Source organism: Phocoena phocoena, chromosome 17 (genome assembly GCF_963924675.1).
Source record: "Phocoena phocoena chromosome 17, mPhoPho1.1, whole genome shotgun sequence".
In the NCBI taxonomy this organism is placed as follows: Eukaryota; Metazoa; Chordata; class Mammalia; order Artiodactyla; family Phocoenidae; genus Phocoena; species Phocoena phocoena.
This window is the reverse complement of record NC_089235.1, coordinates 52,927,877-53,463,210: the sequence shown is the minus strand read 5'-3', so window position 1 is coordinate 53,463,210 and position 535,334 is coordinate 52,927,877. Positions and strand designations below refer to the sequence as shown.

The following is a 535,334-nucleotide window of genomic DNA, read 5'->3' as shown; positions in this document are numbered from 1 at the left end:
AGAGGCAAAGGCCCTGAGGCTGAAAAGGGCTTGACATGTTAGAGAGGCATCAAGGAGACCAGCGTAGCTAGAGCAGAGTGAGGGGCACGGGGGTGGTTGGAGAAGTGGAAGAGAAGCTAGTTCATATGGGGCCATGTAAACCATGGTAGGGTTGGTTTGAATTTATTCCCACTGCAATGAGAAATATTAACAGACTTTACACAGGACAATGATACAATCCGGGTTTTTTCTTTTTTTTTTTTTTTTTTTTGACTCTGTGGCTGCTATGTGCAGGATGTATTGTACGGAGGCAGGAGTGGCAGCAGGAAGACCACTGTAATAGTCCAGATGAGTGACGACAATTTGGAGGTAGAAGTGGATATAGAGATTAAGTTGAATAATTAAAGACAGATCTTGAAAATAGTACTGATGCAATTTGCTGATAGATGGGATGTGGGGAGGAGACGAGGTAGGGTTTAAGGAAGAGAGAAATTTAGGATCACTCAGGTTTTTGACTTGAGCATCTGGGTCAATAGTTTTTACTGAGAATGGAAAAGTTCAAGAGAAGCTAGTTTGGGACAATAAATTTGAGAAGTCTGTTAAATATGTGGAAATGTCAAGTGGGTAATTGCATGTATGAATGTGAAAAATCACAGGAGTCATCAGGGCTAGGGTTATAAAACAGGGGTTCTTCAGCATTTACATACTGTTTAAAACCATGGGACGGATGAAATCATCCAGGGAGAGTGTAAAGAGGAAAAGAAGGCCAGGGACTGAGTCCAAGGGCACTTCTACATCTAGATAGAGGTAGAGGATGTAGAACCAACAAAACAGCCTGAGAGAGGCAGCCCAAAGGCAGGAGGAAAACTAGATAACTGCAATATCCTGAAAACCAAGAGCGGAGAATGGTCAACTGTGTTGAAATCCTATTAGGAAGTTGAGTAACATGAGAACAGATAGATGTCCACTGGCTTTGACAACAAAGTCTTAGTGACTGTCAAGATCATTTTCTTTGCAAAAATGGGGATGGAAGCCAGACTGGAGTGGGTTGGAGAGTGAATGGAAGAGAGAAAGCGGAAATCAATGTGTGCAGCTAATGTTTTTTGAAGTTTTACCGGGAATGGGGAGTAGGGCAGTGGGTAGCAGTTACAAGGGGATATGCGTTGCAAGGATCTGTTTTATTTTTCAATATTGAGAGGAGAGAATGTTTGTAGGCTTTTGTGATTGAGCCAATGAAGAGAAAGAAACTGATGATCTAGGAGAGAAAGAATTAATTGAAGGAGGGAAGTCCTTGAGAAGACACAAAGGGACAGGATGGAGTTGTGGAGCGAGGTGGGCTGTCTCAGATAGGCTGTTTCTTCCGTGGGATACACACGTGCCTCAGGCACACATATGGGCTCTTACACAGCACACACTCAGCAGCAGAGGGACTTGGCTGAAATGGAAGGGAAGCTGTTTCTGGAAGTGAATAAGCGGAAGCTTCCCAAACTAATGAGCCATGCTGACATAGGTCCCTTCCTGTAGTCTAGCCCAGACCAACACCTAGATACTGCTATCTTCCTTACACTCCCTCCTTGTGTTTATTTTTCATCATTGCTAAATTAAGCATTTTTAAGAAAAATTACAGGCGTGTTTTTGGTATCCGTTTGTTGCTACAGAAACAAATAGAACCGCATAAACTCAGAACTCTTCATCAGTTCAAGATGGATGGCAAGATAGGCGCTGGTGAAGAAGAATTCTCTGTGAGCTGCAAATGATTTCGTTGATTACCACACTGGAGGCAGCTGATCCCAAACAGAAACTTGCTTTGTTGTCTTAATGACCTGTATCTTTTCTTTTACTCAAACCAGAAGATTCAAAGAAAGTTAACTCATTTGCAACAGTGGACACAGTGTAGTGTAACTTGTTATACACATGGAAACAAATCTGTGCGAAGGTAAAACAGGAGACCCTGGCAGTGGCTATTCTGTTTTTCTTTTTCTCCCTGCCTCCTTCCCCCACCTTTTCCTCCTCCTTCTTTCCCAGGGTTTCGATATGTATTGTGGAAAATTACTGCTTTTACTCAGAACAAAGTCTGTCACAAATGAGTCCCTCAGAGTAAACAAAAGATGGGTCATAGCTTGCATTTCGGAAGCCCAAGGCGTTGGCTGGTTTTGTGGACAGGATGATCTGATCCCATAGAAAGAACTGCCTCAAAGTTGCTTTCCGTAATTTGGGTGCCTATGATGTACAAACAGGCAGGAAGATGGAAAAAGAAGAACAATTCTACTCTATTGAATAAATTGCTGTCCCATCAAAGCAAATGTTAAACACTTCCTACAGTTATGTGTGCAAACATTCCAATTTACGAGAAAAGATTTTTCCCAAAGGGATATGCTGACCTTTCCAAGTTGAGCTGTTCAGAAAGGGGAAAAAATGCAATATACTCAGATGCCAAGTGTTTCTGACATTTGTGGCAGGAGAAAAAGGAAGTCTGTGATTTGCATTTGTCATAGGCCCTGCCTAAGTAGTGGTTGGGTCCAATATGTTTTTCTCTTGAGGATTTTGAAAGTTTGGGGGGTAGGTTCCGACTTCCATTTTGGCTCAGTGAGCACTTTTACAAAATTCACTTATTCCCAGTCTTACCAGGCAAAATGTGTACAATGAAGCAGTAACCTAGGCAATTAAAAATAGCAGTTTACAGAAATCAAATCTTGAAAGAATGTCAACAAACTCCCAATGGTCCTGGGAGAAAAAAAACAATTGGAAGGTCCAAATAGAATATAAACAACATGTTTATAACAGGTAATTCTTTTCAAACCACTGGAAGACATTCTCTGCTGTGACTGATTCTCCCTCAATCACAATGATTGTGGTAACTAATGGTTATAACAATGATTCCAAAGAATTTTAAAATTAAAAAAGGTTTAAATGCTACTCAAAAGTTTGTGTTAGAAGACTGGAATATTTCAGCAGCATTTAAGTTTTGTAAAAGGTGTGTCTCTCTCAAAAATAAATTTTCAACATAAAAAAACCCAATACACAAAACACATAAAAGTACAGTGTTTGGAACAGGGCACCAGGCCTGGAGACCTCCCATTTGCCTCCCTCTCATCTCCTGCAGTGGTTCCAGTGTCACCTCTGCGAACAGTTTAAAAACCAGTTCACTATATACCAGGTTCTTTGAAAACTGCCACTTCAAGTAAGATCTCCTATGTGGTAACTCTCAGTTCATCAGAAGAGTAAGTACTCTGGATAATGCTGAAGGACTCGATCTTCTACTGTCCTAAACAAATTAATGCTTAATAGAGGTGTTTTCTAACCTTTTCTCACAAAACTTTGCTTGCCACTGCTCTGTTGATTTGAGTGGGAAGAGAGTCACTCCATCTCCAGAGGCAATGGAAGCATCTGGGATTATGGATGTGAAATGATGATGTAAAACCCACAGTCCAGGCTTTCTAGTGAATGCTGTTAAAGGCAGGCGTCAGAGCTTTCCTCCTCGTGGCCCTAGAGTTCCTCCCATGGTAATCTTATCTGGCCCACCTTCAGAGATATTTTCACCCTTGTTCCTTGAAAGTAGCATTTCTGATCAAAGCTATTTGAATAACTGAAAAATTAAATTTTTGCTACACTGTAGCTTTAATGGACTGGAATTTGAAAACGATTAACAACTGCAATATTTCTCTAATTTGATGGTGCAGTAAGAAAGATCCTTTCTCTCCTTCCTTGCAATCAAATAGCTCACAATCAAAAAGCTCACTTTCTACAGTAAACAATAGGTGCTGGCATTTTAAACTGACCTTTAATTCTTTTGAACCAGCGCATTATCTCTGGCTTGTATGGAGAAAATGAAAAACTTGAAAGCAGTCTTAATAATTTTCACACTGAAAGCAGTACATGGAAAAAAGTTTTAAAGATGATCACCCAGGTACCACGTTACTCCACAAGGGCTCCTTCGAATCAAGACAGATAGGCAATTAAAGAGGCCTGGATGCACTGCAGAGCTTCAAAAAGGAATCAAAATCACTTGTGTGCTTTAAACTTAAATAGGGCACACTTCATATCTCTGTTCTTATGCACAGCCTACTTTATTGACCACTACAATAAAATACCGAGTAAAAATTTTTTTTTCATTTATTTCAAGGGCCAGTATATCTAATGATGATGTCACTTTTCTCCATAAAATAGGTAACCACTCATTTTACCCAGGAATAGTCAACAGGTTTGGAAACTGCATTGCTGTATAAATTAAGGATTCAAATTAAGGTCTGAATATTTTAACAAATGAAACCAATTACCAGAAGATATTAATATCTTATAATGAGCCAAAATTGACCCCAGAATAAGAAACTATAGCAATTTCTCTCAACACACCACCAACTCAGACTATGTCCTTTGAATTTCCCGTTCACGGGGATGATTTTTTTTGTGCCAATCACTCTCTGAACCAGATCCTGAAGACACGTGTCAGGAAGATACCCGGACAAGGTCAGGGACACAATTTGTAGCAGGAAAGTCTCTGGGTGTAGTACTGGTCTGCACATGTATGAAACCTGTGACCTTGGCCTCATTTGAAATGTGACCCAATCAAGTGAGCTAATTGGCCTATGTAAATGTGTGAATATAAACCACACTTCATTTTGCCTTGATTATAACATCTGACCCAAGTAACCTGGGAATACATAATTCTATGGCATTGACATTCAACCACAGTTGTTATTTATATGAAAATAAAAGCCAAGCTAATTTCTTTCATGTTTATTAAATAAATTCTTAGAAACACATTATCTACTATCATTTGTAACATCACTGAGCTCTTTAAGAACCAGAGAAGAATGACTAAAAGCTCACTCTCTGGCAGCTCGTAGTTTCATCAAGTGAAGGTAGGCCTTGGAAACCATAGTCCATTTAGAATGCTGATTAAACACTAATACAGCTGCTCTCAAAGCCTGCTATTTTCCTTTCCATTAAGCTGGCACACAATTGTCTTTCTAAGCTTTGGTTTCCTTACATGTCAAGTGGGGATAATGTCCACCTCAGTGGATGTGAGGAGTCACTGATAGTTAAAATTCTCAGATGGTGCCGAGCCACAAAGTCAATGTTGATTCTCCTTCTCATTAGACTTGCAGTTCAACTTAAAGGCATGTAAAAATTAATTTTGTAAGATCAGTCAACTTCTCCCACTCTCCTCAGGGAAGGGGCTGCAACGTCAGTGTGTGGTGAGAGGTGGGAGGTGTGCACAGGATCCCATGAGAAAGTGCGTGCAGGGGCTCATAAGGAAGTGTGTGCAGGGGCTCACAACTACCGTTGTTGAGCACTTTTATATGTTGCCAGGCACTATAATGAACACTCAGTCTCAGTGAACCCTTAAAACCACCACCACCATTCAAAAGATTTGCAATCACAGGCGATTTGTTTAATACTGCCCCATCTCTGCAGCAGCTGGAGAACTCTGAGAAGCTCTCAAAACTGATGTGATCAGAGCAGTATATAGGCAAGGTCCCTGCAAAAATAGCCATGGAAGTTCCCTGAAGGGAAAGGCTGAGATTGTCTTGGGTGGTCAAAGACTTCTAGTGAGTTTCTCTGTAACACTCCTGATTGTGGATTAGCAGTTGCAACAGCAGTTATGCAAGGGTAGAAATCTGTCGTATGGGGTGGAGGATGAGGGGTCTTCTAGAACGGTGTCTCTTTCCAGCTTAGGAGATTGAGGCTTCTGGTGAAAAAGCAAATTAACTACTCTCAAAACTTACTCTAGTTACTGAGCAGTCCAATGGCCACGACTAAGGGACACTGAAAATAAAAGATAGCAAGCAAAGTAGGGACTTCCCTCGTGGCGCAGTGGTTAAGAATCTGCCTGCCAGTGCAGGGGACACGGGTTTGAGCCCTGGTCCGGGAAGATCCCACATGCCGTGGAGCAGCTAAGCCTGTGTGCCACAACTACTGAGCCTGCGCTCTAGAGCCCACGAGCCACAACTACTGAAGCCCATGCGCCTAGAGCCCGTGCTCCGCAACAAGAGAAGCCACGGCAATGAGAAGCCTACGCACAGCAACGAAGACCCAACACAGCCAAAAATAAAATAAATGAATACACAAATTTAAGGGAAAAAAAAAGAAAGCAAAGTAAAAGAGGGACTTCCCTGGAGGTCCAGTGGGTAAGACTCCATGCTCCCAATGCAGGGGGCCCGGGTTCGATCCCTGGTCACAGAACTAGATCTCTCATGCATGCTGCAACTGAAGTCCATATGCCGCAACTAAGAAGTCCGCATGCCGAAACTTAAGATCCCACAGGCTGCAAGGAAGATTCCGCATGCCGCGACTAAGACCTGGAACAGCCAAAATAAAACATAAATAAATAATAATTTTTAAAAAAGAAAGCAAAGTGAAAGAAAGTACTAGCTGTTGATGTAACCTTGAAACAGCCTTGGTTGTATTAAAGAAAATGGAAGTAAATTACACAAAGAAAAAAAAAGCTGTCTTTGATATTAGGAGAGAACAACTTAAATTTTAAAAATCTGCATAATGGGAAAAACAAGTTAAGTTATTAGCTACTAAAATGAGCTCTTAATGGATCCACCATCTTCTTCAGCCCTCCATTCACCTGTAAGAGAGGGGAGAAGCTCCTTCGCCTGCAGCCATCTGCAGGCCCTAGAGCACCCCAACCTCCCAATTTGACTTCAGCCAGAAGCACCCACCTTGGTAACTGCTGTATTCGCCGACACACTTATGAAAGGTTTCCTCTGAACAAGGGGCTAAGGAGTGTGAAAATCGTTTCAGTAGGTTATCTCAAAGCTGAACTACAAAGGATTGAAGAAAATGTAAATGTTAGCTCTATGTGGCCCAGAGCATGCCTTTAGTAAATACATCCTCCAGATGAGCACAATAGAGCAAATATTGCAACAAACCAAGTCACAGGAATGTTTCGGTTTCCCAGTGCATAGAAAAGTTACGTTTATCCTATACTGTAGTCTATTAAGTGTGCGATAGCATTATGTCAAAAAAGTGTACATACCTCAACTTAAAAATACTTTATTGCTAACTATGCTAACCATCATCTGGGCCTTCAGTGAGCCATAATCTTTTTCTGGTGGAGCGTCTTGCCTCGATGTTGATGGCTGTTGACTGATTAGGTTGGTGGTTGCTGAAGGCTGGGGTGGCTGTGAAAATTTCTTAAAGGTAACAATGAAGTTTGATGCATTGACTCTTCCTTTCTAGGAATTATTTCTCTGTAGCATGCAGTGCTGTTTGATAGCATTTCACCCACAGTAGAACTTTTTTCAAAATTGGAGTCCCTCCTCCCAAACCCTGGTGCTGCTCTATCAATTAATATCCTACATCCTTTGCTGCCACTTCAACTATCTTCACAGCATCTTCACCAGGAGCAGATTCCATCTCAAGAAACCACTTTCTTTGGCTCTTCTGTAAAAAGCAACTCCAGATCCAATTAGCTTTATCATGAGATTGCAGCAATTCAGTCACATCTTCAGGCTCCACTTCTAATTCTAGTTCTCTTGCTATTTCCACATCTGCAGTGACTTCCTCCACTGAAGTCTTGAACCCTTTAAACTCATCCATGAGGGTTTTAAGCAACTTCTCCCAAATGCTTTTATGTTGATATTTTGACCTTTCCCCATCAATCATGAATGCTCCTAATGGCATCTAGAATGGTGAATCCTTTCCATACGGTTTTTAATTGACTTTGCCCAGATCCATCTGAGGAATCACTACCAATGGCAGCTATGGCCTTACAGAATGTATTTCTTAAATAATAAGACTTGAAAATGGAAATTACTCCTTGATGCATGAGCTGCAGAATGGATGCTGTGTTAGCAGGCTAGGAAACAATATGAATCTCATTGTACATCTCCATCAGAGCTGGAGCATTGTCCATAAGCAGTAATATTTTGAAAGGAATCTTTTTTTTTTTTTTTGAGCAGTAGGTCTCAACAGTTGGCTTAAAATATTCAGTAAACCATATTGTAAACCGACGTGCTGTTATCAATGCTTTGCTGTTCCATTTGTAGAGCACAGGCAGAGTAGATTTAGCATAATTCTTGAAGATCCTAGGATTCGGGGAATGGTAAATAAGCATTGGCTTCAACTTAAAGTCACCAGCTGCATTAGCCCCTAGCGAGAGAGTCAGCCTGTCTCTTGAAGATTTGAAGCCAGGCATTGATCTCTCTCTAAATATGAAAGTCCTAGATGGCAACTTCTTCCCATGTAAACCTGTTTCACCTACATTGAAAATCTGTTGTTTACTGCAGTCATCTTCATTAATCATCTCAGCTAGATCTTCTGGATGATATTCTGCAACTTCTACATCAGCACTTGCTGCTTAACCTTGCACATTTGTTATAGAAATAACTTCTTCCTTAAACCTCATGGACAAATCTCTGCTAGCTTCAAACTTTTCTTCTACCACTGCCTCACCTCTCAGCCCTCACAGAATTTAAGAGAGTTAGGGCCTTGCTCTGGATAAGGCTTCTGGATTAAAGGAATGTTGTGGGTAGTGTGATCTTCTTTCCAGACCACTAAAACTCTCCATGTTAGCAATAAAGCTTTCTTATCTGTATGTTCCCTGGAGTAGCGCTTTAAATTTCCTTCAAGAACTTTTCCTTTACATTCACAACTTGGCTGTTAGGCACAAGAGGCCTAGTTTGGGCCTATCTCAACTTTCAACATGCGGTCCTCATGACTTAATCATTTCTAGCTTTTCGACTTAAAGTAAGAGATGTATGACTCTTCCTTTCTTTTGAACACTTAGAGGCCATCGTAGGGTTTTAAATTTGCCTAGTTTCAATATTGCTGTGTCTCAGGGAATAGGGAGGTGGGAGGAGAGGGACAAAGATGGGGGAAGGGCTAGTTGGTGAAGCAGGCAGAACGCATACAACATTTATCAATTAAGTTCACTGTCGTATTATATGGGTATGGTTCACACCCCAAAAACAACAGTAAATTAAAAATCACTGATCACCATAACAAATACAATAATGAAAAAGTTTGAAATACTGTGAAAATACCAAAATGTAAAGAAGTGAGCAAAGGCTGTTGGAAAATTGGTGCTGATAAACTTGCTCAACACAGGGTTGCCACAAACCTTCAATTTGTTAAAAATACAGTATCTGCAAAGCACAACAAAGCAAAGTGCAATAAAACAAGGTATACCTGTATTGACAAAGTTTAGGCTTTTTGGAACATTGGCCGTGGTTAAATTTATACTCTAGTGGTAAGCTTGTAGAGTGGTGTTGAAGATCAATCCAGATGCCAGTTTCTAGAGCTACCACCTTCTTCCCGACCACCAATCTTCATCCAGGAACAGTCACTGCCCTGGCCAGAGGCGAGTACATGTTGAAACTGAGGAATTCAGATGCTGAATATTGACTCAATTAAAGATGTTACTAAAAAAGAGCCAGGATTCAATTAGAGGATATCCCTAGCTAAAGCTTAATAAAAGGAGATGGCTAGAAACCATGAAATATATATATAAAAAACACAGAATAAGTTTCACATGTTTTTGATTATTTGTTATCTCAGTACATGAAATGCACAATTCAGATGATGGGTAGCACTTCACTAATTCTGTCTATGCCTATCCATATTTCTTTTTCACTTCTACTAATAAGCTTCGAAAACTGATAATCCTTTGCTAAAATTAAGAAACCATAAATTTAGAAGCTAAAGGAGCCAGTTTGCTACTAAAGGATTTATCATATGTATTTAACTCCATGACTTCTTTTGGAACAATATACCCAATTTAATATAGGAGTTTAGTTTACATACCAACAGAGGTCAAAAAATTCAAGAATTCCTATCTATTCTTTCCATGAGAAAAATCTCTTTCATCCTAATTAATCTATACAGACTATAATCTCTATCCAGTCTTTATTTCTAAATAAACAAAAATAAAAAACCAAACAAAAAACAAAATCTCACACATGAAAATCATGACCAAAGCAGACTTCAATAACTATGGGGGAAAAAAAAGAAAAAAAAACTATGGGGGAAAAACAGTAAGACTGATTGTACTAAAGGAGAAATTATCCTTTCGAACCCCCAATTTAGAGAAAGCATGTAGCATTCCTATAATAACTAAAATAAATACAAATGACATAAGATAATTCATTTATTATTAAAAATTTGAGTCTAATTCTATTTAATTGGGAGTTTACTGGCAAAAACTCTCTAATAAACATAACTGAAAATATAGCTTGGGGCTATAACAGGAAGTTTTTTTTTTTTTTTTTGTTTTTTTTGTTTTTTTTTTTGTTTTTGTTTTTGTTTTTGTTTTCCGGTACGCGGGCCTCTCACTGTTGCGGCCTCTCCCGTTGCGGAGCACAGGCTCCGGACGCGCAGGCTCAGCGGCCATGGCTCACGGGCCCAGCCGCTCCGCGGCATGTGGGATCTTCCCGGACCGGGGCACGAACCCGTGTCCCCTGCATTGGCAGGCGGACTCTCAACCACTGCGCCACCAGGGAAGCCCAGGAAGTTTTTTTATCAAAGTTAAATTTCAACCGATTCCACTTTGCTGTACACCTGAAACTAACACACTGTAAATCAACTGTACTCCAATAAAAATTTTTTAAAAATAAAAAATAAATTGAATTTAGTCTGGAAGCTTAGGGTAAGAACTTAGCTCATTGTATAGTTTGTGATTTTACCATGAAATATCACTTTAATTCAAATAAATTAGCAGTATTTGGCCTGTAGAGTATTTACGACATTTTCAAAATCTACAAAATGTTCATTTGGGCAACAGCTTTTAAGAAAGTAAAAATATTAAATTCTAAAGCCATAGAAGGTCAGGCTGGATGTATTTTAATTGTGGAGACAAAATTAATGAGATTTTAAACTATCAAATCTACATTTTTCCCTATGAACACAGTCTATATCTATTTCCTGAAAACTATTCTGGAGCTAGTCAACATCTGAGAATAGAAGTATTATTATTCCTATCTTGTTTTAATAAATCAATAATGTTACCTTAGTCAACAACATAGGTAACCTGTATTATGTCAGATATATAAAACTGATACAGAAATTATCTAAAAGCTTTGAAATAGTAAAACTGAAGGCTATATGCATTTGTAAATTAATACCTTTTGGTGGGGAGGAACTAAGGTACTTAAAGATACCATAACATCTTAAAATCTACAATGACAGGGAAAAACTACTAATACTAGCTTTTAAAACTCACAAGTTATAATAATGTAAAACAAATTTGCCATTTTAACTGATTTTCAATATGTTTATACATGTAATATAAATGACAAATATGTGTAACACCGTCTAAAAGAAAACAATGATGTACAAAATATTTGTACTAAATAAAATTATTGCATTTGATGTCATTTTCTTGAAAACTGAAATTACCAGATCCCTACTGATTACCAGTTCAAGTTAAAGGAAATGTGTGCCAATACCAGCTTCTGACAACAAAAATAAGAAGTTAAAGCTCTGCAAGTCTGTCTGATTTAGGTCAGGTAATCATGGAAACAAAAGAATATTTAAAATTATTTATTTTATCATTATGCACATTGAAGGAAAGCATTATAGACCAGCAGAGTTCTTTCCCACCATAAAATTTACACCCATTTAATTAGCTAGAAACACTAGCTTGAAGAGGTACTGATATATTCCATTTGTAATAATTTATCTACAGCAAACAATTGTCTTACAGTTGGAACATGTTGAAGAAAATATTGTCTCACAAGTCTTTTGTGTTCTTTGAGTCTCAATCACCAAGAGTTCAAGGGACTTTGAGAGAATCCTGGTGTCCTGTATGGTCTGATGAATGCATCAAAATCAAGCAGAGTATTTGTATTCTGAAAATACTCTTAGCTCCATACAAATGTTGCTTGGGTTGTGGAGCTCATATTTCTCCCACTGGCACTATGCATCTGAAGGACATTTTGTTATGAAAGTTTCACACCAATTTTGTTTTGTTCCTTCTTCATTAGCCGCTGTGCCTCCTTTTCCATTTTCTTCCTTTGTTGTTCTGCTGCTCTCTTTTCTCTGTCTGCTATCTTCTGCTGCCTGAAAAGAAACATATTCGTATTTTTACTTTTAGAAAACACTACACAGGTAAAATGGCGAATAAATTCCAGAAAGAAACAGCACTGCCCTTTTATTATCAACAAATTTAAGTTTAAAAAGTCTTCATTCTTCTCACTGTTTTGAAATATCAAAGATTTTCAAAAACAGTATATATATTTTTAATCTTTAGAACATGACTTGCAAAATAAAAAAGGTATTATCTCTGTTTTAAAAATAAGTAAAATGGGGGCTTCCCTGGTGGTGCAGTGGTTGAGAGTCCGCCTGCCGATGCAGGGGACACGGGTTCGTGCCCCGGTCCAGGAAGATCCCACATGCCGTGGAGCGGCTGGGCCCGTGAGCCGTGGCCACTGAGCCTGCGCGTCCGGAGCCTGTGCTCCGCAATGGGAGAGGCCACAACATGAGAGGACCGCGTACCGCAAAAAAAAAAAAAAAAAGTAAAATGGGGCATTCAGGTTAAGTGAAATGTCCAAAATCATAAGATTAAGGTTAAGAATCCACATCTCCTGATCCCTCTTCTTCAGATTATTTTCACTAAAACACTACTACCATTGGACCACACCTTCTTTTTGGTACCATTCAGAAAAGCCTGATATTTAGGATTAAATATTGTTATTATAATAGTTAAAAATAGTCAGCTAAAGGATGTCAAGAACACAGATGTACAGAGCACAAAGCAAAGAGAAAATGGAAACCTAAGACATGACTTCCAACTAGAAGCTAGAAATCTATTTAAAGATTTGACTAGTTCTACTAATGAAGGGGCAGAATGGTGGGTATTTACTAATTACACATTATGAAATACCTTCCCCCCAGTACCTCCCTAACTCCACTGATCTAGAATCACTAAACCCCTCTATATTTATTGATTTTTTTAAATTGAAGTAGAGTTGATTTACAATGTTCTGTTAATTTCCACTGTATGGTAAAGTGATTCAGTTATGCATATATATACATTTTTTAAAATATTATTTTCAATTATGGTTTATCACAGGATATTGAATATAGTCTGTATACTATACAGTCGGACCTTGTCATTTATCCGTTCTATATATGGTAGTTTGCATCTGCTAACCTCCAAGTCTCAATCCACCCCCACCCCCGCCCGGCAACCACAAGTCTGTTCTCTATGTCTGTGAGTCTGTTTCTGTTTCGTAGATAGGTTCATTTGTGTCATATTTTAGATTCCACATCTAAGTGCTCTATCTTATTGATTTGTATGGGAAGTGGGAGTAGGAGTGTGGTGATGAAATAGGAGAAAGAAGCACAGAAGTTGGTCCTGGGTCTGAAGGTTTAGGATATGAGAAAGTAAGTCAAGAAGCACACAAAACTGAGGAAGGAAGCTGTAGGGCACAGCTGGGCAGCAGATAGGCAGCACTGGATTATATAGAGAAAAATCTAGTGTGGATTACCCATATGTGGGACAGCTCAAAGCTGGCTATAGTGAGTGAAATGTATATACACTTCTCAATCATACTTACAAATGGGAGTAAGCAGAGGTATGGATGACCAAAATTCAAGAAAGCAGAGAGACTTAGTTTACGCAACATTTTGACCGTCACCATCAATTAACTAAAATTTCAAAAGAATAGTTTTTATAAATCTACTTTTCTCACTCTGCTCTGCTCACTTTCAAGCAAAACTGATATCTGCACTAAAAACATCAAAATGTCTGTGGCAAAAAAAGAAAGAGAAAAAGAATTAAAAAGGGCTGGCTAGGTTACAAACAAATAAGATAATCGAGCTTTGACCTAGCTACTAGCTGATATATAAACATCAACAATTAATATTTCTGGTACAAGAGGCAACTTAGACATTAATGCAGACAAAATATATTTTTCCCGTCCAGATACATGTCTGGAATCACTAAGGTACCAGAATCTTTTTCCTTAATGATACTGATCATAGTACTGGTAGTATTTAAAGTGGCAATGGGGAACAGGCTAGGTTAGAGGCTATGGATTACAGATACACTTTTAAAATTCTCAGTGTTATCCTGAGGGCGGTAACAACATATGGAAGTGTTCTTGGCTCTGCTTATGCAACCTGAAGCAAGAAACATGTCTATTACTGACTAATAGGCTCCCTCTCCCAAGCCGTCATATCAAAAGCACTAAGTTTGAGTTTTTTTGGTTTTGTTTTGCTCAGGGTGCAAGAAGATAGGGTGAAAAAGAAAAGGTTTTTGTACAGTGAATGTTCAGCTACTTGTGAACTCATAAACTCTACAGTGTTGGCATTAAGATTACTGGATTCAAAATGAATAGCTCCTTCCTTTATCATCCTTGTGGTTGATGACACCAATCATCACTAGAATCCCCAAAATGTTCTAAAATACCCAGACTTCTGTATCTATGACTTATCCAAAAGAAACAGAGTAAAAAATAAAAAATGAAAAAATAAGTGACACCTTTTTTGAAATCCATGCAACATAAATGTTTACAATTTTAAAACTATTTCCTTTATACTGAATAATTATCAAGCAGGAACTAAATATTTAAAACTCTCACAAATTTACTAATGTGACCCCTTCCTGTTTAAAAAAAAATGCTGAAAACAGTAAGGATAAGATCAAAAAAAGGTCAGCCTTAACTCCCAGTTATTTAACTACACCCCTTGCTGGTTGTTCAAGGTAATTATAATTTACCGGTAAAGACAGGAAAGGACAACACAAAAATGAAATCAGTTGTTTCGTTAAGATAGTCAAATAAAGAGTAATTCATTTTCTATCCAATTATAAAAGCCATATTTGAAAAAAACACATTGCTATATTTTACTTTATCATCTTGAAAAATGCAAAAGTAATTTAGATACATTTACATATCTGAGTTTTCATCAGTGATGACAGTCACAGACTCTCTCAAGGTAAATTTTCTTTTTGACCTAATGTGGTAGTAGCAAGAATTAAGTTTACTGCTCACAAAAACAAAAAAATAAGAACATAACCAACAAAAATAAACTTGAAAACCTCCAGAATAATATTTTCTGTAGAGCAGGCAGTAAGTATATGACTTATGTTATCTACCTCAGGGCTTTCAAGTACATAAATTGAAGTACACATACAAATGTAGAGTACAATACAAGTTATTTTCAAATAGCAGTGCTATTCACTGCTCTATTCAAATGAGCAGTGCTGGCACTATGCCAGACCACGAGGAAACAAAACTAAAGGTGTAACTTCTGACCTAGAGAACATACATTGTTGTGACTCACATTTCACGGTAGGACAATTTCAAGAGATAAATATATGTTATAGGGAATGAAGTATAAAGCATATAGTTCAATATGGTGTATATATGTAAAAGGTCTCATTCTCCATTAATAAATTATTCTTTTGTATCTATATTGCTTTAAATTGTTGGTTTCTGTGAGGTTTTAATCATATAGAATAGCATATGTAGTCTGAAATACAAAAAAACTATCCCATATTATCAAGGTTCAAATGAGAATGACGAAAAATACATTTGGCAGAATAAGCTTTCTTGACCTTAAATGTGACATGAACAAAACCAGTTCTTCTACTCAGGCTGCAGTGTAAATATTACTCAAATACCTCAGAACTTCTTCGGCTTGCCAGGCCGCATCTTCTTCTTCTTCCCATGCATTGGTATTTTCCTGCCAGGTATCCAAGTCACCTAATTCAGGCTACAATAAAACAAAACAAAGCAAAATTACAATGGTCAAGAGCCATCCTTTTTCCACTCAGTGGTCAAGACAGTATTTTTGTTTAAAAGAATTTATTATTTATTTATTTGTTTATTCATTTTTTTTGGCTGTGTTGGGTCTTCATTGCTGCGCGCACGGCTTTCTTAGTTGCAGTGAGCGGGGTCCACTCTTTGTTGCGATGCGTGGGCTTCTCATTGTGGTGACTTCTCCTGTTGCGAAGCACGGGCTCTAGGTGCACGGGCTTCAGTAGTTGTTGCTCGCGGGCTCTACAGCACAGGCTCAGCAGTTGTGGTGCACGGGCTTAGCTGCTCTGTGGCATGTGAGATCTTCCCGGACCAGGGCTCGAACCCATGTGCCCTGCATTGGGAGGCGGATTCTTAACCACTGCGCAACTAGGGAAGCCCAAGAAGAGTATCTTTTAAAGCATAACTCAGACCTTGTCATTGCCCTGTATCTTCTCCACTTTCTTAACACATCCTATATAGGCTCAAATGATTGCCCCTGGTTTGCCTGGAACTGAGGGATTTCCTGAGACGCATGACCTTCCATACTCAACAGTCCTGGCAAGTCCAGCTTTCTTCCTATTTTATGTTTTAAACGATACTCCTTTTATATTAACTTTTCTTTTTTTGCCTACTTTAGTTTGGAATAGACAAGAATAGAACATTTGTTCTCTCTGTTATCTCTCTTTTCAATAAGAAGAAGGAGTGGCGGGTGAAGGAAAGAGAAGAGACAGACTGATCCCAGGCTGGATTAGAGATGCCTGACTGGACTACTCTGTGCTGGGGAGATGAACTGGAAGAACCAACGTCTCCAAACTAGCATAGTCATCTCCATTTAAGCACAAGTAATTTTCTAGATTTTTCAGAGGCAGTTACTGTCTGGGTCCCAGGCAAAAATGACAGGTCAGGCAAAATTTACTCTTTATTGGAGTACTTCTTCTATATTGTGCTTCCCTTTGCCTGTCTTACTTACTTGATACCACCGGGCTGGCCACACTACCTTCTACTATTCCCCAGGCCAGACCTCTAAAAGTTTACTTTTTCTTTCCACAAACAATGAAAATGCTCATTCTAGAATGTTTAGTTGGGGGGGAAATAATTACATGCATAAAATAACTGGCACCAAGCTGTGAACAGATTTATTATATTCTCTTTTGAGTACTTAGACCTAAAACCGAAATAAAATGTGTTGAATTTTCTGCTCTTAACCATAAATGAGATACAATCCTCTGTTAAAAAAAATTTTTTTTTAATTCTGATTGTATGTTTAATGTAAATTTCTAAAAGTAAACTGGCTAAATCAAAGAAAAGGATTTTCTAAGTCACTAAATGACTCTCTTGAAAAGTTATACCAACTTATTCTCCTGACAGCAGTAGGTGGAAGTCTTGTTTCCTTGTATTTTTGTCAATACGAGTAGGTAATTGCCGTCTTTTCTATCTTTGCTAATATGTTAAGATTTAAAATGGTGTCTTGTTAATTTACTTTGAATTTCTTTGAGAACTAGTAAGACCAAACTTTTCTTCATGTTATCATGTTATGTCTATTTCTTATTTGTAAATTTATCCATTTTTCCACTGAGGTGTTTGACTTTTAGTGTATAAAACATTTAGACACAAAAAAGGTGAAATGACTAAGACCATAAAAAAAAGAGTAACTGATCCTTTAGTAGAGATGGTCTTCTAAGTAAAAAATAAAAGGTTTTAATTAACAGATTTGCTACATTAAAAACTAAATACATCTGCCCATCAAAAACATCCAAACCAAATTATAAAGCCGATAATAAAATTGTAAAAGATGACAGAAAAGAGTTAATACCCTTAGTATAAAAAGAGCTATCACAGAATTAGGAATTCTGTGGATTCCTAATCCACAGAAACTATGAGATAAAAAAAATATTTATTGTTGTTCAAGCCACTAAGTGTGGGGTTGTTATACAACAATGGATAACTAATGTAACCAAGCAGTCAATAATTACTAATCAATAATTAACTAATCAAAACATACTTAAAAGCTAGGGTCTGGGGAGGGGTCTGGACAGTGATGTGTTTTAAAAAGTTCAAAGGGACAATCATCGACAAGAAGACACTGGAACTCACCAAAAAAGATACCCCACATCCAAAGACAAAGGAGAAGTCACAATGAGACGGTAGGAGGGGCGCAATCACAGTAAAATCAAATCCCATAACTGCTGGGTGGGTGACTCACAGACTGGAGAACACTTATACCACAGAAGTCCACCCACTGGAGTGAAGGTTCTGAGGCCCACGTCAGGCTTCCCAACCTGGGGGTTTGGTAACAGGAGAAGGAACTCCTAGAGAATCAGACTTTGAAGACTAGTGGGATCTGATTGCAGGACTTCGACAGGACTGGGGGAAACAGAGACTGCACTCTTGGAGGGCACACACAAAGTAGTGTGTGCATCGGGACACAGGGGAAGGAGCAGTGAACCCAGGGGAGACTGAACCAGACTTACCTGCTAGTGTTGGAGGGTCTCCTGCAGAGGTGGCGGGAGGCGGTGGGTCACCGTGGGGACAAGGACACTGGCAGCAGAAGTTCTGGGAAGTACTCCTTGGCGTGAGCCCTCCAAGAGTCTGTCATTAGCCCCACCAAAGAGCCCAGGTAGGCTCCAGTGTTGGGTTGCCTCAGGCCAAAAAACCAACAGGGAGGGAACCCAGCCACACCCTTCAACAGTCAAGCGGATTAAAGTTTTACTGAGCTCTGCCCACCAGAGCAACAGTCAGCTCTACCCACCACCAGTCCCTCCCATCAAAAAACTTACACAAGCCTCTTAGATAGCCTCATCCACCAGAGGGCAGACAGCAAAAGCAAGAAGAACTACAATCCTGCAGCCTGTGGAACAAAAACACATTCACAGAAAGATAGACAAGATGAAAAGGCAGAGGGTTATGTACCAGATGAAGGAACAAGATAACCCTCCAGAAAAATGACTAAATGAAGTGGAGATAGGCAATCTTCCAGAAAAAGGATTCAGAATAATGATAGTGAAGATGATCCACGACCTCGGAAAAAGAATGGAGGCAAAGATCGAGAAGGTGCAAGAAATGTCTAACAAAGACCTAGAAGAATTAAAGAACAAACAAACAGAGATGAACAATACAATAACTGAAATGAAAACTACACTAGAAGGAATCAATAGCAGAATAACCGATAAGTGACCTGGAAGACAGAATGGTGGAATTCACTGCTGTGGAACAGAATAAAGAAAAGAGAATGAAAAGAAATGATGACAGCCTAAGAGACCACTGGGACAACATTAAACACAACAACATTCGCATTATAGGGTTCCCAGGGGGAGAAGAGAGAGAGAAAGGACCCGAGAAAATATCTGAAGAGATTATAGTTGAAAACTTCCCTAACATGGGAAAGGAAATAGACACCCAAGTCCAGGAAGCACAGAGAGTCCCATACAGGATAAACCAAAGGAGAAACACACCAAGACACATAGTAAGCAAACTGGCAAAAATTAAAGACAAAGAAAAATTATTGCAAGCAGCAAGGGAAAAATGACAAAATAACCTACAAGGGAACTCCCATAAGGTTAACAGCTGATTTCTCAGCAGAAACTCTACAAGCCAGAAGACAGTGGCATGATATACTTAAAGTGATGAAAGGGAAGAACCTACAACCAAGATTACTCTACCTGGCAAGGATCTCATTCAGATTCGATGGAGAAATCAAAAGCTTTACAGACAAGCAAAAGCTAAGAGAATTCAGCACCACCAAACCAGCTCTACAACAAATGCTAAAGGAACTTCTCTAAGTGGGAAACACAAGAGAAGAAAAGGACCTACAAAAACAAACCCAAAACAATTAAGAAAATCGTCATAGGAACATACATATCGATAATTACCTTAAATGTGAATGGATTAAATGCTCCAACCAAAAGACACAGGCTTGCTGAATGGATACAAAAACAAGACCCATATATATGCTGTCTACAAGAGACCCACTTCAGACCTACGGACACATAGACTGAAAGTGAGGGGATGGAAAAAGATATTCCATGCAAATGGAAATCAAAAGAAAGCTGGAGTAACAATACTCATATCAAATAAAATAGACTTTAAAATAAAGAATGTTGCAAGAGACGAGGAAAAACACTACATAATGATCGAAGGATCAATCCAAGAAGAAGATATAACAATTATAAATATATATGCACCCAACATAGGAGCACCTCAATACATAAGGCAACGGCTAACAGCTATTAAAGAGGAAATCGACAGTAACACAATAATAGTGGGGATCTTAAACACTTCACTTACACCAATGGACAGATCATCCAAAATGAAAATAAATAAGGAAACAGAAGCTTTAAATGACACAATAGACCACATAGATTTAATTGATATTTATAGGACATTCCATCCAAAAACAGCAGATTACACTTTCTTCTCAAGTGCGCACGGAACATTCTCCAGGATAGATCACATCTTGGGTCACAAATCAAGCCTCAGAAAATTTAAGAAAATTGAAATCATATCAAGCATCTTTTCTGACCACAACGCTATGAGATCAGAAATGAATTACAGGGAAAAAAACATAAAAAAACACAAACACATGGAGACCAAACAATATGTTACTAAATAACCAAGAGGTCACTGAAGAAATCAAAGAGAAAATCAAACACACACCTAGAGACATATGACAATGAAAACACGACAATCCAAAACCTATGGGATGCAGCAAAAGCAGTTCTAAGAGGGAAGTTTATACCTACACAAGTCTACCTCAAGAAACAAGAAAAATCTCAAATAAACAATCTAACCTTACACCTAAAGGAACTAGAGAAAGAACAAACAAAACCCAAAGTTAGGAGAAGGAAAGAAATCATAAAGATCAGAGCAGAAATAAATGAAATAGAAACAAAGAAAACAATAGCAAAGATCAATAAAACTAAAAGCTGATTCTTTGAGAAGATAAGCAAAATTGATAAACCATTAGCCAGATTCATCAAGAAAAAGGACTCAAATCAATAAAATTAGAAATGAAAAAGGAGAAGTTACAACAGACACCACCAAAATACAAAGCATCCTAAGAGACTACTACAAGCAACCGTATGCCAATAAAATGGACAACCTGGAAGAAATGGACAAATTCTTAGAAAGGTATAACCTTCCAAGACTGAACCAGGAAGAAATAGAAAATATGAACAGACCAATCACAAGTAATGAAATGGAAACTGTGATTAAAAATCTTCCAACAGGGCTTCCCTGGTGGCGCAGTGGTTGAGAGTCTGCCTGCCGATGCAAGGGACACAGGTTCGTGCCCCGGCACGGGAGGATCCCACAAGCCGCGGAGTGGCTGGGCCCACGAGCCATGGCTGCTGAGCCTGCACCTCCAGAGCCTGTGCTCCGCAATGGGAGAGGCCACAACAGTGAGAGGCCTACGTACCGCAAAAAAAAAAAAAAAAAGGTCTTCCAACAAACAAAAGTCCAGGACCAGATGGCTTCACAAGTGAATTCTATCAAACATTTAGAGAAAAGCTAACACCCATCTTTCTCAAACTCTTCCAAAAAGTTGCAGAGGAAGGAACATTCCCAAACTCATTTTATGAGGCCACCATCACCCTGATACCAAAACCAGACAAAGATACTACAAAAAAAGAAAATTACAGACCAATATCACAGATGAATACAGATGCAAAAATCCTCAACAAAATACCAGCAAACAGAATCCAAGAACACATTAAAAGGATCATACACCATGATCAAGTGTGATTTATCCAAGGGATGCAAGGATTCTTCAATATACGCAAAGCAATCAATGTGATACACCATATTAACAAATTGAAGAATAAAAGCCATATGATCAACTCAATAGACACAGAAAAAGCTTTTGACAAAATTCAATACCCATTTTTGATTAAAACTCTCCAGAAAGTGGGTGTAGAGGGAACCTACCTCAACATAATAAAGGCCATATACGACAAACCCACAGCAAACATCATTCTCAATGGTGAAAAACTGAAAGCACTTCCTCTAGGATCAGGAACAGGACAAGGATGTCCACTCTCACCACTATTATTCAACGTAGTTTTGGAAGTCCTACCACGGCAATCAGAGAAGAAAAAGAAATAAAAGGAATACAAATTTGAAAAGAAGTAAAACTGTCACTGTTTGCAGATGACATGATAGTCTACATGGAGAACCCTAAAAATGCCACCAGAAAACTACTAGAGCTAATCAATGAATCTGATAAAGTTGCAGGATACAAAATTAATGCACAGAAATCTCTTGCATTCCTATACACTAATGATGAAAAATCTGAAAGAGAAATTAAAGAAACACTCCCATATACCATTTCAACAAAAAGAATAAAATACCTAGGAATAAACCTGTATGCAGGTTTAGGGAGACAAAAGACCTGTATGCAGAAAACTATAAAACACTGATGAAAGAAATTAAAGATGATACCAACAGATGGAGAGATATACCATGTTCTTGGATTGGAAGAATCAATACTGTGAAAATGACTATACTACCCAAAGCAATCTACAGATTCAATGCAAACCCGATCAAATTACCAATGGCATTTTTTACAGAACTAGAACAAAACATCTTAAAATTTGTATGGAGACACAAAAGACGCTGAATAGCTAAAGCAGTCTTGAGGGAAAAAAACGGAGCTGAAGGAATCAGACTCCCTGACTTCTGACTATACTACAAAGCTACAGTAATCAAGACAATATGGTACTGGCACAAAAACAGAAACGTAGATCAATGGAACAAGATAGAAAGCCTAGAGATAAACCCAGGCGCATATGGTCAACTAATCTTTTACACAGGAGGCAAGGATATACAATGCAGAAAAGACAGTCTCTTCAATAAGTGGTGCTGGGAAAACTGGACAGCTATATGTAAAAGAATGAGATTAGAACACTCCCTAACACCATACACAAAAATAAACTGAAAATGGATTTGAGACCTAAATGTAAGACCAGACACTATGAAACTCTTAGAGGAAAACATAGGAAGACACAACTCTTTGAAATAAATCACAGCAAGACCTTTTTTGATCCACCTCCTAGAGTAATGGAAATAAAAACAAAAATAAACAAATGGGACCTAATGAAACTTCAAAGCTTTTGCACAGAAAAGGAAACCATAAACAACACGAAAGGACAACCTTCAGAATGGGAGAAAATATTTGCAAACGAATCAACGGACAAAGGATTAATCTCCAAGATATATAAACAGCTCATGTAGCTCAATATTAAAGAAACAAACAACTCAATCCAAAAACGGGCAGAAGACCTAAACAGACATTTCTCCAAAGAAGACATAGAGATGTCCAAGAGGCACATGAAAAGCTGCTCAACCTCACTAATTATTAGAGAAATGCAAATCAAAACTACAATGAGGTATCACCTCACACTAGTTAGAATGGGCATCATCAGAAAATCTACAAACAACAAATGCTGGAGAGGATGTGGAGAAAAGGGAACCCTCTTGCACTGTTGGCAGGAATGTAAATTGATACAGCCACTATGGAGAACATTATGGAGGTTCCTTAAAAAACTAAAAATAGAATACCATATGATCCAGCAATCCCACTACTGGGCATATACCCAGAGAAAACCATAATTCAAAAAGACACATGCACCCCCCAATGTTCATTGCAGTACTATTTACAATAGCCAGGTCATGGAAGCAACCTAAATGTCCATCGAGAGACGAATGGATAAAGAAGTAATGATACATATATACAATGGAATATTACTCAGCCATAAAAAGGAACAAAATTGAGTCATTTGTTGAGACGTGGATGGAACTAGAGACTGTCACACAGAGTGAAGTAAGTCAGAAAGAGAAAAACAAATATCGTATATTAATGCATGCATGTGGAACCTAGAAAAATGGTACAGATGAACCGGTTTGCAGGGCAGAAGTTGAGACACAGATGTAGAGAACAAACATATGGACACCAAGCGGGGAAAGCCGTGGGGGGGTGGGGATGGTGGTGTGCTGAATTGGGTGATTGTGATTGACATGTACACACTGATGTGTATAAAACTGGTGACTAATAAGAACCTGCTGCATAAAAAAATAAATAAAATTAAATTTAAAAATTAAAAAAAAAAAAAGGGCTTCCATGGTGGCACAGTGGTTAAGAATCTGCCTGCCAATGCAGGGGACACAGGTTCATGCCCTGGTCCAGGAAGATCCCACATGCCGCGGAGCAACTAAGTCCGTGCACCACAACTACTGAGCCTGAGCTCTAGAGCCCACAAGCCACAACTACTGAGTCCACTTGTCACAACTACTGAAGCGTGCGCGCTTAGAGCCTGTGCTCCGTAACAAGAGAAGCCACCGCAATGAGAAGCCTGCGCACCGCAACGAAGAGTAGCCCCCACTCGCCATAACCAGAGAAAGCCTGCGCACAGCAACGAAGACCCAACACAGCCAAAAATAAATAAATAAATAAATTTATTAAAAACAAAAACTAAGCTTTCTTTGGGTTATTTGTATGGAAATATATTAATATAAATGTTTCAGACATTACATGAAATTCCTAAAAATCTTATATGTACTGGTAGAATGTTATAAGTTATAATCCTAGTTATTACTTTAAAATGTATATCTCAGAAATAACTAAATTTCCTTGTCAATTGTATCATCATGAACTTTCATCAAATCTTTAACCGTGGTCATTTTTAAGTCTTCTGTCATTTACAGACAGTTCTGGGTGTACTCTGATGTTTTTGCAAAAATGTTCCTATAAACGGGTTTCATCTTCAAGGAATTCATGGAAGAGACTAACAAGTACAGGTTTCTGGCAACTGACTATACTGCTGAACTGAATGAATAAGCATTTTCAGAACTCTAATGGAAAACTGATGAATTCATAAAAGTGCTAACAAAAGATCAAGATAAAAAAAATTAATTACATGGGACTGAGTGAACTGATGAAGATGATTTTAATTTTTGTGACTTTCTATTTGAATAAAACAAAAACCCCCAAAAAACCAACATCTACTTACATAAGCAGATTGAACATTAAGCAAGATGCAAGAATTTAATATTTTTCTTCCCTAAGTGCAAAGTAATGGTTTGCGTTTGAGACGTACACTTATTGGTAATCTGGCTATCATTTTATATATTTAGTCACTGCTTTTTATATTGCAGTTCTAAGGAAAGCTTTTAGTCTAGAAAGTACTTTATATATACTTTTGAGTACCTTCGACTTCCATTTCAGACTCCTCATATTCCAAATGTGAACTTGTCTTAATCAGTTGGAAAGGATGTAGAGATTTATGGAGCTAACTTAAGAAATAGAGCACTTCTACTGAGAAAAGAGTTTTCTCATACCAACACTAGATAAAAAAAAGACTTAGTTTGATATAAGAATTTCAGTCATTTATAGGAGAGTTTCCACAATGATTTTTCCCTTTAATTTGTTTCAAATAAATTAAATGTGACATCTCTATATCAATAAAAAAAAAGAAAAAAAAAGTTCAAAGCTGATTCTGATAGCCTCCAAGGTTGAAAATCACAGCTATATACTTTCCTCACTACTTTTGTCCATAGAAGTGTTGTATTTAAGTCAAATCTATTTTAAGTTAAACCACACTTTAAATGTAAATATACTCTACTAGGGAAACAATTCATAACTTACTTAAAAATAACCTGCTATTAAGGTTAAATTTTAGTGGTAATCTCTTTAAAGGTCATATTTTTTTTTTCACACACACACACTGTATTTTATTTTTACAAGAGATAAATAAACTGACACCAAGCATTGTAAATGGATGACCACAACAAAAGCAACGACTGCAATTACCAAACACTAAACACACTCACACTATGTCATAATATTGACATTCAGTCCAGTAATCCTCCACCGTAACAGGTCCTTTACTTTGCAGTGAAAATTGATTTGTATATTTTTTGCCTCTGAGTCCTTGTGGGATTTTTTTATTTTTATTCAAACAGAAAGTCACAAAAATTATAATCATCCTCATCAGTTCACTCAGTCCCATGTAATTTTTTTTTCATCTTGATCTTTTGTTAGCACTTTTATGAATGCATCAGTTTTCCATTAGAGTTCTGAAAATGCTTATTCATTCAGTTCAGCAGTATAGGCAGTTACCAGAAACCTGTACTTGTCACAGTCTTTTCCATGAATTCCTTGACGATGATACCCTTTTATAGGAACATTTTTGCGAAAGCATCAGAGTACACCCAGAACTGTCTGTAAATGACAAAAGACTTAAAAATGTAAAGGTCATATTTTTCAACATTTTTGTCTCTATCTTTTATGTGTACAATGGACCCTGATCTTCATATCTGATATAATTTATAATCTCATAAAAGGACAGGATTGGTAACGTCTCTTGATCTGCTACACCTGTTTCAAAGTCATACAAATACTATGTTCAATTCATTTTAATTTTTTTCTTCTTCTTTTAAGAAAATAGAAATGAAAAAAAAGCTCTTGCCTAGATACCATTAGCATACTTACAGATTGATGAATAAAAGGCATATCTTGTGTAGCTGCTAGTCTACTAGAGAAACCTGTGCTACCATCTGGGATGCCAAAATTTAATGGTTCTCTCTTCTTAATAATGATCTGAAAGATTAATCGAAAGAGAATTATAGGAACATTTTACACATCACTATATAAACACAGACAAATTAACTGACCAAAGCATTTTATAATTATTTAAAATATGTTCTACCTTTCTCCTTTTAAAATTTAAAATGTAAAAAATTTTTTTTTTAAGTCTATATAGAGTACCAAAATTCTTAGGCAATTGTCACACAAATCAGTTGCATACTAAGAAAAATTATATTTCACTTTTTTCTAAAACAATAAATTTTCCTCTTCCTCTTTCCTCTTTCCCTACTTTTCCTGGACCCCCCCAAAATATAATTAGGCATTTTTAGTCACTGTATTAAACAAGAACATGTATCATATCCTACCAGAAGTATAACCAGTTCTCTAAGCATGTGGGTATCTATGAATACATTAACTCTTTCAGGCCAGTAGTATTAGTTTTGTAGCTTAAAAGTATTTTCATTCTAACTAATTTATTAAGGTACTATTGCAATATACTGAGTTCCTATTAAGAGCAGCAAAATAGACTTTCAAAATAAAAGGTACTCATCTACTAAGAAATTCATTTAAAACTCCTTGAAAAATATACCACTTAATGTATTTGGACAACTCAACAAAAACAACTATGATTACAGCATGTAAATGTTATCAGCCTTGAAAATCTAAAAATAAATATACAGATGAAACTGGCTGGAAGCTAGAAGAGGGTGAAAAACCCTATTAGAGAATTGTGGAATAAATAATGTCCTCATTTTATAAGTATATTTATAAAAAATATTTTCTATGCTTGATTGAACAATGGAACTTTAAGTATTTTTTTCTTTTGAAAACAGCAGGATGACTGATGAGGTAGACTGGAATAAAAACATTACAGTATTTGAAAAGGGGGTAAGAGGGTATGAAATAAACCCCCGTTTACCATAGTATGCAGTCAGTGGACAATATCTGTGATTGGTAAATCAAGACATAGCAATATAAGAATACTATATGCAGATATGATGAATAATGCTAGAAGCCCAAACAGAAAAAGTTATGGGTGGCTGCTTTTAGAAAGGAGAACTGGTATGAAGAATAATGGGGCAGAAGTCTATTGCTTTTCTTTTTTTGTTTGTTTGTTTGTTTGCGGTACGCGGGCCTCTCACCGTTGTGGCCTCTCCTGTTGCGGAGCACAGGCTCCGGACGCGCAGGCTCAGCAGCCATGGCTCATGGGCCCAGCCGCTCCGCGGCATATGGGATCTTCCCGGACCGGGGCCAGCAGGCGGACTCTCAACCACTGCGCCACCAGGGAAGCCCTATTGCTTTTCAATATAAGCTCTTGTATATTCTTTGATTTAAAAACAATTTTCAGGGACTTTCCTGGTGGCACAGTGCTTAGGAATCCGCCTGCCAATGCAGGAGACATGGGTTCGAGCCCTGGTCCAAGAAGATCCCACGTGCCACAGAGCAACTAAGCCCGTGTGCCACAACTACTGAAGCCCGTGCGCCCAGAGCCAATGCTACACAACAAGAGAAGCCACCGCAATGAGAAGCCCGCGCACCGCAATGAAGAGGAGTTCCGGCTCGCCGCAACTAAGAAAGCCGGCACACAGCAACAAAGACCCAACGCAGCCAAAAATAAATAAATAAATAAATTTAAAAACAACTTTCAAATGTACATGTACTATTTTGATAAAAAGAAAGGAAAATACTCAGCCGTTGTTCTTTTTCTAATAATTCCCTGCATCTTTAAGTGATTGTCCATATATAACTATATAACTCAAAAGGGATAAAATAAAGTGTGGATGACTACACAAACCCACAACGATTACACTAAGTTCTCAGAGCCTTGCATCAGTTTGATAATGGTTATAAACAATGGAAACTACTTATCAGTTTGTAGACAGCACTAACCTGTGAACTAATCTTTTAAGGTTAGAACTGTATCTTATTCAGCTTAGTCTCCATAGCAGAGACTGGAGTCTAGAACATGACATACAGTACGATTTCTATAAATGCTTAGACACAATTTTAAAAGACTTGGGGGTACAATTTACTAGATCTGTGTCCAGGTCACTTGAATATATAAGCTTCTTTAACATGACAGAAAACACAATTGCTAATTAGAAATAGGCTTTCTAACAAATACCAATTATACTAATTTTAATTATAGGAATCTGAAGAGTGGTTTAATAGCTTTATCTCCAAAAGCACAAATCTTTAACATACTTTCTGGGTTTTCCTTATAGTTGGTGTCATGTCCTTAAAATAGTCAGGTTCCAGTTGTTCTAAAGCATTTTGCTGTGTTGCCACATTCCCATTCCCTCCTTCAATCTTTACACTTGTGGGTGCATCTTCATCCCAGGAAGTCCACTCTTCAACATCTGTCTAAATTTAATTCACCATTTATTAGCAAAATGAGCTTTCTAAAACATTGGTTATTCAAACTTCTTTGACCAATGGGAAAATACAAATTTTATACCACATACCAAAACTAGATGAAAAGTTTAAAAAAAATATTCTATGAGTTGGACTTCTGTTCTACCCATTAAAAAAATACAAACAACAAAAGAAAAGAAAATTTTTTTGCTTTAAAAATTGAACTGACATTAAAACTACAGCCCACAGAAGGAGACTTGGAACTTGCAATCTAACCTTAACCAGGTTTATTGCCTGATAAAATAATAAATAACAACATTCTTTATAGTATTTAAATAAGATAGAGTCCCAAACATAATATTCAACATATCCATGAAGGAACCTGCAAATGAACAATGAAGAAATCTCAACTTGAATGGAAAAAGACAATCAACAGACACAAAACCCAAGATGATATAAATGTTGGAATTATCTAAGACTTTAAAATAGTTATTATAAAAATTCTTCAATAAGCAATAGCAAACACTCTTAAAACCAATAAAAAAAAAGAAATCCTCAGCAAAGAAACAGAAAATAAAGAACAAAATAAAAATTTTAGAATAAAAAAATTTAGTAACAACAATAAAAATCCTGACCCTGACTACCAAATTAATTTCATGACATACTAATAGTCGGCAATCCAGTTTGAAAAATATGGTTCTGGAATGCTTATTCAACATTGAAAAAAAAAATTACCTGCTTAGGAACGGATGAATAATCAACTGTAGTTGGCAAAGTTATTTGGTCTCCACTTAATTTCCGTCCTCTGCCAGATCTAAAACAAAAATGAAATAATTTATTTCAAGAAACTACCAAAACAAGCATGGGTAAAAGCACTACGGACAGTAACTTAAGGCTTATAAGAGAAGGTCTTTTTCAATTTGTGAATTATTTATTTTAATAATTAACAATTGTTAAGATATGAAAAGAAAAATCTGTTAAGATATGAAAAGAAAAGGCATGTATCAAATATCTTTTAAATATTTTAAAAATACTGGACAGGATAACCCAACAGCTTTTTGGCTTAGGATTCAGAATTATAGTCAAATTCAGGAAGAATATAAAGCCAAAAACAAAAACACAAACTGATTTCAAACCATGCTCCTAAGAGTACTGTGAATTCTGTAAGTGAAGCTCTCGGATACCTATCCTGTTTTAACCAGGGTGGCCTGGCTTTTGCTTTACATAGTTGGTTTCTCATTAAGATTACTATTAAGAAGTTTGAAAATCACTGGGTTCAACTATAAACTGTACTCAAGTTTTAAGGATTAATGGGAAAAGTACTATATTAAAGAAGATAAGTATTGTCACAGAGTTGTTAAGAGCATGGGCTATGGAATCTGTGTAAACCATGGTTTTCAATGTTACTTCTATTAATTATGAATCTAGATAGAATTACCTATCTCTCGGCCTGAGTATCCTCATCTGTAAAAGGCAGGTATTCAAACCTACCTTTGCAAGGTTGTTGTGAGGATTTAACTGACATTTAAAATAGCTAGACACTAGACTGTGCCTGCTTTTTAATAACACATTAAAAACTGGTAGCTATTATAAATGATCAGTCACTTGCTTCATTTCAAATAATCTATGAAGCATCTGCTTAGAACTAGTTGGTAAAGTCAGCTAAGTTTAGAAATCATACTTTGTTTAAAGGATGAATAAAAAAAGTAATACAGTCTACTACTAAATTTATGATGTAAACCTGGTATTTTAGAACACATGATCTAGGTTCTTTCTGACAAGAAAAGCTTATTCTAACAAAGGGTCAGTTTTCTTTCAAACTGAACATACAATCAATCCTAAACATATTTACGTTGACAAGAGAAGTTCATAGTGACAACAAAAATGTCCTTAATATTTTTAAATCAAAGGCAGTATCTTATACTAAAAGTAATCTATATTCAACAAAAGTTTTAGAAAATAACAGATGCAAAGAGAAAAGCACCTATAATTTACCACCACTGTTAACACAACTACTTCTTTTTAACCTCCAGCCTCCTGGCATTAATACCCACACTCATCCTGCTTTAACCTAGTTTTTTTCTGGCTATGCTACTTCTAACAATAAATTCAATGCCACTTAATCTTCAGAGTTTTAGTAGCTATAAAATGGCCATTTAGCTTGAGATTACATTTCCTAGCCTCCCTTGCAGCTAGGTGGCTAAGTTCTGGATAATAGGCTATGAACAGAATTGTGTGTAACTTCTAAATCATATCCACTAAAAATAAGAGCTGATTGCCCTCCATTTCCTCTTTTATTTTATCCTACTCTTACTGTGTCGGTACTTTTTTCACAGTACTCCTAGGCCAAAAGAAATACCTAACAATTCCACTGATTAAGTAGCTAGGCCCAAACAATTTAATACTTATGTATGTCCTATCTGCTTAGTAGCCATTAGAAAAAAATACATATGAATTTAAAGGAAAAATAATATGTTGATTTCACTCTTTAATAACCACAATTACTTATTAATGGAATGTGTGTGCCTGTTGGATATTGCACAGCTCCTCAAGCCTTGGATTCACCCTTATTTTCTGTTCCATATTAATTTTGGTTTAGTACTTGCTTTTAATTACAACCTAGCTTTGCAAAGATAGGTCACCCAAAATACAAGTAAACAAAAACTTATCTCAAATATTCAAGAACATCATCAAAACATACTGCAGGATCTAATGTTGCAAATGTGAACTACCTTGAGCCAACAGTTTGTTTAGTGTTTAATAGACACTATCACATTCATTGTGTTTTGTTGGAAAATTTGAAGTATCCTACAGTACCCCATGAGTGTAATGCAAGCCCTGAAGTACCTTGGCATACGGTTTAGGAACTATAGCTCTAGGGTCTGGTAGTATGACAAAATAGAAGGAATCTGAGTCTCTGAATGACTTACTGAAGCAGAAGGACTTATCTACCCTGGACTACCTGTACATTCTGGAATATTATTTAAGAGACAAAAAAAAAAATCTATTCTGTTTGGGGTTTCTCTGTTAAAGTGGTTTTTTTGTTGTTGTTTTTTTTTAACAGAAAAATAACACTCATAATGTAATATGTAAAGAAATACCTATGGGGGCTTCCCTGGTGGCGCAGTGGTTAAGAATCTGCCTGCCAATGCAGGGGACAGGGGCTTGAGACCTGGTTCCGGAGGATCCCACATGCCACAGAGCAATTAAGCCCGTGTGCCACAACTACTGAGCCTGCACTCTAGAGCCTGCAAGCCACAACTACTGAAGCCCGTGTGCCTAGAGCCTGTGCTCTGCAATGGGAGAGGCCACTGCAATGAGTGGTCCGTGCACCACAAAGAAGAGCAGTCCCCGCTCGTTGCAACTGGAGAAAGCCTGCACACAGCAACAAAGACCCAATGCAGCCAAAAATAAATTAAAAAAAAAAAAAAAAAAAGAAATACCTATGCCTAATTCCACCTAACCATCTTAAAATATCCTGATAATAAAACAATTATGTACATAAAAACTTTCTGATGATTACAACAATGAAAGTTAGTTTATCTCTGAAATTCTATAGTACTAAGAATGTTATTTTAATGGAAGATGTAAGAATTTGAAAGAAAAGAACTGAACCTCTACTTTCTAGATTTGAAAAAATATATAAAAATCTGAAAAAAATACTAGAGATTAATAAATGAATATTGCAATCAAGATATTTAGCTTAAATATAGTATGTCCTGCCTTTTTGTAGTTACAAAGGTATCTAAAATCAGCAAGAAGATAACCAGGTCAATTTGAACATAAAATTTCTTTACCTGCATATTAATCTCTTTAGGAATGAGAATACTGTTGCTAGGCAGGTACAAACTTTAAATAACCGAAACTGTGTGATAGCCATGGTGGGAATCAAAACCTGTGGAAAAAAACACAAAAATAAATGCATTAAGGTGATTTCATAAGCTATACTCATGTTCTGAAGTCAACCTGAAAAGTCCTACTATGAACTGTAAAAATCAGACATATTTTTTACTTTCCTTTAGAAAGTACAAATATAACACAGTAAATTTAAAAATTAAAATGTAAATCATATTGACAAGAAAGTTTTGAAGAGTTTTGAATAGTTGGGAGGAAAAAAAACCTTTTCAAACTACTCTTAGAATGTTTTTTTAAATTGTACTTAAATCATCTATTTACAATGTATTTATAATTTTTCTATTAAAAAATGAAAAATCAAAAAAGTATAAAACAGTATATACTGAGTCTTCTGCACCTTTTGAAATCTGAATCATATGAACATATTAATACTATTCAAAATATATAAAACTTTTAACTTCTAGATAGATACATTTTATCATACCCATTTTGTAGATGAGGAAATTAAGACAGGTCAAATAACTTATGGGCACATAGCTAATAAACTGGAAGTGAACTGTAGAGATCATCTAGTCCAGTAGTTCACACATATTTAAAGAAATAATGATAACTGGGCCCACCCCTAGTAAATCAATTAAATCATATTCTCTGAGGGGTAAAGTCCAGTTATAGCTAATAAGCCAACAGAGAAGATAGAAAATACTCAATAGAAAAGGTAGCAGAAAACAAGGTAAAGGGGAACAAATATTAGATGGAACAGCAAATAGCAAGAGGATAGAATTAAATCTAACTGGAGCAATAATCTCATTAAATGCAAATTTAAAGCCAGAGATTGTTAGATAGGATAAAAAAAGGAATTATATCATTACACGCTGCCTGCAAAAAATGTACTTTAAGTATAAAAACACAAATAGGTTAAAAGCAAAAGGATGACAGAAAAATATACCATGCTAACACTAACTGAAAGAAAGTTAAATTGACTATTTCAATGTCACAGAGTAGATTTTTAGGGAAAATAATATTAGCAGACATAAAAATGTTCATTTCATAGTGATAAAGGGGTCAGTTAATCAAAAGTACATAAGAACCCAAAACACATGTCCCTAATAACAAATTATGCCAATATCAAAAAAGAGAGGTGACATTACTAGAGAGCCTGCAAATAGAAGAGTATATTGAGAAAGTATTATAACTTTATGCCTATATTTGACAAGATGAAATGGACAAATTCCTTGAAAGAAACAAGTTATGAAAGCACAGCAAGAAAAAACAGATAACCTGAAAATCTCTGTATTTATTAAAGAAATTGAATTTGTAGTTAAAAATCCCCCAAGCCCAGATGGCTTCATGAGTGAATTCTATCAAATACTTAAGAAGTAATACCAATTCTACACACACTGCCAGAAAACTGAAGGAGAGGGATTTTTTATCAACTCACTCTTTGAGGCTACCATTACACTGACACTAATCTAGACCAAAGACATGATCAGAAAAGAAAACTAGAGACCTGTATCTTATGAACAGACACAAAACTCCTTAAAAACAACCAACGAGAAATAGAAGGGAACTTTCTCAACCTGACCAAGGACATCTATGAAAAACCCATAGTAACATGAGACTTAATGGTGAAAAACTGGACACTTCCCACCTAAGATTATGAACAACATAAGCACATCTGCTTTTGTCACTTCTGCTTAACACTGTAGCAGAGGTTCTGGCCAGTGCAATCAAGCAAGAAAAGGAAATAAAAGGCATTCAGACTGGAAAGGAAGAAGTAAAACTGTATCTATAGTCTATGTAGAAAATTCAATGGAATCTATAATCAACTGTATTTTTATGTTAGCAACAAATGATCACAAACTAAAATTTTTAAAAATTATAAGAGTACAGAAAATATAAAGTACTTAGGGACAAATCTAATGAAAGACTTATGTATTAGAAACTACAAAATATTGATGAGAGAAATTAAAAGACCCTTATTAACTTAAAGATCTTTCATGGCTCAAAGACTTGATACTTTTAAGATATCAAATCTCCCTAAATTGAACTACAGATTCAGTGAAATCCCAATCAAAATCTCAGCAAGCTTTTTTCTCTAAAATTTGATAAGCTAATTCTAAAATTCATATAGAAACGTAAAGGACCTATAATGGTCAAAACAATGTTGAAAAAAATCAAAGCAGAAGGGCTAATACTACCTGATTTCAAGATTCATTATAAAGCTACAGTAATCAAAATGATGTAGTACTGGAGTCAAGACTGATAAATAGATCAATGGAACAGAACGGAAGGTATAGAAATAGACCCACAAAATATGAACAACTGAAATTTATGAACATGTGAAGGCCATTCAGTGGAGAAGGGACAGTCTTTCTGACTAATAGTGCTGGAAAAACTGGATACCCATATGCCAAAAAAAGCCACCAAAACCCCAAAACCTTCAATCCATATTTCACACCATTTACAAAAAGTACTCAAAATGGACCACAGATGTAAATATAAAACCTAAAACTAGGACTTCCCTGGTGGTGCAGTGGTTAAGAATCTGCCTGCCAATGAAGGGGACATGGGTTCGAGCCCTGGTCCGGGAAGCTCCCACATGCCACAGAGCAACTTAAGCCCATGCGCCACAACTACTGAGACTGTGCTCTAGAGCCCGCAAGCCACAACTACGGAGCCTGTATGCCACAACTACTGAAGCCCATGCACCTAGAGCCTGTGCTCTGCAACAAGAGAAGCCACCACAATGAGAAGCTTGAGCACCACAAAGAAGAGTAGCCCTCGCTTGCTGCACTTAGAGAAAGCTACGAGCAGCAATGAAGACCCAACGCAGACAAAAAAAACAAAAACTAAAACTACAAAACTTCTAGAAAAATAAAATTGGACAAAATCTTTGTGACCTGGGTTAGGCAAATATTTTTTTAGATACGATACCAAAAGCACAATCCATAAAAAAAAAAGGATAAACAGGGCTTCATCAAAATTTAAAACTTCTACAATTCAAAAACACTGTTAAGGGAATAAAAAGACAAGCCACACAGACTGGAAGAAAATCTTTGCAAAGCACATATCTGATAAAGAACTTGTATCTGGAATACATAAGAACCTCTCAAAACTCAGTAAGAAAACAACTTAATTTTTTGAAAATGGGCAAAAGGTGTGAATAGACACTTCACCAAAGAAGATATACAATGGTAAATAAGTACATTGAAATAATGGTCAACATCATTAATCATCAGAGAAATGCAAATTAAAACAACACTTATTGCTCGCTTTGGCAGCACATACACTAAAACTGGAACGATACAGAGATTAGCATGATCCCTGTGCAAAGGTGACACACAAATTCGTGAAGCGTTCCATTTTTTTTTTCACTTTGTTATACAGCAGAAACTAACACAACATTGTAAAACAATTATACTCCAATAAAGATGTTAAAAAGAAAAACACTTAAAAACCATTACACACATGTTAAAATGGCTCAAATTAAAAATACCAAGTACTGTCAAGGATGTGAAGCAACCATAACTCTCATACACTGGTAGTGGGAAGGTAAAATGATACAGCCATTTTGGAAAACAGTTCGCAGTTTCTTACAAAGTTAAACCAACATGCAGCATATGACCCAACCATTCTACTCTTAGGAATTTACCCAAGATAAATGAAACCATACACCCATTCAAAAACGTGTTGTTTTTGAATAGCAGCTTTATTTTATTTTAAAATTTTTTTTTATTTTTGCGGTACGTGGGCCTCTCACTGTCGTGGCCCCTCCTGCTGCGGAGCACAGGCTCCGGACGTGCAGGCTCAGCGGCCATGGCTCACGGGCCTAGCCGCTCCGCGGCATGTGGGATCTTCCTGGACAGGGGCACGAACCCGTATCCCCTGCATTGGCAGGCGGACTCTCAACCACTGCGCCAGCAGGGAAGCCCAGCAGCTTTATTTTTAATAGCTCCAAACTGGAAACAACCCAAATGTACATCAACAGGTGAATGGATAAACAAATTGTGGTATATACATATAAAAGAACACTACTCAACAATAAAAAAGAATGAACTACTACTGCAAGCAATAGCATGGATATATCTCAAAACAATTAAGCTGAATGAAAAGAAGCCAGACAAAAAAAGAATATATACTATATGATCCCATTTATTAAAAAAAAAAAGCTCTAGAAAATACAAACAAATCTCTAGTGACAGAAAATAGATCAGTGGTGACTTGAGATGGGGCAGGAAGGGGTGGGAAGGATGAAGTACAAAGGAGCATGAGTACTGGAGGTACTGGATATACTTACTATTTTGACTGTGGTGACGGTTTCACAGGAGTGTATATATTAATCAAAACTGATAAAATTTCACATTTAAAAAATGTGCAGTTCATTTTGTGTCAACTGTAGCTCAAAAATCTAGTAAAAACAATCTAATAAGACATTAAAAAAACAGTATTATGTCATGAGTTTTCAGATTCTGATTAGAATCTTAAAAGAAGTCATTAATACCATTATTTTATATTGATTAGTTGCAACTATGGAGAGCCAATTTTCAGTAGGAAACTAAGTCAATTAGTGACAAGAAACATATTACAGAATTTCTCTAGGAATGAACTCTGATTTCACAGCAGCATTTCAACATACCATAATAGCTAACTCTTACTCTAATACAAGCTTTCTTAGTGCTTTACATGTCATAACTCGTTTAATGCTCAGAACAACCCTATGAAGGACTGGAGGTAAGTACTATTTTATTCCTATTTTAGATAGGGAAACCAAGGCACAGAGTGGTTAAGTAAGCTGCCCGAAGACACAGAGCTGTTAAGTTACAAAAGTGGAATCTGAACCCAGGTAGTCTAATGATTGAGTCCTAAAAGATCACACTCATACTGCCTCCCTATGATTAAATCAAAAGATATGATTTATATAAAAGAAATGCTAAGGAACTGGGAACTAGTTAAAGCCGTGGCAACCACAGGATAAAAAAAATTCTCAAAAATGGCAAAACAGGTATCATTTTGCTAGCCTTTTAAACATGGTCATTATTTCCAAATATTTCTTTACACATTTTAGTCACCTATACCATATATGTACTACATATATTATCCTAACAATCACTAATTTAAATATTTCTTAAAATGAGTTTTGGCATAAGTTAGAGTTAAATATATTAAGTAACCATAAGTTTTTTCATTCAGAGACTCAAAATAAATACACAAGAGGTAAAAGGAAACTAAAATTTGTTAATTCATGAGAGATGGTTATTTTTCCAGTGTAGAGGTAGAGTAGATCACATGTTAAATCAAGTCACAAGAAATTACAGGTATGTACACACACACACACACACACACACACACACACACACACACAGAGGAATGATGTTTCTGACAATGGAATTTTATGTTTTAGCTTTTCCTTGCCTTTCATCTGTCAAAGGAGGAAAATTACTGAGTAAGCATTTAGAATCATGACTCTTATGTTGGGGTAATTTGAATATATCAATGTATCATCCAACTTCTTAGCTTTCTCAACTAGCAGACTTAAGATACACTGAAGTTAACTTTTCTGTTCAAGGTGAGGCAAAAACCAATAACAAAGTCACAACTAAAACTTATCCTACTCCTAGGCCATCAGTAGAAAGTTTCCAAGCAATCATTATAGTCGGTTAACACCAATATTTGGAGTAGAGTGATTCCATAAAACAAAAAAAGAAAACATAATTTAATATTTTTTTCCAAAATAAGAAAACATCAACAGTATATTTGGACTTCAGTTCTATACATATTTACTTAAAAGGGAATAAAATGTAACTTAAGTAATAATGATCATGGAGCCAAATTAAAAAGATAGCTGTATGTTCCATCTACGCAAAACTGAGATGCTGACTTTTATTTTAAAATTATCTTATATGGATATAAGATAAGCAATGAAATTTAAAATATAACATAAATATTTAAATCTCCCTGGATAAATACACCATCACTGTACTAATATGCTATTTTAAAAAGTATTTCAAGTGGATTAAAGGAGAGAGCACTGCTTTGCTTTCAATTACTAGATATGAGCAATAACCTCCTAAAGTCTTGAAAAGAGCATGTAATAATTTTCTCAACTAGTAAGATATTACACTGACTGGTTAAAAATTACATAATAAAAGATGGTGTTCACCTCTGATTGGGGGGGTGGTATAGAAGCATGAGGGAACTAAGGTCTGTATCTCAATTTGAGTGGTGGCAACACCAGTTTATTTTACTGTATACACTGCTTGTGTACTATACCTTGATATGAAAGTTCAAAACAAAACAAAAATAATAAAAGCGAAACAAAACCAGAAAGCAAGGAAAATGCAGTTAACTCTTGCAGTACCTGATCCTAAACTGCTCTGTAGAGCCACTATTGCCAATCCCTTCTAAAGAAAGGCAAAACACTTTCTACTCCTAGGGTTAGAAGGGTGTAAAGGGCGAGTAGACTCTTTTCAGTAAGAAGAGTTCCAAAAGGCTCCCTTAGCAATGCTCATGCATTTTGTACACGTGCAGGTTGTATTGCCATACGCGTTGAATGATTTTCTGAACGCCTATGCCTGGAGTTGGCCTACTAACTGAGAGGATGAAAAGAACGTGACTCTAAAATAAACTGAACGAAGAAAATATTAACAATTTCACTGTTCAAGTAACTAAAATATTTCTGTCAAAAACATCCCCAAACAGCAATTTAAAAGGATTCAAAAAATGCAACGTTTTTGACTCCTCCTTTCTATTATCCCCTTACATGCAAACTGCCAAAAAGACCTAATTCCATTTCCTAAATACTATCCACATTCTTCCCTATTTCCACTGCAATCTCCCTAGCATAAGCCTTTATTACTTCTTGCTGAACTATTGCAAAGTCTTTTTAATTGCAGTATTTTTCTCTTACTGCACCTATATTTTCTATTTTGTACCATAGTTATTTCTATATATTGTATTCATCCTGTACAATCCTTCCCATGAGGATCTTATTCATCTGTTACCTCCAGTTACTACTTGCAAAATAAGACGTGAAAGAAAGGTTTGATTGCTTCAGTACGAGCAGAATGATGTGAACAATTAAGGTGATGAACAAAAGCTTCATTTTAAAGCTAATTTGTCAAAATTAAACTCTCAACCAAAAGAAAGCACACTTCCCTAAATGAAGATTTAGCCTAAATTTTCAGAAAAATTATAAACAAAAAAAGAGCTAGAAAAGAGACCGTAGAGCATGTGGCATTAGGGAGAAAAGGGGAAAGAGTTGAGGAGATACTCTATCAGGATGTTTTGAAGGGAGAAGACATTTAATATTTAAGGACTGGGGAAAAGAGTCGGTCTCAGGATTTACATGAATGAAGAGTTGAGAATAAGTTTCATATAAAGGCTTGGTAACAACGGTCATCGCTCTGCCACAAATATTGCTATGTGTCATTGTTCAATAAGTATTTCTCAACTTGAATGACTTTAATGGTAACTAAAAATAAAATTTAAAGTTTTGTTCCAACAGTAAATCAGAAAGTGGGACTATTATTGACACCAGAATAGAATTCTCTCCCTAGCAATTAAGAATATCCTCATTCTGTGGAAAAGTTGCTTTTGTGATTAATAAAAGAGAAAAACTAATATTCACTGACTAGCTACTATGTGCCAAGCACTACTTAAGTATTATCTCACCAGAAAACCATCTTATGAGATAGATATTATTGCTCTCTTTTCATAGAATTGAAGCAGAGCATAAGCTCATGTTTCCATGTTCCCACACCCAATGATCTAGATTCATATCTAGGTCTATCTAATTCAAAAGCCAAGAATACCTCACTAATAATAAACATTTTTAGTAATTCAGTGATGGTATTATAATTTCCAAGATAAATTTTCCTACCAACTGCAACTGAAATGGGGGAAAATGCAATCATGTTAACCATCAAGCAACACTTTTGATTTTATCAATTACACTGACTTGAAGGCAGGAATCAGTTCTTTGGGACCCATATTTACTTAATGTTCCAATTCATTTCTGTGTGTGTGTGTGTGTGTGTGTGTGTGTGTGTGTATCACACACACATATATTTAGCACCTACTATGTAACAGATACTACCCCGGGTGATGGGAAACACTACTGACCCAGTACACAGAAACCCTGTGTATGCTGCTCAACTGTCACAAACCAGTGACGATGCAAGGAACTAGGGAGGCAGGGCCCCATCAGTCTTGCTCAGTTGGTATTTCTAGGTCTTAGCCAATGCTAAGCACATTGTAGGTACTCAAATATTTGTTGAACGAAGGGAAATTATCATTCCTTGAGCACTCAATATAGTTCTAGACAATGTACCTTCTATGGCCTCACTGGAATTCTAAAGACAAACAAAGGAGGTGAGTTTCACTATTCCCATTTAACAGATGAGGCTCAACTGCCAGTGAAGTTCACATTCACTCACCCATAAGTTAAAGAGACTGACCCCAAAGCCCAGGCTCTTCCCACACCACATCCCATTTAAGAAACCTCTTAAATTTTACACTCATTGCCTCAGTTGATTTTTGAAACGCTCTCTAGGTCACCAATCTGAGAAGTACACATCTTAAGCTACTTGCATTTTTACTGTCGAAATACTTTCTAGAACTGAGAAATGCTAATATAATCTAATTTTAAAATTAAAGTTTCCTTAAAAATTACTACAAAAATACAAAAACTTGAGATATAGCCGAAATAAGGTTCAGAACCATAAAGCAACCTACCCTCAGCGCTTTTGGACAAATGACATCTCTAGGAAGTCAACAGGAATGACAGCTTGGCTGTGTCAAGTGAAAAAGATTCACCTACAATTTTTAAAAAAATGCATTAGAAACTGAAAGATTAAATGTATCCTTCCTCCCTGTAATTCCATGTAAACTGCTGGCGAGATCTTTTCAGTAGAGTCACTATCTCACAAATTGTTAAATAAGCCAAGCCAAAATCTATGTTGGTACACACTAAACAAGTCACTAATTGCTGTATTTCTAAAACTATATTTTTGAATGTTTTTAATACCAAAATTTGAAACACCATATAATCTAGTACAGTACAGAATATCCTCAAATTAAGTTTGTAAATCTCTGAAGTAGGTTAAGGTATATCACAAGGCTCCAAAAATAAAACCACCTGACCTCACTTAAATTTGAAAAACCAAAGTTCGGTAGCGGCAAGAGAAGGGGAACTAGAAGTAGAACGTGAGAGCGGGCGAACACTGGACCATCTAAGGCAACTCAAAGTCAGGCCCTCAAATACCACTGAGGCTCTTACAAAGGCAGAGTAAAGTCTCCTGAAAGGCTCAAAAGGAACGAGTTTCATAACTAAAATGTTTTAACTTCAGATTACCCACTTGAAATAGTCTGATAAAAAAAAATCATACCCACTGTACAGATGCGAAAAACAACAGGAGCGTTTCCAGGTTGCACAATCCGACGCCATATGTACGGCGTTTGGTGAAAACGCTCTCAATTGCTCCAAGTGGGTACCAAGTGGACTGGGACTTGGATTTTAGAAAAATCTGCTTGGGAAGGAGCAAGGCCTGTAGAGGAAGGGCAGGAAGAACGGGCAAATTTCCCAGTGGGGGACGAATCTGGGGACCTGGGAATTCCGGTTGGAGCCCCGCAGCACGGTCTCCCACGCGTGAGCCCGCATGGTGAGGGCTGCACGCCCGGGGCCCGCTCCGGGTCGCGGTTCCCTCACCCCAGAGGTCACCCTGACCCGGAAACAGTACCATAGAGTGGCAGTCGGCCTCGGTAGGGGGAAACCGGGTGGAGGGCCGAAAAGGAAGGTGGGAGGGCGGGAAGTGCGGGGCGGAGACGAGGGCTAACTGGGGAAGGGCAGAGGACACCACCCCGCCAAGACCCGTGTCCGGATCGGGATGGGGGTGGGGGAGGGAAGCCCCTCGAGGGCGCGCGAGCCGCACACACTCACCTGCCCCTCCCCCTCCCCGCCCGCCCGGCGGAGGCTCCGAGCTGCCGCGGGCTGCGCGCGCACACAGGGCGCGCGCACGCGCGCTGCCGGTCGCTTCCTCGAGCTTGCGCTCCGCCGGTTCAGTCCCAGCCCCGCTCATTCAAAGCCGGGCGCGCGCTCCGTCTCAGCCGCCGCTGCCGCCGCGCAGCTGCCATAGTCGCCCTCCCGTCGGGAAACCCTCCCCCAGTCCCACCTCCTGCCTCTCCTTAGCCCTCGAAGGCGGCTCTCAGTAGTCCCAAACTCTTGTTTCCGCACCCCGCCCCAGGTCCTGTCTGGCCCAATAGGCGAGAGGCTGCGGGTCCGGCGTCGGGGCTGAGAGCCAATGAGCGTTGGGGGGCGGGGTGAGTGGCGGAGGCCGGCGTGGCAGCTGCCTGGGCTTGGTCTAGAGTAGGATTTTTGTGACCGTTGCTGGCTATACAGACTGTTTTTTTGCTGCGTGTCTGGGTTCGTCCCGTGTTGCTCTAGTTTCTATACACAGTGCCTCCGCTCCAACCATGCCCCCTTTCCGTAAATCCACAGAATCCCCCTACCAGATGGGACCAAGAGAAATACGTGTTTAGATTGCAAAAAATGAGGGAGTCGTAGCTGTCTCAAAATGATGGATCTGGCCAGATCTCAATCATTCCACAACTTTAGGGGTGCGAAGCGCTGAGTTTAATTCAGAATTTAGGCTCCTGCTGGTAATTTTTGATTGAATTTCCTTTAACTGGAAGTTAAAAAGTGGCACTTCACTGTGTCCCTGCATTTGTTCCTGGCTTACCGAGCTAGCCACTCTTCCAAATTAAGGTGTTCTTTTTCTATGGTTCTGTCTTTGAAGCCTGATTGTTTTTTGTTTCTTTTCATCCTGTATGCTGTTAAAAGGCTAGGATCCTTTGCTATTGTGGGTAAGGGGCCCTCAGAAAAGTATCTGCTCCACTGTTGTAAAGTGACTGGTGAGGGAGGTTAGAAGTTTATATTGGTCAAAGACTGAAAGCTGTTCATGCAAATTGTTCCTCAACCAGCCTTTTTTTTTTTTTTTTAACCTCTTTTTTGGCTACAACTACCTTCGTTCTGTCACCCTGACCAGCACTTACCTACCCACTTAAATTTCCAGTACCTCCACCCCCTCCCCCCACCCCAGTCTATACCACATTTCTATTAACTTGTTTATCCTCAGGAGGGGAAGAAAAAGAATGTTTATTACTTTGCTCTGGAATTATTCTGTGTAACCTTGGATAAGTTATTATACCCCTAAACTTCAGTTTCCTCATCAGTAAAGTGGCCATAATAGTGCCTACTTCATGGCCAATGCTTACAAAGCTCTTAGGGCAGACCCTGGTGCATAGCAAGCATTCTTAAATAAGAGCTGTTACTGCCTGCTACTAGTACTACATTACTACTAAATCATTCCCAGTAACTACAGCTCCCTAAGTCCACTCGACCCTCCACAGTCCCTTAAACACCTGTTCTAGCCCTTAAACTCTTCAAATGCCTAAATTCCAATAATTCAAAATTTCTAGAATTTTTTTTTTGATTCCCAAAATCAAAAATCCAGGCTAGTTTACATCTTGATATGAGCATGTTTTCAAAATGCTTTTCCTTAGTGATGTGTATCTTTGTTTCAAGTTATTTATTATATCCCTATGGTCTTTTCTTCCTTTTCTTTTTTAATTATTCCTCAGTTTTCTTTATTAAATTTTCCATTTGCAAATGAAACAAAAGGTACATATTTTTCCAGAAACAAAGTGAATACTTGTTTTCCAGCACAACAACAAAACAAACAGAAAGCTTGCTAAAGACTGCAAACTTAAAATTTAAGAATACCTATAAAAGAATACTTAAAAATCATCTTTAGGGCTTCCCTGGTGGCGCAGTGGTTGAGAGTCCGCCTGCCCGATGCAGGGGACACGGGTTCGTGCCCCTGTCCGGGAAGATCCCACATGCCGCGGAGCGGCTAGGCCCGTGAGCCATGGCCGCTGAGCCTGTGCTCCGCAACGGGAGAGGCCACAACAGTGAGAGGCCCGCGTAACGCAAAAAAAAAATAATAATAAAATAAAAATAAAAATCATCTTTAGTTGTTGAGTAGTAATCCCACAGTTGGGGATCATAAGTGCCAATAATTTGGGGTCTTGCTTGGGGACCACTCTTGGCAGTGTGCAATTTGCAGTCCTGTTCTCTGCCCAAGGCTTGGGTGGAGTGGGGGGGAGGACCACCAAATGTCAAGTGGGAGGGGCATAAGGGATAGAACCTGATATATGAAATATTTCTTTTTGGATTGCCTCTTTTTCATGGGGTACAGTTAATTATACCTGCTCTGTGTCAGGACCATTTTGCCCACTTTAAGTCTTCTGATTTGCCTGCCCAATCCCCAATCACCAGCTTGATTATTTTCATTCTATCAGCTTCCAACACACCACTTAACTCTCACAGTTCAAAGCCTGGATAGGCTTCCTTGTTCTGAATTCTCTAGCTGGCTCTGGAGAATAGTGTCTTGTCAACTGACCTCCCATCCCTGCCTGGGAGGTAGGGCAGACCTTGCAAACACAGCCCAGGGCTTCCAGGTCTTTCCCAACTCAGTTCCCTGGCTTTTCACTGAAGGGATGGTTTTTTCCTTAAGCACAATCTTAGACCTGCTGTTCTGACTTGGACATTAGTGGCTTTTTATGATGAGCAGCTGTTCACGGTTGAATACGGATCGTAAAGTCACATTCATTTCTTGATCAAGCAAAACAAAGCCTTGTAGCTTATAGAGTGACAGTTTTGAACAGATACATTTGAAAGCAAAGGATTATCTGGTGATAATTTTAATGGATTGATTTATTGATCTTTCTTTTCTAGAGAATTTTGCTTGCTTTCAAAATAGTACATTTTAATGTTATGGAAAACCATAATTTATTTCTTAATATCCATAATCACCATTTAATAGTTAGGATCAATTGCTTAATAGAGAAACCAAAAACCCTGAAGCAGCTTTTTAATTTCTTTTCTATTAAAAGAAAATTAACATTCTGTGAAGGATTTAAATAAATATGTTTCATCATTATTTCTATAGCATATCTTCAATTAGTAGTAATTTTTATTGCTAAATACAGGAAGACTCAAGGTTTAAGAATAATTAAGAGTTAACCAAGTCCCTTCAGAAGATGCCTGGATAGGAATGGAGAAAAATAATCCATGTCTTATTTTCAGAAATGGATTCATATGAAAAAATGGGGTGAACTCGCCATTATTATGTTTCAGTAGTGAGGTTCAACAGTGTAATACCTCTTGGCACTGTCCATATTGTTATCAGAGCTATAATATAATTCAGCTATATTATGAGTTAAGTAGACTTGATCTGAGCGGACCTGGCATTAGCAATCTAATGCCATTTACTATTTCTAACAGTAAATATGATTCATTCAACCAATATAACATAACAGTTTATAACATGACTAACATGTGAATTGAAAACTTAAAGCAACACTGAATCAACAATGAAAGCTTACTCCATTCAGCTATAGCATGATGGACATCATGGCTTTGATCTTGAACAAGTTTGAGCCTTTTCTCACCTGCAAAATCAGGCTAATAATTCCTGCCTTATGGATTTATTTGGCAAAGTAAGTGGCATAATGTACCTGGAAATGTGTTGGAAACAAAGCAATAAAATCAATGAAAGCTCTTAGATGTACAGGTTTATCCTCTTCAAGTCCCTGAATGTTCTTTTAGCTCACAACAAGGAATAGTACTTCTAAGGAAAACAGAGGTGAATTTTGTGTCATCAGCAAGCAGAAATAGACGTATTTATTAGTAACACGTTAAAAAGGGGAAAAGAGGAAGGAACACTCAACTTTGAAGCTGTGCTCTGAGTTCACCCCCCACCTCCTTTGCCTCTTTGCTTTAAAGATATAGGGTGAGAGAGCAGCTATTAGAACAAAAGCACCTACAGCCCTACCCTTCCCTCTTCATGCTGTTTCTCACTACTCACTGGATATTTTTCTCAAAATACTATCTGTTGCCAAATTTCGTCCATTTTTTCTTCTCAGTGTCTATTATTTTAGCACACCAGGATTATCATAATGATCTTTGATCCTCTAGTTCAGCTCAGTACGTCACCGCGTGATTAACAGAAATATTTTTCAAGCACATACTTCTTCATGCTAACGCTCCTGTTCAAAATAGAGATTTGTTGTCGTCCATTAATGCAAATTCACTTAGGAGGATACTGTCTCGATTTTTGCTTTTGGTTTTTTTTTTTTTTTTCGGCTGCGCAGTTTGTGGGATCTTAGTTCCCCGACCAGGGATCGATCCCGTGGCCCCTGCAGTGAAAGCAAGGAGTCTTACCCACTGGACCGCCGGGGAAGTCCCTTGACTGTTGCTTTTTAATCTCTTAATTTCAAAGTGCTGCTCTTGGATCCTTCTCTGACCACCTCTTGCCCTTTAAAATATTAGACATATCAGCAATTCTTGTTAAAGGTATCTGTCTAAGATGTACATTTCATACAGTGAAAATTACCTTCTCACAGTGAAATATGTATTCCTTGCTCTAATTTTATTTGAAATTAAACCCTTTATAAGTGAGAATTAAATCCATATTATAATCATCCTAGAAGTTTTCGGTATAAAGAACTTATTTATTTTCTCTCTTCCTAGGGAGAATTTACATGTATAAAGGATCATCTGCTTAAATACATACATTACTCTAAAGAAAAACAAAAGGAAAATATCTTGCCACATAGCCAGACACACTCATAAGTATCCTGCCCAAAAGGAATTATTTTTTTCTGCTCATAGGCACAGAGCCCATTACCATGGCAATCGTAACTAGTGGTCTCTAACTGGGTGTGAATTTTATACACTGCTATTTGAAATGTTAAGGCAGTAAGTCAAGGTAAAGTGCAATTTCTGTTATATTTTGGTAGGGTTTCTTTATCTCAAAAATCTCATAGAGGAAAAGTTTCATCATGCTGTCTATTCACTTGCTTAATTAAACAGTTTACTCAACACTTACCATGGGCACAGTGTGTGCTAACCATGTTAGAGGAATCAGTAGAACACACAGCCCTTAACTGAAAGGAATTTCCCTAATAAAGTCAGCTTGTCAAGGGTAAACAGAATTCCTGGAAGAACAGTTTTTCCTAAAGAGCTTTCTAATTTTAGCATGATCTGATCATAATAACTAGAGTAGTGGATCAGAGCCTGCAACTAGTGTGGTAAGAGGTTTGTAACTGGGCAGACTGCCCACAAGTATTCGAGTATCAATACCTACTATAACGCTGACAGCAGGCCCCTTCTTTTTTGGTCTTACACATTGTGTCTGTAGCTACTCTCTGGGGAGGTAAAGTTGGCAGGGATAAATCTTTATGTTTCTTTCACTAGAGATTGAACACTTCTTGCCAGCTGGTGGCAACCTGAGGAAGCTGAAAATGTCCACTGATGAGAATGGAAGAAGGGTGTGACCCTCCAATGGTTTCTTTTTTTTTTTTTTTTAATGTTTTTAAATTTATTTATTTATGTTTGGTTGTGTTGGGTCTTTGTTTCTGCGCGCGGGCTTCCTCTAGTTGCGGCGAGCCGGGACTGCTCTTCGTTGCGGTGCGCGGGCTTCTCATTGCGGTGGCTTCTCTTGTTGCAGAGCACAGGCTCTAGGCATGCGGGCTTCAGTAGTTGCAGCAAGTGGGATCAGTAGTTGTGGCTGGTGGGCTCTAGAGCACAGGCTCAGTAGTTGTGGCACATGGGCTTAGGTGCTCCACGGCATGTGGGATCTTCCCGGACCAGGGACCAAACTCGTGTCCCCTGCATTGGCAGGCGGATTCTTAACCACTGGACCACCTGAGAAATTCCCCTCCAATGGTTTCTGATGGGTTTCCCAAACCAAATACACATGGATTCAGATCAAGGTTTAAGCATCTCTGTTTTGGAGGATACAGATAATAACTTCAAAAGTGTATGAGCTGGGACTTCCCTGGTGGTGCAGTGGTTAAGAATCTGCCTGCCAATGCAGGGGACACGGATTCGAGCCCTGGTCCGGGAAGATCCCACATGATACAGAGCAAATAAACCCGTGCACCATGACTACTGAGTCTACGCTGTAGAACCCGCGAGCTGCAAATACTGAAGCCCACACGCCTAGGGCCTGTGCTCCACAAGAGAAGCCACCGCAGTGAGAAGCCCACGCACCGCAACGAAGAGTAGCCCCCGCTCACCGCAACTAGAGAAAGCCCTTGTGCAGCAACCAAGACCCAACACAGCCAAAAAAAAAAAAAGTATGAGCTATTTGAAACAATTTCCTTGCCCTGGCATTGCCTCTGCCCACCTTCCCCTGTAGAAAGGATGAATTCCCTATTCTCTTGTTCCTTTCATGTTTTGCCACCTCAGGAATCTGATGAAACCAGGAGATGTATCAGTTAGGATTAGGACTCTGGCAGAGTAGCAATGAAACCCTGAAACAGCAAAGGCTGGTATGGTCAGGGGCCCAAACTCTTTTTACCTGAGTTCTCTATACCCTCCCCAAAGGGGCTGGCATTTGTTTTCCTGGTGCAAGGAGACGTCTTGCTCCATTAGGCGGGAAAAACAGGAAAGGATGCAGAAGGGCCAAGGGATGCATAATAGCCATCTTTTAAGGAAAGTTCCTAGAATATGCCACAAAATTGTTTATAAAAACTCACTGTACAGGGCTTCCCTGGTGGCGCAGTGGTCCACCTGCCGATGCAGGGGACACGGGTTCGTGCCCCGGTCCGGGAAGATCCCACATGTCGTGGAGCGGCTGGGCCCGTGAGCCATGGCCGCTGAGCCTGTGTGTCCAGAGCCTGTGCTCCGCAACGGGAGAGGCCACAACCATGAGAAGCCCGCGTACCACAAAAAAAAAAACAAAAAAAACCCCTCACTGTACACAAATTGGTCATTTCTCGCTGCACTCACTGCTGAGAAAGTCTTTGTTCTTCGTGGCCCTGTACCTGGCCAGTGTTTCTAATAATTAACACTCACATTGTGTTCATTACATGCTAGGTACTGTTCTGGTACAATAAGGAGCCTAATGGTTTATGGGCCAGAGAATGACATAATATAGGCAACATTATGGTTATAACAATAACAGGAGTGGCTACCTTTTACTGAGAGCTTACCACCTCTTGGGCACTGGGTTAGGTGCCTTATATATGATAATCGGTCCTCAAATACCACATTGCAAGGTAGATATTTCCCACATTTTATAGGTGAAGATACTGAAAATAAAGGAGACTAAGAACTTGCCTGAGGGCATAGAGGTGGTAAAATTTAAACTAGAATTTGAACATAAATTTGGACCTAAATATGTTTTTCTGAAAACTCTCTTCACAGTGAAACACTTTCTCCTGCTTGGGGAAAAGTGGGAGGCAATTAAATGTTGGAGCTGAGATCTGGAGTTAGATTTGAATCCCAGTTTTACCATTAAAAGCTCTGTGAACTGCGGCATTTAATTTAATCTTTTTATGTATTGTTTCCTCATCTGGAAAAGGGGATAATATCTTCATAGCATAAATGTAAGGAAAGAGTCCACGTAGAACACTCAGTGTAGTAAAGATGTGGTAAATCTTTAATTATGGTTATTGTTATTACTATTAGTAGTAGTACTAGTAGTATTTTAGCTAGCACTCTTCAGGATAAAATGGAGAAGAGGTAAAAGTAGGTAGACCGGGGCTTCCCTGGTGGCGCAGTGGTTGAGAGTCCGCCTGCCGATGCAGGGGACACAGGTTCGTGCCCCGGTCCGGGAAGATCCCACATGCCGCGGAGCGGCTGGGCCCGTGAGCCATGGCCACTGAGCCTGCGCGTCTGGGCTCCACAACGGGAGAGGCCACAACAGTGAGAGGCCCGCATACCGCAAAAAAAAAAAAAAGGTAGGTAGACCACCTAGAAATCATTGCAATGATCAGAAGGTGATGCAGCTGAGAAAAGAGTAGAGACAATAGTACAAGACATAAATGTTTTACTTATTATCAGAAATACAGGAAGATATTCTTACTACCTCTTTATTCTCTCTTCCTTATATTGACCAAAATGGGAACATCATATTAACTTTATGAATCTTTCAGATCCTGGAGAAACAGTACTAACACACAAAGTATTTTTAAATGACTTGCTCAATAGCTAAATACCCACTTGTTACGTTTAGAAGTATTTTTAAAAATTTAAACACAAATTTCTAAGGCAGGATTGTTCACAGAAACATTATTAAAAAAAAAAAAAAGTGGCCAGCTTGTGAATGAAGGCTATGTGAAGCCATATTGCCCACGGATTTTGAACAATTAAGGCATTTTAAAAACTAGTAGTTAATACCAAACGTAAAATAGATAGCTAGTGGGAAGCAGCCGCATAGCACAGGGAGATCAGCTCAGTGCTTTGTGACCGCCTGGAGGGGTGGGATAGGTCATGGTGGGAGGGAGGGAGACGCTAGAGGGAAGAGATATGGGAACATATGTATATGTATCGCGGATTCACTTTGTTATAAAGCAGAAACTAACACACCATTGTAAAGCAATTATACTCCAATAAAGCTGTAAAAAAAAAAAAAAACTAGTAGTTAAAATTGTAATTTATCTGGCATAAATAATTATGGGTATGTACTATAATAACTTTAGAAAAATTTTAAAAGCAGACAGCCAGAAACCTAAAGAAGTTAAATCAGGAACTTTTTAACAAAGTCTGTGGCTAAGAAGCAAAAATTTAGAAATTCCTTTTATTCTCAAGGGACTTGTATTAGTGAACCCCAGTCCCCTTAAAACCGAGCTCCCCTGCGAAGTTTATGGTTAATCTATCTAAAACCTTATTCCCTTTCTTGTCCCATCCCTGTTCCCCTCAGGATGGAGGAGTATCAAAGAAAAAGGGGGACTGAAACCAAGCAGGACCCTGTGGGGCCTTCCCAGGTACAAAAGTCCCTCCCTGTCCCCCATTTCTTATTTGCAGAAAAAAGGCTTTAGGCTTCTAGGCCTTTGCTAAGTTCCAAAGAGCAGACTGGAGCAGTTGATGATTAGAACAACAGAGTCACAAGACTCGACTCCTAGTTCCTGCTGAAGGAATATAAATAACAATCAGATGCATATCTATGAGTTGTTTAGTAAAAACTAAGACCCCCACCCCCCACCCAGTGGAGGATGGTGACTACGTGCTGACTACAAGCACATACACCCCAGACTGACTGGAGCCACCAACCAATGAGATTCCGGAAACATCACCTCCCCACCAACCAATGAGCCAGAATGTCCCGGAGCTGATCAGGCATCCTAAGACCCTCTCCCCTAACACTTGCTTAAAAGCCATCAGGGAGTTTGGGAGTCTTTTAAGCTGCCCTTTCTCTTTGCTTGGCACCCTGCAAATAAATCCTTACTTTGCAGCAAACATCCCCTGTCAAAGTTTGGCTTTTTGTGCTGCAGGCCCACAAGCCCTTGCTCTGTTACGTTTGAAAAGTTCTTTATTAAAAATCTATGGAAATTTTTTTTGGTACGCGGGACTCTCACTGTTGTGGCCTCTCCCGTGGCGGAGCACAGGCTCCGGACGCGCAGGCTCAGCGGCCATGGCTCACGGGCCCAGCCGCTCCGCGGCGTGTGGAATCTTCCTTCCCGGACCGGGGCACGAACCCGCGTCCCCTGCATCGGCAGGCGGACTCTCAACCACTGCGCCACCAGGGAAGCCCCAATGGAAAAATTTTGACAAAAAGTTTCCAGTGGACTGAATTAAAACTTGAGGTAAGGAAGGATTACAGATAGTGGCCAATTTTGTGGCTTTCACAGTGTTCAGATGTGAAGAATATTTTTGCATCTCCCAGAAACCGAATGTAGGAATTTGTTCCATAGATGCTACAATTGTAGTTCTTGGAATTCAGTTTTCTCAGTGAAAGGAAATGTCCTGAAATGGAGAGTAAACTGAATTTGCATTAGAAAACTTGATTGTTAAGTCTTTCTTGTTGGGTCTCTCTGTCCTCCCCATTTGAGTGGTAGAGTTTTCTCATACCTCTGAGTTTGGAACGGAGGGAAGTATGAGAGTCCTCAGTTAACCAGTGGTGTGGTCTAATTCGTGCTCTCTGGACATGAAAGCTGTTCCTACTGAAGGGAGTGTACTGGCGCTCCAGTAACATGAGACGGCTTCTTGATTTCCCCGTGCTCCATGCTTCATTCATCCACTAAACAGTGAGTCTGCATCTACTAGTGCCAGACATTTCGTAAGAGGGCAAGAGAAATGCTTACTAAGGAAGAGCCTTACTGCCTTCAAGGAACTACCTAATGGTATTTCAGCCTTTGTTCTTACCCCCACACCTTCTGTCAGGACACTCTTCCTTGGCTAATCTCATGCTTTGTTCCTTACCACTCATCTCAGGCATCATATTCTGCAATCTGTCCCTCATCCATCTCCATCCTCACAGGATGCTCCTACCCCCAGCCAAGTGCCCCTCCTCTGTGCCCCTACAGCACCCTATGTCTCTTTCTCTCACATGTGATACTGTATCTCTGTGTTTTGTGTATCACCTTTTCCACCACTATTTCCTCAACTACCTTGTAGATCCTTGGAAGGTGAAGACAGCATCTTATTCCTTGCAGTCTCACTAGAATGCCTTGGTATCTAGCAAATGTTAAATAGATGCTTGTTTGACTGAACAAAATGCCAAATATTCACAAAGATATTTGGATTTACTACATGGTAAATGTTAATAATTTTTTGTTAAGCAAGGTTAACAATGACCTGGGGCGCGCATTCTAGGAAATGGTACACAGTAGAAAAAGCTCTGGGTTTCGCTGAATTCTCTCAGCTGTTCCAAATGCTTCCTGAGTGTCACTTGCTGGAAGGTAACTTTTGTGAATACCAACTCTACTTGCTCAGGACATGGCCACAAAGCCTTGATTGGGGTTATTCCTCTAAATATAGCATTTCCTTTAGACTTTTCTATTTCAATTTTTCTTTTTCAACTTTTCAATTTTTATAGTATGAGAGCTTTTGGTTAGTTTAGCTACATTAATTTGTGGCTTTTTTTTTACATTCCCTAATTTTATCCTTTTGAAAATAAGTATCTCTTCTGGTGTAGCCTTGGGCTGCAGGAGGTCACACTCTTAGTAGTGACAGTTTTGAGTGGGAAGGAGGGGTAAGCAGAGGAGTCTGGACTTGTTCAAACAAGGGACACCAATGAAACTCTTCTTAGATGACTGGCCAGTGTTGGCAGGCCCAGAAATCTAGGATAATCTAGAATTCCTGTGGATCTGAAAAACAGCAATTTAGACAATCTGAAATGAGATTGTCTAAAACAATCTCATTTCTCCAAAATCCTTAGAAATGAAAATGGCTTAGATCTATGAAAATTAGAGTCTTATGAATGGATAGAGAAAAGCAGATCCCCCAGTACATACAGAAATTCAGAATGCTTCCAATCTGATCTAAAGAAGTTAAGTCAAAACTAGAAAGCTCTTTCAACTATTTAAAGTATTTCATGATTTGTTGGTACAGCAACTTGGAGGTGGTATATCTGCTTACAAATCAAAAATTTCTAAAAGGTTTTTTTTTGATGAAATAAGTACATACAAACATAAGGAATCAAAAGAAATTTGTATTTTGAAGAAATTTGATTTTTGTGATTAAAACTAAGTAATACATTTTATATATTACAAAAATATTTTTAGTATATTTTCTTGAAAATGCTACAGACTTTTTATTGTGCAACAAAATACCTCTTAAATAAGCAGTTCTTGTGTTTGTGTTTTCAACCTGTTCTTCAGAATAGCACTTCAGTTGCTTCCTGAAAAGCGAAAACAATACAAACATTTTTAAGAAAATATAGTGTGATTTTAAAATGTTTTATTAATTTTAACTTTTTCTAATATTTCATGGTATAGTTAATAAGGCAAAACTTAGTATTTCAGAGTTTACCAATTTAATGTGCTTTTGTGTGGAACCATGGAGAGAGAATAGTGGTGCTTATATATTGTATTTTTCACATTCAAGTTTTGTCATTTTATTTAGTATAATTTCATAACTCTCTTAAAAGTAAAATACTGTTAATTCAGAATGCAAAGTTATAAAAAACCCATAATTTCATTTCATCAATGGGCTATGATTTGAACATGCTCCACCCCCAAATTCATATGTTTTAAAGCCTAATGTCCAATGTGATGGTATTAGGAGGTAGAGCCTTTGACAAGTGCTTAGGTCTTGAGGGTGGAGCCCTCATGAATGGGATTAGTATTTTTATAAGCAACCCCACAGAACCCCCACCTTACACCATGTAAAGATGCAGTGACAAGTCTGCAACCCAGAAGAGGGGCCTCATTTGACCATGCTGGCACCCTGACCTCAGCCTCCAGAACTGTGAGAAATAAATTTCTGTTGTTTTTAAGCCACTCAGTCTTTGGTATTTTGTTATAGCAGCCTGAAAGGACTAAGACAATAGTGTTTAAGTCTTCTTATGTCTTAACTGAAGAATGATAGATTATTTAGTAGCAAAGGGGAAGCTGTTGATTAACTTTTTATCTGGAAAAAATGTCCTAAAAAACACCAAGAAGAATATCATTTACTAATGACTTGAAAATAGAATTTTCTGAATTTTGTAAAATCCCAACGTTGTCAAGTACGAGTAGGAAGAAAGTCAGTGAAGATAATTAGGAAAAAAATGCATTTAATGAGGAAACACAAAATGAACAAATATATAATAAGGAGTACTTATACCTTATATTTTAATGCTTCTGGGAAGAAACAAATGAACTTAAGCAATACCTATCATGCTATTATAAAATAGACAACAAGTTTTACTTTTATTAGAATTCTGGAGACAGGAAAACAGGCATTAAAATACAATAACTGTGTGTTGGTCTTTACCTTTTGTCCCTCAGCTCCAAACCCACCCTGCTGTATTAGCTTCAAGAGGCCAGGGCTGGGTCTCTTCAAACCGTCCTTCTCCCTTGACAGCTGGTTTCTAATTAGTTTCTACCATGAGGAGGGAAGGACGGATTATTTCTTCCTGAAGCCCCAGCCTCCAGTTGTTCTGCTACTCCCAGAACCAGCCTTATTGTTTCCTTTCATCCTGACCTTCTTTATTTTTAAATTTAAAATCTAGTCTTGGCTTCTACTACTGAAATACTTCAGTATTCTTCTAAATTATTACCCCATCTCAAATTCACGGCAACTCGTGGCCAAAGCGACTGGTTCAGGAATGGTTATGTGGCCCAAGCCAGGTCAATGACATAGCTTTGGGACTTTTGCTGGAAGTGCTGGGAAAGAGGTTTGCTCTTTCTGGATTAGCTGTTGGGCCAGTAGACTGTAAACATGAAGATGCTAGTGGTACCTGTACCATGAGGGTTGGGGCGCCTGATGAAGAGTCTGCCTGGGAGTGAATCTGCCACCAAGAAGAATGGAGCTGAGAGATGGAGAGACACAGGTTCTAGATGATGTCATTTGAGCCCTTGGTTCTCACCATGGCAGAAATCAGACTACTTCTGGACTTCCCAATTAAGTGAGTTCACTTTATTGCCTAAACCAATTGGAGCTGAGCTTCTGCCCTTTGCAACTGAAAGAGTCCGGATGTAACCTGCATTTCTCATTCCCCACACTCTTTTTTTTTTTTTTTTTTTTGTGGTACGCGGGCCTCTCACTGCTGTGGCCTCTCCCGTTGCGGAGCACAGGTTCTGGACGCACAGGCTCAGCGGCCATGGCTCACGGGCCCAGCCGCTCCGCGGCATGTGGGATCTTCCCGGACCGGGGCACGAACCCGTGTCCCCTGCATCATCAGGCAGACTCTCAACCACTGCGCCACCAGGGAAGCCCCCCCACACTCTTTTTTTTTTTTTTTCCCCACACTCTTAAAACGCCATCCTACAGTGTGAATAACATTTCCATAGGGTGGTCTTGTCTCTACCATTGAAGCTCTAACTTTCTCAATGGCTGAGATCGTGTCTTTCTGTCTGTGGTGCTATGCTGTACTCAGTCTTTATTTAGTAAACATTTTCTGGTACCTCAGTATGTGGAGACAAACATAGAAAAAGTGAACTGTGCTTACCGAGAATTCAGTTCAAAATCAAAACTGCAGTCGTAAATATTTCCAAGAGCAACACTCTTCCCACCAGACAGCTAACTACTGTAGTCACTATCTGGGTAGCTGTGCCCACAGTAGACACTTTGCTGTTGCTGCTGCTACTGCCGCTACTGCCACTGCCGCTGCCGCTACTGCCGCCGCCGCCGCCGCTACTGCCGCCGCCGCTGCCGCTACTGCCGCCGCCGCTGCCGCTACTGCCGCCGCCGCTGCCGCTACTGCCACTGCTAGAGACAGACTGCGCGGCTAGGCTGAAAGTCCTGGACTCCACCTGAACGATGTCATCCAGGATAAATTCAATCTTAAAATTTTTTCCTAGGGCAAAAAAAAAATCATCACAGTGTCTGACTTCCTTTTATTATTTGTTTGTTTTCGTACAATTCCAGTTGGGTTTTCATTGACTTACAAATACTGTGTAACCCTTAACGAAGTATTTTTGGAAATTGAGTCAAATAAATTAAAGTATGAACAAGTGTAGAGAGGGTCTCAGAGTCAGAAGAGTTCTATCTGCCCAACAACTAAGGGCAGGAGGACTCTGGGTAGATTTTGTTTCTGCAGCACCAGTACCTACTTCTTAGGGGTTCTTTCCTAGTGCCCAGAGGCTGTTTGAAATGAAGGACAGTAGGGAAGGAGGTGAGGGTGCTGAACCTCTGTCTGATCCCCATACACTTGACTGAGGAGTGAAGAAGCTGCAGCCTCAGTTGGGGTAGGTGGGGATGGACACTGAACTTTTTATTCTGAAAAACTTCAAACGTAAGAGTTGAAAGCATGGTACCACAAACACCCATATGCCCTCGACTTAGACTCAACAATTTTTAACCGTTTTCCACATTTGCTTTAAGTCAGATGCTATTTTCGTGTTGCAAGATAGTGATCCCTTTCCTTTTACCCAAGGTAGACAAGCTTGAGGAAACACATGCTAGATATATTTAGAGTGTGAAACACTCATCTAAATATTTCTTAATCCATATGTTAAATCTTCCCATAGTTTTGAGTATCAGTTAACCAATATATTTTTCCATGATGTAATTTCTTCTTGGACTACTGCTATCATTAATAGTGGTTACTGTAAAACAGATAGCTAGTGGGAAGCAGCCGCATAGCACAGGGAGGTCAGCTCCGTGCTTTGTGACCACCTAGAGGGGTGGGATAGGGAGGGAGGGAATATATATATACACGTAGCTGATTCAGTTTGTTATACAGCAGAAACTAACACGACATTGTAAAGCAATTATACTCCAATAAAGATGTAAAAAAAATAAAATAAAGTGAACTGCCAAACTAAAAAAAAAAAAAAAGTAGTTACCATACAGAGCAGAAGGTGCAATACTTGGCATAATTCCAAAGTTTTCATTCTTCTGTTTTTTTTCTATTATCTTAAAAAAAATAATTTCTGTTTTCATTCGTCTTTTCTTTTTCAGGAGAGAATGTATTGACCACATTGTGCTTTCTATAGGAATGCATTCTGTAACTTTCAAGGTGGATAGACATTGTTCCGTAGAATATTCTGCCACTGTTACAATTCATGACAATGGTGTTTTTAAGTCTTTCCTTTTTTTCAGTTTGAAAAAACTGAATTTTTGTGGCAGGTATATATTTTCTTAAAGATTTTGATGTGTGAAGAATTTAGATATTTTTGCTTTGTTTTTATGTTTTTTTTCTCCTGCAGTATTGTGAGGAATGCCAAGGTAGGCTAGTGGAGAGGCCACTGCATGGAGGAGAAGTGAAGAACTCAGCCAAAATCCAAGATCAAAACCTCAGTGACACGACTCCAATCAAGCCATCCCAGCTGAAGGCCCAGACATCATCAAACAGAGGTGAACTATCCCAAATTCCTGACCCTCGTTATTGTGAGCAAATGAAATCGTTGTTGTTTTGAGCCATCAGATTTAGGGCTGGTTTGTTAAGTAGCATTAGAAACTCAAACAAGTGCTGTGTATCACATAGGTTGCTAAATAAACGTGTCCCCAATGTTATTATCCTTTAGTAATATTATTTGAATCCAGATTGCTGAAAAGATGCAGTCTCAGCTGTTTATTTTCTTCTTGCACTTTTTTCTTACCTAATTCTCACATCTTTATTTTCTGTGTGAGACCCATGCCTTCTCTACCCAGTGGCCCCTGCCTTGCTCTGTACGGAGCTATAAGTAGAAGAGGGTGTGGTGCCACACAGTCAGGCTCGCCTAATCTGCAAGGGGATTTCCCACAGTGCAGTAATGAAGTGGGATACCTACTAGAAAGTGTTATAAGACGCTTTATTCATTTGCTTTGTTACTGCAGTTTTACAGTTAATCTAAAAACCAGCTAACTGATTTAAAAATAATAAAGAGATAACTATATTTGACCTTCCTTACTATACACAACCAGAGAACTGAAACCCTACACTTGATGGAAAAAAAGCAAGACAGAAAGCAAGAAATAAGGAAGGAAGGAAGGAAGGAAGGAAGGGAATTAGAAACAATGACTGTTCTCCATAGCAAATAAGATAGACACTCCAAGGGAAGCTTTGAACTCTTAAAGAAAATATACTGATAAAAGGAGAGCACTATTTTGTTATAAAAACATCAAAACCTACATTACTGCTTCAGCACTCCAGTGGCCCTCGTTACTTTGGAACATTGCCTTTGGAAGTGGTAGTTTGGAGACCTTGATCCTCAGGTTGGGTCTTTGTCACTGCGCACCTCTTGAGTCCACCTTCCTGGGGAGGTGGGTAACCTTCTCTCAGGCAGGGTTCTTGTCAAGTTCCTCATTTCCCATAAAAGGTTCCCAGTCCTACCGCCATTTAGGCTGACTGTTAACGAATTAGGCTGTGTCCTTAGTCACCAGGCTTACTGGACACTCCAGGTACTTGTCCCAGAGCACAATGTTGAACTCATTGCCACTGGATTCCCATCAAACTCTAGGTTGAGATATTGTTGCCCAGTAGGCAGATCAAACTTTTCTGGTGTAGGGCATCATCAAAGCACGAGGAAACAACAAATAAGGAAAAAATTCTTTTGGAATGATTTTAGCTTTTGATATTTAGTTCTTATGGAAAAAACCCCCCAGATTATTGTTAGATATTCTTTAACTTCTCTTACTCTTTACTTTGGCTTTTATTCTCACCTGTAGTGTGTGTGTATGTTTGAAATAACAGTGGTTAGAAGAGTGAGGACCACCATAAAACTTTTGCAGGAGTTAGGGCCTATAAAGGTTGAGGTAAACAGATTAACGGAGGTCTGTCTCCAGTACAAGGAGTCTATTTCATTCTTTTCTTTTTTTTTTCAGTTTGTAGCTATTTAATGATGAGGTCAAATCTGTTAATTCTGGGGACTGTTTGAACTTCAGAGGAGGTTGATCCAGTGGCTCTGTGTTGTCCTTGATGACCTGCTTTTTCTGCCTTCCATGGGTAAGCATCATCCATAAGGCCGTTTTCCCTCACAGTGTATTTCATTCTTTTCGATACTGAATAATCTATCATCAGTAGAGACCTGTTTTGTGGACATATTTTTGCCTTGGTAGAAAGGCTTTTACCAGTTGGAGTTATGCCATCAATCCACATGAAGATAATATAAGAAACCTCACTGTGGAAGTTATGACCGTATTTACTGTTGAAGATATCATGTATTTACGTGTTGGTGATATCATGAGTATACTTCATGAGAACTCATAGGAGACATCTGTTCTGACCTCAGAGCAAGTTGTGATTCTCCACAGCAACTGGTCTATCTGCAGAGGACTGTGAATCATGGTAATGCTCATGTTTTCTCCTTTGCATTGGCTTTCAGAAAGACTAGAACCCACCTTCCAGCCCAACTCTGAATTCCTGCATGGGCCATTAAAATTATATGACACTATATTATCCTTTCTTTTCTTGAATTTGAAAAATCTATATATTAAGTTTTCTTATTATAAATGTCATACATAGTGAGAAAATTTAGAAAAGTACACACATGGATAAAGAAGAAAATACGAATTTTGATGTACATCCTCAAGTTACCTGTTTATTTTATTTTATTTATTTATCTTTGGCCGTGGTGGGTCTTTGTTGCTGCGCACGGGCTTTCTCTAGTTGCAGCGAGCAGGGGCTACTCTTCGTTGTGATGTGCGGGCTTCTCATTGCGGTGGCTTCTCTTGTTACGGAGCATGGGCTCTAGGCACGTGAGCGTCAGTAGTTGTGGCTCGCGGGCTCTAGAGCGCAGGCTCAGTAGCTGTGGCACACAGGCTTAGCTGCTCTGCGGCACGTGGGATCTTCCCGGACCAGGGCTCGAACCCGCGTCCCCTGCATTGGCAGGCGGATTCTTAACCATTGCACCACCAGGGAAGCCCAAGTTACCTGTTTTAATTCCCTTAATTGCTTATTTTATTTTTCACTTTGTTTTGCATATTAAATGTATTTTTGTAAGCCAGACATTCTGATTTCTATAATTTATTGACCAGCGTAGTATAGACTGCTTTGTTCATTAAAAGCAAATTATAATTGTCCCAAAGTTGGGTATGTATGTGAGGATCCAAAATAGTACACTCACCTGTTCTAAGAAGAGTAAGATCTGTGTAGTTGGCCCAACAGCTGCTAAATGGAATTGTTGTGTTTCCACTAAGACCACTGATTTGGTTATTACTGGAGTCCTTTAGTACGGCCTTCAAAGTCAGTGAAGTAATCCCAACTGATACACAATTACCCTAAAGAAAAAATAGTAGAGAATTATAACAATTGTCCTGTTCCCATGCTTTTTTTAAGAAAGATATTTGGAACTTTATTTTTTTTAACGCCTCATTTCAAATTTTAAATCTATAGAAGCTCCTTTTCCTGCACAAAGAGTTTGGGCACTGGAGCAAATTCACTGAAAAGAAACATTTTTTTTTGTTTGTTTGTTTGTTTTTTTTTGTTTTTTTTTTTGCAGTACGCGGGCCTCTCACCGCTGCGGCCTCTCACACAGCGGAGCACAGGCTCCGGACGCACAGGCCCAGCGGCCACGGCCCACGGGCCCAGCCGCTCCGCAGCATGTGGGATCCTCCCGGACTGGGGCACGAACCCACGTCCCCTGCATCGGCAGGCGGACTCTCAACCACTGCGCCACCAGGGAAGCCCGAAAAGAAACATTTTTAAAACAGTAAAAGGTGACAGTCATAGATATTAGTCCAACTTTGAAGAGGCAGTGCAATCCTTAGGTTGCCAGTCTACCAGGATTAGTGAAGTCGGTTCACCCTCCGGAATTTATAGCTTAATTCTTCCACTTAAATAAATCTTTGAGTTATAACTTACATCAGAATCTACTGCCTTTACGGAAGGTTGCTGAGAAAGTGGCTGTCCCAGCTGTGTTGCCACCGGCTGAGTGATCACTGACAGCGAGGACAAAAAGGCCACATGATGAACAGGAAATGCAAACCTTTCAACCGGTTGGGCAGTCACCTGTAAATGGTCACGAGTGATGAAGTGGTTTTCACATGATAAACTACATTCAGTAGCAAACTCGTCTTAGCCAGGCTAAATGTTTTATCATTGTTTATTTAAAAGTATGTTTAATACATTAAGTCAATATTATTATAATATTTCCTCTAGAGCAAATTTATGAAGCATTGTTGTAAATAGTCAAAGCAAAGCACATTTTATACCAATACATAATTTTTAGAAGAGATGCTCCTTTTTCAACTACTTTATCATTTTAGTAATACTGTAAAAAAATAATCAACAATAAATTAGAAAGACATGCCCTCTAAATTATTGTATTGAAATAGAAAAATAGTTAAAATAAGAAATAAGCAACGTTTTAAATAGCTAAAATGCATTTTTCTAGTCACATTTTCTTACCTTAATCCAGCCAGAATCACTTGGGCTGGGGATAGGACTGGTAATAGACATGGAAGAGATATTAAATCCAAGGATACTACTGGTTTTTCCTAAAATTACAGCTTGTCCAAGAGAACCAGCAGTTTCTTGGAGTTCAGATAACTGCATCTGACCTATGAGGAAACAGTGTTATGACATGTGGATTATAAGAATATGGAATAGTGAGAACATGTGAGAATATCTCACTTTCGTTTTTGTTTGTGCTGCTTGCTCCATCCAAATTATAGAATTTTACAGCTCTCTAACTGTACATGAGCTAAACATGACTAAGTCATACTAAGGAGGTCAGGAAAATTAAAAACTCAGTAGAATATGTTTCTTAAGCTGGAATTAAAGAAAAAACAAAGGTAGATAAAATAAATTCAAGAAAAATGAGTGAGAGCATGCTGAGAAAACTACTTTCCTATGTCATCTTTTGTTTAGAAGTGAAGTACTATCATGTATGTCTATCATCGCATATCACTTTTTAACAATAGAATGTTAATTGTGGAATGGAAGGATAATTAACATCATCGAATTTATAGTATGAATTAATCAGTTGCTAACGTTAGCATTAAATTACTAACAAAAAATTGTTATTTGCTTGGGACATTGACAATTTTCAAGGTTAATTCTAACATGGTAGGTAGTTTCTGTTCCCTTTTTCTAGTTTGGCAGTTCCTCTTAAACCTACTGCCCCACTAACGCTCCTTATGTTATGAAGGGACACCTCTACACGCTGTACTCCTTTTGTCAGAAGCCTGGAACTCTTGCTTGAACCCTTCTTCTACTTCACCTCTCTTGCACACCATTTAATCAGTTCTCAATTTCTAAATCTGCCTCCACTGCGCAAATCCTAGTTAACCCATCAGCAGCAGAGATACTAAAACAGCTTTTAAACTGGCTTTCTTGTATCCATTCTCTCCCTCTTGCACTCCGTTCCATACACTATAGTCAGAGTGATCGTTTAAGAAACCGCAGCCAGGATGTTTTGGTGTACTGTTTCTACGATTCTAGCACCTTCCACATCCAGAGTCATGCCTTACGGACTTCAATCGTTGAGTTTCTTCCATGAAGGCTAAGCCCTGAAGCTTAGTGTGCTCGGGAAGAAGGAGGCAACACTCTTGGGCAGCAGGTCTCACACGACACTTTCAAAATCACACCCTTGGGGAATTTCAGTCCCTGTCCCTTGGAAAGGTCTCTTTGGTTGATTCAGACTCTTTGGGGTAAATGGCAGTCTAGCGGGCTCCCCCCGCCACTCCCTCCACACACTCTCCTGCAAGATGGCTTCCCAGGTAGGAGGGCTCACGTAGCAGCAGTACAAAGGAGCTTCACGTCCATACACTACTACTACCACCTCTCCTCACTGGTTTTCTGTGCAGGGTGGCCAGTCTGACCAGGCTGCACTAACAGGTTCTCTCTGACCATTTGATGTGTGAAGGCATCCATTTCTGCCGACTGCCTTCTAGAAACCAAAGACCTTAACTTGAAGAGCTCTTATTCCTGACATGACTCTTTATCCAGAGGTCCCCTCAGTACTTAAGTAACTGCTTTCTAGGACATCTGGGAACTTCTGGATCTCCTGACACTATGTGAAGGCTATGGGGAGTTAGGAGTATTACTATGAATACATGCACATCTTTCTTGCCACTTCCCAATATTTTGCTGTGATGTCACTCCTTGCCAGGTTGTAGGGCTTTCCTCAAGACCTCAAACCCTACTTCAGTCTAAGTCTGGGAAATAGGTCATTGATCTGTCCTTCCTCCTGCCCCTATTTCCATGTTCTTAGACTGTATTATGCCTATATCTGGACAAATCTAACAAGATAAAACTGCTTTAAGGGAGTAGAGAGTGGGAGAAGTTGTGTGTGAAGCAGTTTAGATCACATAGAGGAAATAAATCACAGTTTCTTTGGACATCTGAGTGGCTAGTGTAGTAAATACTGGACTCCAATACATGTAAGGGCTTACCAGGGATTTCTTTTTTTTTTTTTTTAACATCTTCATTGGAGTATAATTGCTTTACAATGGTGTATTAGTTTCTGCTTTATAACAAAGTGAATCAGTGATACATATACATATATTCCTATATCTCTTCCCTCTTGCGTCTCCCTCCCTCCCACCCTTCCTATCCCAGCGTCTAAGTGGTCACAAACCACCTAGCTGATCTCCCTGTGCTATGTGGCTACTTCCCACTAGCTATCTATTTTACCTTTGGTAGTGTATATATGTCCATGCCACTCTCTCACTTTGTCACAGCTTACCCTTCCCCCTCCCCATATCCTCAAGTCCATGCTCTAGTAGGTCTGTGTCTTTATTCCCGTCTTACCCCTAGGTTCTTCATGACCTTTTTTTTTTTCTTAGATTCCATATATATGTGTTAGCATACGGTATTTGTTTTTCTCTTTCTGACTTAACTTCACTCTGTATGACAGATTCTAGGTCCATCCACCTCACTACAAATAACTCAATTTCGCTTCTTTTTATGGTTGAGTAATATTCCATTGTATATATGTGCCACAACTTCTTTATCCATTCATCTGTTGATGGACGCTTAGGTTGCTTCCATGTTCTGGCTATTGTAAGTAGAGCTGCAATGAACATTTTGGTACATGACTCTTTGAATTATGGTTTTCTCAGGGTATATGCCCAGTAGTGGGATTGCTGGGTCATATGGTAGTTCTATTTGTAGGTTTTTAAGGAACCTCCATACTGTTCTCCATAGCGGCTGTATCAATTTACATTCCCACCAACAGTGCAAGAGTGTTCCCTTTTCTCCACACCCTCTCCAGCATTTATTGTTTCTAGATTTTTTGATGATGGCCATTCTGACTGGTGTGAGATGATATCTCATTGTAGTTTTGATTTGCATTTCTCTAATGATCAATGATGTTGAGCATTCTTTCATGTGTTTGTTGGCAATCTGCATATCTTCTTTGGACAAATGTCTATTTAGGTCTTCTGCCCATTTTTGGATTGGGTTGTTTTTTTGTTATTGAGCTGCTTGTAAATTTTGGAGATTAATCTTTTGTCAGTTCCTTCATTTGCAAATATTTTCTCTCATTCTGAGGGTTGTCTTTTGGTCTTGTTTATGGTTTCCTTTGCTGTGCAAAAGCTTTTAAGTTTCATTAGGTCCCATTTGTTTACTTTTGTTTTTATTTCCATTTCTCTAGGAGGTGGGTCAAAAAGGATCTTGCTGTGATTTATGTCATAGAGTGTTCTGCCTATGTTTTCCTCTAAGAGTTTGATAGTGTCTGGCCTTACATTCAGGTCTTTAATCCATTTTGAGCTTATTTTTGTGTATGGTGTTAGGGAGTGTTCTAATTTCATACTTTTACATGTACTTGTCCAGTTTTCCCAGCACCACTTATTGAAGAGGCTGTCCTTTCTCCACTGTACATTCCTGCCTCCTTTATCAAAGATAAGGTGACCATAGTGTGTGGGTTTATCTCTGGGCTTTCTATCTTGTTCCATTGATCCATATTTCTGTTTTTGTGCCAGTACCATACTGTCTTGATTACTGTAGCTTTGTAGTATAGTCTGAAGTCAGGGAGCCTGACTCCTCCAGCTCCATTTTTCATTCTCAAGATTGCTTTGGGGGCTTCCCTGGTGGCGCAGTGGTTGAGAGTCTGCCTGCCGATGCAGGGGACACGGGTTCGTGGCCCGGTCCAGGAAGATCCCACATGCCGTGGAGCGGCTGGGTCTGTGAGCTATGGTCGCTGAGCCTGCGCGTCCAGAGCCTGTGCTCCGCAACGGGAGAGGCCACAACAGTGAGAGGCCCACATACCGCAAAAAAAAAAAAAAAAAAAAAAGATTGCTTTGGCTATTCAGGGTCTTTTGTGTTTCCATACAAATTGTGAAATTTTTTGTTGTAGTTCTGTGAAAAATGCCAGTGGTAGTTTGATAGGGATTGCATTGAATCTGTAGATTGCTTTGGGTAGTAGAGTCATTTCACAATGTTGATTCTTCCAATCCAAGAACATGGTATATCTCTCCATCTGTTTGTATCATCTTTAATTTCTTTCATCAGTGTCTTATAATTTTCTGCATACAGTTCTTTTGTCTCCTTAGGTAGGTTTATTCCTAGATATTTTATTCTTTTTGTTGCAGTTGTAAATGGGAGTGTTTTCTTAATTTCACTTTCAGATTTTTCATCATTAGTATATAGGAATGCCAGAGATTTCTGTGCATTAATTTTGTATCCTGCTACTTCACCAAATTCATTGATTAGCTCTAGTAGTTTTTCTGGTAGCATCTTTAGGATTCTCTATGTATAGTATCATGTCATCTGCAAACAGTGACAGCTTTACTTCTTCTTTTCCGATTTGTATTCCTTTTATTTCTTTTTCTTCTCTGACTGCTGTGGCTATAACTTCCAAAACTATGTTGAATAAGAGTTTACCAGGGATTTCTAAGAGTCAGTGAGCAATCTATATATGTGGCATGGACCTGCTACAACTCCTAGACTACATTAACAGACTATGTTGAGCCCAAAGCCCTGATTCTGTAGCTACAAGGAAATACAAGTTTGATGAAGGAAAGTAACCTGTGACTGGGCAGAGAACATCACTGTAAGATCTGGTTGCAGCACAAGCCTATGCTTCCTGTTTCCTTCAACAAAGAGAGTTGATGAGCACCTCATTCCATTCACACAAGACTTTTCACAGGCTTATCCCCACAAGGGAAGAACCTGCTGCCTGCCTAACTGGTAGAATTCCAGAACAGCAATGTGGCAGATGCATGGGGTTAAAGCTCAGAAGCAAACCTCCTAGAGAAATAAGTGATGACCCCCAGTGGCAGAAGATGAGAACTTCACCCAGTACCTAAGTTTACACATAAGAGAGCCTGGGAGTTTAATGAAAAAGATGCTGGACAGGAATAGGGTAGATCAGGATTTTCTGAGTCTGAAATTTATACAGCGTGGAGGCTCTCTTTATGAACAAGTCTTATTTGTGCAACTTTTATAGTAACAGTCAATTATTTGACCACATTATTAAGTGGACCCTTCTCCCAGGGCCTTGAAAGTTAAAGCCCCTCCCAGGACTTGTACAAGTAAAGGGTCTTTTATCTTAAGCTTCATTAGCTGGATGGTAGTATTCCTCTGACAGAGACCCAGATCTCATCTTCTCAGAGAGGGGTATGCCTAGGTGAGAGTACTTGTGCTTGACCACTAGAAACAATGGTACAGTTGGGAATTAGCAGCTGGGGATGCGATTCCATGTCAAGAGGCCAGAAAAGTTCAGTTGCACCACAAGAGAGGCTGATACAGAGCAGAGAAGACCACCCATGCTGTCGCAAAGACTAAGAAAACAAGAGGGCAACAAGAGGGCCTGAGGTCAGGAAAGCCCCTTGGTATTCAGATACCAACTTGAACAGATGGAGAGGAAGAAAATCTGAAGGGTTGAACATTTACCCAAATGCCCAACCAAACTGAGCCACCTTAAGGAAATCATAATTTAAGCCAACAAAATTTCCTCTGATGGGATAGCTGAGTTTATTTTTATCTCTGATACCTAGAAAATAGGGTATGAGGGACTTCCAGGTGGCGCAGTGGTTAAGAATCTGCCTGCCAATGCAGGGGACACGGGTTCGATCCCTGATCCGGGAAGATCCCACATGCCGTGGAGGAACTAAGCCTGTGCACCACAAATACTGAGCCTGTGCTCTAGAGCCCGTGAGCCACAACTACTGAGCCCGCATGCCACAACTACTGAAGCCCATGCGCCTAAAGCCGGTGCTCTACAACAAGAAAAGCCACCTCAATGAAAAGCCCGCACACTGCAACAAAGAGTAGCCCCCGCTCGTCGCAACTAGAGAAAGCCCGTGCGCAGCAACGAAGACCCAATGCAGCCAAAAATAAATAAATAAATAAATTTTTTAAAAAAGGAAATAGGGTATGAGGAGTGAGGGACAGAGAAAGGGGTGATGGCTGGTAAGGCTGATTAGGTCAATCATAGAAATTAAAGACAACGTATTCTGGTACATTTGCACTTGTTAGTATAAATATGTGACTTTACTCTGGAAATCTAACCCACCACCCGACCTCTCAGAATCATCTATTATGTCCCTTAGGAAAACATCCACTGTCCTTCTCTTCGCTTACAAAGGGGAGAACTTCTTGTGGTTTCCCACAATCTAGCATCTGCTTCCTTCTCAGCCTTGTCTCTGGCAGCTTGTCCTTCCTGATGCCTTTGCTGCAGACATATTGGGTCCATTCCAGTTCTTCAAATGTACCAAACTCACCAACTACTTCCTCAGCCTCCAGCCTCTCACCTCCCACTTTTCACTGACCAGCTCTTTTCACCCTTAATCTCTCAGCTATAAAGGTCACTTCCTTAGGTCACCTCTAGGATCTTTTATGTTAGGTCAAATCCTTCTGTTGAAGTAATTAACTGCTACAATAACAAAAAAAAAAAGGTTGAAGTTCCTTCATAATTCAAAATAGTTTGGGAGTAGAGCAGGGAGAAGGGTCTCTAGGCCCTTTATAGGGTTCAGGATGTGGGGTTGGTGGGATTTCCTGAGGCCCGGTTTACCAAGCCTTGATAGGGTTATTTATGGATGTGGTTTTGAATTACATTACTCTGTCTCAAATGTCTACTTTTCATACCTGTAGTGTCATTGGTTATGAACTGAGGGGGAGAATCTCCAATCTCCAGTTCAACTGTGAGCCCCGTGGATCTCTTCCTTCGCAGACTCTCCCCTTGTATTACTTTGCTGACACGGATTTTGTCACTTGATATCCTTAGGAACAAGGCAAGATTTCTAACCAGATTATGAGAACTGTAAAAGTCATCTTCTGTTACAGCAGGTAACTGGAAAGAGACATATATGACTGAAGTGGTGTGGATTTCAACAGGTATAGTTCCTTTAACCAAAAGGTAAAGCATCTGGTACGTTCTGTCAAAGTAGTTTTCACCAAGGACAGTGGAATTCAGGTTAGGAAGGGATTGCTCTATGAACGAAAAAAGCCAAAATAGCACAGTTAAATTTATTTACATTATCATAATTACCATGCAGTATTTAATATTTGTTTAAATCTAGGAAATTTCGAAAAAGTTCAACATTATCATTCTTTCATAGGAAAATGTGCATATTAAAAACAAAAACACTTATAGAACTAACATGCAAAATTAAAGTCAATTTTAAAAATAATACCATTAATAATTATACATGAAATTTATTTTAAAAATCAATTAGCTATAGACACGTACAAATGAGAAATAAAATCTAATTATGAACCAGGAGCCTATGTTGTAACACTATTCACATTTTCAGAATTTTAAAGCCCTGACCAAAGGCATTTGGTAATTTAAAAATGTAAGTTTAACAGCCATCTAGTTTATGCAGTGCTATCTCTTAAGGAAAAATGATGATTCAGTGCTTCTATTTTTACTAAGGACAAAAGTATGTAATACAAATGAAGTATATACTAAAACATCTCAGAAGGCTTTTACATCAATAAAAGAAGTTTACATTTCAGCCTGAAAACGGTCAACACAAATATTCTACTAGGGCACTGAATTTTGTAAAAGTGATTGAGATTATATATACATATATATGTATGTAATGAATAAATATTACTGATTTCAGGGCAGAGTATAAACAACGTCCAAGAAGTAATAAATCCACGAACACATATTGAGCCCAAAGTCTGACTGTATAGTAATACTGGAATGTGACATGTAGCTTCTTACCACATTTCATGGTGAGGCTTACTAAGAAAAAGGAATTAGAATCTTAGAATAAAGAGGTAATTTCTTATTAATGTAATAAACATTCATAGCAATGGCATTAAGAAGCTATTTCATTATTACTACATTTTAAAAAATATCTTCTAGTATAAGTTCTAGATGCAATTTGGCTTAAACATTCTGTGAATCTGAAAAATGCGTTTTTGTATTATAAATTGAAGCTGCTCTCAAGCTACTGTTACAGGTGCGTACACCACGTATCCAAGCTAACTTTCTCATGTCTTCACAGTAATGGAAGGAATCAGAGATATAGATAATAATAAACATTTTGGGTAATCTAAAAAGATATGTATAGATTCATAATACAGGGATATTATTTTCCATTCCAAGTATCAAAGCAAAATGTTTATCCAAAAGCAATGCTATTTCAGAAAAAAATAATTCTAAAAGGGCAGTGGTGGTATTGTTTTGCAGCCTTGTGTAACCAGTTCCTTGTATTAAATTCTGCCTGTTGAGATAATTTTTATTTTCTTGACTTGAACGATAGAGTACTTTGTGCCAAAAGCACCGTTTTAAAAAAGGTTAAAATTTATGAAAATTAAGCTGTAAATATGTGCAATCATTTGTACGTAAAAATAACACACTCTCTTAGCTTCTAAAGAGGCAATGTAGCATAATAGCTAAGTGCGTGGGTTCTAGAGCTAGACTCTCTGTGATCGGTACCTTGCTCTGCCCCTACCACCTTTGATACTGCTCTGGACTGAACTGTGCCCCCCCAAATTCATGTGCTGTAGCCATAACCCCCAATGTCACAGTATTTGGAGATAGGGGCCTTGGCGAAATAATTAGGTTTAGATGAAGTCATGAGGGTGGGGAGGGGACTTCATGATGAATTAATGCCCTTATAAGAAGAGACACCAGGGCACTCTCTCTCTCTCTCTCTCTCTCTCTCCCTCACTTCCTATCTCTGCCACCTGAGAACACAGCGAGAAGGCAGCCATCTGCAAGTCAGGAGGGGTGCTCTCACTGGAACCAGACCATACTGGTACCCTGATCTCGTACTAGCAGCCTCCAGAACCATGAGAAAAGAAATTTGTTTTTAAGCCATCTAGTTTACGGCATTTTGTTATGGCAGCCCAAGCTAAGACAGAAAGCTTGGCAAACTACTTCACCCCCTTGTGTCTCAGTTTACTCATCTGCGCCTACCTCAAAGTGTTATTATTAGGATATAGTAACCGTTAGTTATTATATACAAAGCACTTAGAACAGTGCCTGACACACAGTAATGTCTCTGGAAATATCAGATGTTCATGTTATTAGTAGAAGTAGGACTTGCTTCGCAGATGGTAATGAATACGGGTATCCATTCATACTCTCCTGTCAAGCTTATATTATGATCTACAGCACACAGTTATGTAATCGTTAGCCAAGATTATGGGGCACAGCTAAAAAATGATGATAAGTAGCACATGTGGAAAGGAATGGATTGGCCTTATTAGTACCTGTTTAATAAAAAAATTCAATGAATAGAGATAAATCCTGGTCTTGCAACACTGGTAAATGGGTAAGTTAGCTTCTTCCATGTATTTCCTTTAAATCCAGAGTTTACGTCATAATATTTACCTCATGGTGCTCAACTAATGTTATGCTAGCCTTCTTGGCAATACTTCTGGTGACTGCCAATGAACTTAGGTTCTGACCTCTATGAAACAGAAGTAAAGCAGAGATAGGGTGAAAATTTTAAGCAAAAAAATCTCTTCTGTACGCAGGAATAAGTGAACTAAATGTGTAGAATGTAAATGTTCTCGGGAGGCAAAGGAATATCCATCACACGCACAAACTTTTATCTGCATCTGTGCAGATAGATAAGAATTCCATCTGGAGTGATCTTTCAGGACACACATGTTATAAATGAACACATTTTAGTGTTTGGTGGACCATGGGTAAAAATTTATTTTCTCTTGTATTTGTCAAGGGCTAAGGAACTAAAAATATTATAATGAAACATTATAAAGAATGTTATGCATAATTAAGTATACATATACAATGTATGCTGTATTTTTCTGAGGAAATACCTGTATACACATGTCGATTAAGTTCACAGTGTTTCTTTTGGAAGTTCCATACTGTATTCTGGGGGCAGACCAATGAATTGTTCACATAGACATCCAAACGTTGACGTGTGGGGAAAAAAATTCCCACCAGAACAGCCTGTTAAAAATAAACAACATTTTTGCATCTTAAGAGAACAATGAAACAGAATATTTAGAATTTAGCACTTAAAAAATATCCTTTATACATGCCTTCTGGAGAATATTAAAACTAACTTTTATGGATTCAGGATACATATTGAGTTAAAAATTTTAAACAGATTTACATTCAACCATTCATAGAAAAGAATGTAATGTAAGAAAAAAATATTAGAGGACAATCTCTAAATTAAAGAGAGGGTTCCTTTAAAAGATAATGTTCAATACAGGCTTTCAACTCTAGGGGCAGGGGAAACAGGAGAGTTAGCAGTGCTCTGTACAATGCAACCACACACAATTAGGCACTTAATGTTGAAAAAAATGCTTATCTCTGATTTTGGTAATAAGACTAAAAAAAGGTCAGTCAAAAAACTATGCTCATTAAATTTTGGTCATTTTTCATGTTCATTCCCCACATTTCATGCTATCAGGTATAATCATAAAGTGAGGAGACTTAGCTTTTGCAAAGGTGGGGAGGAATTTATAAGGAATCTAATAAGCTACAGGTAGTTTTGGAATCTTCTTTTGAGATTGTTTGCAGAGGCTCAGAATATTAACAGTCACGTTACTTCAGAGTTACCATTTTTATTTTTAAAATTAAAAAGATTCTCTTTCATTCACTATTTTAGGAACTTCTCAAAAGTCTCTGCCCTATTTGAGCTTACATTCTAGAATAAGGAGAGACAATAAATAAAATAAAAAATAAAGTATGAAGCATGTTAGAAGGTGATAAGTGCTATGGAAAAAAAAAAAAGGTAGATCAGAGTCTGAGTAATTGGGTGAGCCAGGCACAGAGGGGTGGTCAGGGTAGGCCTACTGAGGAGAATGGGAGTTGACGAGGTGGGGGAGTCAGCCACCCAGAGTAGAATATTCCAGGCAGACTCACCATTGGAAGCGTAGGCCCCGGTGATAGCATGTCTGGTATATTGAGGAACAGCAAGGAGCCCAGTGTGGCTGGAGGAGTAGAAGAAGTCAGAGAGCTAAGGGTTGGGGGAGAGTCTCAGGGTGCCTTGTAGGCCATTGTGAGGACTCTGGCTCTTGTGCAAAGGCCAACAGGGAAATTATTGCAGGGTTTGGGGCACAGGAATGGCCTGCTCTGACTTATGTCTTGAAGGTATCTCGGTGGCTAATGAGGTGAGAACAGGCAGCAGAGGGGACAAAGGCAGAGCAGGAGGAGGAGTCGGAAAGCAACTGCCTTAATCCAGGGAAGAGATAATGTTGGCTCAAACCGGATGGTAGCGCTGGACGTGAGAGGTGGTGATTCTGGTTATTTTGAAGGAAGACTCAACAGGATTTGCAGATGGACTAGATGAGGAATGTGAGAGAAAGAGAGGAATCAAGAGTGATTCCAGGGCTTCCCTGGTGGCGCAGTGGTCGAGAGTCAGCCTGCCGATGCAGGGGACACGGGTTCGTGCCCCGGTCCGGGAAGATCCCACATGCCACGGAGCGGCTGGGCCCGTGAGCCATGGCCGCTGAGCCTGCGCGTCCGGAGCCTGTGCCCCGCAACGGGAGAGGCCACAGCGGTGAGAGGCCTGCGTACCACAAAAAAAAAAAAAGACTGATTCCAAGGTTTTATCTTGAGCAGCTGAAAGGACGGAACTGCTATCGCCATTCTCAAGTGTCTCCTTTCCTTACTCCTCTCTCTGCTTCCTCTTATCAGTGTCCTTTCTTCACGTTCTACTCTGGGACTTTCAAATCTCATACTCTTAGAAAAGAAAATCTATATTATGAGACGTCTGCTTGACCTCATACTCTTTTTCCACTGACATAGCGTATATAAAGTTAATCATCCCGGCTGAATTCTGTTTATAGCAGAGTTGACATTATTGAAGATACTTCGCATAATGTGCTGTGATCTCTGAAGTAAATTCCAAAGGTGTATTTCTGACACATATAAATAATAGCAGCATGGAAGAATGAAAATATAATTCCGCGTGACCAGTTTTAGATGCATGCTATTTTTATGTAAAGGTTCAGGTGTGCTTGCTAATCACACAAGTCAGAAATCACTCTTACCCCTCAAATGTAGAAGCACAAACAAGTACATATGGGGAGAGGTGTTTGGAATTCATACATGCTCTCAGGCTGATGAAAACTGTCTGAACTCACAGTATTTTTATGGTACCCTACTGGTCCTTGAAAATGAGCTGTAAGGCTGACGATGTTCCAGAGGACAGGGAAGGAGATAAAGTCCTTAGCAGATAGAAATATATGCACATAACACCAATAACTCTTTTTCTTTTTTAGATTTTAAAAAATTTATTACTTCAAATAATTGAACAGAAATAATCTTCATAGAATCACTGAATGACAAAGTACATTTCTTGACAGTCAATAAATGAAATAGATAATTTTTATGTTTTTATTATTTTTTTACATAGCTATCAATAATTTTTATTTAAAAAATTTTATTTTATATTGGAGTGTAGTTAACAACGTTGTGTTAGTTTCAGATAGATACACGTATTAGTATAACTGAATCAATCACTTGTCTGTGCACCTGAAACCAATTACTCTTAAGAAATAATTTCTATCTTGCCTTACCTTGTCATGGTCAACATTAAGCAACATCAGTCGAAGATTCTGGGGACTAGTGCCAGTGAAGTAGACCTCATAAGATTTGCCCAGAGCCACGATGCTATGAAACAGGGACAGTCTTCTCTGGCATGTGTACCCGGCACACCAGCCATGATCCTGTGGGCCTACATCCAAACAAATGAAAGTTCATGTTCTGTGCTATGAATATTATTAGTGCAAAGCCCGAAGAGTAATTGTATTAAAAATAAATTGCAGTGGTCAAGTTCAGCATTTACAGCCATTATCCATCCACCCATCCATTCAGTGATCTAAGCTATTTCTCAAACCTTGCCTTAAAAAGGAAGGCAGGGAAGCAACTCCCTCTCTACTATCCTTACTTTTAGACTGCCCAGGGTCAGAAGGGTATATGTTGAGGATTTGTGCTGGAAGGTCACTGAAGGAAATAGATTTACCTGTATCTCTACTTCAATAATCATTTAAGTCCAGGCCCCATGGAGAGGAAGAAAATGCTTGATGCTTTCTCCTATTTCACAAGTGTGACCTTGGGTGGGGAACCAACTTTCTCAGACTCTTTGCTGAGAACTATGCTATAACAGAGATAATTTGTTAAAAATAAAGCCTGTACATAGAAAACAGGGACATTTGTATGTCTGAACCACTGATTTATTAATTATTTCTTTCACTCATTTGTTCATTAATTTGTAAATTCGACAAACTCTTTTGTGTTTTTTTATTGCCTTTAACCTTCCTCCACTGTTATTTTAATAAATTTTTGTTAAAGACTGTGATTATAGGTACTATTGGAGGGTCAACGTCATTAAATAACTGAAGCAATCTGAGAAATAACACTCCATTAAACCTTCTAGAAAACCAAAAGAAAGTGGATGCTTTGCACCTGAATCCAGAACACATGTAACATTACTGCTGTAGAAAACTTCTCTATTTCACTCAGTTTTAAAGTATAAAACAGTGAGTGAGACATGGAATGATGAATTTTCTTGATGTATTTATTCATAAGCTCTGCTTAATTTCCTAGCTTGCTTGGAATTATTATCAATATTTATAAATGAAGTTTGATTGAATTTTAAACCAATATAAACTTCTGAAGCTTAAGTACAGCATAACCTATCCTTTATTATCCAAAATATAAATCTCACTTTTGAAGAAACCTTCATTGTGGGTTTTGAAAATAGAAATTTCTATGTATAAAATGAAAAATTTAGACTGATAAAAGCCATATTTTAAAAATAAAATTGAGTACTAAAATTTAAAGGGAAACTCTAGTGGTATGTACAAATTTTATCTTGGGAATTTTTCTTTCCACCTAGTATAGTGCATCCCAAGCTTCAAGAATCCTTCTAACACCTACATAATTTTTGCCATGCTTCTATCATTTACATTATCATTAAATTACATTCTCATTAAATTGAGACATTTAAAAAATTTATTTAAAAGAGAAATGTCATATCACTATTGTAAATGGAAAACTCATATGGCCTTTCAGAAAAGGAAAATGTAAAAACAAATAGAATGAAACCTTTCTCCACCATATAAAACAGAGCAATTCGAAAACATCTTCATTATTCACCGACTGGCCTAAAATTCTTCCCACAGTCTCTGCTTTATAAGATCTGAAAGGCAGCATTTGAAATTGGGTTGATCATAGGTCATAGAAACCAGGCAGACTGCATGTTGGGGCAGAAGTGGGGAGTGACTTAAAATCATGTAACTTTGAGACACTTCTGATTTAGCTCATTCTATTCTCTTCAGCAAGTTAAAAAAAAATGAACTTGTAGGGTATTGACTATTTTAGGAATCTTAGAATATTTTAGTACATGTTGTGACATCGTCAGGACAGAGAGACCTTTCCGATCCAGGCTATGTGCCTCTTCAGCACTTCAAAGACTCTAAGCCTGATTAGAGACTAATCTTTGCGCCCCCAATGGCACTTCAGGAATAGACAATGAGTCCCTGCCCTCTGTTTTCAGTAACTTTTAGAAGTTCACCTATTTATTCAAAAAGTCTTGAATGACAAGACTCATGGAGACCACTGCCTCTCCTTGGGCTAACAGCCACCAAGGACCAGAATGGAAGAGACCTAGACTGTGGAGCTTGACAACATAGTCATGACAGTTAAAGGAATTAGGAATGAGAAAGACCAAAGCCAACCAAACAGAAAAACCCCACAACACGCTGATTCAAGATTAATTCTTCCAAGTATTCATGAGAATGAAAAACAAGCAGGCTGAGAATATTCATTCTCAAGTATTCCAAATATCATATTATCATTTTTTAAATTTATGTAAAGAAAATTGTTTTTTTTGCAGACTCTTGGATCAATTTTTTCTTAAATATATTTATGCCACCTTCATACCTATAAAGATTACTCAAGGAATAACTTTCCTCCTCTTCTTTTCTTTTTTTTTTGATATTAATGCATTTTATTTTTTTTACATCTTTATTGGAGTATAAATTGCTTTACAATGGTGTGTTAGTTTCTGCTTTATAACAAAGTGAATCTGTTATACATATACCTATGTCCTCTTCTTTTTCTAATGGTCAATTTGGACTAATTGTCCTGGCTTTCTAATGTGGGGGACTGCTGAAGAGTCAAGTCTCTCTCCTGCACATAGATCTTACAAACAGAAGGCAAGGAAATCCCTATGTATACTAGTTTTATGTGATAGATAATTTATGAGACACGTCCATGAATGTAGTAAATAGTGAATGCCTTGAGTAACTCTAGTTTGTTTACATTGAATACCTACCATTAATGAGATCAACATAACCATTGCTCACTATAGCTACTGGTGAGAGTCTGCGAGTTTCTGCGTCGGAATCCAGGCTTTCAATAACCATCATTGCATATTCCATCCCAAAGCACCGATAGCTCTGCCATTCTGGAATGTACTTACAGGTTGAATCTCTAATAATTCCTAGAAACATAGGAATACACATTTAGAAATGAAACAGAATCTCCTTACAAAAGCTTCCACATACTATCTTTTGCTTGTTACATAACATTAATAAGTAGAAAATATAAATTAGTTGAGTACATCAATCATTAAAAATAAAAGATATATTTTGTTTCATGAACCAGAGGACTAACAGAATAAGATCCAACAAACCTTTATAAGGTGCTTTCTCAGTGACAGGAATTCTACTTCCATTTGGGAATGTGAGCATCACATTAGGAATTCTATAGTCTCCAATTCCAAATTGGCTATTTCCATTCCATTCATATTCTGCTTCAGGTATCACTGAACCAGAATTCCCCAGAAAGGAGCCATCCATATCTCTAAGAAAAGATTTCCTTTTGGCATCACAAACCATGTCTACACAATCAGATGGATTCACCTTACTGTGAAGAAAAGGTGAAATGCATGAATACTTAGATTTGGTATACCTCCCTGTCTCTAGAGAGCATTTGAATATACTTGCGCATTTGATAAGAGTATCAAAAAAATTAATTGATTGAATCTTATTTCAGAAAGGATTCAAAGTGGGACCAAGTAGCATATGTAATTAGCATTGTAATGAGGCCTGATTTTCCACTGTGTTGATTTGGTCTATTATTATGAATCCATTAACATTTCAAAAGGACAAATTGTACCTGTGGGAAATAAAATTAGAATTCCATTTTGCTATTCCGTATTTTGTCGAATGATAGATTTCGTATTTGTGCATTGCTCAAAATATACTAACATTGCCCAAAGAACAGGTAAATTACTCAGTTGTGCAGACATACAAAATCCTTGTGTTAGCAGGGAAGTCTTTATTTTTCCCTTCTTTCTCTTTTTTTAATGGGTCTGTAAGATTTATAAATGTATCATATGCTTTTTATAAAATAATCTAAATACTTAATATAAGTTCAGTCCCCTTCACCTTTCTATCCTAAGCTCTTAGGCTCACCACCAATTACAGATTAGTATATATTCTTGTAGACTTTTGCCTACATATATATACAAACAGATATACTTAAATTATGATTTTTATGCTATATATTTTAATAACCATTTTGTAGACACCTGAACTGTAAGAGATGAAATACTATAAACTCATCATGCAGTTCAATCGTAGAAGGTATTCTGCCTTCGTTCTGAACTACCTGGAGTGTTGACTGTTAACTGGTTATAATAATAAAATGGCTGCTTAATTTGCAATGTACTATACATTGTATATTATATATAGTATACAGCATACTTACACTATATGATATACACCATGGGGAAATAGAAATTCATTCTACAGTTATAGCAGCAAAATACTATCTAATAGATCTGAGCTTTTTGCAAAGAAAGACGTGAAGCTATAACTTATCCCTTACTCTACTGTATTAGTTTTGGAGATGATTTGAGTAAATATTCCTGTGGGTCATGTGTTCTTTGTGTTCAAGTGTGTGCAGAGTGTTTTTGTGAGCAAGTCTGTGAATAGACTGCCCAGTGGCACTCTTACATTATGGTTTAGGGCTCTGTCTTACTTCAGGTTCCAAGGAAACAGAGCCTGAGATGTGGATTTTTGTTCAAGTGAGTTATTAAGGGAGTCCTCAATAAGGGAAGGAGAGAAAAGGGAAGGAGAGAAGCCATATAGGGCAAGGGAAAGAAAAGGCAGATGACTATGGTCTATAGACTAGCTTCAATCTGATCCCCGGAGAATCTCTTGATCACTAACTACACCCAGAGCTGTTCCACTTTGAGACAAGGGGGCTGGCCCTTCCGTCCTCTGCATAAATTCGTCATTTTTTGTGGACTACAAGAAGGCAGTGGTAGGGAGAGCTTTAGCCTCTCACAGCTATTCCTGTTTGGCTAAGAGCAGTCTTCTGGAAAAGCAGGCAAATGTAGGTCATTATTGGCCAACATTTAGAGCATCTGGGGACTGGGTGAGCTACTAAGTAAAAGGGATCTGGGATTGTGCCAACAGTATCCCAATAAAAGCACAGGACTCAAAGACATATTTTTAAATGTAATATTTTCTTCATGACCTAGATGTTAAAATTATATATTAAATTTGAAAGATTCAATGATAACTAAATAGGAGGTAACAGCTTTCTAGTGGGGAGAAGCTCTACTGAGCCAAAAAACACTGCAGTTCAACAATTATTAAATGAGGAGGTATGGGGTTGTCATCAAAATAAGATCAGATGAAGTCAAACTATTTATGAAACACTGCATTTCTCTGAAGAGATGCATAGCTAATTAGCATTATTTCTTGTCTTCTCTCTATACTGAAAATGGTCAAAGAGCTCTAATGGAAACTTTCTTTCCTCCAATATTGTCTTATATCTAAATTCCTGGTCTGCATGTCTTTTGAAGAGTAGCAGTTATTGGCTATATTCTTTCAAGACTTAGAATCTACGTGGTTAGCTTCTAGAAATATTCTGACACCAATTAACCTCTGTGATTGAAAAAAAAAATCACTGTTCAAAGTTTCTGCATATTTTTAGTCACAATGATTATAATGATTCCCATTTAATTTCCAAGTACATGTTGGGATGCATATAATAAGATATTTGTAAAGCAAAAGGAAACAAAAGAGGTAAGGGAAAGGGAAGAAATGATAGACATGACTTTCATTCCTAATGACTATTAATGGAGAGATATTAATGTACAAATATACTTCTGGCCCATTCTCTTTTATGTTTAATGATGGTGCTATGTATGATACATGGGGGAAAAAAAAGTATGAGAAAATATACATATTAAGGCCTAGCTTGTTCAACTTACTTGAAGACACAGATATATTAAATACTCTTAATTTTCACAATGTTGATTGAAATTTCATAGACATAAACAGTTACTTTAAATTTAGCAGCTTTCTCAGATCTATGGCAGGGGGAGAAAACAATGGAAAACTGTGATGACAGAAAAGAAGAAACTGAGTTATCATATATTTTACCTTATATCGGGTCTATGTATAAATATTTTTGATTGTTCAGTAGTGTCAACCAGCTGTATGTTCTTCACATGGATTGGATGCTGTAAATCCTCATTTAAAGGGTTAGTAATGAATATCACATTAGTTTCACCTGAACAAACATTTTTAAATCCAACAAATGTGGAACCTAAAACATAAATAATAGAAAAACAATTATTTCCTATAGAGAAAGGGTAAAATCAGTTTCATTTCATGTATATTCCACCAATCATTTAACATTACCTTGAACATGGAACTCTTACCTTATGTGGCAGATAAGTCCACCACTATTTGTGGACTGTATCCACACCACTGAGTAGTCCTCTCCCATATTTCCTCTGAGCTTGGCATATTTTCTCTGTGATTTGCATTGGACAATGGGACAAGAGCAATTGTAGTATAAACAGATCTGAAAAGTGCTTGCATATTAGGGCTCACTCTCTCTTGGTGTTCTTGGGGAATTCTGTGATTACCAGCATGTGAATATGCCTAGGAGACATTTGGCTCAGTCACTCTCATTACCCACTCAAGGGCCAGCACCAGCCACCAGACATAGAAGTGAGACTATCCCAGACTAACCAGCCTCTATACATCTTGTAAAGTGATGGCAGCTCAGTGAATAATCCCAGGTAAGATTAGCAGAAGAATCACCGAGCTGAACAAAGCCCAAATTGCCAATCTACAGAATCATGAGCTCATAAACGGTTGTTTAGAGGCTTTGAATTTTGGGGATGGTTTGTTATGCAGCAAAGGCTAACTGAAATATTATTGCTCTCTTGGTCTTATTGCATATATTATGTGGCCAAAAGATAAAACTGATTAGATCAAAAAACGATCCCCTTTGCACTTAAAATCCAGTAACTCAAAACTGAAAACAGCAAAAAGTGAGTCCAAAAAATTCTTAAATTAGTTATGTGCTATATACTACCCTGCTTGACTGTATTTTCTCCTAAGAAAATATTGTATACACATGAATATAAGCCTGTAGATGAGTATCAATAAAATACTATAGTAATAGATGCGGTTTGTTCCCTGTGTAGATCTCCTTTATTGGTCCTAAACCTATGTAGCATGTTAAATAATTTTTGGCAGGGGTATCATTACAAGTAACACTAAAAAATGATAATTTGTTCTGCATTTCTGGGAATTAAAGTTATGAGAAATAATATGTCAAAACTTAGATGTCTAATTTATTGAACTGCTTTCTTTCAGGTGACACTGGTTAAAGTTATCATGAAAGGGAGATTTGCTGGCTCAGTGTATTTAATGGGCAAAGCGAAAATACTTGGTATGTTTGCTACATCTATTTTAATTATTTTACATTTTTAAGGATGCAGCCTGGTTCAGTGAAAAAGCAGCAGATTTTAAGTCAAAAGATCTTGATTCTGATCCTAGTTCTGCCAGCAGCTGTGGGAGTTTGGCAAAACATTTAAGTTCTATGAACTAAAATTTCTGCAGTCATAAAAGCTTCTAATAAAATAAAACCCTAATTATATAAAAGGGCTTTACAATTTAGAGAAACTAATTAATATTAAATCACTATTCCAGTGCTTTTTCTGTTGTTTTAAAAAGAAAATGAAATGTCAGTTCTTTTATATGTATGAATGTTGCCAGGGAACTATTCTTGAAATTGACTCTGATGTCTGGTTTCTTTGCTTGTCGTATTGAGCAGATTAAATTAATCATTATTTTTTTTAACTAACAATGAAACATCACTAGTTATATTCTACATATTCTTTACAGAACTTAACTGAGTAGACTTTCAAAGACTGTGTTTAAACTTGCCTGAGATGTCCAAAAGACCACTGATGGCATTGTAACTCATGATCCCTGCATGGGGTTTCCGCGGTGCCATGTTATGTGCTGAAGCAAAGGTAGGCCAGCAAATCCCACTTCTCCCACCTTTTATAAAAAGAAGAAAGTTAGTGAAATTTGAATATGCACTCATATGAACCCCAAAATTTAAAGTTCTAAAATCTTTACCTGAGGGAGGTCTAGAGCTTCGATGGGCAGCAGACAGTTCAATATTGGGATCATCATTAGTTAGGACATCAGAGCAATTAAATTCAGGGCTACTTCCAACAATTAATGAGTTCTATTTTAAAAAAAAGTTCAAACAGTAAGCTTTATTAATAACTTTTCTTAAAAGAAAACATAATAATGAATAATAATGAATGCCACTGTAGCAAAACACAACCTGTATAACTTTGAGAAGTGGATCATTCATTAAACCAAGTTAAAAAAGATGTGATTTTTGCCCCAAGTGGATGACATTCAAAGTCAGATGGGGGAGACAGGCATGTAAATAATTATATTTAAAGAGATGTTATGTTTCCATGATAGGAATATGTGCAAGGCAAGTAGGAACAAAAAGAGGAGGGAGTGTCAAAACTACCTAAGCTGGTTCAGGAAAGACTTCGTAGAGATAGTGAAAATTTAACTAATTGTGGCAAGATTAGCAGGTGATAAGCAAGAAGAGCTGAGGGAAGGAGTGGGGAGAGGGAAGCACGGAGAGCTTCTTGGCAGAACGCAATGAGCACAGAGGCAGGAGGTGTGGCTAGTAGGGCAAAGAGGTCAAGAAAATCATCTGTATTCAAGAATTCTACCCTTGTCAGAGTTGCTCTTTCTGCTTTGTGTGGCTGCGTTCAATTCTTACCTTAATCTGCACTGTTTTACTGGAAATTCTGTGAGATATAGCAGGTGGCGTGTAAATCATTGAAGAAATGGCCATTCCATTGTCAACCAGGGTCACGTTATAGATACGCACACTCTCCGTGGTCTGTAATAGAACTTGGAGGTTACATCGTATGAAATATAATCATAAAAGAAAATAAACAATCATTGTTTTGGGATCCATTTACCTGAAAATAAATTCCGTAATCCCAGCATGCCCAAATGGTAAATCCCTGTATAAGAGAGCATCCAGGAAGGCCATCTTGGTTCATATAGATACCAAATAAACCTCCATGGGCTTCATTGTCAAACCACTTTTCCAGAGAATAAGACTGACCTTTGAAGGAAATATGGAACCAGTAAATTAACATTATGAATCAAGTCATAGAGTTATAAGCAGTATCAGTTAAAGTTGAAATTCTTTTAAAAGTTAAATATATGAGTCTGATGCAAATTTTAATAACATGATCAAATATTTGTATGGTTCAGCTACTTACAGTTTATTCTATTTAGTATTTCTCTTATCTAATTTGTCTCTTCAATGTTACTCAGAATAATTGTATATTCATTTGCAAAAGTTTACTTTAGTGCTAGCACCCTTAACTTATTATATCTGGTTAAACATGAATTTCTTTAGAAAGATTATGAAGTTTGAATTCAAACAAGGCTAAACTTGAAAAACACAATGATACCACTTGCGGTCTATAAATGTTACTGGTTCCTTCTGGCCAGCCCATTTTCAAGTTAAGTGTCACTTCCTTAGAAGGCCTTCTCTGACTACCGGATTCATAGTTAGCACCTCAGTTACTTAACATGGCAATTAAACTTTTTTTCACTTTGATATTTAATTACTACTTATTTGTGAATTATTCATCTCCTCGCTCCTATAAGAACGTAAGCTTCATGAAAGAAGAAACTGTCTAGCTCCTTCATGGCCAGATTCTTAGAGCCTAGAAGGTAATGCAGAGGTAGGTGCTCATCAAATACTTCTTGAATTAATGTATGCATGACCTTGGGAAAGTTGCTTAGCATTTTATAACTTAAATTTCCTCATATATAAAAAATTATAATGTCTAATTCAGGGTTGTTTCAAAATGAAATGAAACAACCCACATAAAGTGCCTCAATAAATGGAAGCTATACCCATTATTAATATACAGGATAATTAAAGTGGATTTTCACGAAAGTTTTACTTATGTACAAATCAGATCAGTGGCCTTAAAAACTCGTCCCAGCCATGCATAAATTTGAGGATTCCCCATAAAGAGCAGCACTGCCTCCTAAACTGTACTTTGTACCAGCTCTCTTGTCCAAGTTCCCCAGGATCTGACTTCCTCCATCTTCGATTGCTTTTCCCTTCTTCCTAGTGTCCTTTGAGACTGACATTTCACCTACGGTCGTCGGCCTGGTTTCTATTGTTTCCTCCCTCAGAAGCTGTCTGCATGGCTACACCTTGGTTCTGCACAATGTAGCCCCATGGACAAGGATGGCTCCACCTTTGGACCCACGTGTGGCAGAGCTCCCTTCCCAGCATCCCAGCCTGTTCCTTGTTAGGGAGATGAACTGTGTAAATTGATGTCCCATTCCGGGAACTTAAACCCTCAGTTCCTCTGTGATGCCTCATATTTCAGTTGCTCCTCATAAACACTCCCGATTATTTAGGAAGATCAATATATTCAGTGAAAAATGCATTATGTGGCATTATACATATTAGTAAATATTCACATTCACAGGTCATATTTTGATTAAAAAACACAACAATACTTCAAAGAAGTTGAAGAGAAATTACATATTTAAAATTTTTTTTTTCTTTTTTTTTTTTTGCAGTACGCGGGCCTCTCACTGTTGTGGCCTCTCCCGTTGCGGAGCACAGGCTCCGGACGTGCAGGCTCAGCGGCCATGGCTCACGGGCCCAGCCGCTCTGCGGCGTATGGGATCTTCCCGGACTGGGGCACGAACCCGTGTCCCCTGCATCGGCAGGCGGACTCTCAACCACTGTGCCACCAGGGAAGCCCTATATTTTAAAAATTTAAGTCAAAGAAAAGCTACTTTAAGCTGTTGGGAACTAAAATATTTAAAAAGAACATACACCAAGGAATCAGTTATATCTGTGGCGAAGTTGTTTTATTCCTTCAAAATGTACTTTGCACAAGAAAAAAATTAGCTGAAGTCCAATAATTTTTGAATTTACAGAAAAAAATGCTTATTCAAAGAATTTCAAAAATACCTATAGAGATTGAAAAAATCAACTGTAGAAGGGCTATACATTTTTCAGATAAAATTCCATTTCCTTTAGCTAAGTTTCCCAAGAGGTAAAGCCAGCAGGTCTAGCATTCTTTGACTTTTTTGATTCAATAATTAAGTTATCTGGTTTAAAAGTCAAGAGTTTATAGAAAGTTATACAGTAATAAGTGACCAGTCACCCTGTTCCTACTCACCTTCAATGACTTTTTGCTTTTACACTTTCAGTGTTTCTTTATGTAAATGCATATACCATACATATTCTTTTGTTCCCTTTCTAAGTAACCTCCACTTATCATTTTAGAATGTTCTGGTGACTTCTCCATATTAATACATAGTATGCATCTTTTTTCCTTCTTTTTTTTAGAGGGGCCCAGTGTTCCAGTGTTTGGCTTTATACAACTAGCCCACAGTAACTGGACACAGGGTAGCTTTCCATTTTCTGCCAGTACAGGCCAACGCTGTGATGAATAACCTTGTTCACAGCTCTTTTTCTAACTGCTGTAGAGGCAACTGTTAGATTACAGGAAGTAGAAATGCTGAGTCAAAGGTAAATGCCTCTATAATTTTGGTAGCTATTGCCAGATTCCCCTTTGTAGGGGTTATATCATTTTGTCCTTCAACCAGCAAAGTGTAAATGTTACTATTTCCCTACAGCCTTGCCAGGAGAGCAGTTGTTCAGTTAATTCTTGATTTTTACTAATCTGATAGAAATGTGTCTGAGAACCCTCTGTTCATGTCCTTTGATTTTTTTCATGCTTGCAGGCTTTATCATATGAATAGTGAGCACGTATTCCTTTAAAGCGGAAGCATGAAGTAGTGACATATCCCTATAGGCATGTATCTCTATGCTTACAAGTTGCTTTTGGGAAAGTGATGGTGGGATAAGATAATCACTGTTCAGCACCATCAAACAAGCACTGAAGCTATTGTTAAGAGTGTTTGGATCATAAACATAGAAAATAGTTATCTTAAAAGCCTGTTTTTAAAGGATCTATCCTTCTTTTATTCCCTTGATACTATTAGTCAACACAACTTATCCTATTCTGTCCTCCCCCATCTCTCTGCTGATCCCTTTTGTTTATTTTCATCCCACTGCTTCTCGCCGGATTACTCTCTTTCACTCTTGTTGTGTCTTCCCAAGTCCATCAGACCCAACTGTCCACCATTCTCTACTTTACCCCCTCTTTTTCTCCCTTACACTCTCTGGCTCACTCTGTCTCCCTGGTTATCCCTCTGATTTTCTCTTTTCTTCTCATCTCCTCTACAGTCACAGGGATAGAATAAAGATACCCTTGTCAAGGAAGAGCTCATGTCCAGTGGGATCAGGAATGCAAACACGCTGTGGCAGGCACAGCTAGTGGCATGGGATTGGACAGAAGGACATGAGGGTATCACGAGGACAGGGCTGGTCACCTTCCTCAGCCTGGGGCTCAGGGACCTCCCTGAGGCAGTGACTGTGAAGGGGAGGCCTGGGGAGCAGCAAGGCCCGGTCTCAGGAGGGTGAGGATGGGGACGGGGTCTCAAGAGAGGTCCTGGGGCTGCAGTGTCCTAGGGCCAGGGAAGAGCGTGGCATCCTGGGGCTGCCGGAGAAGGGTGATGGGGTGAAGGATGAGAAGAAAATTGGTTTTAATTTTTTCTTTAAACCCAATATTATATGGAAATAATTTAGTTTGTTGAGTTCTTTCAGTGCCTAGGAAGAAGCAATATTACTTTTCAACTCACAAACAATAATTATTTGTTTCGAACAAATTTGGACAAGTTATTTCCTAATTTTAGTGACTCTATGCCAAAGACTTACTTGAGCAAGGTTCACCATTGATGCGATATCCTGCCCTTCCAAATCCAGCCACTACGTTATTTTGTAAGACTGTATTGGTCCCTCTATTTATCTAGTATAACGATAAAGAAAATGCTTTGGGTCAGGCTCTTACACAATTATGCAATGAGAGCAGGTATGCAACATACACTGGAAAACTAATTATGACGATACTTCCAGGAGTAAAAATTTAATTCACATTCACCCCATTCAAATTTATAATACAAATGAAGTACTGAAATTACCTTAGCTTCTTGGTGTAAACCTGCCACTAGATACTATACTTTAGATTTCATTATAAAAGTACATTAAAGAGATTACTTTTCATTTCAGTCACAGAATCCACTGGACGTGGTTGAATATTAACAAGCCATAGACAAAATTCCAGTATTATAACAAGGCTACAAAAATTTTATCACTCTTTTTTGGTTATATTCTGTTACCAATTTGATTTATTAAGAAAAAGACAACTAAGGCAATTACAGTGGACCATAAAATTCAGTAGAGGCATTCATTAAAGAAAATCTGCTATAATAAAAAACTGGGTTAGAACAAGTAGGTAATTACTAAACAAATTTATTTTATGAGCCAAATCAGAGTGGTAGAAAATGAAAAGTATGGAGCACAGAAGGTTTAGTTCTTGCCTACACAGAATCAGCAAAACGGTCCAAATCTCACTTATTTAAAGCATGTTAAACAGCCTTATTTTTAAAGATTATGATAAAAATAGAGTCAAATGGAATTCATAAAACTAAAAAAAATGGTTTCAAAAGATATAGATAACTTTAAAGATTTGGAATTGACATTTGATTACATTCTAACATCTATAAATAGACAAAAAGAGAACATTATTACCTTATAAATGTATACTAAGTTCCAGGCTTTCAGATTTTGCTTTAAGGTAATTATTAATAGTTGTACAAAAACAAAATTCAATCCTTACCCTATCTTTCAAAGAGAGCTTTTTAAATTCCTTTTCTTTCCTATGGTATAAGTAAGTAAGATAAAAACAAGAGGAAGCTATCTTTCCTCTAAATCCTCTCTGTACTTTCTATTTTCTTGCTTACAATCTCACTCTACATCTAAATAAATACCTATAGTAATTGAAGAAACTTCACGGGAAACAAGAAAGGTCCAATTAGTAATATCCGATAAGAGTAAATAACCTTGCATATAGAATCATAATAGTTTTAGATGAGAAATGGATTTTAGAGATTTTATAGTCTATCATTATAATTTTGCATTTAAATTCAGAGTTAAATAGTAAAATGTGTAAGGCATTCAGTCAATTAGAAGCAGAGAGACCCTGTAATGGAACTTGAAAGCAATAATTAATGTTGGAGAAGCAAGTAAATAAGAGAACTATTTAAACCAATGGACGTCAACACAGAGAAAAATCCAATGGCTACTGGAGCTCACAACATCTTTAAAGAAAGTTCATTCACTCCTTTAATCAGCTCACTTTATCCACAATCTTTATCTAAGAAGAAATCATTTTCAATGACATTTTGAGATTTACAAATTATACAGAAATTATAATCTTCAATAAGGGAATTACAAATTATAATTTTGTCTACTTATAATTTTAAATTTGTTCACACTACCTCAATTGCTGCATGCCAGAGAGTTGAGCTCAAGTCTTTTCTGTTCTGATAGGTTCCTGGCCAAACTGAAAGCGTAACCAAGTTTCCTCGGACTCTGTTGGCATCCCCCCATATTCTCATGCCTGGAAAAAAAGAAAATTCCCCCAAATGAGTACTATAGGGAATGTCTTTCATTTCTTCCATGAAATTAGTTTTCTCATTTGAACCTGACAAACAAACCCTTTTGATTTTAGAGTGAACCCTCTGAACTCTTTGATACTCTACCTCTTTAATAGACTATCTGAATTAAAATCTTTTGTTAAATATGTGGGTTCACAGGCTCCACCTTAGATTTTAACAAATATACACACAAATTTTATACACCTTAAATGAATTTGTATTATGCTTTAGACTGATATTCAAGAAAGGACAACCCCCTAAATCAAATCAAATATATATTTTTTAAAAATTATCTTTATTTGTGAATAATCCTTTTGTTTTATATGTGAGAAGTATGTTAAAAGTCAGTAATTTAAACTATTGGTGATTAAATAACTCACATAAGATCATGGTCTGGTAAATAATTCTTCTAGAGCTGTACTGTCCAATATGACAGCCATAGCCACATGTGACTACTTAAATGTAAAGTAATATAATTAAGTACCATTAAAATTAAAAATCCAGTTTCTTTTTTTTTTTTAAACATCTTTATTGGGGTATAATTGCTTTACAATGGTGTGTTAGTTTCTGCTTTACAACAAAGTGAATCAGCTATACATATACATATGTTCCCATATGTCTTCCCTCTTGCGTCTCCCTCCCTCCCACTCTCCCCATCCCACCCTTCCAGGCTGTCACAAAGCACCGAGCTAATATCCCTGTGCCTTGCGGCTGCTTCCCCCCAGCTATCTACCTTACTACGAAAAATCCAGTTTCTCAGTCACATTAGCCACATTTCAAGTGTTGAATGGCCACATGCAGTTTAGTAATTGCCATGTTAGCACAAACACAGACCCTTTATTTCCATTCTTGAAGAAAGATCAATTGGACACCCTGGCTCTAGAGTTTGCAGACAAGGTTGTCTCAGAAGACATGTTATTGGACCAAAATATCATATTACCTTCCCCCACTGTAAAGTGAATCACGTTATCATCTATGTCCAATCCATCTGTCCCAAATACACCAACTGCAGGGGAAAAGCCACTGTGAAAAGCACAGCCTTGAATATAAGATGAGCCACGTTCTTGAATCTATAAAACATCAGGATTCAGTGAACATTTTAAAAACAAAGTTAAAGGATATTTAAAGAAAAAAATTTGAAGTAGGTGATTTTCAGAAAACAAATCTTGATAAACAAAATACTCAATTTACATTCCATGAAAGAAGATGACTTCCCAGCAGACCTTTTAATGCTGGGAAATTTCCATATATCTTCGGTTTATGATTAAAAAGAGCCAAAAAGAAATGCTTATTTTAAATGTGAATTAAAAATTCTCAAGTGCTTTTCTATGCATTTATATTTCTATCATTACCTACAAAATGCTAAGGAACTAAAAATTATTTTTCATAACAGTTTATTATATGATGAGCAGGGATTTTTTTTTTTTAACCACGGAAGTCGATACTCAAGGCAGGGGTTACAATTCAAATGTCTGTAGGAAACAGTCAATGAGTAGTTTAGGGGTTTCAATTCCAAACCTACATGATTTAAAATTTTTATTTATTTATCTTTATTGACATATAGTTGATTTACAACGTTGTGTCAGTTTCAAGTGTAGCAAAGTGATTCAGTTATACATATATATCTATTCTTTTCCATATTCTTTTCCATTATAGGTTATTACAAGAATATTGAGTATAGTTCCCTGTGCTATACAGTAGGTCCTTGTTATTTTATGTATAGTAGTGTGTATATATTAATCGCAGACTCCCAATTTATCTCCCCTCCATAATATATATATTTTTAATCTTATTTTATTTATTTACTTTTCATATTTTTATTTTATATTGGAGTATAGTTGATTAACAATGTTGTGTTAGTTTCAGGTGTACAGCAAAGTGATTCAGTTATACATGTATCTATTCTTTTTCAAATTCTATATAAGAAATATGCTCTTTCTCATTTTTTCTTAAATCAGCAGCCCTCTAAGCATATTTATTTTCCCACTTTTGAAAGAGGCATGGATATACAGACATGCTTTTCATTTGAGAAATTTAAGCAACACTCACTTTGTTTAATAGTAACTGTTTGGAAATATTTTTGGTCATTGTAAAGTAAAGTAGAGATGTGAAATACTATTATAGATCTCCAATTCTTTCACCTTTTGTTCTCCATTTTCCATTTTTTTTTTTTTTTACTGACCTTAAATAATGCATGAAGTGGTTGGAATCAAATACTGTTGTAGTCTAAAAACGTTAATGGGAAATACATCTAAGAAAGTTTTATTAGATTATAGTCTTAGCAATTCTAAGATATGGGCATTTAATAAAGTTAAATGAAAATCAAATCAAAATCAAAATACTTAATTTTGGGTATATGTAAAAATTAAAATAAAGTACAAACCTGTCCCAGGTTAAGAAATGTTACAGCGTATCTTGGATCCGTGCTATCCCTGAAGCCCTCTTGACCGCTGTGATAAAATTCCACATTACTTATTCTTGCATTTCCTAGTGGGGAAAAGAGTTACACATTTTTTTCCCTTGAAGCTGAATAAAACTTTTTGAAAAACTACTAAAGTTTTTGTAATTTTCCAAATGACAAATTTGTTTTCAACTTTTTCATGAAAACTGTATTCATTTTTCTTTGCCCTTTTAATCCAAATAAGGCAATGTTTCTGAATTTGTTTTTTTACTGCCCCTCACAAGAACCTTTTTAGACATTTCTCTTTCTGAATAGCGTTCCCTCTCCATGACATTTTAATACCACAGATATACTACATATCTGTCAAGGTATGGAGGCCCTTTGGAGGACCACAAACTGGTTACGTTTTGTTTTCCCCCAAGAGTCAATTTTCACCTGTTGGTAGTGATACAGTCCCTGTTGAGAATGCATGGCATGAGGCACAAGTTATAATTTACCTGACATTTCAATTTTGATGCTCTAAAGAGCTGTTATGGATATAATCTTTACATAATTTTTTCCAGAATATGCATTGCCAAGTATCTGCTGATCGAGTTTGTCACAAGTGCCACTGAAGTGACAAAAGGCAATTTCATAGATTATTAAGAACAGCAATAACTATCCATGAGCCATGACTCTGTGCCAAGCTCTGTACTAAGTGCTTAACAGGCAATGTGTGGTTTAATTCTCACACAACATTTGTGACTTAGGAACTTTTATAATTCCTGTCTTCTATACAAGGAAACTGAGGCACAGAGATTCATGGCTGGTAAAAATACATTAGAGGGTATTCCTTGTTTCAAAAACTGATACCTAATAAATTACATTGGAGAAGAGTTATTTTATACTAGAAGGGAAAAGCCTGTCTGGAAATCCATGAGCCAGCGATTAGGTGTATGGTGGAGAACATAAGATTAATAAGATAGATACAGAGAAGAAATGATTACTACAGACCCTGGGCCTACAAAAGCCATAGATGCATTTTGTTTACTTACATCACAAAATAATTTATTGGAGCAAGGAAAGGTTGACATGTGAATAGGGTCCATTATGGGACTTTAAGTATCCAAGATCAGAGTAATTTCATCCCTCTAATCATCTAATTCTTTATCTTTAAAAAGAGGACAATATTTATGCCATAATACTATGAGGACTGAATGACATAATACGTGTTAAGTCCTTAGCACAGTGTCTGGAATCTTGTATTACTTTATGATCATCATTACTATTCTCCTCATCAGTTAAGCTTCTGTTGGCAGATTATGACCAATAGGTAGAAGTTCTAGTGGGACAGCTGCTTGCTCAATATAAAGATTTTCTACAATGAAAGCTGTTGCAAAATGGAATAGGCAGTATTGTAACCGAGTGAGCTCCTGCTGAAACAGTTCAAGTCAAGAATAGAGGATTACTCCTGGTACCCAGATTGTGAGATTGAAACATCAGCTTCCAAAAAAAGGAACCAGGGTTACTTGGAGGAAGAACTTACTCCCAGTCTCAGCAAGAAAAAAAAAAAAAAAAATTACAACATGTGCTTGTCATATCAGAAAGTGAAGAAGCTAAAAAAAAAACCCCAAACAGTCAGGGACTTCCTTGGTGGCGCAGTGGTTAAGAATCCACCTGCCAGTGCAGGGGACATGGGTTCAATCCCTGGTCTGGGAAGATCCCACATGCCGCAGAGCTACTAAGCCCCTGTGCCACAACTACTGAGCCCACGCACCACAACTACTGAAGCCCACGTGCCTAGAGCCCGTGCTCCACAACAAGAGAAGTCACAACAATGAGAAGCCTGCGCACTGCAAGGAAGAGTAGCCGCCGCACAGCAACGAAGACCCAATGTGGCCAAAAATAAATAAATAAATAAATTTGTAATTAAAAAAAAAAACAACAGTCATAAGGAGGAGGACTTAGGCACCAACATGAAAAGGTTCTGAAGGTCAACGAGAGGGCATTTTCAGTATCAATAAGGTTAACGTTCACAATGGATTAGAACATATCAAATATGTTTAAATCCATGGAACTAATAATGATACTAATAACAAAACAAAACAAAACGAAAATTCCTTGTTACCTTTGGAGGATGCTTGGCAACCAACTCATTGTTTTGAAAAACTAGTTAATAACAGGAAAGAATCAAACATTTTTTCTATCTAAACTATCCTTCAGGGTAGTCAAACAGTGGTCTGGGGAAGCTTCTCTTTAGAGAAATATTTGAGATTATAACTGAGTAGGGAATAGTAGAATTAAAATATCACCATTTTAAACCTCAGTGATTCAATAGATCCAGGCAATGATAATTAATAACTGCTAACATCACAAAAGGAAAAACAATCGTACATTATGTGCCTATTAATGGAAAAATAACAACCAACTATGAGGAATTATTGCCTAAAAATTGAGTCCCAGTCTGGTCAATTTGCTAGTTCTAAATTTGCTACTTATGCATAGAAAATACAAGGGAGGCAGGGACTAGTTAAATTCTAGGGATGCATCACTAAATTCAGACTATTGGAAACACTATAGGACAGATGACCTAACTTCTTTTATAAATAAATTGCAAGGAAAGAGAAATTAATTAGAGATTTAAGATTCATAACCAATTGCAACATGGATCTTATTTAGACCCCGATTTGAACAAAGACAGTGAAAGAAAGAAGGAAAGAAAGAAAGGAAGGAAAGGAAAGAAAGAAGGAAAGAGGAGGGGGAGCAGGGAAGGAGGGAGGAAGGAAGGGAAAGAAGGAGTGAACTGGAGGATTCTGAACAATCATTTGATGTTTAGAGATTATTACTAACATTTTAAAATCTGATTCTTAGAGATGTTTTTAAAGAAGTCTTTTAGATTTACACACTGAACTATTTCTAGATGAAGTAATACATGGTTGCTTCATTCATAATAGCCAAGATATAGAAACAGCCTAAATGTCCATCAATGGATGAATGGATAAAGATGTGAGATACCTCCCTATCTATCTATCTATCTAAAACATTCCACTGTGTGTATACATATATCATTCAGCCATGAGTGAGAAAGAAGGAAATCCTGTCATTTGGGACAACATGGATGGACTTTGAAGGAATTATGCTAAGTGAGATAAGTCAGAGATAGAAAGATAAATGCTGTATGATCTCATTTATATGTGGAATCTAAAAAAGCTGAACTCATAAAAATAGAGAGTAGAAGGGTGGTTATCAGGACCTGTGGGGTGGGAGAAATAGGGAGCTGTTTAAGGGTATAAACTTGTAACTAGTAGATAAATAGTCCTGGAGATATAATGTACAGCTTAGGGATACAGTAAAAATACCATATTATAAACTTCAAAGTTGCTAAGAGACTAGCTCTTAATTGTTTTCACCACACACACACACAAATAATAACTATATGACATGATAGAGATGTTGCTGATGCTACTGTGGTAATCATATTGTAATATATAAGTGTATCAAATCAACACATTGTAGACCTTAAACTTACACAATGTTATATGTCAAATATATCTTAAAAAATATATGCTTGCTGCTTCAAAATAATCCGTGGGCTTGAAGAAAGCCGGTGAGCTCAGATCTCAAACAAGACTGGCCAAAGTTGATACCTGTGGTAATTGGTGATGATAAGCATTATATTATACATTTCTCTATCTTTGAAATATATTTGAAATTTTCCTTCAAACAAAAATAACATATCAGTGTGCTTGTTATGAAACGATTTCTGTTTGAGGGCAAGGTTGGGCTAGCTGTTACCTAAGGTCCTTGTTAATTTGATAATTATTTTGCCTATAAAGATAAAATTAGTAGAATAATGTTAGGAATTTGGTTCTGGAGGGTGGTACCTGACTGCAAAATCCCTCTCAAGCCTTTATTTTTCAGTGTGTTAAAAACAAGACATCAGGCCCAAAATGGAGTCACTTGTGCTAAACCCTCCATCATCAAACAGACTTAATTACAGTTTCAGTTCTGAAATGGAATCTTAAACCAGTCCATCACGAATTGCCTGATCAGCATGGGTTAGGTAATCTGCCTGATAAACCTCTGCCCCCTACACGGGAAGTAACCTTGCAATAACCAATCCTCTTTTTTGCCTAGTAAAACTACCTTGTTCCTGCTCCCTTCTGCCTATAAAAGTCTTTTATTTTGCACAGCTCTTTGACGCTCCTTTGTATCAGCTAGATTGGATGCTGCCCGATTCATGAATCCTTGAATAAAGCCAGTAAGATCTTTAAAATTTCCTCAGTTGGATTTTGTTTTTTAACACAAATGATCCTATAAAGGAGTGAGGATTATTTAAGAACTAAACACAGAAGAGACCCTGCTATATTTCATTTAGAAAAATAAACTGAATTTGTACTAACCTTTAAATGTCACCATATTTTCAGTGAATGAGCTGACTAGGACGCGTGCACCAAAAGATTCCTTCAGCCAACCTGGATAATCCTCACCAAGTATTTTGATGTTCCTATTCAGTATCCCAACATCAGCTGCTAACGTGTAGCTCTGACTGGTTTCAGGAACAAGGTATCTTTCAGCTGCAGCGGAAGGACAGTTAGATTATTACCAACACTAAGAAATACCTGTCTTTATTAGTTTCTTTGCAGCTCACAGACCACGTAACTTTCTAATATGCCAAAAGTCAACACAAATGCATGAATTGATTAGAGTTACACGCTTAAATGTACACAGATGGCAGTCGGAAATTATACCTTTTTATTTATAAAATAAATATAATCAAAAGTATTTCTCCTATTTACAGCAAAAAGGTTATTATAATCAGCACTTACAAAGTCACTGCTTCATAGGTATTTTGCAAACACTTCAAATTATACACAAAAACACTCTTTGAGACAAGGTGGGACGCTTACTGTAATTTTAACAGATGAGGAAATGAGATAGAGAAGTAAATGAACTTGCCCAGGGCCATGTAGACAGTCAGCAATACGTAGGTATTACCTCTCCTGAGGCCTAAACCTTGGTTTGTTCCTCTTTTCCTGTGACATATTTTGTACCAACTACAATTCTTTATAAATATGTAGTAGTATATCAAACATAGTCTGTACATTTACATCTTAATAATTTTAAAACAGAACCTAGGGGCTTCCCTGGTGGCGCAGTGGTTGGGAGTCGGTCTGCCAATGCAGGGGACACGCGTTTGAGCCCTGCTCCGGGAAGATCTCACGTGCTGTGGAGCAACTAGGCCAGTGCGCCACGGCGGCTGAGCCTGCGCTCTGGAGCCCGCGAGCCACAGCTGCTGAGCCCACGTGCCACAACTACTGAAGCCCACACGCCTGGAGCCCGTGCTCCGCAGCAGGAGAGGCCACCGTAGTGAGAGGCCCGCACGCCGCAATGAAGAGTGGCCCCTGCTCACTGCAGCTGGAGAAAGCCAGCGTGCAGCAGCAAAGACCCAACACAGCCAAAAATAAATAAATAAAAATTTAAAAAACAGAACCTAAATTACATTCTACATTTCTAGAAGTCTTACCCAAAACTTTAAGACAAGCAGGTACATTTCAAGCAGAGAGAAGTGTTTGGTACTTTAAATGAAAGAATCTATACTGCTGAACTTCAAACACTGTTTCACGATTAAAATGTTCGTCAAAGAAACCTTTTTCTTTTGATTTAAAGAAAAAATATGTGATATAGAATGACAGACACGTGCTTCTATCAAAATACTGCTTTAAAAAGTTCTTTTAAGTTTCTTTTTCATGCAGGTCTGATATCCACCAGTGCATAATGCCACCTTAGCTGTAGGTCTCAGGAGCATCAGAAGTATCTGAATGGCTTTTCTAACGTTACACTCCTGTCTGCTTCCACTTCCTGGGATTCAGATGAAGGTAGCATGTGAAATGGGGAAAGGCTGGGGTGCTGGGAAAGCCCTGATACTACAAATTGAAAGGTCATCTTCAGTTGATTCTGATTAATTCCTTCTTTCCTTGAGAATTAGAGTTTTACCATTTTGCTGCAGCTTGTCTAAGTGCAGTTACCGCTGAGGAATGTGTCAATGAAACAAATCAGGACAAAGATGCTCTTGGATCAAGGGTTCTCAAATTTCAGTGTGCATAAGAATCTCTAGAAGCTTCCCTAAAACAGAAAGTGTCAGCCTTATCCCATAGAATGTAATGGTCACTGCTGAATATTTGCTGACTGAATTAATACACACAGCAGGGACTCTTTGCAGCCAACACACAAACAGTAGCATCCTTTGGGTACCAGTGCCAATCTAAGTGAAATGCTCCTCTAAAAATCTGAGATGTTTTATCAAATGATTGTAATTACAGAGGAGAGCACTAAACTGTGAATATTTCGAGACATTTAACTTATATATCTATTTGGTTAAAGAACAGCCACTTACCAAAGTGAGTATAGGAAAGGGTATCATTGAGAATGAGAATTTTGTGATCATGCAGGATTTTAACGATACTTCTAATTTCAGTCTGGTGGAAATCATAGCTTGTGGTTGTTATCACAATCTCTTCTCCTTCCTTAGAAAAATTCAAGTGCCAAATTCAAGAACAATTTTTAAAAAATAGGTTTATATTTCTTAATAACTATCAAATAATTCTAATTTAACTTACATTGGTTACAACCATGGTATTATCAGCGAGAACAAATCATACATTTAGGTCTCTGAAATAAATATGCTTTTGTTTGATAGCAAGAATTCTATATTTTGAATTATCTCAACATTTCCTTAAGTTGAATTCAGTCACTTAATAAAATCACAGGTGATATACATTTTTAAAATTAGATATATCAAAGCAAATATATTCATATTTTTATTAAAAATTGGTCAGGATAATACTCTTAAGACTTAAAAAATTTCCCCCAGATTTTTTTTTTTTTTACACAGTTAACAATCACTGGATATTCCTGAAAGGTAAGAAAGGCAGAGATAAGTGACAGGGCACGGTCAAGTCTTAGAATCTCTGTATATCATATATGACAAGCTCCTCTTTGTCAACCAAGTCTCTGCTCAAAAGTACTTGCAGGGGATGAAAAATAACTTTTTCCTCTACCCTTCCAAGTTCTCAGCTGGGACCCCTGTAACAAAAGTCATTAACAAGAGAAAAGCATATAGATTTATTCGATATAAATTTTACATGACATGGGAAATGAAGCCCTGAAGAAATGGTTAAACCTGAGCATTTTCATGGAAGAGTGGAGAGTAGAGGAAAATTGTGATAGGTATGAGCTAAGTGTAGGAAACTGGGAGAAACAGCAAGGGTTGGCCATTCAGATTCTTCTCTGTGTTACTTTGTCTTCAGAGCTGAGGATGTCTCTTTCCTCTGGGTATAAGGAGGGCAACTCTCACATGAAGGTTTTGTGACCTGCTTCAGGGGAAAGCCAAAAAGTCCTTCCTGCACGTGCAGAAATTTCTTCCCTTAAACTATTCATATTTTGGGGTAGCATGTCCTGAACCCTGTCATATCCTTGAGAGAGGATTTCTCTGGCCACTCTATTTAATGTTATCTGCCACCCTCTACCATGGCAGTCTCTATCATCCCTGTTTTATTTCCTTCATCACAAAGATTATAATCTGAAATAACACACATTTATCTGTTCATTTAGTGTCTGCCTCTCCCACTTAAATGCAATTTCCCCTATAGTTTGACCAATTTCTTCACAAATGAATCCTCTATGCCTAGAAAATGTCTGACATTAGGCTAAATATTAATTATATAAATAATATGCAGAAAATATTAACTGGATAAATACTAATAAATGATAATTGGATAAATAATAGGGATATTTAAATCATTTAATCACCTTTTAAAAAGTAATCACACCTCAACTATCACAAATATGAATATATTGTAAGTAGCTTATAATAACTCTCAATAAATCCTCCTTCTATTTATTGATTTTACACTACATTAAGAGAGCCAACCCCATATGTTTTGATGATTTGTATTCATTTACTCAGACTAAGCCTCACTTTGTTCTGTGACCTTATAGCTTATTCTCAGCAGAAAGGAACTGGCTGAAATCTGAGAGTCCGGAAAAGTAATCCATCCATTTCCTTGACCCTTTTGCATTAAAAAGAGTATTTGTAAAACATGTGAGTCCGTGGCCTATGCAAGCCTGGGAGTGTAGTAGAGATCGGAATTGCCACCATTCATATTTTACCAAAATCTCTTATTTAACTCAGGCATGTTTTGAATATCACTGGGCATCAGGATTTGTTTTCTTCCCAAATGCTTAACATGTAAAATCACAAATTAGAAGTAAAGAGATAACCAAGATAACAATAAAATGTATTTAAAATAATTCTTTTTTCTTTTGCAAGAATTTGTAAATAAATATTTTTTACCCCCAAAGTTTCATATTTTCCTTTCATAACTAATATATACATAATGTTCTTTATGTGTTCTGAAGAACCTTTGACACCACAATTTTTGAATGCCTGCTATCAAGTCAGCTTTCTGAGTGCAAGCTAATTGCAAAACATACATTTCTCTACTGGCTAATCATGTGACAAAATAAATGTCCATTGGAATAAAGAAGAAACCTTAAGTTGACCCATGGCGTGTTTTCACTTTCCACCACATAGTAATTCCTCTACCTGCCAATCCACAGCATCCATCAGAGAGAGGACTTTGGAACCTGCCTCTGCGGTTTCTGAGAGCTTAGTTTTATATATCGAACGTGGAATTCCATGAAGATCCAGCTCACCAAACACCCCTACAGGAGAAAAACACACTCCTATTTATTCACTGCATAGAACTGAGTTACGTGCTAGTATAAAATGAAACAGTTAGTAGATATATTTTAATAAGCGACTGAACATTTTAGAATGAATGGAAAGAATTGGGGTTATCTGCTCAGGGCTATATAAGAAGGCTTTGGCCCTTTGCCCTACTTCTAGGAATCTGGTCTCTATAAATTGAATTAGTATACAAGGATACATCAATGAGGATGTTTAATACAACAATATTTGGAAATATTAGAAAAACTAGAATTAATCCAAATGTATATCATTATAAGAATGAAGGAGTAAATTAGAATATATTACTAATACTGTAGTGTAATGTGCTATAAAAATGAAGAGTGTTACATGCTAAGTATCAATCTGGAAAGATATTCATAATATGTTAACAAGAAAATTGCGCAGAAATATATTTAGTTCGACCATGTTTTTGTATAAGGCACCACAAGTCATTTTATGTAATATGAATACAGGCATAGATAAAAAGCACGAAAAACACATGTAAAAATTGCTAATGTTAGTTTCCTCAAGGGGAGAGTAGAAGATGTACGTTTTCTCTTGATATGGTTCTGTGTTGCTAGAAATGTTATTTTTGAAATAAAAAAATAAACACATAAAAGCAAACAAAAATTTTTTAAGACTGAATTTGTTTGCCTCAGGAAATTTTTCTTTAAGATTTGAATTTGTCTGTCTCGCAAGAGCTAATTCAATTCTAAACCACTTTTTAATCCCCTTTTTTATTGTCACTGTTTTTAGAAATTGTACATCGGAGCAACTGAAGCACATTTATGTGTCTTTTAAATAAATGTGCAGTGGTATTAATAAAAGCAGTTATTTATTAGGACCAAATTAAACCCTCTCCGGTCCTTTGCTTTCTAGGCTCGAATAGGAATATGTACAGCCACACAAATGCAACCGGAAAATTAAAACTTAGCAACAGTTGTGACTGGATAACTGATAGCGAGGCAGGAGACATAAGGGCCCCCAGGACAAATGGTTTGAGTTCATTCCTTGTGGATGGATACTCCGAGGTGGGAATAACAGGACAATTGAAGAGAGGAGGCTGGGTCCTGCCCAGATAGAAGATAAGAGACCACATATTCTTCATTCTTGAAGTCAGGAGACCTCCCCGACTACCCATGAGCAGAAAGGCTCCTTGGAGGTCAAAAGGGAGTGATTCTAAGTGATGGCAACTAATGCTCACTACCCACAGGCCTCTTCGGTAGAATCCATCTTGGCTAAGAGATGCACGCGCACACATGGGAAAATCCTGAGATACACCAAATACGGACTCTGAACCAGGCAAGTCAAAATGATTGGTCAAAGGAAACAGGGAAGAAATGCCCCATAAAAGTGATTCAAACTGCCACGAGGGTACGACTCTCTCTCTGAGTCCACCCGTGTGTCTATCCAAAAGTACTGTACTCTTTTTTTCTCTTAATAAACACTTTACTTGTTTCACTACTTTCCATCTTTGTGGGAATTCTTTTTCTGTAAAGCCGTAGGGCCAGGGCCTTGTTACTGACCACTGGTGTAGTGGCTAGGATTTGGTGCTGTCACCACTGCGACACGACCTTAATCACTGGCGGGGAACCAAAACCCTGCTTCAACACCCGAGATCAATAACAGAGCCAACTGATCCACAGATTTTTAATACTGTGTAGGAATAATGCATAAGAAAGTTACCTTTTAGGGGAAAAGTACTAAAATATGAAAAATATTATTGCTTATATAAAAGAAAGATTATGAAGAAAACCAGATTAGAGAAACAATATACATATGGAGTGATTCGTTAGTGTTGCAATAAATTACATTTTAGAAATATGCACATCTGTATCTATTTTAATGTGACATGATTTAATTTTTTAAAATCTCAGCAACTTCTATAACCTGTTACTACAAATCAATGTCTGTAAAAACTTCTGAAACCGTAACATCATGAACTCATAACAAGTCTTTTAGTGCTACATGTTCTAAAGTAGATTTGCAAAACTAATATGACTCTTTTGGTATCTGGAAACACATACCTAGGACCTTTGATCCTTGATTTAGTCCTTCTGGAAGAGCCCACTCTGGAGTAGAATGATTCCCTCTAAGAACAATCTGTAATTCTCCTTTAAAAGGATTATCTTCCCAGCCACCAATTAATCTACCTCCCTGCAGTGAAGCAGAAAATTGTTAATACTTCAAAACTGAGCAGGAAGAATTTCCCCATAAAAAAGGAATTAGGAAGACTGGCACCCTCCCCTAGTAAAAATGAATGAATTTTTGTTTTAAAAAGAACAGTACTGTAACTAGAAGTGACCTTAATTTAACCCAGCCACTTTGGGATGGGCAGTTTAAATGATTTTTCCAAGGTCAAATTCAACATCTACCTACTGTCAGAACTGGACCTGAAACTGAGACCTCCTAAAACCTAAGCTAGTGCTGTTTGAACAGATCACACTGTTCTTTAAAATAATGCGGCATATATAAAATATACTCTTCTATTTATATCTAAGCTATGTTATTCATGAGCCATCACTGTTAATAAAAATTGCTATTACTAAATGCTTGCTGATTCTATGCCAGGCATAACATGCAAGGTTTTACATGTTTTATATCATTTAACCTTTACACTAAACCCATGAATTGGAATTACTATTCTCATTTCATAGGTGAGAAAACTGATGCAGAAAGAAGTCAGATAACGTAACCTGTTACCAAACTATTAAACAGTGAGGTAAGGATTCAATCATAGCATTAATTTACCTCTAAGCTCTGTCTCTAACACCTTTAAAGCATTAAAGGCCTAGTTTTATGAAAGAAAGGCTCCCACTTATTCTTTAGTGGTGCTTAATACCCTTTTGGTTAAGCTATTCTTTTAAATGAACACCAATAAAAGACTGACAGAACAATTAAACTGATTAAACTATTACATGTTCAAGACCATCTGAGGTTTATGAGAGAATGAGGTGATTATTCCAAACAACTGAAATATTTTTATTAGTCTGCTCCTGGTTTTCATAATCCCACCTACATCCATTCATTTTAAGAAATACTGTTTGTTTTCTTAAAAAAAAAGGCTTGAAATCTTTTTTTTTCTCAGAACTCCAGTGGATTCTCTGTTAGTTGCAGCAAGCTGTGAGTTTAACTTTACCTAATAATAATACAAATATTCTAAAGGATTGAAAATGAGCAAACCTCACTAAAAATTGGCATGATAATTACTGCTTTAGGAATGTGTCATTAATATTTAAAGGAGAGCAGAAATATATTGAACTTAGGCTTGCATTTCATGCAGTAGAGCCAGTTGTGTTTTAATCACATCAGGTGCATATGCTTTCTTATAATTTGCTTAGTAAATCTCCAACATTCTAGCATTTGGCAAATAAGGCTATAAATTATAAGACTGTCACTCTTACCTGCAGTAATATGTAGGTAGCATTCAAAACAACTTTTCTATAAGAAGACTCTGCAGCTCCCACATTATGTTTATCTTCCAATTCTAGAACCCCCCAAATAACGAGTCTTTCCATTGGTGGAATATCTGTGTCTGCCACAATCCATGTTCCTATAAAACAAGACGTTAATATAAGGAATATAACATAATCCATAGACTATAGCCTATAGATAAAACACTGACAGCCCTATCAGTGAGTCCTAATTTAGAAGTTGGTGAGCCTTTTTCCACACAATGACTAATTCTTGTCTCTCTCAGAAAATCCATTATTCTTAATATTCAGGTTTAAATCCACATAAAACCCAGAAGCAACGTCTGACATCCAGGACACAACTGAATCCATCTCTTCACATTTTCTCTTTCTCCAAGGTGTGCTGCATAAAGGTATCTACCCTAACTGCTAACTATTGTGGTATAAACACAGCGTTTTATTTATTTACATTTATGCATTTACCTTCAGGAATAACAACATTTGCTCCTGGGTGAGGTATGGTATAATTATTTTCTCGAGATGACTGCCAAAAAGAATCATTTGACCATAAGCTGAAAAGAGAAAAGAAGTATTTCCATTAAGTTTTATCTCTGTATATTTAATGAGCATCTCCTTAGAGTGTAGCACTATACTAGATGTTTTAGGGATGACAGAATGCAAATTGGATAGTTTGTAATTTCAGTAAATAGACAAGCTAATGTACGCTATTAGTAAGGTACTCAACACACACAATTACATATATAGTTTTTTCTCCATTGAAGAAAACTTCCTTTCCACCCACAATCCGAATCACATTTTCTCCTACTAAATCCTTATTGTGATACCCTAATTTTGTCTAAAATGTAAATAACTTAACTTCCTCATAAGATTTCACATGGTGGAAAAGTGAAAAGAAATGCATCCTTTGTCCATTTAAAGACCCTTACGTATGGTGCTATTTCGTAGGGAAAGGGACAGGAGGGTATATAGTTGCCTAGATTCTATGAAGGGAAGGCTGGAAGAATGGTCTGTGAATAGGCAAGGATGGGTCAATGAGGGTAAGCCGCTGGGCTGTGGGCAGGATGGCAGGTCTATAACCAGAGTGAAGGTTACGTTACATTGAAATAAATATGGAAAGCACAGTTGGAAGAGAGACGGTCTCCACTTTCCATCACTATGCCTGCTTGAAACTATCTCAGTGCAAATTGTTACAAAGAATGTTATTATAAAGTTGATTGCATTTTCCCATTTAAAAATGTTCACAGGGGTTGCTCTCCTGACCTAGTAAAAATGTTTAAAAATTCTATGATACTAACGCAGGAATTTTACAAATAACCAATATAGTTTGTTTCATTAAAAGTATATTTTTATCACACATTTGAATTACTAAGCTGTATTACTAAAAACTCTGTTGATCAAAAATCCTGGCATAAAAATTTTGTCTCCATGGATTTAAAAGAGAGGTTAGCAATTACACGATCATTTAGGATTATTTAGATTCACAGTAATACATTTTTCATGACGCAATCTCAATGAAGGTTTGTTTAAAGGTTGTATCTATCTAAATAAATAAATTGATCAGGATTGTGCAGATTCAATAGTTGAGTTCATCTAGCTTTTCTCAAGCCTTTCATTCTTATCCCCAGCAGCACTATACCACATGTTATACATTCTTCTACTAATTGCCCGCTGTTACGATCAAAAAAGCCCAGTACGGGCTTCCCTGGTGGCGCAGTGGTTGAGAGTCCGCCTGCCGATGCAGGGGACGCAGGTTCGTGTCCCGGTCCGGGAAGATCCCACATGCTGTGGAGCGGCTGGGCCCGTGAGCCATGGCCGCTGAGTCTGCACGTGCGGAGCCTGTGCTCCGCAACGGGAGAGGCCACAACAGTGAGAGGCCTGCGTATCGAAAAAAAAAAAAAAAAAAAAAGCCCAGTACTTCTTAAACTAAGCATTTGTGTGTTGTGTAGCTAGACCTGTATATTCTAGTCCTGAGGTACCAGTTTTGGATCAAGATTCTGTTTGTTTTCACTGATAGCTATTTGCAAAATACCAATTTATAATTCCAATTATAGCTATTTCCAGTGAGCAGAGCTCATATTGTGAGAGGAAAAACATATCCTATGACATATACATGTAGTGTATCAACACATACCTCTATCACATCCTGGTCTACACCAATCTAAATCTATTAATGAGTCATAATAAATATTAAGTAAATATTGAATAATTTTATCTACCTTAGACTATCTAGGGCTTTTTGGCCAATAACCTTTATGGCCCATATTTCTTCTGAAGTTCTCTAGACTCTTTTTTATGAGCCTCCCTGCTTTCTCTACTGTCCCTCTGTTACACAGAGTAGTAAAAGTGGCCTTTTCAAAATGTAATGTCACTTATCAGCTGAAACATTTAAAGGCTTCTCATATTTCTTAACACTAACTGCCTGCATGACCTGAATGGTCTGATTTCCACCTATGTCCAATGCTATGTCCAGGCCACTCTCCCCTGCTCACAAGGGTCCAGCCATGCAGATTTCCTCTCAGTTCTTGGATATGCCGCATTCGTTCCCACATCAGGGCCTCTGCCCAAGTTGTCCCCTTGGCCTCGAACCCAACCTTCACACAGCCAGCTCTTACTCACCCTTTGGGTCTCAGCTAGAATATCCCCTCCTTTGAGAGGCTGTTCCTAACCATCCACCCAAAGGAGGCCCCTGCCATGTTGTCTTCTGTCCCAGCCCCTTATCCATTCCCTTTACAACCTTTATCACAACTCAAACTCATGTGCTTTATTTTCTGCTTACTTTTTTGTTTGTTTGCGTGTGTTGGCATCTGTCTCTTCAGACAGAATGTGAGTGTTATGGGGGCAGGGACCACATCTATGTTGTCCACAACTGAATCTCAGAGCCCAGCACAGTGCCTGGCACATAGCAGGTGCTATTTTTTAATGGCTGGATGAACATATAAACAAATTCAATTATTATTCTTTTGTGCAATGTTATCGCAGAATCTGTATATTCTGAAATCGCAATTCACTTAATAAATAATATTGATTTGTACTTGATGCACAGTAGTGGGCTCTTACATGCCCACTAACTGTTAACTTTTATCATCACCATCGTTATTTTTATGGTTATTATTTGCCCATAAGGGACACAAATATTCATCAAATCAGGATCATGCCTTTAAGGGTCTTAAAGACTAGTACTGTTGTGTACTAGTACCATCATGTATGGTAATTACTATAATATAAAGTAGAAAGTTATGTTTCATATGAGATATAAAGGTAAAGGACTTTATAAGTTTCAAAGACAGAAAAATTATTTTTTTTTTTTTTTTTTTTTTGCGGTATGCGGGCCTCTCACTACTGCGGCCTCTCCCGCTGCGGAGCACAGGCTCAGCGGCCATGGCTCACGGGCCCAGCCACTCCGCGGCATGTGGGATCCTCCCGGACCGGGGCACGAACCCGTGTCCCCTGCATCGGCAGGCGGACTCCCAACCACTGTGCCACCAGGGAAGCCCAAAAATTATTTTTAACTACAAGACTTAATATATATTTTGGAAATTGAATATTTGAAATAAAATTAAATAAGTTGTATTATGAGACTTGACCAAGACTGTTATTCTATTTAAAATATGATACAAATGAACTTATTTATAAAACAGAAGCGGGGCTTCCCTGGTGGCACAGTGGTTGAGAATCCGCCTGCCAATGTAGGTGACACGAGTTCGAGCCCTGGTCTGGGACGATCCCACATGCCATGGAGCACCTGGGCCCGTGTGCCACAGCTGCTGAGCCTGCACTCTAGAGCCCACAAGCCACAGCTACTGAGCCCGTGTGCCACAACTGCTGAGGCCTGTGCACCTAAAGCCCGTGCTCCACAACAAGAGAAGCCACAGCAATGAGAAGCCCACACACCGCAGCGAAGAGTGGCCCCCCGCTTGCTGCAACTCGGGAAAGCCTGTGCGCAGCAACAAAGACACACGCAGCCAAAATTTTTTTTTAATTAAAAGAAAACAAAAAAACAGAAGCAGACTCACAGGCACAGAAAACAAACTTATGGTTACCAAAGGGGAAAGGGGGTGGGGAGGGATAAGTGAAGAGTTTGGGATTGTCACATACAAGCTACCATATATAAAATAGAAAAACAAGCATGCACAGGGAACTACAGTCAATATCTTATAATAATCTATAATGGAAAAGAATCTGAAAAATGTATATATATATAACTGAATCACTTTGCTGTACACCAGAAACTAACACAACACTGCAAATCACCTATCCTTCAATAAAAAATAGGGACTTCCCTGGTGGCGCAGTGGTTAAGAATCTACCTGCCAATGCAGTCGGCCCGGGTTCAATCCCTGGTCCGGGATGATCCCACATGCCGTGAAGCAACTAAGCCCGTGCACCACAACTACTGAGCCTGTACTCTACAGCCCGTGAGCCACAACTACTGAGCCCACGTGCCTAGAACCCGTGCTCCATAACAAGAGAAGCCACTGCAATGAGAAGCCCGCACACCACAAAGAAGAGTAGCCCCTGCTTGCCGCAACTAGAGAAAGCCTGCCATGCAGCAACGAAGACCCAAAACAGCCAAAAATAAATAACATAAATAAATAAATTTATTTTAAAAAATAAATAAAAATAAAAACACTCACATACACAGACACAAAAAGACAGTTATTCTAGAGAAAGAGATGCCACCTGCTAAGAAAGCATTGGATCAATGAGGACATAGTTTCTGGTGCTGTTGGAAGTTTGTGATCTCAGGCAATTCACTTAACGTCTTCAGGCTTCAGCTCTCTCACCTATATAATAAGGGAATTGGTCTAAAAATCCAGATCTAACGTTCTGCAAGTATGAGATTCCCAGTAACTTTCACACATAATTTGTGTGAGGTTTTTTTCCATTTTGTCATCAGGGTGGTTGTAAGGCTCAAGTGAAGCAATGAGTGTGGAAGTGCTTTGGGACCTACTGTACAGGAGGAGGGCACCAGTGTCTCAGCCAGGATGACATATGAAAAGGATGCTGTCAAGAACTATTTAAGTATATTAACGAACAAAAGGCCTGTATACTTATATGTGGCTGGTCGCTTCCTGGGAATTGGTTTTCTTGATGGAGGATGTACAGGAAAGCAATCCTGGAGAACACAGCAGTAAGCTTGGAAATTAATAACAACATCCTTCACATCAGGATCCAGGGTCCCAGAAACGGACTGGCTCTGATGAAGGTCATTTTTTCCTGACACTGAAAGTGAAGTAAAAGCAGTTTAAACTAACATGATGATCAAAGTACTTGAATGTAAACAAAATATGGCAATTTGAAAATATTCTTTAGATAGTAACTTGGTATAATTCAAATGTATGGAATAGGTATGAAAAAATTCTGACAAAATGCACACGTCTGATTAAGAAGCAGAGTCAAAATACCTTGACAAAAACAAATATTTTAGAACTTGATTAAACTGTACTCTTAAATATTTTTATTTTCCAAAAATAATTAAATAATAAAAATGGAAACAAAATATATGACAGTTCATTGTACTCATTTCCTCTAATTTTGTGAAATAAATGTTGGAGCCAATTATGAGTGTTGGTGCTACATCCAAACATAAAATGTAAGTTCTTAATTCAACTCAAGCCTCTTCCAGGGTAAATTTAGTCTCCATTCTTTAATTCAACAAACATTTATTGAGTCCTGCTATATACAAGGCACTATATAACACATTTGCCCATTAAGCAATTTTTCTCCTCCTTTAGATGAAGCAATAGATAAAACAATCACTTTTGCCTATTGAATACATACCCAGGTAATATAGAGTACTAGTGTTGGCTTCAAGGTGCCAGTCTCCATTCTTGCTAGTATTCCAATTCAATGGATTTGAAGAGCCATTCCTCATATCAATGATATTAAACATATCAGCATTTTGAGTGAAGTTATGAGATATGATTACATAGTCTTGTTCCTATAAAAGTTTGCAAAAAAGTGACTTGTTTTATATGCTAATATCCTGCATAACATACACTAATTTTTTTTTTTTGCGGTACGGAGGCCTCCCACTGTTGTGGCCTCTCCCATTGCGGAGCACAGGCTCTGGATGCGCAGGCTCAGAGGCCACGGCTCGCGGGCCCAGCCGCTCCGCGGCATGTGGGATCTTCCCAGACCAGGGCACGAACCCGTGTCCCCTGCATCGGCAGGCGGACTCTCAACCACTGCACCACCAGGGAAGCCCAACATTCACTAATTTTGATGACATTAATTAATTAACCCCATATTAAAACTTAACTTTTGGTTTTAGTTTGGTTTTCATCTTCCATTTATATTTTGTTTATGAACGTTTTACCTGTCTATGGTAATAACGTTAACTCTATCACTAAGGTAATGAAAGTCTTTCTTTCTTTCTCTCTTTCTCTCTCTCTCTCTCTATATATATATACATACACATACATATATATGTATACATTCAGAGAATATTTAGTTTCTATAATGTTTCAAAACATTTGAAACAGGTATTGTTTTTTTTTGCTGCCCATATGTAGTACAAGTAGAAGAATGTGAACAGGGATGAAAACACCCAATTCAGGATACTGGTGACCATTAGCAGTGAAGAGTGGGGATTGATTTCAGAGCAAGACATACAGAGGACTTCCACTTCACTTAAAAATGTTTATTTCTTTAAAAAAATCTGAAGTACATAGTCACAGAATGTTAGATTCAGATAGATCTAGGTGGTGGGAATATAGGACTCGGCCTGTCATTTTCTGTACTTGCTATATTTCAGAATACAAATAATAAAGCCCTTAACTGGTGCCCAAAACATCATAAGCACTGAATAAATGTTAGTTATTATCATGGTAATAATAACAGGGCACAAGCTTAGTACTATAGGAATGTGGCAGAAAGATGGCTTACTTCTGATTCTTAAAGGAGGGGTTTTTTTTGGCTTGCTTCTGAGATTTAGGATGGGTCATGAAAAGTGTACAGACTTTACCAGGTCAATATGTGAGGCAAGGGCATTCTGGGCCTCACAGTTGGTGTAAGGATGAGTGTGTGGGCTGCTTTTGAGTAATATGCAATCAAAATTATTAGAAGATGGATTATGCAACTCTTTGTTTACCTTAAATCCATAGAATGTTGACGTATACGAAATGTTGGTTATGTGATCTACACTTTTAAAATACCAGTTAATGTGCTTTGCATTTGGAATCAGAGCCATCCATCCAGACATATGAGTCAGTCGTTTCTTCTGAAAGGGAACAATGCTTGTGCCTATAGAACATAAAACAAATCACAGTAATCTCTACATCTAGAAAATTCCTTCTCTTATGAACAAGTGCAAACGTAAATATTACTCTAGTCTACGGAAGTCTCTAAAGAGGTCAGTATAGTATTTCATTACTTATGTTCTAAATGTCTTTGTTTACCCGAAGGCCCCACTGTTCAATATCACACTTAACTGAAACATAAAATGCTTTCTCACTTGGAATTCTGAATTGAGATGGAGGCTTTGTTCCTTAGGGAAAAATAAAATTGAACTATGATGACAATAATGACCACTAAGACAAAAGTGCTTAAATATATCAATGCAATTTTTAAAATACATTGATCTAAAATATAATTCCATTTCTATTCTTTTAAGAACTTAAGTCTTCAGAATCCTTGATCTGCAAAATATGCAAATATAAGTCCTGAACTTTATTAGATTCTCCTATATGGGTTGTGTCAATCAAAATCAGCCTAGCAAGTATGAATGGAAAGCTTTGATACAGAGCCCTTAAGGAACTAGACTAAAGTAGACCTACCTCTAACACTGGCCATGATACCCTAAATTTTGTGAATGATGAACTTGGAACCTGAACTACCTGTAATGGGAAAAAAATTTAATTTGAGAGAATGCCTGACAACTTCAGCTGAAGATCTGGAAAGATCTCTCACAATATAAAGAAAAACATCTGTGATTAATGAATTAATTCTGTTCTTTCCCTCCCTTCTCTCTCTCTTTTCATCTCTGATTGAATTTTATGTTAAATTTGCAATCTCTTCCCTTACAAAGTTAGGTGGAAGAAGCTAGGCGCAAGATTACAAAATAAACTGTCATTCTTTTCCTTTGGGGATAAGGCAAAACAAATTCCAGTATCTAGGAGGAACAAATTCTTTGGCTTATGAATTAGCATTAAGTTTTGAAAAGCCCATGACCAGAGGCACTAAAAACTCACAGTTTTTAAGAAGACCTGCAGAGTATGAGAAGAACCATAATAATTTGGATTATTCAGCAAATATCCACTCCTCTCCCCTCCTTGAGGGCAGGATAGACTTCCCTGCTCTGTGGATACTGGGTGACTTCTTTGGTCCCTCGGCTATTAGCAGAACTGACACTGCAAAGACTTAAAAGTGCTTGCTGGGTGAAACATGCCCTCTTGAGGCTCTGTCACTGCAATGCAAAGAGGCTCCCCCAGGAGAATAGTGGGTAGCACTATTAATAGTGGGTAGTGACCTTTGGTGTATGCAGACAGAAAAATTATATAGATCTGGGGGGACAGAAATCTAATTCAAGTTACCCAAGTGGAAATTTGCTACCTCTTACCTATTTCCTAGATCCAAGACAATTCACAGACTGGAAGCAGCTCCACTGAGTGGGAGAAATCTGTGGCCATTTATCAGGCTACTGCATACTAAGGAGAGGAAACTATCCAGACCTTCCAAGAGTTGTTAGCTTCTGGCTCTGAACTGATACTAACCCTCAGACACCCTAATGCCACCATGGTCTACCAGCTGGAGTGGCAGCTTATGAAGGCCAGGCCCTAGAATGAGTCTTTGCTCAGTCTCATGCCTGGTCCACTGAGGCCACTGGCTCATCTATGGTTATTCCTCCAGTTCCAAAATGTATAGTGGGAATAGGCATAGAACTTTGTTTGGAAGAAGGGCAGAAGTTGAAATTCTCACAACTATAATTTTAGCAGTTATCGTATGGCTGGTATAATTATGCTACACGTTTTCGAAATTCACTTGGCCTATATTGAGATACATAATTTTAGTTTCAAATTGTAAGTTTCTACCTTGTAAATATGATTAAATGTGGAAATTTGGGAACGCTGTCATCAAGAAGCTACATCATTTAGATTTATGCAGAAAATGTAGAAAACTGTATTTGAGAATCATCTGATAGCACATGTTTGGTTCATCAATGCCTTTCCTATTTTCCAAAATCTGCAGTCTGTCAGAACAGTGATATGAGAGTGGATTAATTGTAGATAAATATTTTAACTAATAATTCATAGACAGATGATGGATGTGTGGATGGATGGATGGATGGAATGATATAAAGATCTGAGCCAATCAGGGTAGGCCAGGTCAGATGTGATGAAAATAGATATACTTAGTAACTGGAAGAATTCCTAATGGAGGGAGGGAAAATCACGCAGGAAGGACTGAGTGAACACTCTAGGAACCATGCTCCCCCACCCTGTTACGAAGATAAAAGAAAAGCAATTCTAAAACCTTGAGGGGGGAAAATGCAGATATTAACACCACAGTGAAAAATCTGAGACATGTGAGAATCAGGGTTACTACTATATCCCCATTTAACTTGCTTGTCTGGCTGGTGCATATGCCAGATGCATCATGAATAATGACAGTAAATTAATGCAATCTAGTCAGGCAATGATGTCAAGCCATCTGGTGTTCCAGGTACATTAGCTTTACTGAAACAAATCAGTAAATCAACAGTCTCTGTGCAGCTATTGACCTAGCAGATGCTCCCCCCATCCTATTTCAATCAGCAAAGATAATCAAAATAATTTGCTTTCAGTGGCAGAAAAAATGGTATATTTTTACTGTCTTGATCCTAAAGCTATGTCAACATTCCTGCTGTCTGTCATAATATTGGCTGGAGGTTCCTTAATCAGCAGAATGTCATGCTGGTCCAGGCGTTTATTCAACACTCCTCACAAGCCCATTTTGGGATGTGATATTTGTTTCCTGCCTGGTTTCTGACTGATATAAATATTATGCTTTTCCCAGTGTTCTCAAGAAGATGATGATGAAAATTGAGGAAAACATATTTAAATGAGTGGTTTAAATGATTGTGTTCTACTTACCGAAGGAGTCTGAGAGAACCACATCCTTTTCAAGCAGAGACACTGGAGAAGGCTTGTTGAATGCCAGCCGGTGGAAGCTGACCGAGGCGTCACAGACAGACCCAGGGAATCCTATGCTCCACTCGGCTTCTTGACTGCAGTGAGAAGGGTCCAGCAATGAGCTGTGTGGAATGACGGTGTGTCCTTTGTGACCTAGGAAATGAACACAAACAGCCGACTTCCTATTTCATGTTAGAAAACTAAAAAGCTAAACAGTCTAAAACATATATTTACTATAACCCATAGTGCCACGAATACAATCTAAAAGTCTAGTTTCCTGGGGTTTTTTTTTTGTCATGGGGTAAGGGGACCTCTACAAAGGCTTTGCAGTGGACTCTTCCGTCAGGGAGCTTATCATGGATGCTGCTGAAACATGGGATCTGAAGCACCCATGAGAGCCAAAGTAGGGGATGGAATGTGGGATAAGTAACTTGGCCAAGGACACACGGAAGGATACGAATCCAGGCAGTTTGAACACAGAGCTTGCGCTCTCAACCAATGGACTGTCAACAAACTTAAGAATCTAAGCTGAATTAAGTAAATGAATAAAGGTCACACAAAGCTCTGAATATTAGAACCATCTAAATGTTCTCCCTCTTAAAGCCACAGTTAGAACAGGAGACAAGTCAACAACTGTAGTTGAGAATTCAGTCTGTTTTGAGTATTGAGATGAACCTTCCATCTTTCAAAGGCTTTCAAATATCTGTAGCTTTACTTGTCAATTGTCTCTCTTATAAAGTATTATGCAGAATCATACACACACACACACACTTCCTATCTGATTTTGCCAAGTCATTATCATTAAAATTTTATAAAAATGCTAAACTCTAGAAACCATGATTATTTACAAAAGGATTTGACTTACTCTGAACTTGAAATGGTAGAAAAGATTTAACCTACAAAGAATGTTGAATTTTGTACTAGAGTTCCCATATTCTTTGAATCAATTCCAAATTCAGAATTTAGATTGGAAAGAAAAAGGCTAACAGCAGGCCTGTGACTTATTACTTCCCTCTAAGGTACTTGAGCAGGATACATCCAGTCTGTTGCTTATGTAAATAAACCTGGAATTTATACATTTATTGGGCATGACTGGCTGGAGAATCTGGGTAGTCATGTAAGCAGTTTCCTCTGCGTAATTAACCGAGTACAAAATGGAGGCATTCTCAAATGAAATGGCTTCCTATTGTGATCAACATTCCATAAATATTGCTCAAAATTTGCTGTTAATTCAAAACCCAAGTGCAAATGCAGGAGAAAAGGGACATATTTGGAGGTTGCATCTGATAGTTTGAGACTTTGCTAGAAAAGGATATCTCATCTATGCCTAGTGTTGACCTATATCCTTAAGTCATTAGGAAAGTTTGGCACCAGTTAAGATCTGTGATTCATCTGAGTCTGCTTTGACAATTCAACTCTCTGTGTTAACACAAACAAAAAAATATATTTCCAAAGTATTTTATCAGAAATTAAAACATCACATTACCTGTAAGTGAACCATCAACATCAATCAGTACCACTTCATGTTCCCATCGAAAGCCAGCCTTGTTTGTTGTGTGAGAATATTGGATGTCAATGAATTTTGCACTCCAGCCTCCACATCTCTCATTACAAACGCCAGTGATGGACGTCACTCCCAAAGCTGCACAGCTGGGACGGTCAAAGTTCATGAAGTGTACGGAAGATACAGTCAACCCTTCACTAAATGGGAGAACCAGGCCTTTCATTGTGCAAAATGCAGACCCCATTCCCAGTTCATCAACATGACCAACTATTTTGGCATTTTTAATCACTGCTCCAATGGCTTCACCCCATCCTCCAACATAAGGAGCCAGGATCCTCTTCGTTTCAATTCCAGCCTCATAATTATTGACCATCACGAAGTTATGAAACTGAAGTGCACCTCCATTGACCCATTCAGCTCCTTTTTGACAATTCCAAGTAGTGAGTGAATTAAATATTGCAGGCTCTGGCACTGTAGAAGTACAAGATCCTGTCTGCATGGGGAAATATTCTTCAAATATCCACAATCCAAACCAACCTTGAGAATGAACAGTGTTATTAAAGAATTCTCCAAGAGGAACTCTTTTTTGGCAAATGTTTCGGTCATAGGATGGCCCATCAGGGTGGTTGTTCATTCGGTACCAAAAGCCAAAGTGAGTGCCACCAGCAGCTGCGTTGTGTCGTATGGTGTTGTTTGGATTGGTTACCCAAAATGCAGCTGGAGTCACGTCGTCATTCAGAAGACTAGTACTTTGCTGTACAAATACTGCCAAGTTATATTGCAGGATATTGCCATGTTCAATACCATCTTCTATAAAAAATGCTCCCCCCCTGATATCATATATAACATTCCTCTCAACCAGAAGGTGATGTGTGTTATGGATAGTAACAGCTCTGTTATAGGTCTGGTGAATTGCACAGCCTCTTACATAAGATTTAAACTGTAAATCTCCAAGCAGGTGCCAATGTATTGGATATCGCCCCAACCGGAATGCCTGGCCAGCATGGAATATCTGTCAAGCCCAGAAATCACAGCTATTTAGTGATACACACAGACTCAGAGTTTGCCTGGCTCATACTTTCTTGTTTCAAAATAATAGCCACTTTTACATTAATTATTATTAATGCAATTATATCTCCCATATTATTCCTGTTTATCATTTAAAAATGTTATCTGACCCCCAACCCACCTTGTTTTATTCAATCTATAACAGCCCATACTTGTTAGCAAATGAATGAATGAACAAAAGCCATCTTCGACTCTTCTACTTTTCACCTTGCTGTTACGAAACTTTCGTGTTCAGCAAAATACCTCGTAAAAGACTTCTTTTTCTCCTTCACTTTGATTCTTTTTTAATAAGAAGAAACATTTCTTGAATGTTTACCATGTGCCAGATATTCTGCTAAATGCCTTATATGCATGGTCACAGTCTTTACCACAATCTTAGGAAGTAGCCACTTATCATAAGCTTCATTTTACAGATGAAGAAAGTGAAATTTAGAGTATCTTGTTCATGGTCACAAAGTTTCATTTAAACTCACTGGTCTAATTATAGAGTTGGTGCTCTTATTAACCACTCTGCTATATTTTCAACAGGTCTACGATCTAATAAGCTAATACAGAAGATGCCTCTGTGTGTGTGTGTGTGCGTGCGTGTGTGCGTGTGCGTGTGTGCGTGTGTGTGGAATATGATCTCATAAGGTTTGGAAATAAATGGTAGGGCATCTATTTATTTTCATTCTTCATCTAAAAATAAAAATTAACTATTAATAATATTTACTATACAGATCGACACTGGCAACCTCACCCACTCCATATCCAGATGTTACATGTGTGTAACATAACCTAGGAGAAGGTTTATTTTTTACAATATGCAGTCATTGACTCTGCCACCCTCACTGCCGGTGAGTGAGCTGTTCCAAATTTAATGGATTTATGGATTTTACTAACCTTCCTTCCCACCCTTCCTCCATTCCTTCCTTTTACTGAATACTTGATAGAAACTGTGCTAAACCCAGATTATATAGGCTGAATGTGAATAAGATACAGAGGAGCTCCTGATCTCTTGGGCATAACTTGCATATTTATTCTTTTATTTATATATTTGTTCAGTTAATAGTCAATTGAGAATCTGCTATAGGCTAAGTACTGTTCCAGCTACAGAGGAATCAGCAGAAAACCAGAAGGACAAAAATATCTGAACTAACTGACTTTATGTTCTAGAGGAAGAGATAAAAATCAAATTAAAAATATATCAGGAGTTATGAGTTAATAAAGAAAAACAGGTGTTTGGGCAGCTATTTCAAATAAAAGTGGTGAGGAACATCCTCTCTGAAGAGATAACATTTGAGAAGAGATCTGACTGAAATGAGTGTGAACCATTTAAGTACCTGGTGGAGGAGCATTCCAAGCAGGATGAAGAGCAAGTGCAAAGAACCTGAGACGGGAGTGTGCCTGACGTGGGCAAGGGACACAGGGAGGTCTATGTGGCCAGCATGGCAGGCGCCAAGGGTAGATCACACAAGAGAGAGGCCAGCAGGGGGTCAGATCACGTGGATCCTTTGGAAAAGGCTTGGACTTTTTGTTTTAGGTGTAATAGGAAGCCACTGAAGAGCTCTGAACAGTGTTAGCAAGATCTGATTCACATTTTAAAAATTGTACTTTGGCTGTCGTGTGGAGACTTCACTGCAGATAGGGTGAAAGCAGGAAGACCAGTTAGGAGAAAAGCACAGTAGACCAGGTGAGAGGTGATGGTGGCTTGGGTTAGGGACCAGGTGGAAAAGGTAGAAAAACAGTACATTCAGGATACAGTATTTTGTGGGCAGAGTGGATAGACCTTGTTAATGAATCTGATGTGGGGTGTGATAAAAGCAGAGAAACAAAAATTTGGCATGATTATGTGAGTAATTGGATGTATTAAAATCATCTGTTTATGTCTCCTCTACCAGATTATAAGTAGCATCTGGCAAAAAGCAGGTGCTCAATTCACATTAATTGTATGGAAAACTTTGGACAAAGCGCTAACGATAATGCCTCTTACCTCTACGTATTCTATTCTTCCAGTTACCATGTTAGCACCAGGTATCGGAGCATGAAACATAATGCATCCACCAAACTGGTCACTTCCTATTTCTTCTCCAAACCTTCCTTGGAGACATGTCTGTGTAGCAAATTCACCTTTAAAAATATTTTTTAAGATATCATAAAGAAAAACCGTGTCAAAATCCTCTAATTATATAAAGACTGTTTCTCATACCTAATAATATCTTTTTATTCACATACAATTTTAATCTCACCCTGGAACATAATTATTTGCGTTCACATTATCTCCTCCTCTGCATAGTAAGGAAGGTAAGTGCCTTGTCTTGTTCACCTTTGCAACCCCTAAAGTACTCAGGTATTTTGTTTTATTATCGCTGAATTTATTTTCCCCAAGATTTGGGATTAACATAGCTAATACGATCTTACACTGGTACAAGATTAGAACATGCATTATCTCACTTAACTCTTACAACTATAGTAGGTTGGCAGAACAGGAAGTATTTTTATTTTAAACAGGATGAAACTAGGTTTCACAATGGACATTGTGAGACCACGCAGATGAAAGGAATCAGAACGCAGGTCTTTTGACATTGATCAGTAAGCTTTGTCTTATGCTTCCCATCGAAGAAAAGGCTGTGTCTAAGCTATATCAGCTATTATTCAAGTACTTATGGGATTGTAATGGTAGTAGTGATTACATAAAATATTTAAAAGAGACTTGTGAAATGCACTGTGTTTCTTAACTACACACATACATTTATATGGTTATACACAGTTTTATAAATACATATATATATATATATATAATATATACGAGAACTGTGGTAACTTAATTATAGTCATGGAACCAGTTCCAACTATTGACACCTGAGAAGAAGGGACACGTGTCACTTTAGGACCAAAGTAACAAACTGCTGGTGCTTAACTCTCCAGCCTTCTCATCTCCTGTCTCAGAGATCATGGAAACCCACGTTGAGATTAAGACTCCATCAGCCTAGACCCTGGAAAGTAACAATGAGCAGAGCCCCCCTGTTGACCCATATTGGACACGTGTAGCATCAATGAGAAATAAACCTTTATCATTTTTAATCACTAAGATTTGGGGCTTATTTATTGCTAGAGCATAACCAAGTCCATGAGTTCTCAACAGGGGCTGATTCTGCACACAGGGAAGATTTTTGCAGTGTCTATAAACATTTTAGGCGACACACTAAGGCTGCTAAGACTACCTGTGTCAAATCCATCAGGGCATGCTGGAATTTTGTTATCCCACTCCACGTTGTCAGATCCTCTTATTAAAATATTTCTTGTAAGAATTCCAATTTCTGCCCTTGCTTCAAACAGAGTTCCATCAGGGAGGGTGACAGTGATTCCTAAGTGTGTGTAATTCAGCGGATTAGTTAGCGTTATGTTCCTGCCACCAGCAGATACAGATGCAATGGTCCTTTTCTCATTCTCTTGTTGGCTGTGTCTGTAAAAATTTGAACCCAAAACTCTCAAAATTAATATAAATTAACATAACAGTGTTTTGCTGTATTTGTTTTATGCTATTCTGAACACTCATCTGTAAAACAGGAAAACTTTTTATGTCATACAATATTCTGAAGAGGAAATCCAAGACAGTATTTTACTCTTTCTTAGAGTAACTGAATAAATTTTACAGATGCATTTCAATTAAATAAATATTTTCCAAGTGCTATACTTGTTCACAGAACTGGACTAATTCTATAAAGTATTCAAAAGTACTATTCATTTATAACTTTGAGGATCACAGTTGTCAACCAGGGATGCTTTCATCCCTCCAGGAGACATTTGGTAATGCCTGGACACATTTTCGGTTGTCGCAACTTGTTGGGGGTGCTATGTTGCTACTAGAAGGTAGTGGCCGAGTATGTACCCAAACGTCCTATGATACACAACAGAGAATTATCTGGTCCAAAATGTCAATAGTGCTGAGACTGAGAAACCCTTACAGAGGGAATCCATTGGAGGTTCCTAAGCAGGGAAAAGAAACGACTGAGGTGAGCTCAGGAGTTCTCATTTCTACGCATTCCTTCAACACATACCAAGTTCCAGCAAAAGGACTGGCCAAACCTATAATATACACATTCATGTACTGAGTCCTTCCAACAAAGACTTATTGAGTGTCCATCCTGTTTTCTAGGAACAGAGCAAAGTATTGGGGACACCAAGCAGAAAGTGCCCCTGAGTTCCGAGAGACATGTGTTTCTATGGCTGATTGTGTATTATCTACTAAAGCACGATTGGTGCTGTTGACAGAGGTGCCCTTAGAGGAGTTACCTCTGTATCTTCCTGACATTCCTTTTTGATTCCTCTCTCCCTTTGCAAATCTTTTTCCTCCTTTAACTACCAGTTTAAATAACAATGTCGCATGTGAAACACGTTGAAAGGCACCTCTCTCACCTTTCCCAACTCTTCTTCTGGATTCCCAGTAAGCTCTGCGTGAGGCCCCATCAGCACTCACGGTCACCACACTGCAGTCCTACCACACATTTACTTCTCTGTCCTTCCCATACCTGTCTGCTCCTCTAGGTAAGACACCCGTTAAATCATTCTGTATGCTGAGCACTTGGTCCAGTACGTGTCACAATTCAATCACAGTTTTTCCCTGACTGAATAAATCAATGCAGAATGAATTCCTGAGGTAAGAAGGTAGAGGAATGGAGCCCAAATAGGAAGATGATGGAATATTCCAGGGTGAGGGGCTGAGAGTCTAAATTAAACTGAGTGCATGGAAAGCTGGTGGGAGAGGCATTTCAAGGGAAGGACCAAGAGAACCTGGTGATATGCAGGAAGCAAAGAATGATGATAGTCAGAAGGTCACCAGGAAAGTTTTTATGAGGATCAAAATTAGACTGTAGGATTTAAAGGGAAAACATGGATAGCGAGAATGAAATGGAAGAAATGGGTATAATATTTAAGCAGTTCAATAATTTACAGAGAGAAAGAGAGAGAAGCTACAAGAGACAGGCGACCAAAGTTATTATTTTTTTCAAGATGGTGGGTGGATGGGGAAACTCATAATTCCAAAAGACCCAGGGAAGGAATTATAGGGGGAGAGGGCAGGGGGAGGTGAAGATTAAGGATGCTTGAGATAGGGTGTATCAATAGTACAAGATCCCTCAGGTGATTTGGACTGGCCTCTCCTGAATTCTCTTGAATTCAGATGAACAGAGATTTCTTTAGAAAAGAAGGTTCCAGGGACTTCCCTCATGGTGCAGTGGTTTAGAATTTGCCTGCCAGTGCAGGGGACATGGGTTCGATCCCTGGTCCGGGAAGATCCCACATGGTGTGGAGCAACTAAGCCCGTGCGCCTCAACTACTGAGCCTGAGCTCTAGAGCCCGTGAGCGACAACTACTGAGCCCACGTGCCACAACTACTGAAGCCCCTGTGCCTAGAGCCCGTGCTCCACAAGAGAAGCCACCAAAATGAGAAGCCCGTGCACCGCAATGAAGAGTAGCCCCCCTCGCTGCAACTAGAGAAAGCCCGCACGCAGCAACGAAGACCCAATGAAGCCAAAAAACAAAAACAAAAACAAAAGAAGTTTCTAAAAAAGCATTTTTATATGTTATATGCACCTAAATGCACCTTTTCTTCCTTTGTAATAATATCTAACACTTATCTAGCACTAACTTTGAGTCAAGTTCTGCTCTGTTTTACACATATTAACTCACTTAGTCCTTACAGTAATTCTGAGATACATACTAACAGCATCCCAATTTTAGAGAAGCACAGAGAGGTGAAATAACATGACCTCAGGCCTAGTAAGTGGTATTGCCGGGGGTTGGACCCAGGCAGACTGACTTTAGAAGTAGTATTCTTTTCGTTTTGTTTTTTTTTTTTGCGGTACGCAGGCCTCTCACTGTTGTGGCCTCTCCCGTTGCGGAGCACAGGCTCCAGACGCGCAGGCTCAGCGGCCATGGCTCACGGGCCCAACCGCTCTGCGGCATGTGGGAGCTTCCCGGACCGGGGCATGATCCCGTGTCCCCTGCATCGGCAGGCGGACTCTCAACCACTGCGCCACCAGGGAAGTCCCTAGAAGTAGTATTCTTAACCACCTGCATTACAAACTCTGAAATAGGATTTATGAATTAAATAGTGAACAATGAGTTAGATTTGGTGGGAAACTCCTTAATTCTTGTTTCTTAAAATGAAATATTCCTAAACTAAATTCTAAACTTACTCTTTTATTTCATCCCGAAAAGCTATAAATGAGGACTTTCTATTCTATTTGTAAGCCCTGTCATTTTGCTGCTTTTTAATTTTGCCATTATGCAATTCCAAGGGCAGAGAAAAAAAGAGCACTTATAAAGCTAAGTATATATTTAACACTTCCTAATGTCTGTAAGTCTATTTTTAACTTGGAAAATGACAAACCCAAAATGCCACCTTGAATTCTAATTCTATACTGAGTCACGACCTTAACATAATTTAGCTGTTTCTTGTCATAAATTACTATTTGTTCCCTGATCAGCATCGACTATATCCAATTTTGCTATTGCTTATAATTTGAACAATAAAGCAAAAATAAGGCTCCTCTTGCTTCCTCTCCCCACCAGTATTCTTGGTGTAGCTGTGTTAGTTTTGTTCGTTTTATTTCTTATTTGCTAAAGTATATAATTAAACAAATTAAGGGCCATAAGCAGCCTCGATTGTAAAATGTCAGACATGTAAAAGGTCACGTTAATCATCACTCATACTGTAATTTCCTTCCTCCCTTTTATTCAATCATTACTAACAATTTTGCTCCATGGGAGCCACTGCCAAGACTGTAAGATAAGAGTTCACTAGCTTCTTTCAAATGTGTCATTTGGTGGCGCCAAACAAAGAAGCTCATTTACATTTTTGCATGCACTGATGTACTTAGCTAAAGCTCTCACTCAGAGGTTTTCAACTGACTTTTAATAGCAGAATGCTTTTGTCAAACGAAATCTTACATGGGAACTTAACCATGAAAATGACTAAAATCTTTTATTAGTATATATTTATACTTTTTCTCATGGTAAATTCAGTCAGTGGAAACTCAACACACTGGGGGTCAACCCAATGTTAATATTTGTCAAATACATATTTGGCTGTTCATGCTTCTTTATTCTATGTTTCAAATTTAAATTAAATAGTTGTGGACCTTCTGAATCATCCCTTGTTTACACAGTTAAAAAAAATCTCTATTCTAAATCAAAATTAGCGGGTCCAGAAGACGTCATACCTGTGTCCTGTGCTTGCAATTACAATCTCATCTCCTGGTTTCCAAGTTACTGCTTCGTATAAAATCAAAGTCCTTTCCCCTGCCTTTGCAGTATGAGCCAAACGAGTCCAAATCACAGGAACAGGCAGACCTGGAGCCAACATACAAACCGAGAATTTCCTCAGATGTGTTTTCTTGGATATTGAGAGTTTCATGCATTTTAATCTTTTCCTGGATTGAATCAATTTTGAGAAAGTTCATTTTACCTTAGCATCTTATACCTTTCTCAAAAGAGAAACATTTAGAGTGCTTGCTTTATAAAAGTAACAATCAGGTTTGTAATAACATGTATAGGTCTATAAGTTTTTAAAAAATCCTTCTGCAATGACATATCCCATTTATGATAATCTTTATATGAACTCAATATAAATTGTGTGATACTACTGTTAAAATGGGCAGAGGCCTATTATCTTTGTCATTGTTGATAGGAATTGCTTAAATTGATAATCTGGAGACAAATGAAATGTATAAATTTCTGAAAATTCTATTAGTGTATATATTTAGCATAATGTAGGACATTTATGATCATAATGGGGTATCATCCTTATATATTCTAAACTTATAAAAGAGGTAGAGTATTGCAATGTAGAAGACTTCATATAAAAAGGATTCACACCATGCTTCCTTTAAATAATGCTACACTGATACCTCAAACATGATCATAATCATTTTTATTTGCTGATAATTTTCCACAGTACATATAGTTATAGAACAGTGCAAATATAAATTTATAGTTATATTTTAGAAAGAGCCCATTTTAAAATACAAATATAAGAAGTTATAATTTCTGCTTCTAGACTTAATGCCTTTTTGTTTAGATAGATGAATAAAGAAAACAATCAGTATGAACTGTTTCAAGTGCTAAATTAGGCAAAGGATGTGAAGGAAGGGCGTCCTAGGAGTGACCTTGGTTGTGAGTCTTGGTGGTCTGTAGGGGTTGATCTAACCGGATAAAGGAGGGAAGAGATAAAGAGGGGTAAAGAGGGAACACGTAAAGACAGGAGAAGTTTGGCAAGGTTTCATTTAAAGAGAGTTATCAGGAGGATTATCTCTGGCTTCCTGGCTAGTCTCTCCTGGACCAGTTCCTTGAATCCTTTCGGCCCGTACCATGCAGATCCAGGATTCCCTCCCGCACAGCCAGTGTCTTGGCGCCATATACCGGGAGCTCAGGAGATCGCAGGTGCCCATGCAAGGTAATGACCGCCTTGTGTTGAAATGGGGAGGCTTCCGTCCCAATCTGCGAGGGATTTCACAAGCATCATTCAGAAAGTAAAACTCATCATCCACAACTCTAATCATTCAAAAGGAAAGTCTTTTCTTTTCTCCCCTCTCTTTTGAGAATCAACTGTTCCATTCTCAGTATCTTTCCTCCAAAAGATAAACCTTACATTTTCCAGTCAGCTAAATATGCGATGCCAGACCTTTGGAAAGTATACTGATTGACTTTAGCCGCATCTCAGAGCTAATTTTTTTTTCTGCTCTATTTACAATTCTGCTCTATGAAAATATGCTTTATCTTCCCATTAAAAGCACAACAGTATTCTAGGGAACTTTTAAAATCCAGAAAAAAGATTTTATGCTAAGAACAGAGACCTACGCAAAGATAAACTAGTGAGAGTTTAGCATAATTAACTGTCCATTTTACACATAATATTTTAAAAAGAAATGGAGAGGTTAGCAATGAATACAGATCAAGTTCTCTCGTATACCTGAAGAACGCCTCCATCTGTAATTAGAATATTTTCTGCCTGAAGTTCAATGTCAGCTTCATCAAATATTAGAGTTCCACCTAAAAACCATACAATTTTGAAATATATCACAAGGAATAGTCTTATTAAAAGCTATTTCTTAAATTATACACTAAAATTTAACTTCTTATTCCTATCTGCTGTCACTATGCATGTCACTTTACTTCAGCTCTTTGGCAACATGAAGTATAAAAACTTCAGACAAGGGCTTCCCTGGTGGCGCAGTGGTTGAGAGTCTGCCTGCCGATGCAGGGGACACGGGTTCGTGCCCCGGTCCTGGAGGATCCCACATGCTGCGGAGCAGCTGGGCCCGTGAGCCATGGCCGCTGAGCCTGCGCATCCGGAGCCTGTGCTCCGCAACGGGAGAGGCCACAGCAGTGAGAGGCCCACACACCGCAAAAAAACAAAAAACAAAAAAAAAAAACTTCAGACAAGACCCAGGGAGCTGCTAGGAAGTCAAACCCCAGGGCAGATTATTCCCCCTTGATCATTTGTTATTTTAAATGTTATTAAGTAGTGCAGCTACATGAATTCTAGTTCTACAAGCACAGGACCTCAAAATATAAATTAAGAACCAAAAATTAAAATAAAAGAAAAACACTTTCCATAAACTATTGTAATGCCAACATTAGGTCTGCACTTTTATCCACTAATTTGCACTAGCAACAGCTATAGCCTGATTAGCGTTATTAAAGAATGTGCTGAGATACGTTTTTTAAGAGACTGATGTAAATTTGTGAACGGTGAAACTTTACCTATCCAAAGGTTCAGTAGTTAATAACTTCAAATAACTGAAACACTGCTGTTGTCCCAGAAGTTAAAACAAAAACAAAATGCAAAGGCCTATGAACAGCTAAAACCATTATGGCAAAGTTTATATACTAAAGCCTCAAGTGTTTTACCCTCGCCAATTATTGTTTCTTTTACACACAATTGTCACAGTCCTGGTTATTTAGCTTGCTGTATTAAAAATAAGAGATTAAGAAGCAGAGAGAACTTCATGTAACAGTTGAAAGCAGGTTCACAGACAAAGGTTAAATCACAACCTGGCATCCAAGAGGAGTCAGGGGGGTCATTTAGTATAGAATTTAACAAATCTCTATGATTTTTATAACCCCTATAGGACCCACTATACTAGTGTTTTTCTAAATGGGAAATACGTTTTTACTGTTGTAATCCACTCCATGTGCATTGGTGTATACACACACACACACACACACACACACACACAGTTATTGAAACAAAAGTTTCATGAAACACTTGACTTTAAAAGATGCTTACCCATATAAAAGATGCAGTACACTCAGATATTTTCTTTTTTTTTTTTTTTTTTTTTTTTTTGCGGTATGCGGGCCTCTCACCGCTGCGGCCTCTCCCGTTGTGGAGAACAGGCTCTGGATGCACAGGCTCAGCGGCCATGGCTCACAGGCCCAGCCGCTCCGCAGCATGTGGGATCTTCCTGGACCGGGGCACGAACCCGTGTCCCCTGCATCGGCAGGCGGACTCTCAACCACTGCGCCACCAGGGAAGCCCCCACTCAGATATTTTCTATTCTATTTCATTAAAAGATTCTGGTTGCAATGCAATAAAAAATTTCATAACCACAAATGGATTATAATACTCAATTTAAAGAACTCAGTACTAAACTCTGTATTCAAAACCTGATACAACTATGGATGCTCATAATCATGAATTTTGATTAAATTAACTTCACAGGGCTTTCCTGGTGGCGCAGTGGTTGAGCGTCCGCCTGCCGATGCAGGGGACACGGGTTCGTGCCCCAGTTCCGGGAAGATCCCACGTGCCGCGAAGCGGCTGGGCCTGTGAGCCATGGCCGCTGAGCCCGCGCGTCTGGAGCCTGTGTTCCGCAGCGAGAGGGGCACAACAGTGACAGACCCGCGTGCCGCAAAAAAAAAAAAAAAAAAGATAAATTAACTTCACAGAACCATTTCACAGGCAGAGTCTAATAAACAGATTTCCAGAAATTTACCCTGAATAAGCAACATTTTCAGGATAGGGGTATTCTGATCCAGCAAAATTGTCTGTCCTTTTGTAATAACAACTAGTGAGCCTTCCTCTGGGGGCGATGCTCCTCCCCACGAGAAGTTGGAGGACCAAGCATCAACATATAGGAAGTCAGCATTATCCTGTAATAGAAATGAGAGACTTTTCAATTTAGAGGTTTTATCACAATTCTTCATTTAATTCCTCAAAATGAAGAAATCTAAAACAATGAACATTTTCATTAAGTATAACCTACTTTAAATATGTTAGAGCTGCCTGTTGATTAATTTCACAATAATAAAAAACTAAAAAAGCTATTACCAATTACCCTGCAATCCTGAATAATGAGAAATCTGAAATAATAAAATTTTAGTAACAAGCAAAAAAAAATAACCTACTTTAAATTTATTATAGTCACATCTTAGTTATTTTTTGGAGACATTAACAAAGTAAAAGGTCCATTAATGGGACCTCTCTGGTGGTGCAGTGGTTAAGGATCCGCCTGCCAATGCAGGGGACACGGGTTCAATCTGAACCAGGAAGATCCCACATGGCGTGGAGCAACTAAGCCCGTGCACCACAACTACTGAGCCTGAGCTCTAGAGCCCACGAGCCACAACTACTGAGCCCACATGCCACAACTACTGAAGCCCATACGCCTAGAGCCTGTGCTCCACAACAAGAGAAGTAACCACAATGAGAAGTCCGCGTGCCACGACGAAGAGTAGCCCCCGCTTGCCACAACTAGAGAAAGCCCATGCGCAGCAACAAAGACCCAACACAGCCAAAAAAACCCCAACAACTCCATTACCAATTACTTCACCTCCCATAAGGCTAGTTTTTCTATTGCTGAGACTACTCTATCCAGCAGCACTGTTACCAGTTTGGCCATGCCGATGCTTCTGATGTTGACATGCACTGGAGCCCACCCTGAAGGAGTGTGGGCATTTGTCATGCAGATGATATATGTCTTGTTGGAATACTCAATATCACATTTGGCTTCAGCTATGGTAACAAGAACATCCTGTATATTTTCACTGTAAAGTAAAAAAAAGAAAACAAAACATTGACGTTTTTCCCGAATGTCTAGGTCCCATTGTCAAACCCTATTATTCATACGCATTATTGTAAAATTAATGATCTTACCTATGAGCTATCAAAGTGCAGACTGACACTTTTTTTCAGTAGTAAAACTTCAAAATATTTGTTGAGAAAAAAGTAAACAAAGAGATTGAGAGGTCAGGAAATAAAACTGTACAAACTAGCAAGTATTGCAGTGCTGGAGAAAAACTGCTTGGGTTCAAATTATTGAGAAGTTCTACATTGGTCTCCAAGCAGGCACCTATGTAAGACACTTTCAGCGATTATCTTGCCTATGTGACATTTTTTGTCACATTCACAGACTTTGGAATTTAATCTCCATGTAAAAATGCAAGTCCAAGGTAGTTACAGGTACTTGAGGAATTAACATTGCCCGCTGTGATTTAAATGATCTGGGGTTGTGAAGTCAAACTTAATGTACTTGAGGGATGATGATAGGGCAGTACATAAAATTTGAGCCAAAATAATGAATATGTTTATGAAGAAGGAACCTAAACAGTTACAGTGAAATGGATGAAGAGATGTTTCACTGAGCCAATGAAGCAGATGATGGTTGGAGATGAGATTCTGGGGAAAGTGTAACAGTAAAGTGACTTACACCTGTGATGTTACTTACTAAGATCTGGGGCAAGTTATTTAGCCTCTCTAATTTTAGTCTTCTAGCCATAAAATGGTATTAAACAATACCTAAGAAGGTAAGGCAGGAAGTTTCTATGGGGTAGAAAGGTTCCTGACACAGAGTATGTAGTCAGTAAATGTAGTGTGGCTTTTGAGCAAGTGGGTAGACTTTACATGACTATATTCAAACACTGTCCTGGCGCACGGGAAAGCAGGCATAACAGCTAGAGTCCGGAAAGATTCACTGATGTATATGCATGTGAAGACAGTACCTGAAGCCGGATCCCAGGACTGTAAGTCTGGTGCCCCCTGTTGTACTGCCTCTCCTGGGAGCTATTTCAGTGATGAGTGGAGTCATTGACATGGTGTATATAAAAGGAGTCGTGGACTGAGATGAATTCTTCCCATTGACCACACTCACTTCACAGGCTTGCTTGGGTCCCCTGCCTATGATAAGAGGAATCAAACTGAGTTCGATTCTGCCATTAGGCCCTTATTCACGTCCAAAACTCCCAAATATTTTTAATAACATCTTCCTTTTCCCAAAGTCACTTTCACAGGCTCTACGTGAAGTAATAAAGATCTCTAGCAATAGTCAAACACATCACAAAATTCGCACACATCATCAACAGGGGAAAAACCCTTAGATCCTCCCTCAGAGCCTCTTATTGTAGACAATTCTACAAACCTGCCTGTTTGGTTTTCCAGTCCTAGAGGATTCAACACTGCAAATTAGAGAGGACGGAAGGAAGAACGGCTAATAGCAAGCACGCTGACAGCTGAAAGCGAGGTAACAGACAGAAAAGCTACAAAAACTCAATACAAAAACGCTGAAAAAAGAAGCGGAGCTACTGTTAAGGTAAACAAACCTTGACAAATCTTTATAGCATTACTGCACTAAAAAAAAAATCAGAATACAAACTCTGATGTTGAAATGATAAGTAAGCCCAGTCACAAAAGTGTTACATTTTCTTCAGTATTCTTTAAGAAGTCAGAAGAAGCAAAAACGTTTAGAAAAGCTTCATCACATTTTGTTAATGTTTTAAAAAAATGTTTGTGCATAAACCATATCCTTTATTCATCTATATTATTCTCTTTAGTTCTTCTTAAATTTTGTTAGATGATTAAAATCTGTTGTGTACTTAAAATACCAGATACTTAAACTTCACAGTAATCCACTGAACTAGGGTTAATATTGTCTCCATTCAATAGATGGACAAACTGAAACAGACAGGAGTAAGTTACTTAGCTGAGGTGACAGTTAGTGGCAAAACAAATTCAGGGGCTCCTTAGAGCCCAGACTTTTAACCACTAAGTAAAAATAAATAAGAGTAATAATAATAGCAAATCACATATCATGTTTCAGATACCATTCTATCCACTTCACATACATTAACTTATCAAGCCTCACAATAAGTAGGCTAGTGGGATCATTTTCATTTTACAGAAGAGGAAACTAAGACACAGAGAGCTTGAATAACTTGCCCAAAGACATAGCTTGCATTTGAATCTTGGCAACGAATTACCGGAGTTCATCCTCATAACCATTATACTATCCCCCCTTTAAGGGAAAGTTAATACTCCAATAGGAACTAAAAACATGTTCTCCATTTGGCATGTTCTTTATGTGATAAACTGAAAAACTGCAATTTACTAAAAACAATTCAGTCTAACCCAAATGTCATGAATCTTGGAAAATATTATAAGCCTAGAAAACAAAATTCTGAAGAAATTGCTTAAAATCAGGAAATTCATAAAGGTGATTCAATTGCCCCAAATGAATACAAAAAATTGAAAAAAGAAATTCAGACCCACCTCTATAAAATTGAACAGTTCTCAAAGACTTCCATTCTTTTTTCTGACTACTTACCATTATTAGGTGGAACTTCACATAATAATGTTGTGCAATTAGATTTCAGTCTATTGACTGCACATTTGGAGGTACAAACTAATACAACTGAATTCTGTGGATTAAACCCAGTGCCTGTCACAGTCATGGCTTGACCACCACCGAAGCTCCCTAGTGAAGACATATAAAAGGGAAAGACAAAGTTAATGAAAAGAAAACCTCCTCTGTACATATATTTAACTTTATTTTAACACCTGAAATGGAAGCAAGTTTCATTAAATGAAAAGACTCGAAGAATTGAAATTATTTATATTATATTATATTAGTGCAACAGAATCTCTTTTGATTGTAGTTTTTTAAAACCTTCACTGAGTAAATGTCACATCTGGTCATTTATTTAAACTACTTCTAGGAACTAAAATTTTATTTAAAAGAAATGTCACAAAGAATTTGAGTAGTCAAAACACAAATGTAAAGTTACCATTTTAGTTAAAAGCACATTGGTTATGCTTAAGGTTTTTAACCACTAAAATAATTTTCAAACAGAAAAAAAATACTTATTTAGATAGACATAATTACAGGCCAGTGATATCTAAACATGATTTTAAAACAATTTCCAAATAAAACCTGGACATTGTCAATAATATTAAATTTTAAATAAATTATACAGCACAAGAGAAATATAGGCATTAAACAAATATTTTGAAATGATTGATACCCTTGCATGCTTATTAATTTGATGCATAAACAAAAATATTTTAGTGTGTTATAGGAACTACACATTTTAGCAGGGTTTGAAGAATATGTTTCTTTCTAAATAAATGTTTACTGAAACAATATAAAATATTTCTAGGTTCTGGTACATTCATGCGTACCTTGGCTTGGATGAATATTGTGAATAGTAAGTGGGTACTCAAATACGACTGTGGACACAGCAGAGCCTTTTGTCTTATGATGCATCATAACAGGAAAAGTGCCACCAGCATGATCTCCAGCAATGCATTGCAATACAGTATCATTGACCATGGTCACATTACACTGAATGTTATTTATCATCACTGAAATTTCCAAGATATCAATACCAAAATTTGACCCATTGATCTGAATTTCAGTCCCTGGAGGACCTTAAAAACAAAAAGCAAACCATATAAATATAAATATATACCTAAATTCCAATACTTGCACATGCATTTAAAGATATACCCATGTACTTACATAAACAAAATAATATCCAGTGTTTTAAAACTAATATAAATACCAACAGTACATGTCATGTCATATACATTTTGGCTATAATTTCATTGCAGTCTATGGTATCTTGATTATAAGATATTTATCTCAATGCCCATTATTTTCTAGCACATCTGTCCATTCTACAGATGAAAGTTGTAAGTTACTAATAATTCAGGCTAATGGAAAAGAGAGAAGATCTAGAATGTCTGAAGAATGAATGAATGCCTGGAGCAGTGGGTGGTGGGTTAGAGCATATTTAGGGATGAGGTTTACTTTTTAAAACTTTTGGTACTTTCCTGATATTTGCAACTCTTCTGATGAATGGACTATTTTTCTTAATTCAAATATTTTCAATATATATGACTTGATAAACAAATTATGATATATAAATAATTAGGTGTAAGATAGTAAATACAGAAACAAGGAATTAATTTAAAGACTTATAGATGAATGTTGATGTTAATGCCTTGAATAAATGTACATAGAATAAAGTATCTCAATCCTTCTGTTCCCTTCCTTCCTTCTTTTGACAAAAAGCATTGAGGGCATTACACACATGGAATTTTTCACAGGGCATCCAAACACAGACCTACGTACCTAAATAATAAGTGAATAGTTATTAATCAACATAACTTGTTACAAATGCAGAGTCAGCACGTATTAGTTTGCTTTTAATTCAAGTAGTAACAGTAAAAATAACTACATAATTGACCATAGTAAGTGTCACTGAAATGTAAGTTGCCATTTTAAAGACCATAGATATTGAGATCTTTCAAGTTACGAATAGTTTTAAGATACAAGATTAAAAAATGTTTTCAGGTCTTAAGTTTTTAATCTTCTCTGGTATTTTCACCTTTCATATGGAAGTGTTCTAAGTGTGATGTATACCTTGCCTCTTCAGTAAATAAAATATTAGGTGGGCCAAAAGGTTTGAACGTTTTTTTCCGTAAGATGGCTCTAGTAGCACTTAGTTGTCTTTAACTTCATTTGAAACAATTTTGTTAGACTGTATGTGACAGCTGTCATATCAGCGTGCATTTAAAAAAAGACATCAAAATTGGTGAATTTTTGTGTAGCCATTTTAATATTGAAGATGGGAGAAAAAAAGCAACATTTTTGGCATATTATACTTTATTATTTCAAGAAAGGTAAAAATGCCAACTGAAACGCAAAAAAAAGATTTGTGCAGTGTATGGAGAAGGTGCTGTGACTGATCAAACATGTCAAAAGTGGTTTGCGAAGTTTCATGTTGGAGATTTCTCTCTGGACAATGCTCCACGGTCGGGTAGACCAGTTGAAGTTGATAGCGATCAAATTGAGACATTAATTGAGATCAACATTATACCATCCAGGAGACAGCCAACATACTCAAAATATCCAAATCAAGCATTGAAAATCATTTGCACCAGCTTGGTTATGTTCATCGCTTTGATGTTTGGGTTCCACTTAAGCAAAAAAACCCTTTTTGACCATATTTGCACATGAAGTTGTCTACTGAAACGTCACAGAAACGTTCTGTTTTTAAAACAAATTGTGATGGGCGATGAAAAGTGGATACTGTACAATAATGTGAAACAGAAGAGATCGTGGGGCAAGTGAAATGAACCAATACCGACCACACCAAAGGCCGGTCTTCATCCAAAGAAGGTGATGTTGTGTATATGGTTGGAATGGAAGGGAGTCCTCTATTATGAGCTCCTTCTGGAAAACCAAACGATTAATTCCAACAAGTACTGCTCCCAATTAGCCCAAGTGAAAGCAGCACTCAATGAAAAGCGTCCAGAATTAGTCAACAGAAAACACATAATTTTCCATCAGGATAACGCAAGGCCAAATGTTTCTTTGATGACCAGGCAAAAACTGTTACAGCTTGGCTGGGAAGTTCTGATTCATCTGCTGTATTCACTAGACATTGCACCTTTGGATTTCCATTTATTTCGATCTTTACAAAATTCTCTTAATGGAAAAAATTTCAATTCCCTGGAAGACTGTAAAAGGCACCTGGACCAGTTCTTTGCTCAAAAAGACGAAACGTTTTGGGAAGATGGAATTACGAGTTGCCTGAAAAACGGCAAAGTAGTTGGAACAAAAGGGTGAATACATTGTTCAATAAAGTTCTTGGTGAAAATGAAAAATGTGCTTTTTATTTTTACTTAAAAACCGAAGGCACTTTTTGGCCAACCCAATAGCTCAGTTCTCACTTGTCTACAAGTCTCATCTATCTTTTTTTTTTTTTTTTTGCGGTACGCAGGCCTCTCACTGTTGTGGCCTCTCCAGTCGCGGAGCACAGGCTCCGGACATGCAGGCTCAGCGGCCATGGCTCACGGGACCAGCCACCCCGCGGCATGTGGGATCTTCCCGGACTGGGGCATGAACCCGCGTCCCCTGCATCAGCAGGCGGATTCTCAACCACTGCGCCACCAGGGAAGCCCTCATCTATCTTCAGATACATTGTTTTGAAAGATACATTCAAAGAGAGATGAGACAGAAATGGTTCATGGAAATAAGGAACATATGCCAATATGTTCTTCATTTGCAATGATTGCAAATATATGGGAGGAAGTATGCCATTGCTACTGTTAATATTTGCTTTTTAAAATTCTAAATGAGAAAATTTGATGTCTAAAAGAAAATTTCAATAGCAAACTTCTTGAAGGCACAGAATACATCTTACCCAAACCTGATACATTTCCTGGCACTGTAAATTAACAAAGACTTTTTTTAAAAGGCCAACATTTAATAAGTTCTTTATTTTATTTATTTTTTAAAAAATATTTATTTATTTATTTGGCTGCACTGGGTCTTAGTTGCAGCTGACAGGCTCCTTAGTTGCAGCTCGCTGGCTCCTTAGTTGTGGCAGGCAGCCTCCTTAGTTGTGGCATGTGAACTCTTAGTTGCGGCATGCACGTGGGATTTAGTTCCCTGACCAGGGATCGAACCTGGGCCCCCTGCATTGGAGCATGGAGTCTTATCCACTGCACTACCAGAGAAGTCCCTTAATAAGTTCTTTATTAAAGGAAACTTTTACGTTGCATTATATGAATGAGATTTTTTAACCTTATGAGGAAGGTATCTGCATGTGTAAGGAAACTGATATTTTAAGAAACTCGTCCAAAGTTTCACCACTGGAAAGTAGAAGAACCAAGGTGTGAATCCAGGTATTAAGGCCATGTTCTCAGCCATTAGACTATAGCTGCCTCTTCAGAAATCATTACATAGACGATAAGCATTCCAATAGCTTGAAGGTGATCAGAAACAGCATAACATAATGACAAAGGATCAGGAAGACATCTCAATCTATTCTTAGCTCAGAAGACCAAGTCATACTAAATAATTAAGTAAATCCTATTTTATAATATTTTTTCCACCTGAATGGGCCAATTACCCCCTTAAAAGGAATTCTGTTGTGTTAATAAAGTTAAAAATCAATTGTAGTTTCCTGGAAACAAGATACTCTAAAAAATTCTCAATGTTAATAAGATGAACTACTTATGAAGTTTAACAGGTATTGCCTGTCATATTAACATTAGTGACATAAATTAATAACCAATTTTAGTCCACAGGTATCCATCTATTTCTTCCTCATTTTGAAATTTAGGTGAAGTTAATGGGGATTTTGTTTTAAAACAGAAATGGGAATTTGGCCAAATATTTTATCCCAAGAATGTGCAAAAAATAATCACACAATAGAGACTACACAGAACTCAAATCCTATGTATTGATTAAGAGGGTTTGTCTAAAAACATATCCTAAAAATCATTTGTAAACATTATTCCAATTCTATGCTAGTAAATATTACTGATCATAGTATATCAAGACACCAAAAAAGCAGGTATTGGCGTACCTGTACTTGGGATAACTCCTCTGAGAAGTGGAGTATCTTCCAAGGCATACGTAAATGACAGAGGTGGATAAGCGACTGCATTCACAGAGATCTTTACACTGACCCTTCCAGCTGTCCCTGCTGGGGTACGGCAGTAGACTTCACTGGAATTGACAGAAATAATTTGGCAAGGTTCATCCCCAACAGTGACTGTGGTGTTGCCTGGATAGAAGCCATTTCCAGTGATCATCAAAGTAGTGCCACCACCAATGCTTCCAGAAGTTGGTGTGACAGATGCTACTGGGGGGCTGCTGACAGTAAGGTTTCCCAGAGCTAAGCCTTTCATTCCCACCACAACATTAAGAGGATAAATTCCAGCCGGAAGAGAAGTCACAAGAACAGTGATGTTATTTTCATTAACATCGATTGCTCTAAACCGTTGGTTTCCAATGAAAACAGAAATGTCCTCCAAGATAGTGCCAAAACCTTCTCCTTCAATAAGAACTTTTACAGATCCTTTGACGGTGTTTGGGGAGATTCTTGTTACAAAAGCAGTGATGCTTTCTAAGTATGAAAAGCTGCAGTTCCCTTGACACAGGGCAGGCACTCCGTGGATCAGAAGATTTACCTTCACAAGCTGCTGCGGAGCAGGAGATGTTTCACATTCAATGGCTGTATAATTCACTGACAGAACTTCACATGGAAAATGACCCATAAGGACTTGTACACCAGCAGAAGGAACTGCAAATCCAGAGCCTTTTATGGTCACTTTTGTCATTCCTGTAGTTGACCCTGCATTTGGTAATACCACGTCGATGTTTGGCAAAAGTACAAATCGCCTATCAAATTCACTGGACAGTGTGTTGATAGCAGTTCCCAGATTGTAGACAGTTACTGTGACAACTTCCCTGATGCCAACATCCATTGAGTTTTGAGGGTCAATATGACACACAATGGAATTATTACTACTTTCTTCTACAACACAGGGATAGCTACCAATTGTAACCTGAAAATAAAATGAACATGAAAACAAGTCAATACATTACTCTAGTGTGAACTTAAATTTTGTATTAGCAACAACTAAATTTAAAAAATTGGGGACTTCCCTGGTGGAGCAGTGGTTAAGAATCTGCCTGCCAATGGAGGGGACATGGGTTCAAGCCCTGGTCCGGGAAGACCCCACATGCCGTGGAGCAACTAAACCCGTTTGCCACAACTACTGAGCCTGAGCTCTAGAGCCCTCGAGCCACAACTACTGAAGCCCGCACGCCTAGAGCCCCATGCTCCACAACAAGGGAGGCCACCGCAATGAGGAGCCCGTGCACCGCAACGAAGAGTAGCCCCCGCTCTCCGCAACTAGAGAAAGCCCGTGCACAGCAACAAAGACCCAATGCAGCCAAAAAATCAATCAATCAATAAATAAATTTTTAAAAAATCGATCAAGTGCAAACTTTTTTTTCATGAAATTAATTTGGGGGCTGATTAAGGCATATCTTGGATTAATCTTAAACTAAATTATGATCATACACAAATGTTCATAGTTACATTATTGATAATAGCCAAAAAGGTGAAAACAACCCAAATGTCCATGAACTAATGAATGGATCAATAAAATGTATACACTATGCAGTGGAATATTTTTCAGTCATAAAAAGAAATGAAGTACTGCTACATGGTACATCATGGATCAACCTTGAAAACATTATGCTTCGTGAATACAGCTAGTCACAAATGACTACATATTGTATGATTCTATTTATAAGAATATGCACAATAGGCAAATCCACAGAGACAGAAAAATTAGTGGTTGTTTAGGGCCAGGAAGTACGGAGGGGTTGGGGGTAATATCTAAGGACTGTGGGGTTCCTTTTTGGGGCAAAGAAAATGTTCTAAAATTGACTGTGGTGATGGATGCACAAGTCTACGAACATACCAAAAGCTTCTGAATTGTACACGTTAAATGGGCGAGTCGTATGGTGTGTGAATTATATCACAATTAAGCTGTCATAAATTAAACTACGAGGTTATGGATGAAACATCTTCCTTTTATTGTGTATACAGAAGTAAAAAGGAGATCTTTATATTCTTACCTTATTAGCACATGTGAGATTACTGAAGCCACGTCCAGTAATTGTTATCAATTCATTTAGTGTTCCGATGGATGGACTGATGTTGCTTATAGATGGTGAAAAACAACTTGAAAGCTCAAAGAGCAATCTATCTGAATGTGCAAACCCGGTACTGTTCAGGCCACACAGGGGTTCTGTCGCCAGGCAGCCTGTCACAGAGCTTCCTAAGCGCAAATTCACGGGTCCTCCTTTAGACAAAAGAATTGCCTGTAAGTCATGGATAAAATTCTAAAACAAGAATTGTTTTCAGACTGCATTACTCTAATTTTGATGATGGTGGTTTGTATTCTGGTAAGTCTTTTTTTCCCAAATGACAAGAGGAGACCCAGGCAGTTCAAAGTTAAAAGAAAGACCTGGACAAAGATGATACAGTAAAGAGTGAATAAAAAACTAATTTATTTTTCAATTTGTCTAAGGCCAGACCCTCTGGGGAAAATAAAACAACATCATCTCACATTTTAATATATTTTCAGGCACTTTCAGAGTATCAGAACTTTTTCACATTAACATCTCATTTGAGGCACATAAGGATTCTGGGAGACTGACAGGACAACATTAACATGATCCCCTTATTTTATAGAATAAATTCTAGCCTCAGAGCAGTCCCGACCTATTCAAGGTCATGCGGCTAGTGAGAGACAGTTAGCCCCAGTCATCTGCCTTCTACTCCAGAAAGGTTGCATATACCCTGGGTCACCGAAGTGACACGGTTTCTACCTTTAACCTTCTTACCCTGAGCATATGTGGCTTCAGTGCCACCCACAAACAGGTGCAGGGGAATGTGCCTGGTTTCAGCTGGTAAAACGTTAATGACTCCTTGGAGAAAAATGGAGTGGGCCTCATCAACATACCCGCTGCTATAATAATGGATTCCAGGTGAAGTAAATTGGTAAGAAAATGAACCTACCATAAAATGAGATTGCACATAATAAATACAAGCAATTAATGCATCTTTGAAAAGAAATTTGAAATAATCATTCAAACGTGCATGCAGGTGACAGGTTTCTTATTTTTCATGCATGTGATATTTCAACAGGAAGTAGTAAGGAAATGACTATAAAACAACTATAAAATGTCTATAAAAGAACTGTCTTGTATAATGAAATTATATTCTAGGAAGGCAAGATCCAGCATTAATTTTTCTAGAGAAACCATGTTAAACCTGGCATAATTCACAGAATCTTAAAGAAAAACTCAACATGCAATGAAAAACAGTTTGTGTTCATGAGTAAAAAGTTCAAACTGCTACATGTGTAGAACAAAACAGGCAATCTAAAAGGCACACTGTACGCTAAGCGGTCCTAGAAGAAAGACTGATTTTAAAGCTGATTCCAATCAACAGAAGTTCATACTTGCTTTCAGATTGGTATGATTAAAACACATACTTCAATTTTCTTTGTATTTCGCTTGTTTCAATATATTTTTCTGGTTGATTATTCCAGAATGAATAGAGATATTTCTGATACCAGAACTCATCTCTGATGTATAAAATACCTTGCTGACATTCATTTGGAATATTTTATACATTTGTAATATTTTTACTATAGCAATAAAATGCCAGCTAAATCATTTTGTGTATTTGTATATATTATTTATGCAAAAGTATTTTAAATCTAAACAAATTTCTTTTTATTATATCTGGGAAAAAGAAGCATGATGCAAAACGCAACAAAGCGGAAACATACCTGATGCAGATTTTTCTCTTCTATTGGTAAATCCTTTGCCATCATAAATTACACTGCCAGGACTGGAGACAGAGAAAACGCTATATCCTATTCCCCTGAGATATGGATGTGCTTGCCAATGCCATGTCACTGTGTCTCCCACAGACACATTTAAGACTGATGGTGACCAGGCGTAACCTAATCCGTGTACTGGGAGCAAGAATTGAGTCATATTTTTAAAGAAAAAAGGAAAAGGAGTAAAAATTCTTAATAATTATCTTTGAAAATATCTCCTTTTTATACAGCCACGAGTGAAAAAACTTTTTAATTAACATTGTAAAACTTTTACATGTCTACTTTAAACACATAATAAAAATAAACAGAAATAATGGAAAGGAACATAATGAGAAGCTAAGGAAAAGATAAACCACACAACTCCAAAACTGATGACCGAGAGGCAATTTGAAAAAGATCAGAGTCAATAAACAAGTTGTTCAGAAATGTCACATGGAATATTTTTAAAAGCTCTGATCAATTCTTTTTTTTTGGTGATACGCGGGCCTCTCACTGTCGTGGCCTCTCTTGTTGTGGAGCACAGGCTCCAGACGCGCAGGCTCAGTAGTTGTGGCTCACGGGCCCAGCCGCTCCGCGGCACGTGGGATCTTCCCAGACCGGGACACGAACCCATGTCCCCTGCATCGGCAGGCAGACTCTCAACCACTGCCCCACCAGGGAAGCCCTCTGATCAATTCTTTAAACACAAAAATTTTCTCAGGCATTGGGGCACGCAAAAATCTATATAATTTCTATTTGAATATTTATTTAGAAACCCATAATGGAAAACAAACTATAGTAATTCAGGAGGTTCTATACTGCAGTAAAACCAAGTGGCAATTCCTGAACTTGGAAATCCTAAGCCTAGCCTTCTAGACTCAAGTCTACTGCTTGCTGATTCATTCTATATGTGGCCCCCTATGTCAAGTGGATAAATTCTAGACAAACTATTAACAACTTATACAAAGAAATAACAATAATTATTCTCTGAATACTCTGAAGTATTATAAGTAAAAATCAAATTAATTCCAAGGTAACATGTCTCCATTATTTACAGCAGACAAATGCTGTCTGATACCTGAATCTTCCCCACTGTTGGTAATCCTGAACACTTTCCCTGTTGAATGAACAATACATTTTATGACATTTTCTGATGATGCTGTCACATTGCAAGGGAAGGACCCTAGAAAGAAAAAGGATGGGGGAAAAAACATTTTCTCAAATAGTTTTTGTGAAATATAGAGAAGAAGTATAATTAGTAAATAGTCAAGGCCCTACAAAAGCTCTCCATTACATAGTAGGATCTTTGGTACTTTTTTCTGATAGCAATCATGTTTGAGTACTGACTAGTTTTAGAACAGAGACCTCTCCTTTTTTAAAGTGTTTTATACACATTAAACATTTGGTAATTATTTATTGAAATCAAAAGCAGTTATTTAGTTTATTTTTACCACCTAACCAAATACACTTAACCTTTTACATGCTAATAGAAAAACAAAGCTTCCATGACTGAGAGTATTTGTGTAATAACACAGCACCTACAGCACATCATTTAAGATGAGAAAAATGATAACAGCCCTCCTGTGAGGATGAAACTCTTACCCAAAAGCACAGTGTTCTCAGCTAGTATTGTGCTGAATCCCAAACCCATTATAGTGATTTCAGTTCCACCATATAAGGAGCCCTTCTGTGGAAACATGTTGGTCACTTGCAAAATATACTGTATAGAAGCATTTAATTTGTCTCTGTAAAAGAAAAATTAATAGATATTTCAATGAGCATTCCATGGGGTCATGTTGTTAAACTCTTCTTAGGACCTGATTCATTTAAGAGGAAGTACTTGAATATTTAATAAAACATTACTTTCTCAAACTAGATAATCTGATAATTATCATGACCTCAATTTGGTTGGATCATATACATATATAATAGTTGTTTCCCTAAATATGAAAATAACATTTCTGAAAATCCCATGGCAGGAGAATTTGAGATGGAAGAACTTAAAATACTATGGGAAAAATATGGTTATGAGAACTGAGGTCACAAGAAATACAGGAAATCCTTTAAAATATTTTATCTAGTTATTAGAATAAAACATAAAGGCATAAAAAAACCCCAAAAACCCCATAAAGGCAGCATTATCTATAAAAAAGAATAGTAATGAAATTCCATACATTTAGTATAAGTAAAATTTTGTGCAATTAATTTGAATTTATCATTCTATATTTGTTGAAAACTTGTCATGATCTCCCTTCCCACTATTTCAACTAGAGGGTTTTAAATTTATTTTGCTTCGTTACAATGTTATCTGCTAGGAGGCCATCAAAATGTACAGTGCTTTTCTGACCTGACATACAGAGTTGACTTCCACATCCCAGCTCCCACCATAACTCAAATGAGTCTTTGTGTTAATTTTTATCTAACTTCCTCATCATAACTGAATTGGTAGTTTTTGAACCACCACCCAAGTACCCAGTTTTGTATGCTGTCAATTCTGCCCGTTATATCATCAAGCCAAAGCACAAGGCAACAGCTCTTCTAGAACCATGTGTGCTCTGCCCTGTGAATCTAAGAGGGGATGTAGTGCTGAAGTTTATGTTTACTGTTGCTCTTCTTTCTTCACCTCCCACAAGACTCTTCTACAATGATCTCTCCTTCTACTCTGACATCAGTTTTACTTGCCTTTTTTTAATCCCTAAATTCCAGTTTTCTCTTTTTCTAAGTGCTCTAAACCAGTAACTTCCTTATGCCAGAACTAAAATTTTACCAGTTGACAAGCAGCTTCAGGGAAGAAAATACTAAACACTTATTTAAAGGAAAGTCAGAGTTGGAGGAGGATTCTCTCCACCCTCTCCTTCACCTGGCAGCTCCCACCTGTTTCTTGGCTTACTTGTCACCTTTTCAGAGAACTCTTTCCAGTCCCCAGTCCCTCAGGAAAAATTAGCTCTATTATATGTTCTTGTAACACCTGGGACCTCTTATCCATATCCTTTTTCTCATTTATAATCCAGTTATTGATGTAATCATCTGTTTGAAATCTGCCTCCCCAACAAAACTGTGGGCACCATTAAGGTGGGGGACACATCCCTCTTATTCCCCACTATAAATCCAGCACTGAGAAAGTGCCTGCCCCCCGGTAACTTCTTGATAAGTATTTCCAGAATGAATGAAAGTCATGTGACATATACATAAACCTAGTTCTGCAGAGAAATCTTACAACCTAATCTGAATGGTATTGGTCTCAAACCTAAGCATCATACTGCATGTTATGAGATATTTTCAGAATCTTTTGCAAAAAGAATTGTAGAAAGGTGAAAAGAGCAACTGAAATATTATCAGGTTAATGACTATTTCTCTTCCTATCTCAATATATTAGCACCATGTGTTCCACAGCTCTGTCAAAGTTTATGGTCATTACCATACCTTGTTGACGCAAAACCCCAGTTTCTGACTTCTACACAGATATCATGTTTTCCAGGAGACAACTTGGGCAGAAGGCATCTAATATCTGTGAAGTTCCAGTGAAGGACCTGGCAGGATTTTCCTCCAACATAGACCTCCATGTTTTGTGTGAGTTCATTTCCAAAGTTATAACCCTTAATTGTTAAATTAACTTCTCCTATTATTTTAAAAGAAAAGTTTTACAAAAAGAGTCAATGTATTATCTAGTGCAAAATTTGAATATTAAGTCAACCAACTCATCTCTTATGTTTCAATGGATTTAGGAAATCCTAACACTTTCAGAGGTAAAAGAAAATCAATGAAAGAGTTGATAGCTGCCACATGGAGATAAAATTCATGGTTAATTGTTTAACAGGGAAAAATATGGCAAAGAACTTTAAAAATTAATATTTTTCTTATTATTGCACATGCTCAAAGTGATATAATAAACAGACCAATTTATGGTTAAAAAAGAAAACCTGTGACAGGTTTTGCTTTAAGAAACACAACTGCAGAGAAACTGCTTCAAAAGCTTTTTTAGAAATGGTATACACATACATATATATCAAATGACTAATCTTACTGAAGAATTTCTTACCCAGTATTGTCCGTACTTTGGGACTAAAATCAGTTATAACTGGAGTCTGTAAACAATTATAGCTATAAGCATTCTTTGCCATGGCTTGAAATCCACTGGTAATAACTGATATATCAACTGTACCCTCAATTCTCTGAAATAAGAGGAAAAAAATAAAACAATTAGAAAATATTAAATGTTGAGATACAGAAATTCAATGGCTAAAAACAAATGGAATTATTCAAAATAAACTTCCAAAGATGTTTTTTTCTCAAAGTCATGAATCAGAGTTAACTATCAGATATTTAGAAAGTTGTGGTGTCAAATGCAGGTTGCATGTTTGAATTCTTTAGATAAAGCTGGTTTTGTGGGTATTTATGATCAATTCAAATGCGTCTATAGTATTGGATTTCCCAGGGTTCTGCAATATAGTTCAGATATTCTGGACAAGTGAGCCTCTCTCTCTTTTTTAAAAATAAATTTATTTATTTACTTATGGCTGCATTGGGTCTTCCTTGCTGCACGCAGGCTTTCTCTAGTTGCAGCAAGGGGGGGCGCTACTCTCTGTTGTGGTGCGCGGGCTTCTCATTGCGGTGGCTTCTCTTGTTGTGGAGCACGGATTCTAGGAGCACGGGCTTCAGTAGTTGTGGCTTGCAGGCTCTAGAGCACAGGCTCAGTAGTTGTGGCACATGGGCTTAGTTGCTTCGCGGCATGTGGGATCTTCCCGGACCAGGGCTTGAACCCGTGTCCCCTGCATTTGCAGGCGGATTCTTAACCACTGCGCCACCAGGGAAGTCCCTAGACAAGTGATTCTCTAATTAATAAAGCGTACGATACTTAAAGTTTTGAGCTTTTTGCTCTTAAAATAGGCTTGAATGTAATTTTTGTTCCTCTTCATGGACAAATGACATTATTATAAACTTTGCTGACATAGTTCCAGAATCCAAGACTAAAACCTAAGAAAAATATTTGGTGCTTTCACCAATACAGCACCTATACAATTCCCAATTAGGAAAAATCGTTTTCCTAGCATCTAGTACTTAGTGCACACTCAGTGTTTAATTGAATGACATAATTTAAACAAAGCTTTAACTTACTATATCTGCCAGATTCTCATCTCCACCATTCAGTCCAACACATGCTCAAATTCACTTTTCCTACATCAACTACATAATAATTCCCACCCTTAATCTACTACGTTTTTAAATATTAGTGACTGAATTCGCTCCTTTTGCACATAGTAAGTAAAACAGAGTCTTGGTTTAAATTTAAACACTATTTTAAAAAATAAAGAACAATGACTGGTCCTGAGATGTAATATTCTATGGGAAACTTTACACTGTGTGTGTTTTGCCAACAAACTGAAACGTTAACACATTTAAAATATATATTCCTTTAAAAAAACCCAAAATGTTTAGAATGGCTTCCCTGAATTTTTTAGACTATTTATTACTGCTATATTTTTTTCATCCTTGGATTTACCTTGTCAACTCCCATTCATCATCCTTCCACCTCTGATAGGACATCAACTTTTCCATGAAACTCTTCCTGACACCCTCTCCCCGCTGTATTTTATCTTCATTTTGTGTCTACTTCTATCATTTCAAATGGAACACACTATTTAACATTGGTTTATATGTATGTCTTCCTTAATGATGTTAAGTATCTAGAATGTGGAAGATAATATTTGGTATTTGGATCTTGGCAAAAAATGTTGAAGAAATAATTGTTAAAGAGCATAACTGAAACTCTGCACTTGCTAGGTAAATAAGGCATTTGTTTAACCCTTTACTGAGATGTTCCTTAATTCACACAATTTCAGACTTAGAAGAAAAATGACTGAAATCAGATGCCTTACTTTTGGTGTTCTGCAGGTTATCTTATTCAAATCCCCTTCAATTACAGTGCAGGTTTCATTTCCGGCTAACACCTTTGAATTTTCATTAAAGCCAAATCCAGATAGAGTCAGAAGAGTACCACCTTCATAAGTAAAAACACAAAATCAGACAACAAAAACACATTTGATTAACTATAACAAAAAGACACTTTGGCAGTCATCTAACATCACTCAAGAATTGTCTAATCATCCAAGAGACAGGTTGGCAAATAGATCAAGCACCAGCCTCAAGATATATAGAATCATCACCACATACCCGAGTCTGAGCTCTGGAGTCTGGAGCCGTAAAGGGGTTGGGCTAAGTGATTTGATGAAATAACACAGATTTGCAACTAACATTTGTTTTTGTGTCTTCATCCTAAAGAGAAATTATGCTATTTCTATTTACTCAACCAGTGGGAAATGAGAGTGAATTAAGACTCATACAAAATCCCAAATTTTAATACCTTTAAGTAAAAGAAAAAATCCCAACAAAATAAAAATAACATAAAATATAAAAACAGGGCTTCCCTGGTGGCGCAGTGGTTGAGAGTCTGCCTGCCAACGCAGAGGACATGGATTCGTGCCCTGGCCCGGAGCGGCTGGGCCCATAAGCCATGGCCGCTGAGCCTGCGTGTCCGGAGCCTGTGCTCCGCAATGGGAGAGGCCACAACAGTGAGAGGCCCATGTATCACAAAAAAAAAAAAAAAATATATATATATATATATAAACAGAACACACCAAAAAGATCAAGGCCAAAGCACAAAATCCACACTTAAGCATGGTCAAACAAACAAACAAAACACAAAGGAAATGAAGCAGGACAGGAAAAATGTGTTATTTTCTTTCCATCTTCTGCGTCAGCATCCCTTTCCCTGATTTGTTTCTGGAACTTTTTCTGGGTCTAGTAGCTCCACTGAGACTGTGATTATAAATGGAGCAGCTGGTAAGCAGAATAATAACTAATAAATCTTATCTTGACATAATTAATGAGCTTGTTATAGACAAATGTAATAATTGATGATATTAATTCAATAACCTAAGATGTAAGTAGAAGCAGTCACCCTGACTTGTGCTTCATAAGGAAAGAATTAGTCATCCACTGAGTCGCTGTGCCTTCTAAAAGAGGAGTCTCCTTTGTTCTATATGAGGAAGGTTTGGAGTCCTCTCCCTTCACCCTGTTCTAGAAACAGTTCAATGAAATGATGGAAATGTATGCAATTTTCTTTGTTTGGAACAATTAACTATTACCCGCTAGGCTTCCAGAAGCAGGCCAGATGTGTGAGATCTGGCTCTGATAAATGAAGTGTAATTCCTCCTCCTCTGTATTCTGTGCTAGTCCAACATCAGCTATGGACACAGCAACTGGGAAACGTCCAGCACTTCCATTCAGAATCTGGCAGTTGATCTCATTTTCTTGTGATAAAAGAAGAAGAAAATGGTCAAGAAATGCTTTTGTTAGATAAAATTACTGAAATTTTATATTTTCAAATATAAACAGTGACCTTCATTTTTATACTCCAAGAAATGTATCTAAGGAAGACTACTCATATATTAATGGGAGGAAAACCTTTATGAACTACCTCATGTTACGAATCAGACAGGGCTAGAAAAGAGTAAGGTAAAATAATAATGAAAGTGGAGTAAACAATTTGCTCCTGAGTACTACACTGTGGCAAAAAAAATTACTATAAGAAGAATTTTAAATCCTAACCTATAAGATCATTTATATGAATAATTCTAAAAACTTTGGTCTAATATATTGTTTATGTCCCAAACTGAGTAAAATATTAGGTTTCAACAAGAAAACTGATAAAAACTAAGTGAAAAACATTCTTCACTTCATTTAGAACAGCATATGTGCACTTATAATACAGGTGCAATACTGACTATTAGATCTCAAGAATGCATAGAAGATGTAAATTAAAAACAACTTAGGGCTTCCCTGGTGGCACAGTGGTTGAGAGTCCGCCTGCTGATGCAGGGAACAAGGGCTCGTGTCCCAGTACGGGAAGATCCCACATGCCGCGGAGCGGCTGGGCCCGTGAGCCATGGCCGCTGAGCCTGCACGTCTGGAGCCTCTGCTCCGCAGTGGGAGAGGCCACAACGGTGAGAGGCCCACGTACCGCAAACAAAAAACAAAACAAAACAAAAAACAACTAAAATGATATGGAAGGTGAATTTGCTTATGTAATTCCAACTTATTAAAATTAATAAAAATACCTAGGATTATGGAAGAGAATTTTTAGGGAGACAAATAATTATGGTCCTCATTTTTCCATAAATAGAAAATATGATCTTTAAATTCTACATTAATACATAGAGGACTATGAAGTTTGGACTAGAAGTCCAGGAAGATGGCTATGTCCTCTTGCTATGACTAATGAGGCATTTTCAAAGCATGGGCAGAAGGGACCATGCAATATCAGAGCTGCAATTCATGTATTTTTGTGTCCCAGAGACACACTAAAGGAGGAAAGATTTCATGTAATCACTTTATGAGGAAAAAGAACAAAAATCAACTGTTATGGGATAAAGACACTGTACCACAGTGAAAGAATTAGTCTGTAGTCATAACCAAAGATTAAAAAGGTAAGGTATTTATCCAGGGCAGTTTGCCAATTTCATAACCCCAAAGGTACTCTATAGGAAAATCAGTATTATAACACTGCTCTTTGATTCTACTTTCTCTTAGAGAAAAACAATTAGACTGAAAAATAATGATTTTAAAAGAATCTACCATTCACAGAAAGAAGAGAGCAACCTGCTGGTCCAACTGAGACCGATACAGTTGAACTAGGAGAAAATCCCGAGCCTGATATGGTTAGAATTGTGCTTTCTTCATAGGACCCTGAAAAGGATAAATTTAAATAACAATATTAAAATGACAAAACATAGAATCTGTTGTTATGAAATCAGGTATTTCTCAGAGAAAAGTGAGCCTATCTTCTAAAAGATATAAACAATAAGCCTATAAGCAAGCAGGGAAAAAAGACATTTATTTAGCAATGGTACTTTTTTTCCATTGAATTACTGCACAGTGCTTTGTGTTTTGAATCTGTGTGTTTATAGGGATTAGTGGAAAGAATTATCTGACTAAGTATAGAATGTTGTAAGGAAAGGAAAAATCATTCTTATGACAAAGAAATTAAACAGACATTTCCATATGGTAACTTAGACTAGGACAGAACCGCCATCACAAACTCCTGAGAAAAGAATAAACTGTACAATAAGTGTAGTAGACACTTTCCATTTGAAATAGGGTATGATTACTTTATCTGGGATGATACCCATCCTAAAGTGCCTGGGCTATTCCAGGTTTATACTTGCTGGCCCAGCATCCTATACTGAATGTTCTCCATTCACTCTTAAAGGTATCCAGATTTGATCGATAAATGACACGGTCACCTGACTCATATAACATCACACACAACACAGATTATAAATGGATTTAAATAGCTAAGAATGAAAAACAAAACTTCAAAATTTTAGAAGAAACATAACCGAATACCTTAATGACGTTAATGTAGAGATGGATTTCTTAAATAAGATACAAAAAGCCATGGTTATCCATAAAGGAAAAGATATATAAATTAAAATAAATCAGTGATTTAAATGTACCCATGAACAAGATACTAAAAAAAAATCATAAGTGAAATACTGGGAGAATATGTGTGCAAAGGATCAGCAAACATAACATACAATATACAGTGCAAGTTGATAGAAAAATGACAACCTGGTAAGTGGATAAAAGATGTTAACAAGCAATTTGCAGAAGAAGAAATAATCTAAATGTCCAAGAAACATACAAGAAGATATTCCTGTGCATTACTAATCAGGGAATAGACAACATTAAATCAATGATGAGATAGCTTCTTACACTCATCAGATTGACCAAAATTAGAAACTCATCATATGAAGTGTTGGCAAAGATGTGGGGAATATGGTGCTCTCATACCCACTGGAGGTACAGCCACTTTGGGGAGCAATTTGGTCACTTAATGAACTGAATACACATATACCCATTAATCCACATGTAGGTATAAACCCTAAAGAAGCTCTACCATGTATGTTATAGTAGATTTGTACAAGAAAGCTCAATAGAGTCATGTGTAAAAACAAAAAACTTGTAAATGATGTAAATGTCCATCAACAGAAGAACAAATAAATTGGTGTATCCATGAAGTATTTTAGTGATGAATTAGATATACATAAAACCATATAAATATTTCTCAAAATGAATGCTGAATGACAAAAGGTGCAAATGATATTTGCAATGTAATAGCTCATTTGTAAACTTAAAAAACTGGCAAAATTACCATATGTGTGTTATACACCAAAGGTATTTAAAATGGCATGGGGCCTCCCTGGTGGCGCAGTGGTTGAGAGTCCGCCTGCCGATGCAGGGGACATGGGTTCATGCCTCGGTCCGGGAAGATCCCACATGCCATGGAGCGGCTGGGCCTGTGAGCCATGGCCGCTGAGCCTGCGCGTCTGGAGCCTGTGCTCCGCAACAGGAGAGGCCACCAACAGCGAGAGGCCCGCGTACCGCAAAAAAAAAAAAAAAAAAATCAAACAAATAAAATGGCATGGAAGAATACACACAAAATTAATTACTGTGATTGCCTCTGGGGAAGTTCGTAGGGGACTAACACTGAGCATGGTGCTTAGAGAGAACTATAATTATAAAAAAGTCTGAAGAATATATTCTTTCAACACTAAGTTGTGCTATTTTAAAGATTTCAATGGGTTTTTTCTTTTTGTTTGATTTATAATTAGCAGGTGAATTTTCATACTAGTCAAAAAGACTAAATATATGATTATAGTATCTGAGCTTACCTTTCTGACTGAAAAAAAGCCACCCCTTACAATCCTTGGTCATGCTGTTTATTTCAATCCTTGGGAGTTCAGACATAATATAATCTGTTTTTTTTTAAAGCAATCACATACTATGAAGGTATTTTACAATGTGTCCCCCTAGACTGAGTTCTTGTCAATAATTTTTCTATCTCTTATTCTCAAATCTAGGACCTAATTATTTTCTTTTACTAAACAGCAGCTCTCTTGTTACTGGCATTTTAGTACTATATCTCCTAGAAGTTGGTGAAACTGGAGAAGCAGAATACTAGTGAGTCCAACTTCAACAGTGATATTTTTTGCAAAGATAATTAATGATCTTTCCATAGCTTTCTGATCTGATAGATTTTTTTCACTATGTAGAACTGTCTGCTTGCCTTAGTTAGAATATAAAAAAATCATTATCAGAGTTTACATTTTTGCTAATTGTCTTCCACCCCATACTCTAAGTTTGAAAGCAAGAGATTACCTTGGGAAGGGCTTATGGCCCAGACTTGAGGAGTAGTTGTGGGATCCCATGTAAACCCACAGTCACCTGAACATTTAGCTGGGATTTCATTAACATAGACTTCAACCTTCAAATAAAGAAACACAGAGGTAACAAGGGTAGCATGCTTAAATAGACTATGCATAGGATTTAGAAAAAGTAATGGAAATTTGCTTGTTTGCTGGTTTGTTGGTTTCCAAAAATTAGTCTATTCTATTTATACTTTTTCTGTTTTGACACTTCATTGATTCATTCAGTGAATGTGTCCATTACACATCAGGCACAGTTGTAAACGTATCAAGCACATTTAACAAAACAGATGACATCCCTGCTGTTACTGAACGTATATTCTAGTGGAGGTAGGACAGAGAGCCTTGCATAAGGCTATAAACTTACAAAAAAAAAGAAAATGCACATTATGCCCTGGGGGTGATAAGTGCTATGAAGAAAAATAAAGGTTGCTCTTGGGAAAGTCACCTAAACTCCATACAATTTAATTTCCTCATCAGTAAGTGGTAACATTAATAATTACTTTACAGAGTTACTATAAAGATTAAATGAAAGAATATATTTTCAAATACTAACAGTAGAGCTTAAAATCTTTTATCATAAGGAAGATAATTTTCCCCAAAGTCACAAAATAATATCATTGAGTTGATCATCTGTTAACAAATAGTCACATGAAAAATAAAGATGTCATCTCTTCTGTTTTACCAGGTCTTTAATGTATTACAAAATAGTTATACATTTAAAATTACATCAGGAGGAAACTTTCAAAAATACCTGTGGCTGTTTGCTGGGTGTACGAAGCAGGTCTCCCAGTATGCGCCGTCTGAATAAGCCACCTTCCTTTATCCTTGTAACCATCACGTTAGCCTTTTCTCCAAAAATGTTGGAATCATTGATCTATTTTTAGACGAGATTATTTTACTAGAAAGGTTATAATAAATATGATCACAGTAGTTTTTCTTTTTAAGTTTAAGCATGGTTAAAAGTGAAAAGCCAAAGGATGAAAAAAATTCAAAGCCATTTAATCACATTTTTGAAAAAGAAGCCTCTTCAAAAATGATCATAATCTACCCAAGAAAAAAACTCATAACGTCATTGCAGTATCATATATTGCGTCAATTACAACTTGAATTAAATGACTAAAATTAACTTGAATATTTAGGATAAAACATGTCTAAGGAACATGAATTTACTTATTTTGATTTTTTCAAAATATTCTATGCTCTTTCTGAATATGACCATTTTGATAAATGATTCTTAAATAATTGAAAAATGTAGTCCTCTTTCCACCCGAGAGTCAACGTTTCCCCTTTAGCATTTTTGGCCTCTACCAAAACTACTCTTGGTTTTTCATCCACTCATGGAGTTATATTTTCTGTCAATGGTAAAAATGAAACCAAATCAGATCAATATGTATAATTTGGTCATTCCAAAATCGTGCTGCCAATATGGCAGCCTTCAGATGCATACAGGGTCTAGCAAAGAGACAGGAGTCTCCATGCTGGGCCTGTGGGAGCCAAAGTGACCAGGAGCAGAAATGATGAATAAAGCAGAGGAGACTGGTCAGGAAAGTGTGAAGGGAGTAGGTGTGCAGGCACCAGCAGAGGACCAAGAGGAGATCAGTCACTAGAGCTGTCTCAGTTGCAGAATTTTCTTATTCTAGTTTCTGGTCATATGTTTCCTTAAAATAACCCACATATCTTTATGACATCCATACAATCTATGTATGGTACGTTATAGTCTATGTTTATTGTTTATATACCTTTTTTTGAATCTCCTGTCCCCCAGCACCTCTGTTTTATCCGAAATGGTTTTATACGTAGAGTTCTGTATTTATTTCCACCGTTTGTATCATTTTAACAACCATTTTTCTATTGATGGGAATTTCGGTTTCTAGGTTTTTTTACTATTACAAATAATGCTGCAGTGACTAACTTTGTGCCGATTTCATTTCATATTTGTATTATTATTTCAGTAGAAGAGAGTAACACAGCTGAGACTGCTGAATTATAAGGTATCTATATTCAGATACAATTAAATTATCCTTCCAAAAGCTCGTACTAATTTACTGTCTCACCAAGAGTGCACGAGGATGAGAGTGCATCTCACACTCTCACCATCACTACAAAGCATCGTATTTTTGATGTTTGATATCTGAGCCCCCAGTCTCTTCTAGACCCTTCTCTGTCACATATTCTGAGCCTGATTTCCCTCCCTGCCCCCAACCACACTCTAAGCAAAAGTAATTAGATGAGCTCTTAAGGTGTGGCTCTGTTATGAACTCGAAAAGGTCATCTTTGAAACCAGAAAAGTATCCAAGGTCCTAAGAACACAGCTCTAGTGCACAGTGGTAGAATTAAAGGACAGCGATGCTGGTTATGCTTGGCCCCCCTTTCGTATACCCAGATTTAGTTCTGAGACTGCCCCTGCCTGTGCCCCTCCTGCCTCTGTCAAAGGTCTTCTAACCGGCATATTCCCCCATAGGGGATCAGGAATAAAGCACCAACAGCTATTCTCCATGAAAGAGAATGCCCGGTCAACTTAATTTACAACAATCTTCTTCTCAGTTTCCTTTTATTATTGTTTAGGCTATAGCTTGCAGTTTTAAAATACACACAGTCTCCAGTTCTTTTTGGAATGAGGCAGGGTGCAAATAAGCAACGAACACATAGAAGAAAACAGAAACCAGGTGAAGTAAGGAACCTGCAGCAGATTCTGCTTTCCACACGTGCTTCTCCATTTGACGTGCCATGAGTATCCAGCACAGCTTCCCTCTCGTGTAACTGAGACTTGTCCCACTTCTTCTAGACTCTGGAGAGCAAATTGCAAATCTGCAGCTGACGCAGCAGCGGGAATACCTGCACTCGCAGAAGGATGGCAAACAGCGGGAGTCAAAAATTCACAAACCTATGGCCACTCTTAACATATATGAGATGTGTTTTATCACTTGTAAACCAACTGTCCTCCTCCAAATACAGAAAAAATGAAATCTGCATATTACTTAGGCAACACATTTATATATTTCTGAGAAACAAAAATTACATGAGTAACGTACCACAGACATTGAGCCTTGGCTCAAATATTTAAAAAAAAAAAATCAGTTAACTTTATAGATAACCAGTAAGCTATGGATGTAAAGGAGAAACAAACTTTTGGGAATTTAACCTGGTATATCTGGTGAGGTGATGAAGAAAACGTGAAAATGTCATTTTTCTGAACAATTTAGTTTTACATTACTGACATAATCTCAGCTCTATAAATTACATAGAGAAATAATATTAAAAAGAAATACACCAAAATGTTTATGATGGTTGTCTAGATCAGTACAGTCCAACTGATACATAGACCAAAGTTATGAACTTTTTCCATATACCTTTGAGAATATGTCCGTAAGCGTGAATGTCAAAGCTGCCACTTAGCGGTGGAGATGCTGCTTGAACTCTTTGAATACGAATCTTTGACTCCCCCGGCCAATTATTTCCTCTGTAAACAGACTCATTCTCTGTCTCGTTTGTGATTGTCTAGTTTCCAAAATAAATATTGATAAAATGATTAAACATAACAATGGCTACCAGATTTCTATTTCACCGGCATACAATCCTGTGACATGACATAAATGAGCCTCAGGTATTCAGGACTCCTCAGAACGTTAAGGAGAGTCGCATAAATCAACACAGGCTATACCTATATAGCTGCGATAATGAGGCCCAAGTCAACTCAGTCATCCGTGCAGCAATCAGCTGGAACCACAGTAATACCTCATTAATTCAGAGTGCACCTACCATCGCTCAAGGAGCAAATATTTATTGAGTAGGCATTCTGTTCAAGGTACAATGCTAATCACAATGGGAAGGCAAAGAAACACGAGATACGGTCTTGGCTATCAAAAAATTAAACACCTTTTTGGAGAAATAACATACGGAAGCTTGAAAACCTAACTAACAATAAAAGGAAGTATATGATCAATACAGTGACTGATCCAGACTCAGGAAATACCTGTCTAATGTGGAGTGTCAGTCAACTGACAGAAGAAACATGTGCAATAAAAATTCATAGACTGTAACTCTAAGAGTGAAGATGACATTCTCCTGCTTCTGATCCCTGCTAATTTTGTGGAATTTAAAATTATAAGCTCTGGGGGACTCCCCTGGTGGTCCAGCAGTTAAGACTGTGCTCTCAATGCAGGGGGCCTGGGTTCGACCCCTAGTCAGGAGACTAGATACCACATGCCCAATGAAAGATCCTGCACACGGCAACGAAGATCCCGTGTGCAGCAACTAAACCGGGTGCAGCAAATAAGTAAATATTTTATAAAAAGTAAATAAAATAAAATAAAATAAAATTATAAGCTCTATTGCCCACATAAAGGAGTGAACGTAAGTGCCAAAAGACATATGCAAGAACGTTCAGAGCAGCTTTATTTATAATAACCCCAAACTGGAAATAGTGCAAAAGCCCATCAATAGAAAGGATAAATGGTTGTATATTAATACCAAGGAATATTGTATAGCAATGAAAAAGAATGAACTATAGCTAGCTATACGCAACAGCATGAATCTCACATTATCAAATAAAAGAAGATGCAAAAGAGTACACACTGTATTATTCATTGATATGAAGAGTAAAAACAGGGACTTCCCTGGTGGTCCAGTGGTAAAGAACCTGCCTTCCAGTGCAGGGGACACGGGTTCCATCCCAGTCGGAGAACTAGGATCTCACATGACATGGGGCAACTAAGCCCACACGCCACAACTATTGAGCTTGTGTGCTTCAAAGAGAAAGCCCACGAGCCACCAACTACAGAGCTCACGTGCCCTAGAGCCCTCGCGCCACAACTAGAGAGAAATCCGCACACTGAAACCAGAGAGAAGCCTGAGTGCCACAATGAAGAGACCTTGTGCTGTAACAAAAGATCCTGCTTGCCCAACAAAGATCTGGCGTGCTGCAATTAAGAAACAATGCAGCCAAAAAAATAAGGGAAATAAATAAATAAATGAATATTTTACTATTTAATATTTTTTAATATTTATTTTTTAAAAAAGAGTAAAACCAAGCAAAACTAATTAATGGTAGTAGAAGTCAAAATAGTGGTTATCTAAGGGTGTAGGGTAAGTAATCTCATGACAAAGAAAAGGCATAAAGAAAGCTTTGGGGGGGTCTAATGATTTTCTTTACCTTGATCTGGGTAGTGATTACATGAGTGCATTTACTTTGTAAAAATGCATGGACTTCAGTAAGATTGCAAGATACCAGATCAATACACAAAAACCAATCACATTTTTATGTATAAATAACAAGCATGCGGAAACTGAAATTAATACAAGACCCATTACAATGGCTTCAAAGAAAATGAAATACTTACATACAAATCTAACAAAATGTACTGAATCTGACCTGAAATTGCAAAATGCAAGATGTGATCAAAGAAGACCAAAATACGTTGGACAAAAAAAAAGCAAAGAAGACCTAAATAAATGGAGAGACATACTGTGTACATAGATTGGAAGACTCAACATGGTAAAGGTGTCAATTCTCTCTATAGGTTTACATGCAATCTATAGGTTTAAATGCAATTCTTACCAAATTGCCAGCAAGATTTTTGTAGACATAAACAAGCCTATTTCAAAATTTATATGGAAAGACACAGGACCTAGAATAGCTAAAATAATTTTTCACAAGAAGAGTAAAGTGAGAGGAATCACTCTTCCCAATGTTAAGGCTCACTACATAGCTACAGTGATCAGAAGGGTGTGGTATCAGTGGAAGGATGGACATATAGAGCAATGGGACAGAATAGAGAATCCAGAAATATATCCACACAAATATGCCCAACTGACTTTTGATAAAGGTACAAAGGTAATTCAACAGAGGAAGGATAGCTGTTTCAATAAATGGTGCCAGAGCAACTGGAGGGACAGGCAAACAAATGAACCTGGACCTAAAACTTCACATCTCATACAAAAGTTAACTCAGAATGGATCATGGCCTTAAATGTAAAACTATAAAACTTTCAGGACAAAAACAGAAAAATATTCAGGATTTAGGGATAAGAGTAGAGTTCTTTGACTTGAAACCAAAAGCACCATTCATAAAAGGAAAAACTTGATAAACTGGATCTCATTAAGAGTGTTGTTCTATGAAAGACCTTATGAAGATGATGAAAAGGCAAGGTACAGACTGGGAGAAAATATATGCAAACCACATACCTGACAAAGGACTTATATCTAGGATATATAAAGACCTTTAAAAACTCAATAATAGGAAAATAGTCCAATTAGAAAATGGGCAAAAGGCAGGAACAGATATCACAGAAGAGGATATATGGGTGTTCAACATTATTAGCCATTAGGAAATGCAAATTAACACCAAAATCAGCTAACAGTATATACCCCATCAGAATGGCTAGAATAAAAAACAGTGATAATGCCAAATGCTGGCAAATTTGTGCAGACACTGGGTTACTCATACATTGCTGGTGGGAATGTAAAATGGTGCAGCCACTTTGGTAAAGAGTACGATAGTTTCTTACAAAACTGTACATGTGCTTACCATATGAACCCATAATTACACTGATGGGCAATTAACCCAGAAAATGAAAACTTACGTCACATGGAAACCTACAGATAAATGTTCATGGCAGCTTTATTCATAACACCCAAAACCTGGGAACAACTCAGATGTCCTTCAAGGGGTAAGTGGTTAATAGACTATGGCGCATCCATCCCATTAAATGTTACTCAGTAACAAAAATGAACAAACTATTGATACCTACAACAACTTGGAGGGGTCTCAAGGGAATTATGCTGAGTGAAAAAAGCCAATCTCAAAAGGCTAAATACTAGGATGATTATATAAAGTCTGATTCCTTTTCCACAACATTGTTAAATGCCAAAATTATAGAGACATTAGTGGTTGCCAGACATAGGGCTGTGCTGAAGGGAAGGAGGTGGGTGTGGCTACATAAAAGGGTATCATGAGGGATCCTTGTGATGGAACTGTTCTGTGGTGGTCAGCTGAATCTACACATGCAATAAAGATTGTACAGAACTACACATACACAGGCACACACAAATGAAAGCATGTAGAACTGGTAACTGAATAAGTTAGGTAAATTGCATCAATGTCAATTTTCTGGCTGTGCTATTATGCTATAGTTATAAATGTTACCATTGGGGGATAATGGGTGATGGGTATGGAAATATTTATGTAGTATTTCTTACAACTGCACATAAATCTACAATTATCTCAAAGTTACAGTTTTTAAAACAATTCATTAATCTGGACATTTAACATATGTGCACATACGTTATTACATTTTGTTATTACATTTTGTTAGAGAGCTAAGAGACTGAAAAACATTTACAAGACCTTTATCTTGAATATACTAAGACTAAAACATTGGGCCTGGATAGGGTAAAAGCAATTTTCGTGGAACACTTATAGTTTTTCAGTCTTTTTAATCATAAAACTGTTAACACAAAGTTCTCTGTGAGACTCAAATTATAATATTTAATTATTATTTAACCTTTAATCTTGAACTTATTATACTTGGTTTTGGTTTGTTGTAGGAAATATTAACTAATTGTATATTTTTGTAAAAAATTAAATGTAAGCATACTCCTCATAATTGTAACATTTAATACAGATCTTATACCCAAACAGTACAAAATACTGTCCAGATCCTTTTGGAATTATGGAAAACCATCTCTTTCCCCTTGTATCAATTTTGATACAAATAAAAAATAAATGGTGTTTATAACAGAAACAATTTTAAAACATATGTGGAATCTCAAATTTTCTTTCAATAATCTCTGTTCAAAGATCTTTACTGGGAGAGCCCACAAATTTTTCTTTTACCTCAACAGAGAAAACTCTACTTACATCTGACTAGCTGATTCTTAAGGCTATTTCCTCCTGCTTTTTTCCCCATCAATATATTTCGTTAAAAAATGTTTAATGTTTAAAGTGAATTTTCATGCTCAAGTTCAACAAGCCTCTAAATCTTCATTTCATCCTTAGAATAACTGTCTTGTTCTATTAAAGGATGTCTAATCTGTGTGTCAGTTCTTCATTAAAAAAAAATGTTTTAAGTTTACTAGGTCAAGGCTAATGTTTCATAAGTTGAAAATAGCTACTCATAAAATTCTAAGCTTACCTGCCCAAAGCTCACAGCCATCATGGGTATATTATAACTGCAATTACATGATGTCATGGTGACAGAATATTGGTTGGTCATACTTGATCCATTAATTTTGGTCTGATTCACCTGCAAGTGCTTTAAAAATATTCCTTTATTTGCTAATGCTGGAAGTCTTCTCTTTGGCATTTCTAAAGAACATAAATAAACAAAGTAAATGGAAGATAAAATTGCATAGCTTGTGCTGCTAAAAAGAAAAGCATCAAATAATATCCATGTGTCATGGAATAAGCTGTTTAAAATCAAATTTTAGAAAGAAGACCTTAAGGAAAGTAGTTTGTGAAGCTTGGCAAACCTTCACTTCTAGAATATAAAGCTTTAAAGTCTTTAGATATATGAGCCTCATTGGGTAAAACAAAATACTGAAAAGCCACCAAGCTCTGGGTTCTATGCAGCCTTCTGTGGGCCAGTTAGTTTTGCTCTGTTGTAGGTCCCTGAACGTGGTGCTCCCTAGGATGTGTGTTCCATGAGGTTAGGACCAGGACTGCCTGGTCCTCTGTTCTTTCTTTGGTACTAGACACATTGCCTGCCACATGGTAGGTGCTAAATGACTGTTGCTTAAGGAACTACAACCTTTATCTCAGCACAGATCAGCTGTCTTACGTGCTCCATCAATCACAATGTAGGTCTGGTGATAGTGGATTCAAAAAGAGTGACTCAGAGTACAGTAACATTTAGTTTTTAGCCAGTTGAATCATGACCTTGCACTTGAAAACTGTTCCAGAGGAAAGGATTCCAAAACTCCTCTGAAATATGGTAATAGTCACTTATTAAGGTGACTGTTTGGAGTTAGGCTGATTTTTAAAAAGACTGCAGTTTAATTTTTATTATTTTATTAGCATATCTCACATATATGAGTCTATTAACATAACTAGAAAAAACACTAAAACTCTGAGAAATAAAGTTTTCATTTACAGTTTTACTAATTATCACAATAAAGTCCATGGAAAGTTTCAGCTCATTCTTACTAGACAGACGTCAATGTCAACAGTTGCCTTTCAGGAACAGATCTCTATCTTGGTAGTTGATTTCTCAAAAATCAAACAAGGCAAAATTAGAATGTTTGCCACAGTTTACCTGTAAACAGAATCCAGGACTATAAAACTAATTCCTGCTTTAATGACAAAGTTTACATTAAGGATGCATTTATCTTTAGAATAATCACCTGGTCCTATTCATTAAAAAAATATATGATTTAAACCATAGTATTATTGAGATGAAAGAATAACAATATTTAGAGGTTAATGTTTCTATCTAACCTACAGAATATAAATAACGTCCACAATAAGATTCTAGTACAAAGTAGGTTTAGAAGGTTTAGGTTTTAGATATGAAATGATACAATATACCATCCAATGCTGCAATTGTAGATGTCTGTCCAATGTATACAATATCCACATAGAAAGACTGTGATTCTGATGCTTTCTGCAAACTAATCCTCTGAAGAGAAAAACTGGTCCCAGTGTATTTGGTTTGTATGAGATCCAGAAGGTCTATACAAGTGTAGGTCCAGCTGAAATATGGTTGTTTAATTAGGTGTATAGATCAGTTATAATGTTCAATGTAAACAAATACATTATAAAAAGCATTAAAATCTTGAACAGTAAAAGTTTTTCTTTTTCCACAAGAAGACCATAAGCAAGCTTTATTAGCACAAAAAAACAGCCACAAGGGACAGCAAGCAGAAACTTTACATTGGCAGTGAAAGATTTAATGTTGTATCCAAAAGATAGGTTTTCTTTTATTTGTAACCTTGGCAGTAGACATAGGCATGTAAAATAACATTCTGCAGTGACAGGTAAGTAAACTAAGGAGCATGCACCTTGGTGGAAAGCATACAGAAACAAGACACAAGAATGAAGCAAACCATTTTAGTGGTGCCAGGGACAGAGCAGCAATTTCAATCCAATACTAAGAAGCAAAACTGGAGCTTGATAATACTTCTGGAAGAGCTCAGTGGAGTTGCATTGTCCCCTATAACTAAGGGACAAAAGGTGCTAAGTTATTTATAGATTCAAATGGTTGCAGAGTGCCTTCTAAACGTATAATTTAGATTCAGAGTTTCCATTAAATATTAACTGCATTGGAACCTCATAAATTACATAAGCAATTTCGTTACAGGAGTTTGCAATAAAGAGATAAATACTGCCATTCAAATAACTAAATACAGTTCAACAATAATCTTTGCATCAGCTACCACTGTACTGATTAACTGACTAGTTTGGGAACCTTCTATTCTCATTTTGAAACTTCATGGTTTACAAACTCATCATGGGATCCACCTCTAGTGCATCAAAGCTTAGACTGACATCATTTTAGAAAATTATATGCATAACTACATTAAGTTAAAGTGCTCCTTAAATTAAAAAAAGTATTTTGGGCCTCTAAGTAGACTTCTGCTACTAATTATATGATTCCCAAGTTCTAAAAACTACTTAGAAAAAATGGTACACTGAGCAGGGCCCTTTATATAAGAGAAATGGAGACTACAAATGATATCAAAACTTAAACAGGGGCTTCCCTGGTGGCGCAGTGGTTGAGAGTCCGCCTGCCGATGCAGGGGACACGGGGTCGTGCCCCGGTCCGGGAGGATCCCACATGCCGCAGAGCAGCTGGGCCCGTGAGCCGTGGCCACTGAGCCTGCGCATCCGGAGCCTGTGCTCCGCAATGGGAGAGGCCACAACAGTGAGAGGCCCGCGTACCGCAAAAAAAAAAAAAAAAAAAAAAAAAACTTAAACAGCACATGGTGCTTTTGTGGCTAGATAATTCCATTTTCCAAAGGAAAACCAGATTTTACTTCTGGGATTTTGAAGCTTGATTTACAACTGCAAACATCACTGGTTCTGGAGGGTTATAGAACAATGCTTTTTGACACTAATAATGTACTGAAAATAAACTAATGCTAACACACCTAGTTGATCTAAGTAGACTGTCTGACCTACATAAAAGCGGGTCTAGAAATACCAGCTAGGAGAGTTTACGTTGCCTTGATTGGTAATAGTTTTTAATCAGAGAACCAACCTCTTTTAAAACTCATGATATTCTTGTTGAAAGATCTTGTAGCATTTAGGGTAAAGGAAGCCCATTAGCTCCATCAAATGTAGGGCATCTTCAAATTACGGCACAGCAGAAAAACTGCAGGCTAAAGGAAGGACCTACTTAGTGATATGGTTAAGTGATGGTTTGACTAACGTGGAAGAAGTGAGATCTGTAAAATCTTCCAAAATCCTGTTGCAATAGAAGAGTGAAACGCATACAGGTGGTGGTGATCAAAATTTAAATTGTGATTCCATTGTTCAATTTGGGCACGTAGGGATGTCCCTTCAAGAAGGACTTTCACTTCATAATGATCCATCATGGGATTACCCGATTTGAATCAAACTGGGTATGAGGCAGTGGGATATGTTCATTCTGTGCATAGACTTTCCATGCTCCTTGCCTATTAACATGGAGAGGACTGTCTTAACCCCTGGCATTGTTTCTTCCTATGTGATGGCCAACAGAGAGTAGTTGTGGCCTCTTCTGAGTCAACAATTACCCTAGGGAATTGCAGAATTGTTCCCACTCACTTCATTCATTCCAGGAGCTAACTTCGATCCCATTTTATATATTGGATTAAACTGTGCAATAGCCTCTAAAGATCTATTTATGCATGGGGAGGGGGAATCAACACTCTCTTCAATACTCCTCTGTCTCTTTCTGTCTCTGTCTCTGCTTCTCTCTCTGCCTATCTTCCTCTTCATCTTCTGTGGAAAACAAAGACGGATCAAATGTATAAAACATGCCAAAAGTGCAAACACAGGAGCCATACACTGCTTAATCAGATGCCACTGGAGGGTGAAATCTGAACTGCCAGGAAAAGGACATTTTTTTAAAGCATTAATTCAGGAAGATTACTTTTCTTTCATTGGCGGTGGGTGGGGAATCGGTTTTGACTTCTTAAGTTTTTGTTAGAAAACAAAACCCAAGAGTGTCCTGCAACTTTCTCAGGGAGCAGCTTCTTATAGCTCGTGCCAACACTGTCCACTTCATACACAGAGCTCACTCAGCTCTCTGTCCTTTGAAGTCCACTCCAAGTTTCCCAAACTTCAGTATCTGACGAACTTTCTGTCTCTGTATGTAAAAAAATTTTCTTTCTTTACATCCTATGGAAGCATGTCTAGATCTTATTCATGGGGTAAAACACAAATAAGTATGTTTTAATGCTTATTCCAACAATCTGAGGAATATTCAGTGGGAGAATTTTCATGTGTCCTGAAGAATTCTTGGAAAGACTCTTCTTAAATATATTCTCTTTGACAAACATCTCTTGGGTATCTATATTTTAACTATGGCTACCTACCTCATGGTTAGAGATTCTACACCTATATTTAAAATCGGTTTCCAGTTGCCCTCACTTTATCAATTGATCAGAAAATCTGAAGGACATTAGGGCCACATGTTCAGGAGATGATGCCAGAGGGGTATGCATCAAATACAATATTTTATTTTGAAAGCTGAAGACTATAACTTCCCTTCTTCCCTTAACAAAAGGTCATTCCACTTCTTCAGGGAGAAAGCCATAAGCACTGGCAAAACTTCTTTAAAAATTTCAGGTTAAAAAGCTGGGCTGGGGGCACAGGAGGGGGATGTATCTAAGGATATCCATGTCCAGGTCCCACAGTTCCAACAGGCTCTGTGTGCTCCCACCCACCTGTCTGTTCCATTGCCTGTCACTGCTTCTGTCACTGACCCAGTGGGCACATCTTGTTTTCTCCTGATGGAATTCAGGGACCTAGCTCCGAGAGAGCATCTACAGGCCCCAACTCTGGTTGTCTCCCCACTTTACCCCTTTCCCCCAACTCATGAGGGATCCATCTGAAAAGTTTTTTAAACCATTAACAAATAAGATTCCCATTATAGTCCAACATATTTCTATGAGTTTTGGAGTATACACATTTCTAAAGGTATGGAATGAAAGCTGGTCCCTGCATTTTGAAAATAGTGTTGGGATGATCAAGAAAGCAGGAAGCTTGAAACTGCGGAGTTGGAAGTAGTTTCTTCATCCAGAAGCGAACTCCCCCATCAACACCACCTTTTCAGGAATTCCCTGGTGGTCTAGTGGTTAGGACTCGCACTTCCACTGCAGAGAGCACGGGTTTGATCCCAGGTTGGGGAACTAAGATCCCACAAGCTGTGCAGTGCAGCCAGAAAAGAAAAAAACTGCCTTTTCTTTCCATCTAGTTATTCTAATCTCCCTCATCATCTTACCTGTTATTTCTTGTCTTTGTTTTGTTTTGTTTATGGGTATCATTTGGTTCTATTTCTAACTTTGGATCATTTTCTCTTCCCTTCTGTCTGAACAGTTAAGCCGAGGCACTGACTGCCTCACACTTGCTCCATACACGGCAGTTCTGAGTGTTCATAATCCCACTCCTATGATGAGAATAGAAAAGTCCTCTCTATATATTACAGAATGGCAGCAACTTAAATGATATGTATTAAAGTACAATGAAAACTATATAGATTGATACAGGATACAGAAGATTTTTTATGCAGCTATGACAGAAAAAAACACAAAAGAAACGTATTAGAAATATTTTTGAAGACATGGAAATCATACCATGGGTATTTTATGACATAAACTTTACATGAAAAAACACCTTCTAAAATTGTGGAGAGGAAATGTTCTACATCTTTACTGGGGTAATGATTACATAACTGTATACATTTGTCATGCTTACTGAATTATGCACTTAGAGTAAATTATGACATTATGTAAATTGCACTTCAATAAGCATGACTTTAAAATTTATGAGGAATACTTTTTTTTTTTTCTTTTTTTTTTTGCGGTACGCAGGCCTCTCACTGTTGTGGCCTCTTCCATTGCGGAGCACAGGCTCCGGATGCGCAGGCTCAGCGGCCATGGCTCACGGGCCCAGCCGCTCCGCGGCATGTGGGATCTTCCCGGACCAGGGCACGACCCCGTGTCCCCTGCATCGACAGGCGGACTCTCAACCACTGCGTCACCAGGGAAGCCCGAGGAATACTTTTTAAAATAGAAAAGTTGTATGTGTGTGTATGTGTCGTCATTGTTTTATTGTAAGTACAATTCTTGTGTGTATTGTATATGAAAATTCAAAGTCAAGACTGACAAATTTCAGAAGATATAATAATTAATGAAAACCAAAAATCGTTTTGCAAAACTAAATTGTGCTTGAGGTTATGACAATCACAGTCATTAAACAGCTTTCTCTAGACTCATTTAGTTTCTCGCATTATATTTCTCTATCTGCATTTTTATGTGTCTAACTTTTGGCAACCAAACCAAGTATTTAAGAATATGTTTTCTCCCTTAACTTTGGTATGTTCATCAAAATATTTTATTTTCTCCATTTACACATTCATTTTGTTTTTCAGTGAGCAAGGTCTAATGATAATCTTGCACTAAGGCAGTTTCTTTCTACCTTCCTTCAGTATCTAGAAACATTATTAGATTTAATAATATACAATTTAAATTCTAAAGTTTACCACTGTTTTGTCTTTTAAATGGTCATGGGTGATGATGACACTAGACCAATTTTTATTTTCATAATCTATAGATTTATTTTTGGCACAAATGTCTCTGTTAGGAAGCTTATGTAGAAGGCAGAAAAAATTGCAGTTAGATCCATGGTGCACACGATTTCTCAAAAACAAACAGACAAACAAACAGATTTTACCTTCATAGTTTACATACTATAATTTAAAAATTTCAAATTCATAGTGTAACTTACTTGTTTCCATACGCAAAGTTATATGTAAATTGTGTATCAGTGCTTCTAGTAATCTTGCTTGTGTCTTGGTATTGAAATTTTAGACCAATATAATTTGCCAAGAATCCTTTGTAGGCTAAACATAACTACATGGAAAACATTAAAAAAAATCAGTAACAATATTTTACCATTAAATTGTTTTGTAGAAATTCAAATGAATTCAATCCAATCCAATAAATATCTATTGAGCATTTTTTATACAAAATGTATCAGAACACAGAGGAAGGAATGATTAATTTCAGACAATGAGATGCAGAATTGGGGAAGATTTTATAGAAGAGGAAGGAGTTGATGTGACCTCACAATTAATGATTAATTCTTTTATTGTTTTCTTAGATATGATTTCCTTAAAAGAATGGAAATAATTCACTCCCTGTAGCCATGGAGCTATATAAGGATTAAGGCCAGTTCTAACTAAACTCTTCAATGAATTTAAAACTCCATTACACACAGAGAAGACAGAGAAACATTCAGGTAGATTAACTAGGATGTGAATGCAGCTGAACATTTAGAGATGTCACCATACAATAGTTATTAAATACTAATTTTAATGGTCTACAACTCCTTAAAAATGCCAGATATATTTGAAACTTAGAACTTTAGAACATGTGTTACAAGTTGAGAATTTTAAAACAAGAGAAAGGGTAAATCTATGATTGCTAGTCTTAGATACCTATCCTAAAACTGCCGTCTCCTCTGCTCGTGATCCTCCTTTACTTTTCCATGACTGGATACCCCAGATCACTTTATGACGGCTATCTATTTTTGTTTCTTCTTAATAAATGAAGGAATAATGAGATTATATATTTTAAATTGTTTTAGTATTTACATTTGTGTGCAAATAATGTTTTTTTCTGAAATTATAAGATAAAGCAGAATACATGTGCACGGTACTACGTATCCTTAAAATTTCATTTTTTGAGTATCAACAGACAAGGAAATCACAAGCACAGAATTGAAGCATGGTGCCTGTCCAACGTGATGTGACTTCACATGACAAGCAATTTTCCTTGTCTTAAAACTTCATGAAATTTTATTACCAAGGTATTTTACTAATTTAATTAGCATATCATTTTGTTGAGCTTACCTGGTTATAAGGAAATAATAAAATGTTTCCATATGGTAGTCTGTTTGGTTTAACATCTGCTGAGTCAAAAAGAACAGCTGGGTTTTTCAGGGAATAACGACCACAGTAAGCATCAGTTTCAGCTGTCTTTTGCCCTCTATTAATATGCTCCTACAGAAACAATAATATTTCAAATGAAAACATGATTTATTGCCCTGCTTTACTCCCCAACATCTTCACCGAAGTCATTCAATTTTCAACTCAGATCCCACTGCTTCCCAAACTGCTTTAACCTGAAATGTTTTCTCTCTTCTTTGAAAGTCTAAGGCTCTCATCCTATAACACTCATTTAGATACATACTCATAATCCCTTGTACCTGTATTTGACTATTTCCCAAGTCCTCTCTTTCCCCTTATATTATGAACTCCTTAAGGATGTTTATCCACTCCTTCCACAAATGATTTTTTTGTGTTCATTCCATGCCACATTTTTACTTGTTTGTTCATTTGCTTGTTTTTTGTTTAATCTTCAGGGTTCAAATAGTGAAGAACCCTATCCCTACACACAGGAGCCTACCAGTTTGGGACAAAGGAACCAAGGATTATAAAACCAAGGCTGAAAGGAGACATCTAACTCACATAAAAGCATCAAAACAGATGACTCGGAGAAGTAACAAATGAATTGCCTTGAAGAATAAACAGGAGTAGTTTAAAAGGAAAAGGCAGCCAAGGGGCATCAGAGAGAGCGTAAAATATGTGCAAAGTGGGGACATGAGAGAGTGGTGCTGGGAAACTCAAAGAGTCAAGGTAAAGTGTAGCCAAGAATGTGTGTTGTGATGATGATGATGATGGGAGATGAAGTACGAAAGGAGTATAATGTAAACTACTTGTTCAATTGTCTTGGCTGCAAGCACTACATTCAGGATAGGAGAACCCAAATACATGTATATTTATTGAAACAGGTTGAAAACGTAACCCATTAAATGATTTTCCCTTTTCTTCAATAATAAATCTGTTTGCATAAAGCATGACATGATATATATTTTTAAGGACTCATTTCTGGGGTATTGATCTGAATTGAATAACTAGCCTATATATTTCTTATTCCTATGGTATTCATTTGGAAATGGTGAATATCTGGCTTCCTCAAGTCTTCAAAATAAGAATTAGGAAGTTAAGTACACTTTAAATTTATTGTACATCAAAGAAAAATCTTTGTATTTCATCAAGAAGTAAATAATGACTAGGCATTGTACTAACTGACCAGAAGCAAGGGAAGCAATTTGCTGTATAACGCTCTACTACAAATGGTATTCTCTGAAGCCAATGAGGAAAAAGAATATACTCTGCATCTAAATGAAGAAAACAAACAAAAAAACCTACAGATCTCACATTTACCCATCTTGCCTACTTTCTCTTGATTAAGAAAATTCAGGTGTGTTTTTACAAATGAGTCATTTTATAATGCAGGAAGATGCTAGAACAGACCTTACCAATAAATGTATGACAAAATTATACTTGAAACTTGACTTTAAATGTTAAAGGAATTAATGCTAATTCCAAAAATGACAAAATTCCAAACATTTATATGATTTCTTATCTGGTCCATCTCACAGTTCATTAAATATTCCATACCAGGTTAAAATCAGTTTCATAACCTCTGAAGTATTTCACAACAAATCCTTCTTCAAAATTTGCGATTTGTGGTGGACACTTAGCGCTAACCATTTCTTCCACTGCTGCCTGAAACTAAATTAACAATATGAGCTTTAGTAACTTCTTTATGAAGAGTTAGAACATTACTAATTTAACTACTAATTCTACTAATTAATTAAAAAAATAATTTCATAATTCCCATGTTAGCCATAATTACGAGGTCATTTCCTAAATAATTTCAAGTTAATATGTGATAATTTCAGTATCCAATGACTGTTTCAAGACTTTTATTTTAGAATGATAATAGTTATATCCAACTGGCTGATCTTAGCTTATTTAGTTATTACATAAGGCAGGCATATTGGTTTAGTAGCTTTTTAAAGACAGCAATGAGGCAAACCTAAATGAATTAGCACTTAATTAAACAGATTCCAAATGAATAGTTTTCCTAATTAATGCAAAATTAACTGGAAAAAATATATACTCCAATGCATTGTTTCTCAAAAGAAGAGATACATATATTGTAATCTCTTACTATTATTTAAGAAATAATAACTCTGGATTATATAGGAACTGGCACACATTCATGAGGTCTATAATTTCCATACCATATTTCTCTGACAAAGCACAGATATTTAGAATTAAGGACTTAAAATAGTGCACAATCTTCAGTCATCAAACAAATATGAACTCAAACTCATTGTACAGGTAGTTGTTGAAATGCAGTAATTCACAAGCAAACATTCCTCATGAACAGCTGCACCATATGCAGATACCTGGATCCTGTTGGCACAGATCCAAGAACTCCCCTTTCACTCCCTCTGTCATTATGATATTTCCTCCCTTCTCCACTCACTATGAGTTGGCTCCAACCCACCATGACAAGGAGGAGATGTATTACTATTCCTTAAAATGTGTTTTTATAGAAGGCTGACGCTTAAGTGGCTTTCTGTTTAAAAAACTAACACAGAGCATACTTCAGCTTCTGATGACTGCGGCATAAGAGGCCTAGAAGTGACCCCATCCCAATTCAGTGTGAATGTGTCCAAACTGGGTTTTCCTTTGGTTTGTTCTGTAATAGCCAGTGTGACATTGTTCCCTTCAAATACTTCATAACTGAGCAGATCGAAGTCTCCTGCAATGAAGTACCAAACAGAATTTGAAGAAGTTAATTAATTAAATACCAATATACCCATAATAGAAACTCAGAGGTAGCAAAACTAGTTTTATTTAGAATTGTATTATCACAAAAAAAAGGATAAATGGAGAAGATGCAGATCCTTGAATCTGAGATTTAGTCATAGTAGAAACAGCAAAACAGCAGATAAAGTGCTATATATTTAAGGTTCTGTTTTTGTAGCGTAAAAGCAAGTTTTGTAAGATAAACAAAAGTTGGCATTGGGATCATGAGGTAAAAATCAATGGGCAATAAAATATTCCAAAAATTATTTAAGTTTTCTTCCGGTACCATCATCTTAGTATAAAGGGCTAGCCTGGGAAATTGATATTTTCTTTAGTTACAAATGGAGTACAAAGATGAATTCCGGGAAGTAGCCCCATGCCTGCGAACCTTGTTTATACAATCTCACTGAAAGAAATAAGGCCTTGTCCTCACATATCTCTCTTCTTTGGGAGGATGCTTTAACAGTGGAATCCTACTAACTTTCTCTGAGAGAACAAAGATAACCATATCTTCTTTAGATAGCTTTTTGACAATCTAACCTTTGGGAAATTTTTATAACTTCAATTCATGTTAAATAGAATTCTTTACTCTCTGCTCAACAATCAAATTAACAACTTCATAAAATGAGACATAAACATTGAAGTAACAGTTTACTTATATGAATTGGAAAATAGTGACTGTGCAAAGAAAGGAAACACATATTCAGGGACCTATTTCATGAGCTAAATATCCCAAATACCCAAATTGGTTGCTAAACTTGGCTTTAAGACTTGAAAATGTGACACTTGAAATTGTAAGACTTGAGGGCTTCCCTGGTGGTGCAGTGGTTTAGAATCCGCCTGCCAACGCAGGGGACATGGGTTCAAGCCCTGGTCCGGGAAGATCCCACATGCTGCAGAGCAACTGAGCCAATGTGCCATCTACTGAGCCTGCGCTCTGGAGCCCGCGAGCCACAACTGCTGAAGCCCGTGCACCTGGAGCCCGTGCTCTGCAACAGGAGAAGCCACCGCGATGAGAAGCCCATGCACCGCAACAAAGAGTAGTCCCCGCTCACCGCAACTAGAGAAAGCCCGCGTACAGCAACAAAGGCCCAACACAGCCAAAAATAAACAAATTAAATAAATAAATAAATAAATAAAACTATAAAACTTGCAGAAGAAAAACTGGAAAAATTTAAAAGAAAAAAATTGTAAGACTTGAAAACGTAATAAGAAGTTAATGGCCATTACTTGAAAAGGATAAGGAAGTCAAATAATTTTGGAAAATGCTGTATTAAATACAGGTGCACTGCTTTTTTTGTTTTGTTTTTGTTTTTATTGTTGTTTTTGTTTGTTGCTCATTGCCAGAGTCCTTGGGGATTTTAATATTTTATAATGAGCTCTATCAACCTTCAAGGAGAAGCTGTGGTATACAGAGCTTCCCACGGGGATTTGACCAGAGAATCCTTTTATCAAACAAGATCTAGCCAGACTAGTGTCTCCTGAGAAATACTGATTCACTTAAATTTCATTTCCAGAATTAATATCTTCACTAATTTTTGCTAAATGTAAAGTAGGCTACTATACTGATAGTGTATTTGTAGTATATAGCGTGTATACCTCATGCATTGGAGTTGTACACTCCTTGAAGTAAAACTAAAATTTAAATTACAGTAGAACAAAATTAACCATTTATTTCTGTTTCTCCTGGAGGTGATCAAGGCTATGAATATGCATTTACTTTCCCCTGTCATTTTATGGAGCTTTTACCTTTTTCAGTGGAGTTGCGCAGGATACAAACTTGTTTCCTAGAAAAAACTTAACAGAATTGCAAAATGAAATACATGCTTACCTCTAGTTGATATAAAGGTTACCATGTAAACATAGCTCTGAGGATTCTGTGTTCTTATTACTTGAACTGCATCCGGTTTTATAGACCAGAGGTCATTCAAGGCTGATTGCAGTATGAAGTCAGAAGCGTCAGCAGGTAGCCAGACTTTTCGATGAATTAACAAAAAATTAAAGTCAAATGATTAGGGGTTTTAATAAAAAGAAAAAAAGAGTTGAAATCTCTGCACTATCACAGCCAGCACTGATGTCTCATATTTGAATTTTTTAAAGCACCTATAGTCTGTACCATCAGTTATCACTTAATGAAATTACATTCTGAAATTGATTCAAGTTCAATAATATTGGCTGCTTAATTGGACTGTGATCTATTGAGGATAGGGCTCATATTTTATTGTTTTAATATTCCCATAGTAATAAGCATTGTGTTTGGCAAACAGCAAGCACTCTTCAATACTTACTCATTGAAACAATTAACAGAAATAGCAAAATTATTTTTTCAGGGTTTTTTATAAAATATAGAAATGCAATATCTTCATTAACAGATAAATGTGTCTCATAGGTCTTTTGAGAAACTGAAATGTCTATCTCTATAATGATGAACTTAATTCCTATTAACTTACACCCGTGAGTCACGGATACATAAATTCCTTATGTGTGTTTAAATATGCATTTATCATGATCCTTACAGAAGAAAATAATAGTATATATCTGAAAGCTGTTTTTACTGATGCCATTTTCTATCCCAGTCTGAAGAGTTTTCTTCATGATATATTTTTTTGCCTCTTTGTCTAGCATACTATTAAAACTATATTTTCCAGCCAGTAGAATTTGACTAGAGCAAATACCTTTTCATAATTTTGTCTACACATGAAGAGTAATAAAATCTCCCTTATTGGGGCTTCCCTGGTGGCGCAGTGGTTGAGAGTCCGCCTGCCGATGCAGGGGACACGGGTTCGTGCCCCAGTCTGGGAAGATCCCACATGCCGCGGAGCGGCTGGGCCCGTGAGCCATGGCCGCTGAGCCTGCGCGTCCGGAGCCTGTCCTCCGCAACGGGAGAGGCCACAACAGTGAGAGGCCCGCGTAACGCATTAAAAAAAAAAAAAAAAAAAAAAATCTCCCTTATTATTTACAACTTACCAGTTTTTTCCTTGTTATAGATTAATCTATATTGGTAAAGTGAACATAAATTAGCTTCCACACATGGGCCGGTTACCATGATCTTCTGCACTTCATTGGTTGCATTAGTTGTTTCCCAGTTTTCCAATGTTATAACCTATTTCCCAATTTAAAAAAGCACATATTTACTATATGGAAAAATACATTTTAAAAGCATCATAAGTCAGCTATTCAATGCCTCTACATTGCCCTATCTTATTGCAAATGATAAACTATTTTAATGTGTAAGTCATCAAATAACAGACTCTTTGGTTTGTAATTACAGATATTCCAAGGCACAATTCAGTAGTTTTCCATGACTGTTTTCCCCCAAAACAGTATCTTACCTAGTAAAATTAATAACCAAATAGAGCTCCTATATTTTAGCATTTACTTTCTACAAAGTGGATCTATAATCATAGCAAACCTGTACTTCCTGGACAATTGTCGACTGGGATTTGATCACTTGTTCTTCATTCACTGCATCTTCTGTTTGTTGTTCAGTATAGACATTTCTATACTGGTACAGTCCAACATCCACAAAAGCACTTAGTCTGTACTCCTGCAGCAAGATTTCAATGTAATATCTGGAAAATAGTGTAACTAAAGAATGTAACTTTTTCTCCAGAGCACTTGTCATGAATTTTTCTTTCAATGAGTAAAATTTCAATATGATATAAAACACCTGCTTGTTAAATGATTTATATTGTAGTATCCCTGATTTTAACAATTAAAATATTAAGTTTCATAGCAGTTTGCTAAAAGAAAATGAATTATGTAAGATATCTGCATTAGAGATAAAGAGAACGATGAATTCATTCAGTTTTGTCAATAAATATTTATTAAAAAAGATACTATCCCCTATCTTCAAGGATCTTAAAACAAAATTACATTGTAGGTTATAACATAAACTTCCTGGCATAAAACAGAGGACACACAGAGGTTAAATACATTAACGTGTGTAAGAAAATGTCAGGCAGACCCAGACATACCATATATTTTGTATCTGAGTGGTTGTAGGTGTCACCGATGAAAGTTCTTACTCTAAGTTCCTCAAATATTGCCTCCACTTGTAACTTGGGAAACAACACACTGCCGCAGGAAACTTTTACTGATTAGATTGATGATGGCCCTCTAATAAGGTGGATGAGATTCACACCTTAAATTTGGAATTCTTGATTCCTGAGGCCCCGTGCCCATCATCCAAATGCCTATCCAGGATAAGGTGTTCACTAATCAGCTGTTACAGGTGAGTGAAAAGCTACTGCTTCCCTATCTAAATCTCTGTCTGTGTAACCACCGCTCCCATCGTTGGAGAGGCCAGCTAGGAGTTCCTTTAAATTGCCTCACATCATTCAACAGATACTCTTGTAAATGGAGAATAAGTATCCACAGTTCATGTAAGACTGTGAATGAGGGGTATTTATTACCTCGCATCTGGCAAGGATGCTGGGGCTCTGGGTCATTTCCCCCATAGAACTGATACTGGAGGATTACATCAGGCTTTTGGCTGCCCTGACAACCTGTTTGCCAGCTCTGTCAAATCAAGGTGGGCAATACTAACTAGGGAGCAGGATTCAGAGAAGAACCATTAAATTCTGTATCCTTACTGGCAGCTTAAAAATATTTTAAGGCACCTTCTATGTGCTAGACACTAAACTGAGCACTTCACAGACATTATTATATTTAATATTCACAAAATCCTATAAAATATATATTATTATTCTGTTTGATCATATGAATAACAGAGACTAAGAGAACTTAAAGATTGAAAAATTATTTAAAAGTTAGTCACTGAGGTAGGATTCAAAGTAGAAAGGGGGTGACCAAAGCGATATGCACTTAGAGGTAAGGCTATATTATTTGAGTAAAATGAACTGGCAAGACAAGCTACCTTTGGAAAGGTCCCAGGGACCACTGTGCAATAAACCAGCCTGCGTGGCCTCAATTTCAGAATACACAACCATCATTATAAGTGCCAGTGTAAATTTCAAGCTAGTTTGCAGAAGCACAGATACCAGGGGCAAGATGTATTACAAGTCACTTTCATGCAAGCTCTGTGCTCTTGCCAAGCAGGTAAATTGAACTCATTTTCCAAGGTCAAGGCAAAGCCTGAAGGCGTATTGACACTTAATAGCAATAGGTATTAACGAGATGCTGCATTTACTCTGAACTGGCCCAGTGAACTTGGTTAAAAAAGAAAATGCTTAAGTTTAGAAAGAAGTGCTAGAAGGAGGAGAAAAAGAATGGAAAGCGTATTATTCCTAAGACTTTAGTGAGAACACTTAGTGTGATTTCTCTCAGGTACCATTGATCCCAACCCTCTCTGTCCAGCTCCATCACACCTTCATGGTGCTGCCTATGAGCATAATCTAATTGATATCTGGGAAGGTGACATGGTAAATGGAAAAAACAAACAAACAAAACAAACTCCTCCCATCAAGAAGTGAAGTTCATTTTTTCACCCACTGAATCTAAGTTTGGCCATTTGCTTTGGCCAATTGGATATTAGCAAATATGACACAAGCAGAATTTGAAAAGTACCTGTGCATTAGGAATTGCCCTCTTAACTGCTGGGACACTGTGACAAGCCTGGGCTAGCCTCCTTGAAGATGAGAGACCATGTGGAGTGAGACATCTCAGATATCTCAGTTCCCATCAGGACAGCTGAGGCTCCTGATATGTGAGTGAGGCCATCCTGGACCATTAATCACCAACTAGTCAGGATCAAAAGAACTACCTAGCTAATCACAAAACTGGGTTGCTTTAAGCTACTAAATTTGGGGGAATGGTTTCTTATGCAGCAAAACCTAACAGATACAAATGGTAAATGGAAGAAAATTTCAGTGAAACTTTTGATGTTCTCCATGTAACTTAGCTATTTTGCATATATCATCTTTTACCTCCCTGTTTTCTAGGAATCCTGAATTGACTTTTTGAATGGGATTATTAGCTATTTGAATAATATCCTCATTTTCTCCCTGGAAATGACCTTTCAGCACTAAATAAGTACTCCTTAAGGGCAGGGAATATATTTTAATATCCTTTGTATTAAATTTCTAGTACCTGGTCCAGGGTCTGGAATAAATCAAGAGAATATTAAATATATATTAATTATGGTACAAATCCATGTGGTTTTTGTGATTTTTCACTAGCAATAGAGAAAATAGGAGAAGAGAAATTAGATGGCTGGATTGACTGAAATGTCCTAATAAGAAACTAAAGCAGGATTAAGTAAATTTCACAAAATTGTAATTTCTGCAACAGGAATAATTTAGATTTCAAATTTTCCTGGTTAGTTGAATGCCAGTATGCTTGAAAATATAGAAACAAAACTTAGCAAATTATAGAGAATGACCAATTATAAATTAAACCAATAAACTAGTATCACTTCTACCAATAAAACAAATTGAAAATATTTTTATATATAAAATTATAGTTTTTAAATATTACACAATAATTTAAAGAAAAGAAAAAAACCTTACTCTTTTCCTTTTTGAAGATGAATGTCATCTGATCTTTGTGTTGGGCTGGAAAAATAACTGTTGGCATTGGAAGAATGATAGGCAATCCTCACCTTATCCCAAAAAGACAGAGAGAGACAGAGAGAGAGAGGGAGAAAGGAACTTATTAATAAGCCTTTTCAGCATTTATTTATCATTTATTTTTTCTGTCAGTCTTAGAACTTTTATGAACAGAAAAATGTGAAAATATTTCACATTTTTCTTGTAATATCTGTTTTTCATGATGAAATGGATTTTAAAAAATTATCAAAGCTCACTTCACCCCTTCCACCCTTAACTAACATCAACTCCACTATTCCATGAACACACACAGAACATAGCTTTTCCACAATTAGAACTGCAAATGGGAAATTTAAAGATCCATACAGGGAGGAGGTTGTTATTGTTAAATAAAATATTCTTTTGTTCTACTGAGAACTTTGAGGGACTTAATCCAAATGAGATCATTAAAAGGAGGTCTGAAAGATGCCAGAGATTACTAATTGGGTCTGCATACTAGAAAGAGAAAACTTTGGGCTTCCCATTAGAAATGACTATACTGTCTTTAAAGGAAACATGCTGAAAAGCTATGGTAAAATTGGAATTCACGTGTTATGGGCAGGAATTTAAACTTGTTCATCCAGTTAGGGAGACAACCTTGCCATATATACAGTCATAAAACGTTCTTATGATTTGATTCATTAGTTTCACATTTGTGAAACTGTCCTAAAGAAATAACATAAAATACAGAACAATTTAATGAACACAAATGTTCAATTGAGTATGATCTGTGGTCATAAAAAATCAGAAGTAAGTTAAAAACTCATTAGTATGGGAAAAGGTAGTAAACTCATGTAACAGCATACTATTCAGTCATCAAAAATGGTGTTACGTAAGTTATTTAATAATATGTGAAAATACTAATACATGGCAAAAATGACTATAAAATTGGATGTATGATTCTATTTATGTAAGAAACAAAATACAGACAAAAGGAGATAATAGACTTTAATCTCATGACCAAGTAATAGTCAAACAGATCTAGCAGGATAGTGAAATACTTGGACTCTTCTCCAAATTTCCTATGTGTGACCATAATTCTTTCATAATAAAAATAATCTTCAGGGGCTTCCCTGGTGGCACAGTGGTTGAGAGTCTGCCTGCCGATCCAGGGAACACGGGTTCGAGTCCCGGTCCGGGTAGATCCCACATGCCGCGGAGCGGCTGGGCCCGTGAGCCATGGCTGCTGAGCCTGCGTGTCTGCAGCCTGTGCTCCGTAACGGGAGAGGCCACAACAGTGAGAGGCCCACATACCGCAAAAAAAAAAATAATAATAATCTTCAATTTTAAAGGAAATGTATGTGGGGGTTTTTTTGTTAGAGAAAACTCAGGTATGGTAAAGCATTTTCTTTTAGGCAATGGGTTTTCTAACAACTTTATGGTTCATACCACATGTGTTAAAATAACCAAGAACCCACCACATAAATTCGTTAACATATTCACTGGTTTTGGTGTAGAATAAATGGGATATGTATAAAGGTTATCATATTGCTTCTATAATATCAAGTAGTATTCTGTGGCTTCCCTACCTTATCTTCAGGAAGTCCAGTCCGGCTGAAATAAATAGCATAACGGTCATCACCTTTGATGTAGAATCTATAAACATCAGAATCGGGAGCCACCAAAAATCCACTGAAGCGTGCAACAAATGTATCTTGTCCCATAGGCCAAAGATAGGAAGCTGAATCTACCCAACTGGCACCCATGTACCCTGGAGTTTTTTCATTGTATTCGAGTATCTCTTCAAGATGTACTGGACGGCTACTATTCCACACCTCAAGCTTTAGGCCTCTCCCACCTAAACGTAAAAAAATAAAAGAAAGCTTTCATCAGAATTTTCATGCAGTATCTCAATGTCTTTTACTTTGGTGGTGATTATAGGTATTCTATTTCTATTCACATTTTTACAGCATGTGTGTAAACAAAACAATTACACATATCTCTACGTGTATCTGTACCTAGAGGATAGACTGCTGTTAAGACAGTCTGCAATTTATTGTTTCACATATCTGTCCCTCAGATTCTACATATGTAAAATGAGAATAATACTATGATTGGCATGGCTACTATGGGGATTAGATATCATACATATGTAAAATACCTGGTACTTAGTGAATGCTTTACATAAGATAGTAATAATATAATAATTATGATTTTTGATATGACTGATGTTGCTTTATATAGTCAAGACTCAAAACTTCAAGATTCAGACCATTTGATTACAAAACTTCACCTTGATTATTCTCTCTAATAAAAGTTACTCAATTAATAGCTCAAAGAACAGACACTGTTGGCCTTAACATTTCTGTCAGTATTTGTTTTTCTTCTTTTTAACATTACTTTTGCTCTAGGATTTCTCCTCCTTCTTGGACAGAATCAGAGAGAGAACATTCTCATTAAAGTGAACTTACACTTGCCAGTGTAATTTTTTCCTAATCATAATGAGCCGTCTCACTTTTTATTTTTCTTCTTTAAAATACAACAACAATCAGGCTCAGGCCTTGGTTCAGCAGCCTTAGGCTTGTCTGGAGTGCCTGAATCTGGAAAATAATGGGTACTACTCTTCCCCTGAGTCTGGTGAGAGAAAAGCTTGAGCACGTCAACCTTTCACAGCAGCAGCATGCTCTGGTATATACAACTTTCTTTAAAGTAATCAATTATAAATATCAAAATCCTCCTCTTAAACCGGTCAATTTTTAAATATTGTTCAAAACAAGGACATTTAAGAGGTTAATAAAATGAATTTACTTGGCTTCAAATACCAATCAATGACACAATTATAAACTGATTTCACTGAGTGCACAGGATGAGATACAGAATCCATGCACACACATGCACAGCATCACGGTGGTCTAGTTGCAGATAGCAAGGCCATCAGATGCACTTTCACTGGTCACAGGTGAAACTCTGAAAAGAATTTTGTGTTCCGTGTCTCTCATCCCTGTGATCATGCCTAAATCATTCTAGACAAATAAGGATTTAACCTCTGACGTTTATTTTTTAACCAGGAATAAAGCATTTTAAATTTTTCCAGGTAGCCTGTACCAAAATTTAGTAATAATCATTTGATCTGAAATAAAGGCACCCTTATACTCTATCAATATAGAGTTTTCACAGGGTATCTGAGTAATTTAGGCCAGGTTTACCTCCACTGGTACAGCCTTGATGCAGCTATGCTAATAGAAAAATTTCCTAATCCAGAAAGTATAAAGAAAAAAACTAGAAAGAAATTTATTATAATTCTCACTACAAATTCTAAAAAATTCAAATAATATTTTTTGTTACTATGTTACGGGCTGAATGCTTGGGTCCCCTCAAAACTCAGATGTTGAAACCTAATGCCCAATGTGATGGTATTAGGAGGTAGGGCCTGATGAATAGGATAAGTGCCCTTATGAAAGAGACCCCAGAGGTCTCTTCTCCCTAGCCCTGAGAAGGCCTCATCTGTGAGAAAGCAGGTCCTCACCAGATCCCCAATCTGCCAGTGCTATGACCTTTGACTCCTATCCTCCAGAACTGTGAGAAATCAATGTTGTTTATAAGCTACCCAGTCTATGGTATTCTGTTGTAACAGCCTAAACGGACTAAGACACTAAAGATATCTGTCAATAATATTCCTCTTACGCAAATATAGAAATGGTCCTTCTCCCTTTTGTTGACTTACCTGGATATACAGTTCTGAGAATATCAGGTTTAGGCGGTGTCTTGCAACATATGCTATTTTCTGTGACATTCAAAATATCACAGGCTTGACCTACAGAGAAGCAAGGGCAGAACTGTTACTACAGAGCTTCAGAATGAAAATCACATCAGCCTATCTTGGAGTGCTTTTTCAATTAAAGCTAAGTTACAAAAGCAAGAGGCAAAGTTGAAGGGTCTTAATTTCCTTTACATATTCTCCATGAAAGCTTTAGCATTCATCAATTGTCATACTTCCATAGGCTACATTTTGCTGGCAAAATCTCACAAGTCTGAGTTAGAATATTTCATAATTTCAGAGAAACAAAATACGAAATTTGATAAAATGATGTCACTGTGAAATATTTTATCTGGGTACAAAGCAAAGCCTTATGTTTTGTTCCTTGGAGAAAGTTTCTGAATAAATCAATGATGTTCAGAATTTACAAAAGTAGATGATCCCAGTCCTCTTAGGTTAATGGTGGTTTTGTCCAACTTTTTCAAATGAAAACAAAAGGAATAATAACTTGTAAGTGGTATTTCCACAGACAGATGGAAACCAAAACAGACAAGATTCTAAATAACTGTTGGTACACATAAGCACAATTAGACTTCAGTAAGAGTGTACGTTTTACACCCCCATGTATTCCTCACAGTGCCTCATGTAAGGCCAGCCCTCATTAACTATTTACTGAAACGGAAATAACCCATGAACAGTGAAGCAAGGGAAATGGAGGAAAGTATCTTTGCCACATTTTGTTTGGTGGCCTGGAAAATGGATACTTCAACACAACCTTTCACTATTTTGAATGCTTTGTGAATGCAAGATCATTGAACTAGAAAACAGTACATTTTAACAGTATATTAAACTAACTTAACCCATTTTGTTTGGAGCAAAGATACAAAAACTGATCATTATTTTCAAGAAATTATTGAGGATTCAAAATCTCAAATCTGGCTGTAACATTAATGGCAATGAAATATAAAAAAATTTAACATGTTATCTTTGCATATCAGCTGTATCATACTATCAGATCGTAAAACATATTATATATATTAAAAATATTTTATGTCCCTGCTTCTAATATTTAAAATATAGTATCTGATCAGAATAACATATTATATGAAAGTTTAAAATCTTTTGGCCTATGCAGGTGGCCAGCGAGGATTCATGGGGATAGGAAAGACATTATATGAATGTTACATGAGGTTGCTTTCTATGAATTTCTTTTCTTGAAATCACATCTTGGCTGGCTCATTAGCAGATTCCTTAAAAGCAGAAAGTACCTAAGCAGCAGGCTCTATCAGAAAAATTACATGCCAGGTGCATGGGCAGATATCCTGTCCCCTGCACGTCAAGGTAGGTAAGGTCATTATAACTGAGTGGGAAGACCCCCACTGTTACATTCATCCCCAACTTCCTATTTGAGCTGCCTAGCACCCTACCTCTGAACAGATCTGGACCAGACATATAAAAGTGATGCATAACCAGAGAATCAAGCCTGATGTGCAGCTGTGAACATACAACACATTAATTGATGCTCTTTCTAAGGCCAGTTACCATCTATAATTACTGATGTCCAGATAAGGCACCGTATATGACAAGGGGATGAGGAGAGTATCCCTAAATACCACTTTAAATTTCCCATAATTACCTAACCCTTTAAGAAATAATAACAGTTCAAAAAGGTAATTTAAGAGTCTATTAAGTAGAGGGTACGTGTGTCGCTAAGTGTGGTGAGGAATTTGTTGATGGCAGCCATGATGCTGCCATGCAATGCCCTTCGGTGCTGACCTCAAAGCCCACATCTTGGTCATATAAGGCTGCAAGGAGTGGTCCTCACTGGAGAATTGCAGTGGGAAAAGCATCAAGCCCCAGAACCAAATGCCCATCTGAAAATACACAGCTTTTAAATTAAGCATTAATTAAGAAAAGACTTATTCTTCTTAGATGTTATTAAAGAAAAGGAAGGATTGGTTCTTTTATTAAAAATCATGAAAATTACCTCCAACAAAAACTCGGACTGGGAAATCTGTCTCATCAAAGAACCGTCCACTTATTGTTAGCATGGTGCCGCCTTGAATGCTTCCTTGTGAAGGTGAAACCTTAGTGACCTCTGGGAGGGGGAGGGCAAGGACAAGAAATACAATGCCATGAATATTACACATAAACACAAATGTTTGATTTTTACCAATTTTCCAAATTACCTAGCCATAGTACATAACACAGTGAAGGTACTGGATTACCAAATGAAAGTATCAGGTGTTTCATTATTTTGTCTCTGATGCAATCCTGCAAAGAGGACTATAAACATGGCTTTCACAGAGACCTACATCTTCTGGGGACCAGGCGTTAGTGGTAACTAGTACTAAAGAGACACTGGTAACAGAAGGATCCAGAGAACAAGGAAAACCTGGGCTGAGCATAGATGTTTGGTTCCAAAAGAAAACAGGAAGGCAAAGAGAACAGCCTCTTCTCTATGCTCTTGAAGAATGAATCTTCCTTAAATTTATGGGCCAACATCTTATATTTTTTTCATATACTAATATATTAACTATGATTGGAATTCTTGTGGCTTTATATATAAAAGTCTTAGGTATATTGGTAAAATAGCCCAGTGCATAACATATGGTAGATTCTTATTAAAATTTACCCTTATTAGTTCAATCTATCGAAGTTCTATGTATTTTCACATAGAAGTTTCACATTAAATAAGTTTCTAGAAAAAGCCAGGATAGATCATATTTGATTGATTCCAAGACATACATTTTTTTCATATTTGAACACCTTTGAAATCTGAATCATCCCAGACCCGGAAGGAAGTATTATTCTTCCAGAAGGGTTTGTGTTTGCTTTTGACACTCGCCTAGGGGCACTACCAACCTTAGACCTCATTAAATTAAAATAAATTATGAGCTGCTTGAGGATTCTTTTGGACCACACTGACAGCATAAATCTCAGAGAGTGCTGGTTTGTGGTTTCAATTGACAGCAGAGATTTTTTTTTCCTCCCTTGATCAACAGCCCAAGTTGAGATGCACAAGTTTCCCTGCTGTCTCTTTTAGTGTGATAAGTGTATTTCTCAATCAACCTTACACCAGAAATGTAGTTTTCAGGATCGTAGCTTAATGTCAGGACTTCCTATTTCACTCCTCATCTTAGGTGTGTTTCCTTTCTTAGAATTACGTAACATAATATAGTACACTTTACAGTCACTGTTGTATTTGATTTGATGAAATATCTCTTCTCCTGCCCCCCACCCCACACACAGAAAGGTCACATACCTGCATACGTTTGAAACATTGAAATTTTATTGAGAGAAGAAACAAAATATGCCATTTTTTGTGGTAAACTCCTGTTTAAAAAAAGTAAAAATTCTTGCTTTAAAAATGACCTTTATTTTAGGAAACTGTTTCTTTTTTTTTTTTTACTTTAGTGATAGAAATCATATAATTTACAAAGGAGCAGGAAAGAACTTTTCAGGAGGATAAAATTATTCTACATCCTGATTTAGTTATTGATAACACAAATACATGAAGATATATTTGTCAGAACTCACTGAACTGTACACTTAAAATATGTACATTTTATTATATGCAAATTATACTTCAATAAAGTAAGAATTTATATTAACATAAAAAATAAACAGACAGGAGGACTGCCCTTCATAAAAGCTGGGCTCTACTGATGACCACCCCAGAGTGCTCTATGCTCTTATAACCCATTTACTGTCAGAATAACTAACATTATTGAACACTTATCAGGTATGCTAAGATTTTTAAGCTTTTAAGCTAAGATTTTTTTACGCTTTTAATTTATTATGCTATTAAATTTTCAATTTGATATTACATGAAGTAGGTAAAACTCAGAGAATTTTTATCTTAGTCAAGATCACAAAGACAGTAAGTAGCAGAAATAGAATTTGAACCCAGGCAGTTTGAGTCCAGAGCCCTGGGTACTACACAGTTCTCCTCTCTTGCCACTAACTTACATGAGAATACAAATGGATGACAGCAAGTTCACAACAGTCCACCAGAGTTAAGTCACCCTTAATAAACACAGAACCTATTCATATTTTTGACAGATACATACTTGCACTTCCATAGTCTAGAGGATTAGGAAAGGAAGGAATCTGATCCTAAAATTAAATGCTGTTCTCTTAATTACCTCAATTAAATTCATAATTAGAAAAGTTAAGAAATTCTAATATTAAGACCTAAACCCATTCACCATAATTATAACACAATGAACTGGAATCTAAAAGGATAATGCAAATCTTGTGGTGGAGACCAAGAGTTAACTCCCTATAAGTCTAACACAGGCATTATAATTTGCATTTGCAAAGCTAAAGAGTCCCTGAAAATATTTTATGCTAAATTAGTTATTTAAGAAGTTCATACTAGATTTTATATTTTTATGTTATAAGCTTTTCAGCTGATTTCTCAAAGATCTGAAATGATGCCAGTTCCGACAATGTTGTCTGGGGTCAGATCCTGCATCTGAAAAATTAACTCTGCTTTTTAAGTTGGTGGGAAAATTGCCTCCTGAAATAAAATTTGAATGTAATTTATTTGGTATGACACTGAGGTGATTTTCACTAATTCATTGATAATGACTAGGCATTTCTCAATTAAGCGAGCCTCATCTAAACCTTATCAGTTTGGAACAGCTGTTGTTTGAACTTGGGGTAATAGAAGAGAGAAGGTTGGTTATTAAAAGAAATACAGAATGCATACAACATTGTAAATCAACTAAACTTCAAAAAAAAAAAGAAATACAGAATGGGTGCCACAATACTGTCTAATTGGTTCATCTGATATTCAGGAATACTCCTGAAATTTGTAAAATATGGATTTTATAACTTATAAAGTGATAATGTTTTTAAATGCCATGTAATCTTAAAACTAGGCTCTCAAGTAGTAAATGTCATATTTTTAACAGTTATCTTAAATTCATAAGATTGTTTTATATAGAAACACAATTTCTTAAATTCTGAGACACTAATACAAAAGGAAATCCATTGGCTTAAAAAGGAAAAAAATGATTATAAGTCAAGATCACAGAATTAACAATTTTATGCAATATTTTTGCCTATATATGTGCAAATTTTCTGACTTTTTAAAATTGAAAATTGGGGGCATGTTAATGCCACATATTGACTTACGTATACTTATTAATCACATTCAAGCTTGATCACTCAAATGTTCTATTTTTGGGTAATTATTTCTCTGAGAAACATATGATGGATTTGGCAATTAGTACCTTTCATACAGACTCAGGACTAAGAAGTCACTTTTCTCACCTTAGGAAGAATGACATTGAGAGCATAAAAGAACCATATATAGTTCATGAAATAATTTAAAACTGAGTAATTGTTGCTTCTGACATATTTCTCTAGTATTTTCAATAAAATCCTATTGTCTAATCTTATCAAATTATATGTAAGTAGGCCATGTCCTTGCAGCAAATCACAGTTAAGTCATGGGACTGTGTCATTTGCCCCATGTAAATCATAAAGGTAAATCTTAGCACCATTTACATATCATCCACTCTGGCTTATCTTGAATTATAATATTCTTCATGATTTTAGAGCAGTATATATTATTCTATAATGAAGTGTCCAGTGGGAATTCCCTGGCGGTCCAGTGGTTAGGACTTGGTGCTTTCACCGCCAGGGCCTGTGGTCAATCCCTGGTCGGGGAATTAAGATCCTGCAAGCTGCGTGGCACAGCCCAAAAAACTGTTAAAAATTTTTTTTAAAAAGAAAATATAGTCCCTGTGCTTTGGGGACCCACAATTTAAAAAAAACAGTGTCCAGCCCAGGTTTATAACTTGGTAATAAACATATTGCCTCTAGGTGTCTAGAACTAGCTCATGCCTAAATACAGTGATAATGGATTTGGTTTCACCGACTCAACTGCATTTCCATACATGCAGAGACCAAATCTCACCCTTCTCTTGCAGTCTGTAAACAATGAACAGGAATAACATCTACTCTGATTACAATATTGCCACTCTTTCCAAACTTCTAAGCACTGAGTCTCTCTTCAGAGACAAAAAAGAAATCAATAGACCTATTTTATCATTGGTCTACTACTGACATATTAGGACTGCATGGCTAAATCTTGTAACTTATTTGGATTTCTATCAACCAGCTTACTTTCCCAGTGGAAGATGCTATGACATTTTGGGAAGAACAATTCATTTAGGTTTGGCACATCATGGTCCTGCCCATAAAACGCCATTAGCATGCTATAGTTAGTGGGACTGCCAACAAATGCCACCCCCCAACATTTGCAAATACTCCAGGAGTGGGGTGATCCCACCATGTTAGAGAATCCTGAGTCAGGATGTTAAATACTGATGAGATGTGGTTCTGTGACTGAAACCCTCCATCAGTCATGGCAGAGCACTGGAATAAAAGGCTTAGGCCCTGGAGTCAGACTGCATGAGTGCACATTCTAGCTCTGCTTCCTACTAGCTGAATATCCTTGGGCAAATTATTTAATGTTCCTAAGCCTCATTTTCTCAGTGTGCAATATGGGGTGGATGATAACATTCAATTTATAGGTTCTTTGGGAGTATTAAACTAGATAATATATGTAAAGTGCCTAACACCATGCCTGCTACTAAATGTTCATTATTATTATCTATAATATGACATTTGCAACATGTGTTGAGACTTGCATATTCTGATATTTCTGTAAGCGTGTGATGGTCTTTCTGACTGAAATTAGGATATCTGGAAATAAGTTCTAGTTTTAGTAAAAATCATAAATATATTAACATTGGTGTTAAAATGAACAATTAAAAGCTATAACTACCATCTTTCAAAACTCTATTTGTCCTGACACTTTAAGAGAAAACCATTATCAGGTAATATTAACCATGAGGTTTTATTTATTCTTACATTAGTTCAAATCAAAATTTAATTACTTAGCTATCAAAACAATTTTAATTAAATAAGAAGGATGACAAAACATAAAATAACACTTTATAATATCACAGTCAAAGATTTTTTTAGTTATTGTTTTAGGTAATGCTAGATTTCCCAACAATTGGAAGGCCATGTCTGAGGCACAAATTATGAGTGAACAGGAGTTACAGATCCCTTAAATGTTAATTTGGGGGAAGAAAGGGATTAATTTTTTAATCTAGGGATCTATATAGCACAAAGTAAATGTACACTTTTATTTTATTTACCCAGTTGAATTAATTATGAAAATTATTATTTACAAAATGACCTACCTTCCGTAATCACTATCCAAGATGAAGCTGACATTGTGATGACCTGGAATTAATTAATATACGCAATCAATTAAATTCTCAATCACAGGAGAACAATAACTCTGTATTATAAAGCTGATTTAAAACAAAGAAAAGAAATATAAAATTAACACTGTAATTATGCAACCGTCTACTAATCCTCAAAGAAATGAAAACTGAAATATCTTAAAGTACCTAGTACTTTAAGATATACAGAATAATATGTCTCAAGGTTATAACCAGGAAAACCTGACAAAATATAATAATGAATGAAGGAGAAGAAAAGAATATATATGTAACCATATTGCCCTCAATTTTCTTTCATTCATTTAACAGCTACTTAATTGAGTCAGACACTCAGCTACGGGTTGAGAGATGCAGGGTGAGCACACGGTTTGCTCTTCTCAAAGAGCACACTGCCAAGTGGAGGATACAGTCAGTCAAAAGCAATGACACAGAGAACTAAAAACTGTGATAAAGCTATCAATCAGAAGGAGAACGAACTTTGAGAATGTAAAGCTGGGGATCAGGGTTTTTTGAAGACATGACATTTTATCTGAAACTCTCAGGATGGGAAGTTTGCAAAGGTCCTGAGACAGAAGGAATAAAGCTCATTCAATAACTAAAAGGTTTATGAGTCTAAAGTACATAGAGCAAGGAGAAAAAAACAGTAAAAGTAAAGCTACAGGTAAATTAGTAATGGAATCATCTGGATGATAGAAGAAAAGAAAAAAGAAACTTGAAGCAGCTTACTTCAATGTCAACCTTAGAAAAAGGTAATTCATACATGCTTACATGACACTGAAAAGAAGCCAAGGTAAAGAGGAAATGCTAATTTTAAAAAAAAGGGATGAGGCCATAGGAGAGGTCTAAGAGAATACAAAACAAGGAAATAGGCATTTCTGAGAACAATGAAGAATGACGACTGACACTTACCAATGTAAGTTCCAGTCGTCTTACAAATCATAGAACCCATGTCTCCATTTGGGTGATCTAGTTTTAGACCATACCTAATAAAATATATATGTTAATTTCAAAGTTTATATTGACACTAAAGTTTTAAAATATTGTGTTTCCCTTAAAAACATCTTATGAATTTCAGAATATATATCAGGATAGAAACTGTTGCTACAACAAAAATTTTTGTAAAATGAAAATACTTCCCAGTCTTGGTTGAAGTTATTTGAATAAAACTTCATTTGAAAATTAAATATTTTGTAATTAATTTGGTTATCCCCATTGATATTCCTTTCAAAGAATTTAAAACATTACCAAGTGAAACAATTATTTGATAAAGGTATTTCTCAAAACATCTTTCTCAAAATAATCTAAAAGCAGTTCATATCATACTATACTGGAGATAGTAGATATCAGGTTACATCTAACTATATAAATGATTGATAATTTACTGTAAAAATATTACAAAGCATTATAATGTTATAATCTTTATAATGTTATAAAGCATTCAGCTATGCAATATTGCTAGAAATTACTATTTAAATCTAGTATGTTTGTATCTACTATTTATTTTTCTAAAGAAAATTATTTGAATTACTTACTAGTATGTTTGTATCTACTATTTATTTTTCTAAAGAAAATTAATTGAATTACTTACAAATTATCAGATTGTGGTATGAGAAGTTCACAGGGCATTCCTCCAATATAAACTCTGTATAAATATTTTATTGGAAATGATCAAATTGTGTTTAATACATTATTTCAAAATGCTCTCCTCCCACCAAGTTTACTGCTACCTTATATATTTTTTCCCAATCACTTATTATTATCCATCATTCATTCACTCAACAAACATCTACTGACCACTTATTATGCTACAGTTTTTGCTCTAGGTACTGGAACACATCAGTGAACAGAACAAAGATCCCTGCCTTTATAGGACTGACATTCTAACTTGGGGAGAATGACAATAAACATGATAATAATAACATATTTGGTGTGTTAGAAAGTGATAAATACTATGGGAATAGAAAATGTAGATAATGGGGACTCTTCCACCTGAAGTTCAATTAATTCAAATACAAAATATAATTTTCTAGTTAAGTTTCATACTATAAGAATTAAACAAGGCCCACAGCAGAGGTCCCACAAAGTAATTGGATGAAGAGGATGTCTAACAGCATCAGTGTCAATGAAATGGGAAAAAGAAGCTGAGAAGGATTAGAAGCTGAGAGGAAAATCTGCCTTCACGTTTCCCCAGCTGACTAGGTCGACCCATTGCTTTAAGGCTGATAGAACCCAAGGAGATCAGAGGCTTGCAGGTAACTGACTGCTATCACATTCTTTGCACCATCAGAACAAACCCCCAGCTTCTGGGACAGCAAATCCCACACTGAAAATAAGGCCAGATACAAACCTCAACTATAAAAAATAGGGACTTCTATTTGTAGAGAACTTTGAACTTTTTAATATACACACAAATTCTTTCATTTGATCATTACATTAGGTTGTAAACTGAATTACTGTAACCATTTTAGAGATTTATGAATTCATATTCTCTTTCTAACTTCTTGCCTCGCTGCAACTAAATAATACATTTAGCAGCAAACATTTACAGGCACTTACCACATTTAGTCCTTGCAACTACCTTATGGGTTAGTAACTATTACCCTTCCATTTCACAGATGAAGAGACTGAGGCAGGGAGGTTAAGTAGTTTGCCCAAGCCTGCAGCCAGTAAGGGACAGAGCAGGAATTCAAACCCAGACAGTCCTACTCCAATGTGTGCTCTTAACCGCACCCCGTAATTCCCAAAGTGGTCTGGGTTTGCCTTTCTATGGTAATACTAACCTATTCGGCCTTAAATACATATATTTAACTTTTTTTCACATCTGATCTTTTAGACCAAAAGTGCCTCAGTAGGCACTAGGTTCTTCAGTCATTTGTATGTCCTCTATCATTTGCACCTGGTCTGAATTTGGAGATTTGGCCAAATTGACAAGACTTGTGAGAAGCAAAAGCAGCTTGATCACTTGGGTCTCCTGACGTCCTGCCCGGGACTCGGCCCATTGTTTCCTAGTAACAGAACTCAGGCACAGTGAAATGCCTTGAGGGCCCCAGTGTCACAATGAATGTGGTAGAAATGAGATAAATGCAGCTCTAAAACCTTTGTCCCTCCTATTAATAGGTGTGTGAATTTTTTTCTATTTATGTATAGTATCTCAGGGTTACCAGAGTATAGGAGCTGGGTAGCCTGTCCCTCTGAGGTCTCTTCTGACTGTGATGTTGTGATTTCATGAAATAATTTTTATCCATTCCTTTGTATTAAACAGAAGTAAATTTCAACTACAGTGGAGAAAGAAAAGGAATCACTTTGAAAGGTAAACTTTCTATTTTCTGCCATCATTAGGGAAAGGATGACTTAGAGAACCCAAATTAAGAATTGGAATATAAGACATTCATAACACTAGGGGGTGTGGGGAAGGGATGGACTGGGAGTTTGGGGTTAGTAGATGCAAACTACTACATATAGAATGGATGAACAACAAGGTCCTACTGTGTAACAGGGAACTATATTCAATGTCCTGGGATAAACCATAATGAAACGAATATAAAAAAAGAATGTATATATATGTATAACTGAGTCACTTTGCTGTATAGCAGAAATTAACACATTATAAATCAACTATACTTCAATTTTTAAAAAAGATTTTCATAACACTCAACTATATGGAAATACACAAAATCTTTATTTATACTAAACTGTCCATATGAAATGTTAAATATTTGTTTCTCTATTTTAGTAGTTCTTTTATTATAAGATCAACATGACTATTTCTAGAATATTATAGATTCATACAAATGTGATTTAACTGAGAGTTCTACTCCACAGAATGCCAGATAAATTATCTTTATTTCATTTAGTAAAACCTTTCAAAGTGCATGTTTTACAAAATTATATATGCTTATGTATGTGTATGTGTGCTGTCTGAGTTATTATTTATCCATTTATTCATTTTACATATGTATTCAGTAAGCATGAAGCACCTTGAAAGCTATGATACTGATTCTGTAGGAAGTGGACAGGACTTTCAGTCTTTCAAGGCAGGACTGAGATAACCCCACCTATGCTAGAGGAAGATAACTCTAGTGACAGTGCTAGTTTCCTACCCAAAAGGTGGACAACTAGTATTTTTTGATGTTAGGTAACCAGCCAATGTTACCATCTGGTCCACAGTTAGTATATGGAGGAACCAGGATTCACATCCTAGCCTGTTAATAAACTATTGACAGTTTTTAGTTTCAGCACTGTCCCACACATGACATGTGGCAGAAAAAGTGCCAAATTGCCTGTTAGCAGACTTGTGTTCTCCTCCTGACCTTGACTAAGTGATGGACTTCCAGGCTTCCAAGGTTTTTGTTTAATATGTACAAAATGAGGCAGTTAGATTAAGTAACAAAATTCTCCAGTGATGAAGTTCTGTGACTTTAGCTTAATTACTATTGGACTTGCTTCCACGTACCTTCTATAAATAAAATCCATCATAGAAAAATAAGCAATTATGTCATACTAAAAGAGAAGGGTATACTGGCCATTGCTTCTTTGTCAATGAATCATGGCAACAGTCTATTTTTCTTCCTCTAATATGGCTGAAAACCACTAGTTAATCCCATAACATTGTAGTGGTTTTTTTTTTTTTTTGTCAGTACTTGGGCCTCTCACTGTTGTGGCCTCTCCCGCCGCGGAGCACAGGCTCCGGACGCACAGGCCCAGCGGCCATGGCTCACGGGCCCAGCCGCTCCGCGGCATGTGGGATCCTCCCGGGACCGGGGCACGAACCCGTGTACCCTGCATCGGCAGGCGGACTCCCAACCACTGCGCCACCAGGGAAGCCCCTGTAGTGGTTTTTAATATCGTTGGACCCATTATTCATGGGATATCATATCTCATTTATGAATTATAAGAATACGTCTCCAGGGCTTCCCTGGTGGCACAGTGGTTAAGAATCCGCCTGCCAGTGCAGGGGACACGGGTTCGAGCCCTGGTCCGGGAAGATCCCACATGCCGTGGAGCAACTAAGCAGCCCACGTGCCACAACTGCTGAGCCTGTGCTCTAGAGCCTGCGAGGCACAACTACTGAAGCCCGCATGCCTAGAGCCCATGCTCCACAACAAGAGAAGCCTGCGCACCGCAACGAAGAGTAGCCCCCGCTCACCACAAGTAGAGAAACCCCACGTGCAGTAACGGAGACCCAATGCAGCTAAATATAAATAAATAATTTAAAAAAAAAAAAAAAAAAAAAAAAGAATACGTCTCCACATCGAAAACTTACCTTAAAATCCTAACATTTTTCCCATTTGAGCTTAGTGCTATATTACTTCCATAGACATCAGTGAAGATTCTGCCTTGGATTGTTATTAGTGTACCTAAAAACAAAACAAAGAAAAAGCTCTGTGTAAGATTATCTATCCATATACCCATACACTTAATACGAAAACTTTAGAGGTTTTCCCAACAAAACAAGCATCCAGACGCTTACATCTTGTGCTCACTACTATTGTTTAGCATTGTTCTGAAAGTTCTAATAAACCATGAACAAATAATTATAGTATTAAAGAGATATCTTTAAGTATTTATAGCTTAAAGAGGTGTTTCGTGGAAGATAGGATGAATTATTCAATAAATATTGCTTGGGTCATGGGTGATTTATTTGAAAAAAACGTAAATAAGATCCCTACCTTATGCCAAAAAGTGAAATAAATTCTAGGTGAAATAAAAATTAAATATAAACAATTAAACCATACAAACTCTTGAAAAATAAGTGAAAATTTATATAATATTTGTATAATCGGGATGGTGGGATCTTCTACAGCATAAAAATAAAGGGAGAAATAACAAAGGTTAAGATCTACAGATTAGATAATAAAAATTAAGTGTCTGAATGACAGAAACATCACTAATAAATTTTAAAAGCAAACAATAAATTCAAAAAATATTTCCCATCTCTATGACGTATATATGGTTAATATTCTTAAAATGCAAAGAATTCTTGCAACTTAATATGAAAAAAAATGACTAGCCTTAAAAAGAGAGATGAACCAATAATTTATAAAAAGAAGAAATACAGATGGTTAATAAATACAAAATTAATTACATAAGTCAAAGAACTGGAAATATTCAAAAAAAACCCAACTATATGCTTCACATAAATTCTTTTTAAAAAAAAAAAACAAAAGGAGAAAAGGCCTCCTGCCTTCCAGCACCCAGTGTCCACTGGGCTTGGAGCAGGTGGAGCCAGGGCCAGCACCCTAGAAGAAGGTATAGGAGTAGAATTTTTCACATAAATTCTTGAAATAAAATGAGTACCTAGAATTGTTAAGGTTATAGAAAAAGGCATTTTCATATATTCCTGTTGGAATTATAAATTGGCATAACTATAGCTATTATAATAAGCACTGGAAGCAAACTAATGCTTAATAGAGAGAAAGTTTAATACATTATAATAGATTCAGATGCAGCTATTAAAAAGCATTAAAAATTTTTTTTAGTTGTTTTATAATCAGAAAATGCTATTTATAAATTTTTAGGTATCATAATAAGTTTATGTACTAAAAATTAATTAACTATTATAAACAAAAAAGATATTTCAGCTGTCGTGTAACAGACCTGGAGTTCCAGATAAAGGTGTGATGCTCCTTATTGTTGGGGTTCTGAAACTTTTTGCCTGTAAAATAATATTGTTGATAAGCAGTCATCTCTATTTTGGTCCTAGTTTTATGAAATATCTCAGCTTCTTACATTATTTATATTTGAACAATATCCATAATATGACTGTCAAAATATTCCTTTTATATACGAGAAATAAAGTTTAGAATATTACTCTGATTATTCAAAATCTTTTCCTTACTCCCTAAAAATCCTCTTTCATTTCAAAGTGTTTCTACTTGGAATTTTAAAATTCAATCATCCTTTTGTTATCAGTGTAAGTCAAACCACAGTAATAAGGCTCTCTGGTAAAAACTTTTAAGAATTTGGTGGAATAAAATTAAAGAAAGCCTACTTTGGGTTAAGATTATAAAGGAAAAATAACAAAGCATTTTTCAAAAACATAGAAGCAAAACTTGGAAAGAGTTCATCAGAGTAAGCTTTAGTAACTAAGCTAACGATAATTTTCTAGAGTTATTATACAAAATATACTTAGAACACCACCTGACACATTGGCTATTATTATTCAAGTAAACATATGCCAACTTCTTTTTAAAAGACAAAATGAGAAATAATTACCACAAAAGGGAAATTTGAAAAACAAAGTTAATTCTGAACCGGCAAAAAGCAGAGCTGATAGACAAAGTTTCCTCAATAACTGGGATACAAGCAGATCAACATCTACACCTAAAAACAAATAATGTAGGAGAAAAACAAGCTAGAAATAGATCAAGAACAGTCCATCTGCACAAACACAAGGGTACCTCAGAAAAACAGAAGAGGACAGAAACATGGGCTGTAATTTTGAGGAATAACTGAAGCTTTTTGGAGGAGGAAGGTTTCTGGTGGCGAAAAAGATGGCCTCTACATGAATACAAAAATTATATAAGAAAAATAACCTAACACAAAGTAGACTCTCACTAAATGTCAGCTGTCCCCTCCCCCAATTCTCATTCAGGAATAACCTAAAAGAAAGATGCCCAGATACTTAAAGTAAAAGGACAGATTTCTTTCAGACTTCCAAGAAGAGATAAATTTTGAAATTTGAGGCTAAGAATGACTTCAGACTCATTCTTTCACACTTCAGAAATGGTTAATGGAGAATCTATGTAAAAGTAATAAGTAATATAATACCTAGTCAAATGGACTTTGGGCAAAATATCATTTTTAGAAGTAGTAAGGGAAAAGCTAGAGGAACTACCAAGTTGTGTGTAAATCAATCTCTCTAAGCCACAGTGTACTCATATAAATTACATCTGTGGCAAAAAATAATTGAAGAGTGCATATTAAACAACATATTAGTTACTATTATTACTTGAGGAGCTAGATTAGAAACAGATTTTCAATTTAATACACGATCTACAAAGAAAAGAATCAATGAAGATGGCAGAGCAAGTTATTTTATAGAAAATAGAAAATGAGGGAGAAGGTTCTGAAAATTAAGAATAATTAGTCTGAATAATAACAGCAGTCAAGGATAATGATAAAAAGTATTAAAGCTAAAATCAGAAAATAGTATGAGAATTAGATGCTACAAGTCTGCAACTTTGTAAAGGGTTTTAAACAACCCAATAAAAGTGTGCAAAAGTTATTGGTCCTGATAAGAACAAAAAGTAAGGGTACGCACTTTGAGATGTTTAAAACAACTGGACATTGCTGTGACATTTTTATTGTATTTTACATAATACTGAGCCACAACAGACTGGAGCTTTTAAAAAAGATGATCCTTCACCATGGGTTGTTTAAGACACAGGACCAAGAAACAATGGAGATATGATTTCAAAATTCCAAACTAGAGTTCTATACCCAACTAAACTGTCAACCAAATGTGAGAGTAGCATGGAAGTTTTAGTATTGGAAGGATTTTATTTTAACCTATTAGTAGAAGGAGTTTATTTTCTAAGTACACTTTGCTCCACTAACATGAGGGAGTAGTAAATCAAGAAAAAGGAAGACATAAGATTTAGGGAGCAAGTAGTGACATGAGGGAGAGAGGCAGGAAGTCCCCAGAAAGCTGGTGAAGGGAGACCCCATGATGATTGACTGCTGTGCAGCACATCCAGAGAACAGGCTGTCCAGACTGGAGAAGGAGCACAAAAGAATTCAGGAGTGATGTCTTTTAGGCAAAGATGATTTGATAAATTACCTAATGATTTAAATACATTGAAAAAATGTCATATTTCTGGTGCAGAGTTTGATACACAGAAAACTAGGCAAATACCTACACACACATAAAAACCCAGTTATTAACTCCAAGCAAAACAAAATACTGTATGAGAGAGAAATGTAGTCACAGTACAGTACTTGTTTCAGCTATGAATATTACTTATACAGACATAATCCTGTTATGAATATTGATCTAACCAAAACTGGGGCAAATCTAATTGAGAGAAGGAGTGGGAGGATATCTGTGTGTGTTGGAGGTGGGAAGGGGTAGCAGTTTCATCTCAAACATGGCTATAATTTTCCTCTCTCTGCATCCTCACCTGCAATGTCTTTGCAGCTCTTCCCATCAAGAGATGGAGGCTTGAATACGGACTGGCCTTGGAACTTGTTTCAGCCATTAGAATGTGGTTCAAGGAGCGTGACATTTCTGAGCCCAGGGCTAAAGGCTCCCTGCATACTTCTGCTCTCCTGAGGGATCCCTGCCTCCATCATATGAATAACTCTGGGCTACTTTTGGAGGGTACAGACACTATATAGAACAAAGCCTGATCAGCTTAGTTGTTCCAGCTGAGGCCTCCCAAATGTGAAAGCACCTAGCCGAGAGCAGCAAAGCCTCCTACTTAATGCGCAGCTGACCACAGCCACACGAGCAAGTCCAACAGGGATCAGTCTAGCTCTGCCCAGAACAGAAGAACCACACAGCTGATCCATGGCTACATAAGCAATATAAATTATTGCTGCTTGAAGCTAAGCTTGCGAGTTGTGTTACACAGTACAAGTTAATAGATGTAAGAATATAGGTGCTAAATTCTCATCTTCCATTGTAAGAATTATCAATAAATAGATAATATTGATAGTTAAACTTTATTCAGAAATAGCAATAAATATATTTCTAATTAAGAAGCCTATTATTAGAAATATCACAAAAAATCATATAAAACATTATTTGTACATACATTAGAAATAATACGTTTCTTCTTTAGAACAGGGGAAAGGAATAATAACGTGCATGGTCTTGAATGTTGCATGTGAACAGTGTAATGAAGAAGGACAGAGAGACCAACAGGCTACAGCGATAATGGGTGAGAAATGACAAGGCCAGAATCAAAATCAAGGCCATGTCAGGAAAGAAGATAAGGGGACAACGAACTTTAGAGCGAATCTGCAGGGTAGGATCATCATGGTTTGGGGCTGAAGATGAAGGAAAGGGAGAAACCAAGGATGTAACAGGTTTCTAGCTTGAGATGTGTGAGAAATACCAGACAAAAAGTAGGGCTAAGGAGGAATACGAGAAGCCCAGTTTGAGATTTGTTGAATTTAGGTTGCTTTGGAGCCATTTTGGTATTTTATTCTAGGAAACAAAAGATGGCTCCACATTTAAGGAGAGAGAAGGGAGCCAGAGATATTTGGGATTCATATTTGGCAATATATTTGGGAATCGTAGATGCTTCTTGAGGACAGAAATCATAACTAATTTCCTCAGCATTTCATCTTACATTGGAACGTTACAGCACTTGGTAATTGACAACTTAAAGCATAAATACAATTTTTTAAAATATATGGGATGGTCCTTAGAAGAAAATTTATTATAGTGAACACCTATATTTAGGGTAACTAAATTTTGAATGGCTCTGTGCTGCATGGAGTCACATCTTATCTCATTGCATTAGAAAGTACAAAGAAAGGGAAAAGAGTTATGTCTCTATTTAAAATGAAGGTGAGTCTGATGAAAACAGAAAAAGGAAAATCAAACTAAGAGCAGAAATGGGGAAAGAGAAAAAACAGCATGAACAAGAAAATAGTTTGGAAGTATACCAGTTTAATTCATTAATAAAATTAATCTAAAAAGGTAAACACGAAATGATAAAAGAGCTTCCATTACTACAGAAGATAATTAACAGTGGGTGAAATTAAACTTAGCTACATGCTAGTAAATTATTTAATGTGGAAATAGATAACAATCTGTAAAATTAAAAAATAAAAACCCAGTTCCGCAAGAAAGAAAGCGTACTATCGATTATACGTAAGTTAGAGAGGAGATGCCACGTACATTGAAGCTGCAGGCCCAGCTGTTGATGTGACCTTTGCAGATATTATTTTCTGCAATAGGAACCCCATCCACACTGACTCTAATAGTGTAGGAATCTTCTGGCATTGCTCTGGAAAGCAAATGAAGAACACATAAGGAATGCAAAACTCTGTTATTTAATATATAGCATTAACGTACATGTCATTTTTGAAAAGAAGTGTCTGAAATTCTAATTGTTATACAATTAAATTCAATTTTATATTATGGAAAGAAGATGATCTCCATCCTGAACTCTGTACTGCAAATTCTAACATTATAGACCCCAGGCAAATGCTTATTCTGACTAATGCATTGGTGCTTATTGAAAAGGAAAACAAATGTAATAATAATCATTTAAAATAGTAACATATCATCTCGGTACAATTATTTTATGCTTTACTTTTTAAAAAGTTTTAATAATGTTTCTCCCTAAGTAAGCTGAAAAACAGCCTAATGTAGATGGAATCCTCTGAAATCTGGGCTACCTGTTTCAGTACTGAAAGTTGCCATTTACAATGATTAATTTTTTTCTCCTAAGTTGTTAATAACAAACATCAATTTGAGCTGATAGTAAAGAACTTGAAATGTCAATCTACAAAATGATCATCTTTAATCTTAATGACTATGTCAAGATTCTGAACAAAATTAATCAAACTGGACAGGAAGGCATAATTTTGATATTTTGAAGAGCATCATCACAATTTAATAGTGGCCATTTATCTTCTAAAAAAGATCAATAATGATAACAGCTTTAATAACCTGGGAAAGGATATAGTTTTTTTTTTGTTTTTTTTTTTTGCAGTACGCGGGCCTCTCACTGTTGTGGCCTCTCCCGTTGCAGAGCACAGGTTCTGTCTGGATGCGCAGGCTCAGCGGCCATGGCTCATGGGCCCAGCCACTCTGCGGCATGTGGGATCTTCCCGGACCGGGGCACGAACCTGTGTCCCCTGCATCGGCAGGAGGACTCTCAGCCACTGCGTCACCAGGGAAGCCCTAGAATGTATTTTGATCATGCCAATATGTGGAAAGAGTATTATAACTGAATATAATAAAGGTATAAAATAGTCTAAACATCATGAAATCAAAAATAATAGCTGAAAAAAATAGCTGATAATCAGAAAAACATTATTGTAATAGCCAGAGTGATAAAACTATTATAATACTAATATGCATAACTGTGGTTCTGATATGATGAAAATCATTTTATTAAAGATACTTTAAAACATACCTAGTATAGCATGTAATTTGAGTTGAATGACTTGAATCTTTTTCTACATCACAAGAAATTGATCGGAAAGAAGAAACTAATTGCACACTGTTTCCCAACTCAGCATTATCAACTCCATAGTTAAACTGGTTTGCTTGAGCAAAACCTGGAATAATGAAAGCACTCAATTATTATTAATGGAACTCTGTTTTCAAAGATCCAACACTTATTTCGTATTGCATCATTGAATAAATAATAAGAAATAGTACTGATGTCAGCAATTAATCTATTTCATATTCACCTCTATGATTGTAATCCTCTTTGGAAACATGAAAATTAGCCTTTAATTAATTTATTCATAAAAGCAATGCTTGAAAACTTATTATTTGTCAGGTTGTTAAGTGCATTGTAATCAAATGGCTTATATCCCAGTAATAGGGTGGCGAGGGGTGGAGAAACAGACAATATACAAATATATACCACCAGATGCTATGTCTAGTGGAGATAACTACTATGAAAACAGCAGGCTAAAGGGCACAGAAAGAGGAGACAAAGGGAACACGATTTTATAAGACATGGGGTCCTTACCTTGAGTACCTATAAAGCAAAATCTGAGGTAAGGACTTGCAAGTAGATAGTTTATTTGGGTGGTGATCCCTTAGGGACAAGAGAGAAGAAAACCTGAAGAAGAAAACCTGGACACCACTGAAAACAGCTGGGGTTCAATCTTGCTGGAAAAGACTTTTAAGGAAAATATAGACTGCCTCTCAGAAGCAAAGAATCAATGGGAAGAAGCATTTATTCATCACATCCTGTCCCATGAGCTGACAGTTCCCCGCGGGGGACATGGCTTTCCCTGCACTTGTAGGCTGCACATAGGTATATGCCATCTGGGTTCCAACGTCCCAAGTCACTGCATCAAAGAAGCCCTGGGACAAAGACATGCTGTGGGACCTGGAGGCTAGAGCTGGAAGCACAGATGGAGTCAAAGTACATGGGGAACTTTTTGCCACTTCTGCGGCTAGAATAAGAGGCGGGAACCAGGATGTGAGGCTGAGTAAGAAAGGCATCTGACACAGTTGATTCCTTGTACCATACAGATATGCTCAGGCCCTACTTTTAAGTACAATCCATTGTCAGGTCTACAAGGCAGTGGCCACCTAAGAGTTCTGCTAAAGATTTCATACAAGAGGGTTAGTGGGACATGCAACAGGCCACAGTAATACAACTGGTCCTGAGGCTATAATTAATATGCATGTCCCCTCTCTATCACCCATTGTAATTTCCCTAACCATTAGCCAGCACTTCAGCTAATGGAGTGATGCTAACCTTTGTCCTGATGATCTGAGCCCAAAGTTGCCTTGTCCGTGTTTGGTTGTGGTTGCCACCTATGCCTATTCAGTTATCACTGCACATGGAAGCCAAGAGATGCTCCAGGAATACCATGAATTCCAGACATACTGCTCCTTATCTGCATTAGGTGAAAGCAACCCTCCCTCTTCACAATCATCAGAATGGACCATCTCTACCAGTCTATTACTTATGTTTGCTCAATTCAAACTGATCGGTTAGTAGTGGTAGTTTCAGTTCAGTGGAACCCATATTGGGACCCCTGGCAGAAGCATCCTCTATCTGGAAACTCAGACCCAGAATCCAGCAGAACCTAAAATTGCAAGGGCAGAAAGCACAGATTCAATTTTTGGATCACTGGGAGTGATAATGACAGGGAATAACCCTTCACTCCCCGCTCCATGTATTCTATCTGTTGGGAAACAACAGTGTGGATCTGCCACTGGCTCAGTGCACATGGCACATGATGGAGCACAGCGTCCCACTCCACAGGATGTTGCTCCCAAGCTGGGTTCTTGGTCTTGCCTTTTGTAGGCTGTTCCATCATTCTATTAGGCCACATGTTTCAGGGTGATGCAGGGTTCATGGTCATGTGTCCATTATCACTACTTTTTCGCTATAAAATATGTTCCTTGTTCTGAGGCCCTGTTTTATGGCATCCCGTGGCAGTAATTCAGACACTGTATGCTCTCAGAAGATGAGGCTGGCAGAGGCATGGTGGAAAGAGAAGGCAAAATCCATATCTGGAATAGGTGTCAGTTCCAGAAACAGTGAATCTCTGCTTGTCAATGAGGGAAGGAGAGTGATGCAGTCGACTTGTCACTGAGTGGCTGGGTGTACTTCTTGAGGGACAGTCCCCATTGACAGTCAGTATTGGTCTCTGCTACTGACAGAACAGGTATTCAGCAACAGCGGTAGGTAGCTTAGTGTTGGTAAAAGGGAGTCCCTGGTGTTGGTCCATGCACAGCCTTCACCAATGGCCCTCTGTTCAGAGGCCCATTGCACAAGCACTCAGGTGGCCAAGGAGAGAAGCTCCTGAACAAGTTATCCAATCGACCTAGTTGTTCCATTTCCTCTGCTGGGGATACTCTCTTGTGGAAATTAACTTGAGACCTATAGATTTGCATGCTCACTGTCGTGAGTGCATTCACCAGTCTCTTTCCAAGACTTTCTTATTTCTGATTTTCCAATCTTGTACTAGTCAAGTCATCTGCCACAGCCCAGGAGCTGATGTATATCTTTACCTTGGACCACCTTTTCCTCCTTATAAAGTTACTGACCATGTATACTACTCACAGCTCTGCCTACCAGGGAAGCTGACATTGAAAGTAAATTAAGAGCCCAGGGAATACTTTGCAACATTTATGATATCAGAGGTGATGCCAAGAAGGCACTTGTCATAGATGGTCATGGAAGCTTTTCAGAAGGAGTAAGCCATGAGAATATCTATGGGACGTACATTTTAGTTAGAACAGGGTGTTCCAAGTCCCTGTGGTGGGAGCATGTTTGTGGATTCAAGGCTTAACAAGTGTGGTTGCATTAGTATGAGTCAGGAGAAACAGTAGGAGATGAGATTAGAAATGGAGGCATTTCGATTGTTTTTATGAGTGTGGAAACATTGGAGGCTTTAAAACAGAGAAGTGGTATTATCTAACATATATTTTTCAAGATTCACAAGCTGCTGCTCCAGAAATAGAATGGGGCAGGGTGAGAATAGACAGGGGGCAGGGGTGAAGATGCTGTTTCAGTGAGCAATGTATAAATGACTGCTTGGCATGGGTTCAAGAGAAGATGGAGGAAAATAAGTAAAGAGTACAAATACCGGTAACCTTTAAAAGAGTTTTACTATAAAGGGAAGCAGAGAAATGGGGTAGCTGAAGGGGGCGGTGTGGACCAAGGGGACAGTTGATGATTTTGCTTTTGCTTTTTTTCAGGTGGGTGAAATAGTATGTTTGCATGCTGATGGGTATGATCCAACAGAGACTGAGAAATGGATGATGTGAAACAGAGCAGAAGATTATTTTAATCTTACTATAAATATATGAAAATTCAAACTAGATTTGGAAGTAAACATCAATTATTTTTATGCCACATAAAAGTATTTTAACAACAAGGTCCTACCATACAGCATAGGGAACTATATTCAATATGCTGTGATAAACCATAATGGAAAAGAATATGAAAAACAATGTATATATACATATATATGTATAACTGCATCACTGCTGCACAGCAGAAATTAACACAACATTGTAAATCAGCTATACTTGAATAAAATAATTTTTAAAGTATGTTATATTGCTGAAACCACATTCAATTCTGAAATAAACCCAAGAAATAAAACCTATGAGTAAGATAATCGGATAATGTTCTATTGATTAAATCCTAAAATTAAGTATTCTAATAAAAATGTTAAAAAGGTACTTAATACTATTCTAGTATGCACAGTGAATCTACAAAGTTGTCTAGGTTATAACATATTTTTTGAATAAAGTCAAATTAGTAAATAAACATGTTTTGTCCAGATTACTTCAAAATCTAAAATTCCTAAATTCTGAGTTCTAAAAATGTGTGCATTTTTACATATTATTTTTCTCTGAATATCACAAATTCTTAAGATTAAGAAAACAGTATAGCCACATTGATGACTAAAATATTTTTGAAATTATGAAACATTTTCTTTTACACTAAAAGATCTGCATCCATGTCATTAATGTAAATGTATAAGCTATGTAACTGTCATAACTTAATTAGCTACAGATCACATTGTCCCACAGTACAATAATAAAATCAGCAGGAAAAAAAGGTTAACCCAGAGAGGTACACTAAACTCTTTAAATCCTAAGTATTTACATTATTAATGTTAGAAAAAAATAAATATTAGGTATTTACCTTAAATTGTCAGTAGTTTTCAAGTATGTTTCAACAAAACAATCACCACTACAACATGTGCTCACATTAACCTTTACTAGTTAAAGTGGTTGAACTGGGGTTGCCAAAGGTTTGTGGTGTGGCTTTTTAAATTACTGAACATTTTCAATGTTCTACAAAGGTCTATGAGACAACATGAATACTGCCTGGTTTAACACAGGACTGGAAGTAGGGCTTCGCTATGCCAAATGTTCATCAAATGCCATAGCCCTGTGCCACAGCTCTGGTTAACACTGCATGTTAGGTGACAGTGTTGTGTACAGGAAAGGGCATTTGGACCCTGACATCCTGGGTTAGAATCCCAGCTCCAGTGAACTCCTTGCTGTATGAACTTGAGCATTAGTTTTAGACATAAACTCTCTCAGTCTTAGTCTCCTCACCAGGAAAATGACCATAATAATCTACTTAGCAGGAATTATCAGGAAGACTAAATGAGAATTTATATATAGTACTTAACATGGTCCCTGGCTCACAGGTTAAGAGCTCAATTAATATATATCCTTATTATATAATAAGTCACAAAATAGTTATTATTAGTCAGTATTAATATCGTTTTTAAAAAAATAACAGAACAAATAAGTGGGTGGCCAGGATTCGAACCCAGGTTGTAGATGCCAGCTTGGCATCCCTGTGATATTCAGAGAAAAGTAATATTTAAAAATGCACATTAGGGGCTTCCCTGGTGGCGCAGTGGTTGGGAGTCCGCCTGCCGATGCAGGGGACACGGGTTCGTGCCCTGGTCCGGGAAGATCCCACGTGCCGCGGAGCGGCTGGGCCCGTGGGCCATGGCCGCTGGGCCTGCGCGTCCGGAGCCTGTGCTCCGCAGCGGGAGAGGCCACAGCAGTGAGAGCCCCGCGTACCACAAAAAATAAATAAATAAATAAATAAATTCTACATACAAATACTAATCAAAAAAGAAATAAAGAGGTCCTTAGAAATTAAAAATGAAAACAGAAATTTATAAAAAATTAAAAAAAAAAATGCACATTACAAAGCTATTTCCAGTTATCCAACGTAACTTCCTCCAGACCCTATGTTCTTAGCTCCTCTCCTATTCTTTATACATAGAAGTAAGCAGAAACTCAACAAAAGATAGGGATTTTAATAAATGCTGCTCTCTTATTCTAAGCTTAAAACTTAACCGAACAGGACTCATCCAGCAATAGGCTAATGTACAAACATACCAATTGAACATGTGAAACATATTTGCATTGAGTTCGCAGTATTGAATATAGGAAGGCAGTTACTGCTGAAATGGAATTGTGAAAAGATACATGAAAACACAGAAAAGCAAGCTATTTGTAAAACCACTCTTTCCTTTTGCCAATTTCTGCTTATCTTTGGCGTTCACGTTGAGTTTGGAATACACAGAAGGGCTGCTGGCAACTAACTAAAGAATAGAAAGTTTTACTTGTAGCGTGGCTCAGGAAGTGATACATGTGTTTGTTTTCCTATTAGGCATATGTCACATCAGTGATATGGTAACAGCAGATCTGTTCTTCAGCATTCCTAAGAAAAAAACAATTAAAAAAGTAATGCCAACAAAAGATGATATATATTGTTTTTAGCTTAGGAGTTGTTTTAATATTATATGTGTATGTATGTATATATACACAAACATATATGTGTCTCATATATATGTGATATATATGTGATATATATATATCTATATATATTTCCTGGGAGTAAAATATATAGGAAAATATGAACCAAATCAATAAGATTTGTAAATATTCTCATTATAAATTTTAGTGAAAAAAAAAACTACAGAAATATTTCTAATTTTGTAGCTAGCTCCAAAGAGTTAAAAAGCAATAGAAAGGAATCACCTTTAAAAAAATAATTTTAATTTAAAAGTATAATTCTAAATAAATAATTGGGTATAAAGAAGATAACTCTGGAAGTACTCCAAAGCACAAAGATTACAGGAAGGGATGGGTGTACCCTGGAAACAGAAAAGGTCGAGGCTTCAGATGGAAATTCCTGATATGTTGATGTATTTTTTTCCTTTTGCAGAAAAACTGGAGACAGAATTTGCCAGGCACCCAAACCTGGGTCTCCTGATAGCAGCCTGTGCTGCTATCACGAAAAATGCATGTGTTGTCAAAGCCAGCAGTTGCCATGTACAATGCAGGCTGTTTTGGGTTTCTCTGGTTAAAAAAAAAAAGCAGGGTTGAGAGTGTATAAACCTACTTAAAAGCTGTAACATTCAAAACAATGGGAAAAAATGGTGCAGTGTGACGGAGCATAACTTCTAAAAAATGAAACCATCTGTATAAGATAAATGCAAAAGAATAATATGAAATAGCTCTAAATTATGGAGCAGATATGTATAGGTGCCTTAGATACATCATCCTTTTCAATATTCATAATAGACCCAACAGGTAGGAATTAATATCCCATTTCACGGATGAGGAAGCTGAGGCTTAGAGAAGAAACTTGTCCCAGTCCCCCAGTGGGAGTGGCAAAGTTGGAGCTGAAAGCCAGTCGGACCCGACTAAAGTCTATATGCTTTCCATAATATTGCAAAAATTACATAACTCACCACTTCAGTTAAACAACAATATATGTGCTAGACATTGTAATAGGGAAATAGCTAGAAAAAAAAGAACCAAAAGTAAAAAGTTATTCCTTCCGGCTCACAGATTTTTTTTTAACAAAGATAAATATCAAAGAAGACAATTGAGAAATACAAGGCATGAATATAAAGTAATAAACACAATAAAGTTAGAAACACTCCAGAACTTATCAAAATGATAACACTCCTCATCCAATCAGTCATCTTAGAAGGAAATACAATGATTTCCACGGTCATGCCACTGCTCAAAACGCTTTTTTTTTGTTTTTTGTTTTTACGGTACGCAGGCCCCTCACTGTTGTGGCCTCTCCCGTTGCGGAGCACAGGCTCCGGACGCGCAGGCTCAGCGGCCATGGCTCATGGGCCCAGCCGCTCGGCGGCATGTGGGATCTTCCCGGACCGGGGCATGAACCCGTGTCCCCTGCATTGGCAGGCGGACTGTCAACCACTGCGCCACCAGGGAAGCCCTCAAGACGCTTTTACTTGGGCAGCATAATTGTAAAATTATACATAATACATAATATTTACATAATTGTAAAATTTTACCTTTGGCTCCTGAAGATAGCCTTTAGAACAAAGTAATGCAGTAGCAAATTTTTGCCTGTAAAGTTTCATTAGGTGTGAAAATAGACAAAAGTCATTTGAATACACAAAAACATTAACAATAGATCTTTCAGAGGGTGGAATTTCAGAGAACTCAAGTCAAATATTTATTTTACATTTTCATTGTGGCCTTTATAAAAATAAAAAATTTTAAAGTCATAGGGGACCAACATGTAGGTGATCTAGCATTTACAATTCTATTTAGAAAGTGTTCTTCTGTGATTAATAAATTATCTCTGTATTCAATTCTAAACATGGAGTATGAGTCAGACACAGCACTGATGGATGATGTGAATGTAGTTCCTCCAAATAAACTTTGTTCAAGTACCACATTCATGTAGCTTTGGAGGTCTGGTGTGTTTTGTAAATTCATTATCATTACTTTACACACATTCTGTATATGTCATGGGCCCCCCAAACAGTATTTAGACTCAGCCTCTTAGAAAGACATAAGGTATCACAATTTCAGTCCCTATAGTGTGTGGTTAAAGCAAGAAGAGGGAAAACACATCAGGGTGGGGTGCAGGTACCTGCAATTCAAATAGGATTTAACTATTCTATAATTCTTTGCCAAAAGCATCCAGAAATACAAACTGATGGAAAAACTAGAAATTCACTGTGACACTTTGTGCTTCCTAAGTAAGAGGATTACTCCTGAGCCTCAGAAAGTCTACCAAAGAGCAAAGATTATAGCTAGGTTAATAAGGATGTTCTTCCAAAATGCCTTAAGAATGGAATGGTTTGTTTTGTTTTTTCCTATTTCTAACTAGGGATGCTCTGAGTTTATGTACCTAAACTCAAGCCATGGTTCCTGGATCAGAAAAAGTGCAGGTCTTGAGGCAGAAGGAAATAGCTGAGCAATTTTATTGTTTTGTTTGTTTGTTTGTTTGTTTTGGACATTTCTCTCATGGCATTTAAATCTCTGTTAGAAACCCAATAGCTTTCAAACACACTATCTAACCAAATGTTAACAGCAATATACAATATAAGGGAGCTATGGATAAAGACATTTTTAAAAGTCTTTAACAAACATTGTCTCCAGGTGTCTAACTCTAAAAAAACAAAAACACACTTTAATCCAAAACATATTGTTCACAATTTAGAGGCTCAAACCATTTCAAGTGTATCATTGAGATTAAATTCTACAGAAATTTTACTTAGAAGTATTGAAAGACATTTCAATACATACAACAGAATTATTAAATATCTTGCTTTGTCAATTTTCTAATTCCAAAAACTTCTCACTGTTCTTCTTATTTTAAAGACTAAATAACAGTTTTTATTAATATTCTTAAAAAATTTTTCTTTCCCATCCTTCAAAAATTTGTAAGCATCTGAATACTACTATCATTTAGATCGTAAAGGCCTAATGGCTAAAAGAACCACATATTTCTATTTAATCCTAGGAATAGTTGCTTATTAAATATATTCCCTAATTGCCTACTTTGTTTTCATCCCAAGACGAGGGAAGGAGAGTTATACATAACCCATGTTTTGATGAAGTATATGATAAGGATTGGGTGGCAGAAGAAGGGATCCAAAGCTTTGCTTTCAGTTGTCTTTCTCCATTCATTACCATTCTATTTCTCTATCATACCCTCCTACTAACATCCTACTCCCAGAACCCCCCAAAATGTTATATTTAATATAAACATAAATGTTATTAGACCCATGAAGAACAAAGTAAGTAACTGCAGAGTTGGGTTAAAGATGTTTCTTTCAATTCAATCATTATATTCCAGACCTTGGAGTTCAGCAAGTAATTATGATACAAATTCAGATGGTCAGGTTGATAGAGACTTTCAGGGCTTTTTTTAGGTGTCAAAGAGGATAGAGTTTCACTACTCTGGCCAAATGGAGAAGCAACTCTAGTGGATTTTTTTTAAAAAACCGTAAATCTAAATGTAAAACAGCCTTTGAAATACCTCAACCCTGATGAAAAAAAAAAAGGCAACAATACCTTCTCCTTTGATAGTCAGCCTTGTTGCTCCATTTATGCTGCCATATTTAGGTATTATTTCTGTGACTTTGGGAATTATTTTAGAGCCATCTGAAAGATATTAAAGTACAATAGAAGTAAAAGCATCAAGTACTTCATTTCAAGCACCAAATTTTGTACCACAAATTACAATGGTGTAAGAAAAACATCACGGAGATTATAGGACAGAAAGTAAGTACACCTAGGTTTTATTTTTGGTTCTATTACTAACCAGTGACTTGACAGGGAGTCAGTCATTAACTTTGTTAATACTCACTGGCTTTATGCAAAGCACTGTCTTACATGCTACAAAGAAGAGGAATAATACATGATCATTTTCATTATTCTTACCTATCATATTATAAAACATTTATTAGACCCTTAATTTCATGTAGTGCTCTGCTAGCTGCAGTTCCGTAACTACAGCTATCAGCCCACACAGCAGCAGACAGCGCTGGAGAAATAGCTCTGTGGAGAAATAGGTCATTATCAAAGCCCATAAGAAATGCAAAGCCAGGTAAATTGAAAGAATAGTCTAGGTACAAAAAAGGAATGTTGTGTTTTAAGAAGTAATTGTTTTCTGTGACAGAGTAAGACTTCAGGGAAGATCAGTTCTGGGACCTTTTTAGCCTTCTGATGACAGTGAGTTCTTTTTTTTTTTTTTTTTTTTTTTTTTTTTAAATCACATTTTATTTATTTATTTTTGCGGTACGCAGGCCTCTCACTGTTGTGACCTCTCCCGTTGCGGAGCACAGGCTCTGGATGCGCGGGCTCAGCGGCCATGGCTTATGGGCCCAGCCGCTCAGCGACATGTGGGATCCTCCCGGACCGGGGCACGAACCCGCGTCCCCTGCATCAGCAGGCGGACTCTCAACCACTGCGCCACCAGGGAAGCCCCCCACACTGCTTCTTGAAAGAAGGGTGTTCCTGCTGCATCTGGGAGAGCAAACATGAATTAGCTAGACTGGACCAACTACGGGAAAGACAGACTTCTAGACAAAGAGGCGCCTCTGCAAACACAGGGGTGAGTGAGCAGCTTCTTTGGTGAACTGAAATTAATGCTTCAAAATAACTCAAAGTTACATCATGGCTAAAAGGATTTATTTTCTGCTTAAACTGTACATATCTGGTAATTATTAGATCCAGTAACAAATTCTCAGGATAGGTGGAAAGATTTAAGTGGGAACACAAAGAAAAGCCACCTAAATTGTTTGAAACGGATGAATGAGAAAAAGGTAAAGAAATTATGATTGAGTTCATTCCTGCCTGAGAAAAGTTTAGTGTGGACTTCACCTACAATAGCAAAAGCTCTCCAGCATAAAGATGACTACCCCCCAGACCCAAGGACTCTGCGCTGTGGGTCTGTCTTTGGCAAGAGCTCCAAGGCTGCTCATGCTGCCGGCACATTTGTAACTTCGAGCAGCCCACAGCCAAGAGTAGGAAACTCCAGCGAGGGAGCTGGATCCTATCTCGTAGAAGCGCGGTTCCTCACCTGTCTCAGGTTCATCCTCCCCGTTATCTCCACGGACAACTCCAATTTCTTATCTTATCAGTCTCTTCCCAGCCCTCTCTTGGGTATTACTTTGAAGGCCCTGGGCAGCTGCCCTTGGAAATGACTGACACCCGCCACAAAGACCCATTCCTATCTTACTGGGAGACCCGGTCCTCCCTTCAAAGGGGAAGGGACCCAACAAGAGTGAGAAAAGGGAGGAGTTGGGTTGCGTCCCCAAGCCCCAGCCAAATTTCCGTCTCTTTTTCAACTGAGTGACCAGGGATGGAGGGGGTGAGGTTCCATAATTCAAGCAGCAACCCTCGTGGCAAGGGTTTAACCTAGTCCCCAGGATCGCCATGCAGCCGCACGCTCAGCCTCGTCCCAGGGCCAGTGCCTGACGGTGCAGCCTCTCCCGCGACCCCGGCAGCGGGGGTTGTGTCTACAGGGACCTCTCCGGCTTGCCTCCCTGGCGTCCCAACTGGGTTACCTGTGCGGGGGTCTGCGACGCACAGGAGCAGCCCCCAGAGGGCCCACGTCCCCCAGAGCCACAGGTGTCTCATCGCGGCGCCAGTTCCGCAGAGCCTACGCCCGCCGCTCGCTCGCAGCCGCCGCCAGCGCCCCGGCTCTGCTGGCTAGCGCGCCCGCCGCGTCCCATGCGCGCAGGCGGACTCGGCCGCCCCAGGGCCGCCCCGCCCTCGCCCGCCCGGGCGCCCCCTGGCTTTACGCGCAGACGCACGCCCCCCTCACCCGGGAACGCAGCCGGCCCCGGCCCCTCAGTAACCATGGAACCTCCACACTCAAGAGTTGGTTGCTAACGCCCCACGGCTGCCTCCGCAGGTGTAAGAGCCCCACTTTTTCTTGGCGAGAGAGGTCAACAGGCAAGTTTGCCGACAATCTCGCCTTTTCTGTCCTCCCTCCCGTCCTTCCCCTCCTGTCACCCCCTTCCTTCCTCCCTTCCTTCCATTCTCTCTTCTTCTTCCCTCCTCCCCGCCCCCGGCCATTTCTGGACCTGTACACTTTCCTCTGCCGGTCTGCCTTGGTTATTAATCATCCCCAGGTGAGCCTCAAAGTCCACCTAATACGCAAACCCCACACAGTTTCCCCCTTCCCATTCATATAATTTCGTGCTCCCCCTTTTATTGACAATCATACTAAGGTTTATTGGTCTCTGGGCACGTCCCCAAACACGCGCCTTAGAGACTTCAACCCACAATAGTTCCAAAATGACTATTACTATTATTATGATCCCCATCGTTACAAGCCGTAGACTGAGGCGAAGGTTAAGTAACTTGCCCGAGGCCGTATACATAAGTGTACAGCGAGGACTCAAGCAGAATGACTCTAGAGCCAGGGCTCTTACGCCCGCCACTGGCCCCTATTTGGCAGACTTCTAGCGAACGCTTGCAATGTTTAGGACATCCTCATACTAAAAACTATTCATTATTTATCTGAAATTCGTATTTAATTCGGCATTCTGTATTTTTATTTACTAAGTCTGACAACTCTAGTTGGGAGGGAAGAGAGAAGAAATAGAAGAGAGAACTTAAAATCAGTGAAATAAATAAAATTAAGTCCTTGCTCTTCAGAAGTTTTATCTACCTCATTGGGGTTAAATTTTTTTTGTTAGATTTAGTTAATTATAGTCGTCTTATAATTTTGTGCAAACGGACTGTCACCACTCTACTGAAAGCAGTGCCAGCAAAGGTACCCTGACCTTCCTTACTTCTTTTGGAACTCTCCGTAGCATGTGACACTGTCGACATCTTTCTTGAAATTCCATCCCTCCTAATAGCCTTGGGTTTCTTCCTGCTTCTCCAGTCACTTCTAATATTTTTCTCTTCCATCTTCTTTTGGAAATTGGTATACCTGCAGGGTTTTTTTTTCACCCTTCCCGAACTCTGCTATCTAGAAGCAGACCAATTAGCAGAAAATCAGCTAATTGAATGCCAATTTGCTCATTATTTGCCAAATTTACTAAATTTAAAGATTGCAGTGTTGTAGAGAAATAATAAGCAGCTTTAACAAAAATATTCACTTTAGGTTATTAGCTGTGAAATATGTAGAAGTATATATTTCAATATCAATAACCAAAATAAAAATTAATGTGGGAATTTCTATATGGAATTGTTTGGTTAATTTTGATTTATTTCTGGTGCTTTCATATTAAAGTTAAATTAATCTAAATTAAATTTTAGATGACTTCACTAAAAAGTGAATTCAATTTTATTCAAAATCCTGATTTTTGCACATGCTTTTAAATTTATAAATTTAAATTGAATATAAGACATAAGCTAAAAAAAAAAAAAGACATAAGCTAAATGATACTAAAAAGAATATTTACGATTCTTTTAGTATTAAAAAAGTAGAAAATGTCATTCAAAAGTATTATGGAAAAGAAGTAGGTGAAAAATCTTGTCACAGACATATACTGAAGTTATGATTTCTAATCAGGAATTATTGAAATAGGTAGACTTTCTTTAAAGAAAGGATCTATATTGTTTATAACAAAAAGGAAAACTTTTCTTAAGTTTTGGATATATCAATAAAGTGATTAGGGACCTTCTTTTTTTTTTTTTTGCAGTACACGGGCCTCTCACTGTTGTGGACTCTCCCGTTGCGGAGCACAGGCTCCGGACGTGCAGGTTCAGTGGCCATGGCTCACGGGCCCAGCCGCTCCGCGGCATGTGGGATCTTCCCGCACCAGGGCACGAACCCGTGTCCCCTGCATCGGCAGGCGGACCACTGCGCCACCAGGGAAGCCCGATTAGGGACCTTTTTAATGTTGATTTCTGTTTTGCCAAACTTTTGATATTTTTAAGATTGTTTCACAAAATTCTTTGAGTATATCCATCAGCAAATGGCATCCACCAGCAAATGGCATAATATATAAGATGGTTATTCCTATTGTGTTTTATTTCATTTTTCTACTTAACTTGTACTAACCACACGGTCCCTTCTAGATTAAAATGGTCCCTTCCAGATATTTTTACTTCCTGTACACCTAATCTTGTAACAAGTTAGCTATATATGTACGTATGTACAAATATATACACAAACATACGTTTATATATGTGTATATGTACATAATATATACACATATCCATATATAATATGACATTATGAATAGTACATATTGTAATATGAAAAATGTGTGTATAGTTTTTCTATATATTTCACCATCAGTAACCAAAATCAAATAGTCTTGTTCAAGCTGCTAAATATTTATGTTAAACTGCATTCATTTAATTTAGCAAACTTGGCAAATTAGTCATTCAACAAACTGATCATTTGGCTAATTGGCTTTAGGAAAACTGATATTTCAACAAATAGCCTGCTTTCCTGTCATGTAATATGTAAATTTCTTAAAGAGCCAGGCACTGTAATTTACATTTTTAGATTTTTACTCAATTCTTCTTGAATGAATATCTTTAACATTTCTATTATAAATAGTGTGTATTTATATGATAAATCAATGTCCTGAAAAATACAGCAGTGAGATTTTTTATCTTAAATTAACATAAGTGACAATAAATAATAACTAGATGGAAATTTGTATAAGTAAAACATCAACTTGGAACCACAAAAAGTGGTTACGTAGCTTACATGACTAATGATTTAAATTGTATTCATCTTTAGAATCTTTAAACCTTTGCAATACAGACTTACCATGGAACATGGACATGGGGAAACATGAAAAGAGGATCCTAACTACCAAACTATGTGCTTCTTTTTAAGTTTTTTAAAAATCTAGCTCTAACAAAAACCTGCCTATAAGGCCAGCATCATGGGAATATGACTTGTGCAGTCTCATAGGGCCCCACGTTTGGTTTAGTTCTCTGCTGTCACCATCCTGAAATCCTTAATACTTTTTGAATGAGGGGGAATCTCTATTTTCATTTTGTTTGGGATCTCACAATTATATAGATGGTCCTGCCTGCCCTTATGATGAAAAAAAAAGACAGGTTTTTAACTTGTTGATCCTTCAGTGTAAACATAATAAGAAAAAGTGATAACTCTTGCAGAACTAGAATGAATAAGGAATCCACTGACTTGGAAAATGAGCTGTGTGCTGGAGCCTGATTTTGAATCTGCACCTAATTGTGAGAGATGGCGAACAAAATGAAGTACCTACAAAACAATAGTTTGCCTTCAACAATTATTCAGTATACTAGGCATTAAGAATATGGCAGTAATTTTTTTAAAAAAATCTCTGTTCTCATGGAACTTTTTAGTGGAAACAGACAATAAACAAAATAAATGAGTAAAATATACAGTATGTTAGGAAGTAATACATGCTAGAGAGAAAAAAATAAAGCAGGGAAGAATAGTGTGTGTATGTGTGTGTGTAGGGTGTGATGGAGTTTTAGATAGGATGAACAGGAAGTTGTTGTGGAGAAAGTGAATTTTGAGTAAAGTTCTGAATGTCTGAAGTGAGTAGCTTAGCCACGTGGACATCTGGGAGAAGAGCATTCTAGGCAACTGGGAGAACAAATGCCAGTGAGTGAGGAGGGAGTGTGCCTGGCGTGTAAGGGGCAGGAAAACCAGAGTGGCCGGAGTGTCCAGAACAAGCTAGGTGCTATAAGATGTGAGGTCAGAGAAGTAATGAGAAGAGGGGCAGGTCATGGAGGATCACGGATTTGACTCTGAGTGAGATGGGAATTCACTGTAGAATATTGAGCTGAAATGTGACATGCTTTAACTTATGGTTTCAAAGAAACACCAACTGCTATTTTGTTGCACTGGGGCAAGGGCAAACGCAGCAAGATCAATTAAATAGCTAGTGCACATGATCTAGGCAAGAATAATGGTCACTTGGACCAGGATGGGAACAGTGTTGGTAGTGGGAAGTGGTCAGATTATGGATATATTTGAGAGCTGAGTTAACAGGATTTGCTGACAAGGAGTATGGAGGGTAAGAGGAAAAATAGGAGTCTAACATGACTGCAAGGGTTTGGGCCTCAACACCCAGAAGTACCGGGGCCGTCAACTGCAGGGGAAGAATGTTGAAGGGGTGGGTTTGGGTGAGTGTATGAAGAGCTCATTTTGGACATATCAAGTTTAAGACCTATTAGACATCAAGTGAGATGTAAAATAGCAAGTTTGGTTTTGAATCTGAAGTTCAGGGGGAAATCCAGGTTGGAGATATCAGTCTGAGAATGATGAGCATATATTTTAAAAACAGTGAGACCAAATGCAATCACCTAGAGAGTAGAATATAGATGGAAACATGAAAACATCAGAAGCCTGCGCCTTGGGAAACTCCAATATTTAGTAATGGGAAAGATGAGGAAAAACAAGCAAAGCTGACTGGGGAGGAGTGATCAAAGAGGCAGCAGAAAAATCACTTGAGAGTATTGTGGGAAGCCAAGTAGAGAAGTATTTTAAGAAGGAAGAAGTAATAACCATCAATTGTTCCTGCCATGTCAAGCAAGAAGAGCACCTTTGGATTGAACAATGTGGAGCTTATTGGAAACTGATAAGAGTGGTTTTAGTAAAGTGGTGGGGGTGAAATCCTGATTGGAGTGGATTCCTGAAAGAATAGGGATAATTGGGGATCATTTTAGAGGCTGCCTGCCAAGATAAGCTAGAAGAGGTGGAAAATCAATAGCCCAGGGAAAAATAGTCACTGCAGGGAGCCAAGGGTGGTGGTCTTGAATTGAAGTGCAATCAATGAGAATGGTAGCATTTTTTTCTCCAGCTACTTGAAATGTGCAAGTACAAGCAAGTGAGTAGGCAGCTTTGGGAAAGCTAGTGGCTTTACTCACTAGACTTTAAAATCGCTTTCCTATATTAAGATGACACTGTCAGCAGCAGCATTCTCAGATAAAAAGTCAGGAAACTAGAAAGATGTTAAGGCGTAAAGAGGCTCTAAAACCTACTGATAGAATAAACTTCTGTTCTCGAGCAAGCCTGTGGGTTTGGTTTTGGTTATTGCTGCCTTGGGAATTTTTGTGTCCATTGTTTGAAGTAGGCAGTTGTTATTTGGGGGGGCACTCTTATTTCTCCCTTTTTTATATCATCCCAATTTCTCCTTTGTGGAATGATCTCTTCCCCATTAGATATAGTCTGTTGAGTCAAGGTGTGTGTGTGTGTGGTGTTGGGGGAGGTGACCTAGAGTAGGCCAATCAGATTCTCCCTGGAACTTGAATCTCAAGCAGAGGAACAGAGGAGTCTGAATGCTGGAGTTTGTTTATTGCCTTGGAAGTGACCTGACCAGATTGTTCACACAAGTACTGTTTCAGAGGTTCTTTCCTTGCAGTCCTAGAAAATGCCTTAGTTCCTTCCTGTTTTCCACATTCTGATTTGCCAGGTTTCCCAATGATAATGTAAGTTTTAGATATTCTTCCTATAAATTTCCATAGTTCTGTAGTTTGCCAGTCAGTTACGGTTGTTTGCAACCCCCCAAAATTCTAATTAAGAAAACATTTTTATCAGTAAATCATGCTTTTAGAGGGAGGGAGGGGAGGTTTTGTATTCTCTTTATTTCTCTTATTTTCATATTTCGTTATTTGACAGGATGGAAAAGATCTGACATTATAACCACTATGCAATATTTGATTAAAAGGCATGTAAAAGAAGAACTCTAGATGGTTGTAGCAAGCAGTACAAGTACCTTTTTCTTGAACAAATTTTGGAAAAATATAACATTAGTAATAGTGAATGAGCCACATTGGTACCTAGCTACATGGACTGATAGTAGAAATTAGCCCTGTATCGTGGCTCAAAAGTTTCTTGTGCATGCTTATTTCTTTTTATTATATATGAGTTGAAAGAAACAAATAAACTTTTTACAAGTATAACTTGTTTAAAAGCCCTGGAAAATGAGACAGACCATTTTGAAAAACACAGCACTGGGTAAAATGATTTAATAAGGTAAGCAATGTTCTCAGAGGGCTGAATCACTTGGTAATTCTTCTTTTTTCCAAAACCCTACATAAATTTACATATGGAAGCTATATTGACCCCCAGTTTTTTTTAGACACAAAGTTATTAAGCCTCCCTTCCTCAAATAACTATCTACATGATAGGGTAATCCTAGCTGAGAAAACTTTTTCTAGTACAGAACTGAGAACAAGTCAGCCTCCTTTGAGCTTTTGCCAAAGGGTAATAAACAAATGCTTCAAAGTAGACAAAAAGCTGTTAATCTTGACTTTATATTATGAAACATTCCACAGTATTTCCTGATCAAGTAAGTGCTAATGGTTTGTAATTTGTCGCTATTGCCCTCTTCCCTCCCTTTTAAAATAAATGGCAAAGAAGGTTGAGTGAGAAAAAAAACACTGGGAAGGAAAAAAAATCCAGTGTAGCTGGTGATAGCAAATTGGAGGGAAGGTAGCGCGAGATGAGTTTGGAGAGAGAGGCAGGGGCAAATCAGAAAAGCTTTTAGGACTCAAGTAAGGAGTTGTCCAACTTTAAGTGGAGGTGGGTGACTTGACTGATTCATGTTTCAGAAAATGCTCTCTTGCTGCTACATGTTAAGGGATTAAATTGGAGACAAGAATGGAAATAAGATCAGTTTAGGATGCTGTTGTGGTGGTCTAGACTAGAGATAGTGAAGATGGAACTAGAATGGCAGTACTGGAATTGTCAAAAAAGGGGCAGATTCCTGGATATGGGTTGGAGATAGCACTGCTATTAACTTTTGGAATGGATTCACAGGGTAAGGGAAGCCTGGGATGCTCTAGGTTTTGGGTGTTAATGCCTGGTGGATGGTGGTGCTGAAATGCCCACGGTCGCGAGACCCCTCCACAAGACCACCAGAGACAAGAGTCAAAGCCAAACGGCAAGGGTCATTTATTGCAGGTTCGAACCTGGACCTCCGCGCACTCGTTGCTGGTGACGCTAAGAGGTCCCGATGGAGTTTAGTACAGCTCTTTTATAGACAGGTACAAACAAGCTCGGGACCTTCTGCAGGGATTTCCAGGGGTGGGGAGTACTGATTGGCTAACTTTTAAACAAAGACACTAGTCACTGATTGGTTAACTTTTAAACAAAGACACTAGTCACCGTCTGATTGGTTGGGTGGTTGCAAAAGGGGGTTCAGCAAGCATAGTTACAGAAGCGAGAGCGGCTGGTTAAGTTTCGGTTTCCTGAGGCTTTGTTTTTCAATTAGGAATACTTAAGATGGGGCCATAGTTACAAACAGTACAAACAGGAAGATCGATGCAATCCTAGCAGCGCTACGGCCTAATGGCAGGGCATCAATTCAGTCCTATTTCTACCAAAGTAGAACATAGCCCTTCAGTGCCACTTACTATGATGTGGAAAGGCTGGAGGAGGTTCTGTTTTGGGGTAGAAGGTCCATACTCCTGATTTGCCCAACTTGAGCTCAAGGTGCCAATGAGGAGAAGGGTTGCTTAGAGGCTAAGAGTACGTGTTTGGGAGGCAGAGTGCCTGGGCTCCATTCTTCACCCAGCCACTCAGTAGCCGGGAAACCTTGGACAAGCTATTGAACATTTTTATGTAAAATGAGAATAACAGAACTTACCTGATTAGTGTTGTTTTGAGAAGTAAATGACTTAGTAAGTGTAAAATGTTTAGAATAGTCCCTAGCATATCGTAAGCTCTCAACAAATGCTAACTATTCTTACAAACCAAGTGTAAATGTCAAGTAAGTGAACAAATGTGGGAGTTATTCATCAGCATATAGATGGAATTTAAAAACACAAAAATGGCTGAGATCCCTGAGGGCAGATGTTCATGAACTTAGATGGGAAAAAACTACAGCTTTATTTTCACTTTCCTCTAAGTGAAAATTTCCATTTCCTTTAATTATTAATGTAGACAACAAACCACAGTATTTATTCAGTATCTGCAACATCAGTATCACCCAAGGAAAGCATAGATATTTTCATATGATATTACAGTTGTTGGAGGTATCTTAAAACATCATTTACGCTCATCGCTACTTAAGGAAATTATTAGACCCACAATAAGACCACACATGACTACACTCTTCCTGTCTCAGACACTTGTGCATTAGTTAATGTGATGGTACACAAAGGCTACAGTGGTGTTATTTTTTAATAGACTATTTTTAGAGTAGTTTTAAGTTCACAAAATAGAATGAAAGGTACAGAAGTTTCCCATATACCCACTGCCCCTCCATATGCAAAGCCTGCCCTGTTATCAACATTCCGCATCAGAGTGGTACATTTGTTACAACTGATGAATCTACATTGATACATTATCACCTGAAGTCCATAGTTCAGGGTTCACCCTTGTACATTCTATGGGTTTGGACAAATTTATAATGACATGTATACACCACTAAAGTTTCATACAGAGTAGTTTCACTGCCCTAAAAATCCTCTGCACTCCTATTCATCCCTCCCTCCCCCAAATCCGTGACAACCACTGACCATTTTACTGTCTCTATAGTTCTGCCGTTTCCAGAGTATCATTTAGTTTGAATCATACAGTATTCAGTCTTTTCAGATTGTTTTCTCTCACTTAGTAATATGGATTTAAGTTTCTTCTATGTCTTTTCATGGCTTGATAGCTCATTTCTTTTGAGCACCGAATAATCTTCTGTTGTCTGGATGTACCATGGTTTATTTATCCATTCACCTACTGAAGGACATCATGGCTGCTTCCAAGTTTTGGCAGTTATGAATAAAGTTGCTGTAAACATTGGGTGCAGATTTTTTAAATTAATTAATGAACTTATTTATTTTTGGCTGCGTTGGGTCTTCGTCGTTGCGCGCAGGCTTTCCCTAGTTGCGGCGAGCAGGGGCTACTCTTTGTTGTGGTGCACGGGCTTCTCCTTGCGGTGGCTTCTCTTGTTGCGGAGCACGGGCTCTAGGCATGTGGGCTTCAGTAGTTGTGGCTCACGGGCTCTAGAGCACAGGCTCAGTAGTTGTGGCGCACGGGCTTACTTGCTCCGCGGCATGTGGGATCTTCCCGGACCAGGGCTCAAACCCGTGTCCCCTGCATTGGCAGGCGGATTCTTAACCACTGCACCACCAGGGAAGCCCTTGTGTGCAGATTTTTATAAGAATATAATTTTCTTCTCCTTGGGTAGATACCAAGGAGTGTGATTGCTGGATCATGTGGTAAGAGTATGTTTGGTTTTGTAGGAAACCATCAAACTATCTTCCAAAGTGGCTCTACCATTTTGCATTCCTACCGGGAATGAGTGAGGGCTCCTGTTGTTGCTCCACACCTTCCCCAGCATTTGGTATTGTCAGTGTTCTGGATTTTGGCCATTCTAATAGGTATGTAATGGTATGTCATTATTGTCTTAATCTGCATTTCCCTGATGACACATGATGTAGAACATCTTTTCACATGTTATTTGCCATCTATAGATCTCTGGTGGGGTGTCTATTAAGGATTTTGGCCCATTTTAAAACCAGGTTGTTTGTTTTCTTATTGTGGAATTTTAGGGGTTCCCTGTACATTTTGGATTATAATCCTTTATTGGAAATATTTTTTTGCAAATATTTTCTCCCAGTCTGTGGCTTAACTTTTCATTCTCTTGACAGTGTCTTTTGCAGGGCAGAAATTTTAAATTTGAATGAAATCCAGTTTATCGATTAGTTCTTTTATGGTTTGTGTGCCAACACAGTGTTTTTATTTTTAAAAATTCTTGCAAACAGCAGGCTTTTTCATGCAAGAAAATCTCAAGACAAAGAGCTAGGATACTCCCCAAACTTGGATTTGCCATTTAACAAATTTCTTTTCTCTAACATCCTATAAACTAAAGAGAGACTTCAGTTCAACCATGTGCACTGAAAATGTTCAAGTTGGTTTTTGGACTGGAACAGAAGAGAAATTGTTGGAAGAGGTCAATGAATCAAGAATATGACCATTGGTTGACCCTCAAGATGGACCCAAGCAATCAGAGGCTCCTCAACCCCACCCCTGTCCTTGGAATATATATTCTGCCCACTGTTCCCACAGTGGGAGCCATTTTCAAGGATGCAGCCTTGAGAAGTAAGGTGTTGTTGAGACCATCTGGACTGAATATGTGACTGCACGCCGTTAAGGCCTCCATATAAACTTTAAAAAAGGGGGTGGGGGGAGGCAGGTGCAGAAATCTACTTGTCTCGAAGCCACCCAAGATAAGCCTCACATGTAAAGTTCCCTTATTTATTAAACCTTCCACCTACCAATCTGGAGTCATCTGCCTCTTTTTTCAGTCTCTCCTTGCCCTCCATGTATGGGGGCCAGTTTCAAATTTCACCTGGTTAGCTCCCAAGGTTTCAAACCAACAGAAATCTAGGAAAGGTTCTAATGTCAAATGTTTTGATACATTGTAGAATTATGGAAATATCTTAACATTTTGAAACAAGCAATGGAGGAGTTAACAGCCTCACCATTCCCCTTGAGTATGCACCTGGAAGAAGAATTCTTATTTTGTGAGTTTCTTTGGAAACTATCAAGGCTGTTGACATGTTGGAAATGGTGAAAAGTTGTTTTATTGGTCTAGTTTTTAAAAGTTATTTTTCCAAATAAAACTTCAACTGGAAAAAAAGCATTATACTCCTTACATGACTGGTCCCAGCAATGCTTGGTAATATATCTGGTATTGCCACCTTAATGGAATAGGAAGCACCTCATGATGTCATCACTTCTTGTTTTTTTACACAGACATGCACCAGGAATTAAAACTTTTCTTCTAATCTTGGGAGAAGCTTTGCCAACCATCAGAAAAGTCATCAACATTAACCTCTGATAATTCCTCTGAATCATTGCATTTTTAATAGTGTCAATAAGAGGACCGGGTTAGGAAGTCCATCTTTACCAAATAGTTCACTGGCTTTCCCAGAGAACAAGACCTAAGGGCTTGTTTGAATTAAAGACAGTTGCTTTAGTTTTTCTGAAAGAAAAGAAATTCCGCACTCAATACCTTGAAAAGAATGATTTATCCTTGTGCTGATTCACCTGGCAGTTTTTAATCATATGAATGAGATATAGCATTCATTTAAAGCCCATTATGGTTTCTACTTTAAAATAAAAAATTGTAATCTCTCTATGATTAGCAGCTGATTGGGAAGACCAGAACAGAGACTGACATCCTTTCCAAACTTTGAAATGCTGGAGAAGGTGCTTTACCCTGAGATGGCTATCAATTTTTCTAAAAAAAGAAATCTATAGACACCTAGGATCTACTGAGGACTCCTTCAGAAGTTACTTCTATCTTGATTGTATTAAGGCTGAACCACAGATCTATAACCCTTTTCTTCCTGATATAAACTCTATCAAAGATTTTGGGGCTTCCCTGGTGGCACAGTGGTTGAGGATCTGCCTGCCAATGCAGGGGACACGGGTTCGAGCCCTGGTCTGGGAAGATCCCACAGGCCGCGGAGCAACTAGGCCCGTGAGCCACAACTGCGGAGCCTGCGCGTCTGGAGCTTGTGCTCCGCAACAAGAGAGGCCGCGACAGTGAGAGGCCCGCGCACCACAATGAAGAGTGGCCCCCACTCGCCGCAACTAGAGAAAGCCCTCGCACAGAAACGAAGACCCAACACAGCAAAAATAAATAAATTAATTAATTAAAAAAAAAGATTTTGTCCTAGCTTATGACCTTTGATCTTAGAACCAAATCATATTAGAGTTAAACACAAAAAGCCTTTGAGAATTCTGGTGTTCTTTGAGATAAGATTTTTGGCCTTGCAGAGTAAGGTAAAGAAACTTTAACTCCATTTGCAAAAATTATATATCTTAACCAATGAAGAGTTTCAATACTTGCAACCATTAAAACAAAAAATTGAAATTGATGGAATGTCCAACATACCATGTATAGATGATGTATATATGTTGTCCTGTTGAATACCATCTCACAATTTAATGTTCTTATACAAGTTAATAAATAACTTGAATAAGCCTTTACACTGATATTTTAAAATAATAATACATGAAGCTTACCTGTGTTTGAAATACATTGCCTTATTTTTGCGTTAATAAAGAGGAATATCATGCATTTATTTGGAAATATCTTATAATTATATTTTAGTATAGTTTTCCTGCATAATTCTAAGAATTTTATCTTGTGTATTTAAATATATTATTCTGGGAGAGAATTCATAGGCTTCACTTTACTGCTAAAGTAACACAAAAACAGCTAAGAACCCTTGATTTAGGGAGAGTGCAGATAGAGAAAAAACTAAATCACGTGATTAGGATTTGAGAAACTCTTAACAATTAGAGGTCTAGCCGAAGTCAGCAAACAAGACAGAAAGCAGCTGTGAGTTAGGCGGAAAGTCAGATAGTTTTGTAGCTCAGAAATCAAGGAAAGAATGTGTCTGAGGAAGGAGAGTGGTCACTTGTTACGGTGCTGCCAAGAGGTTGATTAAGGTAGTAAGTCTCTTTTGACCTTGACATGAATAGTTTCACTGGAATGTAATTTCCATGAGTGAATGAGTGGCAGGTGAAGAAGTGGAGACAGTACCTAGAGACAACTCAGTGATGCCGCCTTCCTTGCTTTGAATGGGAGCAGAGAAATGGGGCGGTTCCTTGATGGAGATCTGTGATCAAGGCATGGTTTTTATAAAAGAGGGACACTACTGCGCTAAGTGACTGTGCTGCTAGAGAGAAACTTCTGACGGAAGAGGGGGACAACCACAGGAGGGCAATCATTGAGAAAGAGAGAGAAGCACAGAGCACAGGCATAGGAAAGGCTGGATGTGTGGGTGCAGATTCAGGAAGGCTGGTAGTTTTGGTGATGCTGGGTTCTTGTCTGATTGCAGCTGTCCCTTGATAAAGCATAAGGCAGTGTTGTTAGTACAGGGGAGGAGTGTGAAATAAGCGTTTCATGGGGGTGGGAAAATGTATATATTCAATACTAGAAAAGCGCAGGAGAGTTCTTAAGCAGTGAAAAGTGTTCATTGAGATTTGTGATCATTTCTTCTTTTCAAAATTTTACTTTGAAATATTTCAAACCTATCTGAAATAAGCATTTACATCCTCTTCTGTTAGATTCACATGTTCTTTCTCTCTCTCTCCATATTAAATATATATACATTTCTGTTGTTGAACCATTGGAGAGTTAGTTACAATGTGACACTTCACCCCTAAGTGCTTCACCATGGAACCAGCTCATTCTACTTGAATACAAATGTAACATTCAGGAATTTTAAGTGCCACAGTTCATGTTTAAAGTTCTCCAATTACCCTAATAATGTTCTTAACAGTTGTTTATTTCTTTATTTACACATTGCTTTAAATACTAATGTATCTTCATTCTCTTTTAACATAGAATGGTTCCTGACCTTTGTGTCTTTTTTTTTTTTTTTTTAGTCTTTCATTCTTTCTTGACAGTAACATTTTTGAAAAGTTCCTGCCAGTTGTTTTTGAGAATGTCGTTATTTTAGAGTGGAACTTACAGAAGGGTTGTGTGATTTTCCTCAACAGAGTTCAGGGGATCAGGTGCACGCAGCGAGGAAGCGCTCAGGGTAACTAGGTTTAAGCACGACTGTGTGAGATTAGAAAAAAAGAAGAGAGAAGTTCAGGGTAATTGTATAGGAGTTCTAATGATAAACCATCAAATCTAAGCGGGTAGGGAGGGAAGAGAGAACATGAAGGGAGTGATGGATAATAATGATAAAGGGGTCATTAACTGACGAGGTCTCTACAAAGTCTCTGTAAAGTGAAAGAATTGTATCAGGAACATAGGAAATGCAGCTGATCAGTGAAAGCCTCAGTGCTTTTTCATGAAATAGTCTGCTGAAAGCCCGATGTTTATGGATGGGGTAAAATATGGGAGATAGACTCCATACACAAAACTGTTTTATGAGCACCGTTACAAGGAGAAAAGTACAGCATATATATAAGGACTTGTAAAGTCCTTTACCATAACTTTGACTTTATGTCACACCTCCGAAGAGGAGTGCCCATAATTCCCATACTTTATTATACTCCCAGCATCCCTAGCGGAAAGGAGATGTGTTATTGATAGGCAACTGCACGTAGAACATTTAAGTGACTAATGAAGTCTTTAAGCACAATAGTGGTAGAACTGAGAAGACCACAGCACTCACATACTGTACTAGCCACACTGAACACTCCCCAAATGACACAATGTATATCACTACCTAAATCACCCAGTCACACAGGCTGTGGCTTAATGGACATCTCTATTTCAATTACTCTATTTAGTGCCTCTTACCCTGCCAAAGCCCAACTTTGATGTAATTAGCTGCCTGGGAAGGATAAATTCTCAAAGCTGTGCCCTCCACAAATAATTTTAGAATACGATGGTATAAAGTAAATGAAAGGCATTTATTATCACTTAATTCTGGTGATCCCAGGCACAAAGCCAAAGCATTTATAGATGTGGTAAGTACCAGCTGCTGTACTTGAAACTTTTTTATGAGCAACATTGCACCATGAGTGCAGGTTCTGCCTGCCTTCATTTGTTGGCTTTCTTCACCACTGTCATCATAAGCCAACGTTCATTGAATGTCCACAGGGTTTGGAACTATATAATGCTCCATTTATGCACATATGTATATTTTTTTAACAAAGTTACATAGTAAGAAAAAGGAAAATATGAATACTATTACCTTTTAAAAGGGCGTTCTGAGAGAGGAGCATGACGGAAAATATACTGGAAATTATTTTATTAATGTACATACTGTGCTTCTTTCTTGATAAAATAGCTGAAATAGAATCATTTCAGTTGTGGTGTATGCTATTTAAATCAATTTGCTGCCTGAATTACTAAACTGGCTACAGAAAATGATCCCAGTAAAATAATATCTACATTATTATTATTCTTATCCCAGTAAAATAACATCTCAGTGTAGCTTCATCTTAATTTATACTAGAAGCACATTCTGAGGTCCTCATGTTAAGCTTTAATTCAATTACACTTTCATCTTGAAAAAGCTGACTGGCCTGCTTTTGGGCCTGTTGAAATGAGAACACATTTCAGTGAGCCCCAGAGAGGATCAACATACAGGCTTCAAATGCCCCCTGGTGGCTGATAAGCAGAATAACCAAATAAATTAGAAGTCGGGAATAAACAGGTTTTCCCTATTGCCGTTTATTTATTAATTCATTTAAAAGAACATGTCAAGAATTTACTGTTTCACACCGAAGATCAAAAGATAAGTGGGATACAGTTTGTGTCATAGTAAAACGAGGGTAAAAAGATAATTTCAACTCACCCTGCTAAGTGCCATTATAGTGATTTTTTTCCTATTCTGATCAAGTTATGCTGGTCTTTATTTTTGTAGGTATTCTCATGGCAATTAATATTATTTATAAATTCCTGAAAAATAAAAGCAGCTATTTTCCACACAAGTGTAATTCATGTATCTAAATAAATCTAGAAGACACATAGTAAATAATTACATGTTTTTAGTTTTTCCTAGGAGTAATGTGAATCCATATTGCTTTTTCTGATTACCCAGATTGCTTTTTATAATTATCCTAATAATATTTACAGTTTTAAAAATTATTTTCATTCTTTCCAGGTCAGCATTATCAGATCTGTTGAGCAGATGAGGAAACTGAGGCAGAAGAGTCAGCCTTACCTGATAATTCAGTATAATAGATGAGACCACAGTTCAAATTGTCTGATTGCACCTCTTAGTTTTCTTGGAAGATTCATCCAGTGACTTTTGTGTGGTTTCTAATGGTAAATATGAGGGGTTTTTATGGAGTCACTGAGTAACATGAGATAGCCATTTACAAGAAGGGTTAGCGCGCGCGCGCACACACACACACACACACACACACACTGGACCATTTCCAACATCAGCTACTGAGCAGCTGTTACAATTCTCTTGAGTTGGATGGAGTCTTTTTTCAAGTTATGAAATGTCCCATATCCAATTACCAATCCCCAGAAAACCCAGGCCCTGGCTTTGCACTGTGCAACCAAATGATACACTTGTGATGCCAGAGCAAAGCGATTACATAAATAATTTACTTAGGTCTTCTTTAATCGTATACAAGAGAAGCTTATGGTAATCTTAATTAGTATTTTACTCACCCAGCACAGTCATGTAACAGTAATCTTCTATTGAATTTCCAACACTGAGCACGAAAGGGTACAAGATTTTTAAAGAATGTGTTCCTAGTTTACATAAATCAGTGATGTGAGTCAAAATATACACAAAGTCGGTTTATTTAAAAGGTATCAGTGTTCTAGATGCAAACTATAATTTCTAAGATGTCAAAAAAAACCCTAGAGGTGGTGGGGGAGTTCTCAGCATTATTATTTTAAATCTAGGCTCTTTAGTATTTTGAATTGCTATTACATATTTTCGATTCAGCTATTTTTGTTCCATTTCAAAATATTTTCATAATAACTTGTTTTCCATTTTCTCATATTTGCTTTTGAGCTATTAGAAGTTATTTCTATGAGCAATTTTTGATTCGCTTTCATATACAGTACTATGAAATAAAAACTACTCATTTTTAACATTTATGTACCATTTAAGATTGTTTCCTTTTTGATAATCGGTAGCAGAATGGTGAATATAACTATCATTACTTTGGATCATTGCTTTACAAGAGAGGCGAAACAAAAAATTCTTTGGGGTAGTTTTATGATTTTTTTTGTGTGTATCTTGGACTCAAAATTTACATAATTAAGTCTAGTTGGTTCAATGACTACACTTAAACTAGAAACTCATCGGAAATATAAAGTTGTATCTCTAGAACATGAACCAAAAATTAACATAAAGGCTTTCCTCAGCTACACTCAATTGTTACCTTCTTTGGTGCTCCTATAATGTTCATTCACTAGTGCATTCATATATTCCTTTGTCCATTCATCCACCAATGAGTATCATACAAAGTAAAAATTAGTCATGTTTCCTTCCCTCCAGGAGATGCATGTTGAAGTTGGAAAACCAGTGTTGAAATTAGGCACAGGTGCTTCTTACAGAAAAACAGTGGTGGGGAATCTAAACCAGAGCAAGAAACGTCAGAATATTTCGGCAATGACTCAAGCTGAATTTTGAAGGGCAAGTAGGAATGCCGTAAGTAGAAAGGCTTTCCATTTTCGTGGATTTTCCAATGTATTACAGATGTAACAACTTGGTACTTTTGGGGACTCTTTACCCAGAGAAATAAGTAAATGGCAGATCAAGAAGGGCCTAGGTGGTACGGCAGAGCTTGAATTTTACCTTGCAAACTAAGAAGTTATTGAGAAATTTCAAGTAGGGGAATAAAATGACCAGGCTTGAATTTTAGTAAGGTCACTTAGGCAATAATGTGGAAGATATATTGGAGGAAACATGGAGCAACTGGAGTGCGGAAATATTAAGAGCCGACTGAAGTAATCTGGGCTTGAACTAAGAGGGCCTAAGTTAAGCAGGCAGGGGGACAATTTAGTCTTGCTACACTCAAAATGGTCTGGATCAGCAACACGAGCATGTTTGAGAAGCTTGCCTGAAATACAGAATCTTGTGCCATATCCCTTACCTTCAGAATCAGTATTTTAACAAGCTCCTCAGGTAATCTGTATGTCTGGGAGGCACCACACAGTAGGGGCCGTTACTGGAGGAAAAAGAAAATCACTGTCAGGTGGGGTCAGTTTGAGGTGTTTATGGAACATTCAAGGAAGCTGATCCATAGCAGTTGAGTATATGGATCTGGAGTCTGCGTTGGAGATGCAATTTAACATTTATCAACCTGTTAGTATTTGAAGCCATGGTCCGACCCAACTTTCCTGGTATCTGCCCAGGAAATTATATCATTAGGCAGAGGGCCCAGAGGGAGCACTAAGAAACACCATTATTTAAAGTTCCATACAGCAAAAGGTATCCACAAGAAACAGAAGGAGCTTCCAGTGGTAGGTATAAACAACGTGAGCAGTGGGAAGAGTTCCAAGTGGCCGGATGGTCAACATTCTTGTTTTCCAGCAGAGGTCACATAAGAATAGACAAAAGTCCATGGATTTGCCAATCTTGATGTCAGAGTAAAGCTATGGGTGGAGATTATTTCCCATTAAGTTCTTTCTTGACCTTAGTAAGTGGGGATGCAATTTAGTTTCTGCTTTCGAAGTTCAGATGAGTAGAGTATGTGAGAGGAGCTTGATATGGAGCCAGTTTGCAAATGTTCTCTCTTCCAATAAGATGGTAAATTCTTTGAGGAATAAGGAAGGCACATAAAGATGAGTAAGACCCGGTCCTAACCCTCAGCGTTTATAACAAATAAGAAATAAGATATCTGTAGTACAAGGTGGGACATATATTATAAAATATTATAGGAATTCAAAAGAGGCATACACTACATCCAAACAATCAGAAGAGGCTGCTTACCTCTCCTCAACTGTTATTACAGAGATGTGCTTACTTAACATTTACATACTTAACACTTAAACTATATTCACTGCTTGACTTTTTCTCTTAACAAATCTGATGAATTATTAATAAAGTCCCATTTATTCCAAAATCCAAGGAAACTTCAAACTCATTCATGAGATATTTATTAAAATAACACATTTAGGGAAAAAAATCAATACAATTGTATACATCATTACTGAAAACTGTATACCATCATACAAAAAAGGATTTTATTTTGGGAAATCAATTCCTAATTTATGGCAAGTTTTACTTTCAGAAATAAAACCACAAAACAACACAATCTAATTCAATCTTAAAGGCTGGCATGCTGAGCAAGGAATGTTCTTATTCTTTGTAGGAGCTCCTTCTTTACACTGTCAGGTACCAGGGCTGAAATATAAAAATAAAAACATAAGAGTAAAGAAGATCCCAATTAATATATGTCAATTTGAGATTTGGTATTTTATTCAGGACTACCAACAAAATAATTTCAAAAGTAACCCTTATGCTTCAATAAAAAAATAAAGACATTTGAGAAAATAAAGTATATTTGCAATTCATTATTTGAATGAATTATCCAATACCTAAAAATATATTGCACATGTGAAAATTCTCTAAACTAGGAATAGAAAAGGCCTTTTTTAAACAGAGGCTGTAAAAGATTGATGAATTTGATTCAAATGCAACAACTTAATAAGCTTGGTCAAAATTACCATAAACAAAAACAAAAACAAAAACTGAGAAAACACTGCTAATCTCTCTACTACACAATTTCTTCAATTTGATATGAAAAAGATCAGCAGGCTTACAGAAAAATGAGCAAAGGAGATGAAGAAAAGGAGAGGCATATAGTTCTTGAATGTAAAAGTTTAACCTCACAACAGAAATGAAAATTAAAACCACATTCAGATAGCATGTTTTACCAATGAGACTGGCTAAAATCCAAAGGTCAGTAATGTATGTATTGGCAAGACTGAGGGAAAACTGGCCCTCTCATATTAGCTGGTGGGAGAATAAACTGACAAAACATTTTGGGGAAGGTAATTTGGCAATACTGTATTGAAATAAATGCATATACTTGAATGAGCAAAGATGCAAAAGCTTCAACAGTAGCTGTATTTGTTATAGGATTATTTTAAAAATTTTGAACCATGTAACTGTATTATCTACTCAGAATATTAAACTAAAAATGGGAAAATGGGAGTTCTCTGGTGGCCTAGTGGCTAGGATCCCAGGCTTTCACTGTTGTGTGGCCCGAGTTCAATCCCTGGTTGGGAAACGGAGATCCTGCAAGCCGTGTGGCATGGGAAAAAAAAATAATAATAAAGGAAAAAAAGCCCTGCTCTTTGAAATTTAAATTAATATTAAATGTCAATAAATAAATCTACACTATTTCCCCCCTTTTTGGCTACTAAAAATAAGAACAATAGGGAATTAACTATACGGATACTCCTCTTTATAAATTTACTGTAAGCCTGCCTAGAAATAAAGACTACATAATTAATTCAAGTCCACTGCAAATGTGATTACTATGTATGTTAAATATACTTTTAATCAAAATTATGGTGATGGAGAACAGATCAGCTGCCTTGGGGTTAGAGATGTGGTGTGACTATGAAGGAACAGCTTGAGGGAGTTTTTTAGAGTGAATCTATACATGTGTATAAAGTTCATAGAACTGACACTAAAAAAGGGTCAATTTTACTGTATGTTAATTTAAAAAATAAAAACAAATACCTCTCTTGACAATAAAAAGAGCACTATGAAAATAAAAGAAAAGATTTATTTTTACTTCTCTTTTCTTTTTTGCTCATTCTCTAGCAAGGGAGCTACAACGGATTGAAATGTCCAACACACAAGTATTGAAGGAGAAGCAAAGGATGATTTCTACCCTGTTAACAGATTAAGTTCTTAAATGTTAACAGATTAAGCATAAATTACAGAAGAAAAGTAGAAAAAGAAATTATAGAAGTTTATTTTAAAACATAAATCCATGGGGAGAACAATAAATACTTTTTCCCCCTCCTTTTCCTGAGACATGATTGACCAAAAAAGTCATGTTGTTTAGCTGTAAACAGCCCTAAAAAGATGGCTGGAAAGGACCACAAGATGTTGTCGCTCCTTCCACATGGTAGCAGTTCAGGGGACTAGTATTCCCTAGTAATAATTTTAAAATCATTTACTTTTCACACTTAAATTCTTTTTACTATTTCTGTGTGAGAAAATAACTAACAGGTCATCTAATTTACCTGCTTCCACTTATAATACAACTCTCCCTCCCCCCACTGACTTCCTCAAATGAAATGATGAAAATAATCTCGTTACACTTAATTATATGATGTAATTCCTGACTTAATACTTATTACATATAAATATTTTGTTAATAGTTTGTTAATATACTACTTCCTCTCTTTCCTTTGGCTTCTCTAAACAAGGTATTAAAGGGAGAAATTAAGAAGATAGTTGAAGTATGAGTCTTAAATATGAATTACCCTGACCATGAAGTTATGGAGCTACCAAATTCTTAATTAGACATTCAAGAAGACATTTTTGTTTATTTTTAATAAGGAAAGAGAGCAATGACTCAGGGGCTGGTGTAAAACTCTGAATTATTAAATATCAGGCTAAAGTTTACAAATCCTAGCTTCAGGTAATATTTGCCTCTACAAAATCCTGTATTATAAAAATGATCTGTTCTAACAACCACATCAACTTACATTTGTGTACTGTTTTAACAGTGCAAAAACGTTTTACACCTCTTAGTTGTTTGTTACTCAAGACCATGCACAAAAGTTGGTGAGGCAACTATAACTCTTCCCAAAGAGGAGATGCAAGTACCCACATAATTTTGGAAAGGGTGCTTTTCCTTGTAAAAAGAAAGAAAAGCTGCACCAGCAAAAGAGAGAAAAAAAAATCATGTCTTAGCCCACAATTCCTTTCACACAATTTGTATTCATTCCTTACCTCTGCCTTTTGGTGTGATTTCAGCCACCAAGTCATCAACAGTAACGTGTTCTAGTCCTTTTTCTTTAATTACCTCTTATGCAAAAGCAAAAAACAAATCATATCATTTAAAATCATTATCTGTAAGAAAGATTTTCATAGAGGAAGGGTTAAGATCATGTTTTTAGAGTACAGACTGGTCTTTAAAAAAAAAAAAGAGGACACTTCTTTTTTCTTTTCTAATGAAGGTTTATTTCAACCTTAAACACAGTATGTATTCACCAGATCCAAAACATAAAATAATTATAACACTTAGAATGAATCTAAACTGTAAATTCAAATCTAATATTTGTAAAAAACTGGAAACTTACAACTGCACAGATCTTATTTCACGATAATCATATCAGCTCTTGAATGTATGGAGGGGAAAAAACTATAATTTAAGTCTAACTTGTAATTTCACAGCCCCAAATTAAAATATAGAACTCCTTTGCTCCTTTCTCTTCTCTAAGCTGGGCCAAAAGAAGGAGAAGGAGTTTACACTTATTGGACCCCTATTATGTGCTGGGTGCTTTGCATCATTTAATATTCACGATAAGCTGACAGGCTGGGCATTTTTCCCACTTCAGAGGTGAGGCAAGTGAGGCTTAAAGATTAAATAACTCATTCAAACACGACTTGAAATCCAGCTCTAGTCTTACCAGTGAAGGTCTGTATGACCTCAAAGTCTATGCTTTTATTAATTTGGCACATTGCCTTCTTCCGGTTAATGATATAAATAGTTTCTATTATCATTTGTAGAAACCAATACGAGAATTCATTATAAATATCCAGAATTCCAGCATACCAAAAGCTGAGCCAGAAAGGAAGGAGGCTCATCTTAGTGACACTTGTAATTGTATCTAATGGCATAATCATCAATACCTAATTGCAATTTAACAAGCTCCCATTTTATAATTTTAAAAATACATGTAATTTTCTAAGAGCTTTTATAGATGATTTTTTCAAAAATAACACTGTTAAAGATAGGAGATATAATTCCTGTAAGTCTGCCAACCGTAAAGTGCTCAATGTGTTAAGAAAAACAGACTAGGAATAATTAATGTTTCACTTTGAGTAGGCACAGCAAAAAAGGTGGGATTCCATATTCCATGCCAAAGGAAATCTTGCCTCACTTGTTTTAAGAGAAACAAAGAAAATTTCTAAAAATTAAGGAATAGGTCTACGTATTATCACTGAGAGGAGGTAATCTATTACCACAAGCTTCAATTTTCTATTTGTTTAAAATTATGCTCGAGCACTCAATATATCTTAAAATACTGACTATAATTTTTCTAATGCATTCCAAACCAACACAGCTGAGAGCTATGGAATTAGCTTATCTTCTAAATGAAACAGATTACCTTTACAGTGTGCCTTCAACTGATCCTTCCAGCCACATTCAATTAATTTAGCTCTCAGCAACTCTTTGAGGCTGTTGAAAAAGAAGTGTTTCCAAATTAAACTACAATAGTGTTCAAGTGTACAATATCTTAGATAGGAATGCTTGAAGCAAAGCTTCAACTGTTCAACTAAAAATCCCATCTTCCAGTTATAAAACTTTAACCATGGCCTAATCTTGGTTCTACCACTAAAAAGTTCTTTGGTCTTATGCAAGTCATTTAAATGCTGGGCCTCATTTTTGTCATCGGTAAAATTCAATGAAGTGGATGGGGTACAATTCTTAAGAAACCCTACTCTCTGGCCTTCTTACACACTTTCTACTTCCCTCCACCAACAGGAATATTGTAGGTTTTGTACAACTTCAGAAGGGTATTAGTTGAGTTTGAAGCAGCTGTACTTCTGAAATCTTCAAACTCCAAAATCCATTCTCTAACTACAAATTCTTACCCATTAGCTCTCTTATTGCCCCGTTATATATCTAATCTCAGACTTGCCCCTCCCTTTTTCTCATTGTCCTTCTAAATTACACATTAACTATGGTATTTCATTAATTCTAAGACTGTGTTTTCCCACATTTTAACAAGTCAGTAATTGGCATGCCTATCATAATTTAATTGGCAGTATTTTCTTTATTCTTAAAGGTTAAAAAAATATTGGTGGGTAATACAACTAATGGCATCATGGGTGCAATAAAATATTTTATCCTTCTGCAATACCTAGTCTTATAAAACCTCAATCTTCAACCTAAATCACCTATTTCTCAGCTTAAACATGTCAAGTCCCAAACCAAACTGCTTCTTTTTCAGTATTCCTAACATCCACTATGTGACATTTCCATCTAGATGTTTAAGTCATTTAATCGTAACAGGGACAAAACCCAACTCTTGCTTCTCTTCCATCTCAAGCTGTTCTCCTTGTCAGACTGGCAACTCCACTCTTCTGGATCCTCAGACTAGAAACCTTGGCAGCATCCTTCACTCAGCAATTTTTATTTATTTATTATTATTATTTTTTGCGGTACGTGGGCCTCTCACTGTTGTGGCCTCTCCCGTTGCGAAGCACAGGCTCCGGACACGCAGGCTCAGCGGCCATGGCTCACGGGCCCAGCTGCTCCGCGGCATGTGGGATCCTCCCGGACCGGGGCACAAACCTGCGTCCCCTGCATCAGCAGGCGGACTCTCAACCACTGCGCCACCAGGGAAGCCCCACTCAGCAATTTTGATAACACTAACATCCAACCCATAAGCACATCCTATTGGTTCCAGTTTTAAAATATATACCTGAAATCCAAATGTTTCTCACCACCTCTGCCATTACTACCTAGTTGAAGCCACCATCTTCTCTTGACTGGACTGTTGCCAAAGCCTCCTAACTCGTCCCCCTGCTACTTCCCTTGTACACGTCCTTCTCCTCTCACTGCTCAAAACCCTCCAGTGGCTTCCCAATTTACTCAGAATACAATTTCAAGTCCTTACTACAACCTAAATGACCCTGCAAGGTCTGTCCCCTCCGAAGCAATGCCTCTGACTTTACTGTTTCTCTCCTTCACCCAGCTGACTCAGTCTTATTAGTTTCCATGGGTTCCTCAAAATGCCAGGCAAGGGAACTCCCTGGCTGTCCAGTGGTTAGGGCTTGGCGCTTTCACTGCTGGAGCCTTGGTTCCATTCCTGGTCCGGGAACTAAGGTCCCACAAGGCACACAAGGAAAAAAAAAAGTGCCAGGAAAGCTCCTGTGTCAGGACCATGGCTCTTAGGAGTCCCCTCACTCCCTCATATCCTTTTGATCTCAGTGAAGCCTACTTTTTTTTTCTTATCCAAAATAACACACCTGATTATTCTCTGCTTTATTTTTCCTCTAGAACTCATCACCATCTGACATATTACACATTATTTTCTGTCTCCTCCCATTAGAATGTAAGCTGTGTAAAAGAACAGGCTTCATTTTGTTCACTACTATATCTCCAGCACCTAACAGGACATGGCATATGGTAGAAACTCAGTAACTTTAAGCTGCATGAATGAAAACAGATAAAAAAACAGTAATACATAATACCCTACACCCATTATTGGCAATACTATCCTCTCAGTTTCCCAAGGCACTGTTCTAGAGGCTTTCTTCTTCCTCATTCCTCATGTCAAGGGTTGTTGATTTTACTTAAAAAAAAAAAAAAACCTGTAAGTTCTCCTTTCCATTTTTGCTGTTTTCCACTTTTAACCTATTATCTTCTGCAATTTATCTCTAGCCCTTCAAGTCTATCCTCCATACTGCCAAAATAACATTCCTAAAGTGCAAATGTGATCTAGTCAGTCCCTTTCTTAGAATTTTTTAATGACTCCCACCACCCAAGGATAAAGTCAACAACAGATGTTTTTGCAAACTACCACCTATTTTCCTGCCATTTCTTTGACAGTAAAAACACTCCACAACTCTCGGTGTAAGAAATCCGGGTAGGGCTCTAGCAATGGAAATGTGACCTAGGCAACGCTGATTATGAATGGCCTATTACCTTAAGTAGGACGGTAATCTAGCTAGGTCCTTTGCTGAAACTACTAGGAGAACGGTAGTCTCAGGTGGAGAGATGTAAATTTTGAACCGCTAATTTCTGCCACCTTGTGGGTAGTGCCTTCTTGAGAATAAAGCCAACAGAGAGGAAAGCAGAGATGAGAGACGGAAAGACAGACATGTTGTTGGCAACAATTTTTGAGTGCCTGAAGCACCTTCAAGCCCTAGACCTTTAGTCACACGATCTTATATAGAAATTGGCTGAGCCAGTTACTGAGTTCAGTTTCTTATCATTGTGAATGGAAAGATTTCTGATTATACAAAAGCCACATTTCTCCTGTCCACTGTCTTTCACATTTTAACTGCACAGTTCCCCAGAATATTATCATATTGTAACAAATCTCTTTGACTTTGCATATTCGGTTCCATTTGCCTAGATTGTCCTTTCTCCTTTACTAGGTTGGGGAACTGCGAATCCTTCTTACCCAGCTGAAGTACCACTTCTACTATTCTGTGAGAGCTTTACTGATTACCTTAATCCCCAGGTAGAACTGAGAGATCCCTCTTGTTCCTTATATATATTTCTCTCATACAATTTATCACCCTGCTCCTGGAAGACTTTGATTCCTTAGACTCTCCTCTGTACTTCCAAACCTGTTCATTCTTCAAATATTTACCTGGCCAATTATGTGCTAGGCACGATGCTCGGTATACAGTAGTATTTCTGCTGTCAAGGAACTCAGATTCTATTGATACAAACTAGCAAAGGAGGTGATTATAATACAAAGTGATTAAATACTATGATGGAACAAGGTATTTGGGAGTTAACAGATTTCTAGAAGAGATGATACTTAAATTAAGACCTGATAATGAACTAGAATTAGTTAAAGATGGGGGGAAGGAAGAAGAATGTTTCAGAGAGTAGGAATAGCACACATTGCTCTGAGGTTAAGAGAGCCTGGTAACTGAAACTGGTTCCATCATGTTGTCTCCCTGTTAAAAAGTGGGTAACATTTTATCTTCAATTGTAGTTATCTGGGTATGTACTTTTCTTCTCCATTAGATTAGACATTTTTTGAGAGAGACTCACTTCCTGTTCATCTTTGTACATGATCCACTTCCCTCCAAGTCTTGCAATATTGAACAGACCTAAGCATTTTTAACAGATGTTAGGAATTGCTTTTGATAATCTCAATTTTCTGTAATTATTTCCACTGACATCAGTTTTGTTACTTTTTAGATTCTTATAACTGTAATTTAAAGATGTTAAATGTAATTAATTAACACAATCGATTACTTACCGTTCTCTTTCTCCAGTTTCTATCAACTTTTGGTTAATTGCTGCTCTCATCTGCGCATCTTTGTTCATCTTGCTAACCTGAACATCAACATGTATTTTCAGATATAGAACACTTACAAAGCATTTTCTTCTAAATCCTCTCAAGCACCTCAACACATTTAACAGTCTGTCTATCGACTGAAAGGGTGATAAATTTCAACAACGTGTTAACAAGGTCCTTACTCCTAATATTATTTACTGCATCCCAAGAAGTCATGATCATGACTTTACAATTTTCTTCCCCCATGTACCCTTTGTTAATGAGTCTCTGGATAATGACAATTACTGTAACATTTATTAAACACTTATGTACCTGGAACTGAGCTAACGCACTGAGTTTTTAATCTCATTTAATTCCCAGATCTTATTCTTTTATGCAAGTACTATTAACATAGTTTGTATTTTACAGATGAGGAAACTGAGGCACCGAGATAGAAAAGTGGTGAAGGCAGGACTTGAACTCAGGTACTGTGACCCCAGAAGCTGCAAAATACTTTAACCGCACATAATAACTGATTGCTAATCATTTCTGCATCTTAATTAACTGTATTCAAAATTTGGGGGAAGCTATATAACCTAAATATCAATAGCAGAGTAAGCACAGTTTGTGAAAAATGAAATTCCTGGGTAAGGATCTGAAGTGCTTTACTTTACTTTCCACTAGTATGTACCCAGAATTACAACTGCCAAACTAGCTGTAAGTATGTGTGTGTGTATATGCTCTTTATCAAAGCTTGCTGGTTGGGTTAAGAAGAAAACAAGTATCAAACTAATTCCTAACTTAGAAAATTCTCAGTTTTCAGTAAAAACGGACAACCAAAACGGTGTAAAAAGGACAGGGAGGATAAACTGTAAAACTTGGAATAAGCTAACGTTACTCCACTTATCTGTCACCAACTTGAGACTACTTTTGTTGTCCCCAACCTCGCCGCCTCTATGAAGACTCAAGACTGGCAGTGAGTTTTCAGAGTTGTTTTTTTTTTTTTTTTTAATGTAACAGGAAAAAGGAGAGGTTGAGAAGTGACTAGGATATGTTTGCTTTTGCAGTTGGAGGCTAACATTTTCAAAATAATACTAAGGTCTAGTCCGTACCATTAGCAGAATACTGAACTTGATCTTGCCTTGGCCCCCAAAATACGGAGAGTGACCTTGGACAAGTCAGTTCTTAAAGGCCTCAGTTTTCTCACTGGTAAAACAAGGGCGCTAGGGGATCCCTCCCAGTTCAGACAGTCTTTGGGAAAACAGAATAGGGCGGAGACAGCGGGAGAGGCGGGAGGGGAGGAGCCAGAAAACAAAGCGAGGACTGGCTTCAGGCCAACTCCGGTAGCACGCCCTGTCGGAGAGCCCTACAGGCCCGCGAGCGCGGGTCGGGGAAGCTAACGAAAGACAGCACATCGAAAGGAGCCTGGGCTGGGCCCGGGTCCCGGCCCTGAGGACCACGGGCATAGCTCACCACCATCACCGCGGGCGAGGGCCGTCCCTTCCCAGCGACGAAATGACCCTTGCGCTGACGACCGTTACCTACCACACTCTTCGGCTGCCCGGACCTAGACCCTCAGTAGCTCGGGCACCTAAGCACACAGAAAGCTAGCACACGCATTTCCGGGGCGGGGTCTCGCCACCCTGCCTATAATGTGAGAATTTAACCAGCGCGGGACGCCTCCTGGTCGCTCAGCCCTCTGGGTAAGAGAGTCCAGATCCTGCTGTCGCACGGGCATTAAGTTCACTAAAAACTACATATCCCAATATGCAACAGAGCTAACTTCCCCGTGGGCACTACATTACCCAGAAGGGATGTTACGCCGCAGTGTTTTCTGGGATGGGAAGCACGCCGCCTCCCAGCCACGGTAATATGCGTGAAGCGCGGACCTTTCAACCCGAACTTTATTAATTCTCACGCTAGGCCCCTGGAAGGCGATGGAGGTGGCCGCTAATTGCTCCCTGCGGGTGAAGAGACCTCTGTTGGATCCCCGCTTCGAGGGTTATAAGCTTTCCCTCGAGCCACTGCCCTGTTACCAGCTGGAGCTTGACGCAGGTGGGTAGCGGCGGTGCCCCCTAGCACTCTGTTCCTTTCTCCTTTTGGCTTCCGAAACTCGACGCTTCCCGCATTTTCTTCTTTTCTGACTCCGGGTAGCCAGGCGACCGTGGCCTTTCTCACGGCCTGCCGGGCAGGGGTGGACCAGAGTGGCTGGTTCTGGAGAATGATGCCCATCCCCAGCCCCCGAGGGAGCCGCCTTCGAGTGGCTCTGCCGTATCGGGACCCTGGGCCGGCTCTAGGCTCCGCTGCCCGTGCTCCGAGGTCCTGCATGCGGGTCCTTTCTGGGCTCCGCCCGCCTGTCGGTCCTGGCCTGGCCCCTGCTGCGGAGAGAGCTCAGGGCAGGCTTTCCTCCTGGAGCATTCCCTGTAAACGTGTGCGTTGAGAAGTCACACCTCTTTGGAGGACCTTCTGCTTCTGTTTCCTCTGGCCGAGACCCAGTTCTTAGAAGAGAAACTCCATTGCAGTTAGGAGCGTTTTCAATTACCTACGGGCCGTCAGATTAAGGACTCTATCGTAGATTACATCTCGAGAAATATTTGAGGAAAAGTTGGTTTAGTACCCACACTTCTACTATTTGTTTTGTTTATCTGTAGGTGGCGGGAATATTCATTCTTGTTTTTACAAGGTATGTCATTTTTGTTAATGATAAAGAGCTCAAAGATTGCATTTTTAATACACAGTCCTGCTGATTCTGATGCATGTTGTCAGTGGATCACACTTTGAGAAGTAATCTAGAGTTAATAAGTTTTATAGAATCAAATACGTGTTTATTCATTTAATATATAAATTATATAAGTTCAGAAATCTCTGTTGAGAGCCTGTTTTATGTTACATGTTGATACAATCAAGATGAATATGACACAGCCAGAAACATAAAAATGCTGTTGTCTAGTTAGGAAGAAAAGTGTAAGCAAATAATTATAAGACAGTAAGGCAGTGATAGGGATATGTACAAAACATATTGATAACGTTTCACTATCTTTCCCAAACCAGCCTGGGACATCTGGGAAAGCTTCCAAAAGAAGTTGATATCTAAGTTGAGCTTTAAAGACTAGGTAGTTGATCAGGGTAAGAGAAAATGAGCTTGATGTTTCTTTTCATTCCCTTCCTTTCTCTCTCCCACCCCATATAAATGAATGATACCACCATGTTAGTTAGCCTTGCATTAAAAACCACCCCAAAACTCAGTGGCTCAAAACAGTAAGCAGTTATTATTGCTTACAAGCCTACAGGTCAGCTAGGTGGTTCTAGTCATGACTGTACTTTCTCATGTTTGGGGTTTCTCTGGCTGTAGGCTGGTTTAAGATGATTTCAGATGGTCTTTATCCTTCAGCATGCTGGCACAGGGTTATTCCAAGAGTCTTGTCTTGAAGAGTTTTTCAAGCTCTGATTGCAGTAAGTGTGCTATTGTCCCGTTGGCCAAAGCAAGTCGTATAATCAAGCTTAGAGTCAATATGGGAAGCTCAAACCAAAGGGCATAATAGGTTCAGGGAAGCATAAAAAATTGGGACTACTAGTGCAGGTTGACATAATTGCTCATGCAAGAGTAACCTTTGGTGTATTTCTTCTCTTTTATCCCCTATTGTTTCTCAGCAAATCTAGTCAGCTCAAAATCTTGACTTCTCCATGCCTCTACCGTTGTGCAAATCCGTGTTATCTCTTACCTGAACTATAGTACCTTCCTGACTAGGCTTCCTGCCTTCGATTTTGGGCTCCTTCATTCCATTCTTTGGAAGGCAGTACTTATAGTTTTTATCGATAACTCTACATTTGTTTGATATCTGTTTCCTCCAGTAGACTGTGAGCTCCATGGATACAGTGGTGTTTCTCTTGTGCTTGGCATAGTGGGTACTCAATACAATGAGTGAATGAAGAAGAGAGGTTGTTGAGGTCATTCCATTCATGGGAAGCATGAGCAAACGGAAAAAATTAGATTGTGTGCAGGGCACTATTGCTGTATTGCCTGAGCAAAAAATCTACTGGGAAAATGAGAGGACTTAGGTGAGGGCACGTTTTGTCTTTTGGACTTTATCCTGTGAGTCAGTGTTTCCCAGACTTTTCCATGGGCAATTACAATAAATAAAGTTCAGCTGTCATTGATTTACCAACTTTTTAATTTGCTAAGTGCAGGTGTTTCTTAAGAACTGTCACGTACTCACCCACCCTTTCATAAACAAAAGGATATTTTGACACCAAAAAAGCAGGAAGCAAAATCTCACAATAAATAGTCCTCTTAATCGAATACATTAACTTTAAGAAAAACTGAGTTGTTCTTTTTCGCCCCTCATTTCACCGGTGTTGGTCTTAGATGCTGTTTGGGATGCACAGGTGGAGGTGATGAGGTGCGATTTAGGGTTTTAAGTGTGGAAGGGAAGTGGCAGGTTTGGGGATTCAATAGTTCACTCCTAGGCTCTGTGGAGATTGAGTTTGGAAGATGAGGGGAATGGAGATGGGGAGACCAGCTTGGAGGCTTTGCAACAGTTCACATGAGGAGCTTTCATTAAGAATTAATTACTTGAGAAGGAGGATGAAGAAGAGGTTAATTCTTTTAAAAACTGCCATTTCTAGAGGTATTGTGAGGTGTGATTGAGCTACTTCTCCTGACAGTTTGATTTCTTTTATAACCAACCTAAGGGGTTCATGTTAATTCAGCAGACTGTTGGTGGGCACCTGTGGTGTGTGAAGCTTCCCAATTGGGATGTGAGAATGAAGATGTGGTGTCTGGTCTCAAACTGCTTGGAGCTTTGAGTTTTATTCTCTTGTCTTAAATGTTATTAAGTTGTTCTGAAACCCCCTATGCTACATAAACAGTAAATGTCACTTTGTCTTTTTCTTTTCCAAAGAACTAAGCAAAAAAACCTTTTGTATAAAATTGTAACTGCCCTTTGAGCCAGCAGTTCCACTTCTGGACATTTATCTTATATTTTTTCCCTAGACTCTTCATTAAGTAAATGTATATATTTTCCTCCTATATTTCACCTAGCTAACTCATACTCTGTTCTTTCATCTTGGTTTACATGTTACTCAGATTCCTTTCTTGACTATCTAGTAAAAATCTATACTATAGAATCTATACAAATTACAATCTGTACTTTTCCACAGTACCTGATTCTTCATAGACTTTATCACGCTTTAGCATTTGGTGTTTCTCTGCTATATCCATTTCTCTGCTAAGACTGCTAGTTCTGTATTGAGGGTCCTGTGTCCGTCTTTTTCAGTGTTTCATCTCTGGAGCTGCAGCATGACTGATGAATAATAGAAGATTTTATATCACAACCTAAACAGCTTTATTGAGCTATAACAATAATCTACACATATCTAAGTGTATAGGTTGATAAGTTTTGACATATGTTCATATACACTCATGAATTCATCACCACAATCAAGATATTAAACTTAGGGCTTCCCTGGTGGCGCAGTGGTTGAGAGTCCGCCTGCCGATGCAGGGGACACGGGTTCGTGCCCCGGTCCGGGAAGGAAGATTCCACAGGCCGCAGAGCGGCTGGGCCTGTAAGCCATGGCTGCTGAGCCTGCGCGTCCGGAGCCTCTGCTCCGCAAAGGGAGAGGCCATAACAGTGAGAGGCCCACCTACCGCAAAAAAAAAAAAAAAAAAAAGATTAAACTTAGCTACCATCCCCAAAAGTTCCCTTGTGCCTTTCTGTAACTGGCCCTCTGTTCCTCCCTCTCCCCTCTCAGTCCCTAAGCCACGACTGCTCTGTCACTGTAGATTTGTTTGTATTTTCTAAAGTATTATATACATAGAATTACACAGTATGTACTTTCTTGTCTGGCTTCTCTTACTCAGCATAATTACTTTGAATTTATTCTTGTTGCATGAGAGAGAGATTTTGAAATCTCTGGCTATAATTGTGGATTTTCTCTTCTTCCTTGCAGTTCTGTCAGTTTTTGCTTCATATATTTTATGTTGCATAAACATTATTATTATGTTCTCTTGATAAATTGACCACTTTATCATTATGAAAGAACCTTTATATCCTTGGCGATAGTCTGCCCTGAATTCTCCTGTTTGATAGTAAAATAGTCACTTCGGCTTTCTTCTAATTAATGTTACCATAGTGTATACATATATATCTTCCATTCTTTTACTTTTAACCTATTTGTGTCTTAGTATTTAACATGCATTTCTTTCTTTTTTTAAAATTTATTTTATTGAAGTATAGTTGATTACAATGTTGTGTTGATAACATACATTTCTTTTTGGCAAAAATAGGTCTTTTTTATTCAAACTGATAGTCTTTATCTTGTGATAAGACTTTTACATTTAATGTGTTTATTGATTTTGTTAGGTTTGGGTCTTTCATCTTGCTGTTGATAGTCTGTTGGTCCCATTTAGTCTTTGGGAGAATGGAAGTTTCCTGCTTTTCTGCCTTCTTTTGGATTGAGTATTTTTAAATGAATCCATTTTTATCACATTTGTTGGCTTATTAGCTATAGCTCTTTGTTTTGTTATGTTAGGGTTTATAGTATACATCTTTAAATTATTACATGGTGCATTCAAATGATATTGTACTGTTTCATGTGTAGTATAAGAACTTTACAAAAGTATACTTCCATTTCCTTTATGCTATTGTTGTGCATTTTACTTTTACATATTACTATAAACTTGTAATACGTTGTTATTATTTTTGTTTAAATAGTTAATTATCTCTTAAAGAGAAGTAAAAAGTAGAGAAAAAATCTTATATATTTACATTTCTGGTGCTCTTCATTCCTTTATGTAAATCCATATTTTTATCTGTATAATTTTCCTCCGCCTGAAGGACTTTTAACATTTCTTGCAGTGTGGGTCTTCTGGTGATTAAATATTTCAGCTTTTGTATGTCTGAAAACATTTTTATTTTGCCTTGATTTTCAAGATACTTTTGCTATGTGCAGAATTCTAGGTTAACAGCTTTTTGCTTTCAGTACTTTAAAGATGTTACCCCTTGTCTTATTACTTGTATTGTTTCTGATGAGAAATTGTATGTTAGCCTTTGTTCTTTTATGCATACTATCTTTTTCTTCTCTGGCTGCTTTTAAGACTTTTCTCTTTCATATTAGTTTAGAGCGGTTTGATTATGTTGTGTGTTGATGTGGTTTTCCTCATGATACTTGTGCTTGGGGTTTGTTGAACTTCCTAGATCCATGGGTTTATAGTTTTCATCAAGTTTGGAAAGTTTTCAGCCATTATTTCTTCCAGTTTTTTTTTTTTTTCCTCTGTTTTCTCCTTTGAGGAATCTAGTTACCCATTTTTGGATTACTGGAAGTTAACCCCAGCTCATCAATGTTCTTTTTATCTTTTTCTGTTTTTTTTTAAATCTTTCTTTGGGTTTTTTTGTTTGTTTTTTTGGCCCTGCTGCGCAGCATGCAGGATCTTCGTTCCCCGACCAGAGATTGAACCTGTGCCCCCTGCAGTGAAAGCATGGGAGTTTTAATCACTGGACCACCAGGGGAGTCCCTTAAATCTGTTTTATTTTGGATAGTTTCTATTTTCATGCCTTTAATTTCACTAATCTTTTTTTTGCAATGTCTATTCTGTCATTAATCCCATCTAGAGTATTTTTCATCTTAGCTATTGTAGTTTTCATCTCTAGAAGTTTGATTTAAATGATTTTTAATACCTTTCATGTCTCTGGTTGTCATTTTGAACATTTGGAATGTACTTTAATAAATATTTTAATTTAATGTTTCATTAAACATTTTAATGTTTTAAAACATTTTAATGTTTTGTTCTGCTAATTATAACTTCTGTGTCAGTTATGTGTTGGCTTCTGTCGATTGGGTATTCTCATTGTGGGTTTTGTTTTCTTTCCTCTTTGCATGCCTGGTAATCTTTGGATGCAAAAAGTTGTGGATTTTACCCTATTGAGTGTAAGACATTTTTGTATCCTTATAAATCTTCTTGAACTTTGTTCTGTGATGCAGTTGAGTTACTTGGATTAATTAGATTAATTCCACTAGGTCTTGCGTTTATGCTTTTTTAGCCTTGTCTGGAGCAATGCTCAGTCTATGGCTGATTATTCCTCACCACTGAGACAAGACTTTTCTGTGTACTCTGCCTATGAATTCGGAGTTTTCTCTGGTCTGCCTAGTGGGAACAGTGACAGCTCCTAGCCTTGTGTGAGTACCCAACACTGTTCCCTCTAATCTGTTCAGATGGTTCTTTCCCTAGTCTGGGGTAGTTTGCTCAGACATATGCCATTAGTTCTCTGCTGAATATTTGAGAGAGACTCTCTGCAGATCTCTGGAGTTCTCTCTCTCTATGGCTCTCTCTTCTCTGGTACTCGGTCCGATGAACTGTAGCTGTCTTGGTCTCCCCAGACTTTCAGCTCAGAAATCTCAACCCAGGGAGCTGGTCTGGTTCTACCTCACTTTCCCCTCTTTGTGCTGTGGGCTGGAAACTCACTCATGGCACTAAGCTGGGGCAGTAGTAGAGCTCACCTCATTTGTTTCTCATCTCCTAACGATCACTATCCTTTGTTGCCTGTTGCCTTGTGTCTTGAAAATTATTGTTTCATGTAATTTTGTCTGGTTCATTTTATTTTGTCTTACTGGTTGTTTCTGAGGGAGGGATAAATCTGATTACTATTATTCCATCTTGGCTGCTCAATGCATATTTTTAAGGGAAAAATAATTTTATAGAGTGGTAGAGCTAGAAACAGAATTAAAATGGGTTAATGAGGGTAATGAGAAAATGGGAGTGTAGACTCTTTTTTAGAGAAGTTTGAGAAGTACAGGGTGGGAGAGAGCTCTGCTTTGAGTGCAGAGCGAAGAAGAGGAAATCTTTTTCATGTGTTTTGAGAGTGGGGAAGTTTTCAGCATATTTAAGTGGAGGAGAAGGGGCCAGTGGAGAGGAGATAACCTGAGGAGAGGCCTAGAAGAGGCAGGAGAGAATGGAATCATAAACAGCTGTGAGAATTAGCCTTGGGAGGGAGAAGAGGAACTGGGAGATTAACAGTTACTCTTTTTCTTAGGTGTCACATAGCAAATACTTCACATAATTTAAACTTGTCAATAATTTCACAGGATAAGTATTATTAACTTTTATTACTGGTGAGGAATCAGGGTAGAAAGTTAGGTAACTTAACCTTAGCCATCAGTGGCTAACCTGACCCTACAGCTCGTGCTTTTTCTAATGCACTTTGTGGTCTCTGGGCTGTTTCTTCAGGGCAGGGAGAATAAAAGCGGGCGAAGGTTTAGGCTATAATTGGAGTAAAGGGAGAGAAGAGCCATGTAACTTATTTATGTAAGTTTACTATAAAATTCATGCCTACTCTTCTGGAGGAAAATTTGGGGAAGAGAAGCTGTGTTATGGTGCAGAAGCATTGTATAGAAGAGTAGTGGGAGCAATGCTGCTAATTCTAGCCCTGCCTTGTTCTGTACATTTTGCTTCAGAACTAATACAAACCTGTACTCTTGCTTTTTTACATCTTTATATGCAAAGAGCAAACACAGTAACTAGGTGAACAGAAAACTGATCAGTTTTAGAAGATAAATGGTCTAAGAAGTGACCTTTGTGAGTTAACGTTCTTTGGCCCTTCTCCTCCTTTAAAAAAAATACTGTACTTTGCTTATGTAAGTATTAGATTGAATCATATTCAGTTGGTGTCAAAAGAGTTGAATATTGACAATTTCATGTGGTTCAACCTAACTGTGTATTTTGAAAGGACAAGAAGCAGTAATTGTGACCATTGTTAGCCCGATTAGGACACAGGGATCATGTCTGTTTTATTTACCAGTATTTGCCCAATGCCAAGCACCATGTCTGGCACATAGTAGACATTCAATAAATAGTTTGTGAATGAAAAACTATAGGTTTTTGAGGTTCCATGCATGTTTTATAAGAAATATAGGTAAAGATTAAGGGAGATTCCCTTTTTGTTAGGCCCTAAGTTCTTTTTCATAGAATAAGAGAGAAGGCTTTTTCAGCAAAGCTGTTTTATTTCTAATGTAAGATAATGTTAATAAAATATTTTACTACAGTGGCTTCTTAGCCCTCTGTTAAAGAGGTTCCTCTTCTTCAGTCATATCAAAGATCAAGCTGGATTGGAGACTCCCTGCTGTCCACCCCTCCCTTAGTCTTTACAAAAGAGCCCCATCAGTGGTTAAGCTCTGTCACATTCTGGACATTGCTTTTCTCCTTTCATTTTTCTCTGCCTGCCCTTTTATACTCAAGTTGATTGACAGGGTAAATGCAATAACTTTTCCTTTCTCATTTGGGGCCAGAGAGGTGGCCTTTTTCTGAGCACTGTCAGCTTTTGCAAAATAGCAAGTATGTAATGTGCCCTTCATTTGTGTCCTAATAACCTACATAAATTAATCTTGTCAGAATGCAGCAACCTAAGACTTAGAGTATTTCATGGTTTCCTAATAATGGTTTTCCAGAATCAATACAGTTACAGACAAGGTGTTGTACCAAGGCAAAGGGCTAAGAAGTCTCTGGCTTGTTCAGGTTTGGTCGGGGGTCTTTGGTACAAATATGAAGAAAATGTATTTGTTGTATCATTGCCTGATATTACTGCTTTGGAACATTCTGTTACCACGTACACTTCCTGCAGCGTCGAGTTGAATCCACACAGTGGTGCTAGAAAAACAAGAATTAATGATTGTTTCCCTTCTAATCAGTGAATATGTATTTTTAACTTCCTTATAAAATAAACACTTCCTTGAGTCATGTAATAATTTCCTCAGCCTCTATCAAATCCATCACAAAGTTATAATGATTTAACCTCTGATAGGTCTCCAAATTTCAACCATCCTTTACCTGGATGACTGCAGTAGCTTCCTGGTGGATCTTCCTGGGCTTACTTTGCTTTGCTCTGGTCTGTTTTCCATAGGTAGTTGTAAGTAACCTTTTTAAAATTTTTTTATTTTTGGCTGCGTTGGGTCTTTGTTGTTGCGCGTGGGCTTTCTCTAGTTGCGGCAAGCGGGGACTACTCTTCATTGCGGCGCATGGGCTTCTAATTGCAGTGGCTTCTCTTGTTGCAGAGCATGGGCTCTAGGCACGCGGGCTTCAGTAGTTGTGGCATGCAGGCTCAGTAGTTGTGGCTTGCGGGCTGTAGAGCACAGGCTCAGTAGTTGTGGCGGGTGGGCTTAGTTGCTCCGCGGCATGTGGGATCTTCCTGGACCAGGGCTCGAACCCGTGTCCCCTGCACTGGCAGGCGGATTCTTAACCACTGCGCCACCAGGGAAGTCCCTATAAGCAACCTTTTATACATTCGAATCTGGACTTTACTCTCCCGCTTAAAAGTTCTTAAATGAGCTCTTATTACATTGAGTTTATCAACAATGATAAATAAAGGCAAGGCCTTTTGTGATCCAGCTTCTGCCCAGTTCTCTAGCTTTATTCACCTGTTGCCTTTCCTTGTGCAGTTCTCCATGTTGCTCTGTATTTCAGCCAGTCTGGCTGACTTTTAATTTTTTGAACACAAGTGTTTCCTTCTACTTTTGCCTGCTCTCATTTTGCCTGTGATAAGTAGTGTGTGTGTGTGTGTGTGTGTGTGTGTGTGTGTGTAGGGATGTTTCTTAAGTTAACTCTACCTTGTCCTTTGTAGCTTGGCTCAAATTTTTTAAAGCCTTCTTTAATCTCCCCAAGTAGATCAGCTTCCAGTGTTATTTGTTCTCACAGTATCCAATACTTTTCCTTTATAACATTTATTACAGTTTAATTATATATTTATTTATTTGACTAACGTCCATTTCCCCACTGGATCATAAGTGTTAAGAAGGTAGATTCTGTGCTCTTTTCCCATCATTGTATCATTTGTGCCTATTAAAATATTTGCTAAATAAATGAATGAATAAATGTAAGTCAGCCAGGCCTCAAGGCAGGTAATAGAAGTACAAACAGGTGAGCATTTGGGGAAAAAAGATGAAAATACTTGCAATCAGAATACAGTAAGGTGAGCTTCATAATTAAGGTAAAATATTGGCCCAGCATAGTCTACTTATGTATCTCCTGTTGGAGCAGAAATTAATTCTAGGTCACTGGTAGCCCTGAACTATAAGTTTCTCTCTACATAGAAGGGAAGGAGGAGTGGGAGGCAGAGATCAGGCTTGGCAGATTTAAAATTACGGGAGCAGGACTTCCCTGGTGGCGCAGTGGTTAAGAATCTGCCAGGGTTTGAGCCCTGGTCCAGGAAGATCCCACATGCCACGGAGCAACTAAGCCCGTGCGCCACGACTACTGAGCCCGCATGCCACAACTACTGAGGCCTGCGCGCCTAGAGCCCGTGCTCTGCAACAAGAGAAGCCACCGCAGTGAGAAGCCCATGCACCGCCACGAAGAGTAGCCCCCACTCACCACAACTAGAGAAAGCCCGTGCGCAGCAGCGAAGACCCAATGCAGCCAAAAATAAAATAAATAAGCAAATAAATAAAAAGGAAACATAAAATTATGGAAGCAGCTAAGAGAGTAGATCTTAAAAGTTCTTATAACTAGAAGAACAGTTGTAACTATGAGGTGATGTCTGTGTTAAGTAAACTTATTTTGATAATCATTTCACAATAAATACATAAATCATTATGTTGTGTACCTTAAACTTATACAATGTCATATGCCAACTACATCTCAATAAAGCTGGAACAAGGTAAAATAAAGTTATGGAAGCTTCCAATGCCCTAGTGGAAAAAACACTGTTCTTTAAATAAGAAACCTTGTTTCTGTTCCAGATATGATCACTGTTTTGTTCTGTACTCTTGGGAAAGATGTGGTATAGCATTAGAGAAGTCACCATTTGCACTTACATTTATTTCCATAATTATTTTATGGGATAATAAAAACATTCTCTTTATTTCTTAATGTGTGGTAAAAAATGAATGAGGTGATAGAGGTAGAGCATTTTAAAAAGCACACACTTTATAAAGTGTACTTAATATTTGCCCAGAAAACAGGAAATCTTTCAATTTTATGATTTCTCTGTTCTTTTTATTTATAATTACAAGGAAGAGGTACCTAAAAGAAAAGAGTGTGGTATGAAGAGCTCTATCTCCTCTGGCCACTGTATTCTGAGTTCTGTAAGGGCAGGGGCCTTGTCAGTTTTACTCACTGTTTATCCTCTGCACACAGTGCCTAGTAGGGGCCCAGAAATTGTTTTTGAAATGAAAAATGTAGTGAATTGTCCTGAGGCCTTGGTAATTAGTATTCTGTGATTTTTTTGCCTTGTTGGCATTCTGCAGAAAATAACAATCTGAGGCAGTACTCTTGATGTTTGTTTATTTTTCTTATATTTCAGCTGTGGCAGAAGTAAAACTTCGAGATGATCAGTATACACTGGAACACATGCATGCTTTTGGAATGTATAATTACCTACACTGTGATTCATGGTATCAAGACAGTGTCTACTATGTTGATAACCTTGGAAGAATTATGAATTTAACAGTGATGCTGGTAAGAAAAAAATTTGTAATACTAGGATTTTCCAATAAATTTGTTACTTAATTTTCCCTTTTCATCTAATGTCTAGAGAATTGAGGTACACATACCTTTAATATACGGAATCCTATCATCAGTTTATGTAAGGCTTCATTTTGTTTAATTCAATTTTAATTTTTCCCCTTATTCCTGTTACTTAAATTTACTTATTCCCCTCCACTCTTACCAACAGGCAACTACTCTGATGTGTTGTATATCTCAATATTGATGTAACTGCTTTTTCTATGTGAGTAGTTAATCCTATGACAGTGGATTTATCTGTTTTTTCCTTTTAGTTAATTTTTGCTTTATGTATTTTTAAGTATGTTAATTGGGTGCAGACATTTTATCAATAGGATTGTTTTGTCTGTTATGCAACGTCCTTTTAACATTATAAAATACTCCTCTTTATCTCTGGGCTCTGGGAATAATTTGTCTTGAAGTCTTCTGATATTAATATAGCTGTCCTGGCTTTTTTTGTTTGTTTGTTTAATTAGTATTTGTCTTTTTCTTTCCGTTTTCTTTGAATTTGTCAGTGTTGTTATTTTTAAAGTGTGTCTCTTGTAAAGAGCATATAGTTGGGTCTTGTTTTTTATCCAGAATGACAATCTTTGTCCTTTAATTGGCTTAGTACATTTATATTTAATGTCATTACTGATATGGCTGGGTTTATGTTACCGTTTGCTAATTCTTTCCATTTTGTCCCATCTGCTCTTTGTTCCTTTGTGTCTCTCTTCCTATCTGTTTTTTTAATTCATCACAGTTTTTCTTTTTAAAAATTTTTTTTCTTAAAATTCCACTTAATTTTCTCTTTTAGCTTTTTATTTAAACCTGTTTGTATTATTATTTTTAATGGTTAATGTAGAGATTGTAGTACTCATCCTTAATTTATCCTACTTTGCCTCCAATTAATGTTATTCCACTTTAAAAAAAATGTAAAAATCTTATGGTATTATAATTCCTTTTACTTTTCCATCCTCTGAGCTATTGTCATACATTTTATACTTCTTCATATGTTGTAAGCTTCACAATACATTGTTAATGTATTTGCTTTAAGTAATCAGTAGTCTGTCAGTAGCTTCCTGACTATTCTGCTCCTTTCAGCTTTCCTTTGTGTTGCATCTACAGAATAATCTATCCAGTTTGCTTGTTTAATCTTATCACTTCTCATTTAAATTCCTAAAATATCTCCTTTATGACAAAATCCACACTTATTAATATGTAATTTTAGAATAGATAATGCATTCATGTGATTTAAAAAACAAGAAATTTAAAAAGGTATTTAGTAAAGTCTCTCTGACCCCAGTTTTATCTGTCCTGTGTTCAGTACCCCTTTTCTCTCCGTAACTTCTTCTTATTAGTTTCTTGTATATTCTTCCAGAGGTGGGGTTTTTTGTGTGTGTGTGTGTTTGTTTGATTCTGATTTTCCTAGCAAGTATAAGCATAAAGTGATGTATTTGTTTAAAAAATACAAACTCCTCACCTTGGCAAATGCAGCTTATAATGCCCTTTTCTCCAGCCTTGTCTTTCACCACTTTGTACACTACATTCTAACAATACTAAACTCTTGCAGTTACTGAAACATGCTCTGTATCCTTTTCCCTCCAGCCCTTTTCCCACATAATTTACTCTACCTGAAACATTCTCTCTTACTTGTGTGTCAGGTTGCTTCCCAGTCTTCACTTGAGTTTCAGCTAACTATTTCATCTAGGAGACTTGATGACGTCCTCCCTTTGTTCCCCCAGGGATATTCAAACCATTGGCTCTCAGATCTGCATGGACTTTGAATTCCTGCTAGGCCAGGGGTTGGCAAACTTCTTCTGCACGGGGCCAGATAATAAATGTTACAGGGTTTATGGACCAGTCTTATGTCACAGGTGCTCAGTTTTGCTGTAGTAATGTGAAAACAGCAGTTCACGATATGTAAACAGTGATTGTGGCTGTGTTCCAATAAAACTTTATTTGCAAAACCAACAGGCTAATTTGGCTCATGGGCTATAGTTTGCCAACACTTGGTCTAGGCTGTGGGTCTTTCTTATATTTCTGTAATCCTAGCAGCCAGCAGAAGCCTTAATCAGTATGTTTATACAATGGATAACAGTTGTTTAAAGCTTGTTCTTACTCTTTGGAGTTGGCTTTTCATTCTTTTTTTTTTTTGTGTGTGTGTTACGCGGGCCTCTCACTGTTGTGCCCTCTCCCGTTGCGGAGCACAGGCTCCGGACGTGCAGGCTCAGCGGCCATGGCTCACAGGCCTAGCCGCTCTGTGGCATGTGGGATCTTTCCGGACCGGGGCACGAACCTGTGTCCCCTGCATTGGCAGGTGGACTCTCAACCACTGCGCCACCAGGGATGCCCGGCTTTACATTCTTGATAGGATCTTTTTATTCTTCAGGTACAAGTATGAGTCTGGTTTGTTGAGATAATTTTACTGAATAAGAAAGATTTATTTTTCTTCAACAAACATGTATTGAATACTGCTGCATGCTTTGTAGCCACACACACAAATAAATTGATAATGTCACAGCGGAAGTAAGGATAAGATACAGAAGTAGTATGGAGGAGGAAATAGTTTACTGCTATGCATGGCTAGGAGAGGGATGTGGATAGGGTCACATTTTAGAGCCAGAAGCTTGGTTTCATCAGTTCACTCATTGATAATCATGATTTGGGATACTAATTCCAACTTAAATCAAAAGATTGGAAATCTAGAATTAAAGTTCATGACTGCATTTGCGATACTGTAGATAAGCAGTGTGGACTGGTCAGTATATTTTTCTTCTATTGCAGAGTTTCCATAGGATATAAAATTATTTTATTTATTTATTTATTTTGAGGAGACTATTTACAGCTTTCTTTTTTTTTAATTTTTAAATTTTATTTTATTTACTTTTTATACAGCAGGTTCTTATTACTCATCAGTTTTATACACATCAGTGTATACATGTCAGTCCCAATCGCCCAATTCATCACCCCCCCACCCCCACTCCATCCCCCTCCGGCTTCCCCCCTTGGTGTCCATACGTTTATTCTCTACATCTGTGTCTCAACTTTTGCCCCGCAAACCACTTCATCTGTACCATTTTTCTAGGTTCCACATACATGCATTAATATATGATATTTGTTTTTCTCTTTCTGACTTGCTTCACTCTGTATGAGTCTCTAGATCCATCCACGTCTCAACAAATGACCCAATTTTGTTCCTTTTTATGGCTGAGTAATATTCCATAGTATATATATACCACATCTTCTTTATCCATTCGTCTGTCGATGGGCATTTAGGTTGCTTCCATGACCTGGCTATTGTAAATAGTGCTGCAGTGAACATTGGGGTACATGTGTCTTTTTGAATTATGGTTTTATCAGGGTATATGCCTAGTAGTGGGATTGCTGGAACATATGGTAATTCTATTTTTAGTTTTTTAAGGAACCTCCATACTGTTCTCCATAGTGGCTATGTCAATTTACATTCCCACCAACACTACAAGAGGGTTCCCTTTTCTCCACACCCTCTCCAGCATTTTTTGTTTGTAGATTTTCTGATGATGCCCATTCTAACTGGTGTGAGGTGATACCTCATTGTAGTTTTGATTTGCATTTCTGTAATAGTGATGTTGAGCAGCTTTTCATGTGCTTCTTGGCCATCTGTATGTCTTCTTTGGAGAAATGTCTGTTTAGGTCTTCTGCCAATTTTTGGATTGGGTTGTTTGTTTCTTTAAAATTGAGCTGCATGAGCTGTTTATATATTTTGGAGAGTAATCCTTTTGTCCGTTGATTTGTTTGCAAGTATTTTCTCCCATTCTGTGGGTTGTATTTTTGTCTTGTTTATGGTTTCCTTTGCTGTGCAAAAGCTTTGAAGTTTCATTAGGTCCCATTTGTTTATTTTTGGTTTTATTTCCATTACTCTAGGAGGCAGATCCAAAAAGATCTTGCTGTGATTTATGTCAAAGAGTGTTCTTCCTATGTTTTCCTCTAAGAGTTTTAGAGCATCAGTCTTACATTTAGGCCTCTGATCGATTTTGAGTCTATTTTTGTGTATGGTGTTAGGGACTGTCCTAATTTCATTCTTTTACATGTAGCTGTCCAGTTTTCCCAGCACCACTTATTGAAGAGACTGTCTTTTCTCCCTTGTATATCCTTGCCTCCTTTGTCTTAGATTAGTTGACCATAGGTGTGTGGGTTTATCTCTGGGCTTTCTGTCTTGTTCCATTGATCTATGTTTCTGTTTTTGTGCCAGTACCATACTGTCTTGAATACTGTAGCTTTGTAATATAGTCTGAAGTCAGGGAGTCTGATTCCTCCAGCTCCGTTTTTTTCCCTCAAGACTGCTTTGGCTATTCAGGGTCTTTTGTGTCTCCATACAAATTTTAAGGTTTTTTGTTCTAGTTCCATAAAAAATGCCATTGGTAATTTGATAGGGATTGCATTGAATCTGTAGATTGCTTTGGGTAGTATAGTCATTTTCACAGTATTGATTCTTCCAATCCAAGAACATGGTATATCTCTCCATCTGTTGGTATCATGTTTAATTTCTTTCATCAGTGTTTATAGTTTTCTGCATACAGGTCTTCTGTCTCCCTAGGTAAATTTATTTTTATGTATTTTAATTTTTTTGTTGCAATGGTAAATGGGAGTGTTTCCTTAATTTCCCTTTCAGATTTTTCATCATTAGTGTATAGGAATGCAAGAGATTTCTGTGCATTAATTTTGTATCCTACTACTTTACCAAATTCATTGATTAGCTCTAGTAGTTTTCTGGTGGCATCTTTAGGATTCTCTATATATAGTATCATGTCATGTGCAAACAGTGACAGTTTTACTTCTTCTTTTCCAATTTTATTCCTTTTATTTATTTTTCTTCTCTGATTGCCATGGCTAGGACTTCCACAACTATGTTGAATAATAGTGGTGAGAGTGGACATCCTTGTCTTGTTCCTGATCATAGAGGAAATGCTTTCAGTTTTTCACCATTGAGAATGATGTTTGCTGTGGGTTTGTCATATATGGCCTTTATTATGTTGAGGTACATTCCCTCTGTGCCCATTTTCTGGAGAGTTTTTATCATAAATGGGTGTTGAATTTTGTCAAAAGCTTTTTTCTGCATTCATTGAGTTGATTATATGGTTTTTCTTCTTCAATTTGTTGATATGGAGTATCACATTGATTGATTTGCATATATTGAAGAATCCTTGCATCCTTTGTCATGGTGTATGATCCTTTTAATGTGTTGTTGAATTCTGTTTGCTAGTCTTTTGTTGATGATTTTTGCATCTATATTCATCAGTGATACTGGTCCGTAAATTTCTTTTTTTGTAGTATATTTGTCTGGTTTTGGTATCAGGGTGATGGTGGCCTCATAGAATGTGTTTGGGAGTGTTCCTTCCTCTGCAATTTTTTTGACGAGTTTGAGAAGGATGGGTGTTAGCTTTTCTCTAAATGTTTGATAGAATTCACCTGTGAAGCCATTGTTTGTTCGAAGATTTTTAATCACAGTTCCAATTACATTACTTGTTATTGGTCTGTTCATATTTTCTGTTTCTTCCTGGTTCAGTCTTGGAAGGTTATACCTTTCTAAGAATCTGTCCATTTCTTCCAGTTTGTCCATTTTATTGGCATAGAGTTGCTTGTAGTAGTCTCTTAGGATGCTTTGTATTTTGACGGTGTCTGTTGTAACTTCTCCTTTTTCATTTCTAATCGTATTGATTTGAGTCCTCTCCCTCTTTTTTTTGATGAGTCTGGCTAATGGTTTATCAATTTTGTTTATCTTCTCAAAGAACCAGCTTTTAGTTTTATTGATCTTTGCTATTGTTTTCTTTGTTTCTATTTCATTTATTTCTGCTCTGATCTTTATGATTTCTTTCCTTCTGCTAACTTTGGGTTTTGTTTGTTCTTCTTTCTCTAGTTCCTTTAGGTGTAAGTTTAGATTGTTTATCTGAGATTTTTCTTGTTTCTTGAGGTAGGCTTGTATAGCTATAAACTTCCCTCTTAGAACTCCTTTTGCTGCATCCCATAGGTTTTGGATCGTCGTGTTTTCATTGTCATTTGTCTCTAGGTACGTTTTGATTTCCTCTTTGATTTCTTCAGTGATCCTGTTGGTTATTTAGTAACATATTGTTTAGCCTCCACGTCTTTGTGTTTTTTACCATTTTTTCCCTGTAATTCATTTCTAATCTCGTAGAGTTGTGGTCAGAAAAGATGCTTGATATGATTTCAATTTTCTTAAATTTACTGAGGCTTGATTTGTGACCCAAGATGTGATCTATCCTGGAGAATGTTATGTGCACACTTGAGAAGAAAGTGTAATCTGCTGTTTTTGGATGGAATGTCCTATAAATATCAATTAAATCTATGTGGTCTCTTGTGTCATTTAAAGTTTCTGTTTTCTTATTTATTTTCATTTTGGATGATCTGTTCATTGATGTAAGTGAGGTGTTAAAGTCCCCCACTATTATTGTGTTATTGTCAATTTCCTTTTATAGCTGTTAGCAGTTGCCTTATGTATTGAGGTGCTCCTATGTTGGGTGCATATGTATTTATAATTGTTACATCTTCTTGGATTGATCCCTTGATCATTATGTAGTGTCCTTCCTTGTCTCTTGTAACATTCTTTATTTTAAAGTGTATTTTGTCTGAGAATCGCTACTCCAGCTTTCTTTTGATTTCCATTTGCATGGAATATCTTTTTCCATCCCCTGACTTCAGTCTGTACGTGTCCCTAGGTCTGAAGTGGGTCTCTTGTAGACAGCATCTATATGGGTCTTGTTTTTGTATCCATTCAGCAAGCTTGTGTCTTTTGGTTGGAGCATTTAATCCATTTACGTTTAAGGTAATTATCGATATGTATGTTCCTATGACCATGTTCTTAATTTTTTTGAGTTTGTTTTTGTAGGTCCTTTTCTTCTCTTGTGTTTCCCACTTAGAGAAGTTCCTTTATCATTTGTTGTAGAGCTGGTTTAGTGGTGCCGAATTCTCTTAGCTTTTGCTTGTCTGTAAAGCTTTTGATTTCTCCATCAAATCTGAATGAGATCCTTGTAGAGTAATCTTGGTTGTAGGTTCTTTCCTTTCATCACCTTAAGTATATCATGCCACTCCCTTGTGGCTTGTAGAGTTTCTGCTGAAAAATGAGCTGTTGACCTTATGGGAATTCCCTCATATGTTATTTGTCGTTTTTCCCTTGCTGCTTTCAGTAATTTTTCTTTGTCTTTAATTTTTGCCAGTTTGATTACTGTGTGTCTTGGTGTGTTTCTCCTTGGGTTTATCTTGTATGGGACTCGCTGTGCTTCCTGGACTTGGGTGGCTATTTCTTTTCCCCTGTTAGGGAAGTTTTCAACTATAATCTCTTCAAATATTTTCTCAGGTCCTCTCTCTCTCTCTCTTTTCCTTCTGGGACCCCTATAATGTGAATGTTGTTGCGTTTAATGTTGTCCCAGAGGTCTCTTAGGCTGTCTTCATTTCTTTTCATTCTTTTTTCTTTATTCTGTTCTGCAGCAGTGTATTCCACCCTTCTGTCTTCCAGGTCACTTATCCGTTCTTCTGCCTCAGTTACTCTGCTATTGATTCCTTCTAGTGTAGTTTTCATTTCATTTATTGTATTATTCATCTCTGTTTGTTTGTTCTTTAATTCTTCTAGGTCATTGTTAAACATTTCTTGCATCTTCTCGATCTTTGCCTCCAGTCCTTTTCTGAGGTCCTGGATCACCTTCACTATCATTATTCTGAATTCTTTTTCTGGAAGGTTGCCTATCTCCACTTCATTTAGTTGTTTTTCTGGGGTTTTATCTTGTTACTTCATCTGGTACATAGCCCTCTGCCTTTTCATCTTGTCTATCTTTCTGTGAATGTGGTTTTTGTTCCACAGGCTGCATGATTATAGTTCTTGCTTCTGCTGTCTGCCCTCTGGTGGGTGAGGCTATCTCAAAATAATTTTATTTGATAGCTTACTTGACATGAATCAGAGCAAAGACTAATATGTCTTTGATTCCTTTTCCTGTCCTATTGTCTAGCTTCTGTGGACACCTTAGAATAATTTGTTATAGTTCTTTATTTGGTTTAGTCTCTCTTTGCCTGTCTGTTGACTCATTAAAGACACTAAATACACACACACTCTATATACACTATATACTGGATAGTGTATGCACACAGCCAGATGCCCTGTAGACATATATGTGTGCTATATTGCTCATACATGATCATACACATCCATACTCTGCATATGCATAGTTAGCATTTTATTGTGTGTTTTAAATTTAAGGGCTTTTACTTTTTTTTTAAGATTCCGTTATATTTTGTTTAGAAAGACAGATCTAAAATCTGGATATTCTTTAAGAATATTTACTTATGGAGCCTAACTCAGTCACATAGTCTAATTTAATACTATTCATTCAACATTCAAAATGTTTATTGAATACTTGCTATATGTTATGCATTATTGTAGGCACTGGGAATGCTGCAGTATACAAAGTAAAGTCTCTTCCAGTTTATTAATTTACAGTAGTATATGAACAGCTTCCTTCCCTCTCTTCCCCAATTTGAACTTAACATTGAAATAACAACCTCTTTTGTATGTTTGTACATGTTCAAAGCAATGTACATCTTCCTAATTATAGTGTACATTTAAATTTGTTTAGTTTCCTGGTAAAATTGGAAAGTTGTGTTTTTTTCTCCTCTTCAAAAGCAATAAGGAAACTATAATTTAGAATGCATGACTTCTGAGAAAGTTTCTACAAGGTGCATTCTTTCCTAGTTCTCAGTTGTCATTCTCATCCCTGAATTGTTTTAGCACTTCATATGTATTCTCTTTTTAGCAATTGGATTACAAAGTCCTTGAATTATTTAGTCAAAAAGATATAAGACCCACTCTAAAAATAGTTTATTAGACCCTCTATCAAAAAGACCTACCATATACCTATGTATACCTTTTTTGTTTTTTTCCCCAACTGTTAAGTGACAACTGTATGTTTGAGTGAGAATCCCCTGACCTGAATGTTAATTTTTGTAAGTTATATCTCCTGGGCTGGCAGGTGTCCTCAGAGGGGAGTCCTCTGGTTTCTTGTCTGAGAAGTATTAAGGCCTGATTTTGGCTTTCTGGGATCCAAAGGAAAGAAAAGAGTTTGTAGTCTCATCTTTTAATATGTGGGGATTTGCTGATTCCTCTGTTTTCTTTCATTGGTGTCCTTTACGCCTGTACTTAGCTAGGCCTGATGGCCAGAGTCAGTCTAGTTAAAACTTTCATTAGAGAAATCTCCAGTGTTTTGCTAGAGTGGGTAGTTTTTTTTGTTGGGGAGAATTGACTTTTTTTTTTTTACCCAAGAACATGGTATGTCCTTTCATTTATTTAGATCTTCTTTTATGTCCTTAAATAAGAGTTTATAGTTTTCCCTTGATCTTATGCTTATTAAGTTTATTCTTGAATATTTTATGGTTTCTGCCTCTCATTAATATAGTTTTTTCTGTTTTCTTTCCTAGATGCTTATTGATAAAGACTATTTGTTGTATAAGCAGTCACCTTATTTGACAATTGAGTAATTTTTACCTACTCCCATTTAGGTTTTCAAAGTACATAGACAGTTCCATCCTTAGCAAAAGGAAATGGTTTTATCTCTCCTTTTCCAGTATTTATGAAAGTAGAAATAACATTCCTGTGTCATTTTATTTTTGTCTTATTGAGGTTAGTAGACAGAACCTCTGAGACAATGTTGAATAATAATGTGGACTGCAAGTATCCCTGTTTAGCTTTTGATTTTAATTGTAATGGCTTTTAAATTTAGAGAATACTTAGTTTTAGATAAATAGCTTTTATTGTTCTAAAGTTGCTTCTTTGAGTTTCTGTTTCTGTTTAATGTTTTTATTATGCCTGCTGAATTTTATTGCATGCCTTTTCAGAACCCACCTATTAATGATTGTGTGCCTTTTATTAATTTGTCAATGTAGTGAATTAAATTGATATATTGTAGTTTTAAAATTCTTTAATTTCGTAATTCCTTAAGTTCCTGGAATAAATTATTTTTGGTTAGAGTGTGTTATTCTTTTGATACATTATTGGTTTCTATTTGCTGACATTTGTAATATTTGTATTTGTTTTCACAAGTTATATTGGTTTTTGGTTTTGATTTTGTTGATATCTGTCAGATTTTGATTAAAGTTTTTTGCTGGCTTCCTTGAATTGGAGAGCTTTTTGGAACTGGAATAGTTTCAGATTGGAATAATCTGTTGTTTTTCTGATCAGCAACAAAGGCAATTGACTTGCTCTTTGAACTGCGCTGGGGGCAGGTGGAGAGTATTGGCTGCTAGATACTTACTGACTTTTTTTAAAGCAGAAAACAGTTCTAAGATACATTTTATTGTCTGATTTTTTTTTTTTTTGAGTCAAAGGCACACATGCACAAATCCCAGAGAGGTTCTTTTCTTGTGGCTGATTTACAAAAATGACCATCCATGTTAATCTGGGCTAAACACTATTGTGGTGAAGATGAAGGCTGTAGGGCCCAGGAAAGGAAATCCACAAGTTGCTTGACCGTTAGGTTTGTCAGGAGCCAGCAGGTGGCAGCAGTTCAACACACAGGTTTATAGAGGCATTACACTTCTAAGTCAGTCTAACTTGTGGTTTACAATTGTTAATTTTAGAGAAATGTCAATTGGGAGGAAGTACAGTTAGGAAGTAGAAAATTCCTTAGGAAAGAAAAATAAATTGTGTTTTAAAATTTGGTTCTTTATTATTTTGTCATTTTATTATGATATTAGGGCTTATGTTAAAGTAATGTGTTCTGTTTCTTAATATTTACGGAATTAATTTTGTCCTAATTTATTTTTCCGTTTATCTGAAAAACTCATGTTTTTGCTACTAAAGAAGAGCGTCATCTTGTGGTGTCTCTTTAAATTGCATGTAAAGATGGAGAGGAGAGTTACTGGATTCCATTTGAAGCATGCCTTTGTGAGGTTGCTTGTTAGTCCAGCTCAGTTGTATGCCAGTATGTTCTGAATCTAGCTTATTTTCTACAGCTGAATTTATTAATAGGGAGCCAGTAATTTACCTGGTTAAAGAAAAACGAGTGGAGTAAGTTCTTGGAACTGTGTGTGCTTAATGCATTATTGAAAGCTTTGTGGTACATAAAGACGTTACTCAGTCAAATTGCAATTAATTTAAAACACCCTTCCTTAAAGCTTTAGCAAAAAAAAAAAAAGGGTGGGGGCAGAAAAAGGAAGACTTTTTTTTTTCTTCCAAATAAAATTAATAGTTATTAGTGATAAAAGCCTTTCTCCAGAAAAAGATCACTCCCTTTTAAAAGGGCAAATTTTTTTTTTTTTTTTTATGCGTTACGCGGGCCTCTCACTGCTGTGGCCTCCCCCGTCGCGGAGGACAGGCTCCGGACGCGCAGGCTCAGCGGCCATGGCTCACGGGCCCAGCCGCTCCGCGGCATGTGGGATCCTCCCAGACCGGGGCACGAACCCGTGTCCCCCGCATCGGCAGGCGGACTCTCAACCACTGCGCCACCAGGGAAGCCCTAAAAGGGCAAATTTTTAAATGTCAATGTCTAATAATACTAGTAAATGGCATCCTTATTTAATTTAGCTTGACCAGTTTTTTGAGTAGTGTTTTCTGTAAATGTACATGTATTAGAAAAATGCTTTGTTAGTTCAGAGCTTGTCTCCTTGTAGCTGTAACTAAGAGATCCCCAAATGGTTTTGAGATGTTTTCATAAATATGTACAGTTTATGAAAGCAGTACTTATTTACTGTTTAGTGTCATTTATATACAATATGTGGACATTGAGATTTTTGTATTATGTTTTGTTGACTCAGGAATCTAATTAAAATACTGCGTAATATATTAGCCTGAAAGAAAAACTGAATATGGTAGTTTCGTTCATATTAGGGTGTTTTTTTATGGCGGGATGGGGAGTTATTCTATAAGTTGCATTGAGTTCTGGGGTATCATTTGTTTAGAAAACCTTGAGAATTGGTTTCTTCTCAAGAAAGTGTGGAATACAGGAAAGACCAGCTTTTGGAGTGTGGTCAACCAAGATTTGACTATTGGCCCTGCCATTTTCTAGCAGTGGAATTCCAGGCAAATTATTTAATCTTTTTGAACAGAGTTCTTTATCTTCTTAAAGTGGGATAATAATTTCAACTTCATAGGGTTTGGAAATAATTAAATGAGATGGCAAAAAGTCAAAGCACTTATTTAATACAATACTGTACATTGTAGTCATTCAATAAGTGCTCCATTTATCAATGAAATTTTAATTCTTTTGCAATTCACCTGTGAAATGTTAGAATGATTTTCAACAGCTTTGAACATAGTTACGTTAATTTTTTTTTTGACTGGAGGAAGAAAATGATTGGGTGGGACCAGGACATTATAGATGCACATTACATAAAGCTTTATTATTAGGACACTGTAAAACTGTTATTGAAGGTTATTCAGAAATAACTTAGTACTCTAATTTACACAAGAAAATCTTTTATTGGTACAGTCCATTTAAAATTAAAATGTACTCTTTGAGAATTAGGTTTCAAAAATCAGGAACATTTAGGTTCTTTCACATAAACTATCATATAACTTTGAGATACTGTATGTTTTCTTTTGAATTTTAATTTAATTTTGGCTTCACATTTATAGACTTGAATATCTTAATCATTCTACTAGATATTGCACTCATTTATCTGATAATTAGATACCTAGCAATCTCAGTTATGTGGAACCTTGTATTTAAAAGAAGATGGCTTAAAAAAAAAAAAAAAAAAAAAAAAGAAGATGGCTTAAAGCCACCTTTATAATTGAATATGAAATGAAGAATAGTGGCTTCCTAATAATGCTTCCCTAGATTAGACATAGTGAAGAGCATGTAATGGAGGAGACCACTAGAAACTTTTACTTTGAAACAACTATTCTGAGGAAGGAGTTCCATTTTATTTTATCTTATTCACATCCTTTAATTATGTATATCACATGTAAATTATTCAATATGGAAAAAGAACAGTCAAGCAATGTATTTGAAGCAGTAATGGAAAATTCTTCTTCACCCCCAATCTCCCTTACCACCAGTTGCACTTTGATCTCATTTTCCTAATAGTCAACGCTATTAACAGAATAGCATGTGTCTGTCTACAGCTTACTCTGTGCTGTCATATCGCAGTGTTTGTTTCAACGTACATGGATTTATACATATTCTGCATCTTTTTTCCCAGTTATTATCTTGGTGATCTTTTTGATGTATTGTAAATCTACTTCAGTATATTTAACAGTTATTTGGTATTCCAAAGGATGATTATTCCACAGTTAACCATTCCTCTGCTAATGCTCTCCAGACAGTGATGCCAGGTACACATCTATAGTTGAACACATTGGATTTATTACTTTTTGCAGCAGAGGAGAATGCATACCATGCGGAACCATAGGGTATCTCAGAAGATGTTAGAAAGGACTTATTGTAGGATTGAGCTTATATTAGATGATTTGGGGGGAGGATTTAAGAGACGGGGGCTTTGCTCTGGATTGGATACTGTCAGGAAACTGGATAATTCCATGATGGATATCTTAATAAGTCTTATCCAGAAGGAGGGAAGAAGACTGGGCCAAGGCTCAAGCTGTGGTTAGTAATAGTGGCATGGATTAGGGTCCTGTTTGTAGCTTTGGCAATGTACATGTTTTATCTGTGTTCAGATACCATTACAGGGTGATGCTGTTTTTGTCTTGTTCTGTTATGGTGACAGAGGTCACACAGCGGTCTTGTCTGATGACAATGTTCTGTGAAGTTGTTTATATTCATCAGGAGAACATAGCTGTTAGTGTCACCAGCTCACAGCAAAACCAAGGCCTAGCTGATACTACCAGGCTAGCACTGGGATGCCAAGGGCTGCTATTTTCTTACTTACTGTTGATAAACAGCTAGGTTGTATCTTAGTTTTTATTGACACAGCTTTTCATTTTCATCGTTAAAATAAACATTCTCGTTATATGGATCTTAGTGTACATGTGCAAGTATTCTTATAATATAAATTCCTATAAGTGGAATTATATTAAATGGTATATAATGCATCATAAAATTTGATTTATAATCATTGCTGAAAGCCTATACTTATTTCTGTTCCCACCAACAGGGCACCTTAGCCAAGAATAGACATTAACAGTCTGAGATTTTTTTTTTCTGGCTAATAGAGATATCTTATTATTTTAATCATATATTTTTTTTACTAGTGAGTTTGAGCATTTTGCTCATTTTTTTTAAAGCAATAGTTTTCCTGTTCATATTCTTTTCCCATTAAAAAATTTTTAATAACCTTGTCTTTCTTGTTGAGTTTTAAGGGTACTTTATATGTTATAGATATTAATACTGCTTTATATTTGTGGCAAGTATTCCTCTCCCTACCTCCTATATGTCTTTTATTTACATAGGAAGGCTTTCTCCACCTTGAGATTATTAAAACATTATTAATCTTCTAGCACAGTTATTTTACTTTTCCCTTAAGGCATTTATTTTATTAATCTATCTGGAGTAAGGAATATTTTTGTGTAATTTTTTCCCTAGAGATCCCTAGTGTTCCACTATCATTTGTTGACCAGTCCATTTCCTTCACAGTAATTGGAAATACCACATCATGTTCTAAATGCCTACGTAGACATCAGCCTGCAGGAAAATTTCTCTTACTTGCCCTTCACTTAACTAACTGGGTTAACTGATATTCTCTATTCTCTTTGAATAACATACTGACTGAAGACCACGGTAAGCTTAATGTTTATTGCCAGTAGGCTACTCAGTACTATGCTGTTACAATTCTGTTTCTGTTAGTTGAGATTTACATCACTAATACCCAGATTTTGTCATTCTAAAAACTTTATGCCAGCTGTGTTTGTCGTTGCATTTTCATTATTTAATGCAATATTATGTAAATCAGTAAAATATGAGTACAGAAAGAAGGAAAGTTGCTGTTTTAAAGAAAATTGCATGCTTTAGAAAGAAACAGTGGGTCACTAAAAAACTTGAGGCTAATAAGGACATAGTTTACTTAAATTTTTTTAATATGTACATATATTGATCTAAACAGTTCTAGGAGTAGAGAATGAAATACATGAATCAAGGATTATTTTTGTACTGCAGGAAAACCTGTTAACTAAAAACTAAAACAACAATAAAAAATTAATTGAGGGCTTCCCTGGTGGCGCAGTGGTTAAGAATCTGCCTGCCAATGCAGGGGACACGGGTTCGAGCCCTGCTGCGGGAAGATAGCACATGCTGTGGAGCAACTAGGCCCGTGAGCCACAACTACTGAGCCTGCGCGTCTGGAACCTGTGCTCCACAACGGGAGAGGCCGTGATAGTGAGAGACCCGCGATGAAGAGTGGACCCCGCTTGCCACAACTAGAGAGAGCCCTCACACAGAAACGAAGACCCAGCACAGCCAAAACTAAATGAATTAATTAATTAAAAAAAAATTAATTGAATTGAATACAGTTTGGTGTATGAGAGGAAGTTTATTTTCTCAGTTGTAGCCCTTTTTATATATTTTCTTGTAAAACATTTTAATGATGTGTAATCCATCTTACAACTTTATATTGTAAGGACATATACATGATAAAAATGTGTCAACAAAAACCCAAGCTGTTAATAACATAATACAGCATTTTCATACCACAGGAATGTCCGTGTAGGCATTTAGAACATGATGCAGTATTTCCAATTAGTTAAAAATACTGATCATTAATTTTAAACTTAGAAGAATGAAGACTAGATTACTGCATTGTATTAGTTTTCTGCCATATTGCTATGTAACAACTTACTTCAGAGCTTAGTGACTTGAAACAAATGTTTGTCATCTCACAGTTTCAGTGAGAAATCAGAGTGGCTTAGCTGGGTGGTTCTGTTACAGGGTTTCTCAAGAGAATGTAGCCAAGGTGTCAGCCAAGACTGCAGTGATCTGAAGGCTTTACTAGGGCTAAAGTGTACACTCCCAAAATGATTCACTCACAGGGTGCTGGTTTTTGTCAGGAGCCCTCACTTCCTCCTCATGTGTGTCTGCCGTGTGCAATCCAAGAGAAAGCAAGATAGAAGATGTAAAGTCTTTTATGACCGAGTCCGAGACGTCACATACCGTCACTTTTATTTCTTCGAAGTGAGTCAGTGGGACAGCTCACACTGAAAGGCAGGGAAATTAGGCACCTACTCTTGAAGAGAGCGTAACCAGTGCACTGAAGATATTTATTCTGTGTGTGTATGGGTCACGGAGAGGGCGGGATTCATTTATAATGTTCGGCTTCTTTTTAGGACACTGCCTTAGGAAAACCACGAGAGGTGTTTCGGCTTCCTACAGATTTGATAGCATATGACAATCGCCTTTGCGCATCCATGCATTTCACATCTTCTACTTGGGTTACCTTGTCAGATGGAACTGGAAGATTGTATCTCATTGGAACGGGTGAACGTGGAAATAGTGCTTCTGAAAAATGGGAGGTGAGTTTTTTTTTTTCTTCTTTAGACTTAGCAAAGTCTGGAAAGTATATTCAAATTAGATCTTAATGGTTTTGAAATAACACTTTTTTAGGGATAGTTTACATGTGACCTCTTGACTTGTATAATATATAATGTTTTGGATATCTTTTTAAGTTAAATTATAAAATGTGTACCTTTTATGAAACTGATATATTAGCTATTCCTGTTTTGATCTGGGGTGCGTGCAGTTGTCAAGAATTGCATTTGCTTTTCAGCAAATACCTATTGAGTGTTTTATAAGTGTAAAGCAGTACACTAAGCAATGATGCTGCCATCTTCTTCTTCTTGAAGAGTTGGCCAGAAAATTGCATTGTCATGTCTTTTCTCCTCTACTCTTGTTTTATTTGCTGGTATGTTTAAGGGCCCAGCACACTGCTGCACCACTCTGCTAACTGTCTGGTATGTTTAAACGGGTCAAATAGTAACTATACCAGAGTATTCCCAACTTAGAAAAATATACTGTAGAATAAATAACTATAGTTACGTACCAGTCTCCAAGATGTCATTTTTACTTCAGTTTTTTAAAAACAATGTAACAGACTTAAATCTGAGGGGCAGGTGTTAGGATTTTAATAGTAATAAATATGGAATTATTTTCTCTAGAGCCACAGTTTTTGAAGGTAGAGAAGAATGACACTGAGTTGTGCTAATAAGTACAATGTGATATTGCCACTGTCTAAATCTCAGCAGGTGGCCTTTCGTTCTGGGTAGCTAAAGCGATATGAATTTAATATTTTACATCTTATAAAATATTTTTATCAGACCAATAGATGCCTACAAAGACCAGGCTTTAATTATTTGAGAAAAACCAAGAAGGCCTTAGTGGTTTACCTTTCTTACTAAGTTATACCAAATGCTATACTTCCAAATTGTAGTATGTTCAAAAAACTAAACAAAAAACACAGTAAATTATCAGAACAACAATAGCCTGTTTATAGGGGGCCTTTGTAGTCACAGTTTCAAATAGTTATTGGACATTGTGACATTTTCTGTTCTGGCCTCCAGTAATAACTTTTTTTTTTTTTTTTTTTTTCCTTGCTGAGGCAATGTGGTATATAGCACAGCTACCTGAAATAGTTGGAAGGAATTTGGAGAATGATGGGCAGGAGAGATATGAATGAGAATTTATCTGTTATCAAGCCGTGTGGATTCTGTTGGTTTTCAGTAGTAAGAAACACACTGACCTTGTTCACCTTCAGATTAAAAATAACACCACATATTCCACCAGAAGGAAATTCATATGGGTTTATATTTCATTTGGTTTTTGCTGTGTATATCTCTTTGGCACATATTAGGCCTTCAATAATATTTTGTAAATGAATTCAAAATTTAAATTCACTCCACATCCTCTTCAGTATTTGTACTATCATAATGAAATCAACACTCTCTGGGGAGGTGGGGGGAGTGGGAAAGGGATGGGGCTTGGGCATTACTGAGGTGGGAGGAATACTGAGGGATATTGGTCGCTTTGAGAGAAATAACTCAGTAGAGTTTCGAGACTTTGGGGGAATTCGTGTAAGAGAGGAGGCTAAAAGTGAGCATGACGGGGGCATGGTAGGGCCTAAGGGGGCCAAGCAGGCGTGGTGGTGATGACTCAAATGTAGAAAGAGAAATAAAAGAAGGCAAGGAAGACTGCCTGTTTCCAAATGTGTGGCCTCTAATGTGATGGGGGTGCTATATATCAACAATATCACAGTTGATTTGCTAGGTTTGTTCAGAAGACTGGAAACTTCAGCCTAAGAATTTTTAAGGGTCCAGACATCTACTCCTCTGGTCTCATGAGAGAGAAAGAAGAGAAGGAAATAGTAAACTGGCTACTTGTGCTTGGTAGAACTTTCAATTTTTTCTCCCTGTGGTTTATTTCTTCTTTTCCCCCAAACAAAAGCAGAACCCAGTCAACCAACTATAAAAAACCATGTCTGTCATCTCTGTTTTGAGTATTTGAGGTGTTTTTGGTTTTTTATCCCTGCTTATGGAAGACTTTAGAATGGATTTCAAAGCTCTACTATTCGAATAATTTTGGCAGAGTTGCTCAAACACAAAGAGAAAATGATGACATTAAAGCACACTTTTTTTAAAATTTTCTTTTACTTTTTTTTTTGCGGTACGCGGGCCTCTCACTGCTGTGGCCTCTCCTGTTGCAGAGCACAGGCTCCGGACGTGCAGGCCCAGTGGCCATGGCTCATGGGCCCAGCCGCTCCGCAGCACGTGAGATCCTCCCGGACCAGGGCACGAGCCCGTGTCCCCTGCATCGGCAGGCGGACTCTCAACCACTGCACCACCAGGGAAGCCCTTCTTTTATTTTTTTATTGAAGTATAGTTAACTTACAATGTTTTGTTAGTTTCTGGTATACAGCAAAGTGATTCAGTTTTACATATATATATTCTTTTTCATATTCTTTTCCATTATAGTTTATTACAAGATACTGAATATGTTCCCTATGCTATACAGTAGGATCTTGTTGTTTATCTGTTTTATATATAGTTGTTTGAATCTGCTAATCCCAAACTCCTAATTTATCCCTCTTCCCCTTTGGTAGCCGAAAGTTTGTTTTCTGTGTCTGAGTCTGTTTCTGTTTTGTAAGTAAGTTCATCTGTATCATATTTTAGATTCCACATATAAGTGATGTCATATGGTATTTGTCTGACTTACTTCACTTAGTATGATATTCTCTAGGTCCATCCATGTTGCTGCAGATGGCATTATTTCATTCTTTTTTATGGCTGAGTAGTATTCCATTGTAGGTATGCCACATCTTCTTTATCCATTCATCTGTCAATAGACATTTAGATTGCTTCCATGTCTTGGCTATTGTAAATAGTGCTGCTGTGAACATTGGGGTAAAGCACATTTTTCTTTATAAGGCTTTCAGGTAGGAGCTGATATGAGGGGATTCCAGATAATGGGTTTAAAAAGAATAAAAAAGCTAATTTTTGTCTCAGATTAGTATTCAGCTATTTATTTTTTCATTTATTTGAAAAGCTTGTTTAGAAATTAGTCTTAAAACCTCTCCTATTTGGTATTTAATAAAAACATAATAGTCTTTTAGATTATGTGTTTGTCTTATAAAAAGAATTTGATAAGATTTTGTGTGTCTTTGCATAATGCTTTGATTCACTTTTTAAAAAGGAGCTTCAGTATTTAAATAGAGTTGGTGGAATTATACCTTTTAAATGTAAGTGGGCTCTTTTGTTTTTGAAGAACAAGAAAGTTTTTGTGATTTGTTCTCTAATTCCTTTGACTCTTACCTTTGTAAATTTCCAGAAAACAAAGACAAACAAACCAAACCAAAAACAAAAGGAAAAAAAGCATGCACACACCCACTCACAAATACTCACGAACTGTATTCAGAAACTAAGAGGAAGAAAGCAGAAATAAATCAGAGATGAGACAGGGGAAGAGATGCAGTAATGCATGTTGACTTGCTCATGTCCTGTACAGAACATTCTTTAAACTTGACAATTCTTTTCTAGAAGATTGCTTTTAATTCCCTTTCTCCTTTAGATGCTGTTTGGATGCCCTGTTGTTTTCTTTGTTTTTAAGCCAAGAGTACTGATCAGTTTTTTCTGTTAAACAATTAGATATTTTCCAAAAGTTCTTTCTTCAAGCAATATGATTTAAACTTGTAAGCTTTATTTAAGGGCTTTTTTCATTTTTGTATCCTTGTAGTAAATATGGATAGTATCCGAATTATTTGTTGGATTGTCAGAATTCTGTATATTTCCTCTGTGCCGTATACATTCATCTAATACATTTTTGTGAGTGTCATCTTTTTTCTTTTTTGTAGATTATATTTAATGAAGAGCTTGGAAATCCTTTTATCATAATTCACAGTATCTCATTGCTGAAAGCTGAAGAACATTCGATAGCTACCCTGCTTCTTCGAATAGAGAAAGAGGAATTGGATATGAAAGGAAGTGGTTTCTATGTTTCCTTGGAGTGGGTCACTATTAATAAGAAAAGTAAAGGTAAAACAACAAAAATCTGATCTCTCTGTAGTGGTTGCCGTAATTTAGTAGGTTTTGAAATGCAAAGAAGTTCCTGTAAATGCTATTTGCTTTTTCTTAGGCACTGTGTTATGATTCTGGTACCTGCCACCCGGTGGAATGAATATTTATACATAGTTTCTCCTTAGGTGTGGATTATAAAAAAATAATAATGTGTTTCCATAGTCAGATGTGCCTTTTTGTGTAAAAGGAGACACTATTACATAATTTTGGAATAATTTAAGTGTATATTTTTAATATATACAAAAGTGTATGTTAGTATGTATACACACACACACACACACACACACAGACACAGACACAGACACAAGATTTGTTCTTCGAAATATTTAATGTAATTTGTTTTTTCTTTCCAGTGTTGTAGTTTTATCTCTGGAGGAACACAGTAACTGAAAACTTTAGATTACGTGTTAGAAAGTGTCTGTAAAGGGCTGGATGGTAACCATTTGACTTATATCATAACTACTCAACTATGATGTGTGGTGCAAGAGCAGCCATAGATGAATGCATAAATGAATGAGTAAGGCTGTATTCTGGTGTTTATGGACACTGACATTTGAATTTTATATAATTTTTACATGTATTTAAATATTCTTTTGATTTTTTGTGATTTAAAAATATAAAATTCATTCTTTGGCTCACAGCTTTCTTTTCTTAATATCTCAGTTCCTCTTGTCCCTGAATTACTAACATAATTGTGTTACTTTTTATTTTCCCTGAACATTACAGAGCAGTGTTATATTTCTAAACTCTTTTGAGTGGAACATTTGATAAGTTATATTTTATGGTCAGGTAAGTTTGAAAATATGGGCATACGATATCTCCATTTCACATTAAGCATATTCAAGTTTCTAAAAATTTTGAGTAGAAAAAATTTAATTTTGTCCCAGCATTTCCCAACTCATTTAGCCATGGAATAATTCACTTGAGACCTACTGTTTTCTGTCCCACACATGTTGGGAAAAACCATCCAGTAAAATATACAGTGTCTAAGTTTGGGTCTTTAGAGGAAGCTAGGACTCTTTGCTGTGCATGTACCTGTGGAGGAAAAATAGTTTTTATTTCATTCATGAAATGAAAAGTCTATTCCTAAATATGTATGAAGTGAATGTGTGAATGTAGGTGAGGATTTAGAGAAAAAACACTGACAGATGTTTTAGAACAAATTGTATTATTATGTATGTATATGTGTTACTATGTGTAACTCATGACATTGAGTTATGATTTTTGACTGTTCATTATGAAGCTTACAAGCACTACCCACTGTAATAAAAATTTGTTACCCACAGTAACAATATAAATAAAGGTACGGACTCAACTGAAATGTTTGGGTACTTTTTAAAGCAAAAAACAAAGACAAAAACCCCTTATTTTCATAGAATAAGTTCAGTTAATTTACCAGAAACTCAGAATACAGTTAATTGTTTATATCTTAAAAATTCCAAGTACAGTTATTTATATTTGGTTATAGTAGGCAGATAGATCTATATCTGAATGTGTATAAAAATCATTTCTGCCATAAACATTTCATTTAAAAAAAAACCCTTATCAGTAGCTAGAATGGGAAGAAAATAGTCCACACCACACTTTTTCTGGTATCATCAGTTTGTAGCTTTTTTCAGAAGACACTTATCATATACTGGCTGAGAAAGTAGACAGGCTGTAGTCAAGGAACGGGTAGTTTTTTTCAGAGGTTGATGTTTCAGGTAAGGCAGTCACTTTTATGATTTAGAGCACTGCTCTCCAATAGAAATTTTTCCAAAATGGATGTGTTTATATGTGAGCCACTCAGTGTGATAGCAGGTAGCCATGTGTGGCTTTTGAGCACTTGAAGTGTGGCTAGTGTGACTGAGGCATTGAATTTCAAATTTTACTTAATTTTAATTAAATAGCTACTCTGGCCAGTGGCTACCACTTGGACACCACAATGTAGAACAAATTTCATCAGACCCAGTATTTTTTTTTTTAACATCTTTATTGGAGTATAATTGTTTTACAATGGTGTGTTAATTTCTGCTTTATATCAAAGTGAATCAGCTATACATATACATATATCCCCATATCTCCTCCCTCTTGCATCTCCCTCCCACCCTCTAGGTGGTCACAAAACACCAAGCTGATCTCCCTGTGCTACACGGCTGCTTCCCACTAGCTATCGGTTTTACATTTGGTATTATATATATGTCCATGCCACTCTCTAACTTCATCCCAGCTTACCCTTCGCCCTCCCCATGTCCTCAAGTCCAGTCTCTATGTCTGCATCTATTCCTGTCCTGCCCCTAGGTTCATGAGAACCATTTACTTTTTATTCCATATATATGTGTTAGCATACAATATTTTTCTCTTTCTGACTTACTTCACTCGGTATGACAGACTTTAGGTCCATCGACCTCACTACAAATAACTCAGTTTCGTTTCTTTTTATGGCTGAGTAATAGTCCATTGTATATATGTGCCACACCTTCTTTATCCATTCATCTGTCAGTGGACACTTAGGTTGCTTCCATGTCCTGGCTGTTGTAAACAGAGCTGCAGTGAACATTGTGGTACATGCCTCTTTTTGAATTATGGTTTTCTCAGGGTATATGCCCAGTAGTGGGATTGCTGGGTCGTATGGTAGTTCTATTTTTAGTTTTTTAAGGGACCTCCATACTGTTCTCCATTACAGTCCCACCAGCAGTGCAAGAGGGTTCCCTTTTCTCTACACCCTCTCCAGCATTTATTGTTTGTAGATTTTTTGATGATGGCCATTCTGACTGGTGTGAGGTGATACCTCATTGTAGCTTTGATTTGCATTTCTCTAATGATTAGTGATGTTGAGCATCCTTTCATATGTTTGTTGGCAGTCTGTATATCTTCTTTGGAAAAATGTCTGTTTAGGTCTTCTGCCCATTTTTTGATTGGGTTGTTTGTTTTTTTAATATTGAGCTGCATGAGCTGGTAAATTTTGGAGATTAATCCTTTGTCAGTTGTTTCATTAGCAAATATTTTCTCCCATTCTGAGGGTTGTCTTTTCATCTTGTTGATGGTTTCCTTTGCTGTGCAAAAGCTTTTAAGTTTCATTAGGTCCCATTTGTTTATTTTTGTTTTTATTTCCATTTCTCTAGGAGGTGCAGACCCAGTATTTTAAAATAGGGATTTATTTACAGAATATTAGGTTGTAAATTTTTTTATCCGTTTTATAAAAGGTACCTAATAGTGTGCTTTTTAATAGTACATTTAAAATATTTAGTTTAAATTAGAATTAATATACAAATATATTCAAATATTTTTATTATATAGTTTTTTATTTGTAATTTTTTTGTTCTAAAATGCTTTATTTTCTTACAGATAAAAAAAAATATGAAATTACTAAGCGTAATATTCTCCGTGGAAAGTCAGTGCCCCATTATGCCGCTATTGAGCCCAATGGGAATGGTCTAATGATTGTCTCTTACAAGTCCTTTACATTTGTTCAAGTTGGTCAAAATCTTGAAGAAAGTAAGGATGAAGACATGTCAGAGAAAATCAAAGGTAATTTTACTTCGAATATCCATAGAGCTCCTGTGTAAAATATATCTGATTTGTCCTCCCAGCTAGGTTATGAGTTTTACCAGGTCAAGATAGGTGCTTAATTTTTCTTTATTTTCCTTTATATTTCCCAGAATGGTCTTTTATAAAATATACCACCTAAGTAGTGTGAACTGTTCAATTTAATACTTTTGTAATTACCAAAAATGTTTTTAAAACCTATATATTATCTTACCTGATTAGATATTTAATAAATACTTATTGAATGAATAAACAAATACTAATGTCTACTTGTTGTTGGTGTTTGAAAATCCAGCATATTAGTATTGTCAATAATAATTTTTAAAAATAAGCTAACCTCTGTTCATTATAGGTGTCCTAATTACATGTTCTTATCTTTCATACTAAACTGAAAGAAGGTTCCTTGGGGGTAGAATCACTAAGTTTTCTCAGTGTTGCATTCATTCATGAATGCATGAGTGAATGAATGAAGGTAATGTTTTAGAATGAAAAGAGTAAAAAGGTCTTTCAGGAGAAATTTATATTTGTATACAAAGAGTACATATTCTTTAAAAGTATTCCAGAGAACATTTTTCTATAATCATTACTGTTTATATTTCTGGTATTTATAGCCAGGGACTAGTATATTTTACTTAACAGAGATTTTCACAATATTTAACAATTATATATATTACTCTTTGAATCTACCCTTTTTATTACTTTAACAACTTAATTATTTAAAATAAAAATTAGTTTCACTATTTTTATAAGTATATTTTTATATATTTTTATAGCTTAAAAAATGAATCCTTCGAAAAGTATTTAAAAATACTTTTCAAGCACTTAATTTATATGTTATATAATATTTGAATATGAAATAAATATTTGAAAAATACTTTCTCCAGGTTTGTAAACATGTACAACTCCAATTATAAGGGTTGTGCTTGGTAGCGTTTTATTTAGCGTCTTGTGATGTTTTTATGTGAGATGCCTTTCTGAATAAATTCTACTATTTTGTCTTAATTATAATGTTAAACTCTCCTAAAGTCTAGCCAGAGCAGCTATCCATATCTCTAGACCACATGCGCTTTAGAACTCCTTTGGTGAGCGATTGTGGAAGAATGAAAGACTGCCTTAATCCTTAGAACCAGTCTGCCTAGTAGCTAGGACCATGTGGTTCCAAGACAGATTTGCAGGCTAGTTGGGACACATCATGTGTTTAAATCACTAGCCACTAGTCCAGTGTTTCTTTTGTTGACATCTCACACTATATTTTGCATTCCTCCTGAATTCGTTTTTCCCTTTTAGTGTAAACCACAAGTCCCTTCCATTTTTCTGTTGCCTTTCTAATAAATAGCCCTTTCTTGTACCCACTTTCTCTTGGGAAATTTCTTCTGTATTTATTTTATCATTGGACTTTCACAATAAGAAAGGAAAATTGTTCTAATTTTTAAAAATTATGCATAGTTTGTTAATTAGTATGCTTTCTTTTAAGCACTCTTTTGAGTATGTATACCGGTTTCATTTTCTATAAACTTCAAGAAGACTGATATTATCTATTACCTATTTGGTATTGTCATGATATTATAAATAATGATATTTTCTTTGAAGACCTAATACAGTCTATAGAGGTATAGAAAGGTACTCAAAGCAACCAATAATGGAAAAAATTATTTAGGTGTTTGTATAGTTTTGATGGAGAGGGGAGTAAGAAAATTCTGGCTTTCTCTTTAGTCTATGTCCATGGCCTTAATTTATACTAAAAGCTCATGTGATTTTGCAGGTTCCTCCCATCCCCATATCTGGCAGAAATGATATATTGCCTGATTATTATGTATAAACTGCCTTGTTAATGTTTGTGGGAGACGAGGGATGAGTAAAACATTTCTTAGAGAGCTTATAGTATGTCTTTTAAGCTATATTTCAAGCTTTTTCAGTAAGTTTTTATTAAAAGTACTTCTAAAGGCAAAAGATAGAGGATCTGAGACTTAAAGGAATGCGATGCAAGTTAGATATTACCCCGAAGTAACAATTTTATCCTAAAAATTCATGCTTTTTTTTTTTTTTTCCGGTACGTGGGCCTCTCACTGTTGTGGCCTTTCCCCTTGCGGAGCACAGGCTCCGGACACACAGGCTCAGCGGTCATGGCTCACAGGCCTAGCCGCTCGGCGGCACGTGGGGTCTTCCCGGACCGGGGCATGAACCTGTGTCCCCTGCATTGGCAGGGGGACTCTCAACCACTGCACCACCAGGGAAGCCCCCCATGCATTTTTTAAAAATTTATTTTATTTTTGGCTGCGTTGGGTCTTCTGTTGCTGCGTGTGGGTTTTTCTCTAGTTGTGGCGAGCAGGGGCCTCTTGTCTTTGCGGTGTGCGGGCTTCTCATTGCGGTGCTTTCTCCTGTTGCAGAGCATGGGCTCCAGGCACGTGAGCTTCAGCAGTTGTGGCTCGCAGGCCTCCAGAGTGCAGGCTCTGCAGTTGCGGTGCCTGGGCCCAGTTGCTCTGCAGCATGGGGGATCCTCCCAGACCAGGGCTCAAACTTGTGTCCCCTGCATTGGCAGGCAGATTCTTAACTGCTGCACCACCAGGGAAGCCCGCATGTTTTATATTTATTTCTATATTATCATATTTGTTAAAAGAAAAATTTTAATATCAGATAAAAGTGACCCTTCCAGGAGACACACCATGCTTATGCTATATCTTTCAGAATATCAAGTACCCCCCCAGGTTTTAACATAAAACCACACAAAAATAAAAAGAATAATAACCCACATTTAGTGAGAGTTTATAATATATTTAGCTAACAGAATTGATATTAAATGTTTTACATGCATTAACTCATTTAAATGTCACCAGTCAGTCCTAAGAGGTGTGTAATATTCTGTTACACTGTTTTACAGATTAGAAAAATGAGGATTAGAGGTATAGTTGTGTATCAGAATTATTAAATGGTTGAACCAGGATTCAGACCATGGACTAGCCAACTCTGGAGCACTAGTTCCTAACAGCCCTGTTATATTCCTTTCTGATGAGTGGATAGACAGATTAATGTTTATGGATGCCATTAAGCAAATATTTATTCATTTTGCATTTAAGCCCTATTTTCCTACTTCCATGGTGATAGTATGATGGGTCTCAAAGTCTCTTTAGTAGATAGCTTTTTATGAGACAAGCTGAGGAGTTAAGAGAAGGTGATGAAGGGAGGATTCTTTTATTGGGAACTTAGACAAAATATACTGACAGCCCTTGAATTTGCTATGAAATTGCTTTCATGTTGTGAATGAGGTAGAATAGCCAATACCTTTATAAGGAAAATATCTTTTATTTTTGTGTGGACATGTATCCCACCAAATAACAGTAGTCTCCTGTATCACAGAGTTACTATATTGCTCCAACATTGGCAAATCAAGGCTGTGGTGAAAGTTTCAGACAGGAGTTTTATGACATATTTGGTATTCTTTTGAACTCGGAATCCACTATGTGTGTGTGTGTGTGTGTGCGTGCGTGCCTGCGTGCGTGTGTATAAGAGGAAGAGGGAGAAGTAGGGAAGTAGGGATACTGAGAGGCAGGGAGAGAAGGAATGGGGATGAAAGAGTTGCTATGATTTGTACTTTATGAATGTGTATCTCTTGGAGCATGAGGTAATCCTGGAACAGGAAAATGTCAAGTAAATTGCTACAACTCTTTAAGTGAAAATTCCCCATGGACATCTCTCTGTTTGTTCATAATTATTTTTTTGTGAGACGATCACTAGAAAATATGCTAAGATAGGTTTTCTTTTGTATGACCTAGTCTCAGCTTTTTAATTACATAATGCATTTTTCTTTTCCTAAAAGAACCTCTGTATTACTGGCAACAGACTGAAGATGATTTGACAGTAACAATATCGCTTCCAGAAGACTGTACTAAGGAAGACATTCAAATACAGTTTTTGCCTGATCATGTCAACGTTGTGCTGAAGGGTCAGAGGTTTTTGGAAGGAAATCTCTATTCATCTATTGATCATGAAAGCAGTACATGGATAATTAAAGAAAATAATAGGTATTTTTATAGTTTTATTTATATTTAAAATTTTATTTTTTATTATTTCACTTTTTCCTTGTTTTCTTTTTATACTTTTTGCAGTGGTTACATCATAGGGGAATACTACAATAGGTCCATCATTATTGCTGATTATTTTTAAGATAGATTAAAAATGGAATTACTGTAGTTAAGATTAAAGATACTATTATTGTTTACATTATACTGCGTGCTTTTCATTACCAGCTCTGGATACAATAATAATAATAACAGAAACAATAATAATAATAAATAGGTGAAAGTGGTCATTTATTTAAATTTGTGCTTTTTAAACTTTTTGATAGAAATAATTTTTTTCTATTAACTTTAATTTGCTAATTAGTGGAATGCTACTCTGCAATATGAACCTCAAAAACATTACGTGGACTGAAAGAAGCCAGAGACAAAAAGTATGCCCTGTGCAATTCCACATAAGTGAAGTTCTAGAACTGGCAGAACTAATCTATGGTGATACAAATCAGAACCGTGGTTACCTCTAGGGTGCAGGAGGATTGGCTGGAAAAATGCACAAGGGAACTTCCTGGATGTTTCACTATCTTTATTGGGTTATACGGGCGTATGCATTTGTCAAACAATGAATTCTACACTTAAAATCCATGAATTTCATCTATAAATTACACCTCAGTAAAAAGAATATGTAAATAAAAGGTAAACAAAGGTTGTGTCTTGTAAGACTCTAATCCTCTGTCCCAACTACCGTTCCTCTTTGTAAATCTATTGTTCCAGATACTTCATTCCCTAATCATTTGGATTAATAAAATTAGTCTCTTTCATTTTAGATCAAGTCTTAGTAATTATTGAATTCAGTGATGGTTAATGAATGGTATTAGGCACTTAATTTTTAAAATGGTCAAATTTTGTCAGAAGTGGGTTAAAATTAGATATTTTTATTAAATATAATTCTTGGTTAGTGGTATTTTACCCATCCATGTGAGTCTTGATGTGACTCTGAATTCTGCTAGTCTAAGAAATATATATCTAGTTCAAAATTGTTTTTAAATTAAGCAGATACCCTGAAATCATTTTATTAATGGAGAAATTTGGTGACTTCATTATACTTTTTAATGTATTATTTTAAAAACTCAATATCTGAGAGTTTCTTTCAAAAATATTTTATATTTCCATATATTCTATTTAAACATATCTTACTAGTGTGTGTGAGAGATGAGGATAGCATTTTTAAATTGGCAAACCAGCTGGAACATACTGCTAAATATAAGTCATCAAGCAGGAACCCAGCCAAGGTTTAGGAGAAGAGCTGGACCTTATGCAAATAGTTTCGGCATTTAACACATGAATATAGACCAGCGTTCTTTTTTCATTAAATTTGAGGTGCTTGATTACTATTTTATGTTACAAAAGATAATTACAGTGCTGTGTTGGTGGTATCATTGGTTTAAAAACACATGATTTTTTGGTACTTGATTATATTTTTCATCTCATTTTCAGTAGTTAATGTTCCTTGTAGTTTTGGAAGGATTTGTTAACTAATCTGTAGTTTATTATGTATGGGGCTGTGTGTTCCTTTTTGCTTGGATGATAGGATGTGATTCTAGTTTTAAAATGTAGAAATGCATTTGTGCTAAAAGAGTAACATTGACTAGATATGCCAATTTAATGATGGTTCATAAATTCTTTATAACTAAAACTGTACGAATTCTAACTTCTTTAGCTAGCAACTAAGAACAGTATTTATGCATTCTGGTCACTAGGTACAAGTTCTTTAATAGTTATTTACATATATTTTTTCAGAGAGGCAGAATAGTGCAGTAGTGAAGAACATGGACTTGGAGCCAGACTGCTTTACTAGCTTGTGACCTTGGCAAGTTACTTAACCTCTCAGTGCTTTCTTTTCTTACTTGTAAAATGGAGATGATAATAGTGCTTACTTTATTTGTTTGTGGTGAGCAGTAAATGAGTTAAAACATGTAAAGTGCTTAAGATAGCACCTAGCTTACGGTAAGCATTAGGTAAGTATAAGCTGCTGTCATTATTTTTATTATCATCATTATCACCATTATCATCATCATTCAAGATTAGCTTTCTCCTTAGAAAATGTAACTAAATCTGGGCATTATTGACCATGGTGGTAGTTTTTAATGCTAATGATAGGAACTCATTACATAAGAAAGATATTATTTTGTATAGTCTCTTAAAATACAAGAAGTTTTAGAAAATTTTAAAGTACTGTAATTAATTCATGAGGTAGTGATAATAGCCTTGAAAAAGAATATCTGATAAGTTTGCATGTTCTATTTGATAATTACGATAATAGTTACTATCGTGTTCTTGCAATTGTTTCCTTGCAATTGTGTTCCAGGGCATGGGTTAGTATGGCCCACGTGTACCAGAAATGGCACATGGAAAAGGTTGCTTTGCTGTGAAACAGCTACCACCAACATCACTTTTCTCTGTATTATAGCAACAGCCAGCTTACCTGGATTTCCTTTCCTATTCAAGAGGCACGTGGGCAACTCCCTATCCCATGTCCACAGTCTGCCCTGACTCAGCTCTCTCTCCCTTTTCTGCTGCATCAGTCCTTAATCTTAGTGTTCCCCGATGGGTCCTTCTTTATTGATTTAACTAACCTTCCTGATATTTAGGTTAATAATATATTATGGCTACTAGTTTGTGATAATGAAAGTAATTGTTGGCTCCACACAACAAAGAGGTACCTTTAGTTATAGGCCCTTTCCAGTTAACTTTATGTGCCCCCCCGACCATTCCCCAGTGAAATAGCTCATAGATTCATGCTGCTTGCATTTTTCTATTACTGAAGATTGGTAACACACAGCACACCTGAACTGCAGCAGTACTTTCTGAGTGGTGTTACTCTTCACAGTCACTCCAGTGGTGCCTTCTTGTCTATTAAATCTATATTGTTTACCCTTGGATGATAGGTTTTCCATCATATGCAGAATGAAAATGAACATGATTTTTGGTAAAACATCCTCTGGACATCAGAGGGGTAATTTCTGTGGAAGATTCTTCTGTTTGGTATTGGCTGTATAACTTGTATAGTTGCTTAATGTAACATTACTTTTCTCATCTTAAACTTCTAGCTTGGAGATTTCCTTGATTAAGAAGAATGAAGGACTGACATGGCCAGAGCTAGTGGTCGGTGATAAACAGGGGGAATTTATTAGAGACTCAGCCCAATGTGCTGCAATAGCTGAACGTTTGATGCATTTGACCTCTGATGAACTGGTAAGCAATTGCAATAGCAGTGTGACTTCCCAAGGATCCAGAAGTATGTTATGTGAGGATTATACCATGTTTTTCAAACATTATTTTGCTTTTCCTAATGTAAGAGACAGATTAGGTATCACTGACTAGTGTTTGAATATGGCTTAAATTTCTAATATATATTCCTTATACTGTGTGAATATATATATGTGTGTGGGCATGTTGTACATATAGGGTGGGTGTGCATGTATGGTTGTATGTATATATGTATCTCTCGCTCTCTCAATATATGTACAGAGAGAAAAAAAGAGATATATAGTTGACACTTGAACAATGCAGTGGTTAGGGGACCAACCGTTGTGCACTCAAAAATCCAAGTATAACTTTACAGTTGGTCCTCTGTATCTCCTGCTCACATCCTCAGATTCAACCAGTTGGATATTATATATTTCTGTAGTATGTATTTTAAGTGGACCTTTCCAGTTCAGACCCATGTTGTTCAAGTGTCAACTCCATCTCTGTGTATATCTGTATTCTCTTTTAGAAGAATTGACTGACCAAAGCTGACAGGGACAAAAATTATGATTTTACCCCCTACCTTGCTAATAATCTACGTGTAGTCATTGAAATTTTCTGGGTGCTCTTAGAATATCACAAGGGGTGTTTGTGTGTGTGTGTGTGTGTGTGTATACATATAAAACATACAACTGTGAGATTTTTGTTGAGTATGTTCCTACTCCGATAACATTTAAGATAATGTTAAGAATTTGAACAAATTCAGCAATACACTAGAACTTCAGTTATGTTCCTTTACCAAAACATATCAGCAAATTTAAAATGTCTGATTTATTGCCATCTGGAATTATAGCAATGAGGAAGATTATATAAAGAAGTATTTATACTGTGGGGTTAGTTGCATCCTAAGGTAGAAAGGAAAGATTAGAATATTGAAGGTAAATGTCTCTGACCAAAGAAAACATGACCAAAATGGAGAAACCAAGTTTCACATTTTCTAGCATAATGGAAAATTTCAAGAATCACTGGAATTCATATGTATGACTATAGAACTTTGATTTCATAGCCCTCTTGTTACAAGCCATGCAGACTGCCTTGCTCTGTGTTCATTCAATATTCAGCAAGTATTTATTGTGATAGGGCTCTGGGGATAATTATAGTGATAGTAGTGGGGGTTTGTTTTGAGATTGTAGATAATTGCTACTAACTGTCTTTTAAACTTGATGATTTCAAATGAATATTCATATATATGAGTAACTTATTTATGCCTAAACACTAGTGTGTTTGTTACTTTTAAAATAAAAAACAGAATCTTGTCATCTCTAACTGAAGGCAGTTTTGTGTTTTTCAAATCTTTATTCTTTTTCTTGCCTTACTGCCTTGATTGGAACCTCTAATCCACTGTAAAATAGGAATGGTGAATAGTGAAAGCAGATATTCTTGCTTTATTCATGATCTTGGGGAGAAGACTGAATTTTCACTATTAAGTATGATGGATTCTTTTTATCACTTTGAGGAAATTTCTTCTATTCCTAGTATGCTAAGAGTATTTATCATGATGGTCATGATGTATTATTATTCTTTTTTACATATCACTGGTTTGGTTTACTAATATGTTATTGAAGAGTTTTACATTTATGTTTGTGAGGAATATTGGGGCCTATGGTTATTGTTTTGTTTTGTCTTTTTACTGTCTTTATCTACTTTTGGTATCTGGGTAATGCTGAGTTCATAAAATGAGTAGCGAAGTGTTGCTATCTTCTATTTCTGGAAGAGATTGTGTAGACTTGGCATTATATGTTCTTTAATGTTTAATAGACGTTGCCAGTGAAACTATCTGGACAGGAGTTTTCTTTTTTGAAGGTTTTAAACCATGAATTTAATTTCTTTAATAGTTATAGGATTATTTGGGGCATCTATTTCTATTCACTTTATTTTTCCTTTTTTTTCAGTTTCCAATTTCATTCATTTCTGTTATTACATTTATTTCTCTCTTTTGCTTGCTTTAGATTTATTTTGCTCTTTTTTGAAGGTGAAAGCTTAGATGATTGATTTTTGACCTTTCTCCTTTTCTAATGAAAGCATGTAATGCTATACACTTCCTTTAAATACTACATTAGCTGCATCCCCAACATTTTCAGCCTGTTTTCTTAATCCCGTTACTGATTGATTTGATTTGATGCTGGATTTCAGTTTTTTGCATGGCTGGTTTATTCTTTGTTTGTTCTTAGTCCTAGGGCGGAACTTTTCATGAATCTCAACTGAAAGTCTGGAATGTTTACCAGGGTTTCTCCTCCTGTGTGGGCCCTGATCTCTAATTTTTGTCTCCCAAGCACCTTGATAATTATCAAAACTCAGCTTTTTAGCCCCTTATCCTCTGCTTTCCACTTGTCTTTTTCAGCTCAGCTTGAAATAACAGATAACTCTAGGAAAGCAGCACAGTCCTGGGTTCTCCTTGCTATTCCCTTTTCTCTATAATCTTGTCCTGTTAAATACTGGCTGCTTTGATAGTCCTTAGCTTTTAATTTTTGCCCTCCCATCTCTAACATATGGGTAACTGAAAGGAGAAGGGAGGGAGGAGTGGGGAGGGTGCTTTCTTTTCTGCTGGATGTATGTATCTTCTTGAGACACTGTGACAAAATGGCCCCAGCTAATTGCTGGAATTACCTTCTCAGCCAGCCACTGCAACCAGAATTGTTTCATTGGTACTTAGAAAGGAGAAGACAGCTACAGCTAGCTGGGTGCTTTCTTTTCTGCTGGATGTGTATATCTTCTTGAGATAGTGTGCCAAAATGGCCCCAGCTAATTGCTGGAATTACCTTCTCAGCCAGGCACTGCAACCAGAATTGTTTCCATTGATACTTAGAAAGGAGAAGACAACCACAGCTAGCTGGCTCCATATCCCAGCTGGAAAATGGACAGATTTGATAATGTCTGTAACTTCCAGACATTTAGTTTCACAGACTCTCTGGTCCTTTCATTAGGTTCTCAGTAACATGACTGCATTTTGGCAAACTAGTTGTGTGGACATTTTATCAGTTGTTATAGAATTGTATTTCTGTTATATGCATGTGAATGTATAACTTATCTTTTAAGTGATCCTTTTTTACTCTTTGAGGGATATAAGACCAAACAGTGATTTTTGTATTTCAAACAGTGAACATATTAAAATTACTTTAATGATTCCATTTATCTCTACTTTTGGCATATTTTTCACGATACCTCTGTGTTTTTGTTTGGGTGGACATTTGTGTGTGTGTTTAGTGGTTGTTCTAGAGTTTATAGTATAACATCTTCACCTTATCACCATCTATCCTCAAAATATATCACTTAACTCATAACTTAAAAACTTCACAGTATATTTCCATTCCATCCTTTGTATTATTTTTGTCATTTTATTTCTGTGTTATAAACTTCATGATATGTTATTATTTTAACTTTAGTCAGTCAGTTTTCTTTTAAAGAGATTAAAAATGCAGGGTGAAAAAGCCTTATATTGATCCAAATATTTGTCATTTCCTCTTTTTTACATTCCTTTGTGTTGATTCAGATTGCCATCTGGTGTCATTTTTTTCCTGGCTGAAGAACTTCTTTTGTCATTTCTTGCAATGTAGTTCTGCTGGATAAATTCTTTCAGCTTTTGTTTGTCTGCAGAAATACATGTCTTCCTTGTCTGCAAAAATACTTGAGTTCCTTTTTTTAAAGCTATTTGTTAAGCATGTAAGTCAGTGCTGACAGGGTTTTTTTCCCTTTCAGAACTTCAAATATACTCCATTGTTTTCTGGCTTGTGTAGTTTCTGATGAGAAGTCAGCTGTCATTTGTAATTTTGTTCCTCTGTCAGTAATGTGATTTTTCCCTCCTGTAACCACTTTTAAGATTTTCTCTTTATTACTTGGAGAATAATTTCATTTTTCTCATTTTTAGCAATTTCATTGTAATGTGACTTGCTCTGTGGTTTTTTTTTTCTCTTAATGTTTGTTATGCTTGGGGTTCTTTGACCTTCTTTAATCTGTAGGATTATAGTTTTCATCAAATTTGAAAAAAAATTGCCATTATTTCTTCAAAAATTTTTCCATTCCTCTTGCACTCTTCCAAATACTCATATGTTAGACCACTTGATATTGTTCCACAGGTCACTAGGGTTCTCATCTTTTGTGTGTGTTTTTATTTTTTGTCTTCTCTGCTTCATTCTTAGATAGACTCTATTACTATTTTAGATAGACTGTTACATTTTAGATGGACTCCAACTCACTGGTTGTCTTTTCTTCTGCAATGTCTAATCGGCTGTCAATCCCATCTAATATTGTGTTTTCCATTTCAGATATTGTATTTTCATATCTAGAATTTCAGTTTAGTTCTTTTTTATATCTTCCATATTTCTCAATGTGTTTGTTTTTGTTTACATCTCTGAGTATATAGAACAAGTTTATAATAGCTGTTTTCATATCTTTCTCTGCTGATTCCATCATTCTCTTTTTTTGTGTCTGTTTTTAAGTTTTTATTGGTCACGAGTCTAAAATTTAATATTTAATTATTGCTGTAATCTTAACATTGTTGAGTATGAAGAAATTCATTCTCTTGTTGTTATTTATTTTCTTTTATGGTCTAAGAATCCAAATCCAGATAAAGGTAAACCTCCTTGTAATGCTCAAGAGTTAGAAGAATGTGATATTTTCTTTGAAGAGAGCTCCAGTTTATGCAGATTTGATGGCAGTACATTAAAAACTACTCATGTGGTAAGTTCTTGATAAAGATATTTCTAAAAATTTGTGAATAAATAAAAGTTATTCAGATGAGATGATAATTGATTGACTAAATACTATTTTGCAAAGACAGGTTGATTGTCAGTTACTGGCTGTGACGTAAATTTCTTCACTCCCTAAAGTAGCCATCATTTTATATCGTCATCCCTAATTAAACAATGTTGTATGTTTGGCACTACTGCATATTGATATCTTTCAGTGGGCTTTTTTTTGTGCAGTTTTTCTATGTGTAGTTTGTGCCTGTAATATATAACAACTTAATATCTAACTTTCCTCTCACTCACTGTCCTTTCCTAACTTTTTTTGGATACTTAACATTTTTTTAACTAATGGCTGGGTATTACAATACTCAAAGGTGTTATAAAAATGAGCATTTTTTGGATTATACCTATGTAGACAAATGAGGTGGAATGGCATAAGACCAGTGGGTAGAAAGAGGTGTATCATTCAAGCTTGTACCAAAATTACTTACTCTTATGATTAATTTCTGCATCTGCTTTGCTCTCCTATAACTAACTAACTCCAATAATTTCTAAAAAGCACAGAGATGACATTTTGCTTACCACAGTGTACCTAACACCCACCAAAGGTTCTGATTCTGATAACTGCTTAAAAACATTTTTAGACTGATCTCTTGGTGACAGTCATAGAAATAGAAATTGTTTCAGGTGCATCATGGATCTCAAGAAATTTGCATACACTTTTATGTTTCCCTTCTTTGTCAATCACTCCTCTAACTGAAGAGTAAACAAAGTTCTTGGTCATATTATTTTATGCAATCTGGGCATTGATCCAAAGCCCAGATGATCAAAGTCGTTAGATTTTTTTAGGCGTTTTGCTTCTTAGATATTGTTTAGTTCTGACATAATCTCATAGATAACTCCCTTAATGGTGAGTGAAGAGCCATTACACAATTATTCTTACTTCCTTGGGTTAGATTTTAGAAAATCATTCTTAAGTGTGACTGATGAAAGACTCTTCAATCTGACTAACTGTAGATTATTTATTCTTGAAGAATCTGGCCTTTCTTCCTAAAGTTATAGTCTTAGGAGCTATAACTTTTAGGTACTGTTTCCTGCCTAACTTTTATAGAGAAGACACCTGATCTTAGATGTCGTAAAATGTTATTGTTTAAGCTTAGCTTCTCCAAGAATTTCATTTCATTTTAGTATAGCACTACTAAGTAGTACTGATCAAGTAGTTTAATGTTGGTCATTGAGAGGCATCTAGTTAATGATACCTCTCTTTATTTGCTATGTTTAAGCATACTAAAAATTAAAACCAAGGACTAACAGAAGGGGACCAAAGTAAAACATTTATTATTTACAAATTAGGGTACAAAAGCCCCATCTGCTGACTAAATCCTAGAATTTAGCAAATTTAACCTTAGTCACAGGCAGTGCCAAACCAGATCTGGCTGACCCTGGTGGCGCGGTGGAAACATCTTATTCCCTGAGGCCTCTAGCTCCTTAGAGGAAGAAGTTGATACTACTACTTATATACTTATGTAAATATATACTCTCTTCTGTTTTTCTAAGCTTTGTTGAAGTTCTCACTTTGTTCATTCTTCTCCCAAGCTCAGTGGGCATCTTTATGACCATTATTTTGAACTCTTTATCAGTTAAATCACTTATCTGTTTCATTAAGGTCTCTTTCTGAGGTTTTATCTTATTGCTTCCTTTGAAAGATATTCCTCTGTTTCTTCATTTTCCTTGACTTGCTGTGTTGGTTTCTATCCGTTAAATAAAATAGCCATCTCTCCCAGTAAAGACGTGGTCTTATATAGGAGATGAGCCTTATTGTTCAACTCTGCCCCTAGTTCTTAGTTGCCTCTCAGACTTTGTGATTGTCTGAGCAGCTTTTGTTTTTTTTTTGGCTCCCCGTAATTGAGGGTGTGCCAAGACCTGTTAGTGTCCCAAAACGGACGATCTCAGTCAGCACCTGAATTCAGGCTGGTTGGAAGCCAGACCCTCAGGCATCAGGTTTTGAAGTACACAAATGTGTACAGTCCTGTGGGATCTCAGACATAAGTCAGCCCCACTGTCCACCAGAGCCAGATGGTCTAGAGGTATACCCTGGGCGACAGTCGCAAAAATTGGGGCACCAGATGAGTATGCAAGCTCCTTTCCTGGAGATACCAGTGACTTAAGAGTAAGGCAGAAGGAATGTGCGAAGATGGCAGTCACTGGCCTCTGTCCACACAGAGCAGCAGCACCTCAGTAAGCCTCTAGGTGTGTGTCACACCAGAAACCTACCACTACTCTGAAGCTTTAGGACAAGCAGAGAGGGTTTTTTCACAGAAAGACTGGGGGTGTGTTTCGGTCTGCCATCTCTGTTGAGCCCTGTAGTGGTAGTCAGCCAGGAACTGTCTCTAATTGCTATAGTCCCATGGCACCAGGAATGCGAGCCTTACTGGCTACCAGAACCAGGCAATCAGTGAGCATCCCCTGGGCAGAAACCACAAAAATCAGAGCACCAGATGTGTGTACAGGGTTCCCTCTGGGAGATTGCTGGTGCTCTGAAGTGAGGCAGAGGCAGAGTGCAAACGATGGCACTTACTTCCTCTCCCTGAAGTATATTTCAGATGTGTGTTGAATTAGATGCTTGCCCCTCCTTCATGGGAGGAGGTGAGTTCAGTATCTTTCTGTCTTGAACCAGTATCTCAGTTGAGTTAAACTTGAGGCCAAAGTTTCTTTTTATAATGGTAAGCACTTTGATTTTTCTATCATTAGTCATTTTTTATGAATATAAGGCAAAGATTCAGTGAAGTAAAAATGCATAAACATTGATGTTTGGGAATAAGTGGAATGGTAATAACTGGAACAACAATTAAGTACTAAGTCCATCTTCTTTCTGAAGACAGATTAGGGGACTTCCCTGGAGGTCCAATGAAGGGGGTGCAGGTTCGATCCCTGGTCGGAGAACTAAGATCCCACGTGCTGTGCGGTGCGGCCAAAAAAATAATAATAATTAAAAAAGTAAAAATAAAAAATAAAGACAGATTTGGCAGGTCAGTGTATTGTATGAAAGTCAAGGTCTGTCTGGTCAAATGTAGCTTGTTCAAAAATAGTTTCTTGGTGTACCTAAGAGGATACCAGTTGGCATGTCATGGGGGAAGGGAATGAAGGAGGCGCCAATATTGTGGATATTCAGTGGTACATCCATTTTAGGCATCAGATAGTACTATATGGGTAATTCGTACTCCTTTCTGCAATGTTTACTTCAGATTTATCTTCTTGATATCATTTGTCATGACTTTGGACAATTTGAAATTACCTGTACATGGAAAGGTCAGTATATGTCCTTAATTTAGAAGAAAAAAAAATACTGTAACAAAAAGGTCAGAACTCTATATTGTAAATGACAGATTTTCCAAAATATAAAATTCCCTGAAAGAAATGTAAATTAGGGTTAGAATTTGGCATTTGGAAAGTAAAATGTTAAATGAATATATGCAGCAGCAGAATAAAAGAGAAATATTAAATTTCAGAAGTGAAGGAGAAAAGTAATAAGATGTGATCACTGGGGTGTAAAGCTCAAATCAGAATTTAGATACAGTTGAAGATGAATTATTTTTGCTTTTTTCTAGAGCTGTGTTATCCAAAATATTAGTCACTAGCCACATAGCTTTTGAGCACTTGAAATGTGGCTAGTTTGTTTGAGATATGCTGTAAGTGTAAAATACACAACCAGATTTTGAAAACTTAGCATGAAAAAAAGAATGTGAAATATATTATTAATAATGACTTTTATATGAATGTTCATGTTGAAATGATAGTTGGTTATGTTTGGTTAAGTAAAATACATTTATTAAAATGAATATATCCCATTTCTCTTTTTTTTTCTTTTAACATCTTTACTGCAGTATAATTGCTTTACAATGGTGTGTTAGTTTCTGCTTTATAACAAAGTGAATCAGTTATACATATACGTATGTTCCCATATCTCTTCCCTCTTGCGTCTCCCTCCCTCCCACCCTCCCTATCCCACCCCTCCAGGCGGTCACAAAGCACCGAGCTGATCTCCCTGTGCCATGCGGCTGCTTCCCACTAGCTATCTACCTTACATTTGTTAGTGTGTATATGTCCATGACTCTGTCTCGCCCTGTCACAGCTCACCCTTCCCCCTCCCCATATCCACAAGTCTGTTCTCCAGTAGGTCTGTGTCTTTATTCCTGTCTTACCCCTAGGTTCTTCATGACATTTTTTTTTTCTTCTTAAATTCCATATATATGTGTTAGCATACGGTATTTGTCTTTTTCCTTCTGACTTACTTCACTCTGTATGACAGACTCTAGGTCTATCCACCTCATTAAAAACAGCTCAATTTCGTTTCTTTTTATGGCTGAGTAATATGCCATTGTATATATGTGCCACATCTTCTTTATCCATTCATCTGATGATAGGCACTTAGGTTGTTTCCATCTCCGGGCTATTGTAAATAGAGCTGCAATACTTAAAATTATATATTTGCCTTGCATTTTATTACTGCCAGACAACACTGATTTATAGAGATCAAATTAAATATAGCCTTGAACAATCAAAAGATGATAGGATGTTTTTAAAAAATTACAGTGAATTTTGCAGATCAGGTGGTATTCATCATTTACTGCTTAAAACATGAGAATGAAACAGTTGAAAAGAATATTTGTAACTTATAAACTCACTGAGACAGTAAGCAGAGGAAGTACAAACAGGAAATAATTCTTTTAGGTTAATGTCACTAAGAAAGGTAGTAGAAATGGCGTGTATTCAGTATACTAATTCCTTCAAAAAGGTATTAAGAATTAATATCAAGGATCAGAGTTTATAGAGGAAGGAAGTACATTTAGAAAGTATCTAAATCAGTGGTTCTCAAGCTTTTAAGCTCCTTGAGGTACTGAATTTATAATTTACTTGATTATATCAAACTTGACTATATTAGAAATGAAGCTATGTAATAATTTCCCTGCCTTCATGCTCAGAGTAGGTATATATCTCTGTAACAGTGCCTGAAAGTGGGAGGAGACAAATCCTAGTGCTAGTTGTTACTATGGGATGGACCTGAGGCTCACCATTAGGTTGGTGAGGAGGTATTCTCTTCTGGAAGAGTTAGAAACAACCAGAGCACCATTCAGGCAGCTGTCTATGAACCATATTCCCTGGAAGCAGTCTGCACCCCTCTCCCCAAGTCTTCCTAATTACCAGGCAGTAAAATAGATGACCATTTGTTGCCTGAATGGCCATACAATTTGGTCAGAGAATTTGCTACCAGTACCCACAGACTTACCTCAAATTGTATAAATTGAACCATAAGGCCCTCATATTTTTTCTTTAAGAGAGCCATGTCTCTATCAGCATCCCATCTTTCTCTCCAAAATCGCAGTGCGTTTGAGATTTTTAACTTTCCTATAAACTAGCAAGTTAGCCTGCCATAGTTTCATAGATGCTGGTAAAAGACATGAGACTCTTGGGTCAGAAACAAAGGACAGTTTATTACTGACAGCAGTAATATTAGCTAGAGTATCAACATTTGGACCAATTCCCAGTGCCCCAGTTCCCACAGTGTAATATGGAGATGACAAGAAAGCTTGGCTGACCTTGCTCAGGAGAGAGAGATTATGTTCATGCCACTGGACAGTAAAAAAAGCCTGCCTTTTGCTCTGGAGGGAGGCAGTTTACCTTCCACAGTCGTTTGCTTTAAAAACACCTTGAAGTAGTAGTCTAGAACACATTAGTGCTTCTGCTAGTAAGATGTGCAGAAATGAAAGAGTCCTTAGGATAATTGTCTCCCTGCAAGTTAATGTTCAGGTATCACAGTAATACTGGTGTCATAATGAGTGTGATTCACCTGAAAGCACTTCAGTTTCTTTCAGGGTTATGAGAATATAATGGATAATGTCAATTATTTGTTGCCAGTGGTTATTATTGACATTACCTGTGACGGACCTATTTGAAGTAGTCTTCAATTCCATTTTTACCTTCTGTTCTCTGAAAGGAAAGATAATTTTAGTTGCATATCACATATTTCTTGATTCTTAAAGTTTCTACACAGTTATCAAGCCCTCAGTCCACTAGAATTTAGCCTTTCCCTTGAGATATCAATGAGATTGTTACTTGACTGACAGAATTTTTTCTTAGAATATGAGTTCATATATACTGAGCATCTCTACAGGAAGAAACTCTTCTTAGAAGTTTTTGTTTTAGATAGAATATTTAATAAACTTTCATCTAGAATCTTAAAGGACAAGGATATTTTCAGAAACTATCCTAAGTGACAATCCCAATTGGAAGCCCTTTTATCAGACAACCTATGGCTCTTTTCTTTCTTGATTCAGCAGCCTTTTTCCCAGGATGATTGCCCCTCACACACCAGATAAGGGAAATTCCCTTATCTGGGAATTTATAGATACTTGACAATAATTTATTATTGTCAATTTATAGATACTTGACGATAAATGTAGTTTGTTTGTTATTATGGACAGTAAGCCTAACACAGGAATACAATTAGCCTGATTTGTGACAAGGATAATAATACTACAATATAGTGGGGAGAAAGATGGTCAAAATAAATGGCTCTTAGTCTGTTAGATATCCATAGGAAAAATAATTTATTGACATTTACATCACACCATATGCAAAAATCAATTACAGATGGATTGCATGTCTAAACATGAAACAGTAATTTAATAAAGCATATAGAGGAAAACAGACATTTTTGTGGCGCAGGTAGAGATTATTTGAACAGGACATGTAAAACACTAACTGTAAAAAAAAGATGTTCAGTTGGATCAAAATTAAAAACATTAAAAACATCTGTTTATCAAAAGATGCCATTATGAGAGTGAAAAGGGAAACTTGCAATGAGAAGATATTTGTAATACACGTATTTGACAAATGGTTCATATCTGGAACAGGGTCAGTAACCGTACTGGTTACCTACAGCCACCTGATTGGTAAAAAAGTTTTATTGGAACACAACCATAGACATTTATTTGTATATTGTCTGTGGCTTCTAATATACTACATCAAGAGAGTTGAATAGTTTTAACAGAGACCATATGGCCTTTAGGCCTGAAATATTTACCATCTGGCCCTTTGAGTAAAAGTTTGCTGATCCCTTCTTTAGACAGTACTATACTGGCTTGATTCTGTAGCTATGTAGTGAGTCTTGATTTCAGATAGGGTTAGTCTTGATCTTTTTTTTATTTTCCTAAATTGGTTTTGTTTTTGTAAAAACTTTACAATCGGCTTTTCAATTTGTACAAAAACATCTGCTGGGATTGTCACTGGGATTGTGTTTAATTTGTAGGTCAACTTGAGGAGAATTGATATCTTAATAATATTGAATTGTGTCATTCATGAACATTGTATGTCTCTGTTTATTTAGGTTTCCCTTAATGTTTCCTAGCAATATTTTGAAGCTTTTAGTGTTAAGTTTAACACCAGTATTTCATATTTTGGAAGCTGTTGTAATTAGTATATTTTTTTAATTCCCAATTTGTTTTGTCTTTTACACAGAAATAAGGTTGAGTGACTTTATATTGTAACTTATAAATTCTTGTTCCAGTGTTTTGTAGATACGTCAGTATGTTTATGTACAGGATAATGCCTGTGAATTAAGATAGTTAACATTTCTTTTCAGTCAGTACACCTTTTATTTCTTTGTCTTGTCTTATTGTACTAGGTAGGACATCAGATGCAGCATTGAATTTCATTGATGGGAGCAGAAATCCTTGTCTTATTCCTAGTCTTAGGAAGAAGGATTGAGTGGTTTACCATCAAATATGACGTTAGTTCTAGGGCTTACGTATGTTAGGTTGAGGAACTCACTTATAGTCTAGTTTGCTGAGATTTTTATCTTTTTAATCATGAATACGTGTTGAATTTAAGTGCTTTTGGGGGCATTTGCTTGATTATATGGATTTTCTTTCTGTTAATATGTTCAGTTTTATCATTTAATTACAAAATTGTAACAGCATTATTTTAAGGATTTTTATTTCTATATTCATAAGGGATATTAATCTATGGTTTTCCTGTAATTTCTTCTTTAGATAACAGTAATGCTGTCCTCATACTATGAATTGAGAGGTTTATTTTCTGAAAGAGTTTGTATAGGGTAGATATTATTTGCTCCTTAAATGTTTGGTAAAATTTATCACTGAAATTACCTGTGCCTGGAGATTTTTTGTGGGAAGGGTTTTAGTTACAAATTTAGCTTTGTTAGTAGATACAGAGCCATTCCGATTTTCTTCTTTAGCTTGTGTTGATCGTTGTTGTCCTTCAAGATATTAATCCATTCCATCCAAGTTGTTGAATTATTGCAGAAGTCCTCCAGAATACTCTCTCATTGTCTTTTTAATGTTTGTAGGATTGTAGTAATGGCCCCTCTATTTACTAATTATGGGTTTAATTTACTCCTCTTTTTCTAGTTTCTTAGGTGGAAACATAGGTAATTGATTTGTAGCACCTCTCCTCTGATAAATGCATCTAGAGCTATAGATTTCCATCAAAGTATCACTTAACCTTCATTCAATATATTTCATTTTATTTCAGCTTAACATATTTTCTAATATCCTTTGAGATTTCTTCTTTGACCCATGTTTATTTATAAGGTGGTATTTTAATTTCCAACTATGTAGGGATTTTTGTGATGTGTGTGTATACAGGTTTTTTTTTTTTTTAAACTGATTTCTCCTTTAACTTCATTGTGGTTAGGGATAACCAGTCTTTTAAAATTTATGCAAACTTGTTTATAGCCGAGTACATACACGGTCTCTGTAGGTATTTTTTCCATATATACTTGAAAATATGTATATGCTGTGGTCGGGTGACCTCAATTTGTGTTTGGTCAAGTTGTATTAGGTTCAATAGCTGAGGTTTTTTTTTTTTTAATTTTTATTTTATATTGGTGTATAGTTGATTTTCAGTGTTTTGTGTTAGTTTCAGGTGTACAGCAAAGTGATTCAGTTACACATATACATGTGTCTATTTTTCAAATTCTTTTCCCATTTAGGTTATTATAGAATATTGAGTACAGTTCCCTGTGCTATACAGTAGGTCCTTGTTGGTTATCTATTTTAAATATAGTAGTGTGTATATGTTAATCCCGAACTCCCAATTTATCCCTCCCCCCCCCACCTTTCCCCTTTGGTAAAGATAAGTTTGTGAGTCTGTTTCTGTTTTGTAAATAAGTTCACTTGTATCATTTTTTTAGATTCCACATATAAGTGATATCATATGATATTTGTCTTTCTGTGTCTGACCTACTTCACTTAGTATGATAATCCCCAGGTCCATCCATGTTGCTGCAAATGGCATTTCATTCTTTTTAATGGGTGAGTAATATTTCGTTGTATATATGTACCACATTTTCTTTATCCATTCATCTGTCAGTGGACATTTAGGTTGCTTCCATATATTGGCTATTCTAAACAACAGTGCAATGAACATTAGGGTGCATGTATCCTTTTGAACCATGGTTTTCTCTGGATATACCGAGGAAAGTGGGATTGCTGGATCATACGATAGCTCTATTTTTAGTTTTTTAAGGAACTTCCATACTGTTCTTCATAGTGGCTATACCAACTTACATTCCCACCAACAGTGTAGGAGGGCTCCCTTTTCTCCACACCCTCTACAGCATTTATTATTTGTAGACTTTTTGATGATGGCCATTCTGACTGGTGTGAGGTTGACACCTCATTGTAGTTTGATTTGTATTTCTCTAATAACTAGCAATGTTGAGCATCTTTTCATGTGCCTCTTAGCCATCTGGATGTCTTTTTTTTTTTTTTTTTTTTCTTTTTTGGCTGTACTGCATGGCTTGTGGGACCTTAGTTTCCTGACCACAGATTGAACCCAGGCCCCCAGCAGTGGAAGTGCCAAGTCCTAACCACTGTACCACCAGGGAATTCTCTGTATGTCTTCTTTGGAGAAATGTCTATTTAGATCTTCTGCCCATTTTTTGATTGGGTTGTTTGTTTTTTTGATATTGAGCCACATGAGCTGTTTGTAAATTTTGGAGATTAATCCCTTGTCGGTTGCATTGTTTGCAAATATTTTCTCCCATTCTCTGGGCTGTCGTTTCGTTTTGTTTATGGTTTCCTTTGCTGTGAAAAAGTTTTTGAGTTTAATTAGGTCCCGTTTGTTTATTTTTGTTTTTATTTCCATTACTCTAGGAGATGTATCAAAAAAGATACTGCTGCAATTTATGTCAAAGAGTGTTCTGCCTATGTTTTCCTCTAAGAGTTTTATAGTATCTAGTCTTACATTTAGGTCTTCAATCCATTTTGAGTTTATTTTTGTGTATGGTGTTAAAGAATGTTCTGATTTCATTCTTTTACATGTAGCTGTCCAGTTTTCCCAGCACCACTTTTTGAAGAGACTGTCTTTTCTCCATTGTATATTCTTGTCTCCTTTGTTGTGGATTAATTGACCATAGGTGCATGGGTTTATTTCTGGGCTTTGGTATATCTTTCCATCTGTTTGTGTCATCTTCAGTTTCTTTCATCAGTGTCATAGTTTTCTGACTACAGGTCTTTTATCTCCTTAGGTAGGTATATTCCTAGGTATTTTATTCTTTTTGATGCCAAGGTAAGTGGTATTGTTTCTTTAATTTCTCTTTCCGATCTTTCTTTGTTAGTGTATAGAGATGCAACAGATTTCTGTGTATTAATTTTGTATCCTGCAACTTTACCAAATTCATGGATGAGCTCTAGTAGTTTTCTGGTAGCATCTTTAGAATTTTCTATGTATAGTATCATGTCATCTGCAAACAGTGACAATTTTACTTCTTCTTTTCCAATTTGGATTTCTTTTATTTCTTTTTCTTTTCTGATTGCCATGGCTAGGACTTGCAAAACTATGTTGAATAAAAGTGGAAAGAGTGGACATCCTTGTCTTGTTCCTGATCTTAGAGGAAATTCTTTCAGCTTTTCACCATTGGGTATTGATATTAACTGTAGGTTTGTCATTTATGGCCTTTATTATGTTGAGGCATGTTCCCTCTGTGCCCACTTTCTGGAGAGATTTTATCATAAATGGGTGTTGAATTTTGTCAGAAGCTTTTTCTGCATCTACAGAGATGATCATATGGTTTTTATTCTTCAATTTGTTATTTTGGTTTATCACATTGATTGATTTGCAGATATTGAAAACTCCTTGCATCCCTGGGATAAATCCCACTTGGTCATGGTGTATTATCCTATTAATCTATTGTTTCTAGTTGTGGCCTTTTCTTTTCCACCTAGAGAAGTTCCTTTAGCATTTGTTGCAAAGCTGGTCTGGTGGTCTTCACTTCTGTTAGCTTTTGCTTGTTTGTAAAGCTTTTGATATCTCTATCAAGTCTGAATGAGAGCCTTGCTGGGTAGAGTGTTCTTGGCTGTATGTTCTTCCCTTTCATTACTTTATCGTGGCACTCCCTTCTGGCCTGCAGAGTTTCTGCTGAGAAATCAGCTGATAACCTTATGGGACTTCTCTTTTACATTATTTGTTGCTTTTCCCTTGTTGCTTTTCTTCTTTTTTTCTTTGTCTTTAATTTTTGTCAGTTTGATTATTATGTGTCTCAGTATGTTCCTCCTTGGGTTTATCCTGCCTGGGACTCTCTGTGCTTCCTGGACTTGGGTGACTGTTTCCTTTCCCATGTTAGTGAAGTTTCCAGATATTATCTCTTCAAATATTTTCTCAGGTTCTTTTTCTCTCTTCTCCTTTTGGGACCCCTATAATGCAAATGTTTGTGAGTTTAATGTTGTCCCATAGTTCTGTTCGACTGTCCTCAGTTTTTCTTTATTCTGGTCTGTGGCAGTGATTTCCACTGTTCCGTCTTCAAGCTCACTTATCCGTTCTTCTGCCTCATTTATTCTGCTACAGATTATTTCTATTGTATTTTTAATTTCAGTTATTGTATTGTTCATCTCTGTTCTTTATATTTTTTAGCTCTTTGGTAAACATTTCTTGTATCTTCTTGGTCTGTGTCTCCATTCTTTTTCTGATATTTTGGATCATCTATATATAGATATAATATAGATATATCTATTTATAGATATAATGACATCTTTACTGTCATTATTCTGAATTCTTTTTTGGGTTGACTGTCTCCACTTCACTTAGTTGTTCTTCTGGGGTTTTATCTTGTTCCTTTGTCTGCGACATATTCCTCTGCCGTCTCATGTTATCTAAATTCTTGTGATTGTGGTTTCCATTCTGTAGGCTGCAGGGTTGTAGCTTTTCTTGCTTCTGCTGTCTGCCCTGATCTCGTTGTGCCTTCTTCTTTGTCTTTGGATGTAGGATATCATTTTTGGTAGGTTCTAGTGGTTTTTTTGTTGATGGTTGTTCAGCAGTTATTTTGGTGTTTTTGTGAGAGGAGGTGAGCTTACATCCTCTACTCCGCCATCTTGTCTCCACCCAACATTTGACACTCTTGAGCCTCTGAATTCACAGGGGCAGGTGGTCCTCATGGTTGCCGCCGAGTCAGCAGAGTTTGTGGCTGCAGCTCTGCCTCCTCTCAGTTAGTTGAATTTTTAATATCCTTTTTGTCCTTCTCTCTACTTACTACAGTTTCCAGGTGAGGAGGGTTACAATCTTCAACTGTAATTGTGAATTTTAAAGTTTCTCCTTTTAATTTTTAGTCTTGTCAGTCTTAATTCAAGTATTTTGAAGCTGTATAATATTAGGAGCATACACATTTAAGATTTTTTTTTTTGTTCTCTAGATGAACTGACCCTTTTATCATTATGAAATGCCTGTTTTTATCTCTGGCTAATACTCCTTGTCATGAAACATACTCTGTTTGATATTAGTGTAACCACAACAGCTTTCTTGTGATTAGTATTTATAGGATTAAATTTTTTCCATCCTTAACCCACAACATGTGTCTTAATATTTAAAACATGTTTATTAGTTATCTGTTGCTATATAACCAGTTATCCCAAAACTTAGTGATTTAAAACAGAAACATTTATTATCTCATACTTTTGTGGGTCGGGAATTTGAAAGGCATTTAGCTTGGTGGTTTGGGTTCAGGATATTTCTTACGGTTGTACTCAAGGTGTTGGCCTGGGCTGCAGTCATCTGAAGCTTGACAGGGGCTTCAGGATCCACTTACAAGCTCACTCACGTGGTTGTTGGCAGGAAACCTCAGCTTCTAGCCATGTGAGCCCCTTCATAAGGTTGCTCATGACATGGCCACTGCCTTCCCTTAGAGTGAGTGATCTGAGTAGGGTTGTGGGGAGAACAGAAGTGACCAAGATGGAAATTGTAATGTTTTCTATAACTAGATCTTGGTAGTGATATACTGTTATTTCTTCTATATTCTGTTGGTCACACAGGCCCACTCTAGTACATTGTGAGTGGGGAAGACATAAGGCTGTGAATAAAAGAAGGCAGGGATCAAAGGGTGCCACTTTGGTAGCTGGCTATCATAGCCACTGATATGGGCATTGGGGGCACTGGCATACCCATTGTTGCCAGTGATTTATGGCCTTCTCACATGCAAAATAGGTACCCTGCAAAGGTCTCTTAAAGTCATATTCTAATATAGCATTCAATCAAAGGCAAGTATATCATCACCTAAATCTTGTCCGGGTGTAGATGAGGATCCTTTAAGGACAGCTCCTTGGGTACAGTTGCTCTTGATCTGTAGCCCTGTGAACTAAAAGACTAGTTATCTGCTCCAGTATATCCAATATAACATGATGGGATAAGCATAGGATTATCACTGTACACATTTCTGTACAAAAGGGGGAATATGGAAGGTACACAGGGGTGACAGGTCCAAAGCAATTCCAAAATCTAGCCAGGCAAAATGTTGGAAGTTTCTCAAGTAAGACTCAACCCTACTCTTATTTGGAAGTGTTTCTCCCTGGCTCTTGGTTCTTTCTTCTGCCCTCTGGGCTCTTGATTCCACCCTTTAGGTCATCTTTCCTTATTCCTGAGAGATTACAGGCATACCTCTTTTTATTGTGCTTTACTTCATTGCACTTCGCAGATACTGCAGTTTTTACAAATTGAAGGTTTATGGCAACCCTGTGTTGAGAAGTATCCTCTAGTTGACTCTTGGCTTTTTTTTTTAGTAACATGCTTAATTGAGGTGGTATTTTAGAACTGACAACTTAAGATTCAGCATCTGAATTCCTCAGTTTTGATATGCACATGCCTCTGGCCAGGGCAGTAACTATTCCTGGGTGAAGATTGGTGGTTGGGAAGAATATGGTAGCTACAGAAACTGGCACCTGGATCGAGCTTCCAACAGCACTGTACAAGCTACCACTATAGTATAAATCTAACCATGGCTGGTGTTCCAAAAAGCCTAAATTTGTCAATACAAGCATACCTCACTTTATTACACTTTGCCTTGTTGTAGTTCTCAGATATTGCATGTTTTTGTTTTTACAAGTTGTAGGTTTGTCACAAGTGTGTGTCAAGCAAGTCTATCAGCACCTTTTTTCCAACAGCATTTGCTCACCTTGTCTTTCTTTGTCACATTTTGGTGATTCTCACAGTATTTCAGATTTTTCATTATTATGTTTGTTATGGTGATGTGTGATCAGTGATCTTTAAAGTTAGCATTGTAATTGTTTTGGGGCACCCAGAAACCATGCCCATATCAGATGGCAAACTTAAAGAGATAAAGGTGTGTGTTCTGATTGCTCTGCTGATTAGCAGATTAGTGTTTACTGTAACCCCATCTCTCCCTCTGCTTGGGCCTCCCTATTCTCTGAGACACAATAATAGTGAAATTAGGCCAATTAATAACCCTACAGCAGCATCTAAGTGTAAGGAAGAATTGCATGTCTATCACTTTAAATCAAAAGCTAGAAATGATTAAGCTAAGTAAGGAAGGCATGTCCAAAGCCATGATAATGTAAAAGCTGGGCCTCTTGTGCCAGTTAGCCAAGTTGTGAATGCAACAAAAAAGTTCTTGAAGGAAATTAAAAGTACTACTCCAGTGAACACATGAATGGAAGTCTAATTAAAGTCTAATGGAAGTCTAATTCTCTAGTCTAATTACATGGAGAAAGTTTTAGTGGTCTGCATAGAAGATCAGACCAGTGACAACATTCCCTTAAACCAAGGCCTAATCCAAAGCAAGGCCCTACTTTTCTTCAATTCCATAAAGACTGAGAAAGATGAGGAAGCTGCAGAAGAAAAGTTTGAAACTAGTAGAGATTAGTTCATTAGGTTTAAGGAAAGAAGCCATCTCCATAACATAAAAATGCAAGGTAAAGAAGCAAGTGCTGATGTAGAAGCTGTAGCAAGTTATCCAGCTAAACATTATTACACAACAGATTTTCAATGTAGGTGAAACAGCCTTATATGGGAAGAAGATAGCTAGAGAGTAGTCAATGCCTGGCTTCAAAGGATAGGCTGACTCTCTTGTTAGGGTGAATGCAGATGGTGACTTTAAGTTGAAGCCAGTGCTTATTTACCATTCCCAAAATTCTAGGGCCCTTGAGAATTACGCTAGATATCCTCTGGCTGTAAATGAAGCAACAAAGCCTGGATGGCAGCACGTCTGTTTACAGCTTGGTTCACTGAATATTTTAAGCCCACTGTTGAGATCTACTGCTCATTGACATTGTACCTGGTCACTTAAGAGCTCCAGTTGAGATGCACGATGAGGTTTATGTTGTTTTCATGCCTGTTAACATAACATCCATTCTGCAGCCTGTGAATCAAGGAGTTGTTTCAACTTTCAAGTCTTATTTAAGAAATACACTTTGTAAGGCTGTAACTGCCGTAGATAGTGATTCCTCTGATGGATCTGGGCAAAGTAAATTGAAAACCTTTTAGAAAGAATGCATCATTCTAGATGCCATTAAAAACATCATTATTTACGGGAAGAGATCAAAATATGAACATTAACAGGAGTTTGGAAGAAGTTGATTCCAACCCTCATGGGTAACTTTGAGGGGTTTAAGAATTCAGTGGAGGAAGTCACTACAGATATGGTGGAAATAGCAAGAGAACTCGAGCCTGAAGATGTAACTGAATTACTGCAATCTCATGATAAAACTTTAATGGGTGACAAGTCACTTACTCCTGGTGAAGATGCTGTCAAGACTGCTGAAATGGCAACAAAGGATGTAGAATATTACTTAGTTGATAAAGCAGTGGCAGGGTTTAAGAGGATTGATGCCAATTTTGAAAGAAGTTCTGTAGGTAAACTGCTGTCAAACAGCACTGCATGCTACAGAGAAATCAGTCGTCCATGAAAGGAAGAGTCAGTTTTTGGCCAACCCAATATTTTTTAAAGTAGGTACATTTATTTTTTCAGACACAGTATTACTGTGTGCTTAACAGACTGTAGTATAGTGTAGACATAACTTTTATATTCACTGGGAAACCAAAAAACTCGCTTTATTTTGATATTCACTATGTTGCAGTGGTCTGAAACCGAACCTGCAATGTCTTCAAGGTAGGCTTATACGTGTTCGCACTTTAATAGTTTTCTCAGCCTGTGTTATGGGCTGAATTGTATACCCGCCAAATTCTTATGTTGGAATCCTAGCCCCTAGTCCTATCCCAACCTTGAGAATGTGACTATATTTGGAGATAAGACCTTTAAAAGATAATTAAGTTAAAATGAGGCCATTATGGTGGGTCCTAATCCAGTACGGGTTGGTGTCTTTGTTAGTAGAGGAGATAAGGTCACTGATACACATAGGAAGGACCATGTGAAGATAAAGGGAGAGGAGAGCCATCTATAAGCCAAGGAGAAAAGCTTCAGAAGAAACGAACCATGCTAACACCTTGATCTCAGACTTCTAGCCTCCACAACTGTGAGAAAATAAATGTCTGTTGTTTAAGCCATCCAGTCTATAACTAAGTATAGTTATGGCAATGCTAGCAAACGAATACAGCCTACCTCCTGGAACTTGTAGAAATTGCAAGCGTGGGGGGTGGGGGTGGGAATCTAAGGACCACTTTTCATTTTGTACTGTGTCCATTTCAGTCCAAGCTGTTGTTATTCCTGCTGATTTAATTTTCTTAAAATTTTGTGGATATTCTGTTAATCTTACTAGGATTTACTCCATTATACAAAAGCCACACCCACAATATCCTGTAGATAAGGCCTTTCTCTACCTTGAGCTTCTGTTGAGATTCAGCTGATGAACAATGTCCTTAAGCTATTTAGAAGCCTGTTGTTGGATTAGTGAGGCATACTCTTTAAGTCTTTAGGGAGCCTTTTGTCTGACTGAGTGGTGCTTTCTTTGCACTTTGAGTTCTTTGAGTAAAGAGTTTTACAGTTATACCCTTGCTTTCATCTTTCGATTATGCTTTCCTGAGAGTACCCTGGATGTGATCTTTGCAGAGAAGCCATTTCTTAATTTTAAATTTAATAGGGAGAACAGTATGTGTGTGATGACAGAGTCCACAATACATGTGACTTCCTGTAGTCAGCGTTGAATTCTGAGGTTAAACAATGACCAGTAGAAAAAAGACTTACTGGCAAATAATATTTGCTTCATTTTTGTAGTTTGTGTAGGATAGGATTGTCCATGTTACATCTCTGAAGGCAGTGAGTATCTGATGGGCAGCAGAAAGATTTGGTATACATTTAACACATGGAAACATCAGTCTTAAACCTTTAACCTTAAATCTTAAACTCTAGAATAGGTGAGATTTCAAATTACTCTGCAAAATAGAGTATGTAACCCAGCCTCTGTCTAGCTAATTTTTCTTAAAGGTGTATCTTAATGTATAACTAACGTATTAATATAAACTGTTCATGTAACACTAGCATTGACACAGCTGCATTTCATCCTTATAATTCAGTCTTGGAAGTTTCCATTTTATTATTGTCCCACTTTACAGAGTGAGTTGACAATTGATTTTTATAAGCCAAGTTTATATTTAGTAGCCACAGTGACCCATTTTATTTTAAAATTTTGACTTTGTGTTTTCAAGAAAATTCAAATTTACAGAAAAGTTACAAAAATAACAAACTACTATGTACCTATATTAGTTTTCTGGGACTTGCCGTAACAAAGTACCACAGACTGGATGGCTACACAACAGAAATTTATTTTCTCACAGCTCTGAAGGCCAGAAGTCTGAGCAGGGTTGGCTTCTGGAGCCTCTCTTCTTGGCTTGTTAGATAGCTGTCTTCTGCATTTGTCTTCACATGGTCTTCCATCTGTGTATCTGTGTCCTAATCTCCTCTTTGGACACCAATCCTATTGGAATAGGACCTACCCCAATGACCTCATTTTAAATACCTTTTTGAAGGTCTTCTTTCCAAGTATAGTCACATTCTGAGGTGCTGAGGGTTGGAACTTCAACATATGAATTTGGGAGGGGATACACCTCAGCCCATAACAGTATCCTTCACTTAGATCTTAGTAACTATAATATTAACATTTGCCAAATTTTTTCTGTTTCTCCATTTCTTTTTGTTTAAACATTTAGGAGTAAGTTGAAGATGCCATGCTCTTTTACCCCCAGTACCTCACAATATATACTAAAAATGAAGACATTTTCTTGTAGAACCACAATATAATTCAGGAAATTTAACGTTGGTATATATCAATACTTTCATCTCATATAGAGTCCATATTCAAATTTTACCAGTTGCTCAAATAATGTACTTCACAGCAATTTCTTTTCCTAATTCAGGGTCCAATCCCATGTCTCATATTGCATTGAGTTGTGGTGTCTGTAGTCTCCTTTAATTTGGAATATTCAATTATGCAGCCTTATGACATTGACTTTATTTTCTATAGACTATGTCCAGTATTTCCTCAAGATCAGATTCTGATTTTGCATTTTTGCCAGGAATAATATTACATAAATGATGTTTCCTTTCCAGTGTATCACATTAGGAGGTACTTGGTTGACATCTACTGTTTTCTTACTGTTGTGGTGTTAAATTTGATTACGTGGTGTCCACCAGATTTCCTTATTTTAAAGTTACCATCTTCCCCTTTGAATTAGTAAGTACTTTGTGTGAAGTTCAAAGTAATCGTCGTAAAGGGCTTAGATTTTGTCATTCCCGTTTCCTCCCTTTACTGGCTTCCTGTCACATTAGAATAATGCCTCACTGTGGTCTACAAGCAGCCTTATGACTCACTGTATTTTGTATATTTTAAATTGAGAGATCAGGATACACATATATCATGAACATATCTGAAGCAAAGATTTCACAAAACAGTACTATCCTTATTGTACAAGACATATTTGAGTACTCTACTCCATACTATTTTTAGTGAAGTAAAATAGAAAATTCTTTTCTTGATCTACTAAATTGATTTTGCTACCAATGTTGAAACCCATAGTTAAAAATCACTGCCCTCTAGTACTTATTGCCTCTCATTTTTTGCCATTTTTCCCCCAGCTTACTTTTCTTAAACCACACTGGCCTTCATGCTGTTCCTTGTACTAAACATGCTTCTCCCTGAGGGTGTTTGCATTTGTTATTGTCTGAACCTGAAATGTTCTTCCTTTTCTTATTTGTTCCCATACTTTATTCACACCTCTGTTCACATGTTAGCTTCCATCCTTACTTAACCTATAGGAACCACAACCCCATTATCTACTCACCTGTTTGCTCTTTTTTTTCTCTCACGGCACCTTCTATTTTCTGGTATGTGTTTCTGTTATCTGTTACATTTATATATATATATATATATATATATATATATATATATATATCTTCCATTAGAATAGTCAGTGAAATTTGATATTAATTATGATACACACAGCTAAAGATCCAACTTGATAATTTTCAAAATGAAAAAAAATCAGCCTTTTCTCATATTTCTAAGTAATATTTTCTTTCTACGGCTTTTATTTAAAAATGTAAGTGCATTTCCCCCCATTTCATTTTACACCACTTAGCTAAGATCTGACATCTTCCTATGCTACAGTCTCTAGTCAGTATTAGGACGTCTTTAATTATATGGTTAACTTTATGGATGGATATTCAAACAGAAATGTAACTCAGGATTTTATAAGACTTTTCTGTAGTTTTCAGACATCAATTTTAGACATATCACACATGTACAACTTAATCAACACAACTTAACTGACCAAACAGAATATATACATATTATCAGCTTCTTAACCTAAATCTCTTAACCTCTTGAATTTGAGTTTCTTCTTCCATAAAATGGGAATTCTCAGGTAGTGAAGATTCAATAGGATTAAGTAAGGTAGCTGTGAAAAAGTATATATTGATCTCTGTCCAGTTCCTGATACAGAGCTCCTAAAACCTTTGTAATTTCCTAAGTGATAAGAGCAGTAGGACCAGGAGCATATTTTGGTGCTTGGTCTCTGATCCCAGTTCCTGACACAGCTCTTAAGTCCCTTGGAATTTCCTGGGTGATAGGAGTGTCCTTTATGCTAATGAGGCGGTACTCTTGGTGAGCTCCTGGATAGCTTCATGATGGGGGATGGTCACCAGAAAGACCACGTCATGATTACAAGATTGGAACTTTCAGCAGGAGCCCTCCTCTAACCTCCAGGAAGGGGAGAGGGACTGGAGACTGAGTTAATGATCATGCCTATGTGATGAAATGTCCATAAAAATCCCAAAAGGACAGAGTTTGTAGAACTTCTGGGTTGCTGAACACATGGAGGTACTAGGAGGGTGGCCTGCCTTGCAAGGGAATGGAAGCTCTGTTCCCCTTCCTCAGAAGCTTGCCCTATGCATCTCTTCCATCTGAATGTTCACAGTTATCCTTTATCATATACTTTTATGGTAAACTGGTAAATATAAGCGCTTCCCTGAATTCTGTGAGCCATTTTAGCAAATTACTGAACCCTAGGAGAGTCGTTGGAATTCTTGATTTATAGCAGTCAGTTGGAAGTACAGGTGACAACTTCGGATTTGTGATTGGCATCTGAAGTGGGGTGGTAGGGAGAGCAGGGGAGTGGTACTCAGTCTGGTGGGACTGAGCCCTTAACCTGTGTGATCTGATGCTATCTCCAGGTAGATCGTGTCAGAACTGAATTGTAGGACACCCACCTGGTGTCAGAATTGCTGGATGTGTGGGAAACCTACATATCTGGGGTCAGAAATGTTTTGAGTGTGGTGGTATTGTGAGTAAAGGAGAAACACCAGGGAGTGTTTTTCCTTATACAGTAGTAGATGCAGATCGACTCAATACTTCATGCCTAGTAAGAATAGAGTAAATTTTAGTAATTTATTCTATGTACAGAATATGAATTTGGAGTTAAAGTTTCATGCCATTAACTTTTCAATCTGACCTCCAACAGATACGTTATTTATGAATAGATAAAACCTTTTTCTTAATACTACTTTTCAGTTCAGTTCGGTAATAGCAGTGATTAAAGGTTGTTTAAATGTCTTCACTTTAACATATAATCTTCAGAAGTCTTTAATTGCTAAGTGTTCTACAAAGAGAAGAAAAAGACAATCGACTACTTGAAATTCATGTTCCAAATTTTTCTCTAGAGAATATTTTACTCTAATTGTGATCTTCACTGGTACTTGAAAGATAAAAATGAGAATAGAAGAAATGTGGGGTTACATTTTATTTATCAAAGGGTTTATGAATTTAAGAGGTTTTTTTTTTAAGGCAGTAGGTTATTGTTTTTGAAATATATACATAATCATTTATTTTTTTTAACATCTTTATTGGGGTATAATTGCTTTACAATGGTGTGTTAGTTTCTGCTTTATAAGAAAGTGAATCAGTTATACATATGTTCCCATATCTCTTCCCTCTTGTGTCTCCCTCCCTCCCACCCTTCCTATCCAGGCGGTCACAAAGCACTGAGCTGATCTCCCTGTGCTATGCGGCTGCTTCCCACTAGCTATCTACCTTACTTTTGGTAGTGTGTATATGTCCATGACTCTCTCTCGCCCTGTCACAGTTCACCCTTCCCCCTCCCCATGTCCTCAAGTCCGTTCTCCAGTAGGTTTATGTCTTTATTCCTGTCTTACCCATAGGTTCTTCATGACTTTTTTCTTCTTAAATTCCATATATATGTGTTAGCATACGGTATTTGTCTTTCTCTTTCTGACTGACTTCACTCTATATGACTAGGTCCATCCACCTCATAACAAATAGCTCAATTTTGTTTCTTTTTATGGCTGAGTAATATTCCATTGTATATATGTGCCACATCTTCTTTATCCATTCATCCGATGATGGGCACTTAGGTTGTCTCCATCTCCGGGCTATCGTAAATAGAGCTGCAATGAACATTTTGGTACATGACTCTTTGAATTATGGTTTTCTCAGGGTATATGCCCAGTAGTGGGATTGCTGGGTCATATGGTAGTTCTATTTGTAGTTTTTTAAGGAACCTCCATACTGTTCTCCATAGTGGCTGTACCAATTCACATTCCCACCAGCAGTGCAGGAGTGTTCCCTTTTCTCCACACACTCTCCAGCATTTATTGTTTTTATTTTTTGATGATGGCCATTCTGATTGGTGTGAGATGATATCTCATTGTAGTTTTGATTTGCAGTTCTCTGATGATTAATGATGTTGAGCATTCTTTCATGTGTTTCTCGGCAGTCTGTATATCTTCTTTGGAGAAATGTCTATTTAGGTCTTCTGCCCATTTTTGGATTGGGTTGTTTGTTTTTTTGTTATTGAGCTGCATGAGCTGCTTGTAAATTTTGGAAATTAATCCTTTGTCAGTTGCTTCATTTGCAAATATTTTCTCCCATTCTGAGTGTTGTCTTTTGGTCTTGTTTATGGTTTCCTTTGCTATGCAAAAGCTTTGAAGTTTCATTAGGTCCCATTTGTTTATTATTTTATTTCCATGTCTCTAGGAGGTGGGTCAAAAAGGATCTTGCTGTGGTTTATGTCATAGAGTGTTCTGCCTGTGTTTTCCTCTAAGAGTTTTATAGTGTCTAGCCTTACATTTAGGTCTTTAATCCATTTTGAGCTTATTTTTGTGTATGGTGTTAGGGAATGATCTAATCTCATATTTTTACATGTACCTGTCCAGTTTTCCCAGCACCACTTATTGAAGAGGCTGTCCTTTCTCCACTGTACATTCCTGCCTCCTTTATCAAAGATAAGGTGACCATATGTGCATGGATTTATCTCTGGGCTTTCTATCCTATTCCATTGATCTGTCTTTGTTTTTGTGCCAGTACCATACTGTCTTGATTACTGTGGCTTTGCAGTATAGTCTGAAGTTAGGGAGCCTGATTCCTCCAGCTCCGTTTTTCGTTCTCAAGATTGCTTTGGCTATTCGGGGCCTTTTGTGTTTCCATACAAATAGTGAAATTTTTTGTTCTAGTTCTGTGAAAAATGCCAGTGGTAGTTTGATAGGGATTGTATTGAATCTGTAGATTGCTTTGGGTAGTAGAGTCATTTTCACAATATTGATTCTTCCAATCCAAGAACATGGTATATCTCTCCATATATTTGTATCATTTTAATTTCCTTCATCAGTGTCTTATAATTTTCTGCATACAGGTCTTTTGTCTCCTTAGGTAGGTTTATTCCTAGATCTTTTATTCTTTTTGTTGCAATGGTAAATGGGAGTGTTTTCTTGATTTCACTTTCAGATTTTTCATTATTAGTGTGTAGGAATGCAAGAGATTTCTGTGCATTAATTTTGTATCCTGCAACTTTACCAAATTCATTGATTAACTCTAGTAGTTTTCTAGTAGCATCTTTAGGATTCTCTATGTATAGTATCATGTCATCTGCAGACAGTGACAGCTTTACTTCTCCTTTTCCGATTTGGATTCCTTTTATTTCCTTTTCTTCTCTGATTGCTGTGGCTAAAACTTCCAAAACTATGTTGAATAAGAGTGGTGAGAGTGGGCAACCTTGTCTTGTTCCTGATCTTAGTGGAAATGCTTTCAGTTTTTCACCATTGAGGACGATGCTGGCTGTGGGTTTGTTATATATGGCCTTTATTATGTTGAGGAAAGTTCCCTCTATGCCTACTTTCTGCAGGGTTTTTATCATAAATGGGTGTTGACTTTTGTCAAAAGCTTTCTCTGCATCTATTGAGATGATCATATGGTTTTTTCTCCTTCAATTTGTTAATATAGTTTATCACACTGATTGATTTGCATATATTGAAGGTCCTTGCATTCCTGGAATAAACCCCACTTGATCATGGTGTATGATCCTTTTCATGTGCTGTTGGATTCTGTCTGCTAGTATTTTGTTGAGGAATTTTGCATCTATGTTCATCAGTGATATTTTCTTTCTTTGTGACATCCTTGTCTGGTTTTGGTATCAAGGTGATGGTGGCCTTGTAGAAGGAATTTGGGAGTGTTCCTCCCTCTGCTATATTTTGGAAGAGTTTGAGAAAGATAGGTGTTAGCTTTTCTCTAAATGTTTGATAGAATTCGCCTGTGAAGCCATCTGGTCCTGGGCTTTTGTTTGTTGGAAGATTTTTAATCACAGTTTCAATTTCAGTGCTTGTGATTGGTCTGTTCATATTTTCTATTTCTTCCTGATTCAGTCTTGGCAGGTTGTGCATTTCTAAGAATTTGTCCATTTCTTCCAGGTTGTCCATTTTATTGGCATAGAGTTGCTTGTAGTAATCTCTCATGATCTTTTGTATTTCTGCAGTGTCAGTTACTTCTCTTTTTGCTATCATTTCCTTCATTTCTTTTTCATTTATTTCAGATTTGATTTTTATGATTTCTTTCCTTCTGCTGACTTCGGGATTTTCTTGTTCTTCTTTCTCTAATTGCTTTAGGTGCAAGGTTAGGTTGTTTATTTGAGATGTTTCCTTGTTTCTGAAGGTGGGCTTGTATTGCTATAAACTTCCCTCTTAGAACTGCTTTTGCTGCATCCCATAGGTTTTGGGTCGTCGTGCCTCCATTGTCATTTGTTTCTAGGTATTTTTTAATTTCCTCTTTGATTTCTTTAGTGATCACTTTGTCATTAAGTAGTGTATTGTTTAGCCTCCATGTGTTTGTATTTTTTACAGATCTTTTCCTGTAATTGATATCTATTCTCATGGCGTTGTGGTCGGAAAAGATACTTGATACGATTTCAATTTTCTTAAATTTACCAAGGCTTGATTTGTGACCCAAGATATGATCTCTCCTGGAGAATGTTCCATGAGCACTTGAGAAGAATGTGTATTCTGTTGTTTTTGGATGGAGTGTCCTATAAAGTTCAATTAAGTCCATCTTGTTTAATGTATCATTTAAAGCTTGTGTTTCCTTATTTATTTTCATTTTGGATGATCTGTCCATTGGTGAAAGTGGGGTGTTAAAGTCCCCTACTATGAACGTGTTACTGTCAATTTCCCCTTTTATGGCTGTTAGTATTTGCCTTATGTATTGAGGTGCTCCTGTGTTGGGTGCATAAATATTTACAATTGTTATATCTTCTTGGATCGATCCCTTGATCATTATGTAGTGTCCTTCTTTGTCTCTTCTAATAGTCTTTATTTTAAAGTTTATTTTGTCTGATAGGAGAATTGCTACTGCAGCTTTCTTTTGGTTTCCATTTGCATGGAATATCTTTTTCCATCCCCTTACTTTCAGTCTGTATGTGTCTCTAGGTCTGAAGTGGGTCTCTTGTAGACAGCAAATATATGGGTCTTGTTTTTGTATCCATTCAGCCAATCTGTGTCTTTTGGTGGGAGCATTTAGTCCATTTACATTTAAGGTAATTATCGATACATATGGCAATAGGTTATTTATTTGGCATTAACAAAGAATGAGTTTGCCAAATAAATTGTCTAGTATAAATTACTTCTTCTCATTTAAGTGCTAAAACTATATTTAGGGCTTTTTTTTAATGGAATCTTACTAAAATTTATTATTTGCCCCAAATCTAATGTAGAGCATTCCAAAGAGAAAGTAACATTTTATAGATAGTTGAATGTCATCAGAGTGAATATTAATTACAATGCTGTATATGTCTATAGTAAAGCCATTAGAAGCATTTGAAGTTAAGTTGGGTTCTTTACTCCCACACTAAGTAGTCTCAGTGTACTCCATTTAAAAATATCTTCTCTGGTTCTGCATGGTTTTTGTTCTTTCCACTGCTAATAAGCTATTGGGTACTATTCTTACCTTTGACAGTGTGTGCCCTAAACAGTCATCCTTTTCTTTTCCATCTTTCTTATTTGCTGTTGCATTTTGCTTTTGGCTACCAAGTTGTGAACTCAGTCGGATTTTTGGCATCTGTTTTTTTTTTTTTGAAGCATAGTTGATTTCCACTGTTGTGTTAATTTCTGCTGTACAACAAAGTGAATCAGTTATATATATTTTTTATTTTATTTTCTATTGTGGTTTATCCCAGGATGTTGAATATTATTCCCTGTACTATACAGAACCTTTTTGTTTACCCATTCTATATGTAATAGTTTGCATCTACTAATCCCAAACTCCCAGTCCATCCCTCCCCCACCTGCCTTCCGTCTTGGCAACCACAAGTCTGTTCTCTATGTCTGTGAGTCTGTTTCTCTTCTGTAAATAGGATCATTTGTGCCATTTTTTGATTCCACATATAAGTGATATGGTATTTGTCTTTCTTTCTGACTTCACTTAGTATGATAATCTCAAGATGCATCCATGTTACTGCAAGTGACATTATTTCGTTTTTGTTTTTGTTTTTTTTTGTGGTACGCGGGCCTCTCACTATTGTGGCCTCTCCTGTTGCAGAGCACAGGCTCCGGACGCGCAGGCTCAGCGGCCGTGGCTCACTGGCCCAGCCGCTCCGCGGCATCCTTCCGGACTGGAGCATGAACCCGTGTCCCCTGCATTGGCAGGCGGACTCTCAACCACTGCGCCACCAGGGAAGCCCCTATTTCGTCCTTTTTTATAGCTGAGTAATATTCCATTGTATATATATACCACATCTTCTTTATCCATTCATCTGTTGATGGACATTTAGGTTGTTTCCATGTCTTGGCTATTGTGAACATTGCTTCTGTGAACATAGGGGTGCATGTATCTTTCTGAATTACAGTTTTATCTGGATATATGCCCAGGAGTGGGATTGCTGGATCATATGGTAATTGTACTTTAGTTTTCTGAGGAACCTCCATACTGTTTTCCGCAGTGGCTGCACCAACTTACATTCCCACCAACAGTGTAGGAGGGTTCCCTTTTCCCCACACTCTCTCCAGCATTTGTTATTTGTAGACTTTTTAATGATGGCCATTCTGAGAAGCATGTGGTGGTACCTCATTGTGGTTTTGATTTGCATTTCTCTAATTAGCGATGTGCCTCATTTCATGTGTCTATTGGCCATCCGTATTTCTTCTTTGGAGAAATGTCTCTTTAGGTCTTCTGCCCATTTTTCAATTGGATTGTTTTCTTGTTGTCAAGTTGTATGAACTGCTTGTATACTTTGGAAATTAAGCGCTTGTCGGTTGCAAATATTTTCTCCCATTCTGTAGGTTGTCTTTTCGTTTTGTTTATGGTATCCTTTGTTGTGCAAAAACTTATGTTTGATTAGGTCCCATTTGTTTATTTTTGTTCTTATTTCTATTGCTTTGGGAGTCTGACCTAAGAAAACATTGGTACGATTTATGTCAGAGAAAGTTTTGCCCGTGATCTCTTCTAGGAGTTTTACGGTGCCTTGTCTTATATTTAAGTCTTTAAGCCATTTTGAGTTTACTTTTGTGCATGGTGTAACAGTGTGTTATGACTTTATTGATTTACATGCAACTGTCGAGCTTTCCCAGCACCACTTGCTGAAGAGACTTCTTCCCATTTTATATTTTTGCCTCCTTTGTTGAAGATTAATTGGCCATAGGTATGTGGGTTTATTTCTGGGCTCTCTATTCTGTTCCATTGATTATAGGTCTGTTTTTAGTGCCAGTACCACACTGTTTTGATTACTGTAGCTTTGTAGTATTGTCTGAAGTCTGGGGGGGGTTATGCCTCCTGCTTTGTTTTTTTTCCTCAGGATTGCTTTGGCAATTCTGGGTATTTTATAGTTCCATATAAATATAAATTTTAGGATTATTTGTTCTAGTTGTGTGAAAAATGTCATAGGTAATTTGATAGAGATTGCATTAAGTCTGTAGATTGCTTTGGGTAGTATGGCCATTTTAACAATATTAATTATTCCAATCCAAGAGCATGGGGTACCTTTCCATTTCTTTGAATATCTTCAGTTTCCTTTGTTAATGTTTTATAGTTCTCAACATATAAGTCTTTCACCTCCTTGGTGAGGTTTATTCCTAAGTATTTTATTTTGGGGTTGCTATTTTAAAAGGTTTTTTTTTCTTTTATTTTCCCTTTCTGATATTTCATTGTTGGTGTAAAGAAATGCAATCAATTTCTGTATGTTAATCTTGTATCCTGCTACCTTGCTGAATTCATTTATCAGTTCTAGTAATTTTTTGTGTGGAGTCTTTAGGGTTTTCTATATATGGTATCATGTCATCTACATATGGTGACAATTTTCCCTCTTCCTATTTGGATACCTTTTATTTCTCTTGTCTGACTGCTGTGGCTAGAACTTCCAATACTATGTAGAATAGAAACGGTGAGAGTGGGCATCCTTGTCTTCCATATTTTTGTGGAATGCTTTCAGCTTTCACTGTTGAGTATTATTTTGACTGTGGGTTTGTTATAATTTTTATGTTAAGATATATTCTCTCTGTACCCACTTTGGTGGTAAGAGTCTTTATCATGAATGGATGTTGAATTTTGTCAAATGCTTTTCCTACATCTATTGAGATGATCGTGGTTTTTATCTTTTCTTTTGTCCATGTGGTATATCACATTGATTGAGTTACATATGTTGAACATCCTTGTGAACTTGGGATGAACCCACTTGGTCATGGTGTATATCTCTTTTATGTGTTGTTAGATTTGGTTTGCTAGTATTTTGTTGAGAATTTTTGCATCTATATTCATCAAAGAAATTGGCCTGTAATTTTCTTTTTTGGTGGTGTCTTTGCTTTTGCTATCAGAATGATGGTGGCTTTGGGAGTGTTCCCTCCTCTTCAGTCTTTTGGGAGAGTTTGAGAAGGATGGGTAAAAGTTCTTCTTTGTATGTTTGGTAGAGTTCGCCTGTGAAGCCATCTGGTCCTAGACTTTTGTTTGTAGGGAACTTTTTAAAATTACAGCTTCTATTTCACTTCTAATGATTGGTCTGTTCAAATTGTCTGTTTCTTCTTGATTCAGTTTTGGTGGGCTGTTTCTAGAAAGTTGTCCATTTCTTCTAGGTTGTCGAATTTGTTGGCATGTAATTGTTCATAGCACTCTTTTATGTTTTTTTTGTATTTCTGCGGCATCAGTTGAGATTTCTCCTTTTTCATTTCTTATTTTACCTTTCAAAGAACCAGCTCTTGGTTTTATTGATTTTTTTTGTATTGTTTTTTAATCTCTTATTTTCTCTCTGATCTTTATTATTTCTTTCCTTCTGCTGACTTTAGGTTTTGTTTGTTCTTTTTCTTTTAGGTGGTAGGTTCGGTTGTTTGAGATTTTCCTTGTGTTTTGAGAAAGGCCTGTATCGCTATGAACTGCTCTAAGAACTGCTTTTGCTGCATCCCATAGATTTTGTATGGTTGTGTTTTCATTGTCATTTGTCTCCAGATATTTTTTAATTTCCTCATTGACCTGTTGCTTTTTTAGTATGTTGTTTGGTCTCCATGTAATCTTTTTTTTCTCATTTCTTTTTCCATGGTTGATTTCTAGTTTCGTGCCATTGTCAAAGATGCTTGAAATAATTTTTATACCAGATTTTGTTTTGTGCCCTGTTTGGTCAATCTTAGAGAATGTTCCACGTCCACTTGAAAAGAATGTGTGTTCTGTGTTTTTTGGATGTAATCCTGAAAATGTCAATTAACTCTAACTGTTCTGTTGTATCATTTAGGATATCTTTGCCTTCTTGATTTTCTGTCTAGAGTATCTGTCCATTGATGTGAGTGGGGTGTTAGTCTCCTACTATCATTGTATTCCCATCAGTTTCTCCCTTTATGTCTGTCTGTTAGTTTTTGTTTTATGTACTTGGGTGCTCCTATATTAGGTGCATATATGTTGACGAGTATAAAGAGTGTAAAATCCTCTTCTTTTTTTTAACATCTTTATTGGAGTATAATTGCTTTACAATGGTGTGTTAGTTTCTGCTTTATAACAAAGTGAATCAGTTATACATATACACGTTCCCATTTCTCTTCCCTCCTGCATCTCCCTCCCTCCCACCCTCCCTCTCCCACCCTCCCTCTCCCACCCCTCTAGGTGGTCACAAACCACCTAGCTGATCTCCCTGTGCTATGCGGCTGCTTCCTACTAGCTATCCACTTTACGCTTGGTAGTGTATATATGTCCATGCCACTCTCTCACCTCATCACAGCCTACCCCTCCCCCTTCACATAGTCCATGCTCTAGTAGGTCTCTGTCCTCTTCTTGTATTGATCCTTTTATCATTATATAGTGTCCTTCTTTGTCTTTATGGCCTTTGTTTTAAAGTCTGTTTTGTCTCATATGAGTATTGCAACTCCTGCTTTCCTGTCATTTCCGTTTGTGTGAAATATCTTTTTCCATCCCCTTACTTTCAATCTATGTGTGTCCTTTGCCCTAAAGTGGATCTTATATATGCAGCATTATGTAAGGCTCTTGTTTTTTTATCCAGTCTGCCATACTGTGTCTTTTGATTGGAGCATTCAAGTCCATTGACATTTCAGATAATTATTGATAACTCTGTATTTATTGTCATTTAAACTTTGTTTTCCAGTTGATTCTATGTTTCTTCTTTGTTTCTTTTTGTTGTTCTTTTTGTGGTTTGATGATTTCCTTTTATTTTATGCTTGTGTCCTTTATTTGGTTTTTGTGAATCTATCGTTATTGATTTGTGATTACTGTGTTTTTCAAGTATGTTAACCCCTTCCAATAGCTGCTTGCTTTAGACTGATAGTCATATAGGCTCAAACACATTTTAAAAATAAAACAATCTACATTTTCTTACTCTCCCCCACATTTTATGATTTTGATGTCCTCTTTTACATCTTTATGTTTAGTTTATCCTTTTGCTGTCCCTTGTGTTTATCATCACTTTCACAAATAGCTTTTTTTTTTTTCTTTTTGATGTGTATACTGGCTTATTTAAGTGATTTACTTTCCAATTGTGAGCTTCTCTTTCCTATATCTTCTTGCTTCCGTTCTATTTAGAGAAGACCTTTCACTATTTCTTTTCAGGATAGGTTTAGTATTGCTTTAGTCTTTTGGTTTTTGCTTGACTGAGAAATTCTTTCTCCTATTCTAAATGATAATGTTGCTGCGTAGAGTATTCTAGGTTGCAGATTTTTCTATTTTAAGACTTTGAATTGAACATCTTGTTCTTGATTCTCACAGGTTGATTCTTACAGGTAACTGCCAGATAATGAATAACATCTTATTTCCCTGTTTTGTCTGCTTCAAATTAATGATGACATGTCTTTGTTGTTCTTCAAACATTTTCTTTTCCTTATATTGAGTTTTTTTGTTTCTATAGCATCATACAAATTGTACTTTTTAATTTTTGCACTTTATTTTCATTCACTTAATTAACTTATTAGCAAAACTAGTTTGCTTCAGTTTGCAATCTTAATCCTGATTTTCTTTTTTGGACAAAATCCTTTCATCTGGACTTGCAAAGGTTGCAAAGAGCAGAGAAGACCTCTCGTTACCACAAGTCATAGATATTTAGTGTGAACATATGTGGCGACTATAAGGAATAGTGGAAACAATCTCTTTAGATCTCATAGAGAAATAATAGAAGGTCATTCTGTAAACAAATGCATTTGCAAGTTCGACCTAAAAGAGAAGGGAAACATTGTTTAGAAAATAGCACATAGTTCTGATGACAAGGTAATCTCCTTGTCTCCTGAGAATCAAGTGTCCCTCGCTGTCTACCGTAGTGCTGTGCCATTATCATCACATCACCATCTTCTTTACTTGCTTCTGCTGCTCATACCTCTGTGATTCACTTCCTACCTCATGATTTCTGCTTTCTGTAGTCTCTCTGGGTATGTCTTTTGCCTCTCTTTCTTATTGGCTCTATGTTTGTGTTAATTGTTCATTTCTGGCATTTAAGAAGAAGATTTACTGTTTTTGGCCAGCCACCATCCCCTATGGGAAGCACCTGTTCAAGAAAACACTTCAGTCTAACCATTTGATAAATCAATGGATAAAAGATGTTTGCCTTTAAGTTAGTTATCTACTCTGGTAGAAGCCAGGGTGTGGGAGCCTACTTGGGTATATGGAAGCTCTTGTGGATATTGAACTATCACCAGTCTGCTCATTATAAGTGGCTTGCTTTTTAGGCAAGTTTGTAAACAGTGAGCAGGGGACTTCTAGTTCAGTCTAGGGTCTGGAAAGCTGGAAAGAGTGTCTCTCCCAATGTAACAACAAGAGAAGCCTGGATAATCTGTAGAATCATTACTTTAAAAAAATTTTTCAGAGGTTAAAAAAAAATCTGAGGTTACAGCACAATCAACTAGCTTGAAATCCAAGGGAAAAACAGGTACCACCAAGGAGAGATTGGATAGGAGAGCTGGTTCATCTGAACATGGGAAGAAGAAAGGATTGCCATGTAAGTGGGTAAGGAAAATCCAACAAACTGCTAAAAGCGTAGTGGGGGCTAACAAGAAGGTATAGAACCCATGGGATTTACAAATCCTCTTTATGGACCTTGACCAGGGCCTGATGCGGAAGACGGGGAGCAGGGGAGGAGACAGACAGGGGGAAAGCCACCCTGGTAATGCAGCATTGGAGAAGGGAAGTATCTTCTGCCGTGAAAAGAAGAATGAAGTCCTGCCTGGTTTATTTTCCTTAAGTAGCAAAAGCCTTAAGCTGCTGAGGGAAGAGCATCAGATCTTATCCTAAGGGCTCAGAATAAGACCCACAGCAGCCAGGGGAAAATAAAAATAATTTTAAAACACCACCGCTATGCCTGGGGCAGGGGCAGGAAATCAAGGGTAGATTATTAGAATTCTCCTACGGCAGTATCACTAAAAAGGCCCAAACCCAAGGACACAAGGCCCAATACTGAGGCTGAACCAAGAGAACCCTCTGCCTGTATCCTTCCATCCACCATCATCAAGGCTGAGAAGCACCAAGTAACAGGCAATAATAATCTACCACTAGGGAAGGAGTAAGAGCATAGGGAGACTCTCTGAAATGAGGATGTATGGTGAAGGCCTAAAGTTAGGGGTGGAACAGTACAGTTGGGGAAAATCCTCCAGCATCTCAGTCCCCACCAGAGTGCAAAGTAACACTGAAGGAATTTGAAGTTGGTGATGCACTGAAGGTAACCATAGCAACAACAGAATTCAAGCTCAGATCAGCCCTTTCTTAGCCCTTTCTCAACCTCCCTCTGTCATGACCACCCACACGAATGGCCTAGCAAAAGAAATGTGTCCATTACCAGGCATAAATACTGCTTACCTCAGTCTCTACAGTTTTTTACATCCAGTATTCAAAGGTTACAAGACACACAAAAAGAAGTAAAAAATATCCTGCTGTCAAGAAACAAGGGGAAACAAACCAGACCCAGAGATGACCCCTATTTTGGAACTACCAGACAAAGGATTTAAAGTAACTGTGGTTAATACGTTAAAGCCTCTAGCAGAAAAGTTGCAGAGAGAAACTGTAAGAGTCGATTAAAAATGCTTGAAGTTTAAAAAAAAAAAAAACCCACAGCAACAAGAGAAGAATGCCTTCAACAAACTCATCAGTATACTCAATACATCTGAGGGGAAAAAAAATCAGTAACCTGGAAGATTGATTTCAGTTCTGCTAATTTTTACTAACCTAAGAGGGTTGAAGTGGGGTGGGGTTAAAAACAAAAAAACAGAGCATCCAAGAGCTGTGGGGCAATATCAGATGGTCTACTATACATCTAGTTGGAATCCCAGAAGGGACATGGAACATTTGCCAAAATAGACCATATTCTGGGCCATAAAATAAATGTCAATAATTTAAAAGAATAAGAATCATGAACAGAATGTTCTCTGGCCATAACAATTAAATTAGAAATTAATAATAGAAACGTCTGGAAAATCCACAAGTATCTGGAAATTAAATACATTTCTGAATAACCTATGAGTCATAGTGGAACTCACAAAGGAAGTAGGAAATATTTTGAATCGAACGAAAATGAAACAGCACATATGGGATGCAGCTAAAGCAGTGCTTAGAAGGAAATTTATGGCATTACATGTTATATTACAATAGAAAAAGTGTCTCAATTTTATAATTTAAGCTTCCATCTTGAACCAGGAAAAGAAGAGCAAACCAAGTCTAAAGTAGGAGGAAGGAAACTTACAAAGCAGAAATGAGTGAAACTGAAAATAATAAAACCAATGAAAAGATCAAAATTGGTAAGTCTCTAGCCAGAGTAACCAAGGAAAAAGACAACACAAATTACCATATCAGAAATAAAAATGGACGTGTCAGGACAAGTCCAAAAGACAGTAAAGTGTAATAATGGGATGTTATAAACAACTCCATTTTCATATATTTGACAATTTAAGTGAAGCTAATTCCTTGAAAGACAAGCATTACCACAGTTCACTGAAAAAGAAATAGATAACCTTAATAGTCCTGTATCTGTTAAAGAGACTGAATTTATTGTTAGGAACCTTCTGTCAAATCTCCAGACCTAGGGTGCTTCACTGGTTTGCTCTACCAAATGAACAAACAATACCAGTTCTATACTTCCAGAAAATAGAAGAGGAAGGAACACCTCCCACCTTGTTTTATAAGGCCAGCATTACGCTGATAGCAAAGACATGACAGAAAGGAAAACAGGAAAAAAACTAAAAACCACACCAGTATCCCTCATGAATATAGATCAAAAGTCCTCAGTAAAATATTAGTAAATGAAATCCAGCAGTAAGTACAAAGAATACATCATGACCAAGTAGTGTTTACCCAGGGAATTCAAGGCTGATTCATCAACATTCAAGTATCAACCAACATAATTCAGTGTATCATCAGACTAAAGAAGAAAAATATTTGACCATTCTAGTAGATGCAGAAAAAGAATTGACAAAACTTAGTATCTGTTTATGATAAAAGTGCTTAGCAAACTAGGAGTTGAAGGTAACTGCCTCCTTGAAAAACCTAGTGTTAACATCGTATTTCATGGTAAAAATAGTAAAAATACTAGAATCCTTTCCCCTAAGATTGGTAACAGGCGGGCTTCCCTGGTGGCGCAGTGGTTGGGAGTCCGCCTGCCAATGGCAGGGGACACGGGTGGGAGGATCCCACATGCCGCGGAGCGGCTGGGCCTGTGCGCCGTGGCCGCTGAGCCTGTGCGTCCGGAGCCTGTGCAAAAGATAGGCAAGGGTGTTTGCCCTCATTACTCCTAGTCAGGATCATGCTGGAGCTCCTAGCTAGTGCAGTGAGGCAAGAAAAAGTAGTAAAAGGTATAAAGAATTATCAAGAGGTTTCAGTAACTACCATGAGAAAGATGAAACCATTTTTAGGTGTTATCTTAAAAGCAGTGTTTATCTGCAGTTCCTTTGTCTACTCTTAGCTTGCAACCTTTGAATGGAATTATAAATTTTCCTAACATGGCTGCTGACCAACCTAATAAGTATCATACATCTTAAGTGGTGTAATCTTTTTTATTTATCTGTATGGAATACTTGATTTTAAAATGAAGACTAGGAGGGCTAGAATTTATTAAATGAATATCACAGGTCTCTTACTACATAAAGAAAAAATTATCTCATGTAAAGGGAGTGTTTTATCTCACAGTAAATTATATTTGCAGTTAGTTCCATCAGACTAGTTTATTATAATTTGTTTGTAAAACTTAGATAATTATATTTAAAACATCCACATCTTATTTGAGGAATAATGTGTTCACTTTCTGAGGGGCAGATCCACAAACTATTTGCTGAAACATGCATTAATGGAAAAGTATAAAACTGAAAGTAATGAGAACACAGTTCAAACTACAGAAAAACTGAATTTGACAATAAAACTTACCGTAATATAAAAGGCCAGTCAGTTGGCAGTGATTTTGAAAATAAACCTCACTTAGCCAGTGATTATCAGGAGCAAAGGGAGAGAAGAAATAGTCTGTGAACACTGTGTGCCAGCCTGTTCCTCTTCTGCAGAGAATAAGTACCGGCCCCACCCAAAAGCCCTATCCCTTGGCATTGTTGCAGCAACACAAATTAGGTTGCTCTGTCTCTGGATGCTCCTGTGACCAGTAGCCTGTGTGGGAGAGCCACTTCACAGCTTTCCCTGTTGAACATAGGTCAGGTCTCCACCTTTAATTTCAACCCAACATTTTATTCTCGTCTGCTCTAAAACTCATGGAAGCAATTCATTGTTTATTAAGTGCTATGCATATTTTATGTTTTCTGTATCTGATATGATTTTTGTTGGTATTTAGGCATTTTTAACTGATAAACAGCATTTGTAATGAAGAATGTCACTGCAACCTCTTTCCATTAAAAAAAAAGTATTCCTATAGATGGAATCCAGTTATGAGCCTCAACCTAATGAGTCTGTAGTAAAATGAGTTCCTTTAGCCATCAATATTGCAATAAAGTTATTAACATAATGAACATTCTTGACATTTTATTGTAAATAGACAATACAAAGTCAATAATTTGTAAACAGATCTGCGTTTGAATCCTAGCATTGTGATTTTTCTGTGTAGCCTAGAATAAGTTACTCAAGCTCTCTCAAGTATATTCTTCCATCTATGAAGATAATAACAGCCTAGTGGGTTATTGACGTTAATATTTGTAACGTGTCTGGCACATAGATTGTGCTCATAAATCATAGTAGCTGTCGTTGATTCTTGGTAGTTATTATTACAAGTTAGCATTTGTAAACTTCATATTTGTATTCTGTGGTTTAAAAAATATTCTGCCTATAAAATTGGTGCTTTATAGCGTGTTGTAAACTAGTTACTAACAAACAGTTGACTGTAGTGTAGTGGCTAAGAACACAGACTCCAGATTCAAAGCTCAGCTGCACAACTTACTACCAGGCTGACCATGGGCAAGTTACTTACATCCTTTGTTGCATCACTTTCCTCGGCTTTAAGATAGGCCTAACAATAGCACATTTCTCCCAGGAGCGTTATGAAGATTTATTCATCAGTTTTAGGTGTGTAAAAAGTTTAGAACAGTTGTTGACATGTAGTTCTGTGTGTCAGCTGTCTTCCTTATTACTATTAGTTTGTTGTTGAGTAAATGATTTTTTTGTCACTTTTTATTTTAGGTGAATCTTGGAAGCAACCAGTACCTTTTCTCTGTCATAGTGGATCCTAAAGAAATGCCCTGCTTCTGTCTGCGCCATGATGTTGATGCCCTTCTCTGGCAACCACACTCTGGCAACCAAGACGATATGTGGGAGCATATCGCAACTTTCAATGCTTTAGGTATAAGCAAGCTCTTTGACAACTTTTTCCTTTATATTGAAAATTAGTCAATTCTTTTTTTTTTTTTTAAGTTTTTGGGTTCATTTAAATTTGAGCTGTCCTAAGTATGCTTGGATTGATTTGTGCTATAATTTGGTTGCTTGCACATAGTTGATGAATGTTAGTACTTTTGGAACAGTAGGACTAATTTGTTTTTATGCTTGTGCAGAAGATCAGCACAGAATAGAAATCAAAGTGGTTTATCTAACTGCATGAATCATTCTAATCAGTTATTTGCTTATTCCAACTAAGCTATACAATATCAGAATATGAACAAGGGGCTTGACAGTACCCTACATGGAACTTGTATTCAGGTTTCTTCAGAGTAGTCTTCGGTAATCATGGAATTGCTCTAAGGTAAAGCACATTATGAGACATCTTTCATGGAACTTATGTGAAAAACAGCCATTATAATGAAAACACTTAGGGAAGATGATGATAAGCAGAAATGAAATTTATTCTGTAGGATAAAAGGGAAAATACTGGGTTTTTTTTTTTGTGTGTGGTACACGGGCCTCTCACCGCTGTGGCCTCTGCCGCCGCAGAGCACAGGCTCCAGACGTGCAGGCTCAGCGGCCATGGCTCACGGGCCCAGCCGCTCTGCGGCATGTGGGATCCTCCCGGACCAGGGCATGAACCCGTGTCCCCTGCCTGACTCTCAACAACTGCGCCACCAGGGAAGCCCCGAAAATACTGGTTTTAAACCTAGAGCTTGAAACATTTTGAGCTACATAATTGTAGACTTACACAATGATAAAATACATTAGTATTGTGTGGGAGAAATTTTTTATATGAATTGACCACAGCTATTGCTTTATTGAAAGGTTATTTTAAACTGCCAGCAGGAAGTAAAATTATGCATTGTGATTGCTGTATATGTACAACCCTAATTGTAGAGGAGATTTTTTTCAATTATCCCTTATAGTTAATAATATGGGCTGTTAAACTGGTTAATTCAGACTCCAAATGGATTTTTATGACCTGAAATAAAGTTTGATTGAATAATTTAGCCACGTAATTTCTAGTTCTACTAAAATTCCGGATTTTTTATTCTCCTGTTTTTTTCAGTAAGAGGAAAGCTTTATCTTAATTTTCAGATATTCCTTTTGTATTCCTAAATCCCCTAGTATAATGGAATTCTATTATGCTTGAGTTTAAGTTAAATCAACATTACATTAGGTGTGTAGTCTTGAGATGTTATATACATTATTTGTCAAGATTAGCCTGGAGAGCTAAATCTAGGCTCTCAAATAGGTGTCTGTGTCCTCTCTAATTTTTCCTCCTCAAGCCCTGCTTAATATTAAAAAACCAGCATTGATCTGCCTGTGCTCAGTGGTTCCTTCGCTCATTCATTGTTTGATGAGGTCTCAGTTTACATTAGTGTTATATTTCCTCTCTCACATGTTATAATGTTCAGTAATCATGTCCCAATCTGAAAATTCTAATTTTTATTTCAGAACATAAATGCTCTTTTAGACTATAAAGATAATTTTTAAAAAGATTATTTCAAATTTTAATTAGTTTTCAAGGGACATCCCAGTGGAATTTTTTTAAAAAGATACTTGAATTTTCTTTGAATTTGTAGTGGTCTCAAGGCTCTGCTTATTCTGAGAGGTGAAGTACAAATCCTGTTACAGTGTTGGTATTTGTGTATAAAAATACCACTAACATTACAGAAATAATGGGAATGCATTGTGCATATTAGTACCTTTGGGCATGGGGTCTGCATTATGCACACACTCCTAAAATAACTATAATACATCCTATAAACATTTTCCCATTTATTTGATAAGAAAAAAGAAAAGCTGCAATGCCACATCTCTGATTGATGTACTCTATTATTTAAAGATATTTTGGCATGTTTTTAGTGTGTTAGATTTTTAATGTTTTAATTATTCATGGAAATTATATAGGAACTATACTGTGCTTTTTTTTGAAGGGATGAAACTATTTTCCTTAGGAATTAATGCTTTAATTTTGCACCATTTGGGAGAGATTGATTGTGGTTAGTCATTCATGGTTCAGAATTTAACAACTGTTGAGTATCTATGATATATATTTTTTATTTAATCCTTTCAATTTATAATAAGATTTATGAACTACTGAATGTTAAATCACTGTTTTTCCCTTCTGTTTAATATATACTTTTTCTTTTTTTTTTTGTCTCATATTTCTTGGCAGGCTACGTCCAAGCATCAAAGAGAGACAAAAAATTTTTTGCCTGTGCTCCAAATTACTCTTATGCAGCCCTTTGCGAGTGCCTTCGACGAGTTTTCATCTATCGTCAGCCCACTCCCATGTCCACTGTACTTTACAATAGGAAAGAAGGCAGGCAAGTAGGGCAGGTTGCTAAGCAGCAAGTAGCAAGCCTAGAAACCAGTGATCCTATTTTAGGCTTTCAAGCAACAAATGAGAGATTATTTGTTCTCACTACCAAAAACCTCTTTTTAATAAAGGTAAATACAGAGAACTAATTACTCCAACATGTTGGCTTCTCTGTACTGAAAAGTATTCAGTGGTAGCTGGAAGGCTGGGCAGTTGTGCTGTAATCTGTTACGTTTTTATTGTGTTAAAATTATCTTGTATGAATTTATTTTTTAAAGGATATTGGAAATATATTCGAGATTATGAGTCTTTAAGAGCTATAGAATGAAGCTGCAAATTTAGAGAAAATTAGCTTCTGTAAAAAATGTAAAGATAGTATTAGCAAGTAAAATTAATTTTTTAAAAACAGGCTAGAATCTCATCTTTTATATGAAAGATGTACAATAAAACAGGCTAGAATCTCATCTTTTATATGAAAGATGTACAATTCATGTTTAAATAAAAATATTTATCATGTATTCTTTGTTCACTGATACAGTTTCTACTTCTTTACCTATAGAATGTATAGGATAATAGTTAAAGTGTTGATTCTTGTAAATACTTTTTAAATGGACTGAATAGCTGGGGTAGAGGGAGAAATATAACAGGTACAGCAGGTCTAGTACTGTTAAACTTTGCTGAGAGACCTTAAGTGTTTTTTCATATTAAATATAGCTTTATTTTATTTAAATTTTATCCATTTGGTCTTCCACAGACATAAATAAAGAGAGATGATAAGGTTCTATGAAGTGTAGCTCTTATCCATTGCCATATAACAAACCACTCCAAAACTCAGTGGTTTAAAACAGGATGTTTTATAATTTTTCATGGTTCATTGACTTGACTGTCTCTGGTCTGCATGGCCTTTCCTCCTCCAGTAAGCTAGACCGTGTTTCTTCCCATGACAGAAAAAAACATTACAAGAGGGCAAGCCCTAATGTACAAGAGTTTATCAAGCCTGCACTTGCATCATATTTGCTCATCTTCCATTGAACAAAGCAAGTCTAGAGTCAGTGTGAGAGTGGAGTACACGAGGATACAGATAGCAGGTGGTATGATTCACTGGGAGCCACTTATGTAACAGTCTACCATACAAATTATAATTCATCCTCGTAGTTCTCCTTACATTTCTACAGTTAAGAAAAAAGTAATCCTGTTTGTTTATACATTAAATATGGTTTGCCATGAATTTTAGCTTCTTATAGTATTTCCTTGGATTTCTTTTGGTGTGCATTTACCTGGAAAATTGTTTACTTCTATACCATTTTTGTATACTTCTTATATATACTTCAAGTTAAATTTTATATTATAATAGGGGAATTGAGACTTTAATATAAGAGGCAGAAAATGAAGAAAAGAGTACAAGATAGGAAACATTTGTTCCTAACATATCTCTTGCCTATCTAGACAAGTGTTTGGCTGAACTAAATTTTAGTGAAAGAAGGAAAAATAAGTTTGAGAGACAGAAAAGGAGGAAAAAGATGGGGATTACATGCATGTTCTAAACACTATGTCAGAAAGCGGTTTCCTGGAGAGAAGTACTGGGACGCTAGATAAAAAGTTGGGAAAAGTCCTGAGAACTGGTAGTGACAGTGGAGTCCTAATGGTACTCTGTTAGTACTAGGAAAGAGGACTAGAGAGCTATCTAGCATCAAGAGATCATGACCACAGGAAAAAAAAAAAAAAAGTATGGCTGAACCAAAAAACAAAACAGTGATATTTGCAGAACTTTTTAGTGTCACTGTAAAATTTAATGAAACAAGACTATTTTGACAGTGAACTATTAAAAGCCTTTGTTATGTGACAGTACATTTAAATTTTCTTTAAAATTTACCTCAGAGATTATAAATACCCTCTTAGGGAATTTAAGAAAAATACAGATTAATGTGCTTAATTAACCATATGACAATATATATATGCAAATTTACATATGGTAATTTCTTTCCTTTGTATATGTGATTTTTAACATGATTAATGTTGAATTGAAACCTATCAGGATAACTAGTCCTAAATATTTTTGCATATTGATCTATGTTAAGAGAGTAACAGGTCTAGAGCAGTGATTCCAAGTCATGTTTTCTTGAAATGTTTCAAGGATTCCACAAATATTTAACTCAGTTTGAATAATGTTCTAAAGAGATATATACAACAAGTGCTATGAACGTAGTACCTTGTGTTTTGTTGATCTTTTTTACCATAAATTATAAATGGGAATTTATAAAATATTTATGATAGTAATAAAGTAGTATTTTGTGTTTTTCATATGGAGTCATTTAACAATATTCATTATATCAGTGTTTAGTAAGCATCAGCTATGTACCATAATATATTTTCAGGGCTAATGATAATACAGTGTTAACTTAAAGACAAATAGTCTAGTGGTTTCCAGGTGAATTTTCTCTTTGAGTAAAGAAGTAGGTGGGGGGTAGGTGGAGTTGCTCTATTAGAAAGACATTTAACCAGGTCTGGAACCCATATGAGAACAGACAAAAGAGTTGCCAATGGGAAGGGTCAGGAAGAGGATAATAAAGTTCAAGAAATTAACCAAAGAAAAGCATCATAAGGGACTACTATGAAAAATTATATGCTAACAACTTTGTAACACAGAAAATGGATAAATTCCTAGAAACGTATAACCTATCAAGACTGAATCATGCAGAAATAGAAAATCTTAACAGACTGATTACTAGTAAGGAGTAATAAAAAATCTCCCAACAAACAAAAGACCAGGACCAGACGGCTTCACTGGTGAATTCTACCAAAATTTAAAGAATTAATACCAATTCTTCCCAAACTCTTCCAAAAATACAGAAGAGGGAACCCATCCAAACTCATTTGAGGTGACCAGCATTACCCTGATACCAAAACTATACCAGGAATGCCACAAGTAAAGAAACTTACAGGCCAATATCCCTGATGAACATAGATATTAAAATTCTCAATAAAATATTAGCAAACCAAATTCACAATATATCAAAAGGATTACACACCATGGTCAAGTGGGATTTATTATAGGGATGTAAGGATGATTCAATATTTGCTAATCAATCAACGTGATACATCACATTAATTTAGATACAGAAAAAGCATTTGACAAATTTCAACATCCATTTATGATAAAAAGTCTCAACAAAGTGAGTATAGAGGGAACATACTGCAACATAATAAAGGCCGTATATGACAAGCCTACAGCTAACATCATACTCAATGATGAAAAGTGAAATCTTTCCCTCTAAGGTCAGGAACAAGACAAGGATGCCCGCTCTCGGCACTTTTATTCAACATAATATTGGAAGTCCCAGCCATAGTAATTAGATGAAACAAAAGGTGTCCAAGTTGGAAAGGAAGAAGTAAAACTCACTATTCACAGATGACATGACTATATATATTAAACACTAAAGACTCCACCAAAAAAACTTAGATCCAATGAATTAGGTAAAGTTGCAGATTAAAAAAATCAAGATACAAAAACCTGTTGAGTTCCTATACACTAATAACAAACCATCAGAGAAATAAAGCAATCCCATTTACAATTGCATTAAAAAAGAACAAAATACTTACAAATAAATTTAGTCAAGGAGGTGAAAGAAACTGAAGACGACAAAATAAATACGAAGGCATCCCATGCTCACGGATTGGGAACAAATGCTACTCAAAGCTATCTACAGCTCTAATGCAATCCCTGTTAAAATTCTAATGGGATTTTTCACAAAAATAGAACAAACCTGAAATTTATATGCAACCACAAAAGACTATAGAAATCCAAAGCAGTCTCTTAAGAAGAACAATGGTGGAGGCATCATGCTCCCTGATTTCAAACTGTATTACAGAGCTGTGGTAATCAAAACAGTATGGTATTGGCATAAAAACAGACACAAAGATCATTGAAACAAAATAGCCCAGAAATAAACCCACCCATATATATGGTCAATTAATTTATGACAAGAGTCAATAATATACCAAGGGGAAAGGAAAATTTCTTCAATAAATGGTTTGGCAAAACTGGACATCCACACACAAACGAATGAAAATAGACCACTGTCTTACACTATACACAGTAACTCAAAATGGATTAAAGTCTTGAATAAGATCTGAAACCATAAAACTCCTAGAAGAAAACATAGGCAAGTAAGCTCCTTGACATCAGTCTTAGCAATGATTTTTCTTTGTTTTTTTTGGATCTGACACCAAAAGCAAAGGCAACAAAAGCAAAAATAAACAAGTGGGATTGCATAAAACTAAAAAGCTGCACAGCAAAAGATACCATCAACACAATGAAAAGGCAACCTACTGAATGGGAGAGAATATTTGCAAATCATATCTGATAAAGGGTTAATATCCCAAATAAATAACTTACACAACTTAAAAGTAAAAAAAAATCCAATTAAAAAATGAGAAGATCTGAATATTTTTCAAAAGAAGACATAGAGATGGTCAACAGATACATGAAAAGTAGTGCAACGTCACTAATCAACAGGGAAATGCAAATCAAGACCACAATGAGATATCACCTCGCACCTATCAGAATGGCTATTATCAAAAAGACAGGAAATAACAAGTGTTGGTAAGGAGGCAGAGAAAAGGGAACCCTTGTGCACTGTTGGTGGAAATGTAAATTGGTGCAGCCACTATGAAAAACAGTATGGAGGCTCCTCAATTAAAAGTAGAACTACCATATGATCCATCAGTTCTACTTGTGGGTATTTATCTGAAGGAAACAAAAACACTAACTCAAAAAGGTATATGTGACCCCATGTTAACAACAGCCAAGATATAAAAACCTAAGTGCTCATTGATGGGTGAATAATGGCATATATATATAATTCAGCAATAAAAAGGAAATCTGGCCATTTATGAAAACATGTATGGATTTTGAGGGCATCATGCTCAGCAATATAAGTCAGACAGAGAAAGACAAATGCTCTCACTTTTATGTGGAATCTTAAAAACACACACACAAACCAAAACCGAACTCATGAAGAAACGGAATGGTGGTTACCAGCGGTGGGGGTGGGATGGGGTGGGGTGGGGGATTTGAATGGGTGAAGGGAGTCAAAATGTACAAACTTCCATTTATAAAATACATAAGTCATGGGGATGTAATGTCCAGCATGGCAACTATAGTTAATACCACACTGCTTATTTGAAATCTGCTAAGAATAGAACTTAAAAGTTCTCATTATAAGAAAAAAAAATTGTAACTATGTATAGTAACATGTTAACTATCCTTACTATGGTGATCATTTTGCAATTTATATAAATATCAAATCATTATGTTGTACACCTGAAACTAATATAGTGTATGTCAATTTAAAAAATGAGCGTGAAAAATAATTATGGAAACAATCTGCAGAATATTTAATTGAGTCACAATTCAGTTGCCACATTAAGAAAAAAAACCAAAAAGGGCCTGAGGGATGATCCTAGGGCAGGCAGGGATAATGGCTGCTGGGGCAGGGCTCTCCAAGAGGTCTTTTCCAAATGGGATCCAGAGATCCCATTTCTTCTTGGCCCCAGCCCACTAGGAAGACAGGTCAGCAATGCACTGTAGCACACGTAAGAACTACACTTGGTGGCGTGAAGTAAAGGAAGTTAAAGTGCTTAGGGAGCTACCTGTGGACTGGCAGCATTTGGGTCTAGTTCCCGCCTGCCCACCTCCTCATGGTCATATTCCCGCCTTTCTTCACAAGCTGCTATCTAGTTCTGCCTTGTTCTTCTGGATAACCCCTAAAATTTCAAGTGTTGATTAAGGGAGCCCTTTTCACCATTTTATATCCAGGGTCCGATACAGGTCTTAATGTGTCATAAGTATTTAATATATGTGTTAAATAACTGATTTTTTAAAAATATATTAAGAATGGTTAACAATATTAAATAATGCTTTGAAATAATAAACTACCACATTTCTACACAGAATGGAAATTACAGGTTAAATTATCATTGCACAGGTATTTCTAACATTTGTGATTATAGAGATAAGAACAATGGTATGTTTATGTGTGGCAAATAATAAATAAAATTGGTATTGTACTAGTCATTGATGATAATGAAGAATATTTTAATTGCTTAGTACTAAGTGTGTCTTACTGAACAAGTGATAGTAGTTGAGCTAGTAAAAATTAGGCCTAATGTTGGGATGTTGGAGTAATAAACGAGTGAGAAGTAAGCCCTTCTAAAATTAGTATGAAAGAAAAATAGGCAAAAACGGCCAAGCCAACTAGATACCAAGATATGTTATGAGGCAGTAATTAAATGAGGTGGTATCATTGAATCAGTAAACAAATACACATTTAGCTTCTATTTACTTACTAGAAGGAAATGTTTATAATCTCAAGGTTGAGAAGGCTTCTTTAAGACCCAGAAAGCAAAAATAAATTAAGGAAAAGATTAATGAATTTGATCATTACAAAATGTAAAATTTCTTTATGCCCTTTTCTACTAACAGTGGTAAAACATAAGCAACAGACTGCGAGAAGATCTTTGCCAGTGCATAGTATATGAGGGAACTACTATCAAAGAGAACTATTAATAATAAAAAAGGAAACAAATCACATGATAGAAAAGCATGCAAAAGAAAGAAAAGTCAATAGGAAAAGAAATAAAGATGGCCAATACAGTTTAAAATGCCTGGTCTTCCAGGTAATCAGAGAAATAGGTAAAAAATTTTAAGTTTTATAATAGTAAATATTGGTCAGGATATAGGAAAATGGGAACTCTCCTACCCCGTTGGGGGCGGGGGGCGGGTATAAATAGGTATATGTGAAGGACACTTGGCAGTATGTTTTTATATTAGAATTCTATGTATTAGTGTTTTTTAGGAGAATAGGTTAAATCCCTCTTAATGGGCCTGAAAACTTCCTGACACTCATATGTAAGTAATATTTTTTTCCTTTTCTCACTGAAGAAAGATGGAGTTAAACTGTAACATATTGGCAATTTACAACAAGATTTGTGTGTTTTCTAAGAAAATAGATACTCCTGCGAAAAGTCTTGGTTCATAAAAACATGTTTTCCTGCTCTTTAATGCATCTATTAGAAAATAAGAGGGAAACACCCCTTAGTGTCTCAAAGGAAATAAGAAAATTGAGATTTTCTTTGGGTTCCAAAGTTTCTGTTGTGGGAAGGAAATCAAAGGAGCCACCCTTTCACTTTGCTTTCAGCAAGTATTTTGGGTTTAAAAGCAGGCAAGTCATGTTTCAAGAGAAGCAACTTATGATGGGATCCATTGCTAGCCACATCCATCCTGAGATTCTGTTCCACCTGTCTTTTTCTCCAGCAGACTAGCCCAAACATGTATTATGGCTATGTATCAGAATGCGAGAAGGCAAGATCAATTGCACAAGCATTTTTCAAGCTTCTGCTTGTGTCACATTTTTTGACATCATATTGGCCAAAGCAAATCACAGAGTTTATCCCAGAGTCAGAGTGGAGTACTCTGCAAAGTTATGTGGTAAAGACATGAAAATGGACGAGGTGAAAAATTGGAACCATCTTTGAAATCTACCACACATATCCATACTATTTCCCAGCAATATCATAGATTTCTAACCTTCCCCCACCCCGACTTCAGGGCACACAGAAAATTATATGGCAGAGTGGGGCAAAAAAATGAAGCTGCTCTTGGCCAGAAGTGACCTTGGCTATCCAAGGGCCTAAATATCTAGGCAGCTGGTAACCTATTTGCAGCACAATGATGTAAAGTCTATAAAGAGGTGTGTGCATACATTGAAAAGACTGCCAATTATAGTTAAGTGCTGTACTCAATTCTCAAAAAAAAAAAAAAAATCAAAATTATTGAAAAAAATTTAATTTAGAAAAATATACTGGGTCATTTAGATCTAAAATCTATAATTATTAATATTTCAAATGTACATATTATCACTATCAACGTTTAAAATAAATTTTATTGAGGTATAATTTACACACAATAAACTGCCCATTTAACATGTACAATTGGATCAGTTTTAATATATTTAATATATATTTTGATTTAAAAGTATTCATCTGTAATAATATGTACATTGTATGTATATTCATATATATGAAACCACCAGTATAAAATTAGTTGGAGTGGCCATATTAATATCACACAAAGTCAATTTCAGACCAAAGAATAATACCAGGGATAAAGAAGATTATGTCATGATAATACAGGGATTAGTCATTTAAGAGGACATAATTCTAAATGTTTATACACCTAAAATAACAAAGTTTCAAATACAAAAAGACTGATGAAACTGCAGCAATAAACAGGCAAATCAACAATTATAGCTGGAGATTTGAATACCCTTCTTTCAATTATTGATAAAATAGACAGAAAGTCAGCAAGGATATAGAAAATTCAAATAACACTATCAACAAAGTTGACCTGATTGACATTTACAGAAAACATTACCCAATAACAACAGAATCTATAGATTCAATGTGATCAGTCAATCCTAGCAGGGACCAAAAACAACAAACAGGTCTTACACCACCTGACTTTAAGGCTTATTGTAAAGCTACAGTAATGAAGTCAATGGACAATGTGGTATTGGCATCAAGATAGACAAATTGATGATCCACAGAACAGAATAGTCGAGATACAGATGCATATACGGACATACACGGTCAATTAATTTTAGACAAAAATGTGAAGACAATGCAGTGGAGAAAGGGTATCCATTTTTGCCTCTGGGGTAGACTGAATAATGGTTACCCAAAGATATTAAGTTCTAATCCCTATAACCTGTAAATGTTAACTTATAAAGAAAAAGGGTCTTTGCAGAAGTGATTACGTTAAGGATCTTTAGCTACATTGAGAGATTATTCTGGACTATCTAGGTAGACCCTAAATCCAATTACAGTATCTTTATAAGTGAGAAAGAGATTATAAACACACAGAAGAAGCCATGTGAAGACAGAGGCAGAGACTGGAGTGATAGGTCCACAACCCAATATGCTGACAGCCACCGGAAGTGAGAAGAAGCAAGGAATGGATCTCTCCCAGAACATGGAGAGAGAGGATGGCCCCACTGACACCTTGATTTTAGATTTATGTCCTGAGAACTATGAGGTAATATATTTCTGTTGTTTTAAGTCACAGATTTCATGGTACTTTATTAGAGTAGCCATATGAAACTAATAGCCTTATACCCAAAGGAACTCAAAATGGGTCACAGATCTAAATGTAAAGCCTGAAACTGTGACACTTCTAGAAGATGACATAAAAGGAAATCTTTGCAAAGATTTCCTTGCAAAGATTTCTTGCATGTAATAACAAATGTGAGATCCATTGAAGAGAAAGCTGATAAACTGAACTTTGTCAAAATTAAGAAATTATGTTCTTGGAAAGACAGTCTTAAGGAAATGAGAAACGAGCCACAGGCTGGGAGAAACTTCTGCACGCGTATGTCTAATAAAGGACTAGTATCCAGAATAAAGAACCCTCAAAACTCATAATAAGAAAATAATCAAATGAATAAACTTTTTTAAATGGGCCAAGGTATTAAACCCGACATCACATTAAAGAAGATATATGAACTGTAAGTAAGCCCACGAAAATATGCTCATCATTATTAGTTATCAGGAAATTGCAAAATGAAAGCACGAGATATCACTACACTTCTATTGAAATGCCTCAAATTTAAGACTGACTATACCAAGCTTTGGCAAGGATGTGGAGCATCTGAAATCCCATACACTGCTAGTGGGAGTGTAAAATGGTAGAACCACTTTGGAAAACAGCAAATAGCATTTTCTAAAACGTTAAACTTACATCTACCATATGACCCAGACTTTCCACTTACCCATATTGCTCCCTCATCTGCCATCTTTACTTTTTTCCAGGAAAAATGTAGTTCAGCATGCAACATTAATTCAGTCACTGGAGTCACAAAATGAAGAACTTTCAAGGAAACTATATTCTAAGGTCCTTTACTAAATAGAAAGTATGTACTCAGTGTTTTTCTCTGCCTGCAAATATATACCTTACAAGAGGAAAAATGAGAAGGGTGAGGCTATCTTAGTGGAGGAACAGGGTAATAAAAGTATGAAGCATATTATTACATATTACAATGTTGGTAATAGTATGTTCTGCTGGGAGAATCAGGTGTGAGAAAAAATAACAGAAATCAAGAGCTATGAACAACAATGCAAGCTGCTTTGGAAAACAGTCTGACAGTTCCTCAAAAGGTTAAACATAGAGTTACCATATGACCCAGCAATCCCATGCCTAGGTATATACCCAAAAGAAAGAAAAACTGGTACACTTATGTTCATGGTAGCAACATTCATAATAGCCAAAAAGCATAAACAACCCAGATGGATGGATGGATAAATAATACGCAATATATCCACACAACAGAATATTATTCAGCCATAAAAAGAATGAAATACTGATACATGCTATAACATGTATGAACCTTATGCTAAGTGGAAAAACCAGTCACAATGGGCTATACATTGTATAATTCCATTTCTACGAATAGGCAGATCTAGAGAGATAAAGGAGATTATTGGTTGCCAAGGACTGGGGGGAAACAGGGAGCGGCTACTAGTGGGTATACATTTTGGGCAGGGGCGGGGGATGATGAAACTGTTCTAAAATGGATTGGGGTGACTGCACAACTCTGTGAGTACACTAAAAATCACTGACATATACTTTAAATAAATGGATTGTGTAGTACATCTCAATAAAAAGCTATCATAGAAACAACATCATGAGAGAAATGAACTAAAAGAAAGTCTGTAGTCATCTTCCATGCTAAATATGCATGGATTTTTAAAACAGTTTTGGTATTTTTGCCTTTGGCTTCTTGAAGTATCTTATTTTTAAAGAAATTTGAAAAGATTTTTGGTAGGGAAATTGTTAAAATCAAATTGTTCATGTAATTTTATTGGGGGAAACTGGGTAGATACAGTGGTGATCCCCTCTTGCCGAAAGCTCTCAGCTGGAATACTTTTCCTGTAATATTATGAGGAATTATTCGGATGAAAGCACCCTCTTTATTTTAGTGTTTTTGTTATATTCTACTGATATTTATATTTTATCTAAAACTAGTGCATCTATAAGAAATAATTTAAACCTATTAACATTTTTGTTCTTGATAACGTATACAGTCTATGAAAAACCACAAAGAATACTACATTTCTGGTTTAGGATCAGAGCCTCCAAAATTATAAGTATTTAACCCTTTATCCTAGAAACAGAACCTATCTCCTGACTTCAAGACTGCAAAAATACATGGACCATCTAAGTGGTTTTGTCCTTAGAGCAAACTTTGATATGTAAAGTTTTTCTGAACATGTTATAGTTTAATATTTCCATTTACTTTGAGTTTATCATTTATATATTTTTGGTAATGAATGACTTAGACCAATAATGAAAACAATCATTGCTTACATGTCCAGAGCCTAGTTGAAAGTCATTACAGGGGGCCTAGAAGAAATATCACAAATTATATGCAAGGGTATGAGACCTATGAAGGCCCTTTGGATAAGGGAAAAGCATTAGTGAAAACATCCATGCACTGGAGTTTCTCATGATCTAGAACTTCTGGCTTTCTTTCTCTTTTCTTCCTCCCCCTCTCTCTCTACCTACCTTCCTCCTTCCTTCTGCTTCTCCTCTTCCTTCTCATTTCTGTCCCTGTCTCTCTGTCTCTCCCCAACCTTCACCCCCCAATGGCAGCCACAGCCTCAGCAAAGTTTCCTCCCTTCTTCACTCACGTACTCACCTGCTGTACACCTGCCAGGAGAGACCCAATATCTAATAGAAAAATCTATCAGCACTAACACAAAAAAATTAAGAGAATGCATTTGACTGCTGGTGTATTAAGTTGATCTCCTTAATACATAAAGACTTACCAGTCTATACACTTCTTTTTTATCAAAACATCCTATGTCAAAACCACTGTAAAAAACTAACACTCCTACAGCAGAGGGTGAAGGTCTTAGATAATGAGAGGTGCTTGACATCTGAGCAGAGTACCTGGAAAACTGTTTGAAAGAAGAGGTTGGTGACAAAAGGGCCTGATCTCATAATTACCTAGTCAGCTTTATTTTACACTATGTGTGGGAGGAAACTGCTTTCACACGATTTTTGTTGTGCATAATTATGAAGGTATCTGTATCTATAATCCATCTGTTAGTGGTAACGGCTAGAACCTGGCTGTGTTCAGTATCATAGCTATTCTATGTGGGAGATAATTAAATATTCTCCAAAGAGAGAGCCATTTCCCAAGTGTGAGCAAGCTTCAGGTACATCAGTTCATTGTTCAAATATTTCTCGTGTTGCAATTATATGTTTTTCGGGTAATTTTGCTAGGTGCTGAGGATGATCAAAATGTAAACACAGATCTTCAAGGAGTTTTGTTTGGTAAAACGAACATGATTTAGAGAGTCAGATTTTCCCCAATACCTACTGTGCAAAATGGAGACAATACATTCCCCAGAGAGTTGTGGTGAGGGTTATATGTTATGCAGAGTGTCTAGTTTTCAATGTGTGCTAGTTTCCTCAAAAGGTTTTATATCTTAAAGAATATACAAGAGATAAGAAATGACTTTGACAGCTTGATATTTGATGTTTAATGAGATTTTTTTTTCCTGTCATTGACTACTGGAGGAGCTCCCAGAAGGAAAACAAAGGTTGCTTTGCTAAGCACCCTACCTGATAGGCCTGGGGGAGCACCTTCTATGAGAGCAGGAGGGCTTGCTGAGGCGTCAGTGTTCAGCAGAACCTCTGTTACCACCATGCACTTCTACTGCCTTCAGGGAATTGTAGAGGGAACTATAGGAAGTTTGGGGCTGGAGAGTAGTGAGATTCAAGTAGTGCTTACAAGTATGTCTAACATACTTCATCTGTAAAAGTATGTAGACAACGGAGAAACTGGAGGCCTGAGACCAGCATGAGGGCCACTATAACTGCAAGAGCTCATGAGAAACTGATCTGGAGTAATGACAGTGGCAGTCAAGAAGAGAGGACAGAGAGACCGTATCAGAGGACAAGAAAAAGTAGGAAGAATATACACATTTTCCTTTTATCACACATTCAGGATTAGGAGTAAGTTGTAGAAGGAATACACCATCTTTAGTTTGGGACATGTTAAAAGTCCAACCTTTTGGAACCCTCCTACACTGTTGGTGGGAATGTAAATTGGTGCAGCCACTATGGAAAACAGTATGGAGGTTCCTCAAAAAACTACAAATAGAGTTGCCACATGATCCTGCAATCTTACTCCTGGGCATATATCCAGAGAAAACTCTAATTTGAAAAGATACATGCACCCTAGTGTTCACTGCAGCACTATTCACAATAGCCGAGACATGGAAACAATTTAAATGTCAAATGACAGAAGAATGGATAAAGAAGATGTGTTACATATATATATATATATATATATATACACAATGGAATACTACTCAGCCATCAAAAAGAATGAAATAATGCCATCTGCAGAGCAACATGGATGGGCCTAGAGATTATCATACTCAGTGAAAGAAGTCAGAAAGAGACAAATACCATATGATATCACTTATATGTGGACTCTAAAATATAACACAAATGAACATATCTACAAAACAGAAACAGACTCACAGACATAGAGAACAGACTTGTGGTTGCCAAGGAGGTGGGGGTGGGCAGGGGAGGGACAGATTGGGAGTGTGGGATTAGCAGATGCAGACTATTATATAGAGAATAGATAAACAACAAGGTCCTACTCTACAGCACAGGGAACTGTATTCAATATCCTGTGATAAACCATAATGGAAAAGAATATGAAAAAGAATGTATATATGTGTATAACAATCATTTTGCTGTGCAGTAGAAATTAACACAACACTGTCAATCAACTGTACTTCAATAAAATACTTAAAAAAATTTTTTTAAGTCCAACCTTTTAAATTTCTTTGAATTTTTTCACAAGTTAAGACAGAATTCTCCCTTCAAAAACAAAAATCAAAACTGTGGAATCTTGAAATAGAAGATGGATTAATAATACTGTCTTAAACTTACACATTTATCTAAATGACAGGTTGACATCTTTGTCTTAATGTTCATAGGAGCCACAGGCATTTCAAAATCCTACTTCTTAAAGGCAATAACAATTACAACTAGTACATAAATAGCACCTACTATGTACCAGCCACTGTTCTAGCACTTTACATGTTAACTCTTTTCTCACAACAACCCTATTATTATACCACAGAAGAGGAAACTGGGACACAGAAGTTAAGTAGCCTGCCTTAGTTACACATTAGTTCTTCAGCCAGTAAGTGGCAGAGACTGGATCTGAAACAAGGAAGTATAAACTCTAGTGAGCTTTTAGAAGCCACTTGTTAAATCTGCTTTGCACACACAGGTAGTGACTTGTCCACATACTTCTTGGTGATGTCTTAAGTCATATATGTCTTAAGTTTCTCAGATTTTAAGCAGATGGAGTTGGGACACAATTTATTTCTCAATCATTGTTTTTCTTTTGCTTTTTTTCTTGCTGTTGTCAGTATTCAATATCTTCAGAGACAGAGGCTTTGGGAAAGTAATTAAAAATATTCAAATCAATGGGAACATTTAGAAACTCGTGATCTCACCCCATGCTTGGTGGGGTGGGTCTAGAGAATTTCCACTGTGGTTTCCATAGCAGTGCTTTTGAACTCCTTCCAAATGCATGCTTTTTAATGGCTTCCCCAGTGATGATGAGTGACTGACCCCAGCTGTATGATAATTCCAAATTAGGCCTAAAAGGATTATCACAGTTTGGTACAATGAGAAGAAAAACTGCTATCCATTTGAACAACCTTCCTTCAGGCAATGCTGTTTTTCATAGTTTTTTTGACTTTCTTTTCTCCAAGTTTTGGCTGTTTTTTTTTTTTTTTTTTTTTTTAATGTCACTTGATCTGTTTTAGTTCTCAAGGTATCACTTCAACCTGTGTTGAATCCTGGGCTAAAAGTACTTGTTTACTTACCCAAAGACTTTGTTTTACAAAGATAGCAGCCAGCTAAGCTCCCCGATCCACCCGGGTGTCCATGAGTCATTCTAACAAAGCAGGAAAGCCTGTTGACCTATTTACCAAGTGTCTGCTCTGGAGCCAGTTGCAGTGACAGATTTTTGAGATGCAAGAACTCCTCTGGTAGGGATTTAACTAGTGGTTTCCACTGCATTCCTAGTAAGACTCTGGAATAATGATTCGTAAGAATTGAATCATTATAGAAAATTAAAGAAAGGAGTGGTACAGGCCATCTGTCCCTCAGCAAATGTTCTCACTTTGGTGATAACAAATATTGATACCAGGTCTGACAGCAGTATGAAGGCAAGTATGGCAACTTTTCAAACTAACGTGAAATTAGAAACCAAAGTCAGTTCGCAATCATCAAACACCAAATATAATGGGATGAGTAGGAAATGTTGCTTTTAATAAACAGGAGAATTCAACATTGCCATAAGCACTTTAAGTTGTTTGAAGAGAAGCTTTTGGCAATTGTATTCCCTAATTTCCTCTAAGAATTGTATTGAAAATCACATTAAAAAAGAACTATTATTCTTTTTTCACCCAGAAGGAAGTAATATGCTAAATGACAGCATTCTCTGACTAGTACTGCCAAGCTGGTTTTACCCATTCTGAACTCCAGAATCTTAATTGCAATAGGAATCCTAAAAAGATTCTTTAACTTGGTATATTTATTGTTGTATTAGGATACTAATTACTAATTAATTATCACAAACTTGGTGGCTTAAAACAATACAAACTTACATTAACAGCTCGGGGGGGTCAGAAGTCCCAAATGGGTCTCACTGGGCTAAAATCAAGATGTAGAGGAAGATTTGTTTCCTTGACCCTTCCAGCCTGTTGAGTCTGCCTGCTTTCCTTGACTCAGACCCTGTCTCATCTATAGAGCCAGCAATGGTGGTGCAGATTTTCTCATGCTGCCTTACTCTGACACTGAGTCTTCTTCTGCCTCCCTCTTCCACTTTTTGGTACCCTTTGGATTACACTGGGTCCACCCAGATAATCCAGGATAATCTCCCTATCTTAAAGTCAGCTGATTAAATAACCTTATTTCCATCTGCAGCCATAATGTCTTTGCCTTGTACTGTAACATATTCACAGGTTCTGGAGATGAAGATGTGGACATCTTTGGAGGTGGGAGGGGTGCTAATCTACTGACTATAGCTGTCTACAGTCTCCTACCTAGAGTACATAGATTTTTACATCAATATTTTTATTTTGTTATTTATTTTTGTTATCTACACACACACACACACACACACACACACACATATATATAAAGCAATCTCTATCCTAAATCCTGTTTGAATGAGGCAATATATAAACAAAAAAATTAAAATGTAAAACTGGTAAAAATATTTCCTATAATTATGATAAAAACTCATATATAAAATGCTCATACACATGGATAATAAAAACCTAAAGATCACCCACAAATAAACAGGAAGATAGCGGATTAAGCACATTTTGAAACAATTTCTGGAAAACAGAATTGGAAGTGGGTTGATGATGAAACAGCTAGAGAAGATGATAATTGTAATACACCATAAGAACCCTGCTGAAGATATAGGAGCCAGTTTACCAAAAGAGAACCCCAGGCTGTGGGATCAGATTGGGCAGACTGGGCAGGTGGGACAGTGAATGAGACAAATCTGAGGGATTAATTACATGTCCCTGTATGGGTCAACCGTACCTGTAGGTGTCCCTATTCTCTATCCTGCTCATGGAGCAGAAGCAGATGGTATTTTCCAAGGCAAACCATTTGTTGCCTTATTTTAAGAAGGAAGAAAATAAAAACTGATTATCTAGAGACAATTAAGACTTCTGGTGAAGATTTTGGAGCTTGCAAGAAAAATATTTCTCATTCTAGAAATTGGACAGATTCGTAGCCTAACAACTGGTTTTCTGATGGCTCACAATGAGGTGTATCATACTAACTGACATACCCTGAATTTCCTCACTAGAGTTCCAGTCAAAACCTGGAAGACCTGGTCAGAAAAGGGAACAAAGACACCCAATATAGAACATCCACAGTAGCAATCTGCCTATCTGTTTTAAAGAAAAATAGACAACTTGCAGTGGCAAAAGTTGTGGCAAGAATCCATGGAACAATTATAGGAAAAAATTTTCCAGAACCGAAGAAGAGTCTTCAGGCCAAAGGACCCACCTGTATTCAGGAAAATAAGTGAAGAAAGACCCACACCTAGAGCGTATCATGAACTTTCAGAATACCAAGATTAAATGATGATCCTAAAAACTTCAACGACAAAAACCCACATCACTTACAAGGAATTAAAAGTCATACAGATACTTCCTCCCCGCCCCCGACCATACTAGAGAATAGAAAATAATGGCAAAACATCAAAAATTCTGTCATAAGGTTATTTTCAATCTAGAAATTTGTATCCAACAAATTATCAATTCAGTGTGAGGGCTGAATATACATATACTTTCTTGCATGTAAGTTCTCAGAAAGTTGAATATTTGCTTAGTACAAATGTAGTCCCACAAGATGAGAGAATAAACCAAGAGAGGGAAGCATATGAAATACTGAAAACAGTGGGCCCAACAAATAAAGCAATAAGAAGGGTGTCATGAGGTCAGTGTCTCGCAGAGTAAGAGCAAATAGTCCATTTAGGGAAAAAAAGACAGAGGGCACTGAGAGAAAGAGCTTCCTAAAATATAATCAGTTTGAACTTAGAAAAGGCTCAGAGTCACAGTATGCTAAATACAAATAATGCAAGAGAAAAACTTACGAATAGAATTCCTGAGCAAAATAAAAATTTGGAGAAGAAAGTCAAGGCTCATATGTGATAGTAAGTGATACATGGTAGGAGGTTAAGCATGTTAACTTTAATTTTCTCTTCGCGTGGCTTAGGTCAAGCTATTGTATTCATGATGGAGGAAACACAATCCAAACACATTACTTGAGTTTTTAATGACAGTGTTTGTATAGAAATGTTGTTTATTGGGTCTCAATTTTTAGAGTCAATCTAAAGACAAAGAAGTCTTGACTGTGGTTGCCAGATACACGTAAATATTAACAACCTTGTTAAAGTGTAGCTGAAAGGGCTTCCCTGGTGGCGCAGTGGTTGAGAGTCTGCCTGCCGATGCAGGGGACACGGGTTCGTGCCCCAGTCCGGGAAGATCCCACATGCCACGGAGCGGCTGGGCCCGTGGGCCATGGTCGCTGAGCCTGCGCGTCCGGAGCCTGTGCTCCGCGACGGGAGAGGCCACAACAGTGAGAGGCCCGCGTACCGCAAAAAAAAAAATAAAAAAGTGTGTAGCTGAAAGAGGGTGGGATAGAGAAAGAGGGAGGAAAAAGTTGAGAAATGGCTGAGCGGGGCATGGTGCTAATCTCCTTATCTCACAAAGCAGGGAGTCCATAAGAGATAATGTCAAAAGTATCTGGAGTGTCTATTTTAAATTATCAAGGTAACCAACAGAACTATCAAAAAATAATTGAAGCATGAATATCATACTTTAGGAGGAAGAATGTAACGGATGCTGTGGTGTCCTACCCAAATCCCTGTAGCCTACCCTGGAGGCCACCACAGCCAGGTCCTGCACACACTGACCTGGTGGTCTCCTATGTCTCTTTCTCTCTGCTGGGATGGGATTGGCCCGCAAGCTGGACAGGCCAGAAGTGCAGGGAAGATGGCACAGGAATAACCCTCAACCAATGAGGATGAGAATCTGTTTTCAATGAGACACCTTCGAGTGGTCCATTTTTAGAGGGTCCCCTGAGATACTGAGCCCAGTTGCCCAGGTAACTCATTAATCCACCTTTCATTGTTTTTTCTCCCTTCTGGGTTACACTTCTCACTCCTTCACTGTGCTTCCCAGAATTGCCTTCCCAAATAAACTACTTGTACATAAATTCTTGTCTCAGGGTCTGTTTTTAGTGGGAACAAAACTAAACTCTAAAATGTGATTCAAATCCTTTTTTTCATACTCAGGAGCTGATATATATTTTCTATAAGAAATGGCAGTTTGAGCATATTATACAGTTATGGTGAAAACCACCAGAACAAATTCAAACAGTAACATTAAAAGAGTTTTTCTAGAACTTCCCTGGTGGTGCAGTGGTTAGGAATCCCCCTGCCAATGCAGGAGACATGGGTTTGAGCCCTGGTCCAGGAAGATCCCACATGCCGTGGAGCAACTAAGCCCATGTGCCACAACTACTGAAGCCTGTGCTCTAGAGCCCACAAGCCACAACTACTAAAGCCTGCGCTCTAGAGGCCGTGAGCCACAACTACTGAGCCCGTGTGCCACAACTACTGAAGCCCGCGCACCTAGAGCCCGTGCTCTGCAACAAGAGAAGCCACCGCAATGAGAAGCCTGAACACCCCAACGAAGAGTAGCACCTGGTTGCTGCAACTAGAGAAAGCCCACGTGTAGCAACGAAGACCCAATGCAGCCAAAAATAAATAAATAATAAATAAATAAAATTTTTTTAAAGACGAGTTTTTCTCTGATGGACGGAGAGGTGGGATGGGAGACTCTGCTTTTTATTACGTAAGTGGCAAAGGACATGAACAGACCATTTACAAAAGAAGAAAAAGCTAAAACGTGTATAAAAATTTCTCAGCTTCCCTAGTTAATCAAAGAAATATAATGATGAATTATTTTTCACTTATCAATTAGAAAATCTTTAAACACCTGGTAACTAAGTTTACACAGGCAACAAGGGTGAAGCGAAAGGAACACATTTTTTATACAAGATGAAGTGAAACAAACACAAGGTAACAGGGATGAAGTGAAACAAGCACTTTTCGTACACTGCCAGAGAGATTTTAAACTTACATAATCTTCCTGAGAAAGCAACTGAGTGATTTGGTTAAGAGCTTTAATATTTTTCATAACCTCTAAGTCTGTAATTTCATTTCTTGGGAACAATTCCAGAAGATGAATAAAAAATACAAACACTCATGCATAAAGATGAACTGTCATTTACAGTAGTGAAAACTAGAGTTACCTAAATACTCAAAATTTAGGGGAATTATAAGTAAATTATCATATATTTATATAATAAAATACCAAGAAGACATTAAATTTGGTTTTGAAGAGTTTTTACTCACATAGGAAAATACATCTGGTCTCAAGTGAGGTGAAGAAAGTAGAATATAAAATTAGATGTACTGATAATTTATCTCAAATATCTAAAACTGTATCTAATTTTTAAACAGATAAGAAAAAATGTTATGTAACATGGTAAAACTCGAGCTGGAATCAGACTTTAAAAGAGGACTTTATGAGGAAATTATCTTAAGACATTTGGGGTTGAACTGAAATATCAAGATGTGTAGGTAACAGATAATGGTTAGTAAATTTCTACATATGAGAAAAATGGACTAAAAATTTTTTTTGTATTGCTGAGAAGAGGCCAAGAGAGAATGAGGCCCTGAGGTATATGACATGGCTGTGCCTCAGGACACAGTCTCCACCAAACCTTTTGTACAGTTTCCTAAACTCACACAATATGATTTTTGTGAAGGCCGTCACATTGTGTGATTTGTTCACGGTGTGGTACAGGTAATATGCAAGGATGCTAGGTCCCAGTCACTGGTGTGGTGGGGATGATGTAAACTTCCCAGGAATAAGCTAATATCTTTGGAAGGGTCATGCGCAGCTGTGGTTTCCACAGATGATGGGTTTGGAAGGGGGTTTAGGAAATTTCACTTATATGGGAATCACCAGACTTACACCTGCATTACAAACCATAACAAGCAAGGACTTTGGTTGTAAGCGACAGAAGCACTTGTTGGAAGGGTCTGAGCTACAGGAACCAGGGCCTGTCTGCGCCTTGGAGTTTGAACTAGAACTTAAACACCATTTATATACACACCCTCTTGGTCCTCTCTCCTCCTCAGCGTATTAGCTTCATTCATTTCTCCATTTGCTGTAATGTGATTGGCAACGGTTTTACATCCTAACAGCTTCGTGATTAGCTTACACTGGAAGAATCCCAGGAATGGCCTCAGATGGGCTTGACTTGGTTCGTGTGCCCATCTCTTTGCAATCATTGTGGCTAAAAGAGCAAGTTTCTCCAATGGCTCAGCTGTGGAGTGGGAATTAGGCCTGATGCTAGATTACAGGAGGTCAAACAAAGCGCACGGGAGAATTCTGAACCCAGTTTTGTCTTCACAACCCAAACAAGCAAGCAATAAAAAAATCCAAGGTTAACACAAAGAGTACAAAAAAATTGTAAATCAGGGCTTCCCTGGTGGCGCAGTGGTTGACAGTTCGCCTGCCGATGCAGGGGACACGGGTTCGTGCCCCAGTCCTGGAAGCTCCCACATGCCGCAGAGCGGCTGGGCCTGTGAGCCATGGCCGCTGAGCCTGTGCGTCCGGAGCCTGTGCTCCGCAACGGGAGAGGCCACAACAGTGAGAGGCCTGCGTACCGCAAAAAAAAAAAAAAAAAATTGTAAATCAGGAATTTAAAGAACTTTCATTTGGCTCCAGGAAAGAGAGTTGAAACTATGGACTGAGACCTATTAACCCATCGGGTTACGGAGATCAGGATACGTGAACACCTGTTCTACAAGCATCCAAGAAGAAGAGTTGCCCACATTACTTAACCTTATAAACCCATACAAGGTAACTTTCTAACATAGACTGACAACCAGAGAATCATGCAATACACATTAATCAGTACATAGGAAATCTGCTAAACAAACAACAAACCCAATAAACTTCCCTAGCAATTCCATTATTCTTTTTTTTTTTTAGTTTCTGCTTTATAACAAAGTGAATCAGTTATACATATACATATATCCCCATATCTCTTCCCTCTTGTGTCTCCCTCCCTCCCCCCCTCTGCCTTTATCTCCCTTTAAGACAGCTCACCTTCCCTCCTCTCTCCCTTACCTCTTGTCATCCTCCATAGAAACCCCCTTCTCCTGTGCCCCCTCCACTTGTCTTCAGGTTCTGCTCTCTGCTGGTAGCAGCTTATCGCATAAACTCATCTGTGTTAATGTGTTAACATCACCCAGGTAACAGAACCTACTGTTGACTACCAGGGATAAATCTCCCTGTATCTAAACTCTGTCCTCCTGGGCTGAATTAGTTTCCTCTAAAAGCCAATGTATTTTTCATTAAAATGCTTGCAAACCCTTCAGGTTATTAGGTTTACGGCAGCCCCATTAAGCAGAACAATAATGATTTATGTAAGAAGTCAGGCCAGGACCTGTGTTTTTTTCAATAAGAAGGTTCATGGTCTACAGCTGCTCTTTGGGGCACTGTAGTCTTGCATTACAGGAGTGTTTCTGTGCGGCTTAAATCATTTCCCTATTTTGTTTTCCAGGAGGATATCAGTCTTCCTTGGAATTGTTCAATATTTACAGCCTGGGAAGTCCAGCTATGATGTTCAACCCTCTGCTGAGAGAGGAGCGGGGGCTTTAGATCAGGACGGACTTTGGTAAAATCTCCAGGTTTGCCCCTGATGGGCCTGATGACTTTGGGCAAGTCACTTAATGAGTTAAGTTTCCTCGACTGTAAAAATGGGTAATAATACCTTACTGAGAGTGTTGTCCAGATTAAATAAATACTGAGTGAACTACCCTGCCCGGCTGTGGGGGGCCACTCCTTGTCTTTCCCCTGCCCTGCATCACAAGTGGGTTGACCCCTAAAGACTGCATTTACCAGGTTCCCAGCTGGGGTCAGTCAAGGGGTTGGGGATTATTCAAAGTGTCTGGGATCCAAGAAATAATAACCAGGTGAGCAGAAACAGCATAAACACTATTAATTTAAATATATATTGGTGGTATTAAATATCATCTCCCTGAATGGAACACTTAAGAGTATTTCATTTAGCCATACGATGATCGATATTCTATGGGCTCACGAACAGCTCATACAACTCAACAACAAAAAACCAAACCCAACTGAAAAATGGGCAGAAGACCTGAAGAGACATTTCTCCAAAGAAATACAGATGGCCAGTAGGCACATGAAAAGATGCTCAACATCACTAATTATTAGAGAAATGCAAATCAAAACTACAATGAGGTAACACTTCACATTGGTCAGAACTGCCATCATTAAAAAGTCTACAAATAACAAATGCTGGAGAGGGTGTGGAGAAAAGGGAACCCTCCTACACTGTTGGTGGGAATGTAAGTTGGCACAGCCACTGTGGAAAACAGTATGGAGGTTCCTCAGAAAACTAAGAATAGAACTACCATAGGATCCAGCAATCCCACTCCTGGGCATATATATCCAGACAAATCTACAATTCAAATAGATACATGTACCCCTATATTCATAGCAGCACTATTTACAATAGCCACTAAATTGTAAACAGCACTATTTACAATGGAAGCAGCCTAAATGTCCACTGACAGATGAATGGATAAAGAAGATGTGGTGTGTACACACACACACACACACACACACACACACACACACACAAAATGGAATACTACTAAGCCATAAAAAAGAATGAAATAATGCCATTTGCAGCAACGTGGATGTGACTAGAGATTATCAAACTAAGTGAAGTAAATCAGAAAGAGGAAGACAAATACCATGATATTGCTTATGTGTGGAATCTAAAAGATGACGCAAATGAACCTGTCTATGAAACAGAATCAGGGACATAGAGAATACTGGTGGTTGCCAAGGGGGAGGGAGTGGGAGAGGGTTGGAGTGGGAGAGGGTTGGACTGGGAGTTTGGGATTAGCAGATGCAAACTGGTATATACAGAATGGATAAACAACAAGGTCCTACTGTGTAGCACAGGGAACTATAGTCAATATCCTGTGATAAACCATAATGGAAAAGAATATGAAAAAGAATGTATACATATGTTTAACTGAGTCACTTTGCTATACAGCAGTAACTAACACAGCACTGTAGTTCAACTGTACGTCAATAAAAAATAAATTAATAAAACACTGTGTGGGCTTCATTCACTACTATTATTCTGATGTAGAGGTTGAAGAACTAACAGTTTTTGTTTCCCTACGTGACCGCAGCAAGAGGTGATATATAATCAAATAGCATGCAATTTCCCCTTTGGCTGATGATCTACCTTCACTTTGCTGGCAGGTGCATCATAGCAATGGGACATGTGGACAAAGAATGTCACCTGCCATTTCAGTAAGCAAAGAATGCTGACCCTAAAGCCATCAGCCATTGCCGCCTTGGGACAGCCTTCCCCTTGCGCCACGGGGAATTCAGGATGGAGAAAAACAGGTCCTAGTTAAGGAGCATATCAAAGGAATAATTTCAAAAAGCCCCAACTCTTGCATTTTCCCATACACAGAAAAACACTAAAATCATTAACTTGAAATGTCTAGTTTTTCTGTGATTAGCAGTAATTTTTGATGTTCAACTACATGTTTGTTTGTTTTTTCAAGCAAAAGCTCCTGTGTATTCCGGGTTTTCTCTTGCCTCTTTGGAACAGTCCCTCAGAGCTACCTGAAAGGTTGTATTCTGGGCCGTAGTCCTCAGTAAGTCCACCACATAAAACACTTATTCTCAACTATTAGGCTGTGGGGTTTTTTCAGTTGACAGACAGGAACCTGTCCGAATGCGTCATTAGCATCTCCACAAAGCCCTGCTTCACTTGTTCTCAGTTAACTGCTTCAACAGCCACCTAAGCTCCTGGGACAGCTACCTCAGAGTCACGGTGGACCCTTCTCATTGTGTTACTCCTACATCCGACTCACTTTGAAAGCATCTTTACAAACGCGTTACAGTCCCCCAGCCACGATCTCAGACCAGGGGTGTCTCAGTCTCAGCACTATGGACTGGGTAATTCTTCCTTGTGGCAGCTTTCTTGTGCATTGTAGGACGTTTAGCAGCAACCCTGGCATACTGCCAGGAACACTCCCCAAGTAATGTAATACAAAACATCTCCAGATACAGCCAAATGTCTTCTTGGGGGACACAACTGCCCCCAGCTAAGAATCAGTCTTAGGCTAGAATCTGGAGACTATTGAGAGAGCCTTTCATCTGAAACCTCTTTTATCTCCCTGTTGTTTGTAGACTGAGTTTAATCTCTAATACAGCATATGAGGGTCTTGACAGCACATAAAACCTTTTGAAAACTAGCCTCCAACCTCTGTGCACCATTTCAGGCAACCTATGCTCTGATCACATTGAAAACAACTCTGTGGATACTCCAGACCCTTCTAGGCCTCAGCACTTTGGCAAGAGGTGGTTCCTTCAGTCGGGATGCTTAGTGGCAAACTCACGCTCATCCCTAAATGCTTGGGTGAAATGTACCTTTGTTACCATTTCCTGATGTCTTTAGGCATAATTACTAACGTCCCTATTAGCTGAGCTCTATAATTATTCTTAAATGACCCCATCTCCTGGTGACACCTGATAAGCCACAAGCTGGTTTAAAACCTGAGATTCTTCCCTCATAGTTTTGAACTTGGGAACAGAACACATCAATGTCTTTCTGGTGGCTGAAGCTGGACACTATAAAACTTGGAAGTTTTTGTTAGAAAAAACAAGGAGAGAAAAAAAATGACATTGATATGTAGGAAAGAGAGAAAATATAGGGTCCTAAAGAAATTCAAGACCCGGGTTCTAATATTCCTGAAACCCAATGTGTTGGTGAGATTCCAACATTCTTATCATACATCCTCCGTTTTGCTTTCGTTAGCCTGAGTTCAGCTGCTGGCACTTGAGAGCAAGTGTCCTACATATGGCCTCAGCAGGGCCACTCCCTGACAGAAGAAAAAAAAGAAGAGGCCATTAGTTACTGGTCTCAAAACAAACAAGATCAGAATTTAAGACAGTGACTAAATAAGGTCCTTTCCTTGTCTCACCACGCATATTCAGGCATAGGAGAAAATTTGGAATTTTACTTCAAACACTCACTCTTATTAAACCAGGAGACTTAAAAAAATTTTTTTTTTTTTTGCAAATTCTCCACTATTCAACCTATGAAGTCTCAAGTCAATTGTAAAGGATTTTGTGAAAATTTAAACATTTATCATGACTGGTTTCTAGCTTCTATCTTACCCTCACTCTCCACCCTTTTCTTAATATATAAATCTGGCTTATTTCCCCAAGTTGTAACAAAGATGTTTGAACAAAGAACAAGAACATATATTTTCTAACCTCTTCCCACTTTCGCCAATGGTTTGGCGATTATAAAATATTTTAATTACTTGTGTTTTGGTAAGAATAAAAGGATGTATGTCAAGATGAATATATTTCCAATTTAAAAAACAAACTAAAGAAATAGGACATGTGCCCCAAACAATTAAAACCAGTAAAGAGAAACATAATACAGTGTACCCCTTGACACTGATCTGTGGGTTGCCAAGTGAGACGCTGCCTTAAAAAGCAATTTTGCAGGTACTTAACCCATCTGCAGTTGGCTCTTGATAGGCCTTTTCTTTATTGCCCAGATAGCAGGGACGGCATATTTCTTAGCTTCTTTTCTCCAAGCCGAGTACGGGGCCTGTCTATTCATAGATGTTCAATACATGTCTGCTGAAGGATGAAAAACATCCCCGGCTTCTGCCAGCTATGTGGCTTGGTCTATGCCAAGGTTATAGTCATTATCACTCTATTAGCCAAACGCCAGTTCAGAAAACAGAAACTTGTGTTCGATATTTCAAACAGAGGGGATTTAATACAACTAGGGGATTCTGACGTAAGCCAGAGGTAATGTCCCCGGGAAGAAGCCCTTCCACCATTGCCTCCTGGAGCCAGGGAAAAAGTGGGTCCAGTGGGAGTTAGCTTGCAGCTCAGAGCGGAGACCAAGAGGAGCTGATCAGACCTTTGAAGAGAGGCACCACCAGTGTGGCAGCCACTAGTAACTCTGAGGGGCCACGACGGGGTTGATTCTGGTAGTGCCAAAGGAAGCCAGAAACGAGAGCAACTGCTACCACTGAAGAAATGCTAAAGGAAACAGGAACAAAGCACAGAAGTCCTGCTCTATTTGTTCCTCCTTCCGACAAACAACCCAATCCAAAAATGGGCAGAAGACCTAAACAGACACTTCTCCAAAGAAGATATACAGATTGCTAACAAACACATGAAAGGATGCTCAACATCACTAATCATTAGAGAAACGCAAATCAAAACCACAATGAGGTATCACCTCACACCAGTCAGAATGGCCATCATCAAAAAATCTACAAACAATAAATGCTGGAGAGGGTGCGGAGAAAAGGGAACCCTCTTGCACAGTTGGTGGGAATGTAAATTGATACAGCCACTATGGAGAAGAGTATGGAGGTTCCTTAAAAAACTAAAAATAGAACTACCATATGACCCAGAAATCCCACCACTGGGCATGTACCCTGAGAAAACCATAATTCAAAAAGAGTCATGTACCACAACGTTCATTGCAGCTCTATTTACAATAGCCAGGACGTGGAAGCAACCTATGTGTCCATTGACAGATGAATGGATAAAGAAGATGTGGCACATATATACAATGGAATATTACTCAGCCATAAAAAGAAATGAAATTGAGTTATTCGTAGTGAGTTGGATGAACCTAGAGTCTGTCATACTGAGTGAAGTAAGTCAGAAAGAGAAAAATAAATACTGTATGCTAACACATATATATGGAATCAAAAAAAAAATGGTTCTCATGAACCTAGGGGCAGGACAGGAATAAAGATGCAGATGTAGAGAATGGACTTGAGGATACAGGGAGGGGGAAGGGTAAGCTGAGACAAAATGAGAGAGTGGCGTGGTCGTATATACACTACCAAATGGAAAATAGATAGGTAGTGGGAAGCAGCTGCATAGCACAGGGAGATCAGCTCGGTGCTTTCTGACCGCTTAGAGGGGTGGGATAGGGAGGGTGGGAGGGAGGCTCAAGAGGGAGGGAATATGGGGATATATGTATACACATAGCTGATTCACTAAGTTATACAGCAGAAACTAACACAACATTGTAAAGCAATTATACTCCGATAAACGTGTAAAAAAAAAAAAAGATAGTGTGCGATCAATCAATCAAAGTAACCACAGACTTCTAAGGTTTTTTGTGTTTAATTGTGTTTAATGTGGTACTGAAGATGAAATTTTAAAGTGACAGCATTCTAATGACCGTATTAAATAAATCTTTGTTACAGTGAAAGCTAACTTCATTATAAATGCATTTCATTTCTAGAGGATTTATTATTGTTCCTACTCAGGAAATTATTCTGGCCAGACTCATCTGTCTCCTTTAATCAGGTAGAGAATAAATAATGGCCTAGAATTTTTAATATCAGTAAATCCAGTGAATGCTATGCTTTGACGACCCATTCCTAGTCCAATGAAAATTTATGGCCTCAGTGATGATCCTGATATATTCAGATTCCCTATGTGCCTTCTGAATTACCAAAGGGAAATTAAATGGTATGCCTTATACTTTCTCATACATAAGAGTTTGAGATTTTATAGTTCTTTAAAAATTATTAATCCATGTATACAGTAATCATTCCAGAACAAATGGTTGAATAACTAGATCATTCCATTCTGTTACCATAATATATAACCAAGGTCATTGTAAAAACAAGAGGATTAAAAATGAGAGGCTTTTCATGCTATCATTATCATAACAGAAAGTGGAAATGTGCTTTAATAAGATTTAGGATTGAGGTGTTCTGGAAAAAATATTTTTTAGGGAAAGTATTATTCTTTTTCTTACACTCACTATCTCTGTCAACAATTGTTGCTTTTTTTTCACACAAGCTTATCTGAGCCTCAAAAGTGAAAGAAACCAATTGAGAGAAAGAGAGTGAGGCCTACTGTGCTGGCATTTTATCTACTGGACACACAAAGGGAATCTACACAGTAAAATATTTTTTTCCTCGAAGAGCTCTTTCATTCTCCTTGCTTCTCTGACCTTCACTAGGTAAACACTTCCCACTCAACTACCAGCTCTGAGCTCGCTCCTGGGCTCAGGGTCTCTATTCCCAACTGACCAGTGAACATTTAGCTGTTCAACGACCACATTAAAGCTCAGATGTCTACAGCTGAATCCCCATCCTTCCAACCTAACATTTCAGTGGTACCATTCTCCAGCTTACCCTGACATGAAACTGCAAATTCACCCCTGAATTCTTCCTATTTCTTCTCACCTCTATCCATTAGTCAGTTGACAATGTTGCTTCTTTAAAAAGTCTTTAGCAGCTTCCTGTTGATGCTTTCATTTTAGTTGCAGCTCTTACCTTGCATGTGAACAGCGACAGTAATTTCCCACCTGACCTCCTCGTATTACATGTTTTCCTTCTCCAGACTGTTGTATTACTTCCACCATAATTAATATCCAAAAATAATGCCAGCAGTTTGAGATCAACCAGGAGAAATAAGGACCAGAAGGGGTCTGGTGGATCAATGCTGCAGACAGCCAGTGAGAGGTCAAGTTCAAAGAGGCATAGAGTGGGTAGAAAGATCAGTGGGTTTTATAGGTTAAGCGGGGAAGAATTTGAAGCTCAAAAGATTCTTGAGCCAGAAATGGTCAGGTGGTCAAGCACCGTTAAGTTCTATAAAAGGAGGACATTGAGTCTCAATGTCAAAAATGGTACAATTGACCAGGAAGAATAGCTATTATATCCCAAATGGGTGGCCAGCTCCATTAAGTCTGGAACTATTTGCTAAAGGTGATGTCACCGTCCCTTCTTATCTAGAGCATACCTCCCATACACATAGAGCTGTCATCTCACAGCAGAAGGTGTTTGTCTCAGTCCTGTTCACTTCTCACAGCTGCTACTGGACTACCCTGGACCTACTATAACCAAAGAGTAGTGAGAGAATTGGGCATGAACTTTGACCTTAAACAGATTAATTGTACTGGTTTTACCTAGAGGTTCCCCTGTAGGTGGTAATTCCTAATTCAGTAGCTCTGACTCAACCTAATTCTCTAGCTCCATCCTGCTATTACACAGTCTTTCTGTCTGAATGCTCTCCTACTCTACTTTGTCTGTCAGAGTTTATCATGTTGATCTGGAGTGTCAGACTGCATGGGTTGAAATCTTTGTTTTACCATTACCTCGCTGTGTGATATGAGAAAATTACTCAACCTAAATTGTAATATCCTCATGCGTAAGAAGGTACCGTTGACCCTTGGAGAACACCGTTTGAACTGCATGGGTTCACTTACATGTGGATTTTTTTTTCACTAAATACGTACTACAACACTACACAGTCTGAGGTTGGTTGAATTCCTGGACACAGAACTGTGGATACGGAGGACTGACCATAAGGTTTTATGTGGATTTTCCACTAGGGGAGGGTGGGTGCCCCTAACCCTTGCTTTGTTCAAGGGTTAACTGTAACGATAATAGTACCTGCTTCATAGGGGATTTGTATGCGTTAAATGAGACAATAAATGAAAAGCATTTAGTACCTTTCCTGGGACTTATTGATGATGTAAATAATAAATGTTAAGCTATACTAATGCCCAAACTTCAGCCACCTTTCAAAGTCCAAATTAAACTACTACGAGATAATATACTGCACCAAGAGTGTGGACTCTGGCTTTGCATCCTAGCTCTGCCACTTAAACTAGACATGTAACTTTGTGCAAATTTCTCCACCTCTGCAAAGCGTGATACTATTTCCCGCTTCATATGCTTGGTACTGGGCTCAGGGAGAGGCCGAAGTCTGACCACGCAACACGACGCAACTATGCCTGAGAACTGCACATTACTACGTTATTAACCAGTGTTATGTGAATTGCTGAATCATAAAAACTGAAAGGGATCAGCAAGATTCTATTGTAAAGCGGGAACTGCTCATAGGTACTGGATCTGAGGAGGTCCAGATGCACAAGGAAGCTGCAAAAGCGGATGGTTCAGACTCATCTGTTTCTATTGCTTTACTGCCTCTCTCTCAGCGCGTATTTTTAGCCTCACAGAGAATTCCCAGGACTAGCTCATGAGGGAGGAAGAACACGTGGGCCTGACTTACTGATACACCTGCCTGGGATACTGGCACCAGGCAGGGGTGAATGCTGTTGCACTACAGCTGCACTTAAGGGAGGCTCCAAAAGACGGTGGTGAAAGTGTATATACATCAAGCCAGTAGGCATAACTAAGCGAGACCGATTGCTCACTTTATCTGGAAAGACAGTGCCTGCATCATAGATCCAAACTGACTTGTGGGCAGGAGCTAATGGGCTGACCAGGTGATCAGGCACTTGGAGACACAATCGGAAAATTGAGGATATGGAAAGATAAGTACATAGACCTCTTAGAAGGGCTTCTTTCTCTTCCTGGAGTGAACATTCCAGGATTCCCCAGGATTTAACATGACTTCTCATCTTTCAAAAGGACTATGTTTAGAACCCTGGCGATTCCCTCAAACGCCTGTTAGCTTTCCTCTGTTGGCAGTTCGGCTCAATGGAAAATAGCAACAACCCCGAGCGACAAAACCACCAAGTACTTGGATCCTAAAGGTTACCCTTTCATGTAAAACTCCTTTTGCAGCTGAAGGGCTTGCAGAGGGTAAAAGAAACATGGACTGTGTAGTGGCAGAAGGCAATTTTTGCCTCTTGACCAGCTCTGGGAGTGGGGACTGAAGCAGCTGTCTTATGTTAATTAATAACTTTACAATCTCTCTTTTTCATTCTACAACCTAATATGCAAACTAGGGTTTTAGATTTCAGGTAGTTGTATAACCAAATTGATATCGACTTATGATGGAAGTTTACTCACCCGGGTTGAAGATATCGACTTTTCAATTACATAAATGACAAAAGTAGTAGCCAAAGAGCAAAAGCACTTTGATGGGCATCAGCATTTGTTTTTCCAAATCTACACCCTTGTGCCCCCTGTTCTATATCCGAAGAGGCTGACCTGTCCAGGTTATATTCTCAGTCAGAGCTGTAAGTAAGAGAGTCCAAATCCAGTGTTTTATCCACCATATCATACATAGTTGTATCTGCCTGAAGACGCCTTTGTTTTCTCAGCTGAATGATAAGAGACCTAAATTATTTGTGGTGGAGCAGCTGAGGTACCCAATGTCACTATCCATTAGCTATGGATGCATCTAGTGGCAGTGATTGCCAGGTTCTGCGATGGTGTCCAGGGGCAGAACTGTTGTATAGCTGTGTCTGGTGGTGATGGCCTGTATCCTTATTCCTGATGCTTAGTGTTCTTGGCCTCTGGGTTCCAGCCTAATTTCCCAACCCGCTCCTCCAGCTTTCTGTCAATTCTCTGAGCCACTAAGTGCCTTTCAAATTGGACGCTATAAACCAATTTTTGTGTTTTAGACCACCAGATACAGCTTATAATTTAATGGTCGAAGGGCAGTGCCAATAAGCAAACGAATAAGCAAAAGGAATATCGAAAAAGTGACAATTGTATATAGAAGACTGAAGCAGGTTTATTGAGAGGTCATTTTATATCAGGTGTGTCCTGGGAAGACCTCACTGAAGAGAAGACACTTAAGATGAGATCTGAACGATAAGAAGGAACCAGCCATGTGAAGATTATGAGGAAGAACATTCCATAAGGAAGAAGCAGCCACTCAAAGGCCTCAAGGTGGGGAATGAAATCAGCATGTTAAAGGAACCAAAGATAACAGTAATAGGGTCTGAGAAATGAGAAATTGGGGAGGCCAGGATTATAGGGCTTCATGGGCCACGGTGACACAAGAGGGAAGAGATATGGGAACATATGTATATGTATAACTGATTCACTTTGTTATAAAGCAGAAACTAACACACCATTGTAAAGCAATTATACTCCGATAAAGATGTAAAAAAGAAAAGTGTGATGGGAAAACACTGGAGGGTTTTAACTGGGGAGAGTGATGTGATTGCATTTCTATTTTAAGAACAATCACTTGGGCTACGGTGTGAAGAAAGGATTAAAGGGGGACAAGAGTGGAAACAGGGAGATAATATGAATTAGCATCATAGCCTAATGATCTCTACTCAGAAGGTTCAAGAAAATATAATGAAGGAATTATTTATCGAGAAATGGGGAAATGGGGGAGGTTCAAGTGTTCCAAGGTTCAAGGATTCAAGAAGAATTAAAGATGACTCAGATCTCTGGCTCCACCTGGAGTATTGATTTATCACATAATTACATTAGTATGTTTGTCTTAATAGCTGATTAAGGGCAGAGACTGGATCTTATTTATCACTTTCTATCTAGTTTCTAACCCATTGTCAGAGTGGACACAGAGTAGGAATGAAATAAATACTGCCAAATGAGCCTGTGTGCACTTTGAATAATAACAATAATTAAACAAGTACTCTCATCTAGTTATAGAGGCAAGTAGTAGAGACCGTTTAAATACCGCTTTCTCTTTTGCTCATTTATGCTTCTCCTTTTTCTTTACCTTCATTTGTGTCATTTATTTTTAGATGTAAAATAATTAAATGTAATAGGAGGAAAGAGAATCAGATATTATATGTAGAGTAGGAGCTTCTTTTGTCCTTTGCAGGAATGTTTTTGTATTGCTTGTTTTGCCATTTTCTTTAGACTGAGAAGAAAATAAAAAGAGATAAAGATGGGGGGTGGAGAGGGAGAAAGGAGCTGTGGGGCTGAAGTATAATCTGAAGTGAAGACAGGCATAGAGGGGAGAAAAGAGGAAGGAAAAGGGGGAGCTGGGATGAAGAGATGAAGGCAAGAATAAAGGCCACCTAAGAGAAGCTGGAGGCACAGCAAGGCCCGTTATCTAACAGGTCCCTTCTCCCCCCAGCCCTGTCTCCCACTCCTTCCCACGATCCACTGCTACTACTACAATCTACATCCATGCCCACCCCACAGACAGTTTAAACACAAAATCCCTAACACACCAAGAACCTCTTGGGTATGTGCAGGTGGTATATCTGGATGAAATGACTACATTAGAACAAACAGCTTTTCGACTTTGGTTTCATAGCTTCAATTTAAATGCTTCTGTTGTGCTTCGTGAGGTCTAAATATAGTCAGCATAGCTGTTCTACAACTTCTCCATTATTATGTGTAGATTTATCTCCACGAGGGCCTTGCCACCAGCTGTCTCCCCTGGGCACCCTGTGGAGGGTATAGTGATGTATATGGGAATAGAGAGAGTCATGCACGACTGGTAGAAGTGTGGAGGTCATATACAACTAGAACTCCTATGGACCAGAGATGAATCCTTTGCTCCCTTCCCCCACCATTTTGTTCCTCTGTAAAAAAAAAAAAAAAAGAAAAAGAAAAAGAAAAAAGGATATTTATAATCCAGGTAACAACGTTAATGGCTGTATTGTTTGACATTCAGTTGTGGAAAAAATATTCTACTCTAGCTATATAGCTAGAATCTACTCTGGCTGAAAATTTATGTAGGAAGAATTTTATTCTAGGGTATCAAATGGCTTAAGAATTGTTGGGTGGGATAAAGCAACAAAGTCTATGTTGTGCTTTTAGGAAAGAATCCCAAAGCCCCACACAAAACTCGGCTTTTAGAAGTGTTGCTGCCTTACTGTTATAACAGTATTTTTAACCTTCTTACCCTATCAGTACAGAGGAATGCTCTTCTACCTTCCTCTTCTTTTGCCAGCTCCATCCTGTGTGTAACCTCTTTTGGGGCTATGTGGCAAGGTAACGCATAGTGGTTTGTAGCTTTGGCTTTGGCTTAGGAAGCAAAACTCTATTTTAGCAATTATCTCTTTATACGGTAATTACCTATTTGTGTTTTTTTTTTTGCGGTACGCGGGCCTCTCACTGCTGTGGCCTCTCCCGTTGCGGAGCACAGTCTCCGGACGCGCAGGCTCAGCAGCCATGGCTCACGGGCCCAGCCGCTCCGCGGCATGTGGGATCCTCCCGGACCGGGGCACCCTGCATCGGCAGGTGGACTCTCAACCACTGCACCACCAGGGAAGCCTCCTATTTGTTTTATATATCTCAAATTCCTCATAGATAGTGAATAAATCTTATTTATCTCCTTAACGTCAGCACCTGGAACATAGCGCTCAATATCTGTAGAACACATGAAGAAAGGAATTTTATTTTTGCCATTATTGAAACTATGCACAAGCCTGACCAATATGAAACTGCACAGGCTTGATTCCCTCTCACTCCCTACCAAATGTGCATAGTTATATTACTGGGTATGCAACAAAATGTTTGATTGTGATGAATGCTATTATAGTTAAGGCATGTTGCTAACATTTGCTGCAATAAACAAGGAATGACTACTTAAAAAAAATAAAGTGTTGCTGCCTTTTCTGTGTCAGGAAGCTGGTGTTTTCAGCCCAAACCACTATTACTACAGTCAGGATAGCCTACAGTAGGAAGGTGTTGCTACTGCTGCCAGAGATAGAATAATACCACCTCTTAAAATCTGTACTTGTACCTGGAAAATGGATGCCCGGTATGTATCACTCATGAAGGTAATGACTGGACACTGAAACCTCTTCTAATATAGCCAATGGAAAAACAAATGTCTCCACAATCTGGGTCGACAGCAAACCAAAAGCAACAGGAGCAGAGGAGGAAAGAAGGACAGCGTGCTCCTTACTCCCAGTTTTAGGCAAGTTCACCTTATTTCCGAAATTAAACCACCTCCAGGTCTTTGCAGTGATTTCTTCTATCTGACACCAAAAGTACAGTTAATAAAAGCGAAAACAGACAAGTGGGATTATATGAAACCAAAAAGCTTCTACACAGCAAAGGAAACAATCAGTGGAGTAAAAACGCAACCTACAGAATGGAAGAAAACATAAGGGGTTAATATCCAAAAAACGTAAGGAACTATTGCAACTCAATAACAGAAACAACAAACCCAGAACACCAAATAACCCAATTTAAAAATGGGCAAAGGACTTGGATAGGTATTTCTCCAAAGAAGACATACAAATGGTCATCAGGTGTATGAAAGAGCGCTCGACGTCACTAACCATCAGGGAAATGCAAATTAAAACCACAATGAGATATAACCCCACAGCTCTTAGGATGGCTATTATTAAAAAAAAAAAAAAACCCTCCCCCTCACAAAAAATAACCAGTGTTGGTGAGGTTGTGGAGAAACTGGAAACTTTGTGCTCTGTTGGTGGGAATGTAAAATGGTGCAGCTGCTATACAAAAAAGTATGGAATTCCTTTAAAAATTAAAAATAATTAAAAAGTAAAAATACGATCCAGCAATCCCATTTTGGGATGTTTATCCAAGAGACTTGAAAGTATACTATTACCTTAAAATGCAAATAGTAATAGCTTAAGGATAATATGTACCATGCATGTTTATAGTGAGTAATCAATGTGATAAAGCACATAAAGGGCCTAGGACACTTAATGTGCCAGGCACTTACTAAAATAGTAATTGCCTTTTATCCAAGAAATATAGAACTTTTATTCCTTAGAAACTCAAAGCTTTTTGCATGTATCATGTCATCTATTTTCACAAAATCCTTTAGTGCTTACCCATGGACCTAAGACATATGTCTTGTTCACTTTTGAACTCTAGATGTTTGCTAAACATTCATTGAATTAATAAATGCATTAAAAATTGGATAATCAAGGGGAGTTCCCAAGATGGTGGAGTAGAAAGACCCTGAGCTCACCTCCTCTCATGTGCACACCAAAATCACTATTTACACAACAACTATTGATGAAAAAACGGGAACCTACAAGAAAAGTTCTTCTACAACTAAAGATACCATAAAGGAACCACAATGAGATGGGTAGGAGGGTTGGAGTCATGGTATAGTCAAGACTAACACCCCTGGGTGGGTGACCCACAAATGGGAGAATAATTACAATTGCAGAGGTTCTCCCCAAGGAGTGAGGGGTCTGAGCCCCACATTGGGCTCCCCAGCCTAGGAGTCCTGTGTTGGGAAGACAAGGCCCCAGAACACATATCTTCAAAGCCCAGCAGGGCTTAATTTCAGGAGACCAAGAGGACCGTGGGAAATAGAGACTCCACTGTTAAAGGGTGCATACAGAATCTCACACGTTCCAGGACCCAAGGCAGAAGCAGTAATTTAAAAGGAGCCTGGGCCAGTAGGCACATGAAGAGATGCTCAACATCACTAATTATTAGAGATATGCAAATCAAAACTACAATGAGGTAACACTTCACATTGGTCAGAACTGCCATCATTAAAAAGTCTACAAATAACAAATGCTGGAGAGGGTGTGGAGAAAAGGGAACCCTCCTACACTGTTGGTGGGAATGTAAGTTGGTACAGCCACTGTGGAAAACAGTATGGAAGTTCCTCAGAAAACTAAAAATATAACTACCATATGATCCAGCAATCCCACTGCTGGGCATATACCTGGATAAAATTATAATTCAAAAAGATACATGCACTCCTATGTTCATAGCAGCACTATTCACAATAGCCAAGACATGGCAACAACCTAAATGTCCATTGACAGATGAATGGATAAAGAAAATGTGGTACATATATACAACGGAATTTACTCAGCCATAAAAAAGAACAAAATAATGTTATTTGCAGCAACGTGGATGCAACTAGAGATTACCATACTAAGTGAAGTCAGCTAGAGAAAGACAAATATCATATGATATCACTTATATGTGGAATCTAAAATATGGCACAAATGAATCTATCTATAAAACAGAAACAGACTCACAGACATAGAGAACAGACACATGGTTGCCAAGCGGGGGGGGGGGGGGAGGGAGAGGGATGGACTGGGAGTTGGAGTTCGGGGTTAGTAGATGCAAACTATTACATTTAGAATGGATAAACCAAAAGGTCCTACTGTATAACACAGGGAACTATATCCAATCTCCTGGGATAAACCATGATGGAAAAGAATGTATAAAAGAAAAGGAGCCTGGGTCAGACCTACCCGCTGATCTTGGAAAGTCTTGCAGAGAGGCAGGAGGCAACTGGAGCTCACCCTGGGGACATATACACTGGTGGCAGCAATTTGGAGAAACTTGTTCTACCATGTGGGCACTGATGCTGGGAAGCATCATTCTGGAATCTTCCCTCTAGTCTTGTAGTCTCAACCCAGACCTGTCCCTGCCCACCAGTTTGTAGGCACCCATAATGGGATGCCTCAAGCCACGCAACTAAATGGGAGGGGACACAGCCCCACCTAACAAGACCCCCTGATCCCACATTCACCCCTGAACATGGCCCTGCCCACCAGTGCATAGGCACTAGACCTGGGATGCCCAGGAGCCTGCAGCCAGGGACCCTTTAGCTCTAAATTTTATTCCACTTCCCCTATAGAGTTTCATATTAACATATATTATGCTTAAAATTCTTTTACTGATCCCCTATCATACTTGTTTTAAATAAAACTATGTGTAAAAATCTAAATTAAAATATTTTGTTGGAAGAACTGACATCTTTACAGTACTGAGTCTTCCTATCTATGAATATGGAATATTTCTCCTTTTATTTAGCTCCACTTTGATTTCTTTCATCAGTTTTGTAGTTTTCCTTATGTGAATCTTGTACATATTTTGTTAGATTGATATGTAAGTATTTCACTTTGGCGGTGCTGATGTAAATGGTATTGTGTTTATAATTTCAAATTCCATTTGTTCATTGCTATATATAGAAAAGCAATTGACTTTTGTATATCAACCTTCTATTCTGAAGCCTTGCTATACTTGCTTATTAGTTCCAGAAGTTTTTTTGTTGATTCTTTTGGATTTTCTACATAGATAACCTTGTTATCTGTGAACAAGGACAGTTTTCTTTTTTCTCAATAAATATCCTTTATTATTATTTTTGTCTTATTGCATTAGGTAGGATTTCTAGTGTGACAGGAAAGGAGTATTGAGAGGGGACATCCTTGCCTTGTTCCTGATCCTGGCAGGAAAGCTTCTAGTTTTTCACCATTATGGATGAGAATAGGTTTTCAATAGATACACTCTCTCAAGATGAAGTAGCCGCCTTCTATTCTTAGTTTACTTAAGAGTTTTTACCATGAATGCTGGATTTTGTCAAATGCTTTTTCTGCACCTGTTAATATGATCATGTGACTTTTCTCCTTTAGCTTGTTGACGTGATGGATTACATTAATTGATTTTTAAAAATTGAAGTATAGATGATTTACAGTGTTGTGACATTAACTGATTTTTGTCAATTCCAGTCTTTCATACATGGAATAAATCCCACTTGTTCATGATGTATAATTCTTTTTATTCACTGATGGATTTGATTTGCTAATATTTTATTGAGGACATTTGTATTCATTTTCATGAGAGATATTGGTGTGTGGTTCCTTTTCTTATAATGTCCTTATCTGATTTTGGTATTAGGGTAATACTGACCACATAGAATGGGTTAAGAATCATTCCCTCTGTTTCTGTCTTCTGAAAGGGATAAGGAACTGGTATAATTTTTTTCTTCAATATTTGATAGAATTCAACAGTGAACTCATCTGGTCTTGGTGTTTTGTTTTGGAAGTTTATTAATTATTGATTCTATTTCTTTAATAGATATATGCCTATTCAAATTGTCAATTTGTGTGTGTGTGTGTGTGTGAGTTTTAGCAGACTGCATCTTTCAAGGAATTGGTCCATTTCATCAAGGTTCTTAAACTTGTGGGCAATATTGTTCATAGTATTTCTTTTATCATTTTTATATCTATGGGGTCTGCAGTGATCACCTCTTTCATTTCTCACACTAGTAATCTATGTCCTCTCTCTCTAGCTTTTGCTTGTTTAGTCTGGCTAGAAGCTTATCAATTTTACTGATTCTTTCAAAGATCTGGCTTTTTGATCTTCTGTTTTCAATTGTATTAATTTCTGCTTTAATATTCATTACTTCTTTTCTTCTCCTTCTAGGAAACTAGAAAAAGAAGAGCAAATTAAATCAACAGTAAGATCTTTCTTTTTTTCTAATATATGCATTCAATGCTATAAATTTCCTCTAAGCACTGCTTTTGAGATATTCCACACATTTTCATAAGTCATGTTTCAAAATATTTTCAATTTGTCTTGAGATTTCTTCTTTGATACATTTGTTATTTATAAGTGTGTCATTTAGACTCCACGTATTTTAGGATTTTTTAGATATCTTTATATTATTGACATTTCTAATTTAATTCCATTGTGGCCTGAAAGCAAGAAAGTATATGATTTCTATTTTTAAAAATTTGTTAAGATGTGCTTCATGGCTTGAAATGTCATCTATCTTCATGAATGTTCCATGTGAACTTGAGAAAAATGTCCACTCTGTTGTTGGATGAAATAGTCCATAGATGTCATTATATCTAGATGATTGATGCTGTTGAGTTCAACTATGTTGTTGCTGATTGTTTGCCTTCTGGATCTATCCATTTTGGATAGAGAGGTGTTGAAGTATACAACTATAATAGTGGATTCATCTATTTCTCCTTGCAGTTCTATCAGTTTTTGCCTCATGTAATTTTCACTTTGTTAGAAGCATAAATGTTAAGGATTGCTATGTCTTCTTGGAAAATTGGCTCCTTTATTATTATGTAATGTCCCTCTTTATCCTTGATAACTTTTCTTGCTTTGAAGTCTGCTCTGTCTGAAATTAATATAGCTACTCTTGCTTTCTTTCGATTAGTGTTAGCGTGGTATAGCTTTCTCTATCCATTTACTTTTAATACTTATATGTCTTTATATTTAAAGTGGGCTTTTTGTAGACAACATAACCTTTGGTCTTATTTTTTGAATTCACTCTTGACAATCTGTCTCTTTTGATTGAGGCATTTAGATCAGTCATTCATATTGATTATTGATGTATTTGGATTAGTATCTGTCATATTTGCTATTATTTTCTATTTGTAGCCCTTGTTCTTTGTTCCTTTTTTTGTCTTACACTCTACTTCTGCCTTTTAAATTTTTAATTTCCTTTCCTAGACCATCAGTTATACCTTTTTTAAAAAACTTTTTTTAGTGGTTGCCTTTGAGTTTGCAATATGCACTTACAACTAATCCAAGTCCATTTTCAAACAACACTATGCAATTTTACAGTGTGAGTGGCATAGTAAGTACCTTATAACAACAAAATAATCCTTATTCCTTTCTTTCATCTTTTGTATTATTGCTCATTTCACTTATATATAAACCTACATAAACATATGTATATGATATATAGGTTTAAGTTTCTGACCTGTATTACTTTTATTCTCACTAAAGAACTTCTTTTAACATTTCTTGCAAGGCATATCTCCTGGCAACAAATTCCCTCAATTTTTGTTTTTTTGAGAAAACCTATTTCTCCTTCACTTTTGAAGGATAATTTTACAGGGCACAGAATTCTAGATTGGTGGCTTTCTGTTCTCAACATTTTAAATGTTTCATTCCATTCTCTTCTTGCTTGGTTTCTGAGGAGAAGTTGGATCTAATTTTTATTTTTGCTTCTATGCAAATAAGGTATGTTTTTCCTTCTTGCAAGATTTTTTCTTTACTTTCCTGTAGTTTGAATATGATATGCCGAGGTGTAGTCTCAGGGGGCATTTTTCTTCTTGGTATCCTCTGAAATTCCTGAATCTGGGGTTTGTTTTCTGATATTCATTCAGAGAAATTCTCAGTCATTATTCTTTCAAATATTTATTGTTTCTTTCTCTTTTTCATCTCCAGGTATTCTCATTATGCATATGTTATACCTTTTGTAGTTGTCCCACAGTTCCTAGATATCCTGTTCTGTTTTTCCCAGTTTTTGTTCTCTTTGCTTTTCAGTTTTGGAGATTTCTCTTGTTTTGGAGAATCTCAAGCTCAGAGATTTTTTCCTCAGTCGTGTCCTTTCTACTAATAAGTCCATCAAAGGCATTTATTTTTTAACATCTTTATTGGAGTATACTTGCTTTACAATGGTGTGTTAGTTTCTGATTTATAACAAAGTGAATCAGTTATACATATATGTATGTTCCCATATCTCTTCCCTCTTGCGTCTCCCTCCCTCCCACCCTCCCTATCCCACCCCTCTAGGTGCTCACAAACCACAGAGCTGATCTCCCTGTGTTATGCGGCTGTTTCCCACTAGCTATCTATTTTACGTTTGGTAGTATATATGTCCATGCCACTCTCTCGCTTTGTCACAGCTTACCCTTCCCCCTCCCCATATCCTCAAGTCCATTCTCTAGTAGGTCTGTGTCTTTATTCCTGTCTTACCCTTAGGTTCTTCATGATCTTTTTTTTTTTCCTTAGATTCCATATATATGTGTTAGCATATGGTATTTGTTTTTCCCTTTCTGACTTACTTCACTATGTATGACAGACTCTAGGTCCATCCACCTCACTACAAATAACTCAGTTTCGTTTCTTTTTATGGCTGAGTAATATTCCATTGTATATATGTGCCACATCTTCTTTATCCATTCATCTGTTGACGGACACTTAGGTTACTTCCATGTCCTGGCTATTGTAAATAGAGCTTCAATGAACATTTTGGTACATGACTCTTTTTGAATTATGGTTTTCTCAGGGTATATGCCCAGTAGTGGGATTGCTGGGTCGTATGGTAATTCTATTTTTAGTTTTTTAGGGAACCTCCATACTGTTCTCCATAGTGGCTGTAAGGATTAACCTCCAAAATTTACAAGCAGCTCATGCTGCTCAATAACAAAAAAACAAACAACCCAACCCAAAAATGGGCAGAAGACCTAAATAGACATTTCTCCAAAGAAGACATACAGATTGCCAACAAACACATGAAAGAATGCTCAACATCATTAATCATTAGAGAAATGCAAATCAAAACTACAATGAGGTATCATCTCACACCAGTCAGAATGGCCATCATCAAAAAATCTAGAAACAATAAATGCTGGAGAGGGTGTGGAGAAAAGGGAACACTCTTGCACTGTTAGTGGGAATGTAAATTGATACAAAGGCATTTTTTATTTCTGTTGTCGTTTTTGATCTCTAGCATTTCTTTTTGGTTATTTCTTAGGATTTCCATCTGCCTTCTTACATTGTCCATCTATTTTGGGGTACTGTTTATCCATTCGAGCTCTTAGCATTTTAATTAATCATAGTTGTTTTATATTCTTAGTCTGATAATTCCAACATCGCTGCCATGTCTGGTTCTGATGCTTACTCTGTATTTTCAAATTATGGTATTTGCCTTTTAGTATGCCTTGTAAGTTTTTCTTGATAGCCAGACAAAAGGTACTGGGTAAAAGGAACTGCCTTTAGGAATGTGATTGTAAGGTGTCAGGGAAAGGAAATGTTCTGTAGTCCTATGATTAGCTCTCAGTCTTTCATTGCCTCTGGAGTCCTTCTCATTCTCCCTCCACCTTCTTAGGTAGAACAGGATGACTAGAGCTGGCTGGAGTTGGGTATTTCCTTTTCCCCAGGTCATTTAGGTTCTGATAAAACCTCAGAAGATTAGGCTTTGGTTACATAGTTTGTCCTGCCTTCTTCTTGTCATGAAGAACGGTGTTTTGACATATTGCAAAATGGTTCATTCTCCTCTCCATGAGGGGATTTTTCTCAAATATTTACTGTGAAAACCTGGTCAAACTCCTGCAGGAAAAACTCACAAGTGGGGCAGATCCCTCTATGACTGTGTCTCCCTGGTGATTTTTAACTCTCAGACCATCTACTCTAAGCCTCCAGCAATTTGCAATTACAGTTCTGCTTTTCCTACCCTGGCACTGGCTCCCATGGAGGTTTCAGCTCATATGTTTCTGCTCTGGTAAGTTTTGATTCTCTGTGTTTGCCTGTTGCTCTCAATGATTTTGGGGGCAGCAGTTTGCCCTGTGACCTCACTTCTCTTACAGATCTAAGAAGACTTATTGATTTTTCAGTTTGTTCAAGTTTTTACTTGTTATTATAAAGGAATGGTGGCTTCCAAGCTCCCTGCATGGAGAACTAGAAACTGGAAGCTATGTGTTACTTTTTTTATTATTTAATTTGTATTAATGCAATGTGATGGATAGTTAAATAAGTAGTTGGGAGCAGTATAATAAATCAAACATGGTGTGTGTGTGTTTTTTTTTTCATGGTGTGTTTTTAACCTAACTGGGTTTTAAAGCACATATTGTATCAGTTTTGGGGAAGTGTTAAATAAAGAATTGTAAACAAATATTCAGAACTCTTCTGATATGATGATAGCATTTTTCTAGGGACCTTACGAAAGAAAAATATTTTTATTGTTAAATTTACCTGGTAACTAACATATAATTATATATTATGTAATAGGGGATAGAAAATATTAACCACTTTATAAGATGAACTAATATACAATTAGAGTAAGTATTTTACGGTCTGATTTGATAAACTACACTTTAATGACCTCACTGAATATTGCACATTAATCTAAAAGAAATCATAAAATCTTTATTTGTGGATGTACTCTCCATAATAACCAGAAAGAATTGAATACTCTTGGAAAATATTCCAGTTACTCTTAAAAGACTCAGCATCACCAAGCTATATACTGCTTTGGCAAAAAGGTGCTTTTCTTTTATAAATATTGTGATATCTGAAAAAATTGTCCCTTTCATAAAAGCAATTTTTAGCCTTTAGTGTTTCTTAACAATGCTCTCTTCACTTTGTTCTCAGATTCTGTCTCAGGGAGTCATGTATGCTTTGAAAAGAGTCTGGGGAAGGGAAGAGGTGAAGACTGCTTACTCTATTATACATGTAATTTTGGAAAATTCTTACAAGGGCCAACATACCACTATATCTCTAATGCCATATACTTTAGTTTTATCAGAAATGTGTGTAGGACAAAGGAAAACCGGAAGACAGTCTTGATTAACCAACAAAGGACACTTTCTACACTATTTCAATTGTCTAGGCTCATGCCCTAGATGTTTTTACGCCCCAGAACAATGACATAATTAGATACAGGATGAGTCATGGGGATGCCTTTCTTATGTAAAGTGGGAGAAGGGCTATTTTGAAAAGGGAAGTAGGGGAATGGAATCTACCTGATGACAGGAAAAAGTACCCCTGAAAGTTGAGGATCTGAAAAATAGATCCTCTCAAAATTATACCCCAATTGAAGACCACATCTTATTCTTCTCCTGTCCCAACCCCACCTTTGTTTGTACCATGGAAATTTTGTTATCTTGACTTTGCTTTCTCAGTATGATATTCCAAACCTGCTCTATATTGTGCTCTGTATATATTAGCTTCCTCTTTGAAAAACAAGGAACAAAAGAGTTCTAATAATATTCTTCCTCAACAGATAATGTCCATGACCTCATATTCAGGGTCTCTAGCAACATTGCCATCCTTTCTAGTTGTGCAACATGCTGGCCCTTTAGGGGCACCACAGTAGCAACAGGAAACTGCAATATGACCAAATCAGAGTACTAAGGCAATACTATAGATTGAGTACTTCTTCTTTAAAAAAAATCATAAAATACATGCACGGGCTTCCCTGGTGGCGCAGTGGTTAAGAATCCACTTGCCAATGCAGGAGACGTGGGTTCGAGCCCCAGTCCAGGAAGATTCCACATGCCACGGAGCAACTAAGCCTGTGTGCGACAACTACAGAGCCTGCACTCTAGAGCCCATAAGCCACAATTACTGAGCCTAAGTGCCACAACTACTGAAGCCTGTGCACCTGGAGCCCATGCTCTGCAACAAGAGAAGCCACTGCAACGAGAAGCCCATGCATAGCAACTAAGGGTAACCCCTGCTTGCCGCAGCTAGAGAAAGCCCGCGCGCAGCAACGCAGACCCAAGGCAACCTAAAATAAATACATAAATAAAAAATAAATAAAATACACGCACAAAAATAGCAAAATCAGAAAATACAATAAGAAAGAGATACATACTGTCACTCAGAAATAATATTTTGAAGTGTATCTTTTTTCTATCTATCTTCATCTAAATAAATAAATTTATCTTTGAGATTATATAATGCAAGGTGTTTTAAAATGTAAGTTTTAGCTCTCCAGCTCATTAATAACATATTTCCACATTAATAAATTCACCTCTACAACATAATCTTTAATGGCTGCAGAATGTCCCATGGTGTGATTGAATCACAATTTAATCAATTAATATACTACAGTTGGATGTTTAAGTTGTTTTCAGTTTTTCACAATTCCAAACATTATGTGATTAACATCTTTGTAGCTAAATCTTCTCATACTTCCTTAGTTATTTCCTTGGAAATTACTCCTAGAAGAGAGAGTTCTGGGTCAATATTTGAGTCTTTTGATACATAACCTTCAGAAAGGTTATATCAGTATGCACTCCCACAAGTAACATATGAAAGTCTCCTTACAAAATTATGTGCTTCACTTGAGGAATGCTAACACATCAAGCTTTGGTAAGGAGTGTATATTAGAGGTAAGAGAGTGTGTACGTTGCATACTGATTCATGTACATGTAAATAATCTTTTTCTAGATGGAAGACTACAGAGACCTTTGGTTTTTCTGCCTTTCCTAGAAGTCTCTTCATGGCTCCTGTATTCATAGGCTTTATAAATAGAGCTTTAAATATCTACTGATTTGTGGCAAACCAGGCAAGATAATTATTCTGCCACACCTGAAAGCATGTCTTGCTCTCAGCATCTGAGTAGTTTGAAGCTTTGATTAGCTATACAATCTGCAGAGTCCTGAAGTTTGGCTTATTTTATTTGAAGAAAGTCTGCCAACTAACTTGAAAGTCAGAAAGTAGCAGAGGCAGATTTAGAGAGACAAACTACACATTGCAGAGGAAAACCTGGTTCTGTATTCTGAATCCAATGAATTATTATTGCCTGAAAAAATTACTACCAATGATGATAACAGACAGGATACTGAGAGAGATTATGAAATTCCTTTTCCTAGAAAGGCACTGAATGATGACTTGAATTGTCATTAATACAGAATTTATTTCTTCCACTGTTATAAACATGTGAAAGGGGCACTATGAAACAAACAATATGAACTGGTAACAAGACTGTCTGATGACAGAACGAGATCAGGGAGGCGTATGTGTCATAGAAGAAAGAAAATTGGAATTGTATCTGAACTTAAGTTATTCATTTTTTCCCCACCCATTAAACAAGTACTTGTTGAGTATTTGCTGTGTACCAGAAGTTGAACTAGGTGCTTAAAGACAATAGTGAGCAACAGACACAATCTTATCTTTACAGGGCTTAGGGTTAGGGAAAAAATGGACAACAAAAAGTAAATAAATTTTTAGCTCCAGCAAGAAAAGGGCTTGAAAGTTTTCACTCCCAGCATTACAACAATAAAAAGCTGAACAAACTGAACATTCACGACTTTTCTTGGATCCATCAGAGAAATGAAGTCAAGGGCTAGGCGTCATGCTGAAATCTGGAGAGACAGGTGAAACTGGAGAGTCACAGCTGAAATCTGCTTACTGAAGCAGAAGTTAACTGGTATGAATGTTTAAATGGTGATTTTGACAAATCATTTAAGCGCATGCAAATCTTCAGGAAATCATTTAGGAAGTCAGCAGGCGAGAGAGCAGTTGGAGTTAGAATCACAGCTCTAACCCTAACTAGCACTGACTAGGCAGTTTGGCCATGAGTAAGTCACTGACCTTTCCTGCCTCTTAACTTCCTCTCTTGTTAAAGATGCGACATTCAGAACAGAATTCAATTCATAGTTGTCTCTTACAAATATTAAATTTCTACAAATTAGCAATGTTTGTTGTTTCAGAAAATAACCTTGTTGTTTATGTCATAAAAATTGAGAAGTAATTTTCCTGCTTACTAAAGCATCATGTCGTGTTTTGATCTTCGCATTTTAAAGGACGTTTTTAGTGCTGAGAATCAAAACCAATGAGATCTTAAACAGAACCAGTGAGGAAAGCTTAAATGAATTGAAGTCATTTAGCTTACATAAAAAGGAAGATTAAGTGATGATTTGATGACAATTTTTCAATGAAAGAAAAGTTATAGAAAAGGACATAGCTAATTATTCTCTCCTTTCATGAAGGTTTTAATGAGAAGTGGCTTAAATTGCTAGGAAGGAGTTGGGAAGTATTGTTGACTGAACCTGTGAGGTGTACTAGCATAGATTATAGAATTTTCCATGACCGAAACGTACAGAACTAGGTCAGACAATGATTTGCCTTAAGTATTCTGAATTTTCCTTTGTAAAGACAGGTGATTGGTCCAAAAGGCACCTGGAGGTCTCTTCCAATCCTTTCATTCTGCAGGAGAAGGGATTAGTACCTATTGACTCTTGCTTGGTGACAGCTGCTTTCATAATGTTCCTTAATCCTTACAATAACACTATGAGTTGGGATAATTATTCCTGCTTTAGAGATAACAGACACTTTTTTCCCCATACCCTGGAAGGAGCATCTTTTTGCAGGTGAAGGGAATAACAACTGGGTCCTCAAAACTGGGCATCTGTTTATGTGCATCACCCATCCCGATGGGTGCCTGGTGGCGTCAGCATCTGCTACTGCTGTATCTGCTGATGGTGTAAATTTCCTCCACAGCCTTCAGTTATCTGGGTACTACCATCTGTGTTAGCCTTATGTCAGCCATGAGCTTTCTTTCAGTCTACTATTAATTTTTATGCCTCTCTTGGGACCTAAGAACTGTCAGATCCTTTGCCTTATGGCTTTAGATCTGGAGGAGACTTGGGGGATGTATCAGGTCTGCTTTCTCTCTCCACCTATCCTATACCCATTGCTCCTCTACTGCCTGGTGCTGTTTGGATGCAGGGCTTCTCTCAGAAGTTTGCAGTCTCTTTGGGCTAAGCCCTGGGCAGAAAGGCCATGTCCCCTGTACCCCATGATTCCTCTAAACTGGTCTTCCGTCTGGGATTAGAACGGGGTGGAGAAATGTGGCAGAGGCTCGGGTGTTTCACAGGCACATATAACTCTTTTGCTTTACTTTTTGAGTTCTTGCCAAATTCCCTTTTCCCCCATAGCCCATAAAAGGTTCTGATCACCTGCCTGGGTGTTAGGAAAGGTATTCTTGTGCCATCGCACATTCTTCCCTGCTCTATGTTTTGACTTTTCCAAGCTTTGCTTTTAATCAATAAAGATATGCTTTTAAAATTCCCCCCTGAAGTCCACCAGCAACTGCCCACAGGAAAACCAAGCCACATAAAATTTATTTTCTCTTTCAATTGCCTGGCTTTTGTAATGGAAAGTTACTGCTTTCAAGACTATTTTGGAAAAAAAATTCCAAATTGGACAGTTTTTTTCTTACTTGTTTGCTATCTTCTTTCTCCTTGGGCAATAAACCTCATGTTTATGATCTATGCGTTTTGTTTTAAGTAATTTTGACATTAAAACATAACAAACATATAGAAGAGTGCAAAAAAAAAAAGAAAAAGCATACAGCTTGGTGGCTTACTACAAAGTGATTACTGGTGATACCACCACCTACATCCAGATATAGAGCATTACCTGCACCCCAGGAACACAGCCCCCTTCCAGAGACTAGTCCACCTTCAAAGGTCGCCACTGATCCAAATTCTAATACTCTACCTGTTTTCAAATTTTATATAAATGAAATCATGGAGGATGACTTATTTGTGTCTGACTTGTTTAGCTCAAATTTACATCACTTCTATTGCTATGAACAGCAGCAGTTTGTTCATTTTCATTGCTGAATATTCCACATTGCATGTATATCCCACAGTATGTGTATCCATTTCATGGCTGATGGATATTTAGATTGTTTCCAGTTTTCTGGCTGTTGAAAACAATACTTCTCAAATCACACTTGTAAATTTCATGTGGCACATGGTCTGCATTCTGTCCGGTGAATTCTTTGAAGTGATAGTCTTCACCTTTTAATTACAGTGTTTAGATACATTATCATTATTTTAATAGCTTCTTATCTTGTCTTCTTGCCTTTTTCTAATGCCTTCCCTGTACTATATTCTCTCTAAAAATCAACTAGATCCTGTCATCTATATTTTTAAACCACTTCAGTTGTGAACTATTGCTCTGGGGTAAATTACAGACTCTACATGGCCCGTAGGGCCTCCTATGATTTGACTTCCTGCACCCTTTGCTCTGCTCTAGCCAAACCTTGTTCACCTCTCCTAAATGCACTCTTTCACGAGCTGCTTCCTCTGCTTTAATTGTTTTCTGTCACCCCTTGTCCATTTCCCTCCCTACCCCTCACCATGATTTCATCTGGCCAACTCCCACTCATTTCTTAAGTCACAACTTGTCATTTCTGAGACAACACTGAAGGTTGAATTGTCAAATTTGGAGCATACAAACACTCAAGTGAAACATGGGAAAGTCTGAGCCCATCAACAAAACTATCAAAGTCTGTTCTTCTCATATTAGGATGTATATTAGAACATGTGAAGTTCTCAGAGGTGTTTGGTAGATATGCACAAAGGGAGCCATTTCAGTTATGGAACAGCTCCTTTATATAGCCCATTAATACACAGTTCCATGACATTTTCTAGTGACCTATAAATACCAAGTTTAGTGACAATAAGCAAACTTGATAGACCATCTCTTAGAAATGATTCCTCTACTTCCCCCTAGAAAATACCATTAGGTCTTCACGTTTACAAAGGGATTTGACTGTGGTAACTCTTGCTAGGCAACCCTTAGAGGAAGAAAATAGATTTCAGACTTGCGGTTAATCTTTTCCTTTCCAACTTCTTAATGGAAGCGTTTCCAACACTCTAAGTCGGGACAAGTGTCTCTATTAATGTTTTCATAGTTTCTTGTGTTTCTCCCATCTAAGTGATTTCTGATGTATTGCCCGTAACCCCCTCAATACTATGAATTCCATTAAAATGAGGATTATGTATATTTTATTTACTGTTGTATGTCTAATGCCTGGCACCATTGCTGAGACATAGTAAGGCCTCAACAACATTTGTGAATTGCTAAATTGTTTAAATATATCTGCTCTTTTAAAATAAGGTCTTTTGTTTACTCAGTTTGACATTGTTGGTTTTTAAGCTTGTTTGAATAAAGTTTATACATAGTTAACTTTGATGAATGATTCTGGCATAGCAGAAAGAAAAAGACTCATGGGTTTCTTGTATAAACCTTGTCATAATAATTAGATTTTATACTCTCATTGAATATAAGGCATAATATGTCTTTGACCTTTCCAGAGATGTATTATTTATTTCCAGATTTACTTCTGCCGACTTTCTCTGTATTATTGTCTTCTTTCTTTCATTTTCTCACTCTTCTCCATTTTTCTCCTATTTTTCCATCCTCATCTGTTTGCAATTCGTATTTCCTTTTTGTCTTTCTTTAAAATCCATTCCTTTTCTTTAGTTTTTGTCACCTCATAGAATTAAATAAATCAGATTTCCCTAGCATTTGAATTTAAGATTGAAATAGTAAGCTTCTTGTTTATACAATTAGTGGTTTAGACCTACCTTTGCTCCACAAAGGCTGACCTCCAGTTTATCCATAGGTTGACTGATAAGGTTATGATAAGACTGATAAGACTGAGAAGATTATGGGTTCTGGCTATTTCTAAGTTATGCCAAAGCATCTCAGTGAAAAGGGATATATTCTCTCATGTACCTGGATTCAAACAATACTTCACTCTAATATAATTCATAATAATAATATTGAGTTTATGTGACAACTGACATTTTCCTGAAACTAAGGCAGCATTCGTGAAGAGACTATTACACTGACTGCTACTGAGTTCTTTTGAATTTGACCCACGTATACTTTCTTGTGCCATGGAATGGTTCAACTCTGCCGATCCTTTTGCTCTAGCACATTTTTCTATGCAAATTACTGCTAAATCTCTATTCAAGTAGCACTTAGAATTTCATTTGGTCTTCACTGAATAACAATGCACCCTTTATGCATTTAGTCCTTATCCCATTAGCCAGTCTTATTAGCAACAATTAAAGTAATACTGTTTGGTGTAAGATGTAATTATAATCATAAAGGCAAATATGGGCACTGACATTATACGACAATAGTTAGCAATAAGGTGGTTATCTGATGTTTTAAAGTAAGTTGATAATAATTTATTTCAGATAATTATTAAAAAGATACACAAAACTCAAAAATTTTATAGAGGGCTCCTGAGCCCTTGAGACTGTTTTTTGATCCCCATATGTCCACATCTTTGAGACATCGTAGCTTCTTCCTTGAATTCTTAGACCAATAATTCTCAAAGTTTGCCCCCAAACCAACAACATCTGCATCACTCCAGAATTCATAGAGATGCAATTTTTGGCCTCACACTGAACCTACTAAATCAGCAATATTGAAAGTGGGGCCCAGAAACCTGTGTTTTAGCCTTCCAGGGGATTCTGATGCACACCAGTTTGAGACCACTGTCTTAGACCATGAGGAGATACTATCTGCCCTGGGCTAGAATATCAAAGTAGGGCGGTGTGCTGTACGGATTCCAGAAGGTGCACATGACTTGACTATATGGCATGAATCATTTAAGAAGCAGTATTCAATCTCAATTCTATAGTGGGGCAAGGGTCTTGTAAGTTCAATGCATGAAGAGGGCAGTAATAAAACTAAAATAAAGTTACTATTCTAAGATGGGAAGACCAGGAGCTACTGCTTATCTATGAAGATCAAACTGAGTCAGGAGAGAGCAGAGGTCAGAGAGTCCGGAGAATGTGTGTCAGAGGGAAAAAATGTGAAATCCAAGGATTAAGAGTTCAAAATCGGTGTCTATGGACAAACCAAACTGAGATTCTAAACCAGTTGGAGACAATAGCTGATTGACTTTCTGCTGCCATCGGGAGTTTGGACCAGATAAGACCCTGTTGCTGTGAAAGGGCATAGCTCTGTTACCCTTAAGCCTTTGGTGTCCTGACAATCATGGTTTAGAGAGATACACTGAAGGCTATATAATATGAAATTATATTTGAGAAAGGAAAAGAATCTTAAGATCAACTGCATCCATGTAGCTAGTACCTTATTCAGGATTCAGTGGGAGCTTCACTTCTCCAGGAAGATTTTCATGACCCTGTAAGGATAGGGTCCTGAGGTAAGTACCATGTGCTCCATAGTACGCTGAAGCTCTGCTATCATAGAAATCTCATACTGTAATGTAAGGGTCTTTTACCAACCTGTCCTCTCTAATCATAGTAGATTACAAACTGCATGAGGGACTGTGTTGGGAGTTCCCAAGATTCCCCTACCTTTGGAGATTCCCTAGAAATGTACACGAAACTCTTCGTATAGACGTACTCATGGCTAAGATTTATTACAACTGTGTAATAAGGAGACACAAAAAGACGCAGGCAGAGTCTGGAGGAACCCATATATAATACACTGAATGAATGAATGTACGTGAATTCCTTATGTTGTCTCTAGCCCATCAGGGGTCACACAGAATGTGCTCTTCCCCCAGCAATGAAAATGCAGCAAACTGTGTGTGATGTTTCTGCCCAGGGAAGCCCACTAGAGACATGATGCCCAGGATTTCTACTGGGCATTGGTTCCATAGGCATGCTCTGCATAGCACATAACAGAATTCCAGACTCCCAGAAAGAAAACACGTGTGCAGCATCAACTCTCTAGCCATAGTCTAGCCCTTATCAGTTCACTGTTGACTGGGAACACTTGAAAGCCAAGTTTTCAGAGGCCAGACAAGGGTCAACTTTGCAAGTAGGGCTTTCTAAGGACAGCAGTGTCAAACCTAGTATTATAGGGCTTCCCTGGTGGCGCAGTGGTTGGGAGTCCGCCTGCTAATGCAGGGGACACAGGTTTGTGCCCTGGTCTGGGAAGATCCCACATGCCATGGAGCGGCTGGGCCCGTGAGCCACGGCCGCTGAGCCTGTGCGTCCGGAACCTGTGCTCCGCAACGGGAGAGGCCACAACAGTGAAAGGCCCGCGTATGGCAAAAAAAAAAAAAAAAAAAAAAAAACAACCTACTATTATAGCTCTTTCTGCACAAGGACCATATCTGCCGTATTCCCTGCTTTTTTCCCAGCAACTAGCACATTGCCTGAGAACCAGTAAATCTTCAGGAAATACTTGCTAAAGGAATTTTAGACCCATACAGATAAACAACATATTTCTAGAAGCTTTGGCCTGAGTATGGTTGTGTGTACATGCATACACACATGCCTGCGTACACACACACACACACACGGCAAACACTAAAATATGCTTCACAATTTATTGACTGTAAACCTTTCTCAAGAGTTACTTAAGTGCCACAGTGCTACAGAAGATTTGGTTTCTGGATAGTTTGCTATCTGTTTGAGGGTGCAGGTCACTGACTCCCTGGAGCTCTCTGCTGAACTGTCAGAGAATCTAGGGCCTGGTCCAAGCTTCAGGGCACCCTTTAGTGAGGCCTAGGGGTGGGGGTGGAGTGGATACGCAGGAGCATAGGATGGAAGCCATCCTCTCTTCCAACCTATTTTTAGGGGTAATAGGTCTCTTCCTTCTTTCCTCTCTTCCCTCCTTGCCACCTGCCTGCCTGTTAATCTCTCGCTTTTTCTCTAATGCATATGGACACATCAGCTTTGGAGTAAAGTGAGTACCCACCTTTGTTGACCATTAGTTTAAAGGCATCCCTGCCAGTACTCTCCAGTCAAATACCACCAGGAACATGCCTGAAGTTCAAGTTGGATCTATGACTTATTGACACGAGGGAGAAGACAATCCTTGGGGTGTCGCAGTAAAAGTGTGTTAGGTGAAACTTATTATAGGATTTGGGCTTGTGTTAGGTGATTTGGGGAGGGTTTAAAGAAGCAGAATTTTGCTGTTGATTGGATGCTGTGAGGAATCGGGTAACTCTATGATTTAGTATCTTAAAAAATCTTTTTTTAGGAGGAGGAAAAATAGAGAACAAAGCCATAATTGGTAAAGAAGATGCAGTTACTCATATAAACAGGGAGAGGTAGTTTTTTGTGCCTTGGACAGTATTCATGTTTTGTCTGTCTAGACACGATTACAGAATGGTCCTATTTTTGTCTTGATCCATCCTGGTCACAGGGTGGCCTTGTCTGATATTGACATTCTGTGAAATTGTTTATGTTCAACAGTAGAACACGAAGGCCTGGCTGGGAGTACAAGGCCAGCTCCTGGATATCAAGGACTGCTTTTCTTTCTCTCACCCCCGTGGCTGAGCTGGAATTGACGTACAGGGCAACTGATACACTTTTGGGGATGAGGCGAAGAAGCTGTGCTCCTATCAAAAGATAAAAAGTGATGGATCTACTTAACAGGCCCATGAACTCAGAGCTTAGGAGGGATAAATGTACCAAAAAGAGAGACTTTATAGACAAAGCAATCAACAATTTGATAAGAAAATGCACTAAAACTACACTAACGTTACAGACTATTTTGGAGAAGGTGGGAGTCAAAGTTTTATTCTTTGTTTCTATGCACATAACTCTTTTTTTCCAATTCAAGAGTAAGTTATAGTTCATTTTCTTGTCACTTAATAGTTTGAAAAGTGCTTTATAGCCTGTCATTAGTTTGATTCTCATAGTAACCTTGAGGCAAGTATTAACTTTTTATTATTATTTACAGATTAATAAACTGAAGCTCAGAGAGGTTTAACAGACTTGCCCCAGAACACAGAATTAACTTACAGGAGTGAGTGACAGAGGATTTGACCTCTGATTCTGAATCTCATGCTCTTTCAAAAGGGACACCCAGCTTCCATTGGGGGGACTTCTTCCTTCTCATATAATTTAAATAAGTAGCATCAACACCCTCTTTGAGTCACAGTCATAGTGCCAACTTACATAGCACTTCCTGTGATTCAGACATTTTTCTAAGCACTTTATATAAATTACCTCCTTTAATCCTCAACCCTTTGTGTAGATACAGTTGACCCTTGAACAACAGTGGTTTGAACTGCATGGGTCCACTTATAAGTGGATGTTTTTTTTTTCCAGTAGTAAATGCCACAGTACTATGCAATTCCCAGTTGGTTGAATCCGAGGATATGGAATCTCGCATACAGAAGAAACTTGGATACAGAGGACCGCTTATAAGTTATATGTGGATTTTCTACTGGTGGAGGGTCAGCACCCTTAAACCTGCTTTGTTCAATGGTCAACTGCTTTCATGTTCCAAAGGATGAAACTGAAGCAGAGAGGATGAAATTAAGGAAGAAAGAGATAACTTGCACAAGGTCATGCAGCTAATAAGGGGCAATGTCGGAACTTAACCCCAGGTAGACGGTTTCCAATGCTCATGACTTTTAACTACTGTGATTTACAGCCACCTGTGCTCTCTCCATTCTTACCAGTGGGTGATTAAGTTGCTCTTGGGGTGCAGAAATTATGGATCTAACTGAAGTCTGTTATCCTCCTTTGGCCATCTCCTGTCTTCTAGGGTTCACACTCCTCAAGAATACCTGCTGCCTTTATTAGCGCTTCCCACCCATTATTTCTGATGAGAAATATTTTCAACTTGTTTATCTCAATCCTGGCAGGAGGACAGAGAGAGAGGCAGAGAGGGAGAAAGAGAGGGAGAGATGGGGGTGGGGGGGAGGGAGGCAGAGAGAGAGGAGAAAAAGGAGGAGGAGGAGAAGGGGGAGGGGAGGGGAGGGAAAGAAAGATCTCCAGGCCTATTTTTTGTTTTGTGGTATGCGGGCCTCTCACTGTTGTGGCCTCTCCCGTTGCGGAGCACAGGCTCCAGATGTGCAGGCTCAGTGGCCATGGCTCATGGGCCCAGCCGCACCGCGTTACGCGGGATCTTCCCGGACTGGGGCATGAACCCGCGTCCCCTGCATCGGCAGGCGGACTCTCAGCCACTGTGCCACCAGGGAATCCAGGCCTATTTTTGTAATCTCTTGACCTCTTGCCCTTACCCAACTTTTTGTTGAATTTCACAGTCTTTGGTAGTGTCTCTGTTTCAGCTCCATGTTCATTCCTCGACCTTCATGGTGAACCTGACCTTTCTGGTTTGGACTCTGTTCACTAAGATCTGGGCCTGTACTCACTTCCTGCTTCTGCCCCCCAGCTCCAGACCACAGGGTGCACATCCTGGAAATACTTCTTTCAAAGTTTCCCCTCCCAGGAGCTATGAGGAATGATCTAGACCCTGGGCCCAAAGATCACCTGTGCCTCAGCTCCTGTGGGGCCTCCAATGCCTTTTGCCTCCAGCAAACCTACCAGCTCTTCCTCCTCTGCTACTAACCTATTCTGAAGAACAGAGTTTATGCCTCAAAAAAAAAGAAGTGGTGCCTTTGTGTCACCAGCATATAATTTTCCTGAAGTTACTTGGAGAAGCAGCTTCAAAGATGCTCTACTGTGATAGGGATGAGTGTGTGTAGAAAATAGAGAACTAAGCACTCTTCCTTGACTCTGCTAGTTGTTCTTGTCCTATCTTTGGTAATCCAGGCACTGGAGTGGGGCTGATCAAGTATATAAAGATCAATTCCGCCCTTCCCTGGACAACAGCCAAGTGAAGACTGTTCCAGAATAAGTTTACACGGTCAGCAGTGGAAGGACCAATCAGTTGTGTTACAATGTTATCTTAAGAAAGCAACAGGATTTAAGTCTTTCTGTAATATTTCCTTTATTTTCTGCTAGATGCTGTACTAGGAATCTGTGGAAGAAAGATAGATATTATTTGGCCTCTGCCATCAAGGGATTTACACTTGAGTGAGAAAAACAGGCACATAGACAGATTACAATATGATGTGATAAGTACAAAAAGGGAATATTGTATAGTTCTAGAAACAGCATACAGGAAGAAGCTATCAGTTCTCTGTATAGGAAAGCTTCCTCATGAGTTTCCTATACAGAGAACTGATAGCTTCTTCCTGTTATGACCTGTTTCTAGAACTATTACAATATTGGGTAGGAGGAAAGAATTAAAACCAGGATCCTGGTCACAATTAAAACCATAGAATGAGGACCTACTTCTAACAGTATTATGGACTAAGGTACTATTAGAGGTCTCTCTGCCACAGCAAAACACTTCCAAAATGACATGTTACGCTCACAGGAAAGTATGGAAAATCTTAAAGGGCCAGATCATAAGAGTGAATGCTGAAATCACAGAAGCAGATGAACACAGACACGGAAGCTGCTGTTGCTCTGGGGATAAAAAGTCTTATTTATAACCCAGAGTTTTATGTACCAAGGACCACTGCGTGGAAAGACTAAGTTTGGGGTATGTGACTCTATGTTAGACAACATCACAGCTTGAAAACTGCTGAGAAAAGCAGATGACTAATTCCAGAGATTGTCTTTATATGCAAATCTCTTTGCAATAAAAGTTTCACTGTATGGATAATCAACATAAAATGAAAATGCTGTGTGACTGTTATGAATGTATATTCAAATTTCTGTCTTACTTTTGTAAGACTTACTTTTGAAATTATATTGCCAAGTATAAGAACTAGAAAATCTGAGAGAATATGACTAAAAGAGGATGAAAATTAGAAAGGTGAGCTAAAAGTAGCCTAACAGTCTAGTCCCCAGTCACCATCAGGAACTTGGATGGTAATGAATTTATACTTCCCAAGGCCACAGGGTTTTGCTGGGAGTCCAAATCCTTCCAAAAGCTAAGATAAATAGTAGTTCCCAAGACAACTCTCTGAAGCTGTACAAGTGAACCCTTTGAAGAATTTCCATAAAATACAAATGACAGTGGTTAAAATAAGGAGTTATTTAGAACCCACAGAGGAACATAAGTGAAAATAAATGAAATGTTAAAAAATTATAGAAAGTTGCTGCAGAAGCCATTAAAAGAGGGGGGAGAATACAGTCTTTGAAGGATTTTCGTATTGTCATTGAATGTATGAGTTTCACAATTAACTCTTTTTGAAGAAAGATATTTATTTGTGCTTGCATTGATTCACTTAATAAACACTGAAAGCCAAGTATGTGCCAGATACCACGTCAAAAGCTGGAGATACGAAAATGAATAGACCTCACCACCTGCACTTCTGTAATTCCACAGTCTACAGTAGACTACAGTGTGGCCTTCGTGTAACAAATAATTGCAGGGCTGTGAGATAAGTGCTGTAATAAGATATAGTGGTGACACACACAGCCCGGGGTGGATAATGGGATGGAACATATATTATCTTTTCATCTGGGATGAGCATCTACTTATGGCCGTGATCTTCCTTGCATTTTTAGAGTGGGGGCTGCACCAAGTCAGGGAAGCCTTGGGGGCTTTCTGACTCCCTTTCTGAGCTTTATCAGTGAAATTTTATACAAGTTATATTCCTATCTGTGTATATTTCACGTCTCTGTATACTCTAGCCAATGCACGCACAATGCAACAGCAAAATAAAAATATAAGGAAACAATAAACAAAGACGCATTCAGGTGTATCAAGGGAATAAATGAAGTGGTATGACTTTCAGGGCATGAATCTGTTTTCATTCATAGTACCTTCCTTTTTCTTTGGGGCTGGGGGCTCACAGAGAATTATAAAGAAATTACTTTCTCAAGGAGGTGTGGTGTAGAGTGATGACTGAGAGTGTGGGATACAGAACCTACATGGTCTGGGCTCAACTCAGGCAGGGCCACTGACTACTCAGGGACGTCAGGCACAATGTTTAACTTAGCGGGCTTCCCTGGTGGCGCAGTGGCTGAGAGTCCGCCTGCTGATGCAGGAGACACGGGTTCGTGCCCCTGTCCGGGAAGATCCCACATGCCGCGGAGCGGCTGGGCCCCTGAGCCATGGCCGCTGAGCCTGCGCGTCCGGAGCCTGTGCTCCGCAACGGGAGAGGCCACAACGGTGAGAGGCCTGCATACCGCAAAATAATAATAATAATAATAACTTAGCACAGCCTTAGTCTGCTCATCTGAAAAATGGGGATGTAATTTGCAATTTTTTTTCCCTTCATAATGTTATTGTGTGGATGCTTGCAAACAGCTTAATACATGTGATGACCACAATGATGATGAAAAGTCACCCAAGCTACAGGAGTGGGGTCTGGCCAGGGGAAACATTTGGTCCAAAGGCTTTCCAAGTTTTTAGCGTATTAGCATCACGTGGGGCAGGGCTGGCTTCATGGATGTGAACCTGTATGGGGCCTTGTCCAAAGAGGGGCTCCCCCCGTGATTTAACGCTCTGCTGTTGCCATCTCAACACTCTTAAATTTAAACAGGAGCCCTATATTTTCATTTGAAAATGGGCCCTGCAAATTTATGTAGCTGGTCCTGTCTGGGGAGCATTTAAAAATCCCAATGCCTGAGCCCCACCCTGCATCAATTAAGTCAGGATCTCGGAGGCTGGGACCAGAGATGCTTCTCATTTTTTAAAAGTTCTATAGATGAGTTTTATATGTAACAAAGTTGAGAAGCAGTGCCTTGATTTTCCAGTTGATTGCTGGCAGTCTAGGGCAGCTTTTGCCTCTGTGGCCTATGTCACCTTGGTGGGGGAAACTTGTTTTAGGTATAAATTTCTACTGCAAGAGAATTAACATATGTTCCTCAACTTTGAATCATGTCTATCTGCACTGCACACACCAGAACGCCCACCAATATAGCTGAGTGGTGACTGGTCCTGGAGTCAGACCATAGGAAACTTTCTTTAATCTGTAAAATGGGGCTTAAAATAACACCTATCAATACATCAGACAGTTGTTACGAGAATCAAATAATTCATATTAAATGCGTAACAGAAAGCCTGACACATAATAGGTATTCAATAAACGTGAGCTATTATTAATGTTATAATCATGTTGTTTTGGCTGTATTAGTAACAGGAAACTTTGATGACCTAAAAGATTCCTGTCATGAGAACATCCTTAAGGTACTTGTTTCAAAGTCCATGGTTATTCTTCAGAGTGTACAAGGCATTTAGTCCAAGGAAGTACAGCGGCTTGAGGCAAGCCACGTCACAGCACATAAAGGCAAGCTGTGAATAATTTACTCATCCTGCCAATCTGTCAAATTATTGAAGTTTTCCAAAGCACCATCTGACCTGATTTCTCAGACCACCAACCCCCACCCCCCCTTTACGGAGGACACGGCTAATTGGAAGAGAAAAGACATCCACAACCCTCATGCCCTTTGTACATCAAAACATGCCATCTGTCACCCCTATCCTTAGTCACCACCCCAGCCAACAAAATCTCTCCATCATCAATGACTGTACTTATATTTGTTCCTTAACTATTGATCATTATTTTTTGTTTATTCTGATATCCTTCATTTTTGATAGTAAGATGACAGAATGGATGCTGCAATACACCTTTAGAGCCTCAAGCACTGCTAAGACGCAGACGGATAGGTTTTTAAGCCTTATAGGGGGATGAGGACAAAAGGAAATATAAACGATATTTCAAGGCATAAACGAACCATAAACTTACAGCTTTAATTTTGCAGTTTGAAATTTTGTTTTCCTATTTTCCTCCACCTGAAGGATTACTTGGCATTTTGCTAGTACCGCAGAGGGAAAAAATTTATGAATGCCTTTTGGTAGGGAATTACAAAGAACTGTGTAAATACTAATTTAATTAGAATTCAGCATGGAAGCCAAAAGCCAGAAATTATTTATCTGCCTGACACCTGGTTGACGTGCTTACTTGGCACGGTGGTTCTTAACCCAGCAGCACTTCAAGATCACGTGGGAGCTTCAATGAAATCATACCTAAACTCTGGCTCCTCTTTCGACCAGTTAAATTTGAATCTTTGGGGATGGGGTCTGGGCATCATTTTTCTTTTTGTCTTTTAAATAGACGATTTTTAAAAAGCAGTTTCAGATTCACAGCAAAACTGAGCAGAAAGTACAGAGAGTTCCCAGCTACCCCCTGCCCACCCCCCAACAGCCATCCTCACTATCAACATCCCATACCACAGTGGTATGTGTGTTTGTTATAACCGATGAACCTATACTAACACATTGTTATCAAAGTCCACATTACAGTTCACTCTTGGTGTGGACAAATGTTTAATGACATGCATCCAACATTGCAGAATCATACATCACTGCCCTAAACGTACTCAGTGCTCTGCTTATTAATCCCTCTCTCCCCACTAACCCCTGGCAATCCCTGATCTGCTTACTGTCTCCATAGTTTTGCCTTTTCCAAATGTCATATAGTTGGAATCATACTGTATGTAGCCTTTTCAGATTGGTTTCTTTTACTCAGTAATATGCACTTAAGTTTCCTCTATGCCTTTTCATGGCTTGATAGCTCTTTTCTTTTTAGTGCTGAATGATATTCCATTGGCTAGATGTACAGTTTTTTATCTATTCACCTATTGAAAGACATCTTAATTGCTTCCAAGTTTTGGCAGTTAAGAAAAAAGCTGCTATGAACATCTGTGTACGGGTTTTTGTGTGGATGTAAATTTTCAACTCATTTGGGTAAATATTAAGGAGCAAATCGCTGGATCGCATGGTAAGAGCAGGTTTAGTTTCGAAAGAAACTGTCTGTCTTGCAAAGTGGCTGTACCATTTTGCATTCTCACAAGCAATGAATGGGAGTTCCTGTTGCTCTACATCCTCACCATCATTTGGTGTTGTCAGTGCTCTGGATTTCAGCCCTTCTAATAGGTGTGTCGCAGTATCTCATTATTGTTTTCATTTGTATTTCCCCAGTGACGTACAATGTGAAGCATCTTTTCTATATGCTTACTTGTCATCTGTGTCTCTTTTTTGGTGAGGTGTCTATCTGTTCCGGTAGTTTGCCTATTTTTAGATTAGGGTTTTTTTTTTTTTAAATCAGGTTCTTATTGCTGAGTTTTAAGAGTTCTTTGTATGTTTTAATAGTTCTTTATCATCTATGTCTTTTGAAAATATTTTCTCCCAGTCTGTGGTTTGTCTTCTCTTTTTCTTGATGGAACATCAATTAAAAAAAATCTCCTCTGGTGATTCTAACATGTAACAGGATTAAGAACATGGAGCCCCAGCTAGAAATGTGAGGGATCCTTATAGAACCCTCAAGAGCTACATGCTTTAAGGGTTGAGAAAGTACAAAAGCAATCTTAAAAAACACCCTATTTGATTCTGGTGGGACTGTACCAGTAAGCAAACAATGTTGATGCCTGGTTAAAAAAAAGCACACACAAACACACCTTCAACCACGTAGGAACAAGAACTTTCTCAAGCTAAAAGCAAATTCAGAGCTGCTAGTTCCCTGGCCCTGAGGGCATCACAGCAGCAGAACAAAGTCAGTGCAAAACACAGTGTGGCCTCTTTTCTTTCTCACTTTTAGGTTTTCTCCACTTAGCTCAGGCCTTTGGAGTTCCCCTTGCACACTTCAGTTAGACCTGAGCCTCCCTGAAAGGCAGCCACACTAGCTGTTCCCAGCGGAGCATGGGAAGTGTTCTTCACTGCCGTGTGCAGTGCGGCCCACCCCCACTCACTGCTGGGGTCAGGGCCCTGAGGGACCAGATACTGCCCCCCACAAAAACGAATGTCATCCCACTTCTGAAAGACTTCTGCCTTGAATCCCTACCTTTAGAGAACTTCCTGCCTAATATAGAAGGAATTGCAAAGGTCTCCTTTACTCTAATGCCTGAAAGCCTACAGCAGTGTAGGACCTGCTTGCAACCTCTGGGGCCCCATCCTGACCCCTGCTCAATTCTGCAACAAAAGAGCCCCCTAAAACGGCAGCTCTTCTACGCTGATGATATGTGGGAAGCAACTCTATAAAGGGAGAGAGAGAAGGGGAAAGGACAGAGGTAGAAAGCATTTAATTATTTGGTAACCACTTAGTGAGCTACCCAATATAAATAATCTGGATTATGCCTGTGTGAAGTCTCTTCTTCACTCAGTAACCAGTGATCCTTAGTTATATGAGTCAGATCATGTCACCCCTCTTCTCAGAAATCTCCAGTGGTCTCCCAACTCACTAAGAAGAAAGTCCAAAGTCCTTATCATGGTCTACAAGGCTCTATGGGACCTGCACCCCATCGGTTCTGCAACCCTGTCTCCCAGTGCTCACTGAGCTTCAACTGCATTGGCCTCCTGGCTATGCCTGGTATGCACCAAGCATCTCAGCTTGTAATTGCTATTCCCTGGGTCTGCAAGGTTCTTCTTCTGGAGGTTGGCATGATCCCTCCCTTCCTTATGGGAGAGACAAGCTGACCCTCCTATTTAAGACATCACCCCATCCACCTCTGTCACTCTCTCTCCCCTTACCCTGCTTTGTATTTCTTTATAGTATTTACAGCCCCTTGACACGTCAGAGAGTTTTTGTTTATTGTCTGTCTTCTACCACTAGAACGCAACCTCCATCAGAGCAGAGGCTTTGTCTTGTCCACAACTGCATTCCCAGAGCCTAGATTGGTGACGATTAGACCTACACTGGTGTCAAGTAAAGTTTCAGAACATGTGCGGAGGGATCTTTCAAATGACATCCCTTAGCAGAGCCCTTTCTCCAGAACGCTAAGGACAGCTGTCCAACATTTCCACTTGAATGTCTCAGCATGTTAAAAGACTGTAAGCCACAGCAGAGCAAGGACTCTATTGTTTTGCCCACCAGTTTCTCCCCAGCACCCAAGACAATGTGGGTCTATGGCCTGTGCTCACTGTTTGTTGAATGAACGTTCAGAATTGAACACTTTTCCCACCAGCCCAGCCATTAACCTGGGAGACAACCTTGATTTCTCCTCATTCTTCATCTTGTACATCAAATCATATCAATCCTTGGGGATTGTATCCCATTTACATCTACGAAATATACAGATTTCTCTCTAATCCTATGGCCATTACTCTAGTCTAGACTTTGTAAATCTCTGATTTCCTCTAATTCATTCTTTAGTTGACAGGTTTAAAAATTTTTCTATTAAAGCAGATCTGATCGCGCCTTTTTTATTATGCTTAAAACTTGTTAAGGACTTCACACTGTGCTCAAGATACAGTCCAAACTCTTCAGTGCGACTGGCACAGATTGCATGATTAGATCCCTGCTTTGCTCTCTCATATCAAATTCTATACACCAAACACACTGGCCCAAGGCTCTGTCTTAGCTCTGGACCTTTGCACAGGGTGTTGCTGCTGCCTGAAGAGCCTGGTTCTCGTCTCTCCATCCACACAGCTAACTCCTGCTCCTGTCTTCACCCCCCTTCGAGATTGGATCATGTGCCTTTGCTGAAGCGCCTCCTCAAAACACATGCATTCATTTGCACCCCTGTGAAGGCAAGGGCAGTGTCTAACTTGTTCTCCATTGTGTCACCAGTACTAATCCATCCCTGATACATAGCAGAAATTTAGCAAACTTTTTAAAAAAATAGATCTTTATTGGAGTATAATTACTTCACAACACTGTGTTAGTTTCTGTCGTATAACAAAGTGAATCAGTCATGTGCATACATATGTCCCCATATCCCCTCCCTCTTGAGCCTCCCTCCCACCCCTCTACGTGGTCACAAAGCACGGAGCTGATCTCCCTGTGCTGTGCGGCTGTATGTTTCTTGATCAGCTGAATCCTGTGTAGCCACAGTGATTAGAGTGCGTGGTGGTGAGGAGAGCATGCTGTGTTGTTTAAGTTTAAACATCTAGTATTTAGAGCAAGCCCTGTATTTCCACAATTGTTAGTTTCTTTATATGGACGGGGTAGGGTTCACGTATGTATCCCTGTTGCCTAATACTGTGCCTGGCATGTTGTAACTGCTCAGAAAATGTTTGAAAAATGAAGGCTGCATATATTATTGCAGAATTTAAAAAACACACACATTGCACCTCAACTCTGGTAAAAAGGCAAAATAGTGGAAAGAATGAGCGCTTAGACAAAGAAAAAAATTCAGATAATTTTGGTTGCTTTAATGTGGACTCTACTCCTGACTGTAGCAGAAATGGTCTTAATGCCTTAACCACCAAAGAATTTCCAGTTTTACCACATTTTCTAAGATATTTGAACTGTTTAAGGGACATGCAGTATGAGTGTGAATGTGATGCTCACAGGATAACAAATACACACACACACACACACACACACACACACACACATACACAAATCCTGACTCTTAGGTAATATGGTGTAGTGGTTGAGAACCTGAACTTAAGGGGTCAGACAGACTTGGAATAACATACTGATGTGTCATTCCCTACATGTGGGAACTCAGGTAAATTACTTAATCTCCCAAGTCTCAGTGTATTAGACTGTAAAATGGTAACAATAATACCTAAATTTTAAAATGATGTATTGACAAGAGGGAGGAGATATGGGGATATATGTATATGTATAGCTGATTCACTTTGTTGTAAAGCAGAAAATAATACACCACTGTAAAGCAATTATACTCCAATAAAGATGTTAAAAATATAAAATGTATTGAAATACTGTATATAGCACTTGATATACCAAGCATAAAGTATTTTAGAAACTGTGCCTGATTATTACTAATTATTATTAAAAGATAATCCAATTACCCTTCATGTAACTGAATTCCTACTGAGCAGTAGTTCATCCTTTGCTTCAACAAAGCCCTGAAGCTCTCTAGTCGTCCTTTCATCAACACTAACTCGCCGTAATACCACCCACAACAGGTCTAATATTTTAAGGTTGCAAACGGAATACTGCAGGCCCATTCTTCACTAGTCAACAGAATTTCTGATACAAAAATATCAAAGATTATGCATTCTGGAAGGAGAACTAGGGAACCTCTAGGTGATATCTCTAAGGGAAATAGTCTTTAAATTTTCAATATAGGGGACATCATGGTGGGAGTTTTGGCTATTTTAATGTAAGCCATGGATTAAGACTTGTTTGGAGGCAGGAGGATCAGATAGCTATTTTATGAACATTCCCTCTGAAGATGAACAGTTAAGAGTGACGCATTGTGCATGAATGACAGGACGCAACACACCATCCTGAACTTTCAGCCTCTTGAGAAAACTGGGGGAAAAACACGAACATTTTCCATATAAAAATGGAATGCGTTGAATTTTCTGAATCTTAACAGGACAGAGCAAAGAAGCTGACTTGCCAGAAGGCTTTCTCCAAGTTTCGAGTAATGAGTCATTTAAAAGAACAAAACATCTGTTGCATCTAGAAATTGACTATTGGGAGCAAAAACATTCACTGGAAAACAGAGAATTTGAACCTATGTCACAAGCAGTTTCACAAATAGTTTCCAAGACTAAAAAAAGAGAATTAGATTCCGCTCTCATGGCTAACAAACCAATATTGTTGCATCATGCCAATTTTATTGTTTTTGTTCTATTATAAGCACTGATCTTTAAGATTCTCCCGAGGCAATCAGAGTGCAATTCTGAATGTCATTCTCATTTGATTACCTGTCATCCAAAACTCTGTTCTCTAAACTTGGCGTGCACATGTATTTGTTCTTCTAAACTATAGTTACATTGAAAATTAGAAGACCAACCTGCCCAAGATTGATTCTCAGTGGCATTATTATGTGATGAAAAGATAGCAGGCTTTGCAGTAAGGTCTAATTTGAATCCTGGCTTGGCCATTGATGAGCTGTGGGAATTTGGAGTTACTTACCTTCAATTGAATGGAGTTGCCTCATATGTAACATAGGGAACATAATACGTATCTCACAGATTTGTTGTAAAGATTCATGAGTATCCACTGCGCTCATTACAGGGTCGTTCTAAATGTTTTCCCTGTAGCTTCCCGAACTCCAGGGCAACTCTCATACAATCTCCTTATAAATATCCTGGAATGCAGTACAGGGACAAAAAGTGTTTTTGATGGAAAGGCATCTTGCATTGGTCCTTGGACCCCGTGGGTAGCCACTGTCAAATTCTGTTTTCCGATGAAAGGTGTTTCAGAAGGGATCTCACGTACTCGATAATCAGCTTAGAAAAAACCTAAAGTTTATTAACTGTTTCATGGTTCACAGAAAACCGAATAATTAAACACTAATATGCCAGTTGTTTATTGACTGACTTCTACGATCTTGGCCCGTTTTACACATCATTTCAACCTTAAAACAACTGGACTTAGTTTGTATTTTGATCACCCTAATTAACAGAGGGAAGCCCTGAGATGCAGAGTTGTGCTCAACGAAAGTGGCAAATTCAGTGTCTGATTCTAAAACTGGGCACTTCCACTTCATCACTCTGCCTCCCCAAATAATAGCATCTTTGGAATGTGTAAGTGGTTCAAGATACAGGATTACTTAACACACTCTACTCAGTATATTCACATTGTAATTTTAGGAATTTGATATCCTTTGCTCCTTTCTATGTCCTTTTCCAACAACTATAAATTGTTTTTTATTACTTTAAAAATTTGATTCCAATCTGATGTCTAAATAAGCCAGACTTATACATCTAAATTGTATTTCTCCCTGAATTCCTACCTTCCTCCCTCAGGGCCTTCCCCACCTTTTATTCTCCTTCCTTTGGTCATGTCACTCTATTAAATATTATATATGCATTTACAAATACATACATATAGAAATATATCAAAGAACTCCAGATGTCTAGTCAGAAAATGATGCTAAAATAAACATGGCCTCCTTCCCGTTTTACCTATTAACAAGTCCTGGCCATTCCACAGTCGTTTGTAAAATATGGACATGCATCTCTGAACCTGGACCAATATTTCTTCCACATCTTCTCCATGGTTGGGGCATGTCTGGTCTAGGCCAAGAGTCAAAACTCCTTCTAATTTTAGATGTATACTCTCTAAATGAAAGAAATGCTATCCAATAAATTGTTTGGCAGTTCTTTTTCTCCTTTTCTTCCTGAGGAAGCAGATTACTACCTAACTTTCTTCTATTTGGAAACATTTCACTAGCCATTGAACTAGAGCCTTGAGGTTTATTCATAACATACCACGTGAAGAGTCGGAAAACATTCTGCTTTGATCACCAGAAAAAGCCCAAAGGTGGAAACAGTTGCAGAAAGGAAAAGAATGAAGGGTCAAGATATATACAAACTAACTGCACTGAAGTGAAATGAAATGAATTCCAATGAAGAATGGATTCCCATGGATATATATGTTCTGGTTCTGAATTAAGTTTTTTAGAGCAAAGGAAACTAACAACCCCTTTTAATGATAAATAATTACGGAAACTTTTATATAAAAACTTTAAGAAATTAAGACATTAGTTACAGGAATTTTCTCTTTCCCTTTTCCATGAGAATTTCTGCCTAATTTACTTGGCTTACTGTTTCCAAGGCTTCTGATGCTTTATTTGCGTTTGGTTAGAAATCCCCTAAAATTATACACTAAAGAATAAGTATGCTATAAAAGTATATACCTAAAAGTGAATATTAAAGAATATTCTAAAGGATAGGTACTACTCTAAAGGATAGGAGAAGGATGATGCTTTAATTCGTAGCATCAACTTACCCTAAAGATGATGGAGGTCATATATGTTACTAGGGTAAAATCCTCAAACACCATATGACATGTATAAAATAATGCCTCATATTTCAAAAACAGTCCTCAATCTCCTATCTTCTGCTATTGTATCAGATACCATGTATATGTTATAACCCATACCTCAAGTTTTGGATTAGGAAATACTACCAAAGCACACATGGACAAAACAACAACTAAAACAAACAAAAAAACCCACAACAAAATCCAGCCATTTCTTGTTTACAAGTGACTCAGCCAAAGGAAAAAAAATCAAGACACAGAAAGTCTGGAAATAACAAGATACAAAAAATGTACTAGGAAAATATTAACAGAGTAAAAGAGAACGTGTTAATATTAGTAGAGAAAAAATTATATTTCTATGAATTACTATAATGGATCTTTCTGGGATGAGAGTGTTAGATGAGACAAAGAGATACTGCATATTTTAGAGGTAAAAGATTTTATATTAAACAAGTAAATATGACCTATATACATCTAAATGCATAGCTATAAAATATGTAAGGCAAAATATTAGAAATACAAGAAATGGATATACCTACAATTGTTACAGAAAAATTTAACAAATTTTTCTTAGAAATTAATTGATAAATAAAAAAGTATATGGCAGATATAAATAATTACCAAACTATATCTAATAAACATGCAGAGAACTCTGTATCCATGAACTGAAAATATACAGTCACTTTTTGTATATATGGATATGGAAAGTCTCACTAAGAAAAGAGACTATATACTAGTCCGCTAACTAAATAGAAAAATTATTTTAAAAATGGGTATAATAAGAAGTATTTGATCATAATGCAATCAAATTAAATAAAGAAATTTATAGTAAAACTCTAATCACTTAGAAATTTAATCTTTTCTAAATAAATTTTGGCTTGAAAAGGAAATCAAAAAATTAAAATTTATATTGTAACAGAAGACAAATGAGAACAGAATTTGAACATAAGTTTCATATGTTCATAAGTTCCATGGCCCTCCTCTGTGTACTCACGGGACCTGGTACTTCCCCCAGAAACATATCACATCACACATGTACAGGGAGCCCTTGGTTTACTGTTGTATTTCGGTGCCTGGCTCACTGGCTGGCACATCAATAGTTGCTGAAAAAACAAATGAGTTGAAGCAACTGACGAAGGATTAATCTCCAAAATATACAAGCAGCTCATGCAGCTCAATATCAAAAAAACAAACAACCCAATCCAAAAATGGGCAGAAGACCTAAACAGACATTTCTCCAAAGAAGATATACAGATTGCCAACAAACACATGAAAGGATGCTCAACATCATTAATCATTAGAGAAATGCAAATCAAAACTACAATGAGGTATCATCTCACACCAGTCAGAATGGCCATCATCAAAAAGTCTACAAACAATAAATGCTGGAGAGGGTGTGGAGAAAAGGGAACCCTCTTGCACTGTTGGTGGGAATGTAAATTGATACAGCCACTATGGAGAACAGTATGAAGGTTCCTTAAAAAACTAAAAATAGAACTGCCATATGACCCAGCAATCCCACTACTGGACATATACCCTGAGAAAACCATAATTCAAAAATAGACATGCACCCCAATGTTCACTGCAGCACTATTTACAATAGCCAGGACAGGGAAGCAACCTAAGTGTCCATGACAGATGAATGGATAAAGAAGATGTGGCACATATATACAATGGAATATTACTCAGTCCTAAAAAGAAATGAAATTGAGTTATTTGTAATGAGGTGGATGGAACTGGAGTCTGTCACACAGTGACATAAGTCGAAAAGAGAAAAACAAATACCGTATGCTAACACATATATATTGAATCTAAAGAAAAAAAAGCTTCTGAAGAACCTAGGGGCAGGAAAGGAATAATGACGCAGACATAGAGAATGGACTTGAGGACACGGGGAGGCAGAAGGGTAAGCTGGGATGAAGTGAGAGAGTATCAATGACATATATATACTACCAAATATAAAATAGATAGCTAGTGGGAATCAGCTGCATCACAAGGGGAGATCAGCTTGGTGCTTTGTGACCACCTAGAGGGGTGGGATAGGGAGGGTGGGAGGGAGTTCAAGAGGGAGGGTATGTGGGGATATATGTATACATATATGTGATTCACTTTGTTATACAGCAGAAACTAACACAACATTGTAAAGCAATTACACTCTTATAAAGGTGTTAAAAAAAAAGAAAGAAAGGAAAGTGCTCCCTGAGAGAGTTTAATAATATGAGCCAAGGTATCTCAAAACCCACTACAGTTAAAATCCCAGGAACAAATCGAAAGAGAAGCTAAGAAGGGTTATATACTCCATGCAAGCCTACCTTTTGTTCTAATATAAAAATTCCACTCTTGAGTATATATCTGAAAAAAATGAAAACACTAATTTGAAAAACTACATGCACCCCAGTGTTCACATCAGCATTATTTACGTTTGCCAAAACAAGAAAGCAACCTAAGTTTCCATTAACAGATGAATGGATAAAGAAGATGTGAGATATATACACATATTCACACAACGGAATACTAGTCAGTCATAGAAAAGAATGAAAATTTGCCATTTGCAACAACGTGGATGTAGATGGAGGGTATTCTGCTAAGAAAAATCAGTCAGACAGAGAAAGAGAAATACTGTATATCACTTACGTGTAGACTCTAAAGATAAAACAAACTAGTGAATATAACAAAACAGAAACAGATTCACAGATATAGACAACAAACTAGTGGTTACCAGTGGGAAGCGAGGAAGAGGGAGGGACAAGAGAGGGGTAGGGGACTGAGAGGTACAAACTACCATGTATAAAATAAATAAGCTACAAGAATATATTGTACAGCACAGGGAATACAGCCAATATTTTATAATAACTATAAATGGAATATAACCTTTAAAAATTGTGAATCACTATGTTGGACACCCAAACTTATAATGTACATCAATTATACCTCAATAAACCCACCCCACACACAAAATATATATATAAATTCCTAACTTGGAAGGCAAGAATTAATATGTTCATTTTATGGCTGAAAATGAAATTAGAGCACTTCAGTGAATGAATAATCTGTGTTGCTTATCTTGCTAAGTGGCATATTAATTTATGGTTTCTTACTGGTGCCCAAACACCAGGAATCATGGGAAGCAGTGTAATGTATTCAAGAAGGATGCTTTGCTTTTACGTATCTGAAAAACATTCAGGTCAAATTAAGTAACAGTTCACATGGTAAGAATTAGGTTGTATCAAGAAGTTAGTCAATTTTTCAGGCAGACAGGGTTAATCCTGCTAGTGATGGGGTGGGCAGCTATCAACATGCTATGATGGGTCGGGGACAAAAGATCTGCCTGCCCAAAGAGGCTTTTTCTTCCAGCCTTTCTGAAAATCCTCTTGGAGTCACTTGTACTGTCAGTGTCTCCAAGTGGATCTGGCAAATGAATTAATGCCTCATTGGACAGCATGATACCTTAACCTCCTTTATAAAAATGACAATTTATTTTGACACGAGTGTCTGTCTGGTGGATCTAGGGCAAGGGCTCTCCGTGTTCCCAAGGTGATCAGGGATCATCTTGTGAATCAGTTAAGGTAGAGTAACACTCGTAATCTACCGATGATTGATGGTTAAGTGGGAATAAGGGTTCAGTGTCTTAGAATCTAAGTCCTGTCCTTTACTGATTCCTACACCACTTATCCATTCTTTCCTGAAATCTTAGCAATTTTTCTGTTAACATTCTTTGACATTTTCATGCTTGTTCATATTTTGTGCTTTGCCCATAACATTCCCTTTTCCTGAAAAATGTATTTTTCAGTTTTTTTCTCTATCTCAAGATTTTACCTATTTTAAGGACCTTTCTTAAATGCTTCCTCCTTTGTAATGGCTGTCCTGGTATCTTCAGGAAGAATCTACCATTTATTATATGCGATTCCAAATACTTTGCAGATCGCTAGGTTAAAAAGCTTATTTCAGTGTAGCTGTGCATGTGTCAATTCACAACTGAGGATGGCGGTGGCCTTGACCTTGCAGGTGCTCAAAAAAATTCTTACTTAGTAAATGAGCTTTCATTATATAATTCACGGACTCCAGGTGGCATGGGTCGATGACTCGGAGAATGTGTAATCTAAGCTAACTCTCGGGAACTAACACTTGCAGACAGCTTGTATCTGAAGGATTTATAAACTCAAATCATTGCCTCAGATCGCAAAGTCTGATTTAAAAAAACTGGCCTTTGGAGTTCAACAGGCTATGCTCTAATCAGATCATATTCATTCTTCCATTCGGTGAAATGGATTTCAGCTTGAACAATCATTTATTCAAGTCTCTGCAGGGTACAGCTTAGACTTAGATATATGCAGGTTATTCTGTCATTCAGGCTTAATTCTGTTTTTGATGCTGGAGGCTGCTGACATAGTGGAGTCCCGGATGGAAACCTAGGCTGCGCACCCACAGGGGGTTCAGGACCAGGTGCATCCAGCCTTGTCTGAATGGCTGACAGTGGGGAGTCACCAGCAACTGATTTTCTGGAGGTTATTTGAAAGCCTCGTTGTGAGGAGCTCACCCACAAAGAAGGAAAAGTTATGGAGTGAAATCCTGGTGTGAATACAATGTGGCATTTTGAATTTAGGAGTGTGATTTACGGCTCAACCCTCTTAGCATCAATTAAGTTATCTGTGAACTCAGACCAGAACCATTTTTCTTTTTCATGCTACTTGCATACTGATGACAGAAACAACTGTAGACCTTTAGAAAGTTGCTCTTCCAAGTTGCTCAAAATAAAGAGAAACCCCTGCAATTTCCGAAATGTGCCCAAGTTGCTCAAAATAAAGAGAAACCCCTGCAATTTCCAAAATGTGTAAGCTACTCCCAGGTGGTTCTTGGTCCATAGTTTCTCTTTCCTACACCCTCTTCCTCAGGAAAACAATCTCCCCACATGACTACTAAACCCAGGACTGCTGGCTGATGGCCCTTCAACACACCTTCTTCCTTCCTGCCAAAATCCTGATTTTGCTCAGCTATCCATCCCTGCACCACACAGCACACATGAGTAAGAGGAAACTGACAGCATCTCCAGTACCAAGTGTGGATGATAATTAGCCTAAAGGGATCATCACATGGAATTCTCTTGGCAACTATTACTGATGCAGGAGTGGGCTTCTGACTTTAGTTGGCTCAATTAGATTAAAGTGAAAGACACATTCCTTCCTTGAGAGCAGTGATTTCTCTCTCTCTCCCCCCCTTTCCCCTCCTTCTTCCCCTTCCTCCCTCTCCCCCTCCTTCTAGATGTAAACAAGAGACCACATGGCTATAGTTGCTGCTGGCAGCCATCTTAGGACCAAAACAAGAAGGACCATTAGGATAAAGCAAACACTCTATAGACAGCAGAGCAGAGAGACAGAAAAATCTGGGTCTCTGATATTGTAGCTTGAGCCCATGAATCAAATCACCCTGCAGTTTACTGCCATACTTCGTGTTATGCGAAATAATACAGTTCCATATTGTTTAAGCCTAGACGAGTCATGGCTTCTGTTACTGCAGTTGAAACCATACCAACAGATATATTATGAAAAGCTAATTATGAAACTGCGAACACAAAATTTCGTGTTATCCTCAAACAAAACTTAAAGTTAACCTGACTCATTTAGTGATTTACATAATTGTTATCACACTGCATAATAATTAGATATAAATTATAAACAATGCACACAAATGACTAATTTCCCAGGGAGACGGTGGGAGAAGGTGACATGGAGCAATGAAAAGCTTACCTTATTCAGAACTATGGATGGAAATGTTCTACCCCACTTACTTCTAAGAAAAGGAGCTGCACATACGTTTGTGATCAATAATCAGCTCCCAATTGGAAAGGGACTATTGCTTATTGAGTACTTACTGGAAGACAAGCAGTCTCCTGGGTGCCTTTTATATAGCTGAAGTCATGCAGTCATTGAGAGCAGTAGATGTGGAAGAGTGGCTTAGAACTTGTTCCATTGGGGCACATGCTGGATGCAGCCAATTTTGAATTGAAAGAGCAGATGGGGTATACATCTTCTCTACTCTGCTTCACCCAAATTCCACACTTGGATTCCCAAGGTGACTGTTCTCTTAGCGAAATCAGTCTTTCCCAGAGCACAGCCACTTTGCCCCAAGGGGCTGGTTCCAGAGGAACTTCCGATATCAGCCACATACAGTGTCAGAATCAGCCCTTCCACATAAAACTCTTAGGCCCTGGTGTTAAGGCTGGATCAACAGCTGAAATAGCTACCCTTTTTTGTCAAGGTAAATTTATTTCAGGTGCCGCACTGCTTGCCAATGAAACCTGACTGGCGCAATCCCAGAAAGCCCCATCGGGTCTCACCAAGTTCTGTTCTCAGGAACAGTGTTGGATCTGTGGTCCCTTATTCCCCAGAAGTCCTCTGGGCTCCTAGGTAACGCTTTTGAGATCCTGACTTGATCAAGTTTAAAAAGCACTAATCTAAGAGTGCCTGCTTTCCTACACTTGAACAACCAAGGGGGCTGCACGAGTGGTTCACAAGTGATTCATCACTTGATAAAGGATTGTTAAAATTTATATAAAACAACACATTTTACATACATATACATGTGTATAATTTGAATATCAGATCATTACACAAATGTTCCATATCTTTTTAAAGGTCTCATGGAATTCCATCTATAAGAATACCATAATTTACTAAATCAATCTTCTAACGTTAAACTTTTAGATTGTTTCTCTTTTTTCTCTTCTATAAATATTTCCTCACAACACCAAATGCATAAGTTTAAACGTTCCTGGTAACATTTTAAAAGAACTGTTCAAACTGACCTTGGGGAAATCCAGAATCATCGTAAATGAATATGGGGACTATTGTGGAACGTGTCACTACGTCTACCAGAGAGATTACGAGCCAGAACCACATAACTGCTCCTTTTCAGAGCAAACGCTACCCGCGAAATGGACCCTAATTCCTCTTCTTTGACCGTTTCCTTGCTGTGTCCTGTTGGGCCCTATTAGCCTCCCACATCTACTTCCTCAGCTTTTCGTGTTTCCTCTGCTCTCCCCGCAGGTGCCTCCTGACCAAGGCCTTGCTCCGATTCCGCCAGCCAGGCACTGGGGTGCTTCAGGGAGCCCAGTCCACGGCTCTCTGCTTTCTTCCTCAGCCTTTTTTGGAATTGACAGCTTGGCCCAGCCCACCTCTCTGTGACCACACGAGGGTTTTCAATTGTTCTGAGTAAGGCAGGAGCTATGGGAAGGCTGAAGAGCAGTGCTGAGGCCGGAAGTTGGAAACTTAGGGAAAACCCGCCATTGGGCTGCACCCACCGGCCCTGCAAGGCCTGTACTTGCCCAGCCTTAAGACCCAAGAAGGGGCCTGGAACCAGCAACAGAGACATCGGTGGTTTAATGCGTGGGGGAAACTTACGTGTCTGAAGCAAGGTCCTGGAGCGACACCCCACCGCGCGCAGCGGACTGCGGACAGGACATGGCGGCGGTCTTCTCCAAGATTGCTAGTTATAGGGGGAATTGACAGCAGGTGGGCTCATTAGTTACCAGGGAAACCAGCAGAGGGGTACGCCCCTTCCGGCCCCTTTGATGAGAACAATCACCAGCTGGGGCCTGGGGCAAGTACGAGGCAAGTCAGTCAAGTGCCTAGGGCTTAGGTGAAGCAGGCCCTGGTCGAGAAGGGGATTACAGAGAGCGAGAGAACAGCCATGTTGAGTGGCCTGACCATACACCCACTTTCAGAGCACAGATCCCACTCTTTCCCTAGGTGCCTTTTAGCGATGATATTTGATATTCTACTTTATTTCCTTTTTGCTCCAGGCTAATGTTTCAACGACTGCACCTGAGCTGCAAGTTTCATTTATTTTTATCTTCTGTTGGTAAGCATCTGGACCCTACATTTTGAGAGGCACTGGCTTCTGATTCTATTAGTCCTTCTAGCCCTTCTTGGAGCTCCTGGAGACCCAGGTGCTTCCCCTGCCTCTGTTCTCGCGGTAATGAAGAGGCCGTGCTGCTCAGTCATTTAATCATTCATTCATATTCATAGAAAAACATAAAGACAATTTGCTTAATTACATGGCTTGATGCTGCCATGTGTCTCCCAATTTTCCGTGTGTGGTTTCATCAGTGTAACAGTCACTCTCCATGAATTTAAGACCTTTTATTGCTGGGGAAATTTCTCCAGGAGAAGTAAGATGCAAAGAGGGAAATTGACTTCCAGGATTCCATTTAAAGGATGCTTATTTGACTCCGGTCTTATTGAGGCTGAGCTGCCGCTTTGTGATTTGCATGTACAAACCAAAATTAAACTTCTGGTTTGCATTCTTCATTTGCTAATGAAAGTTTGTATTTACCTGCAGGTGAAGATTTAGACCTCACTCTCTCCTGAGATCACTGTGAAAGAAGGGAATGAATAATTGGATGGTCTCTAAAACATGGAGAGAAAAATGCTGCAGGTTTTCACCATAAAATTGAATTACGTGAATCTATCAGTTAATGTCTACAGGTTGTGAGGAAGTAGAGTGTAGCCTCTGTGGCTTTCCTCCAAATGCACTGAACAAATCCAGCCGTTCTAGGTTTGTTGGGTAGAATGCTTTGCGATGTCAGTGCAGAGTCTATAGGATTTCAAAACAACAGCTGAGGGGACTTCCCTGGTGGTCCAGTGACTGACTCCATGCTCCCAATGCAGGGGGCCTAGGTTTGATCCCTGGTCAGGGAACTAGATCCCACATGCTACAACTAAGAGTTTGCACAAGGCAACTAAGAGTTTGTGTGCCACAGCTAAAGATCTGGCAAGCCGCAACCGAAGATCCCTCTTGTGGCAATGAAGATCCCACATGCCACAATTAAGACCCAGTGCAGCCAAATAAATAAATAATAAAAAACAAAACGACAGCTGGAAAGTAGAATAAATATCATCAAATACATTTGCTTTGAGCATCTTAAGAGCTAGAGCTCCCTGTTTGATTTCAAAATTCCACTTTTATCAGATGTCAGTTGGTCAAACTAAGCAGTATTTTTTTCTTTCCAGTCATTTAGGATCTAATGAAAGGAATATATGTCTCACTCTGGCTCTGCCCCTCACTCAAGCTGTCTGAATGCTTGAGGCTACTGCTGGCTGAGATATGATCTGAGACCAGGACTGATCATGTCTGAAGCTGGCATTAGTATTACTTGTTTGGGTAGGATTGAACTAAGATTTGAAGTAAGCTAAGGATCCCTTGAGTTTTGGGTTTTTTTTTCCCATTTGTTCTTACAAGTTACAGAAAGAAGAAATAAACCAGCACATCTACTTTGTTCCTCAAATTTAATCTGTTTTCAATACAGCTGTAATTTTTACGGACCCGAAACTGGGATTTAGTCACCACTCTGGTGGGCCAGTGCCCTTCATTATTTACATTCATGAGCTGAGTTGTATTAAAGGAGAAAAAGATGCCAGAGTTGGGAAGTTTTGTGATGAGTGTCTGAGAGGAGAGGTGGGGGAGAAGAAAAGGATATTATTATGGTGCTTTTTCCCAGCCTTTCAAGAGCTTATTTTTATAGGAATCATTGCTACACACAGAACATAAGCAGTGGTATGCAGAGCCAAGCTTATCTCAAAACATGGTATAAAATAGGGGAAAGAAGGGGATTCTACATGGAGTAAGGAAAATAATGCAGTTGGGTTTTGTGTGTGTGTGTTCTTTTGTGGGGGGTGGGGGTTTGGGCAACTCTACATCTTTCAAAGTCAGAAGAGATGTTTCCTTGGGCAAATCTACATTGTCGTGATGAGAACGTCAGCTAGGAGATACTATCTTGTTGTTTTGCCTCAATAAAGAGGCTGAAGTTGAAGACAAATAAGACAGGTCCTGAGCAAAGCGATATACCCCCAGGTCTGCAAGAAATACCTGAAAGGGAGACTGAGGCCTTGTTGTTAGGCAGGCGGGTTGACCAGCCAGTGAAATTATGTATAATACTAATGTTACTGTGACTTCATTTATATCCATAGACCGGTGAATCCCAGGAAGATCCAGAACATATTTGCTTCTGTTTTAGACACAACTATCTATTTGGGACACCGGATTTCAATTTGCTTGGAAACAGACACTGCACTCTTGCCTTAGGGCACTTTGAGTTAATGTCACATTATTGGCAGACAAGATCATCCTCTTTTGCTTCATTTCCATTGTTTCAGCATATTTGCATTCAACATCTTTTTCTAAAATCTGATGAGAAAACTTTTCTGTTTGTTTTGTGCTGTATCAAAATAGGAGATTGTGGAAAGTGGTATCCTCCTAGGGGTGATAAGAACAAATGTGAAAGCTGCCTCTTGGCAGTGGATAGCGTATGGAATGAGTTAGCTGCCTTTTTAAACAGAGGGCTGAGATTGGAGGGGGTGGGATGTAGGAAGGGCAGCACATAGGAGTTTTGGTGAGTCTTCTAGATTGTGGACTTGCAATGAGAACAGTAAGAGGATGAAGGGTACCAAGAGTAACTCTTAAAAATTTTAAAGAAAGCATTTGTCACCCATTAGTAACTTAAATATTCAAATAGCTGCCTATCTGGTTGGCTCAGCTATCTATCATCTGTCATCTATCAGTCATCTATCTATCCATCCACCCATCTATCTTCCTTAAATATATGATGTCAATCCTCAGTACAATAAGGATATTTTCTTCAATTTATAGTACCAGAAACAGAAAAATTATAACTTTATGTGGTTTTGATTTTAAAAATTGTATATTTAACTTATGACTTATATTGCTTTTTTGGTGGGTAAAACAGTGGTAAATTGAATACACACCTAGGATCTTTTCTGGGAACTAGTCCCTAATCAGAGTAAAAAGAGTCTCTATCAATGAACTCTTGCACCATGCTGATGTTTTAGCATCCTGACCTTAATAATGCTCCGTGAGGGACCAGGAGGAGAATGAATGGGAAGAAAATGAGAACGGTTACGAGAAAGAGATGGTGGAGAAGGAGGTAGCATACTAGCTCATTTAGCACAACTAGTCACATGGCACAACTTGCCTGCAGAGGGGTTGGGATATGTAGTCTTCCTTGTGTCCATGATGGGGAATAGAGCCAGTAATCTTTATGCTTTATACGGTGCTCACAAAGATAACTTTATTGGACATGGAAGCTCCAATGCCTTTGAAATTCTAAAAAAAATTCTCACAATGTCTATTGTTATCTATCCTTATTTAGTGACTCTCATGTGTGTGTCACTGTGCCAGATACACTGCACACATTTCTTATTTAAATTTACCTAAATGTTGTTTTGGTCACTTTATAGGTGCTCAGGGAAATTACACAGCCACCCTGAGATTACATAGTTAACAGTTGTACTAGTGGGATTTCAACCAACATCTACTTTAAAGTCTCAAAAGTAAGCTTCCACATTGTGATTTGATATTCACCAAAGCTGGACCGGTCAGTTTTTGTAGCAGCTGGTGAATGTTGAGATCATCTTCCCTTTGAGTTGACTCCTTTCTTCCACTGGCTGGAATTCTAAAAGTCTGGAGAGTCTAACTCCTGACACACTCTTCTTTTGGAGAACCATACTAGAGGCCTGGATTATTCTCCATTACCATAATGATCAAAACATTTTTTTTCTTTTAAAAACTCTATATAAGCCTCAGCATATAAAATGTCCTAAAACAAAATAATCCTTTCAGTTATTCTGTTATAAACTGTATGGGTCACTACTTGTGATCCCAAATTAAAATTTGTCATGTTACTTGGGATAGATTTTTTTATAATAATACACACACACACACACACACATACACAAGATTTTAATAATTTTTCTTGGTTTCTGGGACATTTTTCATTCCTACTTTGGTGGTTAATCAGAATTTTAAAACCCATAACTAAGAGGTTCTTTCTCTTCCCAATAAACACTTGTATTTAAAATACTTAAAACATTGATGATCAAATTCTTCAAACATGCGCCTGCTTTGCTCTGGGAAATACACAGTCAGTAGCTGGGGCAGCATGTGTTTCTGCTCGTCCCATTCCTGAAAAGACACTGAAATTCCCCTTCATGTGAATGGTAATCACAACGTTCAAGTGAGAACATAGGAGCTTAACGTTGGTCAGGTCTGCCTGGTCTCTGAGTCTCTTCAGTCTCCTTTGTAGGGCTGGGGTCACTTGACCTCACTTTGAAAGCTCAGTCTCATTCCAGGCTCTCGAAGAAGTTGTGACTTCAGCTGGGTCTGTGTAAACACCTGCAGCTCGTGACTGTACTGCTCCACGCAGCACCGAGTCACCCACACTTCAGCATGGCTCTGATTATTTACATTGATATTTGTCCAGTTAGATCTCTGAATATCATTAATTTCTTTCAAGTGCTCTCCTTGTCTAAGTCAATAAACAATTATGATGAACTTCCCAGTATCAAGTATATGTAGTGTAAGATGTATGCTACCAGTCGTGGTGTTGGCACGTTGTAGATGCTTACTACCCATTTGTTGCCTTAAATTGAATTATGTAGATGCCATTTTTCCTAATAGACTGGACTCCCTCTCTGTTTCCACAGATGGATGGGCCCTCACCTCAACTTCCTTCTCACAGTGCCTGTTAAATGCAGGAAGCAGTTTTAATGCTGGGTTCCAATCTCTTTGGGTCTCCTAAGTGCCACTCTATTGATTATATCATACCAGTAATAAGACATGGTCATATTAATTTTCATAAAATCCCAAACATATGTAACTGATATAAGAAATTAAAGGACAGCAATTCGTACTCATCGTATCCATTGCTGTTTCCGATCAGCGAGCAGAAGTACAGTGTGAGGTATAACCTGGGAGAACAATATGAAATGTGGGTAAACTTAGCAAATGCTCAATTTGAAAGAAGCTGTAGTTCACCATTTGGCTATAAAAGTGAGTGTTTCCACATCCTTCATATCTTGGCATTAAGAAGAATGTGTTCAATGTTCCAAGCAAAGGCCATGATTCTTTCAAATGTCTCCGATCCTTCTGGTAGACAATTACATTCTTCTCAAAGAAAATGACTTATTATGAATGAAGTAGCAGTGCTCCTATTAAATGTTGAATATTAAATTCTGAAAGAACTTCTTTCAATAAATCCAACACAATATGATACTTGGAAAAGTTATTTTCATTAATCCTTGTTTTATTTCCTTTTAGTTGTTGTTATTGTATTTCTTCCCTTCGACTGTTGGGATACTGTCTAAAGACGTTTCTGTACACCTCTGTCCAGTCATAGCTAATAGTACTAAGAAGCTAAACAAACAAACAAGTATTTTAATTGTTGCTATTGTCACCTCTTTTTCAGGTTTTTTTTTTTCAGTTTAAGAGTTAGTCTTTCTTAGACCTCGGAAATTGCCACAACCATGTCACCTGCCATAATAGCTGAAGACATAAGACGTGATTTTCAAGGTCTGGAGTGTGAGGTAAAAGTTGAAATACTGTTGAAACATTGTTTAATCAACAATGATGGAGTTTCTCTGAGGGTACCTTGGCAATGGCAGAGTCATTAGAAACTCCTTGAAGTCAACTAGTGTCCATTTTATAATACCTGTGAATGACTGAAGTCATGTAGTAGATGCATGATATATTTTAGTCAATGTATGGTTATACGGATGAAATGAAGAAAGCTGTCTATGGTCAGTTTGGTTTTTTAATTATTTTATGCTTCTCTATATTCTGTAATCTGGCAGTGTGTTTGTGTGTATTTGGGGTTAGGATGGGGCTTTTCTGGTTTATACTACTATATAACAAAATATGAAGCTAACTGATTCAAGTGAGAGACATTCAAAGAGCTCCTTGCAAAAAAAAAATCCCTGCACTTGAATTATGCTTTGACAGTTATGAGCTTTGCTAGTGGTTTTGTTAAGAAGGTTTGCCTAATTTTGCCATTTGACTAATTTAAAAAACTATCTTAATATCAAGATAATTCTGGATCTCATAGGGAAACATTCTAGGTCATACTTAGATGTTTCTATCTCCATTTTACAAATGCAATGATTATATGCTGAGTTAAATACTTATAAATTACATAAGAGAGATTGAGAAGAAAAAAGATTAATTGAAATGACAGGATCCTTTATGGTAGTATAGAGAAACAACTTTTTTTTTCTGTGATTCATAAATTTTGTGCTATATTAGAAGTGTAAAAACTGGTAACTATATGCAATGTCAGTTCTTTGAGATTTTAGAAGGCAATCTGACTGGAAATACAGTGAGATCTATTCTTGATGTTACTTTCTGATGATGATGTTTCTGACCTGCCACTGAGTAGACATTCACATAAAAATCGTAAAAAAATTGTAAAAATCCCAAATCAGAGTCTCAAACAAAGATTTGGGTGTGAATGTTATATTTTGGAGGTGACTCCAGAAAGCAGAAGTGAGAAATTTAGGAGAGAGGAACAAGGTAGGAAGAAAAGTTAATGAAGGTTATGTCTTTGAGCTGGTTACCAATATGGAAACTGGGGGCTGGTCAGGCTGAAGACCTTCTAAAGAACCTTTTGAAGATGCTCAGAAAGTTGAGCATCTTCCACCAGAAGATGAGAGGCTGGCGCTTTTGTCCACTGGTTTTCATCCCTCACTGTCTTAATGTTGTCCCCAAGGACATTAACTGCCTTGAAATCTATGCTCAAGCTGAGTGGCTTCCCACAGCTTTGAAGAAAGTTGTGAGGCAGAAAAGCAGAGTCACCTCTATTTGCTGGAGCTGCGAGGAGGGAAGAAATGTGCATGGAACTGTCCACCACAGCTGTGCTGAAATCATGGAAGCCAAAGAGGAGATGGGATGCAAGTCTCCACAGGTGGCTGCTACCACTGGTTGATTTGCATAGATTCATCTAATATTATCTCACCTTTTACAACAAATCTATCAGCAGAGGTCACAGTTTTGTGGAGTGGATGGAGTGATCACATTTGGTGGATTTTTATCTTATTTATTTATTTTTATTTTTAAATTTTTTGACAGCACCGCGCAGCTTGCAGGATCCTAGTTCCCTGATCAGGGATCGAACCAGGGTCCATGGCATTGGAGGCTCAGAGTCCTAACCACTGGACCTCCAGGGAATTCCCTGGTGGATTTTTATGTCAGAGGAAACAATATTAAATCATGAAGCTGAACATATTTTAAGGTTAGTATAAATAAGTGGATGGTGTTTGAGACTGAGGAGATCTAAGACTTTCAGTGTCCACATGCAATTTATACTCTTAGTAGTTATCTGTGGCATAAAATGCTTTCTGTCCATTAAATTTAACCATTTGCTAAACATATTCATTCACATCCATTAACAGATACTTTTGGTGGGTCCATTATGTGCCAGGTAGTGTGCTAGTTGTTGCACTTTACTGACCATGGTGCATGAAAACGTGTCTTCATTGATTTTTATAGCATTTTTAGGAGATTTGGGAAAGAGGAATATGCTATTTGGTAAAATCCCACTAAACTAATGACCTGGGATGGGGGCTGAGGAAAAGTGACATTGCTGAAGGTACTATCCATCATGATATAAGAACAAATGTTTTGGAAGATAAATAGGGTTAGTGGTGGCAAGGTTGTTTTATTCTTGAATAGAGAGGATTCAAAGAATCCACTGTTGTTCACTCAATGCTGCAGTGCTTCAAATGTTATTTTTTATTTTATTTTTCTCATGTTCTCCAAGTATGAAAGAATAAGGTCATTCCAGCAAAGTCTGAGATTTACTTAAGCAAGCATTTTCTTTTACATGGCAAGATGAACTTTATCAAATAGAGTCTGTATACTAGAGCAGTGGCCCCAGGAATAAGCCAAATCCACTTCTACAAGAGCTGAACTTTATAGTCCACGTATTTTTTGCCTTGCTTATTCCAGGTAAGTTGGAGATTACTTGGAACTACAAAGGTAATGCAGCAATCTGCTTTTCAATGATACACACAAGTATCTGGGTTTACTTTGCTATTGTTCAAAAAGGGACAGACACCTGAAACAATGACTTCAGTGCTGTCCACACTTCAGCCACTTGTTTAGACCTCATGATTTTTCGTCTTATCTAATATCAACATCAAGCGAGCTCATTAACATCCTTGACATCGTGAATTTGACGAGCTGGTCATATTTGCTCCAATACACATTAAAATGACTATTGAAATGGAAAACGTCTATCTCTGTGTTACTTATAATCATCTCAGAAAACCACACTGGTACATGTTGGGTGCCACTGGATTAAAATGATGTTCTTCTGACCAAGTGGTTAAGAGTCAAGCTGCACCAAAATGAAATAATTTGGAAGACAAAGAAAACTGAAGAGCCAGTTCTTTCAGTTTGATGCTTTATTGCTCACAATACACATATTGGTACAGACAGTTTCCCACAGCAGAGCACACGATACTGTACTTTCTTAAAGAAGAGTCCTTGTCCCACAAGGACACAGTGATTAATTCCCAAGTGATGAAATGAGTCAGCATACAACTTTCTAAAACTGATAGAAGGAAGCCAACGCATTCAGGAGCACATCAAAAGCAACATGCAAGTCCACGGTGTCACAAGTAATCTGAAGCTAATCACTACTTGCTTTTCAATACAAAGTTAATCTTAAAGCTTAAGTTCATGAAAGGCCTAGGTCCCTGAGCTAGCTCTGATTTCTATGGTTAACATAATTGGATAAATCCAGGGTTGTTAAGGACCCCTGGATAATATACACAGGTATAAATACTTTAAAATATATGGTGATGATACGATATAGAAACAAAGATATACATGTATATGTATATATACACATATTTTCCACTTCGAAAATTAAGACTATAAGAGTACTTTTGGAATTATAATGCTTATAAGACAAATAGTGTACTATATTTTCTATACATAATAAATGAAATATTTAGAAAGTAAATATAGCTGACCTATATGCTTTTTAACTCTATATTCTAGTGTATGGGTGAATATTTCCTCACCAAATATAAGCACAGGTAGGTTCTTGACTTCCTTTACTTGGAGTTTTATTGGTGGTGGCAAATATGAAAGGACTAGCTGCCTTCCTTAATCTCTCATGAAATGGACATACTTTGGACCCGTATCCATAATGTCCAGAGCCTTGCTCTAATGTTTATTTGTACCTCCCTGACCTCACTCGTCTTATTTCTCCCACATGTATTGTCTTTTCTTTATCTAAATCAAACGTATCCTTGAAAGAAGTCCTGTGTTCTCTACAACGTTATCCTTAATGACTCCAGGCACCAAAGATGTCCCTTTACCTCTGAAGAGTTCAATTGTTTGTAGTCTGAAATCACACACTTTGGCTTCCATTTATGCATTCTGTATTTCGTATGTTTCTGTGTTAATATGTTATCACGAGATTGTAATCTCCTTGAGGGCAGAGGCAATGCATTAGTCTTGAATTATTAAATTAGGATGTGGAAGTGCTATTGAAATTGTCAAGCACTACACATATGTAAGGAATTGTTCTGACCCTCATCTAGCACACTTAATGTAGTGCCTTTCACTGAGCTGGGAGAACTGTTTAGAAAAATAAAAACCACATAGAACTAGTTATCTTATTGTGTAGAAAGATTTAAAGGCAAATTGGACCTTAGCAGAAAATTAAAAAATATATTAGCTTGCAATTCATTGATTTATTCATACATTTACCAGATACTGAGGGACATCATCCAAGTTTAGATAATTTGTGGAATACAAAGATGAAATAGACTTACTCTCAAGGAGTTTTTCATGTAGTTTGTTTATTAAGAATTATGATATTAAAGAGCCTTGAAGGTCTACATTGGGGGCTATGACTCAGTGGTTTTCAAGGTATGGTCAGAGGACTCCAGGGATCAAAATTACCTAATAAGAATCTTGGGGCAACATCAAATAAAGTGCATTTTAAGATAAGCTTCCAGGGCTTCCCTGGTGGTGCAGTGGTTGAGAGTTCACCTGCCGACGCAGGGGACGGGTTCGTGCCCCAGTCCGGGAGAGGCCACGGCAGTGAGAGGCCCACGTACCGCAAAAAAAAAAAAAAAAAAAAAAGATAAGCTTCCAGATAATTCTTATGTATATTAAAGTGGGAGTGATTTATTATTCTTGGCTAAGGTGTAAACATTTAGCCTCCTTACCGGGGCATTTTGTGCCATTTCAGGAATACAGAAAATGTTCTTAAATTGTCTTCTAAATTCAGACCTGTGGTTAAGTTCAATCTTATTCTACTGCCATGTTGTGTTTATTTTTCTGTTCTGGAAAGTCTCCATCTTTATCAATATCAGTTCATAACATTCTTGAGAAAGTTCATTCTCCCTTTCTTACAAGTCAGAGAACGACCATATGCACAAAAATTAAGTCCATTATTCTGTGAGGAATGAAATATTCACTTATGGGTGTTGCTTAGAGGCTCAATAAGTTGCAGGAACTCTAGCCAACTCCATTGTTTTTAATCCCATCCTTTTAACTTGTATAACATTCAAAATGCTTTTATTTCCATTATTTCAGTTGAGAGCCTGTAGTACAGACTTGACCCAGATGCTCCTCCACGAGGATATATAGGTGATCATTGTGTGGATTTGCTGTTTATTGGCCATAAAGCTGTCTTTTGTTCTCTTGCAGGGTCCAGATTTGACAGTTCGGACAATGTGCTGTCCCAGCTGAACTATTTCATCCAGCTTAATTTTTCCAGACGTAATCTCTAAAATATAAACCAATCACCTCATGTTGGATTTGCCATAAATGTACTTGGTGTAGAATAATGTAAACAAGCCTGACAACACTGTCTACAAACATTCTTGGCAATTCTTTTCACAGAGATTACTCGAATATTAAAATCAGAACCATATAGATTTAGTTTATATCAGCATAGTCCATTTGGTTCTAACCGTCTCAGAAACAAAACTATTCCCCAGTGGGCACTCTCGTAAATGAGCTTTTCTGCTGAGTGACTTGAGATTACAGACTAAACATAAAAACAAAATATTACAGGGCTGTATCTGACCTTTCTCCCCCGTGTGATCAATGAAGTTAAAAATTAATCAATATATCTAATTATAGTTCATAAAATAGAATCATAATACATGAACGATCTTAATTGCTTCTTTAAAACATTTCTGTTTCTAATTCATGTTCTAAATATTGCCAAAATGTTATAACTTGAGATGATATTATATTGATTTAGTTTCTCCTCATTGGATTGTGAAATCCTTAAGAATGGGGAGAGCCTTTTATTTTCTTAAATTTCACATATGGAGTATCCTTTATTGGTTTCTCAGTGAAGCTCTGAAATGCCAGACTTGCACTTATCTGTGAGGGAAAAAACATTGAGCAGCTCAACTCTACACATGACTCCCCACCATGAAAATTGGGACCTAAATAGAAACTTTAGAAGCATCAGTTCTTCCACAATTGGAACATGATTTTATGAAACACACAAGTGTTCAGAGCAACTATATATATACGTACATATATATGTGTATATATACACATACATATCACACATATATACACATACATACACATCACATATACATACACATAACATATATACACATACATATCACATATATACACACATACATACATATCACACATATATACACATACATACATATCACATATATACACACATCACATACATACACACACCACATATATACACACATACATATCACATATATACACACATACATATCACATATATACACACATACATATCACACATATATACACACATACATACATATCACATATATACACACATACATATCACATATATACACACATACATACATATCACACATATATACACATACATACATATCACATATATACACACATACACATCACATACATACACACACCACATATATACACACATACATATCACATATATACACACATACATATCACATATATACACACATACATATCACACATATATACACACATACATACATATCACATATATACACACACATACATATCACATATATTTGAGAGTACACTTAAGATAGTGCATGTCCAGGTTTAGTCTTGAATAAAGTCACATAAAACTGGCTGCTCTGAGGAAAACCATGTTTGCGGAGGGAGAAGAGTTTGATAGGGGAGGTGGGGAAGGAGAGAAAAATATATTTATTACTACAGAGTGCTGTAAGACTTCTTCACGTGTATTACTCTAAAAACTTATATTTGCTCAGCCAAATCTTGGTTTTGATGGTTATTTGCTGTGGACAACTACAGATAAACAGAAAACACATTGCTAGAGATGTTCATACTCTGCTTTTTCCAAGGAGAACAAGTGACTCCCAATATTTTAAATAAATGTCCTTTTAGCCTGGATGGACTGGTTGTCTGTGGCTGTTCCGTCATTCACACCCAGTTCCCTTACTCCACGATCAAAGAGTCCAACCCCTTTGTGAGCTGCACTGGGGAGACATAAATAATGTTGCATATATTATTTACAGAATTCATAGAGCCATGGGTAAGCTATTTAAAATCTCCTTTTCCTCCCAAAAGTTAATCTTTTCTCTCTTCTCTTAAGTGTACTCTCAAATATGTTTATAGATTTAACATAGTCTGGAATGATGTAACTCTTATTCTTTAAGAGTAAGTCCATAACCATGTGGACTCAGCTTTACTATGACATACTGTCATTATTACTCCAACACATTCTTCTGAAAATGAAACAATTCAAGTATCTATTTAAGACTTAGTTACACTAACCTAAGTTTTATGGCTATAGTTTTCTTTGACTTAACTAGCTGTTTAGCACAAATCAGCCATGTGTTTGGGTATATTGTCAAGGTGTACTGTTCCGTGCATTTGGCCTGTTTAAGAGTGATTACAGAGTTTTCACTTTTCTCATTTCTCTTTAGCGTTTAGAATATTTGTGTTGGAGTGAAGCTCTAGAACTAAACTCATAATACTGATGGAGAAGTCTTAAGAGGAAATTTATGTCTGCTTGTTTTATTCATGATCTGTGCCCTTTACCTAATTACCTCAGGTCCAAGATCTAACCAAAGACACTCAGCAATTAATGAAATTGGAAGTAATAAAATAGCTCAAGGAATTTTATTAAGGGAGGCCTTAATAACATCACTCCGTCAGCAATTTTTAATCTATTTTTCATTTGATGGTTTGTTAACTTTTGATTATTTATGGCAATATTTTATGATTTAGTACAGTGTGATAAAGAATACCTTAAAAAGTTATATTTCTGCTGTGTAAACCCAAATATCTATTGGATATTGCATGGGAACATTTAATTTCATAATGGCATTTGCTTTAGAGTTGAAACGCTATGAACTGTGTTCTTTTGAATTTCCCGCGTGGTCTAAAACTAACAGATTATTAGCAAATAACTTTTTAAACATTAAAACAAAAACTGAGCCCATATATTAAATTTCCAAAGGTGGGAAGAGTATATTGTGTTCTGTGTATAACATATAAAACTAATCATAATTTTTTTCAACATCTGATATTACCACTCTGCAAAGAATATTTTTTTAATTATTTAAGCCATCAGATCACAAGAATGTTAATCAGCATGCTGGCTTATAAAAAGAAAAAAGAAAGACATTTCTTCATTTTCTTTCCCTAATATCTATACAGTTCAGGGAATTAATCCCTGATCCCTGGTCTTATAAGAAAATCACAGCTGTAGTGAGACTGTGATGAAGATAATGTTGATTAAGTACCTACCAGCATGCCTGAGACAGAGTAGATGCTCAATGATATCAGTTCTTTTCCATAATGAAAAAAATCTAATATATTCCAATCCCCATGGATAAGCAATTTTCGCACCCATGTGTATGTACTTGTATGCACCTGCATACGTGCATGTGTGATTTGGGGTTGGGTCACTCTAGTGCTCTATCTATATGATCCCCAAATTAATATTTAATCCAGGATGAAAAGTCAGTTAATAGTTTTCTTAGTGTCGTGCATATAGACCTTTAGTGTATTTCCTGTAAGTGTTTGCTTGCATTTGTTTACGGAAACAGTGACAGGATAAGAATGTTTTCATGGAGTAGATGAGGCCAATTTTCACCAAAGCATGTTCGGGACTGAGGTTCTGGGTGGCAGAGTCTCCATGAAGCAGCATTTAAAAACTGAAGTTTGAAAAATATTCTTCGTAAAGAAGGTGTTTATGTGGGTAGTTATCATTAGCAATTAGGTTTCAGGGAAAAATCCACAAGATAAGTATATACCCTGGAAAGGGAAAATGCCAGTCTATGGGGCACTTAGAAGTACACAGTACTTTTTGACCCAGTCATTAAAAGTCAGACACAGACCTACTAGAGAACGGACTTGAGGATATGGGGAGGGGGAAGGGTGAGCTGTGACAAAGTGAAAGAGAGATATAGACATATATACACTACCAAACGTAAGGTAGATAGCTAGTGGGAAGCAGCCGCATAGCACAGGGAGATCAGCTCCGTGCTTTGTGACCGGCTGGAGGGGTGGGATAGGGAGGGTGGGAGGGAGGGAGGGAGGCGCAAGAGGGAAGAGATATGGGAACATATGTATATGTATAACTGATTCACTTCGTTATAAAGCAGAAACTAACACACCATTGTAAAGCAATCATACCCCAATAACGATGTTAAAAAAAAAAGTTATTACTGAACCAACACCAAGGACGATTTTTACACTTGGTCAAATCTTAGTACGTGAGTCGATTGAAAGGGATTAAAGTAGGACCTGACAGATTCACATTCACAACTCTCTAATAATCACTGGAATAGAAGAGCAGGCCTTAGTCATAACTATAAAGAGATATTAATAATGAGATGAAATTAGTTTTAGCTCTATTGGAAATAAAGCCAACAAAATTTTGCATTGCTTTGATTTAGAATCTGTAAACAAAATGTCACAAGCATTTGGAAAAAAAAAAAGAGAGAGAACCTACAAATGACAAGCAGGCAGGAAGGAAAGACACTTGCAGACAAGTTGAAATCCATAGGCTACAATGCTCAGTGGGGAGTCTTCAGCTGGAAGTGTAATAGTCAGCCTTTGGCTGACTTAGAATAGCAAGTAAGCTTTTGAGAATGTTTCAGACTTTTAGCTAGATTCAGCTAGAAGGATTTGCTTGACATGGCTCAGTAGTTTATAGGATTTTCTTCTCAAATGCTCAAATAGGATTTTCTTCCTTAAAAGTCTCAGAGGAAGAAGTAAAACCTTATTTTGAATACTTGGTCTTGTCTTGGTTACTTTTCAATATTAATTATATGTTAGTATGTATCTTCACAGTTATTTAATCTTGATATTTCTCCTGTCTCACCCATCATTTAGACGCCTTGCAGAGTACAGAGCTGGATTTATCTAAATATCAAATCTACATGTCTTCTCAATGAGTAATTTTGGCTATTTTGGGGTTTGGCTATTTACATTAAAGTTGAATGGTGACTCACCATCTACACTTTGTAAGATATAAAAATCAACTCAGAATTTTATAAGCCTTATGACTTTTTTTCATATGGTGAATATATTTGTCTGAAATCTCATTTTTACTCCTCGAATTTTTTTTCTATTTCCCCCTGTAGTTTCAAATATTCATGAAAGTAGCACTGTACTTTATTAAAATGAAATGCTAAATGAACACATTAAACATCTTCATGTTGCCAAATTACCACATGTATAAATAATTTGGGAGGGGTGAAAAAATACATTTGATAAAATTATTTTGAATAAGGTAAACTGATGTCTAGATTTTATCTAAACTTCACAGCCCCAGAAAATAAAAAGTCTCCAATTAAATGGAAAGTTTCCACCATTTGGGTTTTTCACAGACCTGCTCAGTTTTTCTATGATATACATTTTCTTGATACGAGAAGGAAGCTGTGAGTCATTCTAATGGGTCAGAGTGTCTTGGGGCAGTAGTGTTAGAGCACTGGCGAGGACTTTATCCGCTCTGTCATCACATACCAGTATTGGCTGTTTCCTCTCTTGGGTTGATAACTGCACAGATTCTCACGCTCTTTATCATCCATTTTCTTCTACTTCATGAATCAACTTTGGCTAATGGTTATTTCAGAAGCCAAGCAGGTGTCATCAAAAGACACTTTCGTGGCAGACAAGTAAGTGTCAGTGACAGTGACGTCATCAAGCTCTGTGCTGAAATGATCTGACTCCTTGATGACGCTGTAATGGAGGGCCACGCTGTAGCTAGCCGGTTTCTCCACGGGCTTCTGCTTACAGTTGCAGAGCTTTCTGAAGGCTGCACGGAATTTCTGGGACATGAGATTGTAAATCACTGGGTTGATGGCACTGTTGAGATAAATGCAAATTCTGCAAAAGAGCAAGAACCAATTTTCTTGGAAAGGGCTGGAAAGAAATGAGTTGACAACCACAAGAGTTCTGTAGGGCATCCATAAAAGGGCAAACAGAATGACAACCACTGCCAGCATCTTGGTGACCTGTGGAGAAACAGAAATGCAAAGCAAACACAAATTAAAATAAAACAGAACCGAAACGTGAAAATAAAACGACTCCGCCTCTGCCCTCCTCCAGCATTTAGTTCCCAATATGTAGTCTGAGACAAGGACTTAAGTGTAGGCAGTTTACAGTATTTGGGAGATGAACCCAGGAAGCAGGATTAAAGGCATAGAAGAGAGTGTGACAGGGGAGGAAAAGCCAAATTACGGTGTGTTTTTGAGACAACTCCTACTGCGGGCAACTGTGGATCAAGTAATGTGTTTCGGGATCATCTGTCCAGAGACAGGGAAGCTGAGGCATTTATCTACTGGCTGCCATCTCCCCTTTGTTGAGAGGTGCCTTAGGGGCTTTAAATGCACGGTACTTTCAAGTTTCACCTACCTGGAAACTCCTAGGGGCTTTAGACAGAACCTTGAGGCGGAGAAGAGAAGAGACAGTAAGGGGACATTGGATACCTGTAGTGCAGTGTTCTCAGCAAGCAGGAACCATCCACAATAGCCATGAAATCATGGCTGAAACCACAGTCTGTCTCAGAGGATGTGACCCAGGGCACCAAAAGTGTCTGCTGTGAACACTAGGACACCTAGGGTCTAATCCCATCTTTACTCACCTTTCCTTCAACAGCAACACTTTACATATTTTAAAATAAGTTTTTAGATATCTATAGTCTCTTACAGAGTTTGACAAATTTCAGCTTCCTCAGCCCAGACTTTCTAGATGTTCTGAACTTGAAAACTACCACAAATAGAAGGAACTGATACTTCCTCTTTCATCCTTCCCAACCTCTCAGCTGTTTTCCTAAAGCCCTCTCCACCAGCCTCTATCTTGTTCTGGCATTGAGAGAGATCCTGCTTTTACACAGGGCTTTTAAAAGTTCTTTAGTGTAGAAATAAGGATTCCACAGCTAGATACCCACTCTGTCATTAGTATCTACTATAAATTCAGCTCCTTGTACTTAATCCTGATAATAGAATCCATCTTGCTCTCCTGTGTTAGAATACCTTCCGTTCCCCTCCTGGCACTCCTTCTGATACTGGGGCTCTGTCTTACCCTTAACTATATCTTGTCCACCCCAGGAACTCCCCATGAATCCCACATCGTGGGGGTAATGCTACCCTCTTGCTGTTATTCTATAGTAACTGCCTTCTTCTGTGGCTCATATCATTTGCTGTAAGACTTCTCACTTAGGGACACACATAGCCTTTATCGTTTTTTGAACCACTACTATCTTTTTTTGAACAACTCCTACAACTTCTTTGCAATGGCACCTATGAGCTATCTATACACCTACTCTCAAGCTACTGTGTTTCCTCTGCTTCCAGGGCCATTTGATCACTTTCTTGAAGTCCTTCCTACCCTCTAAGAATGTGCCCCACGCCCTCCAGCTCTACCTCACTCACCGTTCCCTGAGTGACCACTGTTCACTGTCCTTCTGACTCACCGCGTGTAGGATAATTACATTTTATATTTGGCTTACTGGGGTAGGGAAGTTGTTCAGTGGGAAGATATGACTTTCACATTGGTTCATTTAATACCAAGTAAAACATTTCAGAGATTCTTGACTTCTTTCAGAGATAAAGAGGATCTATTCAGACAAGAGGTTAATGGAAGCCTGCTTTTTCAAAGCTGACTTTTAAAATTATGAGTAAATACTTTAATTGATGCTAGGAAACTAAAGGCTTAATTCAGTGATAAATACTCTGAGCTTTGGAAGGAGCCATAGTAATTATCATCTTCATCGTCATCATCATCACTCACATCCCTGCCTGTTTCCACCGCCCGGTACTCCAGGTTCTCTGATATCAGGTCACTGCTTCACACTTACCAATATCCTCTCACTCCTTGCCAAGGACTAAGCATCTTATATTTGAGCCCCTGGTTTGATTTACAATTGGAGTGCTAGCATCACATTTGAGTCTTTATAAATGGCCCATCATAAAGATATGTAAACATAATCTTATTTAATGCTTTTAATAATAACTCCGTGTGTAAGCTAGTATTGGTTCTCTTTTGCCTATGAAGAAATTGAGGTTTAGAGAGTATATGTGATTTGTCTAAAGACACATGGCTAGTAAGTGACAGCCATGATTCGAGCTAAGTCTGCTTAAGCCAAAGCCCATGCTCTTTCCTTTATACTTTGCTCTCCCTGTGAAAGTCTTTTGCATTTTCATTAATGATATTTCTACCATGTTACTCCCACATGGTTGCCAAAAACATTTAATCTCTTCTAAGTATAATTTCAACGTACTTATTGCTGCTTAATTTCTGAACTTAAAGGTTGAATTTTATCTGTTTATTTTTCCCTACTATTTTAAGATGAAACACTGACTTCACATATAATATCTACCTACCTCTTTTTAATTCATGTAAGGGGGCAACTTTCATTGTCTCAAAGAAAAGCAATCTGTTTCTAGGTTAGTATCTCTGCCATGCGCTTCCACAGGCCCCCATGCATACATTGGCATCACTCCCCAAACTTTTAATTGCAATGAGTTATATTTGTCCACCTGTCCAATAGATGGTGAGCTTCTTCAGGACATGAGTAAAGTTTATTCATTTCTCTTTCCTCAGGTATTTAATACAGTATGTGACATAAGATAGCCCTCAATTAATGTTGAATAAATTCAGGCATGGAAAGTATTAGTTCAAAATATGTAATCATGATCCTTTTCTGTTTTTTTTTTCATTCAGTGAACATTTATTAAGCACTTGCCATATCCTAGGGACTTTTCTAGATGTTGGGGATTCGAACAGTAAGGCTCTCTCCTCTTTTCATGTTGCTTATATCAATGCATTGTGAAGTCACTGACTTTATACATTAAAAATAAGCAGACTGTGATATGTGCCTTGTGATATACATGAGTCCAGGGTTCTGAGGAAGGATTAACTTACTCCACCTGCAGAGAAGGGGAGGCTTCATGAACCTGGTTCCCTTGGAGCTGCCCCCTATTCATTCCATACTCCATCCTGGAGGAGACACCATTCCTCGAGTATTCCTTTTCTGAGTTGGGCCTCTCACTGCTGTGCCTTCTCCCGCTGCGGAGCACAGGCTCTGGACGCGCAGGCTCAGCGGCCATGGCTCACGGGCCCAGCCGCTCCGCGGCACGTGGGATCTTCCCGGACCGGGGCACGAACCCGCGTCCCCTGCATCGGCAGGCGGACTCTCAACCACTGCGCCACCAGGGAAGCCCCCCTTTTCTGAGTTTTTAATACTCCAACATATTGTTAGAGGATTTTTGCAAACACTTGATTTTTTAATATTAAAAATCCCTTTTAAATAGAGATTGGTTAATTAGTAAAATGAGTCCTTAATATACTTCAGCTTTTTGTTTGAAATATACATTTTTAAAATGTTAAGGAGGTGTTAAAATAAAACAAATGCAGTGATGTTTCTAAGACTGTCCCGGAGGAACATATGTCTCCAGTGGGATAATAGAGAATACATTCAATCTCACTCATAAGTATTTTTAGTTAATTCCAAATATCTTTGATTGAGCTTAATCACTTTCTAACATGTTCCCAAGTTTTTGGTGTAGCCATAGCTTGGATTTTAATAGTTCTTAATACAGGAGCAAATACCTAGAAAGGAAATGTCCTAGAGATTGTCTTCCATACCCAATTAATTTCACTGTTGGTTGCTGAAGTTTTATTTCTGCTATGGTTCCAAATAAGTGACAAAAATGCAAATTTGAAAATATTGTTGGGCCACTGTTTTTAGGCGTTGACATTTTTACTGGGGAAGTGCATGGGATACACAATGGGTTGAAAGATTGCTTATTTACAGACGCCTCTGCCCCAGGACCTAAAGGTCTTTGAGAAACAGCATGAAACCATCTTCAGGGGAAAATGATCTTACCATATATATATATATATATATATATATATATATATACCATATATATATATATATCTCCATATATTTTTGATTGGGAAGGAATTACTTTACTCATTTACTCTAGGAGATTCAATGGCATTCCTACTGTGTACCAGTCAATGTCCTGGCTGTTGAGGATTCGACAGTGACCCAGAGACACATTGCCAATAGCTTCACGTATCTTATAATCTGATACAATGTGACAAATGCTAAGACAGGGGAAAGTTTTGGTTCTATGAGAGTTCCCGATCTGGACTTGAGGTTGAGGATTGGTGAGTGAGGATTTGGTCTCAGTGGTAGTTAAGCCAAAGTCTGAAGATAAGGAGAGGCAGGACAAGTGTTACTGCAGAGACTGGGTGTGTGTGACAATCTGGAGGCATGAGATAGTGGGGCATAGCATGAAGACTAGAAGTAATTTAGTGTGTAAGTTCTAACTGCAGACCGTGGAAACAAGTGGAGCGATCTCTCTTCTCTAGGAAGCTTGTGGAAATCATAACAAAATCCATCACTTTCTGTGGGGTGCTTGGCATTCCTTCTGCTAGGACAGAAGGGGAGATGCAGCTGCCGAAAGGGATGTAGAGTGTTGAGTCCTAAAAGGGTCAGCTCCATGGAGCTAGAAAGTCAGCGAAGAAGTAGGCAGCCATTTTTGCAGAGTATATTGAGGGCAAGGAAAAGAGGTCATAAAAATCAGTTGATTAAAACATAGTGTTCAGCTGGAGAAACTGCTTACAGGGATGGCTGAGAAGAGCAGGGTGGGAACAGGAGGGTCTAAGGTGGGCAGGCCCCGTCCTTGGCCACCATGGTGAAGGGTTAACTTTTTCGTGAGGATCAGCTGGAAACTTTAGAATCAAGCCCTACTATATATATCTTACTCTTTATTATATTTAATTATGTGGAATAAGTGCCATATCGTTCTCACAAGAGAGTTTAATTCAGTCCTCAAAACATCGTTTTGTAATCTATAAAATCTCTAGATAAAGACCCTATTCAAGGATTTCTTTTCTTCCTTTAAAATTTTTTTTTAAAAATACATGAACTGGGCAGATGTCTATCTGACTGTTGAGATGTCTATCTGAAGGTTGAGATTACATTGCCCTGAGTGGACACAAGCTCAACTTTGCATATGTGTGCTGTCTATGAAAAACCAGAGGCGAACTAGTTTCTCTATTCTAGGATGCTGAGGAAGCTCGTTTTACTAACTACTATCTCTAGTACTAGTACTATGACTTTTACTACAAGTTCTAAAACTATTAGCTAACATTTGTATATAACCTTTAAAAAGATAGTGTTAGATTTATAGAAAAGTTGCAAAGTCAATACAGAGAGTTTCCAAATACCCTGCACCAAAGTCTCCCTATCACTAAGACCTTACACTAGTATGGCACATTTCTTTGTCACAATTAATGACTATTCTTACACAGAATTAGTTAACTCCATACTTTATTCAGATTTCATTGGTTTTTCTCTAGTGTCCTTTTTCTGTTCCAGGATCCTATCCAGGATACCACATTATATTTAGTCATTACATTGTCTCAGGTTCCTCTGGGCTGTGACAGCTTCTCTAACTTTCCTTATGTTTGATGGTCTTGATAGTTTTGAGGAAAACTGGTTAGGCATTTTATAGAATGTCTTTCAACTTGAGTTTGGATGATGTTTTCCTCATGGTTACAATGAAGCAATGGATTTTTTGGAGGAAGGTCACAGAGGTGAACTGCCATTTTCAACACAACATATCAGGGGCGCAGGCTATCAACTTGACTTATGACTAATGATGTTAACCTCGTACATTGCTTTATTGAGACATAATTTACATATAATTAAGTTCACCCACTTAAAGTGTTCAATTCAGGTGTTTTTAGTATATCCACAGAGCTGTGCAACCATTACCACAATCTAATTTTAGGACATTTTCATCATCCTGAATAGAAACCCTATACCCATGAGCAATCACTGTTCACCTTCCCCAGCCCTAGGCAACCACTAATGTACTTTATGTTTCCATAGATTTGCCTATCTGAATATCTCATATAATCGGGATCATGCAGTCTTTTGTGTATGACTAGTGTCTTTCACTTAGTGTAATGTTTTTAATGTTCATCCATATTGCGGCTTATATCAGTACTTCATTTCTTTTAATTGCTGAATAACATTCCATCCTATGTATATACCACATTTTATTTATCCACTCATTTGGGTGGTTTCCACTTTTTGCCTATAATGATTAATACTGTTATGAACATTGGTGTACAAGTTTTTGTGTGCGTGTATGTTTTTATTTTTCTTGGGTCTATAAGTAAGAGTGGAATTGCCAGGTTGCATATTGCTTTTTAAGTTACAAAGTATTCAAGAATATTAAACATTTAATATTTGATGTAATTCTGAAATAATTCTGATAATTATTACAATGATGCCTAGTAAAAAGTACTAACTGATTTTACAGATCAGGACTCAAGAAAGATAAAGAGTAAAAGACAAAACTAAAATAGTTGGGACAACCCTCTTAGGCTACTCTTGTAACTTGGAGAACACCTACAAGACAGAATAGCATGAATAAGAGGAAATGAGTAGTTTTGGAGAAAAGGATTATTTATTTATACAAATAAAAATAAAAACTTTATCAGGCAAGCCTGTTTAGAGTGGGCTCAAGAGAAGATGGGAAAAGTGGATAGTGATTATAAACATATCTTTAGAGTTTTTCTGGGAAAAGCAGCAGAAAAGCAGAAGGGCTGCCAGAGGGTGATGAAGAGTCTATTTTTCTAAAGATGAGAGACATTACAGCATGTTTGTTTGCTTAGGGAACAATCCCCATAGACAGGGGAAATCCTACGATCCAGGAGAAAGAGAAAGAAGACAATTGGAAGAACTATGTTCTTGAATAGGGAAGAGAGTCCAGTGCCCAAGTGGTGTGGTTGGCCTCTTCTCAAGTGTAGACACAAAATTACTTTTCCAATATCTGCTTTTCTTTTCTTTTCTTTTTTTGTTCTTAGCCACACTTGATCTAAGCAATCAAGATAATGTGGGAGAAAATGCCACTTTCTTGTCAATACCCTGAATCCTGAATGGAGTCCTGATAGCAGTTAATTGTTTAATTCCTTGTAGTTAACAAAGTACTTTCACTGTCCTTAAACCATTTTCTGTTCATGTCCCAGTGAGATCTGTAGGACAGGTGTTATTATTCCCATCTCATTGATGAATGGAAACAGCTCAGAGAAGCAGAGAAATAAGATCATATAGCTCACATATAAATAGCAAAGCTAGTTATTAAACTAAGGTCTGCCAACTCTAAGTCTAGTTTTCTTTCTAGATAATTACAAAAATCAACATATATGGTAAGCTGAAGCCTTCAAATTTGCTGTAACATATATGCAATGGAATATTACTCAGTCATAAGAAAGAATGAAATAATGCCATTTGCAGCAACATGGATGGACCTAGATATTGTCATACTGAGTGAAGTAAGTCAGACACAGAAAGACAAATACATGATATCACTTATATGTGGAATCTAAAAAAAATGGTACAAATGAAATTATTTATAAAACAGAAATAGAGTCATAGATGTAAAAAAAAAACAAACATGGTTACTGGGGGGATGTGGGGGGGAGGGATAAATTGGGAGATTGGGATTGACATATACACACTACTATATATAAAATAGATAATTAATAAGGACCTACTGTATAGCACAGTGAACTCAGTACTCGGTAATGACCTATATGGGAAAAGAATGTAAAAAAGAGTGGATATATGTATATGTATAACTGATTCACTTTGCCGTACAGCAGAAACTAACACAACATTATGAATCAACTATACTCCGATAAAAAAATGTTTTTGAAGTATTTGGAAAGGATAACATTATCGGCAGGAATCATTGGTAGCCCTGGAATCACATATGATTTTTTGCCCCAAATTGGAGCGTTGCATTTAGAAAGTACTGATTAGGGAGAAGAAAATTGTCATATCAAGGCAGATAGGAATCCTTCATACCAATTTCCTAGGGAAAAAACAAACAAAATTTAAAATGTGAAAGTAATAAAATAGAATAAAAAATAAAATGGAATAAAAAAATAAAATGGAAACTTCTTTTTTGGGTTACAGCTCAATTAATAGTATGCCATTTATGAGGATCTGCTTACATAGAATCTGAGGATATTTTGATTAATTATCAGAGATTGGTTTATTAGTCTGCCTAGGAGGTCATGGAGAATGGTTGATACCTCAGTACTCTGGGAAATTTAGTTGGAATTCTTGTACTGATTCAGAAAAAAAAATTGATTTTTGATTCTATGTATGATTCAGAAAAAACCCTGTGCCTGGTCATGGGCCCTGCTGTTATCTGGACATTCTCCCCTGGGAGATAAATGCTGTGGCATAGTCCTTCTGTGTGTTAGTGAGGGACAAAGTGCAGTGGGCATAGAAGGAGCTGGAATTGGTGTCCAGCATCTTGGTTTCACAATCCACCTCTGAGTTCTGAGGAGATTGGGCAGGTCACATGACTTATGTCTGAACCTCATATTCTGAGCCAGTAAATGCACAATCTGGATTCCTCTCAAAAGTCTCTCCGGTTTGAACATTCTGAGAAAATCGAACTTATATATTATTAATAGTAACACAATATTCAGACATGTTTGTGATCTTTTTCACATAATAGGATTTTGTTTTTTGGGGATTATAAGGCCAGGCAAAGGGAGATAACACCGGGAGCATATGTATCTCTCAAGATGCTGATGAACTATAGGAAGAGATTCAGTTCCCAATCACAGTGATTGTTGGTAATCATCTTAATTGCTGCATTCATAGAGGTAATGAAGTTTCTTGAAGTGTTGAAGACATTACTAGAATTTATATTAATTTCCTGTGGCTATCTAAGAACACAGTGCATCTCTAGACCCAGGACCCTGGTTTCCAGACCAACTATTATTTATTTTTTAAAGTTCATTATAGGGCTTCCCTGGTGGCACAGTGGTCAAGAATCCGCCTGCCAGTGCAGGGGACACGGTTCGAGCCCTGGTCCGGGAAGATCCCACATGCCGCAGAGCAACTAAGCCCGAGCGCCACAACTACTGAGCCTGTGCTTAGAGCCCACGAGCCACAATTACTGAGCCCACATGCCACAACTACTGAAGCCCGCGTGCCTAGAGCCAGTGCTCTGCAACAAGAGAAGCCACCACAATGAGAAGCCCACACACTGCAATGAAGAGTAGCCCCTGCTCGCTGCAATTAGAGAAAGCCCGCACGCAGCAACGAAGACCCAATGAAGCCAAAAATAAAATAAAATTAAAAAAAAAAAGTTCATTATAACTGAAATATTGTTGAAGACATGGAGTTATAGAAAGATATAGAGGTATCACTTTGAGAAGAAAGCATATAATTAAATCCTTTTTTAGGGGTACTGTCAATTTAAAAACTGAATTTATAGAAGATTTAAAAAGAATAGCCAGACGAAAATTACTTAATAAAATGTACCAAGGTCCATGCAAACCTTTGGCTGTCATTTAGGGGCAGAATATCTAAATTTCAGGGCAATCTGAAAAAGCTTTCTTAGAACTAAAAAGGCAAAGCCATATTACAGGAAGTGACAACCACGTCAGTAAATGTACTCAAAGAATATTTACCACTTTTTTTTTGCGCAGGCTCAGTGGCCACAGCTCACGGGCCTAGCCGCTCTGCGGCATGTGGGATCCTCCTGGACTGGGGCACGAACCCGTGTCCTCTGCATCAGCAGGCGGACTCTTACCACTTTTATGAGTGATCATCAAGAGCATCTTAGGCTAACTTCAGTTTGTAAAGAGGCTCTTTTATCAATATTGGATCCCACATTCTATAATGCTAAAGCTCTGTTTTTGGCTTCATGAACAAAGTAAATGAACAACTAACTTTTATAGGATTGCATCACAGGTTGGGAGAAGGCCTTTGTATGCATGCCTGTGATATAATAAGTGTTCAATTAACAGTTGAATTATTATTGAGTAAATACTTATTTTTTGCAAATGTTAAAATGTAATTGTGGAGGTCTGTGTGGGTGCAGGGCTCTTTAAATTAGCGAAGTGCTCTAGTTCTTGCACTTCTGACTGGAATGTCCCCGTTTTCAGAAGTGTACATCCTTCTGGACACAGTTTGTTGGTTAATGGATATAAAAGTTAGCCTTTAATCTTCTAATGCCACTTCTTGAAGGGTGACGATACATTCTCCGGTTGGAGACTATCCACGTTCTCCTGCATTGCTACATATTAGCAAAGTGTTCTGTTACCGGGAGTATTTTGCTCTCAGATGGCCTATGATCAATGTGATCGATGTCCTCTTGCATTTTGTTACATCAGTTGAGCCAATTGAAGGAAAAACTTGACTAGACAATTATATAAATCTGAATTTAGCCACGCTTCTACACTGATTGGGGTGCTCTGGAATTTTCCACTTTCAGCTTGTTCTGCTTTGTTCTCACTTAGAATCTGCACAGGCAGTTTAAAAAAGACAGTTCTAATCAATGTGGGGTGCTTCATATCCTGGTGTGAGATCATTGACGGGATTTAAAAATTAATGATGGGGCCAGAAAAGGCCTTGGAATCAACTCAAAGTCAGTTAAAGTATAATAAAAGTGAATAAAGGCTGAGTGGTGACTCATGGTGGAGAGATTGTGGACTGTCATATCCTGTGTTGTGGATTACTTATAGATTTCTTCACAAGAAGCCACACAGGGATGCTAATGCATGGGTTCTTGACTCCACCTGTCAAGTACTATATCTAAATGTTCTACTCAGAATAGCCATTCTGGCAAGAATTCTGAAGTGTTTTCTGGGCTCTAGTCTGATTAAAAAGGTCCATAAAAATGTTAGCAGAGGTTCACAGTAGAGAAACTGTGGTTGTATTTGGTGATGCTGAGGAAGGAGAAGTAGTGATTAAGTGAAAAAAATGGTGATACAAGATTTTTCAAGTATAAATTTGTAAGTGTGGTATATCCAGTGAAATTGAAAAAAATTTCTTCACAATTCTAGGGGTGTTGAGGAAGGTGGACTTGTCCAGCAGAGCTGTTTCTTGAGTGAGACGATTGTGGGGACAGAAACTTGGACTCTGTGTCCCGGGGGGGGGCTTCGTGTGCCAGTAGAGCCACAAGTGGCCACTGCTGTTGGTAAGATACAAGAGCACAGATGAGAGCTGAAGTAACAGGGTGGCATATTTCTGTGCAGAACACGATGTGACCCTTCTGTTGTGACACGTCCAGGTCTCCAGAATAATCACTGAGCGTCACCAAAAATACCAAGCGTGAGTCACTTCTTGTGGGAAATGGGCAGAGCTCTGCACCCAACTCTGATATAGGATGAACCCTCAAAGCTTGTACTTTCTTTCAAGAGCAAAGACAGGCAGAGGCACAGACACATGAAGAGTTAGAAAAAGTGATGGAATGTTGAGCTGTCCCAGTTAGTAGAGCTAGGGTTCAGGGTAAAATTACACCAACACCTCTCAGGGTAAGAGAGAGAGACCCTGAGTGGCCGGCTGTAAGCCTCACTTTCTGAGAATCTCTGAGAATCTGTGTTAGATGGGGACTGTGCAGTATTTCTTAACATGTTTCAATCTAGAATGAAGAAAACTGGATGAAAATGAAAGGTATTCCAATCTAGCAATGGGAATTAGTAGATGAAGGAGAGAAAGAGAATTAAGATTTATGAAATACTTACTATGTATCAGACAATGTGCTTGTCAGTTTCTTCATGATAGCCCTACTTTATCTGCATTTTATGAAGGGTAAGACTGATGCTGAGAAATGTCATACGTTAAGGAATAAAGCCACAGTTTAAAAACATGTATAAACATGTATATTTGACTCCAAAGTCTCCTTACCCTCCTTACTATAATGCCTTGAATTTGGGGAAGAAATACGTTTTTCCTGAAGTTTGCAAAACCAAAAAGAAAAAAACAAACCCATAAAACGTGCTGCTTAAAGGTTGGAATTGATGAAGGCTGTATGTGCAGGGGAGCAGGGAGGATGAAAAACTAATTCTTAAGGGAACCTTCCTACACTGTTGGTAGGATTGTAAATTGGTGAAGCCATTATGGAAAACAGTACGGAGTTTCCTCAAAAAAATAATAATAGAGTTACCATATGATCCAGCAATCCCAGAAAAGACGAAAACTCTAATTCCAAAAGATACATGCAACCCACTGATCATAGCAGCGCTGTTTACAATAGCCAAGATATGGAAGCAACCTAAATGTCCAATGACAGATGATTGGATAAAGAAGATGTGCTATATATACACAACGGAATACTAATCAGCCATAAAAAAGGATGAAATAATGCCATTTGCAGCAGCATGGATGGACCTAGAGATTATCATACTAAGTGAAGTAAGCCAGACAGAGAAAGACAAACACCATATGTACCACTTACATGTGGAATCTAAAATATGATACAAATGAACTTATTGACAAAACAGAAATAGACTCACAGACATAAAAAGCAAATTTGATGGTTACCAAAGGGGGAAGGGGTGGGGAGGGATAAATTAGGAGTTTGGGATTAGCAGATATAAACTACTATATATAACATAGATAAACAACAAGGTTCTACTGTATAGCACAGGGAACTATATTCAATATCTTGTAATAAACCATAATGGAATAGAATATGAAAAAGAATATATATATATTTATCAAAATCACTTTGCTGTACACCAGAACTAACACAACATTGTAATTACTTCAATTTTTACTCCAATTAAAAAAAAGGGCCGAGATAATGTTAAAAAAAAAAAAGAAAGCCTCATTCTTAGTTCAACACAGTGTTTATGTCTCAGCACCTAACAAAGATATTCCCATTCATACTGCAATACTAAGTCCGGACAGAACATATTTTTGGAATGTTTCTGATTTCAAGTTCTTCTGCTAAGAGTAGAAAGCAGCCGTGTGCTAGGTAACATGTGCAGCTGGACTTGAGGATTAGATGCGAAACTTGCTGCAACACTAGCAGCTACTGTAGGGTGGAGGTTTCGGTACTGGCTACAGAGACTGATTACTGCGCACGATGAAAGGCTGGCTTCCTTCCTGTGGCTTGGATGTTTTCTTGTTCACAGGAGGAGGATATTTGGAAACATGCTGGGAAGGGAAGAACTCAGCTGGCACACCTGGGATTCAAATTATAATAACATCTCAATTTAGAAGATGAAATGTCAGTCTGAATTCTGTCATGAGCCACGCTGGAACAATGCTGCAGTTCATCTGCTGTGGGTTGAATGTCCTATTTAGTCTTTTCTGAGTGTTCTCTCTTCCAGGTAAAATATTGGAGAATGGCTAAGCATGTGGAAAAGCTTCTCTTAATAAGTCTTCCTTTGGTTTCCTTACCTTTGTACCTAGGGTATGTTTAGTTCCTTTGATCATTTTTCTCATTGGAATGAGACCTTAGAAATTCTGAATGAGGCATCTTGGCTGGCTCTGAGCTGGGAATCCGGTTACTGGCTATCACACATCTATGAAGATACTGATCCTTTCTGAGGGAGCTATTTCCCAATCTCATCTCTCCCTTGTGCTTCTCTGGCCTCTTACGGGAGACACTGTAGACTGTAATACAGACAAGTGATCCCTCAGCTGCTCACCCACCAGGGGATGGGAAATCAATGAGAATATTTTAAGATGTAGAATATGAATGATGGAGGGGAAGGGAGGTAATCTCTAAATAGCAGTAAAGCTCTCAGGGCTGCCAAACTTTTAGTGGGCATTTAGTTGTCTTGCTTCTAAAGGTCTTGGACAAAGTCCCTTATCATGGGGCTGAGAGCACTTGGGAGGCAGCCAGCTCCTTCTCTACCTGTGTCTGTCCCTGGAGAGACAGCCCGTACCATGCTTGGGTCCATCTGGAGTTACAGAGCTAATTTTCTAGCTGTCCCAAAAGAACCCAAAGAGACAGCCAAAAATGGGGGAGATACGTTTCTTTCCTTCAGCAAGCCATAAATTCAGCATTTTCACTGAATTTAACTTTCTGATGTGTTAAACATGGGTCTTAGAAGATCTGGTTTGAAATTTTAGCTTCACTAGTCATTACCATTCAAAGCTTTCTGGAGCCTTGGTGTCTGCATTTAATATAGGAAAATATATGTTTGAAGATTAATTGCGAGGAAGACATGAAAACAATACTCTCTAAAAATAGAGAGTGGTGGGTATAAACCCTTCTCTAAGTTCCTTTCATCTCTTCCTGTTTATTTTTTCTGTACTGATAATCACATTCTGAAGAGATCCTGTTGCTTCATTTGGTTCTTTGTTTATAGTCTCTTTTTTGTCCTTAGAATGATGAGGCCTCCTTGAGGATCCCTGTTCTACCTTCCATGCAAGGAACAACGTGAAGGTCTGGTACCGAGTAGGTGCAGTAAATGTTCAGGAAAGAAATGAAAGTACAAATGAAGAAACAATTCACTAACACTATTCTAAGTTTTGCTACCTCCGTGGAATTCCACGTGGTTGTTTGATACTTCCAGCCCTAACTGCAAATGTCATTCTTATTTTGGGTCTGTTCTCTTTCCTGGTACATAAGATCTTGATGGTGGGAATAACGTGTAGTGCACATTTTTATCTCTAGTCCCTGAGGCAAGGTTTGGCATCAAAAAATGCTTGAAGTTAAAAATTAAAATCAGTGTGTAAAGATTCAGTGTCCAGAAGGGTCATGATAGATCAGACTGAAATTATGCTGAAGAAAAATTTCTGGGGAATAGTCTGTAGAAATAAAGAATTGTTGGATATATTGTTATGAAGAAGTTATGAAATGTAAAGAGCTAAAGAGATGCTAACTCAATATGATTTATTCTGAGTTCATTTCCCATTACTGGATGTTGACTGTACTCTGTTAATATATACCAAAGCTTACCTCCAAAAGATATAAATCTCACTTTATAGCCATTCTTGTTCTGTTCTTATCTGCTGCTGTCAAATTTAGTCATCTGTGGCTTCTCTGTCACTCATGAGACTGTAGAAAACTATTTTTCTAGATATCACTCCGCATCTTAAATTTGTATTTTTAGAGCCTATTTAAATCAAGGATCCTCCCATGTAACAGGCAAAGCATTTTCTTTAGGAGATATAGAGTCAAGTGAAGGCAGGGGATATACTAGCTGCTAACTTAGCCTGCCTGTGATAAGCTTGAACTTTTCTGTTTTGAGTAATTTTGTGGAATTCAAACATATTTATTTAATATGTACTTATCATTTGTTTTTGAACACCTGTCATTTACCAGTGCCTGTACTAAGTATATAATATTTTTACAAACTCTTTTTTTTTTTTTTTTTTTTTGTGGTACGCAGGCCTCTCACTGTTGTGGCCTCTCCCATTGCGGAGCACAGGCTCTGGACGCGCAGGCTCTGTGGCCATGGCTCACAGGCCCAACCGCTCCACAGCATTTGGGATGTTCCCGGGCTGGGGCACGCAGTGGACTCTCAACCACTGTGCCACCAGGGAAGCCCTACAAACTCTTAAATAGGAATAGTTCAGGGGTCAGCAATCTTTTACTATAAAGGGCGAGATATATTTTAATATTTTAGCTTTTTAAATTATATTTAAATATATTTTAATTATATTTAATTATAATTTATTTTAATTATATTTTAATTATATTTAATTATAATTTAATTAGCTTTTTAAATTATATTTTAATATTTTAGCTTTTTTTGGGCCATATAGTCTTTGTCTCAACTACTTAACCTGGCTATTGTAATGCAAAAGGAGCCATAAACTGCACATAAATGACCAGGCATGGTTCTGTTCCATTAAAACTTTATTTAGAAAAACAAGCAGTTGAACAGGATTTGGCCCATGACTGTAGTTTGCCAACCAACTGAAGAGTTGAACACTTTAAATAAAACAATAAATGGCATATAATGTATTTCAAACTATTGTTGTATTTTATGACTAATTTTTTTCAAGTTCATTTCATTATCAACAGAGCTTATGAGAAATATAAACCAAATAATGCTGGCTTTTAGCTCGTGAACCAAAGTTTTGATTTAAAATTTGATTTCTCTTATGACAGAGTCATGGTTAGAATTACCTCTCTAAAAATCGTCACCTAAAAAATGTAATGTTGGACTTTCGGGAAGATGGCAGAAGAGTAAGACGCGGAGATCACCTTCCTCCCCACAGATACACCAGAAATACATCTACACGTGGAACAACTCCTACAGAACACCTACTGAACTCTGGCAGAAGACCTCAGACCTCCCAAAAGGCAAGAAATAGGCAGTCTACCTGAAAAAGAATTCAGAATAATGATAGTAAAGATGATCCAAAATCTTGGAAATAGAATAGACAAAATGCAAGAAACATTTAACAAGGACCTAGAAGAACTAAAGATGAAACAAGCAACGATGAACAACACAATAAATGAAAGGAAAAATACTCTAGATGGGATCAATAGCAGAATAACTGAGGCAGAAGAACGGATAAGTGACCTGGAAGATAAAATAGTGGAAATAACTACTGCAGAGCAGAATAAAGAAAAAAGAATGAAAAGAACTGAGGACAGTCTCAGAGACCTCTGGGACAACACTAAACACACCAACATTCAAATTATAAGGGTTCCAGAAGAAGAAGAGAAAAAGAAAGGGACTGAGAAAATATTTGAAGAGATTATAGTTGAAAACTTCCCTAATATGGGAAAGGAAATAGTTAATCAAGTCCAGGAAGCACAGAGAGTCCCATACAGGATAAATCCAAGGAGAAATACGCCAAGACACATATTAATCAAACTGTCAAAAATTAAATACAAAGAAAACATATTAAAAGCAGCAAGGGAAAAACAATAAATAACACACAAGGGAATCCCCATAAGGTTAACAGCTGATCTTTCAGCAGAAATTCTGCAAGCCAGAAGGGAGTGGCAGGACATATTGAAAGTGATGAAGGAGAAAAACCTGCAACCAAGATTACTCTACCCAGCAAGGATCTCATTCAGATTCGATGGAGAAATTAAAACCTTTACAGACAAGCAAAAGCTGAGACAGTTCAGCACCACCAAACCAGCTCTACAACAACTGCTAAAGGAACTTCTCTAGGCAAGAAACACAAGAGAAGGAAAAGACCTACAATAACGAACCCAAAACAATTAAGAAAATGGGAATAGGAACATACATATCGATCATTACCTTAAATGTAAATGGACTAAATGCTCCCACCAAAAGACACAGATTGGCTGAATGGATACAAAAACAAGACACGTATATTTGCTGTCTACAAGAGACCCACTTCAGACCTAGAGACACATACAGACTGAAAGTAAGGGGATGGAAAAAGATACTTCATGCGAATGGAAACCAAAAGAAAGCTGGAGTAGCAATTCTCATATCAGACAAGATAGACTTTAAAATAAAGACTATTAGAAGAGACAAAGAAGGACACTACATAATGATCAAGGGATCGATCCAAGAAGAAGATATAACAACTGTAAATATTTATGCACCCAACATAGGAGCACCTCAATATATAAGGCAACTACTAACAGCCATAAAAGGGGAAATCGACAGTAACACATTCATAGTAGGGGACTTTAACACTCCACTTTCACCAATGGACAGATCATCCAAAATGAAAATAAATAAGGAAACACAAGCTTTAAATGATACATTAAACAAGATGGACTTAATTGATATTTATAGGACACTCCATCCAAAAACAACAGAATACACATTTTTCTCTACTGCTCATGGACCATTCTCCAGGATAGATCATATCTTGGGTCACAAATCAAGCCTTGGTAAATTTAAGAAAATCGAAATCGTATCAAGTATATTTTCCGACCACAACGCCATGAGACTAGATATCAATTACAGGAAAAGATCTGTAAAAAATACAAACACATGGAGGCTAAACAGTACACTACTTAATAACGAAGTGATCACTGAAGGAATCAAAGAGGAAATAAAAAAATACCTAGAAACAAATGACAATGGAGACACAACACCTCAAAATCTATGGGATGCAGCAAAAGCAGTTCTAAGAGGGAAGTTTATAGCAATACAATCCTACCTTAAGAAACAGGAAACATCTCGAATAAACAACCTAACCTTGCACCTAAAGCAATTAGAGAAAGAAGAACAAAGAAACCCCAAAGTTAGCAGAAGGAAAGAAATCATAAAATCAGATCAGAAATAAATGAAAAAGAAATGAAGGAAACAATAGCAAAGATCAATAAAACTAAAAGCTGGTTCTTTGAGAAGATAAACAAAATTGATAAACCATTAGCCAGACTCATCAAGAAAAAAAGGGAGAAGACTGAAATCAATAGAATTAGAAATGAAAAAGGAGAAGTAACAACTGACACTGCAGAAATACAAAAGATCATGAGAGATTACTACAAGCAACTCTATGCCAATAAAATGGACAACCTGGAAGAAATGGACAAATTCTTAGAAAGGCACAACCTGCCAAGACTGAATCAGGAAGAAATAGAAAATATGAACAGACCAATCACAAGCACTGAAATTGAAACTGTGATTAAAAATCTTCCAACAAACAAAAGCCCAGGACCAGATGGCTTCACAGGCGAATTCTATCAAACATTTAGAGAAGAGCTAACACCTATCCTTCTCAAACTCTTCCAAAATATAGCAGAGGGAGGAACACTCCCCAACTCATTCTACGAGGCCACCATCACCCTGATACCAAAACCAGACAAGGATGTCACAAAGAAAGAAAACTACAGGCCAATATCACTGATGAACATAGATGCAAAAATCCTCAACAAAATACTAGCAGACAGAATCCAACAGCACATTAAATGGATCATACACCATCATCAAGTGGGGTTTATTCCATCATCACATTCCATCATATTCCATCATCAAGTGGGGATTCTTCAATATACGCAAATCAATCACGTGATACACCATATTAACAAATTGAAGGAGAAAAACCATATGATCATCTCAATAGATGCAGAGAAAGCTTTTGACAAAATTCAACACCGATTTATGATTAAAAACCCTGCAGAAAGTAGGCATAGAGGGAACTTTCCTCAACATAATAAAGGCCATATATGACAAACCCACAGCCAACATCGTCCGCAATGGTGAAAAACTGAAAGCATTTCCACTAAGATCAGGAACAAGACAAGGTTGCCCACTCTCACCACTCCTATTCAATATAGTTTTGGAAGTTTTAGCCACAGCAATCAGAGAAGAAAAGGAAATAAAAGGAATCCATATCGGAAAAGAAGAAGTAAAGCTGGCACTGGTTGCAGATGACATGATACTATACATAGAGAATCCTAAAGATGCTACCAGAAAACTACTAGAGCTAATCAATGAATTTGGTAAAGTAGCAGGATACAAAATTAATGCACAGAAATCTCTGGCATTTGTATACACTAAGGATGAAAAATCTGAAGGTGAAATCAAGAAAACACTCCCATTTACCATTGCAACAAAAAGAGTAAAATATCTAGGAATAAACCTACCTAAGGAGACAAAAGACCTGTATGCAGAAAATTATAAGACACTGATGAAAGAAATTAAAGATGATACAGATAGATGGAGAGATATACCATGTTCTTGGATTGGAAGAATCAACATTGTGAAAATGACTCTACTACCCAAAGCAATCTACAGATTCAATGCAATCCCTATCAAACTGCCAATGGCATTTTTCACAGAACTAGAACAAAAAAGTTCACGATTTGTATGGAAACACAAAAGATCCCGAATAGCTAAAGCAATCTTGAGAACGAAAAATGGAGCTGGAGGAATCAGGCTTCCTGACTTCAGACTATACTACAAAGCCACAGTAATCAAGACAGTATGGTACTGGCACAAAAACAGAAATATAGATCAATGGAACAGGATAGAAAGCCCAGAGATAAACCCACGCACATATGGTCACCTTATCTTTGATAAAGGAGGCAGGAATGTACACTGGAGAAAGGACAGCCTCTTCAATAAGTGGTGCTGGGAAAACTGGACAGGTACATGTAAAAGTATGAGATTAGATCACTCCCTAACACCATACACAAAAATAAGCTCAAAATGGATTAAAGACCTAAATGTAAGGCCAGAAACTATCAAACTCTTAGAGGAAAACATAGGCAGGACACTCTATGACATAAATCACAGCAAGGTCCTTTTTGACCCACCTCCTAGAAAAATGGAAATAAAAACAAAAGTAAACAAATGGGACTTAATGAAACTTCAAAGCTTTTGCACAGCAAAGCAAACCATAAACAAGACCAAAAGACAACCCTCAGAATGGGAGAAAATATTTGCAAATGAAGCAACTGACAAAGGATTAATCTCCAGAATTTATAAGCAGCTTAATAACAAAAAAAAAACAAACAACCCAATCCAAAAATGGGCAGAAGACCTAAATAGACATTTCTCCAAAGAAGATATACAGACTGCCAACAAACACATGAAAGAATGCTCAGCATCACTAATCATTAGAGAAATGCAAATCAAAACTACAATGAAGTATCATCTCCCACCAGTCAGAATGGCCATCATCAAAAAATGTAGAAACAATAAATGCTGGAGAGGGTGTGGAGAAAAGGGAACCCTCTTACACTGTTGGTGGGAATGTAAATTGATATGGCCACTGTGGAGAACAGTATGGAGGTTCCTTAAAAAACTACAAATAGAACTACCATATGACCCAGCAATCCCACTACTGGGCATATACCCTGAGAAAACCATAATTCAGAAAGAGTTATGTACCAAAATATTCATTGCAGCTCTATTTACAATAGCCCAGAGATGGAAACAACCTAAGTGTCCATCATCGGATGAATGGATAAAGAAGATGTGGCACATATATACAAGGGAATATTACTCAGCCATAAAAAGAAACGAAGTTGAGCTATTTGTAATGAGGTGGATAGACCTAGAGTCTGTCATACAGAGTGAAGTAAGTCAGAAAGAGAGAGACAAGTACCATATGCTAACACATATATATGGAATTTAAGAAAAAAAATGTCATGAAGAACCTAGGGGTAAGACAGGAATAAAGACATAGACTTACTGGAGAACAGACTTGAGGATATGGGGAGGGGGAAGGGTAAACTGTGACAAAGCGAGAGAGAGCCATGGACATATATACACTGCCAAACGTAAGGTAGATAGCTAGTGGGAAGCAGCCGCATAGCACAGGGAGATCAGCTCGGTGCTTTGTGACCGCCTGGAGGGGTGGGATAGGGAGGGTGGGAGGGAGGGAGACGCTAGCGGGAAGAGATATGGGAACATAGTTATATATAAGAAAAAAAAAAGATACGGGAGATTTACGACCTTAAAAAAAATGTAATGTTAACACTGTACTTTCAATAATCCTGGGAGCTACTCCTGGGAGCTACTTTTCTAGAAGGTATGATGCACTTTCATGGGTGATTAAGGCAGGAGTATTTCAGAAACCAGTATAGGAGCCAGTTGGAGAAGGTGCATTTACATGTTGATTGGTAGTTGGTCCTCCTGTCCCTAAGCAAGCCAGTCCTTTGGTTTTTATATCAAACCCTCCTAATTTACTAACGTCAAAGACTCTTCTTTTACAGCAGTCACTCTGTGCTGGTACCCCGGTCCCACCACTTACCAATTGTTAGACTTTGGGCGCTACTGAAACTGCTTCTGAGTCTCAGTTTTCTCTTCAGGGAAATGGTGAAAGAAATTTTACCTGCCTCCCAGGGTTTTTGTGTGGAAACATGAGATGATGTAGATCAAGTGCTTATGCTAGGTCTTGGGACATAGCAAATGCTAGAACGGCGAAAGGTATTTTTGAAACTAATAATAGAAAACACTCATTACTTACTATGCATCAAGTGCTGTTCTAAGTGCTTCATTTACACATTAGCTCATTTAATCTCTACAATAGTATCGTGAGGAAGGTACTAGCATCTCCATTTTACAAATGAGGGAACCCATATACAACTTACAAGGGGTAAAACTGGGATTTGATCCAGGCAGTTTGTCCCAATCTGCTCTTTAACCACTCCGGCTGCCATCGAAAAAATGGAATTCTCTTATCCTGTCCCTAAAAAGGCAACTGTCTCTTCTTTCCCAGTTGAGAAGGGAAGATAGAGGTTGTCAGACTTTCTCTTACAAAAATGAAGAGGCCTGACGCTGTACCTGGATAAAGGAACGTTTATCACAAACCTCTCTCAATCACTGACCTACCTAGAGGTCCCTATTCCCACCGCTGGGAAATACTTCAGTTCTGAATTAGAACGTAAAATTCATTTTCTTTTAGAATAAGTGCTATACAAGTTTATGAAATATTATTAAATAGTATCACTAATTCTACACTTCCTGTGCATAAAAGCCAAACGACTAATGTTAAGCCAGCCTGTTTTAACATTTCATCAATGGGAAAAACCCTGTTGTTTCAGGCATTGATTTATAAATGACATTTACTAATGCCTGCATATAGAATCAAAATAACACTGCACTCTGCTAATGGGCTATTTATTTGATATCTCTGACTGTCCTATTTAAAAGCATAGCCCTCCTATTTCAAGTTTTCATATCCTCCTTATCTGCTTAATTCTTCTCTAAAATCTGATACACTATGTGTGTTTGTTTATATATTATGTGTATTTATTCCCTGATTCCCACCTCCCACTCCCCCTTTAGAATGTAAGGTCTACGGGACAGGGATTTTTGTCTTATTTTTTCATCTCTGTTTCTCAAGGTCTAAACAGTGCCTGGATCATTCAAGCAGGTGTTCAACACATTTTGTGGAATGAACGAATCAATTTAACTGTCACATATACAAGAAGAAGTTCCCCCTTTCTTAGGCAGATAGGCCCACTCTATACCTAATCTCTGAGATACTAGTACCGTGGACAGGTATGTGAGGAAGTAGAGTGTAGCGTTGCTATTAGAGGGCTTAGATCAGATGTTAGGATTAAACTCTTTCCCCTCCTAGTTTTTGACTGGGGGCCCTGAGCTTAATGTTGCTAAACCTCAGACCCCTCACCTTTAAAACTGAGATGAGAAAATTATGTCTATGTCAGAGGCAGAAATGAGATGAGATGTGAAAATCCCTGAGAAACATGCCTGGCTCAATGTAGCAAAAGCTCAATAATATTACCTATCAAAAAGGTTAATAAACAACTGACACCTAGGCAAGTGGGACAGACTACTTGCTTGCTTACATTGGTGGGAGGAAGACAGGCAAGTGGCCTGGGGCATGATTTTAACTGAAGAATCTAAGGTAGGTATTTAAACAGTGACTCTCCACCTGGGGTGGGGAGCCCTTGAGGAGGGTTGTAAGAATCTCTTGGAAGTTTCAGCCTTTTCCGGTAAGCGGCCTGAGGTGACTGCTAAAAATGGTTCACTATTCATTTGACCGAGAAAACCCCACAAAAGCATGCGAGTCAAGAGGTTCAAATCTTTGTGCTCACTTTAAGAACACTCATGAAACTGCCCAGGCCATTAAGGGTATGCATATCCATAAACGGTTTTGTGAATTTTATCCTTGCTAATCACCACGCTTCAAGTTGTCTTCGTAACAAATTATTGGTGTTTTTGAAAGAATAGTTTATATTCCTCCATGTTACTAAATAACTTGACTCTACCCTTAATATTGGGATTGTACTGAGTCAGTTTAGTTGAGGCAGGAAGATGGCCTTATTGAATAAATAGAATTCTAGTTATAATATCTTTGCTCTGTAACTCTTTAAAAGATAGCAGCAGCATCTGAAGGTGGGTCTACATTTACATCAGTTTGCAAAAATTATTGTGCCTTCCTTAAATGCTACCAAGAGTTTCATAATGGTCATTAAAAATTATTTGAGAAAATTCATACCATCACAGTCTAGAAATTTCTGTCTTTTGGCTGAGTTTAATAGGACCATGAGTTTTCTTTTGGTGCCTCAGTTTTCATGATTTAAAAAAAAAAGTTCCAGAGTGCATGGATAATTTTCTATTTTAAAGCATGTTTAGAAGGGGACAAGAAGCCTGGTATGATTTAATAACCTCTTTTGATTAATTATTCTGAGGAAATAGGTGGAGTTGGGGAGGCGCCAGCAACAGAAGCTGTTATTCATGAGCTTAAGAGCCACCGTGAATAACAGCAGTTTCCCACCTGTCTGAATTTTGGGTCTGCACTGGATTTTGAGTGGCTGGCACAGACTTCTTGAGATGGGAGAGCTCCCCTGAGGAATAAAGAAATATTCTGCGCGATGCTGAAGTGTGAAGAGTAGCACTGATAGGAGAAAGTGTTACTATGTGGAGCCTCTCTGGCTTTTCCCTTTAGCATCTCAAGAGTCCTGGTGAGGCACGGCAAGCTGGTATGCTTGCATTTGGACAAGAAGGGTCAAGCACCCTCGATCATGTGGATCCCTATTTATTAAGGGTGTCTGCATCTCATGATACCCTCTTTCTCTGAGATAAAGTCAAGAGCAAAGTTAAAGTAAAGGACTGTGTGCAAAATGGAGTGTGTTGCTTTTGTCCCAAGGCTAATTGCTTTTACGTGTGTTTCCAAAATCCTCTAAAGATAAAGTGGACAAATATCATATATCACTTATATGTGGAATCTTAAAAAAAAAGGGTACAAATGAACTTATTTACAAAACAGAAGTAGAGTCACATATGTAGAAAACCAACTTATGGGTACCAGGGAATGGGGGGGGTGAGGGATAAATTGGGAGATTGGGATTGACATATACATACTACTATATATAAAATAGATAACTAGTAAGAACCTGCTGTATAGCACAGGGAACTCTACTCAGTACTCTGTAATGACCTATATGGGAAAAGAATCAAAAAAAGAAGAGTGGATATATGTATATGTATAACTGATTCATTTTGCTGTTCACCTGAAACTAACACAACATTGTAAATCAACTATACTTCAATAAAAATTTAAAAAATACAATAAAGTGGCAAGAGCCAAGATGTTTGAGGGGAAGGAAGAACAGACTGAACACTAGGCATGTCAGCTGAGGACGCTGATAACGGAGAGATCTGGCTCTAGGTGGTGAGGAAGGAGTTACTGCCCATGAGCTGGTCCTATTCACGGTATTTTTTGAGTAAGGGGTTTATCCAGGCACCTGGCTCCTCTCCATTTGGAGGCAGGGCTCCCCGTGGCAATTTTGGCAAATGTAGAAATCCCTGCCCTGTGGCAATGCATCACATCTGATGTGATCTGGCCCTTTGTCCTAAGATCCTTGCCTCAATAAAGGGGAATGAAGTGCTAAATGTGAAATTGTACCCATTGTGGATGTGTCACTTGCAACAGAAAAGGAAACAACCTTGAGGACAATGAAATGGCTCATCTAAATAGGGCACCATGCATAAAGACCTCTGATTGTCCGAACAAAGTGATAGATTTTCCTAATTTGCTGGAGAAGATGTTTACTGGAATAAGTCCCAGAGGAGGTCCACTGCAATGTCACTAAGAAATTAGATCGCCTGTAATTTACTACTGCTCCAGTTCATTTTTTCTAAACAGGAATGCGACTGAACACTGTTACCATTCTACCTGTCATCTACTTTTCCCATTTCCCACAACGAACTGCCATGTCCCCTCCCTCTGCCATTGCCCTTTCATTCTCAATCAATATTGTCCATCTTATCACTGAGAAAATAGAGACCAGCTTGTGAGAACTCACCACTTCCTGCCCCAGAACTTAAAACTGACCTGCAACAGTCATCCTCATCTCTTTTCCTTGTATCTTATTCATTTCCTCTTTCATTCACTCACTTTTCCATTTATTTACTTAACAAACATTTATTGGGTACCTCTATGTGCCAGGCACTGTGCTAGGTGCTAGGTGATGTAAACGGGTCAGTGACTTAGAGACAAACCCTGCTGACAAGGAAAACAAGGATGCACCCTTTTCTCTCCAAGGCTGACTGCCTTGCCCACACTCTTCATGGTATCCCTTGTTGCATCCTCAGGAACGGTGCTCTCTCCATACTCAGTCTCACGTGTGTATCTACAAATAATTCCTCCCACTCTACCAGCTCTTTCCCATCAGGATTTATACAGGCTCAGGTTTCTTCATCTTAAGAAATAAAATACAAGTAAAACAAACATAAATGCCCTGCCCTGTTTCTCACTGTCATTATTGTTCTCTCTCTCATAATCAAGTTTCTTAAGACAGCTGTTTACTCTTACTCTCTTTCCAGTCTTTTTCCGCTTAGAAATTCATTCACCAACTCCATGAGATCCGATTTATTCCCCCCTACACTTTATGGAAACGCTACTCACAAAGGTTACTAATGCATGTTTTAGGTGCTTTTTCAGTTCTTATCTTTTCCTCTTTATTGATCACTATTGAAAGTCCCTTCCTCTGGCTTTTGAGACTCTACTTCTCCTGTTCTTCCTCCTTCCTCTTTGGCAATTTCTTTTTCTTTTTCTTTTTCTTTTTTTTTTTGCGGTACGCGGGCCTCTCACTGTTGCGGCCTCTCTCGTTGCGGAGCACAGGCTCCGGACGCGCAGGCTCAGCGGCCATGGCTCACGGGCCCAGCCGCTCCGCGGCATGTGGGATCCTCCCGGACCGGGGCACGACCCCGCATCCCCTGCATCGGCAGGCGGACTCTCAACCACTGCGCCACCAGGGAAGCCCGTGGCAATTTCTTCTGTTTATTTCATAGGCTGTTCATCCCAGTCTTCCTACAATTCTAGCTACTCCAGGGTTTCCGTTCCATTCCACAGAATTTCTTCCTGTAAGTATACTTAATCCGGAGTCTTCCACAAACCTGATTTGTTCTCAGATCTGTATCTCCAGGCCAGATGTTTCTTCTGGGCTCTAATTCTATATTTCTAACTGCACCCATGTATCCTACTGACACTTCAAATACTGCGAAGGCAGAACTGAATAACATGCTCACCCCCACACCGTGAAATATGTTCCTCCACCAATTGTCTTCATTTAGGCAAATTACACTCTCCAATTAATAATAACGTTTATTATTTTCATGTTCCAGGTACTCATATGGGCATGAGATTCCAGAATGCAGACTCTCAACTGTCATACCACTTTTTTTCTCAATGGTGCAGGTGTTTGAGTCCTTTCTCTCCCCCTTTCTACACATCTGCATATATCAAATCTATTGATTCTATTCCAGATGTATCTACTTCTTTCTATCCTCACTGCTATTTACCTCATCATGTTAGGCCTTTGCAGAATTACTCCGATTATCTCGCCCATATGGTTGCAGCGCTGTCCTAACTAATGCCCTTGACTTTGATCTAATCCTTTGCCTACTGAAAACAGTGATCGTCCTCAAGCGCAAATGTAATTACCTTGCCTTGCAGTCTTCCAGTGACTTTTCATAGCCTTTAGAATATTGTCCAAATTCTCAGTACCCTAGATTAAGACTTTATTTCCTGGTTTAGTCTCCTCTATTGTTGCCCAGCCTTAATGAAATACTTGCAGTTCTTTGGACTGATTGTGTTCTTTCTGGACTCCTGGTCTTCAACGGTAGAGTCTCCTTTGCATAAACCATCTTCCTTCCCTTCTTCACCTACAAAGCTTCTATTAATTCACAAGGCTCAGGTTAGGAGTCTTCTTTTCCAGAAGGCCTTCTTGATGCCCACCTTTCCCCAAGCCATCTAGGTCAGGTAACACTAATCTGTGCTTTTTCCCGTGATAACACTCATTCCTTTATGGCTTTAATGATCAGTTTACTTTCACGTTTTTTCCTGTTAGACTGTGACCTTTTTGTGAGCAGGAACTCTGACTTTTTCATTTTTATATCCTAGTGCCTAATACAGTGCTGACATGTAGTAGGTTCTCAATTGACTCATAAATGAGTAGGTACGAATTTGTCCTTATTTCCACTATTTTCCCATTCCATATAAGAATGCACTGGAAGGGACTGTAATAATTGAACAAGGCCATCTTTAATTCCAGGGTCATACCTCCACTGTGCACTACAGTTGGTTTATATAAAAGTAGTGACTCGATTGCTCTTAACTTATTCAGAGACTTGTCTAATTGATTTGTAAAGAAATTCCTGGTGGTCCATTCTAGCACTTTATAATATCTAGTCAAATATTTCTCCTGTAAATTCACCCTGAATCTGAGCTTCTTTCTGTCTTTCCCAGTAGAGCAGAAACTATCTCAGTGCACACTTTTCTCTCACTCTTCCCACCCAGAGTTTTCTATATGCATAATATTTCAAATGTTTGCCAAGTAGAATCACTCACAAAGCTGAACCCTTATCAGAGGAAACATGGCAGGGTGTCAATACTGCACTTGGGTCACTTGACTTTAAAAATGATCTTTGAAAAGTGATGGGGTGCTCTGCATTTACTCTCTTTCCTCTTGCATTCTCATGATCACGCCACCTCGCTCACTGAGTCACTTCCTTATTTTCGAAGCTAAGAGCTGCTGCCTGAGGAAAGTATGCTGAGTTCTCCCATAGTCATAAATCCACGTAAGACTCAAACAACAAAGGCACAGAATGGAGAGGCAGAGGATGCTGTACTTACTTGCAGCTACTAGAAAATTATGTTCAGGCAATCTATCCAAGAGAGATAGCTTTTGGCTAAAAGTGTTGTTTACAAAAGGTTGCAATGTTTTCTTTTCCAACATAATATTATCTATTTTTATTTCAACTAAATATGGATGTCAGGTGTTTTACATTATTCATCCTATCCCATGTGCACATGTATTTAGCCTTGTTTAATTTTCAGAGCTAATTTAATTTTTAGTTTATTCGAGTTCTTTTCAGGTGCCTCCCATGCAGCTCTGAAGAGCTGTGTTTGACTCTAGTGGCAAGGACACGACGCCCCAGTTTTAGATAAATCCACTTATTCATTTAACCGAACCTCCTCGCTCTCCCTGGCTCATTCTTCTTTCTTTACTTTCCCTCCTAACTGGAATCATCCATTACAGCTATGCCTTTGACACTCTGGCTGTTCGAGGACAGAGAAATTGTGTGTGGTGTTTTTTTTTTAATCTGTAGCAAAGAACCCAGTCATCTTCTAGCCTCCTAAATGCAGACATTCCTCCAGAACTAGGTTTTTGTCAGTCAGTCCTTCCATTTTAAAAAATTCAACTCTAGCCAGAGTCCGGATCAAGATGGTGGAGTAGGAAGACCCTGAGCTCACCTCCTCCCAGGGACACACCCAAACTACAACTATATAGAGAACAAGTGTCTCTGAGAACAACCTGAAGACTAGCAGGACAGCTTTTCTACAACTAAGGATATAAAGAAAAGGCCACATCGAGATGGGTAGGAGGGGCAGAGATGTGGTCCAGTCAGAACCCACGACCCTAGTTCAGTGATCCACACGTGGGAGGGATATCACAACCATGGAATTCCCCTCTGAGGAGCTAGGGGTCTGAGCCTTACACTGGGCTCCTCAGCCCAGGGGTCCTGCACCGGGAAGATGAGCTCCCATAACAGCTGGCTTTGAAATCCAGAGGGCCTTATGGCCCGGAGAGCTGGAGGGCTGTGGAAAACTGAGATTTCACTCTTAAAGGGCTTGCACATAAACTCGTTCCCTCTGAATCCCAGCACAGAGGCAGCAGCTTGAAAAGAACCTGGGTCATATACAAAGGAGAATCATTGACTAACATAAAGGCAGGTACCGGAGGCACAGGTATCTGGCGGCACTTCCTCTGGGGACGAAAGCACTGGTGGGTGCCAGTTTTCTTTTACTTGCCTTTCACCTAGCTGGCCCAGCGCTGGCAAGTGCCATTTCTGTCACACTCCATCAACCTAGCTAAAACCGTGCTCCCCACCCTGGTGTTCTCTGGGACCCACCTCACTCAACCCACCTGTCCTGGCTGGCCCCTCTGAAGTGGCTCTTGTCCTCCCCAACCTGTCGGGTTATTCTAGCTGGCAAAGTGCCCCTTCAAAGTGGCTTCAGCTACAGGAAGCCAGCCCTACAAATCGATGTACCAGCAGCAATCGAGGTTGGACCTCCCAGCCAGCTGCACTGAGGGCCAGCCCTCATATCAGCATGCCTGCAGCAGTTGCAGACAGGTTTTGTAGACATTTGGGACAGGGACCAGCCCTGTCCACCAGGGAGTCTGCAGCAGTTGTGGCTAAGCCACACAGCTAGCTGGCCTGGGAACCAACTCTGTCCACCAAGAGGTCTGCAGCTATCATGGCTCTATCACAGTAGGAGGACATGCACATCCCACACAGGGGATACCCCTGGAGCACCTGCCTCTTTTGACTAGGTGAGATCGTACCATTGAGCCCCACAGAACACCTTCTACATAGGGCCATCCTTTCAAGACTGGGAGACATAGCTGATATATGTAATATACAGAAACAAACGCAGAAAGTTAGGCAAAATGAGGAGACAAAGAAATACCTTCCAAATGAAAGAATAAGAAAAAACCTCAGAAAAAGAACTAAATGAAACAGAGATAAGGAATTTACCAGATAAAGAGTTCAAAGTAATAGTGTTGTAAAGATGATTACAACAGGAGTAGAATGGATGAACTCAGTGAGAACTTCAACAAAGAGGTAGAAACTATAAAAAAAGAACCAATCAGTAATTTTTAGTAACTAACTAGAACTAAAAAATACACTAGAGGGAATAAACAGCTATTTAGAGGATGCAAAAGAATGGATCATTGTTCTGAAAGACAGGGTAATGGAAATCACCCAATTAGAACAGCAAAAAGAAAAAAGAATAGTTTAAAAAACGAGGATAGTTTAGAGACCTTTGGAACAACATCAAGTGTACTAACATTCACATTATAGGGGTCCCAGAAGGAGAAAAACGAGAGAAAAAGACAGAAACCTACTGGAAGAAATTATGGCTGGAAATTCCCTAACTTGTTAAAGGAAACAGACAATCAAGTCCAGGAGGCAGAGACACCCAAATGAGATGAATTGAAAGAGACCCACACCAAGACACATTATAATTAAATTATCAAAAGTTAAAGATAAAGAAAGAATCTTAAAATCAGCAAGAGAAAAAAACTAGTTATGTACAAGGGAATCCCCATAAGTCTATCAGCTAAATTTTCAGAAGAAATTTTATGGGCCAGAAGGGATTGGCATGATGTATTCAAAGTACTAAAAGAAAGAAACACTTATAACCAAGAATATTCCACCTGGCAAGGTTACAATTCAGAACTGAAAGAGAGATAAATAGTTTCCCAGAGAAGCAAAAGTTAAAGGAGTTCATCACTACTAAACCAGTCTTACAAAAAATGTTAAAGTACTTCTTTAAACAGAAAAGAAAACGCCATAACAAGAAACAAAAAAATTATAAAAGAAAATATTTTACTAGTAAAGGCAAGCATACAATAAATGTAGTGGATCGACTATCTATAAAGCCAGCATGAAGATTGAAAGACAAAAGTAGTAAAAATCATCTATACCTAAAATAATTAGTTAAGCAACAAACAAAATAAAAATATGTAAAATACAATGTAAAAAACATACAATGTGGGGTAGGGGGAGTAGCAAACTGAATTCAACAGTACATTAAAAGGATCATATACCATGATTAAGAGGGATTTATTATTATAGGGATGCAAGGATGATGGTTCAGTATCCAAAAATCAATCAAAATGATATACCATATAAGCAAATTGAAGAATAAAAATCATATAATCACCTTGATAAATGCAGAAAAAGCATTTAACAAAATTCAACATTCATTCATGCTAAAAGCTCTTAACAAAGTGGATATAGAGAGAATATTACTCAACATAATAAAGGCCATATATGACAACCCACAGTTAACATTATGGTAAAAATCTGAAACTTTTCTTCTAAGATTGAGAACAAGACAGGGATGTCCTCTATCAATAACTACTTCTATTCAACACAGTATTAGAATTCCTAGCCACAGCTATCAGACAAGAAAAGAGATAAAAGTCATCAAATTAGAAAGAAAGAATTAAAACAGCTGCTGTTTTCAGATTATATGGTACTATATATAGAAAATTCTAAGGACTTTACCCCAAAACTATTAGAACTAATAAATGAATTCAGTAAAGTTGCAGGATATAAAATCAATACAGAAATCTGTTGCATTTCTATACACTAATAACAAACTATCAGAAAGAGAAATTAAAAAAACACTCCCACTTACAATTGCATCAAAAAGAATAAAATACTTAGGAATAAGTTTAACCAAGAAGATGAAAGACCTCTACTCTGAAAACTATAAGACACTGATGAAAGAAAATGAAGATGACACAAACTGGAAAGATATATAGTGCTCATGGATTGGAATAATTAATATTGATAAAATGTACAAAGTAATCTACAGATTAAATGCAATTCCTATCAAAACATCAGTGGCATTTTTCACAGAACTAAAGCAAATAATCCTAAAATTTGTATGGAACCACAGCAGAATGCAAATAGCCAAAGCAATCTTAAGAAACAAAAAGAAAGCTAGAGGTATCACACTCCCTGATTTCAAACTATACTACAAATCTATAGTAATCAAGACTGTATAGTACTGGCACCAAAACAGACACATAGACCAGTGGAACAAAATAGAGAGCCCAGAAATGCACCCACACTTGTGTGGTCAATTAATCTACGACAAAAGAGGCAAGAATAAACAGTGGGGAAAAGAAGGCCCCTTCAATAAATGGTGTTGGGAGAACAAGACAGCTACATTCAAAAGAATGAAACTGGACCATTTTCTTACACCACATATAAAAATAAACTCAAAATAGATTAAAGATTTAAATGTAAGACCTGAAACCATAAAACTTCTAGAGTACACTCTGACATCAGTCTTAGCAATACTTTTTTAGAGCTGTTTCCTTAGGCAAGGGCAACAACGACAAAACTAGACAAATGGGACTATGACAAACTAAAAAGCTTTTGCGTAGTGAGGGAAACCATCAACAAGAAGAAAAGGCTGAGTACTGAATTGGAGAAGATATTTGCAAATGACATATCTGAGAAGGGGTTAATATCCAAAATATACAAAGAACTCATACAACTCAACATCAAGAAAACAGAACAACCTGATTAAAAAAAATGGACAGAGAGGCTGAATAGACATTTTTCAAGGAAGCCATAAAGATGGCCAACAGGCACATGAAAAGAAGCTCAACAGCACTGATATGAGGGAAATGCAAATCAAAACCACATTGAGGTATCACCTCATACCTGTCACAATGGCTATTATCAAGAAGACAACAAATAACAAGTGTTGGTGGGCTTCCCTGGTGGCGCAGTGGTTGAGAGTCTGCCTGACAATGCAGGGGACACGGGTTCGAGCCCTGGTCTGGGAGGATCCCCCATGCTGCGGAGCAACTGGTCCCGTGAGCCACAGCTACTGAGCCTGCGCGTCTGGAGCCTGTGCTCCACAACGAGGGAAGCTGCGACAGTGAGAGGCCTGCGCACCGCGATGAAGAGTGGCCCCTGCTCGCCACAACTAGAGAGAGCCCTCGTACAGAAATTAAGACCCAACACAGCCAGCATAAATAAATAAATAAGTAAATAAATTAATTAAAAAAAAATACCAAGTGTTGTCAAGGATGTGGAGAAAAAGGAACACTGGTGCACTGTTGGTGGGATTATAAATTAGTGCACCCAGCTTAGAAGACAGTATGGTGGGTCCTCAAAAAATTAAAAATAGAATTACTGTATGATCCAGCAATTCCACTTCTGGTTCTGGGTATTTATCTGAAGAAAACAAAAACACTAATTCCAAAAGATATATGCACCCCTATGTTCAGTGAGGCATTATTTACAATAGCCAAGATATGGAAACATAAATATCCATCCACAGATTAATGGATAGAGGATGTGATATATATATACATATATATAATGTATCTATTATATATAATAGAATATTACTCAGCCTTAAAAAAGAATGATGTCTTGCCATTAGCAACACATGGATGGACCTAGAGGGTATTATGCCAAGTGAAATAAGTGGGACAGAGAAAGACAAATACTATATGACTTCACTTATAGAGGCATACCTCAGAGCTACTGTGGGCTTGGTTCTAGACCATGGCAATAAAGGGAATATCACAATAAAGCGAGTTACATGTATTTTTTGGTTTCCTAGGGCATATAAAATTTGTTTACACTATACTGTAGTCTATTAAGTGTGCAATAGCATTTTGTCTAAAAGAAACCAATATACATACCTTAATTAATTCTTTACTGCTAAAAAATGCTAACCATCATCCAACAACCCAGGGTTGTCACAAAACTTCAGTTTGCAAAAATTGCAATACGTGTGAAGTGCAAAAAATGAAGTATGCTTGTGTGTGAAATCTGCAAAGAAAACAAGAAACAAAATAAAACAGAAACAGAGTCATAGATACAGAGAACAAACTGGTGGTTAGCAAAGGGTAGGGTGGTGGGGTGTTGGGTGAAATAAGTAAAGAGGATTAAAAGGTATAAATTTCCAGTTATAAAATAAATAAGTTACAGGGATGTAATGTACAGCATAGGAAATATAGTCTGTAATATTGTAACAACTTTGTATGGTGACTGATGGTTACTAGACTTATAGTGGTAATCAATTAATAATGTATGTAAATGTTGAATAACTATGTTGTACATCTGAAATGAATACAATATTGTATGTCAACTGTAGTTCAATAAAAAGGATAGATAAATAAATAAATTCAACGCTAGTCATACCTTCTTTCCTTTATTCTATTGGTTCATAAATGCACATATCTGATCCTGACTACTCAACAGTCTAAATTTTTCCAAATCCTAAATACTTACAATGTAAAATTTCCATATCCTCATCTTAAGCTTAAGATTTCTGACAGTGTTTTTAACATCTTTTCCCTTAACATTTCTTTCAACAATTTTACCATTTTTGGTCTCCTGAAAAAAATCTTTGGAGTCATACTTGATCCTTCTACCTTTATATCCAGTCTTTACTAGTTTAGTCATTTATCGGTATGTCCCTAGGCGCCGTGACAGGCACTGTGGACACAAAAATGAATGGGATAATTTTTCTGCCCTTGTGGGATACACAATCTGGTGGGAGAGACATTTGAACAAATTACTACAGCAATGTGGTGCGCGCAGGCCCTCATTGGACCCTCTCATAGGTCATGACGCAGAGCAGGCTTCCTTTTTCTCCATTGGCAGGGATTGGTGTTTGTCCCTCCCATTTGTAGCATTTTGTTCTCGCATCTGTATGGAATGCTCGTGGCAGGGGGAGTATGCACACTGGCTTGGAGGTAGGAAAGAGTGTGGCCAGATAAGGAAACTGCTTGTAGAATGGTATGTTGGGGACAGAAAGGGGATGAGCTTGAGAAAGTAAGTGGGGAGCAGAACATAAATGTCCCAGTGTGCTATGATTATGACCTTGGATTTGAACCTATAGGGAAAAAGGATATTGGAAGACTTCAGGATGATGCTGTTATCAAGTTTGCCTTTTGGATGATTCTAGCAGCACCCTGGGGGTGAATTGGAAGAGGGCAGCTAAGAGGCAGGGAAGGTGGTTAGGATGCTTATGCAACAGTTCGGCGAGGCAGAGAGACCAGCCTCCTGGTCTACAGTGCAGGGATGACATGCTGAGACTGGAATTAAGGAAGTAGCATTAGAGAGGAGAGGTTGGATGTTGGGGGCGGATTTCAGAGGGAAAAAAATTCCAGGTGTGACAACTTCAGGAGAGTAGAAAGTTTTGAAATAGGCATGAAAAGAGGGAACCGGGGATGGTCCTGTAAATGGATCAGCAGAGGTTAACGAGGGCCCATTGGAAGGGAAACTCCAAGGCTGGGATAGCTGTACCCTATAGAATGTGATTTCCCTGGTGTTGGTCACCAGCCTGATGATGGGCTTGGGGAGGCAGGTGGTGGTCCTGTGCTTGGTTTTCTGGTCTCACTGTTCCAGCCCCAGTCTGCATGTCCTCCAAATTTATTTCCCATAAACTTTTGGCCCACATCTGACTAATCTCATTACTATTCCTCAGACAGAAAATGCTTTTTAAAATTCTGGGCTTTTTTCTCCTGTTGATAATACTGTCATATCTTTCCCATCTCTCTCCTTTATCTGGAACGACCTCTTTCCTCTCAGCCTCTTTAACCCGGCCCAAACATCCACCTCCAGGAAACTTACTTTAGCCCTCACCAGTCTCACCTTTATTTGATTTTCTCTTGCCCTGTGGTTGAAATGGAGCAGGTGTGCTGGGTCAACATTCTGGCTTTGCTACAACCAGCAGGTCATTTTGCATTCATTTGCCTCCAAATTCTCTTCTACAGTTAGTTCCTACTTCTCAGGATTGTTGTGAAGATATATTGAGTTAGTTCATATAAACTTATGTATTTCTCTCTGGGCACATAGCAGAGCTCAAGAAATATTAATTTGATCTTATGAATATGCTGTTAGATCAGCCTGGAAGATCAACCTCTATTATAATCTCTAAACTTTGTCGTTTTGGGGAATTACCAGTCTGTATTTTTTGCTATTTCATGAATAAGGCGGGGTAAATAATATTTTAACTATAGCATATAATTTAAATGTAGTAAATAAGCATTTTTAAACGCTTACTATGTACTAAGCATTTCCTCACAGCAACCCTATGAGTGGGTATCATTAGTATCCCATGTTACATTTGAACAAACAAGTATCAAGGAGTAAAATAACGTATCCAAAGTTACAGAGATAGGAAGTAGAATTGAACTTACGTTTTTCTGAGTCTAGAGCTCATGCTAGACTCTGCCTTCAGGTAGATGTCCAATGTACGGAACCCCTGGTTCTAACTGCAGCCTGAGCTGGGAACTTGAGCTTTTCAGAGAGGTGGGAGGTATGAAGAGTGGGGAGGGCTCTACAGGTGGGAAAAATTACATGAGCAAGGTTGCAAAATCAAATGAGCTTATTATACATGGGAGAATCTGGTGAGACACGCCCTTCTATGCGGAAGGAGTAAATATAGTTAAGACTGTTCTTCCTCTTGTATTCTGTGCCATGCTTGCTAACACCACTGTCTGCCCAGTCACTCCAGGTGAGAATCTGGGACTCACTTTAGGAACCTCTTTTTCATTTGCCAAATTAGTAGTTAAATTCCACTGATTTAACTCTTGTATATCCTTCCTAGACTTCTCTACTCTTACGCCCTAATTCAAGTCTTCTTTGCTTTTTGCTCGGATTGCAAAAGCCTCATTTCTGTTTCCCTGGTTATGGGCTGGCTTCATTGTAAAATTTTATGAGTGAAGTTCCCGAAAGTCAAATCCAGTTTGCCACTGTCCTTATTAGAGTTCTTCAGTGGTTCCCTGGTGCCTTAGAACCAGATTTAGTTGCTTTCAGTGGCACACACAGGGACTTCCAAGGTCTTACCCTGGGCTCTGCTTGGCTACGTAAATTCTGCTGGTTTCACGTTGGCCTGGTGAACACCTACTCGTTTTTCTAAAGTGAAGTGACTCTTCTCTGTTGAGGGCCTGCTCTCCAGCCTTATGTATGGTGTTCACTCATTCCTTGTTGCCTCTTCTGCACACTGTACAGCCTAACTTTGTATTTTCCAACTGTTTTTTTTCAACTTAAAAAAAATTATAGTTGATGTACAATATTATATAAGTTACAGGTGTACCATATAGTGATTCACAATATTTAAAGGTTATACTCTATTTATAGTTATTATAAAATATTGTCTATATTCCCTGTGCTGTACAATATATCTTTGTAGATTATTTTATACATAATAGTTTGTACCTCTTAATCCCCTAACCCTAACTTTCCCCACTCCCTTTTCCTCCCCCCACTGGTAACCACTAGATTGTTCTCTATATCTGTGAGTCTATGTCTTTTTTGTTATATTCACTGATTTGTTTTACTTTTTAGATTCCACATATAACTGATATCATACAGTATTTATCTTTCTCTGTCTGACATATCACTTAGCATAATACCCTCCAAGTCCATCCATGTTGCTGCAAATTGCAAGATTTCATTTTTTTTTATGGCTGAGTAATATTCCATTGTATATATGTACCATATCTTCTTTATCCATTCAACTGTTGATGAATGCTTAGGTTGCTTCCATATCTTGGCAATTGTAAATAATGCTGCTATGAACATTGAGGTGCATGTATCTTTTCAAATTAGTGTTTTTGTTTTTTCACACCTGTCAGAATGGCTATCATCAAAAAGACCACAAATAACAAATGTTGGTGAGGATGCAGAGAAAAGGAGACCCTTGTGCATTGCTGGTGGGAATGTAACTTGCTGCAGCCACAGTGGAAAACAGTATGGAGGTTTCTCAAAAAATTAAAAATAGAGCTACCATATGACCTAGCAATTCCACTCCTGAGTATATATCTGAAAAAAACAAAAATACTACCCCAATACTATCACCATTTTTGAAAGGTGATCTTTTGTATTTTACAGAAAGTTCCCATAAGACAGTGATTATTATTGGTTTTCTGGAGTAATGCCTGACATGAAATTGGTGCTCAATAATTGTCTATTAAATTAAAGAAACAATGGATGAACAAAGCCAGAAAAATGATGAAAAGGTCAGATTTTAGAGGGCTTTGAAAGCCAGTCAGAGGAGATTGGGGATGTTTCTTTTTGAAAGAAGATGATGTGTGCAAATTGTTTTAGGAAAATTAGCCACATAGGAGTGCTTGGATAGATTTATTCTCATCTTAATACTTCTGCTCACACTGTTTCCTTCCTTAAGTTGCCATCCCTCTGCATCTCTGTGCATTCAGTCTAATGTAGCTCTCTCATTGGGGAGGATATCTGAAAGGCTCTTTGGAAAGCCAACAGGATTCTGTACAAAAAGTAAATTATGATTTGAGTCCGCCATGTTTCTAAGTCAGTCTGTTCTGTCTGGAAGGTGGAAATCTTGCTCAAAAGTCTTATCTAGTAACAAACTCACTATCATACTAGCTGGTTGCTAGTTTTTCTGTTTTGGAATTCAAAAGACATTCAATAAAAGACAATAAATTTTAATTAAAATCAGTGAAGGATATGGAATAAATAAACAATAATTTTTCAGGGAGCAAAATAGAGTGTTGGAATTGACTTAGCTCCAAAGTATTCGTGTATGTACTCTTTTACACTTTCATTTATTATGTGTGATATGCACATAGAGAGAAGTGTACTGATCAGTATTTAACAACTGGCTCTCCACAAAAAAAGGGAGGGGCCCTGAAGTGTCATATTTGCTGATTTCTGCAGTGTTAGTACTCCAACCATGACCAATTTTAAGCAACTAGTGTGATGTCACTGAACATAGGTTTGGGAAGAAATGCTAGCCACCTGCTGTATTGCAAAGCCTGTACTCTTTGGCTGCAACACACGACTATCTATAAACTCTTCTGGGAGCCTGTGACATGCCAAATTCAGTGCTGAGGGCACTGGGGATACGGGCCCTACTTTTACAGATGTTAGTGGCAATGGGAAGACCAACAGGTAACAATTATGATACATAAGAATTACTAAACCAGAAGTATAGGCAATGTACTGTGGACACATAGGTAGAATACCTAACACACATGGTTATAGCTAGGCATCCAGTTACATAGATCTGCCTGAGACATTCAGGGAAGGCTTGATGGGATGCATGGGGGGCACCGTTTGATCTGAGACTTGGATGATAATTGAGAGTTTGCCAGATGAAAGGTATTCTGGCTGAGAGAACATAGCAAGTTCAGAGAACTACAAATAATTCAGTATCAGCGGAGCATAAAGTCTGAGTTAGGAAAGCCATAAGCGATGAAGCTAAAAACATATAAAGGAGCCAGGATCTTACTTGTTATGCTAAGATGTTTAAACTCTAGGCCTCCGGGAACTTGAAAGTATTTTAATAACATATCTGTTTGTTAGAGAAACCCCCTAGTGAGAAATGTGCAGAATGATGTGGGGGGACAGAGGAATGGGAGTCAGAGAGGCTTGGTGAGCTGTGTCCTGAAATAGAGCAGGTGAGAAATAGTGAACTAGGACAATGGTAGTGTGATGGAGTAGGTCCAATAATGAGTTATCAGCTAGCGTCACTAGCACTTGACTACTACTTGGATTTGGGGCGAGTATATAGGACAGAAAAGAACTTAGAAGGACTCCTAGATTTGTGGCTTGGGAATCTAAAATAGGAAAGAAAAAAAGAGGTAGGGGTTTACGAAGGAAAAAAGAATGGATTTAGTTTTAGACATATTGGATTTGATGTAATTACACGATGTCCAAAACTCAATTAGGCGTAGGGGTCAGGAAGATGTCTTTGCTAGAGCTGTGTACTAGACTCTCATAGTTGGGAGTTGTAATCATGGGTGTGGGTGTAAGTAGGTAGAGTGACAAAGGTCAAGGATGGGGAGGAGAGATGGGAGTTAGATATAGCAGGACCACAATCTGGTTCAGGCTTCCCTCAGTAGACAGTTCACTTTCATTGCCCCACTTCAATGATACTAGACTACTCTCTCCTCGAACGTGTCCAGTCCCTCCCCTATCTATTCCTCTCTTTCTGTTGAACTTTCTTCCTTTTCTCTCTGTCTCCTTATTGCTGCTTTTAGACATTCTGCCCATCTTTACAGGCCCAGATCAATGCCATGTTCTCCATAGAGCTTTCCTCCATTCTCTGCCATCTTGCTTTTCCCCTCATGGAGGCTTTGTCCTCTACTGTAGAACATAATGGTCTGCTCAGGATTATTTGCGTACATGGCCAATAGTGAGCTCCTTGAAGATGAAGAGTGTGTCTTTCTATATCCCAGTAGCCCCCCCCACCTAGGACAGCACTAGGTGCTTTTAGGGTTGTGAGTGAATGTTTCATTAAGTTGAGGAGGACAGTGAATATAAAGTGACCTACTGCAAAATTCTGCTTAATGTTGACCTAGCTCTAGCTTTATACCTTTCACCCTTCCCCCAACTCATAAAAAAAGTAAAGGAGACTAAGAACATGGTTACAGCCCAGACTTAATCTGTCTGGAACTTGGAATATCTGCAATTTGAAGAATTCACAAGAGGCCATGTAAAGAAATATAGTTTGTCATTTTCAAGGTTAGCTGATTTTAAGGTGTTTTTTGGTGTGTGGTAAAATCAAGAATTCTGTACGAGTGCAGGTTTTTCCTTTTTGTAGGCATACAGGAAAATTTATATTTCTTTACTGGTGAAATTATGTCTCAAAGCTGCAGGCATAAAATTGGGAATACACAATGTACGCTCATCTAACCAAAGGACACAAAACATGTAACTGCAGGGCACTTTCACTGAGGCAATTTATGACATATGTAGTTTTTCCTTATATAGGATGTGAATTGGAAAATGGAAAACTTTTCTTTAATAATAAAATAAGATTGCACACTTAGATAACTGTGTGCTAAGTTACAAAAATTGCACTTTTTTCCCATCTAAGAGATCTTTATACTGTTAAGGATATAGTTGAACCCAGAAAAATGGAACAAATAAAACAATTAAAAATGAAAGGTGGGGCTTCCCTGGTGGCGCAGTGGTTGAGAGCCCGCCTGCCAATGCAGGGGACACGGGTTCGTGCCCCGGTCCGGGAAGATCCTACATGCCGCGGAGCGGCTGGGCCCGTGAGCCATGGCCGCTGAGCCTGCGCGTCCGGAGCCTGTGCTCCGCAACGGGAGAGGCCACAACAGTGAGGGGCCCGCGTACCGCAAAAAAAAAAAAAAAAAAAAAAAAAAAAAAGAAAGGTGGACCTGTGAAAACAGTACAAAAACAGTCCCAGTAAACTTGAGGAACCTTTGATTTAGGCCTAATGCTGGAGAGTTTAGTATCATTAATACACTCTTTTTTGTTGTTTTTTGCCGCACCTGCGGCAGAATTCTTAATTTTCCATGAGCACATCCTACTCGGTTTACTCAGAGTCAGAGTCAGGAGGCTGCCTAGGGGAATGGAAGTCACTGAGAAGTAAAGGACTGATGGAAGGGTAGCTGATGGTACAGGAGGGAGGAGAGACAAAAAAAAAACCCCACAAATTTTGTCTGATGCATCTTATCTGATTTGAGTAACTCCATGAGGAATTGTTAGTATCATTTTATTAATGAGAAAACTGCGGCTGAGAAAAACTGACTCACAATCTTATCCATTTTCTTTTACTCTGTGCTATCCTTGAGAAGATTAATTTCACATTTTGTGTAAAAACAGCATATAAAACTACATATCTGTATATTGACTATAATGATATAAAAAAGATCAAGTGAAAACATGAAAATAAATATGACTAAATGCTAATAAATTGTGGGTTTTGAGAGATGGGGTAAAGGATGCCTTTTTTCTCATTCCTAGTTTTCTGTGTTTTCCATAATACATGACTGCTTTTCTATCATCAGCAGCGATAACAGCAACAACAGCAACAAAAGGCATATATTGCTTTAAAAGGAAAGCTGCCTTTGTCTCTTGGGCTACCAACATTCCTCTAGGAAGGTAGAAGGCTTTTAAGAAATTTATGTAAACAAAGACTGTTTGGCATTTCAAAGGCTTTTTAAGCCAAACAAAATCCATAATGAAAATTTTGCCATAAACTTTTGGAGTTGCTACTTGGACTATGTTGCACAGTTTCCCACCAGATATACTGTAAAAAACAAACAAAAAAGTATGTTAGTGTGACTCCACTGAAAATGAAACTGATAGCCTGATCTGTAAAATATTCTGCATACCCCGTATCCTGTGGAAATAATATATTTGAATTGAATGTGTTTATCCATAGTGTAGTCCTTTACCAAGATATTTCTGTGTCTCCAAAATACTGAAAGATCCAGTCAATTCCTTTGATATATGCACTCAATGATAAAGATATTTTATCTACACAATGCTGAACACCTGAACTGACTGAACAGAGAGAGATCTTTTGGGAGTGTGTAGAGCTGAAATGGGAAAAATGTGATCATTTAAACCATGTCTCCATTATCATCACAGCCAATTGTAAAGCAAAAGATTTCGTCAATCAGATAATTCTTTTGTCTACACAAATCCAAGCCATCATTCTGAGTAATTTGTTTCATTGAATGTACCAAATATTTAGTTGGTTTCCTAAAACATAATTGAATCTGAATAATAGGAAGAAAAAGGATTCTGGTCTGAATTTTCTGCATAGGGGATATAAGTTAAAAGCAAACAAATGAATGAACAAAAACCCCACACTTGTCCCTTACATATAAATACTCTCTTATTTCTGCTTAAAAAGTAGTTCTTTTAGGCTATGCACATTTAACTTTCATTACTTGGTTAGAAAGACCTGGTCCAGACAGAATATTTATTAAAATGTACACTAAAATTGCCTGAAAGAAAAAACATGCAGAGAAAATATTAGAATAATAGTCCTTGGGTTATAGGAGGTGGAGTTAGAACCTTTGGAAGGTTTAAGAAAAGAACCGTTTCAGAAGAGGAAGAGCCAGATCAAAGGGTCACTGATTTTGGACAAAACTGACTCCCCTTCATGGCTCTCATTCCATTCATTGGAGGCACGACCGTTCTTCCAGACTCGGAACCCTGAAGCCACATGGAATTGTTCCCTCTTCATCCTTTGTATCTGATATGTTCACATCTCACCCTCTCTTTCTTTGAAAGCTCTCTCTGGTTCACACCTTACTTTACATTCTCCTGATAGAGAGTCGGACTACTTCATGCCTGAATTACTACCAACAACTTCCAAAGTGGTCCCTCTGCCACAAGTCTCTCAGCCTCCAATCCTGCCTGGTCCACAGCTGTCAGATTTACTGTCCCCAAACATCACTTTCCTCATTGCTGCCGCCTGCTCACTGCTCACTTCCTTCATTGTCCCTGCACTAAGTTCAAACTCCTTGCTCTGCCTGATAGCTGGGACCCTCTACAGCCCTTTCTCTCATTCTCCTTCTCTCTCTCTCTCTCTCTCTCACACACACACACACATCAATCCAATCGTACTTTTTGCTGTTCCCCAAAGACTTCATTTTAGTCAACCAAATCACTACATACTATAAAAATCCCCTTCCTGACCCCTTCTCCAAATCCATACCATTCTCATCCCAGCCATGTCCTTTCTGTGTAAAGTGCTGTCCCTCTTGACTTTTACTTTCCAAATTATCCTCATCCTTCCAGAGCCTTCTCAAATGCCACCTCTTCCATGAAGGCTTCTCTGATCCCTCTAGACCCATAATTTCCTTTCTTTTCTCTGAACTCTCCTCCTATCTATAATCAAGACTGAATTACATGACATATTACTTCAATACACTTCTTTTGATTTATATGGCATCCCTTGTTACTCAAGGAGGGTGTTTTGACATTTGTAACAGGGCACTTCATTGTGCAGGGCTGTCTAGCACATTTCAGGTCATTTGGCATCCCAGGCTCCTGATGCTAAGTGACAGGGATGTTATTGTGACAACCCCAAATGCTCTGAATACAATTCCAAATGCCCTAATTATTAAAAAGTTCCTTGGAGAAGTTGCTATATCATATACACACCTGCTCAACAAATGATCTTTGTTTAAATGGTGAATGCATATTTTAAAGAATAAATATTTCCCTTACAGTTGCCAACATATTAAAAAAACTCAGAATGAGACTAATTAAACATTCAGATGAACCAACACTCTATTTTAGGTGTCATTCATAAGGTATTTCATTAAACCCTCACACCAGCCCTGGTTGTTATTTATCCTTATCCTTAAAGATGAGGAAACTGAGGCTCAGAGAGTTCTGCTTACCCAAGGTCATACATCCAAGCTTGATTAGAGCCCTGGCCTTTTAAAGCCCAGGGTATTTGGAGTCAAATCTTTGGCTTTTTCTCTCACCACTCAGCCTCTATAAGGGCAGCCTATTTGTAACAGCTTTGAAATAACAGTGTGAACATGTAACACAATTAGCAATTTGAAGCACGTTATTAATGCTGATAGGTGCTAATGACTATAATTGAAAGGGAAGATATTAGACCAGACAAACAATATTTTAGAATTTAAAACAAGGATCTAAATTAGAGTCTAATGAATGAATCTACTCCTTGACCTTCTTTGCTACAGACATTACCCCATGTTTAGTCTCTAACTGAGAGGTATGTATTCTTTACTCTCTTATTGTATTCTTTACTCTCTTAATGTTTGTCTTGGCAGATGGCCAACAGATCTCTCTAAGTTTCCCTTAATCAAGTTTTGGGTAACAGATGCCCAATACAAGGCCCAGTAAATATGCCTTGTATTAGGTAGTACTGCTAGACCCAAACAACAGAAATCTAAGAGCTGGCAATAGTTGCTCAAGTCTTTTCTATCACCTGGGCATCTTTAATACTAAATGTTATATAAATCAAGTATCATGGTATCATTTAAAATGTTGTATATATTTCTTTCTAGTGACAGTTCATTATTCATTTCATGCATGTCTAAAACACCTACATTTATTAGTAACTTATTTCACTATGTGCCCGATGTCCAATTACAGTTCTTCATATTTCAGCTGATCTAGAGTTTAGGAAGTGATAGTGTGGATGATTCATGTGCTTACTTTAAAAAGTACACTCATGGGCTTCCCTGGTGGCGCAGTGGTTAAGAATCTGCCTGCCGATGCAGGGGACACGGGTTCGTGCCCCGGTCCGGGAGGATCCCACCTGCCGCGGAGCGGCTGGGCCCGTGAGCCAGGGCTGCTGAGCCTGCGCGTCCGGAGCCTGTGCTCCGCAACGGGAGAGGCCACAACAGTGAGAGGACCGCGTACCACAACAAAAAAAAAAAAAAAAAAAAAGTACACTCAGTTTCTATCTGTGCACATAGGAAGAACTGCATTCCTGCAGGATTTTAAAAAACAGAAAGAAAATTCAACCCATTTGAAAGAGCCAGTATTGTTGATTTCAAGTTTTTCTTTTCAGCTCTGAGGATGTCTACCATCTATTTTTCTTCTGCTTAACAAAGAAAAAGGACCTGAAAGCCAAGTTCACAGATAACTTAGAACAATTGTGTAACTATAGGTAAATGTGCATATGATATAAAAGTATTTCATTCCTGTATTGTCTTATAAACCATATCTACTGAAACAAAGTGAAACCCTTTGTTTGACTCATATAAAACCATTATTCAACTGTAACCACCTGAGCATTCAGGTGATCTGAAACGTAAAAGGATTTTTAGTTATGCTTAGCAAGAAAAGCAGACATTTAAAAAAAATTCAATAATTGTTTGTAACAAATTGAGCTTGGTGTTAGCCTTTGCCTCTCACTGTTGTGGCCTCTCCCGTTGCGGAGCACAGGCTCCAGACGCACAGGCTCAGCGGCCATGGCTCACGGGCCCAGCCGCTCCGTGGCATGTGGGATCTTCCCGGACCAGGGTACGAACCCGTGTCCCATGCATCGGCAGGCGGACTCTCAACCACTGCCCCACCAGGGAAGCCCTGGTGTTAGCCTTTTATTAGAACATTTCCTGAGCAAAGTGCATTTTGAACTGCTACATGCTGGGACACTTTGTAGGGAGGTGGAAGAGAAGGTAATAGAATCTTTCTCCACTAAGACTAAAAAAAAAAAAAAAAAGTCCAGTAACCCCTCTCAGTTTCATTACTGTTTTGACTCATCTTTTCTCAAACTATCTTGTCAAATATTTGTCAGACAATAGAATTCTTAAAAATATCCAGCTGCTCCCTATAGAAGCCAGAAATGGTCTAAATATTTTGATAACATTTCTCAGAGAGACGCAAACATTTTAAAGGTGGAATTCTAGGGGTTTTGTTATATCTCCTTATATCCTAATAGCACGTGAACTGGTATCTGCTGATGTGCTATCAACATTTTCCCATCTATTTTTAGATCTTCAGTTGTTTTAGAGGTGGATTTAATATGTAAAGCAGAAGCTTACACTGTGAAACATTTGCATGACTGTATTTTAGTTTTACCAGTAGCTAAGTAGGGCAAAGTTGATCCCATCTCACAAGGAACTCTCTCCCACATTTCCTCTGTGGACTTGGAGGTTCAGATTTGCTTACCTGCTTCCTTGAAGATACTGTGCTGTTGAAATATCTACTAGAGGTCTTTGAATTCAAATTCTTGTTCTGATGGGTTGAGTCATTTTTCCATGTCTTAGAGTTTTCTTTAGGATCTGAAGGAATGGGATTTAAGAAGAGGATCCTAGCTATGAATCCATAGAGGACAGTGGCCAGGATCATTGGAACAACATAAAAGACACCAAAGTCCATTAGGTAAATAGGTGAGTAGTAATTCCTGGAGATCTTGTAGCCACAGGACACCACAATAGCATCTTTATAGGTGCTAATATTGAGATCCAGCAAGAAGAACCACAGCATACAGTAAATGGATGTGAAAGCCCAGACAAAGATGATGATCTTTTTGGCTCTGGAAAATGTGCAGAGAAACTGGGCTTTGATGGGGTGACAGATTGCTATGTACCTCTCAATGGTAAATGCTGTGATTGAACAAGAGGATGCATTAATGCCCAAGTACTGGAGGTAAGTAATGCAGAGGCATCCAACGTAGCCATAAACCCAGGAACCATAGATACTGTCCGTTATGTTGGGGAGGCCTGCGGCCACCAGGACCATGAGATCAGCTACTGCTAGACTCACCAGGTAGCAGTTTGTGGGCGTCCTCATGTGCTTGGTTCTCATGACCACCAGGACTACCATGATGTTGCCCACGATGCCCAGACCACAAATAATGAGCACAAGTAAGATGGTGACCACTTGGTATTCTAGGGCCACCACGGCGCGAGGCTGAAGCTGGGTTTGGTTCAGTTCACTTACTGTCTCGTTTTCCATCTTTAGTGGCTTGAGGTTTCTCTGAAACACTTCTCAACACATCTTCTTGCCAGTGCCCTGCCTTTATCACAGTGGTTCTCTCCCCCTGTGAAGAGTTACAATTCCTATTCATTCACAGCATCACCAATTCTGAGCAAGTCACAGTCACTTACAGGTAATTCTCCTCTCCTTTCACCTCCCATTTTTCTGCAGTAATAGGGCTCATATGTACTCTCCAAAACTCCTTTTATTGCAACTCTAGCGTAGGATGGAATAACTGTTTTGACTACCTTACCATAAGAGGGACCGGTTTTTTTCTTAATGGAGAAAAATGCTCAAGAAAAGAGACACAGAAAATGCTCCTTGTTTTGCAAGAGTGCTCAATGGAAAAAAAAAAAAAAAGAAAAGAAACAATATCTGCTACCTGAAAAATAAATACAAAGACATCTCTCAGATGCTTGGGAAAAGTACAGTGGAGAAGAAAAAGATACGAGGGGGGAAAAAGCCAAGAGGCTCAATGATCAAGCTTGACAGAAAATTAGCATCTGCCTCCTCTGCTCTCAAAGGGTGAGATCCCTTTGCTACAAAATAGCAAGCCTTTGAACCTACCTCTCCCCATGCCCTCTGCCCTGCAGACCCAACAGAGAACAATTTCTTCTCTTACCTTTTCCTCTGTAGCGTTGCCTGCTTTTCCAGGTAGATGAGGCAGTATTAAGCGTGAGTTTCCAACGCTGCAGAAAACCTCGTCTACTTTGTTTGACAGGGAGACTACTTAGCAGTGCTCTGTCTTCAGAACTGCGGTTCTTCTAAACCCTTGCAGCCTTTCCAACTGATGACAGACCATACAGCCGCAGCAGAAGCAGCAGCAGAAGCAGCAGCAGAGAGCCTGCCAAATCGTAGATCGCCCCCTAATGAGAACACGCTCGCTCTCTGTCTCCCCCCGCCCCCCTCCCACACACGCGCAAACACACACACTCACAATGGCAAATGCCAGTCAGTCCTCACTGATTCATAATCTTCTCCCCTTGAAGGATTTACTTTTAAATGTGCTAGTGATACAGTTCTAATCTGGAAGGCTGAAATCACCAGCAAGGGGTCCAGAGGCAGCTGGTCTTATAGTTGTTTATAGTCTAAGTTCTACAGCAACTCCAGTACCTGAGGCAGCCCTGAAATATATTTACACTCCCTGTTTGATAGGACTTGGGGATGGCAAATCCTTCTCAGTCCAGACACAGCCCTTGAAGCTTGAGATATGTGACTGAGCTGAAATCAACTTCTTTCCCTACTAGGGAAACCCTTAGACTATTTCTCCAGTGAACGAGTGAAATTGACTCCCTCCTCTCATATTAGATGAATGGAAAATGAGTTGAAATGGATTTTAAACCATTTCAGCTGCAATCTTCTGAGGCTTATAAAGATTATTTTTTAAAAACCCGTTTGAGCTAAGAACATCAATTCAAACCTACATATGATCTGTGAACTTTGTTTTTCACCTCTGGCTCTGCGTCACTTACTAGGATCTCTCTAACTGCTCTGGACACCTCTCCCCTCTTCACCCGCCCTGTGGACTGCCAAGCAACATGTAGCGCCCAGCAATGTTTTGTGTCAATTTACTTCTAGGTGGAAATCTAAACCAGGGCCACTCTGGTAACCGCCTCTGAAACAAAACTTTATAAACAATCTTTTTTAGGAAAGTGTACTTCGGCTTGATTTTTATTTCTCTGAAGTAGCCCATGGGCAAATCTTTATACTTTTTAATGGGATCTCAGAAAATATGTCTTTCTTCTCCAGGCACCAACTGAATACACCAAATGTTAATGTTTGTCCACTTTTATTTCAGACTGACAACGAATAACAGCCCTTAACTTAATGCCCTATAGAGTGAACAGGTTGATTCTCTACTCTAAGAATTTTAGATATTCTTTTTGATAGAAGATGTCAATGCAAGAATAGATTCGGTGTAGACAGGACCATGAAGGAATCAGAGTCACGTTCAAGGCTAGGTAACAATGGGATGAAGGCGAAGCTTGGATCGTATTGAGTGAATTCCACCCTCTGAACCATCGAGGGCTCCTTGAGTATCTACTTCTCCTTCTAAATCAACCAGAGTTACAAATTAATGACCCATGACTCAGATTCAGGCTTCAGAAATGTATTGTTTGGCCTGCACAATGTAGGCTCAAAGGTAGACTATCGTCTGTCTACCTTTCAATATTGAGAGATTGTATAGTAAATCTGGATTTCTGCCTCTCATAAACATGGAAAGATCTGGCAACCAAGAGTCCATATTCCTGCTAGAAATAACCATCTGAAGCTGAGTAGTGGTTGTGAGTAGCAGTCTGTGGGGGGACAGGATGTGTCCTCTCCTCTTTTCCTCCCTCTTTTCTGTCACACACGCCAGCTTCACTCAGTAATCCTGCACACCTGGCCTCTGTGAGTCTTGACTCTTGTATCACATGCAGTTCCTGAGAGAGACAGTGGAGGGTACCAGCCAAATACAAACTCTTTTACCCTGAATAGGATTTCTGCCCACCTTCTAGTTTGTTCCCTCAACTGGTTTAGCAGATTGGGTGCCAGCTTTACTTCTCTCCCTGCCCTAGAGGACAGAGATTACTCTGAACACCTTGTTTCTGGTCGAGTCCTCTGCATTTTGGAATGAAAAGTGCTTTCTAAGGTGAAAGCATTGCCTCCCTACCCCATCCCAGCCCCACCACCTCCAATCTGAAAGGCCTCTTCAAAAGTCACACTTCATAAAGCGCATCTTCCCCTCTCATTATCCCCAGGATTTTAGTCAGCTTTCAGGCCTTCTGAAGAGACCTTATTTTAAGTCTTGGGTAGTAAACATGAGGGGAGAGAACATCTACAGTGCTACCTGCCCTGGCAATTCCACCTCCCTCCAAATCTTAGCACATTCTTCAGCATTTCTATGTAAGGACACCATTCTGAGTCTTCAGTTTCGTTGCCTTGGGGCTGGGAAACCATTTCTCCAGGCTTCTTCTCCCCTCCCCTGCCCCCCTTAGGAACAGGATTGGTCTTAGCTTCTGGGCCTATCTGCTGCCGTCCTTCTACTTCCTATTAGCTCTTCTGCTTTCCTTTGAGCTCTGTTGGGCTTAGGGAATCTTAGTTTTTATTTCCCAGCTCTTCATTGTTTTCTTCCGATTATTTTTTATTTTTATTACTATTATTTTTTGCTTCTGAGAGAGCATTTGCCTTTTTTCCCCTTTCTTCCTCTCCCAACGTAACAACTGTGGTAACAGAATGCAACTGCTGATTTACTGCTGCAGCCTGCTGCAGTCTTCATTCTTTCAGCACTTAACTGTTAAGCTCTCACTATGTACCAGGCATCTAGTATATAACATTTTGTTTTTACCTTCAGATAGGTCATGGTGTATTGGGAGAAGCAGACTTATGAACAGTTACAAATATGCATAGATATGTTGAGAGGGCTTAGGTTGTGAAGGGGAAAGCATTTGTGGGCAGTAGGCACGACAGACGGAGGGGCCAGCGAGGGCTTCCGAGGCAAGGTCACATCTGAGAACAGTCTTGAAGAAAAGTATAGCTTCTTTTTGAAGGGTGGGATGAGTGAAGCTATTCTGACTGGAGGAGACAGAATATATAAGGCCCAGCTGTGTAAAATGGCAAGGATTGTGGGGGGGTGGGGGGGGTAATTCTCTGGTTCTGCAATTCTCTGGTTCTGCTTTGGTCGTGAGGCGTATGGGCTGGTGACCGCGAGGCAGCTTTCAGAGTAATGAGCGCCCCTTTCTGCACTGACTCACACCTCCCCTGGCTCCTCCTTCCCTCCCCTTTAGCTAGCTCTTTCCTCTCTGGAGAGTACAAACTTCTGCTTTCACCATCCCAGACTTGCCTGTCCCTTATGTTCCTGTCTGTTTTCAAGCTAATTTATGCTCTTTGCAAAATTATATTTTCAAAGTAACTGTGATTTCATAAGGTAGGTTTTTTATTTGTAAATCTCAATCAGATAATATCTAATAAATGCTCCCTAAGTGTAAAGAACTGCACAGAAATGGACCTAGAGTCTGTCATACAGAGTGAAGTAAGTCATAAAGAGAAAGACAAATACCCTATGCTAACACATATATATGGAATTTAAGAAAAAAAAATGTCATGAAGAACCTAGGGGTAAGACAGGAATAAAGACACAGACCTACTAGAGAATGGACTTGAGGATATGGGGCGGGGGGAAGGGTAAGCAGTGACGAAGCGAGAGAGAGGCATGGACTTATATACACTACCAAGCGTAAGGTAGATAGCTAGTGGGAAACAGCCGCATAGCACAGGGAGATCAGCTCAGTGCTTTGTGACCATGTAGAGGGGTGGGATAGGGAGGGTGGGAGGGAGACGCAAGAGGGAGGGGAAATGGGGATATATGTATACGTGTAGCTGATTCACTTTGTTATAAAGCAGAAACGAACACACCATTGTAAAGCAATTATATCCCAATAAAGATGTTAAAAAAAAAAAAGAAATAGTGTACAACTAGATTACACTTTACATTTTGGGTTGAGATTTTTTTCTCACAATAATATCTTAAATTCTAACCAACTGTGACTTCTATATCTTTTGAGTAATTCTGACTAGAGAGAAATGCATCCTTTGAAAATAGTTCAGTGGTGTCTGTTTTGAAAAAAAGTTGCTAAGTCATGGTTACAGCATGTAGATGGTGCATGAACTTCTCACTGCCCACTTTCAGTTTTGCTCTGTTTCCTCTGCCCTTTATCCAGGCCTTCTCAGTCGTGTGCCACTTGGCTAGCATCAATAAGAATGAGCGTCACACTTACAGGCTCCTTTGTAAGAACGCCCCTGGACTCCAAGCTGGGACTTTTTTTTTTTTTTTGGCCTGGCCTCAGACTTGACCCTCAAGCTTGAGGAAAGATTTAGCACTTCTGCTTCCCACTCTTGGCATTCCCACCCAGAGAGCTTGCTCTTGGTATCTGGCTTTCCCTTTCTTAGTTACCCTAGGAAATCATCTGCTTGGCCAAGTCTCTGTCCCTGAGACACAGTGGCTGACATGATTTTACACAAGAGGAATTCTACAAGAATTCTACATAAGAGGAATTCAGGAAAGCCCTACCCTGGTCTCTGAAGGTGATCTTAGCTGTCTAGGTAGTAGCTGGCTATCAGCTGGTTGTCATGAACCCTTTAGTAGAAAGATGATTATTTATGCTATCAGCATTTCTCAAACGTTAGCGTGCATCTGGATCTCCAGGAGAGCTTGTTAAAACCGTCCCCAAATTGCTGTTTCAGTAGCCCTAGGGTGGGGCCTGAGTATATGCATTTCTCATAAACTCCAGGTGATGCTGACGCTGCTTGTCTGTGGACCACACTTCGAATAACCTTGTACTATATGATCTAGCTCAGCGGTTCTGGTGTGGGAGGTGGGAGCAATGATGAATCAGAATCACCTAGAGAAAGTTCTAAAAATTTACATATCAGGTTAGCCCTCCTAAGTATTTTGGGTTTTGGCATATGTCCTCAGATTGGACCAGGGCCTGAGAAAGAGAGTGGGGCTCTGGACAAAAGCAATTGACTTGTTCTCCTTGGTATCTATCACTCTTTTTCATCTCTACTATTATACCTGGAGCTTGGCTTGGCAGGTGGGGGACTGCTGCGAAAGAGAAGATCTATGATCACTGTGGTCAAGTGGCGCTGGGGTCAGAGATACTGTAGAGCAGCCAGCTAGGTCAGCGGTTTGCAGGACCCAGACCATGGTGAGGAGAGGGCACAATTTAAGGGGGTGCCCAAAACCTCAGTAATTTATACCATCAATATTTTAATGCAATATTTTTAAAATTAAAGTTTATGCAAAAAAGTCTATGATGAATACAATATCAACTTTTTAAATAAAGACAGCATCAATATTATGAATTTTCCCTTGTTTCCGTCCCTTGTTGAATTTCAGAATCGTCTGGGGAGTTTTAAAAAATATAGATAGCTAGGTCCCTTTCCCAGATATTCTTATTTAATTAGTCAGGAAGTGAAGCCTAACCTTTGGTATGTACGGTGATGATTAAGAACCACTGAGCTACACCAACCAGTGTTGGTCTCTGGAGGTGAGGGAGTGGTTGGTATGTGGGTGTCCAGGCTGCGGGAGGGCCAGGGAGATGAGTAAACTAGGTGCGGGTAACCCACCCAGATTTGGAAAGGTGACAACAGAAAATGTTGGCAACAGAACACTAGCACAGACTCTGGCTCCTGGGAAAAATTATATAACTATACAGGTTTCTAGATTTAGAAGAGCAGAGTGAGGTACAGCCTATCGAGTTGAGATTCTGACACAGAAACCACAGAAGACTGGGTCACTGGAACTGGGATAGAAGGTTTGGATTCTGGAAGTAGTAAACAAAGTCAACTCAGGATTTGATGCTAAGTCACCTAGATACTGAACTAAGTATCCTTCAAAATTTCCCTGTTCAGGTGTAAGCTTGATCACAGAGCTTTGAGTAAAAGAAAGCATTTGGCAAACATTATAGAAAAGGTGTCAAAATTCATTTTCGCTGAAATTTAAACGTTAGCTAGAGAAAACTGTTGGCTGTTGATCAACAAAGAAAAATACTTTATGAAATGGGATTATGAAGTTGTGTTTGTGCTTATTGGAAAAGGTACAGAACCTGAAAGGTAAATAAGTTGTACAGTAATACTGTATATTTTGGGCACAAAGCACCCTTCCTTTCTATTTCTCAACCATATATACTCTTATTTTTCCATTCCCTAGTGTCCACACTTCTGGAGAAAATAAGATCTTAGATTTTAAAATGAAGTATAGTAGAAGTCAACCTAAAAATATTTCAAAATGAAAAAGTAGAAACATATATACATTGCTTCTTACCCTCTGCAGTCTGTAGCATTTGTTATCTGGTTGGGTGAAGCATGTTCAGGAAGTGTTAACACCAGTTACAAAAGTTTCCCCAAAGTGTCGTGACCTACACAAAAGATTGAAGAATAAGAATTTTAATCAAAACTTCTGAGCTCATAAATCAACTATACTTCAATTAAAAAAAATAAATAAATAAAAAGAAAAAACTTCTGAGCTTCTGATTATTTTGATTTATTTCATGTCTTATGGAACACTAAAGTTATTTTTAAAAATTCATATAATATTAAAAAGTTACTGTAATTTAGTTATTATAAAATTCTATTCTGTAAGCTGAACATGGCTGACTCTGGCTGCTAGGAATTTCAAGTCCGAACTTGTATCCTTACATAAATGGTCGTGTAAGGCTTTATCAATAAAATGTTTTTTTTGCTTACTAAGTCTATCAACTTTGTATTTGACCTTCAGTTCCTCCTCTGCTCTTATTTATTATGTCAGACACACAGATGCAGACACATAATACTGCTTCCCAGATATGTATATATCATTTAAAAAATCAATTTTATCGAGGTAAATTCACTTTAAATGTAGAGTTTTGTGAGCTATAGCAAATACATGTAACTTTGTAGCCACGACCACAATTAAGATACAGAAAACTTCCATCGTCCTAAAATGTTTCCTGTGTTGCTTCCCATGCAATTCTGTATTCCCCGAACAATTCTATGTTCCGGTAAATGTTGCTCAGCTTTCTATCTCTAGACTATATTTATCTTTTGAAGAGTTTCAAATACGTGGAATTATACAGTACGCACTCTTACGCACACACAAGTCAGCACAATGTTTTTTATATTGACCCATTTTGTTGCCTGAATCAGTAGTTTGTTCCCTTTTATTGCGGCACAACATTCCATCGTATGGCTATACGGATATATCATATTTTATCCAATCGCCTGTTGGTGGATATCTCACTTGTTTTTAGGTTTTGGTTAATATGAATGAAACTGCTATAAATATGCATGCAAATACAATGTCTGTAAAAACATTCTGCCATTTTTCTTGGATAAGAATTACCAAACTCCAAGTGTGAAAATTGTTGGGACATAAATTTAGTATATGCTTACATTTTTAAGAAATCACCAAAATGTTTTCCAAAACGATTGCACCATTTTCATACAAATTTACGTCATGTTTTGTTTTCATAGAAACCTACGTAATGGCTACATATAAAAAATTCAAAGCAGAAAGTAACTGTACACATTTAGGGTGAAGTGTGCTTTATGCATTTGTTTGTCCCCCAGCATGCAGCAGAGAGAATACACAGAGTATACAGAAAAGGCAGTTCGTGTACAACATGAATTTGTTGTATAAATGAGTGAATAAATTTTCCCAAACGATTACCTTAAACTTAATTCATAGAACAGATATGCTGAGTAAATGACATAATATATATCAAGCACTCAGTCCAGTACTTGGCACATAATAGAAGTTTATATTTATTATTCTATAAACACAATGTGTTCATGGAAAATAAAACTGGTATTATTAAATTTGCTAAAACACCACATACCACCTTTAAAATCTCTAAGTTATAAAATATGTCTTGCTGAATCCAATGGGGTTTTTTAGTGGTTTGGCTAAGATATGTCTCTGTGGAGTTCCTAGTGCCGTATCTCTCTTATTCTTCTAAAACCCAGTAAATGTGAATTATAACATTAAATGTTTTCATGCCTCCATAACTGTTTATTAATTAATTAACAAAATACAAGCATTTGTTCATTCACCATAATTATGTTCATAATGAATGAGGGAATTTGTAGAATTGAAATTCTTACTGACGCCTTCGAAATTACAATTGTGATAGGAAACGTTGAAAAAAATGGCTTGTTTTAGTTGTCAGGAATTGTTGGCTTACATAGGATGCTAAGTCAGAAAGGAGAGCACAGAATACTGAAACTGTACATATTTAAAAAAAAAAAAAAGGGAAAGGAAGACAGTAAGTAGTTAAGAATAAAATCCAGTCACTTAATTATTAGATTGTAGTGGCAGCTGACTATTTGGTGTTACTGATGAAATCATCCAAGCACTGATGTGCAGAAGGGATGCATCTCCCTGAGGAAATGTTTTTGGACCCCCGCACAGGTGGCCCAAACCCTTGGAGAAGGTGGGTGGGGCTTGTTGGGTGTGATGGTGACAGGAAACAGGGGTTTGTTTGAAGGAGATAAGTAAGATCTGCCAAAATCAAAAGTATAGCATCTTAGAGAATCAAAGGCCACCTCAATACTGAAAATTATCTTTTTAAAAATAAAAAGAGGCATTAATGTGGAACAAATTTTCAGTTTGTGACATCGTCATAGTAATTTCCTCTAAGGTGAGATATTTCTGTAATATTTTGTTACAATGTTTCTTAAACTTTCAGTCTTCTGGGAAATACTTTTCCAAGAAGAATGGCAAGAAAGAAGTGTGGTCAATGAATTAAGAGACAACATTGCAGAGTGATTTCTCACCTTCAGTGTGGAGGTTCATTTGTCAGTCCACCTGCTCATACATTCACACTTGTTAAATGCTGCCTTATTGAGTGCCAGTTATTTGACAGGCTCTCTGCCAGACTCTATAGATAGAAATGTGAATATGAAAAGCACAGAGGAGTTCCCAGCCTGGCAGGGGTGACTTATACAAGCTGCCAATTATAATGCAGTGTGTTAGCTGCTATAATTGAGGTATGTACATATTTTTAAAGCTGTAAGGTGTTAGGAGTGACTAATTCTATGTGAAATGGTATGGAGTAAATTCACAAGACCAAGGAGAAGGACTCCTTGGTCCAGGAGAGAAAAAAAGCAATAAAGAGTTGGACAAATGGCCCCTGACCAATCAGCTGGGGTGTAGGGAAGCTACCATGCATGGAAAATTCTCAGTGGACAGCAGTAGCTGCCACGTTTTCCCTGAGGATGTCCCATGGTGAACGCTACTCTATCACACGTGCAGTGCCTGACTCCTCCACCCTTGGACAAACATAGAGCCCAATGCAAAGGCATATACAAAGCCCATCGTTCTTGACAGACTGACTGGGTCTTTCATCCCGGTTCACTTACTGTCTGTGTGACTTTGGTGAGTCATTTAACTTTTCTGCACGTTAATATCTTCATTTGTAAAGTAAGGATAATAATAGTAGCTATCTCATAGGGTTGTGTGTGGGTTTTTTTTAGGATTAAATGTAGTAATACGAGTTAAAATTATTAGAACTATGCCCACACAAGAGTGTACTGAGTAAATGTTAATGGCTACTATATTTAGAGGAGAAGAAAAAGACTGTTTTCTAAATCTGCTGATTCTTTTTAAAAATAAATTTATTTATTTTGGCTGCATTGGGTCTTTGTTGCTTTGTGCAGGCTTTCTCTAGTCGAGGTGAGCGGGGGCTCCTCTTTGTTGTGGTGCACGGGCTTCTCACTTCGGAGGCTTCTCTTGTTGCAGAGCACAGGCTCTAGGCACACTGGGCTTCAGTAGTTGCGGCACATGGGCTCAGTAGTTGTGGCTTGCAGGATCTAGAGCGCAGGCTCAGTAGTTGTGGCTCATGGGCTTAGTTGCTCCACAGCATGTGGGATCTTCCCAGGCCAGGGCTCGAACCCGGGACCCCTGCATTGGCAGGCGGATTCTTAACCACTGCACCATCAGGGAAGCCCAAATCTGCTGATTTTTGAGGCATGGTCCTCTGAAGTTGTACCCAGCTAAATTCTTGTTGATTTCAAGAAGTGGCAGGGCTGTCTACAGAAGCTGGATGCTCATCTGTATTACAAAGAAATGACAAAGCAAAGACAGGATTCGAATCTATTTAATGATGAAAGGAGTGGAGAGCGTAGCTCCTTTTTTGCTGAACAAATTCTTTTTTGTTTTTTTCAAGAAGCAGTGATATTTTATTTATTTTTTGCATCTCACTCTATTTATTTATTTATATTTAACATCTTTATTGGAGTGTAATTGCTTTACAATGGTGTGTTAGTTTCTGCTTTATAACAAAGTGAATCAGCTACACATATACATATATCCCCATATCTCCTCCCTCTTGCATCTCCCTCCCACCCTCCCTATCCCACCCCTCTAGGTAGTCACAAAGCACCGAGCTGATCTCCCTGTGCTATGTGGCTGCTTCCCACTAGCTATCTATTTTCCATTTGGTAGTGTATATATGTCCATGCCACTCTCTCACTTTGTCCCAGCTTACCCTTCCCCCTCCCTGTGTCCTCAAGTCCATTCTCTTATGTCTGCATCTTTATTCTTGCTCTGCCCCTAGGTCTTCAGAACCATTTTTTTTAGATTCCATATATATGCGTTAGCATACGGTATTTGCTCTTCTCTTTCTTACTTCACTCTGTATGACAGTCTCTAGGTCCATCCACCTCACTACAAATAACTCAATTTCGTTTCTTTTTATTGCTGAGTAATATTCCATTGTATATATGTGCCACATCTTCTTTATCCATTCATCTGTCGATGGACACTTAGGTTGCTTCCATGTCCTGGTTATTGTAAACAGGGCTGCAATGAACATTGTGGTACATGACACTTTCTGAATTATGGTTTTCTCAGGGTATATGCCCAGTAGTGGCATTGCTGGGTCGTATGGTAGTTCTACTTGTAGTTTTTGAAGGAATCTCCATACTGTTCTCCATAGTGGCTGTATCAATTTACATTCCCACCAACAGTGCAAGAGGGTTCCCTTTTCTCCACACCCTCTCCAGCATTTATTGTTTGTAGGTATTTTGATGATGGCCATTCTGACTGGTGTGAGGTGATACCTCATTGTGGTTTTGATTTGCATTCCTCTAATGATTAGTGATGTTGAGCATCCTTTCATGTGTTTGTTGGCAATCTGTATATCTTCTTTGGAGAAATGTCTGTTTAGGTCTTTTGCCCATTTTTGGATTGGGTTGTTTGTTTTTTTGATATTGAGCTGCATGAGCTGCTTGTAAATTTTGGAGATTAATCCTTTGTCAGTTGCTTCATTTGCAAATATTTTCTGCCATTCTGAGGGTGTCTTTTCGTCTTGTTTATGCTTTCCTTTGCTGTGCAAAAGCTTTTAAGTTTCATTTGGTCCCATTTGTTTATTTTTGTTCTGATTTCCATTTCTCTAGGAGATGGGTCAAAAAGGATCTTGCTGTGATTTATGTCAGAGAGTGTTCTGCCTATGTTTTCCTCTAAGAGTTTGATAGTGTCCGGCCTTACATTTAGGTCTTTAATCCATTTTGAGCTTATTTTTGTGTATGGTATTAGGGAGTGTTCTAACTTCATTCTTTTACATGTACCTGTCCAGTTTTCCAGCACCACTTATTGAAGAGGCTGTCTTTTTTCTGTTGTATATTCTTGCCTCCTTTATCAAAAATAAGGTGACCGTATGTGTGTGGGTTTATCTCTGAGCTTTCTATCCTGCTGAAAAAATTCTCAAAGTAAGTCAGAGAGACTAGGATGCCCATTCTTATGACTCCATCTGACTGAGGCTGTATAGTCCCTCTGCCTGTTCTAAAGGGATTCTCCCAAATGACTGATGTTTACCAAGCTCTACCAAATGAGTATTTAAAAAGAGTATGAAATTGCTAAGCATTGTTATCCTCAAACTGCAAGTTGAGATGCAATATTGAGTTGTGAAATCAATTTAAAATTTCAGGACAAATTTTTTTTAGATTGCAAATAATATGGGTATTATTTCATAAACTTCTAGTTTCACTTAATTTATATAAGCAATAATATGATGGCTGACGCTGTTCTAACAACTTTAACGTATAGTAACTCAGTTAATTCTCATAACAATCCTAGGAGATAGAGCTCATTTCCAACTCCATTTTGCAGGTGAGAAAACCAAGGGGTTAAACAACTTCACAAGGACAGAGAGTTGATATATTCCAGAGCCAGGGTGCAGACCTGGAAGTCTGGCTCTAGATGGTATGAGGTACATGGTGATAATATATAATATACATCTTACCGTGGGTATGGGTCAAATGGGTTTGAAAGCCACTCTGATGCAGAGAAGATAGACAGCCCCCACCATACCAGCATCCCTGGGCAAATGCACTAGCTCTGTAGAATTTCCAACCTCTTGGCAATCACAGCCAGTGTTAATATTCAGGTTACTTCTGAATCTTAGCCAAATGATTTAATCAATTTAAGAATGAAAGAGGAAGGTAAGTGTATGCAAACGAGTAAGATGTCCAAGTCGTCAAGGGCATGCTTTTAGGGAGAGAAAATGGTGAACTGCTAAGATGTGCAGATTACAAAAAATTCAGTTAATATCCCGCACAAAGTGTTATTTCAGAAAATAAATGTTAACTGTGCACCTTCTTATTCTAAGGATTGTGGGAAGCAAAGATAAGTAGAACAGGGTCCAATGTTCTCAAATAGTTTATAGTCCAATGGGCGAGACAAGCAAGCACAAAATCTGAGTTATACTATGACTTGTAAGTCCAACAATAGAAATGAGAAGAAATGCAGTGAGCTTCTCAGTTGTACATAAGAGTGGCCACCAACTTGGCCTGGAGGATGAAAAAAGCTCATGGAGAAGCCAATCCTGGACCTGAATCTTGAGAGTAGAAGGAGGAGAGAGGATTTCAGGCTGAGGGAAGAATGTGTGTAATAAACTGAAAGGGTGGGAAGGTGGAGCATGTTTCGAGAACGCTGGGGTGTCCCAACTTACTCACTACCATGTTCCCTAGTAATGAGAATGTCTTTGGGAATAAACATTCTATTTTTTTCTACAACGTCCTAATATTTGAAGACGCACTGAACCTTGCCAAAATCGCTGCATTCTCCTAGGCTCTACTGCGTGTGCGTAACTGAATACTAATGCAGCTGGAAAAAGAAAATTTCTACAACATTATGCCTGTCCCTAATAAATTCTAGCTGAATCTGCTAACCTAAGGGCTCGGTGTACGTCAAAGACCGAAACTCGATTGATTGATTGATTGCCTTCTGTGGGAGCTGCTGCAGGCAGCAACTTTCCTTGCTTGTCTCAGTTAGATTGGTGCAAGTGTTCGCCACCTCTCCAGGGCAGAACAAGTCATGGGAATACCTTCTCCTCATTCTAGACACATGCTTTTAACAACGTTTCAACAAGCAACATTAGCTTTTTGCAAACCAGGTTCAGTTTAATGTGAAGCGATCCAATGGCATATGAAAAAATAATTGGCTTCATGCTTGGAAGAGCAGGGAGGCAAGGTGTATGTGTAGTGGAAAGGAAAGCCTTGAGTGTCCCATAAAAGACTTGAGTGTTCCATAATGAGCCTGGACAATTTACTTCAATTCTCTGAGCCTCAGTTTCCTCATCTATAAAATGAAGATGTTGGAATAATTGACATGTTCTGGTTTTAAATGTTTGATTTTGAGGTTATTTTAGACTCTTGTCGAGAATCAAAAGAAATGATGTTTAAGGTTCAGGTAGCCCAGAGTCATACTCTATTGCCTCTCCTACACCGACATCTTGAGGGAACCAAAATGGAAAAAGTGGGTTTCCTCTCTAAGCTGGACAAAGCTGTCCTCTGGACCTAGGCAGGGAAGTGGGACCCTCTGATTGTGCCCCTGATATTTTATCACGTCTGTAAAACTGCATTTGCTGGCAGCCTACAAGGCTGCTCTATTTGGGTCTCCTGTGTTGGTTTACCTCAGCGTGGAAAATGCCCAAGTTCTTGGGCATCATACACGCAAGGCCACTAGCTTGCAGAGACTGCAGAGGCTAAAAGCTGCATAAGGGAACAGAGCAGAACAACCCACGCGATGCCAAAGAATCAAGCTCTTGGGGACCTTTAAACCCACTGTACGTATGCAGATAAATCCCCTTGAGAGTATGGGGTAGTATCTCCTCTTTGGAGACAATTATTATATTTACTTCCTTGCTTTCTGTTCTTGTGGAATGCACGTTAACACAAGAGAAAGCCAGAGCTCTACTGGTCTAATGATGTATATTTTATGGTTCTTTTGTTGAAAGTTCACCTCTTTTATTGGTTGTCTACTTGACTGTGGTTAAGGAAATGCCAAATCCTGCTCCTGTCCTGTTGCTATAGTGATTCCTGAGAGATAAAAGCCAGGCATGAAATATGCAGGGGCAAGTTTGATTAAACTAATGTTTAAATTAAAAATGGATTTTAATTTATTTATTAAAATATTTGAAATTCGGTGATCATGGAAGCTTTACTTTTTCCTCTGCCTTTTCCTCCTTGATTGCTCTTTCGTGCAAACAGGTGCTTTCAGTGAGTGACTCACTTGTATTTTCTTATTCTCAGGTGAGAATCGCTGGACCACAGTGAAGGCAGTTGAGTGGCTGGATCAGCTGAAGGGACCAGCAATTTTTTTTTTCAACAGTTTAACCATCCATTATTTGATGGGAGCCACATAATTAATTTCAAATAAGAGATTTTAAAATACTTCTTTCCCTTCCCACTTGAACACTGGCTCAAATGTTTTTAAAGTCTCAATAATTATATTTTGGAAACTTGGTTTTGTTTCTACAATAGTTCCATTTTGTAGAATGCCCTCATCCAGTTTTGCTGGTACGCCATGCTTCCATTTCTGTCCATACATTTCAAGACAGAATAAGCTAACCTACTGGTGGTAGGTCAGAAATGTGGTACTGTGTCAGGTTCACACACAAGAGCAAAGACTGGAGAATGAAATATCAATAGATGGCGGTAGGTGGAAAGGAAGGCTTGCTTGGACAGCGGGTCGTCACTTGGGTATGGCAAACTTGGAGAATCCTCCCCAGCCCTTTCTTAGCATTGCATAGACCAGGTGCCAGAAAACTTTTTCTGTAATAGGCCAGAGAATAGATATTTTTGGCTTTGCAGGCCATACCGTTGTAACTGCTCGCTTCTGCCATTGTAGCATGAGAGCAGTCATAGGCAGTATATAAATGAATGAGTGGCTGTGTTCCAATCAAACTCCTGTTTATGAACAATCAAATTTGAATTTCATGTGACTCATGTGTGAATTTCATGTGTCACAGAATATTATACTTCTTTTGATTTTTTTCCCCAACCATTTAAAAATGTAAAAACTATTCTTTGCTTATGGCCACTAAAATAACAGGCAGTGGGCTGATTTGGCCAGCAGGCTGCTGTTTGCTCTCCTCTAGCATAGAATGTTAACAGGGTGGAATCTGGGGTCAGATTGTCTGTCTTTGAATTCTGTACTCTTCCATTCTACCTGTTTTATCTTTTTTTTTTTTTTTTCGGTACGCGGGCCTCTCACTGCTGTGGCCTCTTCCTTTGTGGAGCACAGGCTCCGGATGTGCAGGCTCAGCGGCCATGGCTCACGGGCCCAGCCGCTCCGCGGCATGTGGGATCCTCCCGGACCGGGGCACGAACCCGTGTCCCCTGCATCGGCAGGCGGACTCTCAACCACTGCGCCACCAGGGAAGCTCCCTGTTTTATCTTGAGCAGTTAATTTCTCCTTGTCTTGGTTTCTTCATGTATACAATGAAGTTGGTAATAATACCTACTCGTGGAGTTTTTACGTTTTAAATAAGGGGATAGATAAGAGTGATTAGAATTCTTCTTAACACAGTAGGAGCTCACTAATAGGAGTAATTATCATCCACAGAGGACCTCAGGGCACTAGGGGAGATGTTCTGTCATGGTGGGACTGGAACAAAGTCAGTCGTAAGATCTGACATCTGTGGAAAAAGCCAGGGTGACTTACAGTGAGAATACGACCACCCCTCCTTTCCTCCGCAGTCACCAAAGCACTACAGGCTGCCTTTTGCCCACCTACCGCCCACCATCTATGGCCTATTTATGATGAATGCTTCCCTGCGGAAATGGCTGCTGGTGCTTTGCATGCTGGTACCTTCTGTCACACAAAATTTAATCATTTTTATTTGCCTTCCACAGCACTTTCTGAGTGTTGGCACGGTCATTTCAGGACTGGTCTCATCATTTCCGGATCTTATGATGGCCATTTTTTATACCTCATAAATCCAGAGAGGCAAATTTTTGCAGAACATCACACAGCTGTTGGGCAGCAGAGAACTGCCTTTCCAGAGTTGTCCATGAAAATACAAAGTTGTCTTTATGATGTTTACTGTTTTCTCTCCTTGCTTTACTGTTCCCATTTATTTTTGGTTCCTGGTCCTTTAGGGGAGCTTAGACCTAAGGAATATTTGTTTTGAGGGGGAGGAGTTTTTAAAATATCTTGAAGTTATCCTTCTGATGATTTTCTTTTTTGATGATTGTTTTCAAATCTTGCAAATCAGTTTTCCCCAGAGGCCAAATCATAATCTTAATTAATTTTATTTTAAAGGCACAAGCCATAAGAAGGAATGACGTACCAAAATATTCTAATTTAGGAAAATCCAGGTGGCAATTTGGAGAATTTCGTAATGGCGACCGCTGACGACACTTTTTATTGTTTCTTAAAAATGGTGTCAGACATTTTCTGAGATTGGTGATTTTCATAGGTTTGTGATTCCTATGAAAACTTTTTTAGGTGGATGATTCTCTACTGAGTTGTGTTGTAATTAGTTCTGTTTTTAAAAAACTTAATTATATTATTCATTCATTCAAATCATAAAAACCTGGGCTCTGGAGTCAGTTCTAATCTTGGCCCCATCATTTACTAACTTTGTAATTTTAAATAAGTTATTTAAGCTCCCTTTGCTCAATTTTCTTCTCTGTAAAAAACAGGAGGGTAATAATCACATGCATCTCATAGAATTGTAAAGAATAAAAGTCATAATTCATAAAAATTTCTTAGAATGGTGCCTAGCACAGAATAAGAATTCAAGAAATGTTAACTCTTTTTATTCTTTAATTATTCATTAGGGAGCTCATTTGTCTCTATTATGCTCAGACCTTGACCCTGTTGACCTGAAACAAATAGACTGCCAGATATTTTTGCAGCAAAGATGGGCTTATTCAGGATCAGCAGAGAATTACAATTCAGGGCAAGGCACATGCAAGTCCCCACACAGCAAGGGAAGGAGAACATTTTTATAGAGGGGGAAAAGAAGTTGGGAGAGTTACAGTAAGCATAGAGCCCATGGCTTTTCATTGGCCGAGTTGTTGCCAGAAAAGAAGAGTCTTTCCTCTCTCTGTTGGGCTCTGCTATCCTCACAGGGTGTGGGAGCTCTCCCAACTCTATTTTACAGGTTTCTGTTTATTAAGTTTTTACAGCCCCTTTCACTTACTAGCTGTGTGACCTTGGGCAATTTGCTTTAACTTATAATGAGCATCTTAAATTTTTTTAAGGAATCTTTCTCAACACATCAGATTAACAATTTGAAATAGGAGAAAGAAAGCAAATAATAGGAAAAAAGGAAAATCAGTAGTTGAAATTCATTCAACTCCAAAAACAGCCTTTCATCTCAGATTTGAAAGAATCCTGCTTGTGCATTAATAAAGGTTTCCCTCCTGTCTGATCCAAGCTCATGATATAAATTACTTTCAGGTACTGCTTCTACAATGCTCACAATCAGAAAGAGGGGTTATACACGATGCATAGGCAGGGATATCCTGCCTGAAAGCAAATGTATCCTTTTGAAGAAGAATGAAGGGAACAGCCATGGCCAAGGCCAGCCACCAGAATTTTCTACCTGTGAGCATGAGTCACAGAGTGCTTAAACAGACAAGCAAGAACCTACCTGAACTTTTCAAATCCTGGTAATAAAGAAACATACTTTTGGTCAAAACTAATTTTTTCCATAGCCATCCACAAGTCTGAATTCACATACTCCTGCAAAACTCCAAATGCAAATGAACATTTCTAGAGCACGTCGACAGTTTCATGGCCAGCATGCTTGATTGGTCTGCTGTCCCGGGCTCTGAGTGAGTCATGGAGCCCAGGGGATCCATCTGCACTGGGGCTTTGTAGGTAGAGCAGATGGCGGTCCTGTTTCTACATGGCGGTTTGGGGATAACCGCTCCCTTCTTAATGGGGAATAAAAATAGATTTAGTTAAGTTCAGCAAAGGCTGCAATTAAACAATTTGAAGATCTTTAAACTGTCCAATAACTGATCCTACTTTTCCAGTTTGTTCCCTCAAACTAAATTTGAGCTGTCAGACTGACACAGCTTTATGTACATTGGATTATTCAAGAGAGGAAGTAAAATCATTCCAAAGCATAGAGCTTAGACTTCACAGTCCTGAAGGCAAGCTAATGAGGAACTAGAGACTGCCTTTAACTTCTCAATAACTTTTGTCTTCAAAACAGTAATGCTAATTTAGAAATACCTCGTTCTGCTCTTTCTTTACATTATTATTTTTAAAATTTATTTATTTTTGGCTGCATCGGGTCTTTGTTGCTGCGCGCGGGCTTTCTCTAGTTGCAGCGAGCGGGGGCTACTCTTCGTTGCGGTGTGCCGGCTTCTCATTGCGATGCCTTCTCTTGTTGAGGAGCACGGGCTCTAGGCACACAGGCTTCAGTAGTTGTGGTGCGCGGGCTCAGTAGTTGTGGCTCGCGGGCTCCAGAGCTCAGGCTCAGTAGTTGTGGCACACGGGCTTAGTTGCTCCGGAGCATGTGGGATCTTCCTGGACCAGGGCTCGAACCCGTGTACCCTGCACTGGCAGATGGATTCTTAACCACTGCACCACCAGGGAAGCCCCTTTACATTATTGAGAATCCATTATTTTTAGAAGATTTAAGACATTAATTATAAAGGTGTTACATTTTTATTTATAAAAAAACTGTAAGTACTTGGCTGTTCAGATTTAACTTAATTGCTTAAGGATATTTTATGAGGTAAAAATAGAAGTTTAAAGTTCATACTTATTTGTTTACCAATACCAAATTCCTCTTCTGGTTACTCCCAGGGATCTTATTCTCACAGCTAAAGTTACTTAAACTCTAACTGAAGCCACAGCCCTGCCTTAGGCCCTATGATGCAGAGCTATTTTTAGTTTCCCCACTTTGCTGGTGAGAAAACTGAGGCAAGGAGATGGGAAGAAACTCACCCAGGATTGTCCAGCTCATGTGGAGCAGAGCTGGGATTTGAACTTGGATGCCCTGTTCCCGGAGCCTGTGCTCTTAACCGCATGCTCTGGGTCTCCCCAATGCCTACCACAGAGAACAGACTCATTCTTTGGGTCCTCCTTTACCCAAGCAGGATGGAAAAAGAAGAAGCACACACAAGAGTGGCAAAACCTCCCACGAAAACAAGGAACAAGAAAATGCCACAGACTCTGTTGAATTCTAAAACATGAGCCCCCAAAATGTTTGGAACTGTAGCAGCCACCATAACTGCCTTCTTCCCCACGACACTTTGAAGGAGGTGTGGCATTCCCTGGGTTTCATAAATGCCACTCCATTGTGAGACATTAGTCTCACTACACTGTAGTTACATGTCATATATAGGAATCAGAAGGGCTACATGATGAGCAAATTTTGACAAATCAACTCTCTCTTTTCTTAAAATGCTTGAGGGGGAAGGCAGTAAAAGCAAAGACAGAACATTATATTGGTTTCGTTAAGGTTTTGCTTTGTCTGGTGTAACATTCTTAATTATGAAGACAAAAAGTGTTTTGATGAAGTGTTTTTGATCAGGTGGATGAATACCTATCTTTAGTAGGTGGGTAATTCAGGTTTACATGCAGTGATATTAAATAGACACTAATGCTGTGGCCAAAGTCAAGTCTGCATAGCTTCCTCCACTTCTGCTGGCCCTCAGAATTCTTACTAAATTTTTCTTCTCAGGGCCCCTTCTTTCTCTCAACTGGAAAAATGCCCACTGGCATTTAATGAACCCCTGTACTCTCCACAACCTGGTTCACATCATGATACAACTGCTTTAAAGCCCACCATTGTATTTGATGATATTCACATCCCTAGGGAAGAAAGCACTGTCTCAGCTAGTATGGTTTGTGTCAGGAGTATTTCTTCTTAGGAATTGTGGCAGATATTGTTGTTTGCTTCCCAACATTCATTTTTCCTTGAGCAACGTACTCAGCTCTGGGCTATAATTCTCAGCTTCTCTTGAAGCTCTGAGATACAAGTGGAAATTGCTTTTCAGAAGTTCTAGGAAAGCTTCAAGAAAGCTATAAGGGATCTGGGAAGTAAGCTCTTTGAATTTTATTTTTTCCTGGAAAGTAAGTGTGATGGTTGGAGATCTAGCAGGCTTCATGGATCATAAAATAACTTTTTTTTTTTTTTTTTTTTTGCGGTACGCGGGCCTCTCACTGTTGTGGCCTCTCCTGCCGCGGAGCACAGGCTCTGGACGCGCAGGCTCAGCGGCCATGGCTCACGGGCCCAGCCGCTCCGCGGCATGTGGGATCCTCCCGGACCGGGGCACGAACCCGTGTCCCCTGCATCGGCAGGCGGACTCTCAACCACTGCGCCACCAGGGAAGCCCATAAAATAACTTTGAAGATGCTAAGACTTACTGAAAGAAAAAGCCTGGGTTTCTGATGATCATGGACAGACCAGCTCTAGACTTCCTACTTTTTTTTGTGAGAAAGAAATAAATTTTTACTTTACTTAAGGCATGACTTTATTTATTTGTTTGTTTGGGTTCAAATTTGCAGACGAATACATTTCTAACCAAGAGAGAAGTTAAATGAATATCCAATTACATTTTAAGTGGCACGGAACAGCAAGAAGTTAATGGGAATTCAGTAATACCATCAGTACCTTTATAAAAGAAGGAAACATTGTTCCTCAAGTTTCTAGTCTAAATTAGGGTGGGATTGTTAACAACTGACAAAATAGGAATGCAACAAGTTGTCATGACCAATTCATTGGAAGATATGAGAGGCAGTCTCGTAATGTGTCAACTTGGCCAGGATGAGCTATATTTCTCAGATTCCCTTTTCTGTACATTTCCAGACAGGGTCGGCCACGAGAAAGAACCTTGTAGGATATGTGAGGGCAGAAGTGAAGCCACAGCCATTTCGTAACTTATACAACATGTCACATACCTGCTAGTTCACCTCATCAACCGTGAAGCAGTGGCCAGGCCTGCAACTACTCCGCCTTCCTTTGGATCCTCTTTCAGTGTCTCTGAATCCTGGACCAGGTATGTGTGTTTAATTCCATGATGAAAGGCCTAGATTTCTGCAGATACCCACACCATCAAGGTCAGAAGTAACAGGAAATGACACAGGTTTCAGTTCTTCTTCGTGGATTCCAGGATGTGTTTATGGATTCCAGCTCTTTCTGGCTGTCTCCCACTTTATCTCCGTCTTCCCTTCCTGACTGGCTAATGAGAGAACCTCAAGCTGTAACATCAGACACAAAGACAATAACCTTACAAAGATCACTTAACCAGCTCCTACAATTGTAGAAGGTCAAATCCCTGTAACAAATCCCTTCATATTATGGGTTCCTCCAGTGGTTCTGTTTAACTGATTGAAGCTTGACTGATGCAATGATATCAATATCATTAGCATCAGCACATTTCCAAAACAGTTTGAAATTTAAGAGGAATAAATAAATGAAACGTGGACCAATTAGGGATGAAATGCCAAAAATAAAATATAACTAGGCAGAAGCAGAAAAGGAGTCTTGTATGTCATTCTTGATCTCATTAATTAATTCAACAAATATTTATTGGGTGACACATAAATGCCAGACACTTTGCTATGTTCTAAATGAAAATAATAGGCAACAGATTTGGTCCTTGCCAGCCTGGTACCTGTTCTAGGAACTAGTGATACAGCAATGAACCTAACAAATACCCTTGTCCTCATGGAGTTTACATTCGAGTTGGCTGATGCAACCAATAAACGTGTAAATAAATTAATTAAATATGCATATGTCAGATCATAATAAGTGAGACAGAAAAACCAAGTAGAGGTAATAGGCCCTTCATTGCATGGTGGGAAGTGGCAAGGATTTAGAGATAATGTGGGTAAAGTATCTGACCCACAGTAGACCTTTCATAAACTACAGTTATTGTTGTTGGCCTTATTAGAATTGTGGCATGAAGATAAAATATATATATATATATATATATATATATATATATATGGAATCTAAAAAATACAACAAACTAGCGAATATTACAAAAAGGAAGCAGACCCACAGATATAAACAACAAACTAGTGGTCACCGGCAGGGAGAGGGAAGGAAGGTGGGGCAAGATAGGGCTACGGGAGTAAGAGGTACAAACTATTAGGTAGAAAATAAGCTACAAGGATGTATTGTACAACACAGGAATATAGCCAATATTTTATAATAACTATAAATGGAGTATAACATTTAAAAATTGCTAATCACTATATTATACACCTATAACTTATATAATATCGTACAGTAACTATATTTCAATTAAAAAAATAAAAAAAGAAGGGGGAAGATGTGATAAAAATCCATGGAATAGGAATCATTAGAACTCAGTAACTGATTACTCTTGATATCTAAGGGCAGACAGAGTAATGGGATTTGAATCCTGGCCTCCAGAATATGAGGAGTTTAAACAAAATAAAGAAATAGTCCTCCTATCGGTAAGATAGTGAAAGAAAAAACTTCATGAATTAGGAGAACTAAACATGATAAAGCAGTCTGGAATGTGGCAAGGAAGAGTGCATATGGGCATAGGGAGGAATGTGCGACCCTCCATAACATAAACCCAGGGTTCGTTGCCGAACCCGGATCTCTGAAGAGCCCTAACGAGAAATTTAAACAAGATGAAAACTGACTGGTTGAGTCACTTTTGTTCGGAGGGACCCAATTCCAAGCCTGTGTAACTTCATGGTCTTCTGATTCTTGGACGATGCTTCTGCTGGTACCTGGACTGGACCATGAAGGGAATCAGGAAGGCAGCCTGGCTGCTGGTGGGGCTCGGCTGAATGATGGACTGCTGGGGCTAATGGAACAACTGTGTGAGACTGGACATGGGCACCAAGCGTTGCACCTGCCTTGCAAGCTTCCCTGCAGCCACTGCACACTCCTTAGAAATCATCCCCATTTGCCCTTAATAAATAAATACACAAGGTAGAAGAAAGTGAGAAGATCTAAGTACCATCTTTAAGACACTTATTTTTCCAATGAAGAAAACTGAGTAGTAGGCGCCATGTTGTTAAGAGAATTAAAGAAAATGTTTAGCAATTAATAAAACCAAATGAGATATGATGGGCTTCATTTCAGCAGGAGATATTATAATAATAATTACACTTTCAATAATTGTACAGAGCAGAAAGTCACTGATCATCCCCCTTGTGTGCTGAAAGTTGACTCTCACTGAAGGATTAGTGAGGGACTGAGGAGAGGGTGGGAAAGCAGTGACAGAAGAGACTGGGTAGAGGTGGGGGCTTCTGTCCCAAACTGTCACCATGACCACAGATGTTGACAAAGGATATTGTCCGCTTAACTGTCTGAGTGAGATATCCTCAATTACACTCACATTTTTACTGAATTACGTGGAAACCAAATTCTTCAGCTTTCTAATGGAGGAAATATTGATGTTCTGGCAACATTTCCTTGCAGAAGACAAGCTATGAAAAGGTTAGGATGAAAACAAAGAATCTTTTGGTTTGGAGCACTGAGGAATCAAATTAGTAACTCAAATATTCAAAACAGAAGGCCCTGAGACATAGACAGAAGCTACTTTCACTGACCCTGGTATGTACTTGAAATGTCAAAAGTCCTGATGTTCAAATTGGGGGGAGAAATTATTGAAGACTAAACACATTTAAAACCGGGAAATGATTTGGAATTAAGGTTTTCAACAGGAGAGTCTACTAAGCTTAGATTAGGCCCCTTTCCTGAGTTAAAGGGAGAGCCTAAGCATAGTATTCTCTAGGACAGCCTTGCTTGACACCATGATCCTGGATTGCCTCCCCTAAAGCATTTATAATACTCACATAATGCTCCTTGAGGGCAGTAACCACCTTTATTCAATAGCTTGTTCTTAGTGCCTAGTTCTGTGATTGGCTGAAAGTCATAAGAATGGTAAAATACTTTTGAGAATACCTGCTTTGTGCCAGGTATTGTTCTACACTCTTCTCCTGTATCCAACCATGTGGTCCTCATAACAATCCTAGGTAGGAGGTGTTATTATTACTCCCATTTTACAGATGCAGGGTATAGGCAGAGTGAGGCTACACAACTGGCTCAAAGTCATACAACTCATAAAGGGACGGTCAGAAATCTGTTTTCAGAAGCTTGTTGCATACCAGCATATCATCCAGTTTATGGAAATATGGTCATCCTAGAAAAATATCTTTATAAGTATCTGTGAAATGCTCACTGGTGAGAGCAGAACTTAAAATGATCTCTCCTAACTTATCCTTTTTGAACTGAGAAGATATTTGTACTATAAATGTTAGAAGGAGGGTTTTGGGACTCTCATGACAGAGTATTAGAATACCAGAAGAGATGTGAATTCTTACAATTGACTAAACATAAAATAGAGTTGCTTACAGATATGGCTGGATATGAAATATCTGTATGAAAGAACAAAAACTTCATGTATAATACTTCCTTTTAACTTCTGAATTTTAGTAACCATCGTGAATTCATAGGAGCACCATTTAGTACTAAATTTTAAGATCAGAAAAGATAACATATGTAAAACTTTCTTCATCAAGATTCTGTCTTCATGACCATTACTACATTTGACCTTCACAACAGCCCTAGTGTAATGAAGACCAATGTTCCAATTCCATTTTATAAATGACAACCTTGAATGTTTGACTGACTTGCTGAAATCACAGAGAGTGCAAGGCAAAACAGGATGTTATCTGAAACCTGCAACTCTGAGTCTAAAATCCAATGCCATTTTTACCGCACTTCATTTTCTAATGGTTTGGAATATTTTAAAGACAACTGCAATACATTTGTTCAATATGAATGATGTAGAAATACCAACTGTCCCAGTTTGTCTGGGATCAAGGAGTTCTCTGGACACAGGACTTTCAGTGCTTAAATCTAGAAAGTCTCCAAAAAACTGGGACTACTGGGTTACCTTCTGTAAATCTAATTGTTTATATAATTCAAAAGAAACCAAAAAAAAAAAGAAACCAAAACAACAGTTGTTGATTTTAATGGCCATGTGTATTTATAGGGGAAAAAAAGCCATGGAAAGATTAGCATGCCATTCAGTGGGTTGTGACTAAAAGTGAATTAATAAATAAATGAGAATATTATTCACATTAAAAGCTGGAGGGAATAAATGTGGCAAATTGTGAATGCTCGTCTTTCGACTCATTAGAAACACATAATCATAAATTGTAGAAGCACGGAAAAACTTTGAGTAGAGGGAGGTTAGTGACCAGTGAGGTTTGAAATATTGTTCAGAGACAGATGGGATATTTTCTCCTGAGTATTTAGTGAGAGTCTGATGAAGTCTGGAACAAAAACACGGTTTTTCACAATTAAATTGAAAGTATAAATGGAATTTTTATAATTATATTGGTGTGAAGTTGGAGAATTAAACTTACAACTTCTTCAAAATATTAACAATAGCTAACACTGATTGAAAATGTACTCTTGTTCCAGGCATTGCTATAAATGTTTTACGTTTAATCCTCAGCACAACTCTGTGAAGGAGATACTGTTCTTATCCCCATGTTATATATGGGGGACTGAGATACTGTTCTTATCCCCACGTTATATATGGGGGATTGAGGCATATGCAACATAACCAAGACCATGGCAAAACAGGAAGACAAAAACCAAGCCAAAAGGTTCCAGAGTCCATGTGTTTAACCTCTATGCTGCATCTAGTAAGGGTGTGGCAGAAAGTGGGGTACTTCTGTTTATTTATAGCTCTCCCTTTGAAATCATTTCCAAATATGTAGGAAGTAAAGTAGTTGGGAAGAGCCACAAGGAGGAGGTGTTATTGGAGGGTTAGAGATGGAGTTTGGGAAGTAATATACTGGGGCCAAGAGACTGGTGCCTTATTAATGGGAATCTTAGAGGCATTATTCTCCCCTTCTTGTGTTCTCATTAAGCAGAATCTTCCCTTGGGTGGCATTCTCTGAGCTTCCCTAACTCTTGTGTTTTTAGAATACCTAAATAAGATTAGAAGAAAAGGAAACGTCAAATCCACGTGGCAGTTCTACCCCCCACCCCAGTTTTCCTGAGGAAATCTGTAGTTCATTCTGTACTTTATTCTTTTTTAAATGGAATTTTGTTGAGGTAGATTTTCAATAATTCGAATAAGGGAGGGGATTAATGGTTAATTTATTATAGCAGTAGCTACATTCCTGTAGAAATGTATGATATTCAAGATGATGTTTGATATTCGAGATGAAGGGGAGAAAATGTTCTCTGCCTTTGTGATTATATTGAGACATAGGTGTAAATTTTTTTCTATAGAGTGATATTTAAATGCAAACCTTTATAAACAGAAAAAAATATATTAATTCTGGGTATCTTCTCTTTAGAATACTTTACATAAACTTTTCTACAGAAATGGGTTATTTCAGACTATTTCCCCGTGACAATAAAGTATCGCCTTTATGCTGAAGGAAAGAAAACTACTGATGTACGAGTACTAGGAGTAAAGTGACTACATATTCCCAGCCACTAACTTCATGTTTTAAAAAACTTATATAGGACTGGCACTTTGTGGATATGTAAGATAAAGCAGAGGCTTTGGAGTTCGATAGACTTGAATTCAAATTCTGGTTGCTCCTGGCTGTCATTGGTCAAGTTTTTCACCCTAATTTCCTTTACCAGCAAAATGAAGATGATAAAACCAACGTATCTAACTCAAAGAGGTTTGAGAGTTAAACTAAATCATGGAACTAAAAAATCTAATAGATACTAGGCATATATTCCATAGACCTCTTGTGAAGTTCCATAAACTAAATCATGGAACTAAAAAATCTAATAGATACTAGGCATATATTCCATAGACCTCTTGTGAAGTTCCCTAAAAATCCTAGACTTTTTTTTCTTTTGCGGTTCGCGGGCCTCTCACTGTTGTGGCCTCTCCCGTTGCGAAGCACAGGCTCCGGACGCGCAGGCTCAGCGGCCATGGCTCACGGGCCCAGCCGCTCCGCGGCATGTGGGATCCTCCTGGACCGGGGCACGAATCCGTGTCGCCTGCATCGGCAGGTGGACTCTCAACCACTGTGCCACCAGGAAAGCCCCCTAGACTTTCTTATGGCAAAAAATAGAGCAAAACTGATTAGTATTATTAGTTCGGACAAGTTTGTCAGTTTCCCCTAACTCTGCACTTAGAATGTGCTGTTCCATCCTTGGACATATGCTAATTTGCTAAAAGAAAATGTGCTTATAGGTTTCAAATAGACTTTGATTCTATCTAATGCTACTTGTGTGATTACAAGTTCATCCAGAAACACTGATTTTTAATTGCTTCTTAAGAGCTAGTCAGGAAATATTCTCACATGTGTGTCACACAAACCCAGATCTGGCAAAGTATTAACTTTGTATTAATTACATTAGTATTAATTACGTTAGTCCTGGTAATTAAGGATTTAGGCCGAGAAATTTAAAATTTTTTTACAGTTAAAATATGTGCTCATAGATTAAAATGAATAAATGTTGGCCTTGACAATTTATCTTCTTGCAAGTTTTTCACAAGTACACCCGAATAAGGCAACAGGGATATAAGGGCAATGGGGAAGGATTAACCCTTTTTTTCTAGTGTACTTTAAAATTAGTATTATTACCCTTAAGTATTCAGATGGAAATGCATGACCTCATATACACTTGTTTTCCCATTTATGTAAACTACCTGGAAAAACTCCCAAAGTACAATTGTTACTTATACATTATATATAATTCCGATTTCCTTCTTTTAAGGGAGATGGTAAATTCTGAGGTCAGTTACAAGAAAGTGAATAATGGGTGTCCTTTAGATCTATCTCTTCAGTGTTCCTGGTTTTTCGCTTTTATTCCTGTCCTTTTATATCTTCATTAAAGGCATTTATTATAATTGGACAAATCTAATTGAAATGAAGCTCTCAGAAGCTTTTGCTGCAAGCACAAGAAAAAAAATGTTAATTTTCAGACTGATTAACAATATTTTGAATTACAGAATGATTTTATGAGCTTCCCAACCATGACAACTCAGATAAAGTTACTAAGTTGGGGAAAACTTAGAATACATAATATGTTTCAAATAATTATATTTGCTTATATTCAAAATGGTAGATCTGTTTGTTGTGATACCCCCAAAAGCTGAAATGACATATGGAAGGTGGTTTAATGTTTCATTAACTAGATATTATGACATGCTAGAGAATGCTAACCCAGTCTATGGAAAGGGAAACAATTTATTCAACAAGTTCATGATGTCAAAGGATCGAATTGACCAGTGTTTTGACTCAGAATGTCATCTCTAGCTTTCATTCCTTAATCCCCTTATTCTCAAGTCTTGCTAGACTAGACTATTATCAGTTCCTGGAACTCATCATACTTTCTTGTCCTTTTTTTTCTTTTGCCTATACTTTTGCATATGCTATTCTCTATGCTTAGAATAGTCTTTCCCATCCCTGAAATGTCCACATTCCCAGGCTAATACTTTTGTGCATCTATCATTCAATCATTCATTCACTTATTTGATGTTCACGAACAATCCAGCACCAGTGTGTATGCTGGCTGTGGGAGGGAGGCGGTTATAGCCCTGAACAAGACTCTCATGGCTCCTCCCTTCAGGGGATTTATAGCTCTGGCAGAAGGAGATTTCTCCATCCCATTCCCTTCCCGTGTTTCTTCTCAGCTTTGCCCCTAATGGGGAGGGTCTGTTAGCCTAATAATTTTCACATTAAAAAGAAACCTGCATCTGTTAGCCTTATAGATTAATTTACCTAATAGATTAATTTGCCTAAGAGCTCTATAATGAGCCAATAATTCTAAGAGTCCACCATCACCTTCCTGAAAAGGAGCCATTCCTGCCTTGACCATCAGTGCACTAAAACTTTTGTGGAGCAGAAACCCTGGGTTGATGTTGAGGAGTAAAAAGCCAAAGTCGGAGAGAGAATAGAGCCAAATCCCAGATATTCATCTGCTCTCTGAGTTAGAAGTCTCTCCTAAGCGTTACCATTTTACTCTGCTCTCACTATAATGTACTGCCATTTTCTGTCCCTTTGCCCATTTTCCCCACTAAACTTTAAGACCCCTACTAATCTCTGTGTCCTCAGAACGTAGCCCAGAGCTTAGCACATACCAGACACTCAATAAATATTTGTTTAATTAATGAATGAACCAGAGCAGCCACCAGGTATGGCTGTGAAGGTGACCTGCTGCACAACTGCGGGGGAACCATTCACGTAGACCATAGTGTGAACGGTGCTGACTGGAGTCCTCCATTGTACAACCATATGCCCTGACTCTGGAATGGACTAATACTGTTACTCTCTGCTAGATAGTAACCCATGCTAGTGTGTCTAACTTCAGATACTAAAAGTATTTCATTGTCATTTTTAGTGCTTGGTCATTCATTTAAGTGTGAGGGAAAATAGGAGGGAAAACTTGTCTGTCCATACCACCCTGTAGTCCATAATCTACTTATTTATTGCTGACTTATTGAAAATAAAATGGAATCGAGACTCAGACTTGGGTTTGAGTTAAGACCCCACCACTTAATGGGTAAATGACCACAAGAACATTAATTCTTCAGTCTGAGACTTGGTTTCTTCATTTGTGACAAGAGGACAAAAATATCTAGCTCCCATATTCGTGGTCTAGAGGTCTATCCAACTTATTGTTCTCATCCAACGATCAGCTTTTGGTTTTACTGACATTCTGTATTAACTTTTCTGTTTTCTATTTCATTGATTTCTATTCTTATCTTTATAATTTTCCTTCTTGTGCTTTATTTGAGTTTAATTTGCTCTTTTTTTTCTATTTCTCAATGTGGAATAGATCACAGATCATTGACTTTAGACCATTCCTACTTGATAAAATTTAACATTCGACGCTCTAAATTTCCCTCTAAGCACTGCTTTAATAGCACCCCACAAAATTTTTTCCTTAATTTTTTTTTTTTTTTTTTTTACTATGGGTTTGTAAGCAATGAATTCTCTTCAGTTTGGCTTGTCTGAAAAAGGGTCTTTATTTCCAGTTAATTTCTGAAATAAATTTCTTCTGGGTAAAGAATTCTAGGTTGCAAGTTCATTCTACCTAGAATAAACTAGAGAGAATTCTAGGTTGAAAGAATTTTGTATTTTAAGGATGTCACTAAATTTTCTTCTGTCTTGGACAGTTTCTGATGAGAAGTTTGTTGTAATTCTTATCTTCCTTCTTCTGTATATAATAATCTTTCCTCTGGCTGTTTTTAAGATTTTCTACCTATTACCATGTTTTCTTTATACATACACTCCTTGGGATTTATTGAGTTTCTTGGAAATATAGGTTTATCATTCGTAACACATCTATAAAATTTTTGGTTATTATTTCTTAGACAAATGTTTTTGTCTCATCTTCTTTCTCTTCTTTTTCTGGGACTTCAATTACAATGTGTTAGACTACTTGATGTTGTCCTATGCATCTGTTTGTTTTTCATTCCTGTTTTTCTTTCTCTGCCTCATTTTGGAAGGTTGTGTTATTATATTTTCTAGTTCACTGATTTTTTTCTTCTGCACTGTTTAATCTGATCTTAATCCCACAAAAAAATATATATTTATTGATTTAATATTTAAAAATACTTTTCTAAAGTTTGCTGGGGTATTATTTTGGCTAGATTAAAAACAATTGAATAAACCTTGTCCACAAATAACTATTTTAAAATGGGTGTCTAGGTACTGAAGAAGTTATAGGAGAGTAAAAAGAATATTGAGCTTCAAAGCAGAAAATCTGAATTTTATTCCAAATTTCCTTACTTATTAGCTAAGTGATCTTGAGCAAGTTGCTAGTGACTTCAAGAGCAAGTTACTAATGTTTTCAGTGTGAAAACTATGGTTCAAGCACCTGCCATCTGTTTTGGGGACGCAGTCTTATTGGAACACAGCCACGCCCATTAGTTTAAGTATTGTCTATGGCTGCTTTCACATTATGGCAGCAGATCTGAGTAGCTGTGACACAGACTTAATGGCCCACAATCTCTAAAGTAACTAATCTCTGTCCCATTTTAGAAAAAGTTTACTGACCTTAGCATTAGAGCCTCAACTTTTTATCTGTAAAATACAGATAAATAAGCACGTGATCTGTTTAAGGCGAACAACTAGTCCAATCCAGACAGTTGTCACCATGTAGGATTGCAGCCCCATATTGCCAGACTGGAGGTTTTGGAGAAGCCAGAAGTCTCCATTTTTTAATATAAACATCCCTATCTTAGGTCCTAGTGGCAATAAATTCAGTTTAATGATTCTTTGGGGGCCAAAAAACCTGGCTGTTTCCAGCATGGGACCACCAATGTGTCTCTGCTGGTGATATCTGGTGATATTTCAACCAGGATTTTTTGCTGCAAACTATAAAAAACAACTTTAGATATCTGATACAAAAAAAGGTAAGGAAAAAATTAAATATATTGGAAGGCTATAAGAGTAGGGATAGACAAAGAATTGGAGGAATAACTAAATAACCAGATTTGAGGCAGGACAGAGCCTGGGTAGTGCTAGGGAATCTTGGAGGCAAAAACTAATGGATACTGGAGTAGCTGGACTCCATCAGGCTTCTATCTGTGCCAAGTAACCATGACTTAAATTACAGGTAGGGTTGCCAGACTTAGCAAATAAAAACACTGGACACAAAGTTAAATTTGAATTTCAGATAAACAACCAATAATTTTTAGTATGTCCCATGCAATATTTTATTTTAACAATCCTAATACCAGTAACCAGAGTCTGACTTGCTTAATTTGGGTCACACATCTATCCTTAGCTCCCTAAGTGAAACATCAAGGAACACTGCAAGTCATGGAAGAGGGATAGATTTCTAAAAGAAAATCTGGGTCTTCAACCACAGGAAAGGGCAAGGAATGTTAGGATGTCAAAATGGACCATTCCCTTCCTTCTCATTCTCTCTCCCTCTTTCATCATGACAACTCATAAAATAATATTTTATAATAAAATAATAATAATTTATAAAATTAGTAAATACTTATTGAACAATCTGCCCTAGCCACTAGGACAAGCACAATTCTAAGTACTAGGAAAACAGCATGAACAAAACAGACACAGATTTATATATTTTCCAAGTCAATTCTGTCTCCATTCTGTTTCACAGAAAAGAAAATCACACATTCTTTGACCCCCCTTAAGAGAGGAGTATAGTAACTTTCAATAAGCTGCAGAAACTTGCCTTTGTCCCACTGTCAAAGCAGGTCCTGGGCCTATTTCTGCTGCCTTCCAGATTTCTAGAGACAAAGGTCAGATCTCAGTCCACTGTGTCCCTAATAACAATGGCTCTCTGAGTGTTCTTGTTGAACCCCTCTCCCCAACCGTCTCTCAATCCCGAGACTTGTTTTGAGGGGGCTGGAGCCACCCATCAATCTTATTGAAGGAAGAGGGGCTGGGGCTCAAAAGATGGATTTTGCCAAAGAAACTTCCTCACAAAATCCTCTTTCTCACCTGCACTCTCTTTCATCACCCTTTTGTAAATAAGATATTTTTAGTGTTGTAAAACCAGCTTCTGGCCGGCTGTTTCCTGCAAATCTCTGCATATGGTCAGTCTCTAGAGCTATCTCAGTATTTTATGCAACATTTTTGGCCTGCACTCTAAACCAGAATGCCTGGGCTTAAATTGGAATCTGAAACCCATGACAATAGCTGTGAGACATTGAACAAGTTACTTGGCCTTTTTGTGCCTCAGTTTCCTCACCTAAAGAATGGGCTTTATAGAAGTTCCTGCCTCATGTCTTTATCATAAGTTTTATAATATGAAAAGTTCTTAGAACAGAGCCTGGCCCACTGTAAGCCATCGTTATTTTATAGCCTTTCTCTGGGTCTCATTTGAAACTTCCAAATTAGCATCTTGTTGCTTTATTCTATTCCCTCTTAACCTTTTTATTCTCCTGTCCTTAGACTGATTGGGATTCAAATCCATCCAAGTCATTCATCCATACCTAGGCTTCTGCTGCTGATGACATTCTCACACACAAAAGATTTTTCTCTTTTCTGCTCACTATGTACAGTTTACATAATTATGAAAAATGAGGCTTTTCATCAAATTTTTCCTAAGCTCTCTGAAAAATCAACTTCTAAACTATTACCAAGCAAGAAAGAGAGTACGGTAATCGTTTTTCTTTTTCAGTGGCAGCTAGAAATTAGAGCTTTCTGGGGGAGGAATTTAGTAGTAACTGTCAATGCTGGTTTCTTTATTTTGTCTTTTAAGCAGGTAACTTTTCAGTGACAGTGAGTGACACTTTTGAAGTTAAGGTAATTATTTCCTACTATGTTGATGATGGCTGTGAATAATACTCCATTCTCAATTTGTGGCGTATTCAAGGAAACACATCTTTTTTAAATTGCTTTTCTCTGATTTTTCAAGGGTTATAATAGTTGAACTCTGAGTTCACAATAAGATCGTTGGAATCATAATTCAAATAATGTGAAATCATACCACTGATTTCTTGATGCAAGACCTCTTAAATGACAACATAACAAAATTCAACATTTTACCTACTTAGTAGATTTTGGTTGCCAGAAGAGTACTTAGCATCTTTCCTTACTGAAGGTCTTGGAATCTTTGAATATTCTCCAGTGGAGATCAAGGCAGCTTGTAATTCACAGACTTTAGGTAGGTTTTGTGAGCAGAAAAATTCCCAGCTATAAAAAAAGCAGGAAAACAAACCCTCTAAGGAATTAGAACCTCATCTATCTCAGCAAAAAGAGATTAAAGCTCTTTTTTTTTTTTTTGCGGTACACAGGCCTCTCACTGTTGTGGCCTCTCCCATTGTGGAGCAACAGGCTCCGGACGTGCAGGCTCAGCGGCCATGGCTCACGGGCCCAGCCGCTCCGCGGCATGTGGGATCTTCCCGGACCGGGGCACGAACCCGTGTCCCCTGCATCGGCAGTCGGACTCTCAACCACTGCGCCACCATGGAAGCCCAAAGCTCTTTTTGTGAAACAGTTCTTCACATAGTAAAAAAGATTAGCCAAAAGATTTTTTTCTGGATTGTTTTTTATTAACTAAATAACTAGTTTTATGAATTCTTCTTTTCTTGCTTGTTTGAATTTAGTTGGTTGTTTGACTTAATCAAATCTATCGGCTGTTTTGCATTATGAGAACCAATAATTCCTGAATGTATTCCATTAGATGCTGATCTGATGGGATATTCATTCATTAAGTCTTTATTTATTGAGCACCTGCTATGTGTCAGGGATAGTTACGGGGGGTAAAGATGCAAACAAAACAGAAAAGATCTATGCTCACATCTAGTAGGGCAGAGGTGAAATAAGCAAACAAACAAATAATTCTACATTTTCATGTAGTGAATAGTACTATGAAAAAAAAATAAGATGAGGTAAGAGTCTGAAGGACAGAGAAGGAGCTTATTGTTTTAGCTGTGATGTTTTATATATTAATAGAAAGGTAAAAACTTTCTGAGAAAGTGATACCTGAGTAGCAATCAGAACAGGGTGAATGTGAAACGCATAGAAATATCTGGGGAAGAGCAGCGCAGGCAGAAGAATAGCAATGGGAAGGGTCCTAAGGCAAAAGAGTGGTTGACATATTCCAGAGACAAGGTGGTCGGTGTGGCCCAGGGAGGCATATGTGAGGCTGGTGTTGGTGGAGGCGAGAGACCAGATTGTGTAGGACTTTGTGGACCTCGGTCAGAACTCTGATTTCCATGCTGAGTTGATGTGAAGCCACTGGAGATATTTGAGTGTGTGTGTGTGTGTGTGTGTGTGTGTGTGTGTGTGTGTGACATAATTTGATTTATGCTTTAAAAAAGATCCCTTGATCATTAAATAAAAAACATATGGTAGGTTGGGAGTGAGGGGTAGGATATTAATAGTGTTTTTTTTTCCTTAAGACTTCTGTGGTCAAAAAAGTTTTGGAAACACTACATTAAACAAAGGTAAGAATTAATGGATTCTTAATTTGTGATTAATGGATTCTTAATTAATGGATTGTTAATTCTTAATTCTTTTGTTTTCGGGGAAAACACAAAGGGAGATTAGATGTACAAAGGAGCAGAGTGAACTAACCCGCATCCTTGGGCCCAGTGAGGCTTCCTGCCTTTGCTCAGGAGGTAGAGTCTGGAGCAAACAGAATGAGCACATTGCTGTGGTGGGAGGGCTTTGGAATCAGGCATGCAGCTGTGGAATCCTGACTTTGCCACTTCCTAGGCGTGGGGCTGCCAGTTGCCTTTTTTTTACATTTTGAGTCTCTATTTTCTCTTCTAATAAGGAGGTGGTGATAGCTCCTTGATGGGGCTGTCGTGTAGAGCATTCCGGATGATACATATGCAACTCATTTGTCTCTCTCCCTGGGTGGAATCTTGTTTTCACCAGTGTGCCAACTGTGAAGCAGAACTTCACTCTTTACATTCACTAAGAGAAACCACTCCAAATGTCAGTGAACAGTGTGTATTTTACTAAAGATTTGGGGGTACAGTTGAGGTGGGCATTCATGTGGTACAGGACGTAGCATGTCACTCCAAAACTCGCAGTTACTAGTTATCTTTGGCTGAGTGGGTAGAGACTGCTAACTGTAACATTATATCCATACATCCCTTCTTCCTTTTAGCAACAGAAGCCTCCAACTTTTAGTTGAGAACACAGCTGCCCAGCTAGAGACTGCATAATTTTGGCCTCACGTGCATCCAGGTGTGACTAAGTAACCAAGCCAAGCCCGTGGGGTATGAACAGCAATGATATGTGCAATACCTGGGTCATCTTCTCAGAGTTAAAGCTGCTTGTCTTGGACTCTCTTTCCTATTTCCTGTGACCTAAAGAATACTGACAACCCAAACCACCTTAGAAACTACAACTATTCATCCCTGAACTATTAAGTGGTAGCAAAATAAACCACCTCATTTAAGCCATTATATTTTGAGGTCTACTTGTTAGAGCAGCTTAGTCTATATTCTAATTATACATAGACCAGTTCTCAGTCTCAGATCTCTCTCTCTCTCCTCTTATCCTCCAGGGCCTAACTTGCCAGGCTACAGTCTCTCCCCTCCTGGATCTGATGCTCCCGTCTCACTCCCTTTCACTCCTTCTCATGCAGTTCAATTTAACTTTTTTCTATTCCCTTCAAACATCTGTCCCCCACGCATCATTTTTTTTTTCTTTCTTTCTTTTTTTCTGTATACAAGGGGCTCTCCAGTCACTGGGGTGTATCTTCTTCAGAAAGTAGAAGAGAATTATAAATCACAAATGATATTTTCCCATGTTACACATGAAAACCCTCAAATAGAACCTGGTAGGTAACAGGTGCTCCGTGATGAGTTGTTCCATTTCCCATTTAGGCCTTTGTCTTCTCCAGGAGTTGACGCTAGTCCTGGGACAAACTATGAAGATTTAAAGATCTACTGTGGTGCTATAACCCTGCTATAGATCAAAACTGAGCCCTGGGAAAGATCCAGATCAGTGATAACCTAAGCCAGGTTTAGACATCTTAGGAATGGTTTGGGTCAAAGAGAACCTTCTCAGCGAATCCTAAACCTGGCTGATAATCTAAAGGTTAAATAATGTACAGATTCCAGGGTCCCACCACTGGAAAATCTGATTCTGTAGGTTTGCTGAAGGGTCAGGAAATTAGTGTTGTTAGCAACCGTATCAGGTAATTTTTTTTTTTTTTGCGGTATGCAGACCTCAGACTCTTGTGGCCTCTCCCGTTGTGGAGCACAGGCTCCGGACGCGCAGGCTCAGCGGCCATGGCTCACAGACCCAGCCGCTCTGCGGCATGTGGGATCTCCCCGGACCGGGGCATGAACCCGTGTGCCCTGCATCGGCAGGTGGATTCTCAACCACTGCGCCACCAGAGAAGCCCCATATCAGGTAATTTTGATGCAGCCATTTAGCTGGTGCATGGACTAAAACTTTAGATATCATGAATCTAGGTCTTTGCAAAACTTTAGGTAGTTCAGGTAATGCTCATTTCCACTACCTTTTCTCCCCTAACTCTCAGCTTCCCTGAAAACACTAGAAAAGATTAAACTGATAATTCAGGCATAGGATAAGGAGCCTTAAATTCTTCCAACCACTTCAAACTATGGGCCAGATTCCACTCTCAAGTTCAGTCACATATGGCCAAGAACTACAATGGGTTTTGAGCACATCCACGTAAGTATCACAATTTGGCTTGGTACACATATAGAAATTGCCAATGAAAGACAAAGAGAGAAGAACAGGAAATGGGAACACATCTGTTTGGAGGCCCAGCTACCTGATATGTTAGTTTTGGCAAACCTTGCATACTCTGTCCTGCCACAGAAGCTGCTGACAAGGAAAATTGAAACACTGACCTCATATGGCTGGGATCAGTACCAGTAATGCCACTGTACATATTAGGTCTTCAAAACAGTTCCGGAGGTTGATCTGGGGCTCAACTTGGCAGCCCTCAGCCACACAGATCATTACCTACAATGGAAATTATTCACGTTTATTATCGAGATGATTTATTTTGAAAATGTTCATGGCCTAGAGCTCTAGAACTTGCATACAGAGAATACATTCAACATTTAAACTAAATACAGCAACTTCCAAACAGAAAAATGGGTAGTAAAATTTCAGAGTCCAAACATTATGCAGCAGATGCTAAAGGTCAGAAGAATGTATTAAAGGGAAAAGTGCCAGGAATCAGGGAATCAGAGGCAAGGAAAAGGCCTTTGGAGGCCCTCTTTCCCATCCTCTTCAAGGAGAGGGATGCCCTCCAAGTCGTCTCCCATTGCTGACCATCTCCCTCACAGTGAAGAAGATGGGAGAAGCTGGAGGCTGCAGAGACAATGTTTAGGGGCCTTCACCACAAGACCAGGTACATGGGATTTTATTCTCTTTGTATATTTTAGTTTTAAGGAACATCAAGAAACACCATTTATAATGTAGAAAGTCTGGGATTTAATTACATTTAACTTAAAGGAAGCACTTATACAACCTTCTGATACTACTTTTGGATGTAGTTGTATTGAACTGTCATGAGAACAAGAGTTATTATTTAAAAGGCTCATCCCCTAGATTAGCACAATGGATTATGCAATTTGCCAAGATGTCAGGCATGAGGAAGAAATTACTCGCTCTTGTTCTGACAGAAATATGTTCAAGCACTCTGGATTATCTTCTGGGCCTCAAGTGTTCAGAGAATCCCAACACTTGTCAAGAGATCCGTGCCAATTCAAATTATCTTGTTAGCCCGTTTTTGTGACATAGCAGGAGGTCTCAGTTTGGGCAGGAGGAGGGAAAACATAGTTGTGTTCTACATGTCTGATGAGCATTTCTTCTGGACAATTCTATAATGTAGACTTTCTTATCTTTATCCCATTCCTCTTGTTTTTCTTCTCTCCCTCACCCTGGATCATGCAACTCATTCCCTAGCAAGTTTCCAGTACTAAGGCTTATTGAACCCCTACTGTGTATCAGGTTTTGTACTTGGAATGTCACACATGTATATTTATTTAATATTTTAAACACCTCTAAGTAAATGATATTATTCCCATTTAATAGATGGAAGAAATTATTACTGAGAAAGGATATTAACTTGATCAAAATAATGAAAGTAGCCAATGTTAGAGCTGGAATTTGAATCTATGTCTTCTAATTCCAAGCCAGTGATATTTCCATTATGTTACTCTGCTCTTCCATCATTGAAAACAAACACTTGGAAGTTAAGCACTTGGACTTTTTTTTTTTTTTTTGCGGGACGCGGGCCTCTCACTGCTGTGGCCTCTCCCGTTATGGAGCACAGGCTCCGGACGCGCAGGCTCAGCGGCCATGGCTCACGGGCCCAGCCACTCCGCGGCACGTGGGATCCTCCCGGACCGGGGCACGAACCCGCGTCCCCCGCATCGGCAGGCGGACTCCCAACCACTGTGCCACCAGGGAAGTCCGCACTTGGACTTTTGAAGTAAATGAATTCCAGAGCATATCTGAATTCAACTTGATAGAAATGTCATTTGATGAAAGGATTGATATACACAGACCATAGAGTAGGGTACTAAATTCAAGTCTTTTTGTTTCACGTCAATTAAGAAGTTTCAGTGAAAAGAACTGTACGAAGTCTGAACCTGAGAGACCATACTCAACTCCCCAGGGGGCAATGACACAAAATAAAAAACTTGCCTTTACCAACTGGCACCCATGCTAACATGGTCTTAGAAATCCATGTTATGATGGAGCCTCTCAGGTAAAACAGTATTTCCCCCAGTTACAAATTTATTTTAATGGGGAAAGAAATACATTTGTAGTTGTAACATCTACTATTGAGCTCTTGCTCTGACTCTTAAAAGCTATGTAGTTTTGGCAAATCTCAGCATCTCTAAGCCACTGTTTAGAGTTCCCTGTAAAATGGGCATTTATAACACTAGCCAGGCCAGTCCTCCTATCCACATTCAATGCTAGATTATACACTCTTTGGATTAGGGATTGTGTTTCTGTGTGTCTAGAAGAGTACTTGGCACAATGGAGGGATCAATTCTTCATTGAATTTATGAAGTTAAAGTAAGTTAATGAATATGAAAGTAACTTGGAAACTATAAAGAGAGTTCAAAGTAATTATTTTTTTAAATAAACTACTTATTTTAGAATAGTTTTAGATTTACTAAAAAAACTGTGAAGATAGTACATAGAGTTCTCATATACCTCCACCCAGTTTCTTCTAGTATTAAATCTTACACAGGCGTGGTACATTTATTACAATTAATGAGCCAATACATTATTATTAACTAAAGTCCGCATTTTATTAATATTTTCTTAGTTGTTATGTAATGTCCTTTTCCTTGCTCCTTGTTCTAGGATCTCACCCCATGGTACTGCATAACATTTAGCCATTATGACTCTTTAGACTCCTTTTGACTGTGACAGTTCTCAGACTTTGCTTATTTTTGATGACCTTGACAGCTTTAGGAAGGACTGGGTGAGTATTTTGCAGAATGTCCCTCAACTGGGATTTGTTATAATTAGATTGCGGTTATGTGTTTCGGGGAGGAAGCCTGAAGAGGTGAAGTGTCACCTTCATCACCTCATAGCAAGGGTACATACTATCAACACGACTCATCCCTGTTGGTGTTAACCTCGACCACCTGGCTGATGTAGGGTTTGTCAGGTTTTGCCACTGTAAAGTTACTCTTTTTTATCCCCTTTCCATACTGTGATCTTCGGAAGGAAGTCACTACGAGCAGCCCATACTTAAGTAGTTGGGTGTTACGTACGTTCCATGTCCTTGAGGGTGGAGTATTGACATAATTTATTTGGAATTCTTCTTCATGGGAGATTTGTCTACTCACCCCCACTTATTTATTTATTCAATCATTTATTTATATCAACATAGACTATAGATCTTTATTTTATACTTTGGGCTATGATCCAGTACTATTTTATTGTGTTGCTCAAATGTAATTGTAAATTTTACTATTAATATTATTACCAAGCAAAATCTATAGTGGACTAGTATTCTGCTGAATTTTATTTGGTAGCCAGAAAGCTGATGGTGAAGTTCAAGATTTGTGTCTATTTTGTTCATTTCTGTACCTAGTGCATGGCTCATGTGCCTTATTAATACTTTTTGAATTCATATCTGAAATACAGTACTGAGTTACAGCTGTCATTGATTATAAAGATCATGGGTAAAGAGATTTGTTGTTACAGGATTTATATCCAGGATCACAAATGTTTGGTAGCCACTGAAACAACTTGCAAATTTATCACTGGACTCCTGAATGTCCTTTCCTGCTCACACCAACTCTCTCATGATTGCAGCTGGAGCAGAAAATGTTATTCTCAGTGAACACCCACTGTGGGTACCATAGAGAAACATCACATGTAACACTGAGAAAGTTCCTATATTCTATGAAATTCTCTGTTAACATACAATGACCAGTATGGTTCTCCCCAGCTAGGCTCCGAAGTGGAGTGCAACCACATGGTTGAAATAGCAAGAAGCCTGTGAGAAGAAAGCAAAGCCCTGCTTCTTATCTGCCTTCAAAGCTCCCTTCATCTATCACTTAGAAGCACTCAGTTTGAGTTTGGAGTGGGCGCCTTTGACTGTGTGCCCTGCTATGCTCTGTTAGAGAACGAATCTTGAAGTTCCAACTAGTGCCAGTAGAACAACACAGGCATCAGGTTAAGCGGACTCCATCCCTCTCGTGCTGCTCCACATGGATATTTGTCCACAGTCAGGGACAAGTCCAAGTGTTGGCTTTAATTTATAGTGTCTGTTTGTTCCTACTGCTGGGCTCTTAGCCAGAGCCAACCTCTCTCCCTCTGTCTGTCTTTATCCATCTAATTCCTCAGTTAATATTTTGAAGTATTCTTCATGAATCCCTAAATATGCCTTTTGGAACTTGACTATGATCCTCCCAACATCTGTACCACATTATTTCTAAATCATGATTTTGCCAAATTCTAGTTCTTTCTGGAGCAGAAAAATATGGAGTTGACTTCTAATTGTGTCATTCTTGGGCCAGTCATTAAAACTCTGTGAGCTAATGTCCTTATCTGCATGGAAGATAAAATAATACCTACTTGAACAAGATGGTATGGTGAGGATTAGAATTGATTATATAAAAGGTATTAGCCTACTGCCCGGGCTAAGTAAGTGGTAAATACTTGTTTATCTAAAGGTGCACAGGGGGCTTCCCTGGTGGCGCAGTGGTTGAGAGTCTGCCTGCCGATGCAGGGGACGTGGGTTCGTGCCCCGGTCTGGGAAGATCCCACATGCCGCGGAGCGGCTGGGCCCGTGAGCCATGACCGCTGAGCCTGCGCGTGCGGAGCCTGTGTTCCGCAACGAGGGAGGCCACAACAGTGAGAGGCCTGCGTACCGCAAAAAAATAAAAAAATTAAAAAAGGTGCACAGGGAACTCTTCTCATAGAATAAATGAAATAATACACTAATAAGAAAACCAAGTGGGAAAATGTATTAGAAAATGATTCTGAAGGAATTATACATATCCCTCATTGATGGGAGGGTGAGAAGGTTATTGTGCTGATTGGGCCAGTTTGTATTTATTACTTGAATGCCATTTTTCTGATCATGGCTGGGAACAGTCCAATTAATGAATTCTCTGGGACAGAGGAAAACTGAAGGAGTTGAGACCAGGAACTCAGCCCACCCCCAAATATGGGTCAATAATGGGAATAATGGACTTGATTTTGGAGTTCACCTTAAACCCTGAAATGAATGGAAGCAGGCAGCAGAGGCATCGGGCTGGGGGTAGCGGTTGTGTTCAAGGACAGACAGTGAGCCAAAAAAACCAAATCTGGGACTCAGGGATATATAAAGGAATATAGAGTACAAGGGAAGGAGCTAGGCAAAGTCAAGAACCAAATCTAGTGGTGGTGGAACTGGTCAGGTGACCAAGAGCAGAACTGGGGTCTTGGTATAAAAAGGATTGACTAAGGATTTGCTCTAATTCTAGCCAGTTTCTAAAATAAGCTATCATTTTTAGGGGGTGCATTTTATCAGTTTCCTTTTTCCATACCACTGCATCTGCAAACCTACTCTATTGGCTTGTTTTTCTCCTGCTCTTGAATGAAATTTAAGTAGGTTCCATGGCTTCCATGCTAGTTCTAAAGTGTAACATGAAGAGTCTTAATTTTTAAGATAATAAACTGTCCGATCTAACCTAATGTTAGAATTTCAAACCTTCCTTCAATTTAAGACTTCTACACTCCATGCCAACCCACCTGTTGGGCTCAACTCTGGCTAGTGACCTGCAGTGGAGGAGAGGGCATGGTTAGCTGCTTCTCCACCTTTTCCCAAGACTGCCTGGTTGCTTTCTGCTGTCATTCATAATTCTATATCAAAGGCTGGAAGGGAAGGGAAGGGCTGCAGCATGGAGGAGAAAAGGAGAGGGAGCTTTGGATAAGTATACTTTCATCCATCACTTAATGCCTTCCAGGATGCCAGCTACCTAATCATTCTTTCTTAATTGGTGCTTCAGTGAGTATTTGGACGTGTTCTCCTCCTCTGGGGGTCTCTCCAGCAGTTCTCTTGATGTAGGCAATTCCTCCACAGGCTGGTTGCTCTGTATTGTACCTGGGAATCAACGTATCCCCCTGGGAGTTTACAGGATATTCGAGCCCTGCTCCTGTCATAGGGTCCACATCAGTCACCTTGTTAGGGAAGTGTAGACAGCTCCAACGGAAGCCCATTTTACTGCAGACTGTGTATCCCTGGCCAGCCTCCCATATTTGGACTTTGATTTTTCTGGAGAGCTGTTGCTAAGTCTTAGAGTGGCTCCTTTGAAATCACCCTCATACGGCTTGAGACGGGCAGTGGCAGTGAAGTCTGGCAACAATCTCACAACTCTCCTCTAAGGAAATCATCTCCGTGGCTCTTGAAACCAACTTTATCACACGCTTCCCCTTTATATATTCTGGAGATGAGCTCTGGGCTCAGCATCACAAAATTGGAGTCAGGGTCTCTCGGCAGCTCATGCACAGATGGTCAGGTGCTTATGGCTCATGGCGTCTGGAGGTTGGCCAGCGTTCCAAGACCACAAGAAAAGTCACATCTAACATCTGGTTACCCAACCAGAAGCCTCTCTAAAGAATTTTCTTCTTGTGCTGCAGTCTTAGCTGCTGTTCTTGCATTTCCCTGTGGGGATGTTCAAGGGGCTTCACCGCTTCTCACACACAGTCTAAACTTCTTCTAAGAAGTCGCTACAGCTTCATGGTTAAAAGTACATGGTTTACTTTGAATGTTCAGTTAATAAAACTCTGCCCTTTATTTCTTGATACAAACTGTTTAGATCTCTCTGTGCCATACTTTCAACATTTTTGAATGGCATGATACTTAATGGATTTTTGTGAAGATTAAACGAAACACTGGTTGTAAAGTACTGACCACAGTTCTTTGGAAAATTTGACTTCATGAAATAGATCAGCCTGTTTAAAGGAAGGCTCTTTTTGTGAGGATCTGGGGAGAATTAAAGCAGGGTTCATTTTATGTACTGGAGGCTTTGGCTCAAGAGTACCCTTCTCTAGTAGAACAGAAGCAAAGTCATATTGATATATATGTATGGTTCAGATAGTATGTTCTGGTGAAAAATCAAAATAAAGCAGAGATATTTTGACAAATAAGCTTGCTTTATGATATATATATATGATGATATATATACATATATATAAAATTATATAATACAATTATATATAATACTACAACCAAATATATATGGTTTTAAATGATCAAATCTTGTCTCTCTACATTTGATGAAGTGTTTGAAGCAATGATAACTAAATGCTGCAAGGCTGCCGCTCTGGGACCTAGTAGGAAATTATCCTGGGAAAACATGGCCTGTGGTTAAGTGCATCTGAGTTGAGAGACTGAGAGAAAAGCTTCAGTGTTCATATTTTCATCACAGTTGCTGTACCAACTGTACTTTTTCTTCAGATTCAGTCTTTATCTCATTTTTAAGAATATTCTATGAGATTTTGCTAAACAGACTGCACAGTTTCACATAATTTCTAAAGAGGCCCCATCAATAAACCCTGTCACTGTAACTTTAATAGTCATGAATGTGGCTTAATAAACTCCATTTTAGGAAGGCTTGCATGCCCAATAGCCCTCTGTACCCTCTTCTCTGTTACCAGCAGATACACCTAAAATAACCTAGCATGGACTTTCAAGTTCTTTTTTAAGAATCCAATTCTCAGCATTCATTATTTTTACTCTCTAGTTTTTGAGGTATTAGTCTAAATGTATGGAAACCAGTTGCATTTAAGAATGGTCTAAAAGACCATTCATTAGACCTGAAGGAGTATTTAGGCACCCACCTATGATCCAGTTGAGAAATTATATAGCTAAAAGGTTAGAATAGAGCTAATGGATCCAAATCAGTTCTTTGAGTGTGGAAACATTGACTATGGAGTTCAATTTGGTATATTACTGTAATCTGTAAGAAAGAACTAACGTAGTAAAATTGATCCAAAATATTTTTTTAACAGATACATTTTGAGTTACCACCTTCCTTCTTATGAACAGGATTTTCTTAATGGGCAACACCAGTGCTCTAAAAGGAACCCTTAATGGTAGAGACAACTGTGGGACTGAATTCACATTTACATGTGTATGTGATCCGGGCTTTCAACTAAATATTGCAACACTAGCTTATCCTGTAATATGGTTGAATTCCAATCCATCTGAGTAATTTAAAACCAGGTAGTTGAAACACTTCTGTTTTTTCAATATTTTCTTTTGACATTAGTTATTTTCTATGAGAGGTCCAGAGACAGTCCTAGAAAAGACAGAGCCTGGAACAAACTACATCTTTGCTCCCTTTCACAACCTCCCTCATAGTATAAACTTGTCTAGTACAGGGGCAAGTGGTTAAAACTTTCTTCAGAATCTGAAAAACAGGGAAGAAGTCCAAAAACATGAAGGCTGAGAGAAGTGGAAATCAGGAGAGGAATTCTCATCACCTTGTCTGTGATGGGTACGTGGAAGGGTGAGTTATAGAGTGGATGGATGGATAGATCTGCCTTTCCCCACATCCTCAAGTCTACCCTAACAGGTCAGGTAACATTTAGGATGTGTCCTCTTACCAAAGAGGCTGGACACAACTATTCTAATTAATCAGAAAAACAAAAGGAGCATAACCGTCCTTGGGGGAAAAAAAACAAAAGACCTGTCTAAGTTTGAAGTCCTATTTGGCTATTTAGTGATTGTGTGAGCTGTGAGAAAATTCCTCAATATCTCTGAACTTCAATTTCATCCAATATAAAACAGGTACATTAATACATACTCAACATGGTTTTGCTAGAATTCAATGAGAAAATATATACTAGAACTTTACAGATAAAGAGTGAATATTTGGACACATCACATGTTATGTTCCTCACTTCACAGGAGGTTTCTTAAATATAAAAAATACAATGTAAGTTTCAAAGACAGGGCTAGCTAGGTTCAATACCTACCAAAGATGTTAGAAAAATCTACAGGCTCTGATATCTTCTGTGCAAATTTGGCTGAACCAAAAAAAGTTCATCCAGACCTGAAGGCTATCTAAGAGTCAAATAAATTCACTCATTCAAAAAATAAGTATTGGATGGACTACTCTGTGCTAGATACTATGCTAAGTTCTGTGCATTTAATTTTTGCCTGGGCAAAGGTAAACTTAAATATGGGATTTATTCTGTCACAATTGTTTAAATGACACCAATTAAGACAAGTAGTTCCAGAATTAGAGCTTTGTTTGCACTTCCAAATTAAATATGTGATGCAGCCAGGTATTAAAAAACAGGGATTGGTGGGGACTGTGGCACACTGGAGAGCTCACATCCAACCCAAAGAGAGTCAAGTTCAAATTTACTAGAAATAAGCTGTCCCTCCCAAATAAAAAGATGGCAGCGAGTTGAACTGGCCTGATGTTTCTGAGTTTACGGTTCTCTCTTATACGGTCAGTTATAGACTCTGTTTATGATAGAAAGGAATTTGCAAATTCTAACATGCTATAACATTCTGGAGTTTCTGTTTTGTTTTGCTTTGTTTTTAACTGTTCTCTCTAACTAACATTGATAGATGGCAGAGATAGCTGAAGATAAGAACTATGTGAGTCACCTCTTTTCAAGTCCTACTTCAGATCAGAGAAGAGAGAAGCAAGGAACAGGTCTGTCTCTAATTGAGGCTAGCAGAATTATACTCTTTTTGATAAAACTCATCAGAAACACAGTAGGGCACCTGCTCTCAGCCACAACATTGGGGCCCCTTGTAAGTAATATAAGGAAACAAATGATAAGTCACTTTTCTGGCCTGAATAACAGCAACATAGGATGACCACCAGCAGCTACTAAGAACCCACAGACTGTGGGCTGTACTAGTTCCCGTGAAAAGCATGTCAAGCACCTTGGTGGACAAAATATTCATTTGGAACCATTTCCTTAGAGGAAAAAATAAGCAGAATTTAATTTCTTGGGGGGGAAGAGATTTTGTGCTAGTTGATAATAGCATAGACAGAGCTAGTAAAGACAAACATGTACATAAACATCAAGGTAATTCAAGGGGTAAATGCATATAACGGGCTGATCAGAGATAGTACACATATTTCTTGGTTTAGGTAAAGTTTCCTACGAGAGGCAGGAATGAGAGAGTATTAGCACAATTCTGCTTGTCATGTTAACAAGATTCTAAAACAACTCACCTTTTTTGATACATTGTGTTTCTATGAAGAAATAGTATGTTTGTGAGTTATACTGCACATTGAGACCAAGGCACACCCTGGCCCACATACCCTTTCTTGTGTGCCAGGGCTCAGTTTCTCAGTGACTTTTGGGAATCTCCACCTAGATATCCTGAAGATATCTCAAATTCTATACTCTAAAACAGAGACTAACATTTGTCCCCAGTCTTCTTATCTCTCACACCTCCTATTCCAGTTAATGTCATTTGTATATTTATCCAGTCTCCCAAGCTACAAACCTTAAATTTAGTCACAGTTTTTTCCCCTTTTCCACATGCATCTAATTGGTCATAAACGTTTACTTCATTGTTACAATTATTATTATTATTATTTTTTGCGGTACGCGGGCCTCTCACTGTTGCGGCCTCTCCCGTTGTGGAGCACAGGCTCCAGACGCACAGGCTCTGCGGTCATGGCTCACGGGCCCAGCCGCTCCGCGGCATGTGGGATCTTCCCAAACCGGGGTACAAACCTGTGTCCGCTGCATCGGCAGGCGGACTCGCAACCACTGCGCCACCAAGAAAGCCCGAAAGATTGTGTTTTTAAAGACTATTTGCGTAGTCAGTATGGAGACATGATGGTGATGTTTTAAGTGAGATTATGCAGGGTTATGCAGATTCAAACTGGTGAAAGAATTTTTCTCAAAAGGTGTTAATTTAAAGATGGGTAGGGCTTCCCTGGTGGTGCAGTGGTTGAGAGTCCGCCTGCTGATGCAGGGGACATGGGCTCGTGCCCCGGTCCGGGGGGATCCCACATGCCGCGGAGCGGCTGGGCCCGTGAGCCATGGCCGCTGAGCCTGCGCGTCCGGAGCCTGTGCTCCGCAACGGGAGAAGCCGCAACAATGACAGGCCCGCGTACCGCAAAAAAAAAAACAAAACCCAAAACAATCTTTCTCTAATATTATTTTGATCTGCCAGTTGTATAGCTCTACCTTTTCTATTATAGTTTAAAATAGTTACAGGCATAATTACCTCCAACTTCATTTGTATTCTCTTAGTGTTTAAGACAGTGTAAATAATTGTGCTTGAGAATTTAAGTTTTTAGGCTTTAAAATTCCATTAGCTTTACTTAGTGAAGAGTGCTATGAGATTCTGAATACCAGTTTTAAAGTTGTCATTCTGATTTTTGAATGCTTTATATGAGTTTAAAGTTAAAACATTAAGTTTTTTAATTTTTCATGAATATTTTAAAAACCACATTTTTTAAAGTATGGATTTTATTTCATACTTTGGTGCTTATTCTATTTGTCTCTCATGCAATGTATTTCATTAGAAAATCAGGGAAAGGTTTCCTTGACAACCATAAACATAGATAAGAGCTTTTAATCTTGAGGTATGTGTTGCAACAGTGATTTTTTTGTGTGTTAATGATTGATTTAATGCCATGTGAAAGTCTGCGTGTTTTCAATATGGGAGTTTTCCTGGGAAACAAGTCTACAGAACCCCTGACTGTCATATTATTTTGCATTATGTGTTCTATCATTATAAGGGGTTAGCTTTTAAATGGCTTAAAAAACAAATATTGGACATTAAACCTAAGTAAATGAGCTGTGGATCAAGAAAGAATGCGCAATTTCCTTTATTTTCAAATAGAATTAATTTTTTTCTTATATTCTGCTCCAGAGTACATTTTGAAGGACTGAACTTAGATTTTATTTATAGTTTAATTTTGAACTTTTAATCAAACATCTCCAACAGTAAGATTATACAATGATAGAATCATCTGCCTCTGGAGGTACTGAGTTCCCATCATTATAGAACTTGAAGGACAAGATTGAATTTTTAGCAGCAGATGTGGTAGTGCAGAATCCTGGTACATAGTGCTCATAAAAAGTAATGGTAAAAATGATGGCGGTGATGGTGATAGCAGTAATATATAGTATTTATCATTATTATTATAGTTAATAATGGAATGATTATATATTTATTATTATAAATAATAATGAGATAGTGTATTGTAAATTCAAACATACAATAGATGGCCAGATTGCATGTAAATTAGGAATATTTCCACACCTTAGATTTACTGGTTCCCTAAGATTTATATCTTTAAATTCTTCTTTCTAGATTACTTTAAATCAATGTTAATATATGAAACACTATAAATAAAATCTTATATTCTAAACGGAGGAATTATCTTTTAAACTAATATTAATAAATATTATACACAGAACTAGTGCTGCAGTCATTCTGTAAGCATCAGATTGTCCCATATATCAAGGCTTTGACCTAACTTGAGGAGTGATGGGACAAATTATTTTCCTGGTGCTGTTTGCTGTTCCAGCAATAGGATTGAACTGACTTTGTTCACTATACAATTTGGGTATATAGTCTCAGCATGGGACCCAGGAGGGACCCAGAGGTTTGTAAATATTTTCTTTTAAGGGTATAGATTATTTATTTACATTCTTTCTAATTTGAGGTAAAAGCCACTATTATAAAAGGATTGTGGCACATTAAGAAATGAGCTTCTCAGTTCCAGCAATGCCTGACTCTGACTTGACACTGTCAGCTGCTAAGGGAAAGTATACAATAGATGCTGTATCTGCCCCTGCTCCTAGGGGCCACCTTGTTCCTAATAAGTCCTTTGGAAATTTTATTGTATTGGGAATTTTATTTTACTTAGAGTGGAACGTGTACGTGGCCTCTAGCCACGAATCCATCTATCTATCCTCTACCTACCATATATATATTAGTTTTTAGTTATAAACCCTATTTTATTTTATTCTTTTAAAAGTATTATTCTGAGAAAGTGAGTATAGGCTATGTCCAAGGGGATCCAGGAAACAAAACAAAAAAAGAATCAGGAAATCTTGAATGAGACAAAATTTAAAGATCAAGAAACATACAATTTAGCTTCAAATCGGGGCCTCCTTTCTTCTCTTTCAATTATTAAATAGAATTCGAACTGAACCTTCAGAAATTCCTTTGTATTGTTGCAATCTTTTCAAATCTGTTGTCATTCCTGTTCCTAAAATACCACAGCGTTATGTTATTCTAGAACTTTGGGACTCAGTCTCTAGAAGAAGCAAAGTTGTCTGAGGACCTCAAAATATTTAAACTCATAGAGATCTGTTATATGTATATTCTTTAAAATAATGTGGTATTGGGGAATTTTAACTTAATTACTCTATCTTAAAACACAAAAAATAGCATAATATCTTTTTCAGAATAGTACAATAAGAATAGAGGGCTCTCTGCTAGAGAGCATGAAATCAAAAGCATCACATTTTATATTAAAACCCCTAAAAATCTAGTCATTTCCATAAAACCATTTCTGGCAAACCTTTATTGCTTAATTATTCATTAAGGTCTTTGTGTAGTAGATAAACTTCTGAAGCAGAAATTTTAAAATACGATTTAATAGGAAGAGTTAGCAGAGTATCTGAGAATTTCTGTTTTTAATTATAAACCTTTATTTGACTTTTTGTCTGTCCAATGTTTTAAATTGAAAAATAGCACGATAGGAAATCAGTAGCTCAGAGTTATAGGAAAGAGAGAGGCACTTTGTGCTGTGCATCCTATAAAACATAGGTTCTTGGTACTTACTTTTTGCATTGCGCTCTAGCTGTTTCCTACTTTTAGTCTCCTCCTCCTTTTAGTTCAATGATAAGGCATCCCTAAACATAGGGCAAAGTCCTCATTCATCTCCCAGCATGAGATTCTCCTTGCTTGTTGTAAGATCCTGTTTGCCTGGCTTATTGCTGCATATGGGCAGTTTAAATGGCAGCTCAATGGCAATTGTCTCACATTGATGGGGTTATGGAGGAAATGAACCCAGCCCCGTGTGCAGTCTGGGACATGGCACTGTATCAGTACCGGCTCATTGATTTGTGGACTGCCATTAGAATAACAAACAATAGAAATTACACTATGAGAAAAACTAGATTTACACTATGAGAAAATATATGCACTGCATATATTCCTTTCTTGGTAGAAGTGTTCCAGCATTGATGAAAAAAGCTTCTTAACTATCTTTTCATTTCACAGTTGACAATGTGACTTGAGATAATCACCTGAAACTTGAATTGTGGATCATAATAGTTGTGACTGGATTTCTGTTAACTATTGTTGAATATAACTCTGGTCTTTAGAAAAACAAAACAAAACTCAATCGATACTGAAAAAGAATTGCCAAACATTATCCAGACTCCCATTATGATTTTTATGAGCATATCACTGGTGGCCAAGTTGTTTTTAAAAGTTATTTTTCTTTGCCCCAGTGGTCTATAGAGTTTGAGATGTCTCTCATTAGTGATAAATCCATTTTGACCTTGTGCAAAGTTAGTGCCGAAGCATAAAGTAGAGCTCCATATTTCAAAGTCTATCCTTTGCTCAACAACACAACCACAAAGTATATTGCAAATGATAAACTATATGAAATGAAAGTGTCAATAGTTATCTGGCCATTTTCATTCCAGTCTAGATGGTACAAAACACAGAAATTCATTATTATTGCAGAGAACTCAATTTTTTTAGAAGACCTTCAGGGAACCAAGATCATGGTATGATTTAAACTGCGTGTATCATGGTTTCAACTCATTTAAAAGAAGCTTTGTCTACACGACCTTAGTCAGAAAATAAAAAATTAGAAATTAACAAATGTGCTTCATTTCTCTTTTTTAGGAATTACAACGAAGATCTAACAAGTTGTTCACTGAGTCTAAAACTGTCCCTCAGCAGAGAAACCACTTTTATCAGCAATTATTTTGTTCTAAATGTATTGGTTTATTAAGCTTATCTTATTTAAGAATTAAAATTCTACTGCAGATATTAGCAGGGTATAATTTGATTTTTGCAAAACATATTTTGTCAGAGTTAATTGTAGAAATTGATTTTGCAGATAGACCAGTACAAAAGAGAAGCTTCGAGGGAAACTAACAATTAACGTTTCATGTTCCTCTTTAATACTGTACTTTGAAACCACATTTTGTTAAAATTATTTTCTTTTTGCTCAGAGTAGTGTGGGTAGACTGAAGCTGTAATTTCTGAAGAGTGATGAGATCATTTTTGTTTAGAAAATATGTGAATTAAAAATAGCAAATATTGGGCTTCCCTGGTGGCTCAGTGGTTGAGAGTCTGCCTGCCGATGCAGGGGACATGGGTTCGTGCCCCAGTCCGGGAAGATCCCATATGCCGCAGAGCAGCTGGGCCTGTGAGCCATGGCTACTGGGCCTGCGCGTCCGGAGCCTGTGCTCCACAACGGGAGAGGCCCACGTACCGCAAAAAAAAAAAAAAAAAAAAAAAAGCAAATATTCTGCAGCCACCTAAAAGCTAATTTTCCACAAGCTCTTCATTAGGTACATGTTTTAAACTAGGATTTTAATAGTCAGGATTGAAGTTATGATAGGGGAAAAAAAAACAGTGAATTTCATTTATAGACTAATTTTTTTTTTGTGTGTGTTTTCTTATGGCCCTATGACTTTCTTCTGCTAACCATAGGACATAATTTGTCTTGGTAGTCATCCTTCACTTTTTACTAGGTCTAGAATAAGAATATGTTGTACGTGATTGAGCAATGCTATTATTCTAAACCAATAAATAAGTTTCAATATGCTACTTACAGTTTGTTTCTACAACTCACATTAATAAAAGGCTGAAGAAGCACAAGGATATTATGAAGTGCCTTGCCACGTAGAATTGCAAATTCAATGTCAAATTTTAATATTTAAAGTTGCTAAACTTTATTTATATATTTAGAACTTGGAGCTTGCTTATACTTTAATAATTAAGTTAAATTTAGGACTAGCTGTAGCTCTATTTTTCAATAGCACAGAGAAACAGTTTACAAAAAAAGAAAAACTTAGTTTTAGTCTTACTAGTCTTACTAATGTTTTTATCACATTTCATTTGAGAAGGGCATGGTGGGAAATTTGTTGGTTATTTCTCAGAAGATGTCTTTGAGGTAGATGGGGAGGTAAATACTACTTTTTTTGTAAATGGAGAAATGTAGTTTAGCTGACTTTCCAAAGCTCCTTTGGAAGCAGAAGTGCACAGGGCATGAAGCTTGAGTTCCTGACGCATCTACCTTGTAAAACAGCACATCTCCACACTCATCAGTCTGCTCACCTTTCACACCAGCTAAGCAGTGAGAACCTTGGTTTCTCAACTGACAAAGGGCCGAGAAGTTCTGCACTGCCGGGTCTCAAGAAGAAGTTTCTAGGACGTTCCCCACCCCCATACTTCTGCCCTTGATCTGCTTACTCTTTTCTTCACACTCATACCATTTGCCTTTGACAAGGGAGAGAAAACCTGTTTGGAAAGGGATTTTAGACACATCAGCACTGATAGCTGTCAATAGTGATAGAGTTTCAGAGTTACCCATTTGCTTATTTCTTAGCATGGGTTTTCAACTAAACAGAAAACGTCGTCTGGGTAGTCATATCTATGTAGTCTGACAAATTCAGCCCACTCTATTATTTATTATTATTATTAGTAGTAATTATCCCAGAATAATTCTGTTGTTCTCTTTTCCCTCTATATCTCTATGTGCTAAGTAAGAGTGAACGAGCTAAATGGGAGCTACAGGTTCTTCCTCCCTGAGGACCAGATAGTACCCAGGTAAAGAGAGAGGTCCATCTACCTTCAGGTCCCATTTGAGTCAGGTATTTTTGCCTCAGAGAATAGGAAGTTATGGTTCTTAATTTGGAACTTTTATGGAAATAATTTCAGTTAAAAACAACAGAAGGAAAAACAAAGTAAGGTGCTCATGAAATTTAGATTAATAGTTCAATTTAAAATATACATTTAATTGCAGAGACCTTTAAAAATAAGTACAGGGGGCTTCCCTGGTGGCGCAGTGGTTGAGAGTCTGCCTGCCGATGCAGGGGACACGGGTTCGTGCCCCGTTCTGGGAGGATCCCACATGCCGCGGAGCGGCTGGGCCCGTGAGCCATGGCCACTGAGCCTGCGCGTCCGGAGCCTGTGCTCCGCAACGGGAGAGGCCACAACAGTGAGAGGCACGCGTACTCCCAAAAAAAAAAAAAAAAAGTACATATTTTTGAGTTAGTTTATTCATTGGTCATTGGTCCCAAGGTAGTTCTATTGTTCAGTGGTTTAGAGAGCCAGGTTCCTTCTCACACTATCTTAAAATCCCTTGGGGCTTAATTTGTTGTGCTCTCTCCATGGGTACCATTTTTCCCTATTGATGCTGTCCTTATACTTGGTTGTCATCTCTTTGAGCATCTCTTGTATGTATTTTAGAAAAAATTTGTTAAGTCTCTGAGTACCTTACAAATCAGGTTTTACTATTACTAGCAGGATATGTTGCACTTAGTAAAAAGTCTAGTTATTTCCTAATTTTCTCTTTTAAAACCAAGCTGCTGATGCTGTTTCTCCCTTAACTGTTATACATCTTACTGCTCTTTATTTGGCTGAGATGCCCTTGCACTAATTATTTCGGTTTTCTATTCTTGGCTTGTTTTCTGACTCTGTTCCGGGAGTTATTTATATTCCTCTCAATTGGGTAGTAATATTTGGACTTACAGGTGGTGCCCCCAGAAGGAGAGAGGGCCTTAGGAAACAAAGCAAAATACCTCTTGATGACACTTGAGGTTTTTTCTGTTTTGGGGAAATAACTGTACATCAAAATGTGCAATGACAGAAGTTCCATCACTGCACATAATCCACTGCACATTATATGGGGTTTCATAAATATTTAGCTATATCTAGAAGATGAGAAATGTCACTCATTCTTTCAAAATGCAACCCATTTTCTGCCTGTGGTAAGCAAAACAGTCTGAGACATATGTTTTTTGTGGGGATTTATGTATGTGTGTATGTTCTTTTTTCTTGTGGTTACAACACTCTAATTTTGCTTTGAGGATCTTTCTTTCCTGACCACCTATAGTGTGGGTGAAAGTGCAATCAAGGACACTGGTGTGTCTGTGTGGCCAGTGGGTGGGAGAGCTTCCCGGAGGACACAATTGACTCAGTGTTTTTCAAAGCTGGTGAGCACAGGCGATAGGATGTCAATAAAAGGGTTTCTCTCCTCAGGCTCATGGGCTCAGATCTTTTCAGCATTTTCTCCCTAAATCCACCCTGCCTCTCTCGTCTGCTGTTTGTTGGTGAGCTTAACTCTTCTCAGTGTTCCTTGTAAGCTTGTGCTTGTCCGCAATTCAACTGTAGTCCCCATTTTCACTCTGCTCCAGAGTCAGTGTTAACTGCCAGTGTATCAGCTGGGCCAGCCCATCCTCTAGTCTTGCTTTTTCAAGATAGGTGGTCAGTGCAGGTTATAGTTGAAGAAGAAGGAGCTAGCCAGTTAGAAGTGAAGAGGGGGCCATATTCTGGTTCTTGGAAATGATTTAACCTATTGAATGAGGTCCATATGTTGAACTCCTTTTTTCTGTTTAAAAATTCTCTCTGGACACATGTTTCTCTTCTGGTGTTATGGACTCTGAAGTAAGAACCACAGGGTTACACAAACCTAGGGAACATTGCTTAGTTCCTTCCGACTCATGACTGTGCTGTCACTGCATAATTAATCAAAGGTTGCCCAGTCAACATTCTCTCTTGCCTACTTTGGATACAACACAATCTGACACTTATTAAATGTACTACAAAGAAAAAGGTGTTCTTTGTTTTTTATTGGTCTACCTATAATTCTTTGCACACTATCAAAGACACCTTAATCATATCTCAATCAACAGCTATGCCTTTGATACATATTGTTTTTTTAATGTTTTCTAATTCATTTTATGCTTTATTTTTCCTTTATATTAAAAGGATTTTTCAATGAGTCAATCTATCGACTATTTTGAAAGAACACTTGCGGTAGTTTATTCTTTCTTTTGATCTGTCCAGCCTTTCTTTGGGGAACCACTTTCTTCCTTTATCAGTCCCTGTAGTTCTACTCAGGTTGACACCACCCTTAGCAGTTGGGGTCCAAAATGAGCCAGGTTTGGCCATCAGGGCATCAACTTTCCATTAGCCACAGTGATTGGTTCAGGGATAGGCATATGACAAAAACCAAGCAGATCAGTGTATATCTGAGGGATTTGGCTTGAGTTTCTAGAGAAAGTCCCACTCTTTTCCAATTGGTGTTTGCTAAGCTGGTAGGCTATCAGCCTGAAGCTTCTGGTCATCATCTTAGCCATGCCATGCGGTAAACCTAAGAATAAAGCTCACATGTAGAAGAGCAGAGATGTAAGACCTAGAGGGAGAAGTAACTCAAGGACAAAATTTGAGGTCACAATTCAGCTAAGTTTGAAGCCTTATCACTTCCCCATCCCCAGATTTGTAGGCCACTATTTTATTAAGCTAGTAGACAAAAAGAAAATATCATTAACTTTATTGGAGAGGCAATCCAAGAAATTGAGTAAGTATTGCTTCTCCCAAAGAAATGTAGTGTGTGGTTTTTTTTTTTCCTTTCAATTTTTTCTGCTGATTGTCTATAGTCTCTTAATTTAATGGGGAAATCACTACACCTTCTTTATATAGTATTTAGTGTTAGGTTTTCAAATATGTGAAACAGAAAAAATACTATAATCCAGGACTGCCACCTGCTCAACATGACTTTCGTATCTTTTCTCTCAGATTATCACCTGTGTGTGAGATCTTCCTAACTGTAGCAAAGAGAGTTTCCATCCTCTTATGATAAAGAGAAGAAATTTAGAGCCAAAGAATGTTCCAGATCTGTTGCAGGTTCATGAGACCTTGCTCTGTTGTGCTGTTTTAAGTCATATTATATATTTATTAATCTGAATATATACCATAGGAATCTTCCATCATAATATCCATGCATATTCCTGGGTTTATTTACTTATGGTATGATTTTAGGAGTGTGATAAAGGAGTGTTCGCACAAGTGTATAACTCCTTGCCAGCTCTGCCTCAGTATCTAGTATTCTAACAAGAGAGGGTCATTCTAGTGGGTTGGAGCTCTCTGTCTTCTGCTGTGTCCTAGGAAACATGCAAGGATAGCTGTAATAAATGAACTCACTATTCAGCCATCAATATGGCTTGGATTAACATATGAGATGATTTTTCTACCAGTGTAGAGAGAACCTGATTTTGAGAGGGAGGGCAAAAGATAGGTAGGTTTTGAAAGCGTCAGAGCACCGATTTTATTTTAAGTGGCATAACTGTGTTTCAATGAGTTCAGGACAGAACATCTTGAAAGAGGAAGCTGTTGGGGAGTAGAAGAACTGAAGTTGGATTTTTTAAATTTAGTTTAAAATGTTTGATATGATCTGCCACATACCCATTGTATGACCTTGGGAATATACATAACATTACTGAATCTCAGTTTCTTAATTTATAAAGTGTAAATAACCAGAGTTGTGGTGTGAGGATTAAGTGGGAGCACATTACATCTGGCATATGTATGCGTCTAGGAATTACTGAGAAAAAAAGGAAGAAAGCAAAATTGTACATTACAAAAAGCAAGGCTTATGGAGCTACATAAAACAGAATTCACATCCATCCCCTACTAGCTGAGTGACCTTAGATTTGTGCTTCAGTTTCCACATTTGACTAATGAAGAATGTAACCTTTACCATAAAGAGTTATTGTAATGATTAAATGAGGTGATACACATTTAGCCTCTGGCACAGTGTCTACTTCTTGGTATGACCCCCACTGAAGCTGAGTCAACTTGAATTCCACTGGAAACCCAGAGCACAAGTGGCTTTCTTTTTTTTAAAGTCAAAATGTAAATTTCAACTGTCTTCCAGTAATACTGTTAAAGTGAAATTGTGTAGGAAGTAATCAACTACGTGTCTGTGCCTGTGACCCCCTACCATTAATCAGTACATACTTAAATGTGCAAAATTGAGTTTATTTGGTTGCCAGGCAACCTGCCTTACACAGGATGTAATTCCAGACAACATTTCCATTTTGTGTTTTTGCTACCTTGTTTTTGTTTGATCTACTGAAATGTAATGCTAAGTCATACCACTCAGAAGTCACTTTTTTTTTTTTTTTTTTTTGCGGTATGCGGGCCTCTCACTGTTGTGGCCTCTCCCGTTGCGGAGCACAGGCTCTGGATGCGCAGGCTCAGCGGCCGTGGCTCACGGGCCCAGCTGCTCCGCGGCATGTGGGATCTTCCCAGACCGGGGCACGAACCCGTATCCCCTGCATCGGCAGGCGGACTCTCAACCACTGCGCCACCAGGGAAGCCCCAGAAGTCACTTTTAAGAAAAGAATATTCCTTGATTTCTATTTAAGTTAACTCCAAGTTGACACATGGACTTGAAAGGTGGTTTGGAATTCCAAGCACATCTGCCCATTGAAACAATATTAGCCATGGTGATTAGGTCTTCAGGTCAGCCAGAAGGAAAAAAAATAAATAAATTAATGCAACACACAGGGTCCCTGAGCCGTAGGATTAATAGTAGTAGTCTGAAGGCTGCATTCTAGAAAGAAAGGACCTTGACCCTTGGAGGCAGGGTCAGCTCAGGAACATTTTTAGAACAAGTGAAGTTTGTATTTAGCCCTTTCACATTTTCCATTCAGCACTCCTCAAGACTGCTTAATCTTTCTTTTCCCAGGCCTCATACCACACTACCTTTTAATAAAATACCCCATATAATTCTACTAGATTTCCATCCGCTCTCTGTCCCTCCCACTAAAGCCATCATGCTTCAGATTAACTCAACTTTCCTTCATCTCCAACTCAAACTCATTCCCTCAGTGCCACTATTTCCAACTAGGGAGAATCAAGAGGTTCTTTACGTCTTTAGAGAACAATTATTCTCCCAAATTAACACCTAATAAGTGGAATTTTAGGACATATAAAGATAAAGGCAAAACAAAAGACAGGCTGTGTGTCTCTGTGTGCAGATCTTCTGCCTAAGGTCATTCAGGTTCAAGGTTGGGGGGACCAGAGGAGTTACAAGTCGGGGATGAAATCCAGTCTCCATTCTCTTGGCCAAGACTTGCACCCAGGTGCTGAGTGACTTCAGATAGGAGACACCTTTTTCTAATTTGTTTGAAGGTGTGGGAAGGTCTAGCAGTGGCCCTATGTGTGGGCAAGCTAATTTGGGACAAAGGATAGACTGTCCGGAGGTCAGCTCTGTACTGGAGAGCATAACCTGGACGTGCCACTTCCGCTTTAACCAGCTAGTTTCCAATTTATAAAATCTTTAAATGTTCTAATTTCTTTTCCCCTCTGGAATGGATTCTTGGCAGCATAGCACTGAGAGAAAACACGATGAAGATCACTGTCGTCTATCCTGGGCAGAGTCCATCAATGATGAGAAAGAGGCGTTTTCTTCGGTGACATCCTGTGCCCCCAGCGAGCAGACTTTTTTTCTGCTAGCTGCTATTGCCTAAGGCTATTTCCCAAACTCTTTAAACGGATTTTCATGGTTATTTGTAAATGACTCTGCATGTACCTTTCCTCTAGCCATAGTGAAGTACTTTCATTTACCCCCCAAACCAGGCATTCTCTTACCTCTAGAGTCTAGACCTTTACATCCTATTCCCTTTATTGGGATCCCTTTCACACACTACTTTATCTGGCTAAATTCTGTTTAGTTTTCAGATTAAATGTCAGGTTGCCACGTCTGGGTTGTCTTGTCCACGTCCTTCATCTGTTATTAACTCCACTCAGGCAAGACTGGGTTAGGTGCTACCACCAGGAGATCTTAGAGCTTTATTACTTTTCATTTTAATGACTTGTTTTCCTAGAAAGACTGGAAGCTCTGTGAGGGAGCGGCCCACCCCCTTCTCACGGCTGTAACCCCAGCACATAATGTATCAGAGGTACTCAATGAATACTTGCTGAATGAATATTCGTATCACAGAAGTTGTACCTTTAGATCTACAGGTCTGTGCAGGAAAAACACCACCCGGATATGAGGCAATGTACCTAACCATGATTAGAAAATGGTCTGAATCAGTTATATTAGTGAAAGGCTATGCATGATTCATTTCACCTGCATCTCCAAAATCATTTAATTTGAGAAACACGTGAAAAGGTAAAAGAAGAATTAAGGGTCATTTGGAGATAGCAGTTGATTTGGTCAGGAAGAGGAAAAAAAAATTGTAAAGCATTTGGTAAGGATTGGGGAGGGCGTGAGGGAGAAGAGTATCCCCACTCTCCACTGGTGTTTTTGGTCTGTGAACAACACTTGGGAGTGAGCTGTTGCCAAAGCCCTAATCTCACTTTCACTCTTTTCTTTCTCTTCTCTGTTTGCAACAGCGTACCCCAACCTTTTTGGCACCAGGGACCGGTTTCGTGGAAGACGGTTTTCCACGGATGGTGGGGGTGGGGGGTGGTTTCGGGATGATTCAAGTGCATTACCTTTACTGTGCACTTTATTTCTATTATTATTACCTTGTAATAGACAATGAAATAATTATACAACTCACCATAATGCAGAATCAGTGGGAGCCTTGAGCTCATTTTCACTTGCCACTCACTGATAGGGCTTGATAGGAGTCTGCAAGCAACTGATTTATTATGGTCTCTGTGCAGTCAGGCCTCTCTGCTAATGATAATCTGTATTTGCAGCCGCTCCCCAGCGCTAGCGTCACCCCCTCAGCTCCACCTCAGATCGTTAGGCATTAGATTCTCATAAGGAGCGCACAGCCTAGATCCCTCGCATGCGCAGTTCACAGTAGGGTTCATGCTCCTACGAGAATCTAGTGCCACCGATGATCTGACAGAAAGCGGAGCTCAGGCGGTGATGTGAGTGATGGGGAGGCTCTAAATACAGATGAAGCTTCGCTGGCTCACCCGTGGCTCGCCTCCTGCTGTGCAGCCCCGGTTCCTAAAAGAACACTGACCAGTACTGGTCCGTGGCCCCGGGGGTTGGGACCCCTGGTTTACCACACACTTGGAAATAACAAAATTGTATCAACCCCAAGGCAGAAAGCCAGTTTGTGCCATTCAAAACAAAATTTGAATGCATTTATCCTAACAGGAAGCCAGCAATTACAATGAAGATATTTATAGAAGAGAATAGAATCTGCATGTATCTGGAAGCCTAATGTGCCTACCTTTTGCTCTGTGTTCTTCTGCCCTTTAAATGGAGAGACCAGGATCACAGTGTTAAACCTTTTGGCTTTATAATTCCATCAAAGATACACCCAGGAAGGATGTCATTCTATTTAATTCTTTTCTTTTTTAACCCTAAGAAAAGAGGAAACTGTCTGCATAGCTACTTTGGATTGTGAAGAAACCCCACGGTTCAACAAGAAACATTGAGATTTCACCTAAAGACTTTTCTTTATTTAGGAGTCGGTTGGAAAACTGCTAGGCACCACAGGACAGCTTATTTGCATTCTAGCATGGGCTGTGACTCAAGTCTGTAACTCCAATCATGACTATGTGCATTTCCAGTGGTTGCGTCCCACTGGTGTTTTGTACAGTGCAGTTATATGGTAATTTCCCATGTACTCATGGATGCTGTCACACCAGTGCTCACTTTCCTGGGGCTGTAAGGCAAAGAGGGATTTTTCTCTCAATGCCTAAGCACCTCTTGACAGAGCAAATAGATGAAAACAGAGCACTACCTGTTTTCCTTGGTGGCACCAATTTTAAAGCAGCGTTATTTTAAAACAAAGAGACAGAGGGAGAAGTTAAAGAAAATGAATCCTACATTTGCTGTTTGGAAAGCACTTACGGGTAATTGCTGGGGTCTGAGTGATTTGAGGTGGGAAATAGGATGCAGATTTAATGAGATCCAGCCTAAGGGACCATTAGCAGAAGCCCAGAATGGCAATAGTAGAGGGTTATTTTCATACCTCTTGATTTTGCTTGCTTGACCTCTGTGAAATGACCGAAATTTCTTAGTCTAGTACTATGTGATGCATCCTGCCCCATTTCAATGGCATCCAGGGACACCAGTATGCAAGAGCACAGAGGCGAATCAATGGCTGGGAACCTAATGCCTTTCCAGGACTAAAGGTCAGCCTGTTCCATTACAAAAGGGTTGACTGAGATGGCTGTAATATTCCCCTCAGCTCTGCTAAACTTTAGATAGATTTCTTCCTACTACAGCTCCCTGACCTTCCTTTTCTTAGAGCGTTTACTTTAGAAAACTTGCAATTATAAATTCTTTCTCTGCCCCTTTGAAATATATGAAAGTCTTCCCCAACTTTTTGCCAGATTTACAACCCAGGAATGTCTCTCTCAAGGACCTGGGAATCAGCTCTTTGAAATGGAAACTCCGAAGGCAACAGCACCCCTAATTCCCAGCTGTGTGGCAGGGTAGGAACCTAACTTCAATGGAGACCAATTAGGAAACACAGATGGCCTAATTACTGAGACATTTTGCAAACTCAGGAATAACCTATCATGCTGGACACATCCCACTGATAAACCTTCTTCGCAGTCTTCCAGTAATTTTCCATTCACTCACCCAGGGCTTAAAAACTCTTCTGCCCTTTTTTGACAGAGTTGAGTTCAGTCTCTCTCCCCTCTATCAATAGTCTTGAATAAAGCCTTCCTTGTCTATTTAACTTTGTCCAGTACAATTTTACTTTGAAAAGGGTCTAGTACAAAAAATTGTGGTGAGGATCTTGACAAACTGGGTGCATTCATTTGCTGGGCAGCTGTAAAGAAAATGCCATAATAAAATAACAAAATCTCACAGTTCCAGGGGCTGGAAGTCCAAGATTGAGGTGTCAGAAGGGTTGGTTTTGAGATAGTCTGGGATCTGGGACCCTTCACCAGAGTACTTGGGATCTGGTAAAGTACTAGAGTGCTTGCACCTGGACAAACGTCTCCTGGAGCAACAGAATACAAAGAAACTATAAGGGACTAAAAATAACTGCACGCATGTGCAGTTGGGGCAATTCTATACAATAAGACACGAAAAGGCCACAAACCAACTGGCATTCCTGAGGTGCTGAGAGCAAAAGCAGACACTGAGCCTGATCCCTGTACACAGTACCACCAAGGGGGTGGGCAGACCACCTAAGCTACACCTCCGGCCCAACCCAGGAGCCACCCCTGCTGTTACCACGTTTAAGGAACGACCTCATGCCCCCACGCCCAGCAAGGGCACCTGTTACTTGTCCTCCCTCCCTCAGGATGCAGCACGAGTCCCAGTAAAGCCTTGCCTGAATTTCACCTCTGGCCTCTTATCAGTTTCTGGTGATTAAAGAGTCCAAGGACCTGAGCTGGTAACAGTTCCTCCTGAGACCTCTCTCCTTGCCTTGCAGAGGGCCTCCTCCCTGTGTTTCCAAATGGTCTTTCCTCCGGGCATGAGCCATCCCTCCTGTTTCTTTCTGCGCCTAAATTTCCTCTTCGTATAAGGATACCAGTCAAATTGGATTGGGATGGCTTCATTTTAACTTAAATCACCTATTAAAATGCCCTGTATCTCCAAATATAGTCACATTTTGAAGTACTGGGGATTAGGGCTTTGACATACAAATTTGGGGGGACACAATTCAGCCCCCATAGCACAGGAACTCTATTTCTGTTTCTCCTTCTGAGAGGGAATGACATCTAAAAGCTGCATTTTGTGAAATGGCTCCAATCATTTTGAGAAAACTTTTCTCCAGGATAACAACCATGCATATCATATTAATTTCCTACCCTCAGTACCGAAAGAATAGTAGGTGAATATTCAATGCTTGCCGAATAAATGATATGGAGAGGGCTGGGGGGAGGGGAAGCCAGGGCTACTCAACAGGGAATATGGTTTCGGAAGATGAAGATATTTGTTAACACAAGTTGAACTTTTGTTGCATTACATTACACATCACCTTGAAGTGCCAATCAGTATATCTCTTTTTTAAAATTCTCTAATTGTGTTGGAACTGACATATTACATTTTTTATTGCAAGTGAGAATCAAACAAATATCAACATTGAATTTAATGACAATTTTGATAACTCCAGTTTGGCACTTCTCTTTGAATCGGCCATCATCCATCCACACACACATAAACCAACTTCTAAAAGACCCTGCCTAAGGCCACCCAAACAGTTCTTTGAAAGTGTTCCAAAAGACAGAACATAAAGCTGACAAGAAAAGTTCCTTTTACAAGTCCACATAAAATCCCCAGTATTATCTCAGACCACATTCTACTTTATCTTGGAAAATGCCAGAAATTGTAAAATCTGAATAGAACAATTCCATTAGTACAAGATATATACTTGTGGAAGGCGTGCTATGTTCTGTGACATCTGACTGCTAATTTAAAGGATTGATAAGAAGATTGCAAGCCAATGCATCTCATTAGTAGCCTACTGCCTGCCCAAAATTCATTGGTGTTCTCTAAAATAAAAATGTATAAATATAAGCAGAGGCATTTATAAATTGGGACTAAAAACTCCTTTCAGAATGAGAAAGTTGTCCTTGGCAAGGTGAGGTTAAAAGCCAATTTTTCTGTTGTCAAGCTATTGGGTGAGCAAGTAAGTAAGGGAATTGGAAGGTTTGCTGTCCCAATAAATTTTTTTTTTTTTTTTTTTTTTGCGGTACGCGGGCCTCTCCCGTTGCGGAGCACAGACTCCGGACGCGCAGGCTCAGCGGCCGTGGCTCACGGGCCCAGCCGCTCTGCGGCATGTGGGATCTTCCCGGACCGGGGCACGAACCCGCGTCCCCTGCATCGGCAGGCGGACTCTCAAGCACTGCGCCACCAGGCAAGCCCACAATAAATTTTTGAATAGTATGTGTAAAGATGTACTTCTTTCCCATCTGAATTTATTCTTATCGTGCACGATTTAAGTATGTCCTTTTGTGGGTTTGTTTTTTTTTTTTTTTAGTTTTCTAAATTTACCTGAGACACATTTTTAACCTTAAAGAAAGAGATTTTACAGATAGATTTTTTTCCCAGAACTCTACAACTTTGCCCACACATACTCATTACTTAACTTTCCTGACCCCAGTGTTTAATGTACTGATTCTGCATATCCATGCGATTCAAGTCACCAGGCCCCTGCTCTTATTCCTTTTTTGTGGTTTTTCTGTGGGTCTTCATTTCTCCCAAAATATTTCCAGCCTCCCAAATCCAAACACAGGTCACTGACTTTTCTTTCCCTTATTATTTTTAGCTTTTATCTCATTCTTTCTTCCTTCTCCACTCATCCACTTTTTAGCGGTATTATTTGCCCACATACCAACAATTAATAATAATAATAATTACAGTGCGATTTACTTGGTATTTACTATGTACCAAGAACTAAGTACAGTGTACGGATTAATTCATTTACTCTCCACAACAAACTTATGAGGTCATTGCCATTGATTGTTATCACATTCTACAGTTTAGGACTCTGAGGCACAGAGAGGTTAAGTAACTTGCTTAAAGACACACAGGCAGTTAGTGGTAAAATCAGGATTTGAACCCAGGTAGTCAGGCTCCCGAGTCTATGACTAGTATGAGTAGTAGGAATATGAGTAGAAATGATGTATGATAACCCCACAGAAACTTTTCTAGCAATTCTCCATGCATTTTTCTTTCTCAGTCTATCTCTGGGTGATGAAGATCCAGGATAAGGATGCATAGCCCCAAGACTTGCATTAAACCGTTACACGAGTGAGATATTGGGGGTGAGAGATACTAAAAAAATACAATGCCTTTAGCTTCCAAAACAAGTAAAACAGCTTGTTTAGTACTTATTCAAGGAAGGACCCTAGATTTGAAATCATAAACCTGTTTGGTGGCAAATGGTGTTAATAAGAAGAAAATTTGGATGGCAAGCCTATTTTTTAAAATAAATACCCATCTCCAGAAATTCTTAGCCATATTTTCCTTTGAGACTGGGTTCTCAAAGTAGACCTACCTTAAGGTCATCTCAGGCAACCTCCTTTAAGCACACAGATGCCACTCTCCTCCTTTCAGAGACATAAAGGAGGGGTCCAGAGGTGATTCAGAGAGGAAGAGCTGGAGCTGCTGTAAGTTGAATTGTCTGCACACATTGGATCAGTTAGAACCATAAATGCAGTGAACTGCAAAAAACAAAGAGCAAATGCAGGGGAAACTAAGATCAGATTGTTAGCATTATGTATGTTTGGATTTAACTTTTAACAAGGTCTTTTGGCACTTTCATTGCTATACAAACTATGTTTTTATAAATTTATTTTAAATTAATTTTTAAAAATTTCTTATACATATACACACCTATGCAGTTTTACATGAATGTTTAAATACGATCCTTACGTATCCTTTTATTTTTTGCTTTGTTGTCTTTTCTGAGTGCCAGCGTTTTTCTTTCCCTCTTTGTCCCCGTTATTTCTCCTACTCGACCCAAACTCTTACCCTTCCATTTTCTCCATGATTTAAAAATAATATGTAAATACACACATTCATATACTAGACAAATATATGTACATAATGATAAATCTACATATAAACTCATGTATAAATATACACACACATTATGCATATACAGTCAAACATATGCACATATATACATCTATAAATACATAAATATACACATATGTGTATTTATAGATGTATACATGTATATCCCTTTCCTCCCATCAAAGTCTGCCTCTTAGGTCATCAGTGCTAATTCCACCACTCTCTTATCCCTCTTTAATGGGTAGCCACCCATTACCCAAAGATCCCAGGTTCACCTCAGTCTCTCAGCTCCATATTCTCTGCAATTCTGTTCTCCCACTTGCCCTGTGCTCTCTGGAACTTAAGGTCCATCATCAACAAAGTCCACTCTCTTCCCATTCTTTTCTTTGACTCTTTCCTTCACCTGTATATCAGTTTCCTATGTAACAAACTTCTACAAACTCAGTAACCTAAACAACAGAAATTTACTCTC

The 535,334-nt window shown here is 37.9% G+C and overlaps 5 protein-coding genes, 1 non-coding gene and 1 pseudogene across 7 annotated transcripts; 2 read left to right on the top strand and 5 right to left on the bottom strand.

Annotated features, from left to right (window-relative positions):
• Positions 1 to 10,571: 10,571 nt before the first annotated feature.
• EBAG9 (estrogen receptor binding site associated antigen 9) lies at positions 10,572 to 32,490 on the bottom strand. Its single transcript, XM_065895437.1, has 6 exons — positions 32,406 to 32,490; positions 29,344 to 29,422; positions 28,459 to 28,617; positions 26,158 to 26,265; positions 15,557 to 15,648; positions 10,572 to 11,988 (listed from the first exon to the last, which is right to left on the bottom strand). The coding sequence occupies exons 1-6, from the start codon at positions 32,486 to 32,488 to the stop codon at positions 11,868 to 11,870; spliced, it is 642 nt and encodes a 213-aa protein (XP_065751509.1). The 5' UTR covers positions 32,489 to 32,490; the 3' UTR covers positions 10,572 to 11,867.
• Positions 32,491 to 35,728: 3,238 nt separating this feature from the next.
• On the top strand, positions 35,729 to 35,832 carry LOC136137389 (U6 spliceosomal RNA). Its single transcript, XR_010656728.1, has one exon. It is a non-coding gene; the product is annotated as a U6 spliceosomal RNA (small nuclear RNA).
• A 20,580-nt stretch (positions 35,833 to 56,412) lies between these two features.
• On the bottom strand, positions 56,413 to 211,079 carry PKHD1L1 (PKHD1 like 1). Its single transcript, XM_065895147.1, has 78 exons — positions 211,007 to 211,079; positions 209,010 to 209,099; positions 199,609 to 199,753; positions 198,363 to 198,471; positions 194,108 to 194,165; positions 192,774 to 192,867; positions 189,099 to 189,152; positions 188,420 to 188,493; positions 187,466 to 187,508; positions 183,502 to 183,572; positions 182,224 to 182,334; positions 180,204 to 180,293; positions 178,069 to 178,337; positions 176,462 to 176,553; positions 173,404 to 173,563; positions 172,959 to 173,094; positions 171,823 to 171,966; positions 169,787 to 169,944; positions 168,789 to 168,902; positions 167,175 to 167,324; positions 166,049 to 166,173; positions 160,643 to 160,806; positions 159,252 to 159,424; positions 154,470 to 154,617; positions 153,800 to 153,954; positions 151,871 to 151,993; positions 151,070 to 151,175; positions 148,484 to 148,594; positions 146,995 to 147,159; positions 145,726 to 145,847; positions 143,889 to 144,021; positions 143,273 to 143,468; positions 141,452 to 141,594; positions 140,928 to 141,032; positions 139,817 to 140,005; positions 138,864 to 139,034; positions 138,093 to 138,319; positions 136,024 to 137,008; positions 131,822 to 132,070; positions 130,968 to 131,117; positions 129,370 to 129,544; positions 128,259 to 128,415; positions 127,365 to 127,521; positions 125,336 to 125,415; positions 124,734 to 124,863; positions 123,588 to 123,717; positions 119,586 to 119,827; positions 118,355 to 118,491; positions 115,297 to 116,326; positions 113,772 to 113,963; positions 110,792 to 110,943; positions 109,480 to 109,639; positions 108,750 to 108,921; positions 104,161 to 104,249; positions 103,669 to 103,817; positions 102,292 to 102,421; positions 100,121 to 100,239; positions 97,910 to 98,039; positions 95,916 to 96,089; positions 91,516 to 91,619; positions 90,073 to 90,202; positions 88,974 to 89,095; positions 87,352 to 87,442; positions 83,498 to 83,646; positions 83,293 to 83,415; positions 82,620 to 82,731; positions 82,422 to 82,538; positions 80,619 to 80,784; positions 77,852 to 78,084; positions 77,492 to 77,659; positions 74,730 to 74,887; positions 72,012 to 72,147; positions 68,853 to 69,197; positions 62,229 to 62,380; positions 61,683 to 61,829; positions 60,946 to 61,099; positions 56,658 to 56,753; positions 56,413 to 56,546 (listed from the first exon to the last, which is right to left on the bottom strand). The coding sequence occupies exons 1-78, from the start codon at positions 211,077 to 211,079 to the stop codon at positions 56,413 to 56,415; spliced, it is 12,717 nt and encodes a 4,238-aa protein (XP_065751219.1).
• LOC136137314 (suppressor of cytokine signaling 5-like) lies at positions 162,481 to 163,999 on the bottom strand (annotated as a pseudogene).
• Positions 211,080 to 229,892: 18,813 nt separating the features above from the next.
• ENY2 (ENY2 transcription and export complex 2 subunit) lies at positions 229,893 to 239,597 on the bottom strand. Of its 2 annotated transcripts, none has more exons than XM_065895552.1 (5): positions 239,447 to 239,597; positions 237,956 to 238,032; positions 234,113 to 234,183; positions 232,731 to 232,805; positions 229,893 to 230,156 (listed from the first exon to the last, which is right to left on the bottom strand). In XM_065895552.1, the coding sequence occupies exons 1-5, from the start codon at positions 239,450 to 239,452 to the stop codon at positions 230,080 to 230,082; spliced, it is 306 nt and encodes a 101-aa protein (XP_065751624.1). In that variant the 5' UTR covers positions 239,453 to 239,597; the 3' UTR covers positions 229,893 to 230,079. The 2 variants fall into 2 exon arrangements, with proteins under 2 accessions (XP_065751624.1, XP_065751625.1); XM_065895553.1 differs by having other exon boundaries at positions 239,519 to 239,593.
• Positions 239,598 to 239,799: 202 nt separating this feature from the next.
• NUDCD1 (NudC domain containing 1) lies at positions 239,800 to 327,610 on the top strand. Its single transcript, XM_065895421.1, has 11 exons — positions 239,800 to 240,028; positions 251,266 to 251,420; positions 267,703 to 267,888; positions 271,716 to 271,896; positions 275,266 to 275,448; positions 279,281 to 279,485; positions 282,587 to 282,731; positions 287,337 to 287,462; positions 324,571 to 324,730; positions 326,951 to 327,503; positions 327,547 to 327,610. The coding sequence occupies exons 1-10, from the start codon at positions 239,911 to 239,913 to the stop codon at positions 327,241 to 327,243; spliced, it is 1,752 nt and encodes a 583-aa protein (XP_065751493.1). The 5' UTR covers positions 239,800 to 239,910; the 3' UTR covers positions 327,244 to 327,503; positions 327,547 to 327,610.
• Positions 327,611 to 419,828: 92,218 nt separating this feature from the next.
• Positions 419,829 to 468,647, bottom strand: TRHR (thyrotropin releasing hormone receptor). The gene is made up of 3 exons (XM_065895422.1): positions 468,390 to 468,647; positions 466,958 to 467,831; positions 419,829 to 420,342 (listed from the first exon to the last, which is right to left on the bottom strand). Exons 2-3 carry the CDS (start codon positions 467,744 to 467,746, stop codon positions 419,935 to 419,937), a joined length of 1,197 nt encoding a protein of 398 aa, XP_065751494.1. The 5' UTR covers positions 467,747 to 467,831; positions 468,390 to 468,647; the 3' UTR covers positions 419,829 to 419,934.
• Between the last annotated feature and the right edge of the window lie 66,687 nt (positions 468,648 to 535,334).

Excerpts from the sequence above, each read along its gene's own strand:
- NUDCD1 (XM_065895421.1), top strand. The coding sequence starts at position 239,911 with ATGGAGGTGGCCGCTAATTGCTCCCTGCGGGTGAAGAGACCTCTGTTG. Across the intron at positions 251,421-267,702 it reads TGAATTTAACAGTGATGCTG|GACACTGCCTTAGGAAAACC; the intron begins GTAAGAAAAAAA and ends GCTTCTTTTTAG. Across the intron at positions 287,463-324,570 it reads CATTAAAAACTACTCATGTG|GTGAATCTTGGAAGCAACCA; the intron begins GTAAGTTCTTGA and ends TTTTTATTTTAG.
- ENY2 (XM_065895552.1), bottom strand. Across the intron at positions 234,184-237,955 it reads GAAACTGGAGAAAGAGAACG|CCTCAAAGAGTTGCTGAGAG; the intron begins GTAAGTAATCGA and ends CTTTTTCAACAG. Across the intron at positions 232,806-234,112 it reads GTTGAAGGCACACTGTAAAG|AGGTAATTAAAGAAAAAGGA; the intron begins GTAATCTGTTTC and ends CTTTTGCATAAG.
- TRHR (XM_065895422.1), bottom strand. The coding sequence starts at position 467,746 with ATGGAAAACGAGACAGTAAGTGAACTGAACCAAACCCAGCTTCAGCCT. Across the intron at positions 420,343-466,957 it reads CAGTATCTTCAAGGAAGCAG|GTCACCAAGATGCTGGCAGT; the intron begins GTAAGCAAATCT and ends GTTTCTCCACAG.
- PKHD1L1 (XM_065895147.1), bottom strand. The coding sequence starts at position 211,079 with ATGAGACACCTGTGGCTCTGGGGGACGTGGGCCCTCTGGGGGCTGCTC. Across the intron at positions 182,335-183,501 it reads AATGTTTCAAACGTATGCAG|AGGTCACTAAGGTTTCACCT; the intron begins GTATGTGACCTT and ends TCCCCCTCCCAG. Across the intron at positions 109,640-110,791 it reads CAACATTCTATGGATTTAAG|GAACAAGACTATGTAATCAT; the intron begins GTAAACAAAGAG and ends AAACTTTTATAG.
- EBAG9 (XM_065895437.1), bottom strand. The coding sequence starts at position 32,488 with ATGGCTATCACACAGTTTCGGTTATTTAAAGTTTGTACCTGCCTAGCA. Across the intron at positions 29,423-32,405 it reads CTAAAGAGATTAATATGCAG|ATCTGGCAGAGGACGGAAAT; the intron begins GTAAAGAAATTT and ends TTTTTGTTTTAG. Across the intron at positions 15,649-26,157 it reads TGCCTTTTATTCATCAATCT|CCTGAATTAGGTGACTTGGA; the intron begins GTAAGTATGCTA and ends GTTTTATTGTAG.